Below are 476,313 nucleotides of genomic sequence, written 5' to 3' on the forward strand. Positions count from 1 at the left end.
TGACGCATGTAATATATCCGATCTTCCTCAGACGTTTCTACAGGAACCCTTTCAGCATATCGGTTATCCATCAGGCAACTGCGGATAGTCATCGAGAGCTCCCTCCTTCTGTAAGCGTCGTACGGGTCGTACCCGTCGTTTCTGGGCCTCCTCGCGGTTGCCATGAAGATGGCATTCCGGACTCCCATGGCAGTGCAACGACGTATCGCCCCTCATGCATTGTGACATTTTGCTTGAAGTCGTACCATTCGATCGTCGATTTCACGACTGCTTTTGGAGTCGCCGATGATGCCGATGCCCAGGGTCGGCGTCTACGGGGGGGGGGGGGGGCAATTGCCACCCCCCAGACGTTTGCCAAGGGGGCGCAAAAATGACGGCCGGAGTTCACGGTGTTTGGTGTCCCACAAGCCGATGACAGTGGATCATAAAAGGCACGTTGTTTTAAACCAACGTGCGTATCTCAAGCAACAAACAAAGATTGGGCCAAGCCTGGCAATAGCTAGGCTGGCCTACCTGGCCTTGCTTGGTACATCATCGGCCAACAAGCTTGTTTCTTGATACGGATCTGTACCCTGGCCAATGGTTTGCCAAGCATTGGCCAGCCTACGTTGTGCCAAGCTTGTGCCGAGATACAGACCAAAGCATCCCTGCGGCATCGCTCATTGTCATACTGAATTGTCTCGTGGCGTAAGGTAACGATATATCATTATTTGTTTGTTTTACTCGTATTTCCCACAACGACAAGTGAGCACGACGTTTCAAAATGCAAAAAAAAAAAAAAATAGAGAGCTGTTTAAAAGTTTAAAAAAAGCTCGTAAGATGCCTGAGATCACAATGCGGCCAAACGTACAACAGCATATGTTTCCTGAGGAAAAACAGATACTATACATAGCTTGTCTCGCGAGCTTCCACAAATTCGACAGTCCTGTTCGCGTGTGTGTCAAAATGAAGGGTGAGGTGTCTAAGTTTAATTTGGCGCGTACACAAACTACACTGAAATGATGAATTGCTTGTCGTATTAACTCGCCATGAAAGTAACGCTTCTGTTTCTTACTACTTTAGTTTTGAGAAATTCCTTTGGTCCATCGAATGTCGAACTTATGAAGCGCTACACCATTCTACATTACCCTCTCCCCCAGGCGAGATTGGTGTAAGCTTTAGCAAGTGCTTGGCCAACGAGCTCGTTTCTTGATACGGATCTGTACCCTGGCCGACGGCTTTCCAATCCTCGCTCTGCCTATCACTATGCAACGTTGCGCCAACGTTTTTTTTTTCTTTTTTTCGTTTCCATCAAGAGATGGCGGTGGTCCCAGACAAAAAGCTGCCATGATGCAGCTTGAAAACGCCTGGGGACCGCGACGTCAATAGCAGTGCTGACACATACCAAACAAAGGAAAAGAACTGGCATTCACATACACGACACTTCAGCAACAACGAAATAAGCACATCTGGCAGGATTACGAGCATCAATAAATTCAAGGATAAACAATCTTGTAGAAAGCACCACAATAACACAGACAGTAACAGCTTTGCCGTAATTACACACACGCTTGCCTCTCCTATCATCAATAACGGTTTGAACTCGCGACAAAAAACACAGTTACTTGATAATCGATCAGCAAAAACAGAAGAGCGCAGGAAATGCCCTCGTAATAACCCAAAAGCGAAAAGGAGTAATAAAAAGAAAAAACATTCTAATGTGATTGAAGGATATTTAGGTAGTGTGCACGGAGAGCTTTTTTCGAGACCGTCAGGGTGTTCGAACAGGTAACAGTATTCGTTTAATAACGTTGGTAACTGGTAGTGTATCATTTGTGTTCCGTATGTGGTCCGGCATCGCGTAGTCAGCCAAACTTCCCTGGCCCGTTGGATGGCCGAAAGAGTCGTTGGTCAACTGTCATCCGACCTTTTGCCAGCCGTCGGCCATCGGCCATTGCTTGCTTGGGATGTGGCACATGCAGTAAAAATTTTCGTTCTGGATCCACATGACAACCTACAATTTGTAGTTTTTGCCTGTATACCACCTTCTCAGAATGTTTTGCTATTGCATGCCACTCGCGCCGCGGTCACTGCTATTGTTTCGGAATACAACCATCGTCGCAACTAGAAGGCGTCTCGGCGGCGCCTGGACGATTGCACTCTTCACTTTGGCGTTGCACAACAACAAATTCGCGTCTGCCTGATACTGTCAGGTGCTGCTGCTCCTACTACTGCACGTTGGTATTCCTCTCTCCTGCAATAGTTTTTGCGTGCTAAAAGCTGTCGTGTGAAGCTGTGGCCGCTGTATCGTGACCCCAAAGTGAAGAATTGTGTGCATGCATGACGGCCTGCCACCGTAGTTATGCCGCACAACGGTAAAAAAAAAAAAAAGCGTCCATCTGGCAACGACTTTCGGAAGCGGCGCGAAGCAGCGTATGGCAGAGAGTCGAACCGCACCCGAACCGAAAACCGTTATTAACCGTTATTTTTAGCCGAACCAGAACAGAACCGTTAAAAAATAACGGTTACCGGTTCAAATAACGGTTCACACGGAATTAAGGACAGAACTTTGCATGTTGTACATGACCATAAAAACTTTTTTTCTGTTCTTAGCTTCGTAGCCTTCCTCTTGCTTGCCGAAAAAGTCGTGCCCTGCAGGAATGATCTGGATTTTCTCGAGTCGCGAAATAACAACAACAAAGGTAGTAACTCAAAACTGGTATGACTACCAATGCGATCAACGACAGTATTGGGTAGCATATATTATAATAATATAGTAATCAGCCTCAGCTACAGGGTGTCCACCCTAACAGCAGAAATGATCGCTGACACATAACGCTGTCAAACAAAATCTGACACTCTCCTATGACATTTGTGCTACAAACAAGTGCATCATTGTAAGATCAGTCCGTTTGTAACACAAACGTGATAGGAGAGCTGTCAGTTTTTCTTTGACAGCACTATGTGTTAGAGATCATTTCTGCAGTTATCGTGGGCATCCTGTATATAAATGCTAGTACGCAGACCAACCGATGGATATGTCGTCGGCTGTGCGACTTTCAGTCTTTCAAACTTTCTCTTCTTCGTTTTTTTTTATGTTCTTTTTTTGTGCAGTGCACTGCGAAAGCAAACTATCTGAGCTCACCTACAGCATGCGTGTGTACGACGCTACTGGATAAACTCCTAACATGCATGTGAGAACTTACATAAGCCCCCTAGAAAGTAAAAGGCCAGCCACCCTCATGCTGGTCAGAATGAAAAGAACATGCCAAGCTGGTTTTCTTTGTGCGTTTGAAAAAAGAAGTAAAAACAACCATACTGACATCGTATTTAAGAATCGCCAATGGGTCGAAATTGAGTCGAACTCTCTGTTTGCACTTGCTCTGCCTTTGTTCCACAGACACTTCACTCTCACAGCGACATGAGAGCACGGCTGCGGGCAGTGCTGACACGATAACGCGCCTTTTACATAAAGACCCCGAGCTCAGAATCGCACCATTCCAATCTAATTACCGTGAAGCCTCGTTTGCTGATTAACGTGTATTCGCGTCTCTGACTGGTAATCAATAATTTCAATGACTTATGACTTAGGTCAAGATAGCAAGCTTGGTTGACTGTTATATTCCTAACGAGATTCTGCGAAAAATTAACCCGGCGGGTTAATTATCCTCCGCTACATGGGCTACGTGCGGGGACACCACTCCTACTACCCCTACTAATCTTGTCATTCATATCGCGCGAAATCTTTCAAAATCTTGAATGACCGTTGACGTTTTCCTGCTCACTTCAAGTACTGTACCACACAAACACAAGTGTGCTTTAACCTGCCTGTTGCGCTTCATGTCCACCCATGGCCCCTGAACCGGTTCGAGAACCGAAACGTTGAAAAAAAAAAAACGGTTCGAACCACTATAATTGCCTTCCGGAGCAGAACCGGAACTGAACCCTTATCGTCGAACCTAAACCCGAACCGAACCAATAAACGTTTCGGTTCGACTCTCTGGCGTATGGTACGCTTTTCATTCATCCGTTGCGCCGTGTTTCGTTTCGGGGCGTCATGTGCTTAGGGACCACCCAAAGGAACGCACGGTCAAAGAAGTTGCGTGGTACGGGCGGGGGGGGGGGGCAAATCTCGAAGTGTCCCCCCCCCCCCCAGGACCAAAAAGTAGATGCCAGCCCTGCCGATGCTCTCCAGCTCCCATAAGGTACGGAGACTTGGAAAGTTCTGCCCAGGCTTGTCTCGATGGCAAACAGTCTGCTCGTGGGTGAGCTGCGTTAAATTATTCCAGTGGTGAGTTTCCAGAGCTGATCACAACACAACAGCAGCGAAACACCGGACTCAGCGGGTATGTTGGGGAAGAACACTTCATCGGCTATGTAGTCACCTTCCGCACGTATGGACCGATGAGTTTGCTCCACATAGGAGCTCAATAGAAGAAGGGTACGATAACATTTTGCACAGTAAATTATGTTGGTCAGACCTGACTCAGCAGCCGGACTTCCATGACATTGCATCGCTGCCGTTGTTTAGAGGAGGTACTACTACCGAATGTGTTAAGGCTTGCTGTGATGCTCACCACATTGAGACGAAGTCTGTGGGCCACATCTCTTCGGATAAAGGTCTGCTGACTGCCTCCATCAATTACGCCTCGGATATACGTCCATTTATGGTCACCCACGACCCAGGTGCGGAAAGTTTGCAGCATCACGGTGTTACTCTCCGCAGGGGTGTCTTCTGCCAGCATAGCGGCTCATTTCCGTAGCGAAATTCGCCAATTTATATCTCAAGGTACGTTCGCTTCTCGGGGAGTTTAATAAGGATGATGGGTTTGAACAATGACTGGCTCCAATTCTGCGGTCTCGCATTTCCTATAAAACACCTAATTAATAAGTTATTTGATGAATTTTAGCTAATTAGTTGTCCAGTAGTTGCGCACCTGTCCTACAGGATGTCCGCCTGGCCGCATAACCCGTCTGCCAAGATGGCAGCAGCGCTGCTCTCGCAGCTTTTTAATAAAAAATCTGTGTCGAATTAAGAAAAACACCATGTACGTTTCTTCCTACTAGTCGTCTTCTAAACGGTGCTGCAAACTTATTTAGTAGACGCAGCGTTGGGCTAAGTGTTCCACACAAGTTTCCTAAGCAAATATAATTCAATGTCAGTGAGGCGAATTGCATTCAGAAGAAGCACCTGTTCGAAACAGAAACACACCTGACCCTGGCCTCTTCATTTCCTATGTACGCAGAAGAGCGCTGTGTTTCTTCCTTATTGACATGAATCACAAAGTAAGCCTATCGCCGAACGGAAACTCATGTATTCCTCATATGTTAGGCTTTCTATTCGATACTCTTCTATGCCACAGTTTCAAGTAAACATTGCGTCTGTGCCTTGCACACATTTCCTGACGCGTGTGCTGACGGCGAGCACAACGAACATGAAGAAAAATCTGGAGGCCTGTATTATTGCTATGACCGACATACTGAATGTCCCTTTCCTGTACACACACTGACTTCCTTTCAGCCCTCGCTAGCACGGAGACGGCCCGTCTGTTGCTAACAGCAACCTTGCAGCGATATTTACTTACTCGAGAGCGGCCAGCTGGAGCTCAAAAATTAAATATCAATAAATGAACAAATAAAACAGAAAAGAGAAAAGAAAGCAAGAAAGGGATGATGACATACGCCAACAGATTTTCACTATCCAACGAATGACTATCCAATATACCCGCACGTAAAACTGATAACACCTTGTCCTGTTTGCGCTGGATCTTCATCGTACACGTATACGATGAAACGTACGTACTCTGAAGTATTCTGAAAGATGCACATGACTGTAATAGGTCTTAATAATCCTTTGAGAATCTTTGCACTGCTTTTTCAGCAGAATAGGTTGGATAGTGACGTCAACTTTTTTATTCCGTGTTAGCGCCGCGAAGCAACTGTGGCTATAAGCGGCGTACAGATGGACAGGGTACAGCAGGGGGGGGACAAGGGGTTAGTGCGCGTCCGGGGCCGACTTAGGGGGAACTGTGCCGACAGTCGTCTAGAAAGTCTGCCGGAAAACTCAGGGAAAACCTCAGACAGCACAGCCGGTGGTAGGATTCGAACCCAGCACGACTCTGGCTATACCACCAACGAATTGATGCTTTTACCCATGCAGCTGGTGTGAAGTCCACTGGTGAGGTAAATACACACTGGGTTATGTCGGGGTCAGTGGGTCATGTCGGGGTCATTTCTGGTGGCGTAAGTTGTCACGTGTCTTGACTGGGAGTGCGACTGATACCACAAACTGCTTCAGTGAGTCTTTTTAGCACACCTTATGGATTGTCCGTCTTTCACATGTACAGTGCCGGCCTACAACCAAAAACGGCTAGCCTGCAGTGAGTTCATGAAAACTGTACAGCTAGGATAGTCCTGGGATATGATGACGAACGAACCACATGAAACACGTCCGTCTGACTGCAGTTACGCCAGTGAACATCGCAGGCGTTGAGCAAGTCATCCTCGAGAACCGACGAGTAACGGTTCGGGACATTGTATGCAACCCAGCGTAATATTAATGTCGGCAGTGTGGAGACAATCATTCACGACCACTTAATTACTTTCCGCAAAGTCTGTGCAAGATGGGTTCCCAACACCTCACTTGTGACCAGAAGGGAGCGCGCATGGCAGTCTCCGAGGAGCTGCTGAACCGGTTTCAATCCGAGGTGTACGAATTTTTGCAATGAATCATCACATGTGATGAAACCTGGATGCACCATTTCACCCCAGAGACAAAAAGAAGCAGCATGAAATGGCGACATAAGGCTTCCCCGTCACCATAGAAAAGCAAGATGCAGCCGTCTGCTAGGAAGTACATGGGAACTGTCTTCTGGGACATGCGGGGTGTCATCCATGTGGACTTCTTGGAGCAAGGGGTTACGATTAATGCCCAGTACGACTCCACGTTGATAATGAGTGCCGTGAGAAACGCTGTTCTCAAGAGAAGGCCTGGGATGCTGTCTGGAAGGGTCATTCTTCTTCGTGACCATGCCCGGCCTCACACGGCGAATTTGACGGTACCCCTGGCACCCCTGACCGAAATGTGCTGGGAAGTTTTGTCCCCTTTTTTACCCCTTACAGCACAGATTTAGCCTCAAGCGGTTACCATTTGTCCGGGCCCCCTTAAAGAGCACCTTCGAGGAAAGACGCTCCACACAGGTGAAGCCCTCCAGAAGAACGTGCTGCAGTGGCTACGACAGTAGCCCACTTCTACGCTGAATACATGAAATAGTTGCCACAGCGATGGCAGCGGTGTCTAGATGCGCACGGTGAATACTTTGAAAAATTGACGTATAGTTTGTTGCTTCTAGAATTTTCCATTGTATTTAAAGAAATAAAAGTCTCGCTCAACTTTGAACGACCCTTGTACTATATCTCAGCTTCAGCCAGTGGTTTCAATAGCTTGACATTCGTACCTTCGCCTGTTACGTTCTGGCAGCAACAGACTAGCCTTTACTTTTGCAAAGTGGCCTCACGACTGTAGCCCTTATTGCACTTTCCATGTTAGGCGTGTGAGCGCTCAAAGATCTTCCTTGGAATATATGGCCAGCAGTCTGGAATAAAAAAAAATAGCGCACTGTCCGAAAATATGGAGAAAATACAGGTCTACCTGCACGGTTCATGTTGTCCAGGTGCACAAAGATTCCCTCGGTAACATATGCGATAATTACATTTAAATGTTATAAATGAATGACTAAGTTACAAAATCTTTGTTTCATTTGGAGGGTAACTGCCCCTTGGGTGGTGTCCGAAAATTTTAGGTTCAGTACTGCTAAAAAAAAGCGTAGCTATGAACGGAGAAAACAACTGATATCTGGGTATGGTTTATTGAAGTCGTTACCTGTGAGACGAGAAAATGAAAACGAAGCTTCGCTGGCAAGTCGTATAAAAGCTGAGAAGCCAATAAATGATAGAAGGTCACAATCCTTGAATGTGTCGTTGTTTTTTTTTTTTTTTTTTTTTAGTGAGCTACGGGGAGGAATTCTCCGTGAGTTAGTACGTCAGAGCGGCCATGCAATGACCGAGAGCCAGTTTGCAAAAATACCCCATGCGTATGAGAGTCTGGTTGCGTGATTTTGAAGGTGTCGAGTGTTTGGCAATTCATCAATGAGACTGCTTGGGTTACAGAATTAGGAAACGAAATAAACGTACGGCCCAATACCATCAGCCCCCCCCCCCCCCATTAATGATGAGTGCGGGCATTGAGAACTCTTAATAGCTCAAATGCATAAAACACCTGTGGCGGAAGAAAGCCATCGGATTCTCACGAAAAAGCTCGCTTCTATGGAGAATATCACAAAGAAGAACAACACAAAATACACAGCAAATTGAACAAAGCATGCCTCTCAGGGCCATTACTCTTCAGATGGGTTGTCGTGGCTTGTGGTGGTGGTGATGGTAATAGAACTGCTTGCCGTAGTCGGCCAGGCTCAGGCCATTTGCTTGTAAGGTAAAGCCCGCTCTTGTGCAGACCATTCAAAAATGGGTTCGCCATATTTTTAAAACCTGTGTTGTGCATCTTGCGTGACATCTTTGTTGTTGTGAGAGCATCTACAGCCCTAGTGTTATGCCGCTCCACGCAAGCGTATCACCATATACGTGTATTGCGTAGAGCGCACATGGATCTTCGTCGCCTTCTCGCGCGCTCCACTGTAGCATTTCCAACAAGCACCATGAAGATAACGACGATGTTATGAATAAGTGATTACGTCGCAAGCACACATGAGATTCGCTACTAAGTTATTCCACATTTTCGACAAATGCAGGAGCGGCCTCTCAATCGTCACTGTGTCACAGCTCCCCATCTGATCTCCCAGCGTTGCTATGCACATCCGTGCATCCGTGGACATTGCTTCACTGTTTTGCCTCGTAAGGATTGCCTTCGCATCTGAGTTTGTGTATCATACCGCGGAAGCACAGCGAGAAGTTCTTCGAAGTCTGCACAGCGCATACCCGAAACTTACTCGTCTCGAGACTATTGGCAGATTTAGCGCCAATCCGGTGTACACACTCGTCATTTCCAAGCACGGCAAGCGGCGTTTTATGATCCCTCGGGTCCACTTACTCGCGGATTTCCCGGCTGGTACTGAACTGCTGCTTCAGTTCGGGTCTTATATCCTTCAAGAATATGGCCGGACTCAAGGAATCACGAAGCTCATAGACAGTACCGAAGTGCATTTAGTTCCATCACTGGTGACAACAAATGTCAACGAAACGTCCAAAAAAGACTGTTCCGCAGATGACAGACCACACGATTTGGGAAAGTTTCCCGATTACTTCAACTCCAATCGGGTCACGGACAGCACTCGATATGAAGTGACCGAGGAAGTGAGACTTCTGATGGAATGGCTAAGGAGAGGCAAGTTTGTTCTCGGTGGCCACTTAAAAGGTGGAATGGGGGACCTCGTTGCTGCCTACGGCTTTCATAATGGGCTTCCGGTGTCAACAACTAATGTAGCTCCTGACCGTGATTCATTGGTACGGCTCGCCAGGATTTTCGCCGCCAGTCATCCTCGAATGAAATATGGAGCAGCACAGTGCCCCGGAGGGCACTTGGGAGGCTTTCCTGGTGGCGTTACCAACGCCCTCTCTTGGAAAAGACAACCAGGGCTCCTCCAAGACTATGCGTACGTGCACGAAGGCACCCTCGTAGTGACTCTGTCTGTTTCTTGTTGTAGAATTCCTCAACAATCCCAACTGCAGACCCTATGGAATGAAAACCGAATTCCCCTTCTCGCCTTCTTGAAGGAGGTTCATCGCGGAGTCCGTGGTTATGTGAAAAACGTGGACGGTACACACGTTCCTGGGGCTTCACTCGTCATTAAGGGCCGAAATGTAGCGTTCAAGTCGTCCGAGCAAGGAGAATTCTGGAGAATACTATTGCCGGGAGACTATGAGCTCCTTGTCAGCGCCACTGGATTCTTACCAGCAGCAGTGCACTTCTCCGTACACGAGAACACCAGCTCGTCACCGTTGCTTGTGGTTACCCTCACAAAGGCTTACCCTGTTGTCAAGATACTGTCTGTAGAGTCATATACAACGCAAGATTCCGTTTCAGAGCGTAGAGGCGGACGAGAAGGTTGCAGCTCCAGAATTCGCAGTCGGGCTGGAATTATCTTCGCTTTATCAACAACTGTGATTCGTGGGACCTGCTCAGTCCCCCGACGATACAACTTGATGGTAATCACAATAATCTGCATATTATGCACCTTTTTTCTGAGTATGCAGAAACCATTGCTTAAATAAAATAATGCTAATACGTTGTAGTTTTTGTGCATACCAAATGTGCCACAGCCAATTTATCGAGCTCCACTTATTTATTTTAACGTATTTTCCGGTATGAAGGTAAGAACAGAGTACATCGAAGGGGAAGGTCCATCGTTTCCCGCAGTAATCCTTATTTGGTACATCACCCAGTGTAACGCAGCAGTTGAAGTGAGACACCGCTACAGCTCCACTATATGGCCATACTTCGCGAATTCGAAGAAAGGCTTCTGTTAGCAGATCGAAGATAATGTCCGCGGTACACATCAGAAGTACCACGCAGCTTGGACAACTGGACAGTAGAGACTATGCATATCACCAGTGCTATAAATATGAGGGTTCCTACCAAAGCGATCACCATCCGCAGCATTAGATTCGGGCAACGTGGTTCTTTTCTGGCAAGCGGAGTGGTTGTACTCTGGGCTGCCCCTTGCTGCTCCCCATCTTCGTTCTCGGAGAAGGGCGGGCTTCGTCGTTGGCTATCATCCGCCATGCTTGAAAACAATGGACCATTTCCATGTACGCGTCGCTCCTGGCGGCGAGAGACGACATGATGAGAAGACGCCGAAGCAATGATGACAAATTAACAGCGCGTGGGCGTAGTTGGCATTTCTTCAGGATATACGAGGGGTGTTCAAGTCAAACCGGGACTTTCTGTCTCCTGAGTGTACAAATGCCTACCGCTACTTCTTTTCCGTTATTTTCACACGCGACAGGCCTCCGCGTTCACCACGTGGTGGTCCAAAGTTTGTGCAAAACAGAAGACACGTGCTGGCCAAGATGGCCGACAACGAGGTGAGCGCGCACATCGAACAGCGAATTGTCATGAAGTTTCTCGTGAATGAAGGCGTAAAGTCACCTGAAATTCACAGAAGACTTCAGGCTCAGTATGGCCACGATACACTTAGCCGCAGCAAAGCGTTTGAGTGGTGCAAACGGTTCTGAGACGGCCGTACATCAGTGCAGGACGATCCCGGCCGGGGCGGCTCAGAGCCCAGTGTCAGAGTTCCTGAGAACATCCAACTTGTGGAGCGCCTGATCCTCAAGGACCGACGGATAACATGTCTCGAACTGGCTCCAAAGACGGACCTTTCTGTGGGAACGTTGAACACTATCATTCATGAACACCTCCAGTTTCGGAAAGTTAGTGCCCGCTGGGTCCCGAGGCAGCTCTCCGTGTTTCGACACCGAAGGACAGCCGTTCCTTGATCGGATCATCACGTGCGATTAAATGTGGGTGCACCATTTCACTCCTGAGTCTAAACGCGCATGAAAACAGTGGAAGCATCCGGGCTCGCCAGCTCGCAAGAAGTTCCAAAGCACCCCGTCTGCGTGTAAGGTCATGGTCACGGTTTTCTGGGACAAGGCTGGCGTTGTTCATGTTGATTTTCTGCCCAGTGGTACCATCAATAGTGCTAATTACTGCCAGGTTCTCAGGGATGTGCATAAGGCGCTGAAGCAAAAGCGGCCGGGCCTCATCACCAAAGGAGTCCTACTCCTACAGGACAATGCACGCCCGCATACCGCGCATCTCATGACACGCACCTTACAGGAACTTGGCTGGAAGTTGCTGCCACATCCCCCTTACAGTCCAGACCTCGCCCCCAGCGATTTCCATCTCTTCGGGCCACTGAAGGCGTTCCTTGGAGGCCGTCACTTCAGCTGCGACGACAAGGTCAAGAATGCGGTCCGAACATGGCTGCTGCGCGCCGGTAAGGATTTCTATGCTGCTGGCATCCAAGCCCTCGTGAAACGCTGGGACAGTGCATTTGTGCAGCTGGAGATTACGGTGAAAAATAAAACTAATTTCTCGCCTGTAAGTTCATTTTACTTTTGCGAAAAATGAAAAGTCCCGGTTTCACTTAACACCCCTCGTAGCAGTATAACATTTGTTGTGAATGGTATTGCCTGCTCCTGTGAAAGCGCACAACACGTGATACACCCCAAAAAACCACACGGAAACTTGTTAAGGCATATTCGTAACACTCCATGTTTTCATGCCAACTATCACAGCGACGCTCGTACAGTTCGACGCAACACATTCCAGGCCTATTATGTTGCGTCATTGCGAGAACTTCAAATCGCATGCGCCAACACCGGCAAAGAGAAAGATGTTGGGGACGGAGAGCGTGGCAGGTGAGATCTTCGTCGGCATCCACACCGAACCATCTTTATTCATGCGCCGAACGGCGCGAATGCAAAGCTCTCGCTTCATTACGTAATGGTACGGTGAGAAGCGGAAGAACCATACGCCGACATTTATGCCTTTCATGTTTCGGCAGTTGACACATTACTGGCATTGCGAGAAAAAGCTTTGCCAACTCGCATCACAGCCTACAACACGTTTTCATGTCAATAAACATGGCGGCTGCCACCAGGAGTGGCTGGGCATGCGCATACGTGTACCCAGAAATGGTCCATTACGGGAGCGTCGCGCGCAGTTCACGGCACGCTTCTTTTCAGAACGCACTTGCAGATTATTGAAGACGAATATCACAGAATATCGGCCAAAAATGTTTTCGCATTGCGAACTCCAACCATTATGTGGCATGGTATGTACAGAACATGGCACGACTGTGACACAATGACACACGACATGAACGACACGTGAACGTCTCCGTGATTGGGGTTCGAATATCGGCCCCGGTTGGGTGTTTTCCTGTGGCTCTCATAGTCATAGGGCTCTGACACTGATTCACTCAGGTTCACTTCATCATACACCAGTAGCACAGCCAAAGTGTGTGTGTGTGTGTCGGGGGGGGGGGGGGGGGGTCGAGTGTTCAAAATTCCCCGAACTCGCATACGTTTGTTAGTGCACATGGGAAAAGGAAAGCGGAGAGAAATGCTCCTCCCCATTTTAAGTCCCCATAGAATCCCTCCAAAACATTTTTCTTTCTATGCTACTGTCATGTATTGTCATTGTACTACACACCGGGGTATCGAAAAAGAACTATTCTTCTACGTGTAATCCTTGGCGAGATACGGACGCTTTAACACAAATCCCAACTTCAAGCTCCAACGTCAGTGGAGCGAGCTATGGCCATTCCCATTGGTAGTCGTAAGCACGTGACCTCCTTCCCCCCCTCGCGTCCTGCCTCATTGGCGGAGAGGCAGACTTTTGCCCGTTACAAAAAAAAAAAAAAGGAACTAAATACCGTTACCCGTTACTTCAGAAAATAGTAACTAAATACGTTACTCGTTACCAACATACAAAAATAACGAGTTCTCGTTACTCACAGGTAACCCGTTACTTTTACGTTACCGCCGCATAGTTAAGGGATCCAACGAACATGCCGTCAGTTGCCTTCAACTCTTTATTAATGAGGAATTGCACTTCAGAAGAAGCTGATACTCGAAATTTGTCGTCAGTCCTTCGTGCTCCGTGTCTCTCGGCCCCTTACCATGAGTCAATATCAGATTGCCTGGACCTTCTCCCTTCTTTCCGAAGTGGGGGTGATAGGAGATTATGAAAACACAAGAAAAAACACCGGTTTTCGTGCCACCGATCACCAACGGTTCCCCAAAACAGATAAGGGGCTGCGTCATAATTTAGGGCGCTCAGATGCTTAGCAAAGACAGGAAAAGGCTCGAAGTCGAAACGCGTTTTTTTGTAGCCATAGCACAATTGGTGCCCATTCTTGGGAAGGAGTGATGGTCGGATAATAAGTGCAATAATACTTTGAGTCGCACGTGGTCGTGGATCACGCAGGTCAAATCTGCACGCATTGCGCCACACGGAGTGCCGAAATGTGCTCCCCCGCGTTGAAGAAAAGGAACGAATAACGTCAGTAATGAGTTACTAATTTTCGTAACTGATTCCGTTACTATTACCATTTTTTAAAAAGTAACTGAATCGTTACTTCGTTAAAAAAGCAACCGTTACCGAGTACCGAATTACTTGTAACGAGTTAGGCACAACTCTGCGGAGAGGCAGCAGTGTGTCAGGACGAGACATCAATGTTTCACGGTGACGGCGCCACCTGTGGAGGCCGCAGTGCAAGACAGCAAGTACATATACAAAGGAAAAATAGCCGAAGCTCTGTGGTTGCACGTTGAGCATATGTTTATAATTTGATCACGCACTCCCAGCCTAGGACAGCTGTTTCGCCCTACTTGGAGCTCGTCAGCCCGGCGAAGGGAAGTGAAACGATCTTGAGTCGGCGCTAACAGTGTGTCTCGACGAGACACCAATGTTTCACGGTGACGGCGCCACCTGTGGAGGGCCCAGTGCAAGCCAGCAAGTGCATATGCAAAGGAAAAATAGCCGAAGCTCTGTGGCTGCACGTTAACCATATGTTTACAATTTGATCATGCACTCCCAGCCGAGGACAGCTATTTCGCTCTACTTGGAGCTCGTCAGCCCGGCGCAGGGAAGTGACACGATCATGAGTCGGCGCTGACAGTGTGTCCCGACGAGACATCAATGTTCCACGGTGACGGCGCCACCTGTGGAGGATGCAGTGCAAGCCAGCAAGAACATATACAAAGGGAAAATAGCCGAAGCTCTATGGCTGCACGTTGAGCATATGTTTATAATTTCATCGTGCACTCCCAGCCGAGGACAGCTGTTTCGCTCTACTTGGAGCTCGTCAGCCCGGCGCAGGGAAGTGACACGATCTTGGATCGACGCTAACAGTGTGTCTCGACGAGACATCAATGTTCCACGGTGACGGCGCCACCTGTGGAGGCCGCAGTGCAAGCCAGCAAGTACATATACAAAGGAATAAAAGGAATAATAGCCGAAGCTCTATGGCTGCACGTTGAGCATATGTTTATAATTTCATCGTGCACTCCCAGCCGAGCACAGCTGTCTCGCGCTACTTGGAGCTCGTCAGCTCGGCGCAGGGAAGTGACACGATCTTGGGTCGGCGCTAACAGTGTGTCTCGACGAGACATTAATGTTCCACGGTGACGGCGCCACCTGTGGAGGCCGCAGAGGCAAGCCAGCAAATACATATACAAAGGAAAAATAGCCGAAGCTCTGTGGCACCACGTTGAGCATATGTGTATAATTTGATCGTGCACTCCCAGCCGAGGACAGCGGTTTCGCCCTACTTGGAGCTCGGCGCAGGGAATGACACGACCTTGAGTCGGCGCTAACAGTGTGTCCCGACGAGACATCAATGTTCCACGGTGACGGCGCCACCTGTGGAGGCCGGAGTGCAAGCCAGCAAGTACATATACAAAGGAATAAAAGGAATAATAGCCGAAGCTCTATGGCTGCACGTTGAGCATATGTTTATAATTTCATCGTGCACTCCCAGCCGAGCACAGCTGTCTCGCGCTACTTGGAGCTCGTCAGCTCGGCGCAGGGAAGTGACACGATCTTGGGTCGGCGCTAACAGTGTGTCTCGACGAGACATTAATGTTCCACGGTGACGGCGCCACCTGTGGAGGCCGCAGAGGCAAGCCAGCAAATACATATACAAAGGAAAAATAGCCGAAGCTCTGTGGCACCACGTTGAGCATATGTGTATAATTTGATCGTGCACTCCCAGCCGAGGACAGCGGTTTCGCCCTACTTGGAGCTCGGCGCAGGGAATGACACGACCTTGAGTCGGCGCTAACAGTGTGTCCCGACGAGACATCAATGTTCCACGGTGACGGCGCCACCTGTGGAGGCCGCAGTGCAAGCCAGCAAGTACATATAGAAAGGAAAAATAGCCGAAACGTTGTGGCTGCACGCTGAGCATGTGTTTATAATTGGATCGTGCACTCCCAGCCGAGGATAGCTGTTTCGCTCTACTTGGAGCTCGTCAGCTCGGCGCAGGGAATGACACGACCTTGAGTCGGCGCTAACAGTGTGTCCCGACGAGACATCAATGTTCCACGGTGACGGCGCAACCTGTGGAGGCCGCAGTGCAAGCCAGCAAGTACATATAGAAAGGAAAAATAGCCGAAACGTTGTGGCTGCACGTTGAGCATATGTTTATAATTTCCTCGTGCACTCCCAGCCGAGATCAGCTGTTTCGCGCTACTTGGAGCTCGTCAGCTCGGCGCAGGAAGTGACACGATCTTGGGTCGGCGCTAACAGTGTGTCTCGACGAGACATCAATGTTCCACGGTGACGGCGCCACCTGTGGAGGTCTCAGTGCAAGTCAGCAAGTACATATACAAAGGAAAAATAGCCGAAGCTCTGTGGCTCCACGTTGAACATATGTGTATAATTTGATCATGCACTCCCAGCCGAGGACAGCTGTTTCGCTCTACTTGGAGCTCGTCAGCTCGACGCAGGGAATGACACGATCTTGAGTCGGCGCTAACAGTGTGTCCGGACGAGACATCAATGTTCCACTATGACGGCGCCACCTGTGGAGGCCGCAGTGCAAGCCAGCAAGTACATATACAAAAGAAAAATAGCCGAAGCTCTGCGGCTGCACGTTGAGCATATGTTTAGAATTTGATCGTGCACTCCCAGCCGAGGACAGCTGTTTCGCCCTACTTACAGCTCGTCAGCCCGGCGCAGGGAAGTGACACGATATTGGGTCGGCGCTAACAGTGTGTCTCGACGAGACATCAATGTTCCACGGTGACGGCGCCACCTGTGGAGGCAGCAGTGCAAGCCAGCAAGTACATATACAAAGGGAAAATAGCCGAAGCTCCGTGGCAGCACGTTGAGCATATGTTTATAGTTTGATCGTGCACTCCCAGCCGAGGACAACTGTTTCGCTCTACTTGGAGCTCGTCAGCTCGGCGCAGGGAATGACACGACCTTAAGTCGGCGCTAACAGTGTGTCCCGACGAGACATCAATGTTCCACGGTGACGGCGCCACCTGTGGAGGCCGCAGTGCAAGCCAGCAAGTACATATAGAAAGGAAAAATAGCCGAAACGTTGTGGCTGCACGTTGAGCATGTGTTTATAATTTGATCGTGCACTCCCAGCCGAGGACAGCTGTTTCGCTCTAGTTGGAGCTCGTCAGCCCGGCGCAGTCACGTGACACGATCTTGAGTCGGCGCTATAACGGTGTGTCCCGACGAGACATCAATGTTCCACGGTGACGGCGCCACCTGTGGATGCCGCAGTGCAAGCCAGCAAGTACATATAGAAAGGAAAAATAGCCGAAGCTCTGTGGCACCACGTTGAGCATATGTGTATAATTTGATCGTGCACTCCCAGCCGAGGACAGCGGTTTTGCCCTACTTGGAGCTCGGCGCAGGGAATGACACGACCTTGAGTCGGCGCTAACAGTGTGTCCCGACGAGACATCAATATTCCACGGTGACGGCGCCACCTGTGGAGGCCGCAGTGCAAGCCAGCAAGTACATATAGAAAGGAAAAATAGACGAAACGTTGTGGCTGCACGCTGTGCATGTGTTTATAATTGGATCGTGCACTCCCAGCCGAGGACAGCTGTTTCGCTCTACTTGGAGCTCGTCAGCTCGGCGCAGGGAATGACACGACCTTGAGTCGGCGCTAACAGTGTGTCCCGACGAGACATCAATGTTCCACGGTGACGGCGCAACCTGTGGAGGCCGCAGTGCAAGCCAGCAAGTACATATAGAAAGGAAAAATAGCCGAAACGTTGTGGCTGCACGTTGAGCATGTGTTTATAATTTGATCGTGCACTCCCAGCCGAGGACAGCTGTTTCCTTTACTTGGACCTCGTCAGCCCGGCGCAGTCACGTGACACGATCTTGAGTCGGCGCTATAACAGTGTGTCCCGACGAGACATCAATGTTCCACGGTGACGGCGCCACCTGTGGATGCCGCAGTGCATGCCAGCAAGTACATATACAAAGAAATAAAAGTAATAATAGCCGAAGCCCTATGGCTGCACACTGAGCATATGTTTATAATTTCATCGTGCACTCGCAGCCGAGGACAGCTGTTTCGCGCTACTTGGAGCTCGTCAGCTCGGCGCAGGGGAGTGACACGATCTTGGGTCGGCGCTAACAGTGTGTCTCGACCAGACATCAATCTTCCACGGTGACGGCGCCACCTGTGGAGGCCGCAGTGGAAGCCAGCAAGTACATATACAAAGGAATAAAAGGAATAATAGCCGAAGCTCTATGGCTGCACGTTGAGCATATGTTTATAATTTCCTCGTGCACTCCCAGCCGAGATCAGCTGTTTCGCGCTACTTGGAGCTCGTCAGCTCGGCGCAGGAAGTGACACGATCTTGGGTCGGCGCTAACAGTGTGTCTCGACGAGACATCAATGTTCCACGGTGACGGCGCCACCTGTGGAGGTCTCAGTGCAAGTCAGCAAGTACATATACAAAGGAAAAATAGCCGAAGCTCTGTGGCTCCACGTTGAACATATGTGTATAATTTGATCATGCACTCCCAGCCGAGGACAGCTGTTTCGCTCTACTTGGAGCTCGTCAGCTCGGCGCAGGGAATGACACGATCTTGAGTCGGCGCTAACAGTGTGTCCGGACGAGACATCAATGTTCCACTATGACGGCGCCACCTGTGGAGGCCGCAGTGCAAGCCAGCAAGTACATATACAAAAGAAAAATAGCCGAAGCTCTGCGGCTGCACGTTGAGCATATGTTTATAATTTGATCGTGCACTCCCAGCCGAGGACAGCTGTTTCGCTTTACTTACAGCTCGTCAGCCCGGCGCAGGGAAGTGACACGATATTGGGTCGGCGCTAACAGTGTGTCTCGACGAGACATCAATGTTCCACGGTGACGGCGCCACCTGTGGAGGCAGCAGTGCAAGCCAGCAAGTACATATACAAAGGGAAAATAGCCGAAGCTCCGTGGCAGCACGTTGAGCATATGTTTATAATTTGATCGTGCACTCCCAGCCGAGGACAACTGTTTCGCTCTAGTTGGAGCTCGTCAGCCCGGCGCAGTCACGTGACACGATCTTGAGTCGGCGCTATAACGGTGTGTCCCGACGAGACATCAATGTTCCACGGTGACGGCGCCACCTGTGGATGCCGCAGTGCAAGCCAGCAAGTACATATAGAAAGGAAAAATAGCCGAAGCTCTGTGGCACCACGTTGAGCATATGTGTATAATTTGATCGTGCACTCCCAGCCGAGGACAGCGGTTTCGCCCTACTTGGAGCTCGGCGCAGGGAATGACACGACCTTGAGTCGGCGCTAACAGTGTGTCCCGACGAGACATCAATATTCCACGGTGACGGCGCCACCTGTGGAGGCCGCAGTGCAAGCCAGCAAGTACATATAGAAAGGAAAAATAGACGAAACGTTGTGGCTGCACGCTGTGCATGTGTTTATAATTGGATCGTGCACTCCCAGCCGAGGACAGCTGTTTCGCTCTACTTGGAGCTCGTCAGCTCGGCGCAGGGAATGACACGACCTTGAGTCGGCGCTAACAGTGTGTCCCGACGAGACATCAATGTTCCACGGTGACGGCGCAACCTGTGGAGGCCGCAGTGCAAGCCAGCAAGTACATATAGAAAGGAAAAAAAGCCGAAACGTTGTGGCTGCACGTTGAGCATGTGTTTATAATTTGATCGTGCACTCCCAGCCGAGGACAGCTGTTTCGCTTTACTTGGACCTCGTCAGCCCGGCGCAGTCACGTGACACGATCTTGAGTCGGCGCTATAACAGTGTGTCCCGACGAGACATCAATGTTCCACGGTGACGGCGCCACCTGTGGATGCCGCAGTGCATGCCAGCAAGTACATATACAAAGAAATAAAAGTAATAATAGCCGAAGCCCTATGGCTGCACGCTGAGCATATGTTTATAATTTCATCGTGCACTCGCAGCCGAGGACAGCTGTTTCGCGCTACTTGGAGCTCGTCAGCTCGGCGCAGGGAAGTGACACAATCTTGGGTCGGCGCTAACAGTGTGTCTCGACCAGACATCAATCTTCCACGGTGACGGCGCCACCTGTGGAGGCCGCAGTGGAAGCCAGCAAGTACATATACAAAGGAATAAAAGGAATAATAGCCGAAGCTCTATGGCTGCACGTTGAGCATATGTTTATAATTTCCTCGTGCACTCCCAGCCGAGATCAGCTGTTTCGCGCTACTTGGAGCTCGTCAGCTCGGCGCAGGAAGTGACACGATCTTGGGTCGGCGCTAACAGTGTGTCTCGACGAGACATCAATGTTCCACGGTGTGGCTGCACGTTGAGCATGTGTTTATAATTTGATCGTGCACTCCCTGCCGAGGACAGCTGTTTCGCTCTACTTGGAGCTCGTCAGCCCGGCGCAGTCACGTGACCCGATCTTGAGTCGGCGCTATAACAGTGTGTCCCGACGAGACATCAATGTTCCACGGTGACGGCGCCACCTGTGGATGCCGCAGTGCAAGCCAGCAAGTACATATACAAAGGAAAAATGTCCGAAGCTCCGTGGCTGCACGTTGAGCATATGCTTATACTTTGATCGTGCACTCCTAGCCGAGGACAGCTGTTTCGCTCTACTTGTACCTCGTCAGCCCGGCGCAGGGAAGTGACACGATCTTGAGTCGGCGCTAACAGTGTGTGTCGACGAGACATCAATGTTCCACGGTGGGGCGCCCCCTGTGGAGGCCGCAGTGCATGCTAGCAAGTACATATACAAAGGAATAAAAGGAATAATAGCCGAAGCTCTGTTGCTGCACGTTGAGCATATGTTTATAATTTGATCGTGCACTCCCAGCAGAGGACAGCTGTTTCGCGCTACTTGGAGCTCGTCAGCTCGGCGCAGGGAAGTGACATGATCTGGAGTCGGCGCTAACAGTGTCTGTCGAGGAGACATCAATGTTCAACGGTGACGGCGCCTCCGGTGGAGGCCGTAGTGCAAGCTAGCAAGTACATATACAAAGGAATAAAAGCAATAATAGCGGAAGTTCTGTGACTGCACGTTGACCATATGTTTATAATTTGATCGTGCACTCCCAGCCTAGGACAGCTGTTTCGCTCTACTTGCAGCTCGTCAGCCCGGCGCAGGGAAGTGACACGATCTTGGAACGGCGCTAACAGTGTGTCCCGACGAGACATCAATGTTTCACGGTGACAGCGCCACCTGTGGAGGCCGCAGGGCAACCCAGCAAGTACATATACAAAGGAAAAATGGCTGAAGCTCTGTGGCTGCACGTTGAGCATATGTTTATAATTTGATCGTGCACTCCTAGCCGAGGACAGCTGTTTCGCTCTGCTTGGACCTCGTCAGCCCGGCGCTGGGAAGTGACACGATCTTGAGTCGGTGTTAACAGTGTGTGTCGACGAGACATCAATGTTCCACGGTAGCGGCGCCCCCTGTGGAGGCCGCAGTGCAAGCTAGCAAGTACATATACAAAGGAAAATAGCCGAAGCTCTGTGGCTGCACGTTGAGCATATGTTTATAAATTGATCATGCACTCCCAGCCGAGGGCAGCTGTTTCGCTCTACATGGAGCTCGTCAGCTCGGCGCAGAGAAGTGACACGATCTTGGGTCGGCGCTAACAGTGTGTCTCGACGAGATATCAATGTTCCACGGTGACGGTGCCACCTGTGGCGGCCGCAGTGCAAGCCAGCAAATACATGTAAAAAGGAATAAAAGGAATAATAGCCGAAGCTCTGTGGCTGAACGTTGAGCATATGTTTAAAATTTGATCGTGCACTCCCAAGCGAGGACAGCTGTTTCGCTCTACTTGGACCTCGTCAGCCTGGCGCAAGGAAGTGACACGATCTGGGAACGGCGCTAACAGTGTGTCCCGACGAGACATCAATGTTCCACGGTGACAGCGCCACCTGTGGAGGCCGCAGGGCAACCCAGCAAGTACATATACAAAGGAAAAATAGCTGAAGCTCTGTCGCTACACGTTGCGCATATGTTCATAATTTGATCGTGCACTCCTAGCCGAGGACAGCTGTTTCGCGATACTTGGAGCTCGTCAGCTCGGCGCAGGCAAGTGACACGACCTTGGGTCGGCGCTAACAGTGTGTCTCGACGAGACATCAATGTTCCACGGTGACAGCACCACCTGTGGAGGCCGCAGGGCAACCCAGCAAGTACATATACAAAGGAAAAATAGCTGAAGCTCTGTGGCTGCACGTTGAGCAGATGTTCATAATTTGATCGTGCACTCCTAGCCGAGGACAGCTGTTTCGCTCTACTTGGACCTCGTCAGCCCGGCGCAGGGAAGTGACACGATCTTGAGTCGGCGTTAACAGTGTGTGTCGACGAGACATCAATGTTCCACGGTGGCGGCGCCCCCTGTGGAGGCCGCAGTGTAAGCTAGCAAGTACATATACAAAGGAATAAAAGGAATAATAGCCGAAGCTCTGTTGCTGCACGTTGAGCATATGTTTATAATTTGATCGTGCACTCCCAGCAGAGGACAGCTGTTTCGCGCTACTTGGAGCTCGTCAGCTCGGCGCAGGGAAGTGACATGATCTGGAGTCGGCGCTAACAGTGTCTGTCGAGGAGACATCAATGTTCAACGGTGACGGCGCCTCCGGTGGAGGCCGCAGTGCAAGCTAGCAAGTACATATACAAAGGAAAAATAGCCGAAGCTCTGTGGCTGCACGTTGAGCATATGTTTATAATTTGATCATGCACTCCCAGGCGAGGACAGCTGTTTCGCTCTACATGGAGCTCGTCAGCCCGGCGCAGGGAAGTGACACGATCTTGAGTCGGTGCTAACAGTGTGTCTCGACGAGACATCAATGTTCTACGGTGGCGGCGCCACCTGTGGAGGCCGCACTGCATGCCAGCAGGTACATATACAAAGGAAAATAGCCGAAGCTCTGTGGCTGCACGTTGAGCATATGTTTATAAATTGATCATGCACTCCCAGCCGAGGACAGCTGTTTCGCTCTACATGGAGCTCGTCAGCTCGGCGCAGAAGAAGTGACACGATCTTGGGTCGGCGCTAACAGTGTGTCTCGACGAGATATCAATGTTCCACGGTGACGGTGCCAGCTGTGGAGGCCGCAGTGCAAGCCAGCAAATACATGTCCAAAGGAATAAAAGGAATAATAGCCGAAGCTCTGTGGCTGAACGTTGAGCATATGTTTAAAATTTGATCGTGCACTCCCAAGCGAGGACAGCTGTTTCGCTCTACTTGGACCTCGTCAGCCTGGCGCAGGGAAGTGACACGATCTGGGAACGGCGCTAACAGTGTGTCCCGACGAGACATCAATATTCCACGGTGACAGCGCCACCTGTGGAGGCCGCAGGGCAACCCAGCAAGTACATATACAAAGGAAAAATAGCTGAAGCTCTGTGGCTGCACGTTGAGCAGATGTTCATAATTTGATCGTGCACTCCTAGCCGAGGACAGCTGTTTCGCTCTACTTGGACCTCGTCAGCCCGGCGCAGGGAAGTGACACGATCTTGAGTCGGCGTTAACAGTGTGTGTCGACGAGACATCAATGTTCCACGGTGGCGGCGCCCCCTGTGGAGGCCGCAGTGTAAGCTAGCAAGTACATATACAAAGGAATAAAAGGAATAATAGCCGAAGCTCTGTTGCTGCACGTTGAGCATATGTTTATAATTTGATCGTGCACTCCCAGCAGAGGACAGCTGTTTCGCGCTACTTGGAGCTCGTCAGCTCGGCGCAGGGAAGTGACATGATCTGGAGTCGGCGCTAACAGTGTCTGTCGAGGAGACATCAATGTTCAACGGTGACGGCGCCTCGGGTGGAGGCCGCAGTGCAAGCCAGCAAGTGCATATACAAAGGAAAAATAGCCGAAGCTCTGTGGCTGCACTTTGAGCATATGTTTATAATTTGATCATGCACTCCCAGCCGAGGACAGCTGTTTCGCTCTACATGGAGCTCGTCAGCCCGGCGCCGGGAAGTGACACGATCTTGAGTCGGTGCTAACAGTGTGTCTCGACGAGACATCAATGTTCCACGGTGGCGGCGCCACCTGTGGAGGCCGCACTGCAAACCAGCAGGTACATATACAAAGGAAAAATAGCCGAAGCTCTGTGGCTGCACGTTGAGCAGATGTTTATAATTTGATCGTGCACTCCCAGCCGAGGACAGCTGTTTCGCTATACTTGGACCTCGTCAGCCCGGCGCAGGGAAGTGACACGATCTTGAGTCGGCGCTAACAGTGTGTCTCGACGAGACATCAATGTTCTACAGAGACAGCGCCACCTGTGGAGGCCGCAGTGCAAGCCAGCAAGTACATATAAAAAGGAAAAATAGCCGAAGCTCTGTGGCTGCACGTTGAGCATATGTTTATAATTTGATCGTGCACTCCCAGCCGAGGACAGCTGTTTCGCTCTATTTGGACCGCGTCAGCCAGGCGCAGCGAAGTGACACGATCTTGAGTCGGCGCTAACAGTGTGTCTCTACGAGACATCAATGTTCCACGGTGATGGCGCCACCTGTGGAGGCCGCAGTGCAAGCCAGCAAGTACATATACAAAAGAAAAATAGCCGAAGCTCTGCGGCTGCACGTTGAGCATATGTTTATAATTTGATCGTGCACTCCCAGCCGAGGACAGCTGTTTCGCTCTATTTGGACCGCGTCAGCCAGGCGCAGCGAAGTGACACGATCTTGAGTCGGCGCTAACAGTGTGTCTCTACGAGACATCAATGTTCCACGGTGACGGCGCCACCTATGGAGGCCGCAGTGCAAGCCAGCAAGTACATATACAAAGGAACAATAGGAATAATACCCGAAGTTCCGTGGCTGCACGTAGAGCATATGTTTATAATTTGATCGTGCACTCCCAGCATAGGACAGCTGTTTCACTCTGCTTGGAGCCCGTCAGCTCGGCGCAGAGAAGTGACACGATCTTGGGTCGGTGCTAACAGTGTGTCTCGACGAGACATCAATGTTCCATGGTGACGGCGCCACCTGTGGAGACCGCAGTGCAAGCCAGCAAGTACATATACAAAGGAAAAATGTCCGAAGCTCTGTGGCTGCACGTTGAGCATATGCTTATACTTTGATCGTGCACTCCTAGCCGAGGACAGCTGTTTCGCTCTACTTGTACCTCGTCAGCCTGGCGCAGCGAAGTGACACGATCTTGAGTCGGCGCTAACAGTGTGTCTCTACGAGACATCAATGTTCCACGGTGACGGCGCCACCTATGGAGGCCGCAGTGCAAGCCAGCAAGTACATATACAAAGGAACAATAGGAATAATACCCGAAGTTCTGTGGCTGCACGTAGAGCATATGTTTATAATTTGATCGTGCATTCCCAGCATAGGACAGCTGTTTCACTCTGCTTGCTGCTCGTCAGCCCGGCGCAGGGAAGTGACACGATCTTGGAACGGCGCTAACAGTGTGTCCCGACGAGACATCAATGTTTCACGGTGACAGCGCCACCTGTGGAGGCCGCAGGGCAACCCAGCAAGTACATATACAAAGGAAAAATGGCTGAAGCTCTGTGGCTGCACGTTGAGCATATGTTCATAATTTGATCGTGCACTCCTAGCCGAGGACAGCTGTTTCGCTCTGCTTGGACCTCGTCAGCCCGGCGCAGGGAAGTGACACGATCTTGAGTCGGTGTTAACAGTGTGTGTCGACGAGACATCAATGTTCCACGGTAGCGGCGCCCCCTGTGGAGGCCGCAGTGCAAGCTAGCAAGTACATATACAAAGGAAAAATAGCCGAAGCTCTGTGGCTGCACGTTGAGCATATGTTTATAATTTGATCATGCACTCCCAGGCGAGGACAGCTGTTTCGCTCTACATGGAGCTCGTCAGCCCGGCGCAGGGAAGTGACACGATCTTGAGTCGGTGCTAACAGTGTGTCTCGACGAGACATCAATGTTCCACGGTGGCGGCGCCACCTGTGGAGGCCGCACTGCAAGCCAGCAGGTACATATACAAAGGAAAATAGCCGAAGCTCTGTGGCTGCACGTTGAGCATATGTTTATAAATTGATCATGCACTCCCAGCCGAGGACAGCTGTTTCGCTCTACATGGAGCTCGTCAGCTCGGCGCAGAGAAGTGACACAATCTTGGGTCGGCGCTAACAATGTGTCTCGACGAGATATCAATGTTCCACGGTGACGGTGCCAGCTGTGGAGGCCGCAGTGCAAGCCAGCAAATGCATGTACAAAGGAATCAAAGGAATAATAGCCGAAGCTCTGTCTCTGAACGTTGAGGATATGTTTAAAATTTGATCGTGCACTCCCAAGCGAGGACAGCAGTTTCGCTCTACTTGGACCTCGTCAGCCTGGCGCAGGGAAGTGACACGATCTGGGAACGGCGCTAACAGTGTGTCCCGACGAGACATCAATGTTCCACGGTGACAGCGCCACCTGTGGAGGCCGCAGGGCAACCCAGCAAGTACATATACAAAGGAAAAATAGCTGAAGCTCTGTGGGTGCACGTTGAGCAGATGTTCATAATTTGATCCTGCACTCCTAGCCGAGGACAGCTGTTTCGCTCTACTTGGACCGCGTCAGCCCGGCGCAGGGAAGTGACACGATCTTAAGTCGGCGTTAACAGTGTGTGTCGACGAGACATCAATGTTCCACGGTGGCGGCGCCCCCTGTGGAGGCCGCAGTGTAAGCTAGCAAGTACACATACAAAGGAATAAAAGGAATAATAGCCGAAGCTCTGTTGCTGCACGTTGAGCATATGTTTATAATTTGATCGTGCACTCCCAGCAAAGGACAGCTGTTTCGCGCTACTTGGAGCTCGTCAGCTCGGCGCAGGGAAGTGACATGATCTGGAGTCGGCGCTAACAGTGTCTGTCGAGGAGACATCAATGTTCAACGGTGACGGCGCCTCCGCTGGAGGCCGCAGTGCAAGCCAGCATGTGTATATACAAAGGAAAAATAGCCGAAGCTCTGTGGCTGCACGTTGAGCATATGTTTATAATTTGATCATGCACTCCCAGGCGAGGACAGCTGTTTCGCTCTACATGGAGCTCGTCAGCCGTGCGCCGGGAAGTGACACGATCTTGAGTCCGTGCTAACAGTGTGTCTCGACGAGACATCAATGTTCCACGGTGGCGGCGCCACCTGTGGAGGCCGCACTGCAAACCAGCAGGTACATATACAAAGGAAAAATAGCCGAAGCTCTGTGGCTGCACGTTGAGCATATGTTTATAAATTGATCATGCACTCCCAGCCGAGGACAGCTGTTTCGCTCTACATGGAGCTCGTCAGCCCGACGCAGGGAAGTGACACGATCTTGGGTCGGAGCTAAAAGTGTGTCTCGACGAGATATCAATGTTCCACGGTGACGGTGCCAGCTGTGGAGGCCGCAGTGCAAGCCAGCAAATACATGTACAAAGGAATAAAAGGAATAATAGCCGAAGCTCTGTGGCCGCACGTTGAGCATATGTTTATAATTTGATCGTGCACTCCCACGCGAGGACAGCTGTTTCGCTCTACTTGGACCTCGTCAGCCTGGCGCAGGGAAGTGACACGATCTTGAGTCCGTGCTAACAGTGTGTCTCGACGAGACATCAATGTTCTACAGAGACAGCGCCACCTGTCGAAGCCGCAGTGCAAGCCAGCAAGTACCTATAAAAGGAAAAATAGCCGAAGCTCTGTGGCTGCACGTTGAGCGTATGGTTATAATTTGATCGTGCACTCCCACTCGAGGACAGCTGTTTCGCCCTATTTGGACCGCGTCAGCCCGGCGCAGCGAAGTGACACGATCTTCAGTCGGCGCTAACAGTGTATCTCGACGAGACATAAATGTTCTACGGTGAGGGCGCCACCTGTGGAGGTCGCAGTGCAACCAGCAAGTACATATACAAAGGAAAAGTAGCCGAAGCTCTGTGGCTGCACGTTGAGCATATGTTCATAAATTGATCATGCACTCCCAGCCAAGGACAGCTGTTTCGCTCTACATGGAGCTCGTCAGCCCGGCGCAGCGAAGTGACACGATCCTCAGTCGGCGCTAACAGTGTGTCTCGACGAGACATCAATGTTCCACGGTGACGGCGCCACCTATGGATGCCGCAGTGCAACCCAGCAAGTACATATGCAAAGGAACAAAAGGAATAATAGCAGAAGCTCTGTGGCTGCACGCTGAGTATATGTTTAGAATTTGATCATGCACTCCCAGCCGAGGACAGCTGTTTCGCTCTACATGGAGCTCGTCAGCCCGACGCAGGGAAGTGACACGACCTTGAGTCCGTGCTAACAGTATGTCTCGACGAGACATCAATGTTCCACGGTGGCGGCGCCACCTGTGGAGGCCGCAGTGCAAGCCAGCAAGTACATATACAAAGGAAAAATAGCCGAAGCTCTGTGGCTGCACCTTAAGCATATGTTTATAATTTCATCGTGCACTCCCAGCCGAGGACAGCTGTTTCGCTCTACTTGGACCTCGTCAGCCCGTGCAGGAAAGTGAGACGATCTTGAGTCGGCGCTAACAGTGTGTCTCGACGAGACATCAACGTTCCAGGGTGGCGGCGCCACCTGTGGAGACCGCACTGCAAGCCAGCAGGTACATATACAAAGCAACAAAAGGAATAATAACCGAAGCTCTCTGGCTGCACGTTGAGCATATGTTTATAATTTGATCGTGCACTCCGAGCCGAGGACAGCTATTTCGCTCTACTTGGAGCTCGTCAGCTCGGCGCAGGGAAGTGACACGATCTTGAGTCGGCGCTAACAGTGTGTCTCGACGAGACATCAATGTTCCACGTTGACGGCGCCACCTGTGGAGGCCGCAGTGCAAGCCAGCAAGTACATATACAAAGGAAAAATGTCCGAAGCTCTGTGGCTGCACGTTGAGCATATGTTTATAGTTTGATCGTGCACTCCCAGCCGAGGACAGCTGTTTCGCTCTACTTGGACCTCGTCAGCCCGGCGCAGGGAAGTGACACGATCTTCACTCCGCGCTAACGGTGTGTCTCGACGAGACATCAATGTTCCGCGGTGGCGCCCGCAGTGCAAGCCAACAGGTACATATACAAAGGAAAAATAGCCGAAGCTCTGTGGCTGCACGTTGAGCATATGTTTATCATTTCATCATGCACTCCGAGCCGAGGACAGCTATTTCACTCTACTTGGAGCTCGTCAGCTCGGCGCAGGGAAGTGACACCATCTTGAGTCGGCGCTAACAGTGTTTCTCGGCGAGACATCAATGTTCCACGGCGACGGCGCCACCTGTGGAGGCCGCAGTGCAAACCGGCAAGTACATATACAAAAGAATGAAAGGAATATTAGCCGAATCTCTGTGGCTGCACGTTGAGCATATGTTTATAATTGGATCGTGCACTCCCAGCCTAGGACAGCTGTTTCGCTTTACTTGGAGCTCGTCAGCCCGGCGCAGGGAAGTGACACGATCTTGGGTAGGCGCTAACAGTGTGTCCCAACGAGACATCAATGTTCCACGGTGACAGCGCCACCTCTGGCGGCCGCCGTGCAAGGCAGCAAGCACATATACAAAGGATAGCCGAAGCTCTGTGGCTGCACGTTGAGGATTTGTTTAGAATTTGATCGTGGAGTCCCAGCCGAGGACAGCTGTTTCGCTATAGTTGGAGCTCGTCAGCTCAGCGCAGGAAGGGACACGATCTTGGGTCGGCGCTAACAGTGTGTATCGACGAGACATCAATGTTCCACGGTGACGGCGCCACCTGTGGAGGCCGCAGGGCAAGCCAGCAAGTACATATACAAAGGAAAAATAGCCGAAGCTCTGTCGCTGCACGTTGAGCATATGTTTATAGTTTGATCGTGCACTCCCAGCCGAGGACAGCTGTTTCGCTCTACTTGGACCTCGTCAGCCCGGCGCAGGAGAGTGGCACGATCTTGAGTCGGCGCTAACAGTGTGTCTCGACGAGACATCAATGTTCCACGGTGGCGGCACACCTGTGGCGGCCGCAGTGCAAGCCAGCAAGTACATATACAAAGGAAAAATAGCCGAAGCTCTGTGACTGCACGTTGAGCCTATCATTATAATTTGATCGCGCACTCCCAGCCGAGGACAGCTGTTTGGCTCTAGTTGGACCTCGTCAGCCCGGCGCAGGGAAGTGACACGATCTTGAGTCGGCCCTAACAGTGTTTCTCGGCGAGACATCAATGTTCCACGGTGACAGCGCCACCCCTGGAGGCCGCAGTGCAAGGCAGCAAGCACATATACAAAGGAATAAAAGGAATAATAGCCGAAGCTCTGTGGCTGCATGTTGAGCATATGTTCATAATTTGATCGTGCACTCCCAGCCGAGGACAGCTGTTTTGCTCTTCTTGGACCTCGTCAGCCTGGCGCAGGGAAGTGACACGTTCTTGAGTCGGCGCTAACAATGTGTATCGACGAGACATCAATGTTCCACGGTGACGGCGCCACCTATGGAGGCCGCAGTGCAAGCCAGCAAGTACATATACAAAGGAACAAAAGGAATAATAGCCGAAGCTCTGTTACTGCACGTTGAGCATATGTTTATAATTTCATCCTGCACTTCCAGCCGAGGGCAGCTGTTTCGCGCTACTTGGAGCTCGTCAGCTCGGCGCAGGGAAGTGACATGATCTGGAGTCGGCGCTAACAGTGTGTCTCGATGAGACATCAATGTTCCTCGGTGACGGCGCCACGTGTGGAGGTCGCAGTGCAAGCCCGCAGGTACATATACAAAGGAAAAATAGCCGAAGCTCTGTGGCTGCACATTGAGCATATGTTTATCATTTCATCATGCACTCCGAGCCGAGGACAGCTATTTCACTCTACTTGGAGCTCGTCAGCTCGGCGCAGGGAAGTGACACGATCTTGAGTCGGCGCTAACAGTGTGTCCCGACGAGACATCAATGTTCCACGGTGACGGCGCCACCTGTGGAGGCCGCAGTGCAAGCCAGCAAGTACATATAGAAAGGAAAAATAGCCGAAGCTCTGTGGCTGCACGTTGAGCATATGTTTATAGTTTGATCGTGCACTCCCAGCCGAGGACAGCTGTTTCGCTCTAGTTGGACCTCCTCAGCCCGGCGTAGGGAAGTGACACGATCTTGAGTCGGCGCTAACAGTGTTTCTCGACGAGACATCAATGTTCCACGGTGACGGCGCCACCTATGGAGGCCGCAGTGCAAGCCAGCAAGTACATATACAAAGGAACAAAAGGAATAATAGCCGAAGCTCTGTTACTGCACGTTGAGCATATGTTTATAATTTCATCCTGCACTTCCAGCCGAGGGCAGCTGTTTCGCGCTACTTGGAGCTCGTCAGCTCGGCGCAGGGAAGTGACATGATCTGGAGTCGGCGCTAACAGTGTGTCTCGATGAGACATCAATGTTCCTCGGTGACGGCGCCACGTGTGGAGGTCGCAGTGCAAGCCCGCAGGTACATATACAAAGGAAAAATAGCCGAAGCTCTGTGGCTGCACATTGAGCATATGTTTATCATTTCATCATGCACTCCGAGCCGAGGACAGCTATTTCACTCTACTTGGAGCTCGTCAGCTCGGCGAAGGAAGTGACACGACCTTGGGTCGGCGCTAACAGTGTGTCTCGACGAGACATCAATGTTCCACGGTGACGGCGCCAACTGTGGAGGCCGCAGGGCAAGCCAGCAAGTGCATATACAGAGGAAAAATAGCCGAAGCTCTGTGGCTGCACGTTGAGCATATGTTTATAGTTTGATCGTGCACTCCCAGCCGAGGACAGCTGTTTCGCTCTAGTTGGACCTCCTCAGCCCGGCGTAGGGAAGTGACACGATCTTGAGTCGGCGCTAACAGTGTTTCTCGGCGAGACATCAATGTTCCACGGCGACGGCGACGCCTGTGGAGGCCGCAGTGCAAACCAGCAAGTACATATACAAAGGATAGCCGAAGCTCTGTGGCTGCACGTTGAGCATATGTTTAGAATTTGATCGTGCAGTCCCAGCCGAGGACAGCTATTTCACTCTACTTGGAGCTCGTCAGCTCGGCGCAGGGAAGTGACACGATCTTGAGTCGGCGCTAACAGTGTGTCTCGACGAGACATCAATGTTCCACATTGACGGCGCCACCTGTGAAGGCCGCAGTGCAAGCCAGCAAGTACATATACAAAGGAAAAATGTCCGAAGCTCTGTGGCTGCACGTTGAGCATATGTTTATAGTTTGATCGTGCACTCCCAGCCGAGGACACTGTTTCGCGCTACTTGGAGCTCGTCAGCTCGGCGCAGGGAAGTGACACGATCTTGAGTCGGCGCTAACAGTGTGTCTCGACGACACATCAATGTTCCACGTTGACGGCGCCACCTGTGGAGGCCGCAGTGCAAGCCAGCAAGTACATATACAAAGGAAAAATGTCCGAAGCTCTGTGGCTGCACGTTGAGCATATGTTTATAGTTTGATCGTGCACTCCCAGCCGAGGACAGCTGTTTCGCTCTAGTTGGACCTCGTCAGCCCGGCGTAGGGAAGTGATACGATCTTGAGTCGGCGCTAACAGTGTTTCTCGGCGAGACATCAATGTTCCACGGCGACGGCGCCGCCTGTGGAGGCCGCAGTGCAAACCAGCAAGTACATATACAAAGGATAGCCGAAGCTCTGTGGCTGCACGTTGAGCATATGTTTAGAATTTGATCGTGCAGTCCCAGCCGAGGACAGCTGTTTCGCGATACTTGGAGCTCGTCAGCTCGGCGAAGGAAGTGACACGACCTTGGGTCGGCGCTAACAGTGTGTCTCGACGAGACATCAATGTTCCACGGTGACGGCGCCAACTGTGGAGGCCGCAGGGCAAGCCAGCAAGTGCATATACAGAGGAAAAATAGCCGAAGCTCTGTGGCTGCACGTTGAGCATATGTTTATAATTTGATCGTGCACTCCCAGCCGAGGACACTGTTTCGCGCTACTTGGAGCTGGTCAGCTCGGCGCAGGGAAGTGACACGATCTTGAGTCGGCGCTAACAGTGTGTCTCGACGACACATCAATGTTCCACGTTGACGGCGCCACCTGTGGAGGCCGCAGTGCAAACCAGCAAGTACATATACAAAGGAAAAATGTCCGAAGCTCTGTAGCTGCACGTTGAGCATATGTTTATAGTTTGATCGTGCACTCCCCGCCGAGGACAGCTGTTTCGCTCTACTTGGACCTCGTCAGCCCGGCGCAGGGAAGTGGCACGATCTTGAGTCGGCGCTAACAGTGTGTCTCGACGAGACATCAATGTTCCACGGTCGCGGCACACCTGTGGCGGCCGCAGTGCAAGCCAGCAAGTACATATACAAAGGAAAAATAGCCGAAGCTCTGTGACTGCACGTTGAGCATATCATTATAATTTGATCGTGCACTCCCAGCCGAGGACAGTTGTTTCGCGCTACTTGGAGCTCGTCAGCTCGGCGCAGGGAAGTGACATGATCTGGAGTCGGCGCTAACAGTGTGTCTCGACGAGACATCAATGTTCCTCGGTGATGGCGCCACCTGTTGAGGGCGCAGTGCAAGACAGCAATTAGATATACAAAGCAAAAATACCCGAAGCTCTGTGGCTGCACGTTGAGCATATCTTTATAATTTGATCATGCACTCCCAGCCGAGGACAGCTGTTTCGCTCTACTTGGAGCTAGTCAGCTGGGCGCAGGGAAGTGACACGATCATGAGTCGGCGCTAACAGTGCGTCTCGATGAGACATCAATGTTCCACGGTGGCGGCGCCACCTCTGGAGGCCGCAGTGTAAGCCAGCAAGTACATATACGAAGGAAAAATAGCCGATGCTCTGTGGCTGCACGTTGAGCATATGTTTATAATTTGATCGTGCACTCCCAGCCGAGGACAGCTGTTTCGCTCTACTTGTACCTCGTCGGCTCGGCGCAGCGAAGTAACACGATCTTCCGTCGGCGCTAACCGTGTGTCTCGACCAGACATCAATGTTCCACGGTGGCGGCGCCACCTATGGAGGCCGCAGTGCAAGCCAGCAAGTACATATACAAAGCAACAAAAGGAATAATAGCCGAAGCTCTGTGGCTGCACGTTGAGCATATGTTTATAATTTGATCGTGCACTCCCAGCCGAGGACAGCTGTTTCGCTCTACTTGGACCTCGTTTGCTCGATGCAGGGAAGTGACACGATATTGGGTCCCCGCTAACAGTGTGCCTCGACGACACATCAATGTTCCACGGTGGCGGCGCCACCTGTGGAGGCCGCAGTGCAAGCCAGCAAGTACATATACACAGGAAAAATAGCCGAAGCTCTGTGGCTGCACGTTGAGCATATGTTTATAATTTGATCGTGCACTCCCAGCCGAGGACAGCTATTTCGCTCTACTTGGAGCTCGTCAGCCCGGCGCAGAGAAGTGACACGATTTTGAGTCGGCGCTAACAGCGTGTCCCGACGAGACATCAATGTTTCACGGTGAGGGCGCCACCTGTGGAGACCGCAGTGCAAGCCAGCAAGTACATATAGAAAGGAACAAAACGAATAATAGCCGAGGCTCTGTGTCTGCACGTTGAGCATATGTTTATAATTTGATCGTGCACTCCTAGCCGAGGACAACTGTTTCGCTCTACTTGGACCTCGTCAGCCCGGCGCAGGGAAGTGACACGATCTTGAGTCGGCGCTAACACCGTGTCTCGACGAGACATCAATGTTCCACGGTGGCGGCGCCACCTGTGGAGGCCGCAGTGCAAGTCAGCAGGTACATATACAAAGGAAAAATAGCGGAAGCTCTGTTGCTGCAAGTTGAGCATATCATTATAATTTGATCGTGCACTCCCAGCCGAGGACAGCTGTTTCGCTCTATTTGGACCTCGTCAGCCTGGCGCAGTGAAGTGACACGATCTTGAGTCGGCGCTAACAGTGTGTCTCGACGAGACATCAATGTTCCACGGTGGCGGCGCCACCTGTGGAGGCCGCAGGGCAAGCCAGCAAGTACATATACAAAGGAAAAATAGTCGAAGCTCTGTGGCTGCACGTTGAGCATATGTTTATAATTTGATCATGCACTCCCAGCCGAGGACAGCTATTTCACTCTACTTGGAGCTGGTCAGCTGGGCGCAGGGAAGTGACACGATCATGAGTCGGCGCTAACAGTGCGTCTCGATGAGACATCAATGTTCCACGGTGGCGGCGCCACCTGTGGAGGCCGCAGTGTAAGCCAGCAAGTACATATACGAAGGAAAAATAGCCGATGCTCTGTGGCTGCACGTTGAGCATATGTTTATAATTTGATCATGCACTCCCAGCCGAGGACAACTGTTTCGCTCTACTTGGACCTCGTGAGCCCAGCGCAGGGAAGTGACACGATCTTGAGTCGGCGCTAACACCGTGTCTCGACGAGACATCAATGTTCCACGGTGGCGGCGCCACCTGTGGAGGCCGCAGTGCAAGTCAGCAGGTACATATACAAAGGAAAAATAGCGGAAGCTCTGTGGCTGCAGGTTGAGCATATGTTTATAATTTGATCGTGCACTCCCAGCCGAGGACAGCTATTTCACTCTACTTGGAGCTGGTCAGCTGGGCGCAGGGAAGTGACACGATCATGAGTCGGCGCTAACAGTGCGTCTCGATGAGACATCAATGTTCCACGGTGGCGGCGCCACCTGTGGGGGCCGCAGGGCAAGCCAGCAAGTACATATACGAAGGAAAAATAGCCGATGCTCTGTGGCTGCACGTTGAGCATATGTTTATAATTTGATCGTGCACTCCCAGCCGAGGATAGCTGTTTCGCTCTGGGATATTTTAATATCTGAATATTTTAAGCCACCAGTCTCAATAGCCATCAGTCTCAATATTTTAAGCCTCCACCTGACCAATTGCAAACTTGTGCTGCTGGGAGTTTTTGGTCTTCCTCATGTTGACTGAACAGCAGTGAACTTTGAATACCCGGCAAACTGGGTACCGAGATAAAGCTGAAGGAGAAGCCCTGATCGACGTCAGCATTTCCTTTGATTTGGTGCAAATTGTTAAGGAAGTGACTAGAGCCGTACCTGGTCGCACAGAATCAATTCTGGACTAGTCTTCCTTTCTGATAATCTTATTCTTAACGGCTACTCCTGTGATGTAAAGTAATTGAAGGACGCTCCGAACTTAAAGCTGTGTATACCTGTGTTTATGTAAACATTCCCACTGCTTCTGCTGTCACGACACCCGTCTACGATTTCACATAGCTGATGTATCATCAATACTGGATGAATTGAGTTCCTCTTTTGATGCGTTTTCTATTCACTCAATCGCGTGTGATTATGACTCTCTGTACGCAAATTTCCAATGTATTGTACAAAACTGCATATCTTCATTTGTGCCGGCGAGGTATAAGAAAAATAACAACCATCCGTGGTACACAAGAGAAATTCTGCACTTGAAGCGGCATGTAGCGAGAATTAAGATTCGTCTGTCTAAGTATCCGTGTGGTGCACTGAAATGTGATTTCTACAACTTGAAGGCCATTCTTAGACAGAAGCTCAACTCTGCAAAATCATTTTACTACGGAGTGTCGTTGTCGGGCTTCATGAAATCCACTCTTCAAAAATTCTGGCGTTCTATACTACCCAATACTAATGAGAGCATTCCGTTTCACATTAAAAACTGTTCTGTAAGCGAGCCTTCTGATATTGCCACTGCGTTTAACGAGTATTTCATGGCTGTCTTTTCCTGTAACAACAGTGAGCACCCTGAGTTTGAGACTAGTGCTGTATATTTTCGTCTCAATGACATCAGTATTGATCCTTCTGGAGTTCTGAATTTACTGCTCCACATTGACTGCAAGAAAGGCAGCGGCCCCGACTGTGTTGCTAATATATTTGTTTTTCGTTTTGCCGAATGGTCATCGAAATAATTGACGCTCGTTTTCCAAAAGTCTCTGGACACAGGCATTGTCCTACGGGCCCGCAAGACTGCTAAGGAAGTTCCGGTGTACAAATCAGGAAATAGGCAGCTTCTTAGCAACTATAGACCTATACCTCTTATTTCGACATCATGTAAAATAATTGAACACATTATCTACAAGCACATTGCCAATTATCTATAGTGTCCAATGAAATCTTGTCGTCCCGTCAGCACGCCTTTCGTAGTGGTTTTTCTACAACCACGCAACTTCTTGAGTTCACCCATTTTGTTGCAGCTGCCATGAATGATCGTATTCAGGTTGACGCCGTTTTTATTGACCTTTAGTAAGGCCTTCGATAAAGACTCGCACGTTAAACTTCTTTTGAAATTAAAAAGGATTCTTAAAAACGATCGAGCGCATTGTGGGATGGATTTCGGATTACCTTTCAAACCGCTTTCAGTATGAGTGACTCCACCATGTGTAATATTCTATCTGGGGTACCTCAGGGCTCCGTCCTGGGGCCGCTGCTGTTCTTGCTATTTGTTAATGATGTTGTGAACAGTGTTTCTTCCGAGATAAGACTATACGCAGACGACTGTGTTCTGTATGCAGGGGTTCAATCAGAAGTTGATCAGATGGCGCTTAACCACTCATTTGTAAGATTTCTTGACTGGTGTAAGGTGTGGCAATTGGAGGTGAATTTCACAAAATATGCAGTCATGTCGTTCACAAACAGCAAAAGTCGTCTATTCTCTTAGGCTGTTTGTAACAGTGTAATTAATGGAGTTGATTGGTACAGATTGATATCTGGGTGTCCACTTCTCTCTTGACCTCAAGTGTAAGGCACACATCAATGCCATATCTTCTAAAGCTCTTAAAGAGCTTGGTTTCCTGAAGCGCACCCGGCGTCCGCAGACACCAAGCTCTTGGCCTACAAAACTCTTGTGCTCCCAATTCTGGATTACGCCTCAGTTGTTTGGGACCCTCACACCGACAGGGATGCTAAAATACTAGAAACAGTTCAGTCAAGGGCAGATAGATTCATCAAGAAACGCTATGATAGACATTTCTCTCCATCATCTGCCCGTGACTCCCTAAATCTAGCTCTTTTAGCAACAGGCGAACTTTGGAAAGACTCAGGTATTTGTACCTAATAGTTCATGAGCAGATCAACATTCCGTATTCTTCCTATTTTAGTTTTGCACAGCCCTCGTCACTGCGAGTGCGCATCCCTTGAACACTGTACCTTTCTTTTCACGCATTGATGTGTTTAAGCATAGCTTCTTTCCTCGTACGATTAGCGAACTATCTCGTAGTGATTTCATTGGCAATGTACGCCTACTCCTGCTACAGCCTTTTTAAGGCTGCAGTATGTATAAATAAATCGAAAATAAATTTTGACCGCTTCAGGAAAAGGGTTTATGGCATTTTATTCGCATGCGGCACCTGAGATATCACTTTGGCGCCTCACCTCCATGGGAATTTTGCGCGCCCTTCCCAAATTCAGGGGGTCTACAGTAACCCCTGTAACCCCCCCCCCCCCGCTTCCGCCGCCCCTGGGCCCTGGCTACAAAGTATGCATCAATCGCTTGTAATACATCGGCCTTATTTCAAACTAGCTGCGATATGCTGTAGGCACTACGAGCTCCTCTACTTTGTATATTGCTTTGTCCCAAGAAATGAGACGTGGACACAGGAAACATTCTTGTTGGAAGTACACACACCTTTCCAGAGCCCCTTCACCAGGGATATTCCCAGGATTTTGGTCTCGGGGGGGGAGGGTTCTGTAGGGGGGGTGGCACCCATATTTGAATCTTTTCTGGCTTTTTTGGCCTTTCTGGCAGACAATGTGGAGGGGCGTTGCAAGATTTTTGGGGGTGTCTTAGTGGGGTGTAGGGGGGGTGCTGGCAGACTTGTACAAAATACTGCGCAAAAGTATTTAAAATAAGATACTAAATACTCTACGTAAAAAGTATTTAAAATAGAGTACAAAATACTCAAAACTGAAAGTAATTTGAGTAGAGTACTAAATACTCTAAGAAGTATTTAAGATACTCTTTAAAGCACTTTAGTATTAGCTGTAACTGAAACGCGTATTCTGAACGTGGACAAATGAAAGGAATAAACTTCATCAGCCATGCTGAAGCATATCTTTCATTTGCAACGTCTTGCTGTCAATGTTTGGTGAACTTTGATTAACCCAAGTAAACTTTGTTGATATGTTCTGAACCAATTCGTAATCCGTCCTGTATGTCCGTTCGGGTCTTTCAACCTGTGGCACGTGTTTATTGCTTTGGTGACCAAGGAAATAAATGCTGGGATTCTCTTGTACCTAATCCCCTGGTGATTCACCTGGCAATATGAATAGGAACGGCTTTCTGGCGAAGTTGGCTAATGACAAGCAAGGTGGGACCAGCCTATTGTACAAGAGGATATGACAGATTCGCGAAGTTCCCGAAAAAAGAAAGAAGAAAAGGGGGTTAAATTCCAGTGAGCTGAAAATCTCGGCACGGCGGGAAGTGTGCTGGGTATGGCTTGACCAGGAAGGAAAGTATTTTGAGTACTGAGTAGCAAATACCGAAAAAAGTATTTTAAATACATTAAAAATACTTGTCACAAAAAGTATTGAGTAAAGTACCAAAATACCGGAAAAAGTATTTAAAATACTGTATTTTGAGTACGTACTCAAGATACGTACAAGTCTGGGTGCTGGGAAAATCCCTACCCTTCCACCCCTCCAAAACCAAAATATTTCACCCAAAAACCCTCTCCTACGATTCAACTATTGCAACATCGGAGGCGGCGGCGAGGCTTATACATCCAGATTCAAAATAAAATGGGTGGACGACGGCCAGAGATGCATGGAGGAAGAAGAATAGTTGGTAGAAGGTAGCAGTATGGTGGCCCACCATAGTGGCAGTACGTTCAAAAGAATACAAGTGACAGCTGTAGGATTATGAGAAGAATGGCGTTCCGAACAACCGGAACCGGACAGAGAAGAATTGCTGATTATGAAAAGAATGCTGTGCCGAAAGTCTGTAAAAGTATTTACGCCATGACAAAGTTGTGTGTCCAATTGGCTGATAATTTATAAATAAATAAAAGCTGAGTTATAGGTATTACAAATTACAGCACATATTTTCGCGCTTTGGGCTATACGAATGCGGAAAGCAGAGAAAGGAGTGGCTCGCGATAACACATCAAAGACAAAAATCAGCCCTTCAATTACGGTCGCACTTTTATTATCAACGCTGCCAGAAGCAACAAAAACGACTCGTTACATAACACAAGTACATAGAACTACAAATTCTCGAACACAATGTTTTTAACGTCAAGTGAACTGTTCCGACCTTTCAAGCAATAAATGAGTTCAAATTGGCGCGACCAGGTGTCGTAAAGCTATATACGCCTTCTACAGGCCTTGTCTGTTTCTGCCGAATAAAGCGAGTTACAGGCGTTTATACCAAAACGGGCACTAACACCGAAATTGATGGGTTCTGCAACAAAGTCAGCATTTTTGCGGAATACAAACCTGACACGCTTTAGCCTCACCATTTAAAAATAAAACATGAAAAGCGTGTTTAGGAAATTCAACAGTGAAGTCTAACTGTACTGAGGCGGGGCAAATGCGACGGTGGAGATGAGCCGGTTGTTTCGTGCCCGGGGAATCGGGACGGGGAGTTTAAATCGGGGGAATCCTGCACAACCCGATCAGAGGCTCCCAGGAGCTGAACATCCAGGTCAGGGCACCACGTGTCAGAAGCCTACGGTATGTCCACATACTAATTGACAATGTCGTCCATGTTGAAACAGAGTGTAAACGAAGAAAAGTAACGAGTAACCGATTTTTGTAACTGAATCCGTTATTGGTTACAATTTTTGGCAAAGTAACTATGTCGTTATTTCGTTACCCAAAAGAGTAACTGGTTACTGGGTAACGAGTTTCGTACAACTCTGTCTGATAGGCCCAGGACGCATGATCCCCTCCTCAACAAAACCGAGGAATGATTATAAGCTTATAGCTCACTGCACAAAATATTCTTAGAAAGGATTATACTGACACCAGGAAGTAAAAAGAAGAAAGTATTTTTAATACACACGTAGTAAAACCATAAAATACATGTTTGATATAGGCTTCAAATAGTAATTGAACTTGGCGCTGGAAAGATGCAGATATGATACACGATGGGTAATGCTCTGTGTAGGATGCTCATTACATCGATGTGATACGCCACAGCCTGTAGAAAACTTCCAAGCACTGTACCTGCAAAATAACAACAACAAAAAGCATTAGTGAAGCATCTTAATGGCTCTCATGCGCGTGTGCACAGACAATAGGAAGGAACTTCGAGAACCAAAAAGGTGGAACGGCTCTCTTACTAAAAGATTGTCAAAACGCAATGAAGCAATGTCTATTACTGAATCTCAAGGGCATTGCATTACAAATTTCAACAGAAAGTAGCTATGCCCACAACTAAAAGCAGATCCCTGTATGATGTAAAATGCTTGCTTCTTCCCTGACTGACTGTGCTGTACAATTACAGCTTGCATGAATTTAGCAAAAGTGGAAATGAAAGGATAACCAAACCGAGACTAGAAATCTCTCATCTTCGATTTACAGCGGAATAAGCACAGACATGCTGTAGTACAATTCTTGTCACCCTGCAAGGTGAGCAGAATTGATCTTCTAGGCCTTTGTGTTTGAAATACCATAAGGACCTTCGTTTTCACTTATGACGGCGTTATCTCATCAAGCAATGTAATATGGTGAATTATGGTTACAATTATTGAATGCTTTAACTAGTACTCTGCTCATTTTCTTATTGTCACGCAATTAGATCATGACGATCAAGAACAGAATGTGTCACGTGGTGGCAGTGGCGTAGCCAGAAAAATATTTCGGGAGTGGTTCTATGGGGACTTTAGCTGGGGAGGAGGATTCTTTCTGGTTTCGCTCTCCGAAATGCACTGCCAAAGGTAAGAAGATTTCAGGAGGAGGGTGTCTGGACCCTTGAAGCCCTTTTCCCCCGGCTTTCTTTCGGTGTTGTGCAACCCTGCAGCTGCAGCCATTATTCACTTAGGGATGCTTCTTGTTGCGTCCAGTCAGAGCCGTTTGTTGGGAGAGTTTGGCCATTGCGAGAAGCCTGCTTTAAAGGCTGCTGCTGCTATTGGCTGCATGTGCAGCCAATAGCCGTCAGATCGCCACAAGCCAACAGCCAAGTACGTTGCCCCCTTTCCTTCTCGTCTCATCGAAGTATTGTGCACCGCTTCACTGCTTCACTAGTCCCTGCTTCACGTGCTTCACTAGTCCCTGCGGCGTCCAACACAACATCCCCCCTTACTTGAAAATACATCTTCATTCAGTCCAGCATCATTCGCAATCTCCCGCGAGCTTCCCGTGCCGAGTTCCACCTGGTCTCCGCAAGTGTCACACTTTGGGTGCCTACTGCGGCTTTGGGTCAGGTTGAGCCCACTTTCTAAGAGTGTCTTGCTCGTTTGGGATATCTATATCAGGTCCCCAGCAGTGTCCCAGTCCTCGAAGTCCTGGGGTTAGAGGGCACTGGGCGATGCGCTTGAAAAATTAGCATTCCCGAGAATCTTCTTGTTTACGACTGTCACGGACAGCCGTAATTTCAGTTCCTTGGGCCCATGTTACATTGTATGGACACGGCTCGTACGCAGATTCGTAGGACGCGGCGATTTTAATTTTAGCAGCACTGTGTCCACTTGTCGGATTCTGGGAGGCAGTGGCGTAGCCAGAAAAATATTTTGGGTGGGGTTCTAGGGGGACCTTAAATGGGGAAAGAGGATTCCCCCTCGTTTCCTTCTCCCAAATGCACTGCAAAAAGTACAATTTCGGATGGCTGGTTTGAACACCCGAAACCACCCCCTTGGCTACGCCACTGCTACGAGGCACCGCCTAACATTTCTCGTCAGCATAATGGTCTAAACACACTGTCGCACACAATCTGGATCGTCGCGCAATCCTGGTCGCCGCAGTCTCGCTGAACACAATACCCACTGAAGTTTCAAATTAAAGGAAACATTCGTTCAGAAGACGTCTGCTTGAATGAAGTTCACATTAAACCAAATGCGACAGACCTATGTTGAAAAAACATGATATCGAATCTTACGCCATCGTCGCCATCTTTTTTTAATAATTGGGTGTTTACGTCGCGAGACAACTGAGATCATGAGCGACGCCACAGCGGTCGGTCTGTGGATTGCTTTTGCCCACCTGAGGGTTCTTTAACGTGCGATGAAAGCTCATCCCTCGCGGAAGACGGCGTGTCTAAGCAACTTGTACCCCGTCGCCATCTTGCCAGCCCGGAACCGGCAGGGCGAGTAGGTGAGGGAGAAAGGGAGCCACTGCTCCTTTTGTTTGTTTGATTCCGTGTTAGCGCCGCGAAGCACCTCCACTGCTCCTGCTCAATCCTGTTCGCGAACGGGGGACAAGTGTCCCGTTGTTGATCTCGGTCGCCGAGACTTGCTTTGACCGAGCCTGAGGACAATCACGATCGCTGCCTGATCACGATTGCGCGCGATGTGAATCCTGCGTCAGTGCGGTTGGGGTAGCATGAGGCGTTTTTCCAGCGTTGGGCCGTCGGGATTGCCGAGCGGCAAGCCGCAGTGGCGGCGAACGATAGAGACTCGTCGCCGTCCTTGAAGTCCGAGACGAGCAGATCTCGACGGCAAGCGGTGCCCATGAGTGGCCAATCGGAGATTAGCCTCAGGCTATGTCCTGAGCCGTTTATGAGGGGAGTTTGGCCATTCTGTGATCCTTTGCCGCCAGAGATGGGGATCCGCCGTAACGTCAGAGCCTTCAGACGTCATCTGAGAGACTTCCTCTCTGAGAGAGAGAGAGAGACTTCTGACGTCAACGTGACGTCAGAGCAGTCTTCAAAAGATGAGGCGTCCCATGTACAGTGAAAATATCGCTGAGCTTTGCTGTCACAGTTCTCGAGTTCAGTGATGTTGAGGCTACAGGTACCGTGAGTACTCGTCTGCGACTACTAGTAGGTATCTTTGTCCGGGCAGAGAGTTGGCAAAATCTGCTGCTACTGAATGCCAGGGTCCAGGGGGGAGCGGTGTCATCACCAACAGTGAAGTCTTCTACTCGACTATTCTTTGGCATGCTTCGCGGCCCTTGATTACTGGTTTTACCCTCTTGTCGATTCCCAGGAACCAGATTTTCTCCCTGATCAGTTTTATTTTCACCAGGCCTTGGTGCGCTAGGCGTACAGCTTGTGCTTGAGATTTTCGGGGAATTGCCAGCCTTGTTCCTCTTCAAACGATGTTGCCCTCAGTGCCCGTTAACTCATCCCTGACCTGGAGCAAAGGCTTCAACTTGTCTTTCCACAGGAGTTCGCGGGAGAAGTGATTAACTGGTTCATCTGCACGTCAGCTATGTACACTTCTTCAATCTCATGCACCGCCAGTGCCTTGGGTTTTGCTGCTTTCAAAACAAAGAGGATGTATTCTTCTACCACAACTATTTCTCGTGTTGGGATCTCGCCTCGGGTTGGCGACGGTTGCCAAATACTCTGTAGGAGTTTCCTACCCAGGGATGTGCTGAATGTCAAAGTGGTTGTGTTGTTACCCGAGGCCCAGGCGTTGTAATCTCGTTGAAAGCTTCGCACTAGGGTTCTTGAGGATTGACAATACCGGTAGGTGGTCTGCCTTCACAGTGAACTTACCTCCAGCCAGGTGGACTTGGAAACGTTCGATCGTTGACACAATAGCCAGCACTTCTTTGTCGATGTGAGGACGCCTTTTCTCCGTCGGCGTCAGTGTCCTGCATAACACTAAGATGCTGGGAATTTTCTTGTCTTTGGTTTCTTGATCCAACACTCCTGCTAGTCCATCAGGTCCAGCATCAGTGATGACGTAGGTCTCATTGCTGTCATCAAAGTACGCCAGGGTGCGTGTCTGAGATATGCTTGCTTTACTCTATCAAGGACCTTCTGGTGTTGCTCAGTCCAAGAAAATTCCGCGTCGGTGTGTATCAGACACCCAAGTGACTCAACCATTTCGGCTAGGCGAGGTACGGTCCACTGCAGTAATTCACCATGGCTAGTACGCATCTAACTTCTGTTGGATTCCTGGACGGTATCATCTGCGCTACTGCTTCCACTTTCCTTTTTTTTTTCTTTTTTCGTGTGGCTATGAGCGGCATACAAACGTGGACAGGCGCAAAGAGGATAACAGGAAGGAGTAAGAGACAGCGGTTAGTGTACGTCCTGGGCCAACTTCGGGGGGAACTGTGCAGACATTCGTCTGGAAAGTCTGCCGGAAAACCCAGGGAAAACCTCAGACAGTACAGCCGTTGCCGGGATTCGAACGCGTCATATCCACTCGGTCTTCCACTTTTCCAGTGCCCCCCTTGGCTTGGCTAGAACCTTCAATGTTTGGGCGGCTATGACACATTTCTTTTCGTTCAGGGTGAGGCCCGCTTCTTCGCCATGTTTGAACAACGCCATGTTTGAAACGTAGCCTCCGCTCATGTTCTCCACCGTGCGTCCTGACACAAGAACGTAGTCGCTGAGGTTGATGACGCCATTTTCATGTCGGAGTTGTCGCATGGCATCCTGGAAGATTGCATCTGCTACACTGACTCCCAAATTGCAGTCTTTTATATCTTCTTAAGCCACAGTGGGTGGAGAAAGTTGTTATGGCTGGTGACTCCTCGTTCAGCTCTAGCTGATGGCAGCCCTCGTTGAAATCAACTACTCGTTGCAGCTACTATCTCCAGCTACTAGCTCGTTGAAGTATCCATAACGTGGTAGAAGCGCGATGAAACATAGCAAGACACAAACACATCGCGAGACAACAAAACTGGTCACACAGCAACAGTACTCCCTTTCCCTTTCTGTTAACGACCTGCTGTCACAGCTGACAAAGCCGGTCGTTAACAGAAAGGGAGTACCTAGATGTACTTAAATAGACTATTTTTATTGAAAGTAAAGCGCCATGTGTGTTGTCTCTCGACGTGTGTTGTTGTGTAATATTTCTTTGCGGTTTTACCAAGTTATGAATTTGCACCAACAAGCCCAGAGGACAGCGCTTATTTGAGTAATATGTGCGCCGTTCAAAATGCTGATGATGTTCTCCACTGTGGGCATGATATGTCGTACTCGTGCAATGGTCATATTCACTTCTCTCACGTCTATGCCCATTTGTACCGCTCCGTCGGTGTGGGGTTTGTGGACTACGACGGCGGGTGAAACCCATGGGGTTGGTCCAGTTGCATGCTCGATCACGTGGAGATTTTCTGGGCGCATTAATTCAGCCGCCAACGCCGTTCTCATCCCCAACGGGATCCGGCGATGTTCACAAGTAACATCATATATTTTGAAATCTCCAACTTCACCTGGAAGTTCTTCAGTCACTCGAGACCTAGAAGCAGCTCTGGAAATTCTGGCATCGACGGACGTTTCTGCGGCTACCATTTGTGCAATGCTAATGAGCTTGATCTCTGTAGCAGTTTTGTAGCTCGACAGCAAACACTTCTGGCCATCTCATGACATACATCGGTGCTTGCACGCTCCTCTCCTGTGGGCGCTGATCAATGCAGTAAATGTTCCCACAACTGGAATTTCTTGGCTGACGCTATAGAGGATCAATCCTATAGTCGCTGCTTCCAGGGGTGCTCGAAAGCGCTCATGCCATGTGGCTTCCCAGGCTAGACAACTTGTTCTTTCACTCTTGTGGGGCCAGTTTGCATCACATCCGGAACACTTTTCAGTCCTTCTGTGGTTATCGCTATTTATGGGGTACATTGCCACTCCATGCTTTCTTGCCTGTTACCTTCTGCACTGGGTACGTTTGTGACGGATTTTCAATGGTAGTGGCCTGGATGGCGGCGACCTCGGGGCTGCGGCTGATCCCTAGAAGCTGCTTCAGAGTTATATCCGGCTCTCGGAGTCAGGGAGTTTCCTAGCACCCTCCGCACCCCGTATGTGCCCCTCAAAATGCAGCCCAGAAAGGCCAAAAACGCCACAAAAGCTGCAGATATGAGCGTCACCACCCGCAAAAAAAGAGATGAAACTCGTGGGAATACCCTGCGCGAAGTGCAGTACGGCTGAGTTTGTGAGACGTGGTTCCCTCGATAATTTGAGAGACAAGTTCCTTCTCAGTCGGACATGGAATTGGTCCAGCGTTTCTTCTGCATCTTGCCGTGCATGGTGGAACACGTGGAGCTCGTACACGGCGCTCCATTTTGGGGCAAATTGGTGCTGCAGACGTTCGTGCGACAGCTGCGTCATAGTCTGATCCCGTGTTCGGTAGCGTTTGAAATATATCGTACACCTCTTCTCCGGCGTAATGGAGCAACAGCGTGTTCGCGAGCGGTGTCTGTAGTGTTTGAGTCAAAATTTTCAAAGCGGACATGCTGGCCACTTCATCCAGCGCTGTGCTCGCGGCGACGCACGTGTGCTGGTCGAACGATGGTAGAAGGGTCCCTATGTGGCTCATTTGAATGTTGTGCCTCGTTGGGTGTCTCTATAGTTCTTCTCGTCTGCATCGCGTTTCTTCACCTTTCTCTGTATCTACTTTGCGCTTCTGGCTTGCGCAGGTCTCGTGGGCCACTCAGGTAGGGATCCTCGCCGCCAATTTGTGTAGTAACCTAGTCACATTTGGGGTCTGAACATGTGCAGACAACAGCGCGTATAGCGTAGACAACCGCTACCATCCAACGGCCACCTTTATTATTCCGAATCCTCCGCAATCCTTTGTCCCTTCCCTTCTCGCCTCGCCTTTCTCTTCACTAGCTCCTGCGTCGGCACTTCTGTCCAACAACACTACTGGTACTACTACTACTACTTCTGTTTTTTTGTGTGTGTGTTTTTTTACTTTAGAGCAGTTCACTCACAAGAGGCGGAGGTTGTTCTTTCTTCTGTTAATTCTTTATTACCTGTTTACAGTTCGCTCTAAAGAAGGGATGACGAAAAGAATAAATTGGTGCACTGCCACAGCGCTTGCGTTATCTTTGGCTTTCTGGTGACTACACAAGCGAAATGATGGTATTATGTCACGTGTCAACGTCAAAGATCATAAAGAATCAAAGTCCTTTCGTTTGACAGTGCTTCAAATGTCTATGGGTATCTTTGACATGGTAGACATTGAAGATGAGGATAGAAGCCACGATGTTCTCAAGCGAACGGAAGTACGTGCAACTGTCACTGTGATCACTGTTATTCCCTAAACATCAGGTAATTAATGCTAAAGATTACACTGAAGCCCAAACTATGATAATTCCTTATCCATAGTTTGAGTTGCATAAATAAAGAGGTCTTATTAAATGTTTCGAAGAACTGAAAAGAAACGATAAAGCTTGTGGCATGAAAGAAAAATAGTTCCAACATGCTATATATATAGCACGTTGGAACTATTTTTTCTTTCATTTTGATTGACTACCATCTCTCATCTCATAATGGTAAGATATTAAGTAGGACAGCAAGACAAGCAAAGAAAACAAAACAAAATGAGTAGCAGAATAGAATATTGCCAATATCTTATATGCCAATTTACGATGAGGCCTTGGGTTCTTGTGAAAATCACATATGCATCAAGAACTTTTGTGCAATTGAGAAATACTACGCCAGTTGAAAGATTCGTATGGTTCATGCCTGACCAGGAGCATATAGCTGAGCACACATTCAAAGCTTTAATGAGTTTCCTCGACGCATGTGGCATAAACATTCCAGGACCGTCGCGGGCAGTCTTACGACGATGCTGTGTCCTTGAATGGAAAGTACAAAGGTGTTCAAGCACTAGGACGGCAGAAAAACTATCTGGCTCCACGTGGGTTCCTTGTTCAGCGCACACTCTGAATTTCGTGGTGAAATCAGCTGCCGTGTGCTGCCCTGCTGATGCTGCCTTTATCGATTTCCTCGAGCAGGTATACCAGTTACGGTATAGTCAGGGATTTCCCTACACCTTTATGGACGGGGCGGGGTACCCCCTGGTCCTTTGCACCCCCCCCCCCCACGAAATTTCTGAGAACTGCCCGATGCATATACCCATAAACGTATACCCCGCCCCCTCTGGAAGCTCAGTATACACCCAGAGGTCAATGTTTAGGGAACTACTGATTGTAGTGGATGAGGCAATTAACCATAGAAGGGCAGACACAACACAAGCCACACAACACCCAGTTGATACTTCAATTGCATGATGGCAGCTGAAGCAAAGGCACCAGCATCCCACTTGCTGGTGCCTTTTCTTCAACTGCCAAGGTGCTGAACCACCTCACCAAAATGGTTTCCGGCGACAGCACAGGAAAGCAGTTCGTTCCAGTTCCGAAAAGAGTCAACAGCGCACTATGGTTCTGCAGAGCAGATGCTGTGACAGCCTTAGTCAGGGGCTAGAAAAGCATTGGAAACCATTGCTAACGATCGAGATGAAATGGCTGAAGTGCGCTTTAATGCTAGCGGTCTCATTAACACCGTGTCTATAAACTTGAAACGGGAATTATATGTCTCAACTTGGGACGATATTCTAAATAGAGTCGACAAGACCAGCAAAATGTTACTAAGTCCAACGGTCGAACTGAACAGCATAGTTTCCTTATTGAGATCACTCAAGCCTCAAAGGCTTTATCGCCGCAAAGCGTGAAGCATTCGATCACTACCGCATGGTTGAGGAAGATGTAACTGGAACGAGGGAAGTTACCACAGTAAGAAAGTGCAATCGACGATGCAATGTACGGCTGACGCCACTAGGCTACAGAACTGCCCCGGAAGCACGGATTGGTTGCCCTTCAGAAGAGTTCCGCGTAAAGAACTGGAATGGATACGTGAAGAAAAATATGGAATGCCAATTCCACAACTGTGGATCAATCTAGGGGCTCATCCAGACTGTCATTTTGGGGAGGGGTTTTTTTTGTCGTAGCGCGTAGAGGGGGAAGGAAGAGGGGGAACCTAATGTTTAACCTGATGATTTAGGTGGAGGGGCGATCGCCCCCCACCCCCATGATCCATCTACTCCATCCATCTACTCCACGACGGTTAAAGTTGAGTACTCCAAATTAAGATGTAAACTAGTAAGACGAAAGAAAGGGTAACGAAGGAGTGGAGTTACTAAGACGTGTGGAAGTGAAAATATCAGGTGATGTGACAAGCTACAGTGTTCTTCCCTGAAGTCTCTAGAACTTGGTGTTCGCTTCAATGTCCTTCAAATATTGAACTAGAGTGCGAACGCTTGTTGCTTGAATTGGGCATCCCACAACTCTAGAATTTTGAAAAGGCGGTCGTCCAGCGTTGCCAATATAATCAGGACGTTCTCCACGTCCTTCACAGCCCCACACACAGAGCAGTTGGGGGCAGCCGCTTTTCCTATCTTTCGTCGAATCCGGCCGCTGTAGGGGACACTCCGTCGAAAGAGATGCAGCAGTGTCTCTATGGTCTGGGACAACGATGCAGGTACTATAAAGATGATGTTGTCTGGAGAGTGGTAACATTTCCTCGAATCTGAGGAAAAGGACACGGATGGGAAATACAGAAGTGGACAACAAGAGACTCGAGTCTTTTGAGTTAGGTTTAGGTTTGCCTAATCCCTTTTGAGTCAGGGCAGGTCACGTGAGGGCACCACAGACAAAAGAAATGAGAGAAGAAAAAAAAACAGAAAACTATGAAGGTTGAAGCGGTTGTAGGTGGGTCGGTTCCAGGAATGTCGCTGCTGTTGGCGCTTCCGGTCGGTCGGTAGCTGTCGGTAGGCTTGTTTGCCTTGGCTTGGCTCCAATGGCCGTCGCTAGTGTCGCTGCTGCGTCAGGTGCTTTCGACGGCGAAGGTTTGCTCGGCTTAACTCTTGACTTGGATTTGAGGTGGTGGTGGTGGTAGTGGTGGTGGTGATGGTGAAAGGGCTTGCCGTTGTCGGCCTCACGTATGTGGGCAACGTCACGACTGACGCCCTGGGGAAATGTGCGTCCTGGGCCGACTTCTAGGGGAACTGTGCCGACATATGTCTGAAAGCGTCTGATGATTTGAGGTCGTTTCTTAGGGCACTTTTAGTCAGCCTATCCCAGCTCACGAGGTGTTGTTTACATCTTTCGGCGATGTCGCTGGGGTTTGCTGTTTCAGGTGGAGTTGTCAGTCCTAGCATTGTTGCGATGTCAAGGTTTGCTGGGCGAATCGCCTTGGTGGCTTGGCACCTCAACAGGACGTGGTTTAAGTCCTCTTTCTCCGCACCACATAGGATACATAAGTCGTCGTTGTGGTTAAAGAGCTGAGACAGTCTCTCTCGCGTCAGGAGGGTCCCCGTTCTAGCTTGGACATACAGGCCGCTCGCGCGGTCTCCTCTGTAGTGGTTGTATGGGGTGGGCTTGTCTCTGTATGTGGCGTATAGGTTCATGCTCTGTTTGTTTCTTACGCGTTGTCTCCAGTAGTCGTTCTCAGTTTTCTTCATTTCTTCGTTGATTCCATTCTCTGGCAGTGTTTGTTTCATGGCGACTGGTCCCCTTGCTGAATTTGGAGCCTATTCGGTTTATTCGTTTTATCCAGTCTGTTTTTATGCCTGTGTATCTTACATGGTGGAAAATTCTTTTTGCTAGTCGTTTTCGTGGCAGATGGATCAGTCTTCCCAAGTATCTTGTCTTTGACCGTGCTTCTCTGTATTCGAAAGTTGACCATGCGACTTCCACTTCTATGGCAGCATTCGCTGTGGCTAGGCTCCTTCCCAAAATCCATTTGCCTATCTCCCTTTGTTGACGTTCCAGGATTTTCATGGTACTGGCGCTGTAGCATAATGCTGCATTTGCGTATGCACATGGAACTGATGTAGCCTTCCATAATAACTTGCCGACGGAATATGGGTTGTAGGAGTGGCGGGCGAGGTGCCACACGTGTCCCTTCTGTTTGTTTGTTGTCGCTACGATTGTTTTTTCATTGCTTCTCCAAGTAATTTAGTTGGTCTTCGATGAGCACCCCTAGATACCTGTACTGATGGGTGTGTTGGACGGTGGTATTTTGTAGTCGGAAAGTCTCGTTGAGTCTCGCGTTGTCCACTTGTGTGTTTCCCGTCCGTGTCATCTTCTTCAGGAAATTTTACCACTCTATTAATGCACACCAGCTCGCTTGTGCCCTTTTGTTTCGTTCTATGTTGTCTGAGTCTATCCTGTACAGTGACAACGTGTTTGTCGATATGTGTCCACTAAAACGGAACTCCCTGCACATTCTCTTGATAATAGTAGCGAGCATTAACTATGCGTCACAGTTGTACGCCTGACGTATTGACCCGCCCTGGTATGCACGGGAGGCTGCTGCATCGTTGCCAGGTATACCGGGATGTCCAGGTATCCACTCTAGCATGATGTCGTGCCCTTTTGCAACACAACAGTGGTATATACCCTATGCCAATGGCATCGCATACAATGGGCGCAAGGCCTGTGGAAACCAACACTACTTGCAGGGCTTTCAACTAGATTTTGAATCTGGGTTTTCGGCAATGTTCACACCAGAGATGAGAAAGTTACTCGACAAATAGAACTTGTTACAAGCTAAGTTACTTGTTGTAGTTGTAAAAAATGTAACCAAGTCACTAACAAAGTTACGAATCATGAAAATGTCTTCAAAATGAACTTCAAATTCTCAAGTTTCTTTGGAAAAATAACAGGTTACTTTCAAGTTCCCTGCTACGCAATATGCACTCTTTAAATACTGACCTTCGTACAAACAAGTTCAGAGCCTGATGTCACAAGGGTGGTGCAGGGTGTCTTATTATGATTATTTTGATAGATCAAAATTATACCAATCTCTCATACGATGAAACAAGCTGTACCTTTACGTGCTTCCTCAGGTTGGTGTTTGAGGATTTTGATGCCCTGATAAACTTCCTAAACGGAGCACAAAGCAGCCATTGTGATTTAAAGTTGGATGAGTTGCCATCCTCTACGCATGTTTCACACAACCGTGCCAAGTGTGGCATTTTATCTAGCTCTACTGTGCCCCCAATATAAAATACACTGCCTGCCACTATGATACATATTCTGTCACCTGAGTTTCCGAATACACGGCCAAACCCGAATTCCTAGCGTTCACCCAAACAACAATGAGGGAGCAGAGTCTGACGAGAAGGCGCTGTGCACGTGCTGGGCGGTCTGCTGAGTTCTCCCTACAAGGTCTGCAGCCATAATGGAAGCACACATCTGACAGGCAACCGTTATTGCGTTTGTAAGCACATGAGGACGCAAGTGGTTCCATGGTGACTCAAAGTGTCAAACGAGTTCAGAAACCCCTTCTCCTTTGTAATCCGAGCAGAATTGTTCAGAGATCAACGGATTAGCCGGCTACGGGTCTTCCAAGCAGAAGCTCAGACTAAGTTTGAGAAGCTGACGCTCGGCCTTTTGCCCAACCAGTGGCCCGACTTAGCAAGAAAATGGTGTCCTACTTCAGAGATTAGAAGGTGTCCGACATAGAGAATCTTCTCCCCATCTATTTTCAATGGAAGCACGCCGGTGCAACAACTTTTCGTCCGACTTAGGGGGTTGTCAGAGATACAGATGTGTCCGACATGAGGTTTTACTGTACGTAGCAAAAAATAAAAATTAAAAATAAATAAAAATTACAAAAGCTGTCATTTTGAGGCCCACAAATTGTTGGTTGCATTAAAGGGGTCGCAACACCTTGTCTTAAGTTGTGCCGAATAAACGTAAAAGATGTCAGATGCATCAGTTTCAATGCCGTTCCATGTTTTACAGACACATAGACAGTTGGCATAGCGAATACAGAAACGCATCCTGATCTAACATCACGGCAGTCAGCACCGTCGCCAGTCGGGCAGCTCTGGGCAAAGTCACATGCTTTTGAGAACCAATGAGTATGGTCGACGCTCCCACTCCCTTGATGTTACACCTTGACGTGGAAGTTTGTCCAAGTCTCAATAATCTGTCATGTTGTACAATGGCTGCATGGTGTAATGAAGCACATGCAACCATTGTACTATCCACATTGATTACGGTGTCACAACCCCTTTAACTTCATTCTAGGAGAATTTTGACATTCCACATGGTGGTGAAGACTTGTTACATGATACACCAGACGTACGGCTTTTTGGACAGCTAGACTTTCAGCTACTACTGGATTTTATACTCTCACTGACTCAAAAAGAAAAAAGAAAAGATTAAGCTATGGAACAAAGGTGGGCATCACAGTTTTCCAATAGTTCAAGTTTATTAGACATGGTGGAGATTAGACACTGTGCAATAGTGCAGAGAATTGACTTTAGTGTGCATTACATGAGATCAGGACTGAACACACACACTATAACTATAATGAGCCTGTAGAAGGCAGTTCTTAAAAGATGCTGGGGATAAACTTACATTATTCTCAAAAATGGAATCCACACTTCGGCCAGCTTCAAGCTCCTGGTAGAGCACATGGAAAACCTTCCCATCAAAATAGAGCCACGGCAGAGCCTGTTCCAATGGAAGGGGATGTCCACAGGCACTTAAGGCAGTGGTGACTGCTTGCACTCCCATCATAAAGTAAGTCGCAAGGCTAACTATCCTGGGGTGAATACGACACCGCTGCAGAAAGTAATAAAGCACAGCTCCAAGTTGTCACCATACCAACCAATCAAGCACAACTGTTTGTAGGTCTCAATAAGGGCATCTACATACAGCCACATCATATCTGATCTACAAAGTGTGGGGTGCTGAATATTTGGCCCTTTGTAGTACGATAAGGGCAGAGATATGCACGAGCTTGTAAGCTGCTTGTGCATATGCAAAAGGCAGCACTGTGGACTACGCCTGTCCCTACCCTTTGTGCAATGTATGGGAGCATACATACACCAATTTCAGTCCAAACGCATGAAGAAAGCTTATGTGTTGTGTTATATTACAGCTGCATAAACAAAACAGTATTTTAAAATGTGTTGTAAATGTGTTTCTCTGGCCTTATATCTGATTAAATTACTGGGTAAGTACTGCATGCCACTTTATAAGCAGGAGTTCCTGGATATCATGCAGCTCTCTAAATCCAGACTGTTTTAATGTTGAGAAGTGAAGGTAAGTATGCTCATATAAGTTACAGTATAAAATAAAACCTGCTTATTTCTGGTAAACTAATTCTTAATCACTATGGGGATACTTTGGCATCCACAAAGTGAAAAGATCACAAAGCCACAAGAAAAACAAAAAAGGACATCATCACCCTATTAATATAACAGCAGCATAGAGCATGACAAATGACATTTTAGGCATTTCATTTAGGCTTTCTTTTATGCATCCACATACAACTCTTCAGTATGAATGGATCATACAACATGTTTGCTTCTTCCCTATATTATATGTTTCATGACCTCATTGCTACCTTTGGTGGCCAGCATAAAGTGTAAACCTGTACCATGTACTCAAAGTTGTCTTTCACAATCTTAGCAAAATAGCTTGTGCAGGCCCATGCTGGTGCAGGAGCCCCAGAAATGAACGTTTTGCAAGCATCATGTCCATTTCGTTGCTCTTTAATTTGGTCTGCAGTAGTTTCACATGTCTTGCCTCCTATGGCTGGATGTCTTTCACCACCAAATAAACACTACGCAAACAAATAAATACTGCTAGTCAGAATCCCCCCCCCCCCCCCCCCCGAGAGGGGGACAGTAAACCTAAACGACGATAACACCTACCCAACAGCTTGTACTTCATTTTTCACTTGATGGCATTTGCAATTAGGCATTTAAATATCTGATTATCAATCAGGTAATCACAATGTAAGTTGCTTTGGTGTATGTTGTGTATTCATATGGCGCAATTACAACAGGGACTACGTGCGAATCGAGACTTACCATATTCCACATGCATCTTAAAGTAGTGTGTTGTTACAAAAAAAAAAAGACGAAATAATTAATCATTAGGGATATAATACAGCCCACTAATATTTAAAAAGATCAGGCTAAAGTAGAGGGGGAGAAGAGAGAGATCTTACTACCTTCCACTTGCATAAACATGGACTTTTTGATTTTTGTGAGCCTTATGTAACCAAAGTAAGCAGAGGAACACAGAAAATGCATCAGATTACAGCAGCAGCTCCCAACTTAAAGGACAACGGAAGTGAAATTTGTCCATTGCAAAAACGAGTCCGAACAAGGTGTATAAATATTAGGTAGAATTATGGTGCCACTAGTATTTTGCTAGTACGCTGTACGGATGGGCATATTTTTGACGATTACGAGCGCGCTGGGCCGCCCACCCGACACGATCGCCCATGGAGCGCGGCCGCTGCCGCAAAGCATTGCGGGAAAATCTGAGGAGCGCGTGACCTCAAATATCTCTCGAGCTCTATGTGCGGCTGTCCGGTGAACGGGATAAACACGGCGAATTCCGAATAACGCCTGAAGATGTTCGATTCAGAGATCTCGTGGAAGTCTGAAGGCAATATATCCTATGAGAGATGGGTTCGTACATGCTTCTTCGTCTCCATTTTGTCCCCGTAGCGGGAATCAGACGTACGCCGAAACACCAAGTGGAAGTAAAGATTTGTGCCTTCCGTTTTCCTGAAAACACAGAAGGGGCCGCTCCTTCTTTCAGCCTGATGTACTTCGTTGCCAAGCTAGAGCTAATGAGCACCTCTGGATTTGATTTGAACCACTCGTCAACAATATGTTCTCGCACTACTTGTCTTGTTTCACCTATCTGCAAGTAGGCATGGACGGATTCGCGGCGACAATAGTATTCCTGTCTTTCGGAAACAATTGAAATATGACAGTCATCATGAAAGTCAGACATCGGCAGAATTTGAACTTCGCATCTCTAGATTGCCAGTCAAGCACCAATGGCCAATACGGCCACGGAAACAACCACAGACTGGTAGAGCGTGTCTGTTCTGAAACATATCCTGGCCGAACGCAAGGTAATACAGCCAGCAATGTAAGCAGCAAGACTCTCACCCCTAGAGAGAATGAGATCACCTTCCTTTGAATGGATTTTGGGGGACAGCCTCGGTAGTGTTGTCTTTGTAATAGACGTCAGTCGATGTTTGACGCTATGTTTGTGCTGTCTATCCGTGTGTCGTTCGTGCAAGGAACACTATGTCCTCGCGTTGCTGAAAGGGAGTCGGCAACATGCTGTAGCACAGCCAGGAAAGACTTCACAAGCATGTACAATTTTTCTTGTCGCGAAAATCAACTTCCGATCGCAAAACAACCGCGAAATGAAAGTCAGGAACCCCAACAGGAGAGACAACGTGTGTCACTGACGTGGTCTGCTACGGCGGCGCGGCGACACTCACCAGGGGCTCAGAGTGCTCCACGGCCGAATTTTATATCGTGATTGTGGCGGCATTTCAACTAATGTACGTAAATCTAAGTCGAATTCCGGATTGTTTTGATACACATTGCAATATGACGCAAACAGCTTTGCAGCCTATTTTCGCTTCCGTGGTCCTTTAAACCTTTTGCTTCGCTCAGTGTAACTAGGCGTAAGCACAAGTAACTAAGTATAAGCATAACTATGACTTTCGAGTTTATTACGTAGATGACTAACTGTATCTGGCTTCTTGTGCTATCACAGCAACCACTTCCTTCCATGATACGTACCTCAATCTTGACCTGTGAACACTGGCTCGAAATATGGGGTGGCACCATAGCTTGAACAAGGAATGCCATAGCCTCCCACTGTTCCACAACTCTTGCTGCCAGCATAATGTTGACAGCACAACATAAGTGAACAAATCGTGCAGGAATGGCAGCCAGGTCTGCCAAACTGAACCTAACTCCTAGACAGCCATAAAACAGTTGCCATTTCACATGCTGGAGGTTGTCTTGGCCACTCCACAGCTCATGTAATGTAGGAATGGCTTCTGTAAAACATATATGTAAATGCACATATGACACAGAGACACTTGATAGTCTAGCACATGGATAAAGCAACACAATGCATACCTCTGGGAATGAAAGGTGTTGGTGAGACTCTTTCATGCCTAACTCCTATATCGAAAGGATAAGCTGTATGCTCTATGATCTCCACTGACTGCCTTCCTCCAAATAATACCCAATACACTCTGCGTCTAATTGGTCGAAAACAGCTGTATGCTGGGGGAATATGCGGACCCCTGAAAAGAACAAATCTTAATCTGTATTGCATTCTCTACTGTACAATATGCATATTATATGTGATAGATAACATTGTAAGGAGAAAATTGTGTTATTCCCCCAAGTAAATGTTGTGCATTCTCCAGCTTCACTTGTGGCACAAGGCAGCTTTCTCTTACGTCCAGCTGGTATGCAGCTGGTCACACCACTTGACAAAGGCATACATCGTTCATTCATGCACCACTTTCAAGAACCGCACCCTCCCAAAGTGAGTATAAGCAGGCAGGGGTGAGGCCCATCCCCAGAGATATCCCTAAACACCCTTCATGGGAGTGTACACCATCTCTGTTTTTCTGCAGCACCCCCTGCCCCCAACATTTCTGAGACTGCCCAATACTGCTCGGCTACCAATACACTCATAAATATATGATGACAGACATATACCCCCCATCCCCAGAGTCGAGTCTCCTCCCAGGAGTCGATTTCCGGGGAAATCACTCCTTATCGCACATTGTAGTATCGAAGTGGGTGATGAAAGCATGAGATCCTGTTCATGTGTCAGTGATTCTGAACCAATTTGATAGGGTCAGAATCGCTGACAAGCAATGCAAGACAGATTGTGGTGAGGTGAGTGACATGTACTACAGCACCGACTCTCCTGGACCGGAGTTTGACGGCTTTGAGTGAAGCCTGCGTCCATTATCAAGTTCATGTTAGGTGTGTCCTATGTGAGCACAGTACCTGATTGCTCCATAAACAAAAGGGTGCTACAGAATTTGCACTTTCTCTACATCAGTAATGCCAGCATTTCTGCCTCGGTGTTGCACATTACCCATCAAACACAGTCAAGCTCAATTACGTATTACTACCTTCAATATCACAATGACTCCACTATTATGATCAATTGCTGGTACCTGTCAGCTCTACCACAGTCATGTCTCCCTCATCCATAACACAGATAACCAGAAAACTTGTTATCCTGTCTCCGTAAACAGGAATGAACTTGCTAAAATTAGTTTATCCAGTTATCCAGAATTCGTTATCTCTATCCAGAGGTGAAGTACTGAAAACAATGTTCCAGAACCATTCTCTTATACGGAAATGTGTCTATGGCCACTGTTTTTGGCATCTGCTGGCATTAGTATTGTCCCTGAGGAACGTCACTTTGTGTTCTACTGTTTGACTCCTTTTTGGTCAGAGGTCCGTCACTGAAGACTGGTGGGGCAGACAATAGCAATGGCTCCCAAAAAGCGCAACAGGTGTACAATTTTTACTGGGCACAAAAAGTCGATATGCGAGCATCAGCTATCCAAACCATGTGAAAGTATTTCTAGTCTGCAAGCCCAGGTTAAAGAGTGAAGCCAGAAGTTTTAGGGTTTAACCTGATTCTTCCGCGAATTTGCACCCGGAGTTAACGGTTGCCACTTTAAGGTGAAATCCGATTTTTACTCCACAAATTGCCCTCACTGAAACATCCGTTAGAATGCACACTAGACGCACGCGACTGCTGCTAAATAAACGAGCGTTCGTTTGCATGAACTTGTATAGAAGTTTGCCGGGACCGCGCAGGTCGTCCGAATTATCCAAATTTCTGAATTAATGGGGGTCGAATTATCGAGGTTTTACTGTGGCTTGTTTGGCAGCAAACGCAATTACATCCCCGTTTGTACCAAACCAGCACAATTTGTTTGAGTAACAGAGTCTGATTTCTGCTCCAATTTAGCATGCTGGAAGTTTTTCCACCCGAATTCACATGAATTCAGACCACATATTTATTTCGCTGACTTTTACTCCTCGAATCTGGAAAAAAATATTTCCCGAAAACTTCAGGTTCTACTAAAGAAGCACTGTGCGTCGATGTCGGAGAGTCCATGATCTCCGACATTTGCTTGTCCAGCATTACGCGACCCAGAAATTCGTTATGATAAAGGTTGGGTACCACAGCGTTCAGATAAGAGAGACATGACTGTACATACAAAGCAATGCAAGTCCCAGGCAATGTGACTGTGATAACTATCCAAACTAATCCTAGAGGACACTCACAGTAGTTCTTCAGTGGTTTCACTAAGAAAGAGCTCCTTTCCATAGAGAATTTGAAGTAGTCCTGGGAAAACACTGAGATCTTTGTAGCATTTCACAGCAGTACACCAGCTTTCAGGGTCAATTTCTGGTGGGGGACGAAGGCACAGAGGTGGCTGCTGTAGATCATACTCAGAAATACCATGTTGTAAAACATGGAGGGGAACTCCAGTTTTACGGGCAACCTTTGGCTCCAGGTTGAGACTCCAGCCCTCTTTTCGTATAACATCAGCAAGCTTCTTGTAACATGCATTTAGATGAAACCTCTGATGAACTGGGTAGCCTGCACAGCACATGCACAACAATAATATCAACTATTTCAGTCAGCAGTTTCTCAAGAGTGAGTCATCTAGTGTGGATGTCTGACAGAGGAGTAGAGATGATGCAGTAGGCCTTGCTTTAGATTCGTGCTGCCTTTCAAAAATTGTCATTTGGTATTTCAGGAATATCTAGGCATCCACTTTGTGATGCAACTCAAGAGCACACCTGCAGAGAAGCCATTCAGCTGTCACCTCCTGTAGCTACCCAAGGCAGAACTTCTGACTCAATCTAAGAGAATCTAAAATAAGCTGCTGTAACTACGGTCATATGTTGCAGAACAATAGTTAGTTCACCTCTAGAAAGTTATAAAGAGCCACAAGGCAGCATGAGACATGACCTTGTGCATGATGTCAAAGGGCCAGAGCATCATGGAACAACTAAAAGCCAAGGAGGAAGGAAATCAAAAGTTTATTGCATGTTAGCGCTGCGAGGCAACTGTGGCTATGAGTGGGAAAATCAAAAGTAATCTAAATCTGTGGAAGAAAATCTGGTATTCTGCGTGGCGTCACCTCGATGATTCCTAGAAGCTCTGGCGACACCATTTTTGTGGGGAAAACAATTTCTTTTGCTCTCACCCATTCTCACTCCTCCAGTGCTTTGGCTATGGCTCTGAGAGTACATTTGGTGTTAGGTTTGGTAGTGCACTGCCAGCACCGTTTCTAGAATTTAGCTTCTGTTGAGTAGCATGTATTCAAACCATTACCTTAGCCGCAACTGTTACTTGTAATTTGGTATGGAGTAGGAAGTAGACGGCTTTATTATCCAGCAGCGGGGTATAAGCCACGTCGCAGCCTGGAAGCTATCCAAGTTGGAAGAAACATGATACTGAGATGCACAGGGCACAGAATAAAGACTGCTTCTAATGTAAGACGAATATGTATATTGTTTTTTCAACAGCTTTCCCGCGATTAATTCACTAGCTGTGATCGACACACACCAAAACCGCTTGCTTGTAGTTGAATAAAACTTGATTGGTTGATCTCCTGCTCTTCCCTGTTCAAATCATATGTATTGTTATCATACCGTTACATCTGTTGTCGAGGCCACTAAAAATGTTATGACATTTACGTACCAAATTAAACCAAATTGGATAGTGAGAACAAGGTGATATTCCGTCTCAACTCGTGCAATGTTTTGGGCTCTTTGTTTCATGAAGCCTCAATGGAACCCTTAGTCCCACTGTGTGTCTTTGTAATCTACACTATGTGTGTAGACAACGTCACTGCATCCTCTGGAACAGACCCAACAGATATTTGCCATGTTTCTTGCCCTTCAGGTTGTGGCATCACACGTAGCTACACTGCCCAACACCAGCTGCTGCACTGTTTGCCCCACACTTAGTGAGAGCTCGTCGCAGAATGGTCAGTTGGCTCACGTGACATAGCAAGCATACCGTCACTTCCGCTACACTTTCATGCATTGGAAATGTGCTGGAGTGCGGTCTCCTTAGGTTTCTTTCTACCATTCCATGCTACCAACAGATGACGATAATGTCATGTTATGATGATTCACACTGTAGCTTCTAGCTTAGTACAGCTTGGGACAAAAGTTTACAAAACACGGCACTGGCGTATTTCTTAATCGGAGCGGCCCCCTACTAGATATCAGGAAGAGATTGAATAAGAAACAGGTGACCGGCTATCCTGTCCATCTCCCAGTATGTGTGTCTGCTACTGTTTGCTGCCAGGGTGTCATTCCAATGGAGATACGTGACACCCCGGTGTTCCGTGAACTTTTGTCCCAAGCTGTACGTAACCGCAACACTTGCATCTACAAAGTGACATGGGCCAATTAAAGCATTTACGAATAAGATTACTTTGTACATAAAATCTGAATAAAACTGTTTGCGTCCATCCTGAAACTAGTCTTATGCAAACATCTGCACTCGTGAAATTACACAGCAGCACTTCAGCCCTGGCTAGCGAGTGCTTGAATACCCACTGCACTTCCAGGCAAGTGTCGGTGAAATAGCTTTTCCACATCCCAAAGAAATCTAGTATGATAGAAACATTTTTGACTCATACATACCAAGCGAACCATGAAACCGTGCCAGATGCATTTCTCTGTTGACGCTGTCATTCCCAGCAAGGCACGCAAAGAGTGGCAAGACTTTACGATCTAGCCCCAAATGATTGGCAAGGGCGTCACCGTGGTATGCACGGGTCGTCATACATTCCAAGTTCAAATGAAGGACTGATAGGTAGGTGACATGCAGATTAAATATAGCGAAGTCTGAATCTTGAGTAAGTACTGCAAAGCATTCAGCATGGGTCTCTGCATAACGAGCAACCTCTATGTCACAATCTTCCACTGAACGAATCACCTGAAATTCAGAGGAAGTGGATATATGACAGGTCCGATGAAAACTCAAGTATGAACTCACTCAGCGATGCTGTGAAAATGGATTTTACCATGCTTAACCCTAAAAGACAAGGCTCTGGGTATAATACAATGGTACATGTGTAGCAGTACAAAACATGAAAGACGACATCTCGGAATACAGGATCTCACAGAACAGTTATAAAACTAATTTTCGGTCTACCCTGCTTGATGTATCTTCGAATATTTGCTCCTACTTTATCCTGGCATGCCAGGTCATGTGTCATAGTGCAGTAGATTGGGCTCACGCGATATAGTGTGATTCATACACAGTTAAAGTGTTTCTATTTTCGAAGGGCGCTACAAATATTGCTGAGTAAATGAATACTAGATTACTACTAGCACACGCATGTTAACAACATTTTTGTAAAAGCCAACAAACCAAAACTGCTGGTAAGAAATTTGAAAATGGGTAGCAATTGGCTTCCCTTACATCCCATGTCGTATCTCCTCAGGTTGTTCCATACACAAATTGTGTTTTACCCAAAAAATATTTGCCTCTACGCAATGTGCATTCCGTTGTAGACAGAAATTGCTCTTACACGTTTGGTATCTTCAGTGTCCTCGTATTTTCATGAAGGCTAGTACACCGGAATAAGAACAGCTTCGATGCAATGCTAGGACTGAATCTTTATACATTTGTAAGCAACACTGAGGTATGCTCACATCCCAATTTGCTGTGCACAAAGATCTTCATGAGTCAGGCAGCATTGCTTCCGAGGTCTCCAAAATACTCACTTCAGTACATGGAATACTCAAAGTTGGCAACAGTATTGCTTCCAACCACCCTCAGATTTGTCATAAAATTGATTGCTCCAGAATTGCCAAGACAAAGCAATGCACATATTTGTATGTCTATTTCCCTTGCACTTTTTTTGGTATAAAAGGTGGGCATGGTGAATGAACTTTCATTTGAAAAATATGAGAGTACTGTACCTTACATAATGTGAGGAACTTGACTGCAAATGAAAATGTATATCCCGTGCCTGATGGACACTGATATGCATTATTGTAATCTGGGCTCCATGTACCGGAATGCAGCTTCTGGTACATTTCAGCAACCTCCTTGACCCGTAATGCCCTCCGCATTACCCACTCAGTCATCTTCACTTTGGGAATGCAACCATCGAAAATGAACACAAGGCTGATCCCTGCATTCTCGAACTGCTGCACAAAGTGCTTCTGCAAAAAAGAGGTAAAAAAATTGGAAGGCAAAAATCTGGACACTTAACAGGAATAGCTACTATACAGCTCTTATTCCCACTAACACTGATCCATGTTAACCATTATTAGAGCAGGACAGTGAGCCTTCCCTTTTACACTTTAACGTTAGGAGTTCAAAAATGTTATTAACTTCTGATAAAACTGTTCTTACCACTGCTGTACACAGATCATTCCAAGGCCCACCAAAGATGTAGTCAGTTGCACATGAGTAAATCCATCTAATCAGGCTCAAACCATCCACGACAATCGTTGGTCTTGTTCCTTGAGGACAGTGAGCACGGTGCGCATCTGCCCTTTCCTGTATGTTTAGCTCGGTGCATCCTCCGGGTACAACCCTCTCCAAAAACGATTGTAGTCCCTTTACACCCATGTTGAAATTGATTCATCCCCTGAAATCCACGAAAATATGATACATATGACGAGCATCATACAGCACTTAGTGCTTGGACGGACAGGAATAATATTCCTACGTGAGGTGGTGTTTCAGGTGTTTAATTTTGTGTAACAACCAACTAAACATATCTCGGCATCGCAAGGACGTACCAGTTTACATAAGAGTTTGGAATTTTATTACGTTTACGTTATTACTCAAAATCGATTTCTATAGCCTGAACGAGAATGGATGGAACGGAAGTGGAAGAATAGAGTTGCTTTCATAAAGAATCTATTGAGCAGACATCCCGCTTTCAGTACAGGAAAGCAATATGTGCGATACCAGCAAAGCGTCACCTTCAGTCCCACTTTTTACGTGCCTCTACCCTTCAGATAAGCACTGTCTCTGCGAGAAATTGTCGTATTCGTACGTTTTCACAAGGCAGGACCGTTTCGACACTGGGATAGATCTTCAGATGATCCCCACAGTGGAAACGTGCAAACGATGCAAATATCAGCGTAAAGTTGCAAAACGAAACTTTGGTCTCGGTCTCATCTGTGTGTCTGTGTCTCGTACATCAAGACGAGAAAGGGAAAACAGTGTACGAGAGGCAGTGAAGAAGAAGACAATATTAATTTTGTAACCTTCAAATGAGCGAACTTGTATGCGGCTGTTTCCGTCAGGAATTACGTAAACTCCTTTCCGAAATGGACACTCACGCGCCCATCTCAGGATCTCAGGTAGCGAGGTAGCTAGTAGCTACTTCGATTGGATTGGATTGCGGCTCACAACGGCCGCCCTTTTCGAATAACATTTCCCATTCAATCTGAGAACGACATCTCCGGGAACGCCGGGAGCGCCGGGAGAATTTTATAAGATGTTTCTTGTTACATTTAACTGCGAACATTAGTTTTGTCCAACGTGAGTATGCCCCGAAGAAATTAAACACACATTTAAAACACTAGCTTGTCTTCAAGTAGCAAACAATGCCTTTTCCAGAATTCTATGATTCTTAGGTTGTTGTCTTAGTGTTTTAGGTTCTTACTACGTCTCGTACCTACCCCTGGTTCAACAGTGCCATGCGGTATTTTATGACTACTCCTAGTCATTATGGGCATTTCATGACTATTTTCATAATACGTCTCGTACCTCCGCCTTTCTGTTGGTTGCATGGTTGGTATCCATGCATGGTTGGAGAAGTGTCACATGATGTTTTATGACCAGAGACCTCTACCTGAGAAACGTCATCATGACGTTGGTAGACAGACTGAAACCGAAACAACTCGGAAGGGGAGGGCTGGGTTCCATGAATGGGTATCTGTTCGCTGCCTCCTATTGAAAGAACATATGACCGAAGGTCGCGTCCCTTTGAGGGACCATCGTAATCCCCGTGGCTCAAGACCGTGGCTTTCGGACGTGACCTTGCTCGCCCAGCTTCGAGCGTAGTTCAACTCTACCAAATTGGTGGCGCTGCCGAACACTATGACGTCATTTGTTTACAAACAGGGAGAGGTCTATTACTGGTCATGGACCTATCACGATTATTTTCATTATGAAATGACTATATTGACCCGTCTGGTGAATCAACTTTTGCGGCTAACGCTGGTTGAGAGAGAATGACAATATGTTCAACTGTTATTCGTCATTATGAGATTCCATGCCAATTTTTATAACTCGTCTTTTTAGAGCAATTGGTACTTGAGACAGCACCACGTGTTCACCTAGCTATGACCATTACGTAAATGAGTCAGACAGACCGAAGCTCCAGGTGCCCAACCCCAACAAGGTTTAATCCACAAGTGCCCAGAATCCCAACTCGAGCCAGGAGCCGCGCGCTCATCGCAATCTCATGCACCTGGTCGCCCATCGTCCTCCTCTAAGTTATGCAACAATGACCACTATGCCACATAGTGACGTTCCACGAGTATTTTTCAGTATACGAGCTGTGACTGAGAATTTTGCTAGTTCTCGTGTTTACCACTGCTACTGGTCATTATGACAATACATGACAGTCATCATGGTCTGAACTATGAGTGGCCTATGAGTGACTACAGTGCTTCTAACGACTGAGGCTGGGCGCTGTGACATTCCCTGAGGATATCACTAGTAGTACTCCTCGTAGTAGTACTCGTCATTGAATGTCGAGCCATGGACACAGTCAATATGTAATGCCGAATAACGATGTCATAAGTCATCGAAAAGCATGCGATTATGGTGTTACTGAGATGACTCGTCGCAGCTCTTCCACCTGTACATACACGTCTGTATGAGGTGATATCCTCAGGAAATGTCATAGCACCCACCCACCCCTGGCTACAAGCACTACAAAGGTCACTCGTAGTTCATACCATGATGATTGTCATGTATTGTTATAATGACCGGTAGCAATCGTAAAGCATCGTATTAAATAACCTTTTCGAACACGAGAACTAGCAAGTTCCGGTCATGACTCGCACACTCAGGAATACTCGTGGAACGTCAGTGAACACGTGGTGCTGTTTCAAGTGCCAACAATTCTAAAAATACGAGTTAAAATATTTGACATGTAATCTCATAATGACAAATGACAGTCGTGAAACATCGTGTCATTCTCTCTGAACCAGGTTAGTCGCGAAAAGTCGAGTCACGAGACGTATCAATAGTCATTTCACAATGAAAACAGTCGTGGTAGTTCATTATGACCAGCAATAGCCATAAAACATCGCATGACACGAATGAAAATAGTCATAGTCATAGAACTTCATGACAATAGTCATAATGACCGAGAGTAGTCATGAATAACGCGCTTTTGTGATTTATATCAAACCTTACCGATTGCTCAACACGAAAAGAACCCGAACACGCTTCCTCTTCTTCTTCAAAAATGTGGCGCATAGTTTATTGGCCACAGCACGCTCATACAACCGAACACCGTCACGCTTCACGTGTCCCTTTTTGCTTTCCTCCTCGTCATCGACACATATTTTTTACTGTGTTCGTTGACTTTTCGCCGGTGGGACAAGTGGGAAATTTGCGCACCCCACCGGCCCATGCGGGCTCATACGCCCTCTCCCCCACCCCCGTAGACGCCGGCACTCAGTTTGAACACACGCACTCATCTCCAAATATCCTCCCGTATTTCTTCTTCTTCCTCTTCTGCCTGGTGTGGCACACAGCCAAAGGCAACAGATCACGGGTCAATGGGTTGGAGCAAACGAGGATGAAGGGGTGAGACTAATGACTGAAAGCTTAAAGCCGACGTGCGTTAGAGCTTGCCCAGAAACAAGGAACTGTAGCAGCGCCATCGGCAATGCCACTACGAGACGCACGCGCGAAATAAAGATCAGTTGGGACCAGGCACCAGGCTCGCAACCAGAACAGTCCTCGGCTCACTTTTACGCCTACTCCAACAAGTGGTGACCCGAACGTTCCATTGTCTTTCACTGGTTCAACACCATGTCTACGGGAGACACTACCCCTGCCCTTGCAGATCGATCTTCTGTTCCAACCGTCAGCGCTATGGCCTTGCTAGCATTTTGGGACCTGAACCCTGCCACCTGGTTCGTTCAGGCCGAGACCCAATTTACCCGTCTGGCATAACATCCCAACAGACCATATTCTATCATGTTTATCGGCACTTTACGATGTCGTCGCCAATAACCTTCCCGCTAAGAGACCATACGACCACCTCAAGTCTGCCCTCCTCAAGCGAATTACTCGTTCTTACCGCTCCCGACACCAGCAGCTTCTCTCCGCCGAATAACTCGGAGACCGACGTCCAACACAACTGCACAGTAAACCATTTTACACTTTTATTTGCCTAAAAAAGGTGTATTCTTATAAAAAATACCATTTTCTATTCCGCAAAAGGTGCAAGAAGAGCATTACTAAAGGTGTAATATCGACATACACCACGCTTTATCCAATGTCGATCATTAAGGGTGCAAAGTGGGGTGTTGAAACAGGTGTTTACCGTCTAATGCACTTTTTTACGCCCCATTTGAATTGGGAATATGGTTTAAAAATGGTGTTCTATTTTGTGAGAGAAAAGTTATGCTGTTTTCACAGCTCGGCTCAGCAATCAATCACATTATAGACGAGAACCTGAGTTAAAAACACAGTATTTGACAGGGAAGGATGTTAGGTATTTATCTGATATCTTTGACTCGTTGCAAGCGTGGGTGTTAATTGCAAAAACGCATTCCCGTCACCGTTACAAACGTTTCCTGCCCCACGATATGTAACGAACGTGCCCCAACAAATTGTATTTCAGTATATGATCCATCCGACACGCCAATATAGGCTACTGAGGGTGCCCGAGGTCTCTCGAAGCCTCGCCACTCACGTTGGTCCCACAGTGTTACCAAGCTAACGAGGCGTGCCTGCGACGAATTGCGCTCCGGTTTAGGTAGGTTCTACGATGGAATCACGGCTGGAAGTCTGCCGTGTTCAGGGTGGTACTTGCCATAGAAGCAAGAACGTCGAACTGTATGTCTAGGCCACTGGTCTCGGCATGCTGCCGCAGAAGCTTCTATTACACTAGCTAGTTGCCATGGAATATTTGCCAGCAAACAATTCCATCATAAAAGGTGTTTTCAATAGAATACTCCCCTTTTAAGGGTGTTTTCGTTTTTAAACGCCCATTATAACAGTGTTTTATTAGGAATACACGTAAGTAAAGGGTGCATTAGAAAACACCCATCATTTGAGTGTAAAGGCAACACCAAAAAGGTGTGCGCCATGGGACAAGCCATTTACACCAAGAAAAGTGTAAAAATGTTTACTGTGTGTTACGCCGTATGAAGCAGCTACTTGGAAACGGTGCTACAGCTACCGGCGACGGTTTCCTGCAGGAGCTCTTTTTACAACGACTTCCACGAAACGCTCGAATGGTTTTAGCCCCCGCATCGAACCTTTCCACGGACGAGCTGGCCGATGCTGTAATGGAGACTGCAGCGCCTACGCCCTTAAACGTTGACTCCGTGCTCCTCTCTGTAAATGCACCAGTTGACCGCACCCGTCTCCCATCGACGGTTTAGCCCTGCAAGTCAATCACCTGACTCAACGTCGCAGCTCTCGCGACGTGCAGTCGATCACCAAGTCCACGTTGCTACCGTAGACGATCAGGCTCAACCTTTCGTTCAAGGCCAAAGTCCAGCAGTGCTCAGTCCAACGGCCTGTGTTGGTATCATCGTCGGTTCGGTAAAGAGGCTCACCACTACCTACAGCCGTGCTCCTGGACGGGAAATGCTCCGGCCAACCACCTAGTAGCGACACGTAGACAAGGCCTTCATAGCAGCCTCCTCTTTTACGCTGTTGACCGTGTCTCCGGAAGGCGATTCCTAGTGGATACCGGAGCTGAAGTCAGCGTTATTCGGAGCATCAAGCTCCACCGCCGTTTTCGCCAACCCAGCTTCACGTTGTAGGCCACCAACGCTACCACCATTCCTGCATATGGCCAGCAATCCCTCACCTTAAATTTGAGCCTTCGTAGAGATTTCCGATGGCAGTTTCACGTCACCGACGTCACAGACGCCATCATCGGTGTGGATTTCCTCAAGTATTTCGGTTTTGTTGTCGATGTGTCTTGAAAACGTCTGCTTGACAGCACCACGAACTTCTCTCTCCACGGGCCCCGGAGCAACCAAACGCCTTGCCTGATTCTGTCATTGTGCGCACCAGAATGTAAATATTCTTCCATCCTGCAAGGATACTCTGAAATTACACAACCGCCTGACTGGACCCAGCCAGTAAAGCACGACGGTAAGGTAAAGGAAGATGCTGCCGGAAGGTGGCTGGCGTGGGGGGGGGGGGGGGACGAGCCTCTGAAATTGCAGGCGCAGGTCTTGAACGTAGCGGCGGGAGGAACAGTGGTGGAAGGCTTAGTGGGTAGCCAGATGTCGCCGGGAAAGCGCAGTGTGGCCCCGAAGACCAGCTCGGCAGCGGAGCAGGCCATGTCCTGCTTGATGGCCGAGTGGATGCCCAACCGCCACCAGAGGAAGGTTGCCCCAGGTGCTTCCTGCGTCGCGAGCGATGAGGGCAGCCTTCAGCTGCCGGTGAAGGCGCTCAACGAGGCCATTTGAGGCTGGGTGGTAGGCCGACGTACGGATATGGTGAACGCCCAGTAGGTGCGTAAGCCGCCGGAAAAGGGCACTCTGGAATTGTTTGCCCTGCTCGGTGGTGAGACGGGCAGGCAGCCAAAGCACGCGATCCAGGTCGCGACAAGGGCGTGAGCAACGGTGTCGGTGGTTGCATCGGGCAGGGTACTGCTTCCGGTCAGCAACTATAGCGGTCGACGATGGTGAGGAGGTAACACTGGCCCTGGGAAGGAGGTAGCGGACCAACAAACTCGACTTTAAAATGCTGGAAGCGGGCATCGGTCAGCGAAAACTGGTGGACGGGGGTCTTCGTGTGGCGGCCGATTTTCGCAAGTTGACAGGAGCAGCAGGTTTGCGTCCAGCGCCGCACATCTGCGTTCATGCCTGGCCACACATAGCGAGACGAGAAAAGCCGTTGCGTGGCCCGTATGCCAGGGTGGCTGACATTGTGCAGGGCTTGGAATGTCGCGAAACGCAGTGCGCGCGGCAGGTACGGGCATGTACCGGTGACGTCGCAGACGATGGCCGCAGACGGAAACGGGAAAGGAATCTCCTGTTAGGCTAAGGGAGAGCTTCGGCGGCTGACAGGAAAGGAGCTGACAAAGCTAGTCTTCGATCTGCTCTCGAGCGAGTGTGTCGAAGGTGCGGATGGCAGAACAAGTAACAGGCTCGATGCGTGACAGAGCATCCGCTGCGGCGTTGTCTTCGCCATGGATAAAGCGAATGTCCGTCGTGTACTCAGAAATAAATGAGAGACGGCGGACATCTGTGACGGTGCATGTAGGTGCTTCGATTGGAAACGAAGGCGAAGGTCAAATGCTTGTGATCGGTGAGAACATGGCATTGCCGGCCCTCGAGGTAAGGCTGGAAATGCTTGATGGCAGCGTAAATGGCCAAGAGCTCCCGACTGAAGGTGCTGTACTTCTCTTCGGATGGCTAGAAGCCGCTGGGAGAAGAGAGCAGGCGGGGCACATCCGCTTGCAGAGTGCTGCTGGGGCACGATACCAAAGGTGTAACGGAGGGCATCGACCATAAGGCGCGTGGGTGCCGATGGGATGCACAAGCATGGTAGCTTCGGCGAGGGCAGACTTGGCGTTGAGGAAAGCGCCCATAGACACGGAGCTGAGGATGAGGGCGGCGTCCGCATTCGTTTGCGCGGGCAGCAAATCCGTGAGAGGTCTGGCCAGAGCAGCACAGAATGAATCTGCGATGAAAGTTTATCAGGCCTAAGAATTCCCTGAGCTTGCGCAGTGAAGATGGTACGGGAAAGTCTTGCACAGCCTGAACCTTGGAGGGAAGGGGCGATAACCCGCTTGGAGTGACTTGGTGGCCAAGAGACTCTAACGAGGTGACGCCAAAAATGCATTTGCCTGTGTTGATCACGAGGCCGTGCTCGTCAAGACGCTGAAAGAGTTGGCGCAGGTGAGACTCATGCTCTTGAGGACCCTTGCTGGCAATAAGCGGGTCATCCAAGTAGGCAAAGACGAAGGGGAGACCTCGTATGACTTCATTAATAAATAGCTGAAAGATCTGCGCCGCGTTCCGGAGGCCGAAGGGCATGCGTACGAATTCGAACAAGCCAAAGGGTGTCGTAATGGCGGTCTTGGGTATATGTCTTCGGGCGCTATACAGGGATCTGATGATACGCCTTAAAGGGACGGTCTCGTACAGCCGGGGCGATTTCGAAACTCAGCCAAAACTATATTCACAAGTATTGTAGACATACAACCGTCAAAGTTTCATTCAGAACAACGAAGTCGTTTTCGAGGAATTTATCGAAACGTGCCGTAATAGCAGACGACGAAACCTGCACTTCACTATGAAAGGTGAAAGTCACTGAAAAGGTTAGCCAGCTGTAGGACTCGAACCCACATCTTCTGGATTACCGGTAACCCAGAAGGTGTGGGTTCGAGTCCTACAGCTGGCTAACCTTTTCAGTGACTTTCACCTTTCATCGTTCATTTCTTAGGCAATTTGAGGCTTTGTATGTGTTTGTCCTTTCTATGTTGTTCCATCCTCAGAACATCAGTTCTCTCTTGTTCAACAGTTGCCGCTTGCGTCGATCCCGTCGTATGAATGTGTGTATGAGTGAGCAAAAATGTAAGAGTGAAAGGAGGATGAGTGAGAGAGAGTGGCTGGTTTGTCCCTTCAGATGACGCACCCTTGGAAGTTGGAAGTGGCTGAGAAGGCGTGTTAGCTTAGCTCAATTGGTAGAGCCCTGGATCAGTAATCCAGAAGATGTGGGTTCGAGTCCTACAGCTGGCTAACCTTTTCAGTGACTTTCATCGTTCATTTCTTAGGCAATTTGAGGCTTTGTATGTGTTTGTCCTTTCTATGTTGTTCCATCCTCAGAACATCAGTTCTCTCTCCCCTCTGCACTTCACTCTCATGCAACGTCCCGCATGACACCGGCCTGCGGGTAAGCCGCCCATTGGCTGAGCGAAGAGCAAAGCAGCTGTTTGTAGTGCCGCGGTTGCCATGGCAGTTGCAAGTTGCAGAAAGGTCGTGAGGTTATGTGAACGTAGTGACCACTAACCTCCTTATCTTTCACTATGCTTGCCAATTCTTGTCTGTTGTCCCGTTTCGTCCACGTGTTCGTGAACCTTCCATTTTTCTGCAACCGGTCTGTAGCCTATAGATCACTACGTTCACATAATCCCCTCCATACTCTAACAAAGCAGCCATTCACTCCGGCCGTAGAAGCCCGTACGGACCCTTTCTTCCCTCCGGGCTGTTGACCCACAATTCGCATGAACCTTTAAACACGTCACACCTAACCCTTTAAATACCATGCCAATGATGAGGACGGTGCCCAGAAGAAGAACAGTCTCTGTTCGAAATATCGGCGGCTTCTGTCCTGAGGCAACTCCCTTCCTACTCTTAAAGTTGGTGTTTAAAACCAAGAACACCCTTGAAAGGGGAGTATTCTACTGAAAACACCCCTTAGGAGAGGACGAAGCTCCCGCGGCAGCATGCTGGGCCATGCAGTCCGACGTTTTTGCTTGTACGGCAACAACCACCCTTGACATGGCACAGTTCCAGCCACAGGCACTCATCATGGTCCTAGCAACACTGTGAGTGAGTGAGCAAAAAAACAAAAGAAAAAAAAAGGAAGCAACACTGTGGGACAAGCGTAAGGGAAGAGATGAAGATCGCAGCATCGTAACGCTGCTCGTGCTCGAGAAATGAGCGGCGTTACGATGCTGCGATCTTCAGACGATGCCAGCAACGAGCCCGGGCACCATCGGAGCCTATATTGGCGTACCAGATTGATCATATACTGAAATACAATTTGTTGGGGTACGTTCGTTAATTGCAGTGTGGTAGAACTCGTCTGTAACGGTGACGGGAATGTGTCTTTGCAATTAACACGTACGCCTGCAACCAGTCAAAGATATCAGCTAACTTCCTGACATCCCCCCGCCAAGTATTGTATTTTTAACTCAAGTTATCGTCTATAATGTGATTACCTAATGAGAGTAGCTGTGAAATCCATATAATTTTTCACGACTTAAAACACCATTTTCAACACCATATTCCCAGATCAAATGGGGTGTAAAAAGGGTGTATAGAACGTTAACACCTTTACCTCTTTTTACACTCTTAATGATCGACATGAGATAAAATGGGGTGTAAGCCGATGTTACACCATTAATGATGCTCTTTTTACACCTTTTGCTTCAATCAGCGGGATAGAAAATGGTCAAGGAGGTGAACCCGAGACGGGGATGAAGAGAGTACACAACAAATTCTCAAACACAGCTGTGTTTGAGAATTTGTTGTGTCGTCTCTTCATCCCTGTCTCGGGTTTACCTCCTTGATCATGAACCAGCTTGTCAGCGCCCTGTCTCTTCTATAGAAAATGGTGTTTTTGTAACATACACCTGTTTTGAGCGAATAAAGGTGTAAAATGATTTACTGTGCAGGGTCGTAGGCCGCCGTTATCGACCGGGTTCCGCGTGGAGCAAGGCTGGTCGCACCTGATGGCGTTGTCGCCGTAGCGCCTGTGGTAGCGGCAGATGTTATCAGGCGTGGCGCTGCGGGATGCAGCAAGGGTAGGACGACGACGACGTGAAGCGGGGCAGCGAAGCCTTGGCCGTCGAGAGAAATCAGAATGGAGGGCAGTGACAGCCTCAGCGAGTTTCTGTATTTGCTTCTGCAGGTTCGCAACGGCAGCATCAGAGGAGTGAACGGCGGACACGGAATCCGACCGTGACAGATGGGCGACGGTGGGTGCTGAGTATTCAACAATCCTGTCTGCCAACTGGGCAAGGCGGTCAAGGGATATGTCATCTGTACCGGTCAAGACTAAACGAACTTGCTGAAGCACTCGCTGTAGGAAGAGTTCCCGCAAGATTGAAGGCTGGGTATCCACAGAATCACCAAGGAGTTGCTTAATGCGGTGGAGCAATTGTGAAGGCCGTAGTTCGCCCAATTCCTCCTCGAAGAGGAGTTCGCGTATCCGTGACTGCTCGGTGCACTCGGTGCGAGACAGCATGGCCTCTTTGAGGCATTCATATGGATTGTCTGGCGGCGGGGATGCCAGAAGGTTTTCTACATGATCAGCAACCTCCATCGGGATGGCGTCAGGGGCGACGTAATTCGGCGAAGTGGAAGCGTGCTTCGACCTGTGAGAACCAAGCTCGATGGCTCTTGAGCCAAAACGGAGGTCGGCGAGTCTCTGCCCCTACGACGCCGATGGCCTGGTTGACCCCACTGTCGTCGGTTTGAGAAGAAGCCTGAGCTCCCGTATCAGTAAGCGAAGGGACATCCATCGGAACAGTGACTGAAACGTTCGGGTCACCAAATATGGTGGTTCTGCCAGCGGAACCAAACAAAGCAAACGCGTGGGCAGGTGCACGGCAACTGAACTAACCGCCAGTGCCGCTCGGTTTTATTGAACGTTATGCATGATGACCCTGTGGCGGATCAGTGCTGCTACAGAGTCATCGCCCTTCAGGCACAAGTTTTCCCTCATTCATAACGGTCCCAAGCAGGGATTGCCTTGCGACTGTCAGCGGTTCCACTCTCATCTTTAAGGACAGAGTTGCCGGCTGGATAACCATGATGACAAGGGACCGCCATGAACGTGATGACCGCCGTCGTTGTCTCTCGTACTTGTTGAAGATGCCTTCAGGAAGCGCTCCCTGTTCAAGAATCACCATTCGTAACTGGGTGGATGGCAGCACGCAAGTGGAAAATAAGCTGTGCAATAAAGATGCGTTAACTCTCCCTGAAAAAGCGCGGGGTATTCGAGAAAAACAAAGGACTGTCAGCTACCTCCCTACTGATCTCTTTGCCAAGACGTAAGGGCAGGCTAGACATGTAGACGCTGGAACAAGAAAGAAAAAAAAAGGAAAGAACGTCTGAAATCTTAGGGAAAAAAAGTTGATGAGGAAGTGAAGCGTATCCACTTCTACATTGCAAGTCGGGCAGATTGGCGTATCCAGTTGGCCCACTTTAAACAAAAGCAGCAGAGATCGCGCAACGTTCAAGCACAGCCGGTGGAGTACAGAATCTTCTCTCCGCGATGGACGTCCACGAAGAACATGGGCCGTCAACGGGTCAATGGATCGCATGAAGGCGATAGCTCTGACAGCATCACAAAGAGTCGTCGTGTGCTACCGATACAGAAACGATGGAGGCATCTGCTGTCCTGGCTGGCATCTACTTCATGCGACGGACGTGGTCTTATTTGGAAATATGCATACTGAAGTGCGCATAAGGGTCACAGGGGAATGCGGGCGAAGACTAGAGTGTGGAAAACAGGATAGCGGGTAGGAGTGACTATGTTTAATGGCTGAATAACAGAAGAATGGCGTCACGAGAAGGTGGCGGCTTCGTCGTCATCACAAAGATTTAACAGGCTGCCCCCCGCGGAAGGCGTTAACGGGCGGGTCGTCTACTAATGCTGGTGTCGCCGACGATATGAGTAAGAATAACGCCGTGCAGCGGTGAATCTTGCAGCTATGGTGGAGCTTTTGGCATTAGTTGAGATTCCGCTGGCTTCCAATGTCGGACTTCACTGATGGCGGTGTTCTTCTGCCTAGAAGCCTTCAGACAATATGTATTTCCAGCAGTATCGAGAAGGAGTCCATCATGGTCTTGTACAATTTTTGATGTAGGCGGTGATTGCTGATCGCACAGTTCGCCATGCATTCGTTGTACCTCTGATAGTACTCCTATTACTGATCGTCCCATTACTGAGCTCAAAGAACATTCTGACGTCGAAAATTTGTATTCTGTCCCTTTCTCTCTTCTGGGTGGGAGCTTGCCGTCAGGTACATTGGTCCTTTCTTGTTCGTTGTAATCTGCTTTCATAGTTATGTCTGCCGTTGAGAGCAACACGCTGGTCGGTGTTTTCGCTCCCTGTCCTCCATCGTTTGCTTCAGGTCGTGCGTCCGAACCTGTATACGGCTAGACTCCTTCCCCTTGGTTCGGCTGTCTTTCCACGTATCGTCTATCTTGAACTTCTAGCTGCGCAAACGTCTGACGCCATTCTGAAGCCTTCTGTTCTTCAGGCTGTCCTTTTGCAGTCTGAGTCGTTTCGAGGATGTTTCCTCTCAATGCTTCACCGATTGGCTTGACCGCTTTAGGTTCTTCACCTAGTCTATCCGTAGGCCTCTCGGCCTCTGCCTGCGTTATCGTTCCAGGGGGTAGATCAAAGTACGCCACCTGTGTAGCTCGTAGTTCCAGAGCAGTGCGTGTGTGAGTACAGTCTTGTATTACTATGTACTTGTATACTATATCAGTGTCGAGATGCCGTCCATGTTGACAAAAGTGAGGTTCAGAGGCTGGAGTATGACGTGCGCTGCAGGCAATTTAATAAACGTTGATGGCACTTGTGCGGTCGTTGATGCTGTCCTGGGCGGCGCGCGGTTGCTCGGTTTTGAGGTTGACATTTAATCTGGGACATCATTTGTTCTTGTCGCTAGGGATGTTGGGCTGACAGCGGCCCAGTGTTCGTTTGCCGACACCCATCATGTCGGCCCAACATCCGTTTTGAAACATCCCCCGAGGTCGGGCTGACATCACAGGTGTACACAGGGCCGATGTCACAATGAGGCAGTGGGCCGATGCCAGTAGTGGATGAGCGACCGATGGCGGGCCGATACCACTGTGATCCTGGCTCTCGGAGGATCCGCTGCCTTTTGCCGCAGTTTGGGACGACACGCGACTAACCAGTGGATAATCATATATGTGGACTCTGCACTACGTATAATTTGTGAGATGTACCAGAAGTGTGTGAGCTACCTGTGCTCAAATTGTTTATCCCACCCCGATGTGCTCCTGCCGACACCCCCGATATTGGCCCAACATAAACTTTGCAACACCGCCCAGAGTTGGGCAGATATCGGGTCAGGATATTGGTCCGACATCATTTGGACATGCTACCGATTTGTGACCGATGTTGTGCCAACATAATTTTGTATTTGTATTCGTATGTTGGCGATCGTAACTAAACGTTAGACTGGTTATTTGCGACGAAACGAGGTTTTATTTCTGTCATTGTTTCTTACTCGTTTCATTTTTTGATGGTTTCCTTTGTTCTTCGTATTTCCCGTGGCGGACAATGAGCGCGGCGTTACAGAAAGCAAGACGAAAAAAAGTTTAAAAGCTCCTAGGACCACGAAGTGCAAGAAACTTTCAAAAGGAACCGGCATTCCTTTCGAAGCGAAAACAGATACTATATATTTCATGTCTTACGAGCTTCCGCAAATTCGAGAGCCCTGCTCGTCTCGGAATCAAAATGCTGGAGGTGATGTGTCTCAGTTTAATTCGCTCAAGCATACAAACGAGGCTCAAGTAAGGAATTGCTTCGAATAGTAACTCGACATCAACGTAACGAATGTGTTTCCTACTTGCTTTTGGCGCGGGACACCAAGTAAGTCGATGGAAAGCCAGTGTTAGCGTCATGCCGTTGGCTTCGGTCATCATCGAGCCGACATTGCCAACTTCAGTTGGATGTTGGTCGCAAGTTGGCAATGTCGGCGTCTTGTCTCTGGTTTCTATAATCATCAAGCCGACATTGTCAATCTCTGTGGGATGTCAATCGCAAGTTGACATTGTCAGCGTCATCTCGCTGGTGTCGGTCAACACCAAGCCGACATTGCCAACTTCAAAGTGATATCGGTCCCAAGTTGGCATTGTCAACTACATCGCGCTTGTTTCGGTCAACACCAAGCCGACATTGCCAACTTCAGCGTGATATTGGTCGCAAGTTGGCAGTGTCGGCTAGATGTCGCGTTTTTCCATCAACATTGAGCCGACATTGCCAACTTCTGTCGTACATCGGTCACAAGTTGGCAGTGTCGGGGATATGTTGGGCCGACATGCCCAACTTGCTGCTGATATCGGCCCGATGTCATGTGCTGCCTGGGTATCTTTTAGCTATGAAAAGTGCAGTTTTTATCTGGTCTTGGAGAACTATTTGCCTCGCATACTCCTCTTCAAATTCGTCCTCGGTGAGCATCAATTCTATATCGCTGTTGATTTGTTGGAGATGAACGTTTAATCTGCGTAGTTGCTCCATCCTTACTTGAAATACGATTATGTCTTGCAGTTCTTCGGTGGATCGTTGTCGTTCAAGGTCAGTCATGAAGACTCTCACCTGCGTTCGCAGCTCCTGTCGCTTGTAGATGAGGTTAAATCGTTCCATTCTGCCAAGTTAGCGCCCTGTCGTTTTACCACTGTTGTCTTCCCTGTCGGTTAAGCCGTTCAGTTTGGTCGGGTTCGTAAGGCGATCATGTTCGTCGTTGGTTCAGTCCTGGTCACGGCACCATTTTGTGCAAAACAGGACAGCGGGTAGAAGTGACTATGTTTAATGGCTGGATAACAGAAGAATGGTGTCACGAGATGATGGCGGCTTCGTCGTCATTTAGATTTAACATAGGGGGTCATTTACATTTAACATCTCAATGTGGGAAAAGCTTTGAACGATGCACAGGAAGGCGTTTCCTCGTCGAGTGACCGACTGACGCAGTGCTCCGAGCCGCTGTCGCTGCGGATGCGAAATGTTACATACTCGACCGTGAAAGTTCTGCAGGAATAAGGTAATTGGAGTAGATTTACAAATTCTTCAGGAACCTTGTTTCTTAAGATAATGTGCAATGTTACGGAACAAATGTGTGGACAATGTAGGGTAATGTAGGGTAATGTAGGGTAGTGCTGGTGTCCACCTGAGAAGGGCAATATTTCCTGGAGTTTGAGCAGACGCGGATGCGGTGGTTTATCTATATAGAATCACAAGCACGGGGAGATGTTAGGTACCACTGCCAACATCATAGTCTCAAGCCCCCCCCCCCCCCCCATCCATGTACATGACTCAGCTCGCCTGCACCCTTTTGCCGCTGTAGTGACCCAACCGTTGCTAGTATCTAAGACCTCCAAAGTGTTTCGAGGAATGCGCATGAGCGAAAAGTTATAAAAGCTTTATTCGGACTATTATACGAAACAGCAAAAGCGGCGCAAACAGGTAACAACACAAGTGCTAACTGTTGATGCATGGTAAATAGGGTATCAACGATAACATTAAGGACTATGGTATGTACAAACTCTTGGGCGGTTACAGCCCTCGCAGATTTATGGTGTGATGCAACTTCATAAAGTTTCATGCACCGCAACACTAGGTTTATGTTTCTTGAAACAACATTGATAAAATAAATAATACATGTGTTGCCCCTTCGAAATGCGTGACTCATGAGTCGTAGTGTAAATAGCAGTGTTTAAAAATAATGCTCCTAAACCTCCTTATCTTCATACAGGTATTAAGTACAAATTATATCATGCCCAATCATAGCAGCGGAATGATACGTGTGAATGGTACGCTCTCCCATGCAAATCACGTGACGTGTTCCCATCCGTCTTGCGCAAACAACCGCCAGGCAACAGAGACGCAAAAACTGCCATTACATTAATTATATCTGTACAAGAAGAATCGAAGTGCTTTGGGCACTACCCTATCTCCCGAATATGGTCAGTTATTGCAGCGTACACCAGATCGGCTGTAAACGTGAGTAGCGGACAGGAAGTAGCACTTCAGAACAACTCGTCGCCAAATGGCAGCTTATAGGATAAGTCCATTGTTACTTCATACATTGGCTAGACGCATTGTATAAAGCGGTGCGGAAACAAACAGGCTCACGATGACTACTATCCGCGATTACGGCCATGGAGCTGAAGGAGGTGTCCTACGATCTTCCATGGGTTTATCCAAACATGATATCCAGGACGTTTTTCGGTGCACTCTCGAGCCCTTGTTCCCCTAATTAGAAGAGCCGATCACTCACAATCCCTCTCCCCTCAACCCTTTCACCATTTCCTCAACCCTTTCGCCATTTACGATCTGCCGATGGGTAACCACATTGTGAAGAAAATGACTTCCGCGTTTCTTTTTTTTTTTTTTATTTATGTTTTTAGAACACCGTTGCTTAGGTTGCGAATGTGTTTTATCTAGACGAAATGAACCTGAAATAGTATATCTACATACGATTTGTGGGAACCATTCCCACTCTCGGGGTCGTGCTGGCCCGTCTGGCCCTTGCTGGGAAGCTGGGAAGGGACTTGATGAACTTTTCCCTGGTACTTTGGTTGTTTGTTGAATTGGCTGCATGTCCCGTTCCCTTCGCTGGCTTTGCGGACGGGCGGGTGCGACACCGAGAGTGGGAAAGTTTCCCAAAGATTACAGCGTCCTCTTTTGTTTTTGTGGCTCACTTTAGTCAGTCAAAAATTCATCAGTAGTGTTCACTTCATCTATGATATCAGAACATCGTGCACATATCAGACAAACGCGCAGAATATGCCATGAAAGCTGGAAGGACACACGCAGTGATGATGGGTGTCGTGTGTCCGACACGGCTCGTCACGAAATTTCTCATATATTCACTGACGCGGTCCCTGCTGTATCCTTTTCGTTCCTTCCTTACGGACGTCAACCCTTCTAGACGTAATTTTGGGATGATTCCTTATGTTTGAAATTGTGGATACGTCAGTCACACTACTCAATAAATGAGACATATTTACAGGACGAGAATACAGTAATAATTAGGAAGGGACGGGAGACCTTGGTAGGCAATCATCTTCGCGTGAAACAAAGATGCCTGCAAAGTCAGAAAGACTGTAGATAATACTAGGGTGGGCCATGATTCAATAGCTCGTTTCTGGCTCGAGGACCTCCGTTTTGAACGCTTGAACTCCTCCTCCGCTGACTTCTTGCATTGACTTGTAGTTTGCCGAATCAGGAGGTGAAGGGATTGGTGTGTCCGGGTGATGGCCGTTGAGGGCTTCTCCTTCAGAACCAGCGCCTTGATGGCCATTGACCATGCCATCCAGTCCAGCAGTGCTCTGAAGTATCGACTGGTGAATAGCGCTCGATGTAGTGGGCTGCGGGATCATGGCCGATATGGTGGCTTGGCATTCGGGAGACGTTCCTTTTGGAGAAAAAGAGCGTGGTTTTGGGGGTCAACAGATGGAACATTTTCACTTCCAGAAACAGAAAAGGAAAACAAATGGACGATGTGATCCGCTGCAAGAGTGAAGGAAAGTGCTATTGCTCTAGGGAGAGCGAGAGAGAGAGAGACAACCATAGGGTTCAGCGAGCTCGATAAATCCATAACGAATGAAAAATTGGGAAGGTGTCATACATGAATACGCCGTCTGTAGACAAATCTGAGAACGGTTCTTTGCATTCGGTTTTACAGCGTTGTGTTATATACTAGATTTCTCTATATATGTACTAGATTTAACCTTTTGGGACGGGGGAAAGAAAGGTAACCGCTCGTTTCGTTGTAAATGTCCCCTTTGCCTTCGTTACCATACCGCTTTGCATACTTTTGAAGAGTGCCGATCAACGCTGTTCACACACCGCGGTTGATGTTGTCATATGACGAATTCGACCGGTCGATCCGGAGCGGTTTCTTCTTTTGTTGCGGAAAATGTGTGTTTCACTGGTCGCTTCAGAGGGGATTCGCGTGTTTCGTTGGTCGCTTCAGATCAGATCGCTTCACGTCGCTTCAGCTCTTCCTTGCACCGACGACAAACCTCTGATTCGGCCTGAACTTCAACAGAGCGCTGCCATCACTCCTGCGTCTCTCTCAACAGCAAGAGTCTTCCGCACGTAGGCGACGAGTTTGGCAAGACTCTTGGATGGGGCGTGATTGTTTTTCGCTGGCGGATTCGGATTCAGTCCCTACGTGTCGGATTTTGTCGCTCTAGTATAGCAGATCCGGGCCCCAGATTGACCAGTCGAATTCGCAAATACTATGATGCATATTTCTACGTATGCGAATCTCAAAAGATGACTCGGATGACCCCACGGTGACGCTATCCTGTGCGCTACCTATTTGCTGAGGTGCTGGCCTGGACCTCGTACCGACGTGGAAGGGAAAGGGAAATTGCGGGCTAACCTTGCAAAGATACAGCGGTGAACCAGGATCACATTTCGGAAGGCTCAATGAAGTTTTTTTTTTAAATTTTTATCTCTCTGTTGCCAACATATACAACCTAAATACTGCAAAACCCAGGATCATAGCGTATGCTAGTGCGATCCGTGGAGAGAACAAGTTGTAAACGCTTTACTTGACGGCCTCTGGCAACTATGAAAAAATAATACACACATGCATGAGGAAAACCATACTTATAAGTATCATACATACAAAGAATAAGTGGCTACATAACACAGGTAACTATGCCTTATTGCTCATGGGATAGATATCTCCTGACGGCGAGATGAAAATTATTGGATAATACAACCGAACTCGAGTTCGACCGGTAACGAGTTCCACCTGATTGCGATATGATGTCCAAAAAGTCCTTTTCATATACATTTGTGAAACGCTCGATTTTGAAGTGATGTGGAAATACAGTTTGACTAATGCGGGTAACCTGAATGAATTGTACGCCACGTACAAGTTCCTTGTTGAAAGTGCACTTTCTGACACGCAAAACGCATCTTTCCAAACAGAGTCGGTCAAACGGTAAAATATTTCAAGATTTGAGGAAAATAGTTGACAACAAAGTACTTGACTGTCTGGGATGTGGATTTGACAAAATACAGCATGCTTTTGCAAAGTTTCTAAGGGTGTTAGATAGGTTTGTAAGTATTACCTCATGATTCTAAACAGTATCTCAGGTGACACTGCACAAGAGAAAAGTGTAATGACCTCATAACTTTAATGGGAGCAACTCTCTTGCCCTAAGTACAACACCGCATGCTTGCGAAAGTTTAGCATACATATGTACGCAACATAAGGTCGCCAGTGCAAAATTGCGTCAAAGATAACACCAAGATATTTAATGCTGTCTATGCTCCTTATCTCTGTGTTGCTTTTCCTTATTGAAAAATTGTGCAAATCAAGGATTTTACGATTCAATCGAGAAAAAAAATCGTTTTTGTAAGATTTAATGTGAGAGCATTAGCTTCTAACCATCTAGTTAGTCGATAAATTTATTGAGTAATTTTTGTGGACTGAATGTTTTAATACAAGAAACTGTTAAAAAAAATAATGCAGTATCATCTGTATATAGTATACTTTTAGAGTTTACTGTTGTCGGAAGATCGTTTATATACAACAGAAAGAAGATCGGCCCCAGTGCGGAATTGAATAGGCCGGAAGTGAATAAGCCGTCGCATATAAAACACGTATACCCTCTCACATTGGGGGTGAAGGAAAGACGCGTCTCCGAAGATGCGCAATGAACAAAATAAATTTAAAAAACGGTGTTCCTCCACGATTTTTTTGCTGACGATCTCTCGAACGGATTTGTGTTCTGAAAACGGCTCCGGTATCAGGTGACCAAACGGACCAGATGTTCTCATTGGGACAACTTCGTAGCTTTTATAATTAAAAAGTTAATTATTGAAAGCCAATTAAGACATTGCCTTAGGAGTTTGCTAATGCCCTCCTAAGGAGTGCCCTTCAGCATATGCTATATTGCAATTGATTTCATCTCGGAAAAAGTAATATATATATATATAATTTTTAAATATGTTCGCATTTAGCTGGGACACCCTGTATACAGGGTGTCATTTATTCTTTGCTGATTTTTTTAATTTAAAAATCCACGAGAGCAACCTAGAAGCCGTTTTTGCAGTCGAGCTATATGGCCAGGCGGATGTCCTCTCCGAGAGAGTATGTAACGACTAGAATACTAGTACCTAAAATTCGCCAGTTAACTGTTGGGGGCTTTCGGGCAAAAGGAAGGTAGCAGAATGGGAGACAATCCTCGTTGAAAGCATTTCTATTTTTAAAATCCTGAAACGCGCACGTGTGTTGAAATGTCCATCGCCGAATATTGCTATGCAAATGAACCGGAACCGAAACCAAAACCGCGCGCTTCAGGAGCGCAATGACCTTCGCCGTCGTCGGCATATTTGGGCCGCAAAGCGGTTGATCTAGCCAGCAGATCAGCACGTACACTCCAATCATCTCCGTCGCTCCAAAGCATGTGGGCCTCTGACGTGGAATGAGCGCAGTCTTCCCAGCACTGGTGCGCTTTTTTTCGGTTTCGGCATATTTGCATAACAAAATTCGGCGTTCGATATTTCAACACACGTGCGCGTTTCAGGATCTTTAAAAGCAGAAATGTCTTCAACGAGGATTGTCTCCCATTCCGCTATCTTACTTCTGCCCGAAAGCCCGCAAGTAAAGAGTTAATTAATGAATGTTTGAGTAATTGGGTAATTAGCCATCCGGTTACACACTCTCTTCGAGAGGATGCCTGCCTGGCACCCAAAAAGCAGTACCTATGCTGCTGTCATAGCTTTTTTATATAAAAAAATATGTAAAGAACAGAGAAAGACACAAAGTATATACGTATATTGCATTATCATCAACAGAAGCAACTGTACTTTCTTCAAAGCCAAGTATGAGCCTACTCTTCCAAATACAAAATGCTCACCTTGATTGTAGAATGCCTGCGGTCCTACCATGCCTCCAAGCAGCATCTCTTGCAGCAAGTTATCGACCTTCGCCATTCCAAACAATTTTGCGAATTGGATCTGCTCGATCATTTGCCAAGTGATGCTCTGCAGCGTTGGGAGTAGAAGCATGATTTCGCCAAAGCGACCTCTGGAATCGTACTGTCGGTCGTTGATATAGTCTTCCAGGTTGGTCTGCACTTGATACCGCAGGGCCTTTATCTTCTGCGGCTCACTCAGGCCTTTTGTGTCTGTTGTACAGGTACATGAAATAAATATCCGACAGTTCTCGCAGCGAAATATCAGAGGAATCAGGATGTTCGTACAGACGTTCGCTTGTATATTGTTGCCTCACCATGCAAATCCGAAACGGGCTATAGCTGTCTCTTCTGGCAAGGACATCTAGTCAGCCATACGAAAATACAATTTGCAGCGAACTGCAGTTCGCTGCAAATTGTATTTTCCCCACCAAACACCCCACGAACTACCCCATGGGGTAGTTGGTGGTGTGACACCATTAAATAAACTGCTCGAAACAAGACACGGACGAAGAATCAGACATACGTATACACAGCGCTGTCTATACAGGGTGCGCCACGTAAGACTGACCAGAATTTTATTAAATTCGCGATTTATTTTTCCTTCACAGTCGTCGTTAGATATATCTATTCCCGATGGGGCATACTCAAAGGTGCTGGTGTATCAGTAATTAGCGCAGCCGTTAATTAACTTTTATAATTAATCATTATAATTGTTGGAAATAGGTTGACTACGTAATTGCAAAGTTGTAGAGCACAACCCTGAGAACTCTACCCTGCAAGAATCGAAACCGCAGCGCTTTTCTGCGCTGTAGTAAAAAATATGCGATTCAAAATATTCGAGCGCTGCGCGGGTTTTGCGGGCAGTTTCCCCTCCCCCATCTCGGTGTCACCCTTTCTCAACTGACATCAGGCTGTTCGTCAAAGCATGGAACATCCCAAGCAGCAAAATGTACTGAAAGTCGGGTGCAATAGGGGTGGCCGGGTAGGTGGAAGTCCTTGAACAGACTCGTGAAACTAAAGAACACTGATAAGACACATACCGTCCACCCCTATTGCACTCGACTTTCAGTACATTGTGCTGCTTGGGATCCCGCTTTCTCCCCAGGAGTGAGTGTGAAGGGAATGGTGATGCCGTTTGTCAGCTTACGTTATCACAAAAATCACGCCTTTGGTTTTGTTCCCGCCATGATCTGGTTTGATCTGCTCAACCCCCCCCCCCTCCCCCAAGACACAATTCGCGATTTCATCTGATAAATGTCACGCAATAAAGCTGCCAATCCGTAACTTCCCAAAGCCACCCCGATAATAAAAATAAAATCACTGATTCTGCTGCTGAATAAGCGTGTACATTCTACCAGGTTTTAATAAAGCGAAAATAACGGTATCGCCCAGGACGCTAGGAAGCGGGGGTGCCCTATGATTTAAGGAACAGCCTGATGTCAGTTGAGAAAGGGTGAGAGCGAGGGAGCGATAGGAAAAAGCGGTCGCAGAACCCGCCCGACGCTCGAAAATTGTGCATTTTTACATATTTTTTTTACTAGGGCACGGAAAAGCGCTGCTGTTTCGATTCTAGCGGACTGGACTTCTCAGGGCTGTGCTCTACAATTTCGCAATTGCGCGGTCAATCTATTTTCAGTAATAATGAAGATTAATTATGAAAGTTAATTAACGGCTGCGCTAATTACTGATACACCACAAGCTTTGACTAGGCCCCACTGGAATAGATATGTTCAACGACGTTTCCGAAAGAAAAACAAATTACGAATTTAAAGTGCCACTACGGACTAAATCTCGTGTCTTCAGAATCCCACCAAAGTTATGTTACTGATATCTTCTTGTCTCACTTTACATTCCTGCAAAATATTTTGGCGCTACGTGACGCGAAAGCTAGAGAAAATTAATTTTTATTTTTGAGAACTGTGACATCATGTTAGGCTCCAACGGAGCGCCCGGCTCTCACCTGGCAACGTTGTTGCCTTGCGCGTCTTCCGGGGGGCCCACTTTTTGCACTCCGTTAGCGGAGCCCCACGTGACATATCATCCGACCTTCGAGAAAACACAAAGGAGGGAGAAGACATCTATCCCATTTTCCCCTCTTTCGATCAGCCTCACATGACTTCTCCACTTCGTGACCCTCCCCGGACGCCGGCGTCGTTGCTAAGAGACGAGTGCCCTCTTCAGAACATGACATCATTGCTATTTGTAGGATTATGATTACGTCACTCGGTCGTCACGTCATCGAAACTTGTGGAGGCTCAGTAGATCTTCAAAAACTGACAGGAATGCACAGCGTTCGTAAACAGGATCGAAATTTCGCGTATAGGGCTGTTGCACTGAAGTTTGCACAGCGCCATTTCGGGCCCAAACGGCCGCGGATCCCAACAGTAAGGAGTTCCATCAGCGGGTTTTGCATGGTGTGTCAAACGGTATGGTGCCAAGGAAGCTACAAAACCTGTAGGAAATCAACAGAAAAAGCGGTGCTTCTTGAAAAGCGCGAACAACTCGAAACCGTGTACTTGAAAGTGCCGCGTCGTCTGCTAAACTGGGGAGTGTTGCATGATTTGGGGCGCTGATGTTGCTGCTCACTCGCGCCACCTGGCCCAGAGCAACAGGCTCATAGAATCCTTGAGGCACCTTCTTTTCATGGACTAAATAAAATAAACGCTGTTTTCTCAGTCCGGAGTGGCACTTTAATCAAAATTCTGGTCAGTCTTACGAGACGCACCTTGTATATGCCTGGTTCTTCGTTCGTGTCTGGTTCGCGCTGTTTCATTGATGGAGTCGAAAATGTAAATTTGATCGGGTAATTTCCTGGCGCTTCCGTGGGAACTGTGCAGCGTTACCTCATATGCTGCAGTGGATACAAGAGAGAGCGAGGCCTTTCCCTCTGCCCACGACTATGAAACCGTGAGATTTTTTTCTCGGGTTGGGAGCACTGGTTTCCTGAGCACGAAAGGTCACTTGCGGCGATATTTTTTATTGTAGCTCCCGTACAGTGTCACACGCTACCAACTGATCCATCGAGGCTGATTTTTAGAAGGTTCAGTTCTTGTGTCAACCCTCTCTAGATTCGGTCTCTCATCACTTCGACTGCTGTCCGGTGATAGAGTCCTGGTGACACTAACGGGTGACACTAACCTGGTGACACTAACGGGTTGAACAAAGATGGAATCCCACATGCGCTACCATGTCGACCCTGGAACCCTCGGTCAGATATCGCCGAATTGAATTCTCCATCGGCTGCACCTAAAGGAGACTGCACTTCAACGTATGACCGATTATAAACGAAAGCGCCTTTATCACTTCCCTATGGACGATAATTTTGTCGGCTGTTACTCCGGCAGGGGAAGGACTACCTTCGGCGAGCGACCACTGACGTCTAAAGTATTCCTGAAAAGGCAACTTACAACAGCGCAAATCGTCCAGCTCATCTCTGTAGCCACTTTGTCAAAATTAGCGGACGTTGACGTGGCTCACCCGGCAGTGCACTCTGTCGGTACATGAACTGGACCTTCCATGCATTAGTAGTATCCGACCAAGCGTGTTGGAGGAAATTGTGCTCTACAGCTATGGGTTCTGATTGATCCGGCTTTTACATCTCAGCACGTATCCCTTGTCGTACGCGGTTTCGATTCTGTTCCTCAACTTGAGTGTTCCGTGCTGGTAGGACGGAAGTTTCACTGCCTGAGCCAGTGTTGCCAGCCCCCTCAGCTCCCATAGAGGTCATAGTATTGGATAAATCACACAACACCGTGCACACGACCAATGAAAATGAGCTAATCATCCCTGCAGTCAGCCACTCAGGCGCCTTCCCGTTCGGCCGCTCCCGGCTGCCGTCGGCTTCTACTAGTTTTCATGCCCGCCGTTCAGTTATACGATTCCAAAACACTGGAGGTGTTTGGTAAATATGTTTGATGCATTGCATTGGTTCAAAGGCCTGACACATATGCAGGGTGCTTCACAAGATTAGCTAAAATTTTTAGAAATGGAAGCTGTAGTTTCTTATTTTTTTTTTATACTGCGCCTCATATATTCCTAACTGCGACATGGCGAACTCACACTTAATATTATTCGAACAGCCACCGCTCGTTTTGATGAGCTTACGAAATCAATGTCGTTAATTACTAAAACGGGTCTGGTCCAAAACTAGAAAGTTTAGAGCAAACCTAGAGAATATACCAGCACGAAAACACCACACAAAAGAGACAAATACCACCACGCCGAGGGGTTTCCTATACAAGGGTTGTGGGCGTGGTGTTGTTTGTCTCTTCTGTGTGGTGTTTTTGGGTTGGTATATTCTCCAGTCATGTACCAACTACTCCAAGTGTCGACGTTAGTCAATTATATATCCCATACATGAGGGGTCGGCGTGGTGTTGTTTGTCTCTTCTGTGTGGTGTTTTTGCACCGGTGTACACTCCAGGCATGTACCAACTACTCCAAGTGTCTACGTTAGTCAATTATATATCCCATACATGAGGGGTCGGCGTGGTGTTGTTTGTCTCTTCTGTGTGGTGTTTTTGCACCGGTGTACTCTCCAGGCACGTACCAACTACTCCAAGTGTCTACGTTAGTCAATTATATATCCCATACATGAGGAGTCGGCGTTGTGTCTGTTTGTCTCTTCTGTGTGGTGTTTTTGCACCGGTGTACACTCCAGGCATGTACCAACTACTCCAAGTGTCTACGTTAGTCAATTATATATCCCATACATGAGGGGTCGGCGTGGTGTTGTTTGTCTCTTCTGTGTGGTGTTTTTGCACCGGTGTACTCTCCAGGCACGTACCAACTACTCCAAGTGTCTACGTTAGTCAATTATATATCCCATACATGAGGGGTCGGCGTGGTGTTGTTTGTCTCTTCTGTGTGGTGTTTTTGCACCGGTGTACACTCCAGGCATGTACCAACTACTCCAAGTGTCGACGTTAGTCAATTATATATCCCATACATGAGGGGTCGGCGTGGTGTTGTTTGTCTCTTCTGTGTGGTGTTTTTGCACCGGTGTACACTCCAGGCATGTACCAACTACTCCAAGTGTCTACGTTAGTCAATTATATATCCCATACATGAGGGGTCGGCGTGGTGTTGTTTGTCTCTTCTGTGTGGTGTTTTTGCACCGGTGTACTCTCCAGGCACGTACCAACTACTCCAAGTGTCTACGTTAGTCAATTATATATCCCATACATGAGGGGTCGGCGTGGTGTTGTTTGTCTCTTCTGTGTGGTGTTTTTGCACCGGTGTACACTCCAGGCATGTACCAACTACTCCAAGTGTCGACGTTAGTCAATTATATATCCCATACATGAGGGGTCGGCATGGTGTTGTTTGTCTCTTCTGTGTGGTGTTTTTGCACCGGTGTACACTCCAGGCATGTACCAACTACTCCAAGTGTCTACGTTAGTCAATTATATATCCCATACATGAGGGGTCGGCGTGGTGTTGTTTGTGTCTTCTGTGTGGTGTTTTTGCACCGGTGTACTCTCCAGGCATGTACCAACTACTCCAAGTGTCTACGTTAGTCAATTATATATCCCATACATGAAGGGTCGGCGAGGTGTTGTTTGTCTCTTCTGTGTGGTGTTTTTGCACCGGTGTACTCTCCAGGCATGTACCAACTACTCCAAGTGTCTACGTTAGTCAATTATATATCCCATACATGAAGGGTCGGCGTGGTGTTGTTTGTCTCTTCTGTGTGGTGTTTTTGCACCGGTGTACTCTCCAGGCATGTACCAACTACTCCAAGTGTCGACGTTAGTCAATTATATATCCCATACATGAGGGGTCGGCATGGTGTTGTTTGTCTCTTCTGTGTGGTGTTTTTGCACCGGTGTACACTCCAGGCATGTACCAACTACTCCAAGTGTCTACGTTAGTCAATTATATATCCCATACATGAGGGGTCGGCGTGGTGTTGTTTGTCTCTTCTGTGTGGTGTTTTTGCACCGGTGTACACTCCAGGCATGTACCATCTACTCCAAGTGTCAACGTTAGTCAATTATATATCCCATACATGAGGGGTCGGCGTGGTGTTGTTTGTGTCTTCTGTGTGGTGTTTTTGCACCGGTGTACTCTCCAGGCATGTACCAACTACTCCAAGTGTCTACGTTAGTCAATTATATATCCCATACATGAAGGGTCGGCGAGGTGTTGTTTGTCTCTTCTGTGTGGTGTTTTTGCACCGGTGTACTCTCCAGGCATGTACCAACTACTCCAAGTGTCTACGTTAGTCAATTATATATCCCATACATGAAGGGTCGGCGTGGTGTTGTTTGTCTCTTCTGTGTGGTGTTTTTGCACCGGTGTACTCTCCAGGCATGTACCAACTACTCCAAGTGTCTACGTTAGTCAATTATATATCCCATACATGAAGGGTCGGCGTGGTGTTGTTTGTCTCTTCTGTGTGGTGTTTTTGCACCGGTGTACTCTCCAGGCATGTACCAACTACTCCAAGTGTCTACGTTAGTCAATTATATATCCCATACATGAAGGGTCGGCGTGGTGTTGTTTGTCTCTTCTGTGTGGTGTTTTTGCACCGGTGTACTCTCCAGGCATGTACCAACTACTCCAAGTGTCTACGTTAGTCAATTATATATCCCATACATGAAGGGTCGGCGTGGTGTTGTTTGTCTCTTCTGTGTGGTGTTTTTGCACTGGTGTACTCTCCAGGCATGTACCAACTACTCCAAGTGTCTACATTAGTCAATTATATATCCCATACATGAAGGGTCGGCGTGGTGTTGTTTGTCTCTTCTGTGTGGTGTTTTTGCACCGGTGTACTCTCCAGGCATGTACCAACTACTCCAAGTGTCTACGTTAGTTAGAGCAAAGGCCTGATGCCTGTAATCCTCAAAAAAAGTCCAAAGCGAACTCGTACGGTGCACTATGAAAGATGGAAAAATTGAAAATTTCCGTACGTCCTGCAGAGTTAACGGCAGGCAGAGCGCTTGGAAATAGCATGCCACCAGCCAACCAACAACCTACGGCGTTTTAGGCGCGACCGCTATACGTCCTCCTCTCCGCTGTGTCTACTCCCTCACAATGCACTGGATACCGTTCTGCAACATGTGATGCACCACTGCTTTGTAATGCAATGAAATCAATAGTATGCGGTATCTTCGTTTTCGTCCTCAGAACTTGCTGGATAGGAAGTGCTGGTCCGCGCCATAAAAAAGGACTTCACGATCGTTTGCAATACTGGCATTTGGTAAATGTTTGGTGGCGCCGAGTGCAGACGTGAAGGCCCCTGTACTCGTTCATTTGTCTTGGAAGCGACGACGAAGCGCTGGTGGCAGATCTGCACTTGAACTTCCTCAACCGGCGCTGCACGCTCACGCCTCAAGGTACTGTCGCGGAATTTTGTAGAACTAGTGCAGCCAAGTTAAAGAGACATTTTTCGAGAACCGAGGGTGTTGCACAGCAGCTTGGCAACCGCTAGAGGAGATGGTGTTTTTCGATCGGCTGTTCCTGTGCAACAGGATCACCACCCGTCTACCCTTGTTGACAGAGGCAGCGAGCGAGGTCAATGCATTCCCCGTCACACACACCGCGAGAGAACTCGAACGTAACTCTACCGCTCCCCGATTCCGCACACCGATTAAACTACTCCGCACGTTGCGATGGCAGCCACTAGCTTTTGTTGCATAGTGCTTAGGATAACCACCTTTGTGCCGAGACTGTGAGGTAGCGGCTGTGTCGTCTGGGCGTTTTTCCTGGGTCTTCCTCAGTCATTTTCGTACGGCACAGAAGTAAGTCAACGACGCACGATCCTACCAAAGGAGCTCACCCATATTATGGCGGGCTAGAATGCCGCTACCCATATGCCGCCGGCGATGTCGGCCTCCGCGGTCAGCCGTGGATTTGTAGGAGACGATATAGCGTCTCCGATAATGGCGTGTATTTACAGCATTATAAAAAAAAAGGAAGAAGAAGAAGAAGAAAGCTCTGCGTCGATACGCACGCGATTATCTTCTAGACCCCACCACCAGTTTACATGTCTTTGGACTCCCCCATCAACATCACAACTGCTCCTTCTTCACCACCCATATCTGCGGCCTACGTTAACTAGAGCTGTTTTACGTCACCGATGGGTGTCAAAGAGGAGGCCACCAAACGACGAGGAGGAATACAGCAGGACAACACGGCAGCGGCTGTGTTGTCATTCTGTCTTCGTTCTCGTCTTTTGGCAGCTCTCATTCAAGGAACAGTGAAATGCTCATCGTTATTCTTGACTGCGGCGTGTTGCGCAACAAATACGCTGTGCAAGTAGGTCGGTCAGCTGTCTGCGCAGTTCCGCAGTTTCCCTCTCTCCGCCATTGCCCGTGGAGCGTCCTCATTGGTCCCTCTCCCAAATAAGGGAGTATCTGCTCAAGGTGACGCGCACGTGGTTCTATTGCTGTGGTTCTATTTTGACGGTCTACGAATACCACCGTATTGCTGCCTTGTGACTGGACAGACACTTCGTCACGTGGTCTCTCCAAACTTTACCCTCTCTTATGCGAGCGCAACTGACTTGCAGCGCGAGCGCGAGGCCTCTGACCAGCACACCGTCTATAGAAGTCCCCCACGCCTACAAAGAGCGTGTAAGTGAACAAAGTAAGTCGAAGTCAGCTCGTGACGTTCACAATCGCGATGGGAAAGCCAATCAGATGACTCGTGACGTAGCCAGCACGACCAAAACGCCGTACAAGTTCCGCCAGCAAACGAATTTTTGGTGGTCAATGAGAGCTTACGGGTGCTCGCACACTCTAAAAAATGAACTCACCGCATAGCACGCTCCTAGCCAACCATAACCTCGAATGATATCGTTACCTGCCCTGATTTGTTGAAAATGGGAGCCGTACGCCTTTTTTGTGACACTTATGCTGTTCATAATTGTCACAAAAAGGGCGTATGCCTCCCGTTTTCAACAAATCAGGGCAGATAACGATTTCATTCGAGGTTATTGTTGGCTAGGAGCGTGCTATGCGGTGAAGTTCATTTTTAAGAGTGCAGGTCTGGCTGACACAAGGCGAGGAGGTCGGACTGGGCTGATGTGGCTGCTTTGTCCGCACGTTTTTGTAAATTTGATCACTCGATGACAATACGCCGCAGAGCGAAAATATTGTGCATGGTGACCCACGATAGACTGCGATGAATGAGACATAGGGCTTCGAGACACGTTAAATGTCACTTCATTGCTCCTTTAATATAAGCTGTTTTACGTCAGTGTGTTGTAATGGTAGCATAACTGGCTAGAATGAGGCGTAGCTTCGAATCCTGCTACTAGCACGCGTTGGCCTTTTCGTCTACTGCAGTCTTTTGCGACCGGCCTCGAGGAGCAGCTATATAGAGTGGAGGGTCACTCATCGACCTTGTTGTGAGGATTAAGTGCTGAATTTTGTCCTATATGTGTCAAATCACCCTCTACTACTTCCAAGGTACCGCCTGCCTCGATACGTGCATTTGTGTTCCGCTGAGTGGGAGAAAATGATACGAGTGCGTGTCCTGTCCACCTGTGGGTGCCCTCGTTGTGTTGATCACACGGAACACAGCGACGAGCCAGCGCGAGCGCTCTCTGGTCTCCGCTGCGACGAGGGAATGTTTCTTGTGGCGTGCTAATCACGTAATAATTGGTGGCTTCACGTCGCGAGACAAGTATGATCATGCGCGACGCCACAGTGGTGGTCGATCTGCGGATTAATCTTGCCCACCTGAGGGTTCTTTAACGTGCGCTGAAATCTCGGCACAGAATTTAGCGTCTCCTGCGAAGGATGACATGCCGAAGTAATTTGTACCTGCTACCAATTGTTGCTGGCTATCTCTGATATACTAGAACCCGCAACCTTGGGATAGGTAGCCGGACACCACCCAATCTACCAACCAGGTAGTGTATATCAATCAAGTAAGCCACCTAGGGTGCCTGTGACGTGCATTGCCGCATCCCTTCATTTGAGCTCGCTGGATTCGCTGCATTTGACGTGAGTGGTGTAGGTGTAGCAGGGATCAGAGAATCGCTTACACATCCCTGACACTCCCCAATGGGATTACAAACCCCTTATTCCCCAAAAATTTATGTGAATATAATTTTTATGAATATACACGGCAGCAGGGAGATGAAACGGCTGTCCTGGGCGAACCCGAAATGGTCGTACGGGGCCATTTTCATGGGTAAATCGCGTACACGTAACGTCCGATGTGAGTGTCAACGAAGTATTTTTCGGATCAAATTAGTCACGGAGAAGCATATTAACTAGAACTGGAAAATTTTGAGGATCCCTTCAAGTCTATTTTGTACGGGTTTCTCTCTCTCTCTCTCTTTTTATGAATTTTGATTTTTGAAGATACGTGAATTCTAGAATAGGTGTGTCCTGCCGTGCAATTAAAAAAATGCATAGAATACTTTTTGCTCCACATGAAGAATATCGTAATGGTAATGGTGTGCCGTAATTCATCATATTCTGTACGCCAAGGCGTATCCTTACTGAAGCTGACAACAAACGCTCAGACAAGTCTGCTCTTCTCCGGCCGTGTGTTGATAAAAACTCGCGGAAGTTAGTTCGAGTGAATGGGAGTCAGTTTACAGTGACTGCCTCACAGAAGGAAAAAAATGAGAAGGAGGAGAATAAGAAGAAAAATCCGTGCCCCAAAGGTAAGCACATGAAACACGTGCGCGCAGGGGTGGCCGGCAGCATGCTTTTATAAATCGTGAGGTCGTTTTGTGAGCGCGTGGGAGCAGCCACTTTAGCTTTCGAATGACCTAATGTGCTTGTTCATGCAGAGCAGCACACAGGGAAGTCACTACATACACCGTGTATTCACACGAGCAACATAGCCACGGAGTATTCTAGTGGAAGAAAAAGCAAAACACTGCTCCCGGAACGCGAGTTCCGCCGCCTCTTATGTTGAGCATTCGCGCCTCGCCGAAATATCGAAAGTGATGTATTGGGCACATAGCACCAGCTCCGGTGGCGCAGCGGTAACGCGTGCGCTTGGAGACTGGGAGGTCCGCGGTTCGAATCCGCGGGCCGGTTCGAATCTGTGCCGTCTGGGGTTTTTCCTGGGTTTCCCTCAGATGTGTAATAGGCATATGCCGGCACAGTTCCCCTGAAGTCGGCCTATGGACGCAGCTATCCTCCCCCCGAGCGGATTCCGCTCGGTCTTCCACTTCACCCTTTCCTCTCCTCCTCTCCACCACCTTTCCCTTCCCGAGAAACATGCCGCCTAATCAGGCAGGCAGACCTCTCGTGTTCCTCCCAACGACACTCCTCCTCCTCCCCTCCTCCTCGGGCACATAGCAGACGGCACCATGGGCACTGTCGTCTGCTACGGAATACCTTGTGGCTGAGCTGCAGGATATTCCTCACGGTTAGTATGAAAAGACATGACGCTGAGTGCTCGAACTCACGTGGCAGCAGAAAGCTATGACGTTTTGCGCATCCTCCGCTGGAGTGATTTCGGGGGAATGTCGATGGTGTGAATACACGGACACTGTGTCTGCCTTCAAAATACAAAGCCTAATTACCGCACATACACACTGCGGTGATTTCTGGCCCGACTGTTAGTCACGAAATGTTTTGTGGGGTTCCACGCGTGTACGAACTTCCACAGTCACACCTCAAAGACCAAACATATTTTGCAAAATACGAGGCTCGCTTACGTGGGTCGAAAAATACGATGGCTCGAAGGCAGGCGAATTCAGTGTCGTCGATATGGACCTCCTGAAGAGTAGCCACAAGTTCGTCCATGATACGGGCTCCGATCCTGCTGATTTCTACTTCTGAGGACACACGGGGGATGACAAAGTCGTTACCAAGCAGCAGCATGTTCTTGATGTGCATGGAACGTCTAGCCAGTCCCAGGAGCAGGTGTTCTCCAGCATGAGCGCGCAACAGAGCCACCTGCAGAGGCCGTATCCGATGGTCTACAAGATAGCACGTGCCTCGTACATTCAGTCGACCTGTCGTACACCGTGGAACTACAACCCCATTTCTTTATCTACTAATTCCACTCGTGCCGTAACAAAACCACGCAGGTCATGTGCAAGGGTTGTTTGGGTTGAGAGTGAAAAATGTAAACATGGGTTGGCGAGGACGAAATGAACCAAGAATAAGCAGCAGCAGAATATATTTTAAAGGCGACACATGAATTTTTCGCGAGAAGGACTTTCATGAAAGGGTAACATGAAAGAGCACAATGAAAAGTGCGCGACCTGAGTACAATCTAAGCGAAACTGTGGCGTACCTGGTCATCCAGGGGCAACTCCGTGAAGGACGGAACGGACTTTGCCCAGTCGACGAGAATCAGTAACTGCTGCTTCATAGATTCGCACACGTCCGCAATGTTGGCAACTTTCTTGTTGGTGATATTTACGTCGTCCACAGGGGCACTGATCTGCAACAGATTTTTGCAGTCCTTATTCGGCCCATGATTTTTGTTCGCCCACATGACACCTCCAGGTACGTCTCTATAGGTATCATTAACGATGTCCGAAAATAAAACCGGACTCTTTCCGTGGCACCATTCAGTCGCAAATCCCTCTCAAAATTTCTAAGCGAAAACCAGAGGCGAGGATAAGGGACACTGTAAACAAACTGCAACTTTCACAGTTGCAGACTGCAACATTCACAAAACTAACCTTACTTCGAAATTGTGTTTAAAATTGCGGCTTATTGGCCTTTGACTTTCACGTGGCGGAGAACACCTGCAAAAGTCAAAATACGCGGATAACATGAAGCTGTGTTGTTGACTCGCTGATGTCATAATGGCAAGCAACTGCAGAAGCTGACTTCCCTCTACACAGCATACCTAATAATTCCACCTTTCCTTGCAAGGTCTTCGCTGTTTTTGCCTCTTGGGAGCACTTTTAGAAGCAGTGGAAGCACCACGCTTTGGATTCATAATTACCAGTCTCGTTAGTCCCAAGAAACAAGGGCTACTAGAAACAGCTGGGCTTTACGCCGCTTTGGGGTCCCCTCTTGAAACACCTATCCGAAAATTCGAAGCTATTGTATGCAGGAAACTAACTATGCTGTGTAGGAAACTATGTAGGAAACTATGCAGGAAACTGCAGGAAACTATGCTATGCAAACTGGAAACATCGCGAACAATCAAGTCTGTGAAAGCCAAACTCGTGAAAGTCAATGACCAACTGTGTTACTGAATAAGAGAAATTTTCGCCTTTCTTTGTTACATCATAAGACACGTCACCACAATAACGAACGCAGACAAACGATGGACAAGTACATGGGTGAATACCTGACAGCCTGCTGCCCTTGCCCATCGTTCTCCGCGTTCGTCATTATCAAGTAGCAGATCAAACTGGGGAAGTTGCAGTGAAACCGAGCACGAGTCCATCTATAACATAAAAAATGAAATGAAAAGCGTTATATTCAACGCAACGGCTGTGTTTCCATTTCTTCTGCATTTTCCTCTAAATTCGTTTTTTTAACACACACAGCAGCGCATAAAGGGTTGTGAAATCATAGCATACCTAATCCCCCTGGGCCCTAGTTCATCCTGAATTCGCACAATCCACACAGAAAGCCTCGAGTCGTTTGCACTTCACTGAAACCATGCAGGTAAACTGAAACCAGGCGCGCCGAAGGAAATATCGGAGAAACTTCGTTTATGGGGGAACTACATGCTTGATTCATCCTGTCGGTGCAATACATTTTGCAGTCTGACAGCTTTTTGCGTTTCATCTAGTTTGAATCGAACGCTAACGAAACACGTGTTGAACATGCAATACGACTGTAATAACAGTAATAGGAAAACTACACATGCATGGGGAGGTATGCTCTTGCGTTGAGCAAAAGTTCACAAATTTAACTGTATGTACAATATTTCTTGCTAGAGAATTATTATCTTTTGGTTTCTCTTTGGTACCGAAATACAGCACAGCACGTGCTCAGGAGAGGAAAAGAGATACAGCACAGCACGTGCTCAGGAGTGTCTCTTGGCCTAAGTACATATGTATCCTATTCTCGTGTGTCTTAAAGAGTGCGAGAGAAAGGGATGATAGAAAAACAGGGGATGGGCAGGAATAGGCTTGAACGACACTTTGATACATGGGCTAATCCAGGGAAACTAGGCTCATCCGTTCAAAACGTTAATTAACAAATATTCAATAATTAAAGGGGTCGCGACACTTTGATGGTTGATTGCATCACGCACGCATTGTTTTGCACGCCAGAGTGCTGATGAACAAAGTAATGTTTCTTCCATGTGTCCTACTTGGCGAAGTAAAAACACTTGAGTACACTTCCGCGTCGAGCTCTGACGTCAGAGGAGCGAGAGCCTCAGCCATACCGATTGGTTCTCCCAAGCACGTGATCTCTCCCGCGACCCCTCGCTGGAGAAGCTGCTCGCCGTGATGTCGTCGCCGGATAAGTTTCGGTATTCGCGGTGCTGCGAAGTGTCGCGAGCCCTTTAACTTTCGTGGCTATCAATACGCCTAGAGACGACTCTTGTCACGCCTGGCACCTACAATCTGCACAGTGATTGCGATATCCCTAGTATACTTTCGGGTTTAGGGTATAGCTAGTTACGGCTTTCGCATTTTTCACCACACCGCGCTCTATTCGGTCGTCAGCTTGCGCAAGCTGCTGCACTCTTAAAAATGAGTTTCACCACATAGCACGCTCCTAGCCAACCATCATCCCGGATGACAACGTTCTCACCCCTGATTTGTTGAAAACGGGAGGCGGAGCCTATTTTGTGACACTTATGCAGTTCATAATTGTCACAAAAATGGCGTACGCCTCCCGTTTCCAGCAAATCCAGCAAGGGGAGAGAACGATATCAATCGAGATGATGGTTGGCTAGGAGCGTGCTATGCGGTGAAGTTCTGTTTTAAGAGTGTGGGAGGATGTAGAACACTCTCACGAGCCAATACACGACCAAGGTAAAGTAAGTGTAGCTAGAAGTGTGTAGGCCCCGTAGTCATATGTTCCAGACACGGCTTCAAGCTGACGAGATCTATAGTCAATGCATTCCATGGGCGTCCCCAGAGTAGAGCACAGAGCTCAAAGATCACCTGTGGAAATTTCGCGCGCTGTGTTCACAGGTACTCACGATAACCCGAATCTTATCCACCGAATCTTCTGCATATCAGAGGTTTCGACTGCCGTTATCTATAGTGGCTATTGGTTGAACGCTTTGCACCCCCACCCCACCCCATCCCATCCCCATTCCTTGTGGCTGCGCGCTCTCTACACTCTTAAAAATGAGTTTCACCACATGGCACGCTCCTAGCCAACCATCTTCTTGAATGACATCGTTCTTTTGCCTGATATGCTGAAAACGGGGGGCGTACGCCATTTTTGTGATATTATGCAGTTCATAATTGCCACAAAAATGGCGCACGCCCCCGTTTTCATCACATCAAGGGACAGAACGCTGTCATTCGCGATGATATGATTGGCTGGAGCGTGCCATGCGGTGAAGCTCTGTTTTTAAAGTGTATAGCATCGCTGGAAGGCACTAGGCATCAGTGGATAGTTACACGAGGAAAACGTCATAGAACGGAACACTGGGGGCGGGGGTACAACACATGAGTCCTCTTTATTCTGTTCTCAGTCTCAACGGTACCGACTTCGAATCGAAGCGCTATGAAGCGGTGATCGGATCGGATACACCTTCCGTTTCCGCATCTCCTCTTCACTAGCTAATCACACGCATTATGTCGCATAAAATCATGCAACCACGTTCATTAAAACATGGAAAACGATATAGAATTGTTATCAAGTGTAATGAACAGACGAACATGTTTTCTGGGGAGTCCCTCACTGCAAAGAATTCAGTGCAGAAGTGTCGTTCACGCGCTTGCTTCTTTTGTATCTTTTATCTGCACTTCAGAAAAGTGACGCTAGACCTGGCCGCCAGACAACGAAGTAACTCACGTTTCTTGAGTACATTTCTGCGTTGAGTAGATTGTTGACAGACAGCCCGGACGTGTTGATGGAGTCATCGTAGCTAGGCCTTCGACAACTGATCCGATCACGTTCGTTCTGGACCGCTGAAAACCCGAGGGACACTATATGCACTCTTTGTATGAATAAAATTCAAAAGATCCGCAGTAATTTTTCACACTGTCTGCTTTGAAGAGACTCAGCATCTCATTAGAGCGCCTTCGAGTGCTAGAATCGCTCACTGTGAACTCAATTTATTTTCATATGGCCGCAAGCAACCCGGCATAATCCGAAATTCGTAAAAATGAGTGACTGATAGGCTTCATCACCATCACACACGCATGAACTGCTATAATATGTTAGTTGGTCATTTGGCTTCACACGGCATTCCATGTTTTCGCGCCTCACGCAAGCGATTTTTAGGGTCACCGGTCCGTCACAACAAGAGGAAGCACCTCGTTCACCGTTACCAGAAGTACGCCGTCGGCCGGGTGTGAGTAAACAGAACTATAAAACGAACTGCGAAGAGTAAGACCATGACGAGAGGCGCCGCAAAACATTGTAACTCTAGTCTCCCATTCATCAGGAGCCCTTTCTACACTGCTCAAAATAGGGTCGTCCAAAGTTCGCCCCTACTGTTTATTGAGTCGACGGAAAACTCTTGCGTCCCTTCCACCTCGCCTCAGTGAACACCGTTTCTATCCTGCGTGTTTGCCGGCGCTCAAGGTCAATGGACGTCTGAGGTCTTCACATAGGCATCCGCCCAGAACTGGACCACGGTGGCGTAAACCCCGCCCGAGTACCGCTTCCGGTTCCCATTTCCACCCCTTCCTACCGAGACAGGCTGCGGAACGCTTTTCTTTGCTCGCTACGCTTCTACTAGAGACGTTACGACGTACGAAAGTGTACCGTCTGGAGGGATGTGGCAAGAGCTAGTTGCAGACGTCTCGAAAAAAAGACAAAGAACCTGGAAAGTGTTGTTTGTGAGGAAAGCTGAGTTGTCAAGAAATGGAACACGTCATTCTTGCTTTCGTATATCGCTTACCTTCCTTCTTCATGCCCGCTCGGAAGCACTTTTTGAGGCGACAATAACGGCATTGGTTGCGCTTGTCCTTGTCGACGACACAACTACGGTTGAATCGACAAGAGTAGACGTGGTTCTTGCGCACGCTTCTGCGGAAGAAGCCTTTGCAGCCATCACAACTGGCAGCTCCATAGTGCTTGCCAGTAGCTCTGTCTCCGCAGATTGCACAGTACTGGTTAATCACGGCACCCACTCCTTGCTGGCAGCCACTGCTGCCGCTGTGATAAGCCAGCTCTGGATCTGGAACAACAATGAGGTAACAAAGATATAACAGGTGATGGTTACCCCTCACAACATCATCATGGACACTGTGCATGTCCTGTCGGCGCCATCAGCAGCGGCGGCAGCAACTCCAGGCCACCTTAGCTCGACTGGATGATGCAGCCCTTTTCATGCAGTGAAGGTCGTGGGTCCTTGGCCCCGCGACCAAGCAATTCCAAGCCCTACAGCCGTTCGTGCATTTTTTTACAGACACTGATCTGGTGGATGTGCTGTGACTGTGATTCCACTGTGGCAAACATGTGACGTATGTGACACGCGACCACTGTTTTCCTTTCATTTTCACCCGGTAACTATCATTTTCTTCACTTCACCGGGTATTTAATTCAACTGGAGTAGCCGGCTCTCTTCATGAGCGCCACATTCTCCATGTTATTTTCATTACACCAAACCAAACCAACCACCATCATTGTTTCATTGAGTTTATATTGAGGTAAGAATCAAGTCCTTCCACGCCTGAAGCTAATCACCTCACGCACTGTACGGGAATATCGAGTAGTTAAAAAAAATATCAGTGGCACAAAATCAGGTGCTGCTCACTTGGTAGCTATTTTGCAGTACGGGGTGAATTAGTAAACATGATTATGCTATTGTTATTAACTTTGTTATCACGAAGATCGGGGGATATATTTATGAGAAGAAAAACAAAATGAATAAAGGCGAAAGGTCAGCCAAACGGAGTGTCGACGTACTACTCCGCAAACACATAATCAGAAAATAAACGAAAAATAAAAAGAAATAAAGAAGGACGAAGAGATTAAATATTTAAAAAAAAGATCAGAGGTAATGTGCATGAGGATGAGGTGTGAGGGTGGGGCACTGACGATATGACACACAAGACTTGAATCCACAGGCTGTGCATGAGACCTGTGTCGCTGAGGAAGGCAAGATTTGCCTTGGTCACAGACCGATGTGCCAGAAGATGGGTCTTTTAGTCGACAAGGGCTTACTGCATGCTTACTATGCCAATGATTACCCGTATGTCACATCTGAAGAAAATCCTCGGGTTTTAGGAAGAACTTCGCTCCCTGCTGCAGCATGTAGGTCTCTATGTCCAACTGAAACTCAGTAAAGTGTACTGAATAATAGGCTACAGCTTCGTTGTCAAGATACCAGCGACGTGGTTGAAAGGGTACAGCGCCTGCTCGTTAGGGGTAGGTCGAAGGTCGTACTAACGACTGAGAAGTAGTGCGATCGAATCCTACCACCTCTCTGTGGTTTTGTGTCTGAGGTTTCCTTGGATTGTCCAACGGAGTTTTCACAGACATGTTCGCACAAGTCTGTCTAGACTGCATATTGACCCTTCCTTTCCTGCATGCTCTTCGTTTCCCATCCGTTCACGCCTGTACATGGCTACCAGACACAGTTGTTTCGCGGTGCTAGTACGAGATTAGCACCGCCAAGGAAATTGAATAATACGGAATTTAAAAATATATGGAGATGTAATAAACGCCTAATCCACGTGGGTAATTGTTTTTCACTAAGTTCGTAATTAGTTATCTCTGACTGGACAAACGTGAGGAATGAATATCATGAAGTGGAACAACGCACAGAAAATGTTCAAATAACTCGAGCCCTTCACTTTTCGATCTGCCCAATGTGATTCCGGTTATCACAACGCTGACTGAATTAGTTGCGACGTAAGAATGATGGGATCAGATATACCTACAGCGTACTGTGTGTTACGAGGTAAGTCACCACCTCCTAGATAACAGAAAGGCCTCAGTACTCTTTCGATAACGCCACGCACCTGGCCCGACTGCCATACATTTTCAATGAGGGATTAATTGATTGATTGATTTGTAAAACAAAGAACTATAAGGGAGCTTTTCTCTTCTTCGCTTTTTCGGTGATGCAACATCTATATATCACCAACAGCGATAGTAGGGCCACGTGCGTGACGTCAATTGAAAGAGTGCTGAGGCCTCGTGTTGTCTAGGTGGTGTTGGATAAGTCCAAGTCATGAGTGATATCGCGCAGTAGATTCTGAAGAAATCTCAACCCAAGCAGCACAATGTACTGAAAGTCGAGTGCAATAGGGGTGGACGGTATGTGTCTTATCAATGTTCTTTAGTTTCATCAGTCTGTTCAAAGCCTTCCACCTACCCGTCCACCCCTATTGCACTCGACTTTCAGTACATTTTGCTGCTTGGGATGTGTCTTATCAACGTTCTGTAGATTCACGAGTCTGTTCAAGGCCGTTCACCTACCCGTCCACCCCTATTGCACTCGACTTTCAGTACATTGTGCTGCTTGGGAAATTGCTGGATTTCGGAGGAACGTAAAAACAGAATTTGTATTCAGTGAATTTTTATTCCAATAGGAATTCTTCGGCCTGTGTCACCACTTATCTTTTCCATTAGAGTATGTTATCACGTGCACAAAAGTGTCATTTTGACGGTTGTTATCTGACATACGATTGTGACAGACAACTGTTATCTGACATACTTGTTGTTTTGACTTGGTGGGATGGCATTGCGCTTGTGCACATGATTGTGCGGGGTTTTTCTATCAGTCTGTATGCGCGTATTCCTTTTGTAGTATGTACCAACTAGCCCAAATTTCTGCACTTCCTAGTGAAAACAGAGAAGGTTCCACATACAAGAATAAAGAAAGAACTTCCCCTCGTGTGAGGAAAGATTAACAATATTACCCATTATCTTTCACGGCCAAAGAAAAACACCAGCGCTTAACAAACTATACATCACTCAACACTACTCACTTTGGCGTCCCCTCCCCTTTATTTTCTCAGTTCATTCATTCAGCTTCGCCTCGATTGATAAGTCAAATGCGGCAAAGTTTTATTGTATAGTTTTACATTTTACGTAGTGGAGCATTTGGAGCTCTAAACAGAGCTCCGACCTGTCACCTCTTCGCGCTCACCATTAATTCATCCTCACAAATAACCTCTTTGAACCCACCTATTATGTCAATACGCATTGCAAACTTAGCCCTTTAATAAGAATTCTGGTTGAGTTCAACAACTTTAGTCGTCAACATAGTATCGATATCTGTGCTCATACTCGAATGTTTCTGACCACCCTTACAGAGGTTACTCAGGGCCGGCTCATTTCATGATTACTATTGTTTGCTCTTGTTGCTACTCATTTTTGTATACTGTGTATGCTGCGTATATTGAATATTATTGTTCGCCTTCTTTTCTTTTCTTTCGTTGGCATCTTTTTTTTCTGTTTTCATTGTTTTTAGTGATGAAGTGTACACTGTTATCCAAGCCTTTACCGGCTGTTCACGGGCACCTCAAAAATAAATAAATTGAAATTGAAGTGGGGCATATAGGGTCCTGCGACCACTGCGGGGAAGCATCCCATGTCATTAACACTTTTCCTTCGTTCATTTATTATTATTGTTGTTCTTGTATTTGATACAGTTCTCTTATATCGTCTGACGAAACGATGATCCATCCAATCATGCACAACGCACCGAACGTCCCCCATTCCATAACGCGCAGTTTTCCCAGAGCGTTCCTCCAAGAGTGCAAATGCTGCACTGCTTCACACAGTACATCAGCGTCCTGTCACTATATGATAATCGAAGGAACCTGTACTTACTCGTTTACGCACAATAACTTTTGTCTTATTTTCCTTCGCAACAACAACAACAACAGATAACTTAATGACGATGGGTGGGAAGATTCGCCACATGAGGTGCGGCCCACTACCCCAAGACACAATGGACGGAATGAGATGCCCTTCGCAACCACAAGTGCAAGTGCGAAATATTACATCCATATGTAACGTTCTACTGCGATTCTGAAATACTTCTCGGGATAGTGTATAGACCAATATTTCAATTCATTATAAAACAGGAAATATTTTTCTTCGTTGCTTCACAGGTGAGGCATACACAGGAATGAAATGATCCGAGAATGCAGACTGTACGACAGACGGCTACGTGGTGCGAGCCTGCCAGACATTTGGAAGCCCCCTCACCAAGGCGTCCAGGTGGTACACGATGCGCCGGCGACGTTGAAGTTTCACGTGCGGATGTAAACGGATCTTCCCTTCTGCGTATTCTGGGCACAAAGAGGAGGAAGCCCCGGTTTAAGCAGGCTCAAGTGACTGCATATCGAGACGTAAGATCCACACAAAGCGCTATCGCACTTCTTGTCCACCTGTGATATAGGCGCAGATCAAAATGTTCCAATTGTGCCCGATTAGCACTGTGCGGCCGGAACATGCGAGAGAATTGGAGAGAAAATTATTTTGCTCTTAGAAAGAAAACGAAAGATAGAAACGTTGACTTCCGTACTACTTTCCTTGACTGAAAATGGGCCAAATACCAGTTCTTGTTCGGTGTTTATCATGGCCATGTCCCGTTCCAAGTGGCATCAATCAATAGTCCTCTTTCATGCCCATCGCCTGTAGCACGGATGTTTTAAAGCAACCACGAAGAAAGATTGACTGAAAGTTTACTGGCAATTTGAAATACGTGCACACTAACAAAATATCTGATTAGATTTGAACAGCGTGAATGAAGCAGCCGCGTGAAACGGATATTACTTGGCTGTTGACGTTCGGTAGGGGTTGTTCACTTCCAGATGTCCAAAGGGGGCGTTCCCACACCACCGTATGTTTGCCAATAGAGCTTGGCTTTTTGTCTTCTTTCAATATACATATATTGTAGTCACATTTGCCATAGCACAATATGTCGTGTCAACGGAACAAGAAGCGCGACGCCCTCCCTAACGTTCACCATCATGCCGCCGTGCAAGGGGACAATTTTTATGCAAAATCCTTCAAGCACGCACTTGCCGTAAATGAACTTTTCTTGGATCCGGAGGCTGTTCCAGTATCCATGGCGCAATAATGGCGTTTCTCTACTGGCATCGGAAACGAGAAGCCTTTACCGGGCTACTGGCAAAGTGACTGATAGGAGCCTAGAGATAAGGGGGCCAGTGCTACATCGGCAGACTGTGCAGAGATCCTAAGTGGCTACTACCCTATACGGCAGGTGCACAGTATCGTATGGTTCTGGTGTCTCAGACGTGAGGCGGTGAGTTGCACGACCAACGGTATAAACAACAATAGATGGTGACGATGAGATGGCGAAGATATGGACCGGCAACGACAGCAGGTTTTTCTCCGACAACATGCCATCCACATGCACACGGTGCCAGTTACGACCCAAGCAATTGAAGATAGAGAACAGAACAACGTACAAGGGCGAACATTAGTTTAGTTAATAAAAGAAGCCCCAAAGGGTAAGAATTATAAGTTGCATTGGAGAGGTTAAGGTTTGAGCGCATTTCAATTCAGAGGTCGAAGTTGTAGTAAAGGCATAAGAAATTATGGTGTTCAGCTAAGGCCAAGAAGTGTGCCCATAGGAACTACAGCAAGGATTGCAGGACATTTCGGGGAAAGAAGAAATGGCTTTTGTGCGTCTAGGCAACAGACTGAGATGGAGCAATATTGATGTAAAAAATTATCTGAAGTCTCTCCTGACTCTCCATCAGGGTCTCAGGAAGTGAGTGCCAGTGAAGAGGATGGTGTTGATCCAAGTGAGAGGCTGTCGTGCGCGGTGACAGCGGGGTTCACAAGAGACATGCATAGCTGGTTGGTCTGAAAAAGAAAAAAATATGGAGAGGTTGGCCCAACTGTACATTGGGCCGACTACTCCAGTACGCTTAGGTGGGCGAGGTGTCGCTGCCAGGTTTCTAAAACGATGTTTGTTCCACCAGAGTCCTAAGAAAGGAAATCACATATGCGGCTTGCCAGTCACCGAGGTCTCTCTTGATATTAAGAGGGCCATTGTCGTGTCTGGCCAATGCATTTCGTAGCACTTGACGACTTGCTGCGAATCACTCGCACCCGAGTGGTATGTGCTCAGTCCACGCTGCATTGAATGCAGTTTGGAGAGGGAACTATCCCGATACGGTGTAGGAAGACGTGTTCAGCCGGAATCATGTGGAGTAATGATCCCAGTGGTCTGAGCGTCGTTGAAGGTATTCGATAGGTGAAGTGGGGACCTATACCCTGTGGAACAGTGTCGTCGGTTCCCTCAGAGCGGATAACCGGCTGACGGATGAAGAGTAAGTGGTGCTGTCGATGGAAAGACAGGTCAGTTGGGGGTCCATGTGTAAAGCACAATATTGAAGGAATTGAGTTTAAGGACGAACTGGACGAATACCCAGGAGCCACAAGACAGTAGGGCGCTGGTGTAGTAGCGCTGGCAATAGGAAACGGAAAATAACAGAGAGAGAATGGTCGTGAAAAGGATTGCTGATCCTTGAGTGATGTATACATGTGGGAGAGTACGGTACTCGTTAAATACTTTGATAATGGTACTAAAAGTAACAGTTCGGTTGATGGTAACGTGTGTGCAAGCGAGAGCAGACAAGGATGACTGCACAGTGAAAAGATTGTGGATGCGGACTGGTGGACGTTTGTGGAATGCGTTAGGCACGACTATGCTGAGGGCGGTGGAGAAAGTGGGCACGAAAAGGGTACTTCAGGCATCAGACCAGGGGTGGATCGAGACCCTCAATTTGTGTGGGGGGGTGGGGTGGGGGTTCAACTAATGTTTAACCTAATGCTTCAAGGGGGCGATCGCCCAACCGCCCCTTCCCCTACATCTGCCACTGCATCAGACACTACACTAAATTCGGGCGTTGTGGCTGTAGTAAATGAGGTCAAATAACTTCCATAATTAAACCCCGGCGTAAGATTGGGGGAAAACGGAACTACGCGGACACAATTTGTCCGTATCGTTTCGTTTTCCTCCAATCTGAGGGTTTTAATTATGGAGGTACGTGCACACCAGCCCATGTGCTTCTGTTGTTGTTGTTTTATCTATGAGGTCAAATAAGCCAGCTGTGTGCGGGACTTTTCGTTGGATCGAGAAATGGAACTAGGCGAAAACGAAAATAATAGTAAGGAATGATATATAGATGTATATTTTGTTTGTAGTTGAATTCACACAATGGGTGTAATGAGCCATGCCCGCACGATTGAATGTGCGAGAGCGTTGGCCAGAGGTGTAGAGGAAAGGGGAAAGACTCCCACAGCAGAATCGAGAGAAAAGTGCAGCTTGGTTACACAACAGCTAAGGAGCATTAGTTGCTTCAACATCACATAGACGTCGATCAAAGGAGACAAATGAAGAAAGGAGGAGGGCACGCACCGAGGTGCTCGAGCGCCTCAGCTCCAGAGCAAGCCATGGTCGTCGTCGACGTGGCCTGTTCTGGGAACGGTTGTCTCGCTCACATCATACACTCTAAGAAAAAAAAAAGGTAGAATTTGCTACCCAAGCTGGTAGAACGACAGTACTTCTACCATTTCAGGCCAATCCACGCGCGCCTTCTCCTCCGCGGGTATATATAAGCGGCGGCGTCCCTTTCTCTTGCTCCTCTCTCTCACGTTTGCTCTAAGAAAAAAAAAAAGTGTAGAATTTCCTACCCAAGCTGGTAGAACGACAGTTTCTACTCTACAGTTATACCCAAAAGGTAAAATTGGTTTGAGTAGAAATGTGGTTGTAATGCAGCTCTATACCGAGCTGGGTAGAAAATTCTACCTTTTTTTCTTTCAGTGTAGGTCCGCAAAACTTGATTATTTCGTATCGATGTTTTTCGGTGTGTTCTGCAGGGCATGGAAACTTGACCCAGGTGTACGTAAAGCACAGAGCCAGAGAGTCTGCCGAATGTCCGTTCAACATATCCGTTGTAGTTGAACTTGAAGGTCATGAAGAACCATGTGAAAATGTTCATAAGCTCGCTTTTTCGTTCGCGTTCCTGCTCACTATCGTTTTTCCTCTCACTTAAAGGGGCACTAAGGTGCAAAAATTTCTTCTCGTGGAATGAAAGATACCGTTACCTTGACAGTAATAAAAAAGGGATGGGATTTATCCGTTGCGTCCTTCGTGATTGGCGCGCAAAAGAAACACATTTACGCTTTCCATCTAAGTGACCCATCAAGAACAGCAGCTCTTTTGAGTTTTTAATGTCTCTGCTGTCAAGGAAACGTTGACGAAATAAAACTTTACAAGAGTCCTCCATGAAGAGAGCCTTGTGGAAGTTCTTTTTTGTGGAATCAGTGCAGGGACACCTCCTGTATAGACTGTAGATTTTCTTGCTGTTTGACTTGCAGACCGTGAACTGCTGTGAAACGTTTGTATTTGTCCAATCTCTGACGGGATCTCTGAAAGTGCTCCCCCACCATCATCCCCTCATCCGTTCCCAATGTGCAATAGGGCAGTGTACCGCCTCAGCGGCGGTGACCCGCCCACCTCATCATCATCATCCAATGTATATGTGTGCAAATATTAACAATGCTCGTTCTCTATACTATATCTCGTTTTTCTTGTTTTTGTTTTTTTGTAGAAGAACGAAATCAAGTTAACCATTTTGCGGGTGACATTGAAGAACGCCACATACAATTTTTTCGAGCTTTTCACGCATCCTTTCTTGGTAGTAAGCGACACGACGGGAAAGCACATTTAAAGCACATCATCTCCATATTTTTCTTTTTGTTACCAACCAACCAACCACATTTAAAGTTATTAATGATATTAGTGCCAATGCACCATTTCTCGCTGTGCCGTCGAACGAACACGTCGGATTTAACCTTTTGGGACCGAGAGGTTTTAAATTTTTATTTGAATGTTATTTCTCTGAATCTTCCTGGTGCATGCCTTGCGTAAACCTTTGCAAGTATTCCGCGAGAAACATATCCACGTTTTGTGCTCGAGCCCAAAAGTATTAGAGGCGATTGTTTAGTTTCGTGCTCAACGTATATTTCTCCCGAACGAAAACATGTGAGTTCCTGCTGCCGACAAACAACGTACCTTGTAAGTGATTAGATTGCATTGCAAAGAATAATCCGAACAGAGCGATGGTGCTTGTTATATCGAACTGAATATAGTTTCTCGGAGCTGAGGAACTGACCTGAACGATCGTGTTTGTCCATAAATGTAGCCTGCCTCGGCTAATTCCCGTTGTTTACGTTGGATTCGTACATATTGGTATCTTGCACGGCGAAAATTGCACACTGGAAATTCAACGCTTGCGCAAGTTTCCCTCTGTCCGCTGTGCACTGCCACTTGCTGCCGCCATTGGAGATTAGTGTCAGCGGCCAACACTAATGTGCTGCTGACACTAATCTCCAATGGCGGCAGCAAGTGGCGTTCCACAATAGTGGCGGCCAACACTAATGTGCTGACAGCTGGTCACACCAGAGCGACCTACGTTTCCATTTTTTTCTTTCTACTTCTATTCTATTCTACTAATGTGCTGAGCACCTTGTGTGTATTGTCATCAAATATAGGCACCGTATGACCATAGAACATCGCTGGGTTCGAGAGTTCGCACGGTTTCAGTGCTATAATCGTCATAAGACCTCAGTATAAGCTTCGGCGATTTCTACGGTACATTCAATATCCGAAATTCGGTTATATTTGCACCTATAATAAAATTTCGGGTAGCAGGCTGTTTTGGAGCAGTGGATGTCAACAACCGCAACAACCGTTTGGACGTGTAATGCAAGCCAAATTGCTCGCATATATACAGGAGCACAACCTCATTTGCTTTAGGTTTCAGACTGGACGGAAAAAATAGAAATTGCTGTTATGAATGACAGTTGTGTCATTGCTACCATTTGTATGATTACTATATCTTTCGCGGCCATCTAACCGCAAGTACGATATGACAAGAAGTGATTGCAAGGCCGGCCTGCGAGGGATGATTGCATGATAAAATTCACGTTCACACGAATAAGACGCTGGTGTAGCCGAATGATGGATGAAAGTAACGTTTGAGCAGCGAGTGTCTCATAAACGTGACTCGATCGCCTATATCTTTGTTTTGCCAAGCAACTGAGCACAGAAACGATGACCAATATGGTATTCCGCAGGTGACTTTAATACACACATTCCATTACTGTCGCTCTCTCTATATGTACAGTTACTACCCAACAACTAAAAACCGCATGGTATGCTTGCTCGAAGCATCAACAGTGATTCCCTCACGCAATCTTCATGTGCAGATATTGCAAGTCCGGTTAACAATTGCAAAAGTAATGCCGTCTTTATTCTAGTTCTGCGACATAAAAGTAAAAGAAAAATTATACAGCGATCAGCTGAACCGCTGCGGGCATTTGGAAGAAGTGACGTAACATGGCATGGTTCATGCTTGCAGGATTAATATCAGCAAAAAAAAAAAAAATACTTACTGATACCTAAACCGTAAGCAACATTTCTGGCATGACAGGGGGTAGCTTCGGTGTTATAGACAGTAAGCTGTACCGCCAACTTTGACGCAATGCAGCATAAAACTTCCACTGTCAACAGTCCTGGAGCCTCGCGAAGGACGTCTTCCTACTAATGCGTCCACGGTAGGATGGCCTCTCACAGAGTTAGTGCTGTTCGTGCTCAAGACAACACTACACTTTAAATGAGCCATTTCAAAGCAGCAGCAATCCTCTGTTTGCGGCCGCTTTGGAATTATCCGCGAGCCTTCTTACCGTTTTCTTTGGCGAGCCGTTTGAGCGACGAACCCCAACGGCCCGGGGACGATTCGCTGGAACCGTCGCTGCTTTGCTGTTCGTTGGCAATACGTAAAGCGTCCTGTTCGAGAGGCGATCCATGAGACATGGGCTGAAGTGTACCATACTCCGGCGGAAAAAGGGTCGCTCCGTCGTACGCGTAGTTCTCGAAACGGCATGAGTTCATGATGTCCCAACTGATGGCTCCGATGCGAAGCCCTTTGGAATTCACTCCCCGTGAGTCATTGGTCCGACAACCGAACACTATCTCTGTTTAGCAGCCATGAGTCGACCACTTGGTTGACGTTCACGACACTTAGGAACTCTCTTCCAGTGGGAGCGCCAGAGAGCGGGCGGGACGTGTAAAGGCGGAGCGCTGGGAGGGTGGAAGGCTGCGTCATGTGCCACGCCCCAGGGTGGCTGATTCAGGAACTTTTTTTTTCAGCGCCGTCAGCTCAGCGAAGGTGGAACGTAATGTCAGGCTGGTTTTCTTTTCCCCCGTTGAAAGAGACCCGATTTTTACACTGCCATGAGTGCTCGTACGCTACACAGTACGAGCACAGCCTCTTCACTCAGGGTCTCATGCGCGAGTGCCAACTTCTCGCGTGCTCGCCACAACGGATGTTCGTCGCATAAATCAGCGCTCGCTTGGTCGTTATACTGCGTAGAGTGGAAGCAACTGTGTGACGTTGCTTCTCGTGTGCATGTAGATGTTGCTGGGAAAAATGTGCACGCTCGCAATTTCGAGGTGTCGATAAACTATTCACTGTTACTCACGGCCGGTAGTAGACAGGTTCTCGTATAGCTAACGCGTATACTTTGCGCGTGTCACGGCAGGTTACCACAAACATACATTCTGAGGTTGCCTCAGCAAAGCCCAGCAATCTATTAATAAGTAAACGGAATCGAACGCAAGGTGACATTTTAGCAATGACTCATACAATGTTGAAATTAGCATCGCGTAAGCTATCCGAGACTGTCTGGACAATGTCGAGAATGTGGTGAGCACTCCATACATTTCCCGTCCGCATTTTTGAGAGCCGTTATATCACCAATGTATATCTTAAACCCATTAAAACCGTTTCTAATACTCCTCGAAATAATACATGTCAAGAAAAAATCACAGGAGAGGTGTTTGAGACGATTCAAATGCACGACGACGGTAATATTCTTTTTCGCATGTGGTTTCTGTTGCTCATTTTCCCGAGGGTCATACTCCTAAGGTTTATTGGAGCGAGTGCTGCTCAACTGCGTAATGACTGAACGGCATATTACAGTGTAAGATTTCATAGCAACTTGGTGTACGTCATACAAGAGTGATACCTGTGCGGTTAGCTCATTGAAGGTTGGCGAATCGAATACATTCCGGTGAAATGTTCTTCGGAATATTTGTCAAAATATTGAGATGCAAAAATGATGCAAAACTGAATTTGAATTGTCGACACGACACAGGGGGTAGCCTTTCTTGTTTTTTTTTTTTCTCTCTCTCTCTCTTTTCTGATCTTTAATGTCGACACGACACAGCTATTTGAGTCACTTGGACCTAAAATTTACCCGGCGTTTTTCTGAGTCTTCGGACTAAGTGCTACAGGACGTGAATCACTCCAACCATCAGATTTTGATTGCGTCGGAACGAGACAAAATTACATAGGTATTACGGGCTAGCACTTCGTAAACTGCTGGAGACTTTTATCATGAAACGATAACCCACAATCCTTTTTTTCTTTCTTTGTTTTGCAGGCACTACCCCATTAAAAATAAACTTCACCGCATAGCGGGCTCTTAGCCAACCATCATCTCGAATGATATCGTTATCTGCCCCGATTTGTTGAAAGCGGGAGGCGTATGCCTTTTTTGTGACACTTATTTTGTTCATAACTGTCACAAAAAAGGGGTAACGATATCATTCGAGATGATGGTCGGCTAGGAGCGTGCTCGGAGGTGAAGTTATGTTTTTTTGAATTCCCTGTTAGCGCCGCGAAGCAACTGTGGCTACGAGCGGCGCACAGACGTGGACAGATGGAGAGAGGACAGCAGGAAGGAGTGAGGGAGGGAGGGGTTAGTATGCGTCCTGGGCCGACTTCAGGGGGAACTGCGCCGACATTCGTCAGGAAAGTCTTCGGAAAACCCAGGGAAAACCTCAGACAGCACAGCCGGTGACATGATTCGAACCCGTGTCACCTCCCAGTCTCTGCGTGGAAAGCGATCATCCTAACCACTTTGCCACGGGAGCTGGTTAGTTCATTTTTAAGAGTGTACTGTATCACTCATAAAACAGGTGGTGGTGGTGGTGGTGGTGGTGGTGACGAAAACCGGCTTGCCGTTGTTACTCATAAAACAGGTGGTGGTGGTGATGTTGAAAGGGCTTGCTCGGCACGGCACATAGCACGGCAAAGGCCAATCATTGCACAGAATGATACCGTTATCACTCTCGACTTGTGGAAAGCGCCGGGCGTCCGCGTTTTTTGTGACAATCAACATGATTACCTAAATGTCACCAAAAAGTCGTACGCCTCCCGTTTTCAACAAATCAGGGGAGAGAACGGTTACATTTGATATGCACTCTAAAAACAGGTGGTGTTGATGGTTGTGGTCGTGGTGCTGAAAGAGCTCGCCGTTGTCGGCCTCACAGAGGCGGGCAACGTTCTAGGGGAATGGGGGAATGTGCATCCTGGGCCGACTTCTAAGGGAACTGTGCCGACACATGTCTGCCAACGTCTGAGGAAAACCCCGAACACCAACGGCCGGAACCGGGATTCGAACCCGGTTACCTCCCAGTCTCGACGCCTCTAAAAACACAGCTTCACCGCATAGCACGTACGCTCCTACCCAACCATCTTTCCGAATGACAACGTTCTCTCCCTTGATTTGATGAAAAAGGCGGGCGTATGCCATTTTTGTAACAATTACGAACTGCATAATGCCACAAAGATGACGTTAACCCCCCAGTTTTCAGTAAATTAGGGGAAAGAACGATGTCACTCGGGATGATGGTTGGCTAAGAGCGTGTTATGCGGTGAAGCTCATTTTTAAGAGTGTGGTTGGCTATAGGAGCGTGCTACGAGGTGAAGGTACCGGGGATCGAATCCCGCTGCCTGCTGTGCTGTCTGGGGTCTTTCCTGTGTTTTCCTCAGACGCTGTCAGACATATTATGTCGGCACAGTTCCCTCAGAAGTAGGTCCAGTCTCCAGGACGCACATTTCCCCATAGCGTTGTAGTCGTGGCGTTGTCCACCTCTGTGAGGCGGACAACGGCGAGCTCTTTCGTTAGCACCACCACCACGATCTGTGGTGAAGGGGGACCTCCCTATGTCGGACACCTATATGGTGCAGCAAAAACGTTCCTAATTAGAGAGATGTCCGAGTTAGAGAATCGACTATAAAGAACAAACAAAATCATGCGATGTCGCCATACAATGCGAGCTTATGAAATTTACTTCAAATTCACATCAAGTACTACCATATTTACACTAAAAACGCTGTGATCTTGTAGCGTGTTCAACAAAAACACTGCGAAATTTCAACATCTAATCCATAATTTCGCGTGATACTTGTGGAAGTTACTGGTATGCATATTCCTGACGTACACGGCTTATTACCCTTTTGCCGTTACGAAATACCCCCGCAGATTTACAACTATACAGCAGATTTTTTGCAAGTCCCTTCCATGCCTGTCCAAAATTTCTTTTTCTCGAGCGTTCACAACATTTCTCTTTGGCATGGCAGTGCAGGTTATAGGACACCTTCTCGAGGGCATTGGTTCAGTGCACTGTTTCAAGGCTCTGAGCAAACTGAACACAAGTGGTAACGCCAGAACAGGGTAACAACCGAGATTGACAAGAGAGTATCCTTTGGGGAAAAAAGAAAAAAAGCCCGCAGAGTATCTCAGGGAGAGAAAAAGGCGAAGATCAAAGAAGGATTAACCCGTCTTGGGGCATTTTGAGCACGAATGCAGGCGGAGATTGAGGAAATCTGGCCACATATTGAACTTAACATGGAAAACCCTGTCCTATTTACGAAATAGGGTGGCTGTACGACGAGCTGGTTGGTTTGGATTGGTGTAAGGAAAAGTAAAATGGAGAATATGGCGTTCATTAAGCGAGCCGGCTACTCCAGTTCAATTAAAGATACAGTAAAGTAAATAAAATAAAAATTAAGGAATAAAAATGAAAACAAAATAGCAGTCATGTGTCCCATACGTCACATGGTTGTCACACTGAAGTCACAACGGGCTCTTGAGATGCGTTGGCTCCCTTTTTTGTTTTATCACCATCCAATACAATCGAATTATTGAGCATAAAATAACCACAATGGAAATGTGTACTGGTAGAAAGCATAATAGGTGTTGTACCCCGTGCAACCAAGATCTTAAGGTTTGAGTGAACCATCAGGTACATTACGAAGACGGAGGCAAACTTGTACTACATGCTCATAATGGTGCTTTTTGCAGTGGCGGAACTGATTTTTGTGCCATACCAACTACCAGTCAGTGTGGTGGATTGCTTATCTTGGGGGTGGGAGGTGAGACAAGGTGTCCCGGGTAGCTTTCACAGAGAACTGTGCCGGCATATGTTCAAAATGATCTGTGGATGACCCAGGGAATGTCTGAGGCGGTGCCAGGATGCAAAGATGCTTTAGGCGTATGCACCATTTAACCTATACAGGAATATGACGAAACTCGCAACAAAACTTCCCTGCGTGGGCTTCGTCGAGATTAATGTTACTGGGACGCTATTTGCGGTTACGCACGTGCAGGCATTTTAGACGCGATAGGTTGCTGAGACGGAATGTTCCTAGATAGAGTTCCTTACAGATAGAGAGCCTTGGGTTGGCTTGTCAACATTGCTATCACGATAAAAGCTTTACAACGGACCACAAAATGAGCCAAACGTTGTGACTATGGATCCAAGCTTCGTTTCGTGTTTCTCAGTTTCCACGTTTGAAGAAGGGAATGTTGCCGGACAGAATTGGCTAACTCGTTATGATACCGGTTGATCACCACGCCATTACACCCGTCACCATGAGCCAGATTCCAACCCGTGCGCTAAATATAGAGCTGTACTAACATGCCGTCCATGGCATGCTCAGATAAAGCAATTCAAAGCTACAGGGGGCGTTTCTTGGTGTCAATATTGACTATTTTGGCTCGCACTCGGAAGATTATGTTGTTCCCCGCGGCATGGATGGTCTTGGAGTGGATGGCCTCTGGTCAGTTTCGTCCCACGTGGATGGGAGCGAAGAAGCGACGTGTTCCTAAAGCAGAACTTCACCACATAGCACGCTGAAGGCCATCCGTTGCACAGAATGATACCGTTATCACTCTTGGTTTCTGGAAAGGGTAGGGGCGCACTCGTTTTTGTGACAATTAACGTAAATGCATAAATGTGACAAAAAGGTGTACGCCCGCTCAGTTTTCAAAAAATAAGGGGACAGAAGGACGACACTCGCACGCAAACCAGCGGACGCAACGAACACGTAGCAGTGGATGAGACAATTAAACATACACTGTTAAATCAAGGGGGGGGGGGGGGGGGGTAATGGCAGGATCGGCTTGCCGTTGTTGGCCACACAGAAGTGGGCGTCGTCGCGACTATAGCCAAAACAAAAAAAAAAAAAGAAGAAGAATAAAGACGGATAGAGGATGAAGGGCGGAGATGCGCAGAGGGTGCATGAGTTCGTCGGGAAGAGCAAAGTGTTAGATGGGTCGTTGAGCAAGACCTGCCTTCTGCAGAAAGAGAATAAGGTTTCTTGCTTTAGCGGAACGTTCGGCAGAAGAACCACCGGGGTAGAGGACGTCCGCTGGAGCCAGGGAGATGGGCTTCGCGCGCAGAATGGTACGCTCGGCAGTCTCGCACGATGTGTTCCATTGTTTCAGATTGTTGACAGTGGCCACAGCAGGCGTCACCCCTAGAGCCGATCTTGAATAGCTGAGAGTCGGTGAACGCAGACCCAGTGCGGAGCCTATGGAGCATGGTCTGTATGCTTCGAGGAAGGTTTTTCATGGGAGGAAGGGGACGATGGTGGTTAAAACAGAACATCACCCCATAGCACGCTCCCAGCCAACCATCATCCCGAATTATATCATTCTGTGTGTTGATTTGTTCAAAACAGGGGGAGGCGCCTATCTTGGACATGAATAATATGCCCCAGACAGGCGCCTCCTCCCATTTCCAACAAATCAGGACACAGAATGATACTGTAGCCGCGCTACAATGAAGACAGGAGACAGCCTCGCTGGTCGAAAAGCTCGCTCGAACTGAGCGCTCGAGTTAGATGACGGCAGGTGTTGTGGGTGACGATGGTGCTACAATATCATCCGGAATGATGGTTGACTAGGAGCGTGCTATGTGGTGAAGTTCTGTTTTAACAGTGTAGAAGAGCCTCACAACGCCCACTTGCATGCTTCAATTGAATAATGGCAGTTGGATTCGACCCCCCTTCTGATTACAGGTCAGAGATACTACTAAGTACAGTAGCATCTTACAATGGTAGCATCTCTGACCGGCAATCAGAGGGTGTGGATTCGAATCCCACCGATGGTGTCTTTTCTTCAACTGCCATCCTTCAACGAACACTGGCTCCGCGGATACAGACAAATTGCAGACAGCAGACTGAGACTATTGAATACATCCTTAACGATTTTCCTGCATTCAATAAGGAATGATCTCGTGCGCGCTCTGACGCTTCGTCGTGTCTTTTTGTCGTGTCCTTTGCATGTTTATAGACAGCGCACGGGCTGCGTGGATTACAGCGGACCAAGATGATCCCTTCGAGCGCTGCTTTTGAATGATCGAGCGGGCTGACTCACCTCACGTGTAAATCTACTCCTAATTACGACGTAGAATCAAGCGGAGCGAGAGGCGGACTGAATATAAACCCAAGTTTGCGCGCGCCTTGGAGTGCTACTTTATTTTCCTATACGTGTGACGCGATAGTTTCAACGTCCGGTTCTCAATGAGTCGGTACGTTGTTTTTACTTACTATCTGCCTCGATTCATTCACGTCGTAAGTGCACTCGTACGAGTAACAATAATATCTAAGCTACCTTGCACTCTAAAAACAGAGCTTCACCACATAGCACGCTCTGCGCCAATCATTGCCGCGAATGACAGGGTCGTCGCTTCTGATTCAATGACAGAGGGGGAGGGGGGCGTACGCCTTTTTGTGTCAATTATAATACAGGCTGTTTCGCATAAGGTGATAAAAACTTCTAACTGGCGACGTACTCACCGGAGGATTGTGGGACTTTGGGCATGCCTTCTGGAAACTTTTGCCGCCATTTAGGAAGGCTTTGGGCAATTTTTAATTGAGGGAAATTTATTTTCTTCAATCGAACTTTGAAAATTGCCAAGCGAACCTCACTTTTTCTTTTTCTTTTTTACAGAAATATGAAGTCCTCCATGGATCACCGCAGACCCAATAAAAGCAATGCACAGTATCGCAACAGAAATTGTCTTGATAGCCGACCCTTTGACGTCGTGAAAGTGCTGTGCGAATGGCCTGCGATTCATCGTCAGGGTGCACAGTGCTCACTCATCACCTTGGTTAAGAGCATAGCAGAGCTCTCGTATTTTTAGACTTTTTTTCTTTTTTTTTCTTTACTAGACCTGGAGTAGCTTGTCCCGCAGTGAGCGGGCTCACATCTCCATTTTTTTTTCTCCTATCATCATCATCATCGTCAGCAATTGAATTGTCGAAACAAATAAGTAAAAATACGGCTTTAGCCCCACCTGCTTGATTGTCGCAAAGAAGCGCGCCCGAAATACGCGCTAGGGGAAGAACTGTCCCCGCCTTCATTTCTTTTGCCTTCTTTGTGATAAGATGGTTCTTTTGTTTTCTTTATGATAAGGCGGTTGTCACCAACATCAAGGTCAAAGCGAAGGAAAGAAAGGTCAAATAAAAGGCGGGAACACTTCCTCCTCTCCCCACACCTTCCGTGCGCTCTTCTTTGCGACAGTCAAGCAGGCGGGGCCAAAGCGGCATTTTTTAGGCTATTTCTGTTGCAGTAATGTGCATAGTTTTTGTTGCGATTATCCGTGGAGGACTTCATATTTCTGCACAAAAAAAGTGAGGTTCGCTTGGCAATTTTCAAAATTCGATTGAAAAAATAAATTTCCCTGAATTAAAAATTGTCCAAAGCCTTCCTAAATGGCGGCAAAAGTTTCCAGAAGGTAATTGCCGAAAGTCCCACAATAGTCCGGCGAGTACGTCGCCAGTTAGAATATTTTATCCCTTTAGATGAAACACCCTGTATATCCAAATTGACACAAAAAGGCGTACGCCTTCCTCTCTCTTCGAATCAGAAGCGATAACCCTATCGTTCGTGGCCATGGTTGGCGCAGAGCGTGCTATGCGGTGCTGGCCATGTCATGTCGAGACTGGGAGGTGCCTGGGTTCGAATCCCGGTGCCGGCTGTGCTGTCTGGGGTTTTTCCTGGGTTTCGCTCGGACGCTTTCAGACATATGTCGGCACAGTTCCCTTAGATGTCGGCCCAGGACGCACATTCCCCAGGGCGTCAGTCGTGACGTTGTCCACATCTGTGAGGCCGACAATGGCTAGCCTATTCACCATCACCACCACCACCATCTGTTTTTAGAGTGTGGTACACATGCACAGCAGGTGTCGTAGGTCAGGTTTCGGCGCTTATTGCCAATCAGTAAAATGTGGTTGGCACCTCACTTTGGCACCACTACTGCTGCTGGTACACACGTTATCGCTTCAAACACTGTCAAACGTCGTTGTCTTTCTTGATCTGTTGAAAACGGGATGCGTACGCCTTTTTGTGGAAACTTGGATATAGGTTAATTGCCACAAAAAGGCGTACACCCCTCTCTCCCCCCAAATGAGAAGCGACGACTCTAGCGGTTTACGCAGGATTTACATCTTGAGGGGGGTGTCGGAATTTCGTAGGTGGACTGTGATACACCGGATAAAGGCGTGTTATGCTGTGAAATTCTGTTTCTACACTCATGAAACAGAACTCCACCAGATAACACGGTGGAGGCCAACCATTGCACAGAATGATACCATTACCACTCCTGATCTGTGAAAAGCGCGGGGCGTGCGCCTTTTTGTAAGACTTAACATAATTGCATAAGTGTCATAAAAAAAGGCGTACGCTTCCCGTTTTTAACAAATCAGGGGGCAGAACGACGTCATTCGAGATGGTGATTGGCTAGGAGCGTGCTATGCGGTGAAGTCCTGTTTTAAGACTGTAGAAGGTAAAAATTGAAATTCACCACGTAACGACGCCGTCTTCACTCCTCATTTGAGGGGAGACAGGGGCGTACGCCTTCCTATAACTATTAACACGTAGTGCAGAGCGTCTCAAAAGGGGCGGACGCCTCCCACTGTCAGCTACATACGAGAAAGAACAATATCATTCGGAATGATGGTTAGCTAGGAGCTTGTCATGTGGTGAAGTCCTGCTTTTAGGAGGTGCACGGCCCGTTTTCGTGATAACAAATGTGACAATAAAGGTTTCAAACATTTTTGAACGCTATATAGCGTGCTCTATTTCCGCATGCTAACCATTCGATCGAAACGGACAAACGGGACGAAATTCGAAACTATCGGTTAAGGAGCGGTATCATTTTTGTCGTATGCACCCCAAGGCATAACTTCACCGTATCATATGCCCCTATCTAGCATTATTCGAAATTATCACTTTCTCTCCTGATTTGTTGAAAGTAGGTCTGCACCTCTTTGTGACACCTTCTATTTATGTTAACGGTTACATGCGGTGATGGTGGTGGTGATGATGATGATGATGATCGTGTGAACAGCTTGCCTTTGTTGGCTTCACAATTGCTGGTCACAGAATGGCGTACGCCCAGCTTTCTCGTCAAATCAGGAGTGACAACAGTATCATTCTGTGCAATGCTTGAATTTAGAATTTTAGAATTTGAATTTGAATTCTTTAGAGTGTACACTCTCAGAAAAAAGGGTGGAGCAGTTATACCTTTTAGGAGGTAATATTTGTCGCATATGTTGTGCCTAAAAGGTTGCAAAGTTCTACCTGCTACCTCACTCTCTGCCACGAGTGATAGGGTTACCACTTTTGATTCGGTGAGTGAGAGGGGCGTACGCCTTTTTGTAGCAATTTGGATATATGATAATTGCTTTTACCACCCTTTTACACCCTTTATCAGGCGCTATGTTGATCTAGGTTGTAACTATAGAAGTTACCACCTTTTCACACCCTTTTTTCTTAGAGTGTAAAGTATGCACTCTTAAAACAGAACTTCACCGCATAACACGGTCCTAGCCCACCACCATCCCGAAGGACGTCGTTCTCTCCCCTGATTTGTTGAAAACCCGGGCGTACGTTTTCTTTTTCTTTTTTTTTGTGCGTGTGTGTGTGTGTGTGACACTTATGCACTTATGCAAATTCTCACAAAAAAGACGTACGCCACGCATATTCCACAAGTCACGAGTGATAACGGTATCATTCTGTGCGATGGTTGGCCTTCAGCGTGTTACGCGGTGAATTTCATTTCTGGGAGCCAAACTGCAATGCAAACTGCATACATAGTCAGCAAATTGAAACTATCGAACACATCTTACTGCATTGCCGTGCATATGCTGCGGTGCGGGAGAAATACCTTGGCCATTGCAGGAACTATACGGTGGATGATGTCCTACATCCCAGAGGCTCTTTCACGGAAAGACACTCAAAAATTCGCAGTCTCGTCTGCTTTGTCCAGGAATCTGGCCTCGCTCAAAGGCTATGAGTACTGCTCGGACCTCTCACCAACTCTGGCAGTGACTGCCCTACGGGTCTTAACTTTCGGCCGTCATCATTCCTTCATCTGTTATCACACCATCTCATCTCATCCTGGCTACAGTCGTGACGCAGCCCACATACGTCAGGCCAACAACGGCAAGCCGGTTTTCGTTACCACCACCACCTCATTTCTGGGAGGTACCAGGGTTCGAATCCCAGTGCCGGCTGTGCTTTCTGGGGGTTTTCCTGGGTTTTCCTCAGACGTATGTCGGCACAGTTCCCTTAGAAGTCGGCCCAGGACGCACATTCCCAGGGCGTCAGTCGTGACGTTGCCCACCTCTGTGAGGCCGACAACGGCGAGTCCCTCCACCATCACCACCACTATCATTTCTAAGAGTGTACTACACGGGACGTTTCCCAAAATTCTGTTACAAAATCTACTTGTGTGAAAATCATGGAGTCAACGGTATTTACCTTGGGCGAACTTTTGCCATGGCTCACGAGCACTTTGATCGGTTTTCAGTCACGATGAAAAACTGATTGTTCTGAATTGATTTCGAACACCTGCCAAGTCAACGTAATGTTTGTCCTTTTCTTTATTTTTATTTTTTTTTCTCAACGCGTCGTGCAACTAAGTGCTCTTCGAAGAACTTCCCCCTTCGGAGATTCGCCAACACTGCTGCAGACCTTTGCAAGCCAGGAAGCTTAATTTCAATGGAAATTAGTATATAGAAAAAGACGTTCGGGTTATTAAAATTGGTGCCACATGACATTCATAGAACGTTATGACCCATAGCACGCTAACAGGCATGTGACATTCCCAAATGAAACGTGGCAAAGAGCCCACGGGGGCGGTAATAGCGGTGTTTCGAGCTGACAACATGACGCAGTACGCAGCTAGCTTCCCTAGTTCTGAGCCGACTCCTCCGCACTATACAGTGCGCAATTCGGAGTGCCACAGATAACGGGACGTTCTCGTCAGCCGAAGGAAAGGTGCTTCACCCGGCTCAAACGGGTATCCTATCGTACAGTCACCCACCAGACGATAAGAACGACCTCGCTCATTTTTAGTCTTCGCCAAGATGCCTGTATGAAAAGGTCAAAGGGTCAGTTATTGTTCACGTTTTTGTGCTCGTCAGATGCATATCATGGACGACTCTTTCATTCCTCCATCGAGCACGTTCGTCTCGCCCAGATATTTTTCGAAATAGTACGTCTAATCTCTGTTCCTGAGCTAACGAACTGCCAAAGTTATCGATGCTCTAATTTTCGATACTCAGAAAGCTCCCCGCGTAAGCCCGAAAACGTTGAGAGAAGGTACACAACAAGTTTGGTTTGAAAAAGTGCCGGCATCGGCGGGACCCGAGTCACGCACCTCTCGATTGCCGGTCGAGTGTGCTAACCACTACACTACGCTGTCATCTGCTCTCTGGCGACTTACCAAGGAGCCTCATTCACCTAACGGGACACCACTCACTCTCTCCACATTCTCTCCTACATTTTTTTCTCATACACACATACATACATACAACGTGATACAAGACGAGGACGAGGCAGCGGCAGCTGGTGAACATTTCAATTGCTCGTCTTATTAGGCACCTCGAGGCTTGTGTTGTGTTGTGCCGTGTTGTGTTTGTATGTTTCAGACTCAGAACAGTTACTTTCCATCAAGTTTGGTTTGGTTTCAGACAAAGAAAAATATGGAGAGGTTGGTCTAAGGTAAATGCTGCTCCATACGAAGATCCGTACGCATATGTACACGTTTCCGTTTTAGACTGTTCGTATTCGTCCGAGGAGCACTGAGTGCTCGCAAGACTGATTTCGGTGTAAGTTGGCCGAAGGGAAACCGTAATGGCCGACCGACACGACGGTGTGGTGGATTTCAATGGAAGTTGCGTTTTCGTAGCGCTGTCATACATGTGTCTTTGTCGGTCGCTTGTCTCTTATTTTTGCGAACTAACAAACCACAATACAAGCAGGTCCGCATCAATGAGACTTTATCTCCCAGGATAATATAACCAAGCGTAAGCGCTGTGTTTAATCAACACGGGGCGATTGACGGGCTGCTACAGAACGCCGTCAGCACCACCACTTGTCGAGTCAAAGCATGGAAAGTGTGCGGGTGGCCTCCTGCGCTGTTCGAAAGCGACGTATTGGCTGGGTGTGAATGAGTGAGAACCAGGGAGCTGTCTTCCGTCCGCTTCCTCTGTTGAAATGTCAGTAGGATACGTGTGGGAACCGACGGAGCGGTATTCGAAGTGCCAAAACAAACGGTGGTCGTAACGGAAACAGACTAAGCGCGCGATAAAGAATGCCATCTGGTGGCAGAGACTCATAAAATACAGGCGTTGGCGACGCTGAAACGTGAACGCTACCGATCTTTATCTTGGGACAAACGATAATTCGCCACAGATTTACGGCTAACATCTCCAAAGCACAGAGATGTAATCAACTTGTTGATATCATAAGAAACAAGACTGCCGTTCTAACGTTCTAACGCCGTAACGTTCTAACGAATGTCGTTCTGCTCATTATAAAATAATGCGGAAGAAGTATTTCGAGTTCGTATAAACAACAGTCAGACTGCTCGCGTCCTCAGAGCCACAACTTTTCCCTCTTTTTTTTATGAACGCACATTAGTTCACGCACGTAATGACGACTGTTCCGCAGCTGGAAATTGCATCGGACAACATAAGCCCTGCAGAAGTGCTTTCCACATGACCGCCTCAGCATAAGTGCGAAAACGTAAACATTCCCGTCTCATATTTTGTAAGCGACAGTAAATTAAACTCTAATGTGAAGTGGGGTTTAAGGTTACCCGCATAGGAAACACTATATCTACTGTATGTTCATATGTGGTTGGTTCCGCATAAATTTGGCGTGATATAGCCGTGACAGTCATGGAAATTCATCGCATAACACACTCCGAGCCAACCATTATCCCGAATGACATCGTTCTCTCCCCTGATTTGTCGAAAACGCCTTTTTGTGACACTTATGCAGTCATGATAATTGTCACAAAAAGGCGTACACTCTTAAAAATGAGTTTCACCACATAGCACGCTCCTAGCCAACCATCATTCCGAATGACAACATTCTCGTCCCTGATTTGTGGAAAACGTGGGGCGGACCCTATAGTTTGAGACACTTATGCTGTTCATAATTGTCACAAAAAAGGCGTACGCCTCCCGTCTTCAACAAATCAGGGCAGATAACGATATCATTCGGGAGGATGGTTGGCTAGGAGCGCTGCTATGTGATGAAGTTCATTTTTAAGAGTGTACGCCCGGCACTTTCCACAAATCAAGAGTGGTAACGGTACCATTCTTTGCAAAGGGTGAAAGTGCGGCGATCCTGCTCGGAATTGGCGTCTCTATACACCTAGGGGAGGGGAAAGGGGTGAAAATGATGGTGGTACAGGAGACGAAGCGGTGTGCAGTCCCTCTTGGTCTGGGATTCGAGTAGTCCAACAGAACTACCCACCACAGAAAACATGCGAGCATCCCTCAGTAGCCTTCATTGGGCTCTCAGTGCCACGGTACACTCTCAAAACAGAACTTCACCGCATAGCACGCTGCGATCCACGAATGATAGGATTATCGCTTCTGCACTCTTAGAAACGAACTTCACCGCATAGCACGCTCCTGGCCAACCATCATCTCGAATGATATCGTTATCTGCCCTGATTTGTTGAAAACGGGAGGCGTATGCCTTTTTGTGACAATAGGTCACCCGTAATTTTGTGTGGAAATGACGTCAGTGTGCTCGCTTCCGTGTCAAGCGCCTCACAGGTTCTCTAGTTCCCGTATGCAAGGTGCTTTGTGATCGCTGCGTGTTTAAAATTGGCTTCCCAGTAGCTTCAGAAGCAGTATGGGTGGCTGTTGCGCTGTTGTGAAGGGCTGACTATTCCCTTCAGTACCACAATGCCAGGTATTGCTTGTTGCAGCCGTTATAAATGTTACATTACGTGCGTGTTTACCGTCGGTAAATTAGTTTATGTACACACACAGAAAAACGGTCTATTAGTCAGGTTCTGACCGTTGCTCTTTACCGCTTTCTAAAGATGTTTCACCTCCAGCTCCCATAGCATGCGTCGTCTGCTAGTTTAGACACGGAAGTCGACCCTTTTCGGTGTTCTCGATTGGACCCTATCCTGTCACGTGGTTTCTCCTTCCAAGAACGCGCCGTCCATGTTGAGTCCCCTCCATCCAAAACCGGTTTTCTCGGTTGGGAGCTGGCTCGACTGCGCGCAGTTCTCCGGCGGAGAAGGGGGAGATTCCCGTCCCATTGGTAGGCGACGCAGCCGCGCCGAACCCAAGATGGCGGTCTCGCTCGCCGGCGTAGCTCAGTGTCGCTACTCTGCTCCCTATATAGTGACTCTAATCTGGGCCGGAAAGCGGCCAATCAGCTCCATCGCTACAAAACACGTGGCCCTCTGGTCGACGCGAATGCCCGTCGCTCCTTTTGCGCTCGAGAAGTACGTGGTTTCGGTATCGGCTCCGCATAGCAAAATTTAACGATTTATACCTCAACGTGCGCGCTCTTTTCGGGATATTTAAAAAAGAGGGTGGATTTAAAATGACTGGCTCCAATTCTGCTATCTCGCGTTTCCCCGAAAACATCTAATACATAAGTTAATTAATGAATTTTAGGTAATTAGTCCTCCAGTCGTTACATACGCTTTCCCACACAATGTCCGCCTGACCCCATAACCCACTGGTCCGCTTTCTGCGTGATACGGGCCTCCTGGGCTCCCTGTGAGCCGGGTTTTTTTTTGCATTTTTTATTTTTTTATTTTTATCATTATTTTCTTTATTTGTTTAGGGAATAGCAAGCGGGCGTGCTGCGTGGCTGACCTTTCCCCTTTTATCTTTCCTTTTCCTTTTTTTCTGCCAATAAATCCCCCCTCCCCATAACCCACCTGTAAAAGCCGCAACTAGGTAGCTCACATAGATTTGTTAGAAAAATTATGCAAAAAGGTAACAAAAAAAACGCCCTGTGTATTATTATTTTACGCATTTACACTCTGATAAGTGATATTTGGCTTCTGTTAAGGCAGCTTTCGTTATCTCTGAAAGCTACTTTGTTCGTTGTAGATGTACGTCTATATGTCGATTAGATATAGTGTTTTGAGTTGCCAATATTGTTATAGTTTCTGTACGTAGTGTATAGTGTGTATCTCCTAACTCATCGTCACTACGTGTATTCATTGTTTTTGCTATATAGCGCGTCTATATTGTAGCCACATCCAATGGGTATTTGATTGATTCTATTTCACTGACAGTAATGATAGGCTTTTTTGTTTTCAGTTACCAGAACATATATATATATCTCTTCTTCTCTTACTTTTTTTTATGTCACTCTTTTTTGTCGCTTCGGACTTCAGTATGTGAAGTTGAGGAAATTATTTCACACGTCGAATATGTCAGTACGAATAAACCTGGTGAAATGTTTGTGTGTTCCGAAGCCGTTGATCGGTGTTTGCTGCAAAGAAGCACAGACCGGCACCCCTATCAACTTTCAGTTATTCCCCACTAAGATAAGCCACTACAGGCATTTGGGGCATTCAGTATAGAGTTTTAGTAGATCGTACGCTATCGCGTTTGCGTACGTAAGAGATAACGTTGATGGTTCTGCGCACGCCCATAACACAAAGAGAGCTTTGCGCAGTGCGCAGAACCGCCGACCCTATCCCTTACGTACGCAAAGGCGATAGCGTACGATGCACTAAAACTCTCTAGTATCTGATAAAATAGGCTGTCTTTGGAACGGTTCAGCTCGTGGGCATGATGGGGCATAAATGTAGTGTGCTGAAGCCCACTCATTCGCGAACGAAATAATACTTTTTTGGAGGAGTCATCGTAATAAGCTGTAGCCACGAGCAACAATTCTAGCAGTTTTTATTTTTTTCCTTTTTTCTTTCACTCTATTAAACATATCCCCCCCCCCTCTAGTTAACAGTCATCTGTGGTTACGTTATTGCATCATTACGGTCGTCAGCGTTGAACGTGCCAACATCGAACTTGTCTTGATGGACCCACTGCGCAGCCGAGAAGAGCAGAAGCTTCTAAACCAGAGACCCGAGGGAAGCGGTTTGCTGCCGTTGCTGTGTTGGACGCTCGCTTCTGAAAAGCTGAGCACGTGCAGGATTACCCACGAGCGAGATTACCCAGGCTACACTAACGACATCATCTGCACTATTGCACAGAAAAAAAAGGTGAAATATCAAAACAGGAATATATCAGAAGTATCCAGGCGTATATACGCAACTTTTGCGGAAGTTTCGGTTTCAGGTGTAGAACAGACATGTCTGTGCCAAGTCTTCACAGTTCCGAAATGAAACTGCCCATACAGATAACAGTCACCAAAGGGGGGATAAGGAGCAGTCAGGGCTAGTTTTTATCAGAGCATAATATCACAAATGGGGAATGCAAGGGTCACTCGTTTGTGTGCATAGCATGGGCTTAGTTCATTGGTACTCGACCATCAACGCAATGCAGACTTCTTCCAATTTACGCGAGTTGCAAGGTACCTTATACAGAGAGGGATCGTAGCCCACATTTGTAGGTTGTTCCCTTTATAAAATCTCTTCTAGATTTTCACACTATAGCACTCTGAAGACAGAACTTCACCACACACGAGGTTTCCAGACAACCATGATTCTGAATGATATCGATCCCTTTCCCGTTTTGTTGAAAATTGGGTCCTTGTGATGTAGGAGCAGCGTAGCGAGCGGTCGTGAAAGAGCCATCTAGTCTCCCCCTCGTCAACCTCGTGACGTCAACCGCACTCATTTTCTTACAAGCTCTTTGAAGGAGTTGAGAGGTTGCTACAGTGTATGCAGATGAAAAACTTCGAGCGACCCCATGGACCACCAGCATACCACTCATCTCTCCCCCAGTGTACTCCGGACAGCTTGCTCAAGCGCATGCCCTTTGCCTCCGTGACACTAAGGGTACATTTATGCTGCAGCATCGCTGCTCGCTGCTCGCTGCAGCTTCAAGCACATCGCTGCTCGCATAACCGCTAGGGTGCGTTTACCCTGCAGATTGCTCAAGATGCTGCTCGCTTTCGCTATATCAGTCGCCTAGCAGCGTTCACTGTGGAAGGATGGAAACGAGGAAAAGTGGGAAGGAGGAAACCGACTTCATCACAACCAATCGCAGGTCGGATTTCAAGACGCCAGTCATCAATGATACCAGGAAGACAAACATGTTTACATTCCTAGGTGCAGCGAGCAGAGCGGCAAGCAGCGGCGAGGATAAGCGAGCAGCCAGGCTGCAGGGTAAATGCACCAACAGAAAGCTCTGTGTTTGACCTGTCATCGCCAGAAGTCAGGTAGTCCCCGGGCATGTTCAAACATGTTTGGCAGCATTGTTGTGGCGATGATCATGGCGTGCATCTTTGGCAAGCAGCGATGCTGCAGCATGAACGCGCCCACAGAGATACATGTGTTTGTTTCGTCATCGCCAAACAGCGATGTGCCATGTGCCAGCAGCGATGCTGCAGCATAAATGTACCCTAATATAGTATACCCATTCGTCTTATCCTCTGCCGCCTTCTTTTCCCTTTGCCTTCAATCTTACCCAGCATCAAGGTCTTCCCCAAACAGACCGGTCTTCTCATTGTGTGTCTTGTGCCATTGAAGTCTGCCAGCCACACAAAACAGACACGCGAATACTCTGGCGTTCAGCCTGACTGCAGTTCTAGGCCTTTGTCATAACCCTGTGCCACACCGTCATGGTGTCCGATTATTTGCGGAGCTCTTGACAATCATCGGTTGCCTCCAAACCAATTTGGTCACACGTCGATGTTTCTGGTATTATCCGGTTGGTTGTTTTCTCAATTCTGTGGTTACAATATTTTGTTGTCGCGTGACCCACGGTGCTCCTCTTTTCGTGATGTTGGACTTTCTTTCTGTTTTGCACTGCACTGCAACCTAGGAAGACTTCATTCGCCTTGTGAACTTCTTCACCAGTTCCCATATCACTCATACAATGTCTCACGTGTAATGTGGAAGTGTACCGCAGCTCCAGCTGTGAAACACCTCGTGTCATCATGTTGTTTTTGTTCTTGTTGTTTGTTCTTCCAATGCTCAATCGAGGTTTATTAATATTGATCGATTTGATCTCTTTGCAGTCAAAGAACTCTCAAAAGTCTTCTCCAGCACAACAGCTCAAGAACGTAAATTCTTCGACGCTCACCCTTTCCTTAGCGTTCAACTCTCACATCTCTCACTGTGTAGTTGTTGCCATAACCGAATCATGTAAGAAATATTTTTTGTTTTTGTTTTTAGGTGCTACTAGTTGGACACAAAACGTAAATTGTTAGGCAAAAAGAAATAATAACGCAAACTCAAGATGGATTTAAAAAAAAACATTAAGGATGGCAGAACACTGCAAATCAATCCTATTCCTCCTTCCAAGCGTCGCTGGTTTAGTCAAGAAATGGAAACATCTAGTATGCGAAACTCTAATAGTCGTTGTCACTTCACAACGGCAGTGAATGACCCACCACATCATCATCCCATTTATATGCGTGCGTATGTGTCTGCGTGCGTGTAACTTTACATATCCCCCCTCTAATAGCCGCGCATGCACACACTGTACAGACAGTGAAAGTACTAATATCTAGTGCATGCCCTCGGTGCTTTGATTACATTCTGCACATGTTGCAACGGCACGCAGAGAAGTTCCCACATTTCTTCGGCGGCTTCCCACGGAGTATCGGCGGACTGCGATTTTTGTTTACGATTCGACGGACGTTTCTTTACAGCTCTCCAAACGCCTTCCGATATATTGAAGTCCCATTCCCTTGGGGGCTAGTTGATCGTTTGGATGCAGGACTCACAACAGCATTCGCAGGATGTCCTTCTGTCTCGCCGCAGCACAAACATGCCATCGTGGAGCTCATTGCGCAAGATGTTGGGGATGAAGAGAAGCGATTCTGTAGAATACCTCTGTACGTCATGCCGACTGAGCGACCATCTATCCGAACAAGGGGTGCAAGGCGTTGGTGCTTAAAAGCACACGCTCATTGGAGCAGCACAAAAGCAAACGCTTGTGATCATTGGAAAACACGTTGCATATTTGCTGCCCGTGACAGCCCATGGACAGCGTTCACGGATTCGAAGTCTGCGTTGCAGGTTACTGAGAGCACAGGTAAAGAAGGTTCTTCCGCCCCCGTTGCGGCGGATGTGTTAATGCATGGCTTACCCCAGAGTGCACGAAGTAGACTACAGACCAGTTCTACAGTGGGTAACGGCCTACCAGATCACTGTAGAGTCACGAGGACTGACTTAGGGCTTAGGGAAGAGTAACCGCTGCGGGGTAACCGTCGTTCCATCCTTCGGCGCATAATGGAACCTGTGGCCACGCGACAGTGGACAAGTGACATTCCTGTGGCATCTCTGCTTGCAACAGTTGACCGTCACTGTGGTTACTTGGAACGTCTGGAGCACTTCACTGTACTCCTTTACCAAACTTTCAGAATTAAACTTTCAATGTCTCTGGATCAGCTATAGCCTCAACCTCTTAATATAAATGCTTGGTCCATGGTCAAATCCAGAGAACCAGCGCACTACCCCTACGAGCCCTTTCTTATTTTCTTTATTATTTTTCTTTCAAATCCAATCCAATCGAATCCCTACAATTGAGTAGATTATTGCCTCTCGTGATGAGACATCTCATTCGCAAGTTTCATTGTGCTGACCGCTTTGAAACAGCTTCGTCGTCGTTTTTCTGTTCCTCCTTTATTTTGAATATGTTGTTATCCATGTATTAATTATTACAGCACAGCGAGAGCAGGCTGGTGTAATCTTCAAGACGTATGCCAGAGTGGCGAGCCTCTGTGCAAGCGCGGTGTAATCGGAATCGCCACCACCAGCTTCGGGACACCAGTACCTTCTCAAGACATCGTCCCAATACCACGTCGCCATGGTTAAATTTTATCCATTTCGGTCAAGAGCGCTCTGAAAAATTACACGAAAATTTCGTACACGTATATTTGAAATTTAGAAATCAGTCTTGTTGTTGTTATAGTACACATACTTTCTCAAAGAAGTTGAAACCTTGGGAATCAACGTAAAACAACCATGAGGAGATGCGTGTATGCTTGGAGCATGTATGTCACACAACTGCATTCTCGAGCGTTGTTTCAAGGTCTATGATGACCCAGGACGTTGTTTCCCTCACCCTTCTACAAAAGAACGTCATCATAACTTGTCCGGCATCTCTGCCAAATGCGCATCGTCTGCAACCGAATGCGAACGCATGAGGCTGCCGACGAACCAGCTAAGAACGCTCACGGACTTACGGATGGGAACGTACGCCTGGCATTCCATGTACGTATGAACATGTCACGCACAAAATGTCCCGGGTATCACAACGGGCGAACACATTGACGCCAGAAGGGGTAGCCTGCGTACCCAACAAAAGGCAAAACAACAACTTTATTTTTAAGATGATGAATGGAGTGTTTCATCGCTAGGGACGATACTCTACCCCATTACTGATGGTGATGTGGGGAATGAAATAATGAGCCCCTTCAAAATAAGGTTCGAAGTCCTATGGTGCCCAAAAATGTCAAAAGAGCTTTGGGGGCACAGCGTTGGTAGGCTGCATTTGGCCAGGGACCAAGCAATTTTGAGAGAGGGGGCGTGACTCCAGCTGGTTAAGGGACCCGGAGAGTGCGGTTCGGGAAGGTTGGTAGTGTGGGCAATGAAGAAGAATGTGCTCTATAGATCTTCTAGAGCACCGCAGTGACAGCATCTTGGAGAGTCAACTTGTCTCAAGCGGTAACGCCACTGAGATGTAAAAGCCATATCGAGTCGCATTCGATGAATTAATGCAGCATGTTGACGAGAGGTGTTTCGTGACATGCAGAAACAAAGGCAAGTACCTTATCATGGCCATACATCATCGTTTCTCGGCATGTATGCATTACATTAACTTTCGGCATACTCACACTATGTTTGTATTCTTTCGCTCCGTTTCATTTTCCATTATCACTAGTGCAGGGTACATTTTTTATGATAAAACTTTGTGCTAACGTCGCACCTTCATCTTCTCCACGTATCTTCAGTCATGTCATCATTGTCAGGCAATCATGTGCCAACCCAGAGCGGACTCTGGCCAACAGTAATTTCATGGGGGTGTGCACCAGGTTTTGGTTTCTTATCTAGTGACAATTTTTCTTCCTTTTTCGTTTTTCTTTTCTTTTTCAGTTTCGAACTGTTCTGCAGGGGTCGAGACCCATCCTATTCCCACTAATCTGAAAATAATTGCTAATTGAAATCCGCATTTTGCCCATGCAGCGACAGCTGTTATCAGTCAGCTTCCGATAAAGGCGGGCGGTTATCTCTCACATGTCTAATACATGGACAAAATTCTGCTGGAAAAAGTCCCGCCTCTCGAGGTCCCTCAAACAGAGTGCTTATCTGATGTTTCTTCTGCTGCATGCAAGAAATGTTGTCAGCCCTCGTGGCGACTTCAACAACGGTAGGAAGGTTGTTGCTGTGCGCATTGTAATAGTCGGGCTTTTAGTGGAGGCACGAGTCCTTCTGCACCTGACGACGGTGAAACTTTCCCGAGCACTCCCCAGAATCCAGTAAACACTTGCTTGTTCAATTCCGAGCAATTTGCTGATGGGTGGTTCGTGCAGAATTTCACGGCGCAGGGGTGAAAGCCGGTATAAATACACAGGAATATTCCAGCACCCCCCACACAGCCCCATCCGTACCTGCGAGAAATGCTAAAAACCTTAAACATCCAGCAGATACGGCTACCACACCCCCTTATACGGACCCCCTCCCCCTTCAGATGAAATTTCCTGTTCATAAATTCATAAATATTTTCGTTGCAGATTCAAGTGCATGGAAACTGGTGAAATTCTGCGCTTGAACGTTGCTCGAACTCGATTTTGTGACACGAGGCTTCACTTATTACGTTCAATGTGAGCAGATTTTATTTTCAGTCTGTGCTTGCAGGACTCTTCTCTCTTCGAAATCCGAATCCAAGCGTATAATGTTTCGCGCGGAAAAGGTAATTTTGTGTCAGCACTCTTATCTATATGCGTATCTGTGACACGTCAGTAAAACGGAAAGGGAAGATAGCACTGAGGTTAATTTTGAAATAAGCCCCATAATGGAGGCACACAGGCGCCTTTCCTAGCACGATATTCTAGGTTCCATGAAGCACTACAGTCACGTAATGCAAGCCCGCGTCCTCTTGCAAACCCCGTTTAGTTATGCGTGCTGAATATGCGCGTTTCCGCTGCGCATCGCAACCTGTCAGGTGTGCGCTATAGTTACGACTTGCCTCTCGCTCTGCAAAGAATAGATCGGCAACAAGATTCATTTTATGACTCTCCCGTTGAAACTTTATACGCAGCGATACAACCACCCTTCCGTATTCGCCAGCTAGCGATATCGGCTAATATATGGCCATCGTGCCCATAAATAGTGTCGCGCCGTGTCCGCTGTCAAAATATTAAATAGTTTTACTTATGGTTATAGTGTACTAAGTCGCCTCGCGTACGCAGTGCTAAAACTCTATTAGAGAGTTTTAGTGCATCGTACGCTATCGCCTTTGCGTACGTAAGGGATAGCGTTGGTGGTTTGCGCACGCGGAAAACATAAAGAGAGCTTCGCGCAGTGCGCAGACCCACCACGCTATCGCTTTTGCGTACGTAAGGGAAGGCGCGCGCGCGGCCTCTGAAAACGTCAGGAAAACGCTCCATGCGTTTTGGCCTTTATATCCTGTCATGCATGTCGATATATTTATCGATAAATATCGGTGTTTAAAAGTATCGATAACATCGCGCAAGCATAAAATATCGATGATATCGATAAGAATATCGATATCATTCCATCCCTAATAGGATGACAAACTTTAAGTCCTTGCGTTCATATTTTCAATGAGACCAAGCATAATAGGAAGGGAGAGCAGCAAAATTGACAACCTGAACGTCACAAGCGTCGAAGGGTTACAATGGCCGACTGAGGCAGAGTTCTTCTATTTAAATCTAACATTCCGACTAAAGTGGGGGACTGTAATCGTGCAACCGGAGCGCCGAAGGTGCCGATATAAATAACAAAGTACACAATTTTCTAGCTGAATTTGAGGATGCCCTTTTAGGAAAAGAAAATTTATGAAAGGGAACTTTTTGCTCCGCTACTTCTGCACTCCAAAGATTTATTATTGATTGCGTAGGTAAGTATATAAAGAGATTGAAACATTTAAATAATTTATTTTACTAAAGAACAAGCTCTCGGACGGAGTCCGTCCTTCCTCAGGTGCGATACATTGAACACTTGGTAGAGATATTTATACTAATGTGCATAAGAGAAAGGGGACAAAGAAGGTGGTGAGGAGGAAATACAAATACTTATTAGAAACGACCGAGGCCGCGAAAAAAAAAAAGAAAAGAATGCGATGTAAAGTAGGAGTGTTACTGGAGACAAAAACCGTTGAGAGATCTCAGGTGAACGAACACGATAAGGAAGATCCCTGGAAGAAATGTTACACACCTGAGGAAGGACGGACTCCGTCGATAAGTTGTGTCGCAGTTTCCTCAGTGAGAGTTTATTTTATTTATCTTTTATTTATTTGAGTAGCCTCCAGTGCCAGTAGGCGAAACAATAGAAAGTTCAGAGTTCAATGGTGTTTTCTATATTACAGGAATAGAGTTTGATAGCCCAACAAAAGCATAATGTACGATTTACTTCTTTTGTTTTCATTGACGGCCTCTTGAGCGCACTTTGATTTTGACGTAACTTGCACGCGTGGCAGGTGTCGCGCGTGTGCCATAACCGATAGGTACGGAATGCGAGCGGGATATACTGCAATGCGTACGCAGTTCATCGTGTCAGTAGATACGAACGTTCAAGAACAGATAACGGTAGGTACTTTTGCACTCGAGTAGACAGCGGGATTACACAAATGTAGCAGACAGGGAGCTTTTTTTAGTTCCGTGCTAGCGCCGCGAAGCAACTGGGGCTCTGAGCGGCGTGCAGACGTGGACAGATCTCCACCTGTCCACGTCTGTAGAGGACAGCAGGAAGGAGTGGGGAACGGCGGGGGGGGGGTTAGTATGCGTCCTGGGCCGGCTTGAGGGGGAACTGTGCCGACATTCGGCTGGAAAGTCTGCTGGAAAACCCAGGAAAAGTCTCAGACAGCACAGCCGGTGCGGGGATTCGAACCCGCGTCACCTCCCAGTCTCGCCCTGGAAAGCGGTAATTCTAGTCACTATGCCACGGGAGCTGGTGGGGAGCCTTACTGCTGATGTGTTCTACTGTCGCTCGTTGAAGGATGGGATACTCGCTACCTTTGGATAGGTGATGTTAAATAAATACGATATGGTACGGTACGGTACGGTACGGTACGGTACGGTACTAGAAAGCAAGCGAAATCGCACGTTTTAGTATACCGCTGGGAACGTCACCGTCAAGTTACTGTACAGATCCCAACAAAAGTTTACGGAACACTAGAGCGACGTATTTCTCGATCCGAGCGATACACTAGCAGCGAACGGGAGTGGACACACTTACTGAGAGGTGCATAGAGTACCCAGTCACCCGTTTGTAGGTGTATCTGCTCCTGTTTGCAGCAACGATATCGCTCAGATGAATATATACACCACTCCGGTGTTCCGTAAACTCTTGTCGGGACCTGTACCAATGACGCCGTGCGTGACTCAGAATCTTATCTGTTGGTTGGGTGCGGTAGACACGGTAGCCCGCCGGGCTCCCGGTAGTTGTATACTAAAACGATATTGCGTTTCATTTTTGGTGTTAAAACAGGTACTCATACTACTACGAGATTTAATAATGCAAGAGCAGTGCGTGATGAGCACCCTGCTGAAGTAAAATGGGAAAATTAAGTAAAATTACACATAGAACCTTCACTCTAATCGCCGCCTCAGAGACCTTTTACACGGCGTTAATAGAGAGTTTTACCTGACCGTTTTGACGTTCCGCTCCGCTTACGGTGATCTGCTGACCGCGAGCGGAGCGGGGGTAAGAAAATTGGTTTTAGCAGTGCGATCATCCCGTTTTCCATTTCGCACCGCTAAAGGGCGCTCTCTGTCTTTGTACACGGGAAGTAGTAGAACAAATGCAAGTGATTAGCTAAGCCTTTTCCAGTGAAATCAAGGCGGTACTGTTTATTATTACAGTTTTCATTATATTTGAAAATAATTCCATGAATGTTGCTTTCATAATAAACCTGAATATTAAAAAAGGCCGGTCGGCTTTCCAATAGCCAAGACTTTGATGCAAGCTTCTTGTAAACAATAAATTTGCGCTCGAAGCTGTCTGTCCCGGGTTCACTTTTGAACTTTTGGAGTGCCCTACAGGACCCTTGTCGATCCGAAAACGCTTCCGGAGCCGCTGCTGGGACGCATCGTCCTCAGCAGCAGCAAAAGACGAAGAGGGCAGCCGCAGGTCATAGCAGGTGCTCACTACTGGCGGCAGCCATCTTGACACCCAGTAGTGCGGACCGTCTCGCGTCTCGCTCCGCTCAGACAGCGCGGCAGCGGAGCGGAAGGCCCGCTCCGCTCTCCCGCTAACGGCCAAATGTCGCGCGCATGCGCAGTAGCGTGCTCACTTGTCGGCTGAGCGGAGCGGGACTCGGTAACGGTCAGCTAAAACTCTCTATTAATCGCCAAGAACCAGCTTCAGAACACTGATCTACTTTGCTATGGTTCAAGAAAGCTCGTCGAGAAGAGGGTATGCCCCCCCCCCCCCAACGCCTTTACGACGTGCAGACGAGCAAGCGTCGGGGAAAGAACAAAAGTGACTGATTGGGAGCACACAAAAATATAATTTCCACGTTTCTACCCGTAATTGACAACAGATGGCTTCATGGATGAGGCTGTGAAAATCGAACCGAAAGCGTTATTCGGTCTCGTTCTATAATCCTCTGACAGCGTCACAGTTACTCCTCTTCTGGCCCACCACTGCGGTTCCACATTACCACGGTCCACATGTCGAAACATATTATCCCAGGAATCCTCCTGCAGGAAGTCTCCGCCGTTTTGTCAGCCACAAGAAACCTTCACCAACCTCGATCATGGTACAGACAAGAGAAGAGCTACAGCAACCGTTGAGACGTGTATTTTCAATACCCGTCGATGCCTTCTGCTGATCGACACATGCCGCGGCGCTCCGACGACAGTCCCTGGATGCACAAACGATGCCGTCATCAACCGCTAGATTCCTTGGACCGCCCATGCTGACTTCAAGTCTGGTCCGCGTGAAAGCTATATGTCTGGTTGTCTGAGTAACTGCAGACTATGACATCCCTTGTGTTAACATTATTTAAACCCAGTCACGTGTACTGACGATGTTCTTATCGATCTTTAGAGCCCTACACACTTTATCCTCAGCGCACTCGTCCTGCCACTATTGAGTGTGATCAGGTAGACCAAGGCAGAGTTCACCACTGGACGAAGCTGCGCATGGAATGGGCTGTTCATTAAGTGCCATTTTAAAGGTGTACTTTTTTGGGCCATATTCTAATATCCTCATGTTGATATCAATAGGCTTATCTTTCAAAAATTATACGTGCTTCACGAACAGTTCGCGCCATGTTACGCCTAACAAATAAAACCTGACGTCGTTGATCACTATCCATGATATATTTCACGTTAGGGTTTTGCGCCAAGCACTGAAAGCCATAATCGGTATCGTAAGTTAGTGCAGTGCCGATGTCTTCTTTGTTTGCTTGTTTTGTTTTGTTTTTGTGTGGTTTTTCTTCTTTTTTTTTTAATGCCTCTTGGTCATCTTGAGGTTGGTTTTTCTATTTTCTTTTCTATTCACGAGTACTGGAGTAGCCTGACCCGACTTTGTCGGGTCTAACATCTCCATATATATATATATATTTTTTTTTTATCTCATTCTCTCTGTCTCTCTTCTTTTCCTGCTTAGTTGTTGCACTTGCAGGGAGGCGGAGTGAGAGAGTAGAGTCGACACTGGCCCTAATAGAAATCGCAATTTTTGAGTACATTCCGAAGTTATCTACACTGCCACAGCAGACTTTACACTCGTTCTCCTCATCGTTTCAATACAGTACGTTGCTTGAACTGTGTTGGATATCTCTTGATTAATTTCCTTCTTCTTGCTTTCGACGTACGGTGTTCGCCAATCGACATTCACTGTTTCTGAGGTCCTTAAAGGGCCTGTAAACTGAATGGTAAACCTACAGAAACTGTGTGCTTTTCTGAGAGCTTGTAACTTGGACGCTTCAAACGTAATAGCTCTGCTGTACATTGAGGTTTTCTTTCTTTTATCAAACTAATTTCAAAGCTTGCTGCGCCAAGCAAAATTTCTGGACTCCAAGATGCGGCAACCCTGAGGCGACCCGTGCGCCTTCTATTGAGAACTCAAGCAACTAGGCTAGTCATCTGGCAGGTCGTGGCCAGCCGCAATGTGCGCTTCGTTGTCGAAGGTGCACGGTTGGTGCATCCCGGAACACTAGAACGTAAACCAGGCATCCGTAGAAATTGCCTGGAAGCGAAGTGTTGCACACAGCAGCGATACCAAGCAGCTTTCGCAGCTTTCATCTTCTCGTCACTCTACTCACGCCGAAACAGTGGTGGATGGCAGATGACCAGACGACACGGAGACGCGGAGAAAGAGAAAGGCCAACAGATGGCGCACATCACACACACATCCTTACAGGTTACAACAGCCTAAACCGAACTTCTCAAGAGGTGCTGTTGTTCTTCAAAACAGGTAAAAAAAAAAAAAGAGTAACCTGTTCCATATGCGTTACGTAGTACTTCAATATCACGTGATACCTGTCCGTCAATCCGGGGCGGGCTCCCGCTGTTTTCCTCGGCGAACGTAGAAGGTCGTCACCGTCCAGTTTCTAGAAGTGTTCAAATTTAATTAGTGCCAAAAGTATGACGAACTTTGAGGTGATGACTTGTGTTTGTCATCACAAAGTCAAGTTCTACGTGACTGTGTCTTAAAACAGGCATCACAAACTAGTTGGCATAGTTTTCGGTTAGTTTAGTGCGGCTGTAGCAGCTTGCCTTGCCTTCCCAAATCCGTTTTCGATAATGCGGTGAAGCCAACTTTTAAATGGTGACGCTTACCAAAGGAATGTCTCAATGCCAATTGGAGAAAAACCACGTTCGCATGTTCTTAGACACGTCGAACTGGGACCCGAATTGGGGGCACAAGTTAAATCAACGTACCGTAATTTCACGCGTATAAGCCGCACCGTAGATAAGCCGCAGGACGCGTTTTTTGGGACGTTTTGAAAATTTTCTGGCAGATAAGCCGCACCCGCAGATAAGTCGCGGGCAATACGAGACGACTGATTTGTGCGACAAAGGAGACCATAGAGAAGGCCATAAACCCTGTGGTCCGTACTTCGGGATCGGCACAATGTACAACAGAGGAGGTCAGTTCTGGAGTTCTACCAAGATCGGATTGTGCCCTTGTTGGGTGTTTTTCGTGAACTGATGGGTCACTGATCTTCCAGAAGACGTGAATCACTGCCACCACTTTCCTTAAAGCTGCTTGTGGGAATGCACCAGGAAGATCAATCTACTCGAATGTGGACCCGTCTCTGTTACGCACTGTTCGTGCATCGGCAGGGCAGTGCTGTTCCAGAGACACTGTCGGCCCTTTCGTTAAAATCGGCGTATGGGGAAAATACCAGGAAAAAATAGTCATCAGATAAGCCGCACCGGTGGATAAGCCGCAGGGCGCCCGTGAGAAAAAAAAATCGCGCATAAGCCGCGGCTAATACGCGTGAAAATACGGTAATCGCATACGACGAAAATGCAAATTGACGAGTTCGAACTTGAAAGATGTGAGTTCCATAAAACTGCTAACATGGACGACAAAGGAAGTAGCCTTCGTGCACCAGTGGTACCTCGCAAGAATTTTTACTACCTCAGTGTTCAGGTTGCTTACCTTCCCCCGGTTGTGCTGAAAGTTCACCACGCGCAAAATAAATTAATGCGACAATTTCAGATACTGACGGAACACCAGAGAAAAGAGTCGTGACTGGACAAAAAATAATAATAAATCGCGCACTTTTTGTAGCGGTGGTACTGGCGGTAGTGGTAATGTGAACAACTTCGTTGGCCTCCTAGTGGTGGGCAGCGTCACGACCCTTCTGCGCACTTCTGGTAGCCTCCAAGGTAAAGGCTTTGACGAATCGCAGAGAACACACACACACACACACATACATTGGATGGTGATGGGGTGGGCGATAATCGCAGAGAAAATTACGCTAGAGGTACTCAGTTCCTGGACATAGGCGCTTTAAATGTCATTTGAAGATTGCCGACAACGTAGTTGCGTAAAGTCAAAGACAAGCACAGCTGTGGCCCCTGTTACCTACGTGGCCTGGCGTGTAGCAGAAGATGGTGAGAATATTGCACTTCCACTGCTACGAACTCTGCGGCCTCAAGCTAAGTTGTTGCGTGGATAGATGTGTTTCTACAAACAGAACTGCAGAACCACGCTTCAAATGAAGCATGGAAGGGCAAATATACTTAGAACCAGATAGTCTCTAAAACCATGTACCGGCCTTGGTGGCTCAGTTGGTAGCGTGTTCGCCTTCTGATCCCGAGATCGCGGGTTCGAACCCGGCCGAGGACGCCAGCAACTTGGTGGCAAGGTGCAAGTTGCTGGCCGTCAAGTTGACACGCCGTCTTCCGCGAGGGACGTTAAATACGGGGTGCCGTGTGATGAGCTTTCATCGCACGTTAAAGAACCCTCAGGTGGGCAAAACCAATCCACAGACCGACCGCTGTGGCGTCGCTCATGATCTCAATTGTCTCGCGACGTAAACACCCAATTATTAAAATTATTATTATCTAAAACCATCTGGACAGGCGACGTCATGAATCGTTCCTCGCGCGAATCGACCCCAACGGCGAACACTGAAGAACGCCCTCGCGAAACTTGACAAGTGTTTAGTGTTGAGAAGGTATTGGAGAGCTGGTCAAGGCAGCACCAGCAACCTGCGCTGTGTGCACTGACGAACTACTTCAAGAACATACGTGCTGAAATAATCTTTTGAATCATTCAGTGCTTTCGCACGTCAAGCGTCCTGGAACAGCTGGTCGCACCAGTGCGACCTATACGTTTCCATTTTTTTCTTTTTATTTCTATTCTATTCTATTAAAACCAGATAGGGATGTAATTGTCTGGAAGGGTGGCTTCGTGGAAGGCTCGGGTACTGTAACGAGTCTCCTAATGACGTTTTAATTCGTGTCGTTTCTGTCGACCCCCGGCGCAGTTACACGGTGCAGTTTTGTGCGGCTGTCTATGAAGGGACTGGAAAAGCTTGTCAGTGCGAATTGTTCAGCTAGGAGCAATGAAAGGACAGAGTGGAGGCCAGGTGAGACCCATGAGGATTCAATGTAGCGACGGCAAAATTAACGATGGTAGTAGCCGCTGTGCTAGATCTAAGTGTCTTGCTCTGGGCTGTGGGTGTTAGGCGCATTTCAGAGTTGTTGTGGCGGCTGTGAAGGTTTCTACCAACATGGCGCATAAAGCGGCAATGGTGCAGGAATGGTGCGGGCAACGTTGCCAGTTCTGCTGACGCATTTGAAATGTGGTGTGATAGGAGGTATGGTTGGAGTTTTGCACAGATGGATTCGTGGGTTTTATATGGTGCGTGGGAATTGAAGCATTGGACATGACGACCTGTCCGTGTCTCACCTTGGGACGATACTCGATGTCTTCGTTGCAGGACCTTTTTGTGTGCTTTCTTTATCAGCACTTTCTTCTTATTATTTTTTGTTCTTGTTTTGTGTGTTTGTGGCGGCAGCGATGTGCTGCGCTCGCTGTCAGGTCTCCGCCGCAGGCTTTGCCATCTTGTGAACAAACATTGTGGCAGCTTGCAAGAATCTTTCAACTCCCATGACCTCCCGTACGTCGTAGCCACGCTTGCATGCGGGAAAACGATGCGCTGGCTTGACTGAAGAAGTCACACAACTGGCACTGGTACTGCTTTGACCTGTAGGGGCTGACGGGAAACTACGTGAGCTGCGTACGGAAAACCAATGGCAGCCATTTTGGAAGACCACGTGCACTCGATGATCTGAACACTGCACTGCAGAAGGTGGTGTCATATATCGAGATGATAATGCGCCAGTGCAGGCAGCAAGACTGCTGACAGAATGGCTTGATGAACATGAAAGTCTATCATGGCCTGCGCAGTCAGCTGTAACATTATTGTGCCAGCCTGAGATGTCTTGGAGAAGGAGGAATCCATACCAGCATCACACTATAGGGAGCTTGCCACAGTTCTGTATGAAGAATGGCTTCAAATCTCATCGTCCACTGCACAGAACGTGTATTTGTCCTTCTAAAAATGAATTCATGCTGAATTAGCCGCCGAAGGAGGCCCTACAGGCTATGGCCTACTTACAACTAAGTGTGCCCTGGAAACCAGACATTCCAGCTTCACTGTCCAACTCCTCTAGTTGTTCTCCCCTGTGCACTTTCAGGACATGCTGTTGCTTGCGATGCCGTTGGTTTACATTTCGACGTTATAGTATACTTTGTCCTCGCGTGACAACACGGCGACTGCATGACCGATGATGCTTGTCGTCAGTGGCTTTTCTGGTGGTAGTTTCTCATTGCCTTTTCATTCATTGGATTACAATACTCCGTCTTGCTCAAGGAACAGGGTTATGAAGCCAGAGGATCAATTTGAACTAACGAAATTATTGAAGCCATTCATTGCTGCTTGAAATGCTCTTTTGGAAAAATACCCTACAAATCTGACTCCCAATTAGGAATCACGAATGACACGTCTAGTGAAATCGTTTTGTTAATTGCCAAACAGGTTATTCTAAAGAAGCTTTGAAAGGTGACATCATGCATTACACAGAAATACTTTATACCACAAATACTTTGTATCACTGAGACCTGGTTTACGAAAGATAGTGCATCGTCTGAAATCTTTCCCAACATCTATAACAAACAGGTTGGGGCAAAAGTTTACGGAACACGCGAGCGGCGTACTTTTTCTTCGGTGCGACACCCTAGCGGCCGCCGGAAGCAGGTGAGTTCACTGTTTCGGAGGGGTGGAAGGGTGCGCTGTTAGCGACACACAGCGGTAGCTTCCCTTCCAGGCACACCCAAGCGACACCGGAACTACCACTGTGTGTCGCTAACAGCGCACCCTTCCACTCCTCCGAAACGGTGAAGTCACCCGCTTCCGGCAGCCGCTAGGGTGTCGCACCGAAGAAAACGTATACGTCGCTCGCGTGTTCCGCAAACTTTTGTTCCAACCTATACTTCGCAGAGATAAGGGTAGACACGAGGAGGAGGCGTGGCTATCTTGTTATCAAAAGGGTTAACGTACAGGCCTTACCATCACCTGTTGAGTGTGAAGCATTATGGTGTAAATTATCCGCAGGTCATTGTAACATTTTCATATGTGTTATGTGCAGAGCCCCTCAAGCTCATAACAGCGTCCTCAGTATCTCAAACATCGTGAAAGAGCGCTAAAATACACGGGACTGGGAGAGAACAGTCTATGGTCTTTCACTATGTTTGACCATAACCAACTTGCCCGATTCCTTGTCATTATGCTCAGTAGTCTCCACGCTTATATGCATGTGATGTTTAAGCATGAATAAAATATTGTATTGTGTGGTTATTTCAATCTGAGGGGTGTTGATTGTGATTCTATGGACACCGGTCCGCACAAATTGTTGTAGTGATATTGCACCAATATTGCCATGCAATATTGACGTTATGTTGCTAATGGCCGCCTTCGTTATGCTGCAACAATGTTATGGAAACAACATTGGAAAAATGTGACATTGCAGTGCCGATGTGACATTGCTAAGGACCGCCTTCGTAATTTTGAAACTATGTTACAGAAGCAAAATTGCGAAAATGTGACATTACAATGTTCAGCTAATGACCAGCATAGTATGCTTACATATTGAGTAACCGTACTGGGCAGACTTCAGGGGAACGGTGCCGACTGGGAAAACCGCAGACAGCACAGCCAGGATTCGAACCCGTGTTACCTGCTAGTCGAGGAGGAGTGTCGTTGGGAGGAACCCGAGAGGTCTGCCTGCCTGATTAGGCGGCATGTTTCTCGGGAAGGGAAAGGTGGTGGAGAGGAGGAGAGGAAAGGGTGAAGTGGAAGACCGAGCGGAATCCGCTCGGGGGGAGGATAGGTGCGTCCATGGGCCGACTTCAGGGGAACTGTGCCGGCATACGCCTATTACACATCTGAGGGAAACCCAGGAAAAACCCCAGACGGCACAGCCGGCCCGCGGATTCGAACCGCGGACCTCCCAGTCTCCAAGCGCACGCGTTACCGCTGCGCCACCGGAGCTGGTACCTGCTAGTCTTAGTGCGGAAGGCGCTCATTCTAACCACTATGCCACGTACGCGAGGGCTGAAGGGCTCTTGTCGCATTGACGCTATCTCGTGCGCTTCTCTTTCTTTCTTTTTTTTTCTTTTGGAAATAGCAAGTCGGCCTTGGCCTGTCTGACCTTTCCCCCTTTCTTTATCTTTAATAAACATACCCCCCCCCCCCCCCCCCCCCCCGCTATGGAAGAACGCTATATCGAGGGTCCAAGCACGTATTCGCATATGCCTAAGATTTCAAGTTCTGGGTTAGATTGATTTTCTTTGAACGTATATTGTCCTCGTCTCAATCCTTTCGTCCATAGTCGTCTCCCATCGTGCGTCCCCCACAGTGTTTTCTCAGAATATAATCTTTCTCAGAGTCTGCATTAATTCTGCCCATAATGGTTGCACTCAACGTTCTCAGACATCTTATATTTTCTTTTTTCTTCGGCATATTGCCTGCATTTACTTTTTTATTTAGTTTTCAGTTCCCACTGAATGTCTGTTGTTGCCCTAGCGTTGCTACGATATTGCTTCAATAGCACTGCATCAGCAATATAACTGTAGTGTTCCCTCACTGCAGCATCCGAAACAACATAATCGTAATGTTTCTAAAATGTGACATCTGAAATGCTGCACCAACAGTGAATTAGAAGCATTGCGGTAAAATTCCATTTGTGCATGAAACGTTGCCGCAACATTTGAACACATCGTCAAAAACAAAATGGTAAATGACGGGTGAACGTAACGGGAAGTTCCGAAGATTTCATGTCATTGTTTATTGGTGGGAATCACAGATATGAGAAGATGGTGAAAACATTGTGTTACTGAAACACTGAAGTGCCTCGGCAAATGCGGCATGCAAAAAGTGCAATGCAGCAATATGTTTGTTTCAATGTCGCTGCAATGTTTCAGATGTTGCCTATAGAGGTAACATCTCTATTACATTGTAAATGCGACGTTCTCTCAATGTACCACATGCAACATTGCTCTCGTAACAGAATCACAATGTTAGATCTACGCATCCTTTGAAATACAATTGATATTGCAGTATGTAACTCCAACATGAGATACGTTACCGAAGGGTTACCTGTTGTGAAATAATACATTTACAGGTTAATCATAAGGTGCAGACGTGTGTATTTTGAAAATGGTTCCTGTGGGTCCTATAGTTCAACTATTGCGCACGACCCCGGTCGGATGTACGTTCCTTTGCAACCTTGACGGAACAAAGCTTATGATAGATCTTATGAAGGCTTGTCAAGCCAAAAACTGGCATCTGTAAAAATGGGTGTTACCTTTGCTGATGTTGCAGAAACCTCAATTCATCATCATGATAATACCTTTTGGCAGTCATGGCCATGGCACACACAGTTTCAAAGAGGCATCAAAGCGAGGAGCAACTGTCTCTTGGCATTTCTTGACCGTTTCTCAGGAGAAAGGCCCCTAACCACACAAAACTGTCTGCAGCATGTGCCATAGTTTATGCCATAGTTTATCCGCGGAGAAGCATTCGCACCAGGCTCCGCCACTTGTGGAGCAACACTCAAACGCTGTGGGTATCTGTGTCTTGTAGACGCTATACCGTAAACCACGGCAGTTATAGAGTGAAGATAAATTTGGTTTGTCTGTATTAAAGTCACCCTGCGATGTAATTGTACCTCACCCGGGAGAAGTCTTCTGTCATCGAGCAGACAGGAAGCAAACTAGGTAGTATAAATTCCCCATAAGAAAGAAGAACGAAAAGAGACGGCGACTGCTCACGTCTCAATGGTCTGTGAACGTTAACAGACACACATCAGTGCTGAGCGAAAAGAGCAGACGGCTCTCTCATTTTAGACAGTGGCAGCATTTCCTCACGCTCAAGGAAATATTACCCCCGTCAACGGCACACCAGCTCGCTTGTACGTTTTTAATTTATTCCTCTATCATTTTGATGAATTGTATCCGGGTCGGGAGCTAACTTGCACAATATATGATCAGATGCAAACGATTTAGTATGAAGTGAATAGTGCTCTGGTGCGAGCACAATTAATTTAATTGGCAAGGTATTGAATATCCTCTCATGCATTTCTGCGTATGCTCTGGACATGTGCAAGAAATAAAAAAAGGCGAAAACGAAGGTAGCGAGGAGTTAATTGGACAGCACTGTGTACAATAGGGTAAGTGATGGTCGAGACTGGGAGGTACCCAGGTTCGAATCCCGGTGCCGGCTGTGCTGTCTGGGGTTTCTCCTGGGTTTCCCTCAGACGCTTTCAGACATATGTCGGCACAGTTCCCTTAGAAGCCGGCCCAGGACGCACATTCCCCCAGGGCGTCAGTCGTGACGTTGCCCACCTCTGTGAGGCCGACAACGGCGAGCCCTTTCATCATCATCATCACCACCACCACCACCACCACCACCACCACCACCACCACCACCACCACCACCACCACCACCAAGTGACGGAATTTTGTCGGAGCGTCAAATCATCAGCTCGCGTGGGTGTCCTTTTCAGTGTGTTTGCTCTTGGATTGTTCTGGTAATGCATGCAGTTCTAATATGGTCGAATCATTCGCCAAGGGAATCTCCGATCTGTGCACACTTCTGAATGATCTCTTACGTCATGGTGTCAGTGTCCCAGGAAGATTAAACCATCTCTGCGCTTCCTCATATTCGTCAAAGAAAAACCACATTTATATCAGGTGAGTGAACGATTAAATAGCGAAACCCAAATAGTGAGCAAAGTAATAAAAGAAAAAGAAGGAGAATCGGGTTTCCCAGGCGCCTCCTCATACCGCGCTCTGCTATCAGGTTACCGTCAGACGTGTGGGACACCCGATCCACTGGCTTTCTCATCGTTTACTGAGGGTCTCCAAAAGGACGAGGTTCAAATCTTCTTATCCACCTTCGTCACCAAGATGAGGGTGAATCATTCCTATATATTGTTGAACAAAATCCATAAGAAACTACGTATTTGATGAAACAAAAGTGATCGCCTTGATGTCGGTGTCTTATGTCTTCGTTGATGCACCTCAACTGAACATGGCAGGACGGTCACGAAACAGTCTGCACTTGGGGTCGCTTTTCTGACGACACACCTTTTTTTTTTTTCAACTGGGCCAAAATTAAATGTAACGTTCATATCTGTGACTAGTTTATGATTTGGTTGCAGACGTCTTTGCTCTGCGTTGTATTGTAAATTGTTGCGTGGAAGATTAGTCATTGTTCCATTCCCACTTTGGCTTAATTTCATGTCCTAAGTGCGGTAACTATATTTGGGACGGCAAGTGTCTATATTCGAAGGCGATGCCACTGTGAAGTTGCAGAAGCGCAACAGTAAACTATTATTGGGTCCACAGCCAAAGTTGTTTCGAATCCAACCGATTTTCATCGACAATAGAGGCTCTCTGGCACGTCTTGTCATAATTTGTCTCTTACAAAAAAAATAAATAAAGAAGAAGAAGAAGAAAAAAAAGGCCATGAACGTGCGCTGGTAGGTGGAAGGGAAAGGTAAGGGACACGTACGGTCTTTGTATACGTTCGGTTTTCGAGCACAGGTTCCTAGGGGCTCCAATCCCCAGGTGGCTCAGTCAAGAAGTGTGCCAGTGTGCAATCAGCCGCGGAATGCGTCATGGTACATTGTCCTCTGAAATTCCCAAAATAAAGACATCCATTTTCGACTGGGGTCACCGAGAGGTTACCTGGTTTGAACGTTTTAGTACTGTGTGCATTTATTCGCTCTCAGCATTTCTCAGCATCGCACGCATTTCTCAGCATTTATAGATACAATAGTGTATTTTTTTCGCAATAGGGCAGTGTAACGCCTCAGCGGCGGTGAATCGCCCGCCTCATCATCATCCAATGTATGTATGTGTGTGTCTTCGCTCTCAGCGTTTCTGATGAAGCTGGTGGGAATGTATCTTGGTTTAGTGTATTTGTAAATATCATTCATATCATATCTGTACTGTTATCGTAAATGGTGTCCGGCACATGACCTTCGCTACAAGATAATTAACATCAGAAGCGCGTTTGTGAGTAAGATAACACGCCCATCTGTTAAAGATTTACTCTCATCTGCTTATACGCCCAAAACAATGGCATACATGCTAGATGTCAACGTGTTAGGGGCGGTGGTCAGAGCGATATTGCGGTATGGGCCATGGGGATATTTTACATCTTTGAGTCAGTACACAAATCATCTGAAACTGATAGAGACCTACTGTGTAGCAACACGGCATCTGCATTGCAGCGTGGTAAAAGCAATGCCAAAAGTAATTAAATTACAGCAGTTTACGTTACCTTACAGTCGCCATCGAACAAAAAGCAATCGAATTACCGTTATACAGTAATTCACGAAAAGAACCAAAGATTGAAATTATATGCCGCATAAGTTCACACAAACACACACATCAGTATTATAGTGAAGTGATACATCTGATAATGCAGGAGTCCCTTGTCTATAGAATGCTTCATGTATTGCGTATTTGTATGGACATGGCTTGCCCCGGTGATATGTTGCAAACGTGGTATCAAATGTATGCACGTCATACTTGTACAATTCCCGACAAAAGTTTACGGAACACCAGAGCGGCGTATTTCTTGATCGGCACGACACCCTATAGCAGCGAACGGGAGTGGACACACATAGAAGTGTATGGCACCCGTCTGTAACTGTAAGTCAATCTGCTCCCGAAATATGTTGGCTGCAAGGGTGTCACTCCGATGACGATATACGCCACTCCAGTGTTCCGTAAACTTTTATCGGGATCTGTACCTATGTGCAGGGACTGAAACCGGAACGGAGCCGAACACTGCTTGAAACCCAAATTTTTTCAAGAACCGTAACCGGAACGGAACCGCAATTCACCATCTGCAATTGACCGAAACCGTAACCTGAACCAAAAAAATGTGATTTCGGTTACCGGTTCATGTGAATCGATTCAAGCGTGAATGCGAACAACTTTGGATGCGATATTTATATCGCTTTATACAGCTAAGGTGTAGTACCTACTTCTGTTAAACTAGATTTCTTCGTCATGTGTTTTTCATTCAGAAGTTGTGTAGACAACATACCATCTTATGCGCTTGGACCTATAATCGGATGACATACGCATCGTATGGCAGGTATTGCTTACATTCCTTAGGAGTTATGAATTATATTCTTCTATGAATTATATTACTTCGTGTCTTAAATGATCATTTGGTCATTTAAGATACGAAGCGTTGCACGTTGTTTGTTTCCACATCTTTTGCTTAACTGCTGAACGCGCGCAGTTTTTCTTGTCTTGTACATTGTTACAGCACGTGCGAAATGAATGTACACGAGATAATAGAGACCGCAACAAATTATTTTACTGGGAATGGTGCAAACGGCAAAAGTGCGTCGAAGAAAGAGTTCGCTCTTTCTTCGACTTGGCAGATGGCACTGCACCACCCTTTCGGACCACAACAGATAAATATGTTCATTTTTACCAGTTTGCACTTTCTAGCTCATTTTGCAACATCCACGCAGCTTGCAGGTACATCCTAGAGAAAACTGAAAAAATACCGGTTCAACTGTTTGGTTACCGGTAACCGCAAATGTTAAAAGGGCGAATCCCATAATCGAACCGATATTCAGTCCCTGCCCATGTGCTTTTCTATGCGGTATGATTATGCCATGTGTTGCAAATGTTTTGTATTTTCAACGGTGCTTTACTCAAGCCAAAGTCCTTTTACGGTAATAGCAAAAACGTTACAATTGGGCGGGTATCGAGGGTTCTCAGCAGTGATTTCCCCAGAAATTCACTGCTGGGGGGGTGCCGAGCTTTCAAGGGGGGGGGGGGGGGGGGTAAGCTTGGTGAAGGTTCCACTTAAGGAATTTTTCTTAGACACGGAAAGGATCGTGGCACAATGGTGACACCCCTGCACAGCTTTCCAGTTCTATTTGTACATGCAATTACGTTAGAACACAGTACATTAGAATACAGATTCATTATGATCGGCATTTCCACATTAAGATGCATAATCACACAACCGACGAAGAAAAAAGACTAGCACCTTGTCTCACGAAGCTCAATGAATACCTAGCACAGAGATTGGACAAATGCATGGTACGATCATCTGCATGACTGTGGTCCTACAGCCCAAGTTTGACAGTACAGGATGTAATTCGCTGCGCCGGACTCTCTACCAGAACGCGTTGGTGGCCGAGTTGGGTGGGGTCACCTGAGAAATTTCAGGGGGGTGTTGCAAAAATGCAGGGGGGGGGGGTGTAGGGAAATCCCTGGTTTTCAGTGAAATTGCTGCATCTCCTTAGGAGCGCATGCTAATAAGCTCTTATCTGCGGTGAATGCTACTGAATTCATATTGGAAACAAGCCAAAGTAAATGTTTTACTCTTTTCAATGTAATTGAACCTCTGCAACGGATCATTCGCTATCATGGTGATACTAATACAACTACAAGTGCTAGGGTTCCTATAGTTTTGGAATTATTATTATTATTATTAATTTATTGATTAGATGTATTGATTCATTCGTGCCCAAGAACAGCCACACGGGCCTTGGTGGGCCAGGTTTTTGAGAAGCCAGATTCAGATATTTTCCTCAATACGCAATTCTCTATATTGTGCGAATAAATGGCAGGACTGCAACAGACCGAAACTTGCATAATTTTGTGAACATAAAAGACAAAGTGGTGCAATGCTAGAAAGTACAGGAAGTATTGATACAGGTTGAAACACGTTACTCCTTTTTTTTTTCTTTCTTTTTAGTTCCAACTCCCAACTCCAACGTTACTCCTAACCCTATTCCATATTATTATCGGTGCTCAGTTGACTCAGTGTGGTAGCGAAAACGAAACAAACGACATCCAAAATTACCAACTCTTCGAGTGACACGTTAACCGTGGTTGCTTCAATATGATTCCTCATCTGACCCAGCATAACGGCCGCGGGCGAAAATATTGCGTTAAAGAATGCCACTTAAACTATACACTAAACCATCGGAAGCTGCATTGGACTGAAGTTCACCGCGGGGGTCAGCCGACTTGCGAATTTCAGTCAGCCTGAGCTTGTCATACCATTGTGAAGCAGTTAAAAGGACTTTAATGACTTCGCAATTTTTGGGCTAACTACAACACATCGAACTCCACGAGGTAGTCCGCGTTATAGTAAACCAAACAACGACATTGTCCTGCACTGATTTCAAGGACAAGGCGTCTTGGTGTATCCTTTCATTTCGCGTTTTTTTTTTTCTTTTCTTTTTTTACGGCAGCGTGTATCTAGTACTGAGGTGTGGTACCTCTTATTTCGTCGAAGACGGATTAAGGAAGTATTTTACAGCAGCGAGTATCATGTTTCTCCCCGTATTTCCATTCGCAGTCTAGTGAACCAACCATCAAAAAGGTGTGCTCCATCAAACAGGTAGTGTCAAACATGTCGCCCGACAGCGGAAGCCAGAGGTCATTTTCTGTCGCGCTAAACGATGTTGACATACAGAAAATGTACTGTTTCCGGTGAAATCCGAGACAAAAATTGTACGATGGTGCGCACGACATTATATGACGTGTTGTATGTACATTGCGCGCGGCACCCCTGAACGCACAGCACGTGAACAGCGATAAAGTCAGACATATTATGAGGGGGATAAATGCACGAAGAAAATTGATATCTACGACGGCCACTGGTGTGGAAAGACAGTGAACTTGTCCGGAGGAACCAAAATGAGCGCCTAAAAAATTTGCGAGACCCCTAGCAATCGGCAGATTAACCGTCACTGTGGGGTACCTTGAATAAAAGCATGTGATGAGAGCGTGCGCGGAGCTTACGTCGCTACTTATCCTGAAGAGAGATTGCCGCGTTATCTTGGTCACTGACGCATATGTAGTACATCCCATAAAAAAAAAAGGAAAGCATTGCACACGAAGAAAAGAAACCTCCGGAACATTAAACAAAAAGAAGACAAAAGAGAGACTGCAGATCGTTGATTTGCAGCGTTTACGTTGATAGAAACTATAGTCATAAAAGCTTTAGGTCGTTGGCTGTCTGCCCTCTGTCAAATGTCATCTAATACTCCTTTGTTTCGTTATTTACTCAAACTGGCACTGGGTACTTTTGTTGTGGCACTCGTTTAACATAAGACGTTTGCCTTTCTGGAATGTGCTCCAGACGATCTAATTATTTCTCGTATTTTCATCCTTCCTTCACCATCTTCATGTAATGTTCCACGTGCAATGGGGTGAAACACCCCATCTCATCGTCATCATCTATTGTTGTTGTTGTTGGAATGTACTTCCGTTCTGTCGACGTCAAAAACGATGGTAAGTAAAATGTCGAACCGATCACGAAGCTGAACCGAACACTAAAGAAACAAAAATTGAATTTTTGTTAGTGAACCTGAGAGAAGATACAATATTGCGAGGGGGGGGGGGGAGGACGACATTTTTTTTTCTTCTTCTTAACAGGTTCTAACGACAGATCATATACTATGTATGGAAGGTGTAGCTCTCCATGTCAGTCGCATCAGTCAACTCCGGAAATGAAGAAACATGGAAGTTTCTCATTTCTATGTTGAATATTCGCAAGACCATGTTGTCGTTTTCTGTAACCGCGAAAGTCTTCTACGCGAACACTAATTCAGTATACTGACAGCCCGGTGTCCTAAGCCAGAAACGAAATTCCATAACATGAACAGAATCACAATCTGAGCTACTGTCTCCATTGTGAAACGGAACACACAATTGCCCCTTCTGTAGGTTTCTGTATGGAAAATCGTTCTGATTTGGAAGCACATAGGTTTCTGAATCAAACGGCCCACCTAGCACTTGGCGGCTGGACCAGTATCCATATCCTTGTCGTGGTACACAATGTAAAAGATTTCACTCTAATATTTTACGTTCCTTTAGAAATGCTTGAAAGCTTTTATTACAACTTTATAAAGTTCGGTATGAATCATGGTCGGATTAAGCCAACCTCAACTTATGCGGATGCCCTGCTCATCTTAGGCGACGAGAAAAGAAAATGTTGGTGTTTCTGTAATCCATGGGTGTAAGAAATACCCTCGGCAGTCTTTGTTCATCTTGTCTCACGGCAGCCTGGTGTAAAAGCGCGAACACAATCGGCGTTCGACCTGCACTATCCGCCATTCGACTGGCGACGAGCTGGTCATTGTCGATTGCCATGGGAACGCGCCATCAGCACTGACAGGCTAAGCTCGCGTTAACGTGTTTACGCCTTTATGCCTGCCTTTCCCGGCGTTCAGGACGCTGGGCTGCGTCGTGAAGGTGGGGCAAGGCATCCTCTGGCTCAGCGCGCGTCGTGAGACCGTTGTCATCGGTCGTCGCGGTGCGCCATTAGGCCTAATGGAGTCTGCTCACCTGAGACGACATCCATGGGCATGGCGGAGGGCCCTCCCTGAACGATGACTCCTCCGCCGGGCCCCAGCAGCCCTGCAGCCGCCGCTCCATGTTGCTCCTCGTTCATAATGGCCCCGTCGGCTTGCATGCGCGCAAATGGGAGGGAGAGATACTTGGGGTCAAATTTCACATGCAGCCTAGGACGCACAACAAAGGCGCCCGCGCGTCACCTTGCTGCTAGCCAGCAGGCGGGCTCTGTCGTCGACAGCACACGTGACCGCGAAGCTAGAGGGAGCCTTCGGGCGTCCCTTATCATGTGCACTCATATCGCCGCTCTCTACGCTCAAGCCCTTATTTGCTCTAGATCGCTGTCCGGCTGACAAGAGACGTGCCCAGGCCAGGGAACCGCGTCTGCAAGCGGAAAGCTAGACCACACTGCAGCTATCTGGTTTTCCCGAGCAATAAGCCCACGTATGTCCACTCCCCCCATGTAATGCCTCCTAGCCTTTGGGGTGTAATAAATAAAAAAATAAATATCGCACACCAGACCTCAAGCTGAGCTTCACTTCAAATATAGTTATCAACTTCCAGTCCCCTGCTATCACTTTCAACAAAGAAGGACAAGGAAGCACTTGCTTGAACAACTTTCTCCGTGGTTTTCTTTTCCCAATTCAATTTAATTGAATAACTTTCAAGGCTAGCGACGTCCCAAAAACGCTACAAAACATATAATGTTAAAAAAAAAAGTATAGTCGTAAGCCCCTGTTAATTGTTTGCTTTGTGACCGTGTGTTGTTTGAATTGTTAACGTAATCTTGGAATTACCCTTATAAAATATCTACATTTACGTTGTGTGTGTTGCTTAACGACTGCGAGAGAGAAAGAAGGGTAGATAAGAAAGAAAGAAAAAACTATAGAGGCGTAAGGCCGAGCTGGTGCAGCCAGCTGCTCCAGAATACTTGGTGTGTGTATATGTGTGTTAAAACACGACACTAATCACTCTCTTGAGGTGTTGTGAGCGATGGATCTCAAAAGATAGCTGCAGCATATATGTCTTTCAAAAGACGCACGCTCAAAGGACAACCCGCGCAAAGCGCGGGTTGTCCTTGCGTATTTGGCCAGTCCAACAACACCATCTCCATATGCTGAATGGTCGACGGTCCAGCATACTCAGGGCACTCTTCAGAGACTGTTGACTAGACTTGAAACGTCCATGGGGCAAGAAAGAAGACATGCGACAAGACAAAGAAAAACATGGGGCGTGTTTGACAATTAGGCGTACCAGCGACTCTTACCTTGTACAGGTATGCTGTTGCTACTGGAACGTAGAATAGTCTATGCTGCAGGGACAGCCCCCAGGTTTTTTGCAACCCCCCCCCCCCCCTGAAATTTCTGAGATTGCCCAATACAGCTTGGCTATACCAATACGTTCGAATCCTATGCTGTACACGACATTCGAAACTTGGACCACAATTTCAGAGCCATGCAAATGACCGTATCATGCAATCCAATATTCCAAGTTCCAATATAATCTGGAACGAACTTTTGCAGCCCCTTTAATCCGTGTATAATATGAAGCACCATTTTGTACACCTTTGTGCAATCACCAACGCTCTTTTGTCTCATTTTCACCACCAGCAATGGGGTAGAGTATCGACCCTGCCGATGAAACTCCTCAATCATCATCATAAAATGCTGTTGTTGTTGTCTGTTTCATTTTTCTGTTGTCCTTCTCACCGTTGGCTATCTGATGTTCACAGCCTCGCGAGACAAGATTGTGTCCCTTTTGTATTTTTATGACTACATCTAGCCTATATTGTAGTACTCGTCGTAGAGCCGCTGTCGTAAGGTACTGTGTGATTTTAGTACACTTGTTTACAAATAACATCGCATCTGGAGAACGTTATTGACATCCCATCCACGCGTGCTGTGGAGTTCTGCGTTCGCACAAAACGTAGGCAGACGAGAACTTAAGCAAACATATACCCCCCCTCCCCGGATGTCGATTTCTGGGGACATTACTGGCATGCTGTGCTTGGAGCACGATTTGACTATTTTATCCTGAGGCATGTAATAAGTCACGCACTACTATTTGTTTTGTTTATGCATATGATAATCCACATTTTCGCTTCAAAACAATCCATTGAATGACACCTAGTGAGGACATCGCTGGATGAGGAAAATGGGTGGAGGGATATGTTTATTAAGAAAAAAAAAGAAAGGAAAGGTTCAATGGACCAATCCCAGCATGCACGTGGCACTTGTCCACAGCGGACCCCCCCTCTCCCCTCGGGAAAATCCTACATCCGCCCCTGCCAGTAAGGTAGCCAGTGTCAGAGTGCCGTAGCCAAGTTGTGATGGACGACGACAGAGGGCGTCACGATGCAGAAGGTGTTGCCGGCAGTGTAGGATGCAGTGGGGAATATCACCCACCACGTCACAGCTAGTGCAGAGGGGAGTGCTAGAGTGACCAATTTTGAACAGTTGCAGCGTTGTGCGGGCGACGTTTAGACGGAGGCGGTGAAGGAGCGATTCCTCGTGACGAGTACAGCGACACGTAATAAAGAAGTCCACTGAGGGGTCGATTGATTGCAGGTGACTGTTGTATGAAGCAGACTCCAGCTCTGAACGCTTGGGCAGGAAAATGGGACGGTTGCTGGCGCCATTTCAGATTAGTATCACCAGCCAACACTAATGTGACGTGTGTGTGTGTGTGTGTGTGTGTGTGTGTGTGTGTGTGTGTGTGTGTGTGTGTGTTTTACTTCCGTGTTAGCGCAGCGAAGCACCTATGGCTATGAGCGGCGCACAGATGTGGACATATGGAAAGAGGACAGCAGGGAGGAGTGGGGAACAGGGGTTAGTATGCGTCTTGGACAGACTTCGGGGGAACTGTGCCGACATTCGTCTGGAAAGTCTGCCAGAAAACCCAGGGAAAACCCCAGACAGCACAGCCGGTGCGGGGATTCGAACCCGCGTCACCTCCCAGTCTCGGCGTGGAAAGCCATCATCCTAACCACTATATGCCACGGGAGCTGGTAATGTGATGTGCACCGGCCGCACTGCACCGGGCTCAGCAAGTCGTTAGCATATTTGGCATTGAATTGAATCTTGAAATCAACTCACGTTCCTATAGCGGTCCTTGATAGTGCTGATGGTGTGAGCACGATTACATAGTCAGTGGGGACACAGTGTGCGAATGCAAGCGCGGGTCCCTTGCACAGCATCCTTACAGAAGAAAATTTGCGAGGCTTCGTGGAAGCCGGTGGAGCTATACCAAAGCCGCGATCGGTGTCGTCGAGGTAAAAGTCGGTCAAAAATCCTGGCCTCGCACATCCAACTGAGCCGAACTGAGTAGCAAAGAATTGAGGAAAACACGTCAACTGGAAGATATCGGAATACAAACTATTCAGGCTGGGAAACACAACTGATTGAGCTTTGCCGCACGTCAGATGTCAAGCAAAGCGACGAGCAGATCATTGGTTTTCGAAATTTCTCATGAGCGACGATGCCTGTGAAGGCGCACCGCCAGGACATTGGGAGCCCTAGCACGCCACAAGCATCTCCACAGGTGTCAGATGCGGCACGGGATAAACTGTGCGATTTATCCTCACTCCGACACTATACGTATCTTTGCATCAACGCATGTCGGAAATTATCATTGGATCCCCGCCAGCAATTCGGTGGCACGGTACGAATTAAGACCCCTGGAACTCTAAAAGAACCGCGTTCGTTTTCTCTTCGCCGAGGCGGAGGCTTGCACTCTACAGGTTGACGTTTGGTTAGCAGAAGAAGGACCAGCAGATGCTAAAGAGAACTGAGGCACAACCGAAGTGTGAAATCCTTTAAAAGCGCTGGAACGCGTGCAGACGCTGCAGAAATAACAAAATAAACAGACTTTCAACCTCAAACACGGGTGGAGGGGGGATATATTTATTAGAACAGAGAAGAAAAAAGGAGGAGGAAAGGTCAGCGAAACGGTATGTCGGCTTGAGACACGGGTAGAGCGTGGTATGTCGCCATTTCGGTGGAAGAAACTAGGAGAAACGAGGCTAGTAAGCGGATGTGAAAGAGGAGCAATCGCCGTTTATCTTTGTCGGAGGTGTCGGAAAGCCTACTGCAAACTATAGTCTCGGCTAGCGCCCTGCACAAGCCTGTGTTGGCTCGAAAGCACGACACGGCTCGCGTTTGGGCGTCGCAGTTTGGGCGTCGCAATTGCTTTGCATCCGGGCACAGGCCGTATTCGGGTCCTGTTCGAGAATTTTGCTCCGGCCTGAGTCGGGTCCGAGCGTTTATCTGTCGCTCATTTTGCGGCTTTTCCTTCGCCGATAGGTCGCTTTGACGTAATTTGCTAATATTCAACATGCACTTTGAGAACAAAAGCCTCTGGAGTCAGTACTTCGTTTTCGAGTCAAAACACCCAATCGGCATTAGGAGACAACATGATCGTAAGTTTCCTCGCGATTTTGTATTGTCGCGGAAGCTGCAACGAGGGCCACGTCCCCGCTCCTTCCTCCTAGATACATCTCACCACGAATAGATAACCGTCAGAAAGTAGGATTCCATCGATCAAACCTTTTCTGGATCATCAACTTTCCTTTCGTCATCAATGATCTTTCCCCAGTATGAGTTTTCTTGGTATGAGCTGTTCCGGTATGAGTTGTTCTGATACAAACTGGATGGTCGCAGGGATATCCAACAGATTTACCGTGCAAATCAGCCAAACCGAGACCACGCGCGTCAGGAACGCAGGAAAGACAACCCCCTTCGACGTCGGCTTTTCTGGGTCGCTAGCAGTTTATCTAACCAGCGCTGGCTTCAATCAACTCCATGGCCCTCCGATATAAAACGTGTGTGTGGGGGGTGGGGGGGTCTCCTCCCTGCCCTCCCGACGCGCGTGATTTCGGTTGATTGGCATGGAAAAATCTGGCGATGCCCTCAAGATTGGCGTCAGCAGCTGCTGGCGCTAATCTCGAAGCCAACATTGATGCAAAGCCCTGTCTTGGACAGCGCTCCACAGATAAGGTGGACTTCGTTCTTTCAGAGCACGTTTGAGGGCGCTTCAATCGGAGCGAAGGCACATTGTCACGTGGTATTTTTGACATTCCGCGTGCTTTCTGTTTAGGCCACAGTGGATGTGTGCGCCGATGCAGTTGTTTTTTTCTGCGACAGCGTTGGGTCTATTTCGATCCAGCGACGGGAATCGGCGTGGCCGACGTCATTGGCGGCGGCGCGCTAACCACAACCGCGCTATTCAAATGATATCTAGTGAAATCCCTGTGGGCCTTGTGATAGCGTTGGGTTTAGTTTCTTTCCTCGTAGGAAAACATGCGAAACTACCCATTAGTGAAGGAATGCTAAAAAATAAGCGAGCTAGTGTCATACATCCCGAAAGAAAAAATCCGAGAATAGGAACAAGGAAGACGCACTTGAACAAGCACTTTAGCCGTCCTAAGGCCAATTACCCTCCCCCCCCCCCCCTCCAACAGCCCCAGTAAAAAGTTTTAAACGCTGCAGTGAAAATTCTTTCAGCTATCTCTTTATTACCCAACCATATGAGCTTCCAGGACCCCCGTCGTCTGGTGCTCCATCTGAGAAAAGCACCCGACTCTATTCGTGTGCGTCTCTTTTGTTCCCAGTCTCGGGTTGTCTCGAGTATTTTTTTTTCTTTCTTTGTATCTTATTCAGTAGTGGTCTCTAGCCAGCGATGACTATATCAACTATGCAAAACAGACAAAATAGGCAATGAAGCGCACGGGACACTACTCACTAGAATTCACATAAATACGTTGCATCTGAATGCATGCGAACGCTTTGCTCCTGTGGGACCCCACAACCGCAACCACCATTGCCTATGCAATCACACTTGATGTTGAAAAACGGCTCCGCAAGAAAATATCGCATTCGTAGTTCATCAGCAAAATTCCCGAAGTATAGATTCAGACGCGGATGTAGACATACACGTGGACGTAGATATAGATTTAGATATAAACGTGCCCGTATATTTACATGTGAACGTAGACAGACGTGGACGATTAGATTTAGACGTAGGTATAGACGTAGACTTTATTTAGACTTAACATTTTGGCAAGTTGTTTGAGGGTGTTAGGGATGCGTGTGTGTTAGTGGGAGGTTGCTGGGAAGATCCCTGTTCTGAAGGAACCCTCAAATTACTTCCAGGAAGGCCGGGGCAGAGACAAGCATTGACCAAAACATTGCTGTCATTTCACGTTCACCTAGAAGCCAGGTCTAATGACCAGCCAGGTGTTTAATGATGGAGGCAGACTCTGTGAAAACCTCACGCAGTCCTGGACCTCCACGGGAAGAAGGTACGTACAAGCACTCTGGTTGAACGAAGATCAGGACGACAGCCTAGACACGTCTATTCTCGAGCACCACCACCACCACCACCTGTGCATGTCAATGTCCCTGACTTGACTTCCAGAAAATCGGCTACAACAATTGTTGTTCTTCGCCAACTCACTCTGAGCCTGCTTCATCGCGATGAAGGCAGAATTAAAATCTTTACTGATGGCTCATCGGCACAGACCGGCTCTACCTGTGCCTTCGTAATCCCTGAGCTGTCGATTGAACGAAGCGCTAGGCTGTCGCACCCGACGTCGGCTGCTGCGGCCGAGCTGCATTCCATTCTTATGGTGCTTTCCTTCATTGTGTCCCGTCAACCACACATGCACTGGACCATATACAGTGACTCTAAAACCGCCCTCCAAGCTCTGCGGTGCACCATGAGCTCGAGCTCCCTCGCTCCACTGGTGTGTGACGTCCTCAGGGAGTATTCGTGTGCTGTCACACAGACACATAACATCACCTTGCAGTGGATCCCAGGTCATTGTGGCGTCCCTGGGAATGAGGCTGCCGACCTACTTACGAGACGGGTTCATGTGGCACGTGGCGTACCGACGCACCCTACGTATTTTACCCAAGCGGACGCGAAACAAGCAATTGGTACTCTTATGAGACGTCTGTGCAGTGAACACTGGCGCAGCAGTGTCCCTTCTACGTCGTTCCTGCGCAAGGTGGACCCAGATCTCCGATTTTATATGCCGTCAGCGCTTCCTCGACCCATCACGTCGCTCATCTAGCACGTGCATCTAGCATCTAGCATCTGGCACGTTGAGGCTTCGCCTCAACGTGCCATACAGTGGACGACTTTTGTTTAAGCTCGGCATGGTCCCGTCCCCCAACTGCGGTCTGTGTGATGTAGTTGAGGACGTGGATCGACTGCCCGAGGTACAGTGCACACCGTTGTACCCTTATGTCGTCCCTGTCCCGCCTGGATAATCGGCCATACTCCACCGAAAAGGTTCTTAGGTGCTGGCCAGCAAATCAGCTCATACCTGCCATGCGCGCCCTTGTCCAATTTCTCGTCTCGACGGACCTCTCTGACAGATTGTGACGCTGTTTGTTTTTGTGCATTGAGATTTCGCTTTTGGTGCCAAGCTAGGTGGTGATGTTCTCATTTATTCTGTTTCCATTCTGTAGCAAAGCGTTGAGTTTTGTGTAATTTCCCTTTCTTTCCCCTTTCTTTCCCTTTCTTAATAACGCGTCCTGGAGTAGCCAGTCCCGAGTGACTCGAGACTAACATCTCCATTTTTTTCTTTTAAAAATCAATCAATCAATCGATCTATTCTCGAGGGAGTTGTGGCGGAGTCTACGAAATGATATAGGATCATAAGGTTCTAAGACCACACTGGAATTATGACCGCCGACTTCATGAGGGTTTTAGGACTTTACCTGCGATTAACCGCGGTAGAACTCAAAGGCCAGCCGCTCCGTCAGAAGACAGATGTCTGCATTAGTTCCTAACTAGCACTTACGCTAAGTCAAATATAACCCTCGATCTCGAAGCAAGACGTCTGGGTTGCAGACAAGGTTCCCGGACCTGAGGTAAAAATCATGATGACTACCTCATCATGCACGAAGGGGACTGGGAGGCCCGGCTTCTCGTTCTGGTTGAACACCACTGTAGAGCGTCTGGACAGACATAAAAGCATACAATTTGTAAAGAGATAGGCAGAGAGGCAAGGTTTCCTCAACGCACTGCCGAGCCTCCTGCCTAACGACAGCTCGCATTCTAGACTAATCAAGTATGGGATGACCTCGGTGATCAGGTTGTAAAATCCTGCTGTCGTACTATTCCAGCAGCTATCAATTCCAATTAGAGATACCTTGAAGTGCATACGCGGAAGAGGTTTACGAGAAGCATCTACCGAGAGGTAAAAAGAACAAAAGAGTGCTCATTCCTTTTTTTTTCTTCTTCTTTATCACATCACCATATCACCATCATCACAAAAGAGAGCTCAGAGGAACCACCAAGTAAGCCCGGTGTAACTCCCTACGCATCCCACGGATCTGCTTCTCCGCCTAGTACCTGGACAGTACTCACTGACAGCAAAGAGGCCCTATGTATCCTGGTATCTTACTCTGTCAAGATCGTCTGCGACGTGCAGGTGCATTCCATGATCCTCGTAATGTACAATAAGCTCCTGTCCTCGGTCCACACTGTGTGGTTTCAATGGGTTCCCAGCCATGTCGGCCTCCACGGAAATATCCGCGCTGACGCCGCAGCGAAACGTGCCCATGTGTTAGAGCCGATTGGTGGATACACATCTCGACATCCGCCTGCCATCTTCAGCTACGCCAATTCTTTACTGTCAGCACAAAGTTGTTTGTCAAGGACGTAGCCAGGACCAACCCCTTCTTGGGGTCCATTGACCAAACGATGGAGCATACTATCTGCAGTCGTGTCTCAAGGAGGGAAGAATCTGAATAGCAAGCCTGCGTCCCGTTTGACTAACCTTTCCCCTTTTTTTCCTTTGTTCTAATAAATATACCCCCCCCCCCCCCATCGGCTCCGGCTCAACGTCGCCCGTACTCCGTCACTGCTGTTCAAAAGGGACAAGCAAGTCACCCCCTATGTTCTACTGACAGTCATTCGACACCTTCTTCGAAGAAAAAGGAAGGTCTTGAAAGGGTGACAGTCAGGATCCTGACTGTCGCCCTTTCAAGACCTTCCGCGACACGCTCCAGTCTCGCCTGACCAGCCTCGGATACTCCAACTAGAGCCCTGCGCGGATGATATTTTTGGCATCCGCATCCGACCCGCATCCGCAGCATACACAACAGTTTACAGCCGCATCCGATCCGCTGAGCAAAACGCACCACCGCATCCGATCCGCAAAATCTGCACGTTTCGAAGGACGCGTAAAGACCGCCGGAAGCATGTTGGTATAATTTCGGATGCCTCCATGCTGTCACGGAAGGACTCACGACGACAAGCAAAGGTAAACCTGGTAAACCTTTCAACAAACGCGATACGGAGAGACTTCTGGAATGTGTCAAACGCTACCTCGTCGGTGCTCGCGCGGTTCGAGACGCCAGAATGCCTCCTCTACCGTCTTGGCCGTGCATGGTCAAAGGTGAACCCGAGCATGCGCTCGCTGTCGGCGCGCAATACAAATAAATTGCTGGTGGAAAAATTACAGCACGCGGTATATCCGCATCCTATCCGCACACCGCAGAAAGTGCTAAATTTTCATCCGAATCCGCAAGTATCTTGCGGATATCAGCTTCAATCCGCGGATGGTGCAGGGCTCTAACTCCAACATCTCTCTTGCAACATTACTTGGCACACGGAGCAGTGGTGTAACCGCGGCGCTTCTCCACTACCTGCGTGATACCAGTCTCCTCATCAGCCTGTGACATCGTGAGTGGGACGGCGGAAGACCTCTGACTTCTGATTTCTGACCCCACATCGCCTGGCTCTGACTTCCCCAGGAACTTGGCTACGCACTAAGGAATTATTTACCAAGGAATAGCAAGCCGTCCTTTCTGGCATCTTGTCTGGCTGGCCCACACACACACACACACACAAAATACGAAAGGTGGTAGCGGAACATTGTGTAAACGTGATCTTCAATAGTACAGCATGGGACAAAGGCTTACGGAGCACCGGGGTGTCGCATTTCTCCATTGGAGCGACACCCTAACAGAAGACAGGAGGCACACACATACTGAGAGGTGGATAAAATAGCCGGTCGTCCGTTTCTTATTTGATCTATTCCTGCTAGCTATCAGGGGGCCGCTCCGATGAAGAAATACGCCAGTGTGTAAACTTTTGTGCCAAGCTGTACAAACAAACTTTTCGAGCTCCCCTAGAGGATAAACAACCACGAAGAAACACAAGACCACCTCAACCGAACACGCTAATTCTACCAGAATAAAATCTCCCAGTTCCTGGTACGGCTGCAAGAGGCGCGGTGTGTCGTCTTTCACAAGGACAAAAGGATAGTGGACGACAGTCGCATCAAAGAAAAGGGTCCTGTTTCCAGGGTTCCAGTTGGTCATACAGGAAGGTGAGGTAACTTCGCCAATCATCCTCCTAGCGTTTACCGTTTGTACAGGGAGCATCCTAATGAAGGCTACTGAGGGATGCTCGCATGTTTTCTGTGGCGAGTTCTTCTGCGGGACTATCCGAATCTCTCGGGACTGCACACCCCTTCCCATTTTCAGTTTGAAGTGCAAGTGGATACGTTTTGATACCAAAACTAATACCGAAGGTGATACCAAAGCTACTGCAGTTTGTACTACAGGTTGTTTCACCAACGTGTCATAAAATTATGTTTAAAAATCTACTTGTCTGAACATTATGGGATCAACGCTATTTATCTCCCGGGTGATTTTGCCATTACTTTCGAGCACTTTTACCATCTCGAGAAATTGAATTTTCCCAACTGAACTCCGAAATTTGCCAAGTCAACCTAATATTTTTTTATTTTATTTTATTTTTACAGAAACGGAAAGCGCATGCAGGATTTACTCCATTCTAGTACACAATGCATTCACTACTATAATGGTAATAGCCGGAAAAAAATTCCCAAAACTGTCCTTTCGCGGCTCGCAAATTGGCGGCCGCGCTCAGATCTCTGAGAGAAGCACGCCTCAGAACATCAGTTTATCTCTTGTTCAACAGGTGCCGCTTGCGTCGATTTCCGTCGTATGAATGTGTGTATGAGTGAGCAAAAATGTAAGAGTGAAAGGAGGGTGACTGAGAGTGAGTGGCTGGTTTGTCGTCCCTTCAGATGACGCACCCCGAAAGTCACTGGAGAGGCGTGTTAGCTTAGCTCAATTGGTAGAGCCCTGGACCGGCAATCCAGAAGATGTGGGTTCGATCCCTACAGCTGGCTAACCTTTTCAGTGACTTTCATCTTTCATAACGATTACAACGCGAAGCTTTCTGAAAGAAGAGAGAGAAGGAAACAGGAAGGGGCGGGTGACCGTTTTCCTTCCGCCGCATCTTGCATTATCTTGGCGCAGAACTGAGCTTGGCCGCCAACTGCACTCTTGGAAAGGACGGTTTTCTTTTCCACCTTTGTAGAAGTGAATGTATTTTGTGGTAAATCCTGCATGCGCTTTCTGTTTCTGTCAAAAAAAGAAAGAAAAAGAAAAATAACGCGAGGATGACTTTGCAAAATTTGAAGTTCTATTGGGAAAATTCAATTTCTCGCGAATTAAATTTGATAAAAGTGCTCTGAAGTCCTGGCAAAATCTCTTCCGAAATAAATAGCGTTGATCATGTTCAAAGGAGTCGATTTTTGGATATGATTTTATGACACGTTACGTGAAACACCCTATATCAGGGTGTCCGCGCTAACTCTGGTTAGATTTTTTTTTTTTTTTCAAAAATGGGGAGTAACCTTTTTTCAATTACATTAATACGCAATTTTCTTGGTAAAGTGGGACACCTTGTGGCCGCACTAGTTACCTCCTAGAGCAGGGGTCGGGAACCTTTGCAATCCTAAGGGCCCCTTTTCATCCCCAGTCGTCGATATTTTTCCAGTGACCGCAGAACATATTTGAAAACATTTCAAAGGAAGTCTAAATTAGCCTGCCGCAATTATTAGAAGGCTGAAAACTCATTTAACTATTACTTTTTAAGCGTAATGTACTGGAAGCTCGCATTTTCCATCGCGTGTTGCATTGACAAGGTGATGGCACGAGAGTACCACAAACACCTTTTGTTAACTTTATCAAGAGCGGGAAAGGCAACACAGAGCGCGCGCTTTTGCCTGAGAAATTCGCTTGCCATGCTACACCCTCTGCTAGGCCAGCCCAATCTTGGATAACCTCTCCTCAAGCCCATAACTAAGATTCCAGGTTTTCCATTTACCCGAAAAAATCCGAAAAAACGAACTCCGGTAAAATTTTAAGCAATTCAAAATTAAAATAAGCCTCGAACAGAGGTCATACTGAGTGGTCTTTTTGAAAGGTCAACTACTTGCAGTGCTGACGACAAGATGGGACGGACGCAAGGAAAGCTGCCCTGCGACTACGTCAATGAGTACCCTGATTTCGAGGAGTTCACATCGTCCTGCGTTCGCGATGCAGAGGTTGTCGTATGTAAGTACTGCTGCATAACAATGAGCACTGCACAGGGAAAGGGTCATTTAGAATTGCGGAACACCTCAGTGTGTGCCGCACGAAATCTATTGTTAAGCTTGTGTTGTAATCGTTGTGAAATCGTTGTAAGCTTGTGTGTTGAAGCAATAAATGCGAGAACTGTTTTTGCGCTGCACAACTGTGCGTGCGTCGTCAAGTTTTCTCCGAATTTCGGATATTAACTGAGCTGTAAATCATACACTCCGAAAAACTCCGTTTAAAAGAAAAACAATAATCTCCGAAAAACATCCTCCGGTAACGCCCAGAAATGAACTCTGAAAACCCGGAACACTACCCATAACCAGCAACTCCTAAGCACCGGAATTTTTGTCGTGCGCTAAGCCGCAACAGCAGCGCAACTGGGCCGCGGGTTCCCGACCCTTGTCCTAGAGCGTTGCCCTCATTAATTTTCACTGATGAATTTTTGAATTACGAAAGATAGAAGTTCGGCCCATTGACAAGATCTGCTCCCTTTCAGGCGCTGATGCCATTGCCGTTTTCAGAAAAAGGGTCGAGTCAATATAGCACGAGGAAATGGATCCAGAAAAACGGTAGATTTGGAGGCCTTTTTTGACACTTCCGCAGAAACGCTTGTGAGATAATAGAAGCAACGCTTGGAGGAGCGACAAAAATGACCTCTACATCCGCGATTTTTCCGGGGCCATTTCCTCGCGCTATATTGAACACATGTTGTCATTGGGCTGAACGTCTATCTTTGGTAATTAAAGAATTTATTAGTGAAAATTAATGAGGGCAACGTTCCAGGAGGTCGTTAGTGCGGCCAGAAGCCGGCAAACTGAACGAAAATATATCGCCATTTATTGAGATTGAAAAGGGCATTTTCTTATGTTAAAAGAATTCTTACCACAGGTAGCGCGGACATCCTGTACAGCTGAACACAAAAAGACACTGGGATTTTGGATATTTGAAAGCGTATTTCAAAGCTTTCATGCACTCTTTGAACAACACTAAATAACAGGTGCGAGTTTTCGACCACCTGGGTTGTACTCTTCGGCCTCGCTATCAGCTACGATAGGATATAAAGACTGACAATGAATGAATAAAAAAAAAAACAGCTAGAGACTTTCCTGCATAAACAAATGTCAGTGGAATTCAGCGCCTTAGAGGGATGGTCACACTTCTTGGTTTCTCCACGATGTACTCAGGCGAGTTTGGCATGGAGTGGAGACCTTACTAGTTATTAGATAGTTTAGACATTAAAGGAGCGGTGAAGGCCTCCTCCATAATTTTTATTGCCATAATTTTGTCTCTTCCATTAATTTTTATTCGTTTGGCTGCGGCGTACACCGCAACGATACCTCGTGCAAGAACAATGATCCTAGCCGGCCGGTTTCGCGTGCGAGGTCTTTGCCCTTTGATGGGCACACCCTCTAGAAGCCTTCAACTCCTGTAGAAGGCCCGAGAGGTACCGACGTCACTTCGTGACGTTGAAAGTCCCCCTCAAGTAGCGCCGCGCATTGTCCTTAGCAGACTTTTTTTTTTTTTTCAGTGAGAAACGAGATCTCGCAAATGCTCCCCACGTTGACGCTACTTCACACCGACCTAATTACGTCACGCCAGGATATCGGGCCAAGCCACCAAGGTCGCAAGGCCGCACGGCTCATGGCTGTGTATTCAGGGCATTTTTTGGTAAATTTAATAACGCACCAACAGCACGACGTACAACGAAAATATTGCGCATGGTGGCTCCCGATAGACTGATGAAGGAAGCAGGGTTTTGAGCACTGCTAAACTGTCACATTGCTCCTTTAAAGTGACCACTGGGGATTTTCCAAGCAACCCCAAAATGCCTACCAAAATAGCCAACATATATGGGTGTCACACAGCCACTATGGGTTAACAACACCCCACCCACCCAAATATCTCCCCCAGATTAAAATCCTGCGCAAACTCAGCATACTGGATCCAAGACTCGGTCTGCTGAATCATCACCAGACAGCTTCCCAGAATAAAGAAATACCCAGCTCAGGTCACTGATGGTGCAAAAACGATGTACAGATCCCAACAAAAGTTTACAGAACACCAGAGCGACGTATTTCTTGATCGGAGCGACACCCTAGCAGTGAACGGGAGTGGACACACTTATTGAGAGCGGCATGGAGTACCCTGTCACCTGTTTGTAAGTCTATCTGCTTCTGTTTGCAGCAACGGTATCGCTCCAATGACTATATAGGTACACCATTCCGGTGTTCCGTAAACTTTTGTCGGGACCTGTACCAGTATTACTGCAGCTGTTGTCAAGAAACGGAACTTGTAAGGTGAAGCTAGGGTATTTGTAAGCTTTTGGTTGTCCGTGGAAGACAAATTTCCACACCTGCACAAACAAGCAGCCAGTGTCCTCTTGCCCTTTTGAACAATCTATGTGTGTGAACTAGCATTCTCTGGGATGGTGTCACCACTGTCTTGCTTTCTCAATGATTGTCGTATCTCAATCTTTCATGATCCTAGGCACCTTCAGGCTTGTGTTGTGCTTGTAATTTTGTGTGTTCCCGCCTCAGGAAGTTAGTTTCCACAAGGTAAGAAGGGTTCTTTTGCTGAACACTTGAAATGACACTGGATTTTACTATATCTCACAGTATGGTGTATTTGCAACCATACTAAAGAGTGATGGCTCCATTATGTAATGGGTTATATCATTCATGTGTGATTAGAAATGTGCGTTACCACAAGTGCTGCTAAAAACATAACCTCCTAGCAGCCAATCTGAGAAAACGTGTCACCATAATGGTGGCCACGTTCAGTTTGTTACTGTACATGTCTTTTAGAGGTAAACGTGTGGTACCACACGATTTGTTCGAACAAAAGACTACCACACTATAAAGCAATGTTGTTGCGACACGGATGTATAGGTAAATGATAAGTATAAGATAAATACAAAAGTAAATAATATGGCGCTCTACAGGTGGTCTATTAGTAAAATGTTACTACACACCGCACCAACAATTATATTAATTTGTGGCTTTATGTCGTGAGACAACTGTGATCGTGAGCGACGCCACAGTGGTCAGTCTGTGGATTAATTTTGCCCACCTAAGGGTCCTTAACAATGTGCACCAACAATAAGATAAACTTTTACAGATGACACTCCTAGTCGACAATATCAATAAAACACACATCAACATCAATGTTTCACAGATACTGCTAATCAGAAATAACAAACAACAAAATTAACCAACAGACCAGACATGCACGGCCAGATGGCAATGAAGGAGAGCAGAATGCTTTGGTATAACAGAGCCCATCAAGCCATGAACATAGCCGAGTCACCCACCAGCTTTCCTCCTAGGTGAAGTGTGATAACACCTACAACATGTTTGCAAGTCACCCTATTTAAAGAACTTATGTATGCAGTCACCACTCTACATTTGAACAATGATTTTATTTGCATTTTTGAATAAGTTTTTTTCACATCTGTTGATCTCCTGATGGAACTGATGCCGACACAATACAATCTGTAGCATTAAATGATATGGTAATGATCATGATTTCTTTACAGTTTATAATTAGTCAATCATTAGCAAAATATGGTTTAACATGCACTTCTCTAATTGCAAAACAATGACATGATGCACGAATAGAAACAGTTGTGCAGGCTTAACAAAGCAGACATGACACACTTATAATGCGCCTGTATTCTGTAGTGCACTGCTGAGAAATGCCAAATGCCCTTTGGGACATTTATTGGCATAATGGCCCTTTTCACCACATTTGTAGCATGTCACTTGATCCAGGGGCCTGAAGCCTCTTTGGCCACCAGTGCTGCCTGTGTTTCCCCCATCATCATGCTGGTCCCGTCTGTGGAGCCCTCCAAAGTGATTTTGGAACTGCATACGTGTGTGCTGTTGTTCTTCCTTCAGTTCAGGTGGCATCTTGTGGCAAGAGATGGCCTTGTGTCCTGCTTCACCACAGTAGTGGCAGACGATGTTAGCCTTTTTAGCTTGCTGAGCAGGATCTTGAACTGGAAGATCAAACTTGGGGTGCATAAATTTACACTCTGGACCTTCGGGACAGAAACCACACAGATAGTTAATGCACATGACGCGTCTTGTATGACGATGACGGCAGTTCGGCCCATGTCGGCAGAAACCTCTGTCGTACCAAGGGCAATCCTTGATTTTGGCTTCTGGGTCGATGTGAAGAAATGGACATTCCTTGTTACTGCAAGCATTAAAGCGTGAATAGAAGTAGCATTCGGGCATCTTTGTCATATCGTATTCGTGTAGAAACTCACACTGGTCCCCCTTCTTACAGAGACCACGGAGCCAATGTTTACATACAACTGTTCGATCCCCTTTGACATGACGAAAAGGGCATGCAGACGCTTTGCTGCAGTTTCCTTGCACGTAAAAGCAGCAGACCGCAGCTCCAGATTTGTCCATACCAGGGAACGGAAGCGGCAATGCACCCAGCTGCTGTTCCAATGCAATTTCCAGTTCAAACACTACATTTCCTACTTTCGCAACAATTTCTTCCATTATTCTTGCGGTGTGTTTGCACTTCCAAAGTATAAATACTTGTGCAAGATGCAGAAGACGTGGACTGTAACGAATAAGAGACTTGTAAAGTTGAAAACAAGCCGCATCAACGCTCAGCCAGCGCCATTTTCTTTTCACAGTCAGGCAGGAAGCGGAAGTACAGTAACGCGGTAAACGCTACAAAATAGCGCAATACCATTACAGAAAGACAGATTATACCATTCACATTGTTTGCTTTAATATTAACATATTAATTTGTATTACATATGCATATATTGGTTTCACTTTTGCACACAAAAGAACTTCAAAATTTTAAAACAATTTGGTGACAGCCTGTTCTCCGCTGAACGCTTCGGCAACACTGTACAGGCCACCAGCAGCCGCTCAGCTCTCCCTTTGGTTGCCGAGTTGCGGTTTGCAACGTGCCAGTAATTCTGAAACCCAGGTTCTTGGCCGTATTACCTTCAAATAAGTAACCACCAGAAACACCCTTTTTGTTTGCCGGTTGTGGCAGAGCAAGATCTAGCTAAATACAATGGCGGTAGGGAATTTTCAGTGACATACGACTATGTTCGAAGTATCATATGGCATTCATTGCACACTTTGTTGCACGACTGCTGCTGTTATAGTTTACGTTGCCTAGTTGTTAACGCGTAAATATAAGCTCTAATAACAGAATGTGCATATGTATTTTGGTCTGATGGTCTGTCCTTGAAAGAAGCGAAAATGCACTTGATTGCACGACTGCTGCTGTTATAGTTTACGTTACCTAGTTAACGCGTAAATATAAGCTCTAATAACAGAATGTGCATATGTATTTTGGTCTGATGGTCTGTTCTTGAGAGAAGCGAAAATGTTGGTGGCGAAGTTACGAAATAGTTTTATGAATGCTGAGACGTGTATTCAAAAGCAATACATAGTTATGACAAGAGACCATTGCATTTTGCCTCATGCTGGACAAGTGTCTTGATTTTGATAGCCAGTACGGTCATTGCCATTTGTGATACATTCCACTTTGTGCTGTTGAACTGTTTCGTGATTCATGTGTTTTCGCTGAACTTTAGGTGCAAAAGGGAAAACAGGGCACAAAGGGTCAAAAGCAAATTGTGGAAGAAAACAAGCAGACCATCAAGTTCTATGCTCTTATGGCAGCAGGTGCTACTGTAAGTAACTACTATCACTCCTCGCATGTTTCAATACAGCATGCATATTTCAAAATTTTGACATCACTTATATACATGAGGAAATACATCAGAGGGACATGTGGGAGGGGACGGTAACACATCACAAAAACATCACATGCGCCGATGAGAAGATCCTCTGCTTGTTCCTCCCCTCCTAGGTACGGGTTCACTGCTGGCTGTCACGACAAAATGAGAAGAATATAAATTTTTCGAATAATACAAATACTGTATTGCCACGCGTTCCTCGGCATGCCAGAGTCAAATGAGTATCATCAGCACGCCAAAAAAAACTATTTTTCGGCATGCTGAGATATACGATTTCGAAAATCTGGTCCACCTCGCAAAATCTGGTGTGCCGGGAAACGTGCAGTGATAGTGTCAGGGATCGGAACTAAAACTGAACCCAAATCTGATCTCAGTTGTCTCGCGAAGTAAACCCCCAATTATCACTTATCAATTATGAACCCAAACCGAAAACCACTAGAAACCTGTATTTTTTGCTGAACTGAACCAAACCACAATATTGTTTTTCTCGCGTTGAACTGAACCAGAACTGAACCAAAATAAATTTAGGCGGTTACCGGTTTGCGAAACAGTTCAGGCGTAATGTGCGTTGTGAGAGATCAGAACTACGATTCACACGGCGGATTGAACCACGTTGCCAAACAAATTCGTAACAGAAACTGTACAAAACAAAACTGCAACCGAAGTGTGCAAGGTATTTCCTCCTCACAGCTATTGCATTCATCCAATTGTGTTTTGAGGTCATCCTTTTGGTAATTGTAGGCTTCCTTGTACGCAATTTTACTGTATGAGGGAACTTGTTTGTCAAGGACGGCATAGGTCCTGACTTCCGACTCTGCGCGCCATCGGTTGGTGCAGCAGCAAATCAGAGAGCACATGAAAAGACGTCAGGAGCCATGCTGCGTCATTTACAAAAGTTGTGTCCTTGCCAAAAAAAAAGGCAGCAGTGCGTGGTACAAGTACAAGCGCCGTCAGTGTATCACACACTATGTGGCGGTCACGAAGAGTGCGTACGGCGTCTGCAGATATGGAGGGGGGGGGGGGGGGGGGGGGGGCTTGGCATGTCGCTGTAGAACGCAAACGGTACAGCACACCAGGGGGACAAGCAGCCAGATGAACATTGGCTGCACGACGACAACATGACCCAGCAGTGAGGGAACACAAAGCGGCTGCGATGAGACAAGACCCTACAGTTAGGGAATGCGAGGCCGAGGGCAAGAGACGTAAACTGTCCCGGACGTATGCACCTGAAATGAGTGGGCGTCCGTCGGAGTTTGCACTGGCCAACTCGGATTTTGCAGAGGAGTTTTCGAAGAACAAGTTTGGACATATTTGTGACGTTTGCGATAGGCTGCGATTTTGCACAGACGCGGCGCAACACTGCCAACTGTTGGCCAGAGGTTCACGGCAGAATGTGTGGAAAAACTTGTCTACATGTGCATGCGTAATACAACCGCAAGCCTCACCTCGCCCTTATTGTGCGTGCACGATACAGCTATCGCTGTTACTTCTTCGCACGTGGGCTGCAAAATGGCCTGAATATTTTTGTCGTCCAGCAGCCCCAAATTTTCATTTTAGGCTGTGAAAATAACGGCCAGTCAATGAGCAGGATGTAACACAGCGTATACGATGAGTAGGGCCTGACTTTTTAGGATTAAACCCATATCCGCCCGATATTTACCCCCCGAACAAAATCTGTAAAATTCGGGTTTAACCCGAACCTACCCGAAAACATCCAGGTCACGTGGCACACTCATAAGCGTGCATTAAAATAAAGTTTGATAACATTGCTAAACATTAGTTCCATGTTAAGACAAATTTTTATTTAAAAAAAAAAGATCACCCGAATACACCCGAATTCCTGACGACAGAATATGCCGTAACGGGATTTAACCCGAATACACCCGAATTTTCAAATAAAAAATATCACCCGATAATTACCCCCCGAATTTGGCCAAAAATAAAACCCGAAAAAGTCAGGCCCTAACGATGAGTTGACGTAGAAAGTACAGCACGCTACCGTAACGTTGCACCTGAAATGCAGATCTAGCATGCCGTTTTGCTGTGAATCCCTGCTGTGTAGGCAGCAACAACAACAACAAAAGTACATTTGTGTTATGTGAGAATCGTAAGGATGCGCTTGCTTTTAAGCCATGGCAATCTGCTCAAAACTAACTTTCCTGAACTTTTTCAAACCGATATTTTGCGCTGCTGCAGAGCTGAACCCGAACCGAACCAATATGCCAAACCGGAACCCCCAACCAAACCGGGAAAAATAACTGTCCCTAATCCCTGGATACAGTACGATTTCAAGCAAAAGGCCTCACAGGAGGAGTTGCTTGGAGTCCAATTATTCTGCCAGACATGTGTATTTCAACAATGTCAGGGACCGAGTTTTCCCTTTAAGACTGACTTTTCTTCAAATTACCTTCCTACTTGAAAACTTCAGTGCACCTAAAGACTGCAAAAACTTCATAATCAGCAGAACCTTAGTAGCAGGTGCACTTATGTTAAGAGTGTCAAATTGAAATGTTTGCAATTTTTGTTTGTTTTAAAATGCTATAGCTCTGTGCTGATTCATCTGCAGAAAGTGAAAATAGTATTTTTGTCAAAGCAGTTCATGTATGTTTAGTTAATGAACATGCTCAGGACTGCTAATCATACAAAGTAGAGCACTGGAAAGGGCCGGACCTGCCCCGCCTGCCCCGCGGGTGGAAATCTAGCCTCAAAGTCGTCTTGACTGCGGGCTCGGGTTGATTCCGAGAGTTCTTGAGCCTGAGTCGGGCTGAGCTTTTCTGAGCCATTCTTTCACATTATTTAATCCTCAACATTTGTTTTGAAAACAAAGCAACAAAGTGCCTGGGCCCCTCTGTCTTTCTGCTAAAACGCTATAACATAGGCATCGCATTATTCTCGACTTTGCCATGTTGAGGACCACGCCCTCGCTGTGGTGTGCACCTCAGGTAGACGTGCAAGACCACGTGCTACACGCACAAACCGCATCAAAGGCTGTGCGTTCCAGGTATATGTGTGTGTGTGTTTTACGCTGTATTAGTAGCCTCTACCATATGGACTGAACCTTTTCGACAGATCGCGTCACAAAGCTGCCTATGCAGCTACGGGCCGGGCTGAGTTTGTTTGTTTATTTGTTTAGGGGATTGAGGAGAGGTTGGCCAAGACCGTCTGTCTTTCAGCAGCCGGGTCAGGCTAGGGTCGGGTAAGCCTGCGTGGCGTTGGGTACGGGCCGGGCTGAGTTTTCGGCAACGGGGTCCGGCTGCTAAATTCAAGCCCATGCAGTGCTCTAATACAAAGATTTCACATGTGAAAACATCACTTTACCAAGAATGTCTCTGCATATGTCCACCACAGAGTTGCCGGAAAGCTACCATACTTTAACTACCCACAAACAGTACCTTGTAGCAGAACTTTTGTAGCAAAACTTGTAGCAAAAAAAGTGTGATTTTTTCTCCACTGTTAATTTTCACTGGATGTCTGGTATGTGGAAGAATAAAATTTATATTTTACTGGATATTATAACACATTTTACAGTAATCCTGCCTTCAGCATAATGTGCTCGCAAGTTTCTCTGGATGCCTGTGCACTGAATTGTTGTACGTATGAGTATTCCAGACATTCTCATTTGTTGTTCGCTAGATGCATAGGGCTAAAACTTTGTGGTGTACGTACAGTATGCTGTATAAGACCGCCACAGATTCAAAAGATCTCAGCAAACAGAGCACAGGAACAGCAGTTACTTAGTAGTTTGCAAACATTGTGGGGAATACATAGTAATTGACACCATTATTCTTAAGGTCATGCATGTGGTAATTGTTTCTATTATCCAAATCCTAACCAAAATGTCAAATCCTAGTTTTAACATGTCAAACCCAGGTACCTATGTGTGTTTTAACCCGTTTAAGGGGTACTTCATTTACAATCTATATTAGTACTGAGAAAGATTGTCTTCATTTTTATTTGACACCTTCATGTGTGAAATCATCATGTGGTATGAACGGTTCTGGAAAGGACCTCAGGTCTCTCTGAAAAATCAATAGGTTTTTGGCAGATGAATTTAGCAAGTTAGCAAAAGTCATGTCAGAACATGTGTAAATGTTTTGAAATTGACAAGGTGATCTCGTCACATCAGTAAGCACGTTACTGTAGTGCTCATACGTGAAATTTCGGGAAAGGAGGTAAGTAGCAGGCATCACTTGTACATTGTTGATTATGGTCTTTCACTGCTCTTGTCGGGATTGCATTGATCAAGGATAACATTTAGTATGGTATAAGGTCTTGATTTACAGTAAGAGGCTTCTTATGATAGCAGATTCGAGAAAGCAAATGAATTTTCATTGACTTGAGCTGTGATCACCGACTGCGATGGTGTGATGTCACCTGTTTTCTTTTCCATTGCAGGGATTTTATGTTACAATGATGGCTACAGTCTTCAGCAATTCCTTTACGATATTCTACTGGGTAAGCTTTAATTCCTGCGTTATTATCTGTCAGAAGGAAAATTAATGAATCTGCCTATTTGTCAGCTGGCTCTGCATGTTTCTTATTATGCTTAATTTAGGACTAATACATGATATTGTACATTTTCTTGTATGCAGCATTATGTGTGCAAGGCTTTGCATTTTATTGATCCTACAGGCACCCAACTACTCCAATAAAATTCCCCAATTTTCAAATAAACAAAATTTTTTACCCTATGCAATTCTTATGCCTAATATCTGACAGAAGATTGTTCACCAAAGAACATTCCTCGCTCTGCTTGCTGGAAGGTGTAGACCAGAGGTCGCCACTTGTGAATATCGCTTGCTCATTTCCAGCTCCACTCCCATTTGCTTGCTCATGATCACTCATCCTCAGCTCAGCTTCCTGTTTGCTCACCCACCTGTGGCTCAGCTACTAGGGTGCTGATGCTCACACGTACACTCTTGCCTCCCGCTAAGGCCCGCATTTACCATCTTGTCTCACTGATCTCAAGGTTGCCAAAGTTGATGGAAGGAGAGTTGAGCTGATGTGGTGTGGATTAGGTGAAGGTGATGGTGAAGTGAGACCACACATGCCCAGTGCTCACTGTTGACAGCAAGCTTCCTCTGCTCTTTATTGTCTCTTTGAGCTGCTAAACAGTGCATCCTCATGAATGAAGTCCAGTCCTCAGTCACTCTCATCACTCATGATGATATGCTAAAAAATGCTCCTATGTGGTCACTCACTTTTTGCTTATCGATGAATACAAGTTGCTCATGCTACGCTCGTAGCACGTGAGTGTCACTGAAGTTCACACAATCTCACACAGCTTGAGCATCATTTCAGCTCACTCATGCTCAGCTCAGGCCACAGTGAGCATGCTTACCAGTGAGTTTTGTCAAAGTATGGTGCAAGACTGCTCTATGCATACTTACAGCCTTGTAGTGCAATTGTAGCCACTAATCTGCTTAAAGGAGCATGGAAATGACATTGCTTAAAGTAACGTGACCAGACGTCCCACTAGCCTGCCTCGGGACCGTGTTTTGTCCCGCTTTTGGAATGATCCTCGAATGGAAAATTATGTGGCTAAACAATGGTTTTCTACTCCCACATGGCCTTCTTCCGCCTCACACGATCTTGCCAATGGAACATTATGATGTGTTGGCCAACAAGCAATTCCTTTTACAATGTTCATGGAAAGCAAAGATTGCCTGCGCATGCTTTGTTCATGAAGCTGTCTCAGTGGGAGCATGGTCTCGACATAACGATCCATAATCATGACGGTGACAGTAATAACGAAATGGAAGCACAAGTTCAGTGAGTTTGTGGTGAGAGTTTCCATTCATATCTACAAGTATGAAGACACCAGTAAAGAGAATACTTTCTGTCCAAAGTATTTTGTTGTGTATGCTCGGCAGTATGTAAAATGCAAACAATAGATAAACCAAAAAAGAATACAAATCGAAAATAAAGGAAACATAACAGCATTGGGCACAGTGAAATGCAGTGATGGAAGTGCTGCGCCAAACTGTGCCGTGAGGGTGATTTGCTGAATTTGCGCCCAAGTTGCACCAAAGTTGCACCAAATCGCGGAGTAGGGGAGTACATCACAGTCTACGAAGATCGCGCATAAAAGAAACCCGAAGTGAATGAGACACACCTGCATTTCACAAAATTTAAATGTGAGAGGGAGCTGTCACAGCAACCTACTAGCCGGCTAATCGGTCGAAGCCGATACCAGTTATGCCTACCATAGCCCGAGCAAAGCAGTACGGTGAGCTAGAAGATGTTCTAGTCCATTATACGTACAAGAGTCTCAGAACCCTCGGGACACACATGTGTCTTTGACGTTTCAATGATTGTGCGGTTCGTTTTGTGTTATCTTTCGTGTTTTCCCCAAGCTCAGGGACATGTTGCACGCACTCACTCGCATTTTACTTTCATCATATGTTTTTACTCGCATCGTATGTTCATCGCTATCCAAGCTGAGAGGCATAAGGTGATCTCCACACTTTAAGACCGCTTTTCGTTTCCTAAAGGTAGCAGGGCGTGTTTTTAAAGATATGGTCTAGGCGTGTTGTTGACGGTCACTGTAACTTGCTACTTTTGAAGAGCGAAAGGCTCTTCGACAACGAAATACGCAGTTCACGCCCGCTCTGCACTGACTCCTCGGAAGTGGCTACGCTAGGTTAACCTGGCGGCTCCCCGATCTTGCGTCAATTGAGTGGAAAATTGCCCCAGACACGATGAAACTAAAACTAAACGTGGAAACCCAGAATATATGGGGGTGGAAAGTGCTCATTCCACATCATAAATGAGTAATCATACATGCCAGAGGCCCTTCAATGGTGGATTGCGAAGCTGCGCCAAAACTCTATTTTTCTTGCGACAATGGCTGCGCCAGAACGCTTCGAGGCACTTCCATCACTGGAAATGTATTTCATTGACTAATTGACAGCCAACCCCCCCCCCCCCCCCCCCCCCCCCCCCCCCCCCCCCCCCCCCCACTATTGGACTGCAGACTGCAGCTGCCATCCAAGCAGGAGAGGGTTTACTAATTAAAATGTTGCTTGAGGCTCCACTCAAATGCACTTATGTTGGGAGATAACACACAATCGGAGGGTAATTAATTCCACTCCACGATGGTACGTACAAAGAACGAATATTTAAACACGTCAACACGTGGGATTAAAGGGACGGTCTCGTACAGCCGGGGCGATTCCGAAACTTAGCCAGACTATCTTCATGAGTACTGTACACATACAACCATCAAAGTTTCATTGAGAATAACCAAGTCGTTTTCGAGGAATTTGTCGAAACGTGCTGTAATAGCAGATGGCGAAACCTGTGCGCCACTCTCATGCAACGTCATGCATGATGTCGGCCTGCGGGTACGTTGCCGTTGTCATGGTAATTGGAACCTGCACAACGACCTTGGGTTGAGTCATCCCCTTTGCTCTAGAAATGGGGACACTCAGACATATATCTCCGCGAGCGGAGAATGTAGTTCGTGTATTGACTGTGGGGTCTCTGATAATGTGGCGCATAATCTGATACGTGGAAGATAAGTCACGTGTTTTCTTTCCGCAAGTATTTAATGCTGTTTTTAAATAAACGCGCACTTTTTCTCCATGTACGTCATCAGCGACACTTCATTTCGAAACATGATCAGTGTGCAACGGGGAGTGTAATGGAAGCACGCGTAATATATTTTTGGTCGGAGCTGTAATGCGACCGCGTGCGCCGATGGCTGGCGACTTCAGATTTGTGATTGTGGGTGGGGTTGTCCTGCGACTTTTAACTTGTCTCTGAGGATTAACATACCATAGTTGTTCTGAACCACCATGTGGGTCACTTCTTAGAATGCGCATTTTTCGCCTGTGAACTGAAAGAAAATGTACGAGAGTTGCCGCAGTGCCCAGTCACTTCTGAAAGTCGTCTGCTCACGCTGGTGCACTAGCGCGCGCAAAAGCAGACAATTTCTGTATCCTACCACGGACTTTCCCGCAGGGCAACGTAGCCGTTCTTATTGTTGCCAACACAGGTCGCGGCGTGCTCTGTAATCGTTATCAATTTAATTTGACTATTTAATAACCGTGACGTGCTTTGTCGGGTAAATTTGCAGTATGCCATTTCCAACAAAGGGCAATCGAATGGTACACTTTATGAAAGTGGGAGGGGGTACGAGACCGTCCCTTTAATTGTTTTGTACATTTGGCAAGTGGTGTGAAGGAGGTAAAAGATACTGGTCTCTATCTACTTGTAAATGCCCATTGTATAAAGAGAACAGGAATTTCAGTTGAGCTATTTTATGCCAAATGTGTAGTGGTTCTAAACCTAGTTGATTTGTGTGACGGATGATGTGCGACGATAATCACTTGTTATGAAGTGGGCTGATAAATGCTGGATTCTTTCAATTTTGGTTATGTTCTTCGTTTTGTGAGGGTCCGACACAATTGAAGCGTACTCGAGAATGGGTCTCACTAGTGTCCTGTAGGCGTTTTATTTTACAGTTCATGAAGCTTTAGAAAGTTTATGTCACAGAAGGCATGGCTTCTTGAATGCCTTAGCACAAATATATTCAATGTGGCTGTCCCAATTAAGGTTAGAAGCGATTATGAGATAGACCCAGGCATTTTACTTTTGTTGCGATTTGAACACATCTGTTGCCGACGGAGTACTGAAGTGTCTTTGGTTTTTTTTTTGTTTTTGTTTTTTACAAAGTGCTTCATTTAACGCAAGGTAGTCAGGCTTTGAGTTAATAAATCTGTAAATCACATAGTCATCTGCAAAGAGTTTCACTGAAATAGAGCTATTAATTTGAGAGGTGATGTCATTTATATGGATGAGAAACAACAATGGCCGCAGTACGGAGCCCCTGAGGTACACCAGATAAAACATCAACAAACTCTGAACGGCAACCATTGATTTCTACATACTGCTTCCTATTTGTCAGATATGCCTCTATCCAACACACAAGACTAGGGGCAATGCTAATGTGTTTCAGCTTAAGCAGAAGTAGATGATTCGATACTCAATCAAACACCTTGTACAGGTCGAGAAAGATAACATCGATTTGTAGCCCGGCATGAATTCCAAGTGAGAAGTCATGTGTGACAGTTGACAGCTGAGTAACAGTAGATAAGTTTTTTCTAAAAGCATGTTGGAAATTTAGCTTGAATATCTGTTCGTATTCCAAGTAGTTCATTATTTCGGAAGGCTATAACGTGTCCCATGACTTTAGAACATGTGCAAAGGAGTGACATGGGACGGTAATTTGAGGCTAAAAGCTTGTCCCCATTCTTGTGTATCGGTACCACTTTAGAAACCAACCAATCCTTAGGCACGTGGGACTGCTGCAAAGATTCCGAGAAGGTGATATAACAATAGCGAAAGAGTATTTTGGAGTAGTGCAACAAAAATGCATTTGGGATGTTATCATATTCCGGATATCTCTTTGGGTCGACATGTAATACTATGTTGAATATACCCGCAAAGTTCAAAGAAGGATCGACCATCATCAAAACTGATCTCGCAAGGCTAGCATCTAATCTGATGGAAGAAGATTGGATAAATATGTTGTGAAACGTGTGGTTAAATTCATTTGCGACAAATGTTATTACCTCCAGATAAGGAAAAAAAGTTATTTGTACTCCCACAATAATTACCCGCTTCTTAGTTTTCAGGCATTTTTGCAAGGATCAAATACTGCACTCAGTTTCCAAACTGTAAGTTGATGTGGAGAAGATATTTCTCTCAGGCATGATGCACAAAGCACTCTTTTGCTATTCTGCTCTCCTAATACGTACTTTGTATTACTTTGTGATTCCAGGGAGCCTTGCTATCATTAATATGGCATTTCATTCACTGCATGAAATTTGCAACCTGATCAGTGGGCTGTGCACTGGGAAGATATAAGACATTTGAAAACTTTAATTGGCAAGTATTTTGGGGGGACGTTGTAAGATGGCTTGAGGTGTGCGTGTGGGCGAGGGGGGCTGGGAAAATCCCTGTTTACAGTTAAGAGATATTGATATCGATTTCACTTGCAAAGACGCCTATCACTACGGACCCATATCACCAGTCCATGCCTCTTTCGGAAGCAGTCAAGACAGCCATCACTACACGAAAACTGTATATTCAAAAGCAACAGTATATCCTCAGCTTTAGCACGTAACACAACCTCGTTCACAGGCATTTCAGAACTACAGACATCATTTTTCATTTTGGCCCAAAATTGCCATCGTTGGACGTGTCGAGTACTCTTCGGCTACCTTTCTTGATATACCCGACAACGTACTCCTAGCAATCCCAAACTCCCGTTCAATGTCTATCTTCAACAGCAACATTTACTTCTGACAGTAGTATTTCTACCTTTGTTGCAAGAGGAAAGGACTGATTGTGAACCAGCACAAACACCATACAACCAAGATGTGTCAGACTTTGGGACAGCCATTTGAGTAGTGTCTCCGGAACTGCGCAAGTCATCCACCAATGGCGAAGTGGCATTTCTTCCTCTTTATGCACGATTCTCAAGTTTCACCCACGTATCGCCGAGCGCATGTTGAAGGGACGTCACAAATTTTCAAGTTAACCGAAATGGCTCAGTGAAGTGGTTTCTGTTAAGCAAATTTTTTTTGCATTTAGTCTATGGGAAACCAACGAATATCCACACTTTGTTTGGCATATCCAAGAATTGAACTTAAAGGGATGGTTGACTTTCCAAGAATCAGTTTGTAAATATCTGTTGCCAAAGGTAGTGTATTCCCTGATACCGAATACCTGCTTCACTTGTCACAGACTTAAGCCCTATAATCCATTATCGGCATTATAAAGTACAGTCAAACTCCTTTACAACGAAACTCAGGGGACAGCAAAAAAAAATTCGCAGTAAAGGTGTTTTCGTTAAAAAGAATGTCCATTATTGGACCTATAGGGCTCCAGCAGGACCGCAAAAAAAATTTGCTGTAGTGGTATTTTCGTTAAAAAGGTGTTCGCTATAAAGGAGTTTGACTGTATCAGAATCCTCACGGTTTGAAATTCGTGCACAGAAAGACGTATGCGCGATGTCAGGGTGGGGAAACATGGTCACGACCTTGGCATGTGACTTCCTTCCCTCCTGCTGCAGAATTCTTCATGTGCTACTGCAGAGAATACATGAGGGGGTGTAGGAACGAAAATGTTGCGTGAGCTGATAAGCAGATTCTCCAGTTGCTCGTCCCTGTAGTTGCAGGTCCACTGCTGACTGTCATAACAAAACACAAATAACTCGGGAAATGTTTCGGTTTTCAGCGAAAGGGCTCGAAGGAGAGTTGTTGGAGTCAAATGCTCCTGCCAGACATACATACATATTTCAATTATGTTAGTGAGCGAATTTTCCCTTCAAGTGAGTTTCGCTTAATGGGAGTATACTGCAGTTATAAATATCTAAAGTATAGGATAAACAATTAGAAAATTTAACAGATTAGGGAGACAATTCAGAATGATCTGTGGTAAGCTCTCAAAGTGACTGTTTGGCTTGCAAACATCGAGCAGATAGAAACATGCAATAGAACACCAAATTATTGCTATTTCTTCGAATTTCTTATCTTTTTATCCTTCTCTTGCAACTGCATTGGGTCCTGTACTACACATACATTACATCATGCTATTTATTTATTTATTTATTTACAAGGGTACCCCAAGGGCCCATATGGGCATTACATTAGGGCACATAGTTGGCAATAGAAAAACAGAAAGCAAGTACATAATGGGTTACACACTTCGGTGAAATAAAAATGAATATATATTTGACTACGGAACACATTCGGATCATTGATGAGAACTAGGGCTTTGGAAAGGTCATTCCAGTGAAACATACAGTACATCCTTGTGTGTCTGTGCTACTGTCAAAGCTGCCTTGCCTTCACTAACTTGTCTGAATTTTTCTCTCTAGTTGCTTTGTGTGTTTATTAGAATTTGATATCACTGACATCATAAACATGTACTCTGGTGTGTGTATGTGTATTGAAGTGGGAGGTATATCACCCTGTGTGGACCTTTAAAGACTATATTTCTGCAATACACTTCAGATGCAATTCAGCTACTGTTCTGTGATCTGCACTAGTTCGCCGTTCTACATTCGCACCGCAAAGCTTCATTTCTCAGTTCCTTCCATAACTTTTCTTTTGAATCATTGGAACCGACCTGAAATACATTTATTCAGGCAGCTGTATTCATTATGTAGGGTTGTTTGCACAGTGGGAAAAGCAAGTGGGAGTCAGAATGATCCTGATCCTGTATCCTATTCAGTTTGAGTCCCTGGTCACCACCTTCAGACAGCATAGCTCTGTGAGCTTTAATGGATTACCTTTCCCCCACTCACCACTTCAAGAGTATATCAATGCTGTTGTGACTCTGCAGATAAAGGTTTAGCTACAAAAAAAAAAAAAAAAAAAGCAAGTGCCAATACAAATGAGGTTGTGTCTGCCAAACTGATATTTGTGGTAATTTGGTTCAACATACTTTTAGCACCATGATCAAATGCATCCTCATACACAATAGTAAATAAGATGACTCACCGATGATGTTAATCAGTTGGGATTTTGAGATTGATTTTGGGATTTGAGACGTGCCACTGCACAATTTATCTTTCCAGATTATGGCAGTTTTTGCAGTATTGGTTTATGGTGGATGTATTCAGGCAATGCGATATATGGCCAGGTCGTGTTACAGTGAAAGTGGGCAGTTACTGGATGGAGGTATAGACCTGAACATGGAGGCAGGGATTGCTGAGTGAGTACTTTGCTGATCTGTGCATAAGATTTTACAGGGTGTTCTTTCTTTCTTTCCTTCTTTTTTTTATCCTTTACAGATTTTTAAAATAAGTGGCAGACATCCTGTGGGAAAGAGCATATAACTACTGGATGACTAATTACCTAAAATTCATTAATTAACTTTTTAATTTGATGTGTTCTCAAAAATGCGAGACAGCAGAATTTGAAGCAATCATTATTTGAATTCACCCTCTTTCTTAAAAATCCTGAAAGGAGCACATACTTTGAGATATACATCTCCAAACTTTGGTATGCAAATGAGGCGAAACCAGAAAGTGATTACGCATTTCTCGAGCATGGAAATGACATCGCTTCGGCTTATCTGGGCTGGAAAGCAGTCTATCAGCGTTTATTCCAATTAGCTCGATCGCTACAAAACATGTGGCCCTCCGATGCGAACGCCCTTTCCCTCTTTTTGTGCTGAGAGAGAAGTGCGTGGTTTCAGTTTTAACTCATTTGCATAGCAAAATTTGGAGATTTGTACCTCGGAGTATGTTCTTGTTTCAGGATATTTAAAAATGAGGATGGATTTATATAATGGCTGGCTGCAATTCTGCTATCTCGCATTTCGAGACTCTGTTCGAATCCCTGCACCGGCTGTGCTGTCCGGTGTTTTCCCTGAGTTTTCCGGCAGACCCCGTGAAGTCGGCCCAGGACACATAGTAGCCCCCGTCCCCCACTCCTTCCTGCTGTCCTCTCTCCATTTGTACACGTCTGTACGCAACTTATAGCCACATTTGCTTTGCGGCGCTAACACGGAAAAAAAAGTTAATGAATTTTAGATAACTAGTCATCCAGTAGTTACATGCTCTTCCTGACAGGATGTCTGCCTGGTCGCATAACCCACCCATGAAAACTGCATCTAGGTAGCTCTCGTAGCTTTATTATAAAAATTCTGTAAAGGATAAAAAACGCCCTGTATAAACGTGTCATATGTCTCAGATATTTGGGATTTTGTCAGTATTGTGTCTTGGAAATGCTGGCTATGCTAAGAGAAATAGGAACTTTCCCACTGCACTCAAAGAAGGGAGGGTAGTATGGTTTCGCAATGTGCCCTCCAGATAGGCCTATGCTAGGCATGTGCAATTAGTCATTTTAAAGCCAAAGCAAATATTTGCATAACTGGACCAGATGGATATACATCACGTACATAGACACATACAAACAGCATGTATACACCATATACAGGGTGTTCAAAATTAAGCGACTATTCTCTAGAGAACTGGCCTAGGATTTTCCCTCTCCCTCGCGCGCCCCGCCCACCCGGAGCGCGCCAATGGGAGGACACCTCAGGGCCATGGTGAATGGAACGACCCAGTGGACGTAGCATTGTGAAAAGCACGTCTCCGTCTACGTTCGAACCTCTGCCCCCTGATGGCAATGAAAGTCGACTCCGCCCACGCGTCCTCCCATTGGCGCGCTCCGGGTGGGCGGGGCGCGAGAGGGAGAGGGAAAATCCTAGGCCAGTTCTCTAGAGAATAGTCTCTTAGGCACTTTGAGGCTTTGTATGTATTTGTCCTTTCTATGTTGTTCCAGCCTCAGAACATCAGTTCTCTCTTGTTCAACAGTTGCCGCTTGCGTCGATCCCGTCGTATGAAATGTGTGTATGAGTGAGCAAAAATGTAAGAGTGAAAGGAGGATGAGTGAGACAGAGTGGCTGGTTTGACCCTTCAGATGACGCACCCTTGGAAGTCGCTGAGGAGGTGTGTTAGCTTAGCTCAATTGGTAGAGCCCTGGACCGGCAATCCAGAAGATGTGGGTTAGAGTTCTACAGCTGGCTAACCTTTTCAGTGACTTTCTTCTTTCATCAGAATATGAAGTTCACTTTGTTTTATGATCTCCCTTGTGCCGTTTTCAGTCTCTCAGTGTCGTTTTCAGGACTTCGATGCTCACTATGAGGCTCATCATTACATTTTCACCAAAATTTTGCAATCATCCATGTCGCCTCTGGCGATGAAACACCTCAATCATCATCATCATCATCATAATCATAATCATCAAAATAAAGTGGTAGCAGTTACTGTTTTCGGCATTACATAAGTAGCATCGGAACTATTCAAATATATTCATTTTGTAAGAAACATCAATTCAGGTTGAAATATGAATATGGAGTTGAACAAATAGGAAAACGAATCTAATACAATTCGCCATGGTGTTCGAAAAATTTTAATATTTGCACATCCCTAGTTTATGCCTATCAGATCTTGCTTTCCTTCCTGCTTCCAGCATAGTGCAGCTTTTGTAGTAGTTCTACCTGTGCAACATATTTATAGGTCCAGAGCTAGTCCTATTGGTGCTTACCACTTTGACCTTGGTGTTTGCATTGAATGCAGTTAAAGTTAGAGCATTTGAACACAGTGAGTTATAGTAGTAGGATAAATTTGCAGACACAGCACTAATTACAGCAGATTTTATGCCTTCAGGTGTTTTGGGTGTTTGCATTAAATCAGCCCTATGTGTATTTCAGGCACCTAAAAGACTTAGTTATACTCACAGCTGCTGTGCAAGCTATTTCACTTCTCTCCAACTACTTCTGGTTGTTATGGCTACTTGTAAGTATTGCAGCATGGATGAAGTATTAGATTGTTCTTGTCCTAGTTGTAATTTAGGCATACACGGGTACAAACATTAGTACAACCCTCCTTTGGTACTATTTCCGATAGTAATACAACAAAGTCATAAGTTACTAAATGAAATCACAGAAGTTAAGAAACTTGAAAATCTTGTTAAGTCGCTAGGAAAGAAACTAATGCACATGAATGTGTGTTATTGGAAAGTAATTCACCCTACAATACAAACTATATGACACAATACAAAATATGGCTCTGCAGATCCATTCATCTATGTCATTTCCTTTTTGCTTTGGATGGAATGGTTTTGGTATTTTCACTACTGGCCTTATCGTTATTATGCCCTACCTATCTGTGGAACCGATGGACCTATCACATGCTGTGTGTGTAACAACCTTCCTGTATTCAATTCAATCCAGTGGTATTTTGCTCTCTTTCTCCCACAATGTTTAAATTCCAAATGCTTAGAAGGCATGTCAGTGGTCGAGTCTAGCTTACATTATTCATTTTCGTACCTTAATTTCATGTTCTAGGCTCCAGGTCGAGCGTTTTACCTCCTATGGGTGAATATCCTTGGGCCATGGTTTTTCCAGCCAGCTGCACCTGAAGTAGATGATAAGAAGCAGCGAAAATTGGAAAGAAAAATGAGAAGACATTAACGATAAATGGAGCATGTATTGTCTTTTGACAATAGTATTCTCATTTTCGTGTAATACAACAGCAGATTTTTCTAATTTATAGTGTCCATATGTTCCTTGATTTTTTTTTTCCCTAATATTGTACTGCTTGTTTCACTACAGACAGCTAAACTCTAGTATTTTGTCATTTTAGAATTCAGCCATTCACTTCAGAACGAGTGTAGACATTACAATCAGTGTTGATACTGCATGGGTTGGGTCTAATGCAATTGCTCCTAGTGGAGGCCTGTCTGGTAATCAACAATCTCACTGATTGCGGGGTTCCCTACCATGACTTCTTCAGAAGATTCTTGTACTTTCCGTCATGTTCACCAGGTGCTGCCAGCCTTGATATGTCTATATGAGTATGCTTGAGAAAAAAATGTAGGAGAGGGTGCAAAGAGTGTAAATACTTGTTCTTTCTGTCCCTGTGGGGCAAAAGAAAAATGGTGTGTAGTATGACAGCGATCACCTCTGTTTGCTCAGTTATTATTTTTATTTTATTTTAAACAGTTATTTCCGTGGTTACGTGTACCCACTGCCATGCACAAAGAGTATTATGAAGCAATGCGCGTAACAGAAAAACAAACTTAAACCTAGCTTGATGCAAACAGCACTTGTATAGTTTTGTAAAACATACAAGGTCTGTCCCAGTGAAAAGGTGACTGGCGCGCTCGTGAGCGTGCTTGTGGCGCTATTTTTTGTCGAGCACATGGATTAAGTAGCACAGTCCCTCAGCTATTGACTGAAGCGAATTTCAGATGGTTGGCACTTTTTAACCGCCGGATTTGAATTTTAATTTGCGTTGGCATGACAATCGCTTTGTATATTTGTCAACGATGGAGCAGCGTGCCAATGTGAAATTTTGTTTGAACTTGGGAAAGTCTGCAACAGAAACCTTTGAGATGATCCAAACTGCGTATGGAACTGAGGCAATGAGTCGTAAAAGTGTCTTCAGGTGGATTTCGAGGTTTCGTGACGGCAGGGATGCCCTGGAAGATGATCCACGGCCGGCAGCCTCGAAGACATCCCGAAATGAAGAAAACGTGCAAAGAGTTGCGGAAGTGCTTGCTTCAGACTGATGTATCTCTGTACAACTCATAGAGGAGCTCACCGGCCTTCCCAAAACAAGCATGCATCACAATCTGACGGAAGACCTGCAAAAACGAAAGCTTTGCGCGTGATTTGTGCCTCATGTCCTGACAAGCGACCAGAAGCGCGCCGGACTGGAGCACTGCAGAGACATGCAAGTAACCACAGCAGAGGATACTGAATTCCTCCCAAGCATCGTAACGGGCGATTAAACATGGTGCTTCCAGTACGAACCGTCAAAAAGACAGGAGAGCGCCGAGTGGAGATCGGCAGATGACAAGAAGCTCAGAAAGCCAAGAATGCAGAAGAGTAGAGTCAAAACACTCATGACCGTTTTCTTTGATTCAAAGGGAATAGTTCATATTCGATACATTATACAGGGTCAGACAGTAAACGCGAAATACTACGTCGGTGTTTTATCGCGCTTGTGGGGCAAAATTCTTCGCAAAAGGCCGGAGTATTGCTAACAAGGATCATGGTCGTTGTTGCACGACAATGCCCCTGCGCACAATGCGAAGGCTGTGCGCGATTTCTTGGCGAAGAAAGGCGTTGTTGTCCTCGATCATCCGCCCTACTCCCCAGACCTGGCTCCAGCGGACTTCTGACTGTTCCCAAAATTGAAGTTGGCCATGAAGGGGACACGGCATGACTCCATAGAGGACATTCAAGACGTTGCGACGAGTTCCTCAGAGCCATACCGAAGGAAGACTTCAGGCACTGCTTCAAGCAGTTTCACGGGGCAGTTCCAGCGGCGCATTGAGTCGGCGAGGGACTACTTTGAATGACCCATAATAAAAATTAAACATTATTGATGCCTTCCATTTTATTTGACAGCAGTCACCTTTTCACTGGGATACACCTTGTAAGCATGTAGCCTAGTATTGAGCTTGCTCACCTGTGGTCCCTCAGTGGAGGTGCAATATTTCAAGGTATTGATCATTGGGCTAGGGAAATGATTTATGAAATTGGGAGGTTGAGGCCATGGCAGCTAGCGACGTAATTGTGAAGTCAGCTGTGACAAATTTTGTCACTATGTCTGAACCGGTAGCTGTATTTTCTTTCTTCAACTGATGCAGCAATATTGGTTTAGTTCTGTTCTGATTTATGTAATTTTTTTTTTTTTTTTTTCAGGTTCTGTTCAAACTTCAATAATAGACGACTTCAGAAAATCCCAGAGAGCTTAGCACGGCCTTGGACTATGGGAACTGCTTTATCAGAAAGGAGGAGAAAGGTCTCCAAACTGTTTCGATTTATTTTTCCTTTCTCTGCCCATTGTCCACGAGGTGTCAGGGTCAGCAAAAACGAAACGTGAAGGACTTTTCCCTTTCTCATGACGATCTCCCAGGATGCAACGCGTGCGCAAGGAGTACTGGGATTTCCTGAATTCGTCTATTAACCTTCAGCAAACTACCGTAGAGGAGGTTAGCATCGGTATGCATAGCTGGCCGAACTCACTCATGAGGGCCCTCATGAGTGCCCCTCACCCTCACCTCACGCTTTTGAGGTGAGGGTGAGTGAGGGCAAGCCCGCGATCAGGCCATCCGTGAGTGCACTCATGAGGTTCTTACCCTCATGAGGTCTCCTGTGAGTGCACTCATGAGGTCTTACCCTCACGAAGTCTCCTGTGAGTGCACTCATGAGGTCTGAGGGGCGCCAGATCTGTGTGAGTGAAGTCACTGATGAGGCCTGAGAGGTGTGAGGTCAGTGTGAGTGCTTCAGAAATGAGGTTAAATGACGATTACGAGACGTGGGCAAATTATGAAGGCACTAGTGATATGGTTCCAGCGATCCAGCTACCGGCAGGGTGCACTTTAAAGGGCTGGTGTTCCCGTTTTTAGCAATTTCGTCTACGTCGCGCTGGGAACACAGCCAAGCGTCCTGAACTGATGGATTAGTTGGTGATATGGTTCCAGCGACCCAACTACACACAGTGTGCACTTTAAAGGGCTGTTGTGCCCGCTTTTAGGAATTTCGTCTACGTCGCGCTGGAAACACAGCCAATGACAGAATGGCGTAAATGCAGGCTAGCTGGTGGATAAATTCCATGATAGGCAGCCAGGTAGAAAACACAGCCAAGCGTCCTGAGCTGACGGATTAGTTGGTGATATAGTTCCATCGACTCACGTACACGCAGTGTGCACTTTAAAGGGCTGGTCTGCCCGTTTTTAGCAGTTTCGTATATGTCGCGCTGGAAACAGAGCAAAGCGTCTTGGCTGACTGATTACTTGGTGTCGTGGTTCAAGCGACCACTACACGCAGTGTGCACTTTAAAGGGCTGGTGTGCCCGTTTTTAGCAATTTCGTCTATGCCGCGCTGGGAACAGAGCAAAGCACCCTGAGCTGACTGATTACTTGGTGATATGGTTCCATCGACCCACCTGCACGCAGTGTGCTCTTTAAAGGGGTGGTCTGCCCGTTTTTAGCAGTTTCGTATATGTTGCGCTGGGAACACAGCAAAGCGTCTTGGCTGACTGATTACTTGGTGAGGGGCTTACTCTTATGAGGGGCACAACCTCATGAGTGCACTCACAGGAGACCTTATGAGGGTAAGACCCTCAGGGCTTGCGTTTGTGAGGGCGGTGACGGTGAGGGCGATTGAGGGCATGTGTCTGTGAGGGCCGTAAGGGTGAGGGCATGTGCCCGTGAGGGCCGTGAGGGTGAGGGCGAGTAAGGGCATGTGCCCATGAGGGCCGTGAGGGCGAGTGAGGGCCTGTGCTGTGAGGGCGGTGAAGGTGAGGGCGAGTGAGGGCATGAGCCCGTGAGGGCGAGTGAGGGCATGAGCCCGTGAGGGCCGTGAGGACGAGTGAGGGCATGAGCTCGTGAGGGCCGTGAGGGTGAGGGCGAGTGAGGTTTCACCAAAATGCCCACCTATGTCGGTATGAGTAAACCGCATTCTGTCACACACTTTGTTCTCGTGGGCAGCGAGAGCAGCAGCATTTGCTGACTCTCGTTCCTATGATGCCAGTGTGTCCAAGAACCCGCCGAAAAACAATATAGTGTCCAGCCAGCAGCAGAGGGTGGTGAATATTTCTAGCAGTGTGAAGGAGCTCATAGTCTGACATAGTTAGCCCAAGTCCAGAAATGCCTAGTCAGAGATCCACCTCTGCGTCGGGAGAGACTTCACGTATTCTTTATGGCAGTACGCACGCAGCATAGGAAGGCTATATGCATTATTGGTCCCTAATATTAAGTGCAACCTAGCGTCCCTGCATACTTTACAGCTCTACAGATCACGTTGAGATGAGCTCCAGGTCGCCGCAGTAAGGGATCGTACTTCGGCAGTCTACTTGAAGCACTGAAATGGCCCTCCATATTTTTTTGTTTTTGGCTGCGGCGTGTTGTGCAACAAATAACATAAGCTCTTGCGAAGGAACAACGAGCGCAGGGGACCTTTACCATGCGTGAGAGGCCCAATCTCTCACCCGGCCTCTCGATACCCTTCATTCCTTAAAATGAACGAGGGATGTAGACGTCACTTGGTGACGTAGCCCGGCGCAACCGAAACGCTGCAGCTGACGAATTTTCGGTGGCCAGTGAGAGCATACGGCTGCTCTCCATGCAGGTCTGCTGACGTCAGGCGAGGATATTGGGCCGGGCTGATGGCTGCTTCTGTAAATTTGATTGCACAGTGACAATACACCGCACAGCAAAAATGTAGCACATGGTTGGCTCTAGATAGGATGCTTCATGAATGCAACAGTGTTTCGAGCATTTGCTTGCTCTTTTAAGACTGCCGTCTATGAAGACACCGAGATACCGCTGCTGCCTGACATTTGAGAACCGTTTTACATCCACAGGTTGGGTAACTGCGCAAGCTCCATCGCCTAAACACGACACAAACTGACCGGTTCAGAGGTCTAGCCCACTGCTCCAAATACTCCGCGATGCTCGTAATAGCGCTCTGAAAACAATCCTGTATTAGTCAGATGTGGGCGCGGATAAGATTGACAGTACCGCTCATGTCAGATCCGCATCCGCACCTGTCGAATGTATCGGCACATCCACGGTCATTGCGTTAGTAGGAAACAACCTGCATGACGAAAATGTCACGTTACAAACGTTTTTATCTTTCAGCATACAAACTTTCTCGTGGACGTTATGCCGTTCCCAGCAGGGAAGGGTAACGGTAATGGTAACGGAAACAGAAACGGTATATTACCGAAATTGGAGATGGTAACGATAACGGAAACGCATACCACGGTCCTCCATTACCGGAAACACAAAAACGGAAACGAATTTATCGTCCGGTATTGAATTCGGGTAATGGCTATTCCTATTGTGCGATGACATTTGAGTGACTTTTGCTTTTGTATTTTGATGACTCCATTCCCTGTAATTCTCTAAATACTATACACGAGAGCATGGGAAGAAAGCGCAAATTGGGTCTTGAGGGTGCATCCCTCACTTACCACGCCCCAGTCCTCATAACTCCATGACATCAACACATGACTATACTCCACCATAGCACGAGGATGCCAGCCTGTGATTTTTAGTTACTTATCTTGTACTTTTTTGCTTTTCACTGTGGCCATAGCAGTATTATTTATTATTGAGAGCGTCCGCTTATGAATGCGACATTGGATGAAAGCTACGCCCGTCTTGAGTTGCTGGACTCCGAGTGACTGAAGACTGAAAACATGTTCCTACATACGTTTTTTTTTTTTTTTTTATCTTGCAAGATGTGCGCATCCCAACGACGTAAAATTACTTGTGTAGTGTGTACGCGTGACACCGAAGCAGCACTTGGGCAAAACAGGGTGCTGATAGAGCCGGACCGGGCTACCCTCCCGCAGCTCTGTAACAACCGTTCCATTACCGGAAACGAAATTGAAAGGCCGGTATCAGAAACGGATAACGGAAACGAAAATATAGCAGTAACGAAAATGGAAACGGTAATCAAAATACGTCCGTTATCCTTCCCCAATATAATCAGATAAAGGCACACTTCGACGCCATTTTGGATTTTCTTGGTGCTCTCAGTTATTATGTCTCACCTAGGAAGATGAAGTTAGAGGTTTGACTGGCTCAAAGGTCGAGATAACTTTGTCCAGTTGTCAGCGGACTTGTGTAACACCATGATCTTTAAATATGTATGCCAAACAGCATCTCATTGCTCTGTTTGCGGAACACTTCATGTTCCTTGCCTCTTGACATAAGAGGAAGGAATACTGGACGCACCCCAATGCCTGCTAGCTCAGTCAGGGCACAGAAGTTATTGACAGCTCCAAGGACAAAGGACAAAACCATGAGGCTTCCATCGTAATATAGGTGATACGCTTGTCCGAAATAATTGTCCTGCGTCTTCCTTATTCCATGTCTGAGAGCCCTATCGCACTATGCGCTACCACATAATTTGCTGGCATGTTGATTTGATAGTAGTACACACCATTACATTCGGCAAATTATCTTGGTTCCTTCTGCGACGAAGTTTCAACAGCACATTGAAGCTGTTAGTATTCAGTCTCCACTACATAATAAAGAAAAGGGTAATCGTCGCCGGAATTATGTTTAAAACCACGCAATATTCATAAACCACAAACTAGGTAGGTACACGTTTGTACCTGTCAGTACGTTGGCAGTACATAACGACATGAACTGAACCCCCCCCCCCCCCACCTTTTTTTTTTTTTAATATACACAAAGGACGGACATGATTCCGTGTTGTGCCGTGAGGCAAATTTTTACAAAGTTTTCATATTCACTCGCATGGAATACTAGATTCGTAGGATATCCCTCTAGACGTTCCTCTTGAGTGTCACCTGGGTAGACTTCTTGGAGGGGGCATGGCCCCCCCTGGTAACGTTCGGGCCCCCACGCAGTCGGCACCAATTTACTGAAACACTTATGAATTCAGAAACAGACATTGCGGTATTCTGCAATGCTTACGGTGTCAGGGATTTGCGTACGCTCAATCGCGACATGTTTTGCCGACAAGCACTTTAGCGAACACCGTATGGTCATTGAACATTTCCTTCACGAGTCAGCAGCATATCACGTCGCTTTACTGTCTGGGACTGTTGATACCACTGCTTCGCAGGGGCGCATTCTTCGTTACTTGTTAGCTTCGCAAGTTCGCGTTTGCTCCGCCTTCGTCTGCGCTATGCCAAAGGCCGTCCAACCACCATGGTGAAAGTGAAGACAAAAAAAGACTTCTCTGTAGCGGCTCAGTCGCCGCCGCCAACTGCCGTGCTCCACGACAGCGCGTACCGTCACCAACCATCGAGCTACACGAGAGCGCGTGGAGAATAAAGCATACTTGACTATAAATGCGGCAATGAAATTACTTGGAGTAATATCTCGTATAACTCGACACTTTAGAAATTTTGATTGTCTTATATACCTGTTCTGCACTATTGTTCGCTCAAGATTAGAATTTGTTTCGGTGGTATGGAACTGTCTCCCCACACGTATTCGTTAAAAATTGAAAATGTTCAGAGACGCGTTGTCTGCATTGTTTCCGACAGATATTTGGGGCGTACATGTTATTATAATTATGGAACTTTGTTGGACAAGCTTGGTATATCTCCACTGTTTAGCCGCAGATACGAACGTGATATTCTCTTTTTGTTTAAAGTTGTTAATGGTGCCTTATTTTGTAGGGACTTCCTTGCTGCTCTAGCATTTCATGTGCCGACTAGACGTTCCCGACAGGTTTCGCTATTTTATCCACTAAATCAATTGAAGTTTTTACCATCATCCAGGTTGCAAATTGCTTACAACCATATGCCACACGATGTTGACACATTTTCTCCATTCAGGAGTTCTGTTAAGCTATTAGAGTGATTCTAATGTCTGATGTTGTTTTTGCTGGGACGCTTCTTGTTTACAATGTGTAACATTACAAGGCTCGATGCCGTTAGGTGCACATTTAAATAAAACAAATGTATGCAAATGTATACTGTGGTCCATTGGCTGCGTGCGTTTTATTCACGATTTCTAAAGCTTCAGGAAAATATTGCACGGAAGATCTAATACAGGTTCAGACTGATATTAAAATCGCGTCATTTTGATTGTGCACAAGTTTAGTTATACAGGATTTACAAAGCTAAGGCTATTATAATCCCAAATACTTTTATAACCCATGCTCTCTTTAATCCATTTCCTCTATGTGGTAGCGAAGGCATCCCTATGAGCGATGTATTTGCTCACTGGGTCATCATCAGCGATGTCTTCCTTACTTAAGAGCTCAAAAAGAAGTATTTCCAAATTAAGTAAATTTCCATGCTTCGTTCCAGGCGTCATTCAATCTCATCTCCCAAAGCCGACGACCATAGGCGAACGGGCTGTCAGGGAACAGCTCTTTAGCGCTCACCCCGCTGAGCGTACCACGTGGTCCGCCTGCTGTTATGGTGATGGGCGATGTCAACACAAACTTACGAATCTGGGACGTGGTTGTGAACACCCCTCTGACCATTCAATGGCCTCCTACGCAACAAAGGCGGAGCAGAAGCGAACTTACCAAGCTACGAAATGTAAAGGAACAGTCCCTTGGGATGTCTTCGTTGGGTTGTTGTTGACACCAGAGCCGTTTATAGGGAGAGTTTGGCCATTCGTTGATCTTTTGCCGCCCTGATATGGGGGCTCGCCGTGACGTCAGACCCCTCACCGCTCCGCCCACTTGACTGGAATGAAAGGTGAGCCGCGGTGGCACGGAGAGATTTCAAGCCTGTACCTCCGCCCCAAAATGGCGGAGTGAAAGGCACGGGGAGATTTGAAGGCTGTACCTCCACTCCAAAACGGCGGAGTGAAATGCACGGGGAGATTACGAGGCCGTACGTCCGTTCCAAAATGGAGGAGTAAAAGGCAAGGGGAGATTTCAAGGCCGCACGTCCGTTCCCAAATGGGGGAGTGAAAAGCACGTAATAATTCTAAGGCTGTACGTCCGCTCCAAAATGGCGGAGTGAAGGGCACGGGGAGATTTCAATGCTGTACCTGCGCTCCAAAATGGCAGAGCGAAAGGCACGGGGAGATTTCAAGGCTGTACGTCCGCTCGAAAATGGGGGAATGAAAGGCACGGGGAAATTTCGAGGCCGTACGTCCGCTCCAAAATGGGGGAGTGAAAGGCACGTAAAGATTCTAAGGCTGTACGTCCGCTCCAAAATGGCAGAGTGAAGGGCACGGGGAGATTTCAATGTTGTACCTGCGCTCCAAAATGGCGGAGTGAAAGGCACGGGGAGATTTCAAGGCCGTACCTCCGCTCCCAAAATGGGGGAGTAAAGGGCAAGGGGAGATTTCAAGGCTGTACCTCCGCTCCAGAATGGCGGAGTGAAAGGCACAGCGAGATTTCGAGGCTGTACCTGCGCTCCAAAATGGCGGATTGAAATGCATGGGGAGATTACGAGGCCGCACGTCCGCTCCGAAATGGGGGAGTGAAAGGCACGTAAAGATTCTAAGGCTGTACGTCCGCTCCAAAATGGCGGAGTGAAAGGCACAGGGAGATTTCGAGGCTGTACCTGCGCTCCAAAATGGCGTAGTGAAAGGCACGGGGAGATTTCAAGGCCGTACCTCCGCTCCCAAAATGGGGGAGTAAAGGGCAAGGGGAGATTTCAAGGCTGTACCTCCGCTCCAGAATGGCGGAGTGAAAGGCACGGGGAGATTAAGGCCGTACCTCCGCTCCCAAAATGGGGGAGTAAAGGGCAAGGAGAGATTTCAAGGCTGTACCTCCGCTCCAGAATGGCGGAGTGAAAGGCACGGGAAGATTTCAAGGCCGTACCTCCGCTCCCAAAATGGGGGAGTAAAGGGCAAGGGGAGATTTCAAGGCCGCACGTCCGTTCCCAAATGGGGGAGTGAAAGGCACGTAATAATTCTAAGGCTGTACGTCCGCTCCAAAATGGCGGAGTGAAGGGCACGGGGAGATTTCAATGCTGTACCTGCGCTCCAAAATGGCGGAGTGAAAGGCACGGGGAGATTTCAAGGCCGTACCTCCGCTCCCAAAATGGGGGAGTAAAGGGCAAGGGGAGATTTCAAGGCCGTACGTCCGCTCCAAAATGGGGGAGTGAAAGGCACGTAAAGATTCTAAGGCTGTACGTCCGCTCCAAAATGGCAGAGTGAAGGGCACGGGGAGATTTCAATGTTGTACCTGCGCTCCAAAATGGCGGAGTGAAAGGCACGGGGAGATTTCAAGGCCGTACCTCCGCTCCGAAAATGGGGGAGTAAAGGGCAAGGGGAGATTTCAAGGCTGTACCTCCGCTCCAGAACGGCGGAGTGAAAGGCACAGCGAGATTTCGAGGCTGTGCCTGCGCTCCAAAATGGCGGATTGAAATGCACGGGGAGATTACGAGGCCGCACGTCCGCTCCGAAATGGGGGAGTGAAAGGCACGTAAAGATTCTAAGGCTGTACGTCCGCTCCAAAATGGTGGAGTGAAAGGCACAGGGAGATTTCGAGGCTGTACCTGCGCTCCAAAATGGCGGAGTGAAAGGCACGGGGAGATTTCAAGGCCGTACCTCCGCTCCCAAAATGGGGGAGTAAAGGGCAAGGGGAGATTTCAAGGCTGTACCTCCGCTCCAGAATGGCGGAGTGAAAGGCACGGGGAGATTTCAAGGCCGTACCTCCGCTCCCAAAATGGGGGAGTAAAGGGCAAGGGGAGATTTCAACGCTGTACCTCCGCTCCAGAATGGCGGAGTGAAAGGCACGGGAAGATTTCAAGGCCGTACCTCCGCTCCCAAAATGGGGGAGTAAAGGGCAAGGGGAGATTTCAAGGCTGTACCTCCGCTCCAGAATGACGGAGTGAAAGGCACAGCGAGATTTCGAAGCTGTACCTGCGCTCCAAAATGGCGGATTGAAATGCACGGGGAGATTCCGAGGCCGCACGTCCGCTCCGAAATGGGGGAGTGAAAGGCACGTAGAGATTCTAAGGCTGTACGTCCGCTCCAAAATGGCGGATTGAAATGCACGGGGAGATTACGAGGCCGCAGATTACGAGGCCGCACGTCCGCTCCGAAATGGGGGACTGAAAGGCACGTAAAGATTCTAAGGCTGTACGTCCGCTTTAAAATGGCGGAGTGAAAGGCACAGGGAGATTTCGAGGCTGTACCTGCGCTCCAAAATGGCGGAGTGAAAGGCACGGGGAGATTTCAAGGCCGTACCTCCGCTCCCAAAATGGGGGAGTAGAGGGCAAGGGGAGATTTCAAGGCTGTACCTCCGCTCCAGAATGGCGGAGTGAAAGGCACGGGGGGATTTCAAGGCTGTACGTCTGCTCCATAATGGCGCAGTGAAATGCACGAGGAGATTTCAAGGCCGTACGTCCGCTCCAAAATGGCGGAGTGAAAGGCACGGAGAGATTTCAAGGCTGTATGTCCGCTCCATAATGCGCAGTGAAAGGCACGAGGAGATTTCGAGGCTGTACCTCCACTCCAAAACGGCGGAGTGAAATGCACGGGGAGGTTACGAGGCCGTACGTCCGCTCCAAAATGACGGAGTGAAAGGCACGGGGGATTTCAGTGCTGTACCTCCTCTCCAGAATGGCGGAGTGAAAGGCACGGGGATATTTCGAGGCTGTACCTCCGCTCCAAAATGGGGGAGTAAAAAGCAAGGGGAGATTTCAAGGCCGCACATCCGCTCCCAAATGGGGGAGTGAAAGGCACGTAAAGGTTCTAAGGCTGTACGTCCGCTCCAAAATGGCGGAGTGAAGGGCACGGGGAGATTTCAATGCTGTACCTGCGCTCCAAAATAGCAGAGTGAAAGGCACGGGGAGATTTCAAGGCTGTACGTCCGCTCGAAAATGGGGGAATGAAAGGCACGGGGAAATTTCGAGGCTGTACCTCCGCTCCAAAATGGGGGAGTAAAAGGCAAGGGGAGATTTCAAGGCCGCACGTCCACTCCCAAATGGGGGAGTGAAAGGCACGTAAAGGTTCTAAGGCTGTACGTCCGCTCCAAAATGGCGGAGTGAAGGGCACGGGGAGATTTCAATGCTGTACCTGCGCTCCAAAATAGCAGAGTGAAAGGCACGGGGAGATTTCGAGGCTGTACCTGCGCTCCAAAATGGCGGAGTGAAAGGCACGGGGAGATTTCAAGGCCGTACCTCCGCTCCCAAAATGGGGGAGTAAAGGGCAAGGGGAGATTTCAAGGCTGTACCTCCGCTCCAGATTGGGGGAGTGAAAGGCACGGGGAGGTTTCAAGGCCGTACGTCCGCTCCAAAATGGGGGGAATGAAAGGCACGGGGAGATTTCAAGGCCGTACGTCCGCTCCATATGGCGGAGTGAAAGGAAGGGGAGGTTTGAAGGCTGTACCTCCGCTCTAAAATGTGGGAGTGAAAGGCAAGGGGAGATTTCAAGGCTGTACCTCCGCTCTAAAATGTGGGAGTGAAAGGCAAGGGGAGATTTCAAGGCTGTACCTCCGCTCTAAAATGGGGGAGTGAAAGGAAGGGGAGATTTCAAGGCTGTACCTCCGCTCTAAAATGGGGGAGTGAAAGGCAAGGGGAGATTTCACGGCCGTATGTCCGCTCCAAAATGGGGGAATGAAAGGCACAGGGAGATTTCGAGGCTGTACCTGCGCTCCAAAATGGCGGAGTGAAAGGCACGGGGAGATTTCGAGGTTGTACCTCCGCTCCGAAATGGGGGAGTGAAAGGCACGGGGAGATTTCGAGGCTGTACCTCCGCTCCAAAATGGCGGAGTGAAATGCACGGGGAGATTTCAAGGGAGTACGTCCGCTCCAAATTGGCGGACTGAAGGGCACGGAGGGATTTCAAGGCGGTCGGTCCGCTCGAAAATGGCGGCACTGACCTTGGTCAACACCACCTAGACAGCCTCATCGGTTGAGCGACGTGACGTAACAATTAAGAGTCAGCCAATCACAACCGTACTTTCAGCGGCCGTAGCTATGGAAACGATCCGCCATCAGCCACATGGGCAGCCACTGGTAGCCACAGCTGTCATCATGGCTGGCTGCTGCGATTGGCTGACTTGATATGTCTACGTTTGAAGGAATGAGAGGAGGCACCAAGCTGGCCTTCTGTGTCTAGGTGGTGTTGCCTTGTGTGCTGCCCATCGTCTGACGTCAAATGACGCGCTCTCAGACAGGATCCTCCCAATGGCGAAACTCTCTCAATAAACGGCTCTGGTCGTCACCATGCAGGCGTAGCCTATGACAGCCTACAGACTGCTATGCACAACTATCGTCAGAAGAATAATAGAGAGTACGAAGCTCTCAATGACATGACGCAGCCTTGGGATATACGTTTCTCGTTCTTCACACGTGACCAAGTTTCGCTGTGTCCTTAGTGGAACAACATTTTGTTGGAAGAAGACATCCAGAATTTACGTAAATGGACAGGGGCGCCCATCGAGAACCACGTCTTACATTATTGGGTACACAAAAGTATCATGCAAGTAGCAAATAGGATCCGTGATTCTGAGCAATTTTATTCGAAAACAGCGAGAAAAAGTTTGTAATTTGTAAGCGAAAATATTATGCCTAAACTAAAACCATTATTCGCAACCAACATAACAAAACGAACAGCGGAAGTATAATACAAACTTGCAAGACGGTATCTATATCCACGTCGAACTTATGGATGTAGGCCTAAATTTGTAGCACCATCTTTCCATTCTCAACAAAATGTCCAAATCCGAAAATGTCTCATTTCTGCGTTAGCCGGTAGTGACAACAAATCTGGTGGGCACTGGCGGGTAATCCTATCCTCTGAACAAATAAAAATGTTGTAATCATAATTATTTCTCACCTGTGTATTCTTTATGCTGTCGTCACATTATCATCAACCCCACCAACAGAGGTGGGCGTTTGTCCTCACTAGCCTCGCACTCACTTCAATTTTCTGGGAGAGAAATTTTCCTCCCCTCACCTCAAAATTTTTCTTACAATTTTTCCTCACCTCACCTCAATTTTTTATTGAAACATTTTCCTCACCTCACCTCAAAAATGTTTTTCGAAATTTTCCTCACATCACCTCACCTCAATTTTTTAAAGCCATTTGTGTATTCGATGTGAAGATTGTGTATTCGATGCGCGTTGGCTTTGAGTGACTGCCAATGTAAATGCATATACCTCAAGCGTGAGTGCATACAGGGTGAAAGGTGTCATTTGACCATTATAAGAAAACGGCTTAACGGAAAAATATGGGATAAACAACTTTCTTCTGGATATTTAGTTTATCACCAAACACAAATAGTTTCATCAATTTGCCATTGAAATACATTTTCGAAATTGAACTCATTAAATTGCTTAGTCGATGTAACGTTCTTTTTTTCTTCTTGCTGGAGGATTTGGCCCAGTCAATCACAGAAAACGCTTCGTGGAACGATTGTTATGCCGATAAAAGTTGCGCGGAAATTGAGGTTCAATTGCGGGTATGCGAATGGCGCGCAAAGTCGGGTGTCAGAAAAGCGGCGAGAGGGGAGGGCAGTCCCCGCCCAGATGAGAGACAAAAGCTGCGGAAAGAAGGAAAGATATCTCGTGTACGCGCGGGAAAAGTTTTCATAAAGTGTGCGTTCATAAATTTTTCCTCGCCTCACCTCAAAAAATTTTCCCATAGTTTTCGTCACCTCACCTAAAAAAATTGCAAAATTTCCTCACCCCACCTCAAAAAAAAAAAAAAAAGATGTTCCTCACCTCACCTCAAAATTTTTTAAAAAATATTTTCCTCACCTCAAAATTTTTTAAAAACATTTTCCTCGCCTCACCTCAAATTGTCTTTGAAAATTTTCCTCACCTCAAACATCACCAGAAAAATTGGCCCTCACCTCACCTCACCTCAAATATTGTGAGGTGAGGGTGAGGAAACCCTCACCCTCGCACGCCCTCGTGAGGGTGCCCACTTCTGCCCACCAACCACTGGTGGTCTGTGCTACTAACCGCCCTTTAGCGTTACAAGTGAGCTGTAGTAGCCGGCTTTACACATGCGAAGCTACAATCTCCATATTTTTTTTAATCCAATCCAATCCAGCTGATGGTTTTAGATAAATAACTAAAATCTTACCAGTATCATACGCTAGGATGATAATTCCTAAGGCCCTCAGTTTATATGTCACGGAAGGTGCTGCGGCAAATTCAAAATTCCGCGGCACCGACTTGTAAATTCCGCTATTTTCCGCGGCGAGCAGTCACCGGCTGCTTGAAACTGGGAGCACTTTTTTCTTTTTTGATAATGTGGTAATAAAAAATACTATTTGATTAACTTACAGATTCAAAGCACTGTTGTGGCTCAGCATTACATACATGATATCTTATGTTCTCCTCTGATGCTGTCTGTCGCCAGCAATCATTTTATACCTGCCATCTGAACTTTCCATTTCGTTTTGGCAAAATTCTTGTTACGAATGCGACAGACGCGGTGGCAATAAATTTAAAGAAATGAGGAGCTGAGCTGCAAGGAGGTCGCCTCGTAACGCTCTTCATCGAAAACGTACCACAGGTTGAGTAGATGTTGAAAGATCTTTCAGCATCTACAGAGTTTATAGGATCTTTATAGAAAGGAGTTTACAATGCATGCCCTGGGGAAATTACATCTTTAAGACATCCTTTTTTGTTCCTGGGCTGTTTGCATTATGTAAGAGACTTAACTTTTTGAAGGCAACCTCCCAGACATCAAATCAAATCAAAATCCCCCACTGCCACCGCTAAACTGCACACGTGAGGGACGCCGCCCCTTCCTCAGGCGAAGTATGCACAATAAACTTCTGTCTGTGTTTGTCCTGCAGCCATGGACAATTTCGTAAAGCAGTCTTCAAGTTTTGTAGAGCAGGCTTCACCTCATGCAGGTAAGCGTCAGGTGAAGCCCACTTTCGAGAGGTGTCGTTCGTATTCGGCGAATACTCGAATATCCGGAAACCCGAATATTGGGTATTCGATTCGCGAATCGAATACTTCGAGTGATTGATATTCGATTCGTGTTCAAAAACTCGAATGTCCGCACACCCCTAAAAAATAAGGGATTCCGTGAAATTGTGTGCCAAACGAAGGAATCCGCGACCAATTCCGAATTCCGCGAAATTTCGCGGAACACCGAGCGCCTTAAAAATTCCTAATAATTCGTGACTTTACAACGCGAGACAACTGTGATCATGAGCGGCGTAGTTGGACCGTAGTTCGATGGAATACATGGAAAGAGCAGACGCCGGATGTTTAGAATATGCAGGAGTTCTCTCTTTGGAAAGACGAGAAAACGTCACTCCAAGAAGCCGAACATAGCCAACACCACATAGATAGAGAAAGCTCTTTTTCCCCACATAGATAGAGAAAGCCTGCTTACTCGTCGACGTGGCGTAACAACTAATAGTCAGCCAATCAGGATCGCGTTTTCAACGGCGGCAGCCAATCACAAACGTGATTTCACCGGTCGTGGTCATGAAGAAGAACCACTGTCGTCTGCGAGTGGTGATTGAACGTCCCCGCGTACTAAATGGGAAAACTTGGAAATAAAGCGCAAAACGGCCCCAATCTTTTTCAACACTGATTTTCTGGAAAGCGTGCTGCGTTTTTTGTCTAAATATTGAGGTCTGCAGGTTCCAAGTAAGCTGCAATCATTTGCGGGTTCTTGAATTCGCAGAACGGCAAATTGCAGTAGCAGACGAATTCTGACTATATATGTCCACGTAGCGAAGGAGGGAGAGGAGGCAATAAGCAGGCCTTCTGTATCTAGGTGGCGTTGACATAGCGGTGTCGGTTTCATAGATGCGTTTCCGAATGCGACCGCCCCTTTCACGTCCCTTGCGGAAGGCAGCGTGTCTGAACAACTTGTACCCTGGCACCAGGTTGCTGGCGTCCCCAACCGGGGTCGAACCCGCAACCTTGGGATCAATAGGCGGACAGGCTACCAGATGAGTACGCTGCAGGATAATGATAATTCGTGGCTTTACATCGCGAAACAACTGTGGAGTACGTTAGGAGAAACCGCAACATGCGTATATGTTTTTTTTTCTCATATCGGTTTTCTTTGTTGTCTTACACGTTGAAGTCAAGAGGAGTCGAGTCAAGTTAAGTTATGTCCGCGAAAGGTGGAAGGTAAAAGAGCTCATCGTACGACTGATAGGTGTAGGAACTACCCACTCATCATAAGACGTCAGCGGGCGTCCCTTACATATATAAAGCGCGAAGTCACTGTAGGAAATGAGCTTTCCGTACGGTAACGGGACAGGCTGTCCCACCCCGACACGTCCTTTCCTTCCCGTAACTCAACCTGTGGTAAGTTTTCGATGAAGAGCGTTACGAGGCGACCTCCTTGCAGCTCAGCTCCTCATTTCTTTAAATTTATTGCCATCGCGTCTGTCGCATTCGTAACAAGAATTCTGCCAAAACGAAACCATTTCAGGTGGCACCACTTTCTGTGGATTCGCTACAGTCGTCCCTATCGGAACACTCTCCCCTGATGACACCCCGTGCTGATATCCCTGGAAAGTTCCATGAAAAAAGGACAGTGGCACAGGATTTTACCTTAAGGGTATTGGGATGGATGGATGGATGGATGGATGGATGGATGGATGGATGGATGGATGGATGGATGGATTGATTAGATGTTTGCAAAATGGTGCGAGTTCTTCACACTGGTGTCTCCAAATGAGAAGGAACAACAAAGGCAAACCGTGATACTGAAAAGATTACCGTAAATTAATTCGTTAAAAGCATTTTGCTTTAAACTTTTCTACATTCTTCGAGGAATTCACAATGCTAATATAGTTGTACCGTCAAACTCAATCTTACAGCGATATTTCATCCAAACCAGAAATTCGTTGCAGCCAAGGCACATCGTCGTCGTCCAGGGGCCGCCACATCCTCTACAAATTATTCAATGAATGAATAGTTCTCGTAGTGCTTAAGGGTTAGCAGAGAGAAACGAAGAGAAGGTGACAAAATGTTTCGAGAAATACTAATCAAAGTAATATAGCTTTTATGTACCACACTCCCGCCTCACTTGTCAGCAGATAACTATGGAAAAGGTAATTTCTGTAGAATTGATTTTGTTCTACCTAGGATCGCGAATGGCACCTAGAATTCACGCTGTAGCCATCGATTGAATGTTTCGTGCCTCACTGACACATGAGAATTCCTTGCTCACCTCGGAAAAAGAATGTGCCATCCCTCTTACATGTTACCGAGACGGTAAGAACTACGAAGCGAAGAGGTCCGGAAGGGCGCCGACTCAAGGGCGAATGCGCGTCCCGTGACCCACATATTTCCGTCCCTTTGCTTCTACTTATTTACTTTATTCACTCCTTTTATTCCCTCACTCACTCACTTTATTCCCTCAGAGGGAAAATATTTTCCGGCGTTGTACCATCTGGCAGGCGAAGCAACTGCTGGCGAGAAATCGACACTGTCCCCTCTCGCACGTCCCGGTATCGTAAACAAATCCCCACGCTCCCCTGCGCTGGCGTCACGAAGCCACGTGACGGACCCTCCTACCCGTCCTCCGGCGGCCTGCTTCGCTGACAGCCCACAAGTTGATTGTCCTTCGGTGGTGTCGTACCTTTCGTGCTGCTGCTTTCTTCGACCACGGACTTGCACAACACAACGTTGGTAGCCCCACCTGTCGCGTCCATCACTACCGCCGCGTAAGTGCTACTGCAAACTTCTCCGCAACTGCCGCAGACGTGGGGAGAATTTTTGCGCAGACCGTTGCGCAAAACTTCTCTGCACTTCGCGGTGCCGTCGCCGCCGCTGCGGCTTGCTTGCCCATCTTCTTGTCGGGTTCTTCACGAGGACCTAATGGCGGGGTTTTTCGCAAGAGATGTGGCACATCGCTGGGCGGCCCTTTCGGTGAAGCAGCAGGCTTCGCTGAAAATCTAGAGAGCCGAGCTGAAGGTGACCCGTGTCTTCAAAGATGTGGTCACACCGTCCGCGGCAGAAGGATATCGCGTGTAACGCTTTCCCCAAGATTACGACAGATTGTGACCTAATTTGAAGGACGAGTACCGTCAATGGCACAGTGAAGCACCATCGTGTGTTGTGGAGAAAACGGCATTGCGTGTCACCCATCTCGAGAACACTAACGAAATGTAACATTTAAAGTGCATGTTATGCTCGATATGTCCGAAAAGGTGCGCTTCACACAAATTTGTCATCCTTCCGCAGTGTTCGATGGGCGTATACGATGTTCAAAGCCATTAAGAGTAGCGTGAGAAGCTCCATCAAATACATCGACCCGGACGAGAATTAATTATGAATCTCTGACATTTACGTTCCGTCGTTTTCTCTGTTCAATTCGCGTATAGCCAACCAACGATTTAGTTGTTTCATATGTTTTTACACGTCTTTCGCAAAATGTGCATTAGTTTCGCAATTGGAACAAAAAATGTAAATGTTCTATCGAAAGCCTGGTCTCGTTTCCATTCATTCTGCTCACCAGTCTACGTCTGACAGTGATTTATAATCTATTGATGTGAATCTAGACTGACCGACAGACATGTACTACTCGGAAAGGACTTTCGCTGTTTTGTTACGAAGGCTTGTACTTCGGTAAAGTGCTCGTCACGAAAATAAACGAAACACAAAACCCGAAAGATGCCAATAAATAGCGTAGAACCCACGAATATAGCTTTCCCACACAGGGAGTAATGTAGTGGTGAAGTGCTCTTTACAGGCGCTACACCGTCGCTCAGGCCGTCGGCGAATTTCACTCTGTATTACATTCCGTAACGTGAATGGTGTTCGCAATAAAAGAAGGCCGACCAAAAATATGTACTGAAATGTTAATGCTATGTCGTATCCTTCCAGATATAAACTTAACTTCCACAAGTAATCTCATATCCTTACAGAGGCACCTGAACGGTGTACGAGTGGGAGAACGCGAGTATCGATCAATTTTCTGTTTCTTTTCTAGTGCTATTGTGGTACCACGGCGGAGTTATTGAAGCGAAGTGATTCTGTACGTATGTAACGGTGACTCCTGTCGAGTGTAGCGTTGAGTGAAATGTTTCAACCGGTAGCGATTGTCCATCAAAAGTACTTGAACCATCCTCAAAGTTCGTTTGGTCCCTATCCTGTACGGGCGCCCAGGTTGAGTGTGATTAGAGCGCACAAAACGCGGACTAACATGGTGATTATAAAGCATTAACGAGCCACGTGAATACATGCTGTGAGTGATGAACTAGGCGTATTGGAAACCAAAACAGACACCTAGCCTGTGCAAATGTTTGTGTACAAAGTATACATAGAGTGATTCGAATGACTATATTGTTCACATTCTCAGAGTGGTTACTGTTTCAGAAAAGTAGGCAGTTGCTGTGCTTAGACGCGTAATTTTATCAATAGGATTTCAGCTGTTATACGATGAATTTACCAATACTCGAATGTCACCAATATCTTTCGTTTTATTTTCATTACACCGAACCAAACCAATCTATAGTATGAGACGGGTATAATTCATACAATATTTTGTGATTTGTCGCATACCATGGTCGTATATTATAACACCAACAGTTTGCTCCGCTTTGTTTTCTTGCGGCTAAAAATTCTGATAGAGTTTATGTATTGTCATTACGGTTAACCTCTGCTTGGGACTCACGCACGATAGATATAATGAGCAGAGAATATCTTTTAAAAAAGAAAGACAAAGCTGAGGACATAAAAAATATGAACGCATAATTATGAAGTGTCTACGATAAGCGGGTCTTATTCGTCTATTGGCTGAATAAGTAAATGTGAGAGGCGTCATACGACAGCATCCATTTTGAGGCCAAAGAACGCTTCCAACAAGTCAGGGATATCCTACTGCTTTGATACGCGCATTGCAGTGGTTTCCATAGCGTGGCATTCTTCCCTGTATGCGACGGGGAACTGATAGACTCGATATAGATCTCCACAGGCCTGATATGAAACCCATTTAGAGTATGTTTCCTGCCGTGCATAGAATGTTGCATTCACCTGTGATATCTTGAATAGAACTTCCCGGAAACAACAATACTTGCCACAGTCGCGAGGAATAACAATTTATGCATGCATACGGCAAACCACGTTCCATGAAAGTCGCGCACGAATGATTCCACATCGTTTGGTGCCACATCTCGCTCTAAATGTTAATCATCTTGTGGTAAAGCAGCAGATGAGATGTGTTTTCGCTTTCAAATAGAATGCAACGCACTGGGTATCATGTAATTGCACAGGGAAGCGCCCCTAGGACCTGATATCCTGAGGCACTTCCCTTCACATTTCCCTTCTCCTGGGGGGGGGGGGGGTGATGTAGGGGGAAGATGCGGTCAGCCTGCTCTGAAGTGGCGGCTCGGTGCACACGGGGGAGGGAGAAGAGGGAAGGGCGAAAGAGCGAGGGGAGAGATGATGGTGGCACAGGAGAGAAAGGGGCGTGCTAACCCTCTTGCTCTGCGATTTGGGTAGTCAAGAGGACTACCCAAGGGCGACTTGGACTACCCACCACAGAAAACATGCGAGCATCCCTCAGTAGTCTTCATTGTAATGCTCCCTGCACCACGGTAACCGCCAGGATTATTGGCGAAGTTATCCGGCCCATCTGGTTTATTGCAGGAACACACATACCTTAAAAGGCCCCGAATCAAACCCAGAAACCAATCACAAACTGCGCACTCTCTTCTCCAGATACGTAATCTCTTCTTTAGTGATAGCCACCGACGTTTCGCTAACGCAGTTATCGGTTCCAACTTTTCTTATCAAGAAGGCTTCATACAGCTCTCTTTCCATCTTTGTTTTAAAATGACCACTTGTGCTGGTCCTCGAAAATTCAGGTACACACCCACAATCCCTTACATGAGCACTCAAAGTACCACAAACTGTTTCCTTCAGGTTATTACTATGCTCTCTCAACCTTTCATTTACACAATTCATAAACGATGGAGGAATTGCATTCAACAAAGGGGTTCCTATGTTTTACACCACATCCCTGTTTTTTGGAGACTATTTGTCATTAACTAAACACTACAAGGATTACATTACAGGGACTAAACACTACAGGGATGCCAAATCTTGCTGCCAACTTTTTCAAGTGATGAGCAGTCTTGTGCACATACGGTACCACCTTCGGTCTGCCCTCCGGCTTCTTGGTGAAACCTTTTATGTTCTTCACATCTTTATGTAACCTACGAAGTATAGACAGCAGCACATGCCTGGGAGCGGTGTGGTGTCTTCCGTGTTGTTGTCCTCGTCTGCCGTAACTCCCTCGGTTTTAAGACTGTCATACTGCCTATACGACTGATTCACGTGCTGACATAAGTCACTGACGCGGCCATGCGTTAAACATATTACTTGACCTGTACGTGTGCGTGTTTTGCTCTCCTTGCTGGAGCTCAACACGTTTAGTAAACTTGTAATAATGCTACACCGCGATTAGGAGAACAGTAGATTTTTATACGCATCATTATATGTCTCCGAAAGCGTAGAATTTATGCCAGAGTTAAGTTTGTAAACGTTACTTCCAAAAAGCAATTCCAGTCACCCGCCTCAGAATGTTACGCCACTTTTCAGTTGCTCAAAATAATTTTAGTTTTAGCAAAGTTCAGTTAGACTAAGACAACTTGACTTTGTGTTTCAATTGCGTTTCCAGTCACTTTAATTGCGAGTATTAACACCAGATGACCGCATATCATTCCATGCGCATAGACGCGGTTCTTCCGGTAGCTATCACGAGCATCGTAGCCACGTCTACTTGAGCGCACTGCCCTGAGAGTGAATTGTCACTTTTTGTCCGTTAGAACAGCCCGCTGGGTAGCGCTGGCAGACTTGATGCCTGCGCTCGGTGCAGCCTTTCCCACCGTTGTTGCGCTGCTGGATGCATGGCGTCATGAGAGCACATGGCGCTTCATTCCCGGGTGACAAGAAATACCGTACCGATGTCCGGAAAAGTAGAGGCACTTACTACCGTAGGAACACATAAAACCTTCCCGGGGAAAGAAGCCAACCTCTTTTTAACCTCCATGGTGATCATGATTTTTAGCTTCTTATTATTGTAAGCCAAGTTCTTGTTGTTAGGTTAGGTTATCATATATTGGCGTGCACAGACAGAATAGAGAGTTTTAGGAGATCGTACGCTATCACGTTTGCGTACGTAAGGGATAGCGCTGATGGTTCTGCGCATGCCCATAGCTGAAAGAGAGCTTCGCGCAGTGCGCAGAACCACCAACGTTATCCCTTACGTACGCAAAGGCGATAACGTACGATGTACTAAAACTCTCTAATAGGTCTCGTGTAGGACGGACGTTCATTTGCAATGGATTTGCCTCGACATCTGCCCGGCATGCAAAGGGGACCACAGTAACAGTCGGTCATTACGAACTGTGGAACAACGACAAACCTATACGCATTCGTGAATTTTTCTTGTGTGCTGTAGCGGATGCTCGCGTGAACAGGAAACAGGAAAAACGTGTTGGTTAACGCACGTTACGGTAGCGAACGTTTCGTGTTCATTTTCTTGTTCTTCGTCATTAGAGAGTTTTAGTACATCGTACGCTATCGCCTTTGCGTACGTAAGGGATAGCGTTGGTGGTTCTGCTCACTGCGCGAAGTTCTCTTTCTGTTATGGGCGTGCGCAGAAACACCAACGCCATCCCTTACTCACGCAAAGGCGATAACGTACGATGTACTAAAACTCTCTGTTATGTATTAATCGGAGGAGGAGCCGTTTTTCTGCGCGTGAGCTCCCGAAGACTACATTTCATTTTCAATTGTTAGGGATTACTTTATACGGCGGCCTCCATGATGCTCGGCAGAGCTCTTTGGACGAGCTTCTATTGCTGGAGGTTGCCACAAGAGTTGGGCAATATCCTCGACTTGAACCTCTGCTGGGCTGTACAGCTTGCAGAAGCGTACACTTTCTGTGTACACAGATGTGGCTGAGCAGTCCACGGCCATGCCCCAACTTCATTTTCTCTCCCTCTTCGTTGTACGGTGCTGGACAAAAGATTACGGAATACGCTTCGGCGCATTCCTTCCTCAGCGTAACACGCTAGCAGCGTATGCGGACCGTACGGACTTACAGACATGGACCTAGGTAACCCAGTCACCTGTTTACAAGTGCGTACGGTACCATTCGCTGCTAGCGTTTCACTCTGCGGAAGGAATGCGCCGGAGTGTGTTCCCTAAACTTTTGTCCAGCACTGTACGTTACATTTCTGGGAAACTTGTTACTGTCATGCTCCAGTAACTTCTCGAGGAAGTCGTTCCTTAAATTCTTCAAGGTAACTGCTAAAAAATACAACTTTTTCCTCGGGTTGTAAAGGTCTCTGCACTTTGCTTCACCCTCTTTGACCTTTGAATTACTTTCTCCTCGCAGATTGCAATGGCTGCATGTGACACTCGCTGCACTTGCACAACTCCTCTGACTGTTTTTTTTTTTTTAACGTAACTTATTTTTCTGTTCTATTTCGCGGTTACGCGAACTCTACACACGCATTTTTTTACAACGGTCATTCAGGGATTCGGGATTGGAACATCGGTCAGCCCTTGTTTTTGTTACATCAGATGAAACATACCCATGCAGCGCAACCGTCGCTTGTTCAAGCAAATCATGGTACCAGCGAACAGCTCTCCAGTGACGCCTAATTTCAGCCAATTAAAGCTAGAAAATGAAAAAAGGAACAACTCTGAGGGAGTAATTATTGATTAACTGCGCTTTCCAGTTCCGCCGAGTACATACTGACACAGAAAGCAATTACTCCAGAGCCGACAGTTTTTAAATGAAGCGAAACCCATCCCCCCCCTCTCTCTCTCTTTCTCATGCTCTTTATTTCTAGTTTGTTGAGCTTTTGATGATACAGGGCGACAATTTACTAGTATTTACTAGTATTGGGAAGTAGCTTAGATACAAGTAGTTACCAGTTACTGAAAAAGTAACTGTAAAAAAAGTAATTTCGCGGTCCCAATTTTTCGCGAATCGGGCTTAGGGCACATATTCGCGGCCACTAAATTTCGCGGATTCTTACCGTTAGAAGGAGCACGTCAGTCCCGAAGGAATTCAGCCCGTATCAACACTTGATAAGAGCAGCATTGTACGTACATGCATGTGCTGCAAAGTGGTTCAAATTCTTACTAATGAGTAATAACCTGCATGCACATGCAGTCAGTGCAAGTGTCGTGTGGTGCATGTGCTTTGCCCTAGTCATTCTCATCAGAACTCCCCCTCTCCCACTGCTATCTACTTCGCTTACCTTCTACTGCTTTCATTTCTTCTGATTTTTATTCTGATCTTCATTAGTTAATCTAGTGTAGGGGTGCTGGGGTAGCCAGTCCGACCATGTCGCGACTTACGTCACCACTTTTTTTTTTTCTTGTTCCCACAACTACAGTCATCGTCATTATCATCATCAACATCAACAACTTGTATGCGTTTGCGATTTCAGCATAGTTTTCGTAGCGTCAATTTTTGCTCGAACTTTCCACTTGCGCTTAACACTCGCGAGATTTTCAATAACATTAAGGGTTTTACAGTATTCTTCCTCAGAGCGAGTAACTTTCAGCTGGAACTAGTTATCTGCTTCGGTAACTACTTAAAGTAATTACTTTCCATTAGAAGCGCATGTTTTTATCGATAAATTTGACATCGTTGACATTTTCTTTTACTGCCTGTTGCCCACCGCTATTCGTGGGTCATACAACTGTCCATAGCTCAGGGTTTGAAAATGCAGTTCCTACTCCGCTATTCAGAAACAAACGCGTGTGGCATGCATGTGATGTGACAATGACCCGCTGTTTCCGAAAGCCTTTATGCGGAAACTGATAAAGTGGAAGGAAAGCGGTCGAAGCATAGTAAGTACTAACAAATAAATAAGTACTTATTTATTTGTTAATTTCACCTCAGGGCCGTGGTAATACTTCCCCATGACATCATCATTCACAATTTAATTGTTGTCGTCCCTCTAAATAATTTGCTGTGATAACAAAACCTATTTGGCAAGTACAGATATTGAGATATAATTTTATTTTTCATCCACTTGGCGACGAGGAAGGACAAGAACAGCTGTGTGTTTTTTGTTTGTTTTTGACAGCTTGCCTGGTTGTAACAGCGGTTTTCCGTATACTACACAAAAAGTTCAGCGCTTGGTCAACGTAACACGTCTTTGCAATGAAGAGGGACAAACTTACCGCGAGAAACTTCAATTAACGCCTACTGTTCAAGAACAACATATACTTGTTCACTTTGCACCAACGTAGAATTTGAACTAAAAGTTGCTGAACTTCTGTTCTTGCTATTGCAAATGTGGAAAGTAAATATAAAGAGGCACAGTTTTTTATCCTTCAGTTCAAAGTCCCAAACAGTCTGGCAGCAACCATCTGCCTGTGGCCAGCGAACTATAATGCACATGGCAACATTTTGAAGCGTCTCTGTGCCTCTTTCAAACAGGATCTCTCTTTTGATTCGTGACGTTGAGTGTGTGACCTTCCGTTTTCATTTTCTGCTATATTCCAGTATAACTGTCTTCTCCTATCCCGTTACGTGTAGTATCTCGTGGTTGTTTGCGAAAGAGCAGACACGGACACCGGGCACATTACTTTCGTCAATCACCGCAACGTTCTTTCGTTGAAATTGTCTACACGAAGGTAACGAGTAAACGAAAACGCGCAGAAGAACAAAAGTGCAATTACAGGATCCGGGCATCAGATTGGGAACTATATCTTGCAGCAGGTAGCCAGCAATATTGCTTCAGTACATTCAGTATATTTCTTCAGTAAATTTTTCTTGTGTACGCATGTGTGCACACGATGATTCTTGGAGCAATAGTTTTCCCCTTTTCTCCAATTTTCTTTGCTGGTTTCCTTCAGTTTGTGGCCTTGGCGACTGAGCGATGAATGTAGTCCCTCCCTCATGCCAACGTTGTGGGCTCAAATCTGTTGACGAAATCATTTCATGGAGTCAGAGTACGATGGCACCGACATGAAGACGAGCCGAGGGGGGGGGGGGATTTTATTGGCAGAAAAAAAAAGGAAAAGGAAAGATAAAAGGGGAAAGGTCAGCTATGCAGCACGCCGGCTTACTATATTCCCTAAACAAAAAATAGCGCGGCTTGCGCCTTTGTCCAACTAGGGTCCGAATATTAGGGAGTTTTAGAATAGCGTTTGCTGGAAATACAAACGCAAAACGTAAAAGCTATATCGGACGCAACGAATCTGTTCGCACAGTGCTTATAGAATAGCGTTTCCGTAAAGCTGCTTGCTTGCGTCCGTCGCTTGCACCGCCGTTACGGCTAGAAGTGAAGACTTCAAAAACAGTGGAAACTCAAAAACACGGAGGAATTACTTATTCTAAGCACGCTTCGTTGTTCCTAATAAAAATATATGCTATCGCAAGACAACTCACGGTTTTCTTGTGAATTACTAATGCTGACGCAGTTTCTCGTCGGCCGTGAGCGTCAGTAGTTTTCCCAGAAATCTACCTCTGAGGGGGTACCGAGCTTCAAAGGGGGGGGGGATTGCAGAAAACCAGGGGGAGTGTAGGGAAATACCTGGGCGAGAGCAACGCAGAGCCGCAAGAAGCCTGCTTTGCGTGGCCCCGCAATTTCCAATAAATAGCGATCTCGTGCAAAACGCAAAAGCTGAGTTTACGTTCTTGGAATGCGCAGTGACGATAACGCTATTTCTCGCGCACGCAAAGCTCCTGAGCCTATTCTAAAGCTATTCTAAAACTCCCTAATAGAGAGTTTTAGAGTACATCTAACGATATTGCCTTTGCGTCCGTAAGGGACAGCGTTGGTGGTTCTGCGAACTGCGCGCAGCTTTCTTTCTGTTATGGGCGTGCGCAGAACCATCACCTCTGTCCGTTACGTACGCAAAGGCGATAGCGTGCGATGTACTAAAACTCCCGATTAACTGCGATGTTTGGGTTCATACCCTTATTTCCCGAATCGGTAAACGGTATTGAGGTCATGCTGATAAGCCTTGTGCTTGAACTGAATCCCCACACACTTAAAACAGATGGTGGTGGTGGCGATAATGAAAGAGCTTGCCGTTCTCTGCCTCACAGAGGCCGAACTAAACAGAACTTTACCGCATAACACGCTCCCAGCCAACCATTATCCTGAACCCCGAATGACATCTCCCCTGATTCGTTTAAAACGGGAGACATACGCCGTTTTGTGACACGTGTCGAGTTCTGTTAGTTGTCACAAAAAGACGTACGCCACGCGCTTTCCACAAATCAGGAATGAGAACTGTATCATTCTGTGCAATGGTTGGCAGTTTTATGTAGTGAAGCTCTGTTTTAAGAGTCCACTCGTAAAGCAAGGGCAGTTCCTTGCACAGAGCGATAAGAATCTGGAAAGCTGTTTTCTGCATCGAAAAGACTAAAGTATTAGCGACTTTTAGTGGAAGGGATAGCGTTGGCGTTTCTGCGAACGCGCAAAACGTAAAGAGAGCTTCGCATAGTGCGTAGAACCACCACGCTATTCCTTACGTACGCAAAAGCGATAGCGTACGATGCACTAAAACTAACTATTTATTACATCGTAAACGTTACGCCCGACGTAACTAGTTTACTTTTCCGCGAATAGTGGCTTCAAATCTTCTACGGAAGACTCCCTTTCAAACACACGTCACGGACACGCGCTTTACAGCCTACTCCGATCGTGCAGACTGTACAGGAACCAATCAGCTGATGATCTACTATCATCTCATTCCTTTCACCTGCTTCTCATCTTCTGATTCATTCAGAAAATGTTGCCAGGCAACACTGCTGTTGTGCGACCTCCGGTCGATGGGGCTAAACCGTATTGCGTAGCTACACTTTTACAACATTGCTTCAATTTAGTAATGTGCTCCGCGCATCAACAAAAGTGCGCACGCGTACATGCTCATTTTTTGGAACTTATATCGTCAGTCCGAATTTTAAGCTGAAACACCAACAGCTCTTCACCATCTAGACCCACATAAGGATTTTGACTGGACATCTGCAATAGACCGACGCTTATCGTATGCGGAGGTAGAGTAGAGACGACACGGTTGATAAATCATTCCGAGCTTATCCACTGAGAATGGGAATAGGAAGTGGATAACGTCGAAGCGCTCGACAGTCACTGCGTCCATGTGGATTGGGACGGGTATTGATGAAGGGTTTATCTACGCCTGTATTATTCGACTCCCTGTGATGCAGCTCGCAAAAGAACTACGAAAAACGCGACGACGCTTTTTTATTCCATATTAGCGTCGCGAAGCAACTATGGCTATGAGCGGCGCACAGAGATGGACAGATGGAGAGAGCACAGCGGGGCGGCGCTGGTGATGCCTTTTCGCACAACACTAGGTTCAGGCGTTTAGGTTACAGTACAATTTAATATCTAACATATTACGACATTTAGGAATTGCCATTTCTACCCTTGTTTTTCTCTATTGCAGCCAATGTAGATGTACAAACGCTTCGAGTCTACCTTCCTGTGCGCTTTTACTTTTGGCCTACAGCAGAAAGTATTAGAAGGTCATTAATGGTTCCATCCAATGGTTCATTGTCGCCGTGCACGCCGCTGTCTCGTCTGTGGTCGGTGCTCAAAGGGCTCCATGTGCCCGTCACTCAGCGCCAGCCATTTCGGTCGCTTTCGCTTGCCTCCGGGCATCAGGAACTCCAAATAGCGGAGGAGTACTGCGACCGCCTCGCCTCAGCTCCCACCAACTCACTAGCCTCATCCAAGGACATCCCCGTAGTTCTGGAGTCGTCGGGCGAACCTCTCCTAGACATTCCATTCTCCCTTGCTGAACTTGAATCTGCGCTGGAGAATGCACCTGCGCATGCCTCGCCAGGCACGGACCATGTGTCTTACAAGGCGCTCAGAAATGTACCGCTTTGCGCGCGCCAGTCTCTTCTGAGCATTTTCAACGCGTCCTGGGTAGCCGGTTCCGTCCCGACAGAATGGAAATCTGCGATGGTAATCCCCATCTTAAAGCCGGGCAAATAACCACACAACATCGATTCATGTAGGCCAATTGCCCTTACCAGCTGCATCGGGAAGACTTTGGAGAGAATGGTCCATTCGCGCCTCGCCTGGTACCTTGAAAGTACGGGCTTCTTCCTGCAGGTGATGGCCGGATTCAGACAAGGTAGATCTGCCGTTGACAATGTCATCGCCGTCACCTCCTCCGCGCAGCAAGCCCAATCTGAAGGCCTACATACCGCCGCTGTCTTCCTTGACGTTAAGGCTTACGACAGCGTACTCCACAGTACTGTTGTGGCGACACTCCAAGAGGCTGGCGTGGGGGGCCGGATGCTGTCGTTGATTCAGGACTTCCTATCGGACAGGTCTTTGTTTGTGCGCACTACGGAAAGGAACACCCAATCCTTCCCTGTTCGCCGCGGCGTCCCGCAAGGTAGTGTGCTCAGCCCTCTTATGTTCAACGTTGTCATGGCCTCCCTGCCAGCTCACCTCCGAGGCAACGTCAGTGTCACCATCTACGCCGACGACATATGCCTGTGGACCTCCGGCACGCGCCCTGACGCGATTCAGCATCGCCTGCAAGGAGCCCTCGATGATGTTGTCCTGTATCTTTCCGACCGGGGACTGTGTTTCACCATCCAAGGCGGTCGCCATGGCGGTTACGCCCCCATCATTCCGCCAGTCCCCGCTACGGGTTGCGGGTTTGCCGGTGGAGTTCGTGCCACACCACAAGTACCTGGGCATTACAATCGACTGGGGCCTCACCTGGTCCAAACATATCAAAGCTCTCTCCTCACAGCTGTCTGTCCTCGTCAATGTCCTGCGACGGATCTCTGGAACGTCATGGGGCCCTACCTGCACCGACCTTAAGCTCGTCCACATCGCCCTGGTGACCGGAACCCTGAGGTACAGCCTCCCAGTCCTCCACGCCGTAAGCAAAGCCAATGAACGCGAGCTCCTCAACATCCAGGCCCGCAGCCTGCGCGTCTGCCTGGGTGTTCCCAAAACGTCAGAGACATACCTGGTCCTAGCAGAGGGCAAGGAGTCTCCAACACACATTCTGCGCGACCTGGAAACCCTTCGCGCCTACTCACGATACCTTACTCGTCATCCCGCCACCCACTTGCTGGAAATCGACCATGACTGCCCTGCGTCGGCATTCGGTGCCGCTGTCCGGCGACTGAAGGTGTCGGTCCCATCAACTTCGTCTACTTCGCCTTACACCCCACCAATGTGGTCGATGGTCACACCCACTGTGTACACACATATCCCTGGCATCACGAGCAAAAACGACCATCCCCCGCCTGTCCTGCGCTACCTCGTGCTGGAGCACCTACACGCCCTACACAGCCAGCGACTGCAAATATATACCGACGGCTCGGTCTCCGCGGGAGTTTCCACAGCAGCACTGTTCCTCCCTTCCGAAAACATCGAACAAGCCTTCAAGCTTCCCCACGAAACGTCGTCCACCGAAGCGGAGCTTGTAGCCATTCACGAAGTTTGTCCTGAAGTTTGTATCCTCTTGACCACCTGGAAGTTGGACAGTCCTCACAGACAGCAAGTCGTTCAGCGCCTGCTCGCTTGCACTCCCCTCTTCCTTTTGTAGATGTTAGCAGGCTTGGTAATCGCACGGCGAAATTCGAACGTTGCCAATGGAAAACTAGGCAGCTGTTTCACCTTCATCTGCATGCCTTACTTTAGACAGTGCTTTGGGGAGTTGGGACTGATGAAGTCGTGCAGCGCATGACGCTTCCCTCAAAGGTAAAGAATTCACGTGAAGTGTGCAAATCATTGGTCGCCACGACTCATGAGAGAACCAGGACATACGCTTTGCTTCGCTCGTCCTTTTGTGCTAGTTTTCCCGCTTTACTACATGTCCATATACAGTTTTTTTTAAGCGATACAGATTGTTTATAAAGCCCTGTGAGAGCAGCACAGGTGCAATTTTTGCCGGTGGGTTATGCGGCCATGCGGATACTATGTGTTTGTAACTTAACTTGGTAAGCGAGAGACGAGGGGCACGCATGACAAGCCGCAACTATCGACAAAACTTTACTGAAGAACAAACGTCCAATGCGTGTGACATGATGCATGTTCTTGTTCATTCTCACCATCACCGCCTCTCTCTCTCTCTTTTTCTTTTTTTTTTTTTGTTTTTTTACTCAGCGTGATTCGCTGTCGCCTACGAGGTAAATATGCAGAAACCGATGCAGTTAATGTTTCAGGTTTTGTAACTACCAGGTGACCAATTAGCTAAAATTCATAAATCAGCTTCCTACCTAGAGATTTTCAGGCGCATGTTAGATTTGGAGGATTTGAGGCCATCATTGCCTAAAGACATTTCTTTTTTTTTTTCTTTTTTTTTTAATCCTGAAACTATGCCTTGAGATATCCATCGCCAGATTTTGCCATGGAATTTTGCCGAACCCGACACCAAGCGCCAAACGAAAACCAAAGAGCGTCTAAAGGACAACCCCCTACGGTTGGAAAGGCGACTTACCTGGGCTGCTAAGTAGTTAGATACAAACCATGTGACTCGTCATTTCAAATTATTACATTAAATCACGTAGAATGGGGTACGTTTTTCCTGCGCTCGCGACTCGCGTGGTTGCGGCACAACAACAACAGCAACAACAACTACATTAATGACGATGGGATGAGGTGCGGTGTGGTTGCGGCACTGGCTGATTTGCATGGCAAAATATGGTGTTGGATATCTCAAAGTACATGGTGTGTACAGACAAGTTCACACCGCCGTAGCCAGAAACACAGACAAAAGGCACACACAAAACAGGACGAACTGCAGTTCGTCCTGTTTTGTGTGTGCCTTTTGTCTGTGTTTCTGGCTGCGGCGGTGTGAACTTGTCATGTACCGACTTCCCCAACTTCGGACCCTTGGTGTGTACAGATAAAGCCATATACCCACGCCTGCGCATGTAAAGCGTTGTGGGTAGACTTTATCCCTACACGTACACACCTTGTACGAGCTTGTTTCAGGATTTTGTTTGAAAAATGGGATGACGTAAAATGTTAACTTTATTTTACAAAATCCGCATCTCTTAAAAGAAAGGAAACGCCTGTATAGCGGTACATGTAAAAAAAAGGCGGTTCGAAGTTTGCAGGAAAGCTTAACATTAATCATATGTGTTTTCTAAAAGAAAATACTAGGAACAGAAAAAGCTCCCGTGACGTTTTTGCAGGATAATCCACTTCTGTTTTCCACATCTCTATCCGCTGTCATTGCACTAACACATTCGCAGGTTCTCTCTCGCCGATGGACACTTTTCGTGTCATCACCAAATCGTGCGACTTCTATGCAAGACAGCTCCAAATAGAGCGAAACGGCCGTCAGCAGTGGGAATAATGACGCATTTGAAAAAGTGCTCACGAGTGATCGCCGTACTAGTGTTGCTATGCGCCTCCACGAAGAACGAGTGCTCCAACAAGGCGCAGGCTGTCGAAGCAGGCGAACGAACGTGTAAAGCGACCCAAAGACCTCACTTAACGCTGGTCAACGGGCTCCCGGTCTGCGCCCATCACCTGCATCGAAGAATTTGCCAGCTCAATCAACGATGAAGGCTAGCGAACAGGAGGTGAATTCAAGAACCTCTGCCTTGTGGACTTCACCATTGGAGATACGACACGCAAAACGTTCCGCGTTTTTCAAGACATGAGTGTGTCGAGCTTGATGCGCAAAACTGCTGTACAAAGCGCTTTTGTGCGTAGAAAAAAAAAGAATAAGAAAAAGGAAAGGCACTGCAATACGTAACGTAAAACCGCGAATGAAGGCAACCAGCAAGTACCCAAGCAGAGCAATCGTCTGCAAATCTCTTCCAAACAAGCAATCCCCACAATCCAAGAAAACCACAGAAATTTACTTTTCTCTCGACGCATTTTCTTGAGACGCATATTTGAAATTTCACAAGGAATTCTAATAAGACAATCGAAATTCCATTGTCGAAACAGACATAATTTCATCGTGCGTGCCACTCCGTTCAGCATGAAGTCGTGCTTCAGAAATTTGATTATCGAACGACCTCTTTCTAGTCCGTTACGACAAGACGACGGCCGTAGCCGTTACGACAATGTTGTGGCGACGAAACAGCACACAACAAATCGTTGGGTTCGTTTTGGGTTAAACTGTCTCTATGAGAACAAAGTCATCGATCTACTGCTTGAAGACGTTCGCGATATGTATGGAAGACTAATGCGTAACAAGGGGCAAGCTGTCTGGTAATTCTCGCCGGAATCCCAAGAAGGCCACCACGGGATTCTTTTACCCTGTCCGGTGCTTGCCTTGGCCTGCGTTGCACGCACATCGCTTCTCCGCCATTTGTTGAGGGAATGCCGCTCGGAACTGCCGCTCGGCTGTGCTCTCTGAGTGCTTTCCCTGGGTTTTCCTCAGACGCTTTAGGAAAAATGTCGGCATAGTTCTCCGTGAAGTTGGCCCAGGACGCGCACCCCCCCTGCGACAATCGTGACGTTGCCCGCCTAAGCGTGGCCGACTACGGCAAGCAGTTCCATCACCACTGCCGCCACCACCTGCAGACGCTTAAGACAAATGTCAGCACAGTTCTACGTGAAGTCGGCCCAGGACGCACGATCCCCCCCCGCCGGAGCAACATGCCGCCTGGCAGCAGGCAGACCGCTCAGAAACAGCACGCTACCACCTCCACCATCTTTAAAAAGGTGTGCTCACAATACTATGACTGTTGGTAACGGCCTAGGTAATGCACCCAAGGTTGCGGGTTCGAACTCGGGCGAGGGCGCCAGCATCTTGGTGGCAGGGTACAAGTTGCTTAGACACGCCGTATTCCGCGTGGGACTTTAAATACCATGTGCCGTGTGCTGAGATTCAGGTAGGCAACCCGGAATTTCACAAAAGTTCACAGTCCGACCGCAGTGTCGCTCTCTCATGACCATAGTTGTCTCGCAACGTAAAGCCACCAATTACATAATGCTATCACGTCCCTGTTTCGTTACGAAGGCTTGTATTTTGGTAAAGCACGCGTCACGAACAAAAGCAACATAAAACCCGAGAGAAGCCAATAAATAGCGTAGGATCCGTGAAGGTAGCTTTGCCACATAAAGAGTTATGTAGTGGCGAAGTACCCTTTACAGGCACGGCACCGTCGCTCAGTGCGTCGGCGGATTTCACTCGGTAGGACATTCCGTAACGTGGATGGTATTTACAACGAAAGAAGGCCAACTACAGAGATGAACAGAAATGTTAATGCTATGTCGTATGAATCCAGATATAAACTTAACTCCCACAAGTAATCGCATATCCTTACAGAGGCACCTGAACAGCGTTACGAGTGGGAGAACGCGAGTGTGGATCACTTTTTTTCTTTTCTAGTACTATTCCGGTACCACGGCGGAGTTATTGAAGCGAAGTGATTATGTACATACGTGTGTAGCGGTGACTCCTGTTGAGTGCAGCGTTGAGTGAAATGTTTCAACCGGTAGCGATTGTCTATCAAAAGTACTTGAACCATTCTCAGAATTCCTTTGACCTTTATCTTGTACAGACGCCCAGCCCAGGTTGCGTGTGCTTAGGGTACACAAAAAACTGACTATCATCGTGATTATAAAGCATTAACGAGTCACATGTCGTGAATTGAATATATGCTATGAGTGATTAGCTGCGCGTCCTGTTTTTCTGTTCGCATTGGAATGTAGCACAATCAAAAAACCAACACTGAAGCTTCCTAAGTTTAATAAATACAAGCTTTCGTCTGGGGGACCACGCTTCATCAGGTACGACATGGTACCTGATGAAGCGTGGTCCCCCAAGCGAGGGCTTGTACTTTTTAAACTTAGGAAGCTTCAGTGTTGGTTTTTTGATTGTGCTGCATTTGCTTTCGGACTTGAGTCTTCTTGTTCACTGACATTCTGCTGTTTGCATTGGAGTAAGAACCTCCAGGTATATGAGAGTAAAAGTCTTCATTTTTATGACAACCAGCAAGCGCTCGTTGCTGTGTGATGTGATAGAAGAAGAAAAAAATTGGGATTTAAGTCACGACAAAGTCAGACTGGCTACCCCAGACCACTTAGCCGCGGTTAGTTGAAATAAATAAAAAAAGAAAAAAAAAGGGAGAAAACCCAGTAGTCGGGGGCGGGAGACAACTATCCCGAACTAGTGGGAACACTTGTCACAAACGACATCACTCCAGCTGATATATGCAGCCACACAATGATAACATAGTGTGTTTGAGACCCCACAGAGTGAAAGAGGAAGGCAGAATAAAACAGTTCGTGTGTAGTTCGCTCATTTGTTGTATCTCTTCGTGTCCGGAAATATATTTGCTGGGACGTCGGGTGTCCACGACAGTATGGCCTGGCCACCCGCCAACACATCCAGTGCTACTTTCCAAGACGAAAGTCACACATCTACCAAATACAACCAATGCGTCTCTGTTTTGCTTTTTCTTTGTAATAAGGCGACGCAACAGGAATTAAAAATTAAGGTACTAAGATAAGGAACAACAACATATAAATGATGACATGGAGTTTCACCGCTGGGGTGGGGGCAGTACCCTAGCACGAAAAGATAAAGTAGAAACGGTAGCCACGTTTGTTTTCTATTGCTGACACCAAGTGTCAACGACCTATACGAAAGAAAGCCATAGCGCGTCAAAACGGTAAACTTTTTTTCCCCTTGGCGCGCTTTGCCATCCCCTCATGGTCAAGTCAAAAGTCTAACTGACGCAGTTCCGGGTTTTGCGGTCCAATGGGGTCGCCATTAGAAGGCAGAGAGCAGGTCATTTGACGCGCTTCAATGACGCCACTGGAAAATATCGATTTGATCTCCCCTTGCGCCGCGGCTTATGTTGCGTGGGCTTTGCAGCAAATATGTCAGCGACGTGCGACCGCAACGGGGCGCCACACGTCTGCGCGCCATTCTTTCAAACACTTCTTAGGTTCGAAAGCTACACATAAAGATATGAATGGTAAAGAGCACTTTTCTCGCTCCCACTTTGATAGGCAATTTCCTCGCAGCCAAGCAACGATCGAAAACAGCTACGCCATTTTCGCTATCGGTTATGTCTCAAGGCTGCACAAGGGTTGTGTGGAGTCACTTGATGGGCGTGTTGATTAGAGAAAACAGTCTTCTCCTCCTCCTCACTGTGCTTGAAAGATGCGGCTTATCAATGAGCATTGTAGTGCAGTTGAGTCTAAAGAGAAACCTTCAGATTTATCATTTACTTCCTGCGCCAACGTTTATATTTATAAATATGATGATCAGTAACAAAAGACAGGGAAATGAATAGTGGCCTACACATTCCCACTGAAACTTGAAAAATTGTTTCATAAATGTGACAATGCCGGTGTGCGCTCTACGAAGACGAAGCTGTCAAATCAAAGATCAGCAACCTCAAAAGAACCAGACGATTGGCTTTTTCTTTTTTTTTCTTTTTGTACTGTTATCGTTAACACCATCCGATCTACTAAAACTGGCTAATTATACCTAATACCCTCGAAATAGTCATTCTCATGTTAATGAATGTCCGGCAGAAGACGCTCTACTTGTTGTCACATACAACAGAATGGCACAGATTTAGTCAATTGTTTACTGTAGTATGTCGTTCAGAATTTATGGGCTCCTTGTTGCGGAGTTCCGGAGCTCACAATATTTACGTGAGCTAGGGTTAAGTCGGGCTGCTAAAATGGCGTATGTATTAACGTAGCGCCGTAATGTGATTGTTTTCTTAACAGAAAAGTGTGGTAACAGTATGACGGAGTTACTATTTATACGTCGCCACATGTGTTTGAGGAAGCCCCCATCATGCGCCAAATGTTCAGTAGTGTGAACATGAAGACTGTCACGTCACCTATACGACGAAGCAAGTTCAAGCTAGCTCAAACCTGACCGCCATATGGGTGTCACCATATTTGTTACTCGATCCACAGCATCGAAGGAGAAGGAACCCAAACTCTCCGACAGAGTGCTTCGCCGTCATCACAGCGCAATGCGGGGGCGCAACAGGTGAATGAAGCTTTGTGCTCTCAAGCTGTTGGTCCCGGCAGCTATTGTGTTCGTTCACTTTCAAAATAGTGGAGCGGAAACAATGTCACTATAATCGATGAATATTTTAACAAATAAAATCGCATCAAACGACCTGCCGACACTGCGTTGCTCAGTTCAGCGCAGCCGTTCATTTTCATTGAATTCCTAAATGTGACTCTTCAGACGAGACGCTGCAAAATGTTCTTTCCTACAGGGAAGACGCCGATAAGTGTTCCAGTAAAAGGAGCCTCTTTGAAAGAGCACTCGCCTTAGGCGTCTCCATGACAACGCAATTGAAATGTCTTGTTTACTTTCATTTTGCTTTGGCAAGTGGTATGGCACTTGTGGTCGACTTGCAGGAGGTGATGCACGTCACGAAATGGTGATGATGGCGAACATGTACATGAAGATGGTGATAATGATATTCAAGCGCATGACTGGTCCTGTGGCTTTTGCACTCGAATGTCTTCTTTGTCTTGGGGAGCGAGATTGTATAGGGAATTCTGGAATTGTCTCCCTGTCGTCCCTCTATACCTTGTAGGGAGCGGACTAGGTTTCTTTTTTTGCGTGACGTTCTCCTCCCCCTGTCCTTGGTGAGAGAATTCCCTTGAACATATATATAAAGATATATTCGCTTTTGGGCAGAACTATATGATGTATCGATCTGGGGTCGTCCGATACGTGTAGCCGTGAGTGCTGAGTCTGTAGAAAAAGGGGTCTTCTCTTGTCTATGTGGCGGGTGCGTGGTGTTTTCCCCTGATGAAAGGATCGGAGAAGACGCTTCCATTTTCCTGTCGTTGTCTTCCGGTTTGGGGATGATACAGCTGGTTTGTTCGACTTCTCATTTCGAGCTATCTCGGTGCGGAAGAGGATTCATTCCGGAGCAACTCTTTTTCTCCGTTTGTGCATCTTATAGCACGTTAGCTTTTTGCAACGGGATGTTTCTGTAACAGAATGCGGCTGTGACTCGAAGTATAGCATTACGTTCTGCTGTTTCTGACTAAATCGAGGAAGACTGAAGCCCTTCCATTCCGTTCTGTACCATCATGCGGCACGCAGAACGCATCGCTGCACTGTGCTGCTTCCTGTTCCACAATCCCTCTGTGAAGACTATACACGATGGTCGTTGTTGTAGTGTCAGGTCAGTACTTTGGCTACACTCTTTGCTCCAAGTGATGGTGTCATGCCGTTTGATTTGGATGCCTAGTACGGCTCTGCCTATCCGTGGGATGGGGGCCCCTCCAGAGCGGAGTGGTGTAGGGACGACTTTCTCTGCTGTGTCCTGGGGCTACTCTTTCCACGTACCTTTCGTAAGCCTTCCGATTATGCTGCTCTATCGCTCACCCTATTGATGTTGATGTTGGGGAAAAAATAAAAGGGAGAGGTTGAGTTCATCACACGACGATTTCGGTTCTATTGATTAATTATGCTCTGAAGTGGGGTTGTATGTCAGGCTATCAACCTACCTAAGTGGCTTGAGGTCTGCCAGTATGTGCATACCGGCTACACTCTATAGACTCCAAGTAGGCTTCAGTATTGCCATAAATATGTGGGAGACCCAGAGCTGCTCTGATTTCTGCTCTGTGTATCCTCTTGAAATGCAGCAGCTGAAAACTGCCATGTACAGAGATGCGCTCGGTATGGTGTGATAATGAATCATGAATAATGGATGCTCTGACTTGTTGGTTGATTGACTGATTATAGAGAGACCGATATGGAGATGTAGGCCAGCTACACGTTGGACCGGCTGCCCCAGACGCTTAAAGTGACAAAATGCCGCTCTTTCATGTCTAGAAGGTCGAGCGCTCCTCAAAGTTCTTGATGGATGAAATTAGAGAGCGGAGAATATCCTGCCAATAGACACAACAGATAAATTGATTATGATGATGAACGGGGAAATTCACCACATGAGGTGCGACCCACTAAACCAAGGCATGATGGACGGAATTAGATGTGACATGATGATGAGAGAGCTGGCCAGTCGCTGAGCACTTTCTTGATATCCAGAGAACCGTCGGTGACCTGTCCAAAGCACTCGAAGCATCTCCCGACTTGCTGTAAAGCGCTCGGAGTTCAGCAGTGTGTGCTCCATGTCCTCTGACACTCTACATAGGGAACAGCTTGATGAGGCTATCCTATGAGGCTATGAGGCTTGATGAGGCTATCCCACGTCTCGGGTGCTTCGGATGTTCCAGGAAGCATCGCCATTTTGGCCTTTCGGTACGTGTCTTTTGAAAGATCTAGCACACAAGGCACTACGTATGCCTTTCCGAAATAAACGTATATCTGTCCCCCCCCCCCCCCCTTAACAGGAATCCTGACCACCTCATCTGATCCTGAGAGTGATGCCCTGTTCACTATCAAGTTGGCAGTGGAGGAGTAAATAGAAGGGGGAGGTGAAAAAAAATGAACATAATTATAGCCCACAGTAACTCCACTGAACTCAACTCAACTCATTTTTATTGAAGTGCATTTTTTATACAAAATATCATGTAGAGCCGCAAGGCATGCCTATGAAGCAGCTCCAGAGATACATGTTGAGAGATGAGTTGCTTGGTAGAGATCAGTAGCTTAGCTTATTGCAGTTAACAACAGGAAAATTAAGTTTAACAACGTACTTTTAAATGCATTCCTATAAGTATATATTTTCTAACTTATTTGTAAGTACCGTAAAGTAATTTAACTATAGCTTAGTTACATGTAGCTAACCAATTTCCATCACTGGTATTCGGCATGTGAGGTGGGGGTCTATCCTGTGGAGCAGTGACATCGGTCCCCTCACGTTCGACTACAGACTTTTTGTCATGGGGTCTCGCATGACACCCAGCACATTCGTGTCCTGTCGCAGATTTTCTGCATTGGCGAGCGTTGGTGGACGTCAAGCGCTAGTCGGTCATCTAGTTCGCTGACACCGCGATGCCGATGTGGCCCGGTATCCACTGTAGCCGAACTTCGTGGCCATTGTCAAGAGCTGCGGTGTACGCTGTGATGATGTCCTGTACGACAAGGGAAAGAGTACTTGTTCTGCTTACCGTGTGAAACGCGGCAAGGCACTTTTCGAGTCGCTGACCATGACACATAGCGCTGAGAATTCCATATAGTTCTGCTGCAGTGGTCGAAGTCAAGCGTGGCAGACGGACGGCGTGTTGCATACCAGAACTCGATATGAAAACGACGTACAGGTTGACAGGCTGTGCCGACTCATCTGCAAACGTCTGCCTAGCTTCTCGGCAGTTTTCCGTAACTTCCAGAGTCTGTTGTCGCAATATGTGTGATGCGGTGTTCTTACGACTTTGCTCGCGGCTGAAACGTTTCGGACAGCGAGGCATGAATTGTGGTGGTGGTGCTAATCAGAGTCATTAAATAAACTATACGCTTATTCATTTACGTGGCTTATTTAGTGACTCTAGTGCTAATGAAAGAGCTCGCCGTTGTCGGCCTCACAGAGGTGGGCAACGTCACGACTAACGCTCTGGGGGGAATGTGCGTCCTGGGCCGACTTCTAAGGGAACTGTGCCGACATATGTCTGACAGCGTCTGATGAAAACCCAGGAAAAACCCCAGATAGCACAGCCGGCACCGGGATTCGAACCTGGATACCTCCCAGTCTCGACGTGACATGGCCAGCGCGCTAACCACTGAGCCACGCGAGCTGAAACAGCATGCGAGGCAGCTGTATAGACGGGCTATTCTCATCCAATGGAATGCGTGTGGACTTCGTGTGAAACTACCAGACCTCAAGTTGTTTTTGTTGAAATATCGAACTCCCCTTTTGGCCATCAGAGAAGTATATGTGAAATCGAACCTCCGACTTAGTGACTAGAATGTTTTTGGTCACGCGGGGTGCCAGTTTGGAGGACAGTGCTCTGCGTGGCTGCAACGCAGATACACACGGGAAGTCCGCTGCTTTTCGATCGTGTACATTGCAAAGTCCAGCTTGGACAAACTGCATTGTGTGTTCTAAGCATGTACGTCCCGCCGTCAGTCATGGTGACAATGCATGGCTTACGGTCAGCTCTTGATGGATCGGGCGCTCCCTTTTTTGTTGGTGGTGACAGAGGCGGAGAGTTTTCATTTTCCCGGGGGGGGGGGGGGGGGGGGAAGGGCGGCACCGCGAAGTAAGTACTCTGGCGGAGGGGGGGGGGGGCTATGCTTATTAAGAAAACAAAAGGAAAGGTAAGCCAGATGGATGTCGGCTTGTTATTAAAAAAAAAGTGAAAGGGGGAAGACAAAAAAAGGCAAAGAAAAAAGAAATCGAAAGAAAACAAAATGAGGGAAAGAAAAGGAAAAGAAAAATGAAGAACAGAAAACTAAAGCTGAAGAATCACACACTCTGGCGGGATCCTATGATGTATGCAGAACTGGTATAGAAATAAGAGGAAGGAAGAACAGAAAAAACAAGAAAAAACAGAGAGAACGTAAACAGTGAACATGTGCACAACTGAAGGCATTACGCCTTTGAAAACTGAATGCAAAAGGAACAAAATGCATTGAATCCTCGGTGCATCCCCAAGGGCTTTCTGATTCCCTGAGTCAAATGAAAACCTGAGGACAGGCGAGTGTGACACAGAGAAGATTTCTGTACCACAGGGTGCTCCTTAAGGAAGCGTCCTGAGCCCTCTTGTCGTGATCATAATTTTGTCATGATTGACGTCAAAAAATGTCTTCCGAGGAGGGTAAACCTCTCCATTTACGCTGATAATGTGAGTGTCTGGACTGTCGGGAAGCCCCGGCCGGCAATTTAAGGTCGTCAGCAGCGTGCCTGAGGCTACTACTTCTTGCATGATGGGATGAATGCGTAGATTCCAGCTCCGGGTCGGCGACTGTCCCCTCTGACAAGTCAAGTACCACAGGTTCCTCGGAGGACGGTCATCTTCGACCGCAACCTCTCATGCAGAAGGCATATTGACTACATCATCTCAAAGGCCCAGCGCTGGGGAAATGTGATTCCCTATTTCGCCGGTACTACACGAAGCGATTGCCTGTGGCTCAATGTTATACAGCTCGCCCGTATTGCACGATATATTACCCATGTCTAAACACAAGCTTCGATGCACACTGGCCCGCAGCATGCGGACATGCCTTGGTGTTCCGCGCAGCCGGATGGGACGCGGATGGTGATCGCTGACGCCGGAGAAATTCCAATTGATATTGTCCGCAGAACAGAAACCATCCGTTGCTATTTAAGATTGCTGGCTCACCACCGGCGTCACCCTGTGGTGCAAAAGCTACGTAAGCGGAAGCAGAGTAAACTCTCGATGTCTGTTTAAGATGCAACGGGCTTCATCTCTGCCTTTACTGTTGCGACCGGCCCTTCAGTAGCACCACTGACACTGCTGAACCCATCCCTCTCGACCCACATTTATGGCCTCAATGAGCCGAAAAGCCATATCCCTGTTCCTGTTCTCAAGCAGTCTACCTTGGAAATGATAGATACGAAGTACCGAGACTGCACTGCTGTATTCACAGATGGCTCCTCCACGACGGATGATGGCTCATCCGCTACCTTTGTCATACCGGACGAGTTCATATCATGTGGTTTCTCCTGTCACACCGTACCTCATCGACCTCTGCGGAGCTGTATGCCATATTTGTTCCTAAAGTCTGCTTTGGACTACTGTCCTCGATCCTGGGTATACACCGTCTCAAAATCAGCCTTGCAATGCACAGGAAACATGGACATCCGCGGCTCTTTGGCTCCGGTGATAGTGAGTATCCCCACTGTGTTCCAGAGTCTGAGGGAAAAGGGACACCGGTTGACTCTACAGTGGGTCCCGGGCCACATCGGAATTCACGGCAATGAGGTGGCAGATTTGACGGCCCACCGTAACCGCCACAACCCTGACCATCATAATCCATCATACTCTCCAACGGGGATAGGCGCTCCCATTTGTCTGCGTTGGTGTCACCCTTGACCTGCCAGCAATGGTTCCATGACATATCACACAGTGGTCACTCCTCTACGCAGTGGACCCAATATTATAACTGAAGATGCCAGGTGACTTCCTCGAAGCTTCACAGCACTTGTGCGTCGACTACGACACAACGTCGCCTTCACCCCTGTGTTCCAGCAAGGCCGGTGGTGGTGGCCGTGCTATTTCCGATCGATCTGCCTCCGGTGTCGCGGCATGTTGCCGGGGGGGTGGAGCGGTTGTGCGCCCTGAGCCGACTTCACAGGGAACTGTGCCGACATTTGTCTTAAAATGTCTGACGTAGACCCAGGGAAAACACTTGCAAACAACACAGCCGGCGCCCGGTACAGGCTGGGTCACAGTAACACGACGCTGAGCTTAACTTGCCATACCCCAGCTACGATTCGCGACATCATCGCGGTCTGCGACCGGTACACGTGCGAACCACGGGTGCTTAGACAGCAACCTGAGCTTCTGGACCACAGACCACTCAGCTTGTCCAAAGCCCTTGACCCATGGAACACTCCTGCGCATCAGTGTAGAGCTCTTCGCTCCCTCTTTGGCTTCCTTCAAGCTACCGGCCTCCTCCAAGTACTCTAAACCTCCGACCTGTCATCTCCCCCCTTTGTGCTCCCCTTTAATTCATCCTCTCATATTAACCTCTTCGAAGTGGGATGGGGGGTCCTGCGACCAGTGCGGGGAAGCATCCTATGCTATGTCCTCATCACTATTTATTCGTTTATTGTTGCTGTTTCCGTTTTCTTTTTGTTTTTTTCGTAGACTGGCGCGCCGCAGTTGGAAAGGTACCATGCACAGGGATTTCACGCCTGAGTGGCAACCTGAACGGAATCGACGATGACAGGTATTAGAGGCTTTCCCCAGCCTAAAGGCGGAACGTCTCTAGTTTTATTGTGATTATTATTATTCCGTGTTAGCGCCACTAAATTACTGTGGCTATGAGCGGCGTACAGACGTGGACAGCAGGAGTCGGGGGGGCTTAGTATGCGTCCTGGGCCGACTTCAGGGAGAACTGCGCCGAGTCCCGACACCCGTCCGGAAAATCTGCAAGAAAACCTCAGACAGCGCATCCGCAGGTAGGATTCGAACCCACTACCTCCCAGTCTACTGTAGGACCTTGGAGCTACCACCAACGAGCGGATGCTTTTATTCATCCGGCCATGCAGCTGGTGGAACCTCTCTAGTGTGCGGATAGTCGCCACAAGTGGTCCTAGTGCTTCAGAGAAAGGCTCGGTGTAGCTCTCGGTACTCCTATAGGCAGATCTTGACGTTCTTTGTCAAGACATGCTGTAGGGGTGCAGGACTGTAAGTGATATGCAAATATTTGCCGAACGAGAGACGAATGAAGGATACAGAGTAGCATGTGGTTCATCGTTGTGTTCCGCAGAGATAACGGAGAACGCTGATTCCAGCGTCTGCTCCATCTTTTATATACCTGACTTCGGCGTTCAGGCACAACGTGCGGTCTATGATGCCTAGGAAGCGATGGTGACATATGCAGGCTGAACATTGTAAGGTGTTTTTCGATGAATGGGATATTTCTTAATGTCTTTTTTTTTCTGGAGATGTCCATCCCTCGTTCTGGGGGTAGGGTGCTTACCTTCAGTATGTTCTGCACTCCTGTGGCACTTTTAAAGTCAGCGGTGATGACGTTCTTGCTCCAGTTTGGAGAGAGCAGCGGTGAACCTGAGATAACCTAGTGGGGCGACGCGGAATCCCTTTATGGTTCACTTTTGAAGTGTTCGGAAGCTAAACCTCCCTAGTTTCTGCCGCGTTGAATCCTGTTGGATTTTTTTTTTGCGGAGTGATACGGTGGGCTTCTTCAACCCTTGGGCACCATCATGACTGTGACCTGCGTCCACCGGAGACGCCACTATTTCGTCTATAACGGTGTGAAAAAGCAGTGATGTCCGTCACGGCGGTTTCATGCAGAAGTGCAGGGTCGATATGAGCCGCCATCAATGTAGCGACGCTGGGGGACAAGAGGAGCAACCGATGTCACTTTCACTGCTCAAAGCTATAGCAAAAAGAAAAGAAAAAAGCTGCCCGGTCTTTTCTAATGAAACAGAATTCTTGCAAGAATGGAAAACCTCCGTTGCTTCGCCAGACTCATTTACTTCTGACGGCTGCTGCCATTCACGTTGCTCTCCTTCCTTTCTGGGCCCAGCGCTACTACATAATGAACGGGATTTTATGGGCGCGCACACATTCTGGTTCTTGGTCTATTTATAGGAGTAGATATTGCATGCCCAAAAAGGGACTGCGCGTGCATTGATGAGAGTTTCCTTTCTTATTACCTATCATCTCTGCGCATACTGAATTAGAATACATGCACATAGAGATGAAGCAAACATCTCCATTGTTACGGTGATTTTTTCATCCACTGTATTGTTTAGTTTTTCAGTAAGTTAGCGCGGAGAAACGTGCATTAGAATGAAACCTCGTACACTGTCTACGAATGATAACACGCATCTGATTCAGGCTCAAATGCCAGACTAGAGGACAAGAAGAAATATGCGAGTATATCTTTTGCCACATACAATTAAACGTCACATTTACCCCGATAACTGGACAGCTCCTTGGCTTTGCAAAATGTACCCGGATCCAACATACGCCGTGACAGGTCTTCAATATATGCTCGTGGTCTGTGATCGGTATCAACGTGAGCTCGAGGATGCTGACAACAACAACAACAAATAAGTTAATGACAATGAATGGGGAAATTCGCCACTTGAGGTGCGGCCCACTACCCCAAGGCACAATGGGGCAGGATGTGATGTGTCCTGATGATGAGGTGATGAACGATGCTAAATAGGGATAGTCAGTGGAGTCAGTATGACATCAGAACGGTAGGCAAAACCACAGCACACAAAAATACTACACACACAGCACACAGGTACGCAGGCAGATCATAGGGTAGACAGGAGACCAGTGTCCCGCAGAAAAATCTTGAAATACTCAAGAACTTGACGATGGTCAGTCTGGTTAGACCCAGGGCCGAGAATGCTTGCCAATGTGAGTGGTGCGGCCGTGATCGACTGCAGGCGACACTGTAGAGCTGCTCTTTGGGAGGTGTATAGATGGCAGTCGAGGAGCACATGCTTGGTGTCCGCCAAAACAGCACAACGAGAGCAGAGCATCGAGTCAGAGCGGCCGATCAGATGCTTGAAATGGGGGGTGAATGCAACCCCAAGACGAAGCCTGTGTATCAGCGACGCAAAATGGCGAGGCACACGAGAAGGCATGGTGAAGCCAAAGTCAGGGTCCACTTCACGCATCAGAACTCTTGATGGAACGATGGAGGATGCTGACGAGTGGGATTCAACAAGATGATTCCCGCCCCCTACACCTTTGCAAAACTCTGGGGTCACAGTCCAACATAGCGCATCAGCTGCATGGTCTCCGCCGCTTATGGAACTCTTCTGACCTTCGATCGGACTCGGAATCCACGATTTAATGTACTCCAACTACATTGGAGGCGCTTTAATGTACTAATGTAATCTAATCGCCATCATATCACAAACGCTTCAAAAGGCAATACGGCAGAGGCAGCTTCATTGTTGAAGACGGGAAACCACACTCCGGGTTGTCCCGTTTAACAAAATCGAGTCCGACCTTGGAAGGTTGGTGGAGCGCACAGCCTTCAGAGTGTGGGGTAGTTTCTACATAGGTGCTAATTCATCTGAAATTATAGGTTTCCGCGGCCACCGTTCTCCTGATGAATTCTGTTTCGAACCTAGTTAGGACGTCGGACAAAGCGAAGCTTACGACAGAATACTGTGAACGCAGTGTTTCAGAGTACCAGACGTGTGTAAGACGCGGTCCATAAAACGGGCGCCCATCAACATTCATCCGGAACGACATTTCATGGTGGCAGTCAACGCGACGAGACCTTCGACATTCTCACACGTTGCCGCAAGAGGATTTCCACAAACCCAGTACTATTCCTCAGTATGTAGCAACCTGAAGAATCGTCACATGCCTATGATCCAAGCAATGTTTTCCTGTTTGCGGCACATTTCTTCAGCTGGACGACGTACAGGTCCCGACAAAAGTTTACGGAACACGCGAGCGGCGTATTGTTCCTCGGTACGACACCCTAGCGGCAAGCGGAAGCTGGCGAAATCAGGCCAGTTCACTGCCTCAGAGGGGTGGACGACTTAGGGAGCCTCCATATGTGTCCCCTTTTTTGAAAAGCGGAGAAGCCGCAGCAACCCATGGAGGCTTCCTAGGACGACTGCGCTCTTAGTGACACACAGCGGTAGTTTCGGTACGATTACTGTTGTATGTGCCCACGAAGGGAATTGGATTTAACTGTTCTGCTCGTCAAGAACTCGTGACTAACGTCAGTTGTTTATTAATCAATCAATTATCAATGTCAGCGTCAATTGGTTATCAGCTCGTCACGCGTCGTTTATAATAAAGCAACACCTTTCACTCTTTCTTTCTTTCTCTTTCACACTTTCTTTCTCTTGTCTACATATCATAGCTTTCCAATAAAAGTAATACACCGTAAAGTGTTGCCACCATGATTCATCCTTGTTATCACGATAATAGCGGCGAGCTCCCTGTCTCAACAATAGTTGAATCACGTGTTGTTGGCGAGCACAGCAGTAAAATCCAACTCACTTCGCGGGCACATGCAACAGTAATCATACCGAAACTACCGCTGTGTGTCGCTAAGAGCGCAGTCGTCCACCCCTCTGAGGCAGTGAACTGGCCTGATTTCGCCAGCTTCCGCTTGCCGCTAGGGTGTCGTACCGAGGAGAGAATACACCGCTCACGTGTTCCGTAAACTTCTGTTCGGACCTGTACCTGCTGTGTGCCATCTTCCAACGACCCCCAACCCATTAACCCGTACGAAGGTGCACATACACACTTTACAGCGGCAGCTGTTTACGGGAAGGTATCGGGAAATCGCTTTGGTTGTATTGGTTGTATCACAAAATCCCCCGTGTCTTCTCTCTTCTTATTCTCCGTGTCTTTCTGTCTTCTTTTGTCTGTTGGCTGTCGGTTTCGGTGATGCAAAACAAGTGAAAATAATCTCAAGCAAATAAAAGCATGAGAGAACTGATGTTCTGAGGCTGGAACAACATAGAAAGGACAAATGCATACAAAGCCTCAAATTGCCTAAGAAATTAACGATGAAAGATGGAAGTCACTGAAAAGGTTAGCCAGCTGTAGCACTCCAACCCACATCTTCTGGATTACCCGGTCCAGAACTCTACCAATTGCGCTAAGCTAACACGCCTCCCCAGCGACTTCCAAGGGCGCGTCATCTGGGGTGCGTCATCTCAATTGGTAGAGCGCTGGACCGGTAATCCAGAAGATGTCGGTTCGAGTCCTACCAGCTGGCTAACCTCAGTGACTTCCATCTTTCATCGTAAATAAAAGCAGTTTTGACATACTCAGAGATGGATACGTTGTCCCGGAAAATGTCGCGATTTTCAGCGTTTCCTGTCCTGCTTTTGTCCCGATTTTAGTAATATTTTTGTCCCGCTAATTCCAGCTCTACACATCACCACTCACTTCACAGATCACAAGGCAGTACTCGTCACTCTAAAGTAGTAGTGCATATATCAGTGTCATGTCAACATCCACGCACAACAGCTACCGCTGCAATTCGCGTTACACAATCGTAACCGTCCTGTAATTTTTCATTGGCTCATGAATACTGAACGGTTTCGTTCATTCCTCAGTCAGAAATCCAATCACTGCACGATGGCTGATGCTGGTTTTCGCCTGGGACATGGCGACATTGCGAAGTTCAGCGTAGTACAACACGAAATCGAATGAGAGCAAACTGCTCTGTGATTCGTATTTATGACGTGGTACGATAAGGCACTACGTACACAGCGCAATACCGTCACTGTATTTCATCATGCGCCCAGGCTTAGAATTTATTGAATGCCATACTCGTATTCCCTCGCTATAGTGCATTCCAACTACACCTAACTGAGAGTCCACGAATGCAATAATTCTATTCCTTATGACGTAATCGTACTCGATTTTCTGAAGTGCAACAGTCTGTGTACCCAATCACTGGTTACCCTAGCAACTGAAATATAGGGCGCTTCTGGAGTGGATTGGATAAACCAATTACAACTTCAGTGGGCACCCCCTAGAGAGATACGGAAGAGTGGAAGGTGGAGAAGACGAGGCACAGTTGGCTAATGCTGTCCCGCTACGTTCAGCAGCTGAGGCGTCAGCAGAAGCCAAGGGGTATGTGCTCACGAGGACATCTGTGAGATCTGGAGAACAAACCGCCTTCGCTGATTAGATATGCCCCCAAAAAAGTGCGTCCATTTATATCCACGACGGCTACATGGCGGCTAATGCGACGTGTGTTTCAGCCATTCTGCTATATGTTCCCTTCCCGCGTCATTTGCTGAGACCATCGTAGACCCCATGGGAAAACACAAAACGACGGAACGAAATGATGCTTGGAGGGAGGACAACGGAAGCGCTTTACAAGTCGAGATTATTATACGCGCGTACCCCTCCATGGCGCATAAGACGTGCGGGGTCTCATTTAGTTAAAACATGCAAAATAGTATGCTCATGTTGGATGAAAGTACCTAAAGCACGCAAGCTGTTCTCGACCTTGAATATCGAATAGAAACTGTAATTACTATGACTAGCACAGGTAGAAAGTTGTGCACGAAGCGCGGTGCTCATCTGTGGAAAAGGTGGCGACAGGAACGCCAAGTGTTGTGACAGTAATTCGGGATTTTACTTCACGCGACGACTATGACCAAAACCTAACTCCTGTACTCACCACCACGATGTTCGCTGTTGTTCATAAACCCACTGAGGTAATTTTGTCCGGTAGTCAAAACTCTAATGACGTTACGGCTTCTCTCAGTTTTTTTCAACACCGCACACCGAATTCGAGTCATGCGCGCATAAAGTCACACAACACCACTCAAACCATTACACCTCACACCTAGGACGGTGATGGTCACTATAAACTCCCATTTGCTTCACCATCCTAGCGTTCGTACCACACCAACTGAAACTGCGTGAAGAAGGCGCAATGGTTCGAACAAAATCAGTCCAGTACATTTCAATGTCATTTGCCTCCTCTGGCATTACCTGTCCCGCTCCGTTGTTCACAGGCACATGCCAGGAGTCGCAGCACTGAGCATGCGTACTTATCAGCCATCCCCACGAGATAGCAGAGTCAGCATTGCGCGGTAATCACGGCGAACAGAGACAAGAGCAGCCGACGCAGTGATATCTTTTATCAGATGAACTAACGGAAGGTTTCTCTTGTCTGTCGGAAGCATACTACAAACACGTATGTGCCTAAAACCAACAGAGTGCATAGATTGTTTTCCGCGTAATATCTGCGAACGTGATTCACTTCACTCCAACACGTAATTTTCATAGGAAACATTCTTTTCTTTAAGCAGACTCGAGTTCAAGCTTTGCCTGTGCGAATTATAGGAGATGATCAACGGCGCTGTATCGCTGCATCTTATTAGAGAGTTTTAGCAGACCATTGATAACGGTGGCTAGCGTTTCACCGTATCAACCGGAACCAATCAGTGGATAGATTCTGAGTCACTCACGAGTGCGATTGGTTCCGATAGAGACGATGACTTTATCAACGGTATATACTAAAACTCACTATTCTTTCAACGATTTTTACGATGAGCGTGCGAAAACGCCGTTGCCAGAGCACATTCCTTCGCATCGAGTGTACATAACACACGGATGTGCTCATTGCATAGGTCGGCGCGATCATGATCGCGGCAGCCTTGCCAGTGCTTCGTGATCGCACTCATGATCGCAATCATCAGGCTTTGATAAGGCATTGCGATCATGATTGCGCCGACCTATGGCTCATTGTGAGTGGTACAGCAAGCCTCAATCCGAGAGTGCTCTTCTGGTTATTAACATCACAATCCAAGCTAATGCTGGCGGTCGCTGACCTTTTTGAAACAAATCGAATTAAAATAATACAATTAAACTCGTATTCGAAGTCGGTATGATACGCCAAGCCACAATGCAGCTGTATTCATTATTGTGTAGAATTTAGATAGAACAGTATACAATCAAAAACGCACAATATAAACAGCAAGGTTACAGTATAGAACGTCTTCATGAGTTAAGTCATGTTTCCCTTACCTTCCCTCACCCATGGAAGGAGGCTCAACTCCAGCACATGGTGAAAAAGGATTGCCCACGGGAGCTTGTGTGCATATGACGTGTGCAGTGGGTGGGTATACACTCCTGAGTTTGGGGAGAAGACAAGAGGATAGAACAAAGAAACGAACAGCACAGGCTGGTCATAATTTATGTTCTTTCGGTTACCGTTGCGTTTACGAATTATCAGAAAGCCTTCTTGATTACATTTTACCAAAGAAGCACCTTTATGTTTGCTATGTCTAGCGGGCGGATAAGATGTGGTGTGAGGATAAGAATTCTTCCCAAACAATCATGGCAGAATGTGTGTTGCACGAACGTATTTTCTACGACGCAGGTGGTCCTAACAACAGAACGGAGAACGGCGGCACACGTCAATATGTTCCGAATATTCTCAATAGATAACGCCATTCATTTTACGTTGCAGAAACTTCATGTTGGCCTCCCCACTTGATCGTCAGAATATAACTGTTGTTGTTGGCCTATTCAGATTCCCTCAGCGGTCTCAATGAACTGACGAAAATAAAACAAATGGAAATCATTGTCTCCGCTATAGCACGGTGTCTCAATATTGAGAGCCCGTGTCTATAGTATGAGCAGATATTCCCACGCATCTTCAGCGGACACCGAGGTCGACAGAGGATCTACCTGCCACTACCTGCCTTTAATATTACCACTTCAAGCCATGGATTTCCTCCGTAGTGATTTTGAATGCGGTACTTCAAAATCCAATATTTCGTCGTGGAGTGAATGCTATGCACACAATACGTCGAACTTGCAATTCGCACGTCATGCTTTTGGATCTACGAAATAATCGATGTTCACGGGAAAGGGCCGTAAGGGTGGTGCGCCTCAGTCAGTCTCAAGAAGAGAGCCAGCGCATCATTCAGTTCCGCCTAAATAGAGTTGTCTGTTCTAAGTTTCTTTTTTCTTGGAATAAACACATATCCCCCCCGTTCAACACGTGTTTCAACACGTCCGCACTCTACACCAGAAGTTGAGTTCGTCCCTTCGTATCTTCCCCTCCTACTCAAGGAAATGTTACCTACAACCAGAAAAACCTCTGGATCGAAAGCTCACAATAATAATAGGAAGAAGCAAGGACAACGTGATGAAATGTGCAGGTAATGGCATCGTCCGTCCAGTACCATGACCACCAAACCGCAATTCCCAATTTATCAGCAATCCCCATGACCTTCCCGCGCCGCTCAGAAAACGTGTCGTTATATTATAATAAAAAACCGCGGTCAACGGGATTTGTTCCTATTGGGTGTTTGCCACCTCCTGATGTGAATGTCATCTAACTTAAGTTTTATTATGTCAGTTTTTACGAACTAAACTCGGAAATTTACCGTTTTTTCACCCGACCAGTGTGAAGCGCGTGCCGAATTTACTCATGTACGTGATAACTGACAGGGATATTAAGGAGCTATCCCATCGGAAAAAATAGCCGAACATCATGCGTTTCGGAGCCTCCCACAGCCTAGCGTTCGACAACTTTTTGCGCGCCCTCGCTCTCGGTCCGACGAAAGAAGGTTGCTAAACCTGGCTCACACAGGGATAGTAGACAAGTAAGAGTTCTTGAAATGGGGAGAGGGAAGGCATGACCAAGCGGAAGCCGGATGCGATAAGCCGTGCCTGTTTTACCTTTTTCTACACTCCCTATGTGGGCTGAGTTTAGCAATCTCCTTTTGTCGGACTGAGAGCAAGGGCGCACAAAAAGTGGTCGAGCGCAAGGTTGTGGGCGCTCCGAAACGCAAATTGTTCATCTATTTTTTTTTCCGATGGGATAGTTCCTCAATATCCGTGTCAATTATCATGTACTTGAGTAAATTCGGCACGCGTTTCACACTGGTCGGGTAAAAAAGCGACCTTTACTTGGCAAGTTTCCGAGTTCAGTTCGTAAAAACTGACATGCAGAAGCTTACGTTAGATTACATTAACATCAGGAGGTGGCAAAAACCTAGTAAGCACAAATGCCATTGACCGCGTGATTCTAGGGTGCGTGGTGTTTATTATAATTTAACGACATGTTTTCTGGGACACCCTGTATTTGCCCCAAACTCTACCTGTAGCTGAAACGCGGAGTCACTTTTATCAATAATTTTTCAATGCGTAACAAGAGGTCAGCCACCCGGGTGGTTCAGCAGTCTCAGCTGAGCGCAGTCACAAGCACGTTACGTACGAGATAGATCGCAGTCACGGCACATGAGAAGCGTTTTATCAGATGGGCGTGTATATGGAGAACCGAAAGGCACGTTTCGCGCCCAACAGATGTCTAGTAAGCGCCGTTTCGCGAGATACGCCCACTTAGGATATTAGGGAGTTTTAGTGTATCGTACGCTATCGCCTTTGCGTACGTAGGGGATAGCGTAGTGGTTCTGCGCAGTGCGCGAAGTTCTCTTTATGTTTTGCGCGTGCGCATAACCACCAACGCTATTCCTTACGTGCGCAAAGGCGATAGCGTACGATCCACTAAGACTTCTCTCATCTTATGGCCCGTTTATATTATAGCGTGAGCAGTACAACGTACTGAGAGTATGGGTTCGTTGTGGAAAACGGTTACTTGCGCAGGCATACGCAGCACCTGCCAGTAACACCCTATATGCGCTCGAAATTATAGTACTCCTAGTACTTGTGAAGTTAACAATTCTTGCAAGACTTGAAATCTCGGCTTTCAAATATAAATCCGTTGTTGTTCGGAAGTTACGGGGAAATACACTGTGCACACGCACCATTCAAGGGCATTTCATTTGAACATGCTATAAAGGCGGTACCCATTATTCCTTACAAACAAACAACAAGTACATGAGAATTTCTGTGCTCTAAACAGAACTCCGATCTGTCTTCGCCCCCTTTGGCGCTCACCATTAATTCATCCTCTCATATTAACCTCTTTGAAGTCGGGTAGGGTACTGTGGCTACCATGGGGAAACACCACCATGCAGACTTGTGCGTAACGCGTTACTAGTAATTGCGTTACTTGTAATCAATTACTTTTTGAGTAATTTTTCGAGCAATCAATTACTTTACTGTCAACGTAATTTTTGGAGTAATCAATTACTTTTCTGAGTAATCGGTTACTCAGTAATTGATTACTTTTCCCGCAGAGATTAACTTATCTTTTAGATGTTCTGCCCCAAGTTAAGCCCCTCGTGCGGTCAGCCTTTTTTGGACCGTCATTGTAATAACGTTCTGGAATTTCAGGGTCTCTCTCCCTAATCTCTTCCTACACCAGTGTGGTGGTACCTGAAGCTTTGGAGGTTTAGTGAGTCATGGCGAAGTTCCAGGCAATGTTCTTCCACAATCGGGTCAACGTCTTTCTGGGGGATAAATACAGTAGCATACAGATCTACTTGGCCTACGCGTGTTTGTTCTTCGTGTTATTTCAGCTGTTCCGCTGTTGAACCTTTTTTTTTTTCTGAGGCACACAAAGACGGGTATAATTTGCGTGAATGCTCCTCGACTGACTGTGTAATAGACCTCATCTCTGATATTGAGCACTGTACAGCCCTGTCATACATGACGGTGGCTGTCTTCCTGGATTTAAGGCAGGCCTTTGACACGGTGAGCCACCCTCACCTTCGTCAGGGTTTGCTGCATGCTGGCGTCGGCGGACGAACTTACCAGAGGATCTCTGACTACCTCACAGATAGGACAATGGAAATGATAACAGCAGACGGAAAAACCAACTCAGTGCCAGTTAACCAAGGAGTACCACAAGGGGGGGTACTTAGCCCAACCCTTTTCAATATTGTCATGGCTGGACTGATACCCCTACTCCCCCAAGGTGTGAAGATCACTTTGTACGCGGACAATGTGTGTATCTGGGCCAGCGGACGACATGCCAGCCGAATCAAGGACACTTTGGAATATGCCATGGAATCCATCACAACATTCTTCGAAGAGAGCGCTATATGGACCTTTCCCCGGAAAAAACTGTGTTCATAGCCGTCACCAGGAAAAAACTCAAGGACTTCAGCTTAACAGTAAGGGGTGAAGCAATCAAGAGAACATCCAGCCACAGGTTCTTAGGAATCGTCCTACACAGAAACCTGTCGTGGACACAAGAGATTCGAAAACTTCAGCAGAAGACCAAAACCTATATCAGCATTATGAAGATTATGGCCGGTGTAAGGTGGGGCAACACGAGCATGATCATGAATTTTCATCAGGCACTGGTACGCCAATCACTGGCACATAACATTCCACACCTACAAAATATCACTGCTCATCAGGAAAGACAACTGGATGCAATCCTAGGAAGGAGTCTTAGGATTTGCCTTGGAGTGCCAAAAACAACCAGAACGTCTCTTGTTCTCGCAGAAGCACGGGAGCCTCCTGCGGTCGTACTTAGGAGCCAAGAGCTAGAAAGACATCTTGTTCGACTCATCACACGGCACTCCGATCACGAGCTCATCAAAAAAGTGGCAAGTAGGCACAAGAGCAGCGCAGCACGGACCCTAAAGCAACTACTGAGAAGTCTCCCAAAGAAAAGGATACACACCACGAAGCAAGACCGACCTCCTTGGCTCTTGCACGAGCCTAGAGTACACATGACCATTCCATGCATCAATAAGAAGGCTGACACAAACTCATCAGTGCTCCGAACATCGGCCCTGACACATCTAGAAGAAAAGTTTCCAGCCAAGACAATGATATATACGGATGGTTCCTGCTCCCAGGGAAAATCTGCGAGTGCTTTTGTTGTCGAAGACGTCAGGAAAGGATACCGGCTCTCCCATGACACATCATCGACTATGGCCGAATTGCGTGGGATCTTCAGAGCCCTGTGCCATATCAGAAAATCTACACCAAAAGAATGGATCATCTGCAGCGACTCCTTGTCCCTCCACATGATCAGTCTAGGGAGTGACACATACCTCGTATACAAAATTATTACTACTGTCACCGACATCAACCAAGCAGGACACAGTGTTGTCTTTCAGTGGGTTCCTTCCCACTGTGGAATCCAAGGGAACGAGGCTGCGGATGAAACAGCTAGAGAAGCGCTCGCCAAGAGAACCCTCAGTGGAATTCCTTTCACAAAAGCTGGCGCCAAATCATATATCCGACAACGGACAGCACAACGATCGGTACACCAGCGGAAAAGAAATCTCAGACTGTCCGACCACCTATCCCACATCGGAACTAAATGGTATCATCCCTAGAAATCAGCATAGGTCGTGTTTGAAAATGTATGTAATATTTCCTCAAGATACACAAAAAACGGCTAAGTACACGTACTCAGATACTTTTACTAAGTTACTTAACAACCCTGGATACGCTCCACGTGATCATCCAATGCCCCGCCTTCAAACAGCACCGAGAAAGGCTGGAAGTTGTCCTAAGCAAGCTCGACTCGCGCCCCTTCAGTTTTTGTAAGCTGCTAGGTAAATGGCCATGCTCAAAATTGCAAAAGAAAGCGGAGAAAGCCCTCTTCGTTTCTCTTAAAGAAAGCGGCATCGCAGACCGCTTCTAAACCTGAACTCAAAAACATGAGACCCAAAGCAAAAGTGTCACGTGTCATTCACTCAAGAGTGACACATGCTAAAGACTTTTCTGTGGATATCACCTATACCACCTACAAGAAATGGAGCTGCAGGTGTCATATGAAGTCACCACATAGCTCCAGCAAACATCCAGTTAAAAGAAGAAGAAGAACGACCGGAGTAACGCGTTACTTTTCTACTCGTTACTCAATTACATTTGGAGTCGAGTAATTGGTAACGGTAATCAATTACTTTTTCCGTGGAAGTTACGGTAACGGTAATCAATTAGTACTTTTTTCGAGTACGGGCACAAGTCTGCCCCCATGTCATCATCACTTTTTCATCATTTATTGTTGTTGTTACTCTTCATGCAAGGCATAAAGCGTCACGCAGTACTGGCGATGTGTAATTAGAGTTTGAAGTATTTGCCGCGCATGTCATATTCTTGTATCGCCCTGGATCTTGTGGGAACTGTCACCCTCAATCCCCACCGGGAGACATCCCAGGACCTGTCCTACCTAAGGGAGTACGAGCAAATAACTGCCAAGAGAGCGGTTTATTTGCTGACACCAAAGCGTGCGTATTTGCAGAGCTGACTTTCCAAGCAAACAGAGTGTCTCTAGCGCTCCTGCAGTTTTGTTTCTCTTTTTTTTTTTTTAAGCGTGAGTCCCGCGTCCACGCGAAAGTTGCTAGATCCCGGTCATGCACTGTGATCTTGCTGTTGTCAGAGCCACACAAATGTGGGTGGACTCACTTTAAGCGTAAATCTACTATCAATTATTATTATTATTATTATTGCTGTTGTCAGATGAAATTTCACCTCGCTGAAAATTTTAACGGTAAAAGAGTGCGACAAGGCACCGTACACGTAATCTAACTGCAAAAAGTTCAGTATAGTGCTAACTAAGACAAACTAGGAAGGTTTACTTGTGTCAGTACTCGGTAGGAAGACTTCACATTGCTCTGAAATAGTAGTACACTTAACAGATTTACGAGGGTGGTTTAATACGCAACCTTAAAATTTTAATTAATATCCGAACTCCATCTCATACTTAATATTCTTGCTGCGGATGGTAGTGCAGGTCTTCCACTCTGTATGTTGTGTTTTGCGACCTCCGCGTGGCGCGTGCAAGCACGCAACAGTTGATTAACAATGACTGTCCCGCCTCAAGTTTGTACCAGGGAGGAGCAACGGTCAATCATCCGTTTCCATCGGCCTGCCTGATACAGACCCGCCGCCAGACGTCTCGCAGCACCCTCGCGTTTAGCTCAAACGCTGTAGCGGCAAACACGTTCCTTCCACTCCATCGACCCGAGGATGGAACTCACCCTCTCCCAGCGGCTGTCGCGACAGGAAGAGTCGATCCTCCATCGCCTACGCCTCGATGTTGCCCTGACCCCGCTGCTCCTCTCTAACATGAATAGACGGACGTCCGCGATGTGTCCCTGCAGTGCTGCAGTCGCCGACATATGTCATCTTTTGTTGCACTGCAAGGGGTACGCCGGCCCTTGAGCCGTTCTCGCCTCAAGTCTCACTTCCCTAGGCCACAAGGAACTTCCCCTGGCGACGCTGCTGGGACCTGTCCGGCACTCCAGACAGTGGGCAGTCACCCGAGCCCTCCTGCGCTACCTGAAGGACACTGGGCTGCTCAGCAGCCTTTGAGCCACCCCATCGTCCCCCGCCACTTTTTCTGTTCCTTTTTTGCTTCTTTTTTTTCTTTTGGGAACAGCAAGTCGGCCTCGGCCTGTCTGACCTTTCCTCCTTACCTTTTTTCTTCTTCTATCCCCCCCCATCCGTTTCCTTGTGAGTGAAGGTGTGAAACCCATTGACACAGTGGCGTAGCCAGAATTTCTGGAGGGGTTCTACGGAGGCTCTACATGAGGGGGGGGGGGATCATCAGGGTACAATTGTTGAACATTGAATGCCTAGGGGTCCAGCAGTGCACAACCAAGCATACTGCCCGCCGTCAGAACAAAACGTCGTGCACTGCTCGCAAGGAGTGTACTGCTCAAACGTGACAACGCCCGGTCGCATGTACGTCTCCCGTATGACTACTTCAGGCATCCGTGATCTTCTATTTGAGTTTCTTCCACATCCGCCATATCCGCCTGGCTTCGTGTCGTCCGACTATTACATATTTTGCGCTGCTGATCATGGCTGCCGGAAGATTTGGTTCCGATGACGACGTCAAGCACGCAGTGCATGAGTGGCTATGCACCCGACCCAAAAACTTCTTCCCTGCTGAAATACAGGCGCTTCCCAAACGATGGCGTAGCTGCATTGAAAAGCAGGGGACTACGCAGAAAAATGATACATACGTTGTTTCTCAGTATATTCGCTTTAATTGTTCGTCAATAAATTACTGTAGAAGTGGTTTCTTTCGCGCGGAATTATTTTTCGCGTTTTTCGCGCACACCTCCAAAATCGCGAATTTAAGTTCCCGCGAATAACTCTGGCCATATGAGGGCGAAAATCGTTCGGCGTTCGACGCTATACCGCGACTACCTGACCCTTTCTACTCCATGTAGCGTAGGCAGTTTAAGCAAGCGCAGAAGATTGTTTTATCCCATCAGGCAAGATGAAAAGAAATGAAAATTCATCATGCTTTTGTTACTCCTATAAACGCTTTGCACTATACATGCCATATACCACTATACCACGAAGCCAGAACATGCCTTTCCCCGCATAATCAAAACCAGCTTGAATGATAGTACCACATCTCAACCGAAATGGTCAGTGTCCCGAGTGATAATTAATAAGAACCGCTAAAATAAACTGACTAACTTGCACACGGCCAGTACTATGGCCTCCTACAGGGTCCCTAAAGGCCATTTGACAGGGCCTTTCCTCCCATCTCTGTGAGGAGAAGAAAGGAATAGACCTAGAATGCCGCAATCCACGTGAACAACGGATGTCTTAGTACGTGCCGAAATATGCCCGAGTATTGACGGCGGCACGATATGCAGGAGCAAAGCACTCCCGGAAACCTGTGCCGCGAATTTAAGTTCTCGCGAATCAATCCTCAAAGCAGCTCTGCTCGAAAACGCGAAAATATTTTCCACGCGGAAAAAACAACTTCTACAGTATTTAAGGTTACTTACTGAACCACGCTCGTAGTTTACGCGAGCGGTTCACAACGTTGGAAGTAGTGAAGAACGTGCGTTCTTAACCATGGAGGAGGCTAGAAACCTATAAGGAGACCACGCTCCCATACTATCCCATACTGGTGCGATGCATGAAAGTGTGGTGGAAGTGACGGCATGCCTGCTATGTCACGTGAGCCAACCGACCAATCCGCGAGCTTGCGCCGTGTGTGCGGCAAACAATGCAGCAGCTGGCGTAGGTACGCGCAACACTACATGCCGCCATAAGCGACGCAGCGAACTGAAGGGGACGGAATGCGGCAAATGTCTGTTAAAGGTGTTCCAGAGGAAGCAGTGAAATTACCCATGCATGTGGTGCATGTGGTTAAGACAGAGAGTGGGACTAAAAGGTTACATTCAGGCCGCATGAAGCAAATGGCCCGAAAAATTGCACGAGCTGCAAACTTATCATGTTCGAATGTCGCTTTTTCTCGTTAACGTTTCAAAGTCGCGGTCAGATTTATTTGCGGTAAATTAGAACAGAACTGCGATTCGCTTGAGCGCAACCAACGTGAAAAGAAATCTCATACTGCTGCGCTACCGCACAGGGAACAACATATACCAGCAGTCCAGCACCCGTGGCATAGTGGTTAGAGTAGCCGCTTTCCACGCCGAGACAGGGAGGTGACGCGGGTTCGAATCCCCGCACCGGTTGTGCTGTCTGGGGTTTTCCTGCAGACTTTCCAGACGAATGTCGGCACAGTTCCCCTGAAGTCGGCCCAGGACGCATACTAACCCCCCTGTCTCCCACTCCTTCCTGCTGTCCTCTCTCCATGTGTCCACGTCTGTACGCAGCTCATAGCCACAGTTGCTTCACGGCGTTAACACGGAGTAAAATAGGAATAACATAGAGGGCTCGCCGAAGATAAGCGCGGACAGCTTTGAACTCGGGAGAACGTAACTCCCACAGTGCACCGCGCGCTGCCTGCCGGGGTTTGTGCAAGTCGTCCATTTGTGCCCTATGTCATTTTTCTTTCAACTCAGAGCACAATCAAACCCACTCTTGGAGCTGCTCAAGGCGCTGGGGGAGGGAGAACGGGCGAGATTGCCCCGCACAACACGAAGGCGTCTCCATAACTTAATAATAATAATAGTTTATGTATCACTTTCGTGAATGGGAGGAGGGACAAAAAGTTTAGAGGACTTGACTTCTGAAGCAGACTCATTAATTTCATAATGTGAAAAGCCTGAGTCTGTGCACAAGTATAGGAACAGGACGGACACGCGTCTCGGGCTACACATACGACACACACGACACGAGTCGTGTGTTCGTCCTGTCCGTTGTTCCCAGATTATGGCGTTTGTCCACCAGCTGGCCTGCATATACTTTTCCTCCCTTCATGTTCGCCCACAGAAATAAGATTCAGTTAAATGTGTTTGTTTGTTTCAACTAATTCGCAGAATACACTTGGCTTCCTAAGTCGTTACTCGCATTACTTATAATTCTGTATTTCATTGTCTCTTGGTCAGCAGCTTGTCAGACCATCAAAGCAGACGTCTCAGGAGATTAGATATGGCTGAAGGTATGCGTGACGTGCCTTTTGGCTTATAATGCACTGCAATAAAGTATGATGTAGATAAACGACACCATGACTATACGAGCAAGCAACATATGCATACGAGCAAGGGAGGAGAGAGAGAAGGAATATAGCATGACGAAATTTGTGCAATTGTGTTGCCTTATTACGTGACGTGACGGTAACAATTTTCTTTTTCTTGCAGACATGGAGCCTATTATCTAATCGGCCGGAAAAAGTAGAGACGGTGAGTAGAAACAAAGCTTTCATCGTTTCTCTAATTTGTTGTCTTCCCCTGCTTCCCCCGACACACACACTTACTTTTGTGTGTGCGCGCGCAAGTGAACAGAAATGCAAAGCGGTGCCCTACGTCAACATTACCTTGTCCGAGATTTACGAATAGTTTAGTTCATTGGAAACACGTCGTGCATGCAAGCTAAAGCGCTCGAAAGGCGACTCGTACGGAGCCGAACTCTTTTCGTGTTAACGCAGCAAGAAAGGCGTTTTTGATTGCGAAGAATATCCGACTAACTACATAACATTTTCACGCAAGAAATGTGAGCGTAGTATATCTGCAGAGCGATTCCCACGCCCGCGCGTCACAAGTGTATACGTCACAATGTCGAAAGACAAGAACACAATAGAGACAGCGCCATCTGGACCAATGAAAGCCTGCTCGCTACTCGACTTCACGTATCGTAAGTAGTCCCTTCAATCACACGCATTTAGCCCCAGTAGCCATGGGAAAGATTTCGAGCTAAAGAGCCTACGGAGAGAGTTATTTGGAGTCGTGGAGTCAAATGCTCCTGTCAGACATATTTATTTCAGCGAGAAGAGGGAGCGAACTTTCCCTTTAGAGAAGCTCGAGAGCACGATCCCGACTTTCGAGGACTACGCGCACCGTCGACGTCGCTTCCATTCATGCAACTGCCAGCCACAAAGACATCCCTCGTCCGTGACTTGTCTCAACGGTTTACGTACGCTCGAGGCTAAGTTTAGCCTCGTATTCCGCATTAAGCCTTTCAACCTCTCTGCGACCTATCGCACTCGGGGTTATTCGCACAGGCAATGACTGGTCACATCAGGGCTTACATCTAGCTTGGATTTTGACACTGGTTAGTTGTCGGACACGGAAATATCTCCTATGTCAGCAATCTGAGCTCCACTGTAGCACCGTTAATGGCGTTCCCACCACATGGGGCTCATTTTCGTCAGGTCCACCTGGACCTCGCCAACTAGTTTCAGGGTTTCAGGTCTGCACAAGTATCTCCCGCATAGTCACGTGGATAGATCCTTTCCTCGGACATTGCATTGGTCGTTGTGGTACATCCCGTCGTCAACGACGACAGTGCGCGCACATCAGTTTGCAACCACACTATATGCTTGGCGCTTAACCCATCAAACTACCGCCATCTGCTGCCAGTGGTATTCTTAACGTTTCACAAGGTACCGAAAGCATCGTCGCGCTCCAAGGACAACGCATTGGCACTTCATACCTCGTGCTGCTCGGACTCCACGCTCAAGCTCGGAAAGGGTGATTCCGATCATAAAATCTTGCAAACCGAAGGACGAAATTGCCTCATATAGGCCTCTCAGTTTGACAAAGCTGCGTAGGAAAAGTGATGGAACGGATGATCCTCGCCCGAATACAATGGTGGTGGTGGTGGTTCCCCGACGAGGTAGCGGGCTTTCGAAAAGCACGATGAACGACCGACTGCATCACAGATGTACTTACAGATGTCCAGCAGAACAAGGCGCTGTCCACTATGACAATATCTGTATTCTTCTACATCAAGAGCGCATTCGACAGCGTCAGTCGCGCTCACCTAGTCCAGGTGATCAAAAAAAGGGGGTTAGAGGTCCGGACTGCAGCACGGATCCAACACTTCCTAAACGACAGAATGGTGTACATGGTCACTGCTGATGGTGAAACAAACAAAGTAACTCCCAAGAAGGAGTACAGCGCTGGACAAAAGTTTACGGAACACGCTTCCTTGCATACGTGCATTCCTTCCTCAGAGTGACACGCCAGCAGCGGACCGTACCGTGCGGACTTGTAAACAGGTGACTGGATCACCTAGGCACATGTCTGTAAGTCCATATGGTCCCATTCTCTGCTAGAGTGTCACTCTGCGGAAGGAATGCGCCGGAGCGTGTTTCGTAAACTTTTGTCCAGCACTGTACCACAAGACGCTGTCCTCAGCCCTAAGCTGTTTAAACGAATTAGCGGCAGTCCACCACGAATCCAACACATCCCACCACGAGTCAGGTTCACGATATATGCTGATGACGTCTGCATTTGGACCAGTATTTGGACGAAATATCAAAACCATCCAACGTACCTTAGAACATGCTATACTGGCGATTGCCACCTTTCTTGAAGAACGAGCTATGGATCCGTCAATCGAAAAAATTGTCTATTTACCCTTCACTAGGAAAGGGCTGAAGGACTTTCGCCTTACCATCTACGGATGGCCGATACAACGAGTACGAAAGCGCAAGTTTCTTGGCGTCGTGGTGGACAGCAACCTCACTTGTGTAGAACAGGTAAAAGCCCTGACAGACACCACTAACAGATACACCAACGTGATGAAGATGCTCGGTGGTCACCACAAAGGCAACGGAAAAGCACTCCGCTCTATACACTCTGGATTAATTCTACAAACCTTAGCCTACAGTATTCCGCACCTACACCACCTCCCCAAAACCCAAGAGACAAACTTGCAGCATATCCTCACACGGAGCCTGCGAATATGCCTCGGAGTGCAAAGTACCGTAAGGACAGGACTCCTCTTTGCAGAGGCGCGGGAAGCCCCTGTCCAAATACTAAGAAAACAGGAGACAGAACGACACCTGCTACGTCTCCTCACAAGACACACTGCACACCAGCACAAATGTTTCCTCTACAAAACTTTGGGCACATCGAACGAACATCTCATCGAACGAAGAACGAAAAGCGCAGAGTTCACAACCATCACAAAGACACTGCACCATGGACTCTCACAGCCCCGCCTATCTGCATAGATATCCCAAAGATTGGGAAAAAAGAGGAAACACCAAGCGTGGCAACCTGGCCCTCAAAACATTGACCATCGCCCACATCGAAGAGAAGTACCCTGATACGACTCACGCTTATACGGACGGCTCCTCTGCTGATGGTAGAGCATCCAGCGCTTTTATTGTAGAAGACGTCGCAAAAGGATATCGTTTGTCCCACGCCACTTCGTCCACCACAGCAGAATCGCACGGCGTCCTCAAAGCTCTGGGGCACATTGGCAACTCTCCCGGGAACAAATGGGTCATCTGTACAGACTCCAGGGCAGCCCTGGAAACCACAAGAAAACAGAACCCCGACGACCTGCTCGTGTACAATATTGCAAAAGCCTTCACCTCTACGACAAGAAACGGACACACAGTCTCTCTGCAGTGGGTTCCCTCACACTGCGGAATACCAGGAAATGAATTGGCTGACACGATAGCAAAGGGTGCGCTCAGCAAAACCAAGTTGTCTGCAATCCCTCTTTTTCTTTTTTCTTTTTTTTTCAAGTCAGATGCAAAGAAATCACTCAGAAAATCCACAAGCAAAAGATCAAACCGGGCATGGAAACAAGACCAGTGGGAGTTCGATTATATAACCCACATAGACCCCGACTCACAAACGGTCATCCCATGCGACATCGGCCAAAGCCTCAACACAGCTATTTATAGGATCCGTCCGGGTGCTTTATACACCGCGACGACGAAGCACAGAATAGGCATAGTGGCCTCGAACCTCTGTAGCAGATGCAAGGTGCCAGAGGACACACTTCATGTTGTAATGCAGTGCCCAGACTACGAGACAGCAAGAGCGAGACTGAAGCAATCCCTCCAAGCCCTCGACCAAAGACCTTTCTCCTTTTGTAAAGCAATGGGGAGATGGCCTACACAGGATCAAGAAGTTACAACTCTGAAGGCACTCTGCGCCTTCCTAAAAGATACGCTGCCGCTTTTAACACTTTCACAGCGTCTCTGAGACAGAATCCAAACCAAATGACATGGAGCTGCAGGCGCCTGTATAGTGGCAGCCACCCTGCTCCAAGTCTCTTTTCTTTCCTTTTTTTTTCCAGATAATGCTTACTGCCTGTTGATGTTTGATGGAATAAAAGCTTCGTACAATATGACAGTCATGGAAGTTGACCGCCAAAATGGCTTAATTCTAGCCATACCTCAGATCTCATACGAACATGAACTGGTGCTTCGATACATGTTATAGTTCCTACGACGTATACAATGAAAGTTACCTCTCGGAAATCAAATATGAACAATAACAGGAAATATAAGAAATGAAACCATTACCTTGGAAGATTTCCTTACATAATTGATTAATTAGAAGATTGATTGATTGAACTGTCGTAACAGGGGATTTTTCGCGCGCTTTTGAGACTGTCAGGCACTCTGTCTTATGAATATACGACATTGTTTCAGAGTAAGAGGAAACATGCCTAAATGGATCGAAATCTCCTTGCATGACCAGCTCGAATGGTCAAGGCCACAATTTTTTCGGTACCAAACCCCGCGCTTTACTACCGCATACCTCAGTGAGCCGTCTCTTATGTCAGTATAAGTACAGTTCAGGAACAGTTCAGCTCTCTCGTCTCCTGTTGGGACAAACTTGTTCCGCCCCTTTTAATGATTCTGTGACATTTGCGCAGGGAGGAGCAGACCGAGTTGTTGCACGCTTCGTTCACTCGGCATATTTTTTTTTTATCTTATTTTTTTTCGCAGCTGCCGTTTGATACCCCAGCTTATGCAGTAAACACGCGCTCGTTTATAGATAAAGCAGGAAACAGGGATGATATTAACTGAAACGCGCGTACCTCTCTGCGTCCGTAATTCAATTACGCTAGCAACCGAGGCTGTCAGTGGCATCCTGCAGAGAATGGTCGTTAATGGCGGCGGTGTCAGTGTCAAACAACTTTACGAGGAGCTAACGAAGTCAGACATCGATTGGAGGAGAACGAAGCGCAAACTATACCAGATTAGAAAGGGCACCTTATTAGGCACGCCCGCTAATCTGTGCAGTCTCAAAATGTCGCCGCCGACACTCGTAAATTGGGATCGCGTGAAATCACACGAAAGCAGCATGACCATGTCGCACGTGGCACCATGCAGATAAAACCAAATAGATTACATAAGCGTATGAAATGTCTTACTGGTCTCTATGAAGCAGCAGACCCCTGATGGGAAAGTCACCTAGCGCCAATGTTTGTAAATAAACAGATATTTCCTCCGTCTCCTCCTCGTGGTCCCATTCCTACAGTCAACAACAGAAGAAATAACCGTCTCAATATTCTGAAATTTGGTTATTATTCGTAGTGCTTCCTCTCATTACTGCGACACATTTTGATTCGGGAAATCTAAACAATCACTGTTACCCGAATGGAAGCCGCCCAGAGGAAATAGCCCGGCCCGATGTCTCCGCGTGACGTCAGCCGACTTCTGTAGTGCATGGGGAGCAGCCGTCAGCTGTCATTGGCCACCGAAAATTCGTCTGCTACCGCTACTGCTACGGCGCTTCGACCGCGTCGGGGTACGTCACGGGTCACGGGACTGCGGGCATCGACACGAAGTCACGTCCACTTCACTCGTTTTTCACTTACACGCTTTTTGAAGAAGTGCCTGAAGGGTTTCTAGTGGGCGTGCATATTAGAGGTCTCTCCCTCGCGCGTGCTACCATCAGCTGCTCTCGTTGTTCCTTCGCAAGCGCTCATGTTATTTGCTTGCATAACACGCCGCAGCCAACAACAACAAGAAGCATTGAAGCCAGCAAGAAGCCATGTCACGTCGAGACTGGGAGGTACCCGGGTTCGAATCCCGGTGCCGGCTGTGCTGTCTGAGGTTTTTCCTGGGTTTCCTCAGACGCTTTCAGACATATGTCGGCACAGTTCCCCTAGAAGTCGACCCAGGACGCACATTTCCCCAGGGCGTCAGTCGTGACGTTGCCCACATACGTGAGGCCGACAACGGCAAGCCCTTTCACCATCACCATCACCACCACCACCACCAAGAAGCATTTCACAGCATCTTTAAGACGAGAAGATCTGTCAAGGTGGGCGTTAAGAGAACAAAGTAAACATTTAACGACGAGCGTAAATACAAATAAAGCCGTATTTATTTCACTGTTAAGAAAAAAAAAACATTATGCTTCAATACCCGCAGTTAAAAAGTAGTCGAATCAGTTTCTACGTACCTTCGGGACAGCAGACTAGAATGAAAGGGTCGTTTTTAGGCAGACGACGGAAACTTGGATGAGTTGATGGGGAGTAATCGTGAGAAACGGTGCAACAAAATGAGCACTTTCTCGTGTTCGTACGTGGCGTTCACGACTCTCGTCATTGTCCTTCAGATTTGTATACCGAAATACTTTGTTTATGCGAGTCTTGCCAGCCCGGGGAGGGGTATCGTGCGTACAGGGCCAACTTCGTAGGGAACCATGCCGAAGATTGTGTGAAAGCGCCTGCCGAAAACGCAAGCAGGACCACAGTTGTTTTACACTGTTTTCAGCGGCTTGCAGACTGTCCATTGTCTTCATCACAATATTGATAATCTGTGGAGTCTTCACCTGCATGCATAACGTCATTTTCCAGCTTTCGCTAAACAGCTCTTTTGTCACGAACGAAACATTTAGAATTTTAGAATAGGGGACTCAAGCGCAACAAATAGTGAGTCGTATATCGTACGCTATCGCCTTTGCGTACGCAAGGGATTACGTTGGTGAGTTCTGCGCACGCGCAATACATAAACAGGGCTTTGCGCATTGCGCAGAACCACCACGCTATTCCTTACGTACGCGAAGGCAACAGCGTACGATATACTAAAATTCACTAATAATATTGCGGGAGGGCCAGAACCATGGAAAAATAGTAAAAGAAACGCATATTTGACACAAATTTAACCTGATATTTGGGATCAAAACTTGTCTTTTTAGAAAACATTAAATAAATCTCGTACAAAAAAAAAATTAATACTGTGGCGACCGCTGGATGGTGCTGCAAGCGCAATGTGCTTTCGTTTTCGGTTCGCGCCGCTAGCGCCGCTGTGCGTTCGCAATCGGAGTTAAGTGAGGGTGTATGCTGAAATAAACACTTAAAAATAAAACATTACAAAATCTGTGCTGTCTGGGGTTTTCCTCAGACGCTTTCAGACATATGTCGGCACGGTTCCCCTAGAAGTCGGCCCAGGACGCACATTTCCCCAGGGCGTCAGTCGTGACGTTGCCCACATACGTGAGGCCCACAACCGCAAGCCCTTTCACCACCACCACCAGGGCTAGAACCGGATGGAACCGGCAACGAATGAAATGATGACGGGATTCCATTTGCTGGTATGGGACGCACCGAACGAGAGTAATGCGCGTAATGAGAGAGGCACGCTGAACCTTAGCAGTGGAAGGGTGAGGGACTGTAGGCGAAGGCGGCGGTAGGTACTGCAGTCGAGAACGAAATGTTGGAGGGTTTCGTCGTTACCGCATTCAGGACACCCTGGGGAAGGTTGCACCCCACCGCGATGGAGGGCACCCACCGCGAAGTTAAGCGGGAGGGCAAGACACCGAAAACGCGTCAGACAGACTTCCGCACGTCGAGAGCGGCAATAGCTCCGGGTTCTTCTTCTTCTTCTGTCCTTCTTCTATGTTTCTTCCAATAATAGTTGAGGAAATGGAAATGGACGCGCGTGACACATTCCTTAGTTGAGTTAGTGGAATAATGCCTTTAATGCCTTTAATAGTGCCTTTCATTCCTATATACGCTGGAATGCCTCATGGCATAAAGGGATTAGGGTTTCTTCGTTCGTTCCCTTGTTTTCTCCCCACACTCAGAAAGACCAGAATTTTCGCCGCATCCACTGCGAGGCCATTTTGTAGCGACTGTGGCGCCATCGCGCGGGTATTTCCAGCGGGGACAGCAGACGCTTCGGTTCAGTCCATTGGCGAAGCTGTGCGCTCGGTATATGGCTCGTCGTTCGAGCGTCTCGTTGGATTTAAAGATGCATAAGTGTATATTTTTCTACATGTGAATTGCGTTTCATAAGGCTTAGGAATAAAACAGAGCAAAAACCAAAGTCAGCAAAGAGTGTGCCATCTAGTAAACTTCTGCGACACCGCAGGTGCTACATACGGTTCCTAGTTTGTTGAACCATACATCGAACGTAGTTATGTTCTATGTATGTTTTTTCTATGTGCACGTGGATGTCGGCTTGTTATTCCAAAAATAAGTGAAAGGGGGAAGACAAAAAAGGCAAAGAAAAAAGAAATCAAAAGAAAACAAACAGAATGAAAGAAAAGGAAAAGAAAAATGAAGAACACAAAACTAAAGCTGAAGAATCACACACTCTGGCGGGATCCTATGATGTATGCAGAACTGGTATAGAAATAAGAGGAAGGAAGGACAGCAAAATAAAAAAAAAATAGAGAGAACGTAAACAGTGAACATGTGCACAAGGCATTATGCCTTTGAAAACTGAGTGCAAAAGGAACAAAATGCATTGAATCCTCGGTGTTCGACCCGAAATGCGCGCAATATAATGAATATGGTCAATGAAATGGAGCAGCGGGAGTTGACCTCGCTAAGAACGGATATGCGTTCCGAAGATCCTACCGTTACACCTCACTGGCAGCTGCTGGTACCTTTTCGACTGCTTCGTTTCATTGATCTGATTGCTTTGGGCGAAATTCAGGCAATGTGTTGTGTCATCCCCTGTATTTCTTCGCCTCACCTTCTACTGTGATAATTAATATGGTGGGAGGATACATATTTTACAAATTGCAAGATACATTTTTGGGGTTGGTGCCTCTTCGCTCTTTTGACCCGGGCGCGCCGAGCCCCAAAGGTTGGTATCAGTCTCTTAGCGGGACTTCCCGGGGGAGGCGGCGCCCCCCCTAGTTAATGTTCCGGGGGGGCAAGCCCCCCCCCCCCCCCCCCCCGCAGTCGGCGCCTATGATTGGTACTGTCCTTGGCTTGTCATTTGTATTGTCATTGGCATGGACTGTTGATGTAATGAGATGCTTTTGTCTTCACATATTCCATCGCCTGTCAAGCTCACTGTTTCTCGTATTCACCGTTCTTGACTACCAGAATATGTCTGTCACATACGAACACTCGCAAGAAGGCTTGCTAGTGTCGCAGTGAACAAAACAATGATTGCTTTACAGAATTAAGTACACATGTTAAGCAGGGATCCCACACTCTAACAGTAATATCAACAACATCATTATTTCTGATTGTTGTTAATACTTCACTGTAGAACAGGTTGTTAGCTCATAATGCCCGTACTTCGATTTTTATGACGCTCTTCGCTGGAAAACAACCAACCAACTGGCATAACAGGGCAAAGTTACACTGGCCAAAGCGCTCAGCGGAACCAAGGAAAGGAGTTTGTTATCATTAATCCGCAATATGGAATTTAAAATGCTTGCTAACTCTGCTACGTTGCATGAATAAGATTTTCATAATTTCATTTTCGACGTTGCTTACTCAAACTTGTTCATGCTGTGCACACTAGAATTTCGTAATATGCTATGAACATCGGGCAGTTCGCTGTGGATCCTGAGGTAAAATGTGCTTGAAATTTAAACAACCACGACTACTACGGTAAGCTTAATTGGTGAAACCATTGGCTGCCGTGGTGCACATTTTGCATTGAAATGTGTCATGAAACAATCTTCGGACTTAAAGTAAGTGTTTGCCGGACGCGGGCAAAATCAACTCGTTATTGACTACTACACCGCAGTTTCCTTTTGGGTGAATACGTCGAATCAAGCGCAATCAATACGTGAATCAAGCGCTGCGAGAACTCTGTGCAGCTGGTGTACATGCAATGCAACAGCCCTTTTGCCTTCGTTCGTATTACAAATCGTGTCCAACTGGACATTTTGCTTGCGTTAATTCTTCGTAGAATCAACCACAGAGCAGTGCCATCCAGATAAATATATGTTGTTGATTGAGAGCGATTCAGACCGTACGCAAATGCCACAAACCAATACCGCGCCCACAGGGAACTTGCATTCCGACAGCTTCACACGCAGCCCCCACGCCTAACGTGCCCGCAAGTGACGAACTGTGTCGAGAGTACTGGGAGAGTCTCGTTCGCGCTGGTTCAGAGCTAAAATTCTTGTGTAGTAGTAAAGTAGAAGTGGTGGATGTATGGGCAACTACACGTGGGTTCAAGCTAACTTACGCTTCGAATCCGTCCCCTTCTTTACTATTCTCCCTTAGAGGTAAATCCAAGGGGCAGTCAGCGTCCAAGATGCACAAGCACAGTGAAGTACACGCAGTGATGCTTTCAACTGTTTATTGACACAACCTTTCGTGCAGAACCTTCACTTCATCAGGTGTTTTCACCTGATGAAGTGCAGGTTCTGCACGAAAGCTTGTGTCAATAAGCAGTTGATAGCTTCACTGTGTATACTTCATTGTTCTGCCTTATAGAGTAGAAATACAAATGTACGAAGTACGTATAGTCACGGAGAATGTGCACACAATCCATTTCCAGTTGAGCGAAATTGTCGTTCTCAGATGAATGCTCATCCCAAGAGTGAAGAGCGCGAACAGCGTTGGAGAGGATGGATTTTGAAATATTTATTTCGACGCGTTGATTTTGCGAAGTTTATTTTTCGGAGTTTATTTTGACCACGTCGGTGTTTACATGATTTATTACCAAAGTTTATTTTGGAAGTTGAAGTGTGGGGCAAAATGAGACAGAAATTTGCAATTGAATATTGCACTTTTTTTTTCGCGTTTTTCGAAAAAACTAGCCATGGGCACATTCTCAGAGGTTAGAGCTTCTGATCTGTAAATCAGAACGGACGTAGCCGGTTCTAAAATCAACACAGAACAAGAAATTCAAAAATGCAGATTGTCTCATCTTGCCCTAACCCTCGGGGCAAGACGAGACATCGCGTGGGCAAGATGAGACACGCCGTGGTAATAAACAATACAAATTAGTTTTTGCAATCCAAGCACCTACGCAGCCCCCTCGAGCCCAACGCCCACATGATGCGCAATAAAACCACAAAGAACCCGGTGCTATTTCCCTCCACGGTACTTTGCAAACAAGGCACCGCCAGTCTGATGTGTCGCTGGTCGCTCGCTTTTCAGTGCGCTTCTGCTTTGCTGGAAATATCCTAGGAAACAGGAAAATTTGCTAGAAAATCCTAGGCAATGTGCAAAAAAATGAATCTCTGATGAACAAGCATAAAGCCACCTAATAGTTGACTTATCAGTTTCTAAATTACGCTAAATTTAAATTGCATTAAATCTAAATTACGCTAAATTTAAATTGCATTAAATTTAAATTACATTAAGTTGTCGCGTCTTGCCCCGTGCATATCATCGGATGCATTAATTTTTCAGTAAAACACTGGATAACCAAGAGCGCCCATATATATTTTGCATATAGCTAGATGAATGAATAAAGAAATAGGATGTGGACTTACAGTGACAGAATAAGCCTGCGACACGCTGCTGCACAGCTGACAAGAAAAAGGACTACAGAAAATCGCGACTTTTTTGCGGGTGGTGGTGGTGGTGCTGGTGAAAGGGCTCGCCGTTGTCGGCCTCACAGAGGACCTTTTTTGCGGGTCTTTACATTGCAGGCAGAAGTAACCGATTTTTTTTTTTCTCTTCCACGCAAACACCAATCCGCACAATTCTCACGTGTAACATGAAAAACGGTTAGGAGCAACTAAGATTTATTTGAACAAGAACTTTCGTGCAAGAGACTGCACTTCTTCAGGTTACACAACTAAGTGTAACCTGAGTAGTAACTTAGTAGTAACTTAGTTGTGTAACCTGAAGAAGTGCAGTCTCTTGCACGAAAGTTTTTGTTCAAATAAATCTTAGTTGCTCCTAACCGTTTTTCATGTTACGTGTGTGATTCCCTCTTCGCGGGCTCCTTGACAGTGTTTCTCTTTTTTTTCCCCCTTTTCGACGTATCAATTCTCACGTGCAATAAAACGGACATGCAGAGCCACCTATGAGTAAAGTTTCAAGCGCATGGAGCAACGCGCCTCTGAGACAGGCGGTGTCGAGCAAAAAATATCGCATCTTGCCCCGTGTCTCATCTTGCCCCATCTTACCCTATATAATGTGAAATGTGAACTGTAGCTTCGTTTTTGTGCCCACACAAACAATAACTAACCGGGTAGTTACGCGTTTAGGCATGTATTAAGGGCATGCGTTTTCATTGCTTTCCAGGACACAAATGCGACGCGGACCAGAAAGAGACGTGGAAACACATACGAGTACGATTTCACATCGAAAAAACTCTGCTTGATAACATTACATTTGTGTCAGATGTCTAAAGGTGGAGAACGAATGGTAATTTTTCAATATAAATTCTCGGGATGTATATTCCTTCAAACCATTCGACATGGCACAAAACCAGGGATTTGCGCAGGATTTTCATCTCATGCTGTGAGAGAACTCCGCGAGGGGTGGGGTGGGTGGGGGGGGTGACACCCGTATCTACTGTCGTTTCGGGCTTTTTTCTTCTTCTTTTTTTCCAGAATTTTCTTTGTGGGGAAGTTTGGAGAGGTGGCATTGGGAAGATCCCTGGCACAAACGCTTCCCAAACGAAGTGGGATATTGCAAACACCTTAGGAATGCCTCGTTTGCTCGATGAACGAGCAGTTTCCAGTAGCACAGGCCCAGGGGATATTTACAATTGCTTCCCACCGTATTCACGTCAAGCGTTGCATACAGTTTAAAGTGCTAGAGTCGGTTCGTAGCGACGACAGCATGCTTAACAGACTGCACATAATTGTAGCGTGCGTACAAACCTACAGAAGCAATTTTTAAATTATATTATTAACTTGGTTGGTTAGGAAATATCAGGTTGTCATATACAGGGTGTCCCAGAAAACGTGTCATTGAATTTTAATTTAAAAAACTACGCCACATAGAATCATGCGGTCAACGGCATTTGTTCTTACTAGGGTTTAGCCACCTACTGATGTGCATGTCATGTAACCTAAGTTTAAATATGTAAATTTTCGCGAACTGAACTCGGAAATTTGCCAAGTAAAGGTCACTTTTTTACCCCACCAATGTGAAGAGGGTGCCGGATTTACTCAAATTAATGATAATTGACAGGAATGTTGAGGAGCAATAGTATCGGAAAAAAATAGCCGAACATCATGCTTTTCGGAGCACAGGACCATAACGCGCGATGACTTTTTGAGCGCAATCGCTCTCAGTCCGACGAAAGGAGGTTCCAAAGCCAGCCCACAGAGTGATAGTAGAAAAAGTAACAGTTCCTAAAATTGGGAGAGGGAAAGCATTATCCCAGCGAAAGTCGGACGCGATAAGCCATGCCTGCGTTATCTCTTTCTGCGATGCCGGGGTGGGCTGGGTTTCCAACCTCCTTTCGTCGGACTGACAAAGATTGCGCTGAAAAATTCATCGTGCGCTATCCTGTGGGAGCTCCGTAGAGCAAGATGTTCGGCTATTTTTGCCGATGGGATAGCTCCTGAATATCCCTCTCAATTATCATTAATTTGAGTAAATTAGACACGCTCTTAACATTAGTGGGGTAAAAAAGTTACCTTTACTTGGCAAAGTTGCGGCTTAATCTCGCAAAAATTGACATAATTAAACTTACGTTACACGACATTCACATCAGGAGGGGCAAAAACCCACTAAGAACAAATGCCGTTGACCGCATGACTCTAGGTGGTGTAGTTTTTTTATTATACAGTCAGACCTCGTTTTATGAACCCTCGATATACGAATTCCCTCAACTTACGAACGGCTCCACAGGGAACCAAACTTTTTCCGTGTATTTTGACCTCGTTTTACGAACCCTCGATATCCGAACTATGAACGGATTACTAGGGAACGGTCCCAAAGTAGCCAAGCCATTCTGACCTCGATATACGAACGGGCGTTATGAACGTACAGAGGAGAGGCCAATGGACCGGAGGATAATGAAAGTTCCTCAGTACATGCTGCCAAGGTCAAACATACAATGTCCCAACGCCACTAGGTTCCACAAACATGATTCACCATTTCCTGAAAGAATAATTCCGGCGTTTACAGCCGAACGATTGTGAGTTTTGGACCAGGTCTCCGAGATGGAAACATCTTGCCATTCCAAGAGAAGGCGTTCAGTCCTGACAGCCGGTGACAAGCGTGATATTTGCCGTTGCAAACAGTCTCATCCGCGCGCGATACGGTACTTTGAGGACCGGGTGGATGAGTCAAGTGTCAGACTTCTGTCATCTCTTCTAAACAGGATAGACCCTGCCGAAAGTATGGTGCAAGGCACAATTACGCAGTATTTTCAATAATAAAACTTATTCAAATCAATGTCCCGTGGTTTTGTGAGGTACACCTCGGACCTCGATTTACGAATACCTCGATTTACGAACGATTTTCTGAGAAACGAAGGGTGTTCGTAAAGCGAGGTTTGACTGTAATTCAATGACACGTTTTCTGGGACACCCTGTATAGTTTTATTAGCTTGTCCATAAACAGCGCATGGCCTTCTAGTCATAAAGCTCAATATTAGTGGGGCGGTGAATATTATGCTATCGTAACACCGCGCTGCGACATACAAATATAGTAGTATATAACGCCAACGAAATAGAGATGAAATTTACTTATCAACTTATCTCGCAACGAAGAGGCACTGCTGGAGCCGTTTCATCAATACAGATTTTTTACTGAAATAATATTTTTTAAAAGTAATAATATGTATCGTGCGCCGAGATTTCAGCACATATCAGAGAAATTTCAAGCAGGCAAAATTAATCCACGTGCCGAAAACTCCGGTGTTACTCATGATGATCATAGAGTGACGTAATGCCCCGAATTATCACGAAATACCGGCGTCAGCGTGCAAATTGAGGACACGCTTGATAGGCGACAGGTAAAAAATCAATGTGTAATACACGTGTACCTTAGCAACGCGCGGATACATAGAACACTTTTGCACGAAGCGACTAGAACCGGCCATCCTTAATATTAATATATTTTTTTGTGGATTACCTCCCTATTCTTGCCGTGCGCAAAGATGTGCACGGTGATATGTAGTTATAGATAGACAGGCCCACTTTTATGGGGAGATTGTAAGCCGGCGTAGTCACATTTGCCTGCAGCACCCACATACTTGTCGTGGTTACGACGGAAGGGACTGTTTTATTATATTTATTATTATTATTAACTAAATGAACATTCTACCGATGAGAACGTCCACTATTAATTGTGGATTTCTTGATAAACCCAATCATAGTTGAAATTCCGCGCTTTTCACGGTCAAATTCGTTCCTTCAACACACGGCGTGGAGGCCGCTTTTGCAAACATCTCCCTCCATTCGTCGCCAGCATCTCCGACAGAGGCGCTGAGCGGAGTCCGCGGCGCGCCACCTATAGTTCGCGCACGGTGCCTTTCGTTTGTGTCCGCTGTACGCCACGTTTATTGGGTACGCTAAAATTGCATCCCCCTATTCTAGAACTCCCTCAGGAGTCGTAATTACGCATTGCGCAAAACACTGTTTGGGTTCTGGGCATGCGCGGTGACGGCCTCTTATTTCTTTGTGAGCCCAAAGCGCTTGGATATTATATTCTAAAACTGCCTATTAGGGAGTTCTTGAATAGGAGGCGCAATTTTAGCGTGCCAAATAAAGCTAGCTGCACGTTTACATCTTGACCTTCTGTACTGTAATCAACTAATATAACTGCTCTCCCCTTCCCCTCCCTCCCTTTTCCCTCTCTCCCGAGCAACATGCCGCCAGCATAGGCAGGCAAACCGCTCGTCTACCCAACGTTACCCCCCCCCCCCCCCCCCCTGTACTGAAATCAAAACATACCGTGCGGTGGCACTTTTCACACTGTTAAGTTCACTCAGCTGGCTGTCGCTGTTCTCTTGTGCATGTAGCCAGTGAGATTCAGGTTTCATCTTGTCTTTGGTTTGCATACCATTCGAGGTTCGCGTTGAAAGGTGTCTTTTCTCGAGGAACAGAACATGGCTGGAATTGATAAATGGCCAACCTTTGCTGCTTTCCTAGATTTCCCATCTTGAGCCTTTCTACTGCAGCCCTTTTGTAGGTGGTCACTATGGCACTCGGAAACGCCCGTCCTTATGAAACTACCTTTCTCTATTGGCTTCCTAAACACTAATTTATCGTCTTCCACATGAGGTATTTTTGTGTGTCCAGGCGTTGCAATCCTTTCACGAAATGGTCCTTGATGACCTCATCTGACCTGGTGTCCGATTTGCATGTCTGCGTGGGATGCCTATAAGGGCTGACACAAACTCTATTATTGACTTGATATCTTTCCGTTTCCTTGCATGAAAGTACATTGCTTTTGAACCGATAGCTCTATAGGGCCCACCAAAGTCGACCGCCGTGCAGGTCCGTCCGTAACCGCTGTGGAGAGGGAAGAAGAGAGAGGAGAGAAGTATAGGAAGGAGTTGGCAATGGCACCGAAACGCGGGCGCCCGAAGATCGGGATCGGAAGATGTCCCCCATAAAGCTGTCGCATTTAAACGCGATGGACAAAATGCCTGACAATGCCGCCAATGATTGCGACGTCTTAGACGGTGCCTCCAAGGCTACATGGTGGGTTGTGTAAGCGTAACGAACGCGTGTCTACTTGCAAACGTTCGGATATGTTATGTTATTCACTTTGCATTTTGGAGGATCTTCGTTGTAATGCGTCACAGTTCGACGTTGAACGTCGCTGAGCCTCCACGTCGTACAGATCCGCCAAGGCGCTCGCCGCCAGTTGTGTTGTGTGCTTATTAACAGAAGCTACAATCTCATTCTTTATTGGTCCGGTTACTTCATTGGTCGGTAACGTGTTGTCTGCTGGGCGGTCTGCCTGCCAGCTTTATTGGTCCGAGACAAGCCAATCAAGAACTGCACGCTCCAGAGCGCGAACTTAGCGAAGAAGTGCCGGACGCGCCAAAGTGCGTAATACAAACAAGAGCGGTTAATGTGGTCCACCATACGCGTAAACGTCGACGCATAACATGTTTTTTTTTTCTATTGAGAAGTCTATGTATGAGAGTGACTCAAATACATATAAACGGGAATTCGCTAACATTGATTGAATGATTAGATTAAAAATATGGAGATGCGAGACCCAAGAAAGTCAGGTCAGGCTACTCTAGCGAACGGGCCTCCACTAATTTTATTCCATATGCATAACATAACCAAAGTAGCCATCATGGCCTCACTTAGCATGAGACTCAAAAGCGATTATGCAAAAGCTCACGGCTAGTGAGGTCTTCACTGGCGATACTCTACTAGGTTGGTGCAGGGCGCAATTAAGCAAAAGCGACGAGAAATTCGCGACCACTGGATGAATTCGCGACCACTGGATGAGCGATCGTTCCGCACGTATAGGAGTGACACGAGGCTGGCGAGGGGAGTCGCCCTGGCGATGAACGATATTTGCTCATCGATCAGGACGGACTGTCGCAGAGGTACACATTCCATGTCTGGATTACGCATCAGTAACCGTAATGCACGCAATGTCGGAAAACGCCAATCATTATCAAGTCGATTTCCTTCCACGAAGACACATACAAGTTTCGAAGCTCACCTGTTCCTGCTATAGTTTCCAAACAATGCGTGTCACATACATCTTTCTATATAGTGAGTCTTATAATATATGGCAAACAAACGCAAAGCATTTGAGACTCAAAATAAAGATGGTATCCTTAGAAATTCAGTCAGCATCCGCACACAATCATATACTTTAATGTATGGACTGTACATAAACACAAATATGTACCGTCGCAAAGATCGAGAAGTGAGCGTAGGTCACTCTATTTTAAAAGACCCCCGATATCTATTACATTTGGTGAAAAAGCCGATGCCAATGAAGTTCCAATAAAACTGCGCTTGGACGAGTCTATGCAATCTATTCTAAACATCTTATACTGATTCTTAGAAGCAAGCATCGGGCAAGTATATCCGTATGTCTCGACCAGTTTTCCCTATTCGTGTTTTGAACGGGAGTATTTTGAGCATTATTTTCCCTTTCGCGATTCCCGGAGAGGGTGCTCGAGAGGCAACCCCGAAAGCTATACTTGGACGGTGCGAGACATTTTCATTTTCCGCTCCCTCGATATAGTGGGCACCACTACCAAATGACAGCGCACCCATTTTGAGCGGAGCACGCTGTTTCTAGGTTGATCGACACAAAAACGATATGGGAGAGGGGTTGATGGATGAAGGCGAAAGAGCGAAGGGGTCTAGCTTCAATGTACACTTGCTAATATCGATTCTGTGGAGTAGAAACGACGACAGTTCGCGCCCCTGACTGTATTCGTATTATTTGTGCGTTGACTGAAGTTTTCCGCACGAAGCAGCCGTGTCGACCACCCGCAAGGCAAAAAAAAAAGTAGCATGCCATCCTAAAAGAGCAACGTCAAGAATCTGGCGTTTCTGCTTTTCTGTGCGAAAGCTTCAAAGTGTGATCGATACCTGCGCTGTACACGCGGCTCCTTATCATCGTAAAACCTCTTCTATAGGGAAAGATTACTCTTAGGGGAAAATTGGTAGTGTGTGTTTGAATAGAGGGACTACCTTTTAGCTCCCTCTCGGATAAAATTACGTGGATAGTTCTTTTCTCTTTTTCTTTTTTATGCAAACCCTGCCAAGCTGTGTGCATAAGCGTGTTTGAACTAGCAATTGTGTGCGAATTCACGAAATTTTGTCCTTATGAAACGTTCCCACAATCTTGTTTATACAGTAAATACATCTGCAATGGTCTGGAATACCTGGTTAGGTATAACGTAACGTTTCACAAAGGGAAGTTAATACGGAGCATGCGGCTGGGACTGTGGGATTTGACGAATGAATGAGCTGTCTGCTTGTTTTTGAGGAGGGGGGGATATGTTTATTATATATAAAAAAAATAAGAGGGAAAGATTAGCCACCGGTATGGCGGCTTGCTATTCCCAGGAAAAAAGGGGAAAAATAAAGGCAAACAAAAAGAAAAACAAACGTGAGGTCTGGTAACGAGTAAAATGCGCTTTCACCCTTTTCGCATTCTTCTTCCAATCTTCTCTTGCTACTTTCCCACGCAACGTGCCTGTCCGAAAAGCGCGTCACCATTATTGAGGGGAAAGATACGACGTTCGACATTCTGTCGCCAGGGGCGACGCGAATATGGAAATGGTCCATTCATGCTCGGCAGCGGTGGCGCTGGCGTCGCGACTTCGATCGCCTCGACCTCCGGCATGCGAAGAAACCTACGCTGCTGGTATGGTCTACCGCGCTGGGGGAGTATGGTTCTACCATTATTATGTTTGGTATTCAGGTAAAATTGCTGGCATAAATGTACTATAAATCTGGACGTCTTACCACAAGCTTGAAGTTATTTATTTTTGGGGTAAGTGCAGGAATATGCAACTCGCGCAACAGAGAAGAAGTGTGATCATCACATATAAGCGGGAAATGTGGTTTATTGAGCAAACCAGCCAAACACGCTTACAACATGAACAGCAAAAGGAAAGGCACAGTATATTACAGAACACGTGTCATCATAAGCAGCCTCAGTCTATCACGATTTCTTGTGCGTTAATTGCGAGTTCTTTGAATTCTCTTTTTCGCATGCACTTCGTCGATCGCCTTTAGCTCGTTATTGATAGTTACCTCTCAGGGAAACAACAAAAAAGAAATATGAGCATGTAAAATAAAATATGAAGTTCATGAAATATCCGAGTATGCATACATCGCTATAAAGGTGGCATTTCTGAGCAGGAATTATACATTGATTTCCTGTGAAACTTCTTCATCACAACACCTGTTAGAGCGCTGAAACATGAAGCTACCCTGGTAGCACATCATGTTGCCGAAACGTTGCTCCAATGTTTTCTTGAAACGTTGCATAAATGTACTCTTGTACTGCTAATGTACTCTTCAGGCCACGTTCTAGCAACGCTGCTAGAAAACGTACAACATTGCTGCAACATGACAACTGCAACATTCCACATAAGGGCAACGTTATGACGACATTTAGGTAATATTGGCAAGAGGTTGGCGGAGGTATTTGTATAGGTATTTATACAAATTGTTTTTGAGAAACGACAAAAACTTACTACTACTTTTACTTTTACATATATGCGTTCAGTCAGCGTTACCTTTAGTGGTACAGCTTCGGACAAAAGTTTACGGAATACCGGAGCGTCGCATTTCTCCATTGGAGCCACACTCTAGCAGCAAACAAGAGCGGACACAGATACTGAGAGATGGATTGTAGAGCCGGTCACCCGTTTCTTATTCGATCTCTTCCTTATCGCTTGCAAAGGGCCGCCCCGACGAAGAAATACGCTAGTTCCGTGTTCCGTAAACTTTTCTCCCAAGCTGTACAAGTGAGCTGGAAAAGTCGGCTCCAGACGTGTGGAGCCACAATCTCTCTATTATTTTTAACTCAAATCCAATCCAATCCAGTCAGTTACTGCTCAATGGGCCTAACAGTTAACAACTCCAGAGATGCGCTCAAGGAATCGAAGGCTCTGTAATTGCGAAAACCGAAAGTCATCAAATGTACAGGTACTCTCAATCGTGCAAACATGTTCTGGCGACAAAGCATTTTTTAAAGCACTAGAACCAATCCGTAAATGTGAAAAGCGCCTGAAAATACTATTTGACGTAGCGTGTGTTGTTGTCGACATACAACTTATGTTGACATAAGTTGTAAATTGTGAATTGTTACAATTCCACCGGACACGAAATCCGCCTCCGCGTGTGGCAGCAGTAAGGAAAAACAAAAAAATAATGAAACGATAGAGAACTCCCGCTAATTTCATTTTCCTCACCCGAGTCATCCAAAGCAACAATATTTTACAACAATGCGGGACGTCCGTTTTCTGTCACGCGGGTATACCACTTTGAGGATAATGAAAGGCCGGCAATATAGAGTTATGAGCGTGCAGACTTGCCTAGCACACTGTGTGTCATCAACCCTACCAACGATCAATGTTCGTGTCAGAAAAGAGTTAGGCTCGCTCCAGTCTCTTTCAGAACAGACCGCTGTCCTTACTGAGCCAACCAGCTCTTCTGTTGGGTAAAGTCACATGTGTCTCATGTACAGGCCCACCATGCAGAACCTCTTAAGAAAGCAGAGATCCAGTGCAGAACTTCCCGTGGGCACCAAAGTCGAGTTGCGTGAGATGCAAGGACCCCTCATAGCAGACAACGGCACTAGTGTCAACTATGGAAGCACAAACATCGCTTTCGAAATGGACGCTAGTCCCGGAGCCGCCCAGTCTACACTCCAGTTGGACATGGCCAGCACAGACGACAAGTCCAGCTTCAAGCCCACGGGCGGTGACGACCAAAGAGAATCTTGGGATTCCGAGTTACAATTCATCTTGGCTACCATTGGTTACGCCGTTGGGCTGGGGAATGTCTGGAGGTTTCCCTACCTTGCCCAGAAGAATGGCGGAGGTAAGAATAAGAGGCTTTGGTAGTAATTCAATTAGGGAACACAAATTCATTACATTTATATCTTCTGGTAGTTCAAATTTCAACTTTTTTTTCTCTGTCGGTGATTGAATTACGTTTTCGAACGAGAATTGTAATTATACAATTTTTTTTGTATCAGTTACTCGCTGGCCGATACGGAGTTTCTGTTTCCTTCGTCCGCAGAAAGCATAGGCCACATGTTCATGTTTCGAAAGGGACACACTGCCATTGCGGCGATGACACAGGGCGAGCTCTCTGTTGGTGGGAGACAAGTGCTGCAATTGTAATGAACTCGGGAGCTCGTGTTCTGTAAGCGGAAGATCAGATTAGAGGGGTGCTTCCATCACCGCCGGACCACGCTTCCGCCTACTCTACTTTCTACTAATGTCATTGAAGCGCTTATTTCCTTTTGCATGAAGGAGTAAAAGCAGGGGACATGGCTCCAAAATGTCAGAATAAAGGTCAGCACATTGGACAAGGTTGTGCGGGTGGATGTTTTCAAATGCCATTTCCCTTCTCTGTTTTGAAGTACGTTGTCAAAAACTGCTACCGTGGAAAACTCTCAAAATGAGTGACTGCGGGGAAAAAACGGTGGCGGTGGCATGCACATGAAGCAGGCCAACAGGGTATCCTTTGGTGCGGCCCTTATTTGGCATGTTGGCGTGACAGAGCGTCCTGTGCAACGATAACAGCTGAAAGAAGAAGAAAAAGAACTAGGAAAATTGTAGTCTGGACAAGACATCGCAAGTGAAGAGCGCGACGGAAAAACATATTGATGTTTACTTTTCTTCTTTTTTGACACCAACGGTATTGTGTGCTTTAGGGTATTGTGTAATTTAAAGGGCGGCGTTTAAACAACAGGTTGAGAATCGCAGTGGGTATATGCATGCCGGTGGTGTAGCCAGAGGAGGGGTTACCGGCTCCCGTGGGTCAGTGGTTAGCATGCTGGCCATGTCACGTCGAGACTGGGAGGTACCCGGGCTCGAATCCCGGTGCCGGCTGTGCTGTCTGGGGTTTTTCCTGGGTTTTCCTCAGACGCTTTCAGACATACGTCGGCACAGTTCCCTTAGAAGTCGGCCCAGGACGCACATTCCCCCAGGGCGTCAGTCGTGGCGTTGCCCACTTCTGTGAGGCCGACAACGGCAAGCCCTTTCACTAGCACCACCACCACCACCACCACCAGAAGGGGGGTTTGGGGGTTCAAACCCCTTCCCCCAAATGATACCTTTGGTAGTGCATTTGGGAGAGGGAAACGAGTGCGAAATCCTCCTTCCCTATGTAAAGTTCCCATCGAACCCCTCCCGAAATGTTTTTCTGGCTATGCTGCTGATGCATGCTACTGCAAAGGGATTTCCGGGGAGCGTTTGAAGCCTGGCAAAAGCGTTGCAGTAGCTGTATAAAATCACAAGAAGGCTGTTTTCAAGGGGTTGCCAACTAATAAGCAAATAAGGTAAGCCTAACATATCTATAGCATAACTCCAGAAATGTTTCGACAGCACTTCGCACATTCCACAAGTTGCATTTGAACATCTTAGTCTTGGAGAGAGCATACGTTAAATCAAGACATTTTCGTATAATGGGCCGATTTGAATACTTGCAGGACGCTTCTGTCAAAGGTGCCACAAAAGCTACAAGTTTTGCTAAAAATAATAGCCGAGGACTAAGAAAATAAAATACTCCTCCTTATGAAGTATGTGCGCCAAGCGAAGAGGAAACCGCGTGTGAATTACTGACCGCGTTTTGTATGAAGCACTATGCATTTCACTACAGGAACGCTTTCAGGACACTTTGTACAAGGTTTTAAACGAAGGCTACAATAAATCCACCCCGTTTTTACGTAGCATGAAATCATCTTTCATGCAGGGGCTTTCCTGATTCCGTACTTCATCATGCTCGCCATCGAAGGAATGCCAGTGTTTTACATGGAGCTAGCAATAGGGCAGAGGCTTCGAAAGGGGGCCATCGGAGTCTGGAACCTCGTCTCTCCGTACACGGGAGGCATTGGCATTGCGTCCGCCGTTGTGTCATTCAACGTAGCCCTCTACTACAATACCATCATTGCTTGGTGTCTGTATTACTTCCTGCAGAGCTTCCAGTCCCCCCTTCCTTGGGCCGCCTGTCCCACGGAAGCCCTTTCTAACGGCACGATCATCATCAACCAAGAATGTCAAGTACGAATTCAAAACTTGTAGTTTTAACTGACGTTCCAGTGCTTCACCGCTCTCTTTCAGAAAAGCAGTCCAACGCAGTATTTTTGGTACCGTGCCACGTTGGATGTTTCCCCGGATATAGAGTCCCCAGAAGCGTTTAACTGGAGAATAGCCCTGTGTCTCCTGGGAGCATGGATTTTGTGCTACCTTTGTATGATCAAGGGCATCGCTTCTTCTGGAAAGGTACGTTATATACTAGTTAGTGAAAAGTTACTTTAGAAATGAAAGTTTTACTTACAGCTCTACTATAGTAGAAAAGCAAGCAAGTTGAGTGCAGTTACTGTAAGCAGTAACTAGTTAAGCTACAGTTACTTTACAGTCACATCACGAACTCACAAAACTGAGAACTCAAACCAGCTTTATTCCGAGTTCCACACAAGCAAAAATTTTTACAGGCTGCGCTTGTGTGTGTGGGGGGGGGGGGGGGGGGTGCAGCAACTGTTGTTCAAATCATTATCATTCAGTGTTTATAGGCACAAAAACAACTAGGGCCAGCGACAACGTTGAGTGGCACTAGTAGTTCACCGGAGAAGCCAAGGCACCTGAGGGTGGCAACTGCATGTCTTTATTCAAGGAAACATAGTCAAGAATAAGAATTCTCGTACGGGGCGCGTGCTCCCGACCTCTTATGATAATGACAATGGTCTCGAACGTCTCAATTCCTCCCCCTTTAGGCTGTTGAAGAAGTTCCCTAGATACCCAACAAGAAATACTCTACGGTTGAAAACGCACAACTGGACACCTCACTCTTGCACTCCGCCGTAACGGCCGTGAGGCGTCACTATACGAGCTGCAATGGGCTGTGTGGATGCAGCGCTGTCCAGCGGAGGTACTGCTGGTGATCGGTACTTCAAAGTAAGATGTCTCACCTTTGGTGAAACTTCCTGTGACGCTGCTTCCTCTGCTCCTGTACCTGTGCCAGCAGAAGGAAAAGGCGGAGAAGTGCCAGGACCACCCGACCCCCGAGAAAGGGGCGACTGCACTGCATTCTGTACGCCGTTCGCAAGATCGCGGCGGATATGCTACTGGTGCTATATGCTCCAGCAGTGCCCACCTGACAGTTCCACGTCAAAGACAGCAACACTTAGACTCTCTGACGGTGGCGAGCACCTGTGGTGGACACGGCCTGAAGTTGCGAGCGTACACGTTGTCGCCAGGAGACAGAATTTGCAAAGGTCGCGATCCCTGATCATGCTGAAGTTTTTGTTTCGGCTGCTGTTGGAAAACAGCTGACCCGAAATGTGGGCATAAAAAATCTATAGTCGGCTTGAGCTTCCGTCCCATGAGTAGCTCCGCAGGACTGCAGCCAGTTGTTTCGTGCGGGGTCGGTAGCTCAGTAGAATTCGCGCTAGCTGGGTACTGATGTCCCCTGAAGAAACTTTCCTGAGCCTGTTCCTGATAAGCTGTACCGCACGCTCAGCTGCTCCATTCGAAGCAGATAAGGTGGAACTAGCAATGCCGTATTCCATTTCGCTTTAAAAAATCCCTGTACCTCTCACTCACGAACGCCGGGCCGTTGTGAGATACAATTACGTCAGGCAATCTATGGGTGACAAACAGCTTCCACAGACAGCTTATTGTTGTGTCAGCTGACGGCAAAGTTACAGAGTAAACCTCGATCCATTTCGAGTAAGGGTCGATCACGACGAGAAAGTGACCATTCTTGAAAGGGCCTACGTTGACTACGTGCAGACGTAACCATGGCCGTTCTGGATATCACCATGGTATCAAAGGAACGCTTCGAGAATCCTGTTGTTGCTCTTGGCAGATGCGGCAACTTCGAAGCGTAGCAGCGATATCGTCGTCAATGGAGTTCCACCATACGTGCCCCCTTACTATCGACTTTATTTTGACGATTTCTGGGTGACCTCCATGCAGTACTTAAGGCTGTAATGACGCGGGAACTACAACCCTAGATCCTCGCAATACACAGTTCTCTTGGACACTTAGCTGCGTTGACCTCGTGGCTTCCACTGTAGTCCAGCAGGCAGTCCAGCACCAGACCAGAGCGCTTCACGCACTCTTGAAAGAATGGGGTCCTTGGCAGTCTTCTCAGCAATGACTTTAGCTGATAAGACACGCGGGTATACCCCCTCCAACATGAAGACTTCAGGTGGCCGCGGTACGGTAACAATATGAGCCCGTACCCACATGTGCGGAAACCGCCTGCGGTTTCCGCGGCTCTCAAGATATCAACGCTGTCAACGTGCTGCAGACTGCGTGGGTGGCCGGAAGAAAACAAGAGCGTGACGCAATCTCCGTTGACCACCTGATTGGACGAAGATGCGGAGGCGGCTTCTCCCGCACCTCGGCAAGAATTTCCGTTCCGTCTAGGCGTTTCCGTGCGCTTTTGCCGCATGTGGGTACGCGGCCTATCAGCTGGCATTGGCAAACGACTCAACGCATCAGCGTGAAAAATGCAAGCCTCGAGGCGAACAGTACTCCATACTGCTCGAACATGCTGGAAACTTTGTTGTTCGACAACAACTCTATTGCGATGATGATGATTGAGGTGTTTCATCGCCAAGGGCTACTCCAATCGCTACTTTATTGCCCACGGTAATTTGGTGAAAATATGATGATGAGCTCACAGCGAGGACCGAAGGTTAGCCGTGTTTTGAAGGACATAGGCGTTGGTGGGATATGTTAATTCAAAAAAGAAAGGGAGGAAAGGTTAGTCAGGCCGACATGCTATTCCTTAAAAGGGGGCCTTAGAGGCTGGTCGAGAGGCCGGAGGCATGAAGAAAGTGCAAAAGCGTAGTCGTAACCGGCCCCTGGTTGTGCAGGACTGGGCCGAGCAGAGCGTGGCCGGTGAATCAACCTGTACTTGTATGTCGAAAGCGTCAATGCCCATCTTAGAACACACGGCGAACAAGTCTCCGGTACGGCTTTGTCTGCGGCTAACAGACCAAGAAGATGCTTGTAGTCTGTGACAGCAACGAAGTCCCGTCCCCATAGACACTGACACAATTTTGAAACTTTGAAACGGTTAAGGCTTCTTTATCTAACTGGCTGTAGTTGCGTACTGCTGGTAGGAGGCTCCTCGATGCAAAGGCAATTGGTCTATCTTCACCTGAAGCCTCACGGTGGGTAAGAACGGCACCGACGCCTACGGCAGGATAGTAAAGGTATAGTAACGTACACAGGAACATATGTTCATCGCCTTATGTTGGGGAAAAGTTGGCAACAACACACGAGTAACTTGTTTGTATTATGCGCACCATCATGTTTAGTGACAGTAACGTGTTAAAAAGGCACGAAGTGCAAAAATTTCTTCTTGTGGAAGATGCAGTTACCTTGAAAACAACACGAAAGGAACGTAATTCAGCGATTGCGTCGTTCGTGTTTTATGGGCGAAAGAAACCGCAATGTACGCTTTCCCTCTCCTTCTGAAGCGCGACGATGCGGGGAGGCCTCGGATTGGTCTCCTCAAACGATCTCCCACGATGATTTGACAAATCGTTTGAGAGCACCAATGAGAGCTCGCTCCGCGTTGTCGCGCTTCTTGAGAAGGAGATGAAGAGGGAAAGCGTATATTGCGTTTTTTTTCTATCGATCACAAATCACGAACGACGCAGCGGGTGAATCCCGTTCCTTCTGTGTTGGTGTCAGGGTAACGGCATTTTTTCATTCCGCGAGGAGAAATTTTTGCAATTTAGTTCACCTGTAACATCGACAAATGTCCGCGTTCATAATGCTTTATCATTTGCTAAGGTCTACTATTCGGACGGGTCGATTCAACGGACACTTTTATTCCCTCAGGTGGTGTATGTGACAGCTACATTCCCCTACGTAGTGCTTATCATCTTCTTTTTTCGTGGAATTACCTTGGAGGGCATGCAAGATGGTTTAAAGCACCTATTTACACCAGATGTAAGTCGTGGGAAAGGATGTTCGAAGAAGGAGCGCTCACTGAGACTAATGTGGTCTTTCAGTGGAGTAAACTGGAGGACCCGATGGTGTGGCTGGAGGCTGGAACACAGATCTTCTTTTCTTTGGGGTTGGCTTTTGGGGGCCTCATCGCGTTCTCATCTTACAACCCCGTACACAACAACTGCTATCGAGATGCCATCTTGGTGTCTCTGTGCAACTGTGGCACGTCCATGTTCGCAGGCATTGTAGTGTTCTCCATTCTCGGTGAGTCGGATACAGCTAGGTCTCGCAGTTCATAGAGTGCCTATACTCAGTTGTTCTTCCATTTTTCGTGTTTTGTTTGTTTGTTTGTTTGTGTTTTTCAGGTTTTAAAGCGCACATGACAAACAAGAAGTGTCTGCTCGAGAGAGAGATAATGTTTCCCAACTCTACATTCCTCATCGAAAGTGCTATGGGCAACCTATCCAGGCTTCCTGAGGGTTTCCCAGCTTGTGATCTGCATGAGGAACTTGCTCAGGTGTGCTTGCTCAGTGTCCTCACTGTCAGCTCATTATGTGAAATAACACGTATACTTACGTAGCAAAATAATAATAAGAAACACATCTAATGCGTGATCTAAAGGATCAAGACGGCATCACCAAAGACGTAAATGTTGAAGCGAGAAGCTAAAGATTTAGGATACGAGCCCTGACATCAAGAAACACTTCAAGAAATGTTAGCTATAGATCCCGCTTCTAGGCAGAACTGTACACTAATAAGTTTGTTGATGAAGGTGGTCCGATGTGAATGAATGTTTGAATGAAGAACTTGCAAGCGCGCTCCGTTCAGAAAGGAAACAAACGAACGAATCGTTTATGGCAATAGGGCTTCCCCCCTGCTACAGCAACAAATCGGCATCAAGAAGCTCGCGCTGTTGTTCTTCGAGAAAACGAATCTAGGAGTTTGGCGGCTTCTTTGGAAAATTCGTGGAATCGCGTAAGGTTCACTGACTGCATTTACATGTAGTCTTTGAGGGAGGCTGATTTATAATGCGAAATAAAATAAAAAAAATTAATCCGTATAGTGACACATTAACACCTTCCGATCTACCAAAACTCCCTAGTGACTGTGCACTACCGGACGGTAGCACCTCCACGGGACGGTCGATGGTTTTCGCACGGCAGAGGGCGGACTGGATATAGGGAAACAACCAACCGACACAACACACCTTGTGGGATAATAGGAGACGATCACAAGGTATCGAGAAGGAATGCGGGATAATTAATTGAGCTGTAATGGATACACGGTTTTGATGGAGGGAAAGGAACGTGTTCACTTGTAGAGAACGAAACTGCAGAGGAAGGATGAGGATTTCCAGCATTAACGCGTCATTAGCCGCACACCCATGCACGCGGTGTGAGAGCCCTTCCCTCCTGGCATTCGATCTTGTTGATTGATGTGCCCTAAGCTGGGAGATCTGCAGTCGAGCATAGCTACTCACGTGTACGCCACTTTCAAAAATCTTCCCATGTTAACGCAGGTGCCTGTGCACCGTCCGAGAAATCGACGAGGGCACTTGTCTTTCGCATAAGAATGAGATGTGGCGTCTACATAAGGGCAGCTCGTCATACAATACCAATTAAGTTATGTCAACTCTCCTGTCTGCTGAATTCCCCGCGCGAAGGTCAACGATGCCGCGACCGGTCACGGGAAAGAAGACAACTGAAAACATTTCTCTCCTTATTACATTCTGTTATGCACGGCGATTATAATCATTATGTTACGTTCTGCGTGCTTATTGTAAGGAACGCGAGCTCTCACTCGACTTTCAAATAAACCTTTTCTCTCTCCAATACCGCGTGAACACTTCGCATCGGTTCTTTTAACCTTTCGCTATCGGCAGTTACCTCCCAGAACCACGAAAACAAATTGCTAGCTATCGGCGGTCTTTGGTAAATAACGGGAACGTGGAACCCTATTCATAACTTAATAAGTTGATATTGATTTGCTATTCTCGGCGCATTATTCTCCTTCTTTTGGATCGTCTGGTACACGTGGCTCTATCGTTGCAGAGTGCTTCAGGGCCTGGTCTGGCATTTATAGCGTTCACGGAAGCCATCAACCAATTTCCCGGCGCACCTTTCTGGTCCGTCCTCTTCTTCATGATGCTTTTCACCCTTGGCATCGATTCGCAGTTTGGTACTTTGGAAGGTGTCATCACTTCTATAGTTGACCTTAAAATTCTGCCCAATCTCAGGAAAGAACTGCTCACAGGTACGGCCAGCAGACCCTTGGCGCGTAGGAAACACTTCAGGGTACATGGCTTTTTCACAGGTGCCATCTGCATCATCAGCTTCCTGTTGTCCCTGATATTCGCCCACGGTGCCGGAAATTATGTGTTCACCCTGTTCGACAACTACGCAGGAAATTTTCCGCTGCTCATCATTGCCCTGTTCGAAGCTATCTCAGTCTCCTACGTGTACGGCGTGAAAAGGTAAAGCGCTTCAGTCCGATAAAAGTGGACGGTGACTGAACCCTGAGCTTATTGTATGACTGCTTTCAGATTTAACAACGACATTGAACTGATGACAGGGACACGCCCCGGTATATATTTTAACATCTGCTGGAGGTACTTGGCACCCATTACTATGACTACAATTTTAGTGACCAGTTTCATCCAAATGGCAACTGGAGGGAGTCATTACGAAGTTTGGGATCGAGAACAGGTACGAGCACCGAGAACAATGTGCACGACGATACTGTGCGCCTCGTATTAGTAAGTCGTATAACCGCATTGTTTTCATCCAGGCAATACCTGTTCAACGCAACTGGCCTTATTGGGCGAATTTTGCCATCGCTTTTCTGATTCTCGTTAGTGCCATATGGATCCCCTTAGTGGCTCTGTTACGCCTGTGTGGCATCAACTTGCTGAACGAGGAGGAGCCTTCCTGGTTTCCCGCCGATGAACTGCGTGATTTCCATGGCATCACAGAACACAAGGTGACCTTCGTCGAACGCTATCTATTGTGCATCCGTGATGAAGAGGAGCCCGTCGAAGACGTTTGAGGGACACACGTGTGGGAAACAGTGCCAAACGTACAAGCGGCCTTTTTGCTTTCCACCAACTGTGACCTAGCTGTGCCTCCTTAGTTGGTGCTGTTACCCCAATCCCCACCGAGTACAACTCTGCGTCTTTCAATGGTCACGTTCGCCAAGGAAGATGGCGCTGGTGGTCACATATTGATACGAAATAGGTAGTATAGTATTTAGCAGTAGCGCGTCTCGGGAATAGATATCCCGTGCAGCGTAATAATTGAAACCCCGCCACAAATTTGACGGGAAAGCAAATCCGTTGCCGAAAGAAAATTTCGCCCGTGCGAGCGAACAATTTTTCTTCGTGATTATACAAACGTCCTGAGAGCTGTCGCTCCGAGAGTTGAAGAGACACAATTTTCCCTCTGGCATCGTCACCTAAACTTGATGGCCAGTACAATATTTGGATCTCTCCAGTGGACTTTTTCCCAACTATTTTTGTAGCCGACGACTACGTGAGATTTTTAAACCTCTCGTAAGAAAGGACATTTGCGCGTCTTCTAGCTTTAAGAAAAATAAAAAAGCATCCAGTGTTATCCGAACCGAATACTGTAACAACGCATAATTTTGCACTCTGATTAGCAAACCCATTTGAGTCTACGTAATCCACAAACAAAGGGTGAGAAAGTGCGTGCCTCCCTCGTTTCCAGAGCGTCCGTGTCACCTCATCTCTATTAAAGGGACTATGAAACGATTTTTTTCTCGTTTTTGTTTGACAAGAGATGATTTCTCACAATAGAGTTTAAACGAAGTGCCGAAGTTTATGCGAAGCTGATACACTCGGCGGCGCGCCACGGTGCGCGGCGGCGGCGGCGAAGAAACCCCACGCTCTGCCTCATTACGTCCCCTACGACGTCACCACTCACCGCATGCTACCAACCCAATGCCACCTAGATAACAGAAGGCCTGGGCGCTCTTTCATTTCATCGTCACGCACCTGGCTCCACTGTCGCTGTTGGCGATAGATAGATATGTGACGTCAACGAAAGATCGAAGAAGAGAAAAGCTCCAGGTGCGTGACGTTACCCAAAGAGTGCTCAGGCCTGCGCACTCTTTCGACAACGTCACGCACCTGGGACCGGCTGCCATATATTTTCAATGAGGGAGCTTTTCTCTTCTTCGCTCTTTTGGTGACGTCACATCTATCTATATCGCCAACAGCGATATGGCCAAGTGCGTGACGTCAATTGAAAGAGTGCTCAGGGATGCCTCAGGCAAGCCTGATCGCTTAAACGACGTGACGTAGTCATTAAGAGTCCGCCAGTCACAACCGTGCTTTCGGCGGCCATAGCTATGGGGACGAGCCGCCATCAGCAGCATGGATATAGCCACTGGTAGCCACAGAAAGTCGGTGTTTGAGATCGTTTGCAGCGGTTGGCTGACATGGGGCGCGTTAAGTAGCGGCTCTTCCGAACGCGCTCGTTGTACTCTGTCCCTCGTACTCCGGTGCCTCTACTAAACGGTCTTTCAGTGCCACGAGCCCGATACGCGCTCCGGCGAAGTTTCCAAGGCGTCTCATTGGTTTTCCGGCGTCCCCTTCCTCCACACGTCACGGAGCCAGAGCAGCACTACGCGCAAGATGGAGCGTGAGAGTCATAGCTCTAGCGAGAGTGCATCAAGAGCGCCACGCTCCGGAACGCTCCCTGCGCTCTGGAGCCGCTACTTAACGCGCCCATTGACTCCATATGTCTACGTGCAAAGGAGTGAGAAGAGGCATGGAGCAGGCCTTACTCATATTTATTGCTGAATTATTGAATTATTCTTGCGATGGAACGTGCAAACCCAATGTGAAGTGGCCCCCAGGACTGTGCGTGTAGTAATCAAGAAGCGAGGAGGAACCGTCTTCAGCAAAAAATTCTTTGTGGTGGTCAGGAAATTTCATAGTCCCTTTAATATTGATGCACAAACATACATCGCTCGTATAAAACTAGTCAAGCTAAACTCTGCACAACTAAAGAAAATGGTGCAGCAATTGATAATACAAAATAACTACCACCGTACCAGCAGCGTAGCCAGAAAAATATTTTGGGAGGGGTTCTATGGGGACTTTACATGGGAGAGGAGGATTTCCTCGTTTCCCTTTCCCAAATGCATTACCAAATGTACCATTGTGTGGGGGTTGAACACCCCCCCCCCCCCCTGTCTACGCTAATGACCGTACCACTTTCTCACAATCTAGATCGTAACAATCCAATCGACCGGGAATAAGTACTGCATGGAAGAAACGGTATTGACATCCAAATGCTTAGAGCGAAATGAGAAAACTGCTGCAAGAGAAACATAGTCACGACAACGATTTATATACAGCCAAATGGGCACCTCTTATTGGATAATCCTACCTATTATGCAAGCGGGGCAGCTACAGCGAATAATAACAATACCATCTCTGTAACAGAGCTAACTGTCTGCCTCTCAATACATTTTGAGGTATTCACTTTAGAAAAGAAAAGTGTAGGCCACTCACACGAATAAGCACATCCTTATAAAAATATTTCAGTGAAGGATTAGCAAGCAGACAACACACAAGTATATACAGGGTGTTTCACGTAACTTGAACAAAACATAGAAAAGGACAAACGAAACAAGAAGGTAAAAGTTAATGAAAGTGGTCTTCCAATAGCCTGGCGCGGAAGCAGGATGATGGTGCTTTAATTAGTTTACGGTGCACTTGAGGGGCTAGTATCGCAGCACACTCGGATCCGCATCGTCACATGCTAGTATTTCAAAATTTCGCACGTCTTTTTTGTTTTTTACGCCTAAAAAGAAAGAAAGAAAAAAGAACCACGAAAGAGGTACTTGATTGAAAACAGCTGAATCTGGGGTTTCTGAACTCGCTCTAACACCTGCCTATTTTTTTCTTAGCTTTAAAATTGCTATAGAAAAATCAATAAACTCAATTAGTTAATTAGAAACGATACAAAAGATATTGACCTGCGCAAGAAAATTGCGTACTGAGTTACACCTATACAGTTTTTGTAGGTGGGTTATATGGCCGGGCTGACATTCAGTGCAACAGGCTGTGTAACCACTCGATGACTAATTACTTAAAATTAATTAAGCAACTTTTAATTAGAGATTTTCGTGTGCATCGTGGAAATGGAAGCAGTTTAAAGCTAGTCATTTTTAAAGAAATTCTGACACATATGCACATATTTCTGCATATATTTTGATATGTGCACCAACATAATTTGCCATGGAACTGGAATCTTACAAGCGTCCCCACAAATCTGATGGTATGAATGCCCAACAAACAACATAGCTCATCGAGCCTCTTTAACATCAATACTTGACAAGGTTTTTTTTTTTTTTCCTTTTTTTTTTTTTGTCACGACACCATGGAAGGGCAGGTATGCGACAGGAACCACCACAAGGCTGGAAGTTGGCGCTTTGCTAATTTCTGCAGCATTTCCGAAAAGCAATTTCCTGGGACGGTTGGATATTACGATACACCCCGTAACTAGTTCCGATCATTGCGAGAACGAATAGGAAGGAACATAGCAATGTATTTTTACGTACTTGCAATATCAAAATTTGAAGCACGCTGCTCTTGCGGTGTGCAGCGATGCCGAGATCACTAAAGTGGTTTAGAAGTGTTCACACAGTGTTAAAATTTATGAAGCCTTTTCTTGCAATTTCTTGCATGCTCAGGATGGACTCTGAAAATGCTTGTCAATGTGTGGTCCACTTCTTTTTATCTACAATTGCCTCGTACTGTCACCTACGACAAAAACAACCTGTGGCAAGAGTCCAATGGGCTGCTACCGGCCACTTCGCCGAACTCTTCGTGAATCATACACATTTTAGACATCTATGATACCTGCGAGACTCACACGATATCTGTCAGGTTCACACAGGTATCACTGAACTTTGTTTGAGCGAAAGTCATTGATGTACAGCTGCATGAAACATCTCATGACAGGCAACAGACACTGCAAGTAGGCAAAGGGATTTCTCTCCGGGAACGGCTGCTTGATGTCACCTTTGGTGTGTGCAGTAGTCTTAAAGGAGCAGCGAAATGACGTATAGGATTGCTCAAAACTCTGCTGCATTAATCGAGCAGTTTATCAGGAGCAACCGCACATTTTTTAAATTTTTTTTGCTGAATGGTGTCTTACCACTGTGTAATTCAATTTACAAAAAGACCTCAAAATTAGTCTTATTCGGAGCAGCACGACCTGGGAGGCGCAGCCCATCCCCTGCCGTGAAGCAAGTAACACAGTGTTAAGCAAGCTACCCGATCAGCCCTCTCATCAGGTCCCCGTGATGTCCACATCACTTATTGTCTTGCAGGCTCTCTAATGGTGTTGAGGGGTTTTTAGATTACCCGTCCACATTGAAGACCTCTCTCGCTACAGGTTTTTGTGCAAGAACGCTCGATTTTTCTCGTGCAACCTGCAGCAGCCAAAACTGAAACATTTACGGAGGAGTCTTTCTCTGCTCCTTTAACGAGTGCCTGTATTGCAGAAATGTGTTACACATTCTACCTTCTCTGTAATACATGTACTAATAAGTGTCCGCTATTGTTTGATATGAATAGAGCAAAATGTTTAGTTATGCATACATAGCTGAGTGTACGAAAATTACATGCCGGTTACAACAGTTGAATAGAAGCCGTAACATACTAGTAGAACAGAGCAAAAATCCATCTGCTTGCAACAAACCAGGAAAGTGTATATGTATCTTAAATTAGTCATGCGCTAATAATGGTAAGCATGCAGAAGCTTCAACTATTCGCTGTGCCCATTTTTACTCTGTCCTTGTCTGTTGGAATGCCTGTAGTCGTTTGCAACACAGCCTCTCCTGTTGAAGCCACACCTTCGTTTCATGGCGATGGGATGGGAAGCCAGACGTAGTGTACGTCTAGGATATAGTTCCCTTTCACTTTATCTATGCTAAGGCTATTGGTCGTATACCACTGTGACATTTTGTGATATCACTCTTACATGGGATGCTGATTTGTCGGCGTGCTAGTACTACTGGGAGCATGGTCATTTGGGAGCATGCTGGTGCAGGAGTGACGTTGCAAACGAGTATAGGCAGGGGCGAAGTCGGAGGGAGGTGGGCGGGGCCGTCTAGGACAGCGTGCTGCATACACTGCGTAAGATCAATTGAAGCACTTGATTGAGGAAGGGTAGGGACCCCTGTAAACCTCCCCTCCCCCACCTAGATCTGCCCTTGAGTATGGGCAATTCAAAATGCTTCATTCTAACAGATCCTGCAGTAGACATAGTACCATGCCATAAACGGCAATATCGCATCATTTGTGATAGCCGGCGAAAGTCCAGTTTGGAGTAACAACCGGCGTTTTCGTTCAGAGGTACGACAGCTATCACAATATCATGGTATTAGCATTGCTGTGATATTCTGAATAGTTGAAATAGTGTTTTCTCTTCTTGTGCACTGTATTTTCGTGGCAAGATGAAATTATCTGTGATTAAAAATCCCAATAGTGACACCAAGATCCCAACGGGCGTTTGACAGTAAGCGTCTGAACACGCATGTCACCAATGTTACTTTGAAGAAGCATCCATGGTCAGGAATATTGCAAGCAGTATAGTTAGTAGTGGTAGTTCTGAATGTACATTGCGTCCTACTTCGAAAATGGTCGTAGTTTTCACATCATGTGCGTGTTATTAGCATACTAAATCTGAGTGTATCGCCACGGAGTGTAATGGAAGTAAACTGTGATACTTTACCGTCTTTCAAAACATTTCAGACACAACGCCTCAGATGATGCAATAGCAGGTCATGCATTCTTGTTGTTTCTCGTACGAAATACGGAGTAATATGCCGAAACAAACTCTTGTTTGCAAAAAGTCCAATTCCAGGATTTTTTTATTTTTTATTTTACAATACAGGTGACTTCACAATTTCTAGTTTTGGTGGCAGAGTGCTTTTTTACAGGAAGGTTACGGCATCGCTGTTTTATGTATCAGTTAATTTCTCGAAATGGTGCATGTATGGGCACTATTGTTGTGACAATGTAGTGTACATTATCGCTGTATGTGAGTCCCTACGCTCGTCGCTTTGCCAATTGAAGCCACGTTACGCATCCTGCTGACATTTGCTAGTATGCGTGCCGCTAATGGTGTGGGAACTCATATATGGTGCCAGTACGAGTCACATGTGTAGGCACGTCATTTCAAAGCAGTTTCAAACTTACATATGGTCCACTAAGTATTAACTTATAATACGTTACTAAGTCCTGGCGGACACTCATGGCGTTTACACGCGACACCTAATACTGTCTCGCACAATATAATGTCAATGTTACTGTCTAGATGTAAGCTAAACAAATCGCCAAATGTGTGGTATGCTTTCGATGAAGCGACAAGTGATGGTGAAGCTGTACTTGTGTGTAGATAAAACAGCGTGTTTTTCCTTCTTGTGCTGGAGCTTGTTCGTTTCTAATGAAAAGTTGCACTATCGTGTCTTCATAGCCACACGAGAATAGACATCTGACAGCAATAAAAATTATTTCAATCGCCGTCTTGGTGGTCTTCATGAAATGCGAGCAATGTTAACACCAGCCCATCATCCTCCCCGAATTTAGTCGTCCAAGCTGTCACTTTAAGGTATTCAAGAAGCGGAGTATGCAACCATTGCACATTTGGCAAGACTCTAGACCTGAATCAATACGCAGTTTTAATAGGGTATCCGCCAAGCACTTTGGGGTCGAAGGAGGTTTCACTGCGCAAAACACTGTTTGGGTTCTGGGCATGCACAGTGATGACTCATGTTTCTTTGGTACCCCATTGAGATCACAACGATTTCTTTTAATGTTCCTTTTATGTGCCTTCTATGGTGCTGTTATAATGCATAAAATAGAACAAACTGCTTCCTGTCCGATTCTGTTTGAGTGGGATCAAACCTAGCGTAAACAAAGCCTGATCACTTATGCAATGTGACTTGCAATCTTGCAATCTCCACATGATCTCAGCAGCCTTAGCTATGGAGACGAGCCATCCTCAGCCACATGGGTAGCCACTGGTAGCCACAGAAAGCTTGTGGTTGAAATCGTATGCGGCTATTGGCTGAAGCAGGCTGAAGATGATGACATCGCGGCTATGTCCACATGACAAAGAAGTGGGAGGAGGCATTAAGCAGGTTTTCTGTACCTAGGTGGCGCTGGTAAGACTCAATTGACCTCAATGACCTTGGCTCTAACATAGTTCCAATTTTCGATGAAATATCTAAACAAATTAGAAACGAGAGCCTCGTATGACTTTTCTTTTATTGCAAAATAGGGCCGCTTTGGCCACACAAGAATTTCTTTAGCAAGAAATGTCCATGAGTTGCCTTGCTGTGTGTAGTGGAACAAGGCATTCCATGTTCTCTGATACCACTCATGCTCTTGGGGCAACCTGCACCGAAGCAACACAAACTTTACTCACTGGTGGAGAGCATTGCTCACAAACCAGAACCAAGCTCATGTGAATTTTCATTCCCTTCTTCATAAAAGTGTTTTTTCTCACCCTCTCTCTTGATTGATGCAATTCGCTGTGTGCGCACCTTCCTGGAGTTTTGCGATTCATAGCAGGAGGTCGATTGTGAGGCCTCGTTCTCAAAGATTTGGCAACTTGCGAGTGAGGAAAGTTGAGTGTTGTCTCTAGAGCTTCCCTCTGGATGTATTCGACCACAGATAAATTGGCAATGCACATGACTGCGAAAAAGCCAAGACAAGCCGCGACGGCTCAGATTGTGCAGGGAATAGACACCTCACGTTCCATGTGAACATTTTATTAACTCCCTGGAACCTCAAAGTCCTGCTCAGGCTTGGACAAAGATACTGAGAACACTGTCAGATACTTCATACGTGGTCTGCACTTCATCCGGTAACCGAGGACATACCACACAATACCCAATTAGACGAGTGAGGAAGCACCAGGTCAATAAATCAAAAGAAGAGCTCATAGGGAGAGGGATTACAGAAGACCTGACCATCAAATGCAGACATGATTGTACACACAGGAAGTGACAGGTGTAGGTAACAGAGTCTGTGGGCGTTGGAAATGAAGGCAAAAGGCGTTTATGCATTAAAAGTAATTAAACAATGCATTAACACAAACAAAGTGTCATTTCCAATATTCTATAAAAGGATGGAAGCAGAGTGTAAGCTCTGTCATAAAATGGACACCACTAGATGCTGAGTCTCTCAGTTTAACACACTAATCCTTCTAGCTCATGAACCGCACAACACGCTGTCATTTTATTGCTCTTCATTCTGGCCTCAATCCCACTCTGGAGTGCAATACAGGAGCAGCTACCCCGTCCTCCTTGCCCAGTGGGCAGGGTGCCTGCAAGTGAGCACCTCCCTTGCAGACGAATGTCACGCCTACGTCATAGTGGGTGCAGTCTCCGGAAGCAGGGGAAATTTTGTACAGAATAGCCGGATTTGCATCATGAGTTATGTGGACTGGGACAATCAAACGATGGATGATGCATCCATAGCTTGAACCTTTCACTGAATCGCCTGAATATTGCACGCTGCGCTTCCCATGGTCTCATGTGGTATGTAAAAAATCACTCAAGTCACCGCGTAACAGTAATAGACATTACCAACACTTCAATATTAGCCAATCATTTTCGTTTTCTGGGCCCGTTTGCATAAAAGTTGAGTACGAGTCTTAGACTCAATCTCAAGAGCCTTGACAGTGCGTTAAGCTCATGCTCGCTGCTCATGTGGGAAGTACACTGCCAAAGCTGTGAGTCGAAGACTCGAGCTCAACTTTTATCCAAATGGGCCCCAACCACTACCATTACCAGTGCCAACTTTAGTAACGTAGCATTTCTATTTCTCCCTGGTTGTGAAGGTGATCACTGACATCTGTCTTCTAGTTTCTAGAAATCAGTTACAGGTCAGCCCTCCTTATGACAAATGATGACATCGAAAAATTAACAGATTGGTAGCATGTAAACTTAATGTAGGCAATTGAAGATGTAAAAAAAAATGTATTAAAGGCTACTTTATCACCAGACCAAATAATGTGATACATCTAAATATCACCATAAAGCTATGCTTTTTGCTCAAATGAATTCACAAATAAACTAGCAAGTTAGGAGACACAAGTGAGTCTAATGCCCCTCCATTAATTTGCACAGCATTGCTGTTAGACCACATGAAGTTGAAATTCAATACCACTTCTTAGAGGTGATTATCGCAGCACTGTCCAGATTATCAGATGAAATCCGAGAAAGCTCTCTGCACAGTGGAGACCACAGGGGATAGTAGTATACAGAGAGAGAGAGAGAAAGGTATCACAGGAGTTATTGGATGTTTTTACATTTAAAAATTCAAACTGAAAATTTCATATACAGCACACATAAAATGACAAGCATAAGTACTGTAAATTTTTCTCATTGCTAATTTCAGTTTCTCATAATCTCAATGCATAAATAGTTATACTGGCACTCTTCACTGCTTAATGTGTAAAAGCCCACGGCTGCAATGTGGCAGACTGAAATATGGCAGTCATTGAAAGCGCCACACAACAATGGAATCAAACCATGCACCACTCCATTGCCGGTTAAGTGTGCTAACCACTATGCTATGCTGGCACCTTGAAGCTTGTGCTGTGTTTGTCTGTTTGTATGTTCCAGCATCAGAACAGTTACTTTCCATCAAGCACATGGCTTTTGCTTTCAAACATCACAGATGTATTGATGCTGCAGATATATTGTGCTACTCAATTATAACTTTGTTTCCTGTGTGACACACAGCTGTGTCCTCTTTTGGTTGTCAAGACATCCTGTTCTTTATTCCTCTAACATTCGATAAGTGCAGAGGAGACACTGTAAAGCCGCTCAAACTTTCGTTCAATGTTGTAGTTCTTTCCCATGCCTTGCAATTTCCGTCTGATGTAATATGTTTTCTTTTGTTCTCTCTTTTCATTCGCAAAAAAAAAAAAAAAAAATCATTAGGGTTTCACTGTACTGAAAACTGTGTGTGTGTGTCTGTGTGTGTACTGGCTCAATAAATGGCTTCAGAAAATCCAAGACAGCACAGCGCCGCTCTGAACTATAGGAACTTTTGTTACGAGAAAGGAGGAGACAGTCTCCTCTCTCCGCCCTTAGTCCATAACTATGAAGGTCAGCAAAAACAAAACGTGAAAGGCGTGCACAAGGAGCACCGAATTTCTTGAGTCTATTTCATAACTTAGAGCTACACAACACTAGCAGCTTTTGCTGCACAAGGCACTGCTAGCAATAGTGCATTATCTCTTGGATCATTGAAGCTCTGAAGTAAAATACAACACATTTGCCCATTAAGCTCTGCTCCTTGCTGCCCTCATGCTGCCTCCATTGTTTACTGCAGCTTCAGGTAGTGTGAAAGCAAAGGTTCTCACCAATCGACATTTTTGAGAGACTAACTCACCAGTTCTCCTGAATTTTCTTTCGTCTCCACTGGTGCATAAGAATTCTTGGATGAAACCAACATGCTCGCAAAAATGGCTAATATCTTAAAGGAACAAGTTGTTTCTCACAAAAAAACATAGTTTATACATATCACCATTCACTTACAATGTCGTTACCTTATTTGTTGTATGTTCCTGCAAAAGGCAATTCTTGCAAAAGACATTCTATTTTTTGGAGTGCTCCACTGATGACTGAAAAAATACACCTGCATGTGATAATGTTTAACACCCATTATACTTACCTTCATTCAGGATTCTTAAAATATGCCATAAGAATCGAGTTCCAAGGGCAGCTGAGGCCAGCCTGGAAAGGAAAGGGCAGGAGCAGGAAACTATCCAACAAAACTTTTAGCTGAAGGCTGCAATGGTGCTAGACCTACAGCAGCCACAGCTATACAGAAAAGGACGAAAGAGCTGTTACACCCGTTCTTCAAACTGATCAAAATAAAGAACAATGCCTGCCACCATACAAATCACTACGAGAGCCATTAAACATAGGATAGTTCTGAAAAATAACTAAGATATGATGCTGCAAGGCAAAAATAGTACATCGTAATACTGCACTGCCTTGAGCTAGCACATGGCCACATAACTGCTTACAACACACTAAAAGCTCAAGAGGAAACCAGCATGTAAGAGAAATCTATACCCTACTGCAGTGCCACAGAACATTACAGACACCCTGTGTCCTCTACCTTGGCGATATGGGGTTGTCAGCCATATTTTCGCATTCTTCAATGAACATCTCCATGGATCAACCTCCCTGGTCAGTCACAGGTGTAATAGCCAACTGAACAAAAGAAATACAACAAAAAGCTCATACTTCAGCAGATGTCAGAATTATAAGCCAATGCAAATATCATGCTACTGATGTGTCAAACAATCGTTGAGATCTCCATAAGTTTAAAGTCTGGGGCTGTGGAATAGTGTATTTTAACACTATCACATATAAATGGAATAGTGATAGGGGTGATTTGCACAATGCGACCTCGGATGCACAGCCAAGCTGCACCATGTGAACGTCATGGTGAAATCACTTCTGGAGAGTTTTGTGCTCAACTAGTTTGTATAACTTTGCCGTTTATGGCATAATTTGCATTGCATCTGTATGTACTGTTGAATGTGAGATGTGAGTTGTGCAATGATCACATAAACAATAATGTAATAGTAATAGTAAGCTGAACACAATTGGTGGCGTAATGTTCACAGAATGTGGTAGTGACTTGAACTCCAAATCTAGGGCCCAGTTCAGAACTAGGGCAATTGTTGGACATGCGACCATGCACTTGTGGATAAAGTTTTACTATCAGTGCAACTGGACGTGAACTACACAGAGCTGACTTAGCAGTGCTTCTCATACTTTTGTATGCTCTTCAAGGCTTCCGAGTGCATTCAAGCAAATGCTGCGTGCATGTTTATGTTAAAGAACTAATGTGTTTGTATATGCGCACCACACAGACATCAATATGACAGCTGAGCCATTATATCGATAATATCACTACTCAATTCGAACTCTAACAGGAACATACTTCTTATTCTGTTTTACATTTTCAAGTAGGTATTCACACAGCCCCGGGAAAGTGCTTAAGCATTTCTGTAATGTAAGCAATCTTACTATGAGTCATAAAGAATGCTGACAGATACAAAGAGAAGTCAGTAAGTTGCCTGACTAATTTGATAAAATTCGATTATGGATGACACATGATGCTTGCATTGGTAATGTTCATGGTATGTATATTGTTGAAGATACAGCATAAAATGCTGAGTTTTTTTGCTCATATATATATATATATATATATATATAACAAATCTTTCAATAACTAACAATTGATGCAAAATAGCTTTTGAGAAAGCAATGATCCACAATTTGGAAAGCTGCTAGACAAGACATCCGAATGCAAGAACAGGAATTAATTACCACAAGTTAGTACAACCGGTAACCAATCATGGTGTGAAGCAATGCCTGTCCAGCCAGGGATGGTGCCACCTATATACAAATAGCAGAATATTATCAACAACAAGAAAACAACATTCCTCTGTTTGGAAAGCTGAACACATGCATACAATGACCAGAAGAACTACTAGTTCGATGTATGAATGTGATGGGTAGCTATTTAAAAACTGCAACAATACTAATGTTTATTAACATTATTTTTTAACAATGAGCTCACAATGACTTTCCACTGCAAACACACTGACCTACTTGTGGATTCAATAGAAAATCATTGCCGGGAATGAGTGTGGGATGCTGCTTTTGTAGCAAACAAGTGGAATACAAGTTAGACCTTCTTTAACTAGCTGTCATGAAGAATGCGAAGTCTCTAGGAAGTAGTGTACACTCTCATTAATGTTGGTGGCACGTTAAATGCACCTTGTAACATCAGGATAGGGGATGAAGTACTTCAGTCATCGGTTTTTAATACACTTCAGCCGGTACGCTAAAGACATTTAGTGGTGGCATAAACACTCGTCATATGCTGCAGGTTCAGTACTTAGTTGCATTTTCACTGCATTCAACCAAAATTGATGGCTGATCAATACAACCCTATATTGGAGGGGCTGCAACATTTTGGGTCCGTTTCTATTGAGTAGATGTACCAGGCAATACTTTGTGTTGGTGGTAGCCTTTGATAATACTTTACATCCACAAGTGTGATATCTACGTTGAAATTCACACCCACAAATTCCAAAACTGATGCCGCATTGGCAGCACAGTGGAAAACTCAACCACCACTGCTTGCATATCTAAGAAAGGCTGTTGCCCATGGATATCACCCATGGACAGGTCACATGCTTTGGAGAACTACTAGGCAAAAGTGAGGGCACACGTACTGTGATGCCATTGTGGCAGGGTGTGGCGTGCTTAAGAGGGTATATATACCTCTTTGAGTACACAAGAGAAGTGGGACATATTTATAGGGTACATTGTCATGCAAGACTACGGGCACATGATTAACCTGCCATGAGAATGAATACGTCAAACCACTTATCAGGGTATTGAAGTTCCTTTCTTATTTCTTCAGTTCATTATACTTTAGTGATATGAAATTGCCGGTATGTCTCGTTTAAATGCAGCTGCACTGGTATAGTTGAGAAAAGCTGGCTTGGCAATTATAAGTTGTAGGCAGTAGCATTGTCCACTCTTGAGTATATAATTCCAGTATCCCTCCCTCCACATACTTATGATGTAATTTCCATATATTTCCTTTCAACAGAAATACATATTGATATTTCAATCATTGTGTTTAGTTGTAGTTGACAATTTCCATTAATCAGCAGTTGAGTAATGATGTAGAGCAGACACCATACAGATAAGTAACTTATTAGAATGCATTTCATGTGCGCGCGGCACCACTCAGAGTGCATAATACCCTAGTTTGCGTTTAAGCAAGAAAAATACTGAAATCACATAATCAATGTTGAACTCAGCTGACTAGTGAAAGCCACTGTAAACTTAAACGGTTATGAGAGTGAACCTCAAGCTATACCAGATAGCAATAGAAGCCATTCTTTTGCAACGCCTTTACAACAATGTCACCCTGTGAAGCAGTTTTACAGCAAAGGAGGTGATAGCTGCTAGAAAATCAGATGCGAAACTGTTGCTGCTGTGATATCACAACAGGCTCTGCCCAGCTCCCATGGGCACTGGGCCTGGGTGGGGTCACAGATTTCTGAGAACCAATAGGTATGATTAATGACTAAGTATACGAATGACTAAGTTATATGATACAGTATCTCATAACTACCACCAATATCAGTGTGTCTCAACCCCACTAAGCACTTGAACAGTACTGTAGAGCTGTGCCGAAAGTCTGGTCTATAAGGAAGAGCTGCCATAGATGCGGTTGGTGTTGGTGCAGCACTACTTAGACAACACATGTTAATCGGCACCATATGAAATCAAACTAAATCAAATGTAGCAGGAATATGGTGCTGCTCACACAGATATTAACAACTGATGCACTATGTCTGATCAATCTGCAATCTTTATTCTGCTTGTAATGACACAAGTACTTCTGGATTACAGTAAAGGATGACAAGCTGGAATCTAGTTCTTTGGAAAAAGTGCCTTAAAAAACTGTTGAGGTCCAATGTAAAAGCTAGGTAACAAAATACAAAAGCAACATAGATGCTAAGAAAATTCCTAACAGTCCTACAATAAAGTGCACTACAATACCAAGAACTAGATACCCAGCTACAGTTTGCCATGAGTTGTATGATCCACATTTCACAAAAATGAAACAGCACTGAAGAGAGTCATACCACAAAATACCTGTCAGAAGATAGGTGGTGATCTTTTTAGCTTTCAATGAAATGAGGCAGCTCCTATAAACAACCACATTGCAAGACTGGCCAAACAGTAGCAACAACTGATTTGTAACTGACACCACTTAAACAGTTCCATTGGCACCTAGAAAGAAAAATAAAAACCTTAACATCCACAGAGAGTAAGCACAAAAATGCAGTAAAACTGGCACACACTTTAGCAAATTCCTGAATACCGACACAAGTGTAGTATGCCTTTTCTCTTGGCACTTTCTTTTCCAAACATAACACGAGATCAGTGCAACCCTTGAGCTCACAACGTCGCATAATTGGCAACAGCAATGACACATTTCAAAATCATAATCCCAAGATTCTAAATGTAGCCAATACCCCATTTATCGAAACAGCAAATAGAAATATCTAAGTCAACCACATGCTGTTCATGATGAGCAGCATCCTCAGTAATAACAGGAAAAAACAAAAATGTCACATAGTATAGATCGCTGCCTTATACATTTAGCAAATGCAGAAATGGTCCCCATTTAAATGGTGCTGACATTGGTCACAATCTGTATACTAAAAGCCCTACTCTTAACAGCAATCAACAATAACACACACAGTACTGTACACTATTAGGGACAGCAAGTATGAAAGCATGATGAACCAAGAAATGTATTTTAAGTTAATTTTTGCTTGCACTCAAAACTGCAAAAGTGAGCTAGCATCATGCCTGACATATATGTATGTACATTTTGCAATTAAATTTGTTCTGTGGTCAGCTACACAAGTGTTGCACTGGGGCATGAGGCAACAGCACGTCACATCAAAAGTTACTCTCTGGGTAGTTGAATAAGACCTTCGGTAAGAATCCTTCTCAAAGGTACCACAAAATACCAAACAAAACAAACTGTTTGTATCAATACTTAATATAAGAGTCCAACATTTATAAAAAGAAAAGAATTGGGCAAGTTTGTCAAGAAGAAAGCATGAATTTCCCTGTGTAGGAACACTGATAGAAGGCATCTGAATGGAAAAAGGGTGAACTCTGAACCTCAGCTGAGGGTAGTGCAATATTACTACCATATGTGGCTACTAGGACTAGCTCATCCATGTGTTGGAAAAATAATTTGTTTCATTTGTGCTGCCCAAGCAAACTGTGCCTGCAGACTGAGATGTTTTCGTAAGTCAGGTCAACATGAGCAATCATGGTGCAAACTGTGCAGCTAAGAGAGTGGCCCATACAGGCAACTCCTTCAGAAATGTCATGCAAAAAGTAATTATGCACCAGGATGGGCTTGTTCCGACCCAAGAACATGAACCAGAAGATGGTAGGAACCATCAGGCCGCCATCACTAAAGAAAGTGCAAACACAGCATGTTTGCTTCTGCAGATGCCTAACATGATTTCTGATGTCTGAGCAAATAATTTGCTGCCTGTGTATACTACACTACGAACTGGTAGTGAAAAATGAAGTCTGGAGGCAATATGTAAACTAACTGTTGGCCATACCATGGAATGCCCATGTCAGAAACTAACCTAGAGTCACGGGAATACTTAACTATCAAATTCTTGGAACAAAACATACCCAACCCCACAGCAGCAGTACAGTCATGAAGAGAAAGCACCACAGCATCTAATGCAATGATACCATGGCATCCATACCCACAACACAAAATGCAAAGTGGAAAGTCTGAAATTATCAATTATAGTGGTGGAGACGTTATGGAGAGCTGTGTGTGCACCAAGAGCTATGATAAGATGTACAGCACTGGTAGTTTAACTTCGAGCACTCTGAGGGAGCCCCAAACAAGACCCCATGTTTTAGAAACAAATAGACATACCAAGTGTACAGATTTGGTCCATTCATGTATCAACCATCTATTCGTTGCATTTCAATAGTCACCAACAGATAACTAGTGGTACTGTACATAAGTGGCTGTGAACGGGCAAGGCACTAAGGTGACATGTGCCAAGGTGAAATGTGAGATGTGATGCAACTCACATACAATACAAAGTTGTAAAGTAGTAATGTAGCTATAGTGATGACCGTTTCAAGGAAAATACAGACCAATACTTTGCATCACGATGCTCTGGTTGAATTGCTGTCAGCAAAAGGTACTCTAATAATCCCAGATAAACAAGAGGCACTCAGCATAAAAGAGTATGAGTGGACATTGCAGGTCATCGTGACGAGTGTACATTGAAGTGGCAAGACATGCTATGAAGTGGGCATGTGAGTTTCGGAAGAAATGCTGACCAATGTCAAGCATTCTTTGCATCATGATGCTCTAGTTGGATTGCTGTGAGCAACGTATGTTAAGCTCCATATGACATCATATGCACAACACATAGTTGATACAGTTAAATTGTTGATGGAGTTGAAACTCGTGCTCTTGAGGGGCACGGTTTCATAACTGCCAAGAACAACTGTAAGCGAATGCTCAAGATTCAAACTGGGCTTAGTCCTCTTGTAATATACAGCGGAACCTCCTTAATAAGTACCCTTCTAAGCAGTAGTTCTGCGTAATACACAGTGACCTCAAATCTACGACACTGTTGCCATTAAAACCAATGCATTCAATGAAACAATTAAGCGGTAGTGGTTTATCACATATCTATTGGTTAGTACGTACTTCATCATATACGAGCTCAAAGCGGCCCGTGACTGAGCTAGTTGTGGTATAAACAAATGTGGACTGTGAAATAAAGTTGTAGAACATACGCGGTGACACAGATGTGCTATTATCAGCGGTGACAGCTAGTGTGACACTGAGAGGGGAGCTGAAGGAGTGAGGCAAGAGGCTCCCTCTCACAGCACTGCGAAATGAGGGTGGCTGGCACTTTCTGCGTATCTGAAACAACGATTTTCGAATATATATACACATATATTTTTTTTTCTTTTTTTTTCAGCTGTTGCCAGTGGAACACGAAACGTGTCTTTGAATGGGATGAGGTATTTCCTACATAGGCTGTCTATTTTTGGCAAAAAAAAACAACAAAAAACGTTGCCTTCACTTGGCAAAATTTCGAGTTCAATTCTGAAAATTAAACTTCCCACAAACAAAAACAAGTAGATTTTTTTACAGGAATTAATAACACATTAGGTGAAACACCCTGTATACGTCTCTCTCTCTGTCTGTCTGTCTGTGTCTGTGTCTCTGTCTGTCTGTCTGTCTCTCTCTCTCTCTCTCTGTGTCTGTCTCTCTGTCTCTCTCTCTCTCTGTCTGTCTGTCTCTGTCGGTCTCTCTCTCTTTCTCTGCCTGTCTCTCTCTCTCTCTGTCTGTCTGTCAGTCTCTCTCTCTGTCTGTCTGTCTGTGTCTTTCTCTCTGTGTGTGTGTGTGTGTGTGTGTGTGTGTTTTTCCTGAAAAGAACATGAAAAAGTAGCCACACATTAGGTGAAACACCCTGTATACATATGAAACTCTCTCTCTCTCTGTCTCTCTCTTTCTGCCTGTCTGTCTGTGTGTGTGTGTGTTTCCTGAAAAGAACATGAAAAGTAGCCACACATGTAAAAGGTACTGCTATGGTATCCCCTGCAGTTGTTCCACCAGGATACGCATTAGGTGCCCAAAAACATAATGCACCATGGGCCTCATAATGTCAGTGTTAAGCAGTTGAACACATCCAGCAAAAAGGAACAGAACTTTCACTTCCTTAAATATGGCGTTTGAGTAGGGTGTCGCAATCAGCTGTGGACAAAACAAATAAACGCACACAAATGTAATGGCCCTCTCGGCTGGCCTTTAGCTTCGTGTCACGTGCGGAATATACTAATCATATTGTGATCGTATCACCTATGGGCAAACACTGTAAGCGAAGAGGAAGTTGAAGCACCATTTCTCTCTCTATCGTTAAAAAATCACTTCTTGAGAAATTCATTTAGTTTACCTGCCATGAATCATGTCACCTGGAAAAGCATCTGTCAGCTAATTATATCAAATGAGGCAAAAATATACTGATTCTGGTGTTTCTACAGCGAGATTGAAAGGTCGTAAAAATATGCATAATGCTGGAAAACATACATGACTCTGTATCATGAGCATTTCAGTGTATCACACAAAAGACATCATTGCCATGCATTACCTACACAAATAATCTGTAAAGATGTGATTAGTTCTATTAACCTTGAGCCATTACAAGCCGCCATACAATTCCTTGCACATCTGCACCACAAATACCAAGCTTTCCCCAATGGTTTTTGGACATGAACAGTTTGAACATCACAGCAACTGCAGGTTATGTTAACAAGGTGTTAAGAGGACAACTGAATTTTAGAGTTGGAGCCTTGCCTGTTTCAGAGGCCTGGTAAGTACATATAGGTGGGTACTTGTCGTACCCACTATGTACGACAAGCATTTACTGAAACGGCAATTTAGATCCTGAACTCATCTGCAGATCTGAAGGTTTTTCAAAACTAAGAGGCCTCCACAGAAAACTGAAGGTGTAGCAAAACTGACTCAAGTGAAGTGCTGACATATATTATTAAAAAACATTTGTCAGTATAATCCTGACTGAGCTACCATGATGAGCTGGCAGCATTGTTAAAACTGATCAAAAAGTAACTATAGCGAAGTATTATGACTCACCCTTTCATATCTTGTCATGAATAAAAGGGTGCGCAAGAGCTTGGTTGATGGATATCCGTTTAGCAGGGTCAAGCACCAATGTCTTCTCGATGAGGTCCTTCAGCTGCAATACCTTTTTCATCTGGTCTTCTGGTAGACGCTGCCGTCCAATCAACTCACTTGTGAGGTCCCGAGTCTGATTAATATTAGTCATTACCACAATCTTTTCCTGAAAAATTGTCACAGTCAAACCCAGAAAAGTCAAATTCAGTATAAAAACACATTAAAACGTTCAATGGCTGCACCAACTTACCCTTTCGGTCACCTTGTCAACTTCATGATAGAGAAAGTTGCAGTTGACATCAAAGTGCTGCTCCCGAAAGGTGCCCTTGCGAATTAGGCGATTTGGAAATTTTCCTTTGAGGTCCATGCAGAATTTAAGCATCTGGTTGTTTGACTTCCCAGGAAACATTATCTTTCCAGTGTAGAGCTCGTACAAAGTACATCCAACACTCCACATGTCAATGCTGAAGTCGTATCCCAAACCTAAAACTAAAAAGTTTATTTCTGCTACAAAATTACTGCACAAATTTACAAAAGTTGTGTTACTCATATAATTACAAGTTCTTGTAGCAAACAATGTAGCAAGCCAACCATATTTTTCAAGCCTAGATTTCCCTTGCTTTGAATGTGAGGTTGATTGATTGGATTGATTGATTGATTCGGCATTTTTTGGTACAACAGCAAGGGTCATAAATGGGCAGATTTTAGGTTCAGTCACTTTCTTCTACAAATCAACACTGTGACCTGCAATCTGCTCTTTTTGCCCTTTCTACCCATTTTATTGAAATATCAATATGAACAGGTTGAGGTTCTATGTCACGAGACAACTATGATCCAATCAACACTGCAGTGGCTAGACCATGAGTAAATTTTGCCCAGGTGAGGGTTCTTCAGTTGGTGGGATGGTTAGTGAAAGATAATGAAAAGTAAAGAATAGAAAACTAATATACTTGCTACATGACACCAATTAGATTAGTTTAAAACCATGCTGCCAGTTGTGCTTATATCTCTATGCCACATGTCTCAATACCCCAATTTTTGTGCACCAAGCAGCACGTTATTTCCTAAGTCTAAAGTACGCAGTTCAGAGTGTGTTTTTCTGCATTCCAAATAAGGCACAAATGTCTATTCAAAAACATTCAATCCATAACCAAAGAACACACACATACACACAATGTTCAAAACATGTCTGAAAAAATTATTTCAGAGGTCACTAATTTATTAGAAGAAAGAGTTACGGCATTTGCTTGCATGACTAACGCAATTATTTTCTCAAGAATGTAGCAGCAAACCCTGAACTCAACAATGAAGGTATATTCGACTACAGTTTTATTCAAAAACATCTAAATTGGCGTGCTGTGGAATCAGCGGGTGTTCCCTCGTCATAGCTGAAATTATTATCCTTGCATTCCATCCTGCAAAGCTCCTCTTCTGTTCTATCAAGGTCTGAAGAAATTGTAATTATCTCAAGTCGTTTTAAAGTAACATTGGGAGGCATGTCCCACACCTGAACGATCCATTTTTCAAATGGTCTGTAGTGGTGGTCACCTTACTTGCCAGGCTCTCATGACTGTTTCTCGGCTGCTACCCACTTGACATACAGTCTATGAATGTTTTCTTTGAAAGGTTTGATCACAGAAATATCTAGCAGTTGCAAAACAAACATCACTCCTCTAAGTATCATTGCCACATCAGTGCATTCTGCGACCTTCTCTCTTACCAGTACAACTAAATATTCACAGAAACTATCCCCTGACTCTCAAGGAAGCAAAAGTGATGAGAACAAAGAGAACAACTTCGAGGTGTTAAGCATCGGTGAACCAGACAAAAATATACTGTAAGTGCGAAAACAGCAAAGGTCTCAACAAAGGGCTATGTTACTTCTTTGTGCTTCTCGCATGTTTTCACCACAATGGCTGGACATCATGACCATTCACCTCTAAAATATGTGCATCGTTTAAGTGCTCGCTTGCACTGTGAATGCTAGCACTGCTCAATGCAGGTCGGCCACACTGCTAGAATCTGCGGGCATAAAAACGGGAACAGAAATATTTCATTTTATTCCCCCACAAGTTCAAAAACGTGGTAATTATTTGGACAAACACACTGAGTTGGCCACTAACTTGTCCTGATTGAAAGGTCACAGATCACATACTGACACTGTTCCCAGAGTAGGAAATAAAGACAAGACTATCCCAAAAGCCTTCTATATTCTGGCTAGCTTCTCGGACCTTCCAGTCGCATGCCACAGATCCCATCTCATGGAATATAACCACTATAGTCAGTGACAACGTAAGTCATACACTTGACTCCGCCCCCACACAAGAATCGCTCCGCGCGCGAATGTAGTGCGGCGTGGCCAAGTGGGGACTTGTGGGGAGAGAGAGAGAGAGAGAGAGCCAGCACTACATCGTGAAGCTGGGACGTCGTGCAAAGGCTGGTAGCCAACCACAGGAGCCTTCCATGGATGAGTGGGCAGTCCCAATTGTTGTTGTTTTTTAAATTCCGTGTTAGCGCCGCGAAGCAACTGTGGCTATGAGCGGCGTACAGACGTGGACAGATGGAGAGAGGACAGCAGGAAGGAGTGGGGGACAGGGGGGGGGGGGGGTTAGTATGCATCCTGGGGCCGACTTCAGGGGGAACTGTGTCGACATTCGTCTGGAAAGTCTTCGGAAAACCCAGGGAAAACCTCAGACAGCACAGTAGGTGACAGGATTCGAACCCATGTCACTTCCCAGTCTCTGCGTGGAGGTCCCAATTGTAGGACTTAAGTTGTCACTGACTATGCATTCGTCCAGACACTTGTCTAATTGGGAATAAATTCTTTCAGTTTCCTTTGCGTGCAGCCTTCCTGCTCATAGTTCCAGGACGTTTTTTTTTAATTGAAACTATTATTTTACTGCTTATGACAGTCTAGAACAAACAGAAACAGAAACATGATGTAAAGACAGGATGTAGCACAATCAGGCATGATGACATTCTACAGCAAAGGTGCAGAAATATGACAGCGATGGGATATGTATGTAGGGGAAAAAAAGCCTAACTGGCAGTTTGACGTTAAGAAAACACATGTCACGAACACTATATCGCAAGAATTTGGATAACAATTTACAAGCTACAACTGGTACAGAGCACAGGGCTGTGCTTCGTACCAATAATAAGGTGTAATGAACAATGAACCACTTTCTGAACTTTCTAAAAGGCTAGCCCGATCTAAACTCGAATATGCTGTGTCTCTATGGCATCCTAACTCTATTATTCTAATCAATTCAAGTGAACTTATTCAAAATAATGCAGCACGTTTAATTCTCCGTAACTACTACCGCACACCAAGTGTAGCATCAATGAAAAATTCCTTACTACAACTCCCCCATTGCACTACACGGCAAACTTCCAAATGTTTTGTTATTTTGCAATGTCTATCATCACATTCATAACCTATGCGCTAAACTACTACCTCCGCCCTTGTACGTTTCTTCTCACCTTGATCATCAGCATAAGGTTGGAATAATGTTATGTCAAACTAAAACTTGCATTCAGTCATTTATTCATTGTACTTCAGAAGAGTGGAACCTTCTAGGATCAATCGCATACATGCAAGCTCACCTTCAATTTAACTCTGCTTTAGCCACACTGTTCAATGTCATGTAACAATAATTACTGTTATGCTTTATGTTACCAGAGAAATTCTATGTAACTACTTGTAACCAGTTTTCCTATGTCGCTGTAAAAGTGGTTAATTTCGCAGTCTTAACAATTTGCGAATTTGTGTGGAAGAGCGTTTCGGGAATATTTCACAGGACCTTAATTTCGCGAATTCGTGTGGAAGCGGACAGAAGCGTGATCAGGGAGATCGGGGGTCCTTGACACTGGCGGCAGTGTCATAAGGCCTCTACATGCCAGCTGACTTGTAGAGGCTTACAATTAACTCCAATCCCGTGGCAATGGCATACGTGCTGGTTTTGTGAAAGCAGGTATCTGCAATGCCAAGTGTATGTGTGTGTGTATAATTGAGGGTTTTATGGCACAAGGGCAACACTGCCAAGTGTACAGTATGCGAATAAACTACTGATGTTGAAGTGGCGTTTCAACTGTAGCAGTGTTTGACAAGAACAAATTTGTAAGAATAAAGATCGTTAAGTAAGTCGATTTGTCTTTGTGGAGCTCATATCGTCGCGAATTCCAATGCCCATCCCCACTGGGCACTTTTCACTTTCGCTTTTCATCCCCACTGCCTATATTTTGCGGAACCTTAATTTCGTGAAAAAAGTTAGATCGCGAAATTCGCGAAAATTTCTACTTTTACAGTATAACTGTTCCTACTGCCCTTTTTGTCATTAATTTGTATTGTATATAGACACACCGCTCTGTAATGCCTATGGGCCCTGAGGGTAAATAAATAAGTGAGTCTATGCATCATTGATGAGGCATTCAATCCCACTGCAAAGCTGTGACATGATAATGAGGAGGAGTTAGAGTTTTTTGGTGCAAAAGCATTCAAGACAACATGATGGAACATCATATCAGTGTCAATGAAGCACAGGTAAACACACTTGGCTTGTGTTAAACTCTGATATTTTGTACTTCTGGTTTCACAATTTTGGTTGACCCACTATTCAAACAGCTCTATTGTTTAGTTCATACTTTTTGTTCCGTCTTACAATGGTCCTGCCATAAGAACATAGATTCAAGTTAAAGTAACTTACTTACCTTACAGTTATCGCTTAAGAAACAAAAGCCGAGTAAAGCCTACTCTCAAAAACTTCAACACTTCGACTATCAAACAGAAATTACACAATGTGGTTACTACAATATGCAATAATTGCTTTCCCAAGTTATCGTCAGTAAGCTCCCACCCCTTCAGTCCAAACACATCCTTTCTCACCAGGGATTGGAACCAGAGCTGAACCCGAACTGAAAACAGCTACTATAAATTTATTTATTTATTTATAAATGGCTGTTGTTTGCTGCATTGAAACTGAACAAAAAAATATGTGGACAGATTAGTGGCTCATAAAAGGGGCACAGGTGGAATGTTTGTTTTCACAAACCAAACATGTAATGTTAGTTTCGCGAGATGGCATGAGTCGATCTTTCTACATGTAAATGAACTACGTAAATGTAAATCTTTGTAAATGCACTAGATCTACTTTCAAAAATCTGATTTTGAGACACATGAAACAGTTTTACAAACAAATCCAATAACCTAGGCTCACATGGACAGGAGTACACACAGCTCATGGTTTAGCCACGTTACAGTAATATGGTAACACCTTTAAGCCGCAACACGCTTCGTAAGACAGACGGTCAATTTGACGACATGAAGACCCGAGACAAGGAGGAAATAACAGACAACAATTTCTGAGAAATTGTTGTCTGCCTTCATTTTCACAGAAACTATTCAGATTTATTATATTACACACTATTTTACCTCTTTTTTTCTTTCTTACATGATCTTCTGTATGAACAGTTTGATTCAGTTGAAATTTCTGAGAAATTGTTGTCTGGTATTTCCTCCCTGTCTCGGGTCTTCACGTCGTCAATATGAACCAGCTAGAATGTGCCCTTTCACTATTATCGGTCAACTTGAGTTTGGTGCGAGTGAGCCATTTTCAATAGTGAAAACGATCCAAGCAGCCCGAACTCAAACCGAACTGGAAAAAAATTATGGTTACGATTCCTGCTCCCCACAGTAGAAGTCTGAACAGGTGCACTGGATTCCTCAACCAGATGATGTAAAAAATGACAAAATGGAATATTCGTGAAAAAATATGGCACTGGCTCAATAGCTTCATTAAAATTTGAACTTTAGTTACCTTCACCAAAAGTGGTAACTAGCTATAGTTACAAGCTACTTGTAACTTATTCAGAGTGGCCAAGCAAGCCAAGCTTGTGTAGAGAAAAACTTCAAAAATATGCTCTTCATGTGTAGCACATAGCAAATCGCAATTTCGCCGTGCAACATATACAGATGAATTTCTTATAAGGCAAGCAAAAGTCTGTGGCTCCTTGGTATTGGATTTAACGAGCGGGTACAGTATTTTTGCTTTCACAATACTTATGCCTAACACTACAAAAGTGTGATTGCCCCAAATCTGTCAATTGCATAGCAAGACTTCAAAAGCTCCTTTTCCGCAGCTACTTACTTATTTCAGGTGCTCGATAAAACCGGCTCACAAGGTATGGAGTGATATCATTTTCCGCAACATGAGAAGCTGAGCCAAAGTCACACAGTTTTAGCAGCAATTTCGTTTCATTCACCTGAAAGAACAGAAATTCAAACAGACATTACAATTCATACTTTGAAGATCATGATAGCCAACAAAAATGTTCATGCATTTGGTTAAGGAAAAAGGGGTGAGGCCACCTCAAGCTGCCAAATTTATGGCTAGACATTACATACCAAGATGTTGTCCGGCTTAATGTCAGCATGGAGTATATTGCATCTTTTCAGCAGTTTCAGGGCAAAAAATAATTGTTGGCTGTAGGAACGCACAGCCTTGATGTGTAGCCCAACATCTTTTCCATACTTTTTTAATACTTCACGAAGGTTCATGCTGTGGGAAGGAAAACAATAAAATACTGTGTGTAGAACAAGTGTCCCCTCCGATTCAATGTACCAAGAACTGGATGAAACCTTGCATGCTCAAATATTCTTATCCAAATCTATGCAAAATATGCAAGACTCTGGGCATGTTCGTTGCAACTCAACATAACGATCAAATGCAAGAAAACGTGAGGCATACAAGGGCCGGTTCGCATAAAAGTTATGCAAGAATCTCAGACTCATTCTCAACAGCCTTGGCAGGCCATTGAGCATGTGTCTACTATATGAGCAGGAAGTGTTGTTAAGGCTACCTAGAGTGAGTCTGAAAGACTTTCATGCAAACCAACCAAAGATGCCATCGTTGTCAGTCATGCGCTTCTTGCAATCAGTCATCATGTTACGCAAAATATGCCATGGAGCAAGATCCTATTAGTGTAAAGTTATTGCATTTCAATGCCTGCAAAAGCATACTAATACAGATGCATAAAGGAAAAGCTTACCTCAGTGGCTCAAAAACAAGACAGAGATGTTGCTTATGAAAAAAGTGTCTGTAGAGTCTCAAGCAATGGAACTTGTCGTCGGGATCAGCATCGTTCAGTCTTCGTAACATTTCAAGCTCTTTGAGGCCTGTTCTATGCCTAAGTTACAAAATAGCATTGTTAAAAGACTGTCACATACTGGTGTTATCAAAATATACCGTAATGCCGCACATTTCTCTGCATGCCAGTTTTCGTGAGATCGACCAGCTTTTAGACGCCTCTGCTCTGGACTATCCCGGCCGGATTAGGCGAGGTCGCCAACTTTCTGAGCAACAAACGTTTATTACGAGTTGCACAGTTGTACATTTTTTCCATATCTTCTCGTTGGAAGGGTCACAACCTTCACCGTCTGTAAGGCCTGTCAAGTTTTCGGTCTTTTGAATGCATGTCATCAGAACGTTGGCCAGTCATCAATGTCTGTATGACTACTGAGTTCACACTTGAGAAATGACAGCTTTAGTTCCATGCATTGTCTACCCAAAGTGCTATTGTGAAATACCAAGTGTAGCGACGGTTCCCTGGCATGGTGCAGTTGACTTCGTTGATTTGCAGCACCTTTGTTCGTAGCCTTTTCATTATCGCCTTGAAAGTTTTCTTCCACATTACATCTGAGGGCTGCAGAAGGGGATTGAATCCACCAGAAATATTGAACAAGCACAGGTAGTGCTGAAAACTACAGGTTTCTAAAGCCTGCTGGCCACTGTTTTTTGGTCCCAGCGTGGTGAGAAATGCACGGTAGTACGATAACTACACACCTACTGTGTAAAAAATGTGCTTTATGAATACTTACATTACTTCATTATTCCTGATTATCTTTACTGCAACATCCTGATTCCCACGTGCCATATCTCTTGCCCGTACAACATTGCTAAAGACACCTTGGCCAGTGTACCCATACACTGTGTAACGGCTGTCTAGTACTTCACCAATGCGGACACCTTGGCCAAAGAAAATCCTTGTATACAATGTGTTTACCAGCCAGAATAAAGGCTGTCCGATTAACAAACATTAGGAAATTTTTACGTTGCACAACAATGACACCTTGAAGCTGAAGACAACTGTACCACCCATCAGAACCCAACCAATGAAAGCAACATCAGAGTGTTATGCACGCAGCCAGTAAGTCAACTTACGGTAGTATCCCTCTGCATCATCCCAGTTGTCTGTCAGGTTTGGATTATCTTGTGCATGGAGAGAGAACTTCTGAATGGAATTTGGGCTCTGAAAGCAAAACGTTACTGTTGTACTGCAGCAACAAAGAATCATTTTTGTCAGATACCAATATGTAGTCTGTCAATTCAAGTCATCATACAAAAAACAAAATTTGTAGCAAAAACAAATACTGCCCGACACCTATCATAGCCAGACAAAAACTTTCATTACTTCTGCAGAAAGCTGAGACTATTACAGGTTTTCCCACCCATTTTAATCCAAGTGTCATCTAAATTAATCTCTGTGCAGTCTAATTTAATCCAGATGTCATTCACTTCAATCTGGGTGCTAACTTTTTTGTTAGGTAGAGTGTGGTTACTACAGTTTGTTTGTTTATTTTCACCGCATAAATGCACCGTCGTGTGCCACCAGAAGTTTGTACTGTAAGTAGGGAACGTGTTATGTGCGTAAATGTGGGACTACTTTATCCGCACACACCCTGTACTTTTAATGGAATTTATACCTCATAATTGAGTCTATCAACTGATAACGTATTGAGGAGGATTCATATAGATGGGCTCACAAAAATTGCCTAATAGAGGTTGGATAGTTTGCACAGATTGGCAATAAATATTCAATCAACGATAATTCATGATAACATCTATGTTACTGATAATGAAAGTGATGGATAATGGAAGTGATTGATAATGTGTGACCCAAGATTCGAGGGTTCAAACCTGGCCGCAAATAATAATAAATGGTACTGTGATGTTACACGTAAGGTTTGTCTGCGCAGTGTGGCGACATGTTGCACGTCCCGCAGGGTAGGACTGCGGATAATTTGGACCACCAGGGGTTCTTTTGACGTGCACCACAAATCTCTGACACACGGTGCAGGAAACAATGTTTACCTCCCCCACATTGCTACCGCCCTCGGCCGGGAGCGAACCCGCGATCTTGAACTCAGCAAGCCAGTACGTTACCGACTGAGCTACCGAGGACGGTAACCCGCCATCTTCCGCGAGGGACGTTAAATGTGGTGTGCCGTGTGTCGAGATTTCGGCGCAGGTTAAAGAACCCTCAGGTGGGCAAAACTAATCCACAGACCCGACCACTGTGGCATCGCTCATGCTCGCAGTTGTCTTGTGACGTAAAGCTCCGAATTAGTATTATCATTATAATGTGTGAAATGCTCAAGCCCTCCCAGTTGATTCTAGTTGCTGATAAGAAGTTATCAACTGGTAAGGATTGATAATTCCCAAAAAAGCAATAAGGCCACTGTATGTGTTGAGGGAAAACTGCTAACAAGATCATTGATATCATAGAAGAGATTATGGGGACAATCGGTAAAGAGTTCCTGATAAGGGCTTGTATGCAAGCTGGTCGGCCCTGGGGGACTCAGCACAAAGCTTCCCTGAGTGATAGTGTCTGATAAGAACTCCCAGAATGATACCCAAGCAGCACAATGTACTGAAAGTTGAGTGCAATAGGGGTGGACGGGTAGGTGGAAGACCTTGAACAGACCCGTGAAACTAAAGAACATTGATAAGACACATACCGGACACCCCCATTGCACTCGACTTTCAGTACATTGTGCTGCTTGGGTAATGTCACTAAATGATAACCAAATGATAAACAAGGTCTTATACTCTGATCAGAGTTAAGTGTTGAAACATGCCTGCCAGCCAACCAACCAACCAACCAACAATTATCACTTTATATTATCAGTAGCTAATTTCCTGGGACCTGCAGTTATCCTTATTAGCTAGTTCATATCAGCCACCAGTTCCTTTATTGGTAGGTACTTATTAGATACCACATTTTTTGCACGTATCCTCAATGAGAGCACGAAACCTTGTTTAGTCCCTTAAAAGTAAGTAAAGTTATCGGTCTGCAAACTTATCAGTTATCACTCAGAGAACCATGTTCAAAAGGCCACTTTGTCAGTTAGTCTTTGGTAAGGAGTCCTTATCAGCAACACAACAGTCCACGCGTCCACACTGCCTACTCCATAACATTGTCTGTTGTTATCGATGAAATAGGTCAGAATGACCAGGTTGGTCTCCTTTATGGCCAATTATGAATCCTTATCAGTCAATAGCTCCTTCTCGGCAACCGGAATCGACTGGTCCACACGGACCTCATCATTTCACCTCAGTCACTGCCGTTTTAAGTACACTAGCTCTTATCAGAATTATCACTCACTGAATATTTATCGCCAATCCGTGTAAAGTATCCAGCCCCGATTAGGCATTTTTTGTGAGTGCAGGTGTATGAACCCTCATCAACACCTTATAAGTCGATATTCAATAATCAGGTATGAATTGCATTTAAAGTTCTTGCAAAACACTGTAGATTAACTTGGACAGCACCCAGATTAAATTATAGATGGTACACAGATTAATGTGGATGGCACTTGGATTAAAATAGATGGGAAAACCTGTTTTATTATGCAGTACACTCGGAACTACTGTGCAGTAACAGAGGTACACACTAACAATCATGATCGGAGCCCCTAGCTTTATGCAAAATTTCGTAGAATTTGCTATGTCTCGCGGAACCTGTTCGTCAGAATCGTCTGTTTTTCGCAGAATATTCGATATCTTATAGAATTAGGTAAGGATTTCAATCGATCTGCAACATTTTAGCAGGTTAAACCTGATCAGCCGCGACTGCAATGCCTGACACTACTGATAATGCTGGCACCTACATGGCTGAATGTGCCGCAATGAAAGTAAATTCAGGGAAGGCAACACCTGGAGAGAGATTGACAAAGTTGAGCCTAGTTTTCTTTGCGCGCTGAAAAGTTACGATAGGCTGGAAAAGCGCACAGCATAAGTCTGTATCCGATCTTCAGAGTATGCTACACATTTTTTTTCTGCTTGTTTTGTATTGCCCACAGAATCCCGCAGATTCCTGAATCCCACTTCGCAGAAAAGTAAATTTTCCACCGCAGAAAGCTAGGTGCTTTAATTAACAATCACGATGCATTGTATGCACCTCACTCTACTAGTCACTAAGAACAGTATCCCTTGATAGCAAAGATAGCAACACAAGTAGCAGGAACAGTAACAAAGCAACACAAATCACATGCACAATAGCAGTTTTAGATGAGACACTGTTCTTGGCAATGGTCCCAGAATTTTCAATTAAAGGTTATGCGTTGTAACACAAGCTTCAACACTATGACCTCTGCAAACCCCCTTATGCTGCTAAAAGGAGAGAAAGCCCAATGAAATGATTGAGTCAACTGCCAGTATACACATAAGCCATGATTTATGAGCATGGACACATCAACTGTGTGCTGTCATTTTCTTGCGCAGTTCTATGCCCACTTGACATGCAGCCTGTGGGGTCAAAATGTGTTAACACTTTGTGTAGTCCCTATTCATGTATGGCCCCAGGAAATGGTACAATCCCTGCCTAAGAACGATTCTTCCATATTACATGCCTAGAAAAAAGATGAAGCACTAGAAATAAAAATCTGGCCCATGATAAGCATTAAGAGTTGCAACCTTTTGCAAATATTTGCCGGGCTTGGCCTTTTCGTTCCAGTTTTCTGGAGACTAGTCAAATAGTTCCGGTGTCAACAGTAAGAGCACACATGGTAGGCGTTTGTCTACTGGACTCAAGAGCCACCCCTCGGTTGGCAAAAACCTAGTGGCACGGCACGCACGACGTCATACCCATGTTCATAACTCCGGTTCTAAAAATCGAGAGTTCAACACTAGCAGTGCTCAAGAGCAGACTCCTCTCAATGCAGGTCGCTGGAGTCAATGACGCACGATTACTCTCTTATGCCAAGACTCTGACTCGCTGGTTACACGAGTGGTAATAAATGAGCGCACCCATGTAATCTACAAACACGATACCATGTTCTCAGAATATCAATGCAGTAGTCATTCATAAAGTTGAAGTTGACCCACTGACTTTTCTACTTTGTCATGAGACTGATTGTATCTCAGCAATGTGAAATGCAGGAAACTGCAGTTTACGAGGCAATAAATAAATTGAAGGAAAAGAAAAGTCCACCTCAAATGTCCTTGCTCAGACTGGAATGAAGTCACACAGCAGTGAAAGGTAAAATAGTAACCCACCATCAGAACTAGAACATTGTGGCTTGACCCAAAAGTTAGTGCCAAGCATGCTTACCGAATAATTTTCAGCAAACATGTCCTCTGAGAACATGTCAAACTGTTTCTGCTTCTTATCCTGTCCTGAAACAGAGGGAACAACAAAAATCTTCAAAACAGCACATCTGAAGAAAAATGAAAGCTCACTAGTGATAATAATAGATGCTTGTAATAGTAAACTAGAGTCACTAAATAAGCTTCGCTTCAGAGTATCGACACTGAGGTCCAAGGGAGAGCAGGGGCGCCATCTTGTTTCCGCACCACATCGGTACCATCCCCATTTGAGGATCAAAGACTGCTAACGTAATGCTCCCTGTGGGATAGAGAAGCATGTACGATTGTTGCGCGATAATCCATGTATTGTCAACCAGAGCGTCCCGAGGATGTCAAGGTGAGCTCAAGGCCGTCAACTGCTGCTTGCAAACGAAAGGACAATTTCACCCGCGCACGTTAGATGGCATCGTGCGCTAACGTGCGCAGTGCGCGTGGGTAGCGTGGCGCCGAAACAAGACGGCGCATGCTCGCTCTTGGAACTCAGTGTCGATGCTCTGAAGCGTAGCTTATTTAGTGACTCTATAGTAAACTACTGTGGTGGCAATTACATCTGAGCAAGTGTCTATTGCACGTTCCAGTAGGAGGGGTAGACTTCTTGGTGTGCAGGAAGAGGAAGCATAAGAAAACAAAAACTTCCTGATTACACAATAACTCACCCCCCAGACCCCCAATCAGACCTCCCAGGTTGCAATTATAAGCAGCTTCCACTAGCAAATTGCTTATTTGACAAAGATACACGAGTCTTGTCACCCAGATACAGAATGCAATGGAGGCTGTCTATAGTCCACCATGCGGGAGCGGCACAACCTGACTATGTAGCTCGCCATATCCACTAAGAAGCTATTACCAACATCACCGAATAAACATGCGGTACTTCAGAAAAACCAAAGAGGATGATCAACATCCTCTTGATCAACAAATATGAGCAAAACTTACTACAAAAGGACATTTTACTGATTTTACCCCTTAATGGTTCAGTTTTTCTAGCAAGAGTTGAACCAAAATGGTTTAATACAGGGTGTCGAACCGAAACGTTTTTCGTTCCGGTTTTCGTTCCGGTTACATCATAAACGTTCCGGTACCGGTTCTGCTCCGGAGCAAAAAAATAACGGTTCATACCGGTTTTTAACCGGTTTCGCTTCTGCTGGGAATATTCATCCCCACAAAAAAAATAAATGTTACAAAATGTAAACCCGTTTATTCCGCATACATGGTATTTAATAGACAGATGTGAAATTGGTAGCTCCTGGTTCCTGTAGGTTACTGTCTGAATGAGCTTTCTGCTTTCTTGAAGCGCATGCTACAAACGGACTTGTTTGTCGTGATGTCATACGTAAAGTACTTTCTTGCTGGGTTGGAGCGATCGCGTCCCATCCGAATGTCTGTTGCTACTGTCTAGCCAGCAAGCACCACGCAGTACGAGTACGACGCTTACGAGTACGACGCAAATCGAGGAACACCTTCACTCACAAACGCGCTCGACGGCTCCGTCATATTTGCTTCGTGTCCTGTCCACAAAAGAGTTGCTACATCGCACGGGCTTGCCCTCGCGTATACGTAAATGTATTCAACTTAGCTGCTCTCAAACAAGGGACGCGTTGCGCAACATTACCGATAAAGAAGCCATTATGCAGCCCCCCTGGGTCGCTGTTTAGTTGGGGAGAGTTTGGGGGGATCAAATTAAAACGAACACTACGGCACATTGCTAGAGAGTCACATGTACCTCTAAGTCTGTGTGCGTGCGCGAACGATAAACCATTACAAAGGGAGCCTAAGGGTCATAGTATACCAACATACATTCCACCGTAACCGTAACCCTCGTATAGTATCCATGACATGACTTCAGAGCACACGACGTCTGTTTCATTCGCCTATCCGTAGTCCAAACCGGCGAAGTTTTTTCTTGGACCGAAAACCGTTAAATATATTTTTCGGTTTCCCTCCTGAGCGAAAAAAACGTATACGGTTTCGATTCCGTTCCGGTTCGCACCAAAATAGCGTTTTTTTTTTCGGTTTTCGGTTCCGGTTTTCGGTTCGCTCCGACACCCTGGTTTAATATGTCAGTGGTTCTCAATTTCAAACTCACCATAAACCACACAAACGACACAATGTTCCATGACGAGTCGCACTTGTCACAGGTCACAAAACGGCTGATGACTCACTCAAATGATATGTGATGAGCACAGCTCGTTACAAACTGCTTACGGGTTAAGGACATATGTTCAAGAATTACACATTGGTTTATACTCGTGTTCAATTTAAGAAGGAAAAGAAATCTAGTCCGTCGACTACATATGCCGTTGGAGCTAAGGAGATGCAATAGCGCGTCAGGAGAAATACTGCAGTACCACCACACAACGTAGTGTCATGTGGCCAGTCTTAACAGCAAATACGGAAGCAGAGTAAGTATGATGGATTACATTATCTTTCAGAGGGGTGTGCGTAACCTATGCGCAGCCATCCTATCTGCGGCGCAGTAATATTTTGAGAACTGACGGACTAGATTTCTATTCCTTCTTATGTTGAACACGACTATAGTTCTCATTTAAGAGCGAGCCCAATGGATGACAGCATTGTTACTTCCACTAAGACCGAACTAAACAAACCTGCATGCCTAATGTCGGAAGCAGCATTGCAATGCGTCAAACAGGTGAAGTTTAATGCTGAGCAGGACACTTTCACAAATGCATGTTGTCGAGCATGCCATTACAGTGTGAACAGTCACGCTATGTTGCTCAAAGCAGACATCCACACATCATTTTGTATGACAAAACGCTCTATAACAGATTTTGCTCAGATTCGTCAATGCGCATCAGTGATGTTGGTTTCAAGTTAAGCAGCAGGTAGTCGACGTTACTGCAGCCCGTCAGCTCGAGTATGCATGCCATACACGGCACAAGCCAGTAGCATAAGTTCATCTGCTGAGCTGCAACAGCGAGGTGCATACACTTCCCTAAATACCAACTTGCATCGGACAGGCAGGAGAGATTTCCTCCTCCTCTCTCACCCGCATGTGAGGTATCGAGTTTCGAGTATGGGGGAGTAAGGGGTCACATAGCCCCCATGTAATCCACATTCGTCTAAACGTCAGGCTCTGATAGATCTACCAAGCTTTGGCAAAGTGCTGTAACAATCCTGGAGAATATCATATGTTACTCTCTAAGCTGTCTCGGGGGCACTTTTCGTGACTCTCTCACGGGCAGTGCCTTTGCACTGCAAATGATGAATGCTTACACACTGAGCAGGCTGGAAGGTCTATGCTTCACGAATTTGTTCATTGTTACTGTTTTTCCAAGCATAACACACTACTCAGTATTTTACTGAATTTGGCACTGGTTCTCTTTGGTCACTCCAAAATGTTTTGGTTGCTGGTAGTTATTCCGCTAGCATAAGCATGTAGCGATGCGGTCCATAAGCATAAACAGTAGCAGGAGTTGTATCCATATGCAGCTATTCACAGCTGTAAAGTAATCTACTTGATAAGTTCTTATAATAAAATTACACACAGTACACAAAAGCTTCCGCAGCTAGAATCTTCATTTACTTGATCCACATACCTGTGTCTCCATCTCCACCTGCCTCCTGAGCCATCATCATTTGTCTTTTTGCCATGATGGCTGCCTCAAAGTCCGTCGTATCAGCACTCTGTTCGTCATTAATATCAGACACCTAAAAACATGAGTCTAAATTACACAATACCAGTATGACTAAAGGAGGTTCCACAGGAACAAGGACACATGGTGCCAAAGATAGAAAGCAAACGACGTGACGAGCCACATTACTCATGTTTTCTCGTGCCATGTCAGAGAGAGAAGGTGGAAAAAGAGAAGAACCAGAGGAAGAGGATAGGACTGTGAGCATGAGAAGGGCTTGTGATGGAACCCTCACTAAGAGGCGACCATATGCCCTACCTGTGGAGAGAACACTATTTTTCTCATGCTTTCTCATTTTTGGTCCATTTTGTTTGTTTGGAAACATGGACAGTGCCCTTGTTCCTCAGTATCCTTTTCTTATGGCACCCAAGAGCACATCTTATCTTGCAGCCTTCAAATGCAAAGTCATCACAGCAGCCAAGGCTGTTGTGGCAACAACGTGGCAAAAGGAAGATGCTTTCAGAAATGATGTGAAACCACCCGTGCACATTTCTGAGGTGGCTGGTGACACATATTTTGGACAACAGGAGCAATCTCGCATGGCATCATAATGAGGCACATGGATGGACAGAACAAACAAAAATGTGTGTGTAAACAGTTGAGACAAGAAGATCAGCTAACACGGGTTGCAATTCTGTTCTCGCTTCTCTGAGTTGTAATGTGAGGGCCCTATTGCAATTGAACCTCTGTATGCAATAAGGGGATAAGTCAAAAAATCCTAAACCGAGAAAACTTCAAGTGAATTTCCGGTAAAGTAATTGCAGCTGGGTTTCCTCGAATAATGAAAATACAAAATGTCCAACATGTATGTATGTGTCTACTCTACATGCATATCCTGTTAGCATCGGTTTCAGGTGTGTGACAGAGCAAAAATTGAAAATCCAAGAGCATGACATATTCCCTTCAATGTAACATCGCATGCACAGCGTTTTCATGCAGGAAAAAACAGTTTTCACAAGTCTGACTTTGATGGTGATGCCAAGTAGGGCGAAGTCACCTTTGTGCAGTGGAGCGGCCAGGATCGGGATTGCTTTATGATCAATGCTGCTAAAGGAGCACAATCTTGAAAATAATATTCTAGATGGCCAGCATAATAGGACTTATTAGATCAGTACACACACTTTTCCGATTACAACGCTCAATGGCACTGCTGACATGGTCACATGCTGCATGGAGAACATGTTTCTCGAGTGGAAATCGAAGTTCCTGTCCGCATTGTAGCAAAGTTTAAGCTACACCATTTGTATGTGTAGAAAAGGAGCCCGATCTGACAGTCCGTCCCATTGACACACAAGCAATTCCCGTTTCTTACCCTTCTGTAGCGGGCCAATAAATTGCAATACGGTCCTAAATTTTCTTTGTCAGGTCCATACTGGTATGTAGATGTCATTGCAGCAAAAATATTAAAAGGGGATAAGTCAACTTATCCTATTGCATACAGAGCTTCAATTGGTGGCATCTTGTGTGTAAATATAGCACAGTCACCTTAAAGTACTTGAATATAATGCAATTTATTTATAACTGCAATATATTGCACCCATAACAAAACAAAATTTGCAAATTAACCATGAGCACCATCAAATGCATAGTTGTGTTCAGCCTAATTATTAATAACATGTACGTAAACACAATAGGCATACATAGTTGTAAACGATGCATTCTTTTCATAAGCCTAGGATGACTCAATACTGACCATGTTTTCAATAGTCACAGAATCTGGTGTGCAGGAACCACTATGACGAGAATGCACAGGAGATGAGAAAGTGCTGCTTTCAACCTGGTTATCAACACCTAATCTCTGTAAGAAGGAGATTAGAAAAATTATGAAGTGAGTTCATGCAGCTTAATTTAAAACATGTGGCCTTGAAAACATCACACAACTTGCAAATGACTATGCTCCATTGCACCTGGTGACTTTATGGCCGCCAATACTGCAGCTCCTTTACATTTCTCAAAGCGTGCCGCACTGAAGGATGCTGTTTGAATCCCTCTAACAACCACTACATGTGTCACCCCTACCTTCACTCCTATGCAATTAAAACTATGAACGACTGTGACATGGCTATATAATAAATTCATACTTATCTATGCATGTATGTCACTGATATGACACATTCATGTATTCATATACAGATGCAACATTCATGTGTGCAACATGCACAGCATCACAGTGCCACAAACATGAACAACCACCTAGCACTGTACAGCCTGCAACACTCCCTACAACCGCAACTATGTAATACAACTAAGTTTGATGCGACCACTGGAACCAGTGGCAAGCTTCATGAACATGTGCTCTAGCAGAACCTGCTGTCCCTTATCTTATTCTCAGACTCTGAACTGCTGCCACACTCCCCTTCTCAAGTTAAAGCACACCTGAACTGAAAGAAGTGAGCAAGAATATCACAGGCAAAAAATGATACCTTGTTATCAAAGAGGGTGCTGCTTTCTAGTGATACTATAACAACTGTGTGCCTTTTAAAGCTACACTTGTTCATTCCTCCCTCATAGGACATCACAAGCCTTTAATGTGCACCATTACAAAGGCTTATGCTATTCATGGGCACACAAAAATATTGTGACTATCAAGCAAGCATAACTAGGGTATGAACAATGACCACATCCTAGGACTAGTGCTAGGAAGCAGATTTTATTAAAGGTCACAGCTTGATGACATGCTCTGTTGACCCACATCACTGTCCCTACAATACACCATATTGTGTACTGCAGTTAAGGAACATATAAAATCATTTTCACAACCCTTGAAAGTCATCACCACACGGTGTTAGCCCGAACAACCAATACTTTTCGCATGAGACATGCCAAACAAACAAGGTGAAAAGATATTTTCTGACTTTGGTACAGCAATGGCTCCTGAAATCCGTGCATAAAAGTGTGCTTACATACCCCTTGTGCAAAGGGCACAGCATTCCTGCGCTACTCACCTTTAGTAGCTCCTGCCGCTGTTGTCGCTGTCTTTCTATTACCTTTTCTTCGTCTTCATCATCCTCAATATCCACATCTTCAATTCTGAAACCGGGAATCCACACTGTGAAAGACATCTACAAGTATCTCAATGAAAATTTAAAATTACGAACGTTATCGTCCCGTTTATTATACTTATTTTCTCGCATTACTAATGTGCGTGCATAATGTGCCCCTAACTTGGGTGCACAAACATTGACACTTTATTTTTCCCAGTGTATGTGATGCACCATGACTCCAGCAGCATTATTGGCCTGTTTCACATTGCACTAGCCACTGCATGCAACCACCAGAGCTCAGGTGCTAGGCATGTTTTTGAGAAGGAGGTAGGAGGATTAAAACAAAATGGTACTTAGTGTACCGTCAGTGGGAGTTCCATGTTTTTTCCCATTTGCGTAATTAGTGCAGCCCCTTCTAGGCCACTATTATGTTATTGGGCAAAATATTGTTAACAATTAAATGCAAGTAAATAGGGTGTATACATGCATTCCTCGAACACAATCATTATCAAAATAAAGTCATTTGTTTCCTTCATGTTACGCTGCTATATGTCAAGTGACCTTTCACTTCAAAGCAAACTATTTTGTGAGCAAACAGTAGAACTATGCAGATACTGCATTCACAAAAATAAAAAAATTTTACAGAAGGAAAAGATGCATTAAAGTACGAGTGGCTCCAAAAATTCAAAGGGCTTAAAGGAGCACGGAAAGCACTTGGAACATATCTTTTTTTACTGCGTCATATGAACATACTACCTTCAGGCACTGTCACTCAAAATATTTCCTTTGGGAAGTGCAAACTTCCTTAGAAAATTACTTTACAAGAGAAAGCGCAGTGGCGGCTTCCTTCGGTGGAGTCCTTCCACGCTCCGTTCTTTAACCCTCAACAATGTCACAAGAGGCAACACTGAATAAAGTCACTTGTGTGGCGAAAGTTGTCATTCTGTTCCTGAATTGCATTGCCAGTAGTGACACACCAGCACAGAATACACAGGTAACATAATGGCTTCTCAGATGTTGGCAGCAAATAAGATGCATTCTCCTCACTTTCTTTGCTTGAAATGTTCTGTGTTACCTATGACTATTTCTGCTGACAAGTGTTCCTGCTGGGAGATCATGATCCTCGCTCATGATCCCTTCAAAGTTTCTTCATCACAGGTTCCCATGACGTCAGCAGAAATCTGCGGATGAGCTCACCCATATTGCCATTATACCCCCTGCTCCATGTCAGCAGCGAGTAATGCAACAATAAATAATGCTTGTGGAAGTAGTACTGCTTTTTGCACCAATTAAGAGTGGCAGTGTGTTCAAACACCTCAAAAGCTTCAAAGCTCTTGAATACAGATACGGCTGAACCTCTATGTAACGAAATTTGCGGGAATAGCAATTTCTTTTGTTGTATACTGAAACAGATTAGACTTAGATTTATGCCATGAACTGTGGAGAGGCAAGCAACATAAATGTGCATATGCAGTAGAATCCCAATGATATGATCACAACTCGTCCCAGCCAGACGCCAGCAACACGTCCCAGCCAGAACGCCAACATGTTGCACTTCGTCTCTACAAACACTTTTGCAGGTTGTTGTGTACGACACTATGAATAGGGCCTTGTGTTTTACGGTAAAACCCATTGTTACCCCCCAATTTGCATTATGACCACTCTGGGTAAAACCCGAAAACTAATTTAGCAAAGTGCCAATTGAGGCACCAGGAATTCCAGGGCACTGGAAATCGCTAAGCACTGTACATCGAGCACGGCTGTTTCACATCTTGTGTTTATCGGCTCCTGAAATAAAACCAGATTTTTTGTGGCGATCGTTATATCAATATCTTATTTACATGTACTTCAATGGGTGACCTGACGGGAACCAGCAATTTGATCGTAATATCGGAGTTATGGTTATATCGAAGATCATAATAAACGGGCTCGACTGTATTTCTTTCTTTATATGCGAGCTCAACACAGATCAAGTGTACCAGCATAATTCTCCGAACATACTCATCTGATGACGACACAGATGCTTTCCCTTTCTTCTTGTTGCTGGAGCTGCTCTTCGAGCCATAACGATCTCGTTCATCTTTGTGATCCCTGCCATCACGGCTGCCCCGAACTCGATCATCGCCTCTAAAAGAACATGCCAGTGGTCCGTGAGGCACAAACCTTTAAATATTGGATAATGCAATGTGTTCATGCAAACACTGTTCATCTAACATTCAATTTGAGAGGGGCTAAGAACTTTTTCAAAAAATTCCCCAAATAAAAGCTACTGCTACAGCAAGTACCATGTTTACCTTATATTGTGGTATTGAGTGATGCTTTCTGCAAAGCTTTGATACTCAGGTTCTCTCAGTAATCAAATTTGGTATGTTATCTGCACTGAGTAGCTTTGTCCACTCAACTTGAGGTAAAAATGCTATCATGTTGCATGAAGGGTTTCGTACCAATATTATATAACTGCAGGTGAATCACTGTATGCTGCCAGCATAAGTATTTGATTTGATACTCAAACATGCTAATGTAATTGCATGTATTCATACTTCATTTGCACTGCCAATTCATCGTTATGTTAGTTGCATGTCACCAAATCCAATTTTGGAATTACCTTAATCCACGTGGTGAACGACTCCTGCATGATCCTCGGTCTCTCATGCGTGGGCTACGTGACCGTCGTCCTTTAAAGGGACTTCGATGGCGACTCCGCAGAGGGGATCTTGGTCGAGGACTTCGTTCACGCATGTTCCTAGGCAGAACAGCTCTTTGTAACATCTAATAGATCGTTTTTAGTGAAACCTATTGACTAGGGCTGTGCGAATGGTGATTTTCAAGATCGAATCGAATAGGACTATTCACAAATCGAACATACGAATAATTCACACATAAATGCAGACATCTTACTTTTAATAAAGCAGATAAGATACACAAAATTTCTGTTAACATCCACAGGTTGTTTCCGTGCAAAAACACTAACTGCTCAACATGCTCCGGCGAGAGATCTGTGCGACGATTCGTCACAGATGTCGCTGGTATTGAAAGGTACCTCTGGGCTGCCTTACGCAGACTCAGATACGTCGTCTGTCCTACTGCTTTCCACCACGTTAGTGGGTTGTCCCGTCTAGGTAGCAATGACTATTCAAGGTAATGGGCAACCTGATGTGTTGTGGATGTTATCGAAGACACTCCCTTACTTGTTGCTAGTTTTTCCAACACTCCCCATACAGTTGAATTATTGTCTGCAGCTTCCCCACTTGCCTGTGCAATAGCTTATTCTGAAATTTTCAGAAGCTTCGAGAAGTTCGTTTTCCATATCTGTGCATAACAGAATCTTAATCTTTGCACGGTTCTTTTCTGACACAGTCTCAAAGCAGACATCTTTAAATGTCCAGCTGTTAGTTGTAATGCTGTAACAGCCCGGGTAACGCCTGTAACGCTCCACACATTTTTTCGCTGCTTCAAACAATTCAGGTACGACTGACCACGGAAAGGTACTCCGACCTGGAATGTCATATTCCGGAATGACACAGTTTAGGAGATCGCGAAACCCTGGCTCATCCACAATACTGTAGGAATGCGTGCCACTCACAATGAAGGACGCAATTTTCTTAGTTATCGTTTACGCACGTAGAGAGCCTGGCGAAAGTTTCGGTTTGAAGCCACTGAACGACGCAATGTCACTTTCTGCAAGCCGTTTCTTGGCAGAAGACTCCGGCCTTGTGGTTTGGGTCTGGGCTCATAGGTTTACAAAGCAGTGGAATTGTGCAGGGTGTCGTTTTAAGCGGTTTACCAGCATGGTAGTAGTTCCCATCGGAGTTTTTAGCATTGAGCCACACGTTGAACATTTTGATGCGCCATCCCGACGATCGAAGAAGTTCCAAATGACGCTTCTGCGTGTTCCATCACCGTCGCTAGACGTTGCCATTTGGTTCACGCACAATCAGCGCTGTCAGCATCACAGATACGTCCTTATCCAACGCTGTGCCGATGTTGCTATTTGGCAAGCTTTCGGAAGTTGCTCGGTGCAGCTGTGCGCAGGTGCGTTGGATCACTCAGCACATGCACTTGGCTCCATCGTGATATAAACCGAAGCGCATCCGTAAGACCCATCTCTTTGTGCACTTACCCACGACGAACGAAAACTTATGAATGATCACATATGAAAAAAAACTAGAATATTTTCAAATATCGATATTCGATTCGACACCCGAATTGAATAAGTGACTATTCGATAAGATATTCAAAATTTTCGAATATTCACACAGCCCTACTATTGACACATCAACCAATAATCAGGGCCATCTGGCCTACATAACAGAATGCTTCTACGTAACATGATAGAGTGCAACCTACAATTTTTCTTGTGACACTTCGTTTGACACCACGTGAGTAACACTGTTCAAAATGATTTCCCGCATCATGTAATTTCACAGGCAATGCAATTTCCTTTTATTGCTCTCATATAGAAATCATATCTGAATATCATCAGCCAGGCACATAATACTGCATACTGATTCGCGTCTTTCAAATCGAAGAAATACAGTACAGAACACTCACTTTGGTGGTGAACAGTGCCTGGGCAAAGTGTGTCGTGCAACAGGAGACCTGTGACGATCTCTATCGGATACACGCCGGGGGGATGGGGAACGTCTTAATTCAAGTCGTCTTGAAGATGGGCTTCGGCGAGGACTCCTTCTAGGAGACAGTCTCCTTGGGGAAGCCTTCCTAAGTGGACTCTTTCTGGAAGGGCTCCTCCTTGGTGGACTTCTCCTCAGTGGAGGGCTTCTCTTAGGTGAGCTTCTCCTTACTGGAGTTCTTCTGGGTGGAGATCGTCGAGTAGGGCTTCTTCTTGATGGACTTTTTCTATGAGATGATGCTGACTCTCGCCTGTGCTTGGAAGGAGGACTGGAAGGATCCCGAGCCTTTTCGGGTCTTTCTTGTACATCCGTTTCTCTGAAAAAGGAGAAGAAAATGATACATGGCAGTTAAAAATTTTGCTGAAACACTTTTATCACTTAACTGCACCCTTTTTGTAAATGACCTTAACGAATGAACGAAGTAAGAGAAGGCAAGCCAGCTGGTGTACAGAGGAACAACAAAGGATACAGGCAAAATGAACTGAATGACATGAATGAATGACACAAAGACTGAAAAACCAGCAATGTACACTTAAGTTTGACCTTAATGGCTAAGGTGAAAGGGACGTTTCCATTTTCTTTTTTAGAGAAGAAAGTAGCACATGTTTCTTCCCATTTACAGTAAAACATCTGCGTGTTAAAGAATATATAAGTGGGAAAAAAATGACTTGAAACAACCCAAAGAACAGTACTAAATGTGCTGGTATATCCCCTTCATTTATTAAGACCCTATCACCAAAGCTCCTTAAAGAGATGGTCCAACACGTTTGGGGTAATGTGTTACAATCTGCTTAAACATATAGTTGATTTCTGCCAGGCAGCTCAAATATTTAAATTTTGATAGGTACTTCAACTGGGTGGTGATAAAAAAAAAGTCACTGAAAACAAACAAGCTTCTACCATGTATAAAATCAAAAGCACACAGCCCGAATGATATTCAGAGCTTTGAAAGGTTATTTTTAGTGTAATTTCGAAAGTGCTTTTACAGCAAAGCCACCATGTTTGTGAAAAGGTAGGATATTTAAACAAAATATACATAAAGTAAAAGCAGGGATCATACCCATCCAGAGATTTCCTGTCAGAAGTGCTACCTTCACACCATGCGACCTTTCTACCTATCAAGACCTCAAGCTTCGCTCAGATACAAAAGGGCGTGCACTCAACCTCCACATATCCCCTCACGTTTTTCCCACACTCATAGATGAGCACAACTGGGACAGGCAGCACTTTCCGCAAAAAAAAAACATAATAGCTGAGGTCAGTTAAAACAAAGAGTATCATTGAGGAACTACAGCTGATGAAAAAGGCACCAGCATTGGGGCTCCAACACACACCTTCCGATTTCCGGTCAGACGTGCCACCTTTATAGCTGATCAGAGGGTGTGGGTTCATGCCAACTTCTGATGCCTTTTCATTAACTGGCATTCTTTACCTCAGCAGTGACGCCTAAAAACAAGTTTCAAGGAGGTGTATATGGGGCATAAATGGTTCGAGCCCCAGCTATATCCTTAGAGATAGTACTTGCCTGACAGGACGTGCGGGAGAGGTACGTCTGATGCGCTCTGGCGCTTGACGTTCTTTTCGATGTTCTGTTCTATCGACGTTTTTGGACTCTTCCACTTTGCTTTTAGGTTCCTTATGTGGCGACAGAGCCCTTTTCTTGTTGCTTTCCTTCTGCCTTTTTAGAGAGGATTTTGACTTCTCCTTCCGTGGCTTTTTCACTTCATCTTCCGAGCTACCATAGTCACTTGGTACAAGGGTGTAGAGTTTGGCCTGAAGAATGGCTTTTTGCTGCTCCAGTTCCTCCAAGTTCATCCGGCTGACTTGAAGATTTTCACTATCGTGATTTTTACTTTTGTCACTCGAATGCCCCTTGTGCTTGTGGCTATTCTTTTCTTTTTGGGAGCTGTGGTGATGTTTGTGCTTGTGCTTATGATGTTTACGCTTTTTGCGTTTTCCACTGCCCTCATTGTCTTTGCTCGAAACATCCCTTTGCTCACATTCTATCACCTCAACTGATGATCCTTCACTGCAATGAAATGAAAAGCATAGCATAAATGGCTGTTGTTGCCTGTACACTGGACATTTGCCCTTAGAAGTACACAACTCAAATTTCCTAAAGCCTTAATCTTCGTCACGGGGCTCTGATATCACAGGAGCTTCGGCCATTCCTATCGTTTCTCATCAGCACATGATCTCTCCTGCATCCGCCTCAATGGTGGAATTGCCTGCCATGATGTCACAGCCCGATGATGCGATGTGATGTGATAAAGAAAAAAATGGGGATGAGAGTTTCGACGAAGTCAAACTGGCTACCCCAGTACACTTACACACAGCCCTATGAGTTTCGGATCCTGTTCGGTTCCTGTAGGTTACTGTCTGTTCAATTAGGCTTTCTCCTTTCTTGAAGCACATGCTACAAACGGACTTGTTTGTCGTGATGTCATATGTAAAGTACTTTCTTGCTGGGTTGGAGCGATCGCGTCCCATCCGAATGTCTGTTGCTACTGTCTAGCCAGCAAGCTCCACCGCACGAGTACGACACAAATCGAGGAACACCTTCATTCACAAACGCGCTCGACGGCTCCGTTTTATTTTCTTTGTGTCCTGTCCACAAAAGAGTTGCCACTTCGCACGGGCTTGCCCTCGCGTATACGTAAATGTATTCAACTTAGCTGCTCTCAAACAAGGGACGCGTTGCATGACATTACATATAAAGAAGCCGTTATGCAGCCCCCTTAGGTCGCGGTTTAGTTGAGGAGAGTTTGCGGGGATCAAATTAGAACGAACAGTACGGCACATTGCTAGAGAGTCACATGTACCTCTAAGCCTGTGTGCGTGCGCAAACGATAAACCATTACAAAGGGAGCCTAAGGGTCATAGCATACCGACATACATTCCACCGTAACCGTAACCCTCGTATGGTACCCATGACATGACTTCAGAGCACACGACGTCTGTTTCATTCGCCTATCCGTAGTCCAAATCGGCGAAGTTTTATTTTGGACCGAAAACCGTTAAATATATTTTTCGGTTTCCCTCCTGAGCGAAAAAAACATACGTTTTCGATTCCGTTCCGGTTCGCACCAAAATAGTGTTTTTTTTTTCGGTTTTCGGTTTGCTCCGACACCCTGTTCTGTACTGCATGAGCATTGGGCTTCAGAGGTGCCAAGATACAATTAGGAACAAACTTAGAAATGTGCTACAATTTGTAGCACACATGTTCCCCCTCATGTAACTCATTCAGCATTTTAGGCCCATGACCAATAATTAGAAATATACATCTGCAGCAGGTCAATCCTTATGTGCTTCTGTGTGCTAACATACAGTCACCCAAAAGCTACAGCCAAAAATACTGCAGCAAAGCAAGCACAGTTGTCATTTTTGTACCAGGTTGTGATATCCATTACCCAGCCACATCCCCATCAGCTCATAAATTAGGAAGTGCTGACTGGCATCTAACTTCCTTGCATGCTCATTTTGACATATACTGTATGTCAGTAATGAAGCCTTTGACCTGTGTCAGCTAGGGTAACCACTTTTGAGACACAATCTTAGCTGTAGAGGGGTATTTTTGGAGACAAATTGTTCACAGAAATGACTGCAACCAGTCTACAGATGCCGGGGCCCCGATCTTCAACTCAGACATAGCAAGCGTTATCGTTATATTTAAAGTTCTCGCGTTCCAAAGCCATTTTGGTAGGCTCACGTAAGAGCTTGTGGCGAATCACAGGCGAAGCGATGCATTTGATGCACGTTATGGGGATAACGACAAGTTGAAGATCAGGCTCCAGGCTACTAGCACAATATAAGATGAGAAGATCTGCTGACTTATCTAGATATGGGAGGTCAAAGAAGACAATTATGCGTCACGTTCACATCTCATGGCACATTCACTTAAATGTTGTGTGGTCTGGCCCAGGTAAAGTAACACCAATGCTGCACTTCTGAACAGCTGCACAAAGTCATCTTTAGTGAAGGAAGTCACTTCTGCCTCTATGGCAATGAACCAAAGCAATATCAGCGACAAAGTATTCCATCCCAAGTGCCTAGGCACGAGTGTGAAGCGTCCAGTAAAAAGGTTCGGGATTGCACATCAATTGCCGATGTTGTACATCAGAATGACGAACACAGCAAAGTACATCAAAATACCTGAAATAAGGACACCTCCATCTGGAAAAGAAATGTTTCCCAATGAAGATTTCACTTTTCAGGATTATAGCGCACCATGCCAAACAGGTTTATGTCGTGCCAAAAAGGTCTATTATTTAAAAGCAGTAAAGACCCCTTGCATAACTTTTTTTGCTTTCGGTTGCAGAAGACTTAACGACAAATATATATGCGTTCTATGTTGCATGTGCAACAGGTCTTTGACCAGAATGCTCCCCAGAACCCCAGCCAACGGCCAACATTCATGACACCCCATGATGATCATGATGAGGGGCATGCCAATAAAGTGCCTCGTGGCATTACCTCAACCAGCTCAACCAAAGTGGCTGGAGCATATGTGGACAGCACTGCGTTGTGTCTATAGCACATTAATTTCTGTGGCAAATGAAGTTCATTTTCCCTCAAGATCACGGGAGCAGGATTGGGCAGCATCTCTAAGGTTTACCTCACTCCATGCATTGCCGATATTTCAGAGCGTGTCTGTAAATCAACAAACAATTTCAGGAAATCCCAGTGCTCCTTGCCCATGCATTGCATTCTGGACGATTACTCTCATGAGGAAGGAAGAACAGTCCTTCAAGTTTCATTTTTGCTGACCTTGACACCTCGTGGACAATGGGTCAAGAGAGGGGAAATCGAGACAGATTGGAGACCTCCTCCTCCTTTCTGATAGTTCCCATAGTTCAAAGCGGTGCTAAGCTCTCTGGGATTTTCTGAAGTCGTCTACTGACAGCATTCACCAAAAACATTTTACATGGTCCCCCCTGATGACATTAATCCCATTTCCTTGATGAACACAGTCAAACCTTTGTGACGGGAGGTTGAGCATGAGATCATGAAGAAAACAATGCAAAGATTGTATCGACTCTCCTTGGGGATTTGGTCTGGTCAAAGCCTAAGCAATGTGTGACTGTGACCATATACAAGGGCTGGCCAATGCAATATCAATCACTTTGTATGTATCGTTTCACTTTCTTGTGTTAGGCACACTGCACAAATGAATCCTCAAAGAGGCTGCAACATTTCAGAGCAAGTCATGTCAAATAAATGTGAATGACAGCTATTTGCATTAATGTGAACCTACATTCCAAGTTTTACTGCAAAGGGGATAATATAGATGCATAGAGAATCAGCACTATGAAACCGAAACTCATCACAGCAGGCATCTCCGTCATTGAAGCAGTGCAAGTGGGGTCACATGCTTACGACTACCAATGGAAATGGCTGTAGTTGTTGCCCTCCAGGCGTCCAAGCTTGTTCAGGGGTCCATATCTCACAAAGTACGACACATAGAAAAAATGATTTTTTCCCCCTTCGATACTCTGGAGTGCAGTACAGTATGTGCGCGACATAATGAACCCCATATACGAAAGCATCACAACCATAATTTACAAAAACAGGCATTTTGGAGTGTATGTGAGTATGTGTTTTCTTGAATACTAATCAATTGCATTTAGCATTCTCAATTTTGATAAATCATATAAAAACAAGAAAGTAGTACTAGGAATTGACTGGTAGATTACCAAATCAACAGTATGTAACACAAATGCAGTTTTAATACAGCTAACCTGTTACTGTCGCTTAAAGAACGAAAGAACCATTTCGCCCCTCTGATGTAATAACATTTGCTCAAGTCTGTGGTTCGCTACGTGTACTGCTCTATGTTGTGTTTTAGATTGTCTTGTAAGTTGACTTTTTGTGTGAGGAAGGGGGAGCAATTATTGTGCAATATATGAGGTGGACAGCGCTGGCACTATTTGTCCCCTCTTTTGCGTTCCTTGTGAGAAACCTTAATGACACTACTTGTACTAGAAAAGGGCATTTATCGTCCTACAACTACTGTGTCCCCTCTGTAGAAGCCGGTGTCGTCGTGAAATGCACAAGATTGCTTCTACGTTTGAAATATAATAAAAATAATTTGGGCACAAACGAGAAGCGGGAACTACCTGTGAAAGATTTCTCGAAGTTTTTTTCGTTAGGCTTCTTAGAGTACAGCAGAAGTGAGTTTTCTCAAATGAGTGGTGCAGTAGACGGAACACACACGGTAACAACAAGAATCACGTGCTATTGTAAACATACAACACAACTGTGAATTTTATCAAAGTCCACTAGCCCTTTACATTGGAAAGATTGGGCGAAAAGCAACGACCATTTCCTGTTTTCACAAAGCGCAACAGTAACGTTAGCTGCTACTGCTCATCATCAGGTGTTAACCCTAAGTTCAAAAACTATAAAGCTTATCCCGTAATCAACCAAGTCCAAAAAACCGACGCACCCCACGCTGCTTTATACAATGCTCATGAATCACTTCATAAACGTACCTTGCATCAGCATTTGCTACGGAAAACATACTACATACACTCCTTTCGCATTGCGCCATTTCACGTTACCAGCCACACCGCTGGTTTCTACGCTTTCTACAATGGCATCATGGCATCATGAGCCAGACAAATCCATAGACTTCTGTAAAGGCAGCCACATTCTGCTCTGCCTTTTTTTTTTTTTTTTTTTTGCATCACACTAGCGCCAACAGCGGAGGGTGGCTGTCACGGTACGACTTTTGTGCAATCTATGCATGTATCCATCTTCTTTCAAAAGATAAAGCTGTAATTATCAATCATCATGCAATATTCAATCTCTCTTTGCTACGGTGGCACGTGGCACTGCGTGGCACTGCGCACTCCTCGCGCACGCACGTAGCCACGTAGCAGCCGCCAGCCGCTGGCAGCCGGTCGTAGTTTGCCTGGTTTGCTTGTTTGCCTTGCTTGGGAGGGCGGGGAAGGCAACATAACGACCATCACGGTCATCACGGTGTCATGACCAGTCACGACTACCTACCAGCCTTTCCAGCTACGGCAGTCCGCTCGTTTCCACATTTCAAAATTCAAATTTCAACTGTCCAATCATGAGATCGCGCAGGGCGATGTGCATGCACATTTGTGTTTTTTGTTTATTGCAGCAAGCACACAAACTCAACGCTCGCAAATCAAATGTACTACCCTAACATGCGCATCAGAAGCTATTTGATTAATGCATAGATGCCAATGTCAATCCATAAGGACACTTCCTTTTCCTGTTTTTGTACAGTAGTGTTGTACCAGTACATCGTGCTGCAACCGGCCTCAGTTAGCTCAGTCACGCCAGTCGGTAACGTGTGTTGGCTTGCTGAGCTGAAGAGCGCAGGTTCAATCCCGGCCGAGGACGGTAGCAATGTGAGGGAGATAAACATTACCGGGTGTCAATGCCATTCCAGTACCGGGTGGCAGATTTCCGGCGCGCGGCAAAAGAATGCGAAGCGAAGGAAAGCGGTGGTCGCATGTCGCCACACTAGCCACTCATCAAGAAATAAACCTTCAGTCTGCATTATACTTTATCCAAAGAGCATATACGATCAAGGAGAAGATGACACAACATTTCTTGCCATTCTCATTGATCAAAATCTGTGTACATCGATTTTGTTTGTAATGCGCATCAATTCATTTAATCCAAATCTCACTGGACAAAATACTTACAATCAGTGGGCAGATTATTGCCTTTGGAGATAACACCTCAATCATCATTGCCAAAATAAAGTTGTTGTATTAAGCTTTGTCAGGAACAAACTTTACCATACCCAGGGCCGGTGCTAGGGGTGTGCGGGGCCTGAGGCAAAGGCACATCGCAGGGCCTGTTTCACACGATTAAGTGCATACTTGATATTAAAAAAAAAAGTAATCTCTGGATGAGGGCTTCGTGCACGGGGCCTATGCAAGCACAGGGCCTACGGTGATCGCCTTATTCGCCCCCCCCCCCCCCCCCAATCGCCGGTTCTGACCATACCATATGCCACGAAACACCTCTTGTCAAGACGCAGCATGAATTCAATGGATGTGACTCAATGTGGCTTATACATCTCAGTGGTGTTACTGCTTGCAACAAGTTTGACTCTCCAAGATGCCGCCCCTGTGAAGATCTAGAAGGAAGATCTAGAGCACATCCTTCTTCATTGCCACACTATCAACCTTTCGGAACCACACTTCTCTAAATCAGCTGAACTCTCGCCCTCTCACTATGTCAAAATTGCTTGGTCCGTGGCCAAATCCTGCCTACCAGTGCTCTGCCCTAAAAGCACTCCTAAAGCCTTTTGGATCCCGTAGGACTTCTGTCTTCACTGTGAGGAGACGCGTTACATTTCACCACATTAGCAATGGGGTTGAATATCGCCCCTGGCGATGAAACTATCCAACCTTCATCATAATAAAGTTGCTTTTTCCCATACAAACCGAGATGTAGGGGAGGACTAGTAGAAATGGTAATTACATTGTTTCCACTAAACTTGTAGGCCTTCAATTAAAAAAAAACTCTTCCGCTCTTTGATTGTGCACGTTTGTGTGAATGTGAAGGTGGGAAAAATGAGAGAGGGAATATGGATAGGGCATGTCCTGAGTTTCCGAATGACACTTGCAAGTACATTGTTGAGAGGTTTGCCTGCGTGGTGCAACCAACAGTATCCCCGATAGGTAACCAAAGCGGTGTTGGTGTGCTGCTTTTGCTTGCTGGACTTTTCAACTACTGCCCTTACTTTTCAAAAATTAGGCCATCATTTTAGTCATACCATACATGTGCGTGTTACACAGGTAACAGCAGCAGTGTGGTATGTATGTAACAAAAGTTTTTCATGGTTTCAAAGAGGCATGACAGCCATCCAAATATTTTATTTGTGCTTTATCTATAAATCCCACATAAAGAAGGAAATGAAAAGAACATGCTCATGCATGCTTTACTTTATGAGAATGCAAATTACCAGACCAGAAATAAAAATGCCCCTTGCACAGAAGCTCTATCACAGTCAGCATTCAATAATGCTTACATGCATTATGCATCCTAGCAGCACGAAAAGCAATTTTTCTGTTAACACAGAGTTAAAAAAAACTACTGTAGACTTCACTATCTATGTTCCAAGAATTATGTGCCAACCTGCGGAGGCACACTTTGCCCTGTACACAGAATTTCCTGCAGTTTCACTTGCCTGGCATGCACAGATGTTGCAGAGGACACAGTTCTTTTCTGGATAACAAAGAACTTGCTCCTTTTCTCTGTTAGCGTCAAAGAACTAGGTTGAGCACCGTGAAGGAAAAGTCATGTGGATGATTTATACACTCTGTTGTCGAAGGTTCAATGCAACTTTTACATTCTCACTCATGTTATACCAGAAGGGTCATGATACTTGCAGCAAGGCCCCCATGACATTTTTGTGTAATAGAATCAATGTCTTGTTTTAATCTTCTGGACAAATCCATATGCTGTAGCACTGGAATCATGAATCAGCAAAATATGTTTGACATTTCATGAGCTATTGTACATTCAGCTTTTGTGCTGCATCCACTGTTACTGTTCAAGACTTGAACACACTACACACTGGACATGTGGCATATATCAGTTGCAAGAGAGATTACACTCCACATCACATGTGTAGCCAGAAAACACAGCCCTTACTGACATGGCCAATACTGATATACGATAGAAGCATCTGTAAAGCAGAAAAGGGACTGTGGTAGGTATGTTTAGTAAAAAAGATCTCTGAAAGTGGACATTACTTCCATAGGTACACACAGGCAGTTGTCATTTTCCAAAGTGTGTATATTCAAGTTAGTGCTACAAACCATCTTTCGCACACTGTGTAGCAGTATTTTACTATTCAATGCACATATTAAAAGCAGTGCATACACACAGCATAAACATTGCTTCACAAAGTATCCCTGTCTATTTTTTGTCTGTAAGAGAGTGGTGCTATGCTCTACTCCACATGCACCATTTCTCAATTAAAAAATATTGTACAACAGATGTCCTCTTCTAATCTCCAAGCTTTGCATAAAGGGGTGGCGAAACTTTTCGGTGAAGGTACTTCAGCACGTACAGTGGAAGGCAGCTGACTAGTGTGATTACTGTTACCTTCCACAAGAAGGCAGGCGTCTGAATAAACTGGGTGTCTTCAGAAAGAGAAAGAGAAAACAAATAGGCATCCAATTAAATATTATTCAATGCAGTAATAATACATTCATGATTATTTGATGCAGCATTAATACGTACCAAAATATTCATGCAGGACAAAGAGCGATGCAATATAGATCCCGAGACTTAGCATCTCGGCAGCAATCATGAGCCAGTGCCAAGTACGAATTGTAAGTGCTACCATCAACAGCTCCGTCAGGATAAGCGATGTGAAGCTGATAGACACAATATGAATGAACTCATCCTCAAAGAGAAGGAGAGCACCATACATTATGATTCCACCTGAAGGACAAAGCATTTTCAAAAACTTGTCAATATATAATTAGCAATAATAGGTTATTCATATATGTAGTTTATAAATATATATGTAGTACTGAGGTTTTTCCTTATTTATTTGTACATAAGTACATCGTAATGATCTCTTTTGCTTTCATATCATGAGTTTCTGTGCAGCATGACCATAGAAGTGTAGTTGGGAATTTTCTCGGGAAGTTGTGTTGCCCAGCCATTATTTACATGCAAGGAGAGATCAGTACTCAGAGATAGTTATGGACCTACCTTGATAAATACTGATTAGAACCCATATGAAAAATGTTTTGAACGAGAGTGACCGGCCCTGAAATGAGATAGAAAACGGTCGGAGAAACAAACTCATGATCATGCATGAAGCAGCACAACACTGCAATATTTAGAACTCAGGAAATCTCACATATACTTCATATACGTTTGAACCCACTATTTCTAACCGAAATGAAAGCTTCTGTCAAAAACCACGAGAATGTAGACCAATGTAACCTTGAAGTAGCAATGAAAGACTCCACAATTATTTAGAAACTGCATGTTGTTGCTGTTGTGGTCAACAACTACAAGATGCTTTCTGTGCAAGAACAGTATCTAAATATGCCATTCTATATTCTCCCTGATTGATTTCCATTGACAGGGTCGATTGAGAGAGAGGAGGAGTGTGACATCGTGGTGCTATGTAGTACAAGGCTCGCACATGCTCATTGCACATGTCAACTATGTCAGGGAAGCAAGTAAGGCCACCTGACACAGCTCGTACACCAACAATTCTATTAACAAAGGTGGTTCTTTTTCTATTGTATTTCATGATTAAAAAACTGATAATTCATGTTTCAGAATAGGGTTTTCATAACGTAGAGCGGTGCACTTGTGTTCCTCACTTGAAGCACTGCTGTGTCTAACGACCAAAACTTACAGAAGAAACAGAAATCAAGAAATAAAAAATATCCCCTCTTGAAACATTTTGTGTCATTAGTATAGTAAATATAATTGGTATCATAAAAAAGTTCATGTCAATGTTTTCAGCTGTTTGCAGCCAACATGCTCATGCAGATGCTTGCTAGCTGCAAGAGCAACACAAGGTAGCATTGGGGGCCTATGGAACGTTTGAAAAATAGTGTGCACACCGAAAGCCCAAAGCACTCTTGGGTTCTGGGCATGTGCAATGGCAACAACGCTTCCTTTGAGGCCCCAAAGTGATTGGGTCTCCTATTCTAAAAGTCTTTTTTAAACATTGTCCACTACGGTGAGCTGAGGTAGCAATGGGAAACATCCAAAAGACAGACCCTGCCTATGTCTTGCAGTAAACATTAACTCAGAGGACCCATGCCAGCTTCATCGTTTTCAGAAATTAATATGCTACAATTCCAGTTTAGCTTGCGAACAAAACTAAAACTGCTGCATAGTAAACTACATGCCATCAATATATAGGTAACATGTGAAATGTTTTTCAGTGAGACACACCCTCCACATCGTTTCATACAGAGTCAGCAGCTATTAGTATGCCATGACATGCTGCTAAAAATGAAAACTGCAATACATCTTACTTTCGACAGTTCCTTATAAAGTTCAGGATAGGTGACAGCATTGCTTGGTGTTATATCTTTGTCCAGAACAAGTGAGAAAACAGGGAACATAGTGTACACTGTTGCATACCTGCAGGAACAGATAAGGCAAGCTTAAGAAACTATGTTGACAAATAATCAGCAACTAGCAACAAATCAGAAGAGCTAGGCCAATGTTATAACAGAGCTATCCAATAGGCCATTTGGTGATTTCATGCATTTTTTTAAAACAATCTTTGAGGACATGTGTGCTTACATACAGGGTGTTTCACCTAATGTGTTAAAAAATCATATTAAAAATCTACTTGTCTGAAAATTATGGGGTCAATGCTATTTATCTCAGGTGGAGCTGCTGCCATGGCTTCCGAGCACTTTTATCAACTGACCAGAAATTGAATTTCCTGTATTAACTCCACAGTTAATACAAGATGCAGTGGAAGGAAACGGCGAACCACCTCTTCCTATTTCCTGCTCACTGTTGTTTCAGATAACTTTGCATCCATGACTTGAAAACCAGAGACGAGGTAGGGACGATAACAGACAAACAGAAACACGGTCTTGTCACGGTCTTTGTCTGTTATCGTCCCTACCTCGTCTCGGGTTTTCAAGTCATGGATCGTCACCACCAGCTCGCTTGCTACCTAACTTTCCTTTCGTTAACTTTGCATTGTAACCATGCTGCTGCTATGAGCAGAAGCATGGAAAAGGAAAAGCGAAAGGGCAAGTCCATGGCCTCCTCACATTGCTTCTTTCAGAAACCTGAACACAGCCGACAATTTGCACACCTCGAAACGATCCTTGTCGCAATTTTTCTTCTTCTCGTGTTTTTTTCCAGTGATTACCATTGTAGTATGGAATGCGTTTCACAATGGAACAGGGTAAATCTCGCACGCGCTTTCTGTTTCAGGCAAAATGATGTGAGGTTGACTTTGCAAGTTTCGGAGTTCAATTCAGAAAATTCAATTTCTCACGAATTAAAATTTATAAAAGTGCTCGTAAGTCATGCCAAAAACTCCCTTAGAGATAAATAGCGTTGACCCCACAGTTTTCAGTCAAACAGATTTTTAAGACGCAGTGACTTGCGTTGGGTAATTGACAATAACTGGGATAAATGTGGAAGCCTTATACGTACCCAACCATAAGCAGACCCTGGTAGAGCGCAACAGATGCAAAGTAGAACACAGAAGAAAAGACTGCTTGCATTGTCGAAATTATGAGACCTCTGTGAATCACAAACTGACTGAGGGCTGCAGAACGCTTATAGCTGAAATTGTGGATTAACAAATGCATGAAGTTGGCACTACCCATTTGGGAAGGCTCTTTTGTGCCACTGTTTATGTACGCACCTGTAGCGACCGTGGACCAGAAGTAACCGGGAAATATGATGGAACTGTGTAATGGAAAAGTCAGCTGCGAGTGAGGCCTGGTTTCCTTCTCGCCCTACAATGCCAACTCCAGCATCTGCCTCTTGAATCATGCTCACATCATTGCCACCATCACCTGCAAAGGTATGTGATCACTTGTTGCAAACGCTTGTGAGAAATTCTTCCGTGGCAACAAATGAAAGAGCACACTCTTCTTAATTACCTATGCTTAGCTTGACTACAGAAAACTCACCAACTGCACAAGTAGTCTTTTCCGTATATTGCTTAATGAGGTGTACAACCTCAGCTTTTTGGGTAGGAGAGCAGCGACAGCACACAACAGCTGGGCACTGGCAAGCCAACTCCATGAATTCTCGTGGGTAGAATTTCAAGCATACCTTTTAGGATTTTAAATAAAAATTTACAAACATCATTATAGAAAACGTAGTACAATACTGAGCGAGAACAACCAAATATAAGTCATTAGAAGCAGCATGTACTCTAGCTCACCTCAAGTGCATCACCCCGAATGATAAGTGCATAATCATTTCTGCGCCGAAACTTGTTCAGCTCACAGCGAGCTTCAGTGCGGTTGGCAACAGACTCAAATACATGCAGCTCTTGGGATCGGGATACCAGGCACGATGATTTAGCGATGCTAGATGCCGTCTCAAGTTTGTCTCCAGTTAGCATCCAAACCTGACAAGGGAATGATGATGAATCTCATAGTACAATTAGACAGAACAATGAAAATTACTTGTATATTGTATACAGTAGAACCTCTTTATAGTAACTCCTCTTGTAGTAAAACTCTGCTTATAGTAAACGAGAACTGCGGTCCCGATAGAATCCCATACATTCAATGGCACACCTGATATAATAAAACTCCTGATCTAGTAAAATTTCATCATGGTCCCAAAGAATTTACTACAAAGGGGTTCTACTGTATTATGGTATGGTATGGTATATTGTATTGTATTACGGGACCAGCCATCATCCCGTAATAAAGTTGTTGTTATTTTTGTATATTATGATTTATGATTCTCTGTGTGTCTATCAGATTCCCTACGTAGCACACGTCTTTCTTATGGTTAGAATAATGGCTTCTTTTTTAGGTTGACTTCACTGTGTAGGGACACTATGTGTGCCTATATATTATATAGTATTTCTCACAGTCTCCTTTTTTATTTATTTCAAAGCTATTATGATGTCACTGATGGCACAGCTTGGGACAAAAGTTTACGGAACACCATGGTCTCGCATTTCTGCATTGGAGTGACACCCTAGCAGCAAAAAGGAGCAGACACACATGCTGAGCAGCCGGTCACCCGTTTCTTATTCGATCTCTTCCTGATAGCTAGCAGGGGGCCGCTCAGATGAACTATTACGCTTAGATGAACTATTACGGAACGCGGCGAGTGCCGCGTTCCGTAAACTTTTGTCTCAAGCTGTATCTGCATGTTGTGCAAATATAATTAACTAAATGATTATGTGAGCAAAGCAGCTTAAGACATTCTTTAGGCTGTGTTTTTGAAGACTGGTTTCGATGGAATGCTGGAACACTGCTAAGGCTTTTCTAGCTTGGAAAGTGATCAACCATTTGCAATGTCCATTGCATGTCCAAAATGCCGTCTTTACTCCAGCAATGCTCTCTACTCACATATGCCACCTACCATGGGTTAGATCACAAGTCATGAAGCATTTTAATTTTCCTAAAGAACCTAATAGACTGACTCTTCCACAAACTGGCTAGCAGTCAAAGTTTCCAAATTTTGGTTCTGCAAATGTTTTTATCTCTTCATTCAGCTAGGTTGCTTATAGTGAACATATCTGCGGCCAATAAAGAGCTGACTGTAAACAATCTCCGCTGTGTTCTATTTTCATTCCTGGTGTCAAAAGACATAGCATAGTTCACACAGTCCACACTGCAACAGTGGTTTACAATTGTCACAGCAGTCATTCATGACATCAACTCACTTTAATGCCAGCATTCCTTAATGACTCTAATGTAGACCTGACGTTGTCTTGCAGCTTATCCTCCACACCAGTCAAACACAATAACTCAAGGTCTCTCTCCAACGTTTCAACAACAGCACTAGTCCGTGCTGCCCTATCTTGAATAGACACCTTTGCCTGGTTGTACCGGGCCTAAAGATTTGTGCAAAACATTGTTCTTGATTCAACAAATAGACAAACTTTTCAAAAGAAATATGCCATGCCTCAAACTCAAGGTATTGCTCCTCCGTTAGGTTCTTCTTGGCCACCACCAACGTGCGGAGTCCTTCTCGAGCCATGTTGCCACACTGATGATGATAAATGTGCTTTTTAGATATACTGTAAGCTTCTGAATCACAACCATTCTGTGAGTTGCAGTTTGTATTTCTGTGATAGCAATTCTGAATTCTATTAGTGGTTTACTGAACTAACCTCTTCGTCCAACCAGTCATTGTAGTGAACAATACATCCCATAACTGCATCGGCTCCTTTCATGAAGAAAGTTATTTCATTGGTGCTCTCATCCTGAAAGTGATATAAGCACACACATTAATATAAGATGGTATCTTGAGCTGTGTTATCACTAATGTACTGAATTCATAATGTTTTGTGTGTTCACATAAAATATTTATGCAAAGTAATACATAGAGCACAAAATACAGGGGCATGAAACATACCACAGCACAGAAAATTCATTAAGGACCAGGAAGCATGTGCATGTCACAATGACATTTCAATTTTTAAAAATAAATCGAGACAAATTCAATATTGTCTAAGTCAACAAAGGTCACCCCATAGATTTTTTACTGCAAAACAGGATGCCATGGATACCATCGACAACAAGTTGCTTAGACGATTGCCTATCAGTAGGGAGTGACTTTTTCGGGTTAAATGCCTTTCTCAGATTCGGGGGGGGGGGGGGGGGGGGGGGGGGTTAAAAACGGGCGCTATTTTTAAATCTGTAATTCGGGGAGAAATCGGGCGATAATTGTGCCTTCGGGTGGTATCAGGTGTTTTTGTTTCTCCTCTTGTGACCTTCCAGCAGTAATCCCCGAAGGCATAGACAGTGTTGACACACATGGGTGTATTGCTGGGACTCTAAGTGACCCATTCTTACATGTGTTACACGTGGCGACCTTTGTTCGTCTTCAGTGGAAACGTCACTTGAGGATTTCATAGTGACTGGAATTCGGGAAGAAATCGGGTTTAACCCAAATTGGTCGGAGGTCAGTTCGGGGGGGAATAACGGGGCGGAATCAGGTTAACCCGAAAAAGTCACTCCCTACCTATCAGGTGCTTAGCAATTTGCTGGTGGATCTTGCTGCTAGCTACTAGTATTACAGTGCTGATAAGGTAACATAACTAATTATTTTGCTAATGGTACACAACTTTCCAAGACACAACAGAAATGAATGTAACTAGCATTGAAGCGTATCATACATCACTCAGAGTAAGTAATGTGCACATGGGTCATATGTAGTACGTATATAACACTGAAGCAAAATGTTGAGTTTGCAATGCGAAAAATTTACGGGATGCAAAGTCACTGAAATGTTGTCGTTTGCTTGTTATCTGAATGTGGAATGATTCAGGTAATCATCCTGTAAATGTATACAAACTTTGATACAAGGTGATAATACTGCCTGAGGTATCTGCCCCAAAACATGCTCGCTTTAGTAGGTTCTGGCAAATATTGCTTTCGACCAACCTTGGACAGACAGCAACCTTTTTTAGGCATAAATGGGGAGGCGGAGAGCTTTAAAACAAGTACCTAACCTTCACTATGATTCCCATGCGCTTTCGTTCTGAAGTGAAGGGAAAGGTTTGTAGAATGGTGTAGTGTAGCAGCTGCCCATGAGGTGTGCGCACTTTCATAGTGCTCAGATCTCTGTACACCAATTCCAGCCCAACACTTTCCGTCCAAGACACCAGTGCCACCTATCCAAACAATGTGCAAATGTTGTAAACATTTCACTACATCCACTTCGTCATAGCACAGCACAGCATAGCATAGTAAAGAAGGATGTAATGTATGCACCTCATCAGGACTGGAAGCCTGGTAGACAAAGGGTTGCTTGCTGTGTTGATCTGCCTCAGTGTCACCATCATTGTCGCTGCCAGGAACAGCTGCTTCATAAATAGGAGTTACATTGTGGCACAGCGCAATTGCACGCACTGCTTCTTGGACACGGCCAGCCATAGTGCGACGCACCCGAGCTCCTGCACCAGTTGAAGCTCCACTGCCTCCAGCTGAACCAGCAGCAAGAGGTGCGTAGACCGCCTTCAGGTGGGCTGCCACGTCTCCAAAAGACTCCGACGAGTATGACACTGAGCCTAGGTGGAGCTTCTTGAACACCTGAACAAACACAAGAGGCTGAGTTATTAGTCATACAGCAAAGTTAGAAAAAAATTCCAAACTAGTTCAACCATTCAACCAGGTATTCTATGTTACAGAATAGATACCCCCCAATTTTGAGAAAAATGGAACCCCCAAAACATGTGGCTCTTCATTTAGCATGGTTAGAAGGCTACACAAACAGACTATAATGACACTTTCTTGAATACGATGCCTACCATTTCGTTTTTAGTCAGAGTTCCTGTTTTGTCAGTTAGCAAGTATACTATCCTTCCCAGCTCTTCAGGGATGGTTGTTGATCGCACCACCGTTCCAGGTATATCTCCATCTTGTTGAATCATCCAGGAATATACCATCTTGCCCATATCAAGGGTCACACGTAAGCTACGGAAGTTTGTAAGATAAGAAATGTGACAATGCAAAACTAAGTATAAGAGCATTTAAACAAAACAATTTCTTACCTGATAGGCACAATATAGGAAAACAGAAGTACAAATCTCAAAAAGTAACGGTGCCAAGGCCCATCAAAGCCCTGCAAGAGGGCAAGATATATTACTAAACCTTTATATACTAGATGGACTCATATTGCACTCGACTGGAAGCATACCTTGACCAAAATCATGACTAATGCAAGGCCTACCACAGCAGCAACACATACTTTGGTCAACTGGTTAATTTCTAAGTCTAACAGCCCAACCTGAAATGGAGGAAAATGCTCAAAATTCTGTGAGGACTTATGTGCATTTGTGGCGATATTTTACGTACCTTACTTCTCGCATCAGAGTTATTCATTGCACTTCTGGTTTCTCGCCCTGTGTAGATCACAATACCAATAGCTGTGCCTGATGCTACCACAGTGTTTGCCCATAGGGTGTTTTCAATATTTAGGGCATCTTCAGAGCCTTCTCCATCATGCTGCGTGGCATAATATATACTGTTCTTATTAATTTGTACATGCACTTCACATTGCAATTATGGCCAATTTAGCAAGACTTGAGTACTGATGATTTTCAACTAGATAAATACAGCCTCCGTGCCATTGCTTGTGCCGGAAGAGCCATATACTTGTTATCGCACTCAGGAGCCACTTGTGCATTGTGACATTTCCAGGTAAGCTTCGCCCAAAATGTAATAACGGTACAGGTGACTCCGAGAAGTGGCACACGTCAGTTACAGACACTGGCATGCCTTTCTTTTTCTGATACAAAAAATTACCGTATTTGCAGAAAAAGTATTTCTTCTTATGTACGGAAAAGATAACTCTTCATCACCAAAGTTCGAGACATAAGTAAGAACACAATATAAGCAGTCAGAGTGCATTTTGAAACAGACATCGGGAAACAACAACAACAACTTTATTTTGTGATTATGATTGGGGAGCTTCATTGGGGACATCTGGAAAATGTTATAAGTAGGTATCTAATCAAAATGATAGACAGGTATGTGCAAATATGAGGTGACTTTAATGCAACTTCAGCTTTCGTTTAATGTTCAACTCAAACTCACAATATTTTATGAAAGGAATACAAAGGTTACTCCTCTGCATAAGGATTGAAAGGAAAGATGTCCTCCCAAAGTACCTTGTGCAGTCCTGGAAAAAGGCGTTTTTTGTATACCAAGATTGAGACTGTGAAAGTTTCCACTACATTTTTGTTCAAGGAATGCACCAAACCATGTGGTTTAACAGAGCACTTTTTGTTGTTGTTGTTGTTGGAAGCCTGTCATCACGCCACACGACACTGCAGCATTAAATGCTGCACAATATTGATAGAGAACTTCCAGCAAGTCTATCTGTGTGACCCACCTGTGATTCTGAATTTAAGGTCTGATGTAAAGAAGGAAATACCTACACGTGTGAACTTCCCTATAAAAGAGTGAATGTCCTTCTTAGGTTCTTCAGCATACACAGAGGCTTCAATTTCAAACATTTCCTAGAACACCCAACAAATCACTGTAATGCATGGTCATATCCATAGCACCAGGTAAATGGACATTTTATTTGTCTCTTGATGAGAACAAGAGTGGTAACAAACAATCTGAAAATGTTATGTACTTTTTCCTTTCAAAGAAAGAATGCAATAGATGGCATATCAAAGATAGATAAGAGGCAAGAAAGGAAGCCACAGAAGGTGTACCTCAGTACTTGACAGTCTCTGCGTCGTATCAACAGCCACTCGAAGCTTCCAATCTGTTTCACCATCTAACTGATCAGTTCTTATAAAGCATGATCCACTCTTCTCTGTAGTTCGTAAGAACACCATGTCTGCTGGAACTCTGTGATTCTGTCAGAGGTTTTAAAACAAGCATTATGCGAGTGACCTGGAATACCCAAACACTGTTCAAACTGTTGATTATAGGAGATACGTTTGGTACCCTACAAGTGTGGAGAGCTAGTCTCCATCCTACCACGAGGAGGGGATCCAGAATGTTCGAATGCTTGAAACTAACAGCTCGTACATAAAACATTACAGGGCGGTTAAGATTGTGTAACGTGAATTTCTGCGGTAGCTGTTGTGTGTGGATGTTGACACCTTTATTGCTGATATATGCACAACTACTTTAGAGCGACGAGTACTGCCTTGTGATCTGTGAAGTGAGTGGTGATGTGTAGAGCTGGGATTAGTGGGACAAAAATATTACTAAAATCGTGACAAAAGTGGGACAGGAAATGCTGAATAATCGGGACACTTTCCGGGACAACGTATCCATCTCTGAGTATGTCAAAACTGCTTTTATTAGCTTTAGATTATTGTAACTTGTTTTACACCACCGAAACCGAACCCGAAACAGAGGGTTTTGTGATACAGCCACAGCGACTTCCCAAAGCCTTCCCGTTAACAGCTACCGCTGTAAAACTTTCTTCACTATTATCTGCCACCTGATAACCATCAGATTACAATTTTTCAGATTATACATTATGCAAAACAAATATGTGCCTTACTGCATTCTGCCAGCTGGTATGAGATGTGAATACAGTCAAACTCCTTTATAGCGAACACCTTTTTAACGAAAATACCACTACAACAATTTTTTTTTTCGGTCCCGCTGGAGCCTATAGGTCCAGTAATGGACATCCTTTTTAACGAAAATACCTTTACTGCGAATTTTTTTTGCTGTCCCCTGAGCTTCGTTGTAAAGGAGTTTGACTGTACTAAATTAAATCTCTGCATTCCATAGTTACTCTTCAGTGCAACTACTGAAGCAAGCATGTTACCTTGTCAATAACCACCACTATTGCATCTGCAATTATCTAGCAGTATTTTGCTCAGCAAAGTGGGTAGAACAGAGAGATAAATGCAACCAAAGAGAGGAGTGGAACATGTAAGTTCACAAATGTTCAGTACATACAGTAAGGTAACTATCATTTTCCACAATAAAAGCCACAAAAGAATATAGCAAATGAAACTGAAATTACCTTCTCAATCATAATAAGGTCCGACACTTTTATATCTGAGCTTGAAATGTATGTGATGCCATGTGGAGTCAACTTTCGGAACTTCTGGGAGTTTACTTCTCGGTCTCTTGCATACCTCCGACAATCATCAATAAACTCCCTGATGAGTGTCACTGTCAAAACAAATCCCTAGCAAATGAAACGAATAATTAGCTGTGTGCATATTATCCCAAATGCTAAAATAACCACAAAGCCAAATAATAGACTGTAGAAGCTCTTAATTACAGAGCTACACACATATCTCTGTACAAGCCAGACTAATATTACTTAATGATGAAAGAAGGAAGTCACTGAAAAGGATAGCCAGCTGTAGGACTCGAACCCACATCTTTTGGATTACTGGTCCCTGGCTAATCCAGAAGATGTGGGCTCGAGTGCTACAGCTGCCTAACCTTTTCAGTGACTTCCTTCTTTCATCATTAATTTCTTAGGCACTTGAGGCTTTGTATGTATTTGTCCTTTCTATGTGTTCCAGCCATAGAACATAAATTCCCATCATGATATTACTTAGGCTGGCACTTTGCCTTACTGGCAGATTGTTCATGCTCCCATGGCTAAAAAGTGTACTGAAACAGAGCTTGGACATGGTATGTACATAACAAAAATTATATAAAAATAATAATTGAAATACCAATCATAAATACTAATACGAATAAAGCAGACAAACGCACAGAAGCCATGACCAGATAATGGAGCTAGATAATATAAGCTAGCAAGGCAGCGTGAACTATTAAAGTAGCATGCAACCTTGCTACAGGACTATAAAATTAACGTCTCTCTTGACAGTTATGTACCGTATAGTGCACGTATAAATCTATCTTTTTCCCCCAAACTCGGTCCGTAAACTCTGGGGTCGACTTATACGCGGAGTCAACCTATACAAAGAGCAACCCTGAGATCGGATATCCCAACACATATGCCATACTTTAGTGCCAGCACTGCACAGTGTCAACTGCTGCATAACGTCTGTGTGTGGTTGTCATGGCTCCACGAAGGCAGCATACGAGATCCCGATCTCTCAAAAGCTGCCTGAGGCAAACGAGGGAAAGCTTCAAGCTTTTCAACTGTGTGCCATCAACCTGCGCAAGGAGAAGGAGTTCCTGCTGGTAATGCCAGCCAAACCCCTGTTTGGTCCGACATGCCATCCAGGCAGACTGTCACCAAAAACGATGACCGGCAAGTTTGTGCACTCGGCACCAGGAGAAAAGACACGACTGACAGTGATGCTGCTATTGACACTATTGCCAGTGGGTAAGCGATGCATGGCAGCAGCTTCCACACAAAATGGTACATAAATCATTTCTCAAATGTGGCACCTCCAAGGCCTTCGACAGCACTGAAGACAACGAATTGTGGATGGACAATGACAAAGAGGGAAGAGGAAGACACTCTTACAGACGATGTGTGTCTAGTGGTGACGACCAGGGATTTTCCCAGTACTTCCCCAAATATCTTATAAACACCGCCCCCCCTCCAAAAAAATTTAAAATACTTGTCAGAAAGCAAAAAAAAGGAAGCTCAACCCCAAGCCCCCACTACGGGGCGGCAACCCCTCCCACACCCCTACCTCGGAGATGAGAATCTTGAGAAAATTCCTGATGTGCACCGAGTATTGAACATACATAATCTTTTACAATAAAGGTTTGTTGTTGACGATATCCATCATTGTGATCGTGTGTGTGTGTGTGTGTGTGGGGGGGGGGGGGGGGTCGTACTATACGCAGAGTTGACCTATAAGCGGCAATATACGGTAGTTCTACATGTGTAGCCTATGAGAGCCAGCTGTAAAACTTGTACTGCAAATATTTCTAAATGTAAGCAATGTACACACACTTACCAATGGACCCCAGTATGTGTACAAGTAGCCAATCCGAATGTCAGGAATGAACTGGGATAGGCAGACTATTAAGAAGTACAGGTTGAGGAAGAACTTGAACTGATTAAAAAGCACCTGAAATAGGGTCATTAAGGATATAATTATACTAGAAGATAACAATATGCCACAGCAAAGCTTCATATCACTGGACAGTATCAAATACACATCAGTGTGACAAAACTGGCAGTGATATGCATATCACTGCACTATGCAGTCAAACACCTCAGTAAATAACAATGAGCACCATTGTAACCTTTGCTAAACCTCACCCAATGTTTCAATTGCAGGTGAATCAAAATTGAAAAAGTGCCGGAGAGGAATAGTGCAAATGCACAATTGTCATGCATATCGCTTTTACACTTTGAGAATATCACGTAAAACATATTAGACATGTCCTGGTCACTGCTGTAGTTTTTATCGCTCTGTTCATTCCTCTTTTTTTTTTAATAGAAACTAACAAATTCAATATTGAGTACTTACAATGGGAACAAATGTAAAGATGTTGTACTTCTGGTTGCATATTTTGTTGAGTGGGAATTTTTCTATCGAAGGCCTGCCCAGAACAACAGTCCTAGGGTGATACTCGTGCGCACCACAACAGTTCAAGGCCATACTTCTGCACAGACTGCATAAAGAGGTGAAGTCACTCAATGCACTGTCCGTGGAGCTTCACAAAAAAAGCTATAGCACTTGCTATAGCACTTGCAAAAGCCCTGGAAGGGCACATTTTATGCTTCACATTGGTCTTAAACACAATCTTGACCCAGTAGCTACCTGCGCAATAATGAAGTGAGGCAACTGCAACAGCCAGTTGTAGCCTTTTTTCCCTGAAGGTTGCTGGAGTGGTTTTCAAGTAAGCTATCACCCTCACCAACATCAAAACCTTCGTCACTGCTCAGGCTCAAACGGGAGATTCCCTCTTGTATCCTAAATATCAAATATTGTCAGGTTAATATTATGTGATACATGCATTCGTCTTTATGGGTGCATATAAAATATTGTAACACGTATTGGTAGGGTTTTGTGAGCACTCAAAGTGTGTTTATTGGCATTTTCAATCTTTATAGAAGTATGAAAGCCTTGAAAATTGGTATTTTCAAAATTTTTATCAGGCACATAAAACAAAAATTCTGAATCTTTTCAAATGCTTCAGATTAACTATTTTCTGGGCCTTTCCAAGCAAATGCCAAAACACGAAACCATAGTCACAACCTTACACTTCGGCTCAACGAAATTTGTTTCAAAAACTTTATTCCTCATAACTTGCATATCTTTGTTTTTTTTTAATGCAAAACAGTGCCCATAAGTTATGTTTTAAAAGACTGCAACCTAAGATTCTCAATGTACTTCGGCTCAATGAAATTAGTTTTAAAACAGTTGATACTTCATAATCTGCACTAGTTTAAAAAACTGCAAAACAGTGCTCATAAGCCATGGTTTAAAAATCAGCAACCCAAGACACAGCGTATGGTTCTGTGCAGCCACAGAGTATTTATCATTAGGAGGTTAGAAATATGACAGTTGTTCTTGGACATTCTCAACAGGTGCCAGACATCTGACCATACATACTTAGACCTGCAATTCATTACTAAAACTCTAAAACTGGGGAGAAGAGCAGACACTCAGGGCTCATTTCAGGGTTCTAGTAACAGATTAGTAATAAGTAATAGACTGCATGCTTCCTCGCTGTTTCATCTTGGACCTGTAGTTAGGTCAATGGTAGCTTTGTAGACAATGTGTTGCAAATCTAATTCAAATTAATTCACTCTCACAACAAAGTTACTGCTAAATTCATTTGACAAGCTAAACGTCACAGAATGTCCCCAGTAGATGGGCTATAAAAAGTTAAGGTTCTGCATAAACACTAGTTACAACTAATAGAAATGATAACTTTCAGACACATAATTGTATCAATAGTGTTTGGGAGTGATGCGCCAAGTTTCTCAAGCGTGACCAGATGACGGCGAATTTGATACGCTGCTTCAGTGGTACCTGAATATACAGGTTGTTATCTACAGGTTTGTACAGGGTGTTTTACAAGTCGAAAATTGATCAAAGTGCTCGGAAGTCGCGGCAAGAGTCCGCCGAAGATGTCTACTGTTGGCACCATAATTTTCAAACAAGTAGAGCTTTTAATATAATTTTGTGACACGCTAGGTGAAACACCCTCTAGATCAACCCGTATACCTAAACTCATGCAACTGACCTTACGTGGAATAATTAGAATCTGTCCAATTGGTTGGCTTTGCGTCGTACTGTCATTTTTAACAGAAGAAGTAAATGTCCCAATAATTACAAACGGTATCACCTGAAACACTTAGATGGTCAGGTAACAGATAATGTAAGAAGCAAGCAATGATCCATGCAGGCATGAACTTGGACAAAATGTCCACTTTCAACTGATAACGTAGATACCCACCTCGACCTATCCCTCAGCGAAATGTTTTGGTCGCCCTGGACACTGCTCATTTCCATTCGCATCTACTAAATGGGGGCAGCCATACCAGCCCCAAACTGTATGTCCCTGTTCTGTTTCTTGTGTTTCACTATCCCTTGGCTATGACGATATGATGTTAAAGTGTACGCTCAAGCAAAAAAAGAAAAACATGCATGACTAACAGCCAACAACCACGGACCACGTACAAAGCGCCATTCTGAAAGTTACACGCGTAGGAACACTCATACACTCATAACCATAACTATAACGCTATAACTATGGTACACAGTTATGATGGCGATGGCCATAAGCGATACTGTCGCTAGTTTTTGACTGTCGATTGTCCAGCTATCGAGCGAATCGGAATTTCGCTAGTTTTTCGATAGTTCAGTTTTTTCAGACTACGATATCAGACCATTGAGGTGACGTAAGCCGAGTCAACCCGATATCCAATCCACTCAACGAGAGCGCAAGCAGGAGGGACGAGGGCGGGAGAAACAAAACACCCAAAAAACCACCTCGACCACCACTTTCCACTGACTTCGACTTGCATTGCATGTTAGTTAGTTAATACTCAAACCTAAACTCTTTTGAGTCAGGGCGTGCGCTTATGCAAGCACCTCAGGTGCCTCAGGTAAATACTTGTCGTAAATAAATGGCATGTCGACTTGGTTAACTAGGTGGCGCACGTTACCAGCCATTACAAATAATTACAAAGGCGAAAAGCCACAGCAGCCTATGGTCCCTGAACTACAATACAAATATCGAATGGCATATTATGATGCAGAAAATATGCATAAACAAAAACACAAATAAATATGATGTATGTTTGAAGAAAATATTAGTGTAGCGTCGTACGTCGTACACTGCTAACTGGCTGAGTGCTGGTGACATATTTCCGCTTCCGATTAACAGCCACGTTCGCTTTCGGCGTTTCGACGAGAAAAATGGGTAGTGCTACGTTTTGGGACGTTGTAAAGCGTTTTTCTGAGGAGTACACCTCTAATACCCCGAAGAAAATTAAGATCATTGATGCTTACTTACTGTACGTTATGTTAACTGGAGTAGTACAATTTGTGTACTGCTGCATTGCCGGAACTTTCCCCTTCAACTCTTTTCTCTCTGGCTTCATAACCTGCGTGGCATCGTTTGTTCTAGGTGGTAAGTACGGTGTTCCAGGTGTTGAATTCATTTCATGTGTGCAATTAACGCTCATTGGTTCCGTCATGTTAATTGTGTATACCATACGCGTTGACATAAGCTGGTATATCGCTATATCTGCTATCTACTAACTTGTACCAGCTCGCTTGCTTCTTATCCCTATGTTCTACGTTATATCTTCTGATCTCGCAGGTTTTTCTGGATCGTTTGATTGTGCAGCAGTATGTTCTTTTTACTCCTTGTCAATTGTGCACGTGTACTTGGTTGGTATAAATGACAGCTATGTATGATGTAAAACCCCGAGACTAGGGAACACGAAGGGACAGACACAAACACGAAGTCGTTTTTGCATCATGCATCATCTTCACGAGCTCGCTTGCTTTCTAGCCATTTTTTCATTGACAGCTATGTGTTTTTCAGTGTGCTTGCGACTGCAGGCAAATCCTCAAAACAAGCTCCATTTCTCCGGCATCAGTACGGAACGGGCATTTGCTGATTTCATATTTGCTCACGTAATTCTGCATCTCTTTGTGATCAACTTCATTGGCTGAACATCGTAACTGAAAGGTATGTATTGTGCCTTTTAGTGACGTCAAAATCACTCCCTCACATTGCTACAATCCCACGGCAACCTTCTACACCATTCACATTTGCTTCATCTCTGTTTCAGCTTAATTTGGCAGCAGCACATTCCTCAAGTAGCCCATCATTTGTCAATAAAGTTGCGGTGGAGTACTTTGCTCCATGGTCATCTTGTAAAGTTTTCTCAGCTTTTCTGTTCACAAAAGGTACACATTTAGAAGGTACTGCATAAGTTAGGGCGGGAGGAAAGGAGCTTCAAGGTAATATAAAATAATCAGTATGGTGGTTTGGCTAAAAGAGTAGAGGAAAATTATGGGGTGATTACATGATTATAGGGGCACCAAAATGCTATAATATGGGGAATGGCTACAAGCTACAGCAAGTCATAACCTTCTAGTGCTGATGGAAGAGAAGCTTCATCTATAATGTTTGTAATGTGACCTCACCAGAAATTGACGAGGTAGTATCTGAGCTGATCGAGTCCGAAAGCTCAAATACCACTGATTATTGCACGGTACACTGGAACACCAGATGTCGCTTTTTGAAAGAATGCTCGTACACTGGGTTGGTACCTGGCAAAATATTTGATCTACAAGGCATGGGAAGAAGCGAGAGCATTTATGCTTGTTCCCATTTGGTGCTTGAGTCTTGGACCAGTCCTGATCATCTATCCATTACTGGCACAAGTGTTAGCAGTGTGTTTGGAGAATTTTGGTAGGACATAGTAGTTTGGGAAATCTGCCTCGAAATGCTGCATACAGTAATTCCACTCCTGCGCCAAAAGAGATTTCCCGTGCCATCCTGATAAAAATCTGCAATATTGCACCAAACTGCTCCAAAACAATGGCTAGAAATTGCACATTGCAGGCAGCGACTGTAGAGCACCAGAAAAACAAGTTGCAAAGCCAACCATTCCTTTTGCAACTGTGGTGCACATTATTTTCTTGCAACCACAAGGACACATGCGTTGATTGCACATGGCTTCGTTCCACGAGGAGATTGGGAAATCACGCGAAGCGTTTTCAGCTTGCTGTCTGCTCGTATGTGAGCATATTTATTCTGCACTGGCACGGCGGGCACTGTAACCAAACGAGAGCACACGCTCACGCGAAGCTTTATCGGGCGCAACACGTCCGACTAAGTCCTCTCACTTCGTAATTAGAAATCTGTGTAAGTCTCTGTGCTGCCGAGTATCGTCTCCATGTGTAATCCAATTGCCGCAGAGTGGTTACCAAGCAGGCCCAATTGGCGCATACGCTCGCTGGAAGGGAAATGGCCAAGCCAAGGCTTGGTAGTACTGCTACCAAAGTACTCCAAAAGTTATTTTGGTGCTCCAAAGTGCTCAAAAATCCATATTTCAACGCTCCAAAAAGTGTTCCAAGTCACCTTTTGCACTGCCTTTATCACTGTGCACGTAATCTCCAGCCCCTCAGAAGGTTTACTGCCTGAATTTGATTAGCTACATGCTGAGTTCCCATTCAAGTGGGTATCGGCAAGACAGACTTGAGCCCATCTTGAGCAGAAACAAGACTAAGGTTCCTGGCTTCCCTCATTTCTTGCATATATCCCATTGAATTAGTTGGTGTTGAGTATTTGCACATGAGGCAACACCACCTGATCGGAGACAACTTGCCAAGGCTAACAATGCTCTGTACCAGCACAAAACCCAATGAGCTGGTGGTGCGCCTTTGCTTTTCTTGCAATTTTACTGGGAAAACATCTGCCCACACTGTAATGTGACTTAGGATCACGGGAATACTTTCAATAAACCACTTCTAAACATTCATGCATGGGCATCCTATGAAATCTTTGCTGGTACAGCAGGCATAACAATTACGGTAGAACCTCTATGTAGTGAACATGCATGTAGTGAAGATATGGATGTAGTGAAGTAAACCTGTAGTTCTGTTTTTTTTAAACCCCAACTGTAAACTGCTGATAGTTGTTTGGCAGTCCAACCAAGTTCACCATGAAGAGACTCTACTGATCTGCAACAGGAAACATAAACCTCACCGCGATCTCATCCCAGCTCGGCTTCTACAGGAAACCGTAACTTCAGCTCAAAATATGATCCTTTTGTTGCATCTGCATTAATCTCAAACACCAAAGCATCAGAGATAGATGACCAAAGTCTCCTTAAAGGAACCATGAAGAGATCCTCAAAACCTCTAAGCATATGTAACACATTCCTGACGGCTAATACATTCATCATGTGGAGTATGAACGAAACATTGGTTAGAATAACGGAGATATTAACGAAAGCCACAGGCAAAAAATGTGACTACTATGACCCGACAGTTCCCGGCATGACGGAGAAACTAGATGACGTCGGAAGCAGGTGACCTTACCCACTCACGGTTGGCTTGGTGTAACCTTGGAGTGAGCAGATGATGCGAGTGACGTCTGGCCTTTTGTGGGGTTTGTATCGAGTGGCCGCTCGACTCTTTTTTTTGTGTGTGTGTGTGCATGTGAACTATAGCGTGCACCATTTGTACTGGTTAGACAGTGTTGCTGCACTGTAATAGATTTTGCAACAGATCTTGTACTGCCACATGCCAAAAATGTAGTAGTAATATATTTGGATATGTGTCTTCTCTAATGTCCCCTACACATCCATTCACTGACTACTGGATCCCCTGTGGACATTCAGGAGACATCAAATTGTGTGTAAAATTTGGTCTCCTGGATGGCCCATGGACATCCACGGGTTTTTCACGTATATCCCAGGGATATCTGAATCGCCATTTTGGGATATTGCATGGGTATCCATAGGACGTCTGTGGTTTACTGGGCGGATTATGTACGTAAGGACTGAGGACAAAGCGTGAAACGCAGTACCCACTCTGTGTCATTCATTTAGCCCAATGCATTTAGTCCAGAGAGACTACTGGTTGTGGCATTTCATTTAGTCATAAAAAGGACTAAATTGGCTCACATAGAGTAAATTTAGTCAGTAATTTATGCATCATCCTTTGCGATGCTCCTTTGTGATGCTACAACTCCTTTTTACTTAATGTGTGGCATATAAAAGTCATTGGCATACACCAGTTACACTCGATGTAGCACAATTTGAATTTCTCCCACCATTGGTAATTTGGGCAGGTGTGAACCATTATTTTAACCAGTTAGCAAAATTTCTTTAACGGTTCAGTTCCGGTTCAGCTCTAAGGTGGCGCCAATAGTTTCGGTTCGGTTCCGATTTGGCTAAAAATAATGGTTTTCAGTTCAGGTTCGACTCTATGGTACCAGTGTGTCACGAATACACCAACTTTTTTTTGCACCCTGTATCATATTTAGGGCCCGACTTTTTAGGGTTATACCCGATATTTACCTCCCGATTCAAATCTGGAAAAACAGGGTCTAACCTGGTATTTCCCCGAAAACTGCTGGACCAGAGGAATCCGAAGTCATCACAACTAACGCACAACTTTGGAAACTGTGTTGTAAATGCGTAAATATGCTGATACAAAGTGTCAAAACAGATACCATGCCACCTCTTAGATGCATGGACTAAATATTGATACTCTGTCTACTGGTGTGACATGTGTATTATGCAGAGTAAACCAAAGATTTACGCCTAATCTAACCCGATTCAACCAGAATTAGGTTGAATCAGGTTCAGTTCAACCCGATTACACCCAAATTATTGAAGCAAAATATAACCCGTTATTTACCCCCCCGATTTTGCTGGAAAATATAACCCGAAAAAGTCAGGCCCTAATCATATTGTTGCAACTTCTGAGAGATTCCGAGGACAAGGCAGTTGTTTTGGTAGCTGACCTACATGGGGAGCTGTAATGATGTACAAGTAACAGATGGAAACACGGCAGTAGGCAATCCAGAAAATGTGGGTTCGACTCCTACAGCTGGCTAACCTTTTCAGTGACTTTCATCTTTCATCAAGAAAGTTGTGCACCAAAAAACATGTAAGCAAACAGAAATGCAATAGTAGTATCTAAATGTGAACGTAGTTAAAGGGGCATTAAAGTGCAAAAATTTCTCCTCGCGCAATGAAAGACACACAAACACAACGGGATTGCTGCACTGTTTGTGATTTATGAGTGGCAGAAACCACTATTTACACTTTTCCTCTCCGTCTCAAGAAGGCTGTCAAGATGGAGAGGGCTCTCATTGGTCTCCTCAAACAATTTGTCCAATAATCGTGGGAGATCGTTTGAGGAAACTAATCAGAGGCCTCTCTGCATTGTCACACTTCTTGAGGGAGAGGGAAAGCTTAAATTGCGGTTTCGTTTGTTCATAAATCACTAATGACTCAATTGATGAATCCCATTTCTTCTGTGTTGGTTGTCAAAGTAATAGCATCTTTCATTCTGTGAGGAGAAATACAAGAAATAATGTAAGGACCCATTGGCCAGATTTTCATTCTACTCTACCATAGAGTAGAGGGTGGTGTTCCAGAATGTTAAAATGAGGTTCAAGGTGACATCTTCCCCATACCCTTTTCACCTGAAACAAAGCATGTGAATTTGAGCAACAATTTTTTATTTACTTTGGAGGATTGGGGATTTACAAAGGCTAATAACAAGCAGGAGAGATAGAGATGCCAGCCTCTCTCAACTTGCATCACTGCCTAAGGAGCTATGTACACACAAGTACATAAATATATGTGCACGACACATGCATGGAAATTGGAAGCAGCATGACTTCTCTTTTAGATACTTGACAGTTCCAACTTCCAAAGCCCTTTAAAACATTTTAAACATTTTTCTTTGGCGTCTCTCAGTCTAGTTTTTGCCTTATAAAGGCTGCATAAATTTCCCTTTTGGGTCCGAAAAATGTACGACAAGAAATATAGTACCTATAAAAACTATTTACATTATCATAGACCTCATCAGTCAACAAGAATCTTTTCTTTTCTTTTTCGAGATCAAGCTGAGACTTTGTTGTCCATCTTCAAGTGGCACTGGTTAGAAAATGAAACAAGTCTCTGCTACAAAATAGAGGCAAATGTTCTCCATAAGCCAAACCCAAGCGTGTATGTTGGAACCTGTAGAACCTGGTACCCACTGGCAATAAAACAAAACCACACAAACCACACAACACTTTTGTTCTGACTTGAGTTGTCCTCCAATGAGTTCATTAATGCAGGTGCAAAAATGACGATGTGGTAAGACTGCCCCACAGCAGCACTGCTAGTATGACTTTGAGCAATGTTCCACACTGAGGGCCTTCCACCAAACTAGCTAAAAGCATTGTGTCCTTAACTGAAACAATGAAAAAAAAATGAAAAAAAGAAGGAAAAGAAAAACCCTGTGTTGAATGTGTTTGTGTAGCTTACAACTGCTACCTATATGGTAGACTATTGAACATCTGCTTAGCAGACTGGTAAAAATTTGGTAGAGTACCCTCTGAGCCTGCAAGCTGCCTACCACAGTATGACACAAGAGTTCCAACATGTTCGTTCAGAGCTCCCATTGTTCTGTATCCCAGTGCTGCGGAGAGCCTACAGACAGCCCTCTACAAGGGTATCTGGTGTGCTTCACTGGCTTCAGGGAATACCAGTGAAATGGAGGACTCAGGATGATTGCTGCCAGCGTGTGCGGTGGGCAGCATGATAGGCCAATAGTCCAGGCTGAGGATTTGTCTGAGAGGACAGGTTGCTTCCTGAAGAAGAGCTGCTTGTGTCAAGGCTGCCATCTGTCTCAGAGAGTGGCTCGTGTGCCCGTTCCAGGAACTTCCTACAAGTGATGGTCATTCATTACAAAAACACTCCTTAAAATGTACACTGAGAAATGTAAAAGGCCCAAGTATGAGATATCTCTGTCCCTACACTTACTTTCTGGCCATTTTCAGTAGTTCCTCTTTTCTTCGAGAAAGCATTCTCTCCCTTTCAGTGGGGGACTTTGAGAAACGCCCGCCTACTTGGGGACCCATGCTGTTGTCCCTAAAAATTGAACCATAACTCATCCAAAATAGAACCATGTAAATATCCTGCATACAAAACAAACGTAACATTCTGAGCTATTCTGCGATGTGGTAAAGAAACATCTGGTTAAAGCAAAATACTAATGACTAACACAGATATGCAGCACAGGTGGTTTGAGGTACTTTACTACAAGTAGTAGTCCAGGAGCAATACTCTACCTCATTCCTGGTGGTAATGTGGGAAATGAAATAATGGGTCGCCATTGTTCTATTCATCTTTGCTACGGTTGTGAAATCTGGTGATTACAGCATGTACTAAACTTGTCTACACTTTTGTTCCTTCTCATTCCTTCCAATGTGGGGTTTTCAATTATATGTAACCAAATGAACAAATGCTTCTCACCCTGAACTGCCATCCTGGGCTTCAAAAAACTGCTCAGGCTCCTCAAAAAGCAAAGTGGCACTTGCTGCTGCACTATTCCCTCCACCAGAACTGGAGACAGTCATCTCTTTCTGTGAATCCAGGTCAGATTCCTATAATAGATAGATAGTTTTACACAGCAACACACAAACATGAATGTGTGACACTTTCATAAAGCATTGGCAAATGCACACAAGTAGAGATCAGTGCAACATGGAGACCATAAAATGCTTATGCAAGTTTTATCTTAATGCAGTTTACAGGTACCTTCAGGGGGTGGAACAAATAGATGTTATACTGTGCACACAAAATCTGTCCAAAAGGACATCAAAACAATTATAACCAAATTGTGTTTCCGAACCGTTTTTACGCAGAGTATACCTAACAAACCAATGAAGTTCATGTGAACACTAAAAGTGCTAAATACAAAGAACTGGTGAATTTTATATGGAAGTCATTGTTGGATCCGAAAGTAATTGTATACGAGGTCTGTTTTGTAATTCAAGTATGCAGGGGAAACCAGATATAGTCAACCCCCCAGGATTTGCTGAAAAAGTTGATTACATCCAGCCCTTGACCATAAGCAACACCACTGAATATGTGACATATTTACAAAACCAATGAATGAAATTAAGTTGTGGAACAGGTAAAGTAGGAGTGAATAAATGACTGAAAAGTGAGGTACACTTTTCTCATTTCAGGCCACCTACAGGGTCTTCCCAAACTTAAGGGAAAGCATATTTTGAGTTGAAACCTTTGCAACAACTTATCTGCACTGGCCCCCTGCAAGCACAAGTTATCTATGAACATAACAGGAGTAGGCAGGCTTGTGGACACATGACAGACTTGCGATACGTCTGTCAATAGTCTGTCACGTGTCCTTGTGCCATGTTTTTGTTTCCCTCAAACTCAAGGCAACGTTACAGTCAACAAATTATCTGAAAACATTGGAGATAATCAAGCGGCCCGATTAGATCACACTGGAATAACCCATCTGTGACATATATGCCCAAGAAATCCATTCTGCTTTGACCTATTTAATGTGATGCAAGACATTTGCCGACGTTACACGTGTAGCTAGTCTAGTTCAGTCTCATCAAATCTGACACAGTTTAGTACCACTGCCCCTGAACTGCTGTAGAACATGTAAAATGAATCGAAATGAGTTTCTACCTCTGAGTTTCAACGGCCACAATGATCTGCTCAAGATCCCAAAGAGTTGCCAACTAAGCTAACTGTCACCAAATTTTTTTGATTAAGCAAACATTATAGAAAATGATGTTAAGTAATGTCCTGGGTGATTTCAACAGTGTAGTTCCTCACAAATGTTAACAAATATACCGTCCAGAACTTAAGTACCAGTAGAACAACTACTTTGAAGGACAGTAGGCAGAGCTGGCATCACCATCGTCGTCACACAAAATGGTCAACAGCAGGACAACCATCAATTCGTACACATTCCAAGGAGTTGAGACAGTGAATGACTTTTACAATCTACATACAGCACCCAGGTTCCAAAGCTGATTAGACAAAATAACTTTGCCACAGACAGTGACAAGCATGTGAAGTACAATTGATGGTGAAGTTTCTGGAGATCATACTTACTCTCAGGAATAACTGTAGCTGTACCAAATGCAGTAGAAGGTTGACTGCATGCAGTATAGCTATAAACAGTCCCTACAGTATTTTTTAAAGCTTCCTGCTCTACACCATATGTAGCTATTGCATGTGCCACATAACTGGGTAGACCATAGCTGTTGGTATTGCCAGTATTCTTTTCTTTTTTTCTTTTTCATGTTAGCGCCGTGAATCAACTGCTGCTATGAGTGGAGTACAGACGTGGACAGATGGAGAGGCGACAAGGGGGGGGGAGGGGGTAGTATGTGCCCTTGACCAACTTCACAGGGAGCTGTGCCGACATTCTTCTGGAAAGTCTGCCAGCGAATCCAGGGGAAACCTCAGACAGCACAGCCAGTTTTTTGCCCCTTGAACTACACAAAACTTTCAATGATCATGCACCAAATCCATGTGTCATGTGAATTTGGGGATTTGCGCAGATCTAACATTTCTCATTAAAGGTCGGAGCAACAAGAATCATGCAGCAATTCTGAACCAAGAGCATGCATTATTCTATTTCTGCCACACTTGTGCACCTTATGCTGAAAATTTCATACAGACCATTCATGCTTCTCTTCTTAAACGCTTTAGGTTATTTTCCCACAACAATCGATGAGCAAAAATCAAGAAGTAAATTTTGCAGATTAAGATGGGATAAATGTGTGGGGAAGGTCCAATGACTCGTTTAGGTGTGAGAACACTCATTGCCAACACCTGCAAGTCATCAACACTGCAGAAGCATAGGAGGTATACACACTATGCCTTCAAGACATTGTTGATATCCTAATATTCGTATCCATTTTTTCAATGAAACTGCACAATGCCTGTAACCTTTGTATTCCCATGCCACATTCCCTGTTATATTAATATTACTACGAGATGCACGAAATGCAAGTGAAGAGCGTACTGATTCTGGATCCCCACTGTTTCAAATAACTCTCCCTATACATCATCTCGTCCCCGAAAAGCATTGTCTAAAGCAAAGTTTGAGGTAACTCGTTACAAGTAACTACATAGTTACTGTATCTAAGTTCCTTTTTTTGGTAACTTGTAACTTAACTTGGTACGTTTGCATCGCGGTAACTTTCAGAGGAACTCGTTCCTTTTTCAGGTAACTTTGCCAAAGTAACTAAAGTTCCAAGTTACTTTTAACTCGCTTTTCACTCACGTCCACATATTTTCTTGCTTTCTCTCTGGTTCCTTCATGGCAGTTTTTGCCATAAAACGTGATAATCAATCAATGACAGTCTTTTATTCAGGAAGTAAGAACCGCTGCCATTGAGATGAAGCTGAACTATTGTGCACCCACAGGGAGTAAGATGCAAAGCGTTCGAATAGACCTCTACCAGAGAAACATCATCATGACATTGATAGACAGACTGAACCCGAAACAAATCGTAAGGAGAGGGCTGGGTTCCACGAACGGGCACTTGTTCGCTGCATCCCATTGAAAGAAAAGTAGGACCAAGGGTCGCGTCCCTTTAAGGGACCATATCGTAATCCTCTCAAGACCGTGGCTTTCGGGCGCGACCTTGTTCACCTCTAGCTTCGAGCGTAGTTCAATTCTACCAAATTTTGGCGCTCTCCAACGCTATGACGTCATTTGTTTACAAACAGGGAGAGGTCTATTGTTGGACATAAACGCAAACGATCTAAGCGTGTTGCACTCCTCCGCAGGCAACTCAAGGTCTAACTCAACTGTTCACGCATGCTGCACCTGCGTAATGCTATTTTGTGTCCGAAGTAACTTGGAAGTAACTAGTTCTTTTTTTAAGTAACTCAGTACCTACGAGTTACATTTCAGGCTGAAGAACCTCGTTATTAACTTAGTTACATTGTGCACATGGTAACTTAACTTGTAATGAGTTCTTTTTGACGGGTAACTTCTCAATCTATGGTCTAAAGCAGTCCTACCATTTTTATTTCTCGGTGCTCTTCTGACAAGTTTGTAGGCTGTTGCAGCTTCTGCAGGCTTCAAAATTCCTGTGCAGGCTATTCTTAATTGAGGAAAAGAACAAAGTCTCATGGAGAAATGTCTGCATTGTAATCTGGATGGGCTGTGTGTTTGATAGTCGTTTTCACAACGAAGGCAATTGTTACGTGGCGATGCATGCTGGATGTCCTTAAGTCCTGCTTTCAGCTGCTGTTCAAGTTGGTTTTCCAACACTTTCCACAGGCAGATCACTGAGTAGTAAGAGTTTTATGGTCTTCCATGTGCTTAAACAAAGTTCATTGAAGGGCTAATTGGTATACCATAAATGTGACGCTTTGTTCAAGGTGATGCCGCTGCGAAGATATGCTGCAAAACATGCTGCTCCACAACAGAGCACTGAGCCTCCATATGCCATGACTGCAAGTCACTGCATATGGAAGGTTGTTCTCTTTCAGTGATGCTTGGTCTTTTCTGAGCACACCAAGACCAACTAAAAACTGTGAGCTGCTTTCAATCGTTCAGACATTGGTTCGATCGCACTTAAGTAGGGCCTGACTTTTTAGGGTTAAACCCGTATCCGCCCGATATTTACCCCCCGAACAAAATCTGTAAAATTCGGGTTTAACCCGAATCTACCCGAAAACATCCAGGTCACGTGGCACACTCATAAGCGTGCATTAAAATAAAGTTTGATAACATTGCTAAACATTAGTTCCATGTTAAGACAAATTTTTATTTAAAAAAAAAAGATCACCCGAATACACCCGAATTCCTGACGACAGAATATGCCGTAACGGGATTTAACCCGAATACACCCGAATTTTCAAATAAAAAATATCACCCAATAATTACCCCCCGAATTTGGCCAAAAATAAAACCCGAAAAAGTCAGGCCCTACACTTAAGGTGCTCTGGAAGTTGTACAAAATCATAATTTGAAAGTGCCCTCTCCAATCTCACTGTTGTGTAGGAACATGTTCTGGCACCTGCTTTTGAAAATTAGTACAGGTGGCTAGGACAACCTTATGCTCATACAGAAGATCCATACACAAGGTGGCACCAACATGTGACATTTTGCTAAGGCCTGAAAACTTTCCTATTCATCCTTGTACAATACATGATTTGTCCTATTCATACTCCTATGTTACCTTGGCCCAATTTAGCAACACCATAACTGTGTTTACATGGAGCGATATTTCAACTGAAAGCCCCAGCCGACTAATCGTGAAGGCCGAATGGCGATGGTTTACATGGCAATCGACTGAGGCTCCCAAGGTCGGAGAACTCGACTCAAGCCTAGGGGAAGCTGGATAAGTTGCCTGACTGGTTTCAGTCGACAGCTGTCGTCTGAACTACCTCATCCTAGCAACTTGTTTTTGCTCTGTCGACCTCTCTTTTACAGTCTACGTTTACTGCCTCTATGTCAACGCACCTCATCTTTCTGTAGTTTTCCAAGGTTATATACTACATCTTAGGTTACTTTTTCTAGACTACATCTTCCGTAATCCTCGCATTTCTACACAATATCAAGAACATATACGGTGAAACAGTAGTTCACACTCAGTAATCAAGAATATTCCAAATTAGATGGATCTTCAACAACCAATCAGGAACGAGCTATATTACCTGAGATTCCTGACAGGCATTTAACAATCTGACGGCTGGCACTGAACAATTTATTTTTGGTGACAATGGTAGATAAAAAAAAAAGAGATTTCCAAGATGGAGCCTAGTGAAGTTCTGAAATGTCACTTGTAAAGAGATTCAAGGTGTCTTACCAGACTGCCGAAAATAACATATCTTTTTTGACCACCAGACTGACATTTTGTCCTGACCTTGAATGGAGCACTGTGCACAATCTACTATGAAATATACAATGACAAAGAACAAAATAAAATGGCAGCTGTAGTTATAAATGTACTACACTGCAAGTCAAAATGCTCATCATGTGCACAGGTTTACTGTCAATCGAACATTTTTAGGTATTTTATGGTACTTCATGAACTATTGGTCAGTGCATGCACTGTTCCACCACCATTTTGATACCTGACAATTACAAGGTTATTATGCCAAGTACGACTCAAGTGTTGCAAACTTGTGAATTCATTGCTCACAAACTGATTTAGTTTAACTTCAATATTGTTAGTGTCTCATGTCTAGTAAAGACACGCATGGTTAGAATGTTGCCAATGAATAATGAACAGCAGGTACCATGAAGCACTAATACAATGCAGACAGAGAAAAGGAAAAACACTATCACTGTTACTAGGGAGTTTCTCTTCCTTCCTTATGTTGATTCAGTGACAGAGTACTATATGAGAGTGGGGTGAAAAGTTCCGGGCCTCGAGTAGAGATGGCGCCACCATGCTCATCCCTTTGGTGTCATTTTATGCTTTCATCCCTTGGAAATTCGAGCCGTGATCAAGTACTTCTTCTTGAAGGGCTTAACCCCGTCTCAAATTAAAAGTGAGCTCGACGCAACATTAGGGGACTCTTCTTCATCGAGTATGACTGTGAAGTGCTGGGTTGCTGAGTTTAAAATGGGGTGGACGAACACCAGCGATGAACCACGGCCTGGATGTCTGATTGAGGTGAGCACTCCAGAAATGTCTGAAAAAATCCACAAAATGATTTTGGCAGACCGTAGATTGAAAGTGCCCGAGATAGCAGAGGCCTTTGGCATCTCGACGCAACATTAGGGGACTCTTCTCGATCGAGTACGACCGTTAAGTGCTGGGTTGCAGAGTTTAAAATGGGGCGGACAAGCATCAGCAATTAATAAGGCCCCGGGTTTTCCGCGATTCCGCGAAATATCGCAGAATCTGGAATTCGTTGCGGAATCCTTCGTTTGGCACGGAATTTCACGGAATCCCTCATTTTTAGGGGTTTGTGGACATTAGAGTTGTCGAATTCGAATCAAATATCAATCACTCGAAGTATTTCATTCGCGAATCGAATACCCAATATTCGGATTTCCGAATATCCGACTATTCGCAGAATATGAACGACACCTCCCGAAAGTGGGGTTCACCTGACGCTTCCCTGCATGAGGTGAAGCCTGCTTTACAAAATCGTCCATGCTGCAGGACCAACACAGACAGATTGTAGTTCAGCTTAAGATAACGTTAGCCCAAGTTTATTGTGCATACTCCGCCTGAGGAAGGGACGGTGTCCCTCCCAGTTTAGCGATGGCAGTGGGGGATTTTGATTTGATGTTTGGGAGTTTGCCTTTAAAGACTCCTTAAATAATGCCTAAAGCCCAGAAACAGAAAGGGTGTCCTAAAGATCTAACTTCCACAGGGCGTGTATTGTAGGCTCCTTTCTTCTATAAGGTTCCTATAAACTCTGTAGATACCGAAAGATCCTTCAGCAGGTATAAAATGATTGCAGGCGACCGACGGCATACTTTGTCAGAGGAGAACACGTAGGAGATATCATGTATGTAATGCTGAGCCACAACAATGCTTTGAATCTGTATAGAATATTTTTTGTTCCCACATTACCCAAGAAAATAAAATGTTTCCCATTTCAAGCAGCTGTTGACTGCTTGCCGCCGAAAATCACGGAATTTACAAGTCAGTGCCGCAGAATTTTGAATTTGCAGCAGCAGAGAACCAGAGGCCTTAGCAATGAACCACGGCCTGGATGTCTGAATTAGGTGACTACTCCAGAAATGTCTGAAAAAATCCCCGAAATGATTTTGGCAGACCATAGACTGAAAGTGTCAGAGATAGCAGAGGCCTTTGGCATCTTGACGGAACACGTCCGTAATATTTTGCACGAAAAGCACAAGATGGGCGCCGCGTTTGCTGATTCCTGACCAAAAGCAGTGCAGAAAAGACATTTCAAACAACTGCCTAGTGCTCTATCAGCACAACCCAGATGAATTCTTGCGAAGATTCGTAACCATTGATGAGACCTGGGTCCACCACTACACACCAGAGATCAAAGAACAATCAAGGCAGTGGACTGCCAAAGGGGAACCTGCCCCCAAGAAGGCAAAGACAGCTCCTTCGGCTGGCAAAACCATAGCCACTGTCGCCTGAGATACACGTGGGGCGATCCTTGTCGATTACCTACAGAAGGGGACAACAGTTACAGGTGAGTGCTACGCTGGTGTACTCCAGCGCTTGAACGACGCCATCATTGAGAAGCGGCCTCATCTCGGCCGGAAAAAAATCCTATTTCACCAGGACAATGCACCAGCTCACACTTCGATGCTTGCGATGGCAAAAATCAATCAACTAAAATTTGATCTCGTTGCTCATCCAGCGTACTCGCCAGACTTTGCCCAGTCCGACTTCCACCTGTTTCCAAAGCTGAAGAAGTGGCTCGGCGGCAAGAGATTTACCAACGACAACAAAGCTATCCAGGCTGTCATTGGCTTTTTTGACACCTTCGACAAATCAAGTACAAGTCTGGGATAACCACCTTGGAACACCGCTGGAAAAAGTGTATCGAGCTCAAAGGAGGTTATGTCGAGAAATAAATGCAGATCAGCCTGAAAAAATGTTGCTTTCTAGGTTAGGCCAGGAACTTTTCACCCCACCCTCGTATGATTAACATGCGAGAATGCAACTAAACTTCATTTGCACGTTTTTGTGTCTTTTTAAATCCAAATGATCAAAATAGTGCTTCAGAAAATGCGATTACATCTCTGGCATGCAGTAATATTTGAACTTGACATCAATAACACTCATGTAGAAAAGGAAAAATTAGCACACAAATTGCAAGGAAAAATTTGCCACCTAGAATGTTTTTACCTGAAGAGAACTGTCATAGGGCATAGCTTGGCTGCCTCGAGGAGCAGCTGTTTGGAATAGGGAAGGCTGCAATGCAATACGTAAATGTTCTTACATGTGACAGCAAAATGAAGCCATCAAATGAGAGTTCTCATTAATAGTAATCATGTCATGCAACCAATCTAACATTCTCCATAGACCTGCTTGCACTTGCACTTGTTGACCACTGCATATAGTAAAGGGATGTAATAAGACACATACCAACCTAGAATCATCATTGATCGACATTATCTTACAAGCTTGAAGGTACACAACCACTGATATGCTATCTGTTGCTTCTTCTCTTGCTTCTAGCATCCTTCCTTATCACAGATCAGGAGTGAGTCTAAGGTACGACCTCCAACAAAAAGCAAAACCTTGCTTTTTATTTCTCCTGCTTTCCTTGCTGGCCGCAAATAGTTCAACAGAGAAGTGATCTGGACATTTCTGTACTTCGTTAAGTTATTTTTAAATGTTTAAACGATCCAAACCCCTGAAAGGTCCTGTGCACTCTAGAGCCCATTATTAGAAATTACATTACATTACAAAATATCTAAGGTAGTCAGTACAGTAATAAAAAATAGCACTATCCACGACGTGAAACGGAACGAAACTACAGGAATGTAAAGAAAAAAAATTTTGTTGTGGCAAATTGCACAGCATTTAAGACAGGATAATTCCTTTAGAAAAAGCTCTAGCAATGAGACAGTAAGTGTTCAAAAAATACAATAAAATAGAAGATGGCCAGCTTCATTATGTCCCTTCATACGTTACAGTCTATGGACATTAAAAACACCAAAGTCATCACTGTGGTATGCACAAAATGCATAGCAACCATAGTAGCTGATTCCTGACATTTTTCAATTTTCAAAAATTTCAAGGGCTTCCATACTGAAAACCTTGTGACTGAGGAAAAGAGGTGAACAACAGCTCAAACACAAGTTGCTACCATGAGTTGCCAGCGATAGGGGTTCTGCTCCTGACCAAACATTTGCCAGGACTAAAGACTGAATATGGAAAGTTTGTTATTGTATGTGTATTAGATAAACACTGCTCACAAAAATGGTAATTTGAGAACAACAAAGACATTGCTGTTCCCCTGACAACTAAATAAAGACTTCTTTACGTGTCATAAAAGTATGCTCTATGCAGATTGTAGAGTTATGACAAAACGTATTTTGTCTCAATGATCAGGATCGAAATAACTTGTGACGGTATTATGAGTACATGAGAGTGAGTACATGAGTACATGAGAAACCCGCATATAATGATATCGGCGGTTATCGCTAATTTAATCGTTAAGTGAGGGATATCGCTACAGGAGGGCTGACCTGGGCCAGCGCCATCCTACGGAAGCCGCGTGCTGCACGTTATTTCGTGAGCGATGGAACGACGGATGCTACAAAAGAGGATGAAAATACCAATATTTTATTGAAAATGGCTCGTTTGCTTTGATTGTTTTTTGGCTGCTGTTGTAAATATGCACAACGTCATGTTCAACTGCGTTGAGGTGGGAGACGTAATGAGCAGGCAGCACACGTTCTACGATAAAATTCTTGAGAATGTCAACAGCATATATGCGCGCTTACGGATCATTTTTTAGCTTCGTACTTGCACTGTCGTCTGTGACATGCCATGCTTTCTCACAATAGACACCACCCTTCCGTGGTGATGATCCTCGATGATCGCGAACTTAACATCGAAGTCTATCGCTTTCCGTGTCTTCGTCTGGGACGCTATCGTTGACAGAGGTACCGATAATGCATCAAAGCAGGAAGTGGGAGCAGATATGTTGTGAACAGCAGGTCACCAGAGTACGACTGACCATCTCCAAAGGGAATCTTGAATTCCCGTGTGGAACTTCTGTACCAAAAAGGTACGAAGGTGTGAGGCCCGGAGAGGGTTATCTCCGTCTTCACTAGATGGCGCAGTATGGAAACGACAGAAGTGGGGACCAGTAGGGAGACTGCTCGAACGGTGCGAGCTCGTCGGTCCTATCCAGTGACCCTAGTTGGTCCAACTCCGGACTGTTTTTGGTCACTTGTGTTACCTACATGGATTTCCTTTGGCGCGCTGAGCATGGTTTGCTAGAGAGCCGCTAGGAGTATGTGAAAAAGGTCCGCAGAAGGGTGCAACGCCGGACAGTGCGCTGCCAAAGCATGAGCGTGAGCGCTTCAGGTATCACTGTACAGGTACTCAGAACAGCGAACTTTATCGTTATGCACGGGTCCATTCTCCATAGAGATTGTCTGAATATTTTGACAGTAAAAGTAAAAACGATTGTTCTACAGTGTATATCGTTGCGCGAGGGATCGTTGTGCGCGTATTTTACTGTATAACGCTGGCGTCCAGATGGTGAGGACATCTGATGGGCACAGTACCACCCCAAAACGTAAGGTACCAAAGCCTGCGTGAAATGGTAGACTAAAACTAACAATTGCTAAATAGCAAGCGAGCTGGTGCCTAGAATACACGATGGTACTAGGGATGGAGACCAGGGACGACGAGAACAGACACACAAAGAGATGAACCGTCATTATCGTCATTTTTTACATGTGCCAGTGAAAGAAAAACTGTAGGGTCTCTCACCGGAGGAGCTATGAGTCGCTCATCCAAAATGTTTTCAATGGTGAGCTCGACTGAACGAGTGCTTCTCAGGTCTTCTAGTATTGTGTTCAGTGGCATGTGGGGGAACATCTGCTGCACCTGCCGTGCCTGTTGGGAGATTTGTCAACCACGTGTGTTAGTATCTGAAAACGTACCTGGATACAACCTGCCTCAACTCTCACCATATTGTCCAGCTGCGAAGTCTGCACCGGAGGTGGTTGCTGACCACCAAGAAGGTTGGTGTGTGTTACCTCCACAGAAAAGCTTGGGAGCCAGCTCACATAGCGTGAACCTGCAAGATGCAAGTACTGAGATGGGTCACTCCAAACATCATTATTGACCAAGATTTAAGACTACATTATAGACAGACTAGCACGACATCTTTCAACAATGGCTATAGCTCTTTTGAGTTTCTGCAGTACTTTATGGGTTAGCAGTTTCAGCTTCACGGTGGTAGTATACTACAGGGGGAAACAAGGAAGGCCCCCAGTATTGTGTTCTCTACTGCACCCCAAAGGTAGGGTCAAAAAGTACCATCAAAGTGGAAGAAATGGTTAGTGGTAGTATTTTGTGGGTGGCGAGGGGTGTCATCCTGAGCTCCTAAAGCTCCTAAGAGCAGAGCTGTGTTGCGGCCTTCGTCTTCTGCATTGGCACTGAGGTCGGGAGCACCATGTTCCGAAAGTGACATGCGGCATGTTGGACATGAAGTGTCTTGCTCCAGCCACGAACGTAGACAAGAACTATCAGATGTAAACACAGCACACATTAGTTGTCTCACATAAAACTCGCAATATAAAGCCACATAAGACAGCACTAAAAACTCACTTGTGAAAAAGGTGACCACAAGGAAGTTTTCTAGCTGACTCCATATGATCCCAGCATATGGCACAGTCGTCACTGTTCTTTTCCAATTCTTCCACTGTTGCCATTGGATAACTAATGCAATGAAGAGCAAATGTGTATCACTTTTTTTTCTTCTTTTCACATTGCACCAGTTTCAAAGTGAAGTTTTGTAAAGAGGGAAATATAAACATATGTAACTACTGCCTCCTCAATTCCAAATACACCAGGATTTGCTTTTAAGTGCATGCGGACTTTCATTTTAAAAAATACTTCCTACACTCCTGCCCAGTGCTGTAAGAGTCCAGGTCAGAAGTGGCCCTCTGTCTTGTGTTTGTTCCTTTAGTTACTCTCCATTGATGGGCTAAGTTATTTAACGATGACGAGTATGGATAACAAGCATGGTGCAAGGTGCTCTAAAAACAGCTATTTGAGTATTAGTAAGCGAAATTAGTGCATTTCAAATGTTCGTGCAAGTGACATCTGCATAGCTGCTTTGCCACAGTACAACAGTTGGAAAGCTCAATAAACTTTTTTCTCAAAAAAATTAATGATCAATAGGTTAAACAAGGTTAGAATCCTCGCTGGTTGGTGGTACATTGTTAAAAGCGTGTCAAAAGTGCACGTGTTCCCTTGTGTCGTCCATCACTTTTTCAGTACTGGCACTGGGGCTTTATCACTTATTGTTAAAATTTTAACAATAAATGACCATTCCTTCCAAATTGGATAAGAGCAGAAAGGTGCATAGCTCAAAAAGAACTTGCCATCATCGTCATAGCAATACTTGTTGGAGAACTTCAAGGTGAAGTCGTGCTTTGATCATCATTACTTAGCTAATTAAAATTCTCTAATGAGCTCTTTATGCAGGTTCTTCACACTTAAAAGCACAGCACTGTTAATCAAGCAGTTAGTCAAACAAGCAGAACCATTATGGCTATTAAGGACCGGAGTAGTTTTGAAAATAAAAATCTGTATGCACATAAAAGAAAGTACTTTAATGGTAATTCAAACAAGAACCAAGTTGGTGAAAATAAAAAGATGGGTGCACACTTACTTGAGAAGCCAAACAACATTTTTATTCCACTGAGCCCACTTCTAAAAAGCTGTTCAGTAAATTCTAATAACCTCATTAATTGAGATTCCTTAGTTAACTTAATGTAGGTAATGTAGTTAATGTAGATATAAAGAATCAGCCTCCATAAATGGTACAAGTTCATTAATGTTAAAACATTTTCAACACTGTTCATATGTACAGTGAATATTGTCTACTGTTGCAGATTGTGAACCTGATTGAAGCACGGACCTTCAAGCAGACCACTGAAAATTTTGTTTTGTGACCTTTACAGATGTAGCATACATTACTAATGGAACAAGCTGGGGTAGTTGATACATACTAAGAAATATTTTGCACCAAAACAGACGTCAACAACAGGGTGGTTAGGATGAGCAAAGGCAGTGACACGGACAACTGCAAACTCTCAACTGGTGGTTTATCGACAGGAATTGTTTTGATAGATCACTTTTCATGTGATGTATGCGGAATCAACACGAAGGGAACCAATAAAGCAGATTGCCCTCCTCTTTCCAGATAGCAAACCTTTGCTCGTCCTAACCACCCTGTTGTTGTTGTTGTTGTTGTCGTCGTATGTTCTGCTGCAAAATATTGCTAAGTAGCATACATTATTCCATGGAAGTTGCAAAAATAAAAAAAAAACTGTATGAAAGAAAAAGAGAAATCTCCTTGAAGGGGGCAACACTCGTTCTCCATGTTTTTTGTCAGCCATCAGCATACTCTTTTCTACATTAAATGAAATGAGTTGCTGTGTATGTGTTACTAGAAGCATGGTGGGCTCACAACCCACAGGCTCATGGGAATGAAACCATGCTCTGCTAATTCACTTTTTAATATAAAAGAGGCGGGAAAGGTAGGTGGGGAGAGGAGAACTGGGTGAGGGAGAAAGTACAGCACCTTGAGGCACTGAGTGCAGCACTTTGGGTGCGGCCCTGGATGAGATGAAAGTATGGGAAATGAAATCCATCATGCTGTAGCAAAAGAATGGAAGCAGTTCCAGAAAATGTAAATACAACCGTTTATAAGTGGTTTGCTTGAAGGCACGCAACTGCAGAGAGTTACGAGCACGTAATTCCTTCTCAAATGATAACCTTTTTTCAATGTTTGTTCGCAATGATGTGCCCTGTGAATTGGCCTAGGCTTTGTAGCTATATCACGTGAGTATGAATTAAGCAACCCAGTAAAAGCGTCTGTCAACAGAGTGCTCAGCCCAAGAGGTTTGTTTTCTTCTCACATATAAGTCTTGATTTTATAACAAAGTCAATGTTCATAAATAGTATGAATAAGATAATGACACTCAGGTAAATGAGGGCAACACCATTAGTCGTGTCTTACAAATTTATGTAAGTATCAAATTCTAAGACGTTATGTGATTCCAGTAGGCAATAGAGAAATAATCAGGCATTGCTTAGTGATAAGTAGCAACAAGTAGTGTTCTGTAGGTGCAATTCTGCAAACAAACTGCATGCAAATCAGGTATAATCAGTGGCGTATCTAGGGTGTGGCAGGTGTGGACAGGTGCCATGGGCGCCAGGTGAACAGGGGCGCCATTATGTGGTCGGGTGTGGATGTGCCAGGTCGTGCACTCAACCTGGCACATTCATAAATGATCTAACGCACCCGCCATTAGAGAGGTTGTATGTGAAACCCTGTGTATGTGAAACCCCTGTGAAACGTTTTCGTGTGCGGAACACACGAAAACGCATCACCAACGACATCATGTTAACCACGAGGTAGCTAAACTGGGCGCGTGACGTATTTGACGAGAATGGGGCACCGTGAACAAACCGAACCAGCTCAGTGAGCGACTGTCACGGCCGAGACCAAAGCAGCCTAAACAAAAGGGAGATCCCAGTACCCTGTACGGTTACTCAAGACGCGACAGCAGCATTTGAGGATGTTTAGGTAGCAAACCGATCGCAGCAGTGGGACTTTGAGAGAGATATCTGAGCAAGAAAATCGACCCGACGAAAAGAGTTCGTGTCGGGCGGACCAACAAGAGGGTCGACCTGAACCCGTGTGTCGGGCTGGGGCAGGTGTAAAGGAGTAGGGGCGATTTCGGCAAATTTTACACTTTAGATGTTGACGGCAACGAGCTGTACGAAGAAATTTTGGAATGCAGAATGTTGCTCGCGAGGCGCACAGAAAACAAAATATCGAGACCCAAAGAGCTTCTTGAATTTATTGTTCACTATGGAGATGAGAATGTCTTCCCGAACCTTCGGGTTGCGGTCCAGATAATGCTTACGATCGCGGTTTCAATTACCAGCTGTGAGCGGTCATTTAGCAAGCTAAAGCTGATACTTTCGTATTTAAGAGCATCAATGGGCCAGGACAGGCTTTCCGAGCTTGCTGTCCTAAGTGTTGAACGCGAAGAAACAGAAAAAATTGATTTCAGTGACATTATCGACAAATTTGCAGCAGCAAAAGCCAGAAAGGCTATCATGTGACGTTAGTGGGCCATCTGCATGTGTAGTAGTTCTGTGGATTTCATTACAGTATTTACAAAACATGACCAACTGTGTCCTCGATATGTGCCTGAACAGGGGCGCAGCCTCACTGGTTGCCATGGGCGCAGGTAGCTCTAGATACGCCACTGGGTATAATATGCTTAGTTGAAATAGGAAGGAATACCTGAAACCATTTCAAACAACAAAAACTGAATGTTACATATTTTTTTTTAAATTATGTGTTAGCGCCTCGAAGCAACTGTGGCTATGAGCGGCGTACAGACGTGGGCAGATGGAGAAAGGACAGCAGGAAGGAGTGGGGGACAGGGGGGTTAGTATGCGTCCTGGGGAGACTTCAGGGGGAACTGTGCCGACATTCGTCTGGAAAGTCTTCGGAAAACCCAGGGAAAACCTAAGACAGCACAGCCGGCGGTAGGATTCGAACCCACCACCTCCCAGACTTCAGCACGACCTTGGCTACCACCAACGAGCGGACGCCTTAGCCCACTCGGCCATGCCGCTGCTTGTTACATAATTAAGTTCAAGAGCACACTTGAAATATCCAATGTCGGCACAATAATTGTGGATATCTTCAGCATTGAAACGCTGAGTAATATAACCATGGACTTGCTGCCATGAAGGAACACCACCAGTTCCACAATTCTGCAACACATGCTCTTCCAATGTCTTATGAAAGTGTGTCAGAAGTGGAAATCAGTCACCACTTCGCACTTGTGCAGGTGTTAGCAAGGGACACCACCTGACTTCTTTCACGATAGCAATGTGTTCTTAAGAAATTAAAATGAACGAATAAAGGGTGACAACTGGCTCTTTCTTTATGATGCACTGGAGTACCGCAGGTGTTGGCTGAAATACCGTGCTACAATTGGACTGCACTAACTTTGAATATGAAAAATCGTAACGTCTGAGAAAGCAAGACTTGGAACATTAACGGCCAGTCCATGAAAAGAAGCAATGAAAAACGCATGCTATCATGCGTGCTCCACATGCATATGCATCTAGTGTTGTGTCATTGAACCTTGAAGTTCTTATTAAAACCATAGTGTTGTTGTAATAAAAAACTGAAAGTTCCAGCTAAATGCTGGCAAGAAATAGTGTGTACCATAATCAACATCATAGATGTGTATGGTGGCTCCTTCAGCACATGTTCAGGCATCCATGCAGCGTGAACCAAGAGGCTTTGAGGGAGGGCAAACAGAAGAGTAGAAAGAACTGCTGCTCAACTCACTGCTCTGTATTATGCAATTCTGAGGTGTGTGCAAGGCCTAACTGTTTCTTTTTTTCTTTTTTATTGAAAGATGAAATTGAAAGATGCATGTGTGCACCCTGGTAAGGCTGCTTCCCTTCAAATATGCTCACAAATATTCATGAATATTCATGAATATTTGTGGGCATTATTCAATTCAAACTTCAAGTGAATTATATGAATGAATATAGCATTTAGAACAAATAAATAAATAATTAAATAACTGCCACACTGAGGAGTACTAGTGGCTGGATGTACAGTGACAAGCAGAACTGATTATGTAACTGACAGTATGATTGAACACGGGGCCTAGAGTAAATGACTGAGTGTAACTTTTCAGAAATGCTCCCAGCATTTCTGATGCTACAATTGCATTAAGTAGTTGATGAGACTGATATATGTATTGGAATGCATTAGAGAAACACCACTCACTTTGCCTCCATGTGTTTGACAACTCTAAGATAGTTCTTGTGCTTCTTCACTCGTCGCTGAATCTCATAGAAGAGATATCGCAGCTGCATTAGGATCACCAAGCTTGCCATCGAAAGGAAAATATTTCCCCAGAGCTATCAATAAGCACAACAGAACTACAGTCATTTTATAATTCCTGGCTGGACTCAATCACTCAAGTACTATGTGAGCTGTACAAATATCCCATAACTTCGCTGGGTACTTTTGGAAAAGGAGTTATTGTTGAATTCATACCAGCATATGAAGGTCATGGCAGAAATCGATGGCCAGTGCGGTAAGCTCAAAGCACAATTCCGCATGGTACACATAAGCTGCACGATTTTCCCACACCTTTTCATGGTGGACGTCCCACAGGTGTATTCCATACCTATAGACAAAAATGAGTACATCTTAAGCACTGGTGGTTTTGTAAATTTTGCAGTGGCATCAATCCTTCTGAGTAATGTTATTTGGGCATCACACATAGTCCCAGTGAGCCCATAGTTCCCCTCAGAAGATTACACGACAATTTTCTGCCACTAACTGTGATGCACACCACGCAACAAACAAAATACAGAATGCTTATATAAGCAGGTTCTGTAACTTCACGAAACGTTCTGCAGCACACAAGCATGTTAGCATGTATGCACTTGGGCATATTATGGTATTCATCATGCAAGGCAACATAGTCTTCAAAGTTACGTAGAATATGAATTTTGTTTATGGCATGTAATAAAATACCTTCCTTTTGAAAAATGGACTGCATGAACCATATACAAGGAACACAACAGGATATTATAATAGTGAATTATTTTGCCATAACCATGCTTTCCAAAAATAATTGCTATGCGAAATGCATGTGGACTGTGCAAAGAGTTTCAGCTCTTTGCACAGAAATGCTTAATGAAATGGACCAACCATTCATTCAATGAGGCCCCAATGAAGCAGATTGTGATTTCCATATGTTAAATGAACAAACATCATTCTTTTCCCATAATCCACATTAGTATGTAAATTAAATTGATTTGATTTGATTTGATTGTGGTTGCCACACATATGCATACATATCTTTTTGTTAGTTTTTTTTAAGTGATAGAGATTTTTAAATTAAAATCTACGAGGTCACCACGCATACAGTTATCGCAGGTGCATTACACGAAGGAACGGTGCATACCTATATACAATACCATGTATATGAAACTACCAGGTGACTACATACTACCTAAATTAATTCATTAACTTTTTAATTAGAGGTTTCTGAGTACATGTTTACTTTCCTAAATTTTAAGATATTATTATTTGAAGCTGGTCCTTCTTTTTTTTTTTTTTTTTTTAGTCCTGGAATGAGCACGTTTCAGATTTTGCAATGCAAATCAGCCGAAACCCAAACCCAGCGCGAAACAGCATCAGAAGGACAACCCCCATATCTTAGAAAGGTGCTAAGTGATCTTGTAGCACATCTGGGCCACTAAATTAACTCAGTGGACCAGATAAGTTACCTTCCCCACTTAGGGAGGTGTCCTTTGGCACTCCTTGCCTTTTGCTTGGCATTGCATGATGAACTAGCACTGAGAACAGGGACAGAAAGGGATGTTGCTTGGCATTTGGCTGTAATGTCTACATAATAGCAAAACATGGCAGCATAGTAGGGGTATAATCTAAGCTCAAATTGCAGGGACTATATTGAAACCAAATGCAACTCTGGAGTAATAAAGTACATATCCATCATTAAAAAAAAGCTGCCATAGGGAACTGAGGTACAGATTACAGGCTTTCCTCATGCTCATTTTTATTTGATATATTGTGCATGAGGTGTGATAAAAAAGTATGGTGAATGTTGCTGCAGAGCGACATCTAACAGAGATTCCGCGAACTGCTTTGGGGAGGCAACGCGTTGTGTATCAGAGCAAATGTGTGACAAGTCTGAACTTACTTGCTGCAGTTAGACAATTTTGTGCGCCAGTAAGAAGGTGCTTTTTTTAAGTGTGTCGCGAGTCGTGAGCGAGGAACAACGCATCAACATGAAGTTTTGCTTCAAAATTCAAAAAAGTTCTAAAGAAACACATGAAATGCTCAATTTTGTTTATTGTGATGCTGTTATCACCATTAAGACTGTCTACACATGGTTTGAACGATTTTGTCATGATTGTGAATTTAGACTGAAGACGAAGAGAGATTGGGACGTCCCTCAACATCAACATCAACATCAACAACTAAGGAAAATGTTGAAATAGTCAGTGAGGTGATTCGATCAAACCGACGGACTGTTTGGGAAATTTCCGAAGATCTGGGCATGTCTTATGGCTCCATTCAACACAGTTTGACTATAGAGTTGAAAATGAGGTCTGTCACACGTCGCTTCTAATCGAATCAGTTTCCCTCGAATAAGAACATTACAGTGTGCATCTTTTCCATCCATCTTATTCCTCCGACTTGGCAGCGTGTGACTTCTGGCTGTTCCAGAAAATCAAGATGACCACGAAAGGCACACGTTTTGCATCAACTCGCAACATCGTTGGATCCACGATAGCACAGCTAAAGGCACACACAAAAGAAGACTTCCAGTTCTGCTTCAGGAAGTGGCAGGAACAGTGAGACAAGTATGTTCGAAGCAGCGGGGACTATTTCGAAGCGGATTAGTTTGAACTTACCTCTTACTCTAATAATCTAATAAATGCCTTTGTATGTAAACATTAATTGTATTTTTTTATCACCCCTCGTATACTTTACTAGTGTGTCAAATTACTATCACAATCAAATCACTGCATCACAGAAGATAGCGCCTGCAGTGTGCTCGATTATTTGAGACACCGATAGAAGTGAAAGTTTATTTACAAAGATTTATGCAGCAGCAGGTATACCGATCTCAAGCATAGATTGATTTTGAGGATCTTTCTCAAGTGCACCTGAACACAGTGTGTGGAATATCCGTTACAATGACACCGAAAAGCAGATTACGATTACCGATAGAGAAGACATTGAAGAATCCAGATAGAATCTTTTCTTCACGCTTCTAGCGTATCCTTGTGTTCCGAATATACTTTAATATGAGTAACACACAAAAAACAGCAACCAGCTGGCCCTTATCAGGCATTGATAAAATCTTATCAAATTGAAATTTCAGTAATAACAATGAATGTGCCATAAAATTAACAAACTGAAACTGCTGTGGAAATGGGGAGTTTTGAAATGTGTGCTTACAGTAGTAGGCCAGAATGTTACTGTAAGCTTTGCCTTGTTTATTACCTTCAATTTTAATTTATTGATTTTTTCTTTTCTGTTGATATATTCACAATTTAAAAGACAATAGTGCAACTGTACATTATGGTCTTGTTCACAACATTCTTGACTAAGGAATGTTGGGTCCATTTGTATTTTGTTTGGAAAAGTCAAATATGTTCTTGCTCAAGTCTAACTTGCTATGATAGATCAGCACGAAATGCAGCTGTAACGCAAGTTTGCTTTGTCTTCTCACAGTATAATGGTACCGCACTATTACAACACATACAGCAATAAAAGCAAAGAGGAATTCAGTAGTAGAACTGAAAATTGAACATGTTTAAATTACAATAGAAATCTGAAATCTGGTAATGGGCACATGGAGATAGCAGAAACCTAGTTGTGGTCTTTTGCACTTGTTATGTACAGTACGTGAAGGATTGTGGCATTTTGTCTTTATACAGGGTGTTTCACCTAAAGTGATAAAAAATTCTAACTGGCAACGTACTCGCCGGAAGATTGTGGGACTTTCGGCAATTACCTTCTGGAAACTTTTGCCGCCATTTATGAAGACTTTGGACAATTTTTAAATGAGGGAAATTTTTTCAATCGACCTTTGAAAATTGCCAAGCCAACCTCACTTTTTTTTACAGAAATATGAAGTCCTCCACAGATAACCTGCAGACTATAGTCAGTGACAACATAAGCCATACACTTGACCCCGCCCCCACATAAGAATCGCTCTGCGCGAATGTAGTGCAGCGCGGCCAAGTGGGGATTGGGGGGGGTGAGAGAGAGAGAGAGAGAGCCAGCACTACATCGCGAAGCAGAGGCGTCGTGCAAAGGCTGGTAGCCAATCGCAGGAGCCTCCCACAGATGAGTGGGCGGTCCCAATTGTAGGACTTAAGTTGTCACTGACTATAGTGATGCAAAACTATAGATAGTACTATCGATACTATTGATAGACTTATGAGAATCAAACTATCAATAGCACTATCGATAGTCGACTTTCGATAGACTATCGGATAGTATTATCGATAGTCGACTGTCGATAGTAAAAAACAATTCATAGTACTATCGGTAGTCGGCTATCGGAAAACTATCGGGGAGCAGATAAAAATAGAAAAAGAAAATGCCTTATTTCCACAAGTTTTACAATACAACTCAGAGCAGCTTTCCCTCCGACACTGACCTTGAGCTTCTGATGCCGCTCAAACCAACCACAAGGTCACGTGATACTCTCTGAATTGGATTGATTGTAGCATTACAGTCTCATGAGTGCAATGATTATGATTAGCATCTTCTTTCGCTGGTTGCAGTGCATCATCCATACATTACAGCTAAACGGAAAGAACTTGTGTTGCACACAATTATGTTTTCGTTGTCACTGTGCCAGTGTGAAAACGAAGACGGGAATGAAAGCATCGATAGTGAGACCCAAATCTAGCTATCGATAAAGAACAGTACTATCGATAGTCGATTATCGTAAAACTATTGATAGTACTATCGATAGCTTTTGACACTATCGATTGTTTTGAAAAAACGATCTATAGTATTAATATTCAATGTATTGATAGTTTTGCATCACTTCCGCAGACCCAACAAAAACTATGCGCAGTATAGCAACAGAAATAGTCGAAACAAATTAGTAAAAGTGCTGCTTGATGGTCACAAAAAAGCGCGCACAAAAGGTGCGACGAGAGGAGAAAGTGTCCCCGCCTCATTTTCTTCCCCCCGGTTTGACCTGGATGCTGATGAGGACGATGTTATCACAAAGAAAACAAAACGACCGTCTTATAAGAAACAAAGCAAAACAAAAGAAGGCGGGAGACTTCCTCCTCTTGCCGCAGGTTTCGCGTGCGCTTTCTTGCGACAATCATGCAGGTGAGGCTAAAGCAGCACTTTTACTAACCAGCTCAGCTGGACTAGCTAATTTTCTTCGACTATTTCTGTTGCGATACTGTGCATAGTTTTTATTGGGTCTGCAGTTATCCATGGAGGACTTCATATTTCTGTAAAAATAAAGTGAGGTTGGCTTGGCAATTTTCCAAGTTCGATTGAAAAAAATTGATTTCCCTCAATTAAAAATTGTCCAAAGCCTTCCTAAATGGCAGCAAAAGTTTCCAGAAGGTAATTGCTGAGAGTCCCACAATCCTCCGGCGAGTACGTCGCCAGTTACAATTTTTTATCACTTTAGGTGAAACACCTTGTATACAGTATGTATTATTTCATGACCCAACTTCTCAGAAGTTCAGCTTACTTTATGTTCCAGGATGATGTGTGGTAAATTGGTTCAGTTCTGCTTTAGCTGATTAATGTTGTCAAGTCCACTTCTTGTTTCTGGTTTAGTTTGGTTTAGCCTAGGTATAAAGCGTTCTGCTTCCTACCTACAGGACTTGTCTCCCAGAATTTGCAAATACTTTGCCAACCGCTTTAAGTAAAGTGATAATGGCCAAATGCTTAGGACTGTGCAATGGGCAATGTTTTACGAGTGAATGCAAGGGAAAAAAGTGAAGAACAATTATACATGAAATAAAAGTCAGGTACCTGACAATAACATAGAGAGTCCTCACTGTCACCAATGAGCACTGAAATAAAGACAAAACAAAAAATGTTAGAACAGTCACTTACATTTCTAGTTGCACAGTAGTCGTAAACCATATTGTTGTTTGCACCTTTAGAAGCATTTTTCTTCAATTTTTTTTTTCTCCAACACATCTGTGTCTGTTCACGGTGTGGTCAAGTGCTAACAACATTCAAATAATAATTTCCTGTGGACACTGTACGGCACAATCTTCTCATACATAGTACACTGCCCACAGTGTGTGCTTTTATCGTGATAGTGGCAAATGCACCGTGAGCACTGCATACCCATCTGGTGGAGCAGGGTAAAGAATACCGAAGCATCTCTTGACACTGTTCCTTATCTTCCACTGCCCCCATGTGTGAACCAAGTGAACATGCAATCGAGAGCCAGACGACTCAACGGAACAGCGCTTTGCTATGCACATGAAATATATAAACTGAAACAAATTCATTACTCGAAAAAAAATCACCAAGTGCCCACGTGTTTCTTTTTTTTTTATATTTTTGTGGAGAGGCGATGGAAGTATCCAAAGTAAAGCCTAAAAGTTTGAATCTTTATTTAATCAATCAGTGTATGAAAATGAGCTAGTTACTGGTCAGCTCTCAGCCAATGTCTCAAGGATGTTTATCAAAAACAAGATTCAGCGATAGCATCAGTCGACTGAATTATTCAGCTAGGGGATTTTTGTGAAACACCCAAGCATGTAGCCTTACACAATCATCCAGACCTATATTTATATGACACTCTGCAATATTTGCTACATCAATACAAATTTGGATATCAATTGGATATCACTGGCTACATTTTGGCTAAATCAGCAATTTTCTGCGATTATGAGATGTGTTTCACGAGTGTAGAATACGACATAGAAACGACAGGTGCATTCTTTATGTCTGCACCTCTAAAACTAGTTCAAGGAGTGCAGCACTTTCGCATTATTTCTGTCACCTATGCCCCATGCTGCACCTACACGTCCCCATTTTCTTTTGGAGGAGTGCTGACCTCAACCTGCACAAGTTCCCGACTTCCTTGCACAGCATTTCCCTGTCATGCAACAGAAAAGTGCAGGCACGTAGTGGACAGCGCTCTGCAGCAGACACCGGTCATTTGCATTTTCTCATTCTTTTTAGATGGCAGTGGTGTTGAAGCTACTCAACTGCATCTACACCTTGCATGCAATTCAGAGCAGGTGCAGAGCAAGTGTTGCAATTTTGAATGAACGCAGCTATTGTCTGGCTTTCACTACATGTTGGTTGGATCACCTATTTGTTCCTGTGGGTTTGAGACACTGAACATGGGACGACTTGTGGTAAGCTATGAAGCAATTATTAATTTAACTCCTTTAATAGCTAAACAGTGCACAAACAAGACGAGGACACAGAACCAACGAGCGCTGACTTCCAACTGATACTTTATTTAGAAGAACTATGACAAATTAGTCATACACCCGCACAGAACCACGTTCACAAAGAAAAACCAGTTCTTTTTCAGTTAGCACAATTGACAGAGTGCTAACACACATCGGGCCCAATCTATGATTTCTTCGGCCTCAATGACTTCTCTTGTACGTGTGTCACGGTGCCTGCCTATTATACTGCTATCAGATAAGCTTGGTTAGCACCCACAGATGTTGGGTCAACCATCCTCCCCTTTTGTCCTTGATGCTGTTATGATGCTCTCATAGTCTGTCATACATCTCCCTGTCTGCCCTATATACTGCTTACCACATGTGAGAGGAATTTGATAAATGATGTTCTCTTTGCACTCTACAATCTGTTTTTGTGGTTCTTCTTGCATCTGTGATCGTTGCTGTTTCTTAATGTGCCATGCTTACACAGCTGTCTTAGTTTCTTGGGAGCAGAAAAGACCACATCCACGTTAGTCCTTCCTCCTATTTTCTTAAAATTATGGGAAGCCCCACGTACGCATGGTATGACTGTTACACGTCCTTTCCTGCCTGTCCGTCCTGTCTTGTGGTTCTGATCACAGGTATCGAGCTGCCTGAGCAACCCCTCGCAGACCGATGTTTACAGGTGGTTCGGATAACCACCTTGTGTAACCTCTCTACTTGGTTAGCAAAACTATCAGCCATATAGTGTGGGCACAACTTATTAAGTGTGTTACGGAGATATCCTTTAATAATTTTGGTGTGCATAATGAAGACGATTTGGACTGTTATATATCATGAATGACAGAGAATTGAATGACGTGCATCCCGAGTGTGCCAGAATCACTTTAAAGAAGCTCAGAAAGCCACCTAAAAAATGTTCAGTTCCGAACGCGTTGCGAAAGAAGATAACTTGATGATTAACACACAAATTTTCTCTGCACAATACAACAACAACACGCAATATTTTTCACAGAAAAAAAAGGCACGTAACATCGCCGCATTTTCCTGCGAGACTCGTTCCTCAGGGTCAAATGAGGAGGAAAAAGAAAAAAACGTCATCGGTGATGTCATTAGGGGTGAAAGCAGCGACCGCGCTTCTATCGGGGTCAGTGCTGCCAGGTCTTCTTTCTTTCTTTTTTGTTGCTTTCTCCCTGTCAAGTGGTGAATAAGGGAGGACCTAGATATTCCCAGTCGCGAAATCCCCGATCTCAAAATTCACGCTCTCGAAACAAGAAAAATCAAGGAAAATGCACGACTGCTTCATAAGATGACATGCCGTGTTTAAGAACATAACATCACTATTTAACCACTAAAATTCACAGGTTTTCAATGTCTGTCCAAGTCATATTAGCGAATGAAAGCAGCCACATTTTAGCAGCCATTAGGCTTAGCAGACACGACGGAGCAAAGCATGTTGGTTAGTTTATTATTAGGTTAGTCAGTTCGGCGTCCGGGTTAGTCACAGTTAACCGTTGGCAGTTTGTCGCACGCGACTGTGCATTTTCTAGTCAGATAACATTTATTTGCACTAGTTTATTTTGCAACAAGGATTTTGATCACTTTATTTCGAGGTACACCCGTGAATAATGGGGGACTTCGAAGTGCCTGCGAAATATTGACAAGTGTTACCAGTTTCAGTGCACGTTGATATGTCGGTGGGCGTAAAGTTAACCGGCGTTGTCGGTCACCATGTGGTAACCAAACAAAAGGCGCCGGGACAGCTGGGATGAAATCAAACTGGCGTGTTTGTGTCATCCATGTTTGTATCCTCCATCGGCTAATTCTTGTTGTTTAGCTCGACGATTGGTAAGTTGGTAATGGATGGTCAATGCCCGATGCCGCCACGTGCCAGCGACGACATTGCAATAGATTTCACTGGATTGTGTCTGACAACATATCAGCAAGAACACACCTCCAGCTCAATGAGACATTAACGAAATGGCTAGCAAAGTTGCTAGTAGTAGTAGTAGTTGCAAACGATGAGCGAATTAGTAATCATAGCAATGCAGCGATCATTTCGAAGCGTGAACTGAAGCAGCGCTTAGTGCTGAGCTATGTTTATACTCATTGCCGCCAACAACAGAACCACAGCAACAATCATCATGATAAGGAACGCCATACAAAACACAGACACGGACAGAATGGCGTTCAACTGGCAACTGAAATTTATTTTCATAATCCACCTACACCGGAAGGTTGCGCGAGACAAGAGAGAGCTCGAGCAGGGACAGACTGACAGGTCTTTGGCTAACGTTGTTCAGGGACTTCTCAATGAGGATTGCCTCCATAATCTCACGGCCTAACCTTGAACCATGCCTTGAATGGTGTCTGTAGACCAATGTTTGTTTACTGTATCTGATAAATCAGAGAAAAAGTGAAAAGAAACACTTCTTCCATCGCTGTGGCTTACGGCATGGTTCAGAGTGAAAAATAGCAGACGACGTTTCTCTAAACCAAGCAGCAGGCTCACCCCACCTGACGTCACACTGATGCGGGCAGCTCGCCAGCTTGTTCCGGGCATTGCCACCGTTGCGTACAGTCGCTATTTTCAAAAGCACATTCTGCGATATTTGTGCATCTGCTGATTGAATTACTTCGCATGGTGCATTTTAATAGGTAGGATAACCGCCTGGTTTAAACAGTAGTTTAACAGTAGTTAGTAGGTAGTGATTGAAGTGGTTTCTGAGCTCCTTTAAATAGCTAATACAGTCAAACTCCTTTATAGCGAACACCTTTTTAACAAAAATACCACTACAGCAAAATTTTTTTGCGGTCCCGCTGGAGCCTATAGGTCCAATAATGGACATCCTTTTTAACAAAAATACCTTTACTGCGAACTTTTTTTGCTGTCCCCTGAGCTTCGTTGTAAAGGAGTTTGACTGTACGTTATACAAGGTGCTTTTTTTTTATTCGACACAGTTTTTATAAAAAAGCTGCGAGGGCAACGCTGATGCCATGTTGGCAAGTGGGTTATGAGGCCAGGTGGACATCCTGTTGGACAGTGTATGCCATTAGTGGACGGATAATTAGCTAAAATTCAATAATTAACTTATTAATTAGATGATTTCTGGTTGAACACCCTGAGAAGCAAACGTATCCCAATATGTAAATTGCCAAATTTCGCTATGCAAATGAACTGAAAAGAGAACTACGCACTACTCGAGCGCAGAAAGAGCGACAGGCAATCCACGTGAGAGGGCCATGTGCTTTGGAGCGATGGCGCTGATTGGAGTTGGCACTAATCTGTTGGCCAAGTAGACCGCTCTCAGGCCCTGATAAGACGAAGGTCACGTCGTTTCAGCGCTCAAAAAGTGCATAGCTGTGGTTTTGACTCATTTGCATGCGAAATTTGGCAATTTATATCTCGAGGTACGTTCGCTTCTCAGGGTGTTTAATAAGGACGATGAATTTGAATAATGACTGGCTCCAATTCTGCTACCTCGCATTTCCCAGAAAACGTCTAATTAATAAGTTAATTATTGAATTTTAGCTAATTAGTCATCGAATAGTCCCATACACTGTCTTACAGGATGTCCACCTGGCCGCATAACCTGCCTGCCAAGATGGCATCAGTGCTGCTCTTACAGCCTTTTTACAAGAAAACCTGTGTCGAATCAAAAAAACAGCCCATATATTGAGCACAATGAGCTTCCCAATGACCCACTTTCGCAGCTTCAAATGTTGAACATGTTATCATCCGTGCTAACGAACAGTGCTTGAGGGTGACTACACTGACACATTATTTTCGGTAATAGAATGTCCTGTTGTTACAGACTGTCTGTCCTACTTGCCTTCCTTGTTTTGCGAGATAATCACATCATTATTCAATGTTGTTACTTATGGTCAATTACCAGATACAGTCTATGCAACACCAGTGACATTGAGCATAAAGGGTACCCGGACAACGTGCAAATTCTACTTCCATATGCACAGCAGCCTCACCTCAGCAGCCATGAAGGCAAAAGTATTTATGCCTGCGTGGAGTCCTACAAAGATGCAGACTGCGAAGAGACCCATCGACATCAGCAGAATCCCACAGAGCAATGCCAAGAGGCGCACATGTGTCAGCTTAGGTGTAGTTGGTGAGAACGACAGCTGCAAGAGTAACAAAAGTGCAAATTGGACCAGTTCTGATAAGTTCTGACACCCACTCGCATAGTACTATATTTTATTTAGTTTTGTGTTTCGACATAAACTAGGCACATAAAAATACCAACTTCGAAACCATTAACCTGATGGTGGTGTCTTGTTTTTTGAGTCTTGGTAAGTGTGCAAACACATAAAGATGAAGGTATAACACAAGGTGCCTTTCACCTTTCTTCTCTCCCTAGTTACTTTCCTGAGAAATTATTCTTATCGTTTGGCTAAGATAAGTTCAAAATAAGGAAAATCAAACAAGCTACCCACAATAAATTGAACGGTGGCATACTATTTTGCAGTGAATTCAGCCCTCCCACAGAGAGCGCAAACGATAGTATGATACATCATTTTGACAAAAGGAAGACAGTTGATGAAAAAAAGGTCAGTGAGCATCAGTACAAAGCAAACCCAGACACCAATGATTACCGGCTGCCAGTTGGGAATCCTACTATATAATTACACCACGACATATCTCATCAACTTACCAAGATGGATAGCACATATATTCTGAATGTTTATTTTTTTTTGCCATTTACACAGCTATATTTTAAGACAGTGTATTGGTCCCTGGGCAGAACAGCAGTCCATTCCTGTTCCTGCGCTCCCGAAGAATAATCTTTACTGAACCAACCAGCACCGTACACAATGCTCGTATGTGTCCCCAAACAGCCACATTGTCTTCATCCACTACAGACTGGAGACGTCCATGTCGCATATCTGAGAGGTTATTAGGGTTCTCCTTATTTTAATATTTCCCAATAGTTGCACATCAGGAACAATCTCATCAAACATCTCATCACACAACAGTTTGACGGTTACAAATGTCTTCTAACTTGCTTTGTCACTTGAGCACATTCATATCAAAGTAAAACACAAACAATTTTATTTTAGGTTACAGGGGAGTTAGCACAAATTGAGGACACACATGGCAAGTAGAGGAGAAAATTATTGATTTTCAACTGGTTTATTTGGTCTATGGCCAGTTGAAAGTCAGCGCTCGTCCTGTCTACTTGCTTTCCTTGTGTGTCCTCAATGTGTGCTAACTATCCTGCAACAACTAACTAAAATAAACCGAAAATGAAGAAAGCCTACAAGTAATCAGATGACTTGCTGTTTCATCCTAGGATTGAAAGAAAACAACAAAGGTCACACAAATCACTGGGATTGAAGCTCATTACGACAACAACGATGATTTGGGCTTTTATTGCATAAAGGAAATCCTGGCCATAATAATAATTGGGTGCAGATTTACACATAAGGTGAGTCTGCCTACACTTGTGTGACGACATGCTGCATGTGATGGCATAGACAACGAATAAGAGAAATATGAGCTGTAAAAAAAAAAAATTGGTGAGTAAAATTATGACTCTCATCTTGCAAAACCATTCATTGTAGAGCTGTGTGACTTATGGGCCATGCCAATGCCTGCCAAAATACACTGCCAATGACACACTCACTTTTGCACTCTTGCTCTGGCTACCATTTTTACAACTCAGTCACTGTCGTCTTGGGTGCAAACTACAGTAGGTGATGTTGGAAGAGTGCTTTGTTTGCTTTAGAACAGTCAAAACACACAACAAACTGCTTTCGTCCTACCAATGCCTCTTAATGTGCTAGCTTCCGATGCCTGAAAACTAGAATATGAGAATGGAATTTTGCCTACAGCACTAATAGTAAGCAAACATAAATCCATTAGTTCCAAAACTGCAGATGACTGCATGTCTGAGTAGCAGTCAGTCGAGCAAACCACAGAGAAGGACTCCAATCATCAAACAGCGGCAGCTAGGAAGGCCCAACAGTTAAGCCCCAACGGACCGTATGCTGAGCAATTCAAACACTGTGTGGATGCACTGTGGATGCAAAGTTACTGGCTTTATTACCGTGATGGCCGGCTTTATTACCAGCTTTATCGGAACGAATACAAAGCACTAAGATGCCTATTTAACCAGCGAATCCAGCTGAGAAGACCCATACAGAAGTAGGGATTCTCTATATAAACAGCAGCACACAGATCCCCTGGTGAAGTTGAGCTTGTGTGTAAGCAAGTCGCAGATTTTATTGTAAGTTTAACATTTCACGCAAACTTGGGTGATTGGTGCATTTGATGATGGTGAAACAGCTACTTCAAGATACATGAAGGGCCACAACATGAACACTTTGCCGCTGAAGACTTAGCTTGACACACCACATTACCAGGAGTTGTTGCCGAACCTATAGGATGACTGAACATGAATGGAGCTTTTCTGTGCTGTTTTCACTGTGGAATATTTCGAAAGCACGAACACAATTTTGTTTTTCCACATGTTGTTTTTAATTCATTAGTGACTGTTTTCATGCACGCTACAAGCATGGAAGTTCCACAATACTTGATGTTTTCGACTCAAACCTGTAATGCAGTGAACATTAATACAGAAGAACCACAGTTGGTTTCACTGTCATCCAATATTAGAGGAACACTACTTTGCTGCGCATATTTCATAAAATGACATTTGAGGTATGCTAGACTGCAGATTGCTTGAAAATGTAACTCCTATGGTGGTTCATGCAACTTTGCTCACCTTCTGGGATTCCTGCAAGTCATTGAAATAGTTCTAAAATGGGTCTGGTAATTAAAAAACAGGACTGAAGCATTTGAAGTGCATATTGGAGAGTTCAGTTGTCTACCTGCATCATAAAATAAACAGTGAAAAAATTCTGCCATTAGGATTGATGGTCGAGGTGACTGACACAGTACCTGAACCATCATATCTAACATGGCTAAAATTTGAACCCAGAACTCTATCTTTGTCAGCATTAATGAAACAAGACTAGACAGTGTAGAAACGGCTGGAGAGAAAAAAAAGGTGCGTTATACGTGGGAGAAACTGACGGCACTTGGTTTGCAGTTGTCTTGTGCAAGTCAGGATATTTTCGTATTGCCCCAAATTAAATAAGTAACTGCAATTAGTAGTATAATTTCTTAAGTATCAATTGTATGTAGAGTTTTTTGAGAGCGCCTTCAGACACTCTGGTTTCAGTTGTTCGTGGTTAAGTACCTCTTACATGGTTCTCTTTTCCAGGCTCCAAAAAAACGAGCACGAAATTTGGAAAATACTGTGTGACGACACAGATTCAGGACTTTAGAGCTCCGCGATACTAGTCTCCTCAAATGCACTGTGAACAAAGAAGACTCCTCCATTCTGCTTCTGAGCCAGGCTATCACAAAAATATTTACATTTTACAGGTACCACACGACAAGATACATAGGGACTACACAGTAGTGATTGCGCAGTCCCCAGTATTCTCAGTCACAAACAGGTCTCCTGAATGTTAAAGATAATAGGATAGCAAGGAAGGCTGATGAATACAATGAACGGTGCCGTTTATTTTCGGCACTTCTAGTTTCTGCTACTGATTGCTATTGCAATGAGTGCTGACTCCTGTGGTTTCAAAACTACAGTTCTAACTCCAGATAAGTGGAATTTGCACTGCAGCTCCGTGGGAATAAGAAAAATTTGCGAAGTCAAGGCTTTTCAAGGACTGTGGCAAATTACAGGGTTTTCCCGAACTTGAAAACAGCCTTTTTGAATTCCAGGGTATTCAACGGTTTCAAGGACCAGTGGGAACCATGGCTTGAGGGGGCTGGTACCATGGAGCACTAATGTTCCAGATATGCGTTGTCATGTGGTACCTTTCCAAAGTTTGCGGAGTTTACTGGAGCCTGGAAAAACAGAACCACGTAAGAGGAACTAGGTGGCAAATAACTGAATCCAAGGTTTCTGAAGGTGCTCTGCGACTTGCCTATTTTTTCTTGGCTCAAGAATTGAGATTTAAAAATTACATAATGAATCGCAATTAGTTATTGAATTAGGGGGAATATAAAAAGAATATCTAGAGTTGTGCAAGACGGCTGCCAACCAATTCCCCTGGTATCACCCTTGTATAATGCACCATTTCTTTTAACACTCCCACCAAAAGGTAGAAAAATCTGAAATTGCGTACTCACGTATTCAAACCTATCTTTACATAGCTGAGCTAGAAGATGCAGAAAGCCTAGCACAGAAAACCAGCTGCACCAGAGCACCACTTCATCCATATACTGTACATTCATCACACCAAAGATGAAGATGAACTTGTAGAATACAAAATTCCAGAACTTGTCTTTCATGTGCTGAGTGGAAAAAAAGGGGGACAACACATGTTAGCACACTTTGATATATTGTGTGTGTGTGTGTGCGGTATGTGTCATATTGCAAGAAGCTCGACGGTGGATTGGTAACTACAAGACCCTATATTAGAATGTATCAGTAAGTATGAAGATAGATATTGGATAGAAATAAAAGTAGAAACAGATTAGAAGTAGATATGATTATAGAATAATATGGATATAAATGGAAAGTATGAAAATAGATTTGGATGATATCCTGAAAATATGCTGAAAGACAAATAGAGAAAGCAAAACATGCACATGACTATGCATAGATATATCATGGCACACTCCAAGAGGACAGAGTCCACAGTAGCATTGTGTATAGCACCATTATCACAACACAATGTAGGATGCTCAGATTTCTGCTTTAATTTTACTTTTTTTTATGTTACCCCCAGTACCATAGCAGTGGATTATGTATATGAGTTGCTGATGTAAGATGCTGTGCTCTAACAATTCCAAATGAGCAGCAATTAGTACCACTAGATCTATATGTCTAATGTGGTGTCACTGAAAGCCACGACATGAGGGAGAGGAAACAAAACAAGGATCCCCCACATTTCCTCTCGACATACAGGAGCGCTGAACGTGATCTGGGCTACCCTTAATTTAATCCTTTTAAATTTTCATTTTCTGCATACAAATTTTAATATGTGAACCTAGTCTGTGCAAAACACATTGGCAATATGGATACTACAGATTTATGGGGGTGGGTGATGTAGAAATGATCAGAGATCTCATCTACAAGAAAAGAAAGAAGACAAGAATACCAGAAACAGATGTATTTTTGTGCTACTGAGAAGTCATCAGCAAGAGTGAGATCAATAACAAGTGAACACATAAATCAGAAGTGAAATGTCATTATATCTTAAAATCACTAAAATCCCCCAGTGTCGGCGAGCTAAAAAGTATGACACAACACACAACCCCGACTGACGAACCAAGAAATTTTATTGTGCACAAGTTCTGCTTATACCCTGTTGATATCGTGTCAAAGACCCGCCTTCTTCTCAAAGTTGCCACTCCCCAGCCGGTCTTTTTCCCCGTGCCTTATCTTCGCCTGTTGCTTTCCCTGTTATCTGTAGCACAAGTTTTTCCTTTAACTTCTAGAAACGCCCAAACCCGAATAAATAAATCCACACTGGGGAAAAAGATCAGCTGGGGAGTGGCAACTTTGAGAACAAGGCGTTGACTTCAACATGATATCAACACGATTAACAGGAAAATCCCCAGACACTGGGGGATTTTAGTGATTTTAAGATATAAACTCCCAAACTACCCAGTTTTTAACCCTTTTCAATATAATGTCATTAAAGCGCTTTATATTTTTACTTTTTTTTTCTGGTGCCCATGAGCACCCAGGATTGGTCTAAGTAATACTCATGGTTGTTAGTGAAATGGAATGCCAGCATTTCTTTACTTCCGACACTGACAAGGTGATATCAAAGACTGCATTTTCAGAGCTGCATGATTAGCAGGTGGAAACATTACTATGTTGGACAGCACTTTCCAGTGCCCAATCATCTGCCATGTTCACTGGGCACACGATGGAATGAAATGATTTATTTTTCCACATCTACTGTGGAGAGAGACCACGAGAAACAGTCATTTTGTGGAAGAAACTGAAGCATGTTCAATGTCACTTACTTGTTGCTCAGACACACGAAGTTCACCGAAGACTAGTTTCTGAATGACCTTGCCAATTAGGATTAGACAGCAGTATGCCATGTTGATCAATGTCTGAAAGGAACAATGAGCAACCTCAGTGAATCAGGAAAGGAACTGATAAAAATCACTTATTCTGGGTGAGGAGACCTGTCAAGATGTCTCAGGATTTGTACAGCAACATTTCATATTGTCTAGAGAGATGACACATATCTCACAAGCACCAGCATCAACCCCTATTCACTCACAGTCCACTCATGCCGGCACCCCATTCATCCTGCAGAACAAGCATATTGCTACATAGTGACCAACACAAATGCAGAAGCAGAATACACACATCCAATGGTGCGATATCTAACCAGTAGCATAATAAGACTATTTTCTGGGAGGGTTTGAGCAATTTTGGGCCCCCTTTTGACAAGCTCACAAGAATCCAGAATGCCACGTATATTTGTCCCATTCTTCGGTTATTGTGGCATGAAAACATCAAAAAAGAAAACCACCTGTGTCCCTTTTCTCCCTCGAATTGTAGAGAGACCAGCACTTCACCATTTGTGGCACAGCCCAGTTACAATGCGCAAAAATGATTTGTTGCCACATTTACTTGAATGCATGGTTCCCACTTACTTTTGGAACAAAAATTCAAGGGTCTTTCAAGGACGTTTTCAGGTTCAGCCATCATTTTGTCCAGGATGTACAACATGATTTATGGCCAGAACTTCAATATTTCACAAAAACATTTCTAAGCTACAGGTACCACACATCAGAATACCTGGGGACTGCGCAAAAGTGATCCCTTCACAAATGTGATTGAGGACTCCTTAACGTTAAAGATCACAGGATAGAAAGGAAGGCTGGTGAATACAATGGAGGGCGCTATTCACTTTTCGCATTTCTGGCTTCCGTGTCTGATTTCTACTGCAATGCTCACGCCTGAGTGCTAACCCCTGTAGCTTTCAAGACTATAATTCTGTCTCCGGAATTTGCACTGCAGCCCTGTGAGAAGGAGAAAAAGACGCAAATTCAAGGGTTATCAAGCACCGTGGAAAATTCCAGGATTGTCCAGACCTTGAAAACAGCATTTTCGAATTCCAGGACATTCAAAGGTTTTAAGGACCAGTGAGAACCATGGAATGATACCAGGAGGTATCAGAAGGATTGCATGTAAGGGTTGCATGCAGCAGCATAGCCAGAAAAATATTTTGGGAGGGGTCCTATGGGGACTTTACATGGGAAAGGAGGATTTCCCCCTAGTTTCCCTCCCTGAAATGCACTACCAAAGGTACCATTTGGAGGGAGGGGTTTGAACACCCAGAATCCCCCTCCCCCCACTGGCTATACCACGGGCTGCATGAAAGGGATGCCAGCTACTAAAGCCACTTGATATGGGAGAGTGCAGGACACATGTGAGGACAAACATTCTTTTGAAAGAAAAGAGAAACAGGATAGCAAAACCTAAAACCATTGAATAGAAGCAGTTTGAGGTGTGGAGAAAATATAGGTCACATGCCTTTGCAGAAGGCCTAAGTGGCTCCTCTCCATAAATTGCCATTTTTTCAAAAGAAATAAACCAGTTACAATATGGAGAGGTTTTAGTTCCGGGATCCATGCTGGGTGTGACCCCTGACACAAGTGGAATATCACGTAAGCTTTTTCTAGAAAAATCCCTACAGCCAGAGGCATTTGGGCAATAGAAGGTCCAGAAGCATAGACGATGTGAAAAGTTAAAATTTTACAAAAATTGGTTCATAAAATGCAAGTGAACCTTGGCATCTTGGTAATCTAAGAAAAACATCAAGATTGAGCAGATGTTGTTAGAAAGGATTGCGACAAGATAAACATCTTAGTGCAGTGATGCCTACAGTCACCTACACGTGACTTTTGATTAGGACAACGTACAACAATTAAAGTAATTTTGAAGCATGAAATTGGTGGTTATTACCATAGCATTCTGGAAAGCCCCAGTAAAGAAGTCCATAACAGGTTATTTTTTGTTATATATTAGATTACATGTGTGATAATAGAGTTTGAGTACATCATTACATTAGGACAGTGACACAATACCGCTGAGTGCAAGCAACACTGCATGTATCTCTGCTGCTGAGGACAATGCAGTGTGTGACACACACTTCGTTTAACAATACAGTGTCCACTTTTGCCTTCGTTGTGCCTGCACCAGGTGCAAGAGAGGCACAGGCAGACATTGTAGCTATTGTAGAGTCACGCTTCAGTGCTTCGCTCCGTCGTGTTGAACAACGGTAAGCATGCAGCCTTTTGCCATTAGACTGGATCAGCCCATACCAATAAGTGACATCGAAGGGGTCCCACAAATTGGTCCCACATATCTAAATTTGGGGATGGATAGCCTAACTCACGTGTGTGTTTCATTAAAACATGGAATGGCTTTCAACTAGGATACTCTCTCATTCTGCTATCTCGCTATGTCAGCACAGTTCCCCCGAAGTCTGTCCAGGACGCATACTAACCCCTCCCCCCACCCAGTCCCCCACTCCTTCCTGCTGTCCTCTCTCCATCTGTACACGTCTGTATGACACCCACAGCTTAGTTGCTTCGCAGCGCTAACCACGGTTGCCAGATTTGGCTACTTATAACTGCCACGGCGCAAAAATTTGGGCAATGACGACTCGGCTACTCCTGCGCGCCTAAATCGGGGTACTTTTCATCGTGCACCATATAATGCCAAAGTACGCACAGCGCATTCATCCCTGTTTCCCTTGACGATCGACCTCCTCTCAGTCGGTACAATGTTCTTCGAGCTGTTTCGTTTGTGTGCTGGTGTTTTAGCTCTCACTAGCTGTGAATGGCGTTCAACGAGTATAGTCTCTCAATCTGCTATCTCGTTTTTGCCCTAAATTCCCTAATTAAAAAGTTAATGAATGAGTTTCAGGTAATTAGACATCTGGTAGTTACATACTCTCTTCCAGAGGACGTCCGCCTGGCAGTAGAACTCAACTGCAAAAACAACATCTATGCTGCTCTCATAGCTTTTTTATAAAAATTCTGTAAAGGCAAAAAATAAACACCCTGTATGATGCCTGCACACCACTGGCTACAGAATTGGTTACATACAAGGGAAACTGGCTACTTTCTTATGGTGCATTGGCAACTTTTCCAGATTTTGACCTGGCAACCCTGGTGCCAACACAGAATTTTAAAAAGATAATAATGTCAAATCCCACTGGACGATCACGAGCAGTGAGAACCCGAATCTGCTATAAAGCAATTAAATTCTTCACGGATGTACAGAATCCACCAACGAAAAACAATCGCGCTCCAGCCAAGAGCCTTGTAGAAGAAGCTGCGCACATCTGGTAAACTCAGCAAGTCGGCCAACGCTCAAGGTTTGCTTGGCCTCACAATATCCGGAGGTGACGACAGTGCTTCGGGTTGAATCCGAGCTTTCTCAGCAGAGCAAGAAGGATCGCTCCATCGCGGAGCAAGTACCCCTCATACGACCAGTGAAACACACATCCACCGCCGCTGAGCCAAAAAGGCCGCTCCTGATCAGCCAGTCGAATTCCGCACAAGAAAAAGCGCTCCATGGCGGAGCGACCTGATCTGATACGACCAGCGAAATATGAATTCCCCGTCGGGAAGCAAAAAACAAGAAAGCTGCTCCAGATTGACCAGCAGAATTCACCATAAAGTTCAATGAAACCTTTCCAATATCCATAAGAACCTAGGAAATTAAAACAAAAAATACAGATAAAACAGATAAAAGAAATGATGACAGTATACCGCCAAGGAAGCCAAATGGACAGCTGTAATCTGCATTTTTAGCAATTATGTACTAATGGTCAAATTCAATGCTTTCGGTTATCACCATCTACAACCACCCTTGCCACAGTACAACTGGTATCTTACTCCAGACTGAAAACTCCTGAGCATGGGCACACACAAAAAAGGACACAGCACAGCATTGTGCCCCTTTTCCATATACAGTCGTTCCTCGTTAATATGGACACTTTCGTCCCCGACCAAAATCGTCCATAAAGCAAAATGTCCATAGTATCGAATACGAAGGAAATAACAAAAACAATGCTGAGGGTTTATTGAAAAAATTCCCGAATTAGTGCCTGCTTGCAGGTATACTTAGTTGCACATTAGCAAAACGTCGGTAACACGTAGAGCCTGCTGCTCACTGTCCTCAAAGAATTGAAGAGCCGTCTGTAGTCCCGCTTGAGCCATAGCAGATGTGACCATTGGCTCGACGTTGCTTAGGTCGTCAACGCCAGAGACTGACAACCTGCCTTGAGAACTCTACTGCTTCCGTTCTCGTAAGCTGCCGTAACTGCCTTTCCTCTTATAGTCCTTGTAGACGGTAGCGAAGGAGAGGCCATAGCTCCCTATGCAACGGAACGTCCTACTTTCTAAAGTTCTCCTGTAGAATGTGGGGAGAGGCTTGCCCTCCATACCGATATTGTACATAATAACGAGACAAAAAATACATGGACTACACATGGTTTGTACCTTGCTTGACCGTCCATTGTCCGAAATGCGAGTTTCCATATTAACGAGACGAAAATGAATTGAAAAAGTTTGGTCCTCACAAAATTGTTCATAATTCGCGTTGTCCATATTAACGAGGCACGACTGTACAGTTTCTCCACCAGATAGCCTGCATATATATGTCATTTTTATCAGCAACCAGTATGTTACCAAAGAGCAACAAGGTAATGAGCATAAAATGCAACTGTTGTAACGTATCATATAAACTGCACAGAAAGCACTTCAGTCACTACCTTTTTTTTTTAACCAAGCCGTTAACCTGACTATTAAAATGCATCATGCGAAGTGATTCATTCGACAGATACATAAATATCGCAGAATTCTATTCTAAAAATCGCGACCATGCGCAGCGGTGGCAATGCCCGCAACTAGCCGCCTGAGTCGCTTTGGCGAGAGAAACTGCAAAAAATGCGGAAAGCGCCGCGCGCAGTCCCCGATTGGAGCGCGGTCTCTCTGGTAACCGCAATGACAGCACCAGTGACGTTTTTCCTCCTCCTCCTCCTCGTTTCCCCGGGCAAAGCGAGTTGAGCGGGAACGCGCGCGACAATGTTCGGGCGCGTTTTTCTTTTCTTTCTTTTTTTTCGAATGGCATCTACGACTGGTAGCCACCACTCGCTCTAGAGCGCGCGTCTATCTTTGACTGGTCAAAACGGAGCACTCTGACAATAGCTTTGGCAGTTATTTCTTTCTTCCATCTTCTTTCTTCGTCCAGCTCGGAGCGCTCTGGCTTAGAGCATTGATACCGCCAGTCGAAGATACCATAAGGAACGGCTCTCTTGCAATCTCGTACAAGACCTTCGAGGGGACGCCCGATAAGGTCGGGGCCTGACACAGAGTGCGTGCACAGACAAACTTTGCTACAGGACACAGATAATCTTCAAGGTTCAGGCCAGCAGAAATGGCGAATGCGTGCTACACGATTTTCTTGTGGCGACTGGTGGCGATCTGTGCCGTTATAAGCTAAAGTGAAGGCTGGAGAAAGTGCTGGGAGAAAGTGCTGGAAGAAAGTACGATCATCGAATATTTGTCCCGGACCAACTTCGACATGCATCCACCAAGACGTGGTGGCTACGTTGGGGGAGGATGCTACATCCTACAGCACGGTGAAAAGGGGAGCCGCGACATTTAGGCGCACACGGGGCAGCCTCAAAGACTACTCTCGTCCTGGCAGGCCTGCGGAAGTGACCGCGCAAGAAAACATGCGCACGATGAGATCATATGGGAGATCGACGAGTCGACATCTGGCCCATAGTTCCCACAGGAATATCGAAAAGCACACTTCAGCGCATCCTGACCCGGTATCTTGGCATGTACAATGTCTCTGCCAGATAAGTACCAAGGTTGTTCACAAGAGAGAAACTGATGTTCTGAGGCTGGAACAACATAGAAGGGACAGATACAAACAAGGCCTCAAATTGCCTAAAAAATCAACGATGAAAGATGAAAGTCACTGAAAAGGTTAGCCAGCTGTAGGGATCGAACCCACATCTTCTGGATTACCGGTCCAGGGCTCTGGACCTGGGCTAGAGCCCTGGACCGGTAATCCAGAAGATGTGGGTTCGATCCCTACAGCTGGCTAACCTTTTCAGTGACTTTCAGCTTTCAAGGTTGTTCACGCCTGATCAAAAACGCACGCGCTACCAGGGGCAGTTTCCAGCTGTTCAGGGAAGATCCTGCAGACTTCCGAACCCGGTTTGTGACTGTGGACGAAACCTGGGTCCACCACGTCCCACCAGAGAGCAACGCCCAGTCCAAACAGGAGAAACGCCACTCCTCCACACGACGAAGAGGGCTCTCGGCTCGGTTGTGGCGGCTTTCTGTGATTCGGAGAGCATGTTGCTTATCGATTTAAATGAACTGTAAAGTGAATGGCAAACCTGTAGAAACCGTATGGTTTTCTGAAAGATTGTAACTTGGACGCTTCAGATACGTAATAGTTCTTCTTTATATTGAGCATTTTTCCAGCAATCGAATTTCCATTTCAAAGACTTCGCAAAGCAAACTAACATACTCCAGAAGCACCCCAACCCTGAGGCGACTCGCGCGTCATCTAATGTGAACGCAAGCAACTAGACGATGCATGAGACGAGACAGTGCGTTTCTCGCGAGTGCAGTAAGCATTTCATTGCGAAGGTACACGGTTTGTGTGTTCCGGAACGCAAGAACGTAAACCACACATTCGTTTAAGTCACTTGGATGCGATGTTTTGCAAACAGCAGCGATCAGACGACACAGAGACGCGGAGAGAGATAGAAAGGCCAACAGATGGCACAGATCACCTCGCAGGCACGGAACTCAGACGTTACATCCGTTAACAGTTTAAACCGAACTTCTCAAGAATTGCTGTTGTTGTTCAAAAAAAGTGTAATGGTAATTAGTAACCTATCTCAAATGAGTTACGTCGTACTTCAATATCACTTGATGTCTGTCCGCCAATCCTGGGCAGACTGCAACTTTGTTCTTTGCGAACGTTGAGGGTCGCCACCTTTCAGTTTCTAAAGGTGTTCAAAATTAAGTGCGATAAGTATGAAAAACTGAGAAGTAATGACGTGTGTGTGTGATCACACAGTCAAGTTCTACACGATGGAACTTTGAAACATTGTAGCTATATTTGCGGACCACTATACAACCCTTATCCATCGCTTGCGGGACGCCATCAAGGCCAAACCCAAACGACGCGGTATGCTCCGGAAAGTCCTGTTCCATCAGAGCTGTATGATGTTTTATCAGGACACTGTGCCCCCACACCGTGCTGCTGCGGCGACGGCTGTCATTCACTCTTGCTGCTTTCCTGTGGTCAATCATCTACCATACTCGTCAGATCTCGCCCCGTCGGACTTCCATCTATTCACGATGAAAAGGGAACCCACTGGGGTCTACTTTCCCAGTGACGACTCACTGACGCCGCAACCCGTTTTTCCAGGCTTATACTTTTTTTCTTTTTTCTTTTTTTACGGGGACTCAAGCTGGAACATTGTTCGGCGAAGTGTGGGGACGTTGGCGTGGACTACGCAGAAAAAATAACAGTAGTTCACTCACCTCGGCCATCTCCTTCTGGGTCAGGCCGAGAACTTATGGGACACCCCTGGTATAGTTAAACCAGGCGTACTACCAGGCGATACTACAAAAAAACATTTGAGTTAAGTTGCTGAGCACCAGGCAAAAAAGTAATTGAGTAGAGTATTAAATAGCCAACCTTGAAAAGTATTTGATTAGAATATTAAATACTCGCAAAAGTAACTCGTTACTTTGAAGGTACTATCAAGTTACAATTTCTGAAATTCACTGTTAAGCAAATAAAAACAAAGTGAAAATAGAAACGAATACTCGTTCGGATACTCTTGCTTTTCCGCGACATCTTCTCGGTGCAAGCTCTCCTCCGCAGACACCTTGCCCGACAATGTCGCTCGCGCGGATATCCGATGCTGAGCTCAGAGGAGGAAGAGCCATACAAAGCGAAAGTAGCAAGCAAGCAAACAAACAAACAAACCGTAAAATTGCATCTACTGTTTTAATCAACATGTTAATTGTTGTTGTTGTTCAATTACTAGCTGTCCTCGCTCGCTATGGCTCCATGAAACACGGATGTCTCCCCTGGCTTCTCAGACCCCGAACATTGACCAACATGCCCTTCAGGCCAACACACTGCCCCCACCCCCACCGTATGCCTGGGCAATAGTTGAAAAATCACTAAAAAAATGGAAGTGTTTATGCAAGTTAAAAACTCTGCACGACAGTGGTTACAAAGTGTGCGCTGTAGAAGCACTGCAGAAGAACTGCAATACATCGATTTTGCTTTTGGGGGCACTACGTCCTTATTGGTGCTTCCATTTCGGCAGGATGCCCAGACAGGATTCGGCTGCAGTTGCACACAGGATGCCACGCTCATGTACTGTAGGGGACACGGCTGTCTAAACAAACTCCAGGTTTTGCAAGACTATTTCTTTCGAGTAACAAACACGTGCAGCACATGGCCCACTTTCAAATACAATATTGGCACAACACTTTCAAGCGCAACAGAGGTAATATGGGACGGCGAAGTACTGACAGGCGATGTTAGCTAACCGTGTCCCCAACAGTACTTTTTCACAGTGGAGGAAACATAAAAACCTGCTTCCTGCATCGCAGTTAGGTGACCTGCCATTTTTTGTGCGCTGAATATTTAACTGCAAACATCAAGCAGCAAAAAACGTCTAACAAGCTGAGGTACACTGGAGCTTTGTAAGCCCACCTCATACATACACACACACACACACTCTCTCTCTCTTCTCGCGTCGGAAAACTAACGAGGAAGCTTTCAGAAAAACGACACTCCCCCATGGAGATAGGCCGTCTTCTTGGGTCAGAACTATCTGTTAAAAAAAAAAAAAACAAGCAATGTGATTCCTGAGAGTACGGCACAGATGCAGGCCAGCTGGTGGACAAACTCCACAATGTGAAAATGTCCTGTCCTTCAAGTTGTGTCCAGACTCAGGCTTTTCACATTCTGGACAATGTGATTCCCAACTCCTCTGCAAGGGCCATCTAACTGCTAACCACCAGTAACCTCCAAACAGTTTCCCTCGCAACGTTCCTGAACCAAGGCTGACCACTCCTCTTTCAGGAGACCTCCTGGGGTAGCCTTGACGGCTGGCGCCTGACAACGACCGAAAGATGACGATCTCGTACAGCGGCAAGTTCATCAGTAATTCACGGTCAGCGGGTGGTTGGTATAGAAAACGCGGTCGACTAAGTGACGGGTCGTCATCAGGGGTACCAATGTAGGTCAAGTTCGACGCCAGCCTTATACAGAACGAATCGATACGCCGACCGCTAACGCAAACTGTGATATGCGAAAACGTAGTCAAGAGATGACGGGGACAGATAGAAGCGTTTGGAACTTTCCTCGCTGCACCTGCGTCCTCCCAAAAAATGGTACAAAATGTAGGCGCAGGTGAAAGTTTAGCTCGCAAATTATCCTAGCACGGCCCACGCTGTGCGCTCCTTTCTTGTTTTTCTCCGGGTCACTTTTCCGCAGAAGCCACTGCGGGTGAGATGAAGGGAAGGCGAGAAAAGAAGCCGCGTCCCAAAAACACATCGGCCAAATTATGATGTTTGTTTTAATCCTGTACATCCATCTCTTTTAGTGGGCAACCGCCAAAATGCATTCATTGTCCGTGTGAGTTTTCGGTTCGTAAATGGCGGTTGTGAAACTAAGCTATTACTCATTACAGTTTAAGTAATGTAGTATTTCGTGGGTAGCCAGAGAAAGGACCACTTGGTACATCGGAGTCCCAGACCAGATTCAATTTTTATTTTCAGATAGAATACGTCGTTGGGAATGTTGGTATTGCATATTGGAGTTAAAAGCGCTAATACAAGCAGAATACAAGTCTCTGCCAAGCGGAGGTGGCAGGGAGCACAAAACGAACATGAACATCGGGTCCACCAGATTGCGATAACTCCTTTGTTATCAGTCACAACCAAGGGCGGATCCAGGATTTTTCTGAGAGGGGGGTCCAGTCTTGGCCAGCATGGTAGATACACGATCTAGGTCAACTAAACACTATGTGAAGACAGAAATCCCTCTAGATCCGCCCCTGGTCACAAGATTTCTGCCCCCTTAGCTAAGTTGCGTCATTCCTTGGCATCGAACAATTTCCAACAAAGTCAAAATGACCTATCAAAACAGCTCGTCAAAACAACACCTCTTCGGGACGACGAATACCACAATAGTATCGCTCTCAACATTCACAAGAGGAACCAGGTTAATGCAAGCAACTTAGTGCAAAAAACAAAACTCAGACCAAACCGTGCGGTAACGTTTTGGTTACCCCCCCCCCCCCCCCCCCCCCGCATGGCTTTGTCCTCAACATTCTTTGGCCAACCACAACTTGGCACTTGTCTTTTCCCGTTTCCCTCCTGACTTCATGGCACGTGATTGGAGTCTTATCGACTGGCGAGAAGTAATGAAGCTTGGGGTGCGGTCCTAAACCTACTTCCGAGTAGAGTCGATCAAGTTCGTTTCCACTTTTCACCGGCAGTGTATGTTTCTCGGAGTACGTCGTTAGTTTCGTATCAATGTCCCAACAATTCACACCGGGTAATGCCTCAGCGAAACTGCGTTCTGACATTAGAGCAACCGCGGACCCAGTATCCACCCCCGTGGAAACAGAATTCACGTTCCCCGATTGTGATGACACGCCAAGGAAAAAATCCGGATGTTTCTTACGTTTCGTGCTTACGCTGAAACGATACATCCGTTGAATATATCCACACTTTCCGCACTTGAAATACTTTTTGTGGGTGAAGTGACAGTCCTTAATCACGTGGTTAGATCCTCCCAAGGTTCCTCCGTACTTACAGGACGTCTTCCGAGTGCAAGACCACTGCTTCCTTTTTTCGGGCAGTTGACGTGAACGGCTGACATCTGAAGCGGAGCAGTTCGTCGGTCACCCACAGTCGGTCGGAGTTCTTCCGTCTTCAGGAAGACTAACTCCTTGGCTGACGCAGCTTTGTATAGACTGCCTCGGAGTTCTCATCTTCCTGTCGTAACAGTCTCTCTCTCATTTTTGCATTCTGACACCCAGCAACTAGGCGGTCCGGCAACGCATGGCCCAAAAATGCATCGAAGACGCACGTTTGTGCCAACTTCTTGAGCGCAATGACGTATTCTGCCAAGACTCACCGTCCTTCTGCTGTCTGGAGTGGAAGTTGAACCTCTCTGCTATGCGAAGGCGCTTCGGGGCATAAGGTAGCGCGAGGGCCTCCTTCAATTCGTTGTTGCTCTTTGACAAGAAGGAACAGCGGGGGAGTAACTTCTCACACTCTTACTCCATTTTCACTCCCCCTCTGAGTCACTTACTCCCTCTTTCTCCCTGCATTTGCCATGTAACCCCATCAATGCAAATAGTTAGTTATTTCCTCTTGTTGTCGAAAGTTTAATCAACAAGTGATGTGTGACATCACCCTCCTTCTCGTACGGCGACTTTTGAGCTATAAACCTCTGTACGCCAGTGCAGCCATTCCGACGTTGCATCGTTTCCTTGGTTTTGCATTAAGACACTCAATTGGTGAAGTTGTCACCCTTACGTGAGGACATATCGTGACGTGTGACCTTCTGACCCAATCATTTCGTCGAATACTTATTCCGGAGTTTATCGCGTTCGAGGGAGCTTCCCAATAAAGGTTGCTGAGGGAAGCCCGCATGTTTTTTTCTGGTGAGTAGTTCTGTGGAGACTACCCAAATTTCGGACAAAAAGGTGCCACACCTCCTCCGCTGCACCACCATAACACTTCCCTTCCTCTTTCACTCATACATTTTCCCATTCCCATCGAGTATCCCACTTGTTATATGCAGATACGCATTCCAAAGTCAGAAATTTCATAGAGGATTCCAAAGCAGCTGCAGAAATACTGGCATAAACCCGTTTCATGGTGTCAGCATGACACGTATAACGTGTCGTATATCACGTGTAATATATATATATATATATATATATATATATATATATATATATATATATTTTAATATCGTGTTAGCGCCGCGAAGCAACTGTAGCTATGAGCGGCGTACAGATACAGACAGATGGAAAGAGGACAGCAGGAAGGAGTGGGGGACAGGGGGGTTAGTATGCGTCCTGTGCCGACTTCAGGGGGAACTGTGCCGACATTCGTCTGGAAAGTCTTCGGAAAACCCAAGTAACTATTTGCAGCGAGGGACTTACTTGGCCAATGCAGAGAGCAAGGGGGAGTAACTCACTGAGAGGGGAGTGAAAATTGAGTAAAAGTGGGAAGTTACTCCCTCGTTACTCCCCTTTTTCACAGAGTTTCTTCGAGCGAGGCAGAGAAGGAACTACTTGCTACATCGGAATGCCAGACCAGAATCAATCTTTATTTTCGACTGTCCCGCACTATACAACTCGGAATACGAGTCTTCGCCAAGCAGAGGACATAGAAAGCACCAAATAACATGGTCCACCAAATCGCTATAACTCCCTTGGTATCAGTTAAAGCGAACACATCACATTACTCATTACTTTTCATGCTTAGTCATGCATTACTAATGTCATTACTTTCCTCAAGTAATGGCATTACATTTTTTCTGAAGTCTCTAACACAGTCCTATGTAGCGTTTGAGGCGCGTACTGAAAAAGACCGATGACACGACCAACCTACCAATAATAACGACAATTGTAACATCAATAATAATATAATAACAGCAATAATAACAACACAACAGCTGTCGCGTCGTGTGTCTTCCCCCCCCCTTTTTTTTTATTAGGTGCCACTTTGCCATGCTGTTTATCGTACGACAAAAAGCTGTCGTCACAGCGAGACTGTCTGCATGTGTCTGTCGTATGACAAAGCTGCTTGTTGTACAGCATCCATTCCTGTCGTTACTACAGACTGTTTTGTAGTTACAACAAGACCGCCTGTTGTAACGACAGAACAGTCTGTTGTTACAACAGACGTGTACGTCACACGACAGGCGCTCCTGTCGTCACTGGACTTTTTTTGTAGTTACGAATTTTTTGTAGTGACAACAGAAGTGCCTGTCGTACGACAAAAATTCCTGTTGTCACGACAGAAATTTCTGTCGTGTTTTTCGATCGGGCGAGTCTTTTACTTCGTTACCGGCTATAGGAATTATAGTATCTTCAAAATCACTACGTACGAATGATTTCGTCGAGAGACGAGAGCAGTATGCATAATTTAAATGAAGAATCATACATAAGATTAATTGCAGCGTAGAAGGAGTTGGAGTTGAAACGTTCCACTTGGACTCTGCCCCCAAGCTTGGTGACAAAGGTCGCTGGGGAAAACCGCATTTTCCTTGCCTTGCCTGAACTGCTGGCAAGTAACGAGTAATGTCATTACATCACTCACTGCTCCTCCACAAAATGTAATACATTAGCGTTACTAATTACTGAGATGTGATCCGTTACTCCCAATCTCTGCATAAAAGCAACACGAAAGATTCAGGTTGAAGATCTGTCGATGGAAACGACTTCATCAAACTCTTTATGACCTTTCCACCCACGAGATGGAGACAGCGGGTTAGAAACACGTATCCAATGGCAGAAGAAATAAATATCCAACCTTAGGGAGTAATAAATACAAGCAGGAACACATGCCAACTGGCACGCATATTTTCTGGCACTCCACAACAACAACAACAAACGAAAGAAAGTATCGGTCAAACAATTAACCTCGGACAGCCTACATTATGCATAGCCTGTAGAACCGCTGGGAGCATCCCTCGCGGTGTAAACGTGGAAGATACATTTCGTCCCATGCTGTTTTTTTCCGCCATCCCTTTGTAAATTCGAGCGCTTAGTGACGCGTTTCTTCAAATTACGGAATGCACTGCTTGCTTCCGTACTCATACGACGGATTTACAGCTATTTGCGCCGGGTCCTGTCGTTTAAATGTTATTTAAGGACGAAAACAATTGGATAAATGCTCGGTGATCGGCCTGGACGAAGGCACCGCGTTATATTGTGCATGCAGTTGCAAATGTAAGAACATTTTATTTCACTGACTATGAGTTGGGTATATCATGCCGAGCGAAACGAAAACTTAATGGAATAGACGAGTTACAGGAAAAGTTAGTCCACAGTAAGTATGCCCTTCCAGATTCCTTTCACCCTGAAAAACGATTAGGAACGCTGTAGTAAGAGGTATAACGTGGGCAGCGAGTGTGACGTCACCATGGAGTGACGTCACCATGGAGTACAGGGGTGCAGTACAGGCTGCGGGCTTGAATGGCGACCACCCAGCTCATACCAAGACAGCTCATACAGGACAACTGATACCAGACAACTCATACCAACCGAATACCACACTGACCTTGTACCGCGTTCAACTTGTACCAGTCTGAACTCATTCCAAATAAAGTCGCGCAGAAACGGCCATATAAGGAAAAAAATGTCACAAAGAGTGTGACTTATACTGAAGGAAATGTACGAATCTCACGAATACCATTTACTAAGGCACACTGAAAGATCGTTAAAACGCACTGCAACGATTGTGGGAAATCGGAAATTTTGAAACTATCCCGCATTTTCCTGGTCGCGTGGAATATCAAGACATTAATCACACGAATGTGTCAATGGCCTCAACCCGTATTCCGTGACTATACAAACGTAACGAATACTAATCGGCACAATACTACTCGCAAGGGGTCCAGTAGCACATTTTGTGGCGTTATTTTTGTGATTTTTTTTTTTTTTTTTTCAAAATCCTGAACTCCGATTTTTTCAACCAATTGGATCACTGCTTCTTCTGGCGTATGTATTCGTGTGTAACTTCAAAACGAGATATCTGTTCAACAAGTTCAACAAGATTTACGTTTTGCTGCTGCTGTTTTGCCCATCGGAATTTCGGAATCCCATTCGGAAAACGACGTGTAGTGGTGATGTGTTTGTGGGACATTTCCTTCGGTATACTTCACATTCTGTGACATTTTATCCTGACATGGCCTTTCCCGGTGCGAGTTGGATTGGAATGAGTTCAGATTGGTAAAAGTTGAACGTGGTATGAGTTGAGTGCGGTACGAGTTGTCCTGGTATGAGCTGACTCGGTGTGAGTTGAGGGTGGGGTATAGCCTGCTCGAATCGCCCACAGACAACAGTAGCCCGGGGCACCATCTTGCCACGCATACTGTGACAAAACACCTTGCAATTTGTGATTTTATGCACACGTGACGCACGAGCCTCCAGATATTTTCCCAGATGACCTAGAAGCCACTGCTGCTCAACTTCTAACGTGGTCATCGCGCCAAATAAAAGGTTACAGAAACAGTCTTAGGACATTTAATTGAAAACCGTTTCGTCGAATCGGTAACGGCCATTTCGCCGAATCGTATTTCGTCAGGAGAAGTTAATCTGCCCCAGATCAGTCGGTTACATCACGATAACTTTAACCGAATGGATAACTGAAGCATGTGTCCCTTATGTGCCCATCAAAAAGGTTATTTCTTACAGTCATCCACGTGAATAATATTACTAAGAGGGTTCTGAGCGAAAGTAATTTTCTCGCGTGGGTAAAAAACTATGAAATCTGTAATATCTGTTCGCGCGTTTTCCTTAGGAAGCAAAACGTATATCTGGAGCGTCCAACTGCTCATATTCATATATACTGGCGGTATGCATGTACTACTCGTCCATCAGCAATGATAAGAACGGAGTCTTTCGCGCTGCTGCGATTTTCGTGTTGCGATTTTTGCGACTAAAAAATGCAACAATGAAAAGGTAACTGACACTTATCCCCCTCAAGGTGAACTCGAGCAACGTCAATTGTGCGTTTTGGGAAGAACTTAGTAAAAGCCGCGTAACAGTGCTGAAAGAAATTTTCATTGTCAAATTTGGCATCCGATTTTGATGCTGCTCGCTGCTCGCAAAAGCTGCTCGCTTTAGAAGCCTGTTTTGTTTATTTATTTATTTTATTTATTTATTATTTTATTTTATTTTTTTTTCGTGGAGGTACTGCCCAACAGGTAGATACAAACTTGATTTCAATTTCGTCGTTTAATTCTGCTACACAGGGTGTCGGGACGCGTTTTACTGCAAAGCCACCGTCTGCTAGCAGCGCCCAACCATCGCAAGCTATGTAAAGAACGCACGCTCTACAAATACACTACAGCACTAACACTGAATGAAAGATGAAAGTCACTGAAAAGGTTAGCCAGCTGTAGGGATCGAACCCACATCAACAGGGATCGAAGCACATCAACACTGAATGCTGTATGTATGCAGTACAATATGAATGCGCGCCATGGAGTTAGCCAAGGGTCGTGGCGGATGCGGGAACTCCACATGCACAAAGTAGGCAGTACCAGCTACGTTTCACTTTATGGGCGATGGCATTTCCGGCGGACGCCAGCTGTGAACTAACAAGTACCCAATGTATCACTTTCCCCCTCACAGGTTAAAATATAAGTGAAAGTACCGCTCACGTTTAAGTATATCGTTTCTGTACACGTCTGCCTTCAAGTGGTCATCACGCTTTACAAGTGAGAGGAAAAGACACCTGCACGGCTTTCAGGCTTACAGATCTCATCCCCCATTGCGTACATGCCTGTAAAACTATATGTAGAAAGGAAACTCTATGTCACTCTACGAATGAGATAGATGTCGTCCGCTACAACGGTCACGTGCGTTTTGCGTTTTGCTCAAGCTAATCTCCCGACTGCAGTAACTTTTGAACACGCTCGATACCAGAACCAGTATTTTGCGTTTTGCTTTGGAAACGTTCACCAAGTCGGCGTTCGACACAACAGCATCTAAAACTGCCGTCGGAATTACTACTGGAGATGCGAATGGCGACACGTATCCGGCAACTACAACGAGCTCGGGTGCGTTACCAGTTTACCGGACTCGATAACGTCGTACCATGTAGATATAAAATGGAGTTCATAGGCGCAAGTAAAACTGTCCTCTCGATATATTTTCAGTGCCGCGCAGATTACCAGATACATAACGAGTGTAACCTGGTGAGCATCAAATAGCCCGTCAAAGTGGTATCCAAAGCGATCATCTCTATCTGATTGCAGATCAAACGGGTGACTGGGCCTCTTTCCTCTGTAGGTCATTGCCAGCATATGGCATATCGTTTGGCGCATCTATCCAGAAGCACAATAATCGATGCTGCAGTGGCGTTTTTCTTCGGCCGAGGTCATTTGCAGATACGTATTAGCCCTGCCGATTCCCTTTATTTTTCTTCCTTCTTTTAGTTTCCGCGTTAGCACCGTCAAGCAGGGGTGCACCTCGAAATCAAGTGATCGAAATCCCCGTTGCAAAAGAAACTACCGTAAATAAATGTTATCCGACTATAAAATGCACAGTCGCGCGCGGGAAACTGCCAACGGCGAACTGAGACTAACCTGGACATAAAAATGCAAACACCGAACTTGGACTAACTTGGACCTAACCTTGACCTAAACTTGGACCTAACCTAATAATAAACTAACCAACATGCTGCGCTTCGTCGTGTCCGCCCTGCTAAATCTAACGGCTGCTAAAATGTGGCTTTCGTTCGCTAATACGACTTGAACAGACATCAAAAGCCCGTGGATTTGAGTGGTTAGATAGTGATGTTATGCTCTTAAATTCGGCATATCATCTTACGAAGCAATCGAGCGTTCCCCTTGATTTTCCTTGTTTCGAGAACGTGAATTTCGAGATCGGGGATTTCGCGACTGGGAATATCGAAGTCCTCCCGTCAAGCAGCTGCGGCGTACATCCGTGGGGAGAAGGGGTTAGTGTGTGTCCTGGGCCAACTTCAGGAGGAACTGCGCCGAGTCAAAAGTCTGTCAGAAAACCCAGGGAATACCTGAGACATTAGTCGGCGGTGGGATTCGACCTCAGCACCTCTCAGTCCTCAGCATAAATAAGCAAACGTTGTTTCCACTCAGCAGCCACGCCGCAGTAGTTTGGTAAAATCACAGCGCCAAGGCCTACAGTCACTGAGAATATCGCTATCTCATTTAGGCGGTGTTTCGAAAAGCCATAACAAAAACAACTATTTGAATCCCGTGACTGCTGGAGATAAGCACATTAGGATAAAATTGGACATCCTGATCTCTGTGGACCAATATGCGAGAAGAGCAGATGTTCTTAGAGTCACTAAATAAGCTTAGTTAGTGACTATAGATGTTATGTGCAACACCCACACAGAAGCATTATGATCTTTTTCCCCGTGTCGATCCTCCCGTCATTCACGAAAAGAATGGCATGGGAACGCCGATGACTCCTAAAAAAAAAAAATCAAAATAGTCTAATTGGCGACAGAGGAACATTTTCAATGGAAGCTTTCTCAGAGCCGTCACCTTGAGGAAAATGACATCCCACCCCTCTCCTAGGAAAAACAATAGCACAGACTCAAAGTCACCATAGCAACAAGCACGCATGAAGGTGGCGACCACCGGGAGAGTCACGGTTGCCCACAGATATTCCTCAAGAGTCACAAGGACGCACTAGCGTACGAACGGATGTGTGTGTGTGTGTGTTTCTTTGTCAGCAAGGCTCACACCGGAACGCAAGGTATATTATGATGTGTTGTTGCAACAAGAATGATTCACTGAAAATAAAAAGCATGCTGCTAAAACCTTGGCAAACGATTCGTATGTGTAAGCAACTGTTACGAAATTATCTGGCTCCTGATGACCGTTGGGGTATGTAGTAAACACTATAGAAGCACCACCTCGTAGTGGTGCTAACATGCAAGTTCCACACAAACGCTGGCCTGTTATGATCTGATATATCAGGCCCGAGATGCTCCGGTGTCATCCCCGGTTGAAGACGCCGCGCAGAGTATTACCACTTTGCATGAATAGTGTGTCACTTAAAGGAGACCAAGCACTCTGAAACTGTGAGAACACGCATAACAGCCAGAAGCATTTATATACAAATTACACACACACATATACAGGGTGTCTTTTTTTAGGCGATACAAATGTTTCATATTCACTTCTATCATCTCTGGGCCGGCGGAGGTTCTTGACCATATGTTGCTCGACCGTCAAATGACTAATTACCTAAAAATCGTTACTTAACTTTTGAATTATAAAAGCTACGAAGTTGTCCCAATGAGAACATCTGTTCCTTTCGGTCACCTGATATCGTGGCCGTTCAGAACAAAACTCCGTTCGGTAGATCGTCCGCAAAAAAATCGTGAAGGAACACCTTTTTTTTCTTTATTTTGTTCATTGCGCATCTTTGGAGACGCGTCTTTCCTTCACCCCCAATGTGAGGTGGTGAAGGAGCCTCGTGCGTCGAAGATGCCGCCACAGTGCCGCCTCAGGTTTTGGTTTTTTGCAGTAGCTTCCAGAAGGCGGTCACCTCAGTCAGTTTAGGTTTCACAGATTGGGGGGGGGGGGGGGGGGCAATCTGTGAAACCTACCACGCTGTATGATAAGCTAGACACATTCTGTCAGCATGATCACGCTTGCTTAATTTTTAATGATGAGAGGCCTGAGAGGCTATGCTCGCCGACTGTCGACATAACTTGATGCGTCAAGCAAGCGGAACGCGACCATTGGACAGCGGGGACCGCGGTGCTTCCCGCGGCCCAACATGCGTTTTCCGCTTACTTTTCTCGACGCATCGAGTTATCGCGACAATCATCGAACATAGCATCCCAGGTGTCCCACCTGGGATGCCTGATGCCACCTGAGATAATGATGAGAGGCCTGATGAGAGGCCTGGTGAGAGGGATCGTCCCACTTCGCAGAGGAGAAATACCTGGGCAAATCCCTGAATTTATTAGCATGATATCACGGAGACGGAACCTTACGGCGGCCTTTGTGGCTTGTTACATTCTGGGAGCTAGGGTTCGCTTGAAGAAGGGGTCATCTCTTCTTCAGTGTAGCTTGCTCCAAATTCACTCGATCCGCCTCCCTAAGTCAGTCCCTCTGTGCCCTAGAAGTGCATAGTAGCAGCAAACCGCTGCTGTGTGTTACTGCTAAAATAACCTGCAAAATTCATTCTTTCTTCACGACGTGCACTTCAGAGCCCTGCCTACGTCACGTGGTCGTGTATAGGCCGCGGACACATGCTCGCCAGCAGGAACCGAAAATAAATCGGTTTCCTAATTTTGGTTACCGGTAACCGTAACTGATAAAGTGGAGAAAGCCCGTAACCGAACCCTTTGCAGAGTTCTTGATGTGAACCGTAACCGAACCGATATTTGCTGCGGTTTCAGTCTCTGGCTCTCAATGTAACAGAGTTACTCCAACTTCTCAGGATACGTGAGACACTGTCACTGCTCATCTGGGCTGATGGGTGTAACCGTTTACTTTGTCATTAGGCCTTCTTCCCTGTTTGCGTTTACGCCACCTTAGAAGGTTTACAAGTGAAATCTACATATAAGTTTAAAAGCCAGTGAAACCATGCACAGACGCTGTTTCACGCATGTTATGCGTACGAAGAGCATCTAGGAGTCCGTGAACAGATGCCAAATTGCAAGCTACGTCGTGGGTACGGCCTTGGCTTTTGCTTATACGAAGAGGTAGCCAAATCGACGGGCGGTATGCAATAACACGTGCGTGAATTGTACACGTGCTTTCCTATATGGCTGGAAATGATGGGTGGTACCGAGTGTGCCTGGGAGAGAGGAAGCAACACCGGGTAAGCGGAATGTACGGCGCTATATCGGCAAATCCTACCACTCCTAATTTGAATTTCAAGTTCCACTCGGTACCAACAAAAAAATACAATAAGGAACAAAAATACAAACAAAAAACGATGAGGAACAGTGTATAAATCGTGTTTCAAAAATTGAATTCAAAGTCGCTTAAAAATGGCCAGATCTGAGAAGCGCTCAGTCAGTCGGGACAGGCCACGAAATTATTTCGCGAAAACATCCCTTACCCTAAAGGTCTTGTCCTCATTTATTGATGACTCCAACCTTCAACATATAGTCATCCCTCGATTTATGAACGGTTAATGAATGTTCCTGGAAAAAAATCTTTCATCAATCGATGGTTGAAATAAGGAAGGGGAATTGTCTTGTCTCACAGGGGGCACCTTTTTAGCGGAGTCGAACACCTCCAGCTATACGGCGATCGACTTTCAATAGAACTAGCCTCACCAGCTCTCGTGGCATAGTGGTTAGGGTGGCCGCTTTCCACGCCGAGACTGGGAGGTGACACGGGTTCGAATCCTGTCACCGGCTGTGCTGTCTGAGGTTCTCCCTGGGTTTTCCGAAGACTTTCCAGACGAATGTCGGCACGGTTCCCCCTGAAGTCGGCCCAGGACGCATACTAACCCCTCTTCCCTCTGTCTAACTACTCTCTCTACTAATCCCTCTGTCCTAGTCTTTAAGGGTGGAAGGGCAGGTGTTGTTTCTAATTACAGGCCTATATCCTTGCTACCGTCATTTTCAAAAGTGCTAGAAAAAGTGTTGCACAAATATCTATTGTCACATCTTAGCAGATTTATATATCATTCTCAGCACGTTTTTTTGCCCCAGCGATCAGTGGAGACCAATTTGGTAGCCTTTCCTGATTATATGGCCCCTCATTTGCACAAGAAGGGTCAAGTTGACAGTGTGTACTTTGACTGCTCTAAGGCATTGGACTTAGTCAACCATTCCCTCCTCCTGCGTAAACTTGAGCGCTATGGCCTCAGTTGTGATTTTATTCAATGGTTTTCAAGCTATTTAGACGGGAAGTGCAACACAGTGAAGGTTGACAGCGCTTTCTCTGACAAATATGTGGCGGTCTCAGGCGTGCCCCAAGGCTCAATTCTGGGGCCATTGTTGTTTATCATTTTTATTAACGATATTGATGGCGTCATCAAATGTGGTAATCTTCTTAAGTTCGCTGACGATTTGAAATTATTCCTTGCTATTTCTACCATGTCTGATTGTTTATCTCTCCAATCTGATGTCGATGCAATTGCTGAGTGGTGCATTTTGAATGGCCTAGTATTGAACTCCAACAAAACTAAAATGATGACACTTACCAATAAGGTGAATCCTGTAGTTTTTACCTATACATTGTATGATACTGAATTATGTAGGCAGTCAGCTGTGAGAGATCTTGGTGTCTTTGTTGATCGACGCCTCGTATTTAATAAGCACATGGACTATGTTGTGAACAAGGCTTATGGAGTCCTTGGCCTGATCCCTAGGACCACTAAGGACTTGAACGACTCTATTTGTTTACATGTGCTTTTTAGAACTCTATTACTGCCAGTGATTGAGTTTGGATCAGTCGCATGGAACTGTATTGGTAGGACCAATGTCGCGCGTTTAGATGCCGTTGTTAGGCGATATGTGAAGATTGCTTCATGGAAATTTCCTTCTGAAAGTTTATTCTCTCTGTCTCCATCGTTTTTGACTGATCGCAGAATTAGCCGCGATTACACATTTTTGTATAAATGTGTTCATAACATTTTAGATACGACATCTGTAATCAGCTTGCTGAATTTTCACGCCCCGACTCGCACCGTCCGAAATATGTCCCTGTTTTATGTGGATGATACTGCAGCTCGTCAGTCGCCCACGCGACGTATCCAGACGTCTTTTAATTGCGTGTCAGGTCATGTTGACCTATTTCACTCATCTTATAGCCATTTTAGACAGGAGGTCCTCTGTTACCTCAAGCTGTGACTTGCTGTAGGTGTGACTTGGTGCACTGCTGCATAGGCGCTGCTGTTTGCAGGCACCTTATTCAATAAAGTATTATTCTCTTTTCCCCACTCCTTCCTGCTGTCCTCTCTCCATCTGTCCACGTCTGTACGCCGCTCATAGCCACAGTTGCTTCGCGGCGCTAACACTTTCCTCAAGGTATCTCGATCTTTCATCAAGATTCCGCGCTGGGAAGCTCAACTCGGGGCTAACGTCGTGTTCATGTCCCAAAGTTCGTCGTGTTCATGTCCCATGTCTGTCATCAACGGGTTGAATTCACCTTGTCGCTGATCTCTATCGATTGCACAGTGTTCCCAATAGCAGGCATATTCGAACGCAGCGGACGTCGAAATCAATACCTCGCTTCAAGAGGAAGGAGCAATAAGTGGGCAGAACATAAATTCTGGACACTTCCTGATTGACCCAGCTCAATTGTTTTGCCAGTCCTTCGCACTCGAGGAAGTACGGCAGACTTCAATGTTACAGCATCTCGCTTGACTGCTCCTTTCCTTGTTTCGCATAAGCAATTCCATATACGTATTTATCGAGCACAAGCAAACGAAGCTGCACGCATACCTCGATAAAGCTTCCCCTATATGCCCCTCGACTCAACCACTGGTATCACGAAAGAAGCTAAGTACTACTTGACAAGGCTTGACTACTAAGCTATAATACTTGACAACCCACACATTCAGAAATAACCGTGAGAAAAGTACCCACTTTGCAAACGGTGGATGCCCTGACTTGCACACAAGTACAGGGCGACGTCGTACGTACGAGCAGAGCTTGCTTCTCAGGGCTCATCACTCCAAGTGCATGTGCCAAAGAAACAAACGAGAGTCTTGTGTGAAACACCTTTACAAGACATCACCGCATTGACAACGGAATCCCGTCGACTAGGACAGAAACATGTGCCCGCGGGGATCGCGCTTCGTCAGATTTCGATTTTTAAACGTGATACAAATCCAGTGTTCCCAATGAAGCAACTCCGCAAGGTTTGCGCTATTATGATGTACAATTTACGTGTAGCCCCGAAGCAAACGGGGTGAATGTGCAATGTGTGAATGCGCCGGGAATTACGCGGCGCAACTTCTACTGTTGTTGGAAGAGTTGACGACGCGCGGGTCACCAAACGTGCCACGGTGAAAGGCAGAAGTCAAGAGGGTCAGACCAACAGCCCAGACAGGTTCAGTGACCGCGGCCGTTTTGGATCTCACTTCATCGCGCAGTTAAACGTGACTTGTGCTTTTATGAGCAACTATATTAAAAATGGGGAATTTCGTACGCTGCTCGACCGTTCGTGCACGACAAGCGGTCGATATGCGAGATAACGCCTCGTTAGACCTTGAAAGTCAGAGCGGACTGGCAAACTTCTCATATTTTGCTTCGAGTTGTGATGGGGAATGTTACGGGGACAACTATGCTATATGAAGCGTTTTTATTAGGTACTTTTGTACTATATCCAAAGTGATATTTGATGGCGCTTGTCCAGCAAGTAATCTACCGCAAATCGGGTAGGTGTGTTACAAAGAGATAAATCAGTGAAGTTTGCCAGAACCTATAGCGAGGGTAACCAGACGTTATAAAAATACGGGAAAGGAAGAAGCCCTTCCTTCCCCGGAACTAAAATGGATCGTGGCCCATACCTCACAGTACCCAAAATCGTGGCCCATACCTCACAGTAGCACATAACTAGGGTTCCGCGTTTTCGGTATTTATTTTTGGGCGGATTCGGCGTATGTTTTTCGGTGTTTATTGATTTTCACGAAATCTGCGTTTTTCGATGTTTTTCCTGGCGTGTACATGGTTTACCCGACAGTTATCGGCGAATAGAAATCACAATGTAATTTCCGCACGACGCGCATTGAACATGGCGTTGTTAGCTGCGGTGGCGTTTTACGGATCACGAAAACGTAAACGGACATTTTTCATGACCATCGTATTTATGTATTGTTTTCTGATGTGCATCAACAACTTGCTGGGCATGTGCAGCAATTTATCTCTGTCATGCCTTGGAATGCCCCTCTGTATTCGATGTTTTTCGAATAAAACCGAATGAGGGAAAATTTACCCGGCGTATGTTTTTCGGTGTTTTTCGATTAAAACCGAAAACGCGGAACCCTACATAACCAATGGCGCGTGACGTGATCACTGTGTTACGTATACAAACAACACAAAATCGCGTTTCGAAGCCGGTGTGTCATCCAGCAGCATGGCGCTCTTGGTGATTAACCACCATTACAATGTAAACCACGTGACACGGTCACTCCAGAACTTCTAAAATGGACCGTTTGAAAGGAAAGGTGGGCTCTTAGTTGCCTTGAGCATCGTAGCGTATACACTCATTTGTACCAAAATAACCATATTAATCGAAGCATTTCCTCGAATTTTGGGTCGTACTTGAGCCTTTCCTTAATATCTCTGGTCCTCAGGATAAAACTGCCTTAAAATATAATATACTCTATTCCTGGAAACCTTCTCTTTATTTGTGCTTACGGGATTAAAGCCGATCCTGATTGGTGAGGCGTAAACATGCCGTATGCAAAATTTGCCCCAGCAAAGCCTGCCATTTTTCGAGATTAGAACAAAAACGAACCGCCTATGCGCGTTCTATTTCTGTTTCAGAGTGACCTAAGGGTTATCAGCGCACCTTTGAAGACGTGAAAGGGATTCGAGGCCGCAATATAGGCGTCCGAAGACTGTTTTCGAATTTGCTCAGATGTAATAAAGACTGCGCGATATAGTTTGTATGTCGATGTTAAGCACCGTACCGTATCATGAGACAGCAGTTTTGGTTTAGCAACCGGACTGTCTTCTACTACTGGTCACAGCCTTCACTTCCGGAATGTATGTCCATGCAACAGCAATGAAGAACAACGTCACATTATGTCATTAAGCTAAATCGTTTATGAAGAGGTGCATGGAGTCACACTCTAAGAAAAAAAGGAGTAAAATGGGGAGTAATTGCAGCTTCTAGTCGCCTAGATTGCAATTACTCCCTTACATTTTAATCCCTTGACCCTGAAATTTACTCCCCAGGACAGCAAATAATCACTGAACTTCGTCTCCTGAATCCAACAGCCTACGTAAATATGCGTTCTTCGTCAATTCGATGGAATAAGGCAATATAACTTAACTAGCTTTGCAATTTTCCACCCACACAGAGTAAGAAGATAGTTAGCGGTTCTTTCTTGGCAAACTGTGCCCCATGCATGCCGCCATTCACTCGACATATCATGGTTGACGGTTTAATTCCAAGTATTTTTCATTCATGCACACGAATTATGTGCCTGGGACTTTTGAACAGAGCATGAAATGCAGTCCCAACTGTGCGACATTCATTTCATCCCGTGCATTTAATCCCTAAAGGGAGAAATTTTTGTGGCAATGCATTTAGTCCCCCAAAGGACTAAAAGTACACTCTTTTTTCTGGATGTGTTCCATTCCACAGGTCATCAAAATTTCATTCCAGCTATATGGAACCTCGTGCTTCTCACATAGCAGATCTCCAAATTAATACTCCATTAATAATAACTACAGTTATAACATTAAGTATATCCGTCAATAACGCTCGTGTCAGCTCACTGCTGTACTCGCCTTTGCTTCACAAATGTTTACACAATTCCGATATTTGACGTGGCTTGCTTGTGCCTCCTCCCTATGTATGTCGGCATCCCCCTTTAAAAGTAGAACGCATCCCCCTTTGTCATTCATGTCGTATAGACTTCCTTCCTGTAAGCGGTTATCAGATATATTGGTCTTCCGTCATCGCTCCAAAATTGATCACAATGCAAATTTAGATGCAATGTGGCGGAATTCATTAAACAGCGAATTTTAGATTAGTACGCGTTCACGGTTCCGAAAATATAACAAGCCAATTGCCTGATTCCTTTGAAGTGGCTGACATCACGTTGCTCATCTTTGATTTGACAGCTTCCTTCACTTTGTCGCTTTCGTGCAATGTTTCCACTCTGCTATAACTCTGATATCTTTACTTTAATACTGGCCATTACTTTATTGTGTACATCGTACGCGAACTACTTCACCGCATTACTCCGCAATGTTGTTGTACTCTTGGTCTCCCCTTACTGATCTTGTAATGAACTCTCTCAACTTATTTCCTTTTGTAGTGCCACGCTACGTCCCAATACGCAGGGTAATTTGTCGAGTAATCGGGATTGTGTCTTTGGGTACGTGTGTTATGTGCAAGCACTTTCATATTTGTCCCCCTCATTAAAGCACCAATGCGCGGCCCTCGTTTTCAGAAGAAAAAAAAATACAGTACTCATTACGAGCAAGTTGTTGCACTGGCCCGCCAGGATGATCAAATGTCATAAAACGACATTCATCGCTGCTAAACGCTTGTTTCCGCCGACAGTAATATGGCTAGTACAAACAGTACCTCTTGATCGACGAAATGGCACAAAAACCGAAAACACAGCTCCACAGCGAAAACACAGCGAATGACACAGAAACTGAGTGCCCGGCTTCACCACAGACAGACATCTTTTCGCGCATCTGCAAAATAAGGCGCATACTATCGACTGAAACTTGAAGAAAGCATCGTCTGGCAACTGTGCTTTCCGTGAATGAATAATCCTCCGAGGCCAGACTTCGGGAACGGCCAATAAATACCGCGTTACGTAATATTCTACCCATTTCTCCCCGGACTCGCTGAACTTCCGAAGCGAAGGAAAACGCGCTCCGGAAACCAAAGATGAACTCATTTCTGACAGTCGTGTTTCCGTTTTCTCCCGGAGACCTCTGTGCGGCCTACTTTTACCAGGCGTGAGGGACATTCAAATGAGCCTTAGACCGCTACTTGGGACAGTACACCGGAATCGGTGTACCGATCACTTCCTCCTCGGCTGCGCTCCCAGGCCAAAAAAAGCCGGCATGAAAATGGCTCCGCTTATTACGTAAGCTATTCGCTAACGGAGGCGGAAGTAAGTTACATCACAAGGCGTTGTGCCGAGCAACTTTCCCCGTCCATTACTGACGGCATGCTTTCTGAATTGGTGCAGGAAACAACAGGACAACCTGTCTGGCGTTGATACGGCCAAAAGAATAAAGCGCTCGCTTTTAGTGTGTGACGCCCCCTCGTCTGGCAGAACTAAAAATTCATTCGTCCGTCACGAACGGCACGACTGAAACATTTTGGGCTTTCAGGCTGGCTTCGAGTCTCTGTTTATCGGAGCACACGCTTAACTTTTTTTAACAAACTTGGTGAAAGCTACGCGAGGAAGTAAATTAGCCTGCTGACAACTTCAGGCACCAGCTCGCATTTTGCAGTGGTTAGGATGATCGCCTTCCATGCCGAGACTAGGCGGTGACACGGGTTCGAATCCCGGCAGTGCTGTCTCAGGTTTTCCCTGGTGTCCGGCAGACCTTCCAGACGAACGTCGGCACGGTTCCCCCTGAAGTCGGCCCAGGACGCATACTAACCCCTCTGTCGCCCCACTCCTTCCCGCTGTCATCTCTCCATCTGTCCACGTCTGTACGCCACTCATAGCCACAGCTGTTTCGCGGCGCTAACACGGAATTAAAAAAGAAAAAAGCTCGAGCGATAGAAAAAAAAATGTACGAAGGCTCGCTCCGCTGAGAAGTCCTTGAGGTTTCAGGAGTAGAGTTTACTTTGATGGATTTTTTAACCAACTGTTTCTTTATTAATTTAATTAATAATTAGATTCAATACTAATTTCGTTTAATTTAAACCTACATAAAACAGTAAAGCCAAAATGTTACATGAAATTTCTCAAGTATCTCAAGTGTCAGCCACATAAACAATCAGAAATACGTAAATTTACGTACGTCAACGAATAAAAAAAAGGAAAGTACAAAAGGCACTTCTTTGTGCAACGCACTGCAGGCGGCATTCTACATGCGTATCGAAGGGAAACATCTTGTCATATACGGAAGCCGTGGCTTTGCCGCGTCAATCCAAACGCACGTCGAGGTCACCCCTTTGTGTATATCTTTTATGGGTTACTTCTCTATGACTACAGACAGCCCTGGGCGCCACATCGCAGAAAACCCAACGCGTCATCGTTTGAGTTTCAATTGGAAACTTAAACGCGAACAAAACCGTTCGACTTCGAATATCAACCTTACAATGGCAACCTCGTAATTGTTCACAGTTCTTCAGAACACTGACAGTGGCCCAATGGGCACTCTACACAGGCGTATTCTTTTCTCTCTCTCTGTGTGTATGCGTGTCGTGCAGTGTCGAAGAACATTTGAAGCGTTTCGTAACTTCCAAGTTGTTCTAAGTTCATCGTACCAAGATTTACTGGTCCCACTTGCCTTCGCTTCTACCATTAAATGCGCAAACTGATGGTGGGACTAGCAATGGTAAAACACGTCGGCACACCAGGTCCGCCACTGTGAGTGGGGCCATTGAACTGCAAGAGACGATGCATCTGTGGAATTCAGACAAGCTTCCGCGTACGACTGGTTCCCCCGTTGAGTAAGCCTTGATGACCTCCGGAGACAGTAGATGACGATCCAAAAACGGTACATCCAAGAAAATCCGTCTAACAAATATACGATAAGGTCGTGTTGCGTAATATTACGATCGTACGGCAGCTGCCATACGCTGCCATTTTCCTTCGACGAACAGACAGACACTTCGCAGTAGTTTACCTGGTATATACCTTTACTGTGCCAGGGTTAATGTTGCATCCTCAGAAGACGCATCTTGCAGGTGCGTTCACGTGTGTTCGCTTGCGAAGCGTGCACGTAACAACAGTAAATACCTCCATGGTTAATTCGGGGAATCATAGGCGAACCGCACTCAAAAAAAGGAGGCTGAACGCACTAAACAAGTTTCGCCCTTTTGACATTCCGGCATCTGACTGACAAACTAAGCGGAAAATATGATACGACAGAAATATTTTGGAATGGTATACACAAACAAAGACGTGGAGCTGAACTAAGTAAGCGACTTACCGATAGCAATCTTGCAGAAAACGTCAGAGCCTAAATGATCGTATTCAGCGGGAACAGACCAAAAGCTTCTCGCTTCTCAAGCTGTCCGCATCATAAACAACTTCGGCAACCCCTTTCTTAGTGACCACAGCGCCAAATAGATGCTTTGCCGGCCGTACATGACCTTGAAATGATCTCGAACCGCTTACGCCAACAGTCGCACGTAGGCCCAGCATTCCGGCCCAGCATTAATGAAAGTGGACACCCCTAGCAGCGAAATACACCGAACGTTGAAACAAATAAGGGTGAGGGGGCATGCCACTTGCCGCTGAGGCACGTTTTATGCTCAAAGCGCCGTGTCGTCGAGCCCTGCAGGGATAACGCACCTACAGGACAGAACAATGTACGTGTGGCTTGCATGTCATCACCGAATATTGCAAAAGCAAATGAGGCAATGAGAAAACAGTTACACCCCCTTTGATTGATCATCAACATCCGGAAAGCCGCACCAGGCGAAGGACAACACTGACACGAACCCCTAGCTTTTGCATAGAGATACATCGATAGGGGCTATGGGCATTGCAAAACTCCTCATGCCGGCTGGATGACACTTGTGATGCAACTGCAGAAGGTATAGAGAGGTAGAGAAAGCGAGAGGACATTGCTCCACACTTGGGGCATGCGAGGACATCCGGTTAACGAGGACCTTTGGAAAAGTATTGGAACGTCTGTGTCCGAACAAAGTGAAGCCAGGAAATAAACGAAGCTTGCATGTCAGTCCATATCGAAAAAACGCCCTCCACATTACAATATGAAAAGTGACCCCGAAGAACAAGAAGTTTTTGTGAAAAAATAGCAGTTTACCAAGGGTCCGTTATGCTTACTATCACAATTTTCCTTCAATGACTAACAGAGGTAAACAAGACACTACACTGTTTTGTGAAGTTTCGTGAAAATAAAATAAACTCCTTACAAAATACCGCTCGTTGACAGTTGAAGTAGTGACAGTATAAAAAAAGTTTGTTTTGCTTGTGTTTTGTTTTGTTTGGTGTGGTTGGTCCGGCTTGTACTTGTTTAAAACAAAAGCATTTTAAGGATACTGAGAACAATCCGCAATCCAGAGAATGTGATATGAAATATCAGCGAGACTGCGTGAAATGTTTATGCAGACTCTCTGTTTTTGTCAACGCTCAGGCTTTTTCACTATGGAGAAGAGTCATTATTTTTCATGCAACTAATCGAATCCGGCTCCGACTGAGAGGAGTTCTTGATCACCGTATAGGTGCAAAATACAAGAACAGTCCACAAGTGAAGTCCAAGTACACCGGTCATCGTGGATAGTGAAACATCAAGTAATGCGATTAAGTTTCCACTGTCTACCATCGACACAAACTTCGTTGCCTGTTCGTAAATGCAACAACGAGGATTCCGCGCAGGACTTCTGACGACGATAACCAAGCAGTCATTAAGTCAATGTAGGATCAGTCTGCTACAATATTTCTTACACAACTGCACTAAGGGTTACACGACCGAGTTTAGCAATTTAAATGGCGTACTTGTATTTTAGGGGCGCGCGGATTTTAGGGTATTTGTCGCCCCAAACGCAATTTTCCCTTAGTATAAACGTCACCCGCCAGATTAATATTCACGCTCTTTTTTCTTCCCTAAACGATTGTACGATCTACCAAAAACAAAGCACAAATCATTTGTTGTCATAACACTCAGAGCAATGGTTACAGACAACACACGTGAAAACATTCTCAAGAACCATGCTCGAACCGAAATGCGCAATACGCGTTTGTACGAGGTCGGAACAGCGCAGGCCAAATGATTATCAATACGAAAATAGCCAAATGACCGATAAGTGGAGCTCGACAACTCAGATGTCCACTGTCAAGCGCGCCTGCTGGTGAAACACTCTTGTTCGAGGCAGGGGATCATTTAGGATGCCGACGAACTTGAGAAAAACACACCAGGTTTGGAGTTCGCCTCAAACTCAACATCAGTAATGTTCCAGTTATTAGTGGCCGCAATGATATACGTTTTACGTTGCAAACCAGCTGCGCAGTAGTATAGTTTAAGGAGAACTGCTCATTCAAACAAACCTCAATATGCGGGCAGTACTGAAGCAGAGTACGATTTGTGCGTATTCCGCACCAAGTGTGCACTACCAGTGTCCTCAGTTTAAACGGTTTCTATTTGTATAACGTTAGCAGCCGAACTTCACACTTTCACACGGACCGTGAAGAGGTGTACGCGATTCAGCAGAACGATTGCGGAAATCGTTCGCTTCATCAAGGTCAAGCTATGTAGCAATCGACGCGTCGATATAGAAGTGACACACCCGGAACACACTCCCGGTATTCGTGTGTGGATATTCCGAATTTCCAAGGTCAACAATAACTCATAAAACATTAACAAAATTGCAGTACCGCTGTAGCGTTAGCCTGTCCCTAATTGCGGTTTCCGAACTGTGCTGCGTGCCTCTCAGCTAGGTGCACTGACCTGCAAGGGGGGGAGCGAAGTCGACCGAGCTACACTTAGAAAGGAAATCAAAAGCGAGAAAAAAATCCTTCCAAGCGTTCCAAGCATGGTAGCAAACGTCTTTATAATACTGCAGCGGCAGTGCTGCAAAGGTATACTCCTAACGTTTATGAAGAGCGCTACGATAGGACCAACTCTTTACTAGAGTTGTTTCGCAGGGCAAAATATTCAGGTAGAATGGAACAATCATAAGATAATTTAGATATACCGTGAATTTTCTTTTACAGGTATAAGGGGAGAGAAGTGAGGTCTCTCAACGGGCGCAGTGCAGAAAGTTCAAAAAACGCTGCTAGACAGATTGGTACGAATTAAACTATGACAAGACCCAGGAACTTTCTGTCGTACGTGGTCAAGACCGAAATAGGTGCCGACTACCGACTACGAAAGGCTCAATGCACTAACAACAATGAGGACATTCCAAGCACAGGTGTAAACCAGCGAATGTTGGGGGAACCCATAGTGCGGGCGTCTCTTCTACATAGTACTGTTTTTCAAGATTTCCACAAATTTCAGCCCTTTTTGTCATTCACACAAAACAAGTCATGCACATTCAATAACAATGTTCGTCCGTATCCACATCCAATGTCTTTATAGATATCCTACGCTCAAATACACTTTGAGTTCCAGATAGAAACCGCGTTACGCCACGAACCGACCGGCATTTGCGAGTGACATAAGCAATGTCACTTTTGTTTGCTCTGCACTTTTGTTTGTCATGTTTGCTCTGCAAACTTTTACACATGTGCACACATCATCTGAAGTCATCAATGTTTCGGTGAAGGGTGAACAGAAACGCAGATGGAGTGGTCATTCGCAGGATAAGAATGACAACCGTACGCTTAGCTATCGCCCACTCAGTGCATAGTCAAGAGGCTTGAACAACGACAAACTGGCGCTGCCTCGGAGAAAGCACAGTGAAGGAAAACATCGTCTCCGGCATCGCAGACCAAGACGACGGATGGGATGATCATAAACAGCGTGGCAAGGAAAGCGACTCCGCACGGCAAGAATACACAGGGTCAACCACCGGCTGAGCTGGCGACAGCTAAGAAAGCACGCGTTGTGGCAAAGAATGGTTACCTTGTAGGCATCGCTTGCCCGGTCGAACCAAGTGGCCACTGTGACTATGGCCGACTCCATGACGGCGGTTGATGGGCGAGTGTGTGAGTACGGCGGAGCGATGAGGCCCGTAACCTGGATGGGGCGCTTCCGGCGGTAGACCCGGAAGCGAGGCCGACAACACCACCCGGACGGAAACGCCGCTTCCTGCTCCCTTTTCCTCGTCACTTTTGCTCGCCAGCGTGGAGAAAACAGGTGGGCTGCAAGGTCGCGACACCCATGCGATGGAGGAAAAGAGAGTCGGCCAACGATGCCGGACCAACGGGAAGGACGCGCTTCCGACTGAACAGGTTCTCCAAGGCGAACCACAAAATGCCGTTAGATGGCACCAAAGAAGCCCTAGTTGTCCACGAAAAGGCCTGTCAGCGGCTGGGTTCGAGTCCCGACGCTCACTGGCTTTTTTTTACGACAGTCTTCGTTTTTCCCGTGTGTTGGACGCGTTGTGTTTCGTTCCATTGTGTGTACTGTCTCCACTTCGTTACCTTCCATGACGTTAGGTGGCACAAGCGAACGTCGCACAAGGAAAACCTTTCATCTGCACAGGCTGCGTCAGCGCCGCCGCCAACAAACGACACCGTTGACAAGAGTCTGTCCGTGCTTCGATGCCTTCATCAAGTCGCTCGATATTATACGCATTAGTAGAAACCAGGATTGTACAAGTTACTAAAAACAGTATTTAGGTTAAGTTACTGAGTACCAGGCAAAAAGTAACTTTGTAGAGTACTAAATACTCAATCTTAAAACGTATTTGAGTTGTCTACTAAATACTTATAAAAGTAACTCGTCACTTTCAAGATACATCATAAAGTTACAGTTTGCGAAACGTACTGCTAAACAAATACGAACAAAGTGTAGATAAAAAAACGGATACTCCTTCATATACTCTTGTTTTCCCGCGATATCTTCTTGGTGCATGCTCTCCTCTGGACATCACGCAAGATAATGTCACTCGCGCGGATGCCCCAGAGGAGGAGGAGACGAAGGGAGAGCCACACAAAGGAATGTAAGCGAGAAAGCCGCCACCTAGATTTTTATGAACTGGCCATTTCAATTATAAAAATTTATATGCGTCCTCGGTCGCTATGACTCTATGAGGCACCGGTCCCCTCCCCTGGCTTCTACAGACCCCGAGCACTCATCAACATTTCAGGCCAACACATTTTTCCTTGTATCACGAAACCTAGGGCGCCGTAGAAGCGGGGGGAAAGGGGGGGGGGGGGCGCCACGGAATATCATAGATGAAATGCATGCACATGTAAGTGGCATAGCGCCCAACCAAAACAGCCAGTTAAATCTTGACAAAGACAAAATGGCTAGGAAGCAAGCGAGCTGGTGAAGATGATGCATGATTTAAAACCCTGAGACTAGGGAACACGAATGAGGGACAGACACAAACACGAAGTCTCAAACACAGCTCTTCTCGACCTTTCTCTTCCCCCCCCCCCCAAACAAAAAAGAAAAGAAAAGAAGGAAACTGAGTATCTTAGGAGTAACTTAAGAAACGAGTAAAGTTTCTGCCAAAATGCATTTCAGAGAAGATATTATATGCTGATTTTTAAAAGTATCTATAAGGTACCAAGCTATACTCCCAAAGTATCTAAGTAGTAGTCTAAGACATAGTAGTGGAGTAGCTAAGCAATCAGAATTCCGCGATGAGTGCAGATTATCGCGGACAGCATATCTGCATTTGGTATAAACGATTGTTCTTTTTAATTTTTTTATTTTTTTAGAAATCATTAGTTTTCCTTTTAGTCGGAAGTGCGTTCCATGAGACAGCTGACACTTGTCTGTACAGAGTGAAAGCAGCAGGAAATATGTCTCGTACGGCATTACAGTGCATATACTATTGCAAGCGGCAAACCCTGCAAAATACATTACACAAGGGCCGGGAAGCACAAAACTACGTCACCGTCATCTAGACACCGCTGCCATCGCTTTGGCAACTCTTTGATGCCTTTGGCGTAGAAAGAAGTGGGCTGCTGTCGTATTCACTGCAGCACACCTTTCTCGAGGGCTTCATCTGTGTGGAACGACTTTCCTCTAAGGTGCTCATTAAGGGGCCCAAACAAATGGTAATCGCTTGGGGCTAAATCTGAGCTGTATGGGGCATGAGGCAAAAGCTCCCAGCGCATTTCGGCCAGGGTTGCTCCCATCAAATCCGCTGTGTGAGACCGGGCATTGTCATGAAGTTGAACGACCCATTCGGACACCACCCCAGGCCTTTCCTTGCGAATTGGGTTTCACACGGCGCCCTTTATCAACGCGTAGTACTGGGCATTAATCGTGTCCAAGAAGTCCACATGGATGACACACCGCATGTCCCAGAAGACATTTCCTATGGACTTCCCAGCCGACGGCTGCATCTTGCTTTTCTTTGGGGAAGCCTTATGTCGCTATTCCATGCTGCTTCTTTAGTTGCCGCTCCGCTGCATGCTCCGGAGTTGCCACTCCGGAGTCGGAATGATTCCGGAATCATTCCAGATTTATCACAGCCTGGAATGGAATTGGAATGGAATAGAAATGGAACTGGGCTTTCTTTTTTTTTTTTTTTTTTTTTGCTGAAATGGAATGGTTTGGGTGCTCCGGTGGTAGTTTTGATTTCAACCGAATTCTGCCCTCGCGCAGTTTTCACACACCCTCCGCACCTGCACAGGGTCAAGAGCACACGATATCCCTGATCAGCAAGATTGCTCACATGTCAGAATTTTGAACAATTTTTTTTTATCATCGCAATCAGAAGTGCATCGATGTTGTTGTGATGTTAGGAACCTCTCCGCACCTTGTCTTTGTGCTTTTTCCGTGCTGGGTAATGCGAACCTCGTCTAACACTGCTAGGCTAGCCAGTACAGTTACCAGTCCTGTTTCTTTTTTTATTGATGGAATTAAAGGAATGGAATGGGGTTGCCGAGCCATTCCAGAGATGGAATTGACTGCACCTTTCCATTCCGAGGAACTGAAGGGAATGGAATTACCACAAATCTCCATTCCTCGGAATGGAATTGAAATGGAATGGGTGACCCCGTTCCGCAACCCTGGTCGCCATTCCATGCTGCTTCCTTTTGTCTCTGGGTGAAATGATGCATCCAGGTTTCATTACATGTGATGAACTGCAAAAAATTGTCCCCCTCGGATTGAAACCAGTTCAGCAGCTGCTCAGAGACTGCCATGCGCGCTCCCTTTTAGTCACAAGTGCGCTAGGTGGCGGGGGACCCAACTCGCGCAGACTTTGAGACATAAGAGCTCGTGAATGATTGTCTCCACACTGCCGGCATTAATATTACGCTGGGCTGCAATGTCCCGAACCGTTACTAGCCGCGGTTCTCGATGATGGCTTGCTCAACGCCTGCGATGCTCACTGGTGTCATTGCAGTCGGACGAACGTGTCGCTGTGGTTCATTCGTCACCATATCCCACCCTTCGCCAAACTGCCTGCACCACTCGTACACTCTTCCCCTTGACATCGTTTGTTCCCCATACTGTACCTGTATTTTTTTTTTCAAAATCTCAGCTGGTTTGGCGTTCTCGTTCACAAGGAACTTGATTACGCATCGCTGTTCCACAGCTACAGACATACTGCTCGCTCCCAGTGTTGGGGGTAACTCGTTACTGTAACTAAGCTACGGTAACTTTTTTTCGGTAACTGTTAACTTAACTCTAATCATCATCATCAGCTTTTCAACTCCAGTAACTTCAAACAACAGGTGCCGCTTGCCCGTCGTATGAATGTGTGTGTGTGTGTGTGTGAGAGAGAGAAAACATGTAAGAGTGAAAGTGAAGTGAGTGAGCGAGTGGATGTCGTTTGTTCCTTCAAATGACGCACCCTTGGAAGTCGTTGGGGAGGTGTGTTAGCTTAGCTCAATTGGCAGAGCCCTGGTCCGGCAATCCAGATGATGTGAGTTCGAGTCCTACACCTGGCTAACCTTTTCAGTGAATTCCCTTCTTTCATTCAACTGGTTCCTTTTTTAGCTAACTTTTTCAAAGTGACTTGGGGTAAGTTAAAAGTTCCTTCTGTTCGATTCCGGTCTACAAACAACGCAAGCTGCGCCCTCCCTCTCTAATGAGACTAATTGTCCGGTTCTACGAAATGTGCGTAGAGGACAATCAACTCATGGAACCAAAACTTTCAATCCCTGCTTTGTGCGCCGTTGAAGAACCTTAATGACAAATCAAACTCATCAAATGCCTCCCTATAGAAGTACATAAGAAGCACGCTTCTTTCGTCATATCAAATATTGATATAGTTTTCATTTTTCAAAACTATTATAAAACGTCTTGCACCGTCCATTGTGAGATCAAGAACTGAATTAATTATAGAAAGGTCAAGAAATAAAAAGTGTGTAGTACGTAACAAGCAACTTGAGAGTAACCCGCTACTTTTCCAAAGTACCTTAGAAGCTTCAAGTTCATTTTCATTACCTGTAACCTCATTAGTCAATTTTTTGCGCAGTAACGTAAGTGGTATCGGGTGCCGACATGATAGCTGCCGCTGCTGCACGTGCCGCTGACCCGAGAAGGACTGCACTTGGCCCCCCGAAAGTTTTATTCAATTACATTTATTCACTGATTTTTCTGAAGCAAAAGTCTCGGGCAACCTTGAATGACCCATGTGGAATCTTTATGCGAACCCAGTCTAGAGTGACCCAAAGCAAATGAACGCGAAAATGGGTTCAGGGAATGACCCTACTTCGTGGCGTTGAAATTGCTCGTTTATAAGAGCATAGTTTTCAAGATTTTTCCAGGAGTCAGATTTTGTCAGTTCGAGGCTACGCCATGCGCCCTTACAGATGAAAAGGAGATCGCCGCTCTCAGCTTCCCAAAAGGACCGCTTCGTAAAAGGAGATTCTCCTTTCCCGTGTGTCACATCTTAGGTGTCCCTTTGTGTAAAGGAGTTCAAACGTGCCCGTGTGTCAGGGGTATTAGCTCAGGTATGGCAATATTTTCTACACGTCAGTTTCCTAGCGTCGTTCAAGTACACAGTCCTGTTTCCCAACCAGGAATTCCACAAATTTTGACATCTCATACACAGCCTTAGACTAACTCCCAACGTGTTAAAGGAGCAAAGAAGTGACCTTTAGCATCGCTCGAAATCCTGCCTCGTCTATCAAACTGTCCACCAGGAGTCAAAATGCAAAATATTTTCGCTCTGTGGCGCGTTACAGCTGTGCAATCGCATTTACAAAAATCAGTCGGAGAAAGCAGCCGCGGACGGCCGACACGATGCTCTCGTGACGTGGTGGAGGCTTCGTGCCTTGTTTCATTGTTTTTTTCTTTTACATGCTTGAGCTGTGCCGCTGTACGTCACTGGTTACGTGAGGGGAGTAGCATACGTCACGACGTCCTGTCGTTCTGCGATGCGCTCTTTTCACGAGGAGAAGGATTTTTCAGGGGTGTGGGGAACAGAGCCCTCGCGCTCGCTCAGTAGGTCACCTGCGGTTCATCGTTCTTCCGCAGGAACTGATTTTATTCGTTGGAGAACACTCTGCACCGAAAAACGAAAAAAAAGTGGGGGTCATCTCAGTTTATAAAACGGTATAACTGTCCCAGGATAGTACAAGTGCTAAAACAAGGGTTTTGAGGGTTACATTATTATTCGTCTTTTTTTTTTCCTCAGAAGGTCATTGTAAAGTAACTTAGTTACTTTAACGTGGTAACTGCAGTTGTAACTGGTTACATTTCAAAAACAGTAGCTGTAACTCAGTTACTATTTTCTCAGACTAAGCAACTGCAATCTTGTTACTTTTCTGGAGTAACTTACCCATGACTGGTTTCTGACCACTGAGCTGTTCCCTCTACATATCATGACAGTCTGTCCTTCTGATTTTCGAAACTGTCACTCTCAGCGCTGCAACGGATTGGTCATAAATTAACTAATAGGAAATTAATGGAAATGAAGTTAGACGGAAATGCCAATGCTGTGTTCAACACGACATTTTTTTGTCCGACTTATGTGGTTGTAGTAGACAATCACATCTGTGGTGGTGGCTTTAGGTGCGCAGGAAAGTAATGTTCTGAGTATAGACTGCAATTTGTTGGCTATGCTTTGCTGTGTGTTGTCTTCTAGACAACGATAAGGTATATTATGTGCTCGTTGCCTGATGTATCTTAGCCGCGTCAAACCAAATATCGTTTCTGTAGTTCATGTGTTCCAGTCGCAGCAGTGGGAAACATATGTTGCTCCGAAGATAAACGACAGTGATACACCCGTAAAACCTCAAGTGGTGCATGTTCATGTGTATATTTCAAACAGACGTATTTTCTGCTTTGATAAACATCACTTGGGTATCAGCAATTACCAGATCGAGATACAGGGTGTCTAACGAAACTCGAACAAGCTCAAAAATACTGGTAGGGGAACGTGAGGCACAGTGAGGCAGGGGGCAGAGCGTCACTGCCGATATCTGCCTCATTCGGGAACCTTAGAAATGCGAAACTGTAACTGTGTCCGTCAAACAGTGCGACATCGTCATCAGTTCAAGTAAATCGGTAAGCATCGGCAATTGGTACGCAATTCGTATTGGCAGACGTATTTCGATGAGGAAAAAATATTTTGATGACATTTCTTCGTGGTATACAACAATAGTGACTTGAATCCTACGCGTTATGACTGTAGTAGATGAAATCGGAATCACTCAGAATTAGAATCAAAAGATTACATGTTGTTTGCTCGCGTTCAGCCACGTGATGATACGCGCATCTCAACGGACGTTATTCACAATGGCCTATGCGCATGCGCATGATCTTGAGGCGACGGAGAGGGTTATCTCCGTCTTCACTAGATGCCGCAGTATGGAGACGACAAAAGTGGGGTGACCACTGGGGAGACCGCACGAACGGCGCGAGCTCGTCGGTCCCATTCCGGATCGGTTTTGGTCTTTCGTGCTGTACCCACGTGGATATTGTTTTGACGCGCGCCGAGCGTGGTTCGCTGGAGAGCCGCTAGGATACGACGTGTATGTTAAAACGGTAGTGATAGCTAGGGCACGGTGTTACGGGAGCACATGGGGCACACTGAAACAGTGTACTCCGGGGTGGTGAATAGTGCGCCTTCTACATAAAGTCGCGTTTCTGACAGGAGAGAATGCCGCGGGGGAATACGAGGTTAGTTTTCTGAGGCACAGCAAGAAAGGACCGAATTCGTTTGTCGATCCCAACGTTCCTTATAGGACACTGCTAAATGGGAGCGATAGTGTTGACATCTTGCCTACCCCACGGTACGCTCCCGCCAGCAGACGCCTCGAGCCCTGCTACAAGTTCGAAGTTAACTTTGCATCAATTAATTTGTTGTATGCTCTTGGTATCATACTCCCCCCAATGGTCGTAACACTCTGTCTGAGCCTGGGCACACAGTTACGAGAGTTAGCTGTCTATATTTTCGCAATTTGTCGGAGTATATTTTCAAAAATAACGTTAATTTCGTATGACCAGTATAAAACAAGATTTGTTCTAGCCAGTGGAGTTAAAAATGCCAAGTTTTCTTTACTGTGCAAAAATACAAAAAAAATCGATGTTTTTCGTCTCACTATGCCTCACGTTCCCCTACATCCTACGTGAATGTATTTATGTATCACCCCAAAATAATTAATTCTGAACTTTTTTATGTTACGTAAATTGGAAGTTGTAGGGCGGAATAGAAAGAGTTCCGGGTTCAACGGTTTACAATCAAGCACCTCTACGGTTCTTTACTTTTTTTTTTTTAGAAAACCCGCGAAATTTGAAAAAGACTATGTGACTACCTCAGTGGACTACCGCTTGTAGCGCTCTCAAGCGGACTATGGACGAAGTCTACTCCTATAGCGGGGATCGGTTGCCCCAAGGAAGTGGAACTCTAGTGGAAAGAAGGAGAGGGGAGAGGGCTGTACGCTCATTCAAAGCACGCTTGAGAGTGCGCCATCGTGGGATTTTTTTCATGGGTACCGTGGCTTTACTTTCACTTGTCGCCAGGACGCTAGCTTAATATATTTCATACCAGGTGTTCATGATAATTCATGGTGCCCTGTTTGCAACAGTCCTCGGATTTCATTTGCTGTTGCTATTTTAGTACAATCAGTGGTTTATCGAGAATCGCAAGCACAGGGGGGGGGGGGGGGGTATTAAAGTTACGTCATAATAGCTTTGTGCAGTTCTGTGCACTATAAAACTTGTCTCTACAGCTCCCTCAAGATGTTTCGTACACCAAAGTATGTCTGCATGCATATAATCTCCCCGAAAACAAAAAAAAAACATACGAATTTCCATATAGTTATTGATAAACCCCGCCCGTTGAATACTCACACGCGAGATCACAACAATAATAATTGATTTCTAATATATTCAACAATTTTTGTGCACAACAGTTTTGTCCGCACAAACAAAGTTTGTGCGGACCAATGTAACATGGCCCACCCCACGAGGAATGACGCGACGCAAATCATCCTTCTTACCGAACTCATGTCACACTTTTGGATTGTCACGAATGTATGCAGTATAGTTGTACACTGTAGATCTAATGAGTTAGGTACTGAATAACTAGATTATAACGTAAGTCCAGGAACAAGTGGAAGCGAGAGTAGGCACACATGCCTTCGTTTACACTATGTCTGCCAATTAAAGAGCTGTCTCTAATAATTTACTACAAACTATCCCTACTCCCACAACATACATAGCCGTGAATCACGGCACGTAACTTCACTGTGTCAGCAGCTTTTTTGTTTTTTTATCCGCTACAGTCGAACTGGTAGTCCAAACGCTAAACTCCCCCCCCCCCCCCCCACACACACACAAAATTCACTCATTAAGTCGAATTGTTTGTTTACGGCTTATATCTCTCTGATTTTTTCCTGCTGCAATTTGCAACGACTGCACCGACGCAAACAGCTGTGCAGCCTCAAAATAAATTATTGGCGATGCCACAGAAATAGAGCGAGCCAGATAACATGCCGAGAATATCCCGTCGTTCCACGCTTTCGCTCGCACAAGGGAGACGAGTCGGTCAACGAGCCAGCCAGTCTGCCTAGCTACACAGTGGACAAGTAACAGTCTCAACGAGAACATTAAAACCGCGCTTAAAAAAACAACATCATCATGGCGGCAAGTAGCGTGCATTTGCGGAGGTTCGCTTAAACGGATTTAGAACAAACTCAACATAGAAGCCTCACGAATGCCCGAGCAACGATATAAGAAGGTCATTGTTGCTTTTGCCTCTATACCGGCAACTGCTGTCCTTTCACGTGTCCACTGCTTCCTCTCGGTACAAGTGATGAAGCACTTACAGTGAACGGTGCCGGAAACAGCGAACTGCGCAACAGACTCGTCTAGTCGTTGCTCATAGGCAATATTTTAGAGAGAGAGAGAAAAAAAACATCATTCAGCGCCTCGTACCGAAAAACCTACGTTGTCAAGAATATCGATCAGTTGTACACGTTCATTTCGTATGGGCAACGGAGATGTGGGTTGCCAGGAAGACGACGACTGGACCTGGCTCGTACCTGCGTTGAATCGAGAAATGATTTTTACCTGGCCCAAGAAACGATCGCGTTTCGATTGCTACCAACGTAGGCAGTGCACTGATGTCTTTATACAGGGAGTTTATTTTTATTCGTTACAGAATTTTTATTAAATAAAACTAGCAGAGCAAAACAGATGCCTTTTTTGCAGTTGAGTTCTACGGCCAGACTGACATCCCCTCGATAAGGTATGCAACTACAAGGTGACTAATTACCTAAAATTCATCAATTAACTCTTTAATTAGGGGATTTCGGGCAAAAGCAGGAGATCAGAATGATAGACCATCCTAGTTGAAAGCCATTCCACGTTTAAAAAATCCTGAACAGGCACCTGCGTTGATATATCCATCCCCGAATTTTGCTATGCAAATGAGCCGAAACTGAAAAACTGCGCCTGAGAAGCGCATCACCTTCGCCGACGGAGGCTTATCTGGGCGGGAAAGCGGTTTATCTCGCCCGCAGGTCGGCACCTACTCCAATCATCTCCATCGCTCCAAATCACGTGGCCCTCTGACGTAAATGAGGATTATGCCCCCTGTGTTCCAGGTCGCCGCGGTTTCGGTTTCGGCTCATTTGCATATCAAAATTCGGGGGTAGATATCTTCACGCACGTGCGTGATTGTTTTAAACGTGGAATGGCTTTCAACTAGGATGGTCTCTCATTCTGATCACCCGCTTTTGCCCGAAATCCTAAAGAGTTCATTAATGAATTTTAGGTAATTAGTCACCTTGTAGTTGCATACTTTCTTCGAGGGGATGTCAGCCTGGCCGTAGAACTCAACTGGAAAAACGGCATCTATTTTTCACTGCTAGTTTTTTAATAAAAATTCTGTAACGAATAAAAATACTCCATGTCGCGAGACATTCTATACCCATGCGCGACGCCACAGTTTCCGGGCTGTAATTTTGCTGCGGGTTCTTGCCATCCCACTAAGTTGCTGGCGTTTTCGGCCGGGTTCGATCCCGCAACCTTGTGATCACTTCATCAAAGTGACACCAGTGAGTGGCACGCAGAGGCAACGCCACCTAGATAAACAAAGCTGACGTGGCGCCAATCACGGCTGTGCTTGACGACCGTAGCGATGGAAACAAGCCGCCATCATCTGCATAGGCAGCCACCTGTAGTCATAGAAAGCCCGTGATTGAAATCGTCTGCGGCGCTTGACCGAAGCAGACGATATCGCGACTTAAGATGTCTACGCGGCGACCGAATTTTTAGCCAGCTCAACAGTACGTCCGCCAATCACATTGACCACCCGTTGAACGTGCCAGGGAGGGAAAAAAAAATTACGCTGCTGTTCTCAGTGCGATATCATACGCTGCACGGAAAGAACAATAATCTGCCATTATAAATCGTGCCGTCTCAAGGATACTCCGCTGGCAAAAAAGCAAAACAAACAAAAGTAAAGCATCCTAGTCACCATAACAGACACGATTTCAAGACGTAGATGTGGCGGCGTATCTTTCCCGAAACTGGGCGTAAGAGGAAAATAAATTAGCATCTTAATTAGAAAACTCGAGGACAAGAGCAAACAACACCTTCAGCAGCCAACCCAGCCGGATCAACCGAAGCGCGGGAGGTCGCGTACGATGCCCAACGTGCGCCGACAGACCGGCCCGGAGGACCGGCCGGCCTTGTACAGCCACCTGTAGCAAAAATAACGCACTAGACGGGCAGGCGCAGCGACGTATGTGTCTACGTGCCGCTAGAGATCGAAACTGAGTCGCCGTTGCGTGATCGCACTCGGAATGCGAAATGTCTTTAATCCTGCATGTTTATGTGCAACCTTCATGAAACGTGCAACGACGGCTTTTGTACAGTTTTTCTTTTCTTTTTCCTTTTTTTTTTTTTTTTTTGCAGCACATTTCGCACGCATGCAAACTCTTACATATCTAACAGCTGTTCTATAATTGGTGGAAAATTTCGGCGGCCGGCTAATACGACTGTTTGGTAACGTGTACACGTGTGGGCTAGTTATGCAAACCCAATTTTCTATCGAGGGGCTCATGGAAAGATACACTAGCCTTATTTACCCTAGGCTATATTTAAACACTTCCATAATTCATCTATTACCCTAATTACCAGGATCCACACACACACACAAAAGCTCTGACTTGCACAAGACGACTGCCAACTGTTTTGTTTGCGCTTTACCATGAAGAACGAACCAGTATCAACTAGGCAGTTACTTCATTCATTCATTCATTTATTCATACTACTGGCTTACAAGTAAGCCTAAGTAGGGTGGGATACATAACACTTATGGTAGTACAAGGTAAAGTAATAACAGAAGACATTCATTCAGAACTGTCGCTATCAGTTCACAAAAATTCTCAACCGTAGGACTATTCATTATCGCCTGTGGTAGCTCATTCCATTCCAGGACAGTCCGCGGGGAGAAGGAAAATTTAAAACAATCATTTTTCGCACTGAAGGGTTTCAAACGTAAACTGCGTGACTGCCTAGTTTCTCGGCCAGAGAAAAGGCTGCAGGTAAAGTGCGCTGTCGATTTTAAACTTGTGAATCATTTGGTAAAGGAACCTGGGCCGCTGCATTTTCCTGCGGGAACTAAGCAACTCAAGCCCTGCCCTATCGTAAAGCTTAGAGACTGAATCCAGCTTTCTGTATTTGTTAAAAATGAAGCGCAAGGCTTTCCTTCGCACTCCTTCTAATTTATCAATATTTGATGCGGTAAAAGGGTCCCAAATAATGCTCGCATAATCCAGAGCAGATAGTACATATGTCTTGTATGCCTTCAATTTTGTGGCGGTGGACGCTCGATGAAGATGACGACGCAAATAGTATAATTTACCCATTGACTTTCTCACGATAGTATCAATATGCTGATTCTATCTCAAATCATTGCACAACCTCACTCCGAGATATCTACAGGAGTCAACACATGATAGAACTCATCCATCTATACAATAATGAAAGGACAGTGGTACTCTTTTCCTCGTGACATGCATGCATGTACATTTTTGAAAATTGAGTCATTTGCCATGTTAAGCACCAATCATTAATCCTACGAAGACATTCACTTAGCTGAATCTGAAACAGAATTTACCTCGGTGAAAATTATGCAATCGTCAGCAAAAAGGCGTATTTTTACGGGAATTTTTACGGTTACTTGTTGTGATGACCGCCAACAATAGCACCATTTCTAAGGGTCATATACGAGGGTGGTTCCATAAGTTTCCGGCCCGACCAACTTTTAATAGTCATAGAGACGAAACAAGTGAATCGCTTTTCGACATAGTCACCCTTAACTTCGATGCACTTTTGATACCTTTCAACCAGCATTCTTATACCCTTGAAAAAATAGCCCGAAGTTTTGTCCGCAAAATGCTAAAAAACTGCCTCTTGCACCTCACTATCGTTTTGAAATCTCCGTCCTCTGAGATCCCTCTTCAAGTTTGAGAACAGGAAGTAGTCACTCGGTGCCAAGTCTGGACTGTAGGGTGGGTGGTGGATTTCTTCGAAACCGCACTCCTTCAGTGCAGCCTTGGCAACAGAAGCCGTGGACAGGGGCATTTTCCTGGAGCAACCGGACACCTCGACTCAACCTGCCGCGCCTCTTTTCCTTTATGGCGTCTCGCAGTCGGTGCAGGAGTGAAGCATAATAAGTCGCATTCACTGTGGTGTTCCTCTCTTTGAAGTCTATGAGAAGGATCCCGTGACAATCCCAAAATATTGTTGCCATGATCTTCTTTGTGGATTGTGTGACCTTGGCTTTTCTTGGGGGTGCTTCTCCTGGTTTACACCCTTCCATCGACTCCTTTTTCGAAAGGGGATCATAGTAGAGTACCATAGTCCCATCCCATGTGACAATTGACTTCAATATTTCTTCTTCGTTCTCTTGACAGAGCTCCAAAAACTATTTGGCACAGACGACGCGCTGTTGCTTTTGAACTGACGAGAGAAGTCGTGGCACCCATCTCGCACTGACCTTTTTCATGTGAAGGCCCTCGCCGATGATGCGAAAAACGATTGTTTTGGAAAGCCCCAGCCTTTCTGAGATTTCCTTCGCCTTCAGAAGCCTGTCGCTCAGCACTTCCTCCTCGACAAGAGACAAATTTTCTTGTGTCACCACTTCCACTGGACGACCATCGCGTGGATCATCTTCAATGGACTCTCGCCCCAGTCGAAACTGCTTAGCCCAGTCTTTTACCGTTGTGTACGACGGAGAGGCTTCCCTGTACACGTTGTCCAGTCGCGCTTTAATTTCTTTAGGCGAAAGTCCCTCTTTGTTCAAGAATTTTATCACAGCGCGGTACTCGATTTTTTCCATTTTAACTGAAGAGTGCACCCTGGCTGTTTGAAATGCCGCTCTTCAACCGACAAAAGCATGGAGAGGGTTGAGGGTGGTGCTCCGGCCCTCCAAAGAGGGCGCCACGTGTCCTTAATCGCATTTTCAAATTCTCGCGCATTTTCTACCACAGGCCGGAACCACCCTCGTAAGTACCTCGGCGTATTTCTTTCCGACGGTCTAACATGGAACAAGCACATTGAATACATCATATGTAATTTCAATCGCTCTTTGGGCCATATAAGGTGTAACCCTAAGATTAGCACCTCAACACCTCAAAAAGGTAGTATACGACTCATTAGTTCGTCGAAGGCTAGAATAGGCGTCTGCGCTTTGGAATCGCCACCAGCTTTATCTCTCAAGAGGTGTTGAGCGTGTCCAGAACAGAGCAGCGGGGGTTCATCAATATAGTGATTACTCACGTTTCTCCTTCAAACTTCCTGAGCTCAACAAACGCCGCTTAATCGCCAGATTATCACTCCTTCATTGGTTCGTCTACACTTTTTCTTCAGAGTTCGTCGCTCTACCATAATTTTCCCTAGACTGTCGCACTGAGAAATTCTCTAAATCATTTTTTTGCAAGGCAGTCTCTAACTTTCGGAACGACCTTCTCTCACACATAGTCGAAATCACGGATCACAATACTTTCATCAGACACATATATGACACCATATAGAACTGTCATTCATACTTATGTATCCAGTACTACACTTTGGTGATTTGTGGATTTGTTCTCTGTAGTTGCTCTTTCTCTCTTATTATTAGCTGATTCAAATGCTTCGCTTATGCCTACCACTCCCCCTTGTAATGTCCACTAGGACCCCTGGGGTTCAACGAAATAAATACGTAAATAAATAATTATGTAGCCGGTTTCATTCGCGTGCGATGTAGCTGGGATACATGGGACGCCCCGCATAATGCAACCTGCACCTACCGGTGGCCTGGTGCAAAATGATGAGGAGAGTGCGTTTGTGTGTTTTCATTGCCTGTTTTTGTGTGTGTGGGGGGGGGGGGGGGGGGGGGGGTTAAGGGCTTTACGGCGTGACACATGTCTACGTCTAGAGCTGGCGTCTACTTTTCGCCTTCAGGGGGTATAGTGGGAAATTTGCCCCCCCCCCCCATGTATTTTTTGTTCTTTTGTCGCTGCTATCGTCCTAAAGCGGCTTCTTGCTGCCCGGAAGGTGTCCTTTTATCGCCGCTTCAGACGGGGGGGGGGGGGGGGGGGGTAGGAAACTGCAACCATCCTAATTTCTTTTCTTGTCACCACACGGGGAAATCAATGAATGTCTCGACGTATTCGGAAAACTACCTGTCGTCATCTTTTCCCGGGCGCACCACATCTACGAGAGGGGCAGCATCACTGGCTGCTTGGTTCGTGACGTCAACAGCTCCGCGCGACAACCCGCCTACGGGAGCGGAGGTACCCAAGAAGTTGCGTCACGCGGGATGCTTTACATCTGTCGCTTCGCGAATGCAGAAGCTTAGAAGATAAGAACGGGAGGTATGCAGCTACAGAAAAAGAAAGGCTAAAAACGTGCCTCTCATTCTGTAAGCCGTAACTCTCTAAAACATTTTGATTTCCTGTTTGTAAAACGCAACGAGAAGAGACATATAAACCCTATATAATGGTATTACAAGGCCCCGAAGTCTGAAACGAAGACAAAAATTACTACCGGCAGCAGAGACTTATCAATAGAGCGCGGATTTTCATGCAAATGCATGTTTTTTCTCTGTATGGTTTCGTATCTGGAAGAAAAAGAAAAAAAAAACACTTTTGGTCTTGGTTCGGGACCAATCAGAAGGGTTCTATATGGTGTATGTGAATGCATGTTTCGCACATTGTGGCATATCTGATCCCAAGATTGCGGGTTCAAACCCGGCTGAGGACGGTGGCAACTTGGTGGAAGAGTACAAGTTGCTCAGACATGCCGTCTTCCGCGAGGGACGTTAAATGTGGTGTGCCGTGTGTCGAGATTTCGGCGTACGTTAAAGAACCCTCAGGTGAGCAAAATTATTCTACAGACCCGACCACTGTGGCGCCGCTCATGTTCACAGTTGTCTCGCGACGTAAAGCCCCGAATTATAATACATTGTGGCATATTTCGCATGAAAGTGCATGAAACGTGCGTATTTTGCCATATTTTCAGGTGCGAGAGCTTGCTTCTTTTTTCATGAATGGTTTTTGCTAGTTTCGCGACGGCGTTGGGTCGTCTTTCGCGAAAGTTCTGGTCGGAATCGAATATTTTCCATGTTTCGACGTTCAAGTCACCTCTTCGTAGTTACGCAGAAGCTTAAAACAAATGGAGCTGCAGGTGCCTACCAGGGAAACCACATAGCTCCAGAAAACACCCAGTTATTCGAAGAAGGTGGTGCTGCTCCATCCTCCACTGCGTACATGGCCGATGGGCCGTACTTCACCTTCGCCACATTACCGTTACGAAGACGGGCGGCCATCGCATTGTAATCGGCATGATGGAGTGCCGCACGCAAAGCCATGACGAAACAAGCCAGAGCATGGGCAACACGAAAACATAGGTGCATGAGAAATTGATGTGCTGAGGCTGGAACACATAGAAAGGACAAATCTTTCATCCATTTTTGAACACGTGCACGTTCGTGTTTTTCATGTTGCCCATGCTCAGGCTTGTTTCGTTATGGGTTTCGTCCACAAAGCCTGCGTTGACGCTACTTTATCAATCACGAACGCATACCCATCAGCTCCACGATTGATATCCGTGGCACAAGTATTCTTTGCTGTGTGCTGCAGAACGAAGGCAGCTCTGTTTTACCGTGTTATTCCTAATAAAATACTCACTTTAAAAAAAAAGGCATTTGATGCACAGATTTCGTGCCAGAACAATAAAAAAAAATTCATATATTGAGGATTTTACTGCATATTTCGGAGATTTTCAGCGCATGGTGGCATGCATATTTCGGCAGTTTTTAGAGCGTATTTTCCCGCGGTCTAGTTATCAGGGCACCCTGAGATTCAGAGGCCTCTCTCTCTCATCCCTTTTTATGCCTCTCCATTCGTATTTGTTCTTTATGAAACTGTCCGTGTATTCCCGAGAAATGTAACAGTTATCTGTGCTCGCAGAGCCACTGGGAAGATGCCGGGAGCATTCACAGAACACTCGCTTCGCTATAATGCAAGCATATAAAATATATCCCACTAGAGTCTTAGGAACGCAATTATTGCAAAAATAAATGGAAAAATTCAAAAATTAATCGGACCTACATGCATGATTCCACTTTTTCTCGATTTCTGGTGCGATTCGGACAGTGACTCGACTCCATGTTCCCACGAAGAACCGTGACCTCTCTGTGTCCAGCCATCCTATCTGCGGCGCAGTAATATTTTGAGGCTGACGGACTAGATTTCTTTTCCTTCTTAAGTTGAACACGACTATAGGAGCCTTTAGGGCAAGGCAATATCTAATATATGACGCATTGCTGTGGCCCTGAATTTAGCATGATTGTTAGAATATAGTAGTACGCAAGTATCTGCAGAAATTTTTGTCCACGACTGCAAGAAATGTACCATTGGAAACACTGGCCACAGCTATATATTCCAGTGGAGATCAACACAACCACTCACTGAGTTCTGAACCTTCTATAGCTAGAGCCCCATGTACAGCGTCCGCGTGTGTCTGCCTCTAAGAATGTGTTAAAGGAGCTGTGAAATGCCCCTCCATATATGTTTTATTTTCTTTTTCTGCAGCGTGTTGTGCAACAAATAACATAAGCCCTTGCGAAGGAATCCCCTAGAAGCTCTCCACTCCTCCAAACAGCGTGTAAGTGAACGAGGGAGTTCGACGTCACCTCATGACGTTCGCAGTACCCGTTGCTCCCTACCTAGGCCTGCTGACGTCACGCGGAGAGATCGGGCCGCGCCGATGGCTGCTTTCTCCGGGCGTTTGTGTTAACTTCATTGCGCAATGACAATACAACGCGCAGCAAAAACATTGTGCACGGTAATTCCTGACAGATTGCTCGATGAATGGAACAGGGTTTCCAGCCCCGTCACATATCACCTGAACCGCTTCCCTGTTGAATGATTTGCGCATAATGCAATTATTTATGTTACAACATAGAATACAATATAAAAAAGAGTCTTAGAGAGGCAGAATATCACTGCATCTTCAGTAGCTTTGTTGTTCCTACGTAAGTGCAAGGAGGGCACATTGTGCTTCTCAATTTTTCCTTTTGTACTGCTCTTACGCTGCATGTATGATTTTAGGTATTACGGAAGCGTATACGGTACTCTCTGTAAAATGTTGGCAAAACAGAAGTAGACAGGGCATTTTCCTAAAGCTCGACACACAGACGCCGAGGCATTTCTAAAAACTTACTGCACGGAAACTGAAATCCATTGACAATCACCGTACTTACAGAGATGATACATTTCACGATGCTTTGTGATATAACACAGGGGGTCTTTTTTTTTTAGGTGCCACAGATTTTTTATTGAAAATCTATGAGAGCCCTAGATATGCCATTTGGGCGTCTAACATACCTGTCCTCGCGGACATCTTTCCTAGCTGGTCACGCCAGTGTTCGATGACTAATTAACAAAAATCCGATAACTAACTTATTGATTAACGAGTTTTAGGAAAAAATGAGATGGCAGGATTAAAGACCGTCGTAGTCGAAAGCTATTCCAGCTGTCAGCCATTTCGAAATGTTTCTGTGCTTCAAGATACGAGCAGGTTTTGTCTGCTATGCAAATGAGCCGAAACCGAAAAAGCGCGCCTGAAGAGCGCATCATCTACGCCGACGGAGGCTTATCTAGGCCGGAAAGCTGATTATCTGACCAGGCTCCAAATCACGTGGCCCTATGACGTGGAATGAGCGCCGTGCTCCCTGCGTTCCCAGTCGACGCGGTTTCGGCTCATTTGCATATCAAAATGCGGGGATGGATATTTTAAAGCACGTGCGTGTTTCAGGATTTGTTAGACGTGGAATGGCTTTCAACGAGGACAACCTCTGATTCTGCTATCTCGCTTTTGCCTGAAATCCCCTAATAAAGAGTTCATTAATTAGACATATTGTAGTTGCATACTTTCTTCGAGAGGATGTCCGCCTGGCCGTAGGACTCAACTGCAAAAACGACATCTGTCCTGCTCTCATATATTTTTAATAAGAAATCTGTGGCACCTAAAAAAAGACACCTTGTATGTATATATATATATATATTAACTGCTATTTCAGATTTTGATGTGATGCTGCATTTTGAAAGGTGAGCGTTTGTGATATGTCTATCTGCACTCACCATAAAACAGTTGTTAAAAAAATCGTGTCTAGACGTAAAGGGGTTAAGAAACCATCTCTAGTCACATGTATTTACTGCATTGTTAGAAGCATTGTCTTAATATGCAATACATAAAGTCGAACTTGTCTCCGGCGCATGCTGTTTTTGTAATAACATTTGGGAAAACTGCGTTTTCACACAGATCCACAAGAGCTGGACCGAGCTGGACCCACCAGAGCCGTTTATAGGGACCCACTCTGGGGACCCGCTCTGGGACCCACGGACAGGACGCGACGCCAAGCGGGGAATTTTCCTCAAGAGAAGCAGACGAGCAGACCGTGTATGGTGTTACTACGGTAACAGGCACGTCTTGCGCTTTTCCCTGAAGAGGCGCTCGCGTTTTCCGTGTTCAATAACTTTCGAACGGGGGATCGCATTGGCGTCGGATTTTCATTGGCATATTTTAAGAGACGAATCCCCACATTTTCTAATGTGATTCCCCGAAACGAGGAAGGGTCCCTTCATATCCCCCTTTAACACTTGCCGCACAGATGGAACTGATTTTCTTTCTGTGCAACTTTCTGTTTAGCAAGGTTATCTGTCAGCCTTAGGCCCATTTTACAGTAACGTTTTTGTCGTCCGTCTGCTTCAAAAATAGAAGCTAAGGGCAATCGAGCCCCGTAGGTTCCAATGGGTCCCTTTTGGCTCCGTGAAAAACACGGACGAGAAAAAATATAGTGTGAAACCAGCCTTAGGGCAGACACTTTCAACATAGTCTACTCATTTCACTGCCGACTACGCGATTACAAGCTGAACACCTAGCTCTTTCAATATTTTTTATTTGTTTAAATTGGGTCCCATGTAAACTATGCCCAGAACATAGAATGCCTTGCATAAAATCGCTTGACAATACAAATACATACATGCGGACACATTATGTGATAGCACGGCAATATGTATACTTTGCGCGACATTAATCCAGCGTTTCAATTCACCGTTGTGTACCGTCACTCTACCGCATGCACATTTACCGTTCAGCAGTCATCTACTCCAGTCCCTGAAGCCAGTGTTAACAATTGCAAGGATTGTGATATGACAAGGAACGGGGATATGCACGCACATGTACAACTTGAAGCACATTTGCCCGTGCTGCTGAAATGTGCCTCCTTTTGGTATCATGCACATGTAAAAAGTAAAGTGCCGATATACAGGGTGTCCCAGAAAACATGTCATTGAATTATAATAAAAAAACTACACCGCCTAGAGTCATGCGGTCAACGGCATTTGTTCTTACTGGGTTTTTGCCACCTCCTCATGTGAATGTCGTGTAACGTAAGTTTATTTATGTAAATTTTTGCGAGCTTAAGTCGGAAATTTGCCTGGTAAAAGTCACTTTTTTACCCCACCAATGTGAAGAGCGTGTCTAATTTACCCAAATTAATGATAATTGACAGGGATATTCAGGAGCTATCCCATCAGAAAAAATAGCCGAACATCATGCTCTACGGAGGTCGCACAGAATAGCGCACGATGAATTTTTCAGCGCAATCTTTGTCAGTCCGACGAAAGGAGGTTGGAAACCCAGCCTACCCCGGCATCGCAGAAAGAGATAACGCAGGCATGGCTTATCACGTCCGACTTTTGCTGGGATAATGCTTTCCCTCTCCCAATTTTAGGAACTGTTACTTTTTCTACTATCACTCTGTGGGCTGGCTTCGTAACCTTTTGTCGGACTACGAGCGATTGCGCTCAAAAAGACATCGCGCGTTATGGTCCGGTGCTCGGAAAAGCATGATATTCGGCTATTTTTTCCGATGGGATAGCTCGCGAATATCACTGTCAATTATCATGAATTTGAGTGAATTCGGCACGCTCTTCATATTGGTGGGGTAAAGAAGTGACCTTCCCTTTGCAAATTTCTGAGTTCAGTTCGCAAATATTTGCATAATTAAACGTGGGGTACATGACATTAACTTTACAAGGTGGCAAAAACCTAATAAGAACAAATGCCGTTGATCGCATGATTCTAGGTGGCGTAGGTTTTTTATTATAATTCAATGACACGTTTTCTGGGACACCCTGTATAGTATTGCTTAATATCACTAGCCTAAAGAGTACGAACTCGTTCCAAATATCTGTATCGAGAGTATTGCGACCATAAAAAGGAACTGTTCCAGATACAAATACATGTGCCATAAGCTCTACCTCGAGCAAATAATATTTCTAGCTCACAGATTATATGAACTCCAATATACTAGAGTTCACCGAGACAAATAGAAATAAAACCATTACACAGAAAGTGAACCTGTACATGCAATGGTGAACCTTTATATTCATCTTCTACTGAGAATACTATTAAATATTTTGCAAGCTCTTTAGAATTCAAAAAATTCAAACTAAATTCAAAAGCACAAAGTGCTGGACTCCTTCACTTGGATCAGTGGTTCTCAAAATGGGGGTCGGCGAAGACATTTCTAGGGGTCCGCGAGACGCTTGCTCATCAGTGAAATGAATGCCACCAGGAGAAACATTAAACTGACCGCGCGCGCGCAGAGTACGTACAGCTCCCGTGAAAGTTAATAACACTGAAAAAAAAAAAAAGTGGTTTCGTTCCCGAGCGCGAGTACAGCAACCCTTGGGGCTATGAGGAAACCTTAATTGAACAAAATCATTCGGTTGGTTTAACGCAAGGATTTTGTTCACTTAACATCCCCCGAGTGCCCCCAGGGTGGCTGTTATCACGCTCGCAAATGATACCAAATTTTTTTCCAGTGTTATTATTAACTTTCACGGGAGCTGTACCAGCGGCCGCGCGTGAGGAGCAGTGGAAGCATCGTCAGCATGATACAAACAGAGGGGCAATCCCTAGAACGCTGTGATTGGTCATGGTCTGTTGACGCTGCGCATCATATGACCGCCTCCTTCCCTGGTTATGTTACGTGTTTGCCAAGATCCGCGTACGACCGCGACCGACTACCACCTACCATTACGCGTCGCACAATCTCGGCAGTACAGCTTCTGTTGTCATTTTCGAGGAAACATATTCATGTGAATATGCCTTTTCGAAACTTACATGCCCAAAAAGCAAGCGCAGAAATCGCATGTGTGTTAGTGCAGACATGCGCCTTTGTAAGGGGAGTCCACCCCCCATCAATGCACCCATACAAATCAAATAGGCCAAACTTTGTTTGATGATTTTTTTCTTGCATGTACCAATAATCTCGTTTTCACATTGACAACTTGTTGTATTCACGCTTCTCATAAATTCACGTACCCCCCTCCCCTCCCCGCGCTGAATCGAGTCCTCCATCAATTTCTCAAGCCCAGAAGGGGTCCCCGACAATTGCATGGCTGAGAACCACGGACTTAGATCATACAAGATATAATTATGCGCAGGTATCATTGCAGGGTAAGTTTTGTAACAGTAGGAAGTAGTAAGATTAGATTTGCCAGGATTGGGTCACGCCAAAAGCCGGAACCAGTAAGTCAGTGTGACACATATTGAAATTCTAGAAGCAAACTTGGATGCAAAAAGAAAAGTTTACTTTGCATTAAAAAAAAAAAAGTTGACCATATAAAATCTTAGTGACATATGACATGCTTATCTAAGACTAATAAAGAGTATAGCCATGTGCATAGTTTCACATGACTTCGTTCTCGAAAATTCAAATCACTCACTTGCAATGCAATAAAAATTTTCTTAAAATGCGTAGCGCACAAAAACAAGTATGTCGTGTGCCGGTGCACCACATTCCCCTAACTTGCGTTTTTTACATGCACTTTACATGCAGTGCGTACTAAATTCTTTAAATCGTATCTATATTAGTGCGATTTCTGTGTAGTGCTAGTACTGTGAGCACAAATCCAGCTGACAAAAATGAGAACTGAGGCATGCACACCCTAGCAGGTGAACCTGCTACGTAGCCTGTTTCCTAGATGTGTAGCGAGTCCACCTCACTGCGAACCACAGACATGAATTGGATCAATATCATTACTTCAACTATATAAAATTTCTTCTGTGGTATTGACTTTGACCAGGATTCTATATTATTACAGGCAACAGATGTGTGTGCAGAAAATAGTTGTAAGAATTTTCAAGTGTGTGTGTAAGGTTCTTTAAGGTCTTGACAACACATAAAAATGGCCAACATGGCAGAAGAACTGCTGCACAAATTTATAATTTCCTATGTGTATACATTTTTCTAGCAGACAGTGGCCTTCAATACCTTCACTGCAGAGACTGGAACCTGCAAAGTTTGAGTGAATGTGTCGAAGTTGTATTTTAGTGACAAAAAGCAGCAATAAAATGTTTTTTGAGGAAATCAAAAATTGTTAAGCAAGGCAATTAGCTGATGTAAAGTAACCTTGTCACAATTCAATGTATTCTTTGTGGCATAAGTGCCATCAAATTAAAATGGGTAAAAAAAAAAAAAACAGTGATAGCATACACAGCATGACAACAGCACGAAACACTATCAACAACTTTCATTTTCCACAAGATGTTTGTAATGTTTATAGGGTATCCCAGAAAACGCGTCACTGAATTATAATAAAAAACTACGCCACCTGGAATCATGCAGTCCACAGCATTTCTTCTTAAGTTTTTGCCACCTCATGATGTGAATGTCATGTAACATAAGTTTAATTATGTAAATATTTGCGAACTGAACTAGGAAATTTGCCAAGTAAAGGTCACTTTTTTACCACACCGATGTGAAGAGCGTGCCGAATTTACTCAAATTCATGATAATTGACAGTGATATTCAGGAGCTATCCCATCGGAAAAAAATAGCCGATCATCATAGTTTTCGGAGCACCCGTGCATAACGCGCGGCGATTTTTTGAGCGCAATCGCCGTCAGTCCGACGAAAGGAGGTTGCAAACCCAGCCCACAGAGTGACAGTAGAGAAAGTGACAGTTCCTCAAATTGGGAAAGGGAAGGCATGGTCCCACCGGAAGCCGGACGCGATAAGCCATGTCTGTGTTATCTCTTTCTACGATGACGGTGTGGGCTGGGTTTCCAACCTCCTTTCGTCGGACTCGCAACGATTGCGCTGAAAAATTCGTCGCGCGCTATCCTCTGGGAGCTCCGCAGAGCATGATGTTCGGCTATTTTTTCCGATGGGAAAGCTTCTCAATGTCTCTCTCAATTATCATTAATTTGAGTAAATTCGGCACGCTCTTCACGTTGGTGGGGTAAAAAGTGACCTTTACTTGGGAAATTTCCGAGTTCAGCTCGCAAAAATTTACATAATAAAACTTACGTTACATGACATTCACATCAGGAGATGGCAAAAAACCCAGTAAGAACAAATGCCGTTGACCGCATGATTCTAGGTGGCATAGTTTTTTTATTATAATTCAATGTCACGTTTTCGGAGACACACCCTGTATAGTGTTCATATAAGATGTATGTTCATATAACAAATATGTAAGCTGTTGCCCTCCCCTTTCCCTCCCTCCTCATCCCAATATGCTACACTACCTCTTCTGAGAAAGCAACAGAAATTGATGCCACATAAATGTACAATTCCCCTGCTTCATTCTCTTTTGCTTCTTGCCCTCATGAGAGGTTTTCATGTGCTCAGTTATTCGGTTGGTATTCCCCCTTCCGCACTCTTTTTCCAAATAACTGCTGTTCCCTCTGTGCTCTATTTTAGATACGTACATGAACCCCAAGAAACTAGGGGACCTCAAAGGACAAACCTGCAAAAATGTACTGCCAATCGAACAAAATGCTCCAGTATATTACATGAAAGAGTACATATTCATACTGTTACTGTTGCTGAGAAAGCTTCCACACCGATGCAGAGGCATCCAGTGATGGACAGTGCATTTCAAAACTTGAACAAAAGCACATGTGGCATATACCTAGTTCTTAAAGTTCTCAAACAAAAGTTACATTTTCCCTCACCAACAAATAAGCCATTGAGTAGATTAGCCAACCGTCCTGTCTGCAGCTGGGTTAACGAAGTGATCAAGCAGAAAGCACATAAATATACAGATGCAGTTTGTATCTACAGTGTAATAGCTTTTTCGTTTGTGTGTCTGTGTGTGATCTTGTGAAAGCTCATTCATCTTCCATATATCTTTCATCCATGTTGCAATGATAGAAAGCCAGCGGCCAGGCTTCTTGACTTGACGACTGCGTTCTTTCATTCTTCCCAGGGGGTTATCCAGACCCTCCTAACACCCCTCCAAATGTTTGGCAACACCCCCTAACTTTTTCCTGTGTGCTGCCATTACAATGTAACTGCACCCCCAATTTTTTTGCAACCTCCCCCCCGCCCCTCCGAGCTTGCGGTTCTGAATAAACTACTGGGTCCACCCTCTACGTTCCAATTGTTCCCGGATTGGAATATTGCTCAGCGGTATGGAATTGTATTGGTGCAGTTCTCTCCTCTCATATTGAAAATGTACAACGCAGATTTATCTGTATATATTTTGACAGGTATTTTGGGCGACGGTATTATTATGCATATACACAAATTCTTAATCGGTGTAACACTGCAACCTTCAATCAGAGACGTATGGAGCGTGACCTTGCATTTCTTTTCAAATGTCTGCATGGATAATTGAACTATCCACGTTTGGTCGAATCCCTTGCTTTTTATGCTCGCGCAAGACGACTTAGACAACCTTTGATTTTTCAAGTATCCAACAATTCCAACCTTAAATCCGATGAAGTGTATGCAAAGTTTGTATAATCAGATGGCTTATACAGATTTAGATATTTCTGTTTCTCCCAACACTTTCATATCTATGTTAACTAGCACTGTGTAAAAAGAAATCATTTTTTGTGAAATGAATATTGTTTTGCCTTTCATCGGTGAACTTTCTTGTTGTACTACCTGTTTGTTGCACCATTTAGAAGGCCATGTGCTGTTTTTGGGCAACTTAATAAAGGAAATGAAATGCTTGGAAGTATTTTCCTGGTTAAATAATTCAGGAAGGGGGCACACCCAGCATGTATCACCTAATATGTGTAGAAATACGTGGCAATTGACAAACGACAGCGCTAATTACAGGAAGCTTCGACGCACTTCAAGGTGAAAGGCACAGGAAAACTGAGAAACTTCGATAAATACATGGTACATGTTGTGATGCACGTTGTTGAGCATCTGTCACAAGAATAATAAAAATGATAGGACGAACGCAATATCACATAGAATTGCTGGGTTCCAAAATGTTGAGACCACACGTTTACGTTCCCCCAGCAAATGAGAAACCTGGTGAGCGAAAGTATGTGCCGGTCTTTGTGTCACGGTAGGCCATCACAGACGGACGATCGAGACGAAAGCATGTCCGTGCATCAGCCTGGACACTGCCGTTCACCGAAAAACACCGATAAAAGCCGTATGTGTGTTTACGAAGAGAGGTGCAATCGCGCGCTCACGCGAAACGTGACAAGGATTGGCGCCGCGCACGAATCGAACGGTGTTCTGGCCTATGACAATGTCATGAGTCTTCTCTGGTTAGTCCTGTGACGAAGGCCAGTGGTCCATTACATCACACAACGTTGTGTCTCACACAGCATCCCTCACAAACTCGCCCTTTCGCGTCAACAGTCATAGGGTTGAATAAAAAGGCATGTTATGCAGAGAGACTCGGAAAGTTGCGATGCAAAAGATATATTGGTAATGTGCATGAAGTGCGACCTGATTCTATTATGGAACGACGGGGGACGAACGAGGTAAAGCTCCCAAGCTTCAACCATTTTAATACGTGCGCTCGCCGTGCTGGAGCAGATCAGTCAGCAAACAACAAAACCCGAACTACACACACACACAAAAAAAAACAACAAGAAAAAAAAACACTACGTACATCGGTGGCGGTACGTTGTACACTAAAACTACCAACAAGGTATCCACGTTCAATGCAGGTATACCAACATCAACATCATTCGCCAATTTCACAGAATAGAGAGTAACAGGTGAGGTACATGGACGCGCACGAGAAGCACAAAAAATGCGTTGCATGCGTATGTAGCGCAATAGAAGAGTCTACAAAGAAATACAAGCAGAAAATACTGTGCTTCGGTTCGTCCGAAGACACACAAAGTGGATGATCGGGAAGCAAAAGGGATGTTTCACCGTCATCCGGTGAAATATTCCTTCTTTTCACAGCACGAACACGCCGATAACAGCGTCGTAGTAGGTGTGGTTAGAACAGCTAGCTTTGCATTGCATTGAAAATGTATTTGCGTGAGATGAAAACAACTTACCCAAATGCAGAGAGGTTCCAGAAACATGAAGTATAAAACTTCAACAATCCGTCGAATGTAATGATGCTCCATGAGAAACTGTTCCAATGTGATTTGACGGCTGTTCACAAATGTGACATTCTGAACATTCACTGATGTGTCCATATCCGATGTGAAATCGAAGTTGAACGTGGCGTTGAGTCTCCATTCTAGATCTGACGTTACTTGGACGGCATAGTACACAGATCCCGATAGCAGAAGGACACTGATGGCCGTATAAGCCTGCAAACTTGGAAGCGGCAGTCTATCCAGAAATACAGCTGGCATATTTCTGTCAATTACGTTCACTGAGTTCGAAAAAGGCTCTCACCAAACGTTGACAAAAGTCCGCATTTCTCTGACCTACTCGAACGAATAGCAACACTTTCTAAAGTGACGACATTATTTTTTTCTGCATCGGTGAAGGGACGTGCTGGGAGAAGGGGAGAAGGTTCGGCGGAATTGCGCTGCTCAATGTAGGACCTCAAGAGGCTGCATTCGAAAACGTGTCAAATTGTCACTTTTACGATTTATCGCGTCAAATACAAAGCATAAGAATAAAGCATTACTATATATTTAGTTTACAAATTAATTCACGAAGTTTCATTTAAAAATAGCTGCACATCAGGGTACTTCGCATGAGCGTAAGAATACGGGTAAACTCTCGAACCAAGCAAGAACGCGGAGGGCTGTACTACATATCCTCGGACCGGCTCTTTTAGGCGCCAAGTTGAAAATGTCGGCTGGTGATTCTGGTGCTGGCGATAGACACGGTGTTTTTGAATATACCGATTATTTCTCTCTGGATGAAATACTAACAACAAATGAGCGTATTCCGTGCAAGATTGAGCTGTCTATTCCGAATTTTGGTATGTTGGCGATCTGAAGTTCCAACTGATTTTGTGCGCGGCGCTTCACATGCTATTTGAATAGAGATGCTGAAAAAAGCAGTGTAGTAATAAAAGAGTGAGCGTGGGCACACAGAAAACGAGACACGAGGTTGAGTCAATTTTGCTCTGTCACGTTTTCAGTATGATCGCGCTCAAGTCTATATTAGTTGTCGTCTTCCACCAGCTCGCCTGCGTAGTGCTACTTTATTTGAAAAAAGCAACAATCATGTCGTACCAAGTTTCAATGACACTTACACCATTTGATCCTGATACGTATCCATTCTGATTTTAACTGCGGTGATCTTATATTACTGGCAAAGTCCTAAACCACGTGTGAAGGTATTCATGTTTGTGTTCTCTCTCTCTCTCTCTCTCGTTTAGGCTCTTTGGACCCCTCGTCGGAATCCCCGGACCTAAAACCGGGTACCAAGCTGGACCTTCCACTCTGGCTTGCTCGTCAGCTGTTGAATAGACACGTTATAGCCGTCGAAGTACCCAAGGTATATCGGGAAACATACCGAGAAATTTTAAGCGCTGATGCTGCTGCAGTTGACCTGTACCGACTTCAGCCACATTTCTACAACTTTGGCTTGCACATCCAAAATCTCCCAGTTCTGGACGCAGATGACATCAGCCAAGCTTTAATTCAGGTACTGCAATATTTCATATCGTCATTACTTCAAAATTCCGCTTCGTTGTGTACAAATATGCGACTTACATTAAAGTTGCAATTCAAAATTAGGGTTGCGCTACAGGTAAACCACATATCAGGAACACAAGTCTAGTATCGAGCATAAAAATAATACGAATGCTGCGCCTTTTGATTGTATCATCTCACTTTCCAAGGGCTTGCACATAAAAGTAAAACGTGAGGCTAGAGCGGACATAATACAGTTAATTCTCAAACAGGATTCTAAAAAGAAAAATGAGGCGTAGAACTTGACTCCAAAAGTCCACAAGGAACAGCTCTCAAATAGGATAAAGGAACAACAAGGGCAACAAACATTAGTTATTTGCTTCCTTCTGAGTTGCGCTTCTATTCCAGAGTTCACCATTTGTAGATGGGCATTTGTGGGCGAGGGCCCAAAAGGAAATTATGTCAGTTATCACCGACGAAAAACGGGCAGATACAGTAATGTTTATTGAACGAGATTTTCACATTTCATTTCGGTGTTTTCGTTTTTTGTTGTGTGTGTGTCTTTTATTTGTTCAGTGTACTGGAGAGAAGATCACGCGTTGCCATTGGATCACCTGCCAGTAATATTAACTAGGTGCATCTCTCTTCAATACGGTCTTGACCCACGCATGATCCGAAGTAAGAATAAGCGGCCCCTGCTTATGGGCTGAGTTCGATGACCTCAGTGGTAGGGACGAGACATCTATGGAAGTACCATTGTTTCACTTTGCCATTTAGCTTGTACGAGATCAAGACGGCGACCCACTTCGAATGTTTTTTCTTTCGTTTTGATGGCAAACTTTACTTTTGAGAGATGGGCTCTGCAGGGGAGAGTGCTGGCAAACAAGTTCCTTGTCGGTATTGTCTGGATGACCGCAGGTGGCCTACATTGCCGTGTTCACTTTCTCGAAAGTTCGGGGGCTGCATTTAGTGCTTGTTTTTTTTTCTCTCCTCGAACTTTCCTGGTTGCACGCTCGGGAAAGTTGTCTTGAATCTTCTCACCGCCTACGAGATGGATGCTGTTCGGCCTATTTCGGACCTGCTTAGATGAAATGCACAGCTACGGAGAATTTGCGTGTTGTTAGAATACGAGAGCGTTGTTCCTTTGCTAGAAGCGAAGGTCAATGACGTTCCGCATCTATGGCAGCATATTGGATTTGTGTTGCGCCTTACCCGGGACAAAAATATGTTCTAGAAAATCAGACCAAGTGTACGGTTGTCTCTTGCACGTGTGAAATGCTACTCTTTAGATTCGTCATAGGCTACACAAGCTAAAACACGTTTCTGGGACCTGGGAGCATGGTTTGCCCTGTACGTTCGCACCGTGATGAATTTAGAAGAGGTATTTCAGTACTCTTCTGTGGCTGTCCTTCCTTACTATTGCGAACATCACTAGTACTGAGTAGGATCTTTACTTGTCGCGTCATTGTTCAAAGCACGTACTAACGAATTTGAGCTTGCATGTTTGTCATTTGTTGTTGCTCTGCAATTATGTTGCCCTCAAACGCCTTGCTATCATAGGCTCTAGAAATGCTAATAGATAGATGTTTATTCGGAGAGTATCTGTTCTCTCCAACACCAGTGACCTACTCACAGTTAATCGGTACAAGAGCAACAATAGCCGTAGAAACGCCTTAAATTTGCCTTGTGCCCACTCCACACTAGGGATGAAGGACTCCATGGCACCACGGTAGTTTTCTATTATCGTTCCAGGAAATTACAGACTCTGTAGGCATTATCGCAATGTATTAAATACGCAACGAGACGCCCTCGTGCGACGTGCACCTTAGTTGCAGAGAAAGAAATGATGCAGACGAAGTTACGTGAAAGTGTGTTCTGCAAACTATTCCGCCCGTGAGCAATTGGTACCAGGAAGCATTTAAAGGTAGTGTAGTACAGTGCGAGTTCAATGACCAATCAATGCACAGAAATCCGGTTGGTGGGCAGAAAGAAGCAAAAGTCCGGTGATGCCGCGAAAGCTGCAGTAGCGAGATGACATTCCACAACATCCCTGCGTGCTCGGCCAGGTGGAAAACTAGGCCAAGCATCAACGAGGCGGGCGGAGGTCACTGTCTCGAGAAGGCCTGTGAAATCGAAAGCTCAAAGTGGCCTCCTCTCCACAGGATAACCTGCTCTCACGTACCAAACCTAGCTAAGCAAAACAACCAGGCGATATTGTTGTTCGATTGTATCATCAATTTCGCGGAGTACGTGCTGTTTGGCTGAAGCAAAAATCGTTGCGGAGCTACATCGTGTCTGGTGCTTCCCTGAAGAAACGTTTCAAGCGTTTCCATTCCAACTCTGGTTCAAGGTCAGCTGCTCCATGGTGGAAATTCTCCTGATTTTCGTATTTATTCCCCGGGAGATACGTAAAAAAAAAAATATTGTACAAAAGGTATAGATGTTTTAGCAAGGGCTTACGATAATTAGGTCACGAATGTTGCTTGTGAGGGAACACACGTTGCTTCCTGCTCATCTGTGAAATTTTATTATTTCATTCTCCATACATACATATAGTAATAAATGTTGAAAAATGATGACGAAGTAAACTAGTCAGAACGCGCGTGTTCGAAAAGAGTCGCTTGTGAGCTCAGAGTCAGTACTATCGGTTTTGCAGTCCAGCCTTGGCGGCTTTTAGACTGGCCACGAGGGCCCCAGATATCGTGGAGGCACAAAAAGGAGCGTCTTGCCAAATGCAGCCCGTGAAAGCAGTAATCAACGTAGGGTCGTAAAATATGTGTAGACATTTGCTCTGGGGGACCGGACGTAAAAAATATGGCGCGCTGTACGAATCGGTTTGAGGGTTATGCGAAGGTAATCTGCTGAATGGATCTAAAATTGTTCATTGAACGACGCCTCGTCCCGGAGGGATACAAAATTGCTCCCCAAAAATGAAGGTATGCCCCTTCTAATCTGTATACCGTAGTAATTCAGGGTTTTTATGCGCAGAATGATGCCCATTTGGGGTGGATCCACTAATGCTTATTTTTTCGCGGAACTTCTGAAGGGACGTAGACGCAGGCCTGGCTTTTTCAGCCCTCATTGCTGTCACTCTGAGTTCACTAATCACGAATGTTTTGATCGTAATTTTGTTCCCATATTCCAGCAAGAAATATTTGCAATCGTACTATTTTGCAGAAGCTAACCCACTTTCACGGCCCATCGTTTGTAACGGTGGTTGTCGAGCACTCTGTTCTAGGGTTCGGATCTCGAAATCCCGGGATTTCAGCAAAATTTCATGTCCCGAAATCCTGGGATTTCACGAGGCCAAATCCCGGGATTTCGGCTTTCTTACCAACGGACATCGGTGTTCTTTTGATCCTCACCAACACGTATATTTGAAAGTGAAAATAGAACATGGAGGCTGCTGCGGACAGAGCATAACAGTGAATGAATAAAAGGGGAGAAGAGCAAAACGCACCATTCCACGTATTCACATAAGCGGTGTTCCCCCGATTACTCGTGCGGAAGATGCGAAAACCGTGATTGATTTTAGCTGCCACGCATGTACAAGTGCTAAACGTTACATCTTCTTGTGCGCTGCTAACCGCGGGAAACATCCTGGGGCGTAGCCAGAAGATATTTGTAGCAGACGACAAGAAGCAACGCCCCATTCCAACGCATCGCAACGATATTCCGGCGGTGCAAATAACGGTGCAAATGGTCAATATAATTGAAAAGGGGTTAAATATAATACGCTGCAAAACTTTTGCCCCGTGAAAAGTTTCTCTCTTTCTCTCTCTGTCTCTCTTTTTTTTTCCCCCGTTTTCTTCCACAAGAATGTGCAATTTGTGACAGCATGGATGTGCCAGGTGAATACAGTCCTGTATGACATTCCGGGGACAGAATGCGACAAAATCCCGATGCCGTCCCGGGATCTACATTTAGAAATCCCGGGATTGAAAAACGGCTCGGGATTCCGAACGCTACTCTGTTTTCTGATTTTTAAACACTGCTTGACAAATTAAAAACTGTTTTCAGCCATTCAAATTTCCTTTCCACGCTCCTTTAAGGAGGGTGCTTCGCTTCGTATTAACTCGGATATTAGTGATTTGGATCTTAGCAATGAGAGTCAGACCACTAAAAATTTACGCCGTAGGTGACGCTATCCTACTATACAGCACGCTCAGCGTATATTCAGTTTATTTTGCCTCGTTTAACCCGAAATATCCTAGATCTCGAAAAGGGATATGGAAGAAAGAAATGAAAGCATGTATTTCCTTTTTTTTTTCTTGTTCTCTGTTTTATTTTTTAGGCGTAGAGCTGATACGCAGTTTCACTATTTATATTCAATCGTCTTTCCTCTTTCAGGCATTTAAGAGCCGGCTTCGCAAAATCATGGACCGTTCACAGAACGGAGTTCAAGAGGATGCAACTGGAGTCTTGACAGCCCAGTTGGACAACACGGAACGCTCCCTCTTCGCAATAAGCCAGAAAGCTGCGCTAGACTTCAAGCGATGGCAGGGACGTCAATCTCACAAGATCAGCACCGTTCCTATGGTTGTCAATCATCGCAAACGGAAACGGGCGGCCTTAGATACCTCTTCCTGACCAACGTGGGGAAATGATAACGTGATAGTGATGAACAAAGTGTATGTATCGGTACAAATGTACGATAAAACAGTGAAAGTCTGATGGCTCTGTTTGTCAGTCCTTTTTTTGAGTTTTAGTTGTGTTGTCATTACTTGTGAGTGCAGGAACGTGGTGCACGCGAGCTCTCGAACGAAACTGGCGACTGCTTAGAGCGTTGGTCCATAGAAATGTAATTTTATTTTGCGCCTGCACTCTGTACCAATTGCGGTATAGCGACATACAGTTCTACGGTATCAGCTCCTGTGCACTCACTTCAAAAGGTTGCTATCATCATTACAACGGTTTCGCATTTGCGCTTTTGTATGAATAAAATATATTAGGAAAGAAACGAAAAGCTATTGTTTTTCCCGCGGCTCGTTTTCTTATCCGGCCTCTTTCCTTTTCCTGAGAGTGGATAGCGGAAAGATGATCTACTAATCGCAACTGAGATTGGGGCCTAACGTAAATTACCTTTCTGCAGCTGGTTTCAAGCATTTCAAGTGGTAAGACACCCTGCCACCTCACAAGAGAAAACGGAGGAGAAATGCTGTGAACGTACACAGGGGCGTCGGCTATTTGTGCATCGGGTGACCTCTAGAATGCTGACGATGGCTTATCAGGGATATGTGCTGAATTTTCGTCTTATGGTGGGGGGCTCATCAGCTGGCTACTTTCATGTTTTGCGTGTGGATTGCTAATATATTTGTAGGGGGAATTCCTGAGCCTTATTTCAGCGTGAATATTAATGCACAATAAATATAAAAGCATGAAGCTCTCTATGTTTATTCTGTGCTTGCGAGCTTTCATGTAGCAGTCCACATTTCTTCAGGCGACGAAACGTAGGCTGCTACGTGAAAGCTTGTGGAAAGCTTCATTACTTTTATATTCATTGTGCCTGCCCTGCATCATAGCCGTGAATATTCGTGAGAACGTGAAAGTCTCCTTCAAGGCACCGTGGTACAGGGAGCGTCCCAATGAAGACTACTGAGGGATGCTCGCATGTTTTCTGTGGTGGGTAGTCCAAGAGGACTACCCTAATCCCAGAGCAAGAGGGTTAGCACACCCCTCCCTCCTCCCTCTCCTGTGCCACCATCATCTCTTCCCTCCCTCTTTCACCCTCCCCTCTTCTCCCTCCCCCGGGTGCACCGAGCCACCACTTAGAGCAGGCTGACCGCACCTTCCCCCTACATCACCTCCCCCCCGCCTCCTTCAAGGTCGGCATCAAGCACTGCACTCCGGTAACATCTCATTACGGCCGGTCTTATTACTGCCGAAAATCCTTTAATCCCCAAGAGTCTCATTACGGCCAAGATCTCATTACGGCCAAAGGTAGTCTCATTTCGGCCGAAGATGCATTCCAGCCAGAGTGTTGCTTCCTACAGGACTTAGGACACATTCTCGTTTAGGCTGTCGCTCACAGGTATACATCATGCAACAAACAGCAACTTGATTGCTGCTATTGGTGGATATAGGTGTGACCCTAACAAAACCATGTCAATGACACGTCAGTATATACTGTAGATTAAATAATGACACCTGGTCCAACAGTAGCTACAGCTCATGAAGAAGTATTTATGATAAATCATATTGACCATATTTTTCTCGCGATATTAGTCCAAAAAGAGAAACAATTCGTCGGTATTCCGTGACAGACGACGCTGCGTCACAGAGGTGAATTCTTTCTGAAGTTAGTATTGTTAGGCAGAAAGTAGAGACAGTCGCAGTCACAGGCGGAGTGATTTAATGAGGGCCGTTAGGATGATTGCCGAAACCAGAATGAATTGCGCGCGGATCGGCGCGATGGGGATGAGCGTGATCGGGATCTTGGAGTTGGAGTTGGACAGACTAAAACGGGATCGGGATCTTCTTCACAGTTAATCTAGTACATTTTTAGAAATAAACTAGTGCTTATACCTACAAGCATAGGCGCCGACGGGGGGGGGGGGGGGGAGCCTGAGCCCCCCAACCCGCAACGTACCCACAGAGAACAATATGTCATGAGTTCCGAGATGAAACAGGACATGTGGATGACATTGCACACAGTTACTTTTATTGAACCGAGTATTCAATGGAGTTCATCCTGCACAGCTTAGTCGGATGGGTGGCTCTGCTTTTCCTTTGAAAGCTCATCAATACGAGGCTGGGTGGCACTTAGCAACGAGTTGGTTCTTTTTTCTTGTTCTTCGGATAAGGCTAAAAACCCTGGCTCACATGTACGATGTAGCTAGCCCATCCAAAAGTCTATGAGGATGGCTGAAGTGCATGCACACACATAGACGTGAAAAGGGCATACAATCCACTCAACTGCTCGCAAAGTACTCGTTAAAGTGTTCCCTCAAAGTAGGTGAGTCATGATGACTGCCTTGTCTGAGGTTGGACCTATCTCCTGTAGCTTGGTAGGCCATCAAATAGTACTTGAATGGGCTGGTGTTACCTTGGCTCTAGCGGCCCACCCATTGTAATTTGATACAAAATACTAACTTTTTTTCCCGCAACACTCACAGTTGTGACGGCCGCTGGAGGCTCTGGGTAAGCGCATTCAGGTGTTCAAACAATTCAACAGAAAAGGAATGAGCTTCACAAGGAATGAGCTCCGTTTAGAAGGCTTCACTACACGGTGGAGACAGTGGAGACAGTTGACGAAGTGGCAACGAAAGCGCTTCTCTTAATTCAAAAACTCTTGCCGGCACTTTTCCTCATGCAAGTCATCTCACTGCATAGGAAGATACTTTCATGTTTTGCTTCCGTTTTCTGACACAGTGCCTTGAACAGGCGCACAGCTCTGGACCTTGATCTTACGCAGTGGACCACCTTGACCACGTAACTTAGGACGTTCATTAAGTGCACGTTCACTGGCTTTCACACAACGCATTCTCTGTGACTCATACATTGAGTGAACACAATTGAGCTCTTTACCACCAGTCCAAGGAACCCTTTCGCGTTTCTTGTCATTGCTCTCGCCCCATCTTTACAGGTGGCTATGCACGAGTTTCAGTTAATTCCGTGGGCCCGTAAGAAGGTGTCGATATAGGAAAAAATATGTATTTTTCTGTAGTTCCTCGCTTCAAGCTCTATGCAGCACGCCAACAATTCCACGATCTTACCACCTGCTACGTAACGCACAATAATTAACCGTGGTCTGCTTGTGGAGAACCGGCAATATCGCAATTCTCATCGACGGGAATAACGAATTCTACTGGTCTATCGGTAGCGTCTTTTTTGGCTCCACGGCGAAGAATGTGTGTTTTGCTGGCGTTTTACGGAGCACGCGTGTTCCACTGGTTGCAACTCTCTCCGCCACGGAGCGCTCTTTCTTGCTCCGCCTAGAAACCTCAGATCAGTGGGTTATCCAGACACCCCGAGCTTGCGGTTCTGGATAAACTACTGCCTCAGATTCACTCGGAACTCCAGTACCATATTACTTCCGCATCTTTCGAGGACGAGCAACAGCAATGTTGAGTTACAGCGAGCGTTGGACCGATTCGCTGAGTTTGCCGGATGCGCGCAACGACTTCTGTCAGGCTCTGGCTGGAGCGCGACTGTTTTCCGCTGGTGGATTCGGATTCCCCAGTGCCGTATGTCATTGATCCCAGTAAACCACTCGTCGTAAACCAAAGCGTCGTAAGTAAACCAAAGCCCAGTAAAGTGCTCGTCGGACAGGGCAACTTACGGACATTGTGGAATACCGCCGCCCAGACAGAACACTATCTCCTGCGGACGTCCGAAATAGATCCCAACGTCCATGTCCTGAAATGGATGTCAGGTGGACATCCCTGGGAGCGAAGTGGATGGACGTCCCTAGCCGTACATCCGCAGGATATGTCGTAACGGCCGTTTGAACAATTGTCCGAATAAGGTCCCTGACGGGACGTTAAATGGAGCATTATCGCAGGAGAGAGAGAAACATGGCAAGGTGTCTCGCGCTGTGAGCTCGAGTTTTGGTGAAACACTGAATGGATCACACCAAAAGCAGTAAGAAACGCAGATGTTACGTCATAGTGAGTTCATACGCCAAGCAGTTCTTCAGTCCACTGCACGACCATCTCTATAATACACGACCATAAAACTCGCACCTAGCCCCAGCGCCACTGATGTAGTTTCGCCAAGCGGCCGCCGCGCGTTTGTGGCGTTGAATACGGGACCCTCGGCAGACGACGCATGCTATGCGGGTACCGTTGCTGCCGTCATTCGCGTTTGGGTTTTGCTATTTTTCACGCGGTGGACAGTGTTTGTCTCCAGTGCATGGTTTGTGGATGGTGCCAGGGATGGCCATAAATACACTTTTCGGGTATTTAAATATAAATACAAAATACTACATGTTTTCATGTATTTAAATACCGCCTATAAATACTTTATGATGAAAGTAATTAAATACAAAATATAAATACATTAAGACAGTATTTAAATACTGTAACTACTTCCGTAAATACTTTGAGCCGTCCGGGCACATTATTCTTTTAAATTATGTAATAAATGGAGACACCTACGGATGCATCTCTGCTGCACACAATGCCCACATATTTCTTGACTTTTCCGTGATGCAGTGTGATGATTTCAGCATCTTGCGTGGACCGACTTCCCATTGAACGAAACGTCTCCTTGAGTCTCAGGAGCAGCGAGGGGGTATTAGACAGGACGGTAACGGGACAAGAACTGACGACGACTCAAAACCAGCTAACGACTCGTTATCGCTTCTTCCACTTCCTCTATGTTGAATAAAGTTTTCATTTGTTCATTTGCTGGTTTTCAGTCGTCGTTGTCGGTTCTTTTCCTGTCTGTCTGTCCTGTCCAGTCCGCTGCAACGGGGGTGGCGATATCCTCATTCGCACATTGTGCTGTTTTCTAGAAGGACGGAAATCCCCGAGCACACGAGATGAGTGACCTGTAGCCTCTAACCAAGATACCCTTCATCGCTGGAGGCTAACAATGTGGGACTCGAGAGAAGCCCACAAATACGGGAGGATGAGATATGTGTATTTAAGTGTATTTTAAATATAAATACGCCTAAAACAGTATTTAAATATAAATATAAATATATTTTTCTTGCCTGTATTTAAATATGTATTTTAAATACATGTACGGTATTTATATTTTAAATACTATTTTAAATACAATGTATTTAAATACTGCCCATCCCTGGATGGTGCAGACGTGATGGTGTACTGCACCGTCCCGCTTTGCAAGCCGAAGAAAGCAGTGTCGAACACAAGTATTTCATTCCACGAGTTCCGCTCAAATGCTGTCTTACGGGAGAAGTGGCTCGAAATATATTGCGGCGTCTTGACACAAGTAACTTCATTGCGAATTGCGATTGTTTCATTTCATATAGGATGCACTTGATGGATGGCAGTGTGTACCTAAATAGGTTTATCTAATATAGCTAAGTACCTTTTACGCATCTCTCTCTTAAAAAAACGAATAATGAACCGTGGCCTCCGACCAGGGGTGGACATAAATGCATTTTTTGAGTATTTAAATATAAATGCAAAATACTTTGTTGAAAGGGGTGTTTAAATACTCTTCATAAATACTTTTCGATAGGAGTATTTAAATATAAAATATATAGTATTTAAATGCCGTAACTATAGTACCAGAAATACTGTGATGAAGATGTCATCTGGAATTAGAGAAATAACGATGAACATAACAAGTCAGCAAGAAAAAATAGCATTTATTTGTTAGATTATCACGGTAATTTTAATATTAGAAGTTTTTGACTGCATCACTTAGGATTCTTGTGTTCGGCCGTACAATCAGATTCGCAAAGGAGAACAGCATCTTCACTGGTGCCGATGAGCAAAGTCTTGCATTAAATTTGATGAAGATGCTTCGTACAACAAAGTAATCAGCCGCGACCATTGTCTGCAACAACAGCGAAAAACTCTCCATCTAAAATCGTTTTTCGCCTGCATGCTAGCTCGAACTCTGCGTGTTCTCGGCATTTCAAGGCCGAAGACTTTAGCATCGGCGCAAAGCGCAAAATTCTCAGACGTGGCACCGTGGCTACGGTACCTACGTTTAGTGATCATGAAGTTTACACAGCCTTGCATCTCCCAGGAGTGCAAAACGAATACAAGAAAGGCACCAAAAGGTAGCGTCGCAGAAAAGCCACCATCAAGAAAAATTCTCAGAGTGGCTTCTATCCGAACAGCATAATAAAGGTTAGCAGAGCATTGTAATGGCAAACCACAAAAGAAGAAAAAAAAAGTGTAAAAGTAGAATAAAAAGGGACCAATAAGTAGGAAAACAAAACAAGCAACTGCTGATTTAAAACTGAAGTTCTTGCTTATACAACAAATTCTGTTGGACGTCGTAACATGTACATGTATCAGTCATCTCTCTGCCAGGAACAGTTTCTTCTTACAGTCGTATTCACCCATTCTCTGTAACTGCCCTGTATGTTAACACGGAACGCCTCTCACGTGAAACGTAAAGTCTGAACGCGCTTGCGTCTGACAATCATAAACGCATGACAACTGGCCCAGCACACAAGGTGCTGCTGCCAAGTTTATGTGTACGATGTACGGCACATAGTGCGCGAGTTTCACAGTTTTACATGCCACCTACGCTTCAGAGCACAGCCTATTTCTGAGTATTTATAGTTTCAGAACTCTTAGCTCTACATGAACAGAGAACCTGCGACAATACACAAACATGTACGCACGAAGAATTAACCACAAGGACCACTCATATTGCACCCCCAAGAACACACGCGGTCCTCAGGATGTCCTCAAAGTGTCATCACGTCCTCGTCCGTGATGGGATAAACGGAGGATGTCCACAGGCTGTCATCATAGGAGCTTCCAGTGATTGTCATTTGCGTACATCCTGCGGTCGTCAACCGGAGGACAAGCACAGGAGAAGTAAATCATTTTAATACTGCGTTGTGCATTTTAATACCTGCTAGCCAGTAATCAACTTCCCGATTTATTTCTCATTACCCAATACAATCAAAGAATGCTCATGCATAAATTAAAAAAAAACGAACAAAAATATAAAATAAAAGAGATATAGGGCGCAAATACTGATCGTCGGATTTTAAAGGAATCCGTCCATGTGCAGCGTTTGACGTGCACTAAAATACAGTTTGCTAGACCTTTCACTGCGGTCTTGTTGCATGAGTGTCCACAAAGGGACCCTGGCAGGAGGTTGCGCGGAGCCTTTTATTTCCGAAGAGACAAAAAATAATAGCGTTTCACTGCTCAAGCTTCACTTACTATGCATGCATCAAACCAAAGCAGTAAGAAACACGAACACTACCTTGAGAGCGATTTAATACTCCAAGGAATTTCTCACTTCATTGTTGGTTATGTGCGAAATCAAGTTAAGCTTAGATACCTCACCCTTTGTTTTGACTCAGATGCGAAGAGGACTCCCGAATCTGAAGTTCGCAAGACAAGTAATAACTTGTATCGGTTCTGTCTTGGAAAGGAAATGCTGCTGCATCATATTTCTTTCTAAGTGGTTTTGCAGGTTTTAGTGACCTAGGGGCCTTTTATATATCTCTCTTTTTTTTTTTGCATTTTAAACTGTGACACTCATTGTTTGTGATGAGAAATACGCTCAACGAAATACAGATGAGAAACCACGAATGGAAGCTGGTGACCGAAATATGAAACTGAAAACTGAATATATATAAAAAACACACACACGCTGACTGGGTGCTGCAAATATGCCCTCACTTCCCAAAATAAATAATTCACTAAGGTATCTGCTTGCTCCCAGAACTGTACTAGCCGCGTCATTTGGTAGCTCCCATAGGAGGTCCTGAGGATATGACGGGGAGTCTCACTTTGTCACATTTCTAACAAATTAAGGACCTGGTAGGGAAGTCCTGGGGATGTTATCCCTGTCCGCTGATGACTTTCCTCGGACGTACCTAGGAGGTCATTCTGTTCTTGGGGACACAGCTGAACTACAACAGGCGCTCTTCTGGGTCCCGCAAGTGGCGCACCTGGCGGGCGCTCCGCGCGTAAATACGGTAACTTCCGCTCCTCGAGGCGCGGACGGAAGTCTCATAGGCGAACGGGCGAGTGTTATGGTCGTGTATTATAGAGATGGTCGTGGTCCACTGTTACAAGTATACACAATCGCATTAAACTTAAGCACCTCACTCTTTAGTTTGACTCGCAGGCAGACTGGAGCAATATATAGTATCTGTTTTCGCTTTGAAATATATGCCACTGCCTTTCTAAGTGATCTTCATGGTGCTAAGATCTTGTATATGTACGTCTTTATTTTTTTTTAACTTTGTGCTCGTTGTCTGTAATGAAAATACCGGAAACAAAACAAAAACGAGCAACAGAGAAAGAAAGATGCAATGGCCGAGCCTCAAACAAAATGGCGAAAACAAACGCGAACAGCCCTAGTAAGAATCTGCCCACTTACGCAGCAACTCAATAAAGCAGTATCAATAATAATGAGAAAATGCAGGGGCCTGAGCACGCAAACGCCCATGCAACGTCCGGGCATCTCCGTATAACTTCCTATGAGCACAAACGACGGATATTTGTGGGAAGTCTAAACTGTGGCCACTCGGAGATGTGCGGGACGTCCGTCGGAAAAATGTCTGTCTCCTTGGGAGATCCGTATTTCCGGGGAAGGATATCCCCAGAAACACCACGGGAAGTTTTGTTCTGTTTGGGCGGATGAAAGCTAAAGTAACACGACAACTTAAGAACCAGGACAGGAAGCGTTGGCGTAAGTTTTGCCACCACCTTTCACCGTTTGATCCTGCCACGAAGATCTGGCGGACAATCCGACCTCTGAAGAAAGAATCCTCTCGCGGCCTTGGCTATCGTTAAGGGTGTAGACGAAAACACGCTAGCGACGGACTTCTGCGTGGTACTAACGACTCCGGCGGCTGCCTCGACCACGCCACAACACCGCAGTTTTGTCCACAGTTTGACGGCTCAACTTCACCAAGACTGGGGGGCCCGGAAGTTATGGACCGCGACTTCACACTAATCGAGCTAAAGGTAGCGTTGAAGCTTGTGAACGCCGGCTCGTCCCCTGGACCCGATAAAATCACCTATGCCGCCCTACGAAACCTTGACGGGCGGTCATTCCAAGCTCTCCTTCATGTGTATGATACGTCTTGGCAACAAGGACTTTTACCACATACATGGAAGGAGGCATTGGTTGTTCCCATCCTGAAACCAGGCAAGCCCCCAAATGCCCTATCCTCCTCTCGCCCGGTGAGCCTGACAAGCTGTATGGGGAATCATCGCCTCGACTGGTGGCTCGAAAAACAATGTGCGTTCCCTCACGAACTGGCTGGATTTCGTCGCCACCGAAGCTCCATGGATCCAGTTCTCGACCTAGTCTCTACAGTTCAACATGCTCGTGCCCATCGACGGATCGTCCGATCGGTTTTCCTCGACATCAAGCGCGCATATGATACCGTCTCGCACATTTGTGTGCTGCACGCCTTGCGCTCGTTTGGAGTATCCGGTCGGCTCTTCATCTGTCTCCAAGACTTCCTTACGGACCGAACTGTCGCTGTCTGTACGTCCCAAGGCCAAAGCCCTCAGCATGCTGTTCCTCAAGGAGTCCCCCAAGGAAGCATTCTCAGCCCGACACTCTTTAACGTGGTGATGGCCGGCCTACAATCAGTAATTCCTCGCAAAGTGTCGTTTTCCGTGTATGCAGATGACGTCGCCCTTTGGAACATTAGGAAAATCAGGCCCAGCTCTCCAGCGCCGCCTGCAGCTCGCTTTAAACAATATCCATGCGTACCTCACGCACCTCGGGATGGACCTCTCACCCCAAAAGTGTGTCGAGCTCCCTTTCACGCGTAAAGCTATGGCCAATTTCCCTCTTTGACTTTACAAAGAAGCTTGAACCGGTACGCTTTCACCGCTTCCTTGGCGTGGTAATCGACTCCGACTTGCGCTGGGCTCGGCACATTAAACACCTTGAAACTAAAGTGCAGCGATGGCTCCCCGCAATTCAACATCTTTCTGGCTCAGGATGGGGCTGTGATCAGCGTTCGCTGCTCGCGGTTCACGCGGCATGGGTGAGGGCGACTGTGCTTTACAGCCTTCCTAATCTGCACAGGATATCAACAACTTCATTAAATACACTTCGGTCCCTGTTTGCTCGAAGCCTTCGTCGATGCCTCGGAGTTCCAACAATGGCTGAAACACGACAAGTACTGGCTGAAGCTGGTGAGCTCCCGATTGAGGTTCTCCGTGAACGGGAAACGGCTCGGCACTACCTCCGTTTGCATGCTCACATTCCCCGCCACCCGCTCCTCAGGAAAATTCGATACCGCCCTGAAAGCGACTTCTATCGAGTATCGCAGAGGACACGCCAGACTCTCACTGGCTTCGTAACTAAGGACACTATACCGCCGGAAGCCCCCTGGTCTCTACCGGTACCGCCCACTTCTGTACGCCTCCCAAACCTTCTGGAAAGAAGAGATCAGGTCCCCCCTCAAGTCCTCCGAACCCATTTTCATGCTCTGGTTGACGAGACTTTTTTTACGTTTACGGCAGCATGTACCCCAGGCAAAAATCTGGAGTGGGACCACTTCAAAGTGGTTTATTGGACAGGTCCCACTTTGAGTGTGGGACCACTTAGTGACTGGGACCAGTTGAAAGTGGAACCAGCTTCACGATGGTCCCACTTGAAGTGGAACCAGTGGAATTGATCCAGTGGTCCCCTCTGCTAAGTGGTCCGGGATCCGGTCACTTAGCAGCTGGGACCACTGAATGCATGACCGAAAATAATGCGTAGAAATGCACATATTGCTCAAGTAATTACCTTTTATTCTGCGAAAAGCATACACTGAGCAGAAAGAAATAATCAATACATCTCTACATGTACATACCACGTAGTATATAAGTCTGATCACTCACTGTGTCTAGACAAAGCATATGCCTGACTGTGCAATGCACTCACGGACCACTGGGAGCTTTCGTTCGTTGGCCACCTCACATCTTGTATTTTCTTAGAGAAGATGACACGGCACTCCTGTTTTCCATGCAGGTCGCGACATACACCGCATTCCTCTTCACCGTACGTTCAGAATCACCTTATCCTGTTTCTCTTCAAGTTCCTCCGAAGTTTCTAAAATGAAGCATCTAATTAATAGTAATCAAAACATCACGGTCATCACTCATACCTGCAAACATTCTTGACGTGCAGTCCATTCGGCGTTTCACAGTGCGTTCTTGCCCCTACGCCGCTTACGTCTTCTTGGCGTCAAAACTCTTCCGGGAAATCGACAATGTGTTGCACAGGAACCATTGTCATCGCATTGCCTTACAAAGCGCACTGAAACACACGTAAATACTGCACAGGAGATACACCATCCTTGCGACGGCTACTGAAGCGAAACCAACTTGCTGCGACGCGTAGCTCTCGCAGTTTGAAGTTTGAATTGCCGTGGCCGCCGTGGCATCTTCCGACTTCACATTGCATCAGCCTCTGCAATTACCTTTTTTGTTGTTGTTGCTGTTGTCTTTCTTCTAGTATTTAGCTTAATTTTTGTTGTTGTTGAGTAATATTTTTTTACATTTCTCTGGTACTTAATATGTTATGATATTCACCTCAGATGAGAATGTGCACGAATTGGAGTTACAGGGATACAGCATATATTTGATCGCAGACGCGCGCACCTGGATAAACAGCAATAAAAAGAGCATACCGGTGCTAAAATAGATCAGAGTAATAGATCAAACAAAACATGGCAAGTGTGGACAAGATGAAATCTCAAAGGGGGAAGCTGCCCAACTTGGAGTCTCAGCGACCATTCTGGGAACAAAATGGTACCTGTGAGGCTCCAGCTGGAACTTCTGGAACCATCTGAGACCAGAGTGGTACCACTGATGTCACCAACGTGGAATCAGCCACCCCACTTGGGAATCCAGCTGGGACCATCCACATTCAACTGGAACCATTCCGGGACCATCAAACATCCAACTGGAACCAGTCCAGATTCAACTGGAACCATTCTGGGACCAGTCCAGATTTTCGCCTGGGACCGATGGCGCATCCCGAAACAACAAGTCCGCCTCAGCATTCGTCATACCATCCGAAGGCGTAGTGCACGGAAGACGCCTTTCACATCCAACCTCCTCCACAGCTGCGGAACTTTATGCCATCCTTTTCTTTCTACAACACATCGCTGATTTTACACTCCGGGAATGGGCAGTCTTTACAGACTCCAAATCTGCACTTCAAGCAATTGAAAATTCCGGCATACGAGGCCCATCCGCACCCCTAGTCACAGATGTGTTAATGGCTTACCACACTATCTCCGCCGCAGGCCACATGCTAGTTCTCTAGTGGGTTCCAGCCCATTGTGGTGTCGTGGGGAACGAGCAGGCCGACAGCGCCACAGAAGCAGCACACTCTTATTGGAAACGGACCCGTATTGTTCTGCTGAGAGGAGACCGCCGTTCAATTCTGCGACGCCTAGAGTGACACCCCTGGCTTCTCGCCAACGGACAACCGACATTCTTCCCCCCTCTATGTTGAGCAGAGTTGATCCAACGCTCGCTTTCCGCATGCCACGAAACACCTCTCGTCAAGATGCTGCATTAATCCACTGAATGCGCCTCGATGTGACCTTTACAGCTCAGTGGCGTTACCGCTTGAAACAAGTTGACTCTCCCACCTGCTGCCACTGTGGTGCTCTTGAGGATCTGGAGCATATTCTTCTTCATTGCCCTCACTACCAACCTTCCCGAACCACACTCTCCGAGTCTCTTCGTCAGCTGGACTCTCGCCCTTTCTCCCTATCGAAATTACTTGGTCCCTGGCCCAATCCAGCCCAGCAACGCTCTGCGCTCAAAGCTCTTCTGACATTTCTGGACACCATCGGACTTCGATCGTTATTGTGAAGGGGCTCGTTATTTTATTCCCCCCATTCCCACCAACAATGGGGTAGAGTATCGCCTGTAGCGATGAAACTCCCCACTCTCCAAGGTCAAAAGGAAAGTTGTTTGATCCCAGTAAACCATTGACGTACTGTGGACGTCCACACGATATCCGTTCGTGGATATTTGGACGTCGCGGGGACATTGCCAGAGATCCCGTGACGTACTTCGGACGTCCCCGCGACTAGGATTTCTTCCGCGTTCTCACATCGCATGGACGTCGCATAGTGGACCGTGGCTTCAGCGCTAGCAAATGCAGCATTTAATAGGTATTAGGCATGCATTGATGTACAGCTCCCATCAGACCTAACACGTGGAAGACAAGTAACACACTTAGCACAGACAGACACGTGGTCTCGCCGCCAAGCACGATCCAACCTAGCAGGGCCTAGCTGGCCCCGGAGCATATTAACTGAACAGAACCTTTGACTTGGCCTATCCCATTGACTATGCTCAATTAACATTTCCGAAACGGTATCACACGGTGGCAGTGCTCATGCTCGTGCGGTGTGTTTGAAAGTGTGTTTAAATGTGTGTTTAAAGGTGAGGTCCCCTTACACCCCACCACGTACGTGGAGGGATACCACAGCATCCACAATAGTGTGTTGCCGAAAAGGCTGGAGCATATACTGAAATAAAAGTTGTTGTGGCACGTTCATTATAAGAGTATTACGGCGTAAGACAGGTGCGTCTTTGCAGTTAATTGTATGTGCAGATTCAAGGTATAACCAATAACGTTTCTGACATCCCTTCCTATCGAGTAGTGTGTTTTTAGTTCAGGCTATCGTCTATAATGTGATTACCTGCCGAGTGGAGCTGTAAAAGTGGTCGAATACTGTTGCTCACCCAGTGTCACGCACAGATAAATACGTTGCATGGCCAGCTGCACGCGAACGATAGAGATACATAACGGTTTTACTTGTTCCCCCATATCTAGTTAAGGTTCACAGAAGTTTTTGCTTGCTCTCAGCGCAAGAAAAAAGTTGTTGTCCAAATAACATGTGAAACATCACATATTTATCCGTATATCTCCAGGCGACGTCCAAGCGACATCCCACTGACGTTCAATGGTTCAAATCAGTTCAGTGCCCAAAATCTGGTACATACTAGATCTTGCGTGGATACCTCGGGGATGCAGGCTGCTTCTTTTCAAACATCCAAAGCGCGATATCCTACAGATGTCCCTGGGACATCAGTTATTTACTGGGTAAAACTGAAACGCGAATGTTGTTCTGGGATATCCCACAGATATCGCCTGGATGTTCAGATATTCAGGACGTTCACGACCTTGCAGGGATATCGTAGGGATATTAGTGGTTTGCTCGGATGTGTAGCGGATTCTGGTACATTCGCTCCAAATCGACCACTCAAATTTGTCATAAGTTGGTCACAAACATCTGGTGACATTGCCTTTTGACGAATTACACTGGTCGATCGGGACGCTAACGGAGTGCAAGAAGTGAGCCCCGTGAGAAATCAGCGATCGGTTGGAAATATGGCTTGTTTACCGACGTGGACGAGATCCCGTCCCCCTGCCGACGCCGTGCTCTATCCCGTCCGTAGCTGGAGAAACTCTTGACAGGATACGGTATGGTCCTTCAGAGAGAGTCTCGTCCTTTAGCTTGACTGAGCGGGACCTCAGCAGCACAAGCTGTCCTTATTCCGAAATTGCGACGCCTGTCGAAAAGGGACTTTTTCCTGGACCAGCCTCATGTATCATTCTATTATTATTTTTGAAGGCAACTTCCGAGCTTGTCCCAGGTTGGCTCAGACGACACCGGTGTAACTGGATATCTGCTCAAGGTCAGCCAACCGGGTGCCAACTCAGTGAAACCATTGCCAAAGAGTGATATAATAACTTGCAGTCAGTGAGTCATTTTGGGCTCATGACATTTGGTTCATTAGTCACAAATTCCGATGTTCTTTTCCTAGTGTCCTATTTTTTCCCACTGGTTCCTTCCTGGTTTCACGGCATATCCTGCTCGCATCGCACTGTCCGAGTACCCGTTTTCGGAGCACCTACCCACCAAAAGGACATTGGCTTTTGCCTTGACTCTTTCACAAAGCAACTCCAAAAAATGAGCAATGAGATGACATCTAACATGGCTCGAAACCTGTCTCATTCGTCAGGCTGCCCATCAGGAGTCACCATGCAAAATATTTTCGGTCTGCGGGTATTGTCACCGCGCAATCAAATTTACAAAAGCAGCAGGAAAAAGCAGCCCCGGCCGGCCGGCACGATGCTCGCGTGACGTCGAAAAAGTCTCCGTGCGTTTCTTCTTTTTCTTCTCAGCTCATGTGCTGCTACCCGCTTGAGCTGCGCCTGTTACGTCACGAGCCACATGCAGGGGAAGCTACGTCACGACCTACTATAGATTACATCGACCATGTCATAACTGGCAACTCCTATATTTTATCGAGTAAATCACAGATGTCCTAGGTACGTCTGCAGGATATCGCGCTTCGGACATTTGAATGGAGGAAAAGCCTGGAGATCCCTTGGATACCCATGAAAGATCCAGTACACGAGATTTTGGGCACTAATTGAACGTCACAGGAACGTCGCCAGGACGTTGACTGAAGATATGTGAATAAACGTGAAGTTTATGGCATCTTGTTCCGACAGCCACATTTTTGTTCTGCTGAGAGCAAGCAAAAACTTCTTTAAACGTTAACTGGATGGGGGGACAAGCGAAATCGTTATATATTTCTATCGTTCGCGTGCTGCTAGCCGTGAAAGTA

General features: G+C 45.6%; 11 protein-coding genes across 34 annotated transcripts; 5 read left to right on the top strand and 6 right to left on the bottom strand.

Moving 5' to 3' along the window:
• Nucleotides 1-8,844: 8,844 nt before the first annotated feature.
• LOC135387213 (carboxypeptidase M-like) lies at nucleotides 8,845-10,159 on the top strand. Its single transcript, XM_064616538.1, has 2 exons — nucleotides 8,845-9,966; nucleotides 10,079-10,159. Exons 1-2 carry the CDS (start codon nucleotides 8,845-8,847, stop codon nucleotides 10,157-10,159), a joined length of 1,203 nt encoding a protein of 400 aa, XP_064472608.1.
• Nucleotides 10,160-40,842: 30,683 nt separating this feature from the next.
• On the bottom strand, nucleotides 40,843-67,069 carry LOC135378073 (constitutive coactivator of peroxisome proliferator-activated receptor gamma-like). Of its 5 annotated transcripts, none has more exons than XM_064610921.1 (9): nucleotides 66,981-67,069; nucleotides 63,948-64,185; nucleotides 63,509-63,754; nucleotides 62,222-62,516; nucleotides 59,837-60,155; nucleotides 57,644-57,813; nucleotides 57,299-57,561; nucleotides 54,087-54,293; nucleotides 40,843-41,036 (listed from the first exon to the last, which is right to left on the bottom strand). In XM_064610921.1, exons 2-9 carry the CDS (start codon nucleotides 64,164-64,166, stop codon nucleotides 40,986-40,988), a joined length of 1,770 nt encoding a protein of 589 aa, XP_064466991.1. In that variant the 5' UTR covers nucleotides 64,167-64,185; nucleotides 66,981-67,069; the 3' UTR covers nucleotides 40,843-40,985. The 5 variants fall into 5 exon arrangements, with proteins under 5 accessions (XP_064466991.1, XP_064466990.1, XP_064466993.1 ...); XM_064610920.1 differs by lacking the exon at nucleotides 66,981-67,069 and adding an exon at nucleotides 64,814-64,901; XM_064610923.1 differs by lacking the exon at nucleotides 66,981-67,069 and adding an exon at nucleotides 64,600-64,896 and having other exon boundaries at nucleotides 54,087-54,182.
• A 12,592-nt stretch (nucleotides 67,070-79,661) lies between these two features.
• Nucleotides 79,662-241,379, bottom strand: LOC135378076 (hepatocyte nuclear factor 4-gamma-like). 4 transcript variants are annotated; one of them, XM_064610928.1, is made up of 8 exons: nucleotides 241,118-241,379; nucleotides 102,136-102,414; nucleotides 101,082-101,197; nucleotides 98,437-98,535; nucleotides 97,423-97,572; nucleotides 96,839-97,079; nucleotides 85,145-85,414; nucleotides 79,662-81,675 (listed from the first exon to the last, which is right to left on the bottom strand). In XM_064610928.1, the coding sequence occupies exons 1-8, from the start codon at nucleotides 241,236-241,238 to the stop codon at nucleotides 81,392-81,394; spliced, it is 1,560 nt and encodes a 519-aa protein (XP_064466998.1). In that variant the 5' UTR covers nucleotides 241,239-241,379; the 3' UTR covers nucleotides 79,662-81,391. The 4 variants fall into 4 exon arrangements, with proteins under 4 accessions (XP_064466998.1, XP_064466997.1, XP_064466995.1 ...); XM_064610927.1 differs by lacking the exon at nucleotides 241,118-241,379 and adding an exon at nucleotides 156,361-156,603; XM_064610925.1 differs by lacking the exon at nucleotides 241,118-241,379 and adding an exon at nucleotides 112,926-113,527.
• Nucleotides 172,176-173,441, bottom strand: LOC135398484 (cleavage and polyadenylation specificity factor subunit 4-like). Its single transcript, XM_064629887.1, has one exon. The coding sequence runs from the start codon at nucleotides 173,288-173,290 to the stop codon at nucleotides 172,433-172,435; it is 858 nt and encodes a 285-aa protein (XP_064485957.1). The 5' UTR covers nucleotides 173,291-173,441; the 3' UTR covers nucleotides 172,176-172,432.
• On the top strand, nucleotides 173,635-190,597 carry LOC135378077 (transmembrane protein 208-like). The gene is made up of 6 exons (XM_064610930.1): nucleotides 173,635-173,831; nucleotides 174,355-174,453; nucleotides 178,915-178,974; nucleotides 187,112-187,248; nucleotides 189,757-189,841; nucleotides 190,393-190,597. The coding sequence occupies exons 1-6, from the start codon at nucleotides 173,826-173,828 to the stop codon at nucleotides 190,516-190,518; spliced, it is 513 nt and encodes a 170-aa protein (XP_064467000.1). The 5' UTR covers nucleotides 173,635-173,825; the 3' UTR covers nucleotides 190,519-190,597.
• LOC135378075 (sodium-dependent neutral amino acid transporter B(0)AT3-like) lies at nucleotides 209,028-284,248 on the top strand. The gene is made up of 12 exons (XM_064610924.1): nucleotides 209,028-209,133; nucleotides 252,849-252,890; nucleotides 273,730-274,085; nucleotides 275,967-276,274; nucleotides 276,335-276,496; nucleotides 280,076-280,186; nucleotides 280,249-280,450; nucleotides 280,552-280,703; nucleotides 282,238-282,439; nucleotides 282,500-282,659; nucleotides 282,729-282,891; nucleotides 282,974-284,248. Exons 3-12 carry the CDS (start codon nucleotides 273,737-273,739, stop codon nucleotides 283,229-283,231), a joined length of 2,067 nt encoding a protein of 688 aa, XP_064466994.1. The 5' UTR covers nucleotides 209,028-209,133; nucleotides 252,849-252,890; nucleotides 273,730-273,736; the 3' UTR covers nucleotides 283,232-284,248.
• Nucleotides 246,408-247,661, top strand: LOC135387331 (uncharacterized). The gene has a single exon (XM_064616591.1). The coding sequence runs from the start codon at nucleotides 246,408-246,410 to the stop codon at nucleotides 247,659-247,661; it is 1,254 nt and encodes a 417-aa protein (XP_064472661.1).
• A 6,226-nt stretch (nucleotides 284,249-290,474) lies between the features above and the next one.
• Nucleotides 290,475-332,906, bottom strand: LOC135378078 (serine/threonine-protein kinase PRP4 homolog). 10 transcript variants are annotated; one of them, XR_010418261.1, is made up of 24 exons: nucleotides 332,752-332,906; nucleotides 327,786-328,289; nucleotides 326,181-326,576; nucleotides 324,235-324,372; nucleotides 323,631-323,756; nucleotides 321,591-321,675; nucleotides 320,339-320,443; nucleotides 318,550-318,661; nucleotides 314,958-315,022; nucleotides 310,787-310,874; nucleotides 310,444-310,591; nucleotides 309,615-309,752; nucleotides 308,971-309,124; nucleotides 308,714-308,828; nucleotides 302,818-303,056; nucleotides 302,526-302,733; nucleotides 297,947-298,084; nucleotides 295,592-295,660; nucleotides 294,369-294,463; nucleotides 293,916-293,977; nucleotides 293,780-293,865; nucleotides 293,634-293,717; nucleotides 290,734-290,921; nucleotides 290,475-290,622 (listed from the first exon to the last, which is right to left on the bottom strand). XR_010418261.1 is itself a non-coding variant. In XM_064610931.1 (17 exons), exons 1-16 carry the CDS (start codon nucleotides 332,808-332,810, stop codon nucleotides 302,530-302,532), a joined length of 2,676 nt encoding a protein of 891 aa, XP_064467001.1. In that variant the 5' UTR covers nucleotides 332,811-332,906; the 3' UTR covers nucleotides 297,642-298,084; nucleotides 302,526-302,529. The 10 variants fall into 10 exon arrangements, 1 of the variants encoding a protein (XP_064467001.1); XR_010418260.1 differs by having other exon boundaries at nucleotides 293,791-293,977; XR_010418258.1 differs by having other exon boundaries at nucleotides 293,791-293,865; nucleotides 293,916-294,463.
• Nucleotides 332,907-335,108: 2,202 nt separating this feature from the next.
• Nucleotides 335,109-352,195, bottom strand: LOC135378080 (probable phospholipid-transporting ATPase IIB). 4 transcript variants are annotated; one of them, XM_064610935.1, is made up of 24 exons: nucleotides 351,954-352,195; nucleotides 350,109-350,261; nucleotides 349,815-349,959; nucleotides 349,296-349,409; nucleotides 347,420-347,587; nucleotides 346,140-346,286; nucleotides 345,855-345,935; nucleotides 344,770-344,919; nucleotides 344,612-344,701; nucleotides 344,466-344,536; nucleotides 344,223-344,388; nucleotides 343,687-344,004; nucleotides 343,425-343,586; nucleotides 342,081-342,173; nucleotides 341,873-341,956; nucleotides 341,631-341,801; nucleotides 340,164-340,352; nucleotides 339,907-340,051; nucleotides 339,636-339,789; nucleotides 339,422-339,553; nucleotides 338,272-338,380; nucleotides 336,980-337,037; nucleotides 336,500-336,703; nucleotides 335,109-336,399 (listed from the first exon to the last, which is right to left on the bottom strand). In XM_064610935.1, the coding sequence occupies exons 3-24, from the start codon at nucleotides 349,944-349,946 to the stop codon at nucleotides 336,263-336,265; spliced, it is 3,075 nt and encodes a 1,024-aa protein (XP_064467005.1). In that variant the 5' UTR covers nucleotides 349,947-349,959; nucleotides 350,109-350,261; nucleotides 351,954-352,195; the 3' UTR covers nucleotides 335,109-336,262. The 4 variants fall into 4 exon arrangements, with proteins under 4 accessions (XP_064467005.1, XP_064467002.1, XP_064467004.1 ...); XM_064610932.1 differs by having other exon boundaries at nucleotides 351,754-352,195; XM_064610934.1 differs by lacking the exon at nucleotides 350,109-350,261 and having other exon boundaries at nucleotides 351,754-352,195.
• Nucleotides 352,196-357,996: 5,801 nt separating this feature from the next.
• LOC135378081 (E3 ubiquitin-protein ligase AMFR-like) lies at nucleotides 357,997-455,007 on the bottom strand. Of its 5 annotated transcripts, none has more exons than XM_064610937.1 (15): nucleotides 454,529-455,006; nucleotides 394,010-394,102; nucleotides 392,159-392,323; nucleotides 387,976-388,128; nucleotides 382,604-382,644; nucleotides 377,093-377,225; nucleotides 376,820-376,953; nucleotides 371,584-371,694; nucleotides 371,293-371,498; nucleotides 370,941-371,050; nucleotides 370,741-370,866; nucleotides 368,134-368,199; nucleotides 359,804-359,934; nucleotides 359,312-359,419; nucleotides 357,997-359,213 (listed from the first exon to the last, which is right to left on the bottom strand). In XM_064610937.1, the coding sequence occupies exons 1-15, from the start codon at nucleotides 454,832-454,834 to the stop codon at nucleotides 359,051-359,053; spliced, it is 2,046 nt and encodes a 681-aa protein (XP_064467007.1). In that variant the 5' UTR covers nucleotides 454,835-455,006; the 3' UTR covers nucleotides 357,997-359,050. The 5 variants fall into 5 exon arrangements, with proteins under 5 accessions (XP_064467007.1, XP_064467009.1, XP_064467011.1 ...); XM_064610939.1 differs by lacking the exon at nucleotides 454,529-455,006 and adding an exon at nucleotides 427,223-427,535; XM_064610941.1 differs by lacking the exon at nucleotides 454,529-455,006 and adding an exon at nucleotides 404,901-405,072.
• Nucleotides 455,008-455,241: 234 nt separating this feature from the next.
• LOC135378082 (DNA replication complex GINS protein PSF3-like) lies at nucleotides 455,242-460,747 on the top strand. The gene is made up of 3 exons (XM_064610942.1): nucleotides 455,242-455,415; nucleotides 455,818-456,086; nucleotides 460,424-460,747. Exons 1-3 carry the CDS (start codon nucleotides 455,283-455,285, stop codon nucleotides 460,661-460,663), a joined length of 642 nt encoding a protein of 213 aa, XP_064467012.1. The 5' UTR covers nucleotides 455,242-455,282; the 3' UTR covers nucleotides 460,664-460,747.
• Nucleotides 460,748-476,313: the final 15,566 nt, after the last annotated feature.

Source organism: Ornithodoros turicata, chromosome 1, assembly GCF_037126465.1.
Source record: "Ornithodoros turicata isolate Travis chromosome 1, ASM3712646v1, whole genome shotgun sequence".
NCBI lineage: Eukaryota > Metazoa > Arthropoda > Arachnida > Ixodida > Argasidae > Ornithodoros > Ornithodoros turicata.

What these genes read in the sequence shown, in the direction of transcription:
- LOC135378078 (XM_064610931.1), bottom strand. Translation starts at nt 332,810, where the DNA reads ATGGCGCAATGCGAAAGGAGTGTATGTAGTATGTTTTCCGTAGCAAAT. An exon ending in AGCGGCAGGAGCTACTAAAG is followed by an intron (nt 320,444 to 321,590) that starts GTGAGTAGCGCA and finishes TCCTTCTTACAG; the next exon opens with AGATTAGGTGTTGATAACCA. An exon ending in CTGTGACTATTGAAAACATG is followed by an intron (nt 318,662 to 320,338) that starts GTCAGTATTGAG and finishes TCATGTTTTTAG; the next exon opens with GTGTCTGATATTAATGACGA.
- LOC135378073 (XM_064610921.1), bottom strand. Translation starts at nt 64,166, where the DNA reads ATGGGTGTAAAGGGACTACAATCGTTTTTGGAGAGGGTTGTACCCGGA. An exon ending in ACGGTTTCATGGTTCGCTTG is followed by an intron (nt 60,156 to 62,221) that starts GTATGTATGAGT and finishes TGTGCTGTGCAG; the next exon opens with GCTACCCAGTTCATCAGAGG. An exon ending in ATTCCATTTTTGAGAATAAT is followed by an intron (nt 41,037 to 54,086) that starts GTAAGTTTATCC and finishes GTTATTTTGCAG; the next exon opens with GTACAGTGCTTGGAAGTTTT.
- LOC135398484 (XM_064629887.1), bottom strand. Translation starts at nt 173,290, where the DNA reads ATGGAAGAAATTGTTGCGAAAGTAGGAAATGTAGTGTTTGAACTGGAA.
- LOC135378075 (XM_064610924.1), top strand. Translation starts at nt 273,737, where the DNA reads ATGCAGAACCTCTTAAGAAAGCAGAGATCCAGTGCAGAACTTCCCGTG. An exon ending in TCATCAACCAAGAATGTCAA is followed by an intron (nt 276,275 to 276,334) that starts GTACGAATTCAA and finishes GCTCTCTTTCAG; the next exon opens with AAAAGCAGTCCAACGCAGTA. An exon ending in TACGTGTACGGCGTGAAAAG is followed by an intron (nt 282,660 to 282,728) that starts GTAAAGCGCTTC and finishes GACTGCTTTCAG; the next exon opens with ATTTAACAACGACATTGAAC.
- LOC135378080 (XM_064610932.1), bottom strand. Translation starts at nt 351,815, where the DNA reads ATGCGAATGGAAATGAGCAGTGTCCAGGGCGACCAAAACATTTCGCTG. An exon ending in TCGCTGAGGGATAGGTCGAG is followed by an intron (nt 350,262 to 351,753) that starts GTGGGTATCTAC and finishes TTTGATATTTAG; the next exon opens with GATACAAGAGGGAATCTCCC. An exon ending in ACCTTATTATGATTGAGAAG is followed by an intron (nt 346,287 to 347,419) that starts GTAATTTCAGTT and finishes AACCTCTGACAG; the next exon opens with AATCACAGAGTTCCAGCAGA.
- LOC135378077 (XM_064610930.1), top strand. An exon ending in CCTTTACGATATTCTACTGG is followed by an intron (nt 178,975 to 187,111) that starts GTAAGCTTTAAT and finishes TTATCTTTCCAG; the next exon opens with ATTATGGCAGTTTTTGCAGT. An exon ending in TCTGGTTGTTATGGCTACTT is followed by an intron (nt 189,842 to 190,392) that starts GTAAGTATTGCA and finishes TTCATGTTCTAG; the next exon opens with GCTCCAGGTCGAGCGTTTTA.
- LOC135378081 (XM_064610937.1), bottom strand. Translation starts at nt 454,834, where the DNA reads ATGCCAGCTGTATTTCTGGATAGACTGCCGCTTCCAAGTTTGCAGGCT. An exon ending in GTAAAGATAGGTTTGAATAC is followed by an intron (nt 388,129 to 392,158) that starts GTGAGTACGCAA and finishes TTACTCTTGCAG; the next exon opens with CTGTCGTTCTCACCAACTAC. An exon ending in ACTCTCTATGTTATTGTCAG is followed by an intron (nt 377,226 to 382,603) that starts GTACCTGACTTT and finishes TTTTGTCTATAG; the next exon opens with GTATGGAATACACCTGTGGG.
- LOC135387331 (XM_064616591.1), top strand. Translation starts at nt 246,408, where the DNA reads ATGGACCTTTCCCCGGAAAAAACTGTGTTCATAGCCGTCACCAGGAAA.
- LOC135387213 (XM_064616538.1), top strand. Translation starts at nt 8,845, where the DNA reads ATGCACATCCGTGCATCCGTGGACATTGCTTCACTGTTTTGCCTCGTA. An exon ending in CAGCAGCAGTGCACTTCTCC is followed by an intron (nt 9,967 to 10,078) that starts GTACACGAGAAC and finishes ATTCCGTTTCAG; the next exon opens with AGCGTAGAGGCGGACGAGAA.
- LOC135378076 (XM_064610925.1), bottom strand. Translation starts at nt 113,133, where the DNA reads ATGAACTCATGCCGTTTCGAGAACTACGCGTACGACGGAGCGACCCTT. An exon ending in CAGAAATGTACTCAAGAAAC is followed by an intron (nt 98,536 to 101,081) that starts GTGAGTTACTTC and finishes TTTATGTTATAG; the next exon opens with ATGGACTCGTGCTCGGTTTC. An exon ending in GCAGGCATTCTACAATCAAG is followed by an intron (nt 81,676 to 85,144) that starts GTGAGCATTTTG and finishes TTTCTCCAAAAG; the next exon opens with GAACGTCTCCCGAATGCCAA.
- LOC135378082 (XM_064610942.1), top strand. Translation starts at nt 455,283, where the DNA reads ATGTCGGCTGGTGATTCTGGTGCTGGCGATAGACACGGTGTTTTTGAA. An exon ending in GCTGTCTATTCCGAATTTTG is followed by an intron (nt 455,416 to 455,817) that starts GTATGTTGGCGA and finishes TCTCTCGTTTAG; the next exon opens with GCTCTTTGGACCCCTCGTCG. An exon ending in TCAGCCAAGCTTTAATTCAG is followed by an intron (nt 456,087 to 460,423) that starts GTACTGCAATAT and finishes TTCCTCTTTCAG; the next exon opens with GCATTTAAGAGCCGGCTTCG.